This window comes from Amia ocellicauda, chromosome 4 (genome assembly GCF_036373705.1).
Source record: "Amia ocellicauda isolate fAmiCal2 chromosome 4, fAmiCal2.hap1, whole genome shotgun sequence".
NCBI classification, from domain to species: Eukaryota; Metazoa; Chordata; class Actinopteri; order Amiiformes; family Amiidae; genus Amia; species Amia ocellicauda.
The window spans coordinates 8,146,905-8,681,904 of NC_089853.1; the positions used below are offsets into that span (position 1 = coordinate 8,146,905).

The 535,000-nt window shown below is 39.1% G+C and overlaps 19 protein-coding genes, 1 long non-coding RNA gene and 3 other non-coding genes across 40 annotated transcripts in view; 13 read left to right on the forward strand and 10 right to left on the reverse strand.

Moving 5' to 3' along the window:
- The window catches only part of sbf2 (SET binding factor 2), a 132,914-nt gene extending 69,996 nt beyond the window's left edge, over positions 1-62,918 (forward strand). Inside the window, exons 6-42 of one of the 2 annotated variants that reach the window (XM_066700843.1) lie at positions 1,768-1,873; positions 13,767-13,899; positions 14,552-14,660; positions 14,917-15,030; positions 15,252-15,329; positions 15,549-15,662; positions 16,453-16,581; positions 17,046-17,144; positions 17,337-17,541; positions 18,158-18,267; positions 19,166-19,315; positions 29,369-29,437; positions 40,324-40,494; positions 40,882-41,150; positions 41,803-41,975; positions 42,291-42,364; positions 44,189-44,384; positions 44,620-44,747; positions 45,910-46,085; positions 46,244-46,389; positions 46,583-46,781; positions 47,076-47,272; positions 47,803-47,943; positions 48,646-48,729; positions 50,770-50,844; positions 51,966-52,141; positions 53,020-53,196; positions 53,564-53,665; positions 55,014-55,199; positions 56,409-56,535; positions 56,776-56,903; positions 57,975-58,202; positions 58,693-58,800; positions 59,090-59,277; positions 59,682-59,769; positions 60,042-60,173; positions 61,583-62,918. In XM_066700843.1, coding sequence (XP_066556940.1) covers positions 1,768-1,873; positions 13,767-13,899; positions 14,552-14,660; positions 14,917-15,030; positions 15,252-15,329; positions 15,549-15,662; positions 16,453-16,581; positions 17,046-17,144; positions 17,337-17,541; positions 18,158-18,267; positions 19,166-19,315; positions 29,369-29,437; positions 40,324-40,494; positions 40,882-41,150; positions 41,803-41,975; positions 42,291-42,364; positions 44,189-44,384; positions 44,620-44,747; positions 45,910-46,085; positions 46,244-46,389; positions 46,583-46,781; positions 47,076-47,272; positions 47,803-47,943; positions 48,646-48,729; positions 50,770-50,844; positions 51,966-52,141; positions 53,020-53,196; positions 53,564-53,665; positions 55,014-55,199; positions 56,409-56,535; positions 56,776-56,903; positions 57,975-58,202; positions 58,693-58,800; positions 59,090-59,277; positions 59,682-59,769; positions 60,042-60,173; positions 61,583-61,681 — 5,184 coding nt within the window. In that variant the 3' untranslated portion in view covers positions 61,682-62,918. The remainder of the gene's footprint in view (positions 1-1,767; positions 1,874-13,766; positions 13,900-14,551; positions 14,661-14,916; positions 15,031-15,251; positions 15,330-15,548; positions 15,663-16,452; positions 16,582-17,045; positions 17,145-17,336; positions 17,542-18,157; positions 18,268-19,165; positions 19,316-29,368; positions 29,438-40,323; positions 40,495-40,881; positions 41,151-41,802; positions 41,976-42,290; positions 42,365-44,188; positions 44,385-44,619; positions 44,748-45,909; positions 46,086-46,243; positions 46,390-46,582; positions 46,782-47,075; positions 47,273-47,802; positions 47,944-48,645; positions 48,730-50,769; positions 50,845-51,965; positions 52,142-53,019; positions 53,197-53,563; positions 53,666-55,013; positions 55,200-56,408; positions 56,536-56,775; positions 56,904-57,974; positions 58,203-58,692; positions 58,801-59,089; positions 59,278-59,681; positions 59,770-60,041; positions 60,174-61,582) is intronic. The other variant, XM_066700844.1, reaches the window with a different exon arrangement.
- A 12,128-nt stretch (positions 62,919-75,046) lies between these two features.
- On the reverse strand, positions 75,047-100,654 carry LOC136747721 (switch-associated protein 70). 2 transcript variants are annotated; one of them, XM_066700845.1, is made up of 12 exons: positions 100,483-100,654; positions 96,474-96,614; positions 92,129-92,302; positions 88,922-89,149; positions 87,318-87,464; positions 86,638-86,746; positions 86,082-86,263; positions 81,736-81,843; positions 79,971-80,137; positions 77,998-78,196; positions 76,859-76,955; positions 75,047-76,445 (listed from the first exon to the last, which is right to left on the reverse strand). In XM_066700845.1, the coding sequence occupies exons 1-12, from the start codon at positions 100,576-100,578 to the stop codon at positions 76,327-76,329; spliced, it is 1,767 nt and encodes a 588-aa protein (XP_066556942.1). In that variant the 5' UTR covers positions 100,579-100,654; the 3' UTR covers positions 75,047-76,326. The 2 variants fall into 2 exon arrangements, with proteins under 2 accessions (XP_066556942.1, XP_066556943.1); XM_066700846.1 differs by lacking the exon at positions 96,474-96,614.
- Positions 100,655-101,769: 1,115 nt separating this feature from the next.
- Positions 101,770-107,521, reverse strand: wee1 (WEE1 G2 checkpoint kinase). Its single transcript, XM_066700848.1, has 10 exons — positions 106,467-107,521; positions 105,491-105,702; positions 104,934-105,000; positions 104,677-104,849; positions 104,317-104,585; positions 104,114-104,203; positions 103,884-103,969; positions 103,307-103,477; positions 102,898-103,043; positions 101,770-102,699 (listed from the first exon to the last, which is right to left on the reverse strand). Exons 1-10 carry the CDS (start codon positions 106,950-106,952, stop codon positions 102,543-102,545), a joined length of 1,857 nt encoding a protein of 618 aa, XP_066556945.1. The 5' UTR covers positions 106,953-107,521; the 3' UTR covers positions 101,770-102,542.
- A 2,010-nt stretch (positions 107,522-109,531) lies between these two features.
- Positions 109,532-120,749, reverse strand: znf143b (zinc finger protein 143b). 3 transcript variants are annotated; one of them, XM_066700852.1, is made up of 16 exons: positions 120,245-120,749; positions 118,056-118,174; positions 117,657-117,749; positions 117,459-117,554; positions 117,122-117,205; positions 116,648-116,841; positions 116,185-116,268; positions 115,745-115,867; positions 115,236-115,311; positions 114,979-115,104; positions 114,681-114,860; positions 114,000-114,227; positions 113,306-113,454; positions 112,521-112,679; positions 111,967-112,113; positions 109,532-110,081 (listed from the first exon to the last, which is right to left on the reverse strand). In XM_066700852.1, exons 2-16 carry the CDS (start codon positions 118,165-118,167, stop codon positions 109,998-110,000), a joined length of 1,935 nt encoding a protein of 644 aa, XP_066556949.1. In that variant the 5' UTR covers positions 118,168-118,174; positions 120,245-120,749; the 3' UTR covers positions 109,532-109,997. The 3 variants fall into 3 exon arrangements, with proteins under 3 accessions (XP_066556949.1, XP_066556948.1, XP_066556950.1); XM_066700851.1 differs by lacking the exon at positions 120,245-120,749 and adding an exon at positions 120,098-120,210; XM_066700853.1 differs by lacking the exons at positions 116,185-116,268; positions 120,245-120,749 and adding an exon at positions 120,098-120,210.
- A 525-nt stretch (positions 120,750-121,274) lies between these two features.
- ipo7 (importin 7) lies at positions 121,275-144,906 on the reverse strand. 2 transcript variants are annotated; one of them, XM_066700849.1, is made up of 25 exons: positions 144,683-144,906; positions 140,050-140,131; positions 135,619-135,772; positions 135,363-135,521; positions 134,885-135,041; positions 134,424-134,513; positions 134,022-134,116; positions 133,757-133,841; positions 133,489-133,623; positions 132,528-132,627; positions 132,103-132,179; positions 130,256-130,372; positions 129,966-130,055; positions 129,436-129,601; positions 128,770-128,930; positions 127,982-128,110; positions 127,107-127,173; positions 126,838-126,963; positions 126,485-126,582; positions 126,295-126,390; positions 125,851-126,071; positions 125,222-125,427; positions 124,468-124,674; positions 124,088-124,204; positions 121,275-123,672 (listed from the first exon to the last, which is right to left on the reverse strand). In XM_066700849.1, exons 1-25 carry the CDS (start codon positions 144,764-144,766, stop codon positions 123,575-123,577), a joined length of 3,117 nt encoding a protein of 1,038 aa, XP_066556946.1. In that variant the 5' UTR covers positions 144,767-144,906; the 3' UTR covers positions 121,275-123,574. The 2 variants fall into 2 exon arrangements, with proteins under 2 accessions (XP_066556946.1, XP_066556947.1); XM_066700850.1 differs by having other exon boundaries at positions 124,468-124,671; positions 144,683-144,905.
- On the reverse strand, positions 131,673-131,853 carry LOC136748997 (small nucleolar RNA SNORA23). The gene has a single exon (XR_010816708.1). It is a non-coding gene; the product is annotated as a small nucleolar RNA SNORA23 (small nucleolar RNA).
- Positions 132,704-132,884, reverse strand: LOC136748995 (small nucleolar RNA SNORA23). Its single transcript, XR_010816706.1, has one exon. It is a non-coding gene; the product is annotated as a small nucleolar RNA SNORA23 (small nucleolar RNA).
- Positions 144,907-145,572: 666 nt separating the features above from the next.
- tmem41b (transmembrane protein 41B) lies at positions 145,573-157,815 on the forward strand. The gene is made up of 7 exons (XM_066700854.1): positions 145,573-145,802; positions 148,154-148,271; positions 149,066-149,194; positions 153,257-153,350; positions 154,098-154,202; positions 154,635-154,773; positions 155,090-157,815. Exons 1-7 carry the CDS (start codon positions 145,703-145,705, stop codon positions 155,257-155,259), a joined length of 855 nt encoding a protein of 284 aa, XP_066556951.1. The 5' UTR covers positions 145,573-145,702; the 3' UTR covers positions 155,260-157,815.
- Positions 157,816-160,293: 2,478 nt separating this feature from the next.
- On the forward strand, positions 160,294-211,279 carry dennd5a (DENN/MADD domain containing 5A). 7 transcript variants are annotated; one of them, XM_066700855.1, is made up of 25 exons: positions 160,295-160,542; positions 181,612-181,683; positions 182,577-182,686; positions 183,178-183,862; positions 188,292-188,479; positions 190,993-191,310; positions 193,126-193,341; positions 193,540-193,774; positions 194,270-194,359; positions 195,523-195,673; positions 196,736-196,829; positions 197,325-197,432; positions 198,383-198,514; positions 198,883-199,035; positions 199,589-199,673; positions 200,077-200,161; positions 202,364-202,492; positions 203,798-203,919; positions 204,444-204,589; positions 205,075-205,193; positions 205,486-205,667; positions 206,162-206,244; positions 206,713-206,836; positions 207,306-207,474; positions 208,553-211,279. In XM_066700855.1, the coding sequence occupies exons 1-25, from the start codon at positions 160,443-160,445 to the stop codon at positions 208,734-208,736; spliced, it is 4,080 nt and encodes a 1,359-aa protein (XP_066556952.1). In that variant the 5' UTR covers positions 160,295-160,442; the 3' UTR covers positions 208,737-211,279. The 7 variants fall into 7 exon arrangements, with proteins under 7 accessions (XP_066556953.1, XP_066556952.1, XP_066556955.1 ...); XM_066700856.1 differs by lacking the exon at positions 181,612-181,683 and having other exon boundaries at positions 160,294-160,542; XM_066700858.1 differs by lacking the exon at positions 197,325-197,432.
- A 1,507-nt stretch (positions 211,280-212,786) lies between these two features.
- Positions 212,787-219,313, forward strand: sinhcafl (SIN3-HDAC complex associated factor, like). The gene is made up of 6 exons (XM_066700863.1): positions 212,787-212,898; positions 214,254-214,403; positions 215,023-215,122; positions 215,251-215,365; positions 215,662-215,812; positions 216,050-219,313. The coding sequence occupies exons 2-6, from the start codon at positions 214,276-214,278 to the stop codon at positions 216,198-216,200; spliced, it is 645 nt and encodes a 214-aa protein (XP_066556960.1). The 5' UTR covers positions 212,787-212,898; positions 214,254-214,275; the 3' UTR covers positions 216,201-219,313.
- A 4,192-nt stretch (positions 219,314-223,505) lies between these two features.
- On the forward strand, positions 223,506-246,130 carry scube2 (signal peptide, CUB domain, EGF-like 2). The gene is made up of 23 exons (XM_066700864.1): positions 223,506-223,718; positions 224,687-224,809; positions 225,083-225,208; positions 226,058-226,192; positions 229,412-229,537; positions 229,702-229,818; positions 231,063-231,152; positions 231,771-231,887; positions 232,175-232,297; positions 233,034-233,150; positions 233,275-233,397; positions 233,760-233,876; positions 233,991-234,080; positions 234,378-234,500; positions 235,438-235,605; positions 235,949-236,152; positions 240,548-240,718; positions 241,570-241,737; positions 242,411-242,572; positions 242,872-243,069; positions 243,253-243,405; positions 244,005-244,084; positions 244,514-246,130. The coding sequence occupies exons 1-23, from the start codon at positions 223,631-223,633 to the stop codon at positions 244,658-244,660; spliced, it is 3,066 nt and encodes a 1,021-aa protein (XP_066556961.1). The 5' UTR covers positions 223,506-223,630; the 3' UTR covers positions 244,661-246,130.
- Positions 246,131-247,208: 1,078 nt separating this feature from the next.
- Positions 247,209-253,442, forward strand: LOC136747730 (forkhead box protein M1). Of its 2 annotated transcripts, none has more exons than XM_066700865.1 (8): positions 247,209-247,264; positions 247,776-247,863; positions 248,060-248,166; positions 248,322-248,495; positions 248,784-248,912; positions 249,279-249,315; positions 249,861-250,027; positions 251,871-253,442. In XM_066700865.1, exons 2-8 carry the CDS (start codon positions 247,803-247,805, stop codon positions 252,567-252,569), a joined length of 1,374 nt encoding a protein of 457 aa, XP_066556962.1. In that variant the 5' UTR covers positions 247,209-247,264; positions 247,776-247,802; the 3' UTR covers positions 252,570-253,442. The 2 variants fall into 2 exon arrangements, with proteins under 2 accessions (XP_066556962.1, XP_066556963.1); XM_066700866.1 differs by lacking the exon at positions 247,209-247,264 and adding an exon at positions 247,282-247,503.
- A 318-nt stretch (positions 253,443-253,760) lies between these two features.
- On the forward strand, positions 253,761-260,153 carry LOC136748853 (nuclear receptor-interacting protein 3). The gene is made up of 7 exons (XM_066702892.1): positions 253,761-254,008; positions 256,215-256,397; positions 257,114-257,196; positions 257,712-257,851; positions 258,075-258,127; positions 258,236-258,333; positions 258,635-260,153. The coding sequence occupies exons 1-7, from the start codon at positions 253,835-253,837 to the stop codon at positions 258,648-258,650; spliced, it is 747 nt and encodes a 248-aa protein (XP_066558989.1). The 5' UTR covers positions 253,761-253,834; the 3' UTR covers positions 258,651-260,153.
- A 5,564-nt stretch (positions 260,154-265,717) lies between these two features.
- tmem9b (TMEM9 domain family, member B) lies at positions 265,718-269,833 on the forward strand. Its single transcript, XM_066700867.1, has 5 exons — positions 265,718-265,963; positions 266,840-266,931; positions 267,364-267,472; positions 268,133-268,267; positions 268,361-269,833. Exons 1-5 carry the CDS (start codon positions 265,865-265,867, stop codon positions 268,514-268,516), a joined length of 591 nt encoding a protein of 196 aa, XP_066556964.1. The 5' UTR covers positions 265,718-265,864; the 3' UTR covers positions 268,517-269,833.
- Positions 269,834-270,393: 560 nt separating this feature from the next.
- Positions 270,394-275,964, forward strand: c4h11orf16 (chromosome 4 C11orf16 homolog). Its single transcript, XM_066700868.1, has 10 exons — positions 270,394-270,472; positions 270,758-270,992; positions 271,174-271,530; positions 272,080-272,249; positions 272,598-272,766; positions 273,311-273,536; positions 273,866-274,040; positions 274,182-274,507; positions 274,836-275,017; positions 275,375-275,964. The coding sequence occupies exons 2-10, from the start codon at positions 270,783-270,785 to the stop codon at positions 275,495-275,497; spliced, it is 1,938 nt and encodes a 645-aa protein (XP_066556965.1). The 5' UTR covers positions 270,394-270,472; positions 270,758-270,782; the 3' UTR covers positions 275,498-275,964.
- A 230-nt stretch (positions 275,965-276,194) lies between these two features.
- akip1 (A kinase (PRKA) interacting protein 1) lies at positions 276,195-278,788 on the reverse strand. Of its 2 annotated transcripts, none has more exons than XM_066700871.1 (5): positions 278,598-278,788; positions 277,487-277,667; positions 277,262-277,342; positions 276,931-277,050; positions 276,195-276,625 (listed from the first exon to the last, which is right to left on the reverse strand). In XM_066700871.1, the coding sequence occupies exons 2-5, from the start codon at positions 277,655-277,657 to the stop codon at positions 276,482-276,484; spliced, it is 516 nt and encodes a 171-aa protein (XP_066556968.1). In that variant the 5' UTR covers positions 277,658-277,667; positions 278,598-278,788; the 3' UTR covers positions 276,195-276,481. The 2 variants fall into 2 exon arrangements, with proteins under 2 accessions (XP_066556968.1, XP_066556967.1); XM_066700870.1 differs by having other exon boundaries at positions 277,424-277,667.
- Positions 278,789-280,881: 2,093 nt separating this feature from the next.
- dennd2b (DENN domain containing 2B) lies at positions 280,882-353,607 on the forward strand. Of its 3 annotated transcripts, none has more exons than XM_066700872.1 (20): positions 280,882-281,049; positions 306,297-306,401; positions 320,520-321,764; positions 324,659-324,804; positions 331,239-331,384; positions 332,366-332,575; positions 334,270-334,366; positions 334,872-334,916; positions 335,484-335,668; positions 336,993-337,102; positions 337,279-337,348; positions 338,636-338,713; positions 340,180-340,320; positions 340,917-341,065; positions 347,577-347,754; positions 350,002-350,043; positions 350,458-350,569; positions 351,357-351,596; positions 352,349-352,435; positions 352,874-353,607. In XM_066700872.1, exons 2-20 carry the CDS (start codon positions 306,328-306,330, stop codon positions 352,906-352,908), a joined length of 3,390 nt encoding a protein of 1,129 aa, XP_066556969.1. In that variant the 5' UTR covers positions 280,882-281,049; positions 306,297-306,327; the 3' UTR covers positions 352,909-353,607. The 3 variants fall into 3 exon arrangements, with proteins under 3 accessions (XP_066556969.1, XP_066556971.1, XP_066556970.1); XM_066700874.1 differs by lacking the exon at positions 280,882-281,049 and adding an exon at positions 290,049-290,222 and having other exon boundaries at positions 306,291-306,401; XM_066700873.1 differs by lacking the exon at positions 280,882-281,049 and adding an exon at positions 290,049-290,222.
- A 222-nt stretch (positions 353,608-353,829) lies between these two features.
- rpl27a (ribosomal protein L27a) lies at positions 353,830-356,312 on the reverse strand. 2 transcript variants are annotated; one of them, XM_066700876.1, is made up of 5 exons: positions 356,241-356,312; positions 355,334-355,397; positions 355,149-355,224; positions 354,559-354,733; positions 353,830-354,001 (listed from the first exon to the last, which is right to left on the reverse strand). In XM_066700876.1, the coding sequence occupies exons 1-5, from the start codon at positions 356,241-356,243 to the stop codon at positions 353,873-353,875; spliced, it is 447 nt and encodes a 148-aa protein (XP_066556973.1). In that variant the 5' UTR covers positions 356,244-356,312; the 3' UTR covers positions 353,830-353,872. The 2 variants fall into 2 exon arrangements, with proteins under 2 accessions (XP_066556973.1, XP_066556972.1); XM_066700875.1 differs by lacking the exon at positions 356,241-356,312 and adding an exon at positions 355,821-355,844.
- On the reverse strand, positions 354,310-354,438 carry LOC136748998 (small nucleolar RNA SNORA3/SNORA45 family). The gene has a single exon (XR_010816709.1). It is a non-coding gene; the product is annotated as a small nucleolar RNA SNORA3/SNORA45 family (small nucleolar RNA).
- A 2,159-nt stretch (positions 356,313-358,471) lies between the features above and the next one.
- trim66 (tripartite motif containing 66) lies at positions 358,472-378,297 on the forward strand. Of its 2 annotated transcripts, none has more exons than XM_066700879.1 (18): positions 358,472-358,781; positions 360,465-360,582; positions 361,854-362,007; positions 363,395-363,512; positions 363,740-363,856; positions 365,061-365,175; positions 365,538-365,684; positions 367,861-367,978; positions 368,397-369,277; positions 370,910-371,155; positions 372,367-372,511; positions 372,984-373,056; positions 373,295-373,484; positions 373,927-374,423; positions 375,004-375,136; positions 375,557-375,631; positions 375,757-375,909; positions 376,244-378,297. In XM_066700879.1, the coding sequence occupies exons 2-18, from the start codon at positions 360,574-360,576 to the stop codon at positions 376,481-376,483; spliced, it is 3,411 nt and encodes a 1,136-aa protein (XP_066556976.1). In that variant the 5' UTR covers positions 358,472-358,781; positions 360,465-360,573; the 3' UTR covers positions 376,484-378,297. The 2 variants fall into 2 exon arrangements, with proteins under 2 accessions (XP_066556976.1, XP_066556974.1); XM_066700877.1 differs by having other exon boundaries at positions 358,472-358,757.
- Positions 378,298-388,888: 10,591 nt separating this feature from the next.
- rerglb (RERG/RAS-like b) lies at positions 388,889-398,303 on the forward strand. The gene is made up of 5 exons (XM_066700880.1): positions 388,889-389,079; positions 390,394-390,450; positions 391,376-391,449; positions 392,000-392,148; positions 395,106-398,303. Exons 1-5 carry the CDS (start codon positions 389,028-389,030, stop codon positions 395,389-395,391), a joined length of 618 nt encoding a protein of 205 aa, XP_066556977.1. The 5' UTR covers positions 388,889-389,027; the 3' UTR covers positions 395,392-398,303.
- A 7,177-nt stretch (positions 398,304-405,480) lies between these two features.
- Positions 405,481-424,864, forward strand: stk33 (serine/threonine kinase 33). The gene is made up of 13 exons (XM_066700881.1): positions 405,481-405,598; positions 415,948-416,064; positions 416,670-416,783; positions 417,215-417,319; positions 417,636-417,774; positions 419,666-419,754; positions 420,588-420,675; positions 421,902-421,977; positions 422,428-422,540; positions 422,787-422,872; positions 423,268-423,489; positions 424,088-424,165; positions 424,624-424,864. Exons 2-13 carry the CDS (start codon positions 415,984-415,986, stop codon positions 424,837-424,839), a joined length of 1,407 nt encoding a protein of 468 aa, XP_066556978.1. The 5' UTR covers positions 405,481-405,598; positions 415,948-415,983; the 3' UTR covers positions 424,840-424,864.
- Positions 424,865-473,595: 48,731 nt separating this feature from the next.
- Positions 473,596-535,000, reverse strand: part of LOC136747743 (uncharacterized) — a 129,392-nt gene continuing 67,987 nt past the window's right edge. The window contains exon 3 of the long non-coding RNA XR_010816538.1: positions 473,596-473,652. This is a non-coding gene — a long non-coding RNA (uncharacterized LOC136747743). The remainder of the gene's footprint in view (positions 473,653-535,000) is intronic.

Sequence of the window (535,000 nt, forward strand, 5' to 3'; positions counted from 1 at the left end):
GAAGCTGTATTCTTTTTTCACTGTCAAAATATATATGCTGATAAAATGGAAAATAAATTATAAGCCTTAGTAGAACAGTCATTAGTCAACCGTACATGAGGTCTAAGCTAACAATTTCAACAATCATAAGGCATAAATTATGGCACTGCAGTCTTATCTTTTTATGTCTCAACCAATCCATAATCTAAAAGCTTAGTCACTGCTCCCAACCGCTCATCATACACACACACACGCAAGATAAAGACAGAAGTAGACCACTGTGAAAATAGCTTTACTCAGTTCTTCATTAGGTTATAAAGATTCACAGAAATGTGCAGATAAAATGTAGTGGTTTTTCGGCTGCTGGTGTCGGCTCGGCCACTTACTTCAGAGATGCATTCGAGTGGCAATCGAGATGCATTTGTTTGTAATTGCCTGACTACTTATCTAATATCAGTTAAATTAAATGAATTCCATCTGTTTCTGCCTGTGCTGTGTTTTGCCCATTAATATTTGGCTTAGATAAACATTCTAGTGTCAAATATATGCATGTAAGACCCCAATGGCCAGCGTTTGATTTATGTTAACGAAGTATCTTAAAATATACCTGTAGGTAACCTCATTGTGAACAACATGTTTGGATTCTGTTTTTCTTAAAACCAGAACACCCATGGCTGTAGTTGTTCTGGGCTCGTAACTCTGTTACATAAGCCCAGTGCTGCCTTTAATCTGTTTGACAGAAGGCTCTTAGCTTGGCTCTTGAAAGTGACATGTATTTCTACTTAAAGAGCAAACAGTGGGGTTCCAGAGAATATGACGAAACCCATCACAGCATAACGATTCACCTGCTTCCAAAACGTGACTGAAAACTGTCCTTAGTTGGAAAACCAGTTTGATTCCTTTCAAGGAGTCGGCTTGCATGCTATGGTTTGTTCCATCGGGGCTGCTGTCTGTCCCACGTCTCTTGTGGTTTCTGGAGAAGTGCTTTCCTGACTGTGCCTGTAGTTTGAGGTTTCCCCCGCTACACTCATGCAAGCTGATATTGTGTAAGTGATTGTGGTGCTTATAATTTAGAAGGAAGTGAACAATGATAACGCAAATTACAGAAATATAACTCTAACTATCTCAAACAGTTGAAGCAAAACATGTTGATATATATAATGCTATATTGGTTAATATCCCCAGAATCATTTTCTTCTGGCCCTGACCTCTGAGGCAGTTATTTTAAAGCAAATTCTTTTTGCTGCCAGAAAACCCTTATTGTTTCCCCAGGAGAAGTAAAATAACAACAACAATTAATGTAACATTGCATTTACACAGCACGGCAGTTTATTCTTATTAATGACCTAGGGCTGGATTAAATCAAAACTTTGACCCACCCACTAATAGCAAACTACAAAGCTGTACATCATAGCGCTTACATTTATGATTAGAAGAAAGTGGCATCTTACTGAAAAGGATGCTGCAACTGAGGACAGTTCTGTAGTTTTCTATTAGCGGGTGGGTCAAAGTTTTGATTTAAACCCAGCCCTAGGCTTTGCTGTTGTAACAAGAGTTTGAAAGAGCAGGATATCCAGAAAATGTATGGAAGTGCTTCTTTAAACAGGTTGGTTTTCTTTTTTATCCCTATATCGATAAAATGATGCAACATTTGCTGTAATCTTTCCTGTATGAAATAAAACCATTATGAACATGCATAGTCAAGCATTTTTATATTTCCTGTATTATAAGATATTTTAATCCCTTTAATCAATGGACACTGGTTGTCCTTTTCTGTTATCATTGCAGAAATTGTTTTCACTTGGAGCAGGAGACAGACAGCTGATCCAGACCCCACTGAATGATAATCTTCCTGTGACTTGCAAAAGTGTGGCTCTCCTGTTTCAGCAGCTAGGTAGGTGTGCATTTTGTATTTCAGTTTCATTTCAGGTACAATGCTCTGACAGAAAATCTCTAGACGTCTGTATAAACAATGGAAGGGCTCAGTGAAAAACCGCTGGGTTTACCCCTGTTTTTCCTAATGAGTTACCAACAACAAAATTAACAAACGCACATTAAAGCTTCCATTTTTATTTTGTACCACTGGTTGCTTGCATCATTTTAACATAATGTTACCGTATTATCAATATGGCCCCTCAGCTTTCTGGTGATGAGATGTTTAACCAAAGGTGTGGATATTTGTGGACATTAAATATTTTGTGACCCTGTTCACAAGACTGAGTGCTAACCCCAGTGTGCTGGTTAGAATTCAGACCAGACTTTGTCAATGTGGCCAAGCTAATGGCCTCTCTGTGATGTAATTGGCTCTGTGATTTCTCTGCTCTCTCTACCTTGTCTGTTGTGTAGTGGAGCTGTTGGCACGCGTGTTCCCCCTGCCCCTCCAGAGGGTGAAAGGAGAGCTCTGTGATGCTCTGATATCATCGTTATTAATATTGTTATGAAGTGGGTATACTATTTAGTACAAATAAACACATCTAAAAGAAATCTAAAATCTGCCAGAAAAGTAAAATCTGCATTATTAAAAAATAATAGTAATGAAAACCGACAGGAAATATGTAAAAAGAAAAAAAAACGTTTTTCTTGGTCTGTTTTTCTACTTTAGTTTCAAGAAAGAGACGAAATGAACCAGAAAGCACATTATTTCCAATAATAATTTTAAATGTATGAAAATGTGGTTCCAGGTCTCTCTAAGGCAAAACTAGTATTACTAGTTTTACATGTATTATTATTATTATTATTATTTTGTATTGTCCTTGAAATTAAGAAATTAAATTATTATTTTTTTTCTTTTGAAACATCCTTAGTAAAGTAATTTTTGAAGTGTGGATTAACTGTACTAATAATAATTATTACTTTATTTTTATAAGTTTTTGTAAATAATTTGAACCCCAAATAAAGGCAATCACATGGGAATAAGCTTTGTATCAAGTGGATAAAGTCCAGGAATAAGCCTCATTAACAAAATAGTTGAAATATATTCTGGCAGGGCTTTAGTGGTAGTAGTATTATTGTTATTGTGTGAAAATAAAAATAAATATTGTTTAAATATGCTTTTTTCCAAAAATGAATTGTGTGAAAAAATAGATATATTGCATTCAAGGCTTGTGCAAGTCAGTTTTATGTAGGCGCTCCAGTGTTGTATGTGAAAATTATTTTAATGTGAAACCTTTAATATAAATCAGTAATGTAGTAGTCATACAAGAGTAATTAGTGCTGTAGTTACAAAACATTTTGACATAGTTGGTTTTGAAATTGGTCAAAGTGTGTTTCTCAGTTATAATACAATTTCCAGGTAAAGTCTGACACAGATTTTTTTTTTTTTTTAAAACACATTTGTGTTGCAGATGCTACGTTCTTAAGTAAGAATGGAAACTCCGATTTTGGTTTCATATTTCTCGTAGACTTACTGTAATGCATCAACAGATAAAGAAGAATGCACATACTTGCAATGCATTTTAAATCAAATAACAAAAGATCTGTGTACATATAATTACACACACACACACACAAACAAGAAGTTTGATGTACAGAATTTGCTGAGGTTGATTCAAGTGTGATAGAACAGAGTTTGGATTGTGTCCGGTGTTGGCTTTTAGTTGTTTTTAGGCAATGTCTGCCATTACAAAGGCATCTGCAGCTGTGTCCAATGAGCCGGTAGAAATGGTGTCCAGCTAATATTGGGTCTGCAAAGGATTGATCTGTAGTGTAGGAGCCACAGTACAGCTGAAATATCTGCATCATAATGATAACCTCTTCCATTATCAGGCTGAGGCTGGGTCCAATATTTTTCACATTATGTAGACATTATTTTCTAGCTCTTATTACCATGGGTGTAGCAAAGTTTGCTTAAAAGCAGTACTGAAATGCTTCTGCTTTTAATTTCCAATGTATCTTGCATGCCTTACTTACATTCTTCGTTTGTTTGTGAACCCTTAATAAATGCATAAAACCGAGTGCCCTATTTTTAGGTTTGTTTGTCTCGGCAGGCTTTGTCTTGCTATGGCAGTAGACGGATTTTAATCTAAGGCGCATAGATCATTGATGGTTACTCATTGTTTTCCCCCTTAACTACTATAAATATATCAATGTTATGGCACAATAAAAAGCCTTTTTGCTGCTGCACAGTATCACAGATATTTCCAGAGAACATCATGTATTTTATGAGGCAGTATGAAATTTGGAGTCACACTATTTCTTAGCTGCTTTTTAAATAAATTTTAATAGGAATGGACAGACGAAGTGTGCAAGTGAATAAGAGGATCTAAATATATCTGAGGATATTTACATCTGTAACCACAGCACAACTCATATCCAACTTTAAGGTTATTTTATTAGATGAAAGACAGCAAAGTGAACCCATGCCTCCTGTCCTGTATAAGGTCACTTAACCCCTTAATCCTTAACAAAGGATAGTCTGTTTTGTGCAAAGAGTTCAACAAATCTGACCAAATGTATTTTTATTTTAAAGAAGCAACTGACCTGAGCCTGCAGTCATCTGATTATGCATTTCTGATTTTTATTTCGATAGATGCAAACATCCAGTTTCTCATATTCCTATATAAGTTGTGATGGATTTTTTATTCTTTCTTAGGGTAATGTTGTCACCAGGCAAGACGCAGCACAGCAAATCGACTCAATAATAATATGCATGTTTTTGTATTTGTTTTTGCTGATGTAGAAGGAGAAAATTCGAAAAATGTTTACAAATGGTTAATTCATGTAGTCAAGGTTCAGCTGGGGGCATTGATTTCAAGCTGACCCCAGTTTCAATTCATAGCAAATAAATTACCAATTTCTGTCTGGTGTTAAGTTGTTTTCCAGCCTGTAGCAAACTAATGTATTCAGAAACTTTTATTTTACTTTATTTTCAACTACCTCTACTAAGGCAGTTAATAGTAAACAAAGAACAATTATATAATTAGGAACTCTAACCAGAGTAATTTTTGTACCGTCTCTTCCAGCACACAGCTTTTTAACCATGCATTTTAACCATGTGTGTTAAACTTGAGGAGAAAATAAACTGTGGACAGAAAACAAGACTTCATGGAAGTGTCATAAGTGCAGTGTACAGAAACTGTGACTGTGGCCCTGGAGTTGGCTATTGACTTCAGGCTTGCATTCATGAGATGACATCATGAAAAATGAGGAAAAGTCCCATCCTGAGTGTTGGAGCCCAGGAATGGTGTTGCAGTGACTGACAGTTAGAGCGAGATGCTATCTTTTCCAGGACATGCAGCTGATATTATGAAAATGCGCTGGTAAATCCCAGAGGAACCCTTCAAACTGTGCATTTAGTGGGACACATCCTTCCTGTTTAATAAGATATTCGATAAGAAAGGGTAGGAGCCGTCTGTAAGGATGCCTTTAGTACTCTCCATCACAGTTAAACTCACTTGGGTTTTTTATTAAATCTGTCTGTGTATGGAAAAGCACAAGAACGCATTCAATCAGTGGCAGCCAAGCTGTCATGCAAAATGCAGAAAGGCCTAAAATAGATCAAATATCAGTTTCATTTGTTTTTCAGAATTTTCCTTTGCATTTAAAATTCACATTGCACACTGTATAAATGGTACTTTTAATCAAAGAACATTCAGTTTCCTACTCCTGTTTCCTATTTTTATGATGTTTGCAACATATTTCCAAAGGTTTAAAGCTTTGATGGTGCTAATTTTCTAAATGTATTGGTGGTGTTAACATAAGGTTACAGTTGATTGATGATAAGTATTATTTGACCAGTAATCCATCAACTATATAAGTTATCTAGAAAATCTATTACATTTTTATAATACGTAGTTTAATTGTCCTTGTTCTACAAATACACATTTTATGCTATATGCTCATATGTAATTTATATGCATTATTTACAAGGCATAATCGTTCTGCTACTGCAAGTACTACTACTTATAAACTTCTTATAACTTACTGTAATGAAAATGAACAGTGAGTTCAGGGGAAGGTGCTGAAAGAAATATTATATTGACTAAACAAATGGCACCCTTGGGTCTTTCCACACAGAGTAAGGACATAGATTTTTGCATGTAAAGATCATAGAATTACTAATATGGTCCTAGAATGTTAAAAGACAAAGATATATTATTGTGTTTATTCCTCTTTTAAGTAGCACAAGTGCTTGGCTGTTGACTCCGTGACTGCAGGCAGAATTATTTTTGTGTTTGTTATTTCTGTCAAAAAAAAAGACATTGAGTCAGGTTTCATAGAAATAACATAGACTTTCCAAAGCTTGCTTATGTCATCTCTTTGGTTAACTGCCCCTAATATACAAAGCTGATGAACCACCATGGCAACTTCAGCTTTATTGTTGATTGTTTAGTTGAAAATGGTTTTGAGGGTTTAAAAAAACAAAACCGTTCTCAAAAAGTGATCTTAAAGTATAGCTTTTAGTGGAAAAAAAATATATAGGATTACCCACAATTTGGATACATTATTACATTTTTTAGGAAAAAAACAACTTTGCTTTAACTGAGATCATCAATCACCCTGCAGTGCACTTAATTGCTATAGACTGCCATTGAAATGTGGCCTCAGAAGATTTACTATTAATTGTGTGCGACTTAATGAGCGTTTATTCATGCAGGAGGTTGTCTTTGTCCAAGTTATCTGAAGTAAATTACAAATGTCCTGTAGAGATGAAAGAGGGCCAAGGAAGATGTCATAGGTGTCCCGAGTTAGTTCTTGTTGATTTTTTATTTTTTTAATTATTATTACACAACAGTGAGGCAGTGCGAGAGGTGACATAGTTAATAATATGATATTGGTTAAAGGCAATTGAGAAACGCCTTCATGGATCTGGAATCTCAGTAATGCGTGAGCTTAATACCGCAGAGACCCTGAGCGCAGTCACTGGGTCAGATTCCAGAATGAGCTCATATAAATGTCATAGAATATTTCTGAAATTATTTACAATCTCTCATCTTCCCATTGTCCTTTAAAAAATCAACAACAGATTTATCGGCTTTTTTTTGTTTTTTAATCGTGCCTCTGGTTAAAGTCCCATTCTTGGGCCAGGTTTTAAAAGGCTTACTTCCGCTGACATACTTAATCAATTATGAATCCAATATGGGAGCACCAGTGCTTTGGGAATATAGCATTTGCTTTTTCTTTCTATTCTATTTTTACCAGGTTAATCACTGGAATGCTGTGAATTATTTTAAGAATATTTCTGTGCATGTGAATAGATTCCATAAATAAATTCTGAGCAGATGAGTGTTTTTCAACATAGTGAAACATTAACAGTAATCATGTTTGCTCTATAGATAATTTAGAAGGCTTTTTAAAATGTTCTTGATTCAAACTTATTTTTATTTTATTTAAGTTCGAGTTGAACATGCATACAGTGGAATTTGCAGTCTTCTGATTAAGTGTTGTGATTTTAGGATTGATACATTTAATTTACTTATTAGATTTTGCATAAAAGATCCGTGTACCATAGACAAACCAATGATGTGCTTATCTTAAGGCCACGATACACTATGAACTTTCCATGAAATCCGATTGCATGCAATCCAAATGCAGCCCACGATTTCCTTGAAATTTCATCAACATTTCACAGTGAAATCACTAGAAATCGGATTTCTTGTGATTTCACCCGAAATCAGGCAATAGAGCAAAGTCCTATTTTCATGAAATCGTATGAAATTCCCTGGACAAGTATCCAATCAGAGAGCAAGAAGGAGTCACATGACAACATCTACGACGTCACTGGGAACCTGGAACAGCAGATCGGAAGTTGGAATGTATATTTAAAAAAAACACCAAATCATTATAATCGGCAAACTAAATTATAATTGCTACAGCAAATGAGTGTTGTGCTCACAAATGATACAGTAAACTACTCACACTGCCCTTGTAAGAAAAGCATTGCATGCAAAGGAAACAGAAAACCTTTTGTCTTCAGTATTTCCTTACGAATCCAGTTTGAATCCAAAGTTTAGTTTTCCTATTAGCGTCTGTAACCCTGTCTGATACTGTACAGTAGCTCAAGTGATGTGATATCTGGCATGATTCGCCTTTATAATTTATAAACACTATAGAAGTGCAGGGCTGGTCAGTTTGACGGATTTAATCTGAATAACTCTGTGTTCCTGAATACACTGTTTGGATACCCGTTCTTTACTTTTCCAAAATATATGTATAACGTTTTAGCTGAATAAATGCAAATCAAGATCAAGTCGTGATCTCTACCTCACCTACAGTCTACAGTCTTTCTTGTGCTTGAAAACACATGCATTGTGTATCATTATAAGTCTTCTTACAACTGTGGTCAGATTGAGTGGACACTGAGAGTGATTAAACCGCAAATAAACACTTGTTTCATCTATGTGTTTTGACTGTGCAGTGTACCCATTTAAAAACAAAAAGTGCTTTGATGTCATTTATACCAATCATTTTTATGTTTTATGTTCTTATTTCCATTGAAATACCCTACTCCATTTGTGCTAGTTTTATTTAATCGTTTTCCTAACATTATTTATACTATAGTTTTGGCTCATGTAGGTAGTTTGAAATGTCGGCGCTTCTAGTGTCATTATAATGGATATTTGTATTTGTTTAAATCTGCTCGATTAAATAGAGAACATTCTGATTTACAAACTTACTCAGGATGTTAGTTGACAAGTTTAGTTTTGTTTAAATAAATGCACTCATGAAACAATGTAAGACTATCAGTGTTAGATATCGCAAAAATATTCAGGTTTTTAACAAATATGCAAATATGTTGGACAAATATATTTTTGCAAAATCCAATACTGAAATTAGTATTGTTTTAATGAATTTCTGCAACAAACACAGAGTGGACATGTGTATAGACGTGAGTGAAGCCGTCTTCTTTTTGCCACAATGTAGAGCATGGCTGAAGCTGCTCTGTCTGCCATAACTAAATATGCATATACAGATAGTATTTACTCTCTCTATCTTTCTTGCTTTTTACTTTCAAAACTCCAAACTTCACCATGTAGTCTCGCTCCCAAACGCCTCTATAAAGCATGCGATTGCATCACAGTTTAATCTGATTTCACCCAATGAAATCTGTCGATTTCACGCATTCGGATTTCATGAAATCCAACGAATTTGAACGCATTCAGATTGCATGCAATCAGATTTAATGGCAATTTCATAGTGTAACATGGCCTTTAAACAAGAGGATGAATACCTGTTAGTGTTTTATTACTTCCAATCCTCTAAATGTCAAAACAGAGCAAACCTATTTATACAGAAAAAAACCTAGTTTCAAACTGTAGTGAGACCAGAATTATTGTTTTCACCAAGGTGCTACGTCTTTTTCTCGCTTTATTTTTTCTTTTTAATGCCTTTGTTGACTATACTTTGGAAGTTGCTGAGTAATACAATAGTGCAAGGTTAAATTTCTCATATCACATTGAAATTCTTTGAATGTTTCATGTATTTATATTTTTCTGTGAACGTAAATGTTTGAAAAATGAGTCACTTAATGGAGTAATATCTTTCAGACCTTCTTTTCCGGGTTAAAAAACAACTGCAAGCTCTTCAATGTGCAAAGGTTTATCATTTTCCTTGAATGTTTTCAAGCACAGTGCTCTCTAAAGCCAAACTGTTGCTGTTGGAAACAGTTCAAAGCCTGGCATGGAAAGAGAGAAGATGTTTTTCTGCACATTTTCATGAACCGTAAACTTAATTTATTTTCCTCGACAATCAAACTAGTGTCGGGTTTGTACTTCTGTTGTGCAGTCCTAGTATGATCCTGTTGTTTATGAAGAGCTATTTCCTAGAGCATTGTTCCATAACATGGGTAGGAGATAAAGTAAAATGACATATAAAGATTAAGATTACATTTCAGCTCAATTACACTTCAATAAATTGGCCGTATTTCCTATGGGCTGATGAACATAAGCTGGGGGTGGAGAGCATCTACATGCATCCATAAGTAAAACCAGACAGAAAAAGCTTTGCGTATGTGAAGGTTTGGGCCTTTTAGCAAAATATAATGGTAAATTATTATACTTTACCATTGTACAGTGCCTTGTGAAAGTTTTCACCCCCCTTGGCATTTTTCCTACTTTGTTACATTACAACCTCTAATTTAAATGGATTTTTATTTGGATTTCATGTAATGGACACACAACATAGTCCAAATTGGTGAAGTGAAATTAAAAAAATAACTTGTTTTAAAAAAAGTGGTGTATGCATGAAGCCCCTAAATTAGATCTGGTGCAACCAATTACCTTCAGAAGTCACATAATTAGTTAAATAAAGTCCACGTGTGTGCAATCTAAGTGTCATGATCTGTCACATGATCTCAGTATATATACACCTGTTCTGAAAGGCCCCAGAGTCTGCAACACCACCAAGCAAGCGGCACCATGAAGACCAAGGAGCTCTCCAAACAGGTCAGGGACAAAGTTGTGGAGTACAGATCAGGGTTGGGTTATAAAAAAATATCAGAAACTTTGAACATCCGACGGAGCACCATTCAATCCATTATTAAAAAATGGAAAGAATATGGCACCACAACAAACCTGCCAAGAGAGGGCCGTCCACCAAAACTCAAAGACCAGGCAAGGAGGGCATTAATCGGAGAGGCAACAAAGAGACCAAAGATAACCCTGAAGGAGCTGCAAAACTCCACAGTGGAGATTGGAGTATCTGTCCACAGAGCTGGGCTTTATGGAACAGTGGCCAGAAAAAAGCCATGTTTGCTGTTCTCCAAAAGGCATGTGGGAGACTCCCCAAACATATGGAAGAAGGTACTCTGGTCAAATGAGACTAAAATTGAACTTTTTGGTCATCAAGGCAAACGCTATGTCTGGCGCAAACACAACACCTCTCATCACCCCGAGGAGACCACAGTGAAGCATGGTGGTGGCAGCATCATGCTGTGGGGCTGTTTTTCATCGGCAGGGACTGGGAAACTGGTCAGAATTGAAGGAATGATGGATGGCGCTAAATACAGGGAAATTATTGAGCGAAACCTGTTTCAGTCTTCCAAAGATTTGAGACTGGGAAGGAGGTTCACCTTCCAGCAGGACAATGACCCTAAGCATACTGCTAAAGCAACACTCATGTGGTTTAATGGGAAACATTTCAATGTCTTGGAATGGCCTTGTCAAAGCCCAGACCTCAATCCAATTGAGAATCTGTGGTATGACTTAAAGATTGCTGTACATCAGCGGAACCCATCCAACTTGAAGTAGCTAGAGCAGTTTTGCCTTGAAGAATGGCAGAAATCATTGGATAGATGTGCCAAGCTTATAGAGACATACCTCAAGAGACTTGCAGCTGTAATTGCTGCAGAAGGTGGCTCTACAAAGTATTGCCTTTGAGGGGGGTGAATGGTTATGAATGCTCAAGTTGTTTCACAATAAAAAATATTTTGCATCTTCAAAGTGGTAGGCATGTTGTGTAAATCAAATGATACAAACCCCCCAAAAATCTATTTTAATTCCAGGTTGTAAGGCAACAAAATAGGAAAAATGCCTAGGGGGGTGAATACTTTCGCAAGGCACTGTATTTTCATCACAAGGCATGATGCTGAGGTTGCCAGAGACGTAGCCATGAAGTGGTCCACGTACTACACAGCAGGCTTCTGAGCTTCACAATCATATGAGTCAAACGTTTCACCTGTTGGTAGAAAACAAACTTTGGATTCCTTTGCACGTTCAGTTCAAGGGAAGTGGGTAAGCTCTTTAGGTTTCATACTTCTATTGTTTAGGGAGAGGTATAAGAAAACGAGGTTGACTGGACTTGATAAGAGTACCTTCCCAGGAGTGTCTTCTTTTTGCTACAGTTATATTCACCCATGATATCACAGTGAAAGTCATTTAATGACCCACGCTGTGCATGTCCTTCCATCTGCACTGTATTATATAAAAATGAGCAGAGAATGCTATAGAATTCTTCTTGCTGTGTTTTGAAATGGGGGTGGGGGTGGTATTGAAATATAAGTTGACAGTTTGACATATAAATAGAGATGTGTAATTCAAATGAGAATGTGAGATCATAGACCTTCAGGAAGATCATTTCAAAGAACTGGTTTTCATTAGTGTCAATAAAAGTGTAAAGTATTTTACTGGATCATTACATCGACCTTCTAAATCATGTCTAATCTGTTGTCGTGTGTGGCATGGGGGAGGACTTCCATCACTTACCTCTGTCTTTCATTTATTTATATAAAAAAAAACATAAATCAGCACCATGATAGTACATTTCAGAAACAGCCAGCGCACTAATCTGGGTCATTATGTTTGAGAAGGAGCCGACCTTTTGGCAGCGTTCTGCATTCAGATCTATCTCATTTTCAGACCTTCACCTCCAACGTGCAGCTCTGCATTGCTGGTCTGTTTATCCTCCAGAATGTCTGGGGAGCCATAGAGATGTGAATATTTCATGCAGACATCCAATTGTCTAATCATGAAAGATTATTGTTAGACTGTCAAATGATTTGTCACACCTACCGCCCCCTCCCCCCATTAAAAAAAGAAGGAAGTTCAGAAATGATATTGTGGGAGACGCGCATCACATCCTTAGAATGCTGGACACTTAAAGGTCACGTAAGTCGTTAATGAAAAATCTATCTAGTATGTTACTTTGAACAGGATGCATAGCCCTCGGTGGAACAGGAAGCAGTAATAATCAACAGTTATGTCTGTTGGTTGTTGTTTGTAACCATTGTCTATGTCTGCCGTTGTTATTAAGCAGCTGAAATATGTTGTTTTTTTCCACAGATATGTAAACACTTCAAGGTCACAAGACAACAGCACATAGATACTAGTTATCATGATTACATTTTTCTCCAAAGGCTAACCATGTTATACTTGGCTCCATTTGTGCATAGTCCTCTCCACACTCAATCATTTGAAATGGATTGGTACATGTTACTGAGTGCACAGACACGTGTGTTCAGTGCACTCAGAGTTATTTTAGGGGCTTTGCTGACCACATGTCGACGACCACAAATTTTTCCTGACTTTTGTTTTAGGGGTGCGAGGTAATATCCACTAAATGTTTTTTTTTTTTTTTCTTATGCCAAATTTGCGTCGCTGGTTCATATCTGGCTTCCTGTTTATTGGTGACTTTCCTTATTTCACACAGTTGAACGGAACCAAGTCTTGTTGGCAAGGATATTTTTGTCAGGCTGGTGACTTCTCATTCAAGGACTGCAAGATTTATTTTCCTACATTGATGGCGTGCTCGCAAACAACAACAGGAAATGAGAGATCCCGAATCCTTTAGAACAGTCATTATTGTTTTTAATTGATGTTTTCATTAAAAAGATGTTGTTGGTCTCATAGAGAATGTTAACCTTGTTTTGATATTAAGCTTAGTACTATTCCCCTCTACCATAATGCCAAACTGAAATTAAAAAACAGTAGGACTAATGTTTGTTTAAAGAAACTGTTTATTGCCTTTATAGCATGAAGGTGAATTTGTCCCTGTTTGTTTAATTACACGTATTATTTAAATTCCATGCCCCTATGATACATCTATAACTTCTTGTAATTGACATCATTTATTCATGCTAAAAAACACATTTTTTCTTACATGCATTGTGCCTTACTGTAACATAGATACTTCTAACATCAGCCCAGTTGCAATGGGGATTTCTACCTGTGTTTGCTTTTAATCCTTTTTATTCTTTTTAAACAAAATGATCACAGTTTTGTTAGGTCATCCTTAGCAACTGTAGCTGTTTTTGAAAAGAATGTTTTTAATTACAAAAACAAACTCTCTGAAATAATAGCATTTGTTGTCCAAAAAACATGTAATATATCTTTTTTTTTAATCTTCATTTCTAGGAATTCAGAACGTGCTTAGCCTGTTCTGTGCGGTTCTAACGGAGCATAAGGTCCTGTTTCACTCGACAAGCTACCAGAGGCTGGGAGATGCATGTAGGGCATTAGAGTCATTGATGTTCCCTCTAAAATACAGGTGAGTGTGCGTGCAGCATGCAAAACTACAGGACAGGGTTTTTGTGGCTTGGGGGAAAAGGAGATTATGCTAATAGATCCCCACATTATCTGTGTTCTTCATTTTAATGACTATATTCTGCATAATGACTGTAATTTCTGAGCAGTGCGCACCTGATCTGAATCGCAACTGTGAGTGGTAAGCGTGCCTGACCTACTGCTGTTCAGATGTGCGTCTCTGTCCACATCAACCACGAGATGCACAGATTACCCATGGGAAATACACATGTATTAATGGATACATTTACCGTAACATATATACTAAGCTCTTCTCACACGTAGTATTTTAGATTATAACTATTATTTCCTATTTAGCAGACATTCCTCAAGACCCATTATTTGCTACATGATGTTTTCTTCAGTTTCTCTCAGAGAATCAGCTTAATGATGTTTCCAGAATCAGGCCGCTGCCATATTTTATACATGATACTAAAACAGAAATGACTGTAAATGAATGGTTTTCAAAGCTACGTCAGTTTTTTGTTTTTTATAATATAATTTTCCGACCTAGAAATGATGCAACAAATGTTAATAAAAATAAGGCTCAACTATCTTCTGGTTAAGAATGCTTGTCTGTAATTGTCTTTTTTTAATATACATTTAATTTTTCTCAGTTATCCTTACATTCCAATCCTGCCGTCGCGGTTACTAGAAGTGCTGAGTTCTCCAACGCCCTTCATCATCGGCGTGCACTCCGTGTTTCAAAGTGAGATTCAGGAACTGGTAAGGAGGATCATCAGTGCATCTACTTTACTTTGCAATGATTTATTTGATATAACACTTAAGCTGTAGATACTTCAGGAGCTCGGCAGTGTTGCGTGGTTTTGCCACACACGTGATGATGAACTGCCTGACTGACTTGAACTTGATTTGTAATACGGTTAATTAATCCAGATCAAAGCAAATCTGACAGCTTGGCTTGCAGAGCAGTGTGCAAGGTGCTCATCCATTGCTGTTTTGTCTTGTCCTGTTTCTGTAGTTAGATGTGATTATTGCTGACCTGGATGGAGGGACGATAAAGGTCCCTGAGTGTATCCATCTCTCGCACCTCCCCGAGCCTCTTCTGCACCAGACCCAGAGTGCGCTCTCCATGGTAGGACCGGGTGCTGACCGTGTCTGTCCATTTAAAAACCTCTTTTGAGTCTTCCCCTTTGCCTCCCTGTTTTTGATCAGGCTTAAAATTCCATGCAGAGTTCTCTGTCTAAAATAAAACCCTACATAAGTCATCTGAAGCATTAACACTCTGTGACCAAAATATTCAAAGGCAGTACCTACAGTTTCTGTTCCTCCAGTGATGATCGTCTTTCTTTTAAGGTTTTGCACCCGGACCTGGAAGTAGCAGATAATGCTTTTCCACCTCCACGCACTGCTTCCTCCAATATTAAATTGCTGGTAAGTTTTTTTGTTTTGGTTATGATCATCCAAACGTTTAACATTGCTAACACCAAACTTCAGGAGAACAATTCTGAGACAAAAACCTCTCAGTTGTTTTCTGTATTATGATTACGTTCAATGAATGCTGACATAAACATTAAACACTGTCATCCTTTTGTTAGTACATTTATAAAGCTTTCAAACACTGATTATATTCCGATTGTGCTCTCTTTTCAGGACAAAGAGGTGCGAGGTGTATTTCTCCGGTTATTTGCACAGATCTTTCAGGGGTACAGGTCATGCTTGCAATTGATTCGCATCCATTCAGAGCCTGTTATCCACTTCCACAAGGTAAGTCTTGGTGTCGGGTTTTAATCGCTAATAACAACTACATGTAGATTACAGTGTTTGGTAAACATAGGAAGGACGGCCATTTATCATGCAGGACTATTTTTAAACAAATTATCCTTTTTTTCCATTTGTTGGGAGATGGGAAGTTTAAAAAAAAAAAATTCCCTACTATCTATAGTAATGACACTAAAGTACTGCACTGTTGTTGTTTGTTCTAGGGACATTTATATTTGTATATGATTTCCCTATTCTTTTTCTTGTTTCTTTTTTTAAGTTGTTTGTTTTCTGTGTCAGTGTAGTCTTGGTAACATTTTTCCATGTTATTGAAATCAGCCCCACTTGGAAAATTCTCTCATTAGTGACCGCAGTATTGGTTTTGACCGTAACATTTGTGTCACACCTGCTTGGAGCCATGTGGCCAGAAGAGGAATGTGCCACCCTTTTGAGAATGTTTTTCATCTTCTTTAGAGTTAATGTACAATTACATTATAAAGTCTGTATGAACTCAAGACCATTTGTTTCTCATTTCTGGAATAATGCTGCTGACTAGAGACCCGGTAAAATTGTTTGCTTATTTGTAATGAAGATTATTTCTTCTCTCGCTGATTGAATTCTAATTCTGGAGGTATTTAGCAATTCAAATACCACAAAGAAATGATTTACTGATTATTTCCCGAACCTTCCTTTAAAGGTTAATTGTCACGCTTTTTTGATAAGACAGTCGCTTTGTATCTTCCTGTAATGCCGACTGTTCATTTTGATCATGTTCTGTGTGTTTGATTCACTGCAGACGGCCTTTCTTGGACAGCGAGGACTGATTGAGAATGATTTCCTGACCAAGGTCCTAGATGGAATGGCATTTGCTGGCTTCGTGTCAGAGAGAGGCCCCCCATACCGAGCTTGCGATCTGTTTGACGAGGTATGACTTGCAGAAGTTTCAGTCATTTCCAATAGGGGTGTTTGCCTTCTCTCGATAATTTGATCTGCAAAACTGTATCTTGTAATGGCAACTAAGAGAGACTAAGGCTGTCAATTCTCTCTGGGACATGTTTTGACTTGGCTGATGTAGAAATGTAATGCAACATCGATGTGCATGTGTTACGAATTATTCAGCATTCTAATTACATCATTTTGAAAGTATTGTTTCGAAAGAACTTGTTTTTATGTCGTACAAGTGGAAGGAAAATGGAAATGGTTAATCTTAAAATTTTGCCGATTTTGGAAATACAAAATACAAAATCTGCCATTTTAAATAAATGTAATATTTAATCAGTTATTGCTCTTTGTTTGTTTTGGGGTATTTTTGGTTAGGGTTTTAGCTTCACAGGAAAAATTTGATTCTTTCTACTGTAACCATTTATATTTTTTGTTGTCCCTCTTCAGTTAGTTGCCTTTGATGTTGAAAGATTTAAAGAGGAGGAGGAGAACCCCAAAAAGTTACAGAAACGTATTCGGGAACTTGCAGAGCAGCTTGAGAAAAATGTAAGTTCCACGACAACTACCTTTTTGTGCTGTATGAGTTTAGTGGAAACTACACCGGTTTTGCCTGGAGGACGTGTGCCCCTGTATCCAGACTGCTGTGGTGGTATTTCAGTCCCAGATCATGCTAACACCCTCTAAAACCTTATCTTAACTCGGGTGGATAACGATGCTTCTTTTGATTTGTGGCCACAGGAGAACCCTAATCCTCACATGGCGTTCCAGAAGGTGCCTAGGCCCACGGAGGGCTCCCATTTGCGTGTACACGTGATGCCTTTTCCCCGGGTGAATGAGGAGAGGGTGCAGGCCCTGCTTCAGGAGGGGTTAGCCAAGCACCACAACAACCCCCCTCCTGCCCGGGCCGAGAAGAAATGTGTGGTGCCCGCTGGGCCACCCGTGGGTAAGTCCAGGAATGCATTTGGAAACGCTTCAAGCTAGTGATCAGCAACAGAATCAAATTTCAATTGCCCTTGTCCATGTAAATGTTACAAATGTGCATATTATTTATTATTGCGTGCATGAGTTTGCGTCCCATGCAATCTGCTGTCTGCATATTATAGCCAGTCTCCTGCAATGTGAGTTCCCAGGTATAATCTCACTCGCTTCAGATAGGTGTAAACATGCACAAGTGGGTTTTATGTGCCAGTCGTCATGCACAATTTCAACTGAATTACTCCCCTGGGTCTCGCATAGGTGAGATAAGTCCTGGCGTCTTGTCACAGTGATTGAGTTCTTTCTAGAGGCTGGTTACTAAGTGGTTACCGATAAAAATGACAGTTATCATTAATGACGCAGAGCTGTGGAGTAATTCAGTGTGTTTTCTTTTGATCAGTTATATTCTCACTGCTTTTTTAGTCTCTGATTTCAGACTGACACACTGTAACTGTACTTTATCTTAATGTGACTGCAGTTCATATCCAAGGGGGAAATTATGTTCATTTGTTTAGTTTGCAGTCCTTGTTGATTTTCTGCAGCTAACCGAGCCACATTTCTGTCATCCTTATCTCTTCTGACAGTCTCCATAATGGCCAAAACTGGGTCAGTTTTCAACAGTGCACGGAGACTGGAAGTAGTAAGGAGTTGTATCGCATTTGTCTTTGATAATAAAATACTGGAGACTGAAAAGGTAATGTTTATTTAACCACTCAATTATATTTTTGTACATCTGTTCACAAATTTAGAAAACCACTGAGTCCCCCATATCTTAGATGTCACAGGACTGAACTGTACAATAATAATAATTATGTGAGATCCAGTTAAGTTTTCTGTGATTCCAGGTGTTCTTCAAAGTGTGTCAGGTGCATTCTTTAAAATCAGCATTATCGGTATCACAGTCTATAAACTGTGTACAACCAGTAGCACCTATAAATGAATGCACTCTTGACCGTTAGACTTACACATTGTGTCTCACTACTCACATGAGAAGACTGAGGGACACTATCAACTGAGAAGAAATAAAGGTTTTGCAAGTGTATTTGTCAAATGCCCAAACACATGCATCAGTCTTTGTAAACAGTCTTTGTCTGGGTTTTAATTCTTCTATAAAGTAAATGGGACAGTAGCCAGGTTAAACATGTTCCCTATGGGACTAATATTGTTCTTGTATAACCACGGCTTGTGTCCCTGTGCAGCTATGAAAGCACGAAGTACACTGGTAACGACTCTACAGAGCAAATAAACCCTGCGCCTCAAAAGTGAACTTGATGGCATTTAAATGTGTAAAGAAAGATTTTAGTGACTCTTTTCTCTGTACATTGTAATAAATCTGAGCAATGCTTAATGACTTCAGTATTAAAGGGTTCACTGCATGCTAAACACAGAGTTTAATGCCAGGGTGTATGTTTTTTGAGCAAAGGCTGGTTGTCCTTTTAACGGTTTCTGAAGGGAAGGTCAATAAAGTGCATGTTCCCAGCCAGCTGTGAATCTATAAAGGCGCTGTGTGATTCCCTTCTGATAAGGAGGTAATTTCAGTGTTGTACAAGGTCTCTCTAATTGGGGTGCGTGTCTTTGTGCTGTGTTGCTAGACTCTGCCAGCTGCTCTGCGGGCTCTGAAGGGGAAGGCCGCCCGCCAGTGCCTGACTGAAGAACTCAGCCTACATGTGCAGCAGAACCGGGCCATTCTAGACCACCAGCAGTTTGATTACATTGTGCGCATGATGAATTGTGCATTACAGGTCAGTACAAGAAAGTCTGTAATGCTATGCTTATTGCGCTACCCTGACGTCAAAACCGAGGAAAGCAAAACAAGAGGCTGCAGTTACTGGGTGTCGATTGTGCCGATGTCAGCCTCTTTCGGCGAATGATTAAATCATTTATTGTCCACACGAAAGAAAAAACAAAAACACACAAACCAAACAAACAAAAAGACACTGCAACTGATTCAAAGGAGTTCTAGCGAATCTCGCTACATAATTGCCAGGGATGGAGTTTCCGTGCTATCAGCTCCCTCCCTCCCAGTGTTTTTGTGTACATACTGGGCTTACCTCTAGGAAACACTGCATCAGTGTTTCATCTGCTCCCGATGGAGTCTATAAGTTAAATCATAAAGCTGGCAGAGAGAAGACACCCTGTGATTATGTTCCACACAATTTCTAATTCTGACCCCTTGTCTAGTTTTCACAAGCTATAACTGGTTTTAATTTAGTGCGAACACTGACCCTTGTAGTTGTTTATAACACAATAAATACATAATAGAAACCGTACGAGAGCATTGTGCACAGCCAAATAGTGAACAGCCAAGTCTGGCATGTAAATTTAGAACATACCTGCTTTGCCATTTTTCTGTATACAGCAGGCTCTATAGAGACTTCACTTGGCTGGTGAAACAGGTATTCTTTTCACTGCATTCTAGTTTTTTGCACTTATGGTTATCTGCCATAGGTCAGTTGTGTCAGTTAATTAAATTATTAAGTGTGATTTATGAGTACAGTTCTGTATATGCATGACATTTCCTGTCATGAGGTTATATATTGAAATTTGTACCTGTTTATATTCGTATTATAAACTTTAGGATTTGGGACATCAATTAAGTCAAAAAGGAATTGTGTTTCCTAATACTTCAAGGCTTTTTTCACTTTTGTCTTTTTATTTTTATTATTTTCACACATTATGACACAGGCTTTATAAAATGTCACATTACAATTAATCACTGCAGAAGAAACATCCCAGTGGAGATATCTCAGTTTTTAGACCTTCCAATCACCATTGCCAAGGGACAGATTAATGTTTATGATTTTTCATAAAGAGTGACTTGTAGGGGGTAGTTCTGAATTCTTTGCATTTATGAAAAAAAAAAAAAAAAAAAATCTCACTGAACTTTATGGTAAGATATCCAAACATCTGTGCATGCATTGGCGCGAGCAAAATTTTTAAGGTCATGTCATCTGTTACGTAGCATCTGCTTATATAAATGGGGTGAACTGTGAAATACGATTTGAATGTCAGACGAAGAGAGAGGTATTTTGCATATTATGAGCTTCATGTAGGAAATTATATTAAAACAAACTGGAAATTGAGAGAGAAACATTCTTTCCACATTTTTCTCAATTCTTTGTGCAAAACAAATATCTTCTCTTCCCATCAGCCTGTTTTTTCAGTTTTTTATATAAACCATACTGTGGTTTGCATATAATCATATAAGTTTGAAATAAATACTGTTTCATAGAATTTTTTAACATACAAATCGGTAATGATTTCTGAATCTAATGTTTTTGCTTTAATTGTATAGGAATGCTCTAAATCTACACTCAAACATACACACACACAAACAAAAGTTTATGCATGTGATCCTGTCATTATTTCGATATGTAATATGATAGCTGAGCTTTAAATAAATCTGCATTTTACATTTTTGAAGAAACTAGATCCTGATGTGGTTTTGTAGGAAATGCTGAAGTGTATTTGCAGTATAAAGATCTATACTAAACAGGACCTCTTTTTAATTCAACATTATTACTACATCCAGCTGAACATTTTGTAGTGTAATGCCTTTTTACATTTAAATAATGATACCCAACAGAATTAGTTACATGAGATAACGAATGGTTCTCTATAAGCCAGTGCCACTTGCGTAAAATAACTTATCAGTAAGTATCATAGAGAAAAGGACTCTTGGCTACTTTTTAGGTTTGAAGACATAAAAGGCCAGGGTTCTAATACTTTATCATGGAAGTTGTCAGGATATGGAAATGTTTTTTGTTCGGAAAGTTGAATTGTCACTTTCTTCTCAGGGTATGTATAATAGGGGAGTGTCTGTCCTCTTCAAAGCATTTCACTGCATACAAAATTAGTGAGCTAAATAAAGCAATACTAATAAATAAATAAGCAAAACGCATTAACCTACTTTAGTTAAAATGCTGGAGAACTTTAAAACCATCCGTTGAACATGGGCACAGACCTTGAGATGTGCAGTGTTCCTCCTTTAAGGCAGTGCATTTTTGTCATTGAAGTGGTTTGTTGTTTTGCTTATTGACCTTTGAAAAAATATTGTTCGGTGCAAGAAAGTTCACCATCACCATCCTTAGCGGGCATCTACACAGATGTATGCACATTAGACTGATGAAGGAGGGTGGATGTGTGTAGTCGGCTCCCTTTGAAGGTCTAGCCCCAATGAACAGAGGAACCAGACCAGAGTGAAGTCAGTAACACAGTTTGCTGGGAGCAAAAGGATGTGGTCTGGTCCAAAGACTGCCTTGCGTACTATGGTCTTTTGAATACAGTAGGAAAGAATGCAGTGGAACAATTAATTACATGATGGGACTTTGCTTTGCATGAAAGGTAATGAGTTAAGACACTACACCATTATTCCTTATATGTCAACACTGGCCCATTATTTGTAATACATCCATAATTTAGAATTTAAGAGGGAATGGCATATTTTGTGTATTAAGTGCCTTCGAGATTCATTGTGTGAAAGTGTTTGCATGTCTTACAAAGGCCTAACAAAGCTGGTTGTAGGAGTTGTCCTCTTCCGATACCTGTACACCAATAGATTGATTTTAAGTCTTTCAGGTTGGCTTAATTTTCAGTTTTCATGGCACCCTTGGTCTTCAAGTGACACAGTTTCATAAATATGCTTCTCATCCTCACGCAAATGGGTGATATTCTCAGTGTCAGTCTTTCTGATAGCTGAAGCTCACATTGGCCGGGACTTTTCTGAAAGCTGATTAAGGCGATCAGAACAGCTGATGTGGCAAGATCCTGTTGAGTTGGATTCATACAGAAGAGACACAGCCAGAATATTCTTGAGTGGCACGCTCTTAATATATCACAATACAAAAGAGTGCATACGGAACATGTTTGGATTTAATTGCAAGGGCTCTTGGTACATACACTTTGCATTTTCTGTCCAATTTAGTCCACTGGCGTTTGTTAGATAACTAACAAATTAGGACAGCTATTTAGAATGCAATCCATCCACTTTTACATACTTGTGAAAGTGCAGATTTGTTTGTTGAGACTTAGAGAGTGTATTCCTTATTTGTGCAATCTTGTTGTTTCTTTGTATTTTACTAAGGCAACAGGCATTATAAAATCTCATCACATTTTCCAGATATTGTTTGTCATGATTTGGAGACGAGGTCGATGGATTCGTCTCCAATGAACTGTTAAATGAATAAAAATAGCAGATTGCTTGGCTTCTTTCGTAATTGCTTTCATATTCTGCTGTTTCTCTTTTCAACACCTCTGCTCGTCAAAGACAATATATACAGATTACATGTTGTAAATGTGCCAAGAATTATTTAGATTTTCTGCTAATAATTACTGTTACTCTGGATTGGAACTGAAAATTGGAAACTGGAACACCTGCAGATTACCAGATTTGTATTATATTTGCTGAACTTATTCATCAATATTGCTCCTTCTGTATGGCAAGGGTGATTTATATAATTTGAAATGCACCCCAGTACTTTTTGTTCTATAGCTATTTAATGGTTCATTACAGCAGGGAGTTTTTTCACTAGGCATTTGAAGAAAAAAATCACATTGTCTTAATTATGACTTCATAGTATTGGGAAGAAACATCTTCTGTTGCTTAAAAAGTACAATAAAATGAACGCCGAAGGATGTAAATTATTTGTTTTTTTACAAACTATTTTGTGTTTTCAGCTGATGTGGCTCTGTTATTTGTTAGTGCTTCACAAAGCTGTACTGGAGATGCAGTCTGAGGGAATACGCTAGTTTTCATGATCTGTACATGAACATAAAAGTCAGAAGGTAATCAATTTTTGATAGACATACATTTAATTTTTCGGCCTCACAAGTACATGCATGCATGATGGGTCATTTCTTTAACAGGGTGCAACTCTTTAACAGAGTTTACAGGTGAGATATCACAACCTATTGCACACTTCTAAATAACTTCAACTAGCTCTCTAAGGTGACTCACTGAGTTTCCTCCTTTGTGGATTTCCTTTTCTTTTTTTTCATCTGCAGTTTAGCAGAGTTTACACACTGCTGTTGTTTGAACAAGTGGAAAAAATTGAATCATTAAAGCATAGGTTTTCACACAATTTATATAGAAGCAGGAATGCTGTCATAAAATCTAAATCGGCAACAAAGAAACATTTAAATTCAACTCATGAAGCTATATTATAGTACATTACAGACAAAAGCTTACACACTACATTTGGCGTGCAGAAGGTTTGCAAACCTCAATCTGTAATTTAATTCGAGGTGACAGATAGAATTGCTTATAATGCAATTTAGTCTTGGTTTCTTAAACCAGTTTTACTGCACAATGCAGTGACACCACTTAGACTTTGAAACTTGTGCAGTCCAGGATGTGTCTGTGGATTGAGCTTCCCTTCTGTGTATGAAGACCTCTTCACTGTAAGTATAGTGATTGCCTGCTGCAGAGATGACAAGGATGCAAGGGTTCAATTGTCCTTCTTACCGAGGGAATTAATGTTTGATCAGTTGCACCAGTATGTGTGTTTATCTGGTCTTTAATTGCTCTTAATAATGGTATGCAAATTGTATGCACTGAAAGCAGTGAGATCTGGGGAACATTATCTGGTGTGTAACTATACGAGTTGTTTTGATTAAGAAGTTCTTTTCTGATTGATTGAATAAATTAATTAAAAAACATGAATGACTTCTGAATAAAATCAGTTCCACATCAGAAAAAGCCAGTGGCCAATTCCACACCGCAGGTAGGAACCCGAATGGCACATGCCTTCTAATGGTTCAGAAACACATTTTCTGTTGGGATATCCTGCTGCTTTCTGGCAGTGCCCTGAACAGAGATTTTTAAAACCAAAGTTGTGAGAAAGGTGTCAAAATGGCATTTAATTAACTAAAACTGGCACAGGCCTGGGTGATAGCTCAACATCCATTACGCTGTTGAGGTAAAACCCCTTTAGAGATATTCACAACATTAAGGAGACCCACTTGCTGTTTTATTGCATTTTCTAATTGTTTTGATTTCGAAATGTAGAAAATGTCTTATTTTACAATGTGGTTTACTAACTTATAAAGAGCTGTTATTGTGGTAGTTAAACATATCATGGCAGGAACTAACATATAGTACACTTCTGCCAGGTACACACTGTAAATGTCCGGGTAACCATCCATCATTTGTTCTGAAACCTCTGGAAAACGCAATAAATCTTTATCTTCTGAGGACAGACATATACATTGTCTTGCTATGGGTAGATTCGCATAATACAACCCTGTTATACATATTGAATTTTTTGGCTCAGTGCCTTATTTTCTGTGCAGTGAGAAGTGGTTCAGACTAAAGATTATGCTTTATATATTGGTATAGAAGTAATCACAATCCCAGGGCACAAGAGTCGAATTCTGAATTTAAACGTTGCTATTTCACCACCCCAAAGGATGTTTTGTGTTTACCAAGTTAATAACCTTAAAGTATTTCAGGATTGTCTAGTTGATGTTTTCCCGCATTCAGGAAAACACTGTTCCGGCAACATGCATTTCACATCAGACCCAGGACGTTTTTCCACTCATGACTGATTGATGCCTCGAAATATGTGCAGCAGCTAGTGTCCAGTGTATTCATACTGTGCCTGAATTTAATGCCAACAGATTAATCTGAAGTAGTGGCATAATGAGGGGACCTAACATACCATGTTAATAACACAATTGTGCAATTCCCAGGAAGTGTGACGACTTGTTTTTCACAACACATTTGTTCCTATTGCATTCCATGAGTATCTGCCGTTAAAAACAAAGTTTGACTAAAACTGATGCATCAGTCCTTCATTTGGTCTGTATTAAGGGTTTGTTTAAAAATATAATGCAAATAACAGAAGGCTTGTATCCCTGTGTAATAAACACTCACCGTTATGACTAGTATTAGCGTTATCTTATCATTTTAGTTAAACCACAGATTTACGACATGTCCCACAATTACATTAATTAAAATATTTGTGGAATACTTTACAAATTAGTGTTTACTACTTTTTTTCTTTTTTTTTCTTCTTCAACTACAGCTGTTGTAGTTTAAGAATTGGACAGCATTTCCAGCGAAGGAGCCCTGCTGTGGTATAAAGTCAAAATGCATCTTGGCATCCCAACCATTTCCTCTAAAGAGGATTACAGCCTGAAAATGTTCAGCTTTATTGCCATGGGCCTCATGATAGCATTCACAAGCATGCATGGCATGTCAGTTAAAGTAACTCAGATGTGCTTGTGAGACATGAGGCAGTGGGGGGGGGGTGTTCTTGTCTTTACCATTATCTTATCTAATTAATAATGAAAACCTATCCTGTGTGTTTCAGTCAGACGGTACATTGCAATAAGAGACGGCCCAGGTTTTCAGTGTAAATCAGAAGATAAAAGTCAAGCATTCCTTTCACACTTCCTCTGAACAAAGCAAGATTTTTAAGGTGACCTGTTTGAGAACAGGGGTACCGAGAGCTCAAGACAGAGGGATGGTGTATATTAGCCAATGAGTATTTCCTTTGGGAACAATATACTAACAGCAGAAGTTTCTGACCTTGCCAGAAATATAATTTTTATGCATGGTTTAATTTATGTTTTGTATTTTTTTTTAATCCTTTGTGAATGTGGGTTCTCTGTGTGCAAACCAGTTTTCAATATTAAACCACTTTTTGGAGATTTGGCCATTTCTTTTTTATCAGTAATCGTGTGAAGGATGTTGAAACAAGTTAGATGGAAAATTCTCACATATATCATTCCCATAAATACATATTTTGTGATCTTTTCTCAGAATTCCAGTAGGTGACTGATTTGTCTTTTTGGATTTGTGAGCCAGAATTTGGGTATGGGGTTTGTATATTTGTGAGTATTGTAAACACAAAAAATAATTGTTCTTTTTTGTATACATTTATAGATAATGTTTTAAAAGGCAAACTATACTCTTGGTACATGCCCTACAGAATGGTCTTTATTACTAGGAAAGAATTACAGATTCATGCTGTCCCCTTTCCTGCCTAAAAGCTTTTTCCTGTTTCAGTCTGCTGTTCATTTAATTGTTGTCCTCAACAGTCAGTTGACTTCCCACAAAATCCTCTCATACACCCTCCTGTACACGTACACAAATACCTCACTAGTGACTGAGCCCAGCAATAGGGCTAGTGACTCACAGCCACAAAGTCACAGTAAACCCCATGACACCAAATTAGCCTCCTCAGGTATTAATCAATGTGGAATTCCTCTTTATAGGTAAAAAAAAAATATATATATATATATTTATATATATATATATATTTTTTTAGAGACCTTTGTTTTCCAGTGAATCATTCCAGTATGTCTTGAGTGTTTGTTTGGATAGCAGATAATTATATTAGATTGCTTTAAGGTCGAATTGCTTAGATTGCTTTAAGCTCTGGCTGATCAGAGACTTTGCTATGTTTGTGTTGGTATTCCTCTGTCAAAAAGGTAAGTTGTGAAGTTTGCGTGCTTCTCAAATGTGTATAAGATGCACACTGGTTGTTTTTTTGTTCATGGCAGTGTTTGTGCATCAGTGAGTGCTGCAGAAATGCATACCTTCTGGACTGTGGTTGAAATGGATGTTTACAATTTTGCAAAAGCTTCTCTTTCTGGTTTGGGTATGATCATAATAAATGAAAACAACTATTTCTCCTAATGATGTGTAAGCAAAGCATGAGGACTTTTATTTGGAAAACTTTGAAAAAGTGGGAAGATTCTTTCTTTTAAAAACATTATGATGGCTCTGATAACCCCACAAATTCGCCTAATTGTACATTACATTATTATTTCTATTTTTAGAAGATGTGGTTGGAAAAGTGTGCCAACATCTGTAACCTTAGGTCTTCTAAAGGATGCAGATAAACAAATCATTGGGGATCTTCCAAATTCAAACATTTGTACAATCAACCTTTGTTTGAACAACCAAAACAAAACACCTAACCCTAGGAAATGTCAAGAACGCTGTGCAAACCAGGGGGTCTAGTTTAATTTCTGCTGAAGCACTTCTGTTTAGCATTTCTTCACATTCCAGGTTTGGTGAGGAATACGGCTGAGGGAAAAACTGCAATACTAGCAGACATCCCACCCTCACCTGTATCTTTGCTCATTTTAATGCATTTTAATTGTATTGTTTCTGTTTGGCGTCTGCAACACATGGTACAACACGTTTCATAGCCTCCGTCCATTCTTTGTGTGGGACATCTGATATAGCCCAATATCACCAAAGGAACCATTGTAGGAACCATTTTGTTTTGACAGAGGATTAGATCCAGTTTCCTGTTACCATTCTTCTTCTTTTTTCCACAAAATACTTTGGACTCTTTTCAGCCCTTTGCCAATTTCCTATATGTCGGGAACTTCTTGGGTCTAACCTCCGGTTCCACTAAAACCCTCAGATGACACGACACGACACGGAGGGTTTTCAGTAATTCGAGTGCAGTCTAACTAAGTTCCTCTTTTGTTCTGGAACTCAAATATCTTCTTTGATTAAAAAAAAAAACTGCAGTGGGCGAGGCTTAAGACAGTGGTTTCAAACTTAAAATACACCAAAGAGCATGTCTTTAAGATGTGTCATACCAAGGTTTTGACATTGCTCATAATTATCGCCATTTCATGTCTTCTTCTCAAGTGCCTTTTCTGCTTCTCAACGTCACTGACTCTAAATGTAGTGATACCCCGTCACAGCCGGCTTGTGTGTATGTTCAGTCACTGCAGTGCAGTGTCACTTTGTAGTTCAGTGATTCACAAAAGGGCCACGCAAATGCTGTGGTTGTCTGTACGGGTTCATCATCCCTTTCAGCTTATAGAAGAAAAACGATTTGTTATTGCAGCCTTACTGATGTAATAGGCATGATCATCAAATGCTAAAAATGGTGTGGTGTACTCTGTGGGGAAAACTTGGATACTGTTGTGTTGTTTTGTGTTGTTTGGTGAATATTGATAACTTACATTTTCCAGTGACATTGGATAGGCAGGTGTTATTTTTGAAATATTGAGGGAGTTATTGATTGATTGAATGATATGAGCTCATTATTCTGCAAAACATTGTTCATCCAAGCCTCAGTTTAAGATACCAGTGTGGCTTGACCTGCATCAGACAGGCATGCAAATGCAAAAACTATGTATGAGATTTAAATTGAAACATTGTGATGATTATATCAGAGAATGGATTATATAAGCATATTAAAAGCATATGTACCAACTGCAAATGTTGACTTAATAATAAGTGGAACTGGCAATGAGCTACGCCACTTGATGATACACAGGGCACAATATATAACAGGACGTTTGTGTTCATATACTAGTGTGCAGTACAAATTGGGCATGTTTTCACTTTGTTTATTACTAAATAGTTCGTATTTATTGTCACATTCTTTGTTTGCAGATTATTGCAGCTGCAGTGTAGAGGAAGACATGGTTTCATTTTCACCAAATACAAGTTTTCTATGTCTTTTCTATCGTAATTTAAAAAAATAAAATAATACAAATAACTAAAAAGGCTTTTGCAGATCATTTGTTCCTGTTTATTAGAGCTGCACTGTTGTTTGTCCTCTGCTTCCCCTCTCCAAATAAACTTCTCACATATGTTTCCACACAACAAAATCCCTTGATTGCATTTTCATGTCAGGGCACCAGAGGTTAGGTGGGGAGAAAGTCCAGCTTGTTTGAAAACTATTGAATACTTAAAGTAATTACAACAATGCTGTATGTTAAACTATCAATTCCCTGTATACCCCCGTGATTTGTCCTGAAATGGTTCCTGTTTGGGACAGTACACCATCTCACACTGCTCGTGTTTCTGTGTGCAGGATTGTTCCAGCTCTGAGGAGTACACCGTGGCTGCCGCACTACTGCCCCTGACGACGGCCTTTTATCGGGTAAGACGCGACTTCATGCCCGAGCTCCTGCTGGCAGCCCTTTCTCTTGATGGAGTCGATTAATTGGCTGGAAACATCGGGGCTATGGAGGTTCATAATAAAGTTAATATTTTAAGAGCAGAACAGCATGCTTCTCACCAAGAGGTGTGCTTTGTTTTATAGTACAAGATATTTATAACTCAGTGAAACAATTGGAAAAGGATGGGCTTAATTATCAAGCAGCCTGAGGTTTCACCTTCCTGTGAAGATGGTTGCTAAGTGGGGTACAGGCTGATGTTAAACGTTCTGCTCTGGGCGAGTCATTTCCCTAACCACCCCCTGAGTTGAACAGTCAATTAAGCCGTAGGGTGAAAAACACAATTTTAACTGGCAGCTTGTTAACTGTGCATTAAACTGTGCTTTTGTGTTTTTATTTATTCCTATTTTGTTCACTAAATGCTGAAGCACAAAAAAATGGCAATGATTAATTTTTTTCATTTATGGCTGCTATTGGTTTGTAGATGAAGACCAAATTAACTATGTGTCCCGAAAGAAAGCCCCTTTCTGGAGCGCGGGGGGCGGTCCTCTGGACAGGCACACAAGGCTTGTGTTGCCAGTGTCTCCAGTGTGACAGCCTCTTTGTTTTTGTTGCCTTGTGGGGGACCTTCCCTACTTTCTTGAGAAAAACATGATCTGACGCAAGGAAGGATCTTGCTAGTTTTCTAGAAACATTCTGTTGATGAAAGGGGTTCACCAACATTTGGTGTATTTCTATGACTTGCGTTATTGTAGTAACTACAGGTGTTTCTGCTAATATCAAGGTTTATTGCATGATTATTTTTGTACTGATGTGGCCTACTCACAATTACCATAGTAGAACTGGGACAACTTTTTGTCATTGGCATAGATTTCTCTGCACCTTGGTGTCGCTATTTAAACTGTTCAAATTTAGTTTCAGCATATATATTTAGCATATATTTTAACACCCAAAAAAAGGATTGATTTAAATATTTATAGACTACAAATGATGCTTACTGGACAGGCTGTTCCGTATCTGGGGGAATTTTGTATGCATGACAGATCTGTGTGGGAGAAAAACAAGAGCAGTGAAACTTGTTAAAAATCCTGTGGTCGGGTTCTTATTTGTGTTATTTAATTATTAATAAATCTCACACACGCACACAAAATAAAGAAAGAAAGAAAAATCTGGCTGCTTACAAATGCCACGCAGTACTTACTGCCGTAGTGCATTGGGGAGTCCTTAAATAATCCTGTCGCTGCTTGATTGCCAAATATTTGATTGTGCATATTTCTTTGCATCTGTGTTATATGTTTTCCACATTTATTTCTCAATAGGCTTGTACTTTACCACACTGCTTGTTTTTAGGTCTAAACTAGACCTGGCAGGAGATGAAGGCAGCAGTCGAATAATGTTTGGTAGTTCAATAGAAGACAAAGGCCACTGTAAGACCTGTATTCACTGAAGGGAAAGAACGGTTTGGCTTTGAAGTGGCCAGTAGTTGTATTTAAAGTACATGTTCACTGACATAGGCATAAGGAAGCATGCCATTGTTTGCAGACTTGTATAGGCCCCCACTTAGTTCCTCGCATTAGTCACTGACATTACCATTCAAGTCTATTGTCAGACTTGAGGGACAAGTTTCAAAACAATTGTACGATATAATATGAGAAAATAAATCATGTCCTGGCACTGAAACGGAATAGCAATTAAACGTAAAAGAGATTGTGTTCTGTTATTGCTTTTAGGGAAATAACCTTTTAATTTGAAATGGCTATATTTATTTCATTCTCGGGTGTTTTTGTTCGTTTCACTACTTTTGATGCTGTTGACGTTACTGTTACTGTGTGTCAGTGTAAGTCCTAATAATCAAAACTTGCATAGAGACATGAATTCTGTGTAGGCCTAATACATGCAACTTCCTTCAGTTATAAATGCTTCCTTTTAAATGTTTCTGAAGGATTTTCAACTGCGACGATATTCTGTATTTCAATATTTGAAAAGATTCGGGTTTCGTTTTCTGCTTTATTGACTTTTCAGGAATTAATTGAATTTTGTCGCAAAAATATTTCTTAAACTGAGGTTGTGGATCGAGGTCATCTGATCTTTCAGCAAACAACTTTTCCGAACAAAAACAAACCGCTTCAAACCACTAAAACAGAAACACACTTCTTTCATGGCCCGTTTATAGAGAGAGGTCTCAAGTGACTGCAGATTCGTTAGAGACCAAGTGTTTTTGTGATCAAAACCAGAACAAACCGCAAGCAAAGCTAATCGAGAGTGGAGTGTTGGGCTTGATCGGGGGGGTGGGGGGGAGGCAGGGGAGCATGTTTCATCAAATTCCCAAGTTTATTTTGTTCTTAAATTTGTTGGCAGCTGAAAGTGGGGGAACCGATATAGATCCTCTTTGCAGTTACAAATTTTACCACTTAAGCAAACAGATTGTTTGCCACTCTCTTCTGTAATCATAACAATTGTGTTTTCTTCATTTCTGTTTAAAGACAATTCACTGTTTTTTGCTGGCAACTGCAAATGGTAATGAGATGGCCCTGGTGTTTGGAATCTGTTTCTGCTACTTCGTCGGCAGATTGGTGTTGACAGTGTTGTGCAGAAATGGTAAACACAGGTCTATCTGTAACATTTACAGATTAACATTCATCACTGTAGGGGAATGTGGGTACAAACCAGAGAAAACATCAGAGCAATGTATCCTTTGATAAGACTTTCCAAACGGGACCTTATTCTCCAAGTGTTTGCAAATGTCGAGGATGGTGTTCAGCAGACCAGTATTCAAATACAAAACAACAAAGTGTCTGGGCATGAACATTTACCAAACTGCGATTGTAGGTCCTTGCCTCAGCATAGCAAAAACATTTTGTGAGCAAGGTTTTTGGAAAATTGATCATGGGGGGAAAAAACTTCTACCTTCTTCTACCTCAAATGGGATTTATCAAACCATTTTTATGTAACATCAATCTTAAAGTTCAAAATAATCAGGATTAGTGAAATTAATATCTCTCATAATTATCTACTGTAATTCTGGATTTCTCGGGGTTGAGTCAAGTCCCTAACCAGGTTGAATTGCAGAGCAGGATTTGAATTTTCTTTTGTTGTTTATTAGGACTTTACATAAAATGAGAAGGTTTTCTCATTTCATATGGGATCCTGTGGTATAGAATATAGTGATTAAAATAATTTTGAGAGAAATACACTTCAGTAAGCATTTAACAAACCATTCAAGCTTTTTTTTTTTTATTTGATCTTATTTTTTGACCCCCAGCAATCTGAACAACAACATTGGGAAAATGTCCCAAATACAAGAGAACTCCAAGTATATTGTTTCTGAAAATATAACGGCATATGCTCACATGCAGTTTGCTAAGGGAAACCAATAATGAAATCTGAATGCCATCCAACTGCATTGAATAGCAAAAGCAATGTCAGCGCTGCCTTCCTTCTACTTACAATGATGATAGTACTCGGGTCACAGCAGTTGGGAAGTTCACATAGATATCATTACCAGTGAGTAAATAAGCTTTGTCTTGTGTGGTTCACCACTGTCTTTGGTTTAGACCACTCAGCCGTCGCCACTGTCAATTATCAAGCTACTGTAGTGATATTTGCTGCGTCAGATGCAGCTGAAGAATTGCGCCGAAGTTATTTCTGGTTCACAAGACCACCAGTGGCCCTGAGATAAGGATATAACTGTGATATGAATCTCAAACACATTCCACGTTGGAGTAGTTGATGGGTGGCTGTCCATAACCAGATTGTGTTTAAGAGAGAGAAACAAATGCAGGAAAGGGACCTGGTCCTGTCACCCGTCTGCTACAGTTTTTAATTGCAAAGCCTCAGTGTGCGGTTCGGTTTAGTGTATATATTTGGACTGAGTAGAATCCCAAGCAGACAGTGAGAACCTTTTTTTTAAATCAAACGGGATTGTTAACATTTTTTGAAGTAGGACTGGAGGATAGGAAAGAAAAGCATTCATGTGGGAAAAATAAAACAAGTTTTGCAAGTTTGAGGAAGCGAAACGTGGTTCTGCTCAGTGTGTGTTTGTGTTTAAATGCTTGCTGAGGTCTCGGGCATAAGAATAGCAATTTCAACCATGTACAAGTGTAAAGCTTGGGCATGTCCTGTTTTTTCTTTTTTGTTTTTTGTTTCTCTTTCTTTCTTGGCCCAGTTGGCTGGTTAAACAGAGGACCTGAAAGTAAAAGTGAGCCCGCCTGACCACCTGCCTTGGTTGACAACATAAACACAGCACAGCAGCAGCCCTGTCAAATTGTTTTAACCAAAATGACATCATGTCTGGAACAAATTAGGTCAGGACTTGATGGACGGCACTTATATAAGAGTAATGTATCCAATCGAAGCAAGTCTTCTTTAGAAAGCAGCCTACCTGTGTATAAAGCATGCTACTAGTTAAAATGCTAGGCATCTCTCCTCTTCTGTTGTTTTCTGACAAACTTTCCAGTTTTTAAATGCTGGTAAATTTAACCTCAGTCTTCCAGGTAATTCTTTTTTTCAGGGTAATAAAACATAAAGGCTGTCTTTATGATTCAGAGCAGTACTGTTGTAAGAATCATAATAATAATAGAAAAAAATCTATCTGACAAAACCTGAAAAATACAGAGAAGTTAAGCAGTGTGTGAGCGTTCTGTGAAATAGTTTATTACTGAACCGCTGCCATCTCAAAGACATTGTGCAAATGACGCACTGTGAGATTAATGCGAATGGCATTTGCACACAAAATCGTCTGTCTTTTTGCCAGACTAACCCAATTATAAAAATTCTTCTCAAAGGTTAAGTTAAAACCTACCAGCTCGGGCACCCTTTCGCTGTGAGATCTTTTTTAAGCTTATCTTTCTCCCTGCTTAAAGCTGCAGCGTACGGGAAAACCGGTGGTCGAAGTGGAGCAGAACACATGTACTTGTCTTTGGGAAGCCCTGCCACCCATAAACACAGGAAATAAAGCACACGCCATCCCTGACAGCCCTGACAGCCCCTTGCTTCCCTCATTAGCACAGACCATCCCCTCTCCGACATGCCACCCACCAACTCGAATGTACATCCCGTCTTCATCACTCTGGGTGTCTTCTACTATGAATAAATGTTGTAACTTTTTGACCCCCAAATTGCCTTTCTAACAGCTGGGGTTATCGCTATCCTGGTCTGGAGGTGTGTTTTGCATCTATGGTCCCCTTCTTTCCCAGGGCAAACATGCACCACGTTTCACCAAGTCCCTTGCTGGATGTTTGAGGGGGAGTGTGCTAAGGCTCATGCTAGCAGAACTAATGCAGAAGCTATCAGTAGGGTTTGCTGCCTATCAGCTTAAAAAGAATGCTTTTAAGAACAAAACTTTTTTTTTTAATTACCCATTATCAATTAGGAGCCTATTCCGTATCTGTACATAGCGCAGGCTTCTAGAGTTAGAGAATAAACAGTGTGTGGCTCAGCAGCTCTATCAAGCATTGCTTATGAATCAGGCACACATTAAATAATTATTAGAAAGGTTGACATTGTATTAGCAAGAGATGTCCTCCATTCATGCCCAATTTAAGCGGGGGTCTGTCCAGAGCCCCAGCCTTACATAGTATACCCGAAACTGAGCCGCAGTTGACTGGCAGCAGCTGCAGTTATGCTGTAATGTCAGGCTGGCTAGGGTGACCGTCTGTATGTGTCTCGCATTGCTCTTTGGTTATCACCCTCTTAGAGACTATTGGGTTAGTTTGGAGCTCCTCCAGGAGGTGTGTGTTTATCCTTGGAAAGGGGGGTCGCTCTTCGGTCAAGGTCTCTTGACCACAATCACTAAGGCTGCTGCAGCGCGCGAGAGATAGCTTTCCCATATGTGTGTGTTGTTTTTTTTACCAGGTGAGGCAAAACCTGCATCTTGGGTAATCTAGCCTCTTCCTCTTCTGAAATATACAGCACTGTTTTCTTTTCCTTTGAACCATAGAAATGCCTAGGGTTTTCTTTATGTAGTTGTGTTCAAAAGTAAGGGTTCTGGTAATGGCATGGTTAAGATAATAATAATAATAATTATAATACATCTTTATTTATACAACACTTTTCATGCTCAGTACAGCTATACAGACACAATATTTACAACAAAATAAAAAATATTATTATTATTATTAAAAATAAGAGTTAAAGCCATACTGTAGCGCAGATACCACATAAAACAATCATGCCTTTTGTCGTTGACATTATTGAGGCCATTTACGTTACAGTTTTGCACAGCTTTTTCTTGACTGGCAGTTTGAAATGCCTTTAATAACTCCAGGTTGGTGTCTAGTGTAGTTGCTAGCCAATATCTAAGCTTAGCGTCAGTGACTCAATGTTTGACTTTCTGCGGTTTCATTTGGCCTGCAAACCACAGGCAGCACACAGTGCATTGTTCTCTGTGTGGAGATGCACAGCTGAGTTAACCCATTGCTGCAGGGTTGCAGCCAGACTGCAGCACTTACAGAAAATTACATGGCCTGAATAAAGCCTGAACAATTGTTAAAGTCACACAAATCCAGGTGTTAAACTTTTGTGACTCTGCACAAAATTAATTTGTGGTATTATACCATGTGTCTTTAATTTCATTTAATTAGATTTGGTTTAACATTACACTCACCTAAAGGATTATTAGGAACACCATACTAATACTGTGTTTGACCCCCTTTCGCCTTCAGAACTGCCTTAATTCTACGTGGCATTGATTCAACAAGGTGCTGAAAGCATTCTTTAGAAATGTTGGCCCATATTGATAGGATAGCATCTTGCAGTTGATGGAGATTTGTGGGATGCACATCCAGGGCACGAAGCTCCCGTTCCACCACATCCCAAAGATGCTCTATTGGGTTGAGATCTGGTGACTGTGGGGGCCAGTTTAGTACAGTGAACTCATTGTCATGTTCAAGAAACCAATTTGAAATGATTCGACCTTTGTGACATGGTGAGTTATCCTGCTGGAAGTAGCCATCAGAGGATCTAGCATCAACAAGGCATTTTCGCCCACAGGACTGCCGCATACTGGATGTTTTTCCCTTTTCACACCATTCTTTGTAAACCCTAGAAATGGTTGTGCGTGAAAATCCCAGTAACTGAGCAGATTGTGAAATACTCAAACCGGCCCGTATGGCACCAACAACCATGCCACGCTCAAAATCGCTTAAATCACCTTTCTTTCCCATTCAGACATTCAGTTTGGAGTTCAGGAGATTGTCTTGACCAGGACCACACCCCTAAATGCATTGAAGCAACTGCCATGTGATTGGTTGGTTAGATAATTGCATTAATGAGAAATTGAACAGGTGTTCCTAATAATCCTTTAGGTGAGTGTATATTGCTAGGAATAGGTTACAACAGACGTTTTCACACCTTCCTAACTTTGCATACTGATATTTGTATGACTTTGAAGCACATTTATTTGTGCATAGCCTGATATACACATTAAAGCATGAATTAAAGAATGCTGAACTGTAAAAAATTAAAGGTTGTCCAAATATTTGTCTGCAACTAAGGCTTCCCAGACTGCCCCTGAACTGCAGCGCTGGACGTGTTATGTGTACATCAAGAGAATCTCTTCTCTGAATAGATGGCCTTTTTGTCCTGGCTACTCTTAAGAAAATGAGGGGGCCATATGCAAGGCCTGAATATGGCTTTGGCATCAAGGAAATATGACTATTTTATGATGAGTGTTTGCATTCCTCCTGCTCCTGCTGCCACAATTTTTCTAACCAGGGAATTTGAATTGGAAGATTTAATTGTCAAGCTGTTTTATATTTCAGGCTGGATGATAAACGGCTCGCTACGTGACCTTTATTTCCTCGCAGGCGTCCAGATCTGAGCTGCTCTTCTCAAAGTTTACTTATTGTAGCAGAATATCTCTAATTACTGGTATTCCATACATCCTACACATGTAAGACTTCAGAGGCAAGAGAGGAGAGGTCCTTCATGTTTCATGAGATGCACATATTCTTGATTAAGTTGTTTTCTGCTCTGCGTGATAGAGAGTACTGCCAATAAACAAGGGGGATTTCTACTTGACTAAACATTGTCTGGATGCCTGCAATTAAAGAGAAATCCTTCTTTCACTACAACATAGGCCGTATTCCTTTTTCTTAGTTTTGTCACTTGTCAAGCCAACTTCCAAAGCTGATTGTTTTAATGGAAAGCCTGTTTTTTGTATTAAACAAAGCCGCCAAGATATTTTTCGTCAAGATGGTAATAAATTCTCATCTTGCCAAAGGCTTGTTCTGAATCAGACTGAAACGTGGGTCCTTTGGTCTCTGGGTACCATTTAATCAGTCCATTATTTGACATCAAAAGTACACACTGAAATATTTTCAAAACCATTAACAATACTGAGCATGTGAAATCACATTTCTCTCAAAGCACTTTGTAGCTGTCACCTCTGTGCACACCTTTGCCTATCCATAGTAGAAAATATCTTAGACCCTGGATTCAACTAATTAAAGGTCTATCCACCCCTCGCATCCTGGAGCCCATGTTCCCATTGCAGGCACAAAGACCAGGTCTGTTGTGGCAGGCTGTTTCTTTTACACTTGGATCGGAATCTCCACCCCTGGTTGCAACACTACTGTGATCTTGTTTATGCACTTGCTAGTATGTCCATTTGCAGTTTGAACTGCATTTGTTTTCTGTCTGTCTGTTTTGTTGCCCAGTCCTTGAGAACTTTTATAAAGCACTGCAAAGCTCTTGCTTGGAAATGTGCAGATGCCTGCACTTAAAAATAAAAATGAAGTATGCTTTGGTCCAAAGGGGTACTTTTATCAAAATTATGGGAACTTCTGGATAAATACAAGAAACATGGCATTATCATTTGTCAGTGATCTTGTTGTTGGAACAGTGATGATTCCAAGGTTGCGCTTAGCTTTCTGGGAAATATCCTGGAACCGTGCCTGTTGACCTCTTCACCCCTTCTAGATCTTGGCTTGGGCTGTCCAGTCTGTATGTTTTCCACTTTAAGGCCACATTCCACAGCCGCGTTTGGCAAACAAAATATCTTGGCTAGTCTCTGATGTGAATCGCCCTCCGTCTTACACTTATCAACATTTGTACTCGAGACCTAGCTAACCCCACCGACCCATTTTGCATCGGCGTGAGACCCGGATCAGTGTGAACCTGTACACCTGAGGAACCATGAAATCAGCCCAGAACAGCCGTATTACACATTGTTTGTGGAATCCATAAAATATCTACCTGTTAGCAGATTCCGATTGCTGTCAGTTTTATGAAACAGGAGAATGAAGTAAAATTGTATCAAAATAATTAGTCTGAATCGTGTACAGATTTTTGGATGCCTCTTTCTAATAGCTATAATTTTTGTAACACTGACGAATTGACTGTCTTACTAAATGCATTATTCATCCATTTTGATTCCCTCAAAATCTGCAGTTCGGTTTGAATTAGCTTATCTGCAAAGTGTGCAGTTTTTCCTGGACATCACAGTGCATTCAACAGTGTCTGCATGGAAAACTCATTTAATAAATATGGAGTTTAGCATTTTTCACTTCAACTCTGACCTAATACATATTCTTGCTGAGAAGGATTTTTTCCTATCTATAGATTAGGTAAATGGATTACATTTAGATACAAATTCAAACCACACATGATGCTCAAAAAGTTTCTCTTTTGGTTTGAGTGACTCGGTCTGCTACTGCCATCTAATGGGAAGTTGGCTACAAATGTGCCTGGTACCCAAGAACACGTGTGTGTGACAGATCATTACCCTTGACGGTCTTGGGCTGCTCCAGCGTCCGTCCACTTCTAAGCAGTAAAATAGTTGAGCTCTGAAGGTTTTCATATCTTCTCCCCATAAACCAATGTGATATACCAGATTCAGAAGCTATGGAGGAGGGAACTGAGCAATTAAGACTTCACTAAAGAAAGGAGATGACGGAGTGTGAGATGGTCCAATATCAGCCTCAAGGGTTTTGAAGGAATTGCTGAGATTGCAACCATGGATATAGTGGAGGTAGACATGGAGTTTCAGGTACAAGTCACATTCACACAGCATCTGCTGGGGTGGAGATGAGAGGCATTTGGGTTTGTTTTTTATTTTTGGTGGGGGGGATTTTACTTTTTCTCTTTTGTTTTGTTTTGTTTTTACTATGCCTACTTCACAGAGCAGTGTTTATTCTGTTTTATGACTGTACTAAGAATCCCACTAAGGAAGCTCTGGACTGTCTTCCTGTTTTCATGAAAGCTGCATATAAAAAGGTTTAATATAGTCCGCCATAATCATTTTGGCACTACTTCGGTACGCCTCTTCACTCTGAAATGTGTAATATTATGAATAACTGTGATGTTTTAAATTTTTTTGCTTTTTTACACCATCCATGCAAGTGTTTTAAATGCTGTCACTACAGTCCGTTTGTGCTTGGCTCCATTGAAAAGCACAAGTGCCGTGTGGGGGAAGAACCTTCTCCTGCATTGTAAACTCTATAATTCTAGATTTCTGTTTACAAAATTTAACGGCCAAACAAAAAGATAATCCAGCGTTCTCTTAAGGGAGACACTGGGACAACCAAACAAAAACAAAGAGTTTTGATTTATGGTCGCAATGAATGTTCAAGGTCTTTGTATTCTTTTGCTGCCAGACTCTACAAAATGTCTTGGCATCTTTCTTGTTTACACATATTCCATTATTTGTGTTGTTTTCTTCTTTTCACCAGGCTCTTAATGGTTTACTTTATGGGGGGTTATCAGTGGTCATGTTCGTTTATTTTGGTCAAATGCATGCGACGGGGAAACTTTTTAGTCACAGCAGTCCAATAAAATAAGTTTCATTCCCTCATTGACCTTTTTTTTTTTTTTTTTTTTTTTTCTACTGCATGAATAAATTTCTTTTGATTAATTGCTTTTGTGTTTATAGAAACTGGCACCAGGAGTTAACCAGTTTGCCTACACCTGTGTACAAGATCACCCCATCTGGACCAACCAGCAGTTCTGGGAAGCTACATTTTATAGTGAAGTACAGAATCAGATCAGATCCCTGTACCTCACAGCAGCAGAGGACAAATCAGGAGCAAGCATTAAACTAAAGGTAAACCATCTAAAGTGACCCATATGTGTGTGTGTGTGTGTTTGTATGTGTGTGGTGGTGGTGGTGGTGGTGGTGGTGTTGTTTATTTGTCCTGAAGTATTAACTCCTCATTCGTTCTTTAGAAGTGTGTCTGGACAAATCATTGTTGAAAAAATAAATCAAAAGCCTAAATTCCAACATTCCTAATTCCAAATTCCTAAATTCCTCCAGTTAGTTTGTCACACTGCTGCTTATGGCCAAACCCATACCATGGTTAGTATGATTCTGGGACTTTTCATTTAAAGAGGGAAATGTGACTCGCTACAGGCACTTCATTTAAAAAATGAAAAGAAATAGCAGGGCAACTCACTACATGTGATCCGACACCTTTCATTCCCTGATGCACAGGAGCGGGGACCCGTCAACATGGCAGCGGACCACGAGAGGACAGCTATGGACCTGGCGGCCGAGCAGCTGCGCGCCTGGCCCGGCCTCAGCAAGGAGAAGCAGCTGGTGCTGGTGCAGAACGAGGAGAGCACCGTCTTCAGCCAGGCCATCCACTACGCCAGCCTCATGGTCTACCTGCTCGTTCCCCTGGACACCAGCAAGAACAAGCTGCTGCGGACCTCGGCAGTCGGGGACTGGGAGAGCGGCAGCAACAGCATCGTCACCAACAGGCAAGGGCAGGGGATTGAAACGCTACAATTGGTCTAGTGTCCATGTAGTCTGTCTGTTGCCCGCGGTCCTTGATTTCTGCCAACCTCAGTTCCTGTGGCTGCAGGAACTAGAGATCCAAGTCTGTTCCTCTTACAGGACCGTGTCTAGGCATTTTATTATTATTTCTTTAAAGCAGATTAAAAACAACTAAGAGGTAGAATCCTGTGACTTCCACTAACCAGAAATTAGAGGTTGGAGAAACCCCTTTGTGTTGTTTTCCCAGAAAGTGGAGCCTGTTTGCCAAGACACTTCCTCAGCAGAGGCTTTTTTACTTTCTGTTTCATTGTATTCGCAAACAGTAATCACTGCAGAGCTAATAACTAATTGGACCGACCCCCGTGCTGTGTTGATTGAGGGGAAAAGCCAGCACATGGGACAGGACATTAACCTTGTCATTAACACTTGCAGAACAGCTTACAAAAGCAGGTTTATTTCCCCTCAGAGAATCACATTGGGATTTATCCTGGCAGGCCTCTAAACAAGATATGATCACCATGAGAATTCACTTTTTAACGATACAAGACTTAAACCCCTGTACCGTTTTGGTTCACACTTTTGCAACCTTGTGACTCCTTCTGTGCCATTAGCAGCCTGACCGCTCTGTTCCCACAGCATTGCCGGCAGTGTGGCCGAGAGCTACGACACAGAGAGCGGCTTTGAGGACTCGGAGAACAGCGACATCGCCAACTCCGTGGTGAGGTTCATCACGCGCTTCATAGACAAGGTCTGCACAGAAAGCGGGGTCACTCAGGACCACATCAAGAATCTGCACAGCATGATACCAGGTATGTACGCTGCTCCCTCCCTCACTGTGTGCCGCCTTGCTCGTCGCTGCACGCTCCCAGCACAACATCCAGACCCATCCGTGTGATTATGCGATGATCCCGCTGTCACTTGTTTGAATGCAGTTGAGGCGTTTCAAGGCCTCCCAGAAAGCTAACGTCCCACGCACGTTTTCAGGTCACGAGATCATCCTGCAGACACAATCCCAGCATAGATCTGTGCCAGGAATTAGATCTGCTACATGGTGCCCTGTAGAGGAACTGAATGTGGCGAAAGTATGACCATTCTTCTTCTCTTACTTTTTATCTTCATTGTAGGCATTGTGGCCATGCAGATGGAGACTCTGGAAGCAGTTCATCGGGAGAGCCGGCGGCTTCCTCCCTTACAGAAGGCAAGTAGACGCCACAGCTTGGGCCTAAACTTGGCCGGGTTATAGGAGAGTTAGGACCTACACAGGCAAAAGTGAATTATTTGTTCACATGGGGTTTCTGCATCTGGTGATGGTTTCTTTCCAAAGACGTGCTGCTTTCATACTCTGTATAAGCACAGTGTCGATCTTAATTATAAAAAATACTAAAAGGCCCAAGTTTGTTAAAAAAGAACATCAGCCTGCCTCAGAACAGCAACAGATCAGCTAATGGAAAAGACTTGGTTTGTATTCACGCAGGTCTTCTGTGTCATGAAAAGTGATAGCTTGTTCTGCACCATTTGCATTATATATTGAACAATACACACATTGACTTTGAGATCTGCTGCCTTATCAGTTCATCTCTTGACAAGGTGTTGCACAAGGTGTAACTGTAGTATGAACCCAGACAGACTTCTGTCTCTGCGGAACGTTTTTGTCTGCACTTTTCTTGCCATCTGTCTGACATTAATAGAACAGACCATATTACCCCTGTTTGTTGCCAGTAACATATTGAATGTTATGAACTCTGTAAATAATTGTGAGAATGACCCTTGTGAGCCATCATGCTGAATATTTATGGTGAGTTCTGCTGGGTCTGCCCTCGCAAGTGAAACCTGCTACCGATTTGGCTCAAGTACAGTTAGAAAAAGGAGGGGGGTAGAAAAAAAACAGTGTCACTGTTGAGGAGTGTACTTAAAACAGGGCTACAGCGCAGGACAATATGTCATTCTGAAATCTGATGACTTTTCACCACCTATTTGAGAAGGCCCTAATGGCCTTTGCTCTCTGAATCCCCACAGCCCTTAAAACTTTAGAGAAGAACCAGCTGGCAATCTGTCTAGGTGCGCTGGGACTTAAAGCTCATTTATCATACGTGATTTCAGCCCATAAAACCCCGCTGAGACCGTGTTCATTGTGATGTTTTATCTGGAAGAAGAGGGATTTATGATTTCAATAAAGAACGGCTGGTCAAGGCTTACTGGAAATGGCTTTTGACACTCAAAACGATCGTACCTCTGCTCTCAAATAAAAAATCTGTGAATGTTGCTTCAGGTTCTGTAAATTATCTGTGAGAAATATTTCATTGGCTTTGAAAGCCCTCCGAGGTAGCGTTTGGCCTGTTCCCCCTGTGCTCACATTGTTCACATGGACCTTTAAAGAAAAATGTGAGAGACATGCTGTGGACATTGTAGCCAACCACTCAGCAGATATAGAAACTGCACTTTGACTTCAAATTGTGAAATGTGGCAGTGGTCCACTCGCTGGTTTTCCAGACAAAGAATGTATCTGTCTTTTAATGTATTGTTGCATGCATCACTTCTCAAGAATGCAATGCTCGTGATCAAACTAGAGGAGATAAAATAATAAAAAATAAGAGGGGGGGAAAAAAGAAGGATTGAAATCTGGCACGTTGCTGGAGCGTAATGGGAACATCAACACAGGATAATAAAATAATGGTTGGCATTCGCATCATCAGTCTTCACAATGCACAACAGTGCTATAAAATCGTACCCTTATTATTGTTGAGGAGGTTACCATTTGATACTCCTTAAGTTAACCCCTACAAAATAAATTAAGATCTGTGGTTTTAGAGGTATGGAAAATGCTGATTTATGTTTCTACATAAACCATATATCGATATATACTCTTATAAGTATTGGTAGTAATAATTTGTCACACTGTATGTAGATCTTTGTGTATCTTTTGTTAATTTAACCTGTACAACATCAACTATGCTTATAAAAGTGATGGTAAAAGTACAGTGGTCACATGTCTGTCTGTTTTCTTTCCCTTGTGAATTTACAGCCTAAGATCCTGCGACCACCCTTGCTTCCCGGAGAGGAGTTTGTGTCGGAGGGCCTGCGCGTGATCCTAGATCCTGATGGCCGGGAGGAAGCCACGGGGGGTTTGCTGGGTGGGCCACATATCCTGCCAGCAGAAGGTGCCCTCTTTCTCACCACTTACAGGATCATCTTCAAAGGCACTCCTCACGACCCCCTAGGTACAGTGTACCCTCAGATCTGAAGGATGAGTTATTTAAGAATAGACGCAAGTCTTCGCTCAAGTTCCTTAGCTCGCTAGGCTACGTCTGGGCCTTCTGTCTGTTAAGGAGACAAAGTAACTTGAGGCCCATGCAGTGTGGCTCTGGTTTTAGCAGCCTGTACATCACTGTAGAGGACCGTTCTTGACACTGCTTCATTCGAAGGCTCTGACATCCTGTCCGGTTGGGTTCACAGTGGGCGAGCAGGCGGTGATTCGCAGTTTTCCTGTCTCCACACTGACCAAGGAGAAGAGGATCACCATCCAGAACCAACTGCAGCAGAACATGCAGGAGGGCCTCCAGATGAGGTCGGCCTCCTTCCAGGTACTTTGTGAGCTCTGGTGTCATTACATCGTTCGTGCCGAGGTGAAGTGATGATGAAATTTACATTCATGGAGTTCTTATGGAGCTTTGATTTAATACCAGTACTGGACTGCTATTTTTGTTTCCTATGATATGGTATTTTTTGTGCCAGCTACTGAAGTCATCGGCACCTGAACTTGAATTCAGATACCTAGTTGGAAATCATTTTGAGCATCTTATACTTATGCCAATTTTATTTTTTTATTGTGAAGGTGAAAGTGTCCAATGGGGCATTATAAAGTGTCTAAGTTGACCCTTGAATAATTTAACACTTCAATAGACACAGAATTTCAGATTTGCAAAACAAAATTACACGCATATATATCATATTATATGTGAACAATATCCAGTGTAGGTTAGTTATATAACACAAAAATGTTTATTCATTATTGTAGGATACAAAACCTGTGTTTTTGTGTTGTGTGGCTTTTTTTTTTTATTTTAGTAATTGCATGTGCTTGGGTGTTTCATAATACGTAAACTGCTATAAAATCTTTACGATCCTATCTTTTTTCTGAAGTTGACAATAAAAAACGTATTTTGGAGGACATCGTATTGTATCATCAGCTCATCTGTAGTTCTGCAAAATGAATTTGCCAACATGTGGTGTCTGGCGTGTATTATCATTCTTTATTTAAGATTTGAATTCCTCCAGGGAACTCTCCTGAGGTTTCCTTCACTGTAACGCAACAAAAGAAGTGAAATAAGAAATAAGACCTTTTTAAAAATGTAAAGAAAGGGCAACATAGGGTCAAAAGAACATAATGTAAGGATAATTTTATCCTTTAAATTCATAATGTAGTCTTATCAGATTGTTTTATGTGCTAGATATTTTTAACCATTTCTTAACATGGTGATAGAAAAGGGATGTCCCGTACATTGCTCATGCAGGATGTTTCTCAATACAAACACAGATTTCATACTATTACACTTTACAGTGTATAACTTTTTTCTGTTGATAGTTTTATTACGAGAGTCAGTGTGAAATTTGTCAGCTTCATTAAATCTCCTCCTTATTTGCAAACATTTTCCCAGGCCTCTACTGAACTTATGCATGATACTATATATATTTTAACCTATTATTGTTGTCTTTTTCTTATTTTGCTTGCTTCTTTGAACACAGCTTATAAAGGTAGCATTTGATGAAGAAGTAAGCTCCGAAATGGTGGAGATCTTCAAGAAACACTTACAGAGGACTCGCTACCCCCAGTCCATCTTCTCCACATTCGCCTTCGCTGCTGGGCAGACTGCCCCCCAGCACATTGTCCCCAAGCAAAAGGAAAAGAACACCTCCTTCCGGTAGGCCAAAGGGCAAAGACAACATTCTCCTCCAAGAAATGCTCGAAAAGGGGCCTCAAAGATAACAAGACAAGGCCTCTTTAGAGGAATGAAAAGTTTCTTCAACTGAGAAGAAAAATAAAGGTTTGTTTTCTGTGTTTTTTTTATTTGTGTCAAAGCACACTCTCTAAGACCATTGTGAAGGGGGCCAAAAAGGCTGGGAAGATGACAATCGGGCGGCAGTATTCAGCCAAGAAGAAGACCGGCACCCTGGTGGATGACAAAGGGAATCGCACAGCCTGGAATGAAGACGATGATATCTCCGGTATGCATTCAAAGTCGTTTACAGCTCCTCCAAAGAAGGGCAAAATAATGGAGAGAGAGAATTCTAGGCGTTGCTGAACCCCGTTACACCCCATCCTCCGACAGTGGCAGCAGATATGCATTGTGGGATAAAGTGCGGGCTGTGCTGTGTATGGGCTGCGGCATGTGACGTTTCCTCTGTTGTTGTGTTTCAGTGTCAGACGACGGCGAGCTTCCCACCAGCAGCACGCTGAAGGCCTCGGAGAAGTCCACCATGGAGCAGCTTGTGGAACGAGCTTGTTTCCGCGACTACCAGCGCCTAGGCTTGGGCACCATTAATGCCAGCTCCTCACGCCAAAAGCCAGAGCAGTTCAGGGTCACCGCTGTCAACAGGATGTACTCCCTGTGCCGCAGGTCACAACTCTTAAATTGTTGTTTTTGAAACTGAAATCACGCTGATATCAAAGACACATAATGTAGGGTAGGTCGTGTCAGTACGTCATAAAAATATATAATTTTAAAATAAAGTGTGTGTGGGGGTGTTATAAATGTAAACTTGAGCAGCTTTTGGTACGTTTTCTACACAGTTTTAACAGTGCATTAAGTGTGAGACACACTTGGAGGGGAATATGGTGAGTCTAGAAGATTGTAGCAAGCCCTGTATCCAGAGAGACCGCAAAACCATGGTTAAATGTTATTCCAACACAGCTACCCCGGCTTGCTGGTGGTGCCCCAATCCGTGCAGGACAACAGTCTACAGAAGGTGGCCCGCTGCTACCGGCACAGCCGCCTGCCTGTGGTCTGCTGGAGACACTCCAAGACCAAGGCCGTGCTCCTGAGGTCGGGTGGCTTCCACGGCAAGGGAGTTGTGGGGCTCTTCAAATCCCAGAATCCCTCCACTGCAGGTAGGAGAGACACCGCCTTGCTGTCTCCGGCAGAGTGTGTTTAAACCACGATACAAGCCTCCTGCAGTAGTTTGTTTTTGCTGTGTTTTATGTGTTTTGGGTGGGTTTTGTGACTTTTCTAATTTGTAAAAATAAATGTAATGGCATTGTGCACTTCATTAAGAAACTGCCTGTAATGGAAGCTGGAAACTGCTTTGTTTTTCAGTGGAGGATTTAAAATGTGAATGTTTTATATGTAAGACTAAAATAACTAATTAAGTTATTAATGGACAACTAAAACATCATGAAACATCCCTAAAGAGGTCCACATATGGTCTATCCCCATGAAGTAAAACAAAGCACAAGCTTCAGGACTAAAACTTCACATTGAGCACCATGTAAAAAACAGCAGCAGCTCTTATTTTGTGTATGTGTGTGTGTGTGTGTGTGGTGCGCTTTGTCAGCTTTCACTTCAGACGGATGCAGTGTGGGGGAATGAGAAGCCTGGCGTAGATTAACCGTGCTGAATGATGGCTGTTAATGCTTTCTAGCTCCTGCTTCATCATCCGAATCCTCCAGCAGCCTCGAACAGGAGAAGTACCTTCAAGCCATACTGAATGCAATCCCCATCTACTTCAAAGTGAACGGCAATAACACTCTCACAAACCGCCCTCTCATAGCCTTGTCCCCAGGTACACTCGTGGTATTCGAATCCTGTCCTTTTTTGCCTTCATTCTTTTCTTTAATTTTCACGTTTTCTCACTTCCTTCAGGTGTCCTTCTGTTATATCTTCCCCTTACTTTGCTATTCTTTGTTGTCTTTTTTTATTTTCATTTTTGTTTGTATTGCTTCCTCCTTTCCAATAGTTGTTTGTTTTTTCTTTTTCTGTTCTACTGTTTGTTAGTTTTTTTCAGTTTTTATCAAGTTTGAAGGCATTCATTGCAATATTTCCCATTATAACAAGGAAAGGACATATAGAGTTCACCTATTGCTGTGTAAACTTCCCTTTGCTTCACTTACCATTTTTTTGGGAAGGGTTAACATTGATACCTGTGAATGAGACCTTTACTTCAGCAGGTTGTCTGCTACTTTGGTGCATAAAACAGTGCACATTGGCATTATCACTATGGCTTTGGGTAATATTTGTACTATGAAACGTGACTTGCGACCCAACCCTTAATCAAACGGTATAACATGTTTTCTAAAGACAACAAGCCATGCACACTTCAGTTCACTTAAGACTCAAATGCCTTTTTATATGAACTCGGCCTAATCCTGCTTAATCTTGTACAATGCAGACACCTTTCCTTCCCTGTCGTTTTCTACTTTGATTTGTTCTGTGAAAAGGTGCTGCTGTTCTCATGTATGGCACTTTGTTTTTGAATCCTGTGTAGGCAGTGAAAGGCGAACGTCCAGAATGCCAAAGGTGACGCCTGTGCATTTGGACGTGCACTTCTCCAACAGCTTTACAAGAGGAGGTGAGCACTCGAGATCCAGTTGAAAAGCTCCAGCGTCCGCAGTAGGGGCGTAACAGACAAGGTTTTAACCTCTGAGTGCATACAAAATATGTAAATGAAAAACGTTAAAAGTATATGCATGGGGGAATAAATAGTTACCAAACAAGACAGTGTGTTCCAGCTTAGATTGTTTTTGTTTTTGTATATCAGATTTACAATATGATCCCATGTCAACTTTCCTGTGACCTTAGTGCAGGTCAAAATAGTTGATTGACAGTGCTTAATAGACTCTAGCATTACTGGGTGAGATTTCTATTGCTGATAGGGTCTGTATACCAGAGATCAAAAGTTACAAAGGGTAAAAATACTGGGACCAATAAAGAACTCTAGACCTCTATCTATTTTCTTTTCCTTCGTGTCAACTACCCGAGCTGTGAGAAAAAACAGCCCTGTCCTGTCTTGTCCGCCCTCTCTCCAGTTTATCTGTCCTGTATGTTTTCGTCTTTGGCCCGAGCATGTTCTTGTGGTTTCAGTGTTGTTGTATTCAGTCTGAAAACAACCAGTCACCACGGGGTTAAACTAGTTCACCCACAGAAACCATGACCACATAAATATTTAAATTGTGCGTTCACTCGCAGCATGAAACACTGTGACTCAAACATGGAAGCATCTCGTGATTGTTGGCTAAATTACATTTTTCAGACAGATAATGTATATTAAAATGTCTGTGTTTTCTTTAGTTTTTTTTCAGTGTTCCCCAGCTCCCCACCCTGGGTGACAAAGCACATATCCCTAAATGTCAGTAAAACAAAATTACACAATTCAAATTACCAGAACATAAAGACTTAAAAAATTAAACACAGCTATAAGTTTTTTTGGGGGGTGGGGGTATCTAGATGTTATCACAACATTACATATAACCCTAAAAAAGCCACTGCCCTTACCTCATCCTCTCCCATTTGCCATCCTAATGTGAAGAAATGCATTTGGAGCAGTTTATCTGCTAAGGGGGTTCAGTAAGATATTCAGGGATCATTAGTAATGAAAACCTGACTACCCTGCAGCTGCACCAAAGATCATCACTCCTTACCACATAATGTGAAAAAATGAATTGCTGGATTGATCAACAGCCTAAGTGCTCCCAGGCTAAGTGTGTCGGTGATTAAGGATTGCCTGTTGCATTGTGGACCTCCAGGATGAGAGCTAGCCTTTAAATTATCATAACTACAAATCTTTTCAATGATGTGCACTTAGTACACTATTATTTACTTCACCAAGAAACCTTAAAATGTGATGTTATGGCAACAGACCCATATGACCTGAAGGTCTTGCTTATTTGGCAGATGCATTTCACTGCATCTCACGAAAGCATCCATCAGCCCGTGGCAGCTGTTATGAATAAGCCTCTTCGATTCAGATGTATTAATGAGGAATGGCAGGGAAGAAAATATTCATTACAAGTCATCAAATGAGTGTTATACTTTTGTCAAGTCATTTTGAAGGTGCTGCAGTAAATCTGATACTGACTCTGGATGTTTTCAGTGTGTTTCTCCATTGCTGCGTGGCAGTGCACTCTCTGATTATGTGCATCAGTGTAAATAGTCAAATCTACATCTCTGTAACACTTTCGCTGTAGTAGGAAGATATTTGGACGCACAAACATGACCTAAATAGATTAAATACATCTTGTCGCCCTCCTGCGCACATATGCTATGCCTTTTTGTTGTCTTTTGAAAATTGCTGCTAATGATTTTGCAGAAGTGTGTAATTACGTTTGTATCCGAGTCTCTCAAGTCTTCTTAACCCTTTCACTGTCAGAAATGGAAGCAGAGAATTCAAAACAGCTGCAGACTCTAGTTACTGGCACCCGAAAAAAAGGTGCAGGAAATTATATATATAAATTCCCATTTCAGAATACTGATCGTGTGTGGTTGTATTGGCTTTAACTGCCCAGATCAGCTGAGAGTCAAAGGGTTAAGTGCGTCTCTGTGTTTGTGATTTCAATGTGATGACTTGATATTTCTGTGCCTTCTCCTCCCTGCCCTGCTCTTGACCTGCCAGTGCTTGGCTACAGGGACAAACTGTTCACTCACTCAAACCAAAAACCTGCATCTAAGGGACGGATCCAGAATCAAGGTATTGCTTGACTGTCTTGTGGGGACACCATCTCCCTGCTGTGTCTTCACTCCAATCTCCCCTGTCTCATCCACAATATCAGCCACATTCCTGTTCACATTCTCTCCTGCCATCGCTGTCAGTTTTCGATTCCTAACTTCTAACAAGAGGCATATGTTTATTTAGTTATAATACCCCGTCTTGCAATGTTTGTGATTTAGTTACATAAGAAAACACTGTGGTTTTGGTGCATGGCCAGCTCATCTTTCTCAAATAAATATGCATCCAGATGATGGACACAGGACCATCTTTTCCTAATGTAAAGCAGATGGATCAATTTTCCATTTAGGTTGTCAAGAGATGTTTATTAGCCAGCCCACTCCCTTTTTTGGCAAAGTTGGCTATAAATGTATGCATAACATATTTGACTATATAGTTTCATTACAACTAACTTTGAAAGCACATTAGATCATTCTGAAATTAATTCTTGAATGATAACATTGTGATGTGAAGTGATTTATCATCGTTTCATTAACACTGGGAACGTGTTCCAGAGATGCGTTCGAGGGAGGTAAGAGTGCGGACTTGTAGGAACCATGTTAAAAAGTGTATTTATTTACACTCGACTCTTTATAATTGCATACCGGATAATTGCACTATGTTTTATTGCATAGCAAGCAGCTGGGCACGTTTTAAATGTTTATTGGAAACATGCTTCGGTTAAATGCATTTCGTTTTAATGCGTAATTGATGTGGTCCCATTCACAGTTTTACAATGGATTCTACACCTGATCATTGCATAGTGCTGTCCACTACAGTCAACTTCACACTTTATTGCTTTACCTGCAATCTAATATTTTCCTACTGACAAAAGGGCCTGCAGTTACTGATTTATAATTTTAGGCTCTTGTCGCAATAATAGCCACAGCCCACTGTGCACTGTATGGTGATGAATCTGATTTATACGCATGTACGTGTGCGCATAGACTATATTGTCTCTGAATTATATTTTAATCACTCGTTCCAGATGAAGTGCATGACCTCACGGCAGTCCCGAGCCTTTGCAGTTATCCAGAGTCGGCTGTATTGTACTTTTGCTACTGTCGCCTGAGTCCGTTATTTTTCTCTCCGTTGTCCTGAAGGTGTCTGGGCCAGCCTGCGTTCCAGCAGCCGCTTCAGTCACCAGCCCGCCATAGATGTTGGAGCCAGACTAGCGGGCAAAGACCTGCCCCCCTCCGTGGGCAGCGAGAGCCTGCAGAACCAACTGCTCCAGCAGCAGGCTGCCCTCTACATATTCGGGGAGAAGTCCCACCTGAGGGTAAGGAGAGCCGAGTGGATCAGTTGGGCCGGGGTCGGATGTGCCATATGTAGGGGGGACACGGGGGAAAGGGACAGACACTGTGGACAGCTGTGGAGGCCTACAAGGCCCGTTTCAGCCAGTTATCTGTGAGTACAAGTTAGTTTTGTGTGGTGTTCGGGCTGACAGGCTAAGTGGTTTCCTGCTGATTTTGGACCATGAAGCTGAGAAACCACAGAGCAAGAACATTTCAGTATGTAGTCATTTTCCCATTTACTTTGTTGCTCTTTAATATTATTAACTGACCTTTTAAATTATAGCCAATTCTCCATTTAATTTACAATGATCCTGCTCGCCTGCAAGTAATAAAAAAGTATATCTATACATGTCTGTGTGTGGGTATACACACGTGTGGTGGTGTTCAGATTATGAGCCTGAAACTGATATTATAATAAGAAGGAGGTTGTATTTGTATTTGGCAGGGAAGTGTTTAAAGCCTTGTGAAAGTGTTGTGGTTACTGGACCTATTTGGTGCCTTGGCTGGCTTGGTTCTGGTATGAAATGATAGTCTGTTCTGCTGACATTTTATAGCATTTTATTTTTTGTTATTGAAGTTATGTTGGTGTCTTTTTTTTAATTGCTGAAGAAAATAATCTACACGTGGACAGATGTGTTCTTCACAGCATTTATCGCAGTCATTGTCTGTTTACTGCAGTCCATTCTATAGTTATCTGAGCGTGCCAGATTAAATATGTATGAGTGATCATAAATTAGGGTAATTTTAAATCTTATTTTAATGCGCCAGAGATCTCTTAGGAATACGACTGTGACGCACCGATGGGTTCTCAGGGCGGTGATGGAAGTTATGTCACTCATGGTCAACCCTGTTCTTTCTGAAGGGCTTCAAGCTTGACATGGCTCTGAACTGTGAGCTGGTGCCTGTGGACTTTGCCGACACGCGGCAGGTGAAAGGTGCCTTCAAGAAGCTGCTGCGCGCCTGTGTGCCCAGCTCGGTGTCCTCCAACAGTGAGGACACGTTTCTCAGGGCCCTGGAGGAGTCGGAGTGGATCCTGCAGGTAAGAACTGCATAACAGCCTCCCGGGCTGCCACATCCCACCCGGCGTGCGCGGATGAAAGAGTTCGCAATCTTTCGTTTTGTTTCTAGTTTTTGTTTTTCCTCAGCTTCGTACTACAATAAAACATTAATGAATTCAACTGTGCATCAGGGGCCATGTGAGTAATTGGTCTGGCATACCTGTAATTCTTTCCACTCTTTAAGTGTGAGAATGTCACTTGATAATATCTCGCAGCTCTCTGCCCAGACAATCAAGGGGTCTCTAGCTGGCAATTTAGCCAATTCAATCTGAAACTGAGTGATTTTCTTTTGTTTTTGTTTTTTGTTGTTGCTGCTGCTGATAACCTGGCCTCTGCTGTCTCTCTCAGCTCCACAAGCTCCTGCAGCTGGCTCTGGTTCTGGTGGAGCTCCTGGACAGTGGCTCCTCAGTGATGCTGAGCCTAGAAGATGGTTGGGACATCACAACACAGGTACACGACTGAGAAAACCACCACGGCGTTCGCTCAGCTCACAGTGGTGCAGCACAGCTAAGCCTGGTTTTATTTTGAGGAGGGGAGATTGACTGTGGTTTCATTTTTATTGCATTTCTTTCAATTTGCCCAGTGTGCAAGTTTTATATCATTTTTATCCAAATCCAAATTATGGCACATTTTTTTCATATTAGTATTTTTACATGACATCACATTTTCCATAAAAAGGCTGTAAAACGGAGAGAAAGTGTGCATGGAAACAGGACAGTAACCTTGTGTCATTTTAGAGTGTTTATTCGGCTTGTGAAGCTGTCAGTCTGTGATGTCGAAATTGAAAAGATTGCCTCGAGCCAGAAAAGTAACAGTACCGTATATTCATGTGGTGTTGCATTGATTGACTTGATAAACCTGATTTTTGGCAAATTTAAGCAGCTGCGTTTGCTTTCCAATGCAATAAATAATAATTACAATGGAGACACAGTTATGTGCTGAAGTTGCTTGCGTTGCGTTTTTGCTTGTTATTTTACATTCTTCATTTTGCCGTACCCTTGTATACAGAATAATGGATGGCTGACTCTCTATAGCAAGGCTGTGTTTCATCAAGAGAAGTGAAGCCAGGAAAAGACTTTGCAGCTCAAGACCTGCCTTCACTTGTCCAGATGGGACACCACCTTGTTTAGGGAATGTCTGTTTTTAGCAGAAAAATTAATAAACAAAGCTGCAGTTTAAACTGTTGAGCTATTTAAACTTTTTAAAATATTAGAATTGTTACAGTTGTAAATGGAGTTTAAACTCAATCTTCTGTTGTACCTGTTGTAACATTTGAAGGCTCCATAAAAAGTGATTTTTCGCTGTCTATGGTAGAGGTGCTTCAAACACAACTCACTAGCTCACACCACTCTGAATGGAAAGTCTGATTAGTCTCCATCCTACTGGAGTAAGGGAGAGCGAATTTACAAAAATATTATTTTACATTTTGGTCAGTTAAAAGCATTGTGCCACCTGCTGGTTAAATTTAGAAAATAAATTTAGCACAGAGAACATGGTTTCTGAAATGGGCTTTCCCCCCCCCAATATGCCAAGCTGTTAACTTAAATGCTTTTTGCAAACTTGGATCACCTACATGTGTCTCATTTGAAGTAGCCAATGAAACAGCTTGTCCATTATAGACATCTGAAGGAGAACACCTCCTCGTGTGGAAGCCCTATCAATTTTATTCCACAGCCCAGGACAGGAGAAAGCTAAAGCTCAGAAAAGACTTTCTCATCATGCCTCATTTGATGCCAAAGCCAGTACATTAATAACCTTTACTTATGAATGTTGTATTTATTTATTTATTTTAAACCAGGTTGTTTCCCTAGTCCAGCTGCTCAGTGACCCCTTCTACAGGACTCTGGAAGGCTTCCAGGTCCTTCTGGAAAAGGAATGGCTGTCCTTTGGTCATAAGTTCAGCCAGCGCAGTAACCTGACTCCCAGCAGCCAGGGCAGCGGATTCACCCCCATCTTTCTGCAGTTCCTGGACTGTGTGCATCAGGCAAGCATGAGGAACCTCACATCTTCAGCTCTCGCATTGCTCATCGACGCACTGTGCTTATAAAATGTGGTCATTGCATATTTGAATGCTTATGGATATTTTTTTTGGGGGGTGGAGCAAACATTGTTATTTACTAAATACTAAGACTTTCTCAAAACCACCTCAATATGTTTCCTTCACCGCAGAGCAGTTTTCCGATGTCGTTGGAATCAGAATTTCACCTGCCTAGAAAACCACCCTTGGGTGCAAAGACGTTTCTCAAGGGTAGAATATGTTGTAAGCGTTCATGAGTCTCACTCGTTGCTTGCAGATGTATTTTCTCTCATTTCCTACTGAAGTTTATTTGACAGTTGTCAGCATACCAGAATGATCCAAGTGGACACTCTCCTGTTAAGTAATGCAATGGACTAAAATCAGACTATTAAAAGGTGACTAAATGAGAGACGATTTCTGGTTGGGAGGAGTCCCTATGGGAACAGATGAAGCTCAAGTAACAGGAACCGTGTCTGCGATTAAGTGCTAACTTTAGAGAAATGCAATGGTGTCTCCAGAGTCTTCTAACACTAATTCAGTACACTTACATCAACACATAGTTTCTGTATTTGCCTTTTGAAATGTACATTTTAAGTGCCAACAAGCCCCAGACCTTAAGTGTGATAAACAAAGCGAACGAATTGGAGAGCCCTAAAATAGAAGTGCCTCATCTCGAAAATAGTTGCTGTTTTTGCCAATATATCCAGGTGGCTCGAATGAGAAAATAAGAAAAATCCAAGGCATAGCTACATCAACTGTTGGATGACATTTGTGCCTTTTGCTCCTCGAGATTTTTATTGAGAAGATGATGTCACAGAAGCCTGAACTCTAGGCTTCTTTTAGTGTTAATTATTTATTTTTAAACTGCAAATGTTCTGCGTGCATGTACAAGAAAGTAATCTGGATATAAACAAACTAAAATGTATAAGGGATTTCCCTTGTTAAACAACAATTGTATACTTGTTACACTACACGAATCGTATCATCATATATAAAACCTCCTTGCCTGATCTGAGCAGCTGTAATCTGAATGCTGTTTGTATATAAAAAATAAAAAAAAGGATTTATAGCAAATATAATGCTGCTCTGTTTTAGTGCTAGTGTTTCTGACTATGGAGGTTGCGTTTGCTGGCAGAATCTGCACAACCCTGGTTATAATCTTATTTCTCTTCCTAGGTACACAACCAGTATCCCATGGAGTTTGAATTCAACCAACACTACCTGAAGTTCTTGGCTTACCACAGCATCTCAAACCGGTTTAAAAATTTCCTCCTGGATTCTGACTACGAGCGTCTTGAGCACGGTCAGTCCTTACCTGTCCTCCTTGCGTATTCAATCCCTACTTGAAGAAATGTGTTCCTGTTATGACTTCACTGTTTAATGAATGAGAAAGGGACTTTGCAGGTATTTGAACAGCAGACTTCATGGTGTTAAAAAACTAAAACCACTCTGGCTTAAAATAGACATTTTTAATTTGTCCCGGATCCTGTGTGGCGTCTTATTCTGTCAAACAGCATTTTCTTTGTTTTTTCCCCATCAAAAGGGACATTGTTCGAGGATAAAGGAGACAAGCAGGCCAAGAAAGGGATCTGTATTTGGGAGTGCATTAACAGGATGCACAAGAGGAGTCCTGTGTTCTTCAACTATCTTTATGGACCTTCAGAAACGGAGGTATGAAAACAGGGGACCTTCTGTGCCAAACTTGGCTGCAAGTTCAATAGCGCTAGCATCTCTCATACACTGTGATCTCAATCAAGCAACACATTCTTGTGTTGTCTTTACAAGTTTCCCCTCCAAGCTGCAGAAACCAGTTAAATCCTGTCCATTCAATGAAAGTCCTTAAAGCCTCTAAGATGGCTAAAATGGCTATTACTAAAGAGCCATTATCACATGTGAGAATAAGACCAGTGCCTTCTTACAAATGAATGCATTGTATTTCCCCGTTACCTGCAGGTTTTTGGTACAGACACTTTTATATTGTGACATTCCTAAATACAAGTAATTATTTTGCTTAACTACCTTTGTCCCAGTTTTGTGACCGCCTGCCTCTTGTCTCACCAGAACTACTTTATTCTTACAGGGCTTTTAACCTTTATCCTTTAAGTTTTTGTTTTTCACTTGCAGTGCTGGAAAATATGGTTTGTTAAGACTGATTTGGTAACAGTTGCTGTGTGAAACAGACATGTTTACCTCTCTTTGGCTGCTCATGATGCACCCATCAAAACCCCCAAAATGTCAAAAATAAAATGGCAAAACAAAACAAAAATGATGGGGGAGATCCTCACCAGGATAGCAGCCAACTGAACCGTGAATCATCTCAGAGCTGGCTCTTGGAACCCCTCAGAGCATTTGACCCATACTCTGGTCATAAATCAGCAGCTAATGTTGGATAAACATTTAAGGTTTTTGTTTGGTTCCGGTTGTGCTTAATGCCTTTTCTGAGAAGAGCATTAAGTTCAACGGGCTCAGGACGCTGAATTTCTCATCTGTATCCTCAGTGATGCCCAACACATACTGTTATTGTTACATAGGGAGCCTCAGAATACCTCAGAGAATTTGTACAACAGTGGGAAGGAATGAGGTCTAGACAAAGCACTTTGTATTTTGTACATTTTAATCAAATGTAAACAAGGTATTGCTTGGCAAGATGATTTGTGACCTGTTAATAAAATGTGCTGCATGTGCGGGGGGGGATGCCAACCTGATATTGCTAAGATGGGTTTATCTTTTTTCTGTCCTCAGCAAGTACTAAAGCCCTGTATCAACATCTCAAACCTGACTAAGTGGGATTACTACACTGCAGAGACTCTGTCGACTGGCCCTTCGTATGACTGGAAAATGATCACAGTCCGGACGGCTTCGGCCGAGGAGGCAGACGCTGCCGTTTCCTCCACCAAGAGGAAGATTGTGTGGCCCTGTTACAGCAGCGTCAGCAGGGCACAGCCCGATGCTATTACTAAGCTGCTAGCAGTAAGTTTGAAAAGACTGAACACCAAGAACACCAGATGTTCAGATAATAAGGAATTGATGTGAAAATGTGCTCTTGTAATTAGTGCATCATACTTCCTCTGCGTAGCTAAAAACAAGGTGTTCCAGAGCACAATTTATGATTAAGAATACAGTTTAATTGACAAAAATGTTGTTAATTATTATTATTTTTATTCAAGCTTAATGACAAAACTGTCAGGTATCAGTATGAGTCTGATGTTGTCCAAATGAAAGAAAACATGACTGAAGTTTGGTTTGCCATGGAAGTCTTCATTCTGTAGTGCATTGAAACAACACAGACGCAGCAGAATCCCCTATGAGAGGCTGAATGGAGACTTCTGTATGACTAGACCAGAGAGAATAACGAGGGCTCAGGTGTACAGGCAGTCATGCTCTGATCTGTCCTGAATTTAATTTTATTGTTTATTGCGCCAAATGAAAACTCTTCACACCCGGTTGAAATTTATTGCAGGATATCGAAAGGTTGGAGAGTGAACTGAGTCAACCTCCGGAGAAGTGGCAGCTGACGCTGGAGAAAGTAAAAGTCAGCATCAAAGAAGATTTAAAGCTGGAGAACAGCGTAAGTGCGGGGCTGTAAAAAAACTTACCTTTTCCTCTAATTATTTAAACAAAAAAGTTTCAAAATGTTAGCGAGTCTCACTGATGTTTTTATATGATGTGTTGAACCAAATGCCCCATTGTTTTTACTACCAATGCTCTTTTTTCATTATTGTATCTTCAGTATTAGCTGAAGTAAAAGAAAATGTGTATATGCAGGGCCTTGGGTGGTTTATAATTAACTGGATCCGTTGACATCTTGTTTGTGGACCGGATGCCCTATTCTTACTGACTCACTGTTTGCGTTCCAGCTCCACAAGCAGTCGCCCGCCATCTCTGGCCTGATCCCCACCAGCCTACAGACCTATCAGCGGCGCTCCATGCTGCACCTGCCCGACAGCGGCCTGGGCGATGACAGCAGCCCTACTGCCTCCAATGGGGTCAACAGGAGAGCGGCCACACTCTACAACCAGTTCACCTCGAAGAACGAAGAGAACCGGTAGAGCACGGGCGTCCAGCATGTGGCCTCCCTGAGATGATTTTATTTTATAAAAATTACCTATTTAGCTCGCACACATGAACTAATAGGACAGTAGGGCCACCACTACCACTGTGTAACTAAGATTGTGTAACGTTGTGTATCTCATGGTAGCAAGCTATACTTCACCATTGTTTTCAATTATAAAATGAATGCAGCACGCATACATATGGATTTCTGATCGTGTGGCCCACTACTGAAAATACTTGGACACCTAGGGAACAAAACATGGCTGCTGCGTCTCCTCCGGCTTGCAGCTCATTCTGAGAGACACAAACACGAGAGTAGCTTCAGGGTTCTTTTTAGATTTATTTATTGATTGGTTGGTGGGTTGGTTTATTGTTTTTTTTTTTTATTTGTTGTAGGTCATTTGAAGGGATCCTATTTAAAAGGGGTGCTTTGCTCAAAGGATGGAAACCTCGATGGTTTGTTCTGGACATTACAAAGCACCAAGTAAGGACAATTGCAGATTTTTTTAGTTTTGTTTTGTTTTCTGTAAAATGTATAGCACAAAACTCAAATACCAAGAACATAAGCAGTGCATCTAGACTGATGCTGGTGTTCGATCCAGGTATATCATTAAATACTATTTAATACTTGTTTTACTCTTTCTTTCACCCCACCCTCATTTCAGTGTCTGAAATGTGTAAGGCCTGCCATGGTGCTATGGTGCCATGGTGGACGGTGCCGTGTGTGTCCTGGCTGACCATGTGTTTTGTCCTCAGCTGCGGTATTATGACACGGGAGAGGACACCAACTGCAGAGGACACATTGACCTGGCTGAGGTGGAGTCGGTCATCCTCGCCGCCCCTACATTAGGAGCTCCAAAGCACATCAGCGAAAAAGCCTTTTTTGATGTAAGTAATTTACACTGCCTTTCTCACCGTGACATGCGGTAATCAACACCAAAACAGTCCTTTCTGAAGAAGACGGAAAAAGTCTGACTTTGAACAGCTTTACAATTACTTTTCATCAATAATGTACTGGTTTCCTGGGTGTGGAGGGCTTCACATGATTTGTCAAAAATGTTACAAATCATTATTTTTTATATATATATCAGCCATAACATTATGACCACTGACAGGTGAAGTTAATAACACTGATAATCTCATTATCATGGCACCTGTCAGTGGGTGGGATATATTAGCCAGCAAGTGAACATTTTGTCCTCAAAGTTGATGTGTTAGAAGCTGGAAAAATGGGCAAGCTTGAGGATCTGAGCGACTTTGACAAGGGCCAAATTGTGCTGGCTAGACGACTGGGTCAGAGCATCTCCAAAACTGCAGCTCTTGTGGGGTGTTCCCGGTCTGCAGTGGTCAGTACCTATCAAAAGTGGTCCAAGGAAGGAAAGGCGGTGAACCGGCGACAGGGTCATGGGCGGCCAAGGCTCATTGATGCACGTGGGGAGCGAAGGCTGGCCCGTGTGGTCCGATCCAACAGACGAGCTACTGTAGCTCAAATTGCTGAAAAAGTGAATGCTGGTTCTGATAGAAAGGTGTCAGAACACACAGTGTATCGCAGTTTGTTGCGTATGGGGCTGCGTAGCCGCAGACCAGTCAGGGTGCCCATGCTGACCCCTGTCCACTGCCGAAAGCGCCTACAATGGGCACGTGAGCATCAGAACTGGACCATGGAGCAATGGAAGGAGGTGGCCTGGTCTGATGAATCACCAGTTCAAGGTGTTGACTTGGCCTCCAAATTCCCCAGATCTCAATCCAATCGAGCATCTGTGGGATGTGCTGGACAAACAAGTCCGATCCATGGAGGCCCCACCTCGCAACTTACAGGACTTAAAGGATCTGCTGCTAACGTCTTGGTGCCAGATACCACAGCACACCTTCAGAGGTCTAGTGGAGTCCATGCCTCGACGGGTCAGGGCTGTTTTGGTGGCAAAAGGGGGACCTACACAATATTAGGCAGGTGGTCATAATGTTATGGCTGATCGGTGTGTATATATACACATCGTCATCAGCCTTTATGGATCAACTGCTCCCCAAGATAATGTGACTTATTTTATCCATTCACAGCATCTGTTTACCAGGTCACAGCATCTTTATTTCATCTGCACATTTTGTACTTCTTTTTTCATTTCTTGGGATCCGTTCTGTAGCTTATTTTGTCCACCACTGGTCTGTTCTTCTTTCAGTGTGAAACCCCCATGATATATATATATATATACACACACACACACACACACACATTGTGCTTATTAGCAACCATAGTTTCAGCTGTACAGTTGTTAACCTGTATTCCTCTGTCATTTCAGCTGAAAACGACCAAGCGCATGTACAATTTCTGTGCACAAGATGCACAAAGTGCTCAGCAGTGGATGGACAAGATCCAGAGCTGCATCTCTGATGCATAATCACGCTTGCCAGTGTGACCTCAGGCTGTTATATCTTCAGGAGGAAGAAGGAAGGACGGGGCTGGACAGGAGAAACTAAGATCTCCTCTTAAACACAGCAGGCATTTTATATGATACGCATATGGACTAATATTCAAGAGGATTGCACTAACTACAAACACTAGTTTATCAATTTGTTTTAAATGAAAAACCCGGGGATTGCACTGGCCGCTAAACACTGTGGATTCAATGCAGAAAGTGGAAACAAAATTATGAGACCATATTAGACAATATTAGATATTCAATTTCAATATATTCAATATTCAATGTTTTAGTAAAAGGATTTTTTTAAATATATATATATATATTGCTGCTTACAGACCCTAAATATAAAACCAACTAAAACAGTAAATGCTGGCAAAAATGCACTAAATAACAAAGCAAACAATTGCACTTAAGCCTGTGATATGCATTCCATGGTGCACTATAGACTTAATAACTGAAACACCAGCGAGTCAATGGCATTACCTTATAAATATGTACATATTCAACCTTTTCCATAGCATTTTTGTTATTTAAATCATAAATGAATATCTTTTTGCACACTAAAGTTCAGAATGTTTCCAGCTATTTTCTATTGTAGTAACCAGTTTTGTTAAGAGGCCAATGTCTTTGTGAATGTCTATAGTCTAGGTTAACATTTTATTTTTTTCTTTGTGTAAATTAAAATCAGATCTTAAATATGTAACTTGTCTTGTGTATGTTAAGCATGGTCATGAATTTAATAATAGATTTACATATGTAAATATCTCTTTTTGGTAGCATTTTATACTTTTTATATTTGAATGGAACAGGTCTTTTTTTTTTTATCTAACCTTAACCAAAATGATTCAGATTTACAGATTTAGTATGTTTTAATCTTTTTTTATGTCCCTGACATTTTTAGTAACCAATATTCCATTTCTGTGCTAATTCCCTCTATGAGCCATTATGTATTGTATGAAGGGAAAAGGAAACAAAATCCCAGATTATTCACTACTGCTCATTTTCTTATTTTCTGTTGCTGGCAAATTAGCTCATTCCATATAAGTATGATATGTTCATTTTTTTTAAAACAGTTCTGCTTTTTTTGTTTGTGAAGTTGAAACGTTTGGGACTTGACAATTGTAACAGAGAAGGAATGTGTTGCTGTGTTGATGTACCTTGTTTTGTGACAACACTAACTTTTTTGAAATAAATAGACCATACTTGAACATGCCACTACTGTCCCTGTGATGTCTCTCTATCTAGTGCCAATACCCAAACTGACTCAAAACTTTGATCTGCCCGCCCATCACAAATCCTATTCCTAATGTCCACCGGCCTTTCCACTAAATAATGAAGCTTCTGGTAAACTTCAAGGAAGATGTCTGTGAATTAATACGATTTTTGCAGTGCTTTGTTTCTGTTGTTTGTAGTTCACCCTTTTACGTTCGTCTGTTTGATCCGTGTGGGTGTAACAGCGTGTCAGTAATAAACATTTTCACTTGTATGCATGAGAGCATGTTGGGAGTCTGATCACACCATGGTCAAGTGTTTTCTCACCTCTGTCCACAGTTCCCTGAAGAAACACCGGCGCCTCGTTCCTTTGCTTGCCGTCTTTTTCTGAAGCCGATGCTCTCGTCAATACAGGTGTGCCGTTACCGAAATGATGGTCTCAGGACTGACAGACATTTCAACACCATGCACTAAACTCTCAGCAGCCGCAGCATTTGCCATACATTCTGGTTTTGGTGTTTTCATCACTGAGGCTTGTATTTGGGATTTGATGTGTTTTGTTTTAGATTTGATGCAGATTGTATCAGGTAATCTACAGCCTCCCGCTGCCCCTCGCATGGGGTCCCAGATGAAGGTAATTGCATTTAAATCTGCATTCTCTGTCTCTCTGACTCCCCTCACTTCCTGCCCACTCTGCACAGCACTTTCTTTCTGTATAGATGTTAACCTGTAGTGCATTCATGAGGCAATGTGAAGAACAAGCATCCTCCCCTCCTGTGGTGCTGTGATGAATCAGTGATTGCCTGAAGAACTAATTAGTGTTTATTGCAAAATGTGTGATTTACACCTGTGATTATTAACTCGAAACCATGGAGCCTAAAATATATAATTAATATAATGATTATTCAGTCCTATTACAATAATTCTGCACTTTTAAACTGGTATTTGGAGTCGATGTTGTGTTTTCGTGCTAGAACCTGCAAGACCTTCATGTGCTTGCACTGTTGTCTTGAGAACTGCGAACAACAGTCCCATGATACTTCCACACAGCGCTGTGCAACGTGAAGGGCGCTGGCACAGATTGTGATCCTTTTGATTTATGAAGTGATTTATGACTCGATTGTTGTGTGTTGAGTTACCGATTTGCTAATCCATCATACGCCAGACAGCTGCCGGGTAGAAACCAATCCGAATACATCATGAACAATCTCTATATTTATTTATTTGTTTAGTGCCAATACAATTATGTCAGACAAGTAGTTTCTTGCAGATTAAATTATACAGGTAACCAGGCTGTAGCCAGGGTTGGTTCAAGTTCAGGGTTGGTCTGCAACACAAATACATTGAACAAAGAGGAATTTATAGTTGTGAGAATGAAACATGGCATCTAGGATGTAAATGCAGGAAAGGCACATGGCTGATTGACTGATTTATTATTATTATTTTGTTCTCTTTAAAGCAATAGTACTGGAGCAGTTTGTATGTTCTCAGTTTGACAAGCAGCCTGTTGCATCTTAAATTCTTACATGAATGGTTTGTGGCTCAGACCAGTGACTTAGACGATGCACTATGCAGAATCAGCACAAGGCAAGCAGCGTGCGGCAGGAACAGTTTCTGTTTTCTCTCAGTGTTGTTTGCTGCTTTCATTAGGCTGGAAGACATTCAAGGCTACTGTCACCCATACTCTTCGTAATAAGAGTGAAAAGGCCTTGGATCGACTTTGGTATTTTAAATGTTCCGCTTTCATATTTGATATGTCCTTAAGACTGACATTTAAGAGACTGCATTTATCCTGCAAGCCCAGAAAGCTGTGCCAGATTTTTTTTTCCCTTTTCATTCTTTCATTATATAAAATCAACAACAAAATCATCTAGGAAAGTGTGTACCAATGCCCACTGAGCTGCAAAAGCTGCCAGTTGAAGAGCTTTATGGAATAAAAAATATATATAAAAAAAAAAGTATTGGGGATTAACGTTTCACTCTGCCAGAGTATTTGGAAATGACACTGCGAACACTTATGAATGGCTGAGATTCAGCAGCATGAACCATTTGTGTTATGTTGCAGGCTGAATGTGATAGCATTTCAGTGCTGAATCACGAAGAGCAACACATTTAAAAATAACAAGACAACTACACAATGAAATGCATTGTACTGCATGACGCATCCCTCCTTTTACAATAAAGATGGACTGTTTGCTCCGACAGGTAAACAGACACCACTGAAACGCATCTAATATTGTTATAATGTATATATGGGTGACTACTAGGCTTTTGTTTTCCTGCTTCATATCACAGTTTGTGAATTCGGGTTTGTCTGAAGAAATGTTGTGAGAACCTACAGAACCCACAGTGTCCTGAGAAGCCTGCTCTGGCCTGGAACATCATACTTCAAGAAGTGAGTATTGCTTTTAATGTTTGTTATTGATTGATGAGAACACAAAGAACAGCTGTACTACAGTGTAGAAGATCTAAATTTGAAGATTACCTTACATTAAAAACACACACGCACACATACACAAACTGTCCATCACGTAGACTTGGCGATGACATGACTTGCCCCAGGTTTGAATAGTTCTGACACTCCCAGATTGCTTTTCCTTTGCTTGTATTGTCTGATGAATCATACACAACAGGTAGAGTCTTGTCAAGCTGTGAAGGCCGGCCGAGAAGGGTCACTCTTTCCAAATCAGTTCCTCCCCATCCAGTAAATTTCAGACAATTTGAACCGATGGTAAATAACCTTACGTAACAGCTTCACATTACTAGTCTCAGCCAAACCGAAGACCGAAGACTGAACTGCTGTCACTTCTAGGGCGGAAAGAGCAACGTTAAAAGTTAGCCTTGAGTTGGTCCCTCTCAGAGGAAGAAGGAAAAGCCTTACATGGAGATTCCGATTTTTTGGGGGGGGCACATTTGGTTTTCCTCATATTCAGCTGGCTAGTGGAGTGAGCAGGTGCAGCGCTAAACAAACATCTGGAAAGTTTGTAGCTAGTGGTGATTTCCAAATTTAGCCGTCTGTCCAAGCTGTGGATTAGCACCCACCCACGGGGAAAGGGCTGCAGAGGAAATGGGATTCCTGACGGATTTACAGGGGCTGAGCAGGAGAGGACACAGCGCCTATATGTACTGCGCTCTTGAGGAGCGGCACAACTCTGAGTTTGCGAAAAACAAGAGGGAGCAGTTGACCGTAGAAAAACTGTTATGACCAAAACATGAAGCTGCATACTTATGTACTAAATTCATAGGAAGTGTTTAAGCCTCTGTTTGAATTGCCCTATATAGAATAATTAGCTTCTGAGGGGGGGTGGGGGTTGTAGGCTCACCTATCAAAATTCATTTCAATTTGTATTTGTTATAGCACTCTTTGCCATCAGATCACCACAGTGCGCTGTACTGAGTCAAAGAAAGGATTGAAAAGCTCCCGGCAAGAGAGCACTGATTTCTTTACAAATTAGTTAATTGAAGATGAAGATGCTAAATCAACAGCCTGCTGGCGTACTAAGTCCACGGGTGTCCAGCTTTACTGCACAAATAAATCTGTTTGGCCAATGAATCCTCTAAACTGGACTTTAGCCTTAATAGATCCCAGTTGTGCAGATGGTTAGTAATGTATATTTGTGGCATTGGTACATGTGTGAGGGTGTGTTTGTGCATTCATGTTTGTTTGTGTGTAGAAACAGCATCCTAATATCTGTGTGTAGTGGTTACTTTAATTGCAGAATGCTAGATCCCTCAGCTAGTTTTAATGTATACTTCCTCGAAACATTGAAAACACAGATCCTAGGGGAGCAACTGGTCTCTGTGTGTTTGCTTTTGTTGATCTATGGAAACATCTGTGACATTGGGTTTATTGTTAATACTGGAGTTAATACCTTGGCATTCAAGCAATCACTTCCAACTTGGAGTCAATGCTCTAAATAGGGGATTTTTAAACCATGACCTAAGAATATTAAGGGAGTTTTCGGTGTCTGTTTTAAACCATGTTTTCTCCATTGTCTGTTCGTTGCTCCTCTATTAGTTCTGTCCCGCTCCAGAATTCTTTCCCGATGACTGTTTTCATTGATACAGCCCAATGGCAGTCTGAACAATGTCACTCTTGACACTGTGATTCACACTGCAGCTAGCATCTGTGGGCTTGTTTTGCAGCATGTTTTTTGGGGGGGAGTTGTTTTGTCCTCAGAAAACCACCTGTTCCAGCAAACGTGAATGTAATTCATAAAAAATCATTTCATGCAGGTGGAAAACTACAGTCAATACTGATACAAATCACAGACAGTTAATTTGACACATTATTAGCTTAAAGTACATAGACTCTGTGATTATAGTGAACAATTAAAAACAATACAGTTATGGAGAGATAAAGACTCTCAAAGAACAAAAACAAATCGCAAGATTAAAACGCAAGATACCAGCTGAAAATATTTGATAACAAGAAAATCTGTTTCTGTTACACCACTATAGACATGTCTACCAGTATACTGCACGTGACTGAGTGGTTAAGGAAGAAAGCGGTGATCACATTTACTTTGTCAAGCACACTTGGCGCTAGTCCAAATCAAGACTTTCACCTACCTGTGAATTGTGAAGTATTTGTAGAAGCCACTTTCGACTACATAAAAATCAAAACACGATAGGCTACATGTTTGTAATTCACGTTCCGCAAGATGGTCAAAGTTTTGATTTGGTTTAGTCCCTGGTGTAATTCATATTTATAAAATAGGCTTCATTTGGCCAGTACTGTATACAAGCATTATTATAATGTTAATGAGAGTGTGTGGCGGCTGTTGTTATTAAGTCACCTTGGGAAGACATTTCAGCCATAAACTTGGCCAACTAAAGCCACAGCTGCGAGAGATTTACTGATTACCAGACAGAAACAGTCAGAAAGAATGTTCCTGATCCGAATCTATTTAGATGAAAATCTGCTGGAGAAGATTCAAATAAACTGGTCACAGATATGAAGTCCAGCCCACATAGCGCTTCAGGACAAGATATGTTTGCCTTATTTTGGAATGCTGGGGATTCTGCAAGCACGACACTTTCAAGAAAGGATAAAAACGATATCAATTAAACCTTGTGAAAACAAGTTTGTATTTTATTCACACACGTTTATAATTTAATATTCTTAGTTATATGGTTATTGGTTGTGTTTTTAAACTAGTTATTCAAGTAAACCATGTGCTCATTCTTGTTTTTTCCACCCTGATTTCTTAATATATCAGTTAAGAGATTCAATAACACATGTAACATGGTAGTAAGATTAGTAGTATTGTGGTTAATAGTTGGTTGGTTGGCAGACGCCTTTTTCCAAGGCAAATCACATACAAAATGTATTATGTATTTAGAAGTAACTGTACAAAGTTACATAGTGCAAATCATGATGCAGGCAGGGAAGCAAAATACTGTAAAATGTACCTGTTAAAAATGAAGTGAAGGATTTTGATGAGTGATCTAAGAATGAAAGAAACGGTGATGTGTGTGAACTCTGCAGCGGGCAGTGCAGCACAGTGCTGGCTGAGTGGCTGCATGGAGATGAACTTTAGGATCAGGTGTAGCTGAATATGTGATATATAATATATAACTTTCAATGGCATACAATAGTAGAATTTTCTCCAAATACATACTTTCTATTTTTCTAAGCTATGCTTTATGAAGAAGATTTATTATCTTGTCGGACAAGATTAATCGGCATTTCATAAAAATAAAAAATAAAAAAACTGGGTAAAAAGCTGAGCACATCAGCAATCAAAATCATGACCTCATTATTGTGTAAGAAGACGCCTTGAGGTACCATACTTGAATTATAGCCAATTGAACATACAAACAAAGCCATAAAAGGCAGTTCATTTTTGATTTGCTGCATTATTATTGATTCGCCACATTCCAGCGCGATGTGGACATGATAATCACATTTAAAACACTTGTGAGGGTTTCACAACTTTAATTGCATCCAGTTTATGGTATTGCTTAGTCTACTTTCTATTTGTCTAACACAGCGCTTATTAGCCATGACAATAAAGCTGCCAGCCGCTGCAGGTAAGCACACGTAATGAAGTGTTATCTCAAATGGTGCCCTTTTGACCCCTTTTTGAACTGCGCGTTTCATACCGTCTCTGCACCATCCTAATTTGGTTAGGACTGGATCTGTGTGTTCATGATGTAATGGCCCGCATGACTTGGCAATGTTTCTTTAATGCCCACAGATTCTAATTTTGGATTGCTGAAACCTTTTTTTTTTTTTTTTTGCTGATTGCAGAAATGTGAGCGATGACAGGAAGGGGAGACGTGCAAAGCTTCTCCTCGCCTGTTGCGTTAAACACTGAGATATTGTTAAAAGAATATTACTCACTGTCACGTCTCGTTTTCACACACTGACGAGGATTGATATCGCTGGCTCCAGCATGCCACGTGGAGTGCACAGATCGTGCATTTTGGAGGGTATATTGTTTCACATCTATCGGTGGCAAAAGTCCCAGTTGAGGTTACCTGATGGGTTGCCCTTCCTTCCATGTGTATGAAATTTCAAGCTGCCAAATTTGATGATACTTTAATGTGTCTATTCAGTCTGCATTTCATACAATACCTGCAGAATATATGACATATGCACTGCGTGATAATTACAGTTACAAAAGCTTCTTGCGGTAGCTGCCTCATGGTGGTCATAGACACCAAACCCACCAAACCAAATTATTTTTGTTAAAGAATGGGCTATGAAGTAAGGGAATCAAAATGGATCAGCAAATACAGATCAGCAAGGAGAAGTATGTGTGCATGACTAGGAGGGCACGTGGCACGTGCATGGTAATGTGGTACAATATCATTAATTGGTTTCATAACTTATTTCATAAATACCTTGGAAGTTGTACATTCCCCACCAATCAGGGCAGTTCATGTCAATCACAATATGAGCTCTAAAAATATATACATCAGCCCTGAAAATGAGCAGCATACAAACAGACCTGAAACCAAACTCTGAGCACAAAACAGAGCAGACACAAACCCACCCAGATCAGCCTGCTTGGCTCAATTCCAAGAGGCAAAGCTGCAGAGCTCGCAGATGGAGGGTGGAGAGAGGATGCAAGGACCTGTGAACCCCCCAGGGCAGAGCAAGAACTCCACATTTTTTGCTGGGAAGGTCACAATGACGCTTGATGAGCTAGAGCAAATTTCAGGGTGGAGCGACAAGTCATGTCAGCCAATATTTAATAATCACAGGGGTTTAAAATTCAGGGCTGGATGACTCAAAGAGAGTAATAATCTTTCCCGGTACATTATTTTTGTTTATCCTTAAGTAACATTGGATTTCATGAGGAAATAAACGCTATTGTAAGCTATGCTTGAAGCCAGCAAACAGACTAATCAAGGGAAGGGCCTGGAAAGTAACTGCTTGCTCCTTCAGGATCCCAGAGATTGATTCAGAGCAGCCCATAGGAACATCAAGTGTTTTCCAAATATTCTGAACTATGCAGCTTTCAAGTTAAGATAAGCAAATGCATTATTCTTTTACGTCTGGTATTTGCATCAACATAGCATTGGATAAGCAACATTTCAGGAAGAGTTTCACAATGCTGTGCAAGACAGTTCGCCCAGAGTGCTGCTCCAGGTTATTTGTGCAGGATTTGTTGTATTCCATCAATGTACAGTTATATAGGCATGGTGTTGAAAATTTATTAAATTACATTCCTTTTGGGCGCTCCACCAATGTTTACATTACTTAAGTGAGGTGCTTCATTACATACCTACAGAAAACATCCAGGGTAGATTCATAAGTGAGGTGGTGACATTAATGATTTCCAAGAAAGCTGGAGCAATTTACTTGAGAAGTGCCTGACATGCACAGACAATGTGTGTGACAGTGAATAATAGTTGTTTTTCCATGGCATTGAAATTAAAATCTCCATAGGAACCACAATATAAACCCTTAATTTTAACAGTATTCCCTGCACAGTTTGAAGTAGTTTTTTTAAATGTATATATCTATTTACATACACATATACATACGTACTCACATGTATGTTTTCAAATATAAATATCAATAATAAAGGTAAATAAAAAGGTTGACTGATTTAAACCTACCACAGTGTTACGTGTCAAAAGGAGAATTAAAAATCAAACAAAATTAAGATATAGGAAAGTAAGTAGTCCATTTTGGTTGTTCATACTGTATTTTGTAATGAAAATGAATGTAATGTCTGTTTGGCTACACAGGGTGTATTTTACTGTCTAACAACCTCCTCTAGAATTCAGAACAGGCCTCCACAGAGCCAGGCGGGCTGGATTAGAGGTCAAACTCAATATTGTAAATAATACTAATAGTAACAACAATAATAATTTTATGAGATCTAATGTAATCTCAAAATCATATCCTTTCTGCTGAAACTACTTATTAATGATACATGCTGGGAAAATAATTCCCAATAATACAGATTCCTAATGTTCGATTTTGAAAGGCAATCCTGCCATCTACTGTCCAATTTCCAAACATTCACTTTTTCTGATTCTCTAGATTAAAACAGAAACAGAACATTTTGGTAGAATATTTGGAAACTGAAAACTCCAGGAACCAACTGAAAGGAATATGAGTGTTTATTTTATCAGAAATTAAAACTGAAGAATTGTATTTCTTAGCAGACTCCCTTTCCTTGGACAAGACATTTGTCAAGGAACTGAATCAGAACTGACCACATAAATACACTGGGGAGGCGATATCAATCCCCTCATCCCATACACAACTCGGTGGGTTGCTGATGACTTCGTTCAATCACAGAAGTCTCCCGCTATCACAAAATAACTACAGAAATGGCAGTAACGGATGTAATAAATTGGACAAACGTACGGGCAGCAGCAGCCTGGTTCCTTGCAAAAAGCGAGACCAACTGAGTGTGCTTCATCTGAAAAACAGGATAAGCAAAACAAATGAATAAAGTTAACTTACACCACTTAAATAAAAATGTAAAACTGAACCAAAGCAATTGTGGACTAAGGATGAAAATTCTTAAATTGCAAGTATATAACTGACAAAATAAAACACACACTTGACATAATTCAGTTTTTTCTGGCACAAAATGCGAATGTTTTGGAAAGAGTGGTTTTAAGCCAAAGCCTTGAAGCACATGGGCTGCCTCACGGTGGCAGAGGCCAAAGCAGCTGATGGTTTCCAGAAGGTTTCTCGAGCCCTGAAACAGAGTATCTGCATGTTGCATTAGTACAATAGTTATATATAACAAGTCCAATCGCATTATGATTGTGTACTGAATATTTTGCTGAATGTTGAAGGAACAGATCAGAGTTCTTTTAAGTCTTTGATCTGTCAGTAAAATAAATAATTTAGAAATATGTATGTATGTATTCTCCCCTTTGGGGCACTTTGCTAAAGAGATGAATGCCATTGTCCTGGCCATGTCTCTAAACAAGGGAATGTCTTCTCTGCTTTGGTTGGTGTGATATTTGTAAAAGGTTCTTTGGGAGAGTCCTGTCTTGTGTTTTAGTGAGGCATTCTTTCCTATTTTCCCAGATAAAATACCTGAAAGAAACGTAATAGGAGCTTAACTGCTTTAACAATCATCTTTACACCTGGTAACCTTCATTGTTTAATGATTTCTTTAAGTCTGACTAATAAAATCAAGGTGTCTATCAGTAAGTGGGTGGAGAATATAATTGTAATATAACTCATAACATTTCAAGTATATATACGTGCAATACGTGCTTTTTCCATAACTTGAATCAACTTGTTAGCTGAATAGGCAAACATTTTATTGTTGATTTGTGTTTTGTCCCTTCCCTAATAATTCCTATGAATCAAAATAAACAGTTATTAAATTCCTATGCAAAGGATAGACATGAAAACATTGTTAATGCATGCCTTCAGTTAATGCATGCCTTAGGCATAAGCGGTTTAAAGTAGTTGACTATTTTAAGATGGTGTGGATAGAAGAGAGAATAATTCCCCCCTTGACCCAGACTCTGATGGCAAATTATTTTAGGAATTGTAATTTTACTGTGCTTCTATTAAACTGAAAGACTTGCCCCCATACGTTTAGCTTCAAATTTCCTCAGCAGAATTCACATACTGGGGGGATTTATTCTCGATAATTGAGTGAGGATATGAATTTGTGGTGTGTCTAAAGAACATCATTAGTACTCTTGCAATACTGAGGGATGCTGTAATGTTAGTCTTTTTCCAGTAGGTGGAGCAGTGTGGTTTTGTCATATTTTTTACTGAAGGGAAATTAGTAGCAGTTTCTCCATCCCTCCGCAGTTGATGCTGCTTCTTTATAAACCATTTGTAATTGTTACAGTACATGTCAAGTGATTATTTGAATGTCACTTTGATCCTCTGTTGCTCAACCCAACTTCATGAGATGACAGCACTGATACAATAACTGACACCCTTCACATGACCTATTAACGCAAACAAGACAACTAGACAGAAAACATTCAAGCACTGTAAGAAGTATACACCAATCAGCCATAACATTATGACCACCTGCCTAATATTGTGTAGGTCCCCCTTTTGCTGCCAAAACAGCCCTGACCCGTCGAGGCATGGACTCCACTAGACCTCTGAAGGTGTGCTGTGGTATCTGGCACCAAGACGTCAGCAGCAGATCCTTTAAGTCCTGTAAGTTGCGAGGTGGGGCCTCCATGGATCGGACTTGTTTGTCCAGCACATCCCACAGATGCTCACGTGCCCATTGTAGGCGCTTTGGGCAGTGGACAGGGGTCAGCATGGGCACCCTGACTGGTCTGTGGCTACGCAGCCCCAAACGCAACAAACTGCGATGCACTGTGTGTTCTGACACCTTTCTATCAGAACCAGCATTCACTTTTTCAGCAATTTGAGCTACAGTAGCTCGTCTGTTGGATCAGACCACACGGGCCAGCCTTCGCTCCCCACGTGCATCAATGAGCCTTGGCCGCCCATGACCCTGTCGCCGGTTCACCGCTTTTCCTTCCTTGGACCACTTTTGATAGGTACTGACCACTGCAGACCGGGAACACCCCACAAGAGCTGCAGTTTTGGAGATGCTCTGACCCAGTCTTCTAGCCGTCACAATGTGGCCCTTGTCAAAGTCGCTCAGATCCTTACGCTTGCCCATTTTTCCTGCTTCTAACACATCAACTTTGAGGACAAAATGTTCACTTGCTGGCTAATATATCCCACCCACTGACAGGTGCCATGATAATGAGATTATCAGTGTTATTCACTTCACCTGTCAGTGGTCATAATGTTATGGCTGATTGGTGTATAATTATACATTTTAAATTAAAAACAACTTGCCAGTACGGTCCTCAGACTGCAGCCGCTTGCTCCGGTGGAAGGTGGATAAAGATGGGCTAGAAGATCGACTTCACTGCAAAGCTGAAAGGAAAACATCAGCCAAAGGCAACAGAAAACCATGTCAAGTACAGTAGTCATACTGAAATATATGGTTTAAAAATAGTAGAATAAAATCTCAAAAGCAAAATAACTTCTGCTTTTTTTGGGACTTCAGATCAAAAAAACCACAGTATTTTTCAGTTTTTGAAACCCACTGTTGATAAAAGCAACGCATTGTTCAAGAATTTCAGTTGTTACATTCTTAAAACTCAACATTTCACAGGAGTTGAAATCTACCAGTTTTAACTGCGCAATTTCCACACAATGTTAAGGAGTATGCAATGATTGAATATATAGCAGCCACCACCACATGTCCTCTGCCCACTCTAAAAATAATTACTCTCTTTATAGTTAATTCAAACCACCAACTATCAAGCTTACATGTTTTGAAAATGAAGGTTGTATTATGGTGCCAGCAATGAAAGCACTGATACATGTATAAATGGACTGTCATTCAGATGTCATTCACTAAAAAATAAAACTATTTCATGTTTTTAAATTTACAAGAATACATTTTCTCTCTCATCTTCGATTCTGCTGCCAAAAGCCAGAGTAAGCACTATGCAAATCCTACATGATTTACCATATTTCGGTTTAAATGTTTATTTGGATGCTTTTGCCCGCCCTGCTAGTTTATAGGCAGGTGAAGGAGATCTTGCCTTTTTGAGTCAATATAGATAACCAGGAACAAACTTGTGAACACCAAACTTGTGTGAAAGGGAAAACAAAAGGAAGAAAAAAGACAACACTTCCAGTTTATTAACATCTTTATTAAAGTGAGTCCAGTTTCAGTTTTAAAAAGCTTCCACTAAACCTTTTTTCAATGTTAAATAATGTTTAATATATTTAGCAATCATGGTTCACAAATATTAAGGAAGGAGAGCTTCAGACTGAAACGTTACATGCATGTATGACAGTGAGAAATGGTTACTGACATGAATTCCCTTAGGTCATATATCTATAAAATGTGAATACAGTAAAGAATCAACGGATTCCATTTCTCTCATACAAAAATTAATGTTTTAACCTACTATATGCAAAACAGAACTTGTAAAAAGTAGGTAAGTACAAATATAAAACTTGAATACAACAGTAAAATAAGATTTTAGTTGAAAAAAAAACAAAAAAAAACTAATTTTTCTTCTTATAAAAATCTCAGTCTTTAATGCTATTTAACAGCAATGGAAAAGCACATTGATGCATTCCTTAAATGAAATATCTATATTTAATAAAGGACTTCCTCTACAATCACATGTACAAAAGCTCCTTTTGGGTTTTATATGGAAAAGTCCCAGGTAAAACCTAAACAAAATTGCTATTTCACCAAGTTTTTTTTCCTCTTAATGTCTTTTGGTAAATATAAGATTGTTTTGAAAGAAATTTCACAAGCAGTGAATCCATTCTTGCCATCTTCAGTAGTAGTAACACAATCATTAGAGAGAAAGATCACAGCTTTTGTTATACAAGCATCCAAAACAAAAAATCTTTGTAACAGCAGAAACAAAAACAAATGACATATTAGCATTGCTGTAATGCTGCACTACATCCTACACAAAAGCGCAAGAGTGTGGAGAAATTATTTTCCCTGTGTCAAATTAAAATCAATAAAAAATCATTTAATACCAATGGGTTAACAAATCCATAGTACAAGTCTTCCCCTAAAGTGTTTATTTACAACATGTAAATAAAGTAGTCTTAATCAGTGTGATGTATGGAGGGAATTTAAGAATCTCTGTTGCAATTACAATACAAATAATCATCTTGAGACTGGAAGGCACACACATTTAAATAAAGTGATAGAAAAGTAACAGGCTAGGTCACTAGGAGCAATTTTCCTAAGAAACAAGAAAAGTTTCTACTTCGTGTTCCCTTCATATGTGATTGTGCTCTTGTTCTGCACTAGCAGCTGCAGTGTAGTATGGAATGTTCCAGAACTCAACATCTGTGTGAAGCCGGGCTGTCCGAACACAAGGCCGCGGCCCAGTTACTCAGCCAGACACGGACTCTCCTCTCCGGACGTCAGTGCGCTCTACTGGGCTGGAGCGGCTCGGTTCTTCTTCTCCTGCCAGTTCTTCTCTCGCAGGTTCAGCTCGGCCTCGGTGAAGGCTGCCGCACCCCAGTTAGTGATCAGCTGTGGTCCCTTTGAGCCTGGAAATGATGATGAAAAACTTCTCAAAACAAACCTGCATGGGATGGAGGGCTCAGTGTCTCTGCAGTGTTGTGGAATTCATGGCACCTGTAAATTGCCCATGCCGAAGATGAGACGATAAAGTTTGCTCCGAGGCTTTAAATGGCCCGTTTGTGTTTGGACGATTGTGCAGAGAATGCTTCTGGGAGAGCAGAAGAGGGGCCTTGTATCTCATTGTATCATGGAGCACAGTAAGGGGTGCTATGAAAATAAGAACATAACCAAATGGAGGTGGCCATTTGAAGAGGCCAGCTTGGTGATCCCCGAGTCTCAGTCTCAAAAAGTGTGTTTTTGTTTTGTGTTGTTTTTCAGTTCTCTTGAATATTGGCGTGTGCGGATGCGGTTTCTGATTGTATTGGCGTACAGTCCTTACCTGGCTGAATTAAGCGAATCAGCCCCTCGTGATGAGCTACTTTGTCCTTCCAACTCTTGGTCTTACTGGCCGCCTGTTCCAGTTTCTTCATCACCTCCTGTCATGGACACAACAGCACACATGAGCAGGCTGCTAACCTTCGTAGGGGGACATGAGCTTCTGATATATTTATTTAAGGGTTGTCTGTCCATATGAATGGATTTTCCCAAAAGTATATTCCTGCTAATTAAGAGAGGACAGTTTTTCTTGCCAATTGAAATCATGCCAATTCAAGTGTGAATGCCTACTAGATTCAGAATCCATGGACAGAATGTGACTCAGCTGCAAATTCAGCTCTGCACAGCTAAACGTCCCCAGGAGGTGGTGCTGCTTGACCAACATTGCTAAACTTGAAAATCCCACCCTGTGAGAGAGAACCAGTGCTATCACTCCCCACAAGGAAATGTCTTCCTGAAAGTCCTTACATTGATTTTGGGACAGGCTTTAAAAGTCTACTCAGAGACCAGTTGAAAGAGGTTGTGGCAAGATAAATTGGCATCCTATTTTTTTATTTGAAGTCGGAACCAAAAAGAACTAAGTATCTACCAACTGAACTAACATCACAGCAGCTCTGCTTAAAGCATCTTCAGTGTTCATACAATAAACCAAAGGGTAGGTAGTAGGGGTTAATTCCAGACCTTTTTGTCTGACATTAGTCAGTCAGCCAGGGATGACGAGGGATAGGCATGCCAAAGCACCGCTGCCTGGATATTTACTGCTGGTCAGGGAAGTGCTCCGACTCAGCTTTTCCTATAAATTTCCTCTGAGAGGTCTGTCCAATTAGTGAACAGCAACAGAAACTGAAACTTATAACTGAGAACAGCAGGAACTGTGTGCCACACATTAAAAAGCAGAACTATGTCATAGTTCTTCCACTGACCTAAAACAGAACAGCACTTAGAGGCCTGGCTCCCTGAAATAATAGAAAGCAAATATGGAATATGGAATATATTACTAGACTGATTCTTCACTCAACCTAATTGGAGGTTAGGAAATATTCTGTATATCCATCTGGAAGGGCATTCCCATGGTCGCCCAGGTTCCTCCTGGTCACTGGCTCCTCCTCACCTCCCCACACTGGCTGGACAGGTAATGCTCACCTCATACTGCTCCAGAGCCCCCCTGCGCTCACTCTCCAGCAGCTCCAGCTGCTGCATGGCGGCCTGCAGGGCCTGCTCCTTGGCCAGCCGCTCGTTCTCCAGCTCCTGCTTCTCCGCCTCCGTCTGGGAGATGGCCCTCTGCTGCTGGAGGTGGATGTTCTCCAGCTCCACCCGCTTCATGGCCTCCTCCTCGAGCAGCCTGTGGAGCACAAGCACGACATACATGAGACACGCACGACACACAGGACACATGCACGACATGTTCAATAAGCTTCAGAAATATATAATCGACAAAGAAGTATAATTCAACACAATGTTAATTAGAGTGAATTCATTGGTAAATGACACAGATTAAAATAAGTCTTATACAGTTATAACTCAAAGATGCTTATTATTCATGCTGTTGTTCTATAGACTTTTTTACAATCATAACATGGTGCCGAGACCAGAAGCCGGGAGTGGCAGTGAAAGTTAAACCGACCAGTGAAAACCCCTCAGTCTGGTTAGAAATAAACACTGGAAATTCAAGGAATTCTACCGGTTTACAGTATTGCAGAACATTCACGGCCTTTAATATGCATTTCCTGAATAAAAGATTTCCTTATTGGTCACTGGGGACAAGGTCTGAAGGAACAAATCTAGACTGATAAAGAACGTATCACAAAAGAGCTGGTGCCATTATCTCACTGTAAATGAAGTGACTAAGAAACCATTTACAAGGGGAGGCTGGTCTAAGCACAGTGTGTTTTGAATGTTGTCATCGTGGGTTATTGATTAACGTTTTCGGGATTATTATTATTTCAGAGACGAGACAGAAACACACTTCCCCGTCAGGAAATGCGAACGTCTTGCCACTTTCTTAAGGAGCAATTACTACTAGTAACACTAGTAGGAAATTACTTTAAGTAGGGTAAAGGCCAAGTAAATATACCAGCAAAGTCCCTATACAATTGAACTCCACTGCTGTCGTAACCGACTTTGAATAGCTAACAAGCCTGTATAGAGAAAGGAGTGGGGGTTACAATACAAAGTGTAAACCAAAGCGAATACAGCTTGGAAACCCACATCACTGTATCTGACACTTCCTGACCTCACGTTTTTTTTTATTTCCTTTCTGCATAAGAAGTGTATAATGTCTGTTCATAGTACACAGGGACACATTAGTCACTATAGTCACTGTCACTATTACACCTTAAATATTCTCAAATAGCCCACAGAAGCAGCTCACATTTAAAAATAACCTTGAAGTAGTTCAGTTTGACTTGTTTTAGCCATCAACATTTAGAATATTTCACTCCAAATTTGTATTGTACTTTTATAAGAACACATCTTTGAGTTTGTACTTTTAAAAACTGTATTTTATAGGTTTGAATCACTTCTCTATTATATTTCTTAGAAAATGCCCTGAACCAGTGCAACTTACAATTGTTACAGTATATCACATTAGTTTCACATACAATTACCCATTTATGCAGCTGGGTTTTTACTGGAGCAATCTAGGTACAGTACCTTGTTCAAGGGCACAACAGCAGTGTCCCCCACCCAGGATTGGACCCACTGCCCTTTGTTCACAAGACCCTGTATATGTGAGCTGACAAACTCCAATCCCTCTATTCATGATCTGTGTATGTGTGAGTGCATGTCCTTAGGTAGTCTGATAAACTGACACACAAGTGTATAAATACTGGTGGGTGTCGACTGTGTCTGCATTTCTGTCTGTGTGTGGTCACTGGGAGGGCCTACAGTCTGCCAGTGTGTAGCCCCACTGACCTAGTTATATGAACACACATTTGCTTTTGCAGTTTTACATCCTTTCCATTTTAGTTTTGAATTGGCTGAATGTTTTGCGAGGTTAGCAACAGGAGCGGCCCGCTTCTGTAGTTCGTTATCGTTGGCTTCAGCAGCCTTGTGCGTCTGCGGGCCGTGCTGGGATGGGGTCACTTTTCGGCCTGCGAATGTGAAGCCCCACTGACCTGGCCTGCAGTTTGCGGACTGTCTCCTCGTCTTGCCTGGCCTGCCTCTCGTCCTCCAGGGCCTCCTCCAGTAGCCGGTACATGTCCTCCAGCTCGTTCACCCTCTGCAGATACTGCTCCACCTCAACGGACTTTTGAGCCACCTCCTCCTCCATCTGTTGCCGCACCTGAACACAGCATCAACACAGCGCGTCAGCACAGAGCCCCGTCGGAGCCGAGCACGGCCCACAGAGCTGGCACTTACAGGACGGTTTGTTCTGGGAGTACCATTTCCAAATGGTGGAAAGGGGTACATACTTGGGACCATGGGGGGTTAATAATAATAATGTATATTCTAACTGGTTGTAGTCTGATAATGCTCTTCAAAAGAAAAATCAGTTTAAGATTGTATTAAAAATATGTGGAAATAAATTACTTCCAATTCTTCCAAAATGTTAAGCCTTTCTATCATATCATGCTAAGGTTATTTGTTTTATGAATCTGCATTTCATGTTGCAGAACTGTTAATATTGAATGTGCTTGTCAGGAAAAGGCTTTGTGCGTTTTCTGTATGGTTTAACAGTGACAATTGGATCATTGTGGCAAATAAATCCAGATCACAATTGCTGCATGTCTTGGATCCCACGTTTGTTTTTGTTTTTTAGTTGTTTTTTTAACTCATTGAAAACACCCTTCTGCTACACAGCATTTCTGAGATGTACAGGATTGTTGACAGGAAGACAGAAGACCAGTGAATACAGAGCCGGGATGAGTAGAGGTATTCTGACCGCAGACAACAGGTCACCATTCTCCACACAAAGGGCCGCTCTGTGCGTTTTCAGTACCAGGAGAACACCTATGGACCTAGACAGTTATACATCAACCTACAACTACTTGTCACATATTTAGATGGACTATACACACACTCCACATTGTTAATGCTAATTATACCTGACATTAGATTCATATTAACACCAAAGTGAGCCAACAGATCTGTATACACTGGGTGGAGAATAACTTGATTTCCAACTTCCGCATTGGCCATAGACGTCAATGTAGCACAAAAACGCACATGCTAATGATTTCTGAAAGATTAATTAATAAAATAGTTTTCTTTTTCTTTTTTTGGTTCTTGTCCAGGAATGAATAAATGGAGAACTACAGAACTTGAAACGCCCTCATCTGCTTCCTGAAAATATGCATCATGCATGCGTGAACTGATTGAGAAAAAAATAAAAACAGAACAAAGACCTCTATTTGACCATCATGCTGTTAGTACAGACGTCTCATTAGCAAACTTTCTGCGCTGAGATTTCATTACTGGTAAGACTCTGAAGCCTATGTGTCAACAGCAGTAATCTGTGAAAGTTTTGGGGGTCAAAGTTTAATGAGTAACAAAACAAAGCAAACCGTTAGGGAGTATATCAGTAACTACCTGTTGAATTTTACAGCGGCATACATCCGCATTCCCTACTTCCTATCTGAGCAGCACAATGCTCAACAATATGACTCTCTGTGCTAAGACTGGAAAGAATTGATTTTGATTAAAATGTAAACATTGTGAACAACACTAGAGAGGTGTATTTTTATATAGAAATTCACATAGCAGTGAAAAAATAGACACACACAAAACAGTTTCATTGCTAAGGAAGGGCTGTGGCCGAGTTTTCAAAAGTACAACAAAGTGTTCTTTGGTCAAACTTGGCCTGGATTCCCCTCTTATGGTCCCATTCAAGAAACGCGGTGCTATGTGAGGAGAGGACTGAATGTACGGTAAGGTCGTTACCATTTTCTCTCTCTCCAGGTCCATTCTGTAGCGGTCCTGGAGCTCTCTGTGAGTCTGCAGTCTCCTCTCCTCCTCCTCCGCAGAGTTGGCTGCTGCTTCTTCCAGTTTCTGTGAAAGGCAGAGAAAAGAGAAGCCCTTTAAGGATGAGCTGGCTGTCTCAAGCTGCCAGGCCCAAACTTCACCACTCACCACTCCACACAAAAGGCCAACAGGGCTACTTTCACAAAGACATGGCCCCCACACTACATGACAAAACCTTCGCTTTTCTAAGTTAAGCAAGTAAGGCGATGCCAATGGTGCCTTTCTAACAGACAACTACAGAGACTGAATTTAGTAGCCCCCATGTTTGTGTCCTTTAACATTTTTTGTAATCATTAAAAGACCAGAAATCAAGGAAGTTTCAAAGGCCAATTATTAATAAACCTGTTTGTGTAGCTGATCAGGTTAAATTAACATCATGTATGTAAACATAACTGGAACCTTAACAAACGTTCCCTTGTGAAGCCGTGATGCATGATAAGAGTTGCAAAAGAGGAACTGAGAACACGGCCATAAAGAATGATACAATATCACCGCAGGACAGCTGCAAACACGTCAACACACTCCGGAAAGTTGTGTGCATAGTATTATTTTCATGTGTGACAGAAGTCCTGCGACCATCTAGATTTGCTTATATAGTGAGTACACAGAGGTTCTCTCTCATCATTTAAACTGGTGCTTTTCCCTACACCATTATGGGTTGTTATTGTTGTATTATAATGATCTGAAGTAAGTGCAACACTAAACTAAAGTACTTGACATATATATGCAAGTACATACACATATATACATTCATACATATACACACACATTTATGTATGTATATGTGTATGTGTGTAAAACCCATAATGTTGTATACATTTACATATAGGCCTACATAATTTACGATACCTAAAACACATCAATGTAAAATTATGTCAAACTACAAGCTGTGGCTTTAGCACTTCCTCAATATGCTGGAAGTGCAGAACCCATTTGTTGAAAAGCAAAGAAAAAAATTAACTTTTTGACCTTTCGCTACATACATTACAATGAAGCGAAAGACCCAAAAGAGATGCGCGGCTTTCAGTATTCAATGATCACAGGCAGAACACATCTGCATCTCTATTCGAAACAGGAGATCACAGCTTTAATATTCACTTTTTTTTTCAGGGGGACAAAACTGCAACACAAGAAGAATTAAATAATCTGTAATGAAAGGTAACCAGCATTTAACACAAGCAATATATTTTACACCTAAATATAGTGAATTCAATAATAATAACAACACATTTACAGACTCCTAACAAATTGAATCATGTCAAGTCAGATTTCCACAATACAGCCAAAGACCGGTGAACATCCGCTTTAATAACTCCTTTGCTATGAAGGCCAGTATCATATTATCATGATTTAAAACTTACAGATTTAAATGTTGCTAAAATAGTAAACCAGTATCTACAGAACAACAGTGTATTTCCTTTCATTTTTTTTGATACATAAATAAACTACTGCTCTTGCGCGTGTATATAAATGTGGAGAAAAAAAAAAGAAGAAAAAAAACTCATTTTCTCTAGGCTATGTAGGGCAGGCATTGTTTACATGCGAATCACCTTACAATGAGAATGACCTCTGGGGTCGAGGCATTTTCGTTTATTGTTTCACCTCTCAATAAACTGCCGAGCCACGAGTCACTTCTCGCATCAATGAGAGGACTTTTTTGTAAATCACAGAATTAGTCTGACATGTGGGGGGGGTTTCCGATGGTAGGAACTGTAGCTAGTTGTAGTGTCACTCGCTCAACAAAAAAGCTTAGCATGGCTGAGCAAGTAGATTTATCCCACGCCAGCTTGTTGCTCAGAGACACAGTGGCACAGCTCTAATTCTCAACTTCATTATGACAATAGGGCTGTATTTATGGATTGTCAAAGACAAGGTGATACCAATGCCTGTTCTTAGTAGTTTAAAGTCTAGTTCTGGTTAAGGCAAAAAAAACTGTCTATCCCATGAGCATTCAGTAATTCAGACAACCCCCTATAGAAGTAAATGAAAGAAGTAGTGATGGAAGTAATGTATTATGTATTGATCTGTAATTTTATACTGTATTGCACTTTTATAATGCTCTTATAATGTTTTGTAAGTCGCTCTGGATAAGGGGGTCTACTAATAAATAAATAAGTAAGAGTTATTTTGGCCTTGGCCGAGGTAATAACAGCCTGGTCATGAGGATGAGCCCATGGATGGACAGAGCAAAGGGACTGGGGAGGCTGGGGGACGTTGTTTCTGAGTTTAGCTAGAGGGAGCGATGTATTTTTGCGTGGTATTTAGACTAGTGTGTATTTCATTGGTTGAGATTGGAGCTGAGTGAAGCGTGATAGGGGGTTGTCCTCCACCTCAACATTAGTTTTAAATCCATTAAGAAAATGCCCTACAAGATGTAGTGGTGATTTCAACACTACCTGAGGAGAACCAGCCAGCGCAGGTAAAGGGGGAGAGGTCACGCATAATTAGGGAAGGTACAACAAATGCACCAGATAAGGACATCATTACGCTGATTGATTAACTGATTAGGTTTCATTAGAGGTCACTGGACAGGTTAAACAAGTCAAACCAAACTGCATAGCCTGCCTTGACAGTATGTTCATCATGCTCTGGAAACGTGGTAAAAACACATCAATCATGAGTATTTCATTTATCTGCAGGTGTAAACTATCCACAAATGGGTCAGTTAGATTGCCTCAGACTGTGCCCCACCAAACGCATTCAGAAAATCCCAGCGTATTCCACATTTTCAAAGGGCTGCATCACTTCATGGTGTGAACAGATACTCCATTACACTCCAAGGTACGTTGCCACCTGAGGACATCCTCACTCCTCAGCTTCAGTTGTCAGGCATTACTTAGGTTTTGGGATCAGCCCTAAGTAAGTTTAGCGTTCAGCCCTCAGTTATCACTCATATTTGATATCACCAATCGTGTGTCAGTCTTATTTGGCATCAAGCATCACACTTATTTCATGTCAGTTCTCATGCATCACTTGAATTTAATGTCAGGTGTCAGGAGTCACTCGGTTTTTGTATCAGGGATCATTCGAAATCAGTGTCAGGTATCAGAGTGTTTTTTCTGGGACTTAATTTAATAGCCAATTTAATAGCCAATCAAATGGCGTCTTAACTGTTAGTTCATTGGTTACAGGGAATGTCAATCATTTGTATTACTGTGTATTCACTGCGTGCTGATTTTATAGTCGATATTTGTGTTCGAATACAAATATTTTTGGTAATACCACATATTTAAATGATTGTTCGTTTTGTATTATTAATTAAAACTACATTCTGTAGATAAACCGAGTGACACCTGATACCTGACATTAAATTGATGCAGGAGAACTGAAATAAAATAAGCGTGATGCTTGATGACAAATAAGACTGATACCCGTTGAGGATATCAAATATGGCTGAACGCTAAACTTACTGAGGACTGATCACAAAACTAAGTGATGCGTGACAATTGACTCTGAGGAGTGAGGATGTCCTAATATGGACACCGTACCAAGGACGTCAGCTACATAAAACAACCTTGTGAAGTAGCATCTAAGGTATAATAAAAAGCAAGTTCAGTCATGTCCTGCAGATGTTTAAATTTCCTAAAATAAACGGATGAATTCACTTCCCCTTTCAAGAGAATTTCTGAAGCATAACCATCTGATGTCGTTGGGCTTTTTTGTTTGTTAGTTTGCTTTTTACTCTTGATTTGATTTTCATACTTCAGATTTGAATTGATGGTTATGAGGCATCATCTACTAGCCTATAACCGCTAGAAGATCTCTGACCAGAGTTTCACCTCATAGGTTCACATAGCGTCTGTCTGTTACAATGTGTTCGTAGACAGACTCTGTTGTTTGCGTTCAATACATTTCTGAGAGTCGGTAATATGAAATATAATCTAACATCTATGCAAAAGATGTCTGACAGCCTATTTCCCCCCCAACCACCACCACCACCACCACAAGAAATGCATAAAAATAACAATGTTGTAAACCCAATTATAAAGGTTGTGCAGTGAAGGGAGTAGACAGGCCATACGGAATGAGTATATATTTTATACATTTTCACAATATACCTATTTTTTTGTAACTGTAAAAACAACAAAGCAATTAAGCTGGCTGTATATTTTCAACCTATAAACTAAATACATGGATTACAGACTAAGATATATCTTAAATGCATGCCTTACATTTTGAATATTCAAGAAACAGCACAATTGTGAGCTATAAGGATGACGCATTAGAAACCTGTGTTCGGTACGTAAGCCGCTGCTGGGGCGTACCTTCCTCATGGTCTCTAGCTCCTTCTGCTTGTTCTCGTTGGCTGTCTGCAGCTCCTTCATCCGGAGCTCCAGCTCCTCCTGTTCAGCCATCAGTTTCTGCCGCAGCTCTTTCCGCTTCTGCCGAGCTTCCCGGTGTGGGGCCGGGAGGCCAAGCTTCAGGAGATTGATGCAGGTCTGGATCCCTGAGAGGAAAGACCACAGGAAGTCAGGGCACAGTGACCTGCATTGTGAATAACAGCCCTGTTAAAAAGTTAACCCAAAGAAAACCATTTGTACACCAGGAATACAAAACAGCTTTTATTTTATTTTTGCCGAGTATGCTCTACTGCACCTGTATTGCTGAGAATCGTATATGGATCCTGTCCCCTCACACCATTAAATGCAACCAAATGGAACTAATTATATGCTTTGTATCCTCTCAGTACTGCTCCTGAATCTCTCCCGAACATTTCTCCATCAATCTCTTCACTCCAGCGAAGGAACAGCGAGTCACGTTTCAGAGAACTGGAAAGACATGGGCTCAAGACCTTTCTGCTTCCGTCTGTGCATTCCCTACCTTGAATCCATTCCTGTTTCTTCTTTTTATCCGACGCACTGATCTCGAAGCTTTTGTCAGAGCATTTCACGATAAAGAGGCATTTCTTTCCCTCCTTGTCTGGTAAAGACTGCAACCAGAAAATAATGTCACATTTATTTACAACAGGTTTCCTTTAGCTAGGCCAATGAGCAATGAACAATGCTAAGGGAAGCTGATAAACCAAGCGTAGGCCATGAATCACAAATGTTTGTTTAAAGACTGGTTATATATATATATATATATATATATATATATATATATATTTATTCAATTTTGTTTCACATATATTACACATCAAGTAAGATCCCTCCTACTTGCTATGATATATTTCAAACTTCACAATCTATGCTCTGGTGGGACTAGAAAGATACTATAATAGATCATGAATCATTGGCTCTTGATGTATTTCATTTATTTTGTTGTATGCCTTAGAAAAAGGCAAATAAATATTAAAACCCAGAGTGGGCTATTATATGCTATATTATTTTTTATTTTTTTTTTAAATACCCAGGCTCAGTTATTAAAGAGCTACTGTCAAACAAAAATAAGTTGCCTCCAATTCAAATCTCAAAATAGAAACTAAAATATTTAAATGGCTGATGAAATCGAGCACAGTGGGCCATTGATAAAGGTGACGTTTAACATGTCAAGACTCTCACCTCAACACAGCAGTTGCCATCCAGTACTATATCGCCTTTCTTCTCCGTCAAATCTTCACTCACATAGTATGAAATGGCATTGGGCCGCAGGAGAAACCACCGCTCTGTCCAGTTTTTCCTCTTGTGCCCTTTCTTCAGCATGTAGCCCTGGGGCAAAGAAAAGCCTTTAATTGATCTCTTTAAAATGTTACTCACCAAGATTCCTTCCTACAGAGAGTTGCGATTCATGATTTACATCACCATGTAAGAGACTTCATAATTACATATTGACAAAGGCATGTCAGAAATGGAAAACAACACAATTCAGTTTGTCGTCCATGGTTCAGAGCCCAACATTAGATGAGCAAGTTTCTCTTGAATGTCATCCATTAATAGACCTCCAGGCACAATGTTCCACCATGTCTGATTAGGGGCTTGTGGTTGGATCAGACAGGCCTCTTTATTTCTCTTAAAACATTCGGTTTGGTTTCGAATTCGTACAATCATGTTTGAAGGGCTGGAATTTTCTCAGTCATAGTTGCTGTGCCAGAATCTAAAAGTTGGGTGTAACTGCCAATGTACAATGTAATAAATCAAGTGAAGTAATTTACACACAGCTATGACTTTTGTATTTTTTATCTGCTGAGCAATTTATTGGGAGCAGGCAGGTCCACAAGGAGGGGGTTTTTACCACTCTTTTATAGAAGCTTTTAATGTCTCTATTGAAGAAGAAATGAAACTGGACAAATAGAAAGGAATGACATGCACGTGGAGAGACGGCAACTAGTTATAAAATTAAAGAAAAACAACTTCAGACTCGCCTGAAAGCTTTTTAGGAAGTGTTTCAAACAGGAGGCACTATTTTGAACTGGCTGTTTACAAAGCAGTTATTCATCGTATTCTGTAAACTGAAGACAAATCTGATTTCAGAGAAGCTAACTGAAACAAATGGATCACGTCATACTGGGAAAGTATTTAATGAAGGTGATGATAAACATTAGGCTTTTGAAACAAAATGTTCTGGGGTTTTTTGGTGGGGGGGGGATTAAAACAGTCTTTAAACTTTAAATAATACCAAGGGTTACAATCTATTTGTTGATTACTTCTAGAAAACTTATATAAACTGATAAGCACTTGGAGCCAGTGGAAAATGATAAGGAGTAATTATAGTTTTGTTGTTGGGTTGTTGTTTTTTTGTTTTTTAAGTTGGTTGGTTGTTTTTAACCACAATAAAGGTCATTTTTCTAATTATTCCACAAAAAAGGAATAACAACAAATGATTCGCAGCACCAACTTATTAGAGGAGATGTTCTCTACGCAGGGAGGCCTTTATGATTTTAAAGCGCACCGTGGGCCTTGTGATACGATTGTATAGTGAACTGAAGTAAAGAGCAGCTGTGAGGCCTCGACTATTCTGCCATCAGCCAGCCAGCAGCTGGCACTGGCTGGCACCACAAACATGGGACTGTTTGAGTCTGTCCTTTTCAATCAAGGCCAACCAATATGAATGCTTTAAATGCACGCCAAGGACTAAGGACCTCCCTCTCCCTCCTCCCAGCTGTAATAAAGCACAATTTCATCCAGATCAAGCCTTAAGAGAGCATCAAAGAGTCAGGCAGCCTCACTTGTTTGAGCACGTCCAGGATGAGCTCCTGGAAGACCTCGTTGATGCCCATGGAGAGGGTTTGCCGGTCCATGCCCTTACTGAAGTGCCCTGTGCCAATGAGGTCGATCAGCTCCCAGGCAGACAGGCACTGCTTCTTGCTGTTCAGCTGAATCTTATAATCCTCAAACTTCTCCTCGATCCAGCTCCCGCCCATGGCCTCGGTGAGCTTTCTCAGGAAGTACTCAATCTGCACAGACACAAAAAAACACATTTCAGCTGCAGATGGCATGGTCAGATATTTGACCAACAAGCCACATTGAAACCAGGGAGGCATGCCATTATTGTTTTCTTATATATAGACAGAAAAGTAACGAAATATGCAGACAAATGCATAGGTACATTGAATTTGAAATCTATTTCGATAGCAATAGCATCAGCATTCCTCTATCTCTCTCTCTCTCTCTCTCTCATGTGCCTACATGTGTGATATTTCCCCCCAAATACAATGTGACCAGTAGCTGTTGTTCCCCTGGCCCTACTGAAGAAATACAGCACTATAAATCCTCAGGGGTCATAAAGCAGCAGGAAGCAGACAACTTCCTGTTTTAGTACTGTTGTTAAACACAATATTAGCTCAGATGCCATGGTGTAACATCTAACTGACTCAAATAATTTACTGGAGACCCAAAAGTAAAAAAATAAAATAAAAACAGTTTCTTCATAGGCGCTTACTATATTTTTTAATACACATTTTTTGTATTTTTAAATACATTTTTAAAATACCAGCACAAATTTATTGCATTTTGCTAAATAAAACTAGCAAAAACATTTGACAACTGATGTGATACTAATGAAAAAGGAGATTGCCAAAACCACAGGCCAATGGAGATACTAATGCCACTATTGTTGTTTTTAAAAGTCAAATCACAGCTGTCCAGGAATATTTAAAAAAATGTATCCACTGCAAAAGATTTAAACTTTATGAATGTAGATAATGGTTATATAGTACAGTATGGCTGTCGTTTCACTTTGGAAGGAATGGTTTAGAGTTTAGCTTCAGCACAAAGAGACATTTCTTATGTCACAAATCATAAGGCACAGTTCCACATCATTACCGGACCCACTTACAAACTCCACAGTGCGTTGTGTGTGTGTCACTACAGCCTGAGTCATGTAATTCAGTATTTCACCACATACAGACCTACTGAGCAGCTATCCTAATACAGGAGATCGGGAGCTTAAGAATGGTGTCAGTTTCCAGTTGTTGTTCTTTTTAAGGAAGTAAAAATCATTTAAAGTCTCCCTCAGACTTTAGCTCTTGGGTGTGCCAGTTTATATATACTGCTGGCAGGGCTCTGTTCAAGTGTCTGAAAGCTCCCTCTGAGGTTATTCATAGCTGATTATGTGTATTTTCATCTCTGCATTCTCTCTTATCATACTTAACAGTACTAGTTTCCCAACCACACAGAATCTAATCTTGTGAACTGCTTATGCCACTACTAATCATACCATTCACCATGGGAGTCGCTAGAACCCTTTTACTGGGGCATGTGCCCCAGTATAAATCTGCTGTGCCCCAGTAAAATCTCAAGTTTGAGTTTTAACAAATAAATGGATCTAAATGCAACGCAGTAACCCAATCAACGCAGTTTAACTGAAAACACAAACCGATGCGTGCGCGCCTGTGTGCTGCTATAATTGCCACTGCAGCGCACACAGAGTCCAGGTGTCGGCGCGCAAGTCAGAATTGAGGTAGGTTTTGTTATCTGCATATACAGTGTATGCCTTTTATGCCGTAAAACACGCAGCAGGCTTTCAAGGAAGAAAAAAAAAGCGATGAGATGAGAAATGGGGGGCCTGTGCCCCAGTAGAGCTTTATGTCTCGCAACGCCCCTGCCATTCACCCTGTATGAGGAAGTTTTGCTTGAAAGATTACTTTTTTAACTGTGATGATTAAAGCTACTACCATATTTTCCAGTGCTTGAGGGGTTTTTAGCAACAAGCCAACAGTTCAATATTAAGCTGGAGGATATTTTGAGGGGGATTTTCTACACTTTGACTACAACTATAAACAAAATGAGACCATATTGAAGGCTTTAATCATGTGAGCACAGTCAAAGAATGAAGAGTGAAAACCAGGTGAGGATTTAGACCGTCTCACGGATTTCACCCCAAATCAAATCCACTGATTATTATTATTTTTTTAAATATAATACAAATGTGAATGCTGTACTGAAGACAACATTTCACGGTTTCTTTGATTCAATGTGTTAAGCATGTTGACAACTGCACACAATTAATGTTGAAAAATGAGGGCGAAGATGATTGAGTAATTCAAGGCGGGGGGTCTGGGGGTCCTCCCCCATAAGATTTTGACAATTGGAGACCTGAAATGCGTGATTCTGAGTGATTTCGAAGTCAAAAAACATAGCTCAAAATCTCCATGAAATCAGGCAGATTTGGACTCAAACAGATCTTTGCTTCACAACCACACATCACCAGCGAACACCACATATTAACCAACATTATGCAGCGAACTGGACACGGTTTCTGGTGCTTGTCAATCACAGATCTATTTTGGTGGGTCTGTAATTAAAACTGATGAGGATGCACAACTCTCGATTTGTGCTAGAAATGTGCGTCCTCATTGGGAATCAGCAGTTTCCGCCACTGATGCAGGTGTTTCTAGGTGCATACAAGCTATGGCACTGTGCACCCCCACCTCCCCGGTCATGTTTATGCACTTTTATATTTTGGAGTCGAGGTTGAAATATGTCCACATGACAAACGATCCGCAGTTTAGCCGTTTATTTATAGAAATCAGGAAAACAAACCGAATACCTGTTTTTTTTGTTTGTTTGTTTTTGACGAGTACAAAGTGAGGCTCTTGCCCCAGTCCAGTATGTGTACAGAGACGAATCCGGGAATCTGCGAACAATCAACTAACTCACTAACGGGAACCCGTGCTCTACATAGGACATCCCATCCCACGGTCCGCCTATTGGCAACCGTGAACTGCAATTAAAATATTCAGAAATCATATCATATAACTTTTTTGAAAAAAATATTGAATTAATCACACTTTGCAAAGATCACACGCTTCTCAGAAACCACCGAGGCATTTTAAACATTTCAAACAAATGTGTGTATAAGTACAATTTTCATTGGTCACCTCTCAGCCATGACAGAGAGGCCGCAAAGGGATTCATATGGACGTGAATCTCACCTCTTCAGTAACAATGGCCAGAGGGTACCTGTCTTCGGACAGGAAGTTGAAAATGCACCAGATCTTGAAGGAGTCGTCGTCTGTGATGAGCAGATACATTTTGGTGAGGTTTTTCCTGGCGCACAGTGTCCAGCACATCCTGTTGAAATCCACACGGTCAAAGTTGTCTTGAACCTAAGGAGAGGAGTAGTAAGGTTCGGTCATTCAAGTAAACACAGAACTTGCTCGAAAAGGATCATTTGTATATGGAAAATGGACACTATATTTAGTTTAGGAATCAAAAATTCCTGCGCGTGCCTGGCATGCAAACTGATCCGATGTGTTACAGCAGTCAGAGCCATGAGAGGGAAATGTGCTCTGAAAAGAGTACACTAATTAACATTGGTGTTTGCTATACTTCCATGGCAACTGCTGGCAGGTTTACTGTAAAAATCCTGCAGATTAGTGACACATCTGGTGCCCAGCCAGCTGGTTCTGAACAAAGGACAGAAATAGCTATTGATGATGCGATACTCAAATTCAAGTGAAGTGCTTCAAGCCTCTGTAAGCAATCACTCACTGCTGCCATCTTAAAACACAGCTCTTGATTACTTCAGTTTGTTAATTGCAGTTGGTCTGAATTCAACCTCTTTTACATTAGGCTGTACTGGAAAGGCAGTGAGATCACAAGTTACAGCAATAGAAAGATAAACAGCTATTCCTGTTTACAGGATAAGAAATCACATAAGTGTGCAATCTCTTTTTCCACACATACACCGGTTTTGCAATTGCCTGAAGTGTTTGCGAATTTACTAAATATAGGGCACATAGTGTTAAGAAAACTAGAGCCTAGACCACGAATCACAAAAAAGTTATTAACTGATACCCTATTGAGTTTTAATTCATAAGTAGTAGAAAGCAACTTCTGACACAACTGAAGCCACAATTGGTCAGTTTGTAATTTGAGGAAAGGTGAAAGTTTTGATCTTGTTTGGGCCTAGGCTGAACCTTTGGACACAGTGTTCACTACAGATCTGATGGGGCTCTTATAAATTAAACCAAAATAGTTACTATGTTTTTTTTCCCTCAGTCTTATTATTAATGAGAATCAAGGGCACGTCTTATCCTCTTCCTATACACTGCTAATGCACAAACCAGAAGGATCATGACGGTCAGAACAGTAAAAAGAAAACATCATTAACACAATTATATGGTGTTCAGCAAATCCAGTTAGGGACAGGGAGCAATTTGCCCTGTATACTGACAGACACAAGGGTGGAAGTCTCCATTTAACAAGTACACAAAAGAAAACTAGAAAGATTGAGGTAGGAGGCACACTTATCACACCAATGAATGATCTGAGAAAGAACATGTACACTCAGGCACTCCTGAAGCTGAAAAGGTCTCTGTCACAAAATCTGGTCCTAAACAGAGGGGAAAGGAGGGCTGTTGATCAGAACGCTGAAGTCTTGTGAAAGAACAGCTTTTTTTTCCCTTTCAATCTCGTTGTCTTTAGCACTTTTTCATTTTCTTTTTGTTTCTGCTATCCTCTGCAAACCCATAGCTCCCCTCCCCCTGACTGTCAATCTGTGAATTTCTCCTTTCCGTGCCTAAACAATGGCAGCTTTGTTAAAGTCCAAGTAGTTCTTTTCGGCCCTAAATAAATATTCATTTGCATTCACAAGAGTAATGAGGGAAGGTGCTTTATAGATGGACTGTATCAAAGGCCCCAGCTTAACAAGTAAGACTTCTTGATGTAGAAACCTTTGTTTATTGCATTGAACCAACAAAATTTTTTAAAATAAACCAAAAGCGGAAAAGGTGCTGTGAGTTCTCTCCTTACACCCGGTTAAAAGAACCTGTGGTAAATAGCAGCATTGAAATTAAGTCAGACCCTGTGAACTAGATTGTGACATATCAGTTTTAAAATATATCACAATCTCTAAACAAAAGTTAGATTAAAAGTTCAATCTTAACAAAAAATAGAAAATAAAGGGCAAATTATTGTATTATATATATTCTTCTGTCATTAGTCACAGACAATTCCTTAGTACTGTACATTTGGATTGTCTGGATAATCAGATCAACGGTTTTAAATCTTATACTTCAAAACCTAAATTCTGGTATTATAAAAAGTTGGATTTTAATTAATAATCAGTACAGAGTTAAGACAATCCCATCAGCAACAACTGATTCTTCTCAAAACCTCAAAAGTCCCTGTGCTCGGTGAGTATTCTGTACTCCTCCTGTCTGCAAGACCAGTCAATCAGGAAGAATCTGATTTTTTCACTCCTCATTTCCCTTTGTGAGGGTCAAAACTCGCAAAAGGAAATGAGGAATGAAAATATGAGTTTATGCCTGACGCCTTCTGCGAGACTGAACCCACGTATCACACATCGGAACCTTGTACCAAGATTTCAGACCGTACAACAGAACTTATTGGCTGTATTAAATGTGGGGGGGATCTGCTACTCTGGATGATATTAACAGGGTTTTTTTTTAAATTGGTGATTAAAAACAAAAGTTTAAAATTTTAATTAACACAAAAATACTTTGAATTGAGAAGACATTATAACACATTTTAATGATAAAATCAGTAGTTCCTTTCTGCTGACAGCATGGTTGTGTCTTCACCAATGTGGCAACCAACATGTTTGTGGTGTTCCCTTCTAGGTCAGAGAGCCCCGGGACAGAGTCAAGCACGACAGGTAAACCCTCTAATGGCTTAAAAGATATTAAAATTGCCATTGGCACATTTTAGAAATTGCTGGTCAACTGAATCCCATTTACAATTTACTATTTTCCACATTCAGAGGGTCGGATCACTGTTTCTATGTGAACTCATAAGTTTAGGGCAAAGTGGCTAATTTTCAGTTAATCCTAGTTGCTACATATCATTTACAACCTTAATAAATGGAATGACTGGAGCAGCCTGATGCCTTCAGACTCAAGGAACAGTTTCAGCCTCCTAGCACGTTCTACCTTTCTGCTATATGTTTACATGGCCTGCTCTCTTTTGTCCTGGCCTCTGACATCACTGCTCTTGTAGAACAATGCACATGCAGAGCATGGAGAGAACTGAAGGACCTCTGCGCATCATGCTTCACAGTTCTCGAACCCACCCGATGGAGGAGCCTTACAGAGGGGCCAGACTGCTTTGTGTGAAAAAATTTAAAGAATGGGAGGGCTCCAGGCAACGAGTGGATTAATTCACCTGACTTTTGAGCTTCCCCTCCTCGGTTCCTGTCTCAAGTGGAAAGATCCTGACTGACTCAAGAGGCTCGATACACAGGCAAGGAGAGTGAAATATCAACTCTCTGCAAAGTGTCTGTAGCCCCTAGGACAGGGTGGGTGATTTTTTTCTCAATAGGGGAGATAGGTGATTTCTCAAATGTTAATGACAGGAAATGCACAGGGAAGTTACTAACACAAAAAAAGCTAAATGAAATACACTTGACAAATCCATGAGAGAGGAAGTAAAGAGTGTTACATTAGTGTTACAGCAGCTAAGATCTAAATATCATCCATTGGACCTTTCAGCGATGTAAAAGACCAATATGATTTTTTAGCTGAAGCAACTTATCCCTTTTCCCAGGTCTATAGCATTTTAGCTAGACTGTGGCCATCGAGGACCACATCTGAAAAACACTATCAGTTAAAACACCAGTTCCAGCATTGCAGAAAAGTGAACATGCAGTTACTTTGAAATATTTCAAGAAATTAAATATTTTAAAGGAGAAAGGGCAAAAAAAATCAAAGGGCATCAACAGAAGCCAGGCACAGATAGTTGGTGAGCTCTTTGAACCTCTCCATTCTGACAGTACTGGATAAGAGAGGAGATCTCCTTCACCCGTTCCGGAAGCAGAATGCCGAAAGACTGTTAAACTGCGAACTGATAAAGCCTTGAGGTTTTCGCTGGCCTTGAACTTCTTTGTTTTGGAATTCAAAAGCTGCAGGGAGTCCAGCTATATAGGGGGTGTGATTGTGAACAGTAATATCCATCTCCCCCACGCACTTTCAGGACACAGCGACTTGCATTAGGCAACCTTTCCAATTTTAAGTTTTGATTTTTGTAATTAACTGAGCCAGTGAGATTAGCACACTTTACACCAACACACAATATAAACATTATCTTTAAAGATAATCCCATCTTACCCGAAAAAAGTGAATGTTTTGTGAACCAGTTACAGCCGCTGACTTACATTGTCCATAACTAGAGCATCACATCCTTATGGCCTCCTTTGCAAAAAGTCAGTGGTTTCTAACATGCGATTTTGTAGAGCGGCTGAACATGCATGAGCAGTCGCAGGGGCTTTCAGCAAAGCAACGTCTGAAAGAGTGTGCGGGTGGCAAGGAATGCCGTTACCTTGTCCAGGATGAACTTATTCAGGTAGGGCATGTATCCCTGGTTGGAGACCGGGCCTTCGTCGTCGTCCTTAAAGTGCTCCTCCAGCGCCACAGGGTCATGGGGGATTTTCATCACAGTGCACAGGTTGTGAGACAGAACCTGACACACAAACAAACACAATCAGAGACCCGCCTCACTGGAGTGCCTCTGCAGTGCACTTCAGGACACTGCGTCAGCCTCACCTCACCAGCTCCAAACTCACTGTATATATAGTGTGTTTTGCTTAGATTTGTAACTTATGGCAACTCTACACTGTTAGTTTTCCACTATATAACTTTTCACATTTCTTGTGCATCCCATAATAAAAATATAATAATAAAAATAACAATAAACAAATAATTAAGCTAGGACCAAAGACATCTTATAGAACAGAAACAGTCACAGAGACAGTGAAATCAATACAGTGAGGTTTCCTATGTTGACAAATAAAGCATATAACGCCACTCAAGACAGCCCTTTTTCACTACAATGGTATCTAGACACCAGTGTTATCAAGACTGAGCACACAGTGTGCTGTAGTTCAGACTGGTACCAGTCACTCAGGAAAACAACTCCTATACTCTTCAATTAAAGCCCTCTCTGTTAGTCTGACTCGCGGCAGTAGAGCCACACAGGTCTTCCAAGCTGGAACACAATGTCCCCGTTTTAAAGAAGCAACCGTTTAGTACTAAGCCAGGTTTCTTGTCATCTCCTGGCACCCTAAATCACTGGGCTATAGAAACTGTTGGCATGTTGATGTATGTATTACTTTTGATCCCATACACTAACAAGCTGATAAATAATTTGATGGCATGTATGTAAGTCCTGACTGTGAATTTGTATTGCAGACCCTCTGGTGCCAAAAGGAGAAGCACAATTTGTACTATAATATATTTATCTGCACGGGACGTGTGCCAGCCTCACCACAGACCAATATGGAAAATAAGTAATTTACAAATCACTTAACTTCTGTCACGACACAAATCATACTCGGCTAAAAAGGCACATGCAATCCACAGCGTATGACAAGTTTTTTTTTTTTTTTCAATTAAGCAGAATATGAAGCTATTAAAAGCTTTGGAAATGTACTTTATTCAATAGCTAGCAAAATCCTGATCACCACCTGCATTGATATCTTTAATTGTTTCCCTACCACTGTGTCAATTAAATGATGCAGGTCAAAAACTAACAAACCTAGACAGAACAGAGAGCAAATAACTAAAGCATATCTAAGTAAATACTAGAAGACATATGCCTTTATATATATATGGTATAAATATTTTTTCTTTCACATATAAACAAACAAAAACAAATAATGCAATTTGATTAGTATGTTTATAGAACAAAGCCTTCAACAAGTAATACAGTATCTCATGTTGATCCCACAAGCCAAAGATAGCACTCAAATAACTGTCCTGATAAGAAGACATGCAGCTGACTCTGCATTTGTTCACCCCCCCATGTGAACCTAACGGAGCTACACTCTGTTTAATGATTAAAAGTCAGAATTAACTTTCTTATGAATGTAAATTGTGATCCTCATTATTACCACCACCTAACCTAATCAAAATTAAACCCAAAGGAAATACTCAGTTCTAGCCAGAACAGACTTTTTAATAAGCAGAATTTAAACTGTAGTTATCAGCATTCAAATAAAAAACGTCTTTCATAATTGTATGGTCTACCCAGTGAGAAGTCATAACAGTATCACGATGAACTTGCAGACAAAGCACTGTGAGTGGTGAATATCTATATATTCATAGTTTCTTCTTGTATGTGGTTGCAGTATTCAGGGTCTTTTCAAACAATGCTTTTGTGTGCACCTTTGATGAAGTATTACTTTATAGTTTAATTAACAGATCTGAAACTGCTCCAGAGTTATTGTTAGTAAGCATATACAAAGCATCGTGACACTCAAAATATTAGTACTAAAGCATTTCCTGACAGAAACATTACAATTGCAAGTCGTTGTTTCGTAAACAGCGAGACCCCTGAAGCAGAGATGTCCTCACAAGCTGCAGATTACAACAATGGAATAATATCTCAACCAGCACAACGCATGACTAACAAAATTGCCTTGTGACTAGGAGACCAATAAGTACTAATTGTTCCAAGATACGGATCTATACGGCTCAGAACGTGGAGGTAGGCAGCGCTGCATTCCCGTTGCAGTGATTGGGCAGGGGATTGGTGCACCTCATTGTAACACAGGAACCTGCATTAAGCAAAGCACCCACGTCAAGTCAAGATGATAAGGGATCGGATCAGCCTTATAACTTACTCTAATATACGGAGAACCAAGCTACAATGGAGGTTAAACAGCAGGAAAAGTTATTCCATTTCAATTAAAGATGTGTCCTTCAATATAAAAAATAAACGCTCAATATAGCACTGGGTGACAACTGAATGAGCTGGTTGTGTCACATCCCTTTTTGTCACAATATTTTTAGCCATATTACACTTGGCACTGCCATGTTTCATTTTTATAAATGTAAAACCACGGACAGTATGCAGTGTACATTATAGGTACGTATCCACCCCTGACCAGGGTGTTTTAATAGACTATTACATCTACTTGACTCGCATACAAGCATAAGACTAATGGCTTCATTACAGTGTGCTTAACATGTTGTATTTACTCAAGGTAGTACCTGACATATAAATAAAAGTAAATCTAGTGAAAATGTTTTTGGGTGGGGAAGAAAAATAAACAATCAATTAAGTATAAAGTTAAATTGCTAATGGTATTATTTGGAGCTTTGTAAATGCATTTTTAATGGAAGGAGGTAGAGTATTTCTATATCTTGTGAAAGGTTGGTTGTGGTTTTCCTTAAAGAAAAAGACGAAATGGGGAGACTCTGAATATAAGCAGTTTCTGCACCAGCAATCATATGATGATGAGTAGGAATCTGAACAAAGTTGAGACCATATTCCACTCTGCTTTATTAGCCAAACAGAAACCCTTGCAAGTTCAAAACCAGCTAGCCTGTCATCTACAGCTAACAAAGATTGTGTTCAAAAGATAGGAATCATACCACATTAACAATCAGCAACACTATGGGAACTATTTCACAACACGCTTTGCAGGCTGATATTTGCAATATCATTCTTTATATTACACTTAATACTCGAATATGCCATGCATATAAGTAATTTGCTTTCTTGCAAAAGGCATGAATGTGTAACTATAGGAGTTCAAGCAGGGTACACAGAAAAAAATAAATTGCAGCTTTCAAACTAACCCCAAACCTCCTTCCTCTGTGACGAAATTAAAGAAAAGGCGGTTGTAACATGTACTTGCAAATGTGAATGTGATATTGGTATATGTAGATTTTTTTGTAATGCTTAAATGTGACAGTAAGTTTAAAAGAAACTATTATAATACTGAACTTTTCACATTTGTGTTGATTAATCGAATATAATATTTACAATCAGTGAATTTAAAGTAGCCTAAACACAATTCCCACAGGCGAAGGTGCAAAAATCACCTGCTGAGATTATGAAATAGAGCCCGAATGAACCATTTTCACAAAACGAATGACCTGATAAAGCAATCACACCCTTTTAACGGCACTGCTATAACACACAACTCCGTGCACAACTTATTTTCGCACTGTATGACGTCATCTCAATGAAAGCAACAATGTACACTTTAATACACGACCCGTCCCAGTCCTGCACTAAACCCACATGGCGTCAATCGGGCACTGCTTCTAACTCAGCGCATGACATCTCGCAATTCGGAGTCAATCAGGATCGGGTTTAAGAGCATTGGTCGACTGCCAAAGACAGATCGCTATAAGTGAACATGAACAGCAATATGTATATTAAACACTTTATTTGTGTCGATGAGCTCATGAATTGCGGTGCATTCGCATTAACTCACTTGGCTGCAGCTCCAATTTCCTGCGACAAATCCGCTTGACTGGAGTGGCTTTAGGCTGGATTTACAACACATTAAATATCCAATTCTACTTACAAAACTTACCTTCAGCTGGGATTTAGATACTTTCCCACTTTTGTCCACATCCAGAGCTGTAAAAGCGTGCCAGATAGACTTTAATAGCTCGTCCCTCAGTCCCATTTTAGGCGTTATTTGCCGAGCTGTGTCACAGTGCGCGTCCGTCGCTCAAAGTTTCTGTTTTGTGCGCGGATCCAGTGGCAGCGGGTCACATGACCGGCAATCGCCGCGTCCAGCCACACGCCTCAGATCACACACATGCAGCTGCACAGGTTTTGTTTTTATCATTTTAATATGTTATAGGCCTATTTAATTGTGTTTTCTATTCATATTGTGACTTCTGGCCAAGGCGCTCCGCTTTCTACTTGAGAGCATCCAAGATCATTGAGAACCATTGTAATCGGACATTGTAAATGCAATGTTTTTTCAGTTGTTGCTGAAGTATAACAGAGCACTTCATTTACGTGCAAAATACAGTGTGATAATTAGTATTATGATTAGGTAATTAGTAGGTCACAACGTAAGCGGTTGGAAATGTCGAGTCAAGACAGGGGGACCATGAGGGCCCGGCTAAAGTAAAACACAGTGGAGCAAGTATGGATATTTCTGATTTGTAAGGTTAATGTTATTTTGAAATGAGTATGTATCAATCTATGAATTATTTCCAATTGTGTTGTACAAATCGTCTGACCGCTTCTTCCCGAATACAGAAGTAGCCAACTCTTTGACAGTGAAACCGTATTGATGTACATGCCATGATTATACAGAAATAGCACTTTTAAAAGCAGAAATAAACTGTCCATGTGGAGATATTCTTGGTGTGAAATTACTTTCATATGGGTAAATAATGGTTTACCATACTCATCTCCCTTGAGAACATACCTGAAGGCATTGTTGGCTAATTAAGTAGGTTATACATGTGACAAGATGTTCACTTACACTGCTGAACACCCGCTACTACTCCCAGAGCAGCGCTTATAGCAAACGCGCATGCGCTGCTGCTACCTTGATCTCCCTGAAGGTCTCGTTTTTATTAACGCTGCAGAAATAATTCATTCTTAGTAGTCATCGTTAATAAAACATCTGACTAATATATTTACTCACTCCCCCCTTTTAAACCTCTGAAGAAATCACGTTAAAATCTGCCATCTGCTGGTCACATTTGAAGCTGCATCCTCAAATAAAGTCCCGATTTGACCTCAGTCAACATTAAACCGCCTCCGCGCTGATGTTTCTGCTCTTATGATCACCTACACTTTCTACAGAGGTTGGAGTCAGTATTTGTACAACAGAATAGAAGGCAGAAGCAGAATCCTCTGTGGATTTGGAAAAGCTTTGTATTTATTGGTTTAAGGACAGTACATTTACAAAGCTGAACAGAAGAACATGTACTAAAACGAGAATATGATACACCGAGCAAGTTCTAACCTACAAAACTACAAGTTTTACCCCCCAACTTAAGTAGAAGTACAAAACTAAAAGTCCTGCATTGTAGCAGGTAAAACCAGACAGTTGCGTTATTTACATAAAGAAAGCCTAGGATCCTGGAAATGATTGTTTTAATGCTACAGATACAGACAACAAAAACACTAATAGCAGCAGTTTTCATCGGGCAGGTTCACCACAGATCCAAAAAACAAAAAACATCCATGGCTTCCTCTTTGCCTACAAAGTGCTCATTTTCATATTAAATCTTTCATATAGCTGATGACCCAATTCTTACCCGAGATCAGGTATTTTCACAGGCTGTAAGGTGCAAATATCTAGTTATTTTTTTCCAATAACCTCAGATATAAAATAAAAAAAAATACCTCCAGTACATTTAAATAGCAAAATGCTAATTAAAAAAACTAAAAGGAGCACCGACAAATGTTGGGAATTAAACCATTCCTACACTTCAAGACAGTGTCAAGGCTTAGATAATCTGCGAATGACATGTACCCAAGAGTAAGCACTACCAAAACCTCATCAGAATGAGTATTGTACAGCAGTTTGTGGTTTTTCGTCAAATGTACTCTGCCTTCCACCGAAGGCACTACAGGCCGCTGGTCCAGCACAAACATTCCTCTCTCGTGGATCTGTCCATTTCAGTAAATCGTGAGGCTGACCGAACGATTCATCTTCTTCCCAATGAGCCGCGACGTCCTGCTGCTCGACTGCGCCGTCGACCTCGTCATCACTCGGTCTGTGAACAGCACTCTCTCTTCTGCAGCTGCTTTGGCCATCTGTGCCTTCTTGAGCTCTCTGCAGAATAAAAATAAAAAATAAAATCAACCACTGAAGACAAACCCACTGGGACAAGCAGAACTCATTGAGAGAGCTTTCCTCACATGCAAAACGTTGCGAGAGGATTAATTCAATTGAAAGCACACAAAAGTCCCCGCAAGAAGGTATTGTTCCACACAGATGCACGATACTGAACACACATGCCAGACTACTTACTTCTGCAACAGCGCATTTTTGAACTTTTCGGCGTTGAGCTCTACTCTGAGCTGGTCTGCACTCATCCTGGCAGCCGTGAGCAGGACAGGATGCTTGATCAGGGCCGAGGCGGAGGGTCTTCGCTCCGGGTCTGGATGGATCATCAACTGGACAGCAAAAAGACATATTGTAAATCTGATTTGTAATCTATAGGCAGTGTACTATAGTTCCCCACAGTAACAGCAGCACATCCCCTTTGAGCAGAAGGTTTGAGTGGAAAGATAACTATAGCACAGCATCAAGTATTCATTAGTGCCGGGTTTTAAGATTATATAAGATTAGGCATTCATCGGGGTTATAATCCTGTCAAAGGATTGAGGGGATGCCAACACTACAGACAGGTGTAACAACCAGCATCCATTTCCCTTACCTTCAGTAAATCAAGGAACTCCAGGGAGAGCACCTGCGGTATCCTGGGCAGTTTTCCTTGCCGAATTTCATGCCACTTATCACCATTAGAAGGCATTGGCTCTGCTCCAGCAGCACTCACTATAGTCAGTGCCAGGGCAAAAACATCGGCCTTGGTTAGATTTTTATAGTCCTGGAAAAGGGAAAATGAATCTTTATTAATGGGACGACCCAACAGGTACTGCAGACACCACTACCAAAACGTACAACATAAAACTTGTTCTCAATTTCTTTGCCGCTAAAAATCACTGTAAAAAATCAATATTACATTTAAAGGCTGAACTAAATCATCACTGCGGCTAAGCCAGTAAAATCACATGCTGGGAGAACATCCAGGCCATGCTACTGGTTCTGGAGCCCCGGGGACCCACAGCTCAGCTGACCGGGTCAGTGTTATTAGCATCAGCTGCGTCCGTCTGAATTATTGAACAGCCCTGCCGGAGACGGGTTTACAGTGTACACTTCAGATGTACAGCGCCATCTCTCACGTTATTAGATACGGACGGCAACCTATCCCAGGCTGTTCCGAGCATCCTCACCTCCTGCAGAACCTCATTGGCCAGGAATCGGCTGTCTCCCTCCTCCACCTGTGGATTGCTTACTCTCGTCACATGACCAAGATCCCCTGCAGAACAGAGCGAGAGAATGAATGTACTGACAAGCCTGATTATTAAACTCTATATGCAATGCCCTAGACAATACAGGCATGTAACACTCTTTCAATTACCCATTACATCATTTTTACTAGCAAACTCATTAATCCACTTACCTATTTTGTAGACAACACTGGTGCTTAAGCCATCATCATCATCACATTCATCCACACACGGAACGGTTTTCCTGGATATGAAGATGTTACCTGAGGAGGGGGAGGTTAAGAAACGGGGGATTATTCCAAGCCTTTCAGCACATTCCCCACACTACTATTTTAAGACACGCATCAGTATTAACCCATTCAAATTGAGTACTTACTGGGTTTAATGTCCATATGTACCAGCGACGTAGAATGGATGTATTTCAAACCCCGGGTCACTTGCAGAAGTAGGTCCTTCAGTTCCAGTTCGGTTAAATAGCGCATGTTTCTATAGTTCTCTGCTATGACATCGGACAAGCTGCCTCCGTTACAGTATTCATTCTGTATCAACATGTGGTCGTCCTCTGCCCAGGCTGAGTAGTACCTGACCACGTGGGGATGCTGTCCAAGCACCGCATGTGCATAGACCTCTCGAAGAGCATTCTGCCTGCGAAGACAAATCATTTCATTGGTTATTTACATTGTTTTGAAAAGTAACACCCCCTACAAAAAAAGAAAAGGAACAAAAGTGTACTCACTCATCGACCGAACCCGCCAGTGGCTTTTTGGAGCGTTTAATGGCGTAGATGCAGCCATCGAGTCTTTTCACACACTTGAACACAGAGCCGAACTCTCCGGAGCCAATCTTCTCCAGTTCATGAAACTCTGTTGCGTATCTGGATTTCATGTTGCTTTCAGTTATAGTTATCCTCTGTTGAAACAAAAGCATTTTTATTAGTTCCAAACACATTTAAAAGTACAAAAGTGAACAATAAAAGTCGTCAAGTATATGTACCTTTGATGGAGGAATGATTTCGTCTTCAAATTCACCATCACTTGCTTCCATTTCCTCCCCACAAGAACTAAAAAAAAAAGAAAGAAAAAGTCAGGCGGCTGCAGCAGTCAGACACTAGAGGGCAGTGCTCCCCCAGTAAGAGCACATGGTGAGTAAGAGGCCATGTGCTCCTGGTTTCCTGCCAATGTCTTAGTCATGCAATTGCCAACTGATTTAACGAACTCAGCACAGTGGAGGCATTTCTTCAACAATGATATGGAAACATCCCTTCATTTTTGTTCGAAAGCACATACATTGGAAAATACATTAAAAAAAGCTGAACTGACATTTCAATGTATTTCTAACATCATTCCATTTTTCAGGAAACACTTTGTAGGGCGTCCCAAGTACTGAGGGCCCTAAGAGAACATGCAAAAGCCGGTGCTCAGCACAAGCTTGTTTTAATTTATTCTTCTCCCTATTGAATCATTATAATCAAAGTTTTTTTTGGGGGGGGGGAATCTGTCAGGGAAACCAACACACACAGCTCTGTGGAGCACTTGTAAAAACTGTCTTACTCATTCCAGTGGGACCTCTTCCTATTGTTCCTCTGCAGGGCGGCCGATTGGATGAGCAGGGAGTCCGGGGTGAAGGGGTTGATGTTGATGTGGGGGGTTGGGTTACTCTTGCAGTCAGAGCTGGTTTTCACAGAGGAGTCCAGGTTCCTGAAGAGAGCCACCCTGCGCCGGGCCGACCCCGAGCCCAGCGTCCGGGCTTTGGACAGCAAGCTCTGCGAGGGCAAGACACACACAAAATTATTCAATCTGACCATTTGTGTAAGAAGGTATACAAATGCCACTAAATAGTTCAGATTTTTTTAAAAAAGGCAACTACTCTTTAGGCAGCCATCTATTGTAAGTCTAGTTTATATTATATAACACAACTGAGGAGGTGCCAGTGCCCAAGCAGATGGAAAACCAGCCTTCATGGACACATCTGTACACATTTAAGATCCCCCTGTGACACACAATGGAGGAGTGAATGCAAATTGCTACTCGCAAGTGTTATGTAATGGTCCATACATGCAAGTGCTGACTCGGCTCCAGGATTACACTGTGGGTTTCCAACAACACAATCCCTGCTACCCAACAGTGTGCATGGACGAATGGGTTGAAAAGTTGAAGCTGTGTGCAACGGGCTGTTTCAGCCCATGTACGATGGATGCTGCACTTCTACTTTAAAACTATTTCCTTCAGAGTCTTGATAATTGTCCCCCGACCACTCGAGATTAATTTTGAGAAAAAAGACGCTCAACTGCCAAGAAATAAACGCAAATCACACAGCCAGTGAACACTTAAGCGAAGCTGGGTCTGGGGGTGTAACCCATGCCAGTTATAATAACCCTATACACGTTTCAAACTGTTGCATCCGGGGAGAAAGAGGACAAGAAGTCCGAGTCCAGATCGAATCAAAACACACATTCCTGCAGTTCAAACCAAATCGAGCGACACCGAGTCCGGTCTGATCCGCCAATCGGTTTCAACAAATACATACCTTGGGGGTGTGAGGCGTATCAAACAGCCGCAGGTTTCTGAAGGTCTTGTGGGGAGGGGTGTCGGGGCAGTCCGGGATGGGAGAGCTCGACCCCTCTCTCTCCGACCGAGCGTACGACCTCTGCGGGGAAGAGCTGCTGTACGCCGAGGCGCTCTTCCGCGGAGACGGGGACCCCCTCATCAGCTCACCGGGGGACTTCAGAGGGGACGGGGACCCGAAGCCCTCTTCGTCCCAGTAGTCCCCGTCCTCCTCCTCGCCCGGTCTGTTGGGGGGGGTGCCCCGGTCGTCGTCGTGCCGCTGCTCGGCTGATTTCTGCCTGCTCGGCACCGGCGAGTCCATCTCCTGGAAAGCGGAGTCGGCCCCGGTGCTGTTGCCGTCCTCCTCCACGGGGTCGTCCTCCCCGTCGCTGGGGGAGAAGTGCAGCTTCTGGCGGATGGGGCCCATCTTTGGAGAAGCGCCGCCCACCCGTCGAGCACCGAAACTCATCTCCACCACGGGCAGCGTCGGCTATTCAGGCGGTTTCGTATTAAAAGGCGACGTTATTCGCAGAGCCGACCATACAGCCCAAGCAAACGGTATCAATGATGTCCAAGACGGGCTGTTTTCGGAGCCGTCGATGTTTTTAAAGAACCAGAGAAGTTTCTCCACGTTTAAAATAAAACTTTGCTGAAGTTGCGGTCGTGAACAAACCTCATCCCAGGTGTCGCCCTTTAGCGTCAAACCGCGTCAGTCCCGGCAGAGTTAAGCCCAGGTCGGGTGTTTACCATCCGCCTTGTGTAGGCCTGGCAGCTCCGTGCGCGCAGACTACGGCAGTCCAGACCCGCAAACGAAAATGGCTGCACTGATACTCCCCTACGGCAGCGCTGCGATGTCCATCCTCCCCGCACTCATCCGCGGTGACAGATGCCCGCCGAAGCCGTTTTGCCGAGGACGGTGGTGTGTCGCAGGTCGGGCCGCTGCTCTCCGCGTCTCCCGTGTGCGCGTTTGTTTACTGAATTAATTTGAATCTCCACCGCTGCCCACTCCGCGGCTTCCCGCGACCGTTGGTCAAATGACTGAGCGCTCGGCCAATCAGAACTCGAGCTGCGGGTTTGAAATCTGGGCGGGTCCGGCTCGGGGCACCAGCGCCTACGTCACCCAGCCGTGCACTGAAATCCCACGTCATTTTGGCGCGAATGCTCTGCTTTAATCTTTGTGAATTACCCAGATCTGTTTTTTCCCCCCTGTAATCTTCGTTTCGCTGGCCGGCACAGATCAAGGCTTTGTTCTTGAAATTAGTCAGGCCTATTGTATTGTGATCTGTGTAGTGCCTCGGCGAACATTCATAGATATTTAGCCACAGTTGTTTGGGTGTAATCTCCGAATCAGCTCATACGTAGTTTCTACTTTTAACCTAATTGGGGAAAGATCATTTAAAGAGTAAAGGGAGTATATATAAATATCTATTTTAAAAAAGTTAATTCAAATTTGTAAATGTTTAAGTCAAGGTGATTATATTATTATTAATAATAATAATAATATCACGAACTTTAGAATAGTAAGTTATGCAAATATATACTATAGAACTCATAGATCGTTCTAAAAAAAATCGCTAATTTGTTTCAGTGTAACCTAACATTTCCGATTGCACCATTTCAGTTACATATACCCCAAGCCCGCAAATGTTCACGGCAAGAGACGAGCACTTCATATGCATACAGGGACAGCAGGTTGGGAATTTGGGATGGGTCGGTGGGGGAGGGGGATTGAACTGCCTCAGGGTCACCTTCTTCCAAGTCACTTTTCTTAAACGTTGACAATTGTAAATTACCTTTCAACATGAGCGTAGACTTGTGTGTCCTTTATCTAAAACAAGTACAACAAGAGTATTGATTAATCATTGATCTGGTCTGGTAGAGCTTGAGAAATTTCCCTGGGGTGGGAGTGGAAGCAGACCAAGCTAGTTTGCCTTAAATGCGTTCAAATAAATTGGGTGAACATTAACAACGATTGATAAGTTATATATGGAAAGTGTGTACATACAACTGAGATTGTGGATGATATACTTCTGTGTATGAAACGCCCAGTTAAGTCTGGATATTAAAGATAACGAAAAGCGAATTTAATCACAACTGAATGACCGAAATCTAGCGCTGTAGATCTATACATATCATCATTAGACTTTTTCAACCCCCTTGATTATCTTCAAGAAGCCATCGAAACCAGTCCCCGATGGATATCTATTTAAACATGTGTGTCATTGCATTATGTCATCCGGGCGTTTCCACATCACACGTGTTGGCAAACATTACATTGCGTTTCTTTGTCATGTTCGTTGGGCAGGTGGATTATCACCCTGTCATATGCTTATACATCCTCTTTACAAGGAACTGCTGATTTCCCAACAAACAGTACCAAAGTAGCAACTACCTTAAGTTATTTAATAAAAAGTTATATAAACAATTCTATGTAGGGCTTTTAAAAACACCGTCCACCAAAATGTGAGTTTCAAGTTCTACATAAAATTTGAAATAATTTACATAAACTGAATACAAAAATAAATCCAGGTAACACAGATCAACTCAACCCAAGTTATTGCTGTTATGTCTTCAAAGAAGCTGCATAACTTCTAACAATTGGACATATTTTGGAAAAGTCTTTAATCATTTATGCATTATCTAAAAATAAAAGTAATATATGTAAACAAAGTTCTGAGTATGGTAACATTTTGAAATGTCCCAGATCTTAGGTTATTTATATTGTTTAAAACTAGTTCTGCAGATTGGCAAGATTATTATTATTTTGTGGTCTTGTTTTGTTTAATATGTACAGAAATTAGGAAAACAAACGTTCAGAGATCACTTATTTTAGAACAATGTATTATCCCACGGGGTATAAGGAGCAGCTCCTGTAGTTCTGTCTAATCCTATGGTGCAATGTACAAAATAGATGGTATAGCATACAATTTTTAAGTAGCATTTCCACAATATTACATTTTTTATATTATTTTAAAGGCATCATATGTATGGCACACCTCAAAATTACCATCATATTTAGCAAAGAACTGAAAGAAACCAAGACATCAGTTAGATTGTACTGCTTTTATATTGCACAACCAAAGCTTATCCATTATTTATACATAATCAAAGTTAAAATATAGGGAGGATTTGAAGCATCAACAGCTTATATATACACAGTACAGAGATAATCACCCAAAGAAAAAAATTGTATCAAATTCGGAGAGATTAGTAGGTCCAAACACACCAAAGTCCTTGTGGTGAGGCAACAAAACAACATGAATTGTGTACAACATTTCTCAGATTGAATGTGGCCTACTCAGGAATTGAATGTGTTTGGTCTACAAGAAAGCAGTCAATTAGCCTTTTTCTGCATTTTTAAAATATATATGTACACAAAATCTACAAGAAAAATGCATTGGTATTTGTTTGTTTTTTTAATAGCAATAGCTGTGAGCAAGCCAGTTGCATTTTTTGCTTGTTTCTCCATTTATTCTTCATGAACAGTCTCTGATGCCATTTCAATGGCTGTATATTAATCATCCAGTCCAGGTGTCTCCCCTTGCTGTATTCTTGAGGCTATTCTAATGGCTTCTTCTAATGATGGTTGTTCACTTAGCTAGAAGAAATAAAAGGAAGTCATAAAAATTGCACACAGAACAGGATGCAAGATTTTGTGAACAATACCGATTGATGGTTCTCTCACACTTTGGGAACATTTCAGTTACATTCTTATTTTAAAGACACAAGCTTGTTAGTTCTCTGTGCTCTCTGTTGAAGTTTGTAATATTCCTGCTCCTCACGTTACTTCAGTTATTGAATTATGTTGTGCTGTAAAATATGTAACCATTATACCATATAAACATTTTACACTTTGGACGAAGATGTCAAATAAATAAAATCAAGAAATAAGGTTAAATTACAAGATTGTGTTTTTTCATTTAAATCAATATGATAGCTAAAATCAGTTTAATTTTTTATTTAACCAAATGTGTGACAGTGATTGTTATCTAATTATAACTGATTCATTTACAAAAACGAAATAATAAAATAAATGGGGGCACTCCCTCTTCACTGCTGTATCTGTATAACTGTCTGTAGAGTTAATATTAATCAGTAGCTAGCTAAGCTAACAGGTACAATTGAATGGGCTGAGTGTCACCAGAGAAGATGATATGATTAGAGAGTCTAATTTGAAGTGGCTGACACAATCAACGCCCTAATTTGAATCAAAGACAGCACAGTTGAAGTGATCACTCGTGTAACAAAGCAAGGCTTTCACTGACACACTTTGATTGTGCTTTAAATTAAGATGACTGATTTAATTTGTAGAACAGCAAAATGGGTATTGGTATCTTTGTGTTCTGCATCACAAGGACTTTATTGTAACATTTGAAATACACATAACCCTTTACATTATAATACTTTTTACTTTTCAATACGTTCCAATTCACTGATTGTATCTGTCTCTGCTGCAGTAGGTTTACCTTTGTGCTCACAGTAGTAGCACATCTAGTCAGATGCTAAGGCAAGAGGGGTGGGAGGGAAATTAAGTGTAGATATCCTTTGACTTATATTTTACTTTTTCATGCTTTTGTGTGATACAGAATTTAAAAAACAAAATGCACATATTTTTGCAATTCTGCCAGTGACCGTATGTTTTTCATTTGGAGGTGTGTACATTACTAAAGCCTACTATCTTTGGTTATATCACCTGGAGATTTTCTTTGCAGTGATGGGTTTTGCCAATTATAATCCTAACATAATTACATGATGCCCCTTTTCCAGTTCTCAGCTTTTTCATTGTTATAAGTCATGCATTAGAAAGCATGAGCAAAATCAGGGGAAAGTATTTAATTAATAATCATTCAAAAAAGTGAGCTGATCTGATCTTTAAATTCAAAGCACGTCAAGTAACAATAAAGGAGACAAATGAAAACCTGTATGTGAATTAAGCCTTTACCGTTAAGTTAAATCCTGTCGGGTTTAAGTGTACCCATTTCTGGATAATGTGATAAGCTTTCCACTTTCGTTTTCCTCCGATTCAAGGCCTGTGTTATATATCAGTTTAAGGCAGGGCTCTTTCGGCAGGAGGAAGCTTGTGAGCCGAGCCCTGTCCATACGCCAGGCTGCAGACGGTTAGAATAATGTGCTGCCATAACAGTTTGGCAAGCTCGGGCATGTATCCCGCTTCCTACAGACCCTTCCTGCACGAGCTGTGTTGCAAGGTCTTGAATTAAATTAAATTAAATTCACATCATGTTCAATTATATTCAACATGTTATACCAGAGGCAATCACTGTAGAAGCCTGCTATTTTTTTTCCTACAGTTCGGCAGTTGTATTTAACTCCTTTAATCCTTTGTACCACCACTGGTCAGACAAACAAGCTGCTGTTTGTCCAGCCTCTTATGTGCTGCCACACAAACAGAGCACTGTTAGCTACAGTCTGTGTGCAAAGCCTCATGGGAAATGTGCAGTATTAGTAGCCCTGAAAGTGGGTACCTGAACAGCGATCTGAGTGCCGTTTGACGTTGCCAACAGTGTGACCGGGTGAGGGCTGCCTGTCACCAGGTGGTGCTCGTGATGTTCCTGGACCAGGTCGGCCTGCGAGGTTTGGAATGTGGCTAAATCTGGAGTCACGATGGCAACCTGAAAAAAATCATTTTGAGTTTGGGGGAAATGATGGAATTGTGTTCCTCTGAATCCTGTGATTTCAATATTCTGTGAGACCATCTCTAGGTTTTCCATTTTCCTATTATCGTTTGTTGTACGACTATGCATCTCTGAGATATCATTTCTGACCAGGTTGACCACAGTATTCAGTTTGCTTGGCCTGAAGGACACAATCCCTAGTCATGCTGCACATCAGCTGCTCTTTGAACACTTCTCAAAGGGCGGTGCATCTAAAGTTGTGCTCCTTAATGCCATAAACTCCTTAAATCTCACAGAATTGGCCAGCTAAATGCAGAATACAGAAAACAAAGTCCCCAGTGCCAGCCACTGTCGTAGTACCACATTGACATATAATAAAGGAAATACAAGCGAAGACGACGTACTTGTCCTTCTGTGCCGTCCGCAGTGACCATCGTGACAGAATGTGTCCCTCCTGAGGACAGCACCGCCTCATGTGCTGGGACCGTGATAGTGGTGCCATCTTGTGTTACCATCGTAATGGTGTTTCCCAGGGCCTGCATGTCAGCCTGGGAGATGCTGACCTGGTAGACAGAGGAAAGAGACACATTAGAGAGGAGGAATTAGAATATGGAAATGGGTTATGTGTATGAATGATAAGGAGAAAAGCTAAAACACTTTAATTTCAATATTTTAGGAAAGAACATTTGTTTTGTATTCTGTATTTTTGATTAATTGTTTTTAGAGTAATAACCAGGATTTCATCCTTAAGTCTCCAAAGCCTCGAGATGTTGGACTAGTTTTCATTTTTTTAACAGACCTTTACTGAACACCACCAACACTCTTGTAAACTGGTCTATAATTTGTCATTTACCCCCCCCCTCTAAGACCAGAATATATATTCACAGAGGTCCGGCATTTTTATAGTGAAGCAGGTCAAAGAGTAGGCTCTTTTACACAGATTCATACAATATGACTTTTATACATTTTTTGTTGTTTCAATTGCCAAGAGCACCAGGGCTCAAACACCCACTCAGATAAATCCAGCTGACTTGTAGATACTCTAAATATCTTTGAGATAAAGGAGTTCATTGTTCTACAGGGTAACGTGAACTTTCCTTCACTTCTCTCACTTTTGTAGATCAGTGGTTTGCTGCACACCATTTTATGTTGTTTCTCTGAATTAAATAAATGAATAAAAGTTGTTTACCTGTTGAGTCCCATCCTGTGTGATAAGGGCAACATGCTGCTGTGAAATCACTTCTGGACTCCCAGTCACCATCTGGCCTGTCCCTGCATCGTCTGCCTCAACCCCAGATACATAGGCAACCTGGGACTTGATCACATCTTCAATGGGCCCTTATATCAGCGAAACAACACATTTATTTCAGCAACACGTTATGTTTTCCCCTGTTCAAGTCGGTTATTATTTCTGCACCAGCCAACAGACAGAGAAGAAAAAATATCTCTTACATTTTGGGTATCACAATTACTATTTCCTCACAGTACAGTTACAGTTCCCTGTATTGAAGTGAACTGTGTTTTACTGTCATTTATCAGTATTAGCAGATTTTGTATTGCATTATTGGGTTTCAGAAATGTACAGAAGACTACAGGAATTAGTCATACTGTAGAGTCACCTCTGGGAATTGGGTGCTGCACTTCAGAAGTAAAAGTACAGAATACAGAACAGCAGGGTTCTGGGAAGAGACCCGAGCTGCTGAACAAAACAGTAAATCTCCCAGTAGACTTCAAACTGCTTAGGATTCAATAGCCTTGGTGTAGAAAATGTTGCTAGTTTATGACTTAGAAGTCTTTCTATCTATTTTAGGGACATTCATTCCCAGACTGTGAGCACTGTGGTACACAGAAGCCCTGTAGCAGACAAGCTTGACCTCACTGACCTGCTGGGGGTTCAAAATAGGCCTCGGTCTCCTCCTCGATGGGCTCGGTGTCATTGTGTGCCGTGCGCTTGTGCATGGCCAGCGTGGAGATCTGCTTGTAGGTCTTCCCACAATGATTGCAGTTGTATGGTTTGGATGGGGTGTGCACCACGTGGTGCTTGTAGAGACTGGAGTACTCTGTAAAGCGCTTGTCACAGCCAGGCACCGTACACACATAGGGCTTCTCCCCTGGAAACAGACGGAAAGCACGTTCCTTCATCATTCAACAGATGGCAACCATGACATTCCATTTCCAATGTCAGAAATATGAGCCGAGGTTGAAGCAATTCCTACCACTATCTAATAAGCTCCTAAAATCAACATAAAAGTTTGCCTTCGTGGGATCTTTAAGTTACAGTGACACAGACACACAGAGACGCATAAGGTATATATAATAGTGACTTTAAAGTTGACAAAAGTTGAAAAGCTGATGACGTGGGATAAATATAAATAATTATAATAAAATCAATGGCAGGTACAGGAGCCTTCCCCAGTTAGAATACAAAGACACTAATGTAATCAATCTTTCTTTTAAAAGACACAGAACATCGTATTCTGGAAGGGTTTTGGAAGCTGGTAAACAGCGGGGTGCCAGCCGGTGACTGCAGGCGGGCGGGGGAGCGTTTGGGGCGCTGCTCTTGCCTGTGTGGATCCTCATGTGGTTCTTGTAGTTGGTGGCGCTGGCAAAGGCTCTCCCGCAGCCGGGCTCGGCACAGTAATATGGTCGCTCGCCGGTGTGGGTGCGGATGTGAACCTTGCGGATGTTGGATGTGGTGAAAGACCTGCCGCAGCCTTCGAAGGGGCATTTGAAGGGCCTCTCTCCTGCAGACATGAAGACGGGGATTTACGTTTTGCCTCGGTCGGCATCACTCTTGGCTTACGTCGGTAAAAGGCTCGGATCACCTGCGAGAGTAACCCTGTCAAGATCCGAAGACTGTACCTGTGTGAGTCCTGATGTGTTTCTGTAGGTCCCCCGACGTCTTGAATGATTTGTTACAGTTAATTTCCTGGCACCTGTATGGCTTTTCACCTGTATGTGTCCGAATATGACTCTTCAAACCATAACCTAACACACAAAAAACAAGTAAACAAGTGACTACCGTGGAAGTCACATTTTATATTGTATATCAAATAGTAAAAGGCATAAAAATGGTTAGATCCACTTTGAAATGTTAAACTCCAAAACCTGGGCAGTACCTGTTGCAAATGCTTTCCCACATCCTAGGTGGTCACACTGGTATGGCCGGTCTCCTGTGTGGGATCGCTCGTGTACCTGCACACACAACACCGTCACTCACTGCGCCACCTGCGCCCAGTCACTGGACATGAGGCTCACAAAGCACTGCGCCAAATATAACAAGAGTGTTCACATTGGAATAATGGTTTACATCATATGAAAGGTCAGAAGTAGGACACAAAGATACATCATTCAGTTACATATATATGCATTTGGGGAGTTATCTGCAAAGAATCATCTGATTTCCATTCAATTCAGTGTTTGTTCAGAGGAATTGAAATTATTCACTTCCTTATGGTAAGGGGGGACATTATTGTGAGCAAGGTTTATTGAGCTTGGTAGGTTTTCCATATTTTGACACTTTACTTATTTCTGTTTGGTTACATTTATACTTATGTAATCTGAAAAGACAAGAATCATGCAGATATATCCAGCTCCAGTAGTCAGTGTGGTGTGAGCGAGTCCTTGCCTTGAGGTGGTGGGCCGTGGTGTAGAGTTTGCCACAGCCCTCGTAGTCACAGCGAAACGCTTTCTCTCCCGTCTGTTGGGCCTTTGTCCCGTTCCGATTCCCCCCCTGACCCTGAAGGACGATCTGGTCAAGAACATATTCGATAGTTATGAAAACATCCCAAATTCCAAAAATACATTTAACAGATCATTTGAACAATCTTTACCCTGAGCAATACATGCCAGGCTCATTCAAATACTTACAGAGTGAATCAAAGGTTACATTCATACATGTTCGAGAAATGTTCACCATAATTATTTTTCTTATGTTCTAAATACATTTGAAAATCCATCACCAAAAGTACTTTGTAAATTATACTTTGGGGGAACTGAACTGTGTAAAATGTGGTACAATGCACATTTTTGACAGAACACTGGATTGACAGCTGAGCTCCGGATTACCTGCATCTGCATGCTGCTGTCCGGTTCACTCCGGTTACCTCCCGTTATCAGCCCTGTGCTGGTGACACATTCAGTACCTTCCACCTGAGCAAAGAGAACATCTACACTGACTCTGGGTATCTGCAACACTGTGCTGCACTGTGGCTACAACAGTTCGCAATGATGAGTTTCAAGGGCATTCGAGGTCATGTTTCAGTCACTGCTTAACTTAAACTCATTCATTTGGTGAAGATAGCACCAGGTCATTGTACATATTCCAGTCCAAAAGATGAAAGAATATACTGGAAATATACTTTGCTACCCTTGTCAATAACGTTCTGTTAGCTCCAGAATTAAAGCCAACTTCAATGGTGTCTCCTAATAATTATTAATTCTAAGCATAAACTAACTAGAAAAATGTTCTCTGCATTAATTGACCTCAATGAATACAATCCCTTTCGTCCGAGAATCGCAGGAGGATTACCTTAGCGGTGTATTGCTCTAGTACGCTGATGGTCTCTGGGTCTATGGTGCCGTCTGTGTGAATGTCCGACACTGTGCCATCGGCCTGGATGGCCAGTATGGTGTCTGACTGGGGCATCTGCACTGTATGCTGGATGTACGCCGTCGTGCCATCCTCCAACTGCACAGCCTGCAGCGCACTCTGGTCATAGGTCTCTAAACGCACACACACAGTCTTCACTAATACCGCAGGATTTTAAACATCATCTTGTGGCATGTAAATTAACAGGTTTAAAAACTACCCAGCTATATATACATACATACATATGCATCTATTTAGCTTCTGGTCACATATGAGGCCAGGGGGGTCACAGAAGCAACAAATGTAGGTGGCTTTAAATGCGAAATTACTTTAAAGTGCCTCAGAATGACGGGGGCATCTTTACCCTGTTTGCCATCATTGAATTGCTTGTTATGATATGGGTGAATAACATACCCTTCGGAGCATGGTGAATGTAAGCTGTAGTTCCATCTTCTAGTTGTACCGCCTGACCATCTTCAAGTCTCAGACTGTCCCCACCTGAGGACAAAAACACAAAAAGAAGCCCATGGAGTTTAGTTAGAATCTCTACCTCCCTTCTGCTCTTCCCAAGATGACTGCAATGTTTCCCACATTTCCCTGAAAAAGGCAGTGCAGGTAGTGAGCAGGAGGGGGAGCTGTGCTAGTCAACTCAGCTTGAGTTAGCGTTTGGTATGTGATCAGACGACCAGGGACAATCACCAGGAGCCAGTCCCAAGACAGAACCACCAATACAGGGGAAAAGAGAGCTCACCTGCTTTTGGCATCGATACGTGCTGGACGTAGGCTGCCGAACCATCTTCCAGCTGGATAACCTGACCGTCCATCAACTTGCCATCTGAAAAGGAAACTGCACTCCTCAATTATACTGAGCCTCTTGCAGAACTGTCAGTGTAACCCACCACTGAACCACAGATATAGGCAAGTGCTCAGAAAAGAGCGAGATCCTTACCTTTAGGGTTGTGCTGTATGTATGCAGTGGAGCCGTCCACGAGGGTCACGGCCTGCAAACTCACAGTGTCCATGTTCTCAAGTGCATCACCATCTATTTTGACACAATTACAAAATGTATTATTGTAACAATATAATAATGTTTTTTTTTTATTGTACTTATCTAAAAACACCTCTAAAGTATATATCCACATATACAGTACATTTGAACCTGTACTATAACGTCTTCCACCTATGTAGGAACACAAAATGTGTCACGTCTTAAATACAAAAACACATTAAGATGTGCCACCTGCTTTTAAAATAATGGATTTTAGCTAGCTGTTGAGCAGTCTATCTAGGAATGTCATCGAACATCAGTGCTTCCCAGAATGACCTCCTTCATACTCCAGCTACACACCTGCAACTGCGACTGCCTCGGCCAGACAGAGAGTGACGTGCTGGGCATCTCCCCCGCTGGTCTGGAACTCCGCCATGCCCTGCGAGTCTCGGTTAATCTGAGCCAGCAGCATGATTGCCCTGTACACAGATATACAGACCTTTCAGTTCTATTGATGAGGGTGGTTATGAGGCACAGCAGTAGTGTGCATGATACAAAGATTCAATGATCAGATGGGATCACTTTCAGCAAATCTAAAAGATACAGGGCATCAGAAAACTGCACTACAGATTCCTCAGGAATGAAGTCTGAAGGACTTTATTTTTATTGAATGAGCTAACCTTTAGTTGACTTGCATGTGTGTTTCTGTTAGTATAGGCAACTGCTCCCCTTCTGACAAGGAGATTCCAAAATGCAACGTCTTTATGGAAACATTACTATTTCTGAGTCAGTCTCACTTTCTTTTCTGACTTATTATAAATCACGTTGACAACCTATATTCTTCAGAAAGTATAAAGGGAGAACTGGGGCTGGACTCTATCCTACTCTGATCATAGATACATGTATATCACATTACAGAGTTTGGTCAATATACCCAGTAGTTCAGTATTATGAAGTTTCAGGGATTATGATTTGTTCATCCATTTTATCTTTAATTCACCATGGCTGCCCACTCGAATCATGAAGACCTTCAGAAGCCCTTTCTAATTTGATACACACCCTGTATATTTGCAGCAGCTTCTGTAAAGCGATTAATTTTTAATTAAAATACTAAGCCAAAGGCAATCCTGTTTTTACTGTCCACAAAGCAGGGGGTAGTACAAGCTTTCACTGTCTACATCTCACAAAACACAAAGACTGCAAACACCCTTATGCACCATGATTTGTGGGGCTGAAGGCCAGTTTAAATAGAGGCAGGCTAATGTTTAAAAAAGTAAAACTTAAAAGAAAATGCTAATAAAGCAAGTCCCATCTATTAAGAAAGGCACTGTGTTCCTTTTAAAACCTGGAGTTGTCTGAAGGGCCAAATATCAGCTAATCAAAACTGTTAATAGTATTTTACATTATTATTGTTGTATAGATTAAAGGCTGTAGGCTTTTGCTTTCCAAGAATCCACAATAGGGCTTTATTAAGTCAGTCTCCTGTATACATTTTTTAACACTTTCACGACAGGATGAACATTGTGTAATTTTTTACAGCTTTCTATAAAATAAAAGGATTATTAGCATTGTACTGGCGACTGGACTGAAATAAAACGCACACAATAAATCTTCAAAACAAATGAAGCTGAATTAAGAACTATATGTTGTGATATTTTTATTGAGCTCTGGAATATTGGTTGTTGTTTTTTTAGACAGGGTCTGGGTACTGCATCCCAGAATAAGTTATCCAACAAATAAAATATATAAATATGATTGGGAATAAAAAGCTCAAGCAAAATGTCATGATTGGTGATAGCGGAGGGGAAATGATGGATACTGCAAGAGAAAATGGCAATAGCTTCCAAAAGCTCAGATCGTGAAGAATTTAAAAAACAGCAATGCAACGAACATGTACGAGCAAAACTTTTTGTGCAATGCGGTTTCAAAAGTTATTATAGTGAACACAAATCTATACAATTGATCAACACACATATGGATACCAGTTTCAAACATCCCAAGATGAAAATTAGTTAGACAGGCATGCGTTATGAACAAACAATAATAGAAACCAGCAAGAATATATTTCATCAAGCTCACATTTTAAAATTAATTTCCAATATAAAGATCCTATAATAAAAACACGAGTTTTTATTTCCTTCAATAGGGTTATTCGTGTAATTACGATTCACACTCAAATACGATTTTACACAAACGTGATTTTGACTAGGCTATATATATGTAGAGAAATAATAATACAAAAATTAAGGCAATTTGGATATAATAAAATAACAAAACAGAGGTAGTATTATTGTCGCCAACGACTAGCTATTACGTAGGAGACAAATTTGAAATTGTACAAAGCAGGACCGTGTAGCAGCAGCAGTACAAGAAAGGCGGAATCCATTAATTAATAATAATACATTTTCAGGTTTGTGTCCTTTAAATGTGCTTTAATTCTGTATATTTCCCTCTCGATCCCCCTCTCTGCTCTCCATCGCAAGTTTTCCCCGCTGGAGATGGCTGTTTGAAATAAGGCACACTGGGTAAAAACACATTTATATACTAACCTCTGAAATTTTCCAACAATCCCTTCGTCCGACCACCATGCATCAGGGCAGGAAGCGGCCTACAGACGCGCCTGCGTTCGCCCGGCCCTGGAACCTGAATGCAAACACAACACGATAGGCCGCGCTGGGTGTGGGTTGGCTTAGTCTACACGACGGTTCTGATTGGCCAGACTATCCCGACACAGACGAATACCGCCTGGCTATTGGCCACACGTCACGTCAATCACTTTGAATCGGAACACCATCCGCACTCCGAGCCGCTTCACACAGATTGAGGGGCGAAGATTGGAAGCCATTCTGGTCTGCTGGACGAGCTGGCGGTTGATGAAGTGTATACATGGCAACTTTACATCAGTCGCTTAACCCCACTCAATTCTGCTGTGATTGACAACGTTTGCTAACATGGCGCCTCATCACGGCTGGTTCGCAGTGTACATTTACAACAGACCATTTCTCCGGCGCACGGAAGGAAACAAAGAAACATTCACGTTTCCGGAACAACGGCGAGCGGCCATTTTGTGAAAGTCAGTTGCAGGAACCTGGTGCGCACGCGTGGAAAGTACGGACCGATGAATTGTAATTTGTGCAGCAATATAAACATAAAATACCAGTTTATTATGGGATTAAAACACTTGTAAGCATAGATATAATCATCCCGTCTCAGAGCTGCTGTAGGCCCATTTATCGTATCTGAGAACTCGACTTACTACGATAGGTTGACAAGAAATCAGTGCCACTAAAATACATTTGGCGTAATTCAAAGCACAAACATGTACATATCATCCGTGAACGTGTCTTAATTGTAAAGATCTAATAATAAATGAAAAAAGTGTAAGTGTTCTATATTGTTGTATTAATCACACAATCGTTAAATGATTAATTTCAAACTGAAATATTGGATTATCTACAATATTATAACATTACAGTTTGTTTAGCAAGAGAAAGGACGTATGTTTTTGCAGGCCTAGGTTAGATTATTTCTATTTTGGTACTATGTATCAGGTCACACACAAATGGTCAATGTAAGAGGTTTCAGAGAGCCTACAAAAGTTTAATTCATGTAAAATAATATTTAGAGTGAATTGCACATAAAATGACATGCTTGTGCATATCTACATACATTAGCCATGTAAACAAATTTAAGATATGAAGATCAGCATCACCCTCCCCTTCAAGATAAAGAAAAAAAAATAAAACAACAACCTGGGACTGAACATTTTGAGTATTAAACACTGCAATATTCAAGCACATTACATTTGTTAATGTCAACAGACCTACCTGGATTTAAAGTTTTGATTGTTACTTTCTCATTGTAAAAGTTTCACACAATTTGGGGCAAACCCAAATTAATCAAATTGTGTACCGGAATTGTTTGACTTCAGGAAAGGCAACCATTAGCCTTTGACCAAATTTAGTGAACAGGGTTTTTCATTGTTTTTTTTTTACTTCAGGAAAGGCAACCATTAGCCTTTGACAAAATGTGACACATTTCAACTTCTTGCTGCCACTGTAAGTAAAGTGACTTATTGGTATCTACAAGGGTCAGTGTACTTTGAACATCTGTCAATCTCTTAAATAGTTTTTAAAGTATCTTAAATGACAGGCATCAGCCTTTAAAAATGCACTGAATGTAAGGGGGAAATGTTATCTAGAACTTGCTGAAAAACTTTCAAACACCAAGTTGTGTATAACTACCCACAGCAAGAGGATACAAAAAATAGCTTATTTTATTGCATTAAAAATGCTAGCTAACATGTAAAATCCACATTTTCAAGGGTTTGGAACCTTCATATCCCTCCATCATTTGTGTAAATGGTACTGATCACAACTAGACGTAGCCCAGATAAGTAGGATATTATTCTACAATCTGCCAAAGAGTTAACTTCTCGATTAAATTTATGTTCACCTTAATTTATATAAAACAAGGCTATTTTGAGTTTACTTGGAACACATTCAATTGCAAGTTTTACAAATGTATTAACTTAATTGGAATACCAGTTTGTATGTATGTGCACTTGTTTTCTTTCTTTTCTTGCAAGCAATGTAAAAACATTGCAACTACAATAAAATCATGTTTCAGAAGACCAGATTCAGACCCTACTTTACTACTTAATCATATATTAAACACTGCTGTATGCACCCACACGTGTCTTGGAACTGTTGGTTTTACCTTAGTTAAAGGTATGAATGACAAGTTCAGATGCTAACCTGAAAGCCTCTACTCTCCGTTCAGAGGAGCTATTGATCTGAAAGAACCATACTTTTTTGAAAAGTAAAAACTGTGACATGTAACCCAATTTTAGTTTTTAATATTTTGCTGTATATATAGATTGTTCATCCATACATCAACCGGATGCTTGAGATTCATTTAACTCAAAATAAGAGCTTATATGCGAAGTCCAATTGTACATGCTTCAATGAAGTATTCATCATACTTTCAGTGCGTACAACACAAATGTCTTGTATCCAAATTGAACACCAAGAGCTGTTTTTTTTGTCATAAAAAAAGAAAAACAAAACCCCAGAAGTTGCCATTTTTAGCAGCAACAAAATGCCACTGATTATTCAACAGTAACCAAATTCATGTGACAACCAGCTGTAACCAGATCAGTTAAGTTGCTTGCTGAGTAACAAAGTTACAGATCCATTTTCTTATTTTTAAATATTCTCCATTGATTTTACAAATTTGCAGTCTGATACAGAAGGCTAGGAGACCTGAATATGAAAGTGCTAGTTAATTTACAGATATCAGGCATCACGTAGTGCTATGACAAGTATCCAATATGCTACATATGAATACACTCGCTTACGCCTTTCAAATGCCTAAGGTTATTCTGCAAGGCTTATATAGTACCTTGGCTTATATACATTACAAACATGGGAATTTGTTAATGCAAAAATCTAGACAAACACTACTGCCACAGGTATAATTTAAAGAGTGGCCTTCTAGCCTATACTGTGAAACTGATGAGACGTTTAGTCATATTGTCATTGATTTCTTTTTTTTTTTGAATCCCCATAATTTTTGTTGAAGAAAAAAAAAAAGCTGCCGTCATGACATCCCCTCCAGGACTCCATAAGAATGCTGTTCAGAGCTTGATTTTTTTCTTTTTTTATTTTATTTTGTTTTTCAAGTTCCAAGTTCTTGGTTAGTTTTCCCAGCCATAGGTCGCATTTGGTTGCCTTCCCACATCTTCTGGTGCTATGTCCAATTCAGTACAGTCAAATTGAAGAGTGAGTGAGAAGACCCAGTTCTGGAACCACTACGTGAGGGAACAACACAAGCTTTTCACTACAATCAGTCACAGAGTAAGGAAAGGAAGGGAAGATTCAATTCATTCCCGGAGCATTGCCCCCAAAATTGAAGTTGGTTGGCACCACTGGAGCTGTGAACTTGTATCCGCCGTGTTTCTCGATCATTTTTGACTCTGAGAAAAGAGAGAAACAAGAACAAGAGTGTGTTAAATGCACTTTTGGTTTTCCAACAGTTATTCAAAAGATAAGTTCAAGTCTGTTGCCAGAAGTACCAAGTCACGGTCTACTACACACAGTACTATCCAACAAACATCAGTTCCTGGTAGTAGTTTCTCTATCTTCTACCTGGACCTATTTAATCTGCCCTAAATGTGATGCAAAGACAAATTAGTCCTTTCACACAATAAACAAAAAAAAAATCTGAGCAAGAATTTCTCTCATCTGATCCCAACTAGGGATAATTAACAGAATAGAAAAGACTTGAAGATTCTATTTGAAACAGGTACCCATTAGCCCTGAGCTCAAACTACCAATCTTCACTCTATAAGCACACATTTACCCTAAGAGGATGTTGAGTACTGAACATACCATGGGCTGCCCGTCTTTGATCTGCCAGAGTGGCGATGTCTTGGAGTTGCTTTCCTTGTTCCTCATCGAGTGTGTGTGTGAGTGCCTGGTACCATGCTGGGTCCCGATTCTGAAGATCTGGAATTTAAAAAAACAACTATAATGTCTGTTCTTTGTCTTCTTATTAATATAAAAAATCCAGTATCTGTTAATTTTCTGTTGAGCACCAGGCTGAAATACCAAAGACTGCCACCTCTATAAAAAGCAACGTAACAACTAAGAAGGAAGGGGAAGACATGTTTAGGGAGTCTACATTTTATTATTCTCCCCCCACTGATCTCAGCCTGAAACCAATCTAGGGGTGTCGGGCAGCACGCAGTTTGTCTTCCGGGTGTGCTTACTCTGTAGGATGACTTTGAAGATCTGGTACTCGTCCACAGGGTTGTCCTCATCGTCCACAGCTGTGGTGTACCCCTCAAGGGCCGTCTCCTCAGCGTCATCCTCCTCCCAGTCCTCGTCGTCGCCATCCTCCCCCGCCTGCTTGGCCAGCATCTCCAGGTATTCCTGCCCTTCTTCATCGATATCATCCTCGTCACTGCCCAGCTCTTCTGTCGATAAGCACATACCCCCCGATCAGCAAAAATCCTTCTCTCCTGCTCAGTGTATGTCCCCGGTGAGAAAGCTCAGCGAGTTCTTTGAAGCGCTTACCAAGGAAATGGTAATTCTTTAACATCAAAGTTTTTGCAAGTGGTGGGGGGTTATTTTAAAATTCTGATTTGGATTAAACTGATAAAGGTTTGGGGGGCGGGGGGTAACCAAGGCCATATTTATTAAAAGAACATACATTAATCTGGGTTTTAAAATCAGATTAATTATATTCACCATTCATTTTAGGATATATTTAGGCTATATCTTGATTATATAACATTTTAGTTGGCTTCATTTTATATGTGTTGAGACTTTTTTTTTTTTTTAAATCTGCACTACACCAAAATGGTGGTGATAATGAATGTCCACAAAGTGCCCCCCAGGATGCAAGTTCACCATATTCAAGTTCCTGCTCAAAAAAACGTTGCAGCCAGAGGAGAGCAAGGCGGCAGCTCGGTCTTAAACCGGACTTCCCGAAGTTCACAAGACGCCACCCACGCCCCTTACCGTTCTCCTCTTCGTCCTCCCCGTCCTCGTCGTCGTCCTCGTCGTTCTCGTGCTCGGCCCGGCAGGCGTACGCCCTCTTCAGCCCGTTGAAGAGCAGGATGGCTGCTGGGATCAGCTGGCCGGCCACCTGGTTGACCACCTGCGGCCTCTGTTCCATGTCAATCAGCGCGCACAGACCCAGCACACACATCTTCCTGTCGTGGAGCCTAGGAGCACACCGAACACAAGGGAGTCAGCAGGGGTCTCCGCACGGTATCAGAGCACGCTCACAGCCAAGCTAATACTGAGTTTCTTCTCAAGATTCAGCACGTAAGCACTCTCTCGCTTGCACACACTGCAGTCATTAATTTACTTGAACTACGAACTCATTATCACCTTTTAATGACACCCCTGCACTGAAGGATTACTACATTACTAAATCCAGCCGCACAGGAGCTATAAAACATGTCTAAAGACAGAAAGCGAATTCATCCTAACCTGCAGCAACCCAAACCAATGAGACGAGCTCAGTGGCATTAAAACCCCCCAAATTGCAGATATCAGAAGAACGCCATCCTCGGCCACGAGACGCACTGGTGGCCGAAATGTAACCGCAGAGAGCGTTGAAGAGCAAGGCCTGCCCAACTCACCCGAGGAAGCAGTCAACGTCATTGAGCCACTGCGTGATAAAGTGGTTGGTGATGGGCTCCGTGTTGTTGGGGAAGCGCAGGTTCTCCAGCGTGTTGAGCAGCAGTGGGGGGCTGTAGTACAGCCCAGCGATGGCCACCTGCAGACACATGGTCCTCAGCTCACTCGTCTTCACCTCCCTCGTCAGCCTCTCCAGGGCCGCTGCCACGAACAAGGGCACCACCTGCAGGAAAGGCACATCGTTCACACCGACTGCGCAGATGCAAAAATGAAGATCAATTCATGTTTCCACTCGCTGGAGAGAGACAGAAGGCTGCTCTAATTTAAGAACAGTAGGCCGGAAGCATGGTTTAAAGAGCAGGTGAGGGACTCCGTATGTGCCACCCCAGCTCTGTGCATTAAACAGTGCTGTGTGGGGGCTGCACTAGGCGTTGAAGTACACTAACCTGGTCAATGCCGCGCCCTTTGCACTGCAGAATGACGACTTCCAATAGCTTAGCTGCGTGGCACTCGGCATCCTCGCCCGCATCTCCTGTCAGGACCTGCAAAGTGAGGATCATTGCTCTTAATAAAAGCCCCCCAGACAGCTACACAATTACACTACCCTATTAAAGCAATTATACAGATATTCCTTACCTTTTTGCACATGCTGTAGATCATTTCAAGGTATTTGGTGTCAGACAGTAGTGTGTCTGTGTCGACTGTGATGTAGTTATGTAACAGAGGCATCATATCTGTGAAAGACCAAACCATTCAGACAACCATTAATTTGTGTTGCGTGTATAATTTCTGTAAATGTGTAATAACATTCAGTTCATAGAATGACCCAATCACTGTACTGTACATGTACATGTTTCCAAGACATGCATTCAGAAAACTATTTTTATATATAATAAATAAAAGCAAGTCATTTGAAATTTTAGTTTTTTTGGTCTCAAACTTGGTGCACTGGTCAATATCAAAGATTGGGATGGAGACGGACCACGTACCTGTGAAGTAGTCAAACCCATCCTGCTGGAAGACCTCGAAGACCAGCGGTAAGAGCTGCCACATCTGCGGGGATACCTGTTGACACGTCAAACTATGGGCCAGAGAGAGGATCTCCTCATAGAACTCTGGGGAAAAAAAGACACCACCGACTATCAGCATTAACAATTACACTACAGAGTCAAACTGCGTGTAGTTCGACAGTACAAAGTGGAATTTGGATCCTACGCATTCCTGCACAAAAGCACACTGCCTTAATTAAGATACTTACCCAAAACGTGCTGCTGTAACACGGTCCCGATGACCTGCAGACAGATTCCTTCCAATTGCTGGGTGATCTGAAATAAGACGGGTTCACACCTTTAGTCTCCAAAAGACACTCTGGAACGGCTCCTATCAAAGCTGATCTCAGGAGAGAAGTGACTGAAGACCATCTTAAACAAGATTCCTCTTAAATGAAGAAGCATGAATTCATTACATTTATTATTTATAATTTATGAGATTGAGAGATCAGAGAGAAAGCCTAAAGTTAATGGTGTAAACTTCTTTCTCTGTCTTTAATATATGCATTTGGGGGTCAAGGGACTTTTTCCCCAGATGCTATAGGATACATTTTTTAAGCTCTCTGAAGTAGGTCAATTTCAAAGATGATGGACTGCCTCTATGGTCCAAAAACTCCCCACTTCAACATAAAAAGCCTACATACTGAAGACTGTTACAAGATGCTCTTTAACATATGCCTCAGTGGAAAATCAAAACAGAAAGTTATGGAAATGCACAATTCCTTCTTGGATTAGTTCATTTCTGACAGAGGAAAAATACAAATATAAAAATACACCACTCTAGTGACTGACTGACTTTTTTTTTTTTTTTTACTTTGAGCAGACAGCCAGTTATGTCCCAACTGCCTACAACTAAAGCCATTTCTGAGACTCCTGGACTCCACAGGCAGCTGCAGGGGCAGTAACATGTAGGAAACCAGTGAATGAAAAAAAAAAAAAAGAACATTCATACCTCCATTCGCACATGGATATAAGCACTAAGATTTTTTTGTTTGAGACAGCCTCCACAAGCTAGGGTTCAACCAGACCATCCATGGGCAGAGAAGTGGAGGTGAGTATGGGACAGGATAGAAGCACCACTGACCTCTTTGTGGTCCTCCACCACACTGAGCAGGGTGTCGATGGTGTTGAGGATGCCCATGGCTGTCACAGCCTTGTCGTCACCGCCCTCCTCATCTGGACCCGTCTGGATCACCTGGTTGAATGTCATCGCCTGCAGGACGAGGGAAAGCAGCGGTTTGAACTCACATGCTCTTGCGTACAGGGCCATTGTGCAAAATGGATAAATGACACTGCAAGATCAACGCCTTGCTTATAATTTTTTTTTAGCAAAACAGTGCATCCGTTAATTCATCAACATGTTACAGTTCCAACAAGTTTATATGGTTTTGTCTACCTTCGATTTGTCGAAGAATAAAGTAATCTGTTTTAATTTAGGTTCAGATTTATCCACAGCACTTTATTATTATTTATTATTCCAGCAATTGCAGGGAGAGAAGGCAGTCTGACAGTTTCACCTGGCAGTTCAAGATCTCTCTGCATGCCGGCAGGACCCAGCAGTTTATATAGAGTAACTCACAAAAGCAAGATTCAAAAGACATTCCTCATCACTGCGAGAACAGAAATGTACAGCTGCAAGCCAGGGGACACATTTACTGGCACTTTGCAATTAAGCAGATATACTTCCCGAAACGGTCTCACTCCCTTCTCCATCCCTCCCCAACCCATCTGTACATTCTTATCTTAACTAGTGACATCTGAGCCCTATTTGGATTTGCTTCAATAGATCCCGATACTCCCGAGCCAATACGGATTGATGCCTGCTCTGACCTCCCTGCTGTGCAGTGTAGCAGGTGCCGATTGGAAACTCACCAAGTGCTGGGTCATCTCCACAGCGATGGGCGTGACCTCCTCACTGTACTCGCAGATCATCTTCTGGATGACGTTGGTGAGGTCATCGTTCTCAGTCTCTCGCACAATGTGCAGGAGCGCCTGCATTACTGGTCTGATGAAGGGAGTGATGTACTCTTTAGCTGGAAGAATCAAGCATAGAGACAGGATTTAAAAAAAATGTATTCTCTAAAAGGCAGCATCATAATGTGACATAATAAAAGCTTCCTAAAATTTGCCAATTTACACAAACTCCAAATCAAATCTGACAATATCTGTAGGTAGGAGCTCAGAAGAGCCGAGTCACAAGATCACAGAAGAGTTAAAGAGCTTAACTGATTCGTCAGCGTTCCTTGCTCTCGGGGTATGTTTAAATCTACCCGATTACCCTCTAAATCCAGTAAACAAGATTCTGAACAAGAAGCACTTAAGCTGAAAGTGGTTCCCGATACAAACAAAACTAATTTAGAGACACCGGCCTGCAGACTTATCAAAAGGGCTGGTGTATTGATTAAGAGCACTTAAGGCAAAGTATTAAGCAGGAAACCTTTCGTTAGTGGGTTACTCGCTCACATTCTTCGCCCGCCAATGAAAATCACTGATATTTAGTACAAACGCAGGATTTGAAGGGGAAAATGAAAATCACACCTTTCTCCTGGTTGCTGATGAGAACTTGTAGGGCAATGGCAGCCTCAACTTTCACTGGCATTTCATTGTCATTGATCAGACAGCGTCTCGTGAGCTCCAGGGCTGTCTGTAGGTTCTGGTCAATCTTAAATTTCACCTCACAGAAATAATGGAGAACCCAGCAGGCCTGAAACATTACAGATCAGAGAGACAGCTTACCATAAGCCCTGTACAGCATGCCTACATCCTCAACATGCCGGCAGACTAATACTAGAATATCACACCTTTCAATAGCAGGTTATTTAAAGTAAGGAATAATGTTAAATGTAGTAATAGATCCATTTTGCAAAGCACTGCACATAAAGGGAGGGATGATTTAGGAATAACATTACAAATGGAAGATCCATTTAGTTTAAATCTTTGATTCAGGACACCCAGTTAGAAGTGAAGAACTACATCTAGAGCTATCGTATATACCATGCCATAAAACCAAAAAACATCGTAAGCAGCTTTTAAAATATGTTGGAAGTTCAATTATGCAGTCATCTTACCCTGGCTCTCATGTAGCCCAGCTCACTGCTGAACAGCGGGAAGACATGGTTCTGTAGCATGAACTCCATCTGGTCTTTGTAGATCTTTTTCTGTGGGGACATGCATGTGTAGGTAGGGGTTGTCAGATCCATCCATTTAGATAAGTCTAATACAAGACTAATCGATTTGTGAATAATCTAAGAATCTGTCCTAGCACAATAGATTTCCCGGATGTAAAAACAAATCATAGATATGAAGGCAAATAATTTAACTGCTGGTAAACATTCTACTTACTACATGAGAAAATTACCTTCAATAAAACCTCAGCCAAGGACCCGATCATATGCAGGGCCCCATCCTTCTTGCGTGGGTCAGCTGCGGGGTCCGTGAGGATCTGGTAGCAGAAGCCCATGGTTTTCTGCAGCACCTATACCACAAAACCCAATTCACATTAGGGGTGGGCGGTACACTGGTATGAATGTGAATACTGGTGTGACGTTGTGCTGTGATATGGATTTTGTCATATCATGGAATATGTAATAAATTAATACATTCATTTAATAAGGCATTTAGGACTATAGTGTTTTGTTCAAAATTGATACTATAAAACTGATAGTATAAAATGGATACAATAATTGCACCTTTTTTGCTTTTATTATAAACATACTGTGACTAAGAAATAAAACAAGAAGCACATTATATTATTGTGCTATTTTGTTCACATGAACGGACTTTGCTCGGGCAGCAGTGTGGAGTAGTGGTTAGGGCTCTGGACTGTGGAACAGTGTTGTGGGTTCAATCCCAGGTGGGTGTACTGCTGTTGTACCCTTGAGCAAGGTCCTTTATCTAGATTAATCCAATAAATGCCCAGCTGTATAAATGGCTAAATGTAAAAAATAATGTGATATCTTCTAACAATTGTAAGTCACCCTGTATAAAGGTGTCTACTAACAAATCGAGTAATAATGTCACCAATCAATGTTACAAATAGGTGTGCATCTGCAGAGTTAATGAACGTAGGCTAGTGAACTCCCTTTGTTAACTACAACAAAAGCATCAGAAGATTTTATAAAATGAGTGCAAAAGAGAAACATCAAGGGTGAGTGAAGACTATGAAAGAGTAAAGAGGTTGACCGGGTAGACAACTGGTTTGGCTTCAAAGTATCTGATCTCGACCAACAAACACTACTGTTATCAGATTGTGTTAGCCAAACGTGGAAAAAACAGCAGTCCAGGGGATTGAAGCTTAAAGTTAGTTTGGAAAAATTACAGATTTTCAGGTGCATACTATGTCCAATGCCTCACCCTTTCAGGTTTTATACGGTTAAAAGCAGTCTTTTGTCAGTTATTTTTTGAAGTGCTCCTAAAATTTCATTCAGATTTGTATATATTATATATATATATACATACATACACACACACACACACACACATCTTGTATATCAGTTATCGCCCCAGACAGTGGAACATATCATGATATTAATTTATGTTCAAATTGTCCACCCCTATTCACACAAGCACTGTATCCTCTCCTCTACTTATACACTCATATTCAACAAAGGGTCTCAGGGCCTGGGACAGCATCCAATGAAATTACAGGGATATTTAGATCTTGCTCCAGCTAGAGAAACTGGACATGAGGAGGTGCTTATGAACATCTGCATTACAGTAAGAGTATAACCATATTATTAGACTTCGTAGGCATCTTATGATCTATACAACAGGAGGCTTGTGGGAGACTATGGAGGCTGGCCAGTGGTGGAGTGTCTCAGAGACGTCACTAGACCAGTACTATGATCTCCGCTTTCTCTGTGGCCGCAGGTGTGGTGTGAGCACTGCTGGCCAGACTGCAGGACGCAGACGGACAGCAGCACTAAACACGGACGGTCGCCACGCACACACAGGCCACCTGCAGCCAGGCAAAGCCTTGGGACGACTCAAGTGAGTCAACACAGGAAGATGTATACATCTTTTTTTTCTTTTTTCTTAAAAGATTGCTGGCACATGGAGCAAAAGGAAAATACAAAATGAGTGTCAAAAGTCTATTATATTTTTAAAATCTTTAAGGAACTGGGTGGATGAGATTTTATTTCACAAACTCAAAACTAAAAGATAAAGTAAAACAGTAAACACAATGATATTATAGCCCAAACTCACTTCTTTTCTCTTACTACATGCAGTGAAGAGCAGAGTTTGTGCAGCTGTCGTCGGGGAGATGAAATCTTCAAACACGTCTGTGTGGGAGAAACAAAAGTTAAGATTTATTTTTTTTAAACACAATCAAAGATTTCAGCAAAAGCTACAGCGGGCGAAACTGCGGCTGGAAAAGCTCAGTTAAATTTGCGGTATGGACAGATCAGATTTGTCACTCGAGATTATTCAGATGTTTTATAATAAGCATCGCACTGGCTTCAGATCTGGCAGAGCTAAATACTTGCTCTAATCTGGTAGTAGCAAGCAGGCTGTTCGTGTTTGGATATAAAAAAATAAAAAAAAAGGGGTGGGAGGCAAAGACTACTTTTCATAACTCACTATAGGATGCCCATCATCAGTTCCCCACAGATCTACCGACGGCCTCTTACCGAACTTCATGCGAATGTACTCGTAAGGATCTTCTTGCCAGAGCTCCTCGTCAGTGTCTGTGTAACACATCAGTGGAAAGACCACATCCTGAATGATGCCCTGTATGACGAGAACACAAAATGCACAACCTTGAGCAAACACTCATAACAGAAATACTAATCCCCTAAAAGAGTTGATCTGTGGGAGACTATGGAGGCTGGCCAGTGGTGGAGTGTCTCAGAGACGTCACTAGACCAGTACTATGATCTCCGCTTTCTCTGTGGCCGCAGGTGTGGTGTGAGCACTGCTGGCCAGACTGCAGGACGCAGACGGACAGCAGCACTAAACACGGACGGTCGCCACGCACACACAGGCCACCTGCAGCCAGGGATGCTAAATCCTATCACAATATCAGCGGCGGAGTTTATTACATTACAGAATGATATTACAGAGGTAATTAGCCCAGGGTTAGCCTATGACTCGAGGAGCTGCTTTAGTTTTGTGTGGCAAAGGAGTGAACTGCTACTGGATTGCATGAGATGGGATTACTACTAAACACTGAAGTTATTAATTTGGGCATGAGCTCAAAACAATTATTCAAGGTTAATCCTATTATGTGTGATTAGAGTTTGTGTAAATTATATTAGTTACTGCACCAATGGCCGGGGGGGGGAATAATCTTTCATGCATTTATGGAAAGCAGGAGGAAAAAACATCCTGTAACAAAGTGTAATGTAATTTGGAGAGGCACGGCTAAACCAGATCCTCATAAAAACCCATGCTTGAGGTAAAAAGATAAGTAAATGATTCTACCTCTGACCACAGTTACAAAAAAACTGAAACGCAGAGAATATTTGCATTTATTGAAAGATTAACACATGAGGAAAATTAAACTTATCCTTAATAAGATAAGTCAAGCATGTGTCACAGCTGGGGGTGATCTTTGTGCAGTTTCAGCCCTGTTCTGAGCTCTGAACATACCTGGATATGCGGTTTGAGGTTCTTCCACGTAAGTGCGTGTGCCACCCCCTGGTTGATATAGTTGAGCGTCTGCTGCAGTACTCTGGGAGCTACATAGTGCTTTTCTTTATACTGATACAAGACCTTCAATAACACCTGTAAGACAATACAGTAAATGAGTCATTCTGTGCTTGGAAAGCAAAACGAGACTTCGAGCAGATGTCATACTTAATAAATGAATAAATAAATACATAAATAAATACATAAAAAGGAGTCTCTCCGGCTCTACCTGCTGAGCAGAGACTGCGTAGCCCTTGAGGAACAGCTCCGCGAACTCTGTGTACTCTTTGGAGATGTTGCCGGGGCTGCCATACCTAGAAAAGTTACATAGTTGTTACTTTTGATCTTGAACTTTGAGCACTACAGTTTAATAAACGAGAGGAAAAAAACAAACAAAAAACAAGCAAGTACGCCAGCACTCCAAAATCTCAACTAGAGCGCTCACAGCTCAGAGCTTACGATTGGTCGTTAGGAAGGGCGAGTAAGTGACATGCCTTTCAAAGAGCCGGGCCAGGATGTGCAGGGCCCACTTCTTGCACTTCCACCAGGGCAGCTCCGGCCGCTCGTCCTCATCCACCTGCAGGGTCTCCTGAGATTGGGGGAAGGACAGGGAATGAATCATTAGAGGAGTGATGAAAAGATTAGTCAGACATTTAGGGCACAGTTCAAATCAAGTTATAGGACAACCCTCGCCAAAAAAATGTACAGCATGGAGAAGTCCCATTTCAACTTGCATCTGGAATTGGACAAAAGGATGATTTTCCAGAGCCTTGTGATGGGGCAGCCCGACACCTCCAAGATCTCTTCGATTGTTCTGTAAACTCCCACCACTATTTTTTATTTTTTTTTAATAATTGTTACACATGCAAACTTGTCTGTGTGCTTTAAGTACTCACTGCTGGCACATCTCGGTCCACCACTTGCTTCAAGATCTCCATCCACTCGGTCAGGTTCTGCTGATTGATCAACTCCAATGGCAGGTTGTACTGTGGAGACCAAACAGACACGGTTCACCTCGCTGCCCTTCTCTAAATGTGCCTCCGGAGGTAGACCTGGTCTTACCACCCCCCTGGTGACATCACTACAGGTACAGCTGTGGTGTACAACTGTACATGAAAAGCATTCCCTGACTCGGGCCAACAGATGGTCACCTCTGTCCCACTGATGGCATCAGCATCTACTTTACAGAGCAAAGATGCACGACTCCAGTCTGCAAATGAGTTGGAATGTACTTTATTAAAATAAATCATAATTCTGCCATATCTACAATAGTGAAATTGTTTTCCCCCCTCTCCATATGCTTTTAGTGAGGATACAACCACTGAGCCCCAGACCATTTTTAGTGCGCGTCACGAACCTGGAAAAGTGCATACAGGATCTTGAAGATCTGTTTCTGGATGAGCACAGACTGGCTGGAGGGGTCTTGGAGGAGCTGGATAAAGCGATCCTTCAGCATAGGCATGAAGATCTGCATCGCTGCCACCAATGGGCTGCGCTCGTCTGGTTTCTTGTACCTGAAACATCAATACCGTTAGGTCCAAAGAACAGATGGGTATATGACACCCAGGCAGTTAACGGGAGTCCTCAATTCTTTAAATGGAAGGTCCTCAAGTGTCAGAAAATACTAAGCCCAGGTGATCTCCACATACTGTTCAATAATTAGGAGGAGGGGGGAGGATTCTGAAGAAATGTGACAAGTACTGAACAGAATATAAAGTTGGGAAAAGCTGCTGAACAGCCAAGATTGCAAATCCTCCCCCAAAAAGGGAGTAAGTAAAAAAAAAAAAATCTGTATAACTATTTTTAGAGGCTGTGCTAAACAAAAGGTCTCTTACTCATAGTTCTTCACAAGCTGATAGAGACACAGGAGGATTCCCAGCCAGCCGGCGCTGTTATCCGACTGAAGGTAGAAGCCAATCTTATCCACGATTGCAGTCCATTTGCCGGGGTAGTCGTGCTTGATCATGTGATGAATGCAAGTCGTGAGTTGTACTCTGTATCATAAAAAGAAGAAAATAATAATAAATTAGTACAAATTTAAAGCCTTCAGGTGTCACTAGGGCCATCACTTATGATTAGGCAGCCAAGTACCTTATGCGCTCCGGAGAGTGTATGATTGCCTCCACGATGTTGTCTCGGATAAACTGGCGGTCCTCTTCTGGGATGGTGGTGGGCAAAGCCTCTCCACTAGTGCCTTCCCCCTCGTTCCAGTACTGGGTCACCATGTTCTTCAAGTAGATCACACCTGAAAGCGGGAGACCGTGGCTGTTCAGTCTCTGCTTGGACAAACTCAGCAGTGCTTTGGAAGCCGCAAGGGAGGTCATGCTGAAATCCTACAGGTCAAGTCAACAGTGGAAGGGAAGCAGCACCAACTGCCTTCAATTTGCATTCACTGGAGCTGAACAGCAGCAGCAGGAAGTGGACTTCCCAAGTGCATTTTAATCAGGTGCAATGAAGGATAGCTAAAAAGGCCCCAAGTCAGGATTTCAACACAGATGATTTATTGCAGGTCTCCCTAATCCATGTGCACAGACTGTCTTGAAGTAAATTGCTAGGTTGTCCCATGTCCTTACATATACTCAAGGCTGTTTCTAGAACAAGACTACATTACTCTTTATACAGGCACGCCTATGATGGATTTCTGTCTGGTAAGAGAACCTCTTTTCCCTCAGCTGAGCAAAGGCTCTAAGGCATGCTGGTAAAGGCAAGTGTGAGAAAAGACCAGCTTCCTTCCCCATGAGTACACGATGACTGTGCAGCGATTTTTTCTTGTGTGTGTGGGGTTTGCCAGCGGTATTTACCAGTTGAACCAATCCATATAAACTCACAGCATTGATAAAGAATTAAGCAAAGAAAAAAAAGTCCTTACAAAAGAAGGGAACAATAAAGCAACTTTTTTTTTTTTTTTTTAATACTTGTTAGTGTTACTAGAAAGGTCTTCCAATTAAATGTTGCTTTCTTTACAAGTATACTTCCCCACATTTCGTCATGGGAAATTTAACATCATGCCAATCAGTACAAAGCAGATTCCATTAGCATTCTCTGAATATAAAGGTCTAGCCCAACCCAAAAAAACATTCTCTTTGCCTTGTTCCTATCAAAGTGCCGTGGGTTAACAAAATATAATGATCCATCAGGAATTAAAAACTAACAGGCTGTTAGAATTATATATACACATGTTGAAGTATAATCTAAATGTGGGTCACACTTGAGAACATGTACTTTAGCTGAGTGGCTCTGAATGTGGAGAGATGGTGTAAATTGTTCTGTGGAACAGCTCCCGGGTCACTGGGCCTAACAGCAGACATTAGACTGCTGACACAGATGTGCGTCTGTGCCACTTGACAAAAATAATCCAGACTCCAGACTCGAACTGCTGACACAGCAGAGACCCACAGCACAAAGCTCTGAACTCCATCTGTCATCTACTTCCATAGCAAAACCGGAACACCAACAAAGAATAAAAAAAGACCTGACAAATCACACCATTTCTGGCAGCTGTATCCCTGTATCAAAGGAGCATGTCATTACCTGGGACCAGCTTTCCTGTTCAATTAAATACATCCACCAGAATTAGCAAGGAAGACCAATATTCTTTGGCACTGGCAATCATTTCTATAGTTCCTTAACCCAAGCATGGGATAATTATAGAAATGGCCGATATCTAAATGCCATGGAAATTTCTCAAGTTCTCCAAAATGGAACAGGAAATTAGAAGATACTTTTTCTAAAACTGCCATAAAGACTGTAAACAGGAACTTAATGAGCAGGTATCTTCTGCCTTTGGTTTCCCAGTCTGCACCCATAGCGATTTTACATGTCCCCTCTGTGAACCAGGAAATGGCCTTTCAACAGAGGTTGTGTTGTGCCAACAGTGCTCTCCGTTGTAACCATCTGTAAAGTCTGGAAATATAAAAACAAGTAGCCTACATTAAAAGATACGAGTAATTGAAATGTAGTTCAAGGTTAGAAAAATAAGTATTTAAATGCTTCCCATTTTAAAAAGTCTTGAATGCATATCTGCTTAGGTGTAAACCCTCACCAGCTTCTAGTCTTACCAACCCAAAGCCTTTGTGAGTGCATTATGATGTGTATTGCAAAACTTTGATGTAAGCATTGCAAAATGTATTATTTTGTTGCAATTCACCCTAGACACGAGCAACTGTTAACATTTAATTAAAAAAAAAAAAAACTCCCTGGGGACTTCCTGTCACATGATTCAAATCACAGCTGTTTTCACCAATACTGACAGTGCAGACAGACCTGTGGAAATATTTGAGGTTTTCCTCTGCCTGGAAAATCTATCCCATCTCAGAAGGAGGTCTTCAGTGAGATTCCAACACACATGCGACTTCCAAACCACTACATGCAAGAGTATTCGAATCATTCACAGGATACAGACCTCAGTCCGCAAATGTCATTCCACTTATGGAACTGTCCAATCACTGTACAGCTAGGACCATCACCACAGTGGCAGTTTGCTGTCAGCAAGCCTCTTTCACAGATGATCATGACTAACACAGTGCACTGCACACCAAGGCTTGCAAAAGCTGCAGCAGCAAGCGACACCACCTGTCTGACTGTATAAGAATATATTACATGAACCATCCAATGGAAGGCTAACTCGTGCAGCAGGGTGGGAATTCTTGGTTGGGAAGAGGTTACTGCTACTATTGCTGGAATCCAGTGTCAACCCTCCAATTTCTGTACCCTGAGGTTCGAATGGCTCGGTTGAGAGTTACCATGAACAGAAGGAAAGCGGGAAAAACACGTTATAAAATGTAACCACACAAAATTGATATCAGATGCAGTTTAGGGACAGCTAGGCTATATCCCACAGACGGGATCAGTCATGAGATTAGGACTCGCAACAGCGCAATGAAACTCACAAGACGCCCAAGTACAGCATCCAAAACCGTGAAGTCTACTTTAATATGCATCTAATACAATAAGTATTTTTTTTTCTCTTCAGGATTTGAAATGTACAATTGACATTATCACCTCCACTACTGTAAGGTAGCTGGAGAGAATGTTTCAATGTACTTTTACAGCACCCCTACCCTGTGACAGGATCGTATTTCAGCACTCAGAGTGGAGTTAGCCCATCAACTGCGGCAGACTCAACAATGCCTTTAATGCACCTTGTGTAATTCAAGATGGTCACGCGTTTCTATTGTTACCCACTTAAGGACCTAAGTACCGAAACTGGTAGTGCAGCCAAGTCTGTAGTCCTATAGATATTTAATTATAGCATTTTCATACTTCTGGTTCATGCAACCCCTTTTTTTGTTACGAAATCTTTGAAGGCAGCACCACTTGTCATTGCAAACCTTCTCAGGCAATTCATCATGAACTCCCTCCTGATCTAATTTCTACAGCATCACACAACACTATTAAATGCTAGACTAACTATCTTAAACTTGATCAGTTCAATAGGGTTGAGATTTCACATCAGACCTATACACAAATATATGATATTTTTTGGTGAGCTCAACATTTTAACAACTCTCTCAGTTCAGAATAGTTTTCTTCCTCCAAAATTCAGGAGGATAAAGAAAAACAGGCCACAAAAAACGTTTTTCAGAAATAAATAAATAATTGTTCGGTCTTATGATAGCAATAAGTTGAACTTATCATTCAGGAACATTTTAGTAGGTATTGCTCTATAGAAATGATACAGGCATACATGCTTGTTGGCCATCACTTTGAAAAGGGCTTAATCTTTTTTTCCCCCTCTATAATTTGTGCAGCCATTTAAAGGGAGATGGGAGTTTTTAAGCATTAAAAGCTGGTAGAGAAAGTTTCAGGCCTTCATTTAAAGGCTATGCTAGCAGGGAGCTTGTCTTTTGGAAAATGAATATTGGAAGCCTGCTGACTGATTGAAAGCTTAACCAGCTGTTCTTCTAATATGAACCATATGGCTGAAATAATCATATTGGAATTCAGGACACAAACTCGGTCCTTTAACTTGTCAAATAAGGAACTATTAAAAACAAACGCAGTTTACCAAACAAGCACGATGGGTCCAATGGCTTCCATTTCATTTTTAAACTATGTTTTTTCAAAGTTGTCCTTTAACCTTCAGCACAGCCACTTCCTTTTCCTCTTCACAGAATCTATATTAATGTCCATTATTACCAAGTGCATCATTCACAGACAGTATTCTGAATACCCACGTATCCCGAATGAGGTATTCTGAAAAGTGAGTTAACGAGTGTAGGACTAGCCATTATAAATGTATCCTGCATTTATGGTTTCACATTTCAAAAAGTAATGTATAAAGGCACAGCAAAAAAAAAAAAAAAAAAAAGGAATCACCACACACACACACACACAAGCAAAAATACTGCTGTACCGTAACATGGGGATTGCGTCAATTCAATAGCAAGCATCTTAGCATTAGACATTTTTAAATAAGATGCCCACAAGGGCCAGGCACATGAGCAGGTACACCATTACATTCACACGGACACTGGGCCACACGGTGCGGAAGGGGGCCTCCTGCCGGCCCAGGGAGCTCACCTGCTTGCCTGACTGGCAGATCCAGCTGTTCAGACATGGTCACCTGAAGCAGGGTGGAGACGAAGTTCACCTGGCTGTGACCCTGCCAATCAAAACAAGAGAACCAAATCAGAAGCCACGCCTCAAGATGTTGGCCTTTACCAAAGTAAGTTCTGAAAGTTATACTCATTTACATTTACAAAGTTTACAAACCATAGGGATGGACACACACTAGACAAGGAAAACATTTACATATTTTCAACACAAAGCCATCATTAGTTTTTGTTCTGCACATTTCTATTCCTCTCACTCATGCAAGAGACACGATAGGATGGCCACACAAGGACCACAAATGAATATGGATTTCAGAGCAATCCAAAGCATGCATGATTTGCTTTATAAGAATCATAATAAAAAATACAAAACGTATTCATGAGTAACATGTGAAACCCATGTTAAGGATCTCTAGGGAAACAATGTAGGTGGTTTTAAATGTTTCTTAAGCATTACCTGTATTAGGCTTGGGAAAAGGCATAAAGGGGTTAAATTAACTGTTTAAATTAATCTCTGGTGGTCTTAAAAATAGACAGTACTCTGACATAAGACATGCAGATATCAACTATGGTCCCCTTAAGAGGCATTTAAAATGACGTACCTCCTGTACCTGATTATGTAAGTATTTTGACTTTAAACATCAGGACTGTTCATGAAAAAACACTGAAATGATCTGGTACATGCTTGAGAGTCAGCATTCCCTTAAAACATGAACAATCTCGAAATGCATTAAATTAAACCCAGCTAGAGACACAATAAAATGATTGGCTTCTGGGCTCAACTCAACACCCCATAATGAGTTCATACAGTAGAGAGATGAGATAACAAGGAACCAAACACGGGTCAACGAGCCATTTGTTTCATTTTAGTTTAATCGTTACAGACATTCTTATTTTTTTGGGGTACTAAAAGCTAAACCGATGGATGTCTTCAGCACAGTGCCAGAGTGTTAAATCTCTCTGGGACATCTCCATGTGGTATTAATGTAATCTTTAATAAAACAGCTCTCCCTGGGGACTTACAGTCTCATCCTGCATGCTCTGAATCACAGCTGTACTCTCGAATACTGGCAGCAGGGACAGACCTTTGGAAGTCTATGGGGTTTTCCCCTGGTTGGGAAATGTATCCTCGTCAATAGCATTTCTGGAGAAGGTAGTCAGAGATGCCATCCCACACTAAACAAATAATCCCCTGCATACTACCAGTCCAGTCACAGTGGTCTTCAAAATGTGGATGTGGAAGAATTTAAACACTATTGTTTCAAATTAACCCAAACGAACCAACACACTACTGTTTAAACGCAAGCCTTGCAACACCTGACAGGAATGCTACAAGTTGTCACGTGATGCAGTGCGTTTCTTTGGCAGGACTGGCAGCACAGACAAGTGAATTGTTTCCAGGTATGGCGCATGAAGCTTTGTGTCAGCGGTGACACTGATATCTGAGTTTCAGCGTTTTCTTGCTAGACAGGACTGCAGGGAAAACATGCAAAATAAACGGCAGGCAGAAAAACTGTCTCAATATGGTAAGAATTTATAGAAAAAAAATCAACCTTAAGGTTTTTTCTCCAGCTACACACGGCCAGTAGGAGAAAACTGCTGTCCACTTCCTAATGTGTATGAAAGCAGTGACAAGAGATTATGCAGTGTCACTGGTGTAGCTTTCCTGGCATGAGTGTCAGCACTGAGGAATCCTGGGCTGCAGTTGACACTGGCTTTCTGGAGGTCCGCCAGGCTCTCTCTCTCGCTCTCGCTCTCTCGCTCTCGCTCTCTCTCTCTCACTGCTGTGCTCTCTGTTTGCATCAATCAATTCTCACTGAGCTCCTTAACCATCTTAATGGAGTTTCCCTGTGACAAACTACTGCCATTTGCGTGCGTCCCCACCTCCCCCCCTCCACTTTCCTCATCTGCCAATTAAAAATGACAGAATATACAAGTGTCAGGAAAATATAGTTCTCCCAGACCCCACCCTCTGTTAACTCTTTGGTGATTGAAGCCAACTAGTTTAACACTGAGGAAAAGTAAAACTTACAGCCAACATAGGTTAACATGCAACATGTAGCTTTCATAAATGTTTCAACCTATCAACAGGACTCCTTACCTCATCAAATTTTCAACAACTCTGTATCCTGTTGTAGTTACCAGTGCACTCATCCTATGAAGACTTCTCCCCTTGTACCAATGTGACATAACTCATGACCTGGCCCAGAAATGCTGAACTAAAAACAATCCAGCTATAAATTCTCCAAAGACATAATTGGTTTCATTCTACTTGCTAGTAGCAGGAATGCAGTAAATCACAATCACAATAGGATGCTTCCTGCATTATCTGTTCAGAACGCAAGCACTGTAATTGTGCTCCGCTTGCAGAAAAATATGATCAAAAACTTCCAAAGCCTATTTAATCAGCCACTAATTAAAGAATGCCTTCTAGAAATCATTTCATTAGTCTTCGTGTACTGTTTTTACATTGTTAATTGCATCACTCTTTTCTCTTTATAACATAAATGTTATTTATTTCTTATGAAATGAATGCTGGTTAGTTCACCGAGATGCAATGTGTTATCCAGTTATGCACACAACTAGCCTAGGAATATGTATCTTCCGATAGAAGAAATCACACCAACATTTACAGTTAAGACTACAAAACCAGTAAGTTGGCATTTTGACAGCAGGCTGGTAAATGTTGGCCATTTGTTTAGATGTCAGCTGCGGTATTTTAATCCCGATGCATTACAGCAACAGTTGTTCATAAAGCATTTACAGATCTGTATGAATTATTGATGGATTTCATTCAGAGCTAAAGGACATCAGGGGAACAAATCAAAAATATTGACAAGCACTCAGTACCATGAATTCACCTTTTGCACATTATCCCTGTTTCGAAATTGAAACACCTGTCAAAATATTCCTGGGATCCAACAGGTAAAATTCTTCTGTTGATTTTTTGGTTTGTTTTGAAGGTGGAAAAAAATACTTTTTCAGTATAAAAGACTTAAACTAAGAGTCTCTAATGAGGTTCTAATGAAAACCTAGACAGGTATCAAGCTTAAGGGTCACATAAATCATGAAGATGTTAAACTGAACCAGAAAGGTAGAAATGTATATCAGAGAGAACAATGTTACAAAGCCGGAACATAAGCATTTATATAAAAAAAAATAGTTGTGGTGTTGAAAATTATGGTCTCAAATGAAAAAGAGGGGACAAAATGTGAGCATCCTTTTAACAACCCACAACACAGCTCTCTTACATCCACCCACCTGTCATAAGAGGTGTCAATTAAGTCTAAACCCTCTATATATAGACGAGCAGACTCGCTTCTCCACCGATGAGACACTTCTCTAGCTGTATGTAGAAGAACACTTGATTTGCATTTGAACTCCACACTAGCGTTTATTGGTGGAAAAGGAGGGTTATTACTTCACTTGGGGTATACAGAGTAATTACAATATGTGAAAATGTTTTCAGAAACACAGGTCACTGCATCCGTCTCTTAATTACGGACTTCGGATGCAGATTCCGGAGAAGGAAATAAAAGCGAATCCGGTTTGACAGTTAAAGCTGACCGCACGTCATGTAGGAAACCGGTAACCAAGATACTGTAAGCATTACACCACTCGATATCAATCACGTTGTCCTGTACTAATAAGGTACGACAAAATAAATTATAAAAGGAAATATGCTTTTTGGTATTACAGTCGTATCGTTTATGAACTGTTCGAGCATCTGTGTGACGTCATCTCGATGATGTCATTCCACAACAGAACAGAATTGGTTCACTTTTTACAATGGCCAATTCGCTCCTACGGAACAGGAAGCCGATGAAGGTTGTTAAAACGTGCTGCTATTTTGTATAAAGTGGCGATGTCTGGTCACATCTTCGGTCGATGAATACAGCGGTGTTAGAAATGGAAAATAATAAATCCGTCATGTGCTGGAGTCCCAATAAAAACTTGCAGACATGAAATCCCCCCCTCAACTATATATCACGAGTCAGTTTCAATCTGCCCTAAACATGTGTCATCAACACTTCAACACGATCACAGAGCAAAGTTGCGATTTTCCCCAGGAGGCATCGGGTAACACCAACTTCAAAGTCATCCGCATTAAACCGCTCTTTAAAGTCAGCAAAAAAAAAAAAGAACTGGAATTTACGGAACACGAAAGACTCCATTTCACTTCCATCAACTTTTTGATGTTTCATTTCGAACTGGTGGCCGATCTACAGAGACAATACGTGTCAAAAGACGAACAAGTGACAACGAGAACATGTTGAAAGATGAAGTTAAGATTGAGAAACAACACGACGTATGATCTTTAAAATGTTCAAGCAGCCAGCAGGGTGAAATCAAGAACCGAGCCAGTCGTGCCGTGACCTGGCATTACACTAGAAGTTCGTGCGCACGTACGGTCTATAGCAGCTCATTCACTGGCGCTTTTTCACTAACGTGTCCCCGGGCTGATCGAGTAACGCATTTGGCCTTCGGACGGCACGATTCCCCCGGCACCCCGTCTCCCGTGCTCTCGGTACCCCGGCGCAGGCAGGACTCCTCCATGCCATTCCTACCGTGAGGCCCGCTCCGCCAGCCTCCAGCCTTACCTCACTCAGCTGTCTTTCGGCGGCCTCCCGCAAATTGGGGTCCATGGTCCCCCGGAGGGCCTCGATCAGAGAGTTGGGATCCATGTCTAGGTTCGGATATGGCTCGGTTTCGGTGGGTTCTGTGAACTATGAAGCCCCAGTCGATGCGCACATGGACGCGCTGTTCTTCAGCTGCCGGCGCGAAAGGAAGAGGCGAACGGAGGACCCGGATAGATCAGCGCCAATTTCTCTAATGGCACTTCCGTTGTAGTTGTGGTGCATTCTGGGAGTTGAAGTTCAACGCTATTATTTATTTATTTGTTAATTATTAGTAGTTTTGGTTTCATTTGATTTGAAGCAAATTGCTCACAACACACTGCTGGATGAAGGCCTCCCCAAGATGTGTCCACTTGCTTACCTTCCCTCTTCCATGTCACGCCTGCATACACAAAGCAGATTGAACTGGAGTGTGCAGAAAATAAAAAAGATAGATTTTCTGCACTGCTTTCTTTGTAAACTGTAAGCTGAAGAAGGGATGAAGTACTTTTAAACAGCAATTTAAAGCCAGAGATAGGGTCAGCTTTCAGTACTCCAATATTATGTTGTGATATTTTGTATGTATCATAGACCTTGATTGCATTTTCATGTTAAAGAGCTGAATAGGGGACAACAGTGTGAAAAGTGTAAATAACAATATTAACCGTATAATTGCATGTTACAAATATATAATTACATTACAAAGCGAACCTATGAATAAATACAGGTATACTTAAGTAAATGCAGCATGCTGTACTACATGCCGCCTATAGGGGCGCTGCGTTGAAAACAAGTCGCCACTAGAGAGTGAACCCTCTTGCCTTGCGCAACACGTCCCGTTTTCAGTGACTCGACTACAGATTGCGCAAAAGGTCAAAGTTCACCGATCTGTCACCAGCCAGGAACCGGGCGAAACTTAACACAGACCTCCGGCTTCCTACACGCCTTGTTGAAAACCTTCTTCGGGTTAGACATCTTAAGAGTGAGTGGATTTCTTCCTCAAAAATGGCCAAGAAGCGAAGAGACAGGCGGGAGGTGGACAACATTGCGACAGAATCGACCACGGAAGAGGACAGGAAAACAAAAGAAGGGGATGCTCTGAAAGGTGAGAAGGGAAGTAGCGGGTGTGATAATATCTTTTTTTTTCCCCCTCTCAACGGCACGTTTCAAGGTTATTTGTGAGAGGTGTTGTATTCATGTTAACAACTGTTTTTTTTACAGATAAACAGCTTGGCCTCAATCGTGTTGTTGTGTCGATGTTTCCCAGGTGTTGTCTGATCTACGACATTGTCATACACCGGATTTGAATATGTGTTGGTTTCTTCCATCCCTAACACAAATAACTTATTCTTATACTATTTCTATACTACCGCATATATTTTCCTGTAGAACCGCACATTATGGTATATGTATTTAATAATTCATACAGATTGGCTATTGTATCATGTCATAACGATGTATAGAAACTAAAATAGGCTTTTGAACATCATCCTAGGTAATGCCCTGAATGCCCCCTTGTGCTTACTTGGCAACCAGTAGGGTGTCATCCGAGCTTGTGTGTGTCTGTGTTTCTGGTGAAATGGCCTGATGTAACTACTATTGATGCCAATCACTAGAAGTAGTTATCGGACTTGTAAGAGAGAGAACGAACCTATGCTGGTTTAAACATTTCACGTTTTGCAGTTTCAACTCGCTTTAAGCAGTGAATTACTGTAGATGGTTATTGAAATACCACAGTCTTCACTCTTGCATGTAGAATTCCTGTATTTCCAAATGTATTTCCTTTTAAAAGCAAAACTGCACTCTGTGTTTGACAATTCCAAAATACAAATATATGTTTTTAAATCATTAGAATGCTTGCATATTGTTCAATAATTCAAGTTGTTTTCAACTGTCCCAAAAATATTAATCTAAGCCAATCAAACTGATGCATATCTTATGAACTTTTAAAATATGATTATGAATTAACTTACATCTAAACTTTTTTACTTCAAACAATGATTTATGATGTGCCTACTTGCCTTTTAAAGATGCAATTAGTGTAGCTAATCCATGTTTGTTTTTCAATTAATCTGATGACAAATTCAGTTAGGTAGTTTATTCAGTTATAAGCATCCTAGAGATGGCCAGTCGGATAGACACATCTATAGTCTTTCTAAAGAACATGCTATCATATAGAAGATTACTCCCCCAGATTTATCACAGATTTCTCTATGGCTTTGGATGAAAATCTATTTCAAAAAATCAGCTACATAGAACTACCGTACCTGGCCTCTCTAGAGCAATACACAAAGCTTAAATGAATTCATAGGTTTTACATCTAGACAGGGCACTGTCCCGCATCAGACAGTATTACAGTATTTTTAGTAAAATGTTATGATCTTGTTAAACTAGTGTGTGGACTTGCATAATTCTTCAAATGAAAAGAAAGTACAATTATTTGCTGTTTGTGTAGACTAATTAATCAGTTGATTCCTCTTGCATGGAGTGTTTGAAATGCATTTGATAAAAGGCACATATTTGTATTAAGTTTTGGTATCTCAGAAAAAAACATCAGAAACAATATTTGCATTTGCATTTGTATTTTAATACACGTCTGTCTGTTAGTGAATAATTAACTGAGTTTACCAATCCTGACCTGTACTGATGAAACCGTACTAAGGATTGTGAAAATGACATAAGGAAATACTACAGCATTTCTACATCTAGTCTGCATTTATACTTTCACTAGACACCTATTGCAACAATTCTGGATGTAGATGGAACTCTATCTAGTTAAAGTTATGTTTTTAAACCATTTATTTATTAAACCAAGTGTCTAGGGCTAATTGGTTCAGTTTAGTTTACATGTTGCTGTAGCAGACTGCCTTCAAATCAGGAGTTATACTGTACCAATTCTGTCACAACTGACTAGGCACAAGACTTGCTCCCCTTGAACCAGTTGTGCTTTTAAATAACTTCACCTGTTCACTAGCAGCACAGAGATTAGCTGACTGTGTTCTCTGAAGAATACATAATGGTTCCCAGGGGTAAGAGCGAGGAGTGATGCAAAACTCAGTAAGGTATTGCAGTTATAAACCGTGATCTGGGCAGAATGCTGTTATCAGACAGTCATGTAACATAAAAAAAGTTGTGATTAAACCCACAGGAGCTTTTATGAAATACTGTTTTATTTACCTGCTTTCATGGATAGGATAAATGCAGACTTTCACTGGCTGAAGTTTAAGTTTACTGGGCAGATTCATATGATTGTTGACATTAATCTTTTCCGTGTGCTCATTACAGTCTGATTAGTGGTAGCTGACTTTCTAAAAACATCCATTTCACCACTGTGGAAAATGGGATTTATATTATTTATTTTCAGCTTTAGATCAATTTTAGATTGATGCAGCCAGAGTGCACAGCCTTTCTGGTTGTAAATGTGTGCCATCTATAATAATGTCTCTTTCTCTCCAGCTCCATTGTATTCTGAAGGGGGGTCGGCCCGCCTGTCTCTCCTCATTTTGCTCTCCATTTTCCTGAGTGCTGCTTCAGTCATGTATTTGGTGTACCGGAATTTTCCTGAGCTGAGCGAGTAAGTGGTTGTTTTGTTTTTGTTTTGCTGGAGCCCGAGTCCAAGATCTTTTAATTATTTTAGGGATGATTGTTTTTAAAACTATTTTAAAAATGAATCTTAATTGTTTTTAAAGATTTAGTTGTTTTTAAACCACTAATTGTTTAGGGGTTTTTTGGTTTAGTTTTGTTATATTCTTTTGTCAAATACATGACCGTTTTGGATTTAATTTTAAATGCATTGGACCTTTTTTGTTTGTTTTTTAATTTTACCTTTTTAATTGTTTCTTTATTTTGTCCAATGCATTTTCAGTTATTTTCAATGTATTTGACTTTTATGTTGGTGAGCAGTTTTGCTTTAATCATATTTTTTTTGTTGTTTTGGGCACGTTTATTTGAAGTTAATTGTTTTGTTTTTTGTTAAAATCACAAAGATTTTAAAAATATTAAGTGATTTTAAGAATTGATTTTAAAAGTTTTTAATCACAAGTATTAAAAATTTGAATTGTTTTTTTTTATGAAAATGTAAAATACTACACCCAATAAAACAGTATTTTATACAGATTACACTTTAAAACTCAGTCCAAACTTACATTATGAACTCATTCTGAACGTCTTCAAATGACTAAACTTATATAACATACACAAATGTGTAAATAAAACTGGAGTTCAAACGGCATTCTGATCTTGCACTGTAAGGGATAAGCAGTCAGGTAGAATATTATAGAGCCTATTGGAATTATATATAAACTGTTTTAAACTGGTTTGGAAGTCTGTATTTACAAGTTCCAATGTAATTCTGTCTGTCCTACACAGCGACGAGAGAGAGAAGATGAAAATCCCTAAAGACATGGATGATGCCAAGGCCTTGGGAACAGTGCTGTCAAAATACAAAGACACTTACTACACTCAGGTCCTGATAGCCTACTTCGCTACATATCTCTTGTATCCTTTGGAGACCAAAGTGTGAAAAATCACAACTGTACACTTTGACGCAAGCATCGTTCAGGATAGCGCACAAAAACCTAGAACAGGAAGCCAATGAGATCCAATCTGAAGCCTGCTGCAGGGGAAGAGCAGGCAGTTCTCACCCCCAGTGTCTGTGTAACTCTATCTCAGTGTGGGAATGTGGTTTAGGCCTCACGCAGGCTCTTATAAGGACAGAAATAGCTGGATGGGGTACACACTGAACTGATCCTGTGAAGCTGTGGGATTAGTTCTCATTTAAACCCTACAACTGTCATGTGTGGTGAAACCCTCCTTCTAAGATGATTGGGATGGATTTTGTATATTTTTTTAATTCTGTAACAACACTTTTTTAAGTTTATTATATTTTCTAAAGTAAAAAGCAGTTCATGCCATTTGTGCTTGTAGGTTTTATTTAATTAAGCCTGTAGTTTGCTGAAATGGAAGTCATCCAATTGAAAAACTCTTAGCTGCAAATGCGTGTATCGAACTCTAACCACTCCGGTGATAAAAAGGAGTTATGTAGACAGAATTTCACTTAATCCTGAACCTTTCTGTGTCCCGTGGCAGATCATGAGAAATTATATCCAGTTTCCAGTACCACTCAACTCAATTTCCAACCCAGTTAACCCGGGTTTGACTGTATATCCAGCCTGGGTTGGTCAGAAACTCTTTATTGTATTGTGCTTTGTCTTTCAAACACTCTTGATAATTACTCTGGTGCTGAAACCGAAATCCCATTGACTCTGAGCAGTTGTGTGTGTTTCTAAAGTGGGGATGGGCCGGGGTTGGGGGTAGGAATGAATTGAGAAGGTCAGCAGGGGGGAGTTGTGGGGGTGGGGTAGGGCTGGGAGGCATTGTTCTTCTGTGCTGCTGAGTTAACTGATTGCATCATATGAGCAGGGGATTAGTAGAACCCCTTTAAAAGTGGTTAATCTCTTTCCTCAACTCCATAAAGCAGCTATTGAACCGGAAATTAACTTCAGGGGTTCAGCAGCACTTTTTCAGACTCGGGACTTAGCCCATTCTGGAATTTTCCTCTTCTTTTTCATGTTGCAGACAGAGTGAACAAAAGGAAGAAAAAAAACTACACTAGTAGAACTGGCAGTTTTGTGAAAATGTATAATTGTGTGTGTGAGATTACATATTTAACTAGAATTTAAAGTATCTGAAGAGATTTATCTGTATCTGAAGAAACGTTCTGCATAATATAATATTGAATATGTCCTAATGTTAATGTAGTGTGCAGGTTAGTTTCAATTGGTTAGTCTAAGCAGTAGTACTCTTTAGATAGGAAGCAGTATGTGTCAGTGTTAGTATGTTATAGGTAGGTGAGTGCCCATGATACTATGTAGGTTTGTATAAGTATATGCATCTCAGAAGGAGTGTGTACTACAGTATTTATATTAGCATTAGTAGTGTATGTAGGTTACAATGTGATAATATGTAGTGGAAAGAAAAATCCTTTGTGTAATCGTATTTTTAATAAGATAATGCTTTAATTGTCTTTTTAGTTAAATAGATTGTGCACCACACATTACTGTGTTTTACCTTAGTACACCACTCTACAGTTTTCTTAGTTTTTACCACAGTACAACACCCTGAACATTACTGTGTTTTAACCACTGGTCTGTGTGTTTGTGTTTGTCAGTGACTCGTCACAATACAGTCGGCATACAGGGTGGGAACAGGGCTAAGTCTGTACTCTTGTGGTTTTCCAGTCATGGTTGGCATTTTGTAATGTGTTGCAGAAGTCCAGTGATGTAGCAGGAGTGGAGGATAAGCATTACATTCTAGGGAATAAACAGAGAGGGACTGTATATGATCGTTATGTAATTATATTTTTAAATGAAGGCACTTGCGATCGTTCATTGCTATCGGAACCTAATAATAATAATAATAATAAAGGTCATGCAAGAGAACAAGACTATGTATGTCCCATGCAGACCAATAATATTTTATGCGTAAATTACAGTCACATACAGACAATTTCTATTTGTTGTTTTCTTTTTTCATTCTATGGCATTCCTTCTCTTTGTGGGGTTGACACTGGGCTGTCCGTGACTGGGGCTGAGCTGAATAGAAATGGGCCTAACCCAAGTGGCCGAGCCCTGGGATGGGTGGACCAGCACAATGTAAGCCAGTCACAAGAGTGCACTTCAGATTCCCCTGCTATGTCATGAGCCGAAACTGCAGAGTAGTGGCAGCATGAGGAGATTCGGCCACAAATCCAGAGAAACAAGACCTGTATACCAGCAGGGCCACACCATACTGGTGGGATATAGATTAACCTAATCGGAGGAACAGCTAGTCGGTGTAGGTAATCTTCTGCTGAGTGAGCAAGGGCAGTAGCTAATGAGTGACTGTGTAGCAGCATAGGAGATAAGATCTGCTGGAGTAGGTCTGACACAATCATGTTTTGAGCAACACATTGGATAAGGTAATGAGTAGGACCAAAACTAACAGTTAATGTGAAAATGTATCTGTGGTTTGCTGATTCAAAGCAATAGGTACAGAACAGCAGCACCACAGTCTGATTGAATTAAAAACACATCTGTATTAAAATACCAGATTGGCTTGCTTAAGTCTGTATTTCATCAACGAACAAGATTCTGAAGTTGGTTATCTTTGCTGGGGATTGTGTGCTGTTTACTGGGGACTCGACTCATCTACAGTTTCAATATGCTGTTGGAATACAATTATCACATGTCTGTAACACCATCACTTTCTACCCGTCTAATCTTTCTGAAGCATTAACACATGATAAAGCATACAAATTGCTCTAATAAATCAGATTGTCAAACTGAAAGCATAAATCTAAAATCTGTAGTATTATATAAACTAGTGGATATAATACTTTATTTTTTTTCAGTGTTTGTTTAGATAACAGGCAACTGCCAATTGCAAAGTAAAGAATTCTACATTACAAAAAGACAAAGGTCAGTTCTTATGCTTTTACAGTGAAATGTTTTTATTCCAGCTCTATCATCCCAAAGGTCAAGGGAGCCACCTGGTGTTGACAGTGCAGTATTGCATTGGGAAGCAGCTCTGTTTTGCATTTTAATTGTAATGTTGATTAGACTCCTACACAGCTTTGTTACTCCCTAGCTCACTTAGATTTTTCTCATTCTGGTAAGCACATTACTACAGGTATACACATAATTAAAAAAATATTCTACTGGGCAAAAGTCCCATCCTGTCATGTGGTACCAGGTATTTTCTCAGTTGTATTTTCACTTCATCATCCTTCCCAATGTTATAGTTTGCTGACATACCCAAGTAAGGTTTACCAGAGTAATTTAAACTCCTGCTTTACCCCCTGTTTTTTCTGATTGCTACACACTTGGCTGACTTGCTCAAGGCTGGAATCGCTGGTAACGACTTCTCACTGTTTGTCGAATTACATTTCCCAGCAGTTCTTTGTCTTCAATTCAGTCTTGGGCCATTAAATGCTTTCTTTGGCTTAAATGCCAGGTGATCTGAAACGTGGATCTGAGGTGTAAGCAAATAGGCATTCAAACCTGAAGCACAGCCATTCAGTTCTTAGCACGTTGCCAGACGCCCATTGTATTTAAAGAATGGCTGTGGGGACGACTGTCCATTGAATGCAGCGAGAACCATCTTGTGTAAAGAGCCACAGTTGTAGACTCACTAGGGAGGGGATTTAAAGCACACATATTTCTGAAGACCCACAGGAAGTCACAGCTCCCCCTCTGCAAGCTTAAAATTAATCGGATGACTTGGGAGAATATAATATGTGTGTATTAATTTATTTACTTGCATATTCACTTGAAACACTCAATCCTTAGGGGAACAGGAATGTATACCCATGAACTAAAAATGATAATTTTGTAGTGTTTAACTGTGGTTAACTAACATCACCACACTGCCTGGTCAGAGAACGGCAAACCTGGGTTGGTGTAAATATGAACATTGACATTTCTTGGTCTCAGCCTTGGGCCCTGTGTTCCTGTGTATCTTTGAAGTCCGGATGTTTCCCAGAGTACATCACTGCTGTAGGCCTTAACTTTGCTGGTTCAGCCTCCAGACCTTTGCCATCCCAGGTTCCATCTTCTTGAGTATCCTGTCAGGTTACCTCTACCCATTCCCCCTGGCCCTGTTTCTGGTTTGCCTGGTGAGTAACAGGATGTTGCAGATAGTCGTGCATTAATGGCTGAAATGAAGCCGGCAATAGCCATACACTGTACTATAGCAGCTCGGTAGCAATAAGCTTTGTTGAATTCTTGGCCAATTCAGTGTGTCATTCTTAGGCAAGTTGTGAATTAAATAATCATCTGAAATTAAGATTTAAATCTGCATTAAGCAATAAGATCTAATTAAGATATAATTTGTTTAGGCAGTACAGAATTATAGCAATTCCAAAAAGGGGGTGTATCATGACATTCAAACCAAGAGTAGATTTGGTTGATTGTGCTGCAGCTTGATGTTTTCAGTAAGCATTTAAGTAATTAAAGTAGTAAAAACTGAGTGCATGCTGGCCTGCTAGACTGGGGTGGGGGTGGGGAGCACCGTTGCACTCCCTGTCCATTGTATTAGTAGATGGGTAACAAGTCCAGTATGGTTTGCTAAATCTGATGTTGTTCTCTTCTAATACACAGTTAACTGTTATACATCCTTTTTGATGATCATGTCATAGTATCCAGCCTCCTCTCGTGGCCCAGACTGCCATGCATCCGAATGGGGTGGTGTAGAGGAAAGACCCGGTCTGTCTCATTGGACAGGCTCACCAGCTGAGCACTCCCAATAGACAACAGCACAAACCTGCCCATCTTTAGTGAAAGCCCCGGAGAGCAGGGTCTCCCCGTGTCTCCACTGTCACGCTTCCTGTCCGCCTTCTCACCCCGGTGTCTTGTGTTCGCAGTGCTCGGGCCTCGGAGCCTCCTTCTGCTACATGCTGTCATATCTCGTGGGAAGGCCAGTGGTCTACAAATATTTAACAGAGAAGGCAATTAAATGGTCCCAGCAGGTAACACATTGTCCTCATGTATTTATTTATTATGACTGCTAATGAAAGGCAACTTGGAACAGACAGGGAGATGGTGAAAGCTGTAAGATGCCAAGGAAATGTTGGCCACTTCCGCCTTTGTAATTTCACTGGGCGATTCGGCTCACAGGAGGTTAATTAGGTCAGAGTGGAACACAGGCATCTTCCATGTAGCACCTTGACTAATTTTACATACCGCCCCATCGAAGTCAGCATAGCAGCTATGAACGGGCAACACACAGTTCGCTTTACTAAGCACTTATTCCAAAGACATTCAGAGAATGCTGATTGAAAAGCTACCGTTTAGGAAGGGTTTTAATTGGGACCCTTTTTTAATGCCTATTTATTGTGCAACCAGTGTGCTATTTATTTATGTATGTATTTATTTATTTATTCATTCATTCTGTTTTGCAGGTTGACAAGCACAGAGAACATCTAATTAACTACATTATATTCCTGAGGATCACCCCTTTCCTTCCCAACTGGTTCATTAACATCACCTCTCCTGTCATTAATGTTCCCCTTGGGGTGTTTTTTATCGGAACTTTCTTTGGTAAGAGCAAAGACTGCGCTGTTTCGTAAAACTGCAGTCCATTACGCATTAAGCACAGCTCTGTTTTAAGTGTAACGGTCTGAAGTTAATAATGTTTTGGTTCAGGGCTCTAGGCTGATGGAAAATATTACATTGTTGTTTAGTAAACAGCCTAATAATTGTGTGCTGAGGCGTAATAGGAGTCACATATATATATATATATATATATATATATATATAAATGGAAGGTTTTGTTTCCATGTTTATAATGTGCAGGCAAGAGCAATGCACACTGCAATCCCCCTAATCTTTCCCCAACCTCTCCTCCTGTTCTCAGGGGTGGCTCCTCCATCCTTCGTAGCCATCAACGCAGGGACAACCCTGTACAAGCTCACCACCGCGGGGGAGGCGGTGTCCTGGAACTCCCTGGCTGTGCTGGGGGTCTTGGCTGTGCTGTCCATTCTGCCCGTCTGCTTCCAGAAAAAACTGCAGCAGAAGCTGGAGTAGAGGATCCCTCCCACCCCCGACCCCTCAGCCCCCTCAGCTCAGCTCAGGATCGGGGCAGGAGTCCGGCCGCTGTCACACTGTCCGTCAGCTCTCCATGAACCACTCAGGTCACTCTGGAAATCCATTGCCAACGGTCCATAGAGCGCTTGCCCACGCCGTTTCTGCGAGGCGTGCAGTTGAGGGAGACCTTTTACAAGCAGAACATCTTGACTGTCCTCTCAGTCAGCCCTGGACTTTACCTTATCTGTTAATTATTATTATTTTTAAAATGTTTTCACACTGCAATTCAAAGATGGGGGGGGAAAAAGTGTTGTGCCAAGCGCACTGTGAATAATGACGGTGTAAGATTGTTCAGTTAACTTAAAAGAAGCTACCATCCTCTGTTTCCATTTTTTTCCCTCTCTCTCTGATTTTTAATGCTACATTTTTTAAATATTTATTTCAGAGACTTGTGTTTGCTGATTGTAATAACTAAATATGCGTAAAGGGAAAGCAATATTTTCAGATTGAGTGTTCAGTTTTTACTTTTGTGTTTCGTTTCTTTCCGTTTGTCGACTTTCATGGCAAGCGCCTGGTCAGTGTAGTGCAGGCCTCACAGCTGTCTACGATACACTAGTAAAAGTCTTATTTTTTTGTCGTTTTGTAATGGAAGTTTCGGTTCAATTTCACGGTTTTCATCGACGGAGAATTGTCTTGTCGCATTTGGTATAAGGCTATTTTTTTTTTTTTTTCTTTTTCTTTTTAATCAAGAACATAAATCGTTATTCCATTGTTGAAACTTGAGCATAATTTCCTGCTTGGTTTTGCTTACCTAGCCAAGGAGAGTTAAAATGAACAGAAACAGACGGCTGAGACATCTCTAACCCGTTCTTGTTTATCAACACCATTTACAATAATGAGGAATTCAGTCCTCTTAATTAAGACTATGGGGGTGGGTTGCAATTTATTATATTAGACAAGTCAGTGTTGCCTGCGTCTGAGCTGGTTTATTAGACAATACAGGACATGTGGAGTGACCTGAGAAGTTAATTTATCACCAGGGTGTCTGCCAGTGATTCTGGTTCTAGTCTGATGGATCTCTGTTAAAGCAGAACAGCAGATGCATTTAAGAAAGAGGATGTGTGTGGGTGTGTGTGGGTCTCAGTGTGAATGTGTGGGAAGTTAGCTGGTTGCTCATTTATTAGAGACCTCCAAAATGCTAAAAGAAAATCTACCAATACCATTTCTCCACTTGTGGGATCTGTGTAACATAACGTGGCATTGTATTACCTTGAGTCCTTTGTCAGATCAGTTTTTTGAATTCAATAGTCTTCTCATTGTTACATTTGGTATATTTATTTTATTTGGTTACTTGTCTAGTATGATTATTTGTGAATGCTTGTAGTTTGCTTTGTTTTACACTTGCATTACATGTATTTTGCAGACTAAAAGTGACACAATAGATGTTTACTAGAACAATCATTTAGACCTATATCAAATTATCTACAGTTGAGGGAGGAGATGCAGGCATTTTAGATTATCTGCTGGGATTTACCCCCCTTCGTAAACGATGAAGAGGAAAACAGTTGGTTTTAATTAACACACGCTTGGAATGTTTCTACAGCTTTCCAAATGCCGATATGACCGATTTTAATGCTGCCAAGATAACAGCGTGGCACCTTTTTCTTTTTCAAGATTTTGTTTGTATTGAGATCAACTTGGTAAAAATGCACTGAATTGGAAAGTGACTTCTCATCATTAGATATTTGGTGTTTTCCAGCACCTTTAAACCTTATCATGCGTTGCCTTACATCTTGAATTCATCGGAAGTGTAAGTGTGGTTTAGAAAACCTCTTTTTCAATATCAAAGTGTCCTCTCGGGTGTTTATGTGTGTTTATTTTATAAATATATATAAGCAAGCCAATTAATGCATTTGCCAACAAGGTTTCAGCCAGTTTCAGGTTCAGTTACACTAGTGTCACAATTCTCCATTTTCTTCATTATCACTGCACTCCATCAGTATCAGCACAAGATCCTCATTCTCTTTGTCCTGTTAGAAATGTAGATTACAATGTGACAAGCTTAATCTAATTACAATGAAACAGGGTTTAGATGTTTTATATATATATATATATATATATATATATATATATATAAAACATGTCATACTAAACGTATATTGATTCAAAGGCAGAAATATTAGAACTCCATAGATTTTCACTTTCAAGACCACCAGGTGTTTCTTCAGTATACCTCTAAATAGTAGAGACTGCAATATTAAATTGGTATTTGATTTGATTTTTTTTTTCTCCTGTAAAGTGATGTCATGTGCAAAGGAATGGAATTCTTCCACTGTTCTGTTTGGGCTGTATACCTTATGTAAAACGGTCCTTTTATTATGCTCGGTTAACAACAGTATTAAATTGTACACTTGAAAAAAAATTAATGTTCTGCAGTATGATATATATTTATAAATACCATCCTTTGATCTTTTTTTTTTCCAACTTCACAAAAAAATGAATTTTTATTATTCAGATATTTATTACAAAACTAATAAAAAATAAATACAGAAATAATTCAAGGGTTGTCTTTTTTTGAGTCAAGGCTTATGTGGCTTTGTAACCCAGGAACTTTCTTTACTGTGCTTTATCTACATTGACTGAGGAGGGAAACTACCTTACAAGTCCCTTCTGTGAATCAAAAAAAATGTAGCCTAAATCTACTACGCCTGAATCCATATTTAATAAGTGATTGGTAACTATACATTCTAAGTCGTGTTTGTTTTCTCCCCAAGGATTATAGTAAATGTAGGCTGTGAATACACTGTTTTAGTTTGCTCTTCACCTGTGCCTGACCTATATCTATCTCACCCCTCAAAACATGACTGTTTTTGGGTGTGTGTTTCCTTGCAAGGAATAGGAAATTAATCTGATTTATAATTTATGACCTGCATATTTTGGGGGTTAGACCACTGATATCCAGAGTGACATAGTTTAAATAAGAAACCTTTCACAGCATTAAAATGTGCATGTCTGTGAAGGGTAAACACTAACTGAAGGAAGTGGCATTTTGTGAGAGATGTTTGTGGTTTTTGTTCTGGGTACCATTTAGGGAACCTTCAGCAGGCTGTCCTCAGAGGAGCTGATCCTGTGCTATACAGTCAGGAATTTGTCACTTGATTATTTCACCTTTGACCACTAGAGGCCGCCGTTATGTTATCCAATATGTGGAAATCCGCTACACTTACCTCCTATGTACACTCACCTAAAGGATTATTAGGAACACCATACTAATACTGTGTTTGACCCCCTTTCGCCTTCAGAACTGCCTTAATTCTACGTGGCATTGATTCAACAAGGTGCTGAAAGCATTCTTTAGAAATGTTGGCCCATATTGATAGGATAGCATCTTGCAGTTGATGGAGATTTGTGGGATGCACATCCAGGGCACGAAGCTCCCATTCCACCACATCCCAAAGATGCTCTATTGGGTTGAGATCTGGTGACTGTGGGGGCCAGTTTAGTACAGTGAACTCATTGTCATGTTCAAGAAACCAATTTGAAATGATTCCACCTTTGTGACATGGTGCATTATCCTGCTGGAAGTAGCCATCAGAGGATGGGTACATGGTGGTCATAAAGGGATGGACATGGTCAGAAACAATGCTCAGGTAGGCCGTGGCATTTAAACGATGCCCAATTGGCACTAAGGGGCCTAAAGTGTGCCAAGAAAACATCCCCCACACCATTACACCACCACCACCAGCCTGCACAGTGGTAACAAGGCATGATGGATCCATGTTCTCATTCTGTTTACGCCAAATTCTGACTCTACCAACTGAATGTCTCAACAGAAATCGAGACTCATCAGACCAGGCAACATTTTTCCAGTCTTCAACTGTCCAATTTTGGTGAGCTTGTGCAAATTGTAGCCTCTTTTTCCTATTTGTAGTGGAGATGAGTGGTACCCGGTGGGGTCTTCTGCTGTTGTAGCCCATCCGCCTCAAGGTTGTACTTGTTGTGGCTTCACAAATGCTTTGCTGCATACCTCGGTTGTAACGAGTGGTTATTTCAGTCAAAGTTGCTCTTCTATCAGCTTGAATCAGTCGGCCCATTCTCCTCTGACCTCTAGCATCAACAAGGCATTTTCGCCTTTGTAAACCCTAGAAATGGTTGTGCGTGAAAATCCCAGTAACTGAGCAGATTGTGAAATACTCAGACCGGCCCGTCTGGCACCAACAACCATGCCACGCTCAAAATTGCTTAAATCACCTTTCTTTCCCATTCAGACATTCAGTTTGGAGTTCAGGAGATTGTCTTGACCAGGACCACACCCCTAAATGCATTGAAGCAACTGCCATGTGATTGGTTGGTTAGATAATTGCATTAATGAGAAATTGAACAGGTGTTCCTAATAATCCTTTAGGTGAGTGTATAGTATTTGCTTGGAATCTGTTTATTCATTGCAAATTCTCCACTTTTTATTTTAGTGTAATATACTAATGAGGTCAAGGCATACATTAAGCTAGTTGAGCAATGGTGGATGAGAACAATTTCATTCTGTATGTATCATTTTCCCACGTAAAGTAAAACGTAGATGGTTCACTAAAAAGGGTTCCACAGCTTGATTGATTAATTGGATTTACCGAAATAAAACTCAGGGCTGTTGATGTGCTTTGCAGTCATGCTCAAAACACGTGGACATGCCGTGTCAACCATGCGAGTCGCAATGTTACCCAACACACTGCAGACAACCTACATAAACATTTTCTTTTCTTTTTCACAAAGATTGCATTGTGCAAGATTTCATCCTATACAGGCAACATTTCTTCTAAATCATTTTTATTCTGCTGGGTATACCAACAACTGCTCAGCTGCGGTATATGCAGTACCTTTAGGACGAATACATATTTGAATGTGAAATGGAGATATCTGCGACTCTGCAGCTCAAGAGTTAAGAGCATGACGTTATCGTTCTCCAGATCCCCGCGCAGGCGCAGGAGCTCCGATCGACGGGGAGAATCTCTGGCAGCTGAAAACAGCTGTACGAGAGAACCCACAATGCACCGCGACGGGCTTTCTGTTCGGGGTTTAGGTCTTAGTAGTGCATCATCCATAATGGCAGCGCGAAATGATTCCCGGATCCCTTGGTATGCAATCTTGTGAAACTGCCAGGATAAGCCCAGCCCCGGACCAGTCTCAAAATGACCACCGGCTTCAGCTCCAACTCCTGCCGATTCGCGGACTACTTCGTCATCTGCGGACTCGACACCGAAACCGGGCTGGAACCAGACGAACTGTCCGGTAAGTGTCGGAGCCCTGTGCCATACAGACAAGGGAGAGGATGTCTGCCCACATGAGACAAAAAAACACCAAAGAAGAGCAAGAGTTTAATGTGCAGTTGATTGCAGTGAGGTTGAGCGCAATCCGTGGAGATCAGTGCAGCATCTTTGCGGAACTAACATTTTGCCCTAATTAAACATCTCTTCAAAGCACCAGTGCAGAAAAGTGCACATATGAAATGCGCTGGATCTTTCATCATACAGTGCATATGTGTTTTTAGTTACATACAGACTTTGACACACTTTAGAGAGCTTCTACTTCTGTCTTTCAATGTGTATTTGGGTGAAAGCTGTGCAATCTGTGTATGTATAGGGGCGTACAGGGAGGGCGTACAAAACGTAGGTGTATGTATGTAGATACATCTTCTATTCACACTGAGGTGATGATGGCCAGTAGTGCTTGTTCAGGTTTGTGCGTTTCAAATGATCCTGAGAAAAACAAGCGTGTCTTGGCCCCAAAATAGAAATGCATAGCAGTGCTGCGAGCCGGGCTGTAATGACAGTTTGCACGTCTGGGGTAATTCCTCCTAAGTGTCAAGAGGCAAGAGCTCTCAGGTACAGGGATGTGCAGGCACCATAAAACCGTAGTGTCTGCGTATCAATAAGACAAGAAAACACAATCAAATCAAGCTCACAAAACGTTGTCCCCCTGCTTGTCACTTTCAATGGGATATTATGATAATTATAGCGACAACAATACTTATAATGATATTAACCAAAGACTTCAGTCCAAGGGTAAATGTTTCACCTGTCAATATGTGTTTGTAACTGTAACAGGCAATACAAAATACAGAATAATCCCATTTAACCTCCTTTTAAATAAATATTTTAATATTTTCTCCCCCTGGAGTGGACAATACTAGTATATTACATTATTATATGATTGCTACTACTTGTCTATATAAAGGTAAAAGTATTCCACAAAGTGTCTACTTTTAGGAGGTAAGTCATCATATGATCGAATAACTGCTGGGCCAAACTTCAGTAATAAATAATTTATTTGAAACTGTTGAGCTTAACAATGGTTACTTGAGTCTAAGAGTTGCCACTTCCATCTGAATGGAGATTAGTCTGCAGTCAGACAAGCTGTCATAAATTAGCTGACAAGAAGAATATGGTTTGTGAAAAATGACGGGATTTCTTTGGAGTGTGCAGTGGATATATGGCAGTAGCACTGTTGACAAACACTGAACAGGAGCCCAACTGTCTGTGCACACACCAGTGTGCTAATTTCACTTGCTTAAAAGAACTGATGAGCTGCTGAACTAATTGAGTCATAAATAAAACAAATGGGCAAGATCGTGTCTCCATGAAGACAGGACCCTGCTTTTCTAGCTCGTTAATTAAGCAATTAAGATACCCAGTGCATACAGTGCTGATGGTAAATATTATCTGAAAGTATAAGTTAGTGTTATAAAACATTCATGTATGTCTTTCTCATTTGATTTATCCCCCCGTCCCCCTGCACACACACAGACCGTTGGTCCTGCTTTACTATTGTTAATAATGCATTTTCATGGTTTGGTTACAAACAAGAGTGCGTAGGAAGTATTGGAAACAATAGGAGAGGCTTGGAGCTGTCTGCTATGAGGTGGTCCCTAGGGGGCTCACTGAAGCTTGGGATCCAAAAACAGGATGATGTCATTGTAACTCAGACTCGCTCCAGGAAGTGTGCAAGTGCTTCTCCAGCCCCTGGGGGAAGCAGGGAGGCCAGACCGATTGAGTGTTATTTAATAGCCAATGTATATCCATAGTGGGCTTTTACAGGTAGGCTGCGTGGCCTGCAACTGAAATCTCTGAATGGGAAGCCTGCTTCATTCATACGGGACTGCTGCTCATGCTAATGTGGTGAACAGGCTGCAGTGTGGTGGAGGCCTCCCACAGTATCTGCAGGGAGGGTACGCTACAGCTCTTTAAAGCAGGGTGCCAAAGGATTGTGGTGTAGCGCCAGGGCAGGACTGGGCCTTTGTCTCCGTCACCAGCTTATCCCTGGGTGGGGAAACCACAAACTGATTCCCTGGTAAAAGACCTCCATATCTCTCAGGGGGGGTCCAAAATGTATGCCTTTTGTTTCTTCAATGCTGTGGAGTTTAGTTTTGTGCCGGTACGAGGGCAGCTGAATCGGAGAAGTGTGGTCACGAGTGTTTGTAAAACGAACAATGCTTCAGTGCATCTCTGATAAATTGCATCCTGCTCTACAACATACAGTTTCAGCTTTCGTCTGCGTGCATTCTGACTGTTGCAAAACCGAAACCCACCCCACTGAAGTACCTGCCCATATTTTTTTTGTGTGCTAAATCATTGCCTGCCACTGAAAGTAACTGTTGACAGCTAATCTATATTGAATAGTCTGGATGAATACCCCAGGAAGTGCTGTAACAGGAGGGCTTGCAATAGTGTGGGTTGTACAGAATGTGGTAAACATCACTTTTCAAGCTTACAGCACACGTAAGACCAGCATGATAGACCCTGATGTCAGAGTCTTGTTCAGGACCCGTGCATAGGAATCCTGAGACACCAGGCAAAAGAGCTCCAACATAAAAAAATAATCCTGCTTTTGTTTCCATTTGCCAAACAATTTAATTTGCATCTTGCTCTAGATACACAAGTACTAGAAACCCAGATGCACCCTCACTCTCGCCGTGTCTGGGGAGAATCTATATATGGGCTCTCCTGCATGTTTGCTTGCCTTGGGGACAGATGTGTCACTGCAAGATTTGTCACCCCCGTGAGAGACCATCAGTGGATACAGATTTCTGTCACTTTTACCTAGAAGGCATCTCCCTTGAAAATGAAATTGTTTACATAATCCACTGTACAGATAACATGCTTTGTGTTGTGAATTAGCAGGGGCTTGAACTAAACTGCCCTGATTTTCTTGCTTATCTATTGATGCAAAACACACGAAAATACAACTTTCCTTTTTTTTCAGTCACATTACATTTAAGGAACTCAAGGGGAATGAAAGAAAGACGACAGCGGCCCTAATTAAGTAACCAGTACATTTATATTATGCAACATAGTAGGCCCGGATATTGCTGCTCGCTTCAAACGATCACATGAACAATTCCTTACGCAAGTCTGTTGAGGAATCGTTTTGCATCTGTGGAGCAAGCTGGTACTTTCTAAAAGAATGAGAGCAAGAGGTAGGGAACAGAAAGGGACGTGTACAAGCAGCAGACCTCAGAAACAACAAAGGATTAGCAGCCAGCAAGATGTATTCATTTGAGCTTTCGCTGCTTGTTCAGTTTATGATCCGAACACGTTTCATTTTCTCTCGTCTCTTTGTGGATGCCAAACACCTTCATAATCTGAAAGAGTAAATACTAGGCTGTGTGTGATCCCGGGGGGTTCTTCAGAAGCTGTGCCATGATTAAGGTGAACCTCAGAAATGCCAAGCACTCAGAACTGCTAATAACATGGCATCAGGAAATAGTTGGTGTGTTAACAAGTTCTAGAACAAACCTTTGTAATCCGAGAGATAATTGTTTTTTAGTTACACGGTTACACATATCTGGGCAAATCTCTTGTACCCCAGTAAGATCTCGTGAGTGTCTGTTTTTTTCTCCAGGGTGTCACAAGTGGATTTGGGTCAGTCCTGGATGTGTACAGAGCATTGGAGATGTAAGCCAACTCAAGGAAATACATATTTTAGTCTTTAGTCTAAATACAAGTCTTGATTGAGTGTAATTTTGAATGGTATTTTTAAACCGTAATGGTTTCCCTCCGAGATGTGTGATCCTGTAACAATGTGTTAATTGGCTTCAACTGAGCAAGAGCTGCCCTCCAGTGTGTCTGCTTTGCTAATTCTGTAACAGTGGTGGTGTTGACTGAAGCCTGTGATAATCCAGAATCAATCTAATTTATTACTTTTTACTTCCGGATGGTTTCTGCAGAAAACTGCTAGGGCTGGTTTCACAGAACACAGATTATCCCCAGTCTTGGATTACCCAATGTTATTTTAGTTAGAGTAGTCCCAAGACTCCTGCCAATCCAGCTCTGTGAAACCAGCTGTGTCCAAGACAATGGTTAGTGTCTCTCTCAAGATTTGTTCATATATACTCCTCTTCACACACAACAAATGTGATTAGTGGATGTCTAGACTGGACTGGCAGACCACCTCTGAAAGAGCATTGAAAGTCTTAAGGGCATATGACGTATCAATCAATTCCACAGTGTCTACAAAGTATGTGTATATGCTTTAGAAAAATGAAATTCCAGGATTATTCTCAACTATTAAACGTGGCTCATATGCCAAATTACAGAAGCCACTCTTGATATTTTATTTCAGATCCTATATTGCTTCTGACCAGGCTAGGTGCTTCGTCTGTGAGCAGTACCTGTCTTTGTCTATAGGAGAGATTGATATAGGAGCCCTTCCATACCATTCCACACATTTTTTGATTTTGTCTGAAGGGGCTGTACAGACTTGTAACACATAGTTTTGGTACTGTCATGCATTGTATATTATGGGTATTACACTGTAACTGAGTGCTTTCAGAACTGACTGATCTGTTAACCCCAGTGTCTTAATTGTGATACATCTGTGAAAGTCTTTGATCATCGTGCTCGTTTGTGTGGAATGCTTTGAGAGTAAAACTTGCATGTATAGTCAAAATGCACTTCTGGTTTGGGGGCGGCCAGCCACTCTGCCGGACGGTTTTTGAGGGAAACCTCTTAAAGAAATAATTCCACAACATGCTGATCCCAATCAGGGAATTTGTATTGGCACATGCTCTGTATTTAAAGTACAACAGCTGCTTCTGCAGGGAAAAAACACAAATCTATTCTTCTCTCTGTGCATATTTGAAAGGTGGAATATTTGAATTTGTGGAAGCAGAGTAGACCTGAACATGAGCCGTGACTGAAGTAAAGACACTGTTCCCCTCCGAGTCCTAGCCGAGCTATTTTAATAAGAGTAGCTATATTTGACTTTTGAGGTTTATTAAAACGAAAGGAACGAGTTTATTAAGGACAGTGCTGTTAAAAATCACGTGAGGCATAGACTAGGGTACAGAAATGAAATCTAGTCAGACTAAAAAGGATGTTTACTTTTCCTACCACTACATTTCTATGTTCACTTAAATAAATAAAACCATCTTAAAATGTATAAAAACTGTGACTACCTATCCAGCTTGGGTGTTTGAACAAGAGAGCTTTGATTAACATACAGACATTTGAGTTTTGACAAAACAGCTGAAGTGTTAAAGGAAATAATATAATTAACAGAAAGTGCTGTACTTTTAGTAAAGCCTGTTTGCTCCACTCTGTGCCTTTTACGAATCTGACCTGCACCCCCCGTTGTAAAGCTCAGATCTCTATGAAGAAGCCAAGCTAATTACAAGTCTCTCTGACACTTTTGCAGTGAATCTGAGAGGCCTAATCTTTATTCCTGGCTTTCTCAATGGCCCTTTTCGCACAGATCCGGCAGCTGTAGCAGTGGCAGAGAGAGGCATTTAAATCGAAGCCCTCTTGTTGTTGATCTTCTCTCTGCTGGCTTTAACATGCTGGGCTCGGAGTCCCTTCTTCCTGTCCCCTGACTCTTCCTCACTTTGTATTGGTTCAGCTGAGACTGCTGTGCATTACTAACAGAGCTGACTTGTAGAATATTCTGGAGCAGGTTCTGAGACCGTTCCCATTCCCTGCTGACTATTAACATGCACAATAGGTGTTGGGAAGTGTGTCTCTATGAAATGTCCAATCGTAATGGTTCAGGAAGACACTGGTGTTTTCTTCTTTAATATGTTGAATGGCTGTGTCGAAGTGATATTTTTCACATTCAGTCAGCTGCTGGCTTTGGTATCCAGTCAAAACATCTTCAGTATCCTGCTGTCTTTCGTTGAGTGGACTCTCTGTGTTGGCGTTGTTTTTTTTCTTTCCTTAGCTCCCTCATCGTGTTTGTGTTGGGCAGTGAAGTTCTTATAATGGTGGATTGTTGGCCAAGGGACGTGCACAGAGTCAAATAAGCAAATGGCCAAAAATAAAACTGTACTTCACAATGTATACTTTGAATGGAATTCTTCAGAAATCAAGACAAAAGTAATGAAACCGTGGAAACAATGTGTGTTGCTGTACAATGCTATAAGCTTTTCAAGGCTGTTCTGTGCTCTTTAACTTTACTTGGGGGTGGTATAAGGTTTGTTGTTCACTTGAAAGAGTTGTCTGATGTGTTTTTAACTGTGAAACTCCATAAAAAAAAAAGAAATAGTGAGTTTGTGACATCTTTCAAAAAGGCCTTTCTTTCACAGTCTATGTGCTGACAGGGTGATTTCAAGACACGTCACTGTGCAATTGTGACATGAGTCAGTGCCTGTGGTCTGCAGGCTTTTTTTCTTTATGTACATTAATTGGCGCTCATGTTTGGACCTTGCGATATAAGACAGACCAGAGGACAGTAAGTAATTTAGACTGCATGTCGCAATAATGGTAAAGCACAGCTCAAAACTGCCGTTGTACGGTTGTTAGCAGGGTATGAGCAGGGATGCCTGACTGAACCTTGCTCTTCTGATGGATTGTGCTCATTCTGTGTTAACAAGGGAGTTCTCAGGTTCTGGCGGCTCTCAGCCGTATCTGCTCAGCACTGCTGCAGGTTTTCCCCTCACACTTTCCAAAGAACTTTCAAAACGCCCGCTTTGAAAAGAAAATGTACAGCATCCTCTATTGAGATATTGAATTTCATGCAGTGTGCAAGAAAACCTAGGCCTATGTTGTTGTTTGTTTTGTGTGTATGTATGTGTATATGTATATATATATATATAATATATATAATATATATTTTATTCAACTGCAGCTGTGTATTTTGGGGGGCTGGATTGAAAACAGAATTATTGTGGAAAAACTCCAAACAGCATGTCTCGCTAGATTATTTATGATGTGCATGTGGCACAGAGGAAGGTTGACCATTTACTTTCTAATCCTTTCATGGAAGTTAATGTTTGTACCTTTTTTTTTATAATCAAAGAATATATTTTGCGATCCCAGCTGATTACTATTTACTTCTGTGTGCAGCTCAGTAGTTCTCCGGTTGCTTTTACCAGACTCTCTGCTGTTATTTAGTGTTTTAAGAAACTGGGGAAAACAAGTTTATTCCTGTTCCTTCAAACTGTAGGGCTGTTTTAGCAGTTCAAAGTAAGCACTTCAGAAAAAGCTGATGGTAAACATAAAAAGCTGGTGAGTAGGATGAAGTCCCTGGCAGAGAGGTGTTTAGTTTTGTACTTGAATATGAGTGCTGCATGCCTGGGCATCAAATAGATTATTAGTTATTATTATTTATTAAAAGTAGCCTATAGCTCAGAGCTCCTTTATCTCAAGTACAGTGCATTTCATTAAGATCCTTTACAAAGAGCAAAGATAGGTATTGTCTGCCATTTGTTTTCTCTCCTTTATATTATATAAAAGTTCATAATTATTGTTTATATAATGGATTTGTTTTCAAATATTATACTGTAATGTAAAAAAATAAGCTTTTATTAGAGATGCTTCCATTTTGTGTTTGATGTTCTATACCTGTTTGTGTTGAAGACAACGACTTTTTTAATTTGATGGTGTCCCAGCTTTCAAGTTCAGTCAGTCAGAAAGTTACCACTATATTCATATACCACTGCATATTTGAAAACTGGATCTTAAAGCCCCAGGGCAAGGGCATCTGTTTAGAAATAAGTAATATAGTTTCTGACATGCAATACTTTTCAGCAGTAAAATCTATTTTAAAAAGCAAGTTGGAGTAGGCTACCGGAAGAGTACCAGCAACTTTTGAAATGAAGGCATTTTGTGGGGAAATCGGACGAATGTTTGATTAACCAAATCCATATTATATTGTTCCCTAAATCATATCTCCCCCCCCATTGGTTACAGCACTCAAATGACTGTGGAGACGCTCCCAATCCACGCCTGCTCCATTTGCCTCATGAAACCTTTTCAGGGCTCAGGCTTGACTGACTCATAATTTTATTTGTGGACAGTTCCATCAATCTTGAAAGCTGTGGTTCATTTAGTTTTGCCCATCCACTGATACAGTAACCACCGTCAGTGCTTGCTCACCCGATGACGAATGTTACATCAAAAACCCTTTTATCTCGAAAGGCCATTTTAGTCAGGAGGCCCACGGGGAAGGCTCTTATTATCATATGTATGAGCAGATTCCCTGCTCCTCTCAGGAGGAGTGTGGTAGATCTGTTTCGGTAGCCAGCGGGCCTCTCCGCAATCAGTCAGAAAAATCCCTGAGTCTGAACGCACTGAAACCCCCACACTGGAAACCCTAACCTGGGTGGATTTTCCCCGGGCCCTTCCGAACAGGCTCTGCAGCCTCGCAACACACCACTCCACACACTCTCTCTGAGTTCAGTTTCTGTGTTAATAATTTATATAAATAATAAAGTGTGTTAAGTCCTGAGGCCTTGTGGTTTCCTGAAAGCTTCTGACTGTGAAACCCCCTCACCCCACCCCACAACATCTCTGTAGTATCACTTAATGACTGTTTGTACTAGTAAAGTAAGTTGTTTTTAATTGTACTAATATTGAAATATTATTACGGTGTCTCGTGGAGTAAACATACTGGGTTGATATTTTTAGTAGTATCCTCTTTTTTTAATTGTATTTGTTGTATTAAAATTTAATTATTCAACTAATCTTTTTCTTAACAAATATATTTCAGATTGCTGATTCTGAAAATAGTCTCTGCAAAAATATAATCTGAAAGTTTTTAGAATTGCCCTGTCAGCCGGGAATAGTCACTTTGGTTTCCTGTTTTAACTAACCTATATGTCAAATATGGCTTCACCATTCTGATAATCTATTCTAGTGGTGCTCAATTTTTGTGTTTTTTATTTCCATGGACCACCTAATGAACTGTATTTAACAAAGCACGATAAAGCATGTGATTATTTTTTATGACATGTTTATTTGGTGTTTGCACCATTTTAAGGCCACAGGCATATGTAGTTAACTCGGACGTAGCGCAGATCCTTACCCTGGAAGACATAGTTCAGTGTGGAATCTATCCCTAACACTCAAACGAACCAGAATATAACCCTGGTTTGAGCACTAAACTTAATGTAGCACAATGTTTCTACATATGATTTTAAATGCAACTTAAATGTAAGACCATACATACATTCCTAATTAGACCTTGCCATCCAAATCATTTTCAAATTCTCTACTTCATAATGTGGAATTCTACATTCTTCGTTAAACATGTAAAGCTAGATACAGGGATTCAAATAAAATAGCTGAATAACTTTGCCTCAAAATTATATCTAAGGAAGATATATGGTATTAAATGTAGGTTGCAATGGAATCCCTAATCTTTACTGGGATTTGTGCCCCCTTAAATTATGTAACATTTCCCAATGACCACCTGAAAGGAGCTTTGCGGACCTCCTCTGATCTGGCAGCCTCAGTCTGAGAACCTCTGATCTACTCTGTCTCAGAAGATGAATTAATTTTGGGTTACAAATAACTTTCGGTCCTGCTGGGTGACATATCGTTAGCCCACGAAGCCATTGATATAAAACCAAGGAGAAACCTACAAATGGGTTTCCTTTAGCTTTTAATAGGTTGTGAGTAGTAATGGGTACTGGTTCGTGCCTTATCAAGCATGAACAGAGATATTAAGCATTTGATTTTAGGCTAATAGACTCCAATGGCGGGATTATATTGGTTGTGTAGATGTTTTGCGAACATCCAAACATGAAGCCTTAAACCAACAGAGAGTGTGGATCTCAAGAAATGAAAAGCTGTATTCTAAGCCTGTGGCAAACTCAGTCCAAAATCTTGCCTCACTATGACAGTATTTGGATGTCAAGCTCTTTAATACCTTTATTATTCAGTCAGAGAGTCTGGGAGGCAATTTTGGTTTTGCTAATGGGAATTGGAAAGATTTCATTATTGAGATATCTACGCTGTTGCAATACTGGGAAAATGCTAACGTTTTCAATTTAGTTGATGGAAGATTTTTGTAACTCAGTTTTATGTAATTCACATGATGGATACAACAGTTGGAAAAGGGGCCGAGAGAACTTCTCAAGTCCGTAATAAAAAGTTATGATCACCAGGCTCTAATGGTTTTTGCTTGATTTGAATCTGAAGACGTGCCTTTTAAGAATAAGCACAGATAACTTGCTTTCCTTTGCTGTTACTGTGCCAGTAAGCATTGTAATTCACAGTAACATTAAAGCTTCTTGCACTGCTTCTTCATAACTTGCAAAAGCCATCATTGGAACAAGAGCTTTGACAATACCCCACCCACAACAGCTACTGTTTGTACTGAACTAAATGGTTTGATTAGTTTATTATTTTTTAATTGTATTTTGGAAATTTTAAGCGCATTAATTGAAATGAAACAATCACAGAACTGGAGGTGACAAATTGGTTTCCGTGTTCAGCCCATTTCCTTTGAAATCCCTTTCCTCTCATGTCAGGTAAGCAATATTTCTATGTCTCATTCTGTCACTGTCTCATCTTGTTACACTTTTCATACATCTGTGAGAAGGATGCAACAAAGGATGAAACTAAATTACTCAGACTGTGACCACTGGATGAAAAGGTGATAAATGAAGTGAGCAGCTGTCAGCAAATTGGCTTTTTTGTTTTTTAGAAGCAGAACACTGACAAATATTTTCTAACCTCTCATAGATGAGAAAATCCATTGCATATTGTGACTGCTTCAATTCCTGTCCCTGAAGCAATGTACTAGCTAGTTCTCTCCAAGATAAGTCCAAGAGGGAACAAGTCTCATATAATGGCATAACTTTTGTCTTGCACTTTTTCTTCCTCTAAGAGGGAAAAAAGAACTTTAGGATTCCTTAAATAAGGGTGGCCTTTCGCAGAGAACATTTTTCTTTGATTCTATCATCATATTTACAGGAATCTTCTTGGCGCAGTCCTGAGCCATCTGCACTGAATGATTAGTTAGAGGTTTGTAACTGTGACCTCTATGTGTTTCCACGTTTGTTTCAAGAGTTATTGTGACCGTTCCAGATTCAGACGTCCCCCGGGTAAACAGACTGCTGTACAGCACGTACTTATTGTGTTCAAAGGCCTCAATGCTGTGACTGAGGTACAAAAGATTTTGAATTTCCAATTACAGTGTGACACAGGGTTGTCACAGTTGTCTCCGGCATCTGTCATTCCCTTTCCTCCATTAATGAAGTCTGTAAGCAAATATTGCAGCCACCAGATAAGTTTAACCTCCTTGTTTGACTAGGATTTTCCATATTGCAGCTTAATAAAAGGAAAGAAAAATGTATAAGTAACTTAAACCATTTCTAACTCAGATTCCAAAATTAATATCCGAGGCAGAAACAAATGTGGAAGCAGGTGAATATTCCAGCTGACATTCATAAATGATTAATAATTGAAACGAGCTGTATAGTGATATCACACGGGGAGCTTAAAATGCTGACTAAAACACCGTGGCTGCCGTTGCCCTCTGTTTTTCCCCTGTCCTGCTCTTGCTGATTCGGTGCTGCGTGTACAGTCCTGACGGCTTCCTCTCACAGCACACCATGTTCCCAGACTGTGTAGCTTGACTAAGACCAAAACACTGCAGAGGTGCTCAATCAGCAAGTGAGCAGTCACATTAAGACTAGCAGCCGATAAGCGTTTCAGAATTGCTGTGCTTATTTTTATTTTTGCGCCAAAATGCTGCATAGCAAGAGAAAAAAAAAGTTTTTCAGTGAGGAAGAAACTGGCTTTGTGATAGCAGTCACTTTGTTTTATATAATTAACAACAGGATGTACTTCAGGGCATAGCTTACAACCCCATGTGTGCAGGAAGGGGAACTGTCAGATTGTGTGCCGTTTCTGATGGGGAGATTGGATGCTCAGATGCTGCTGCGTCCAGGTTATGCTGCCTGCTACAGACTGACCGGGGGCTACTGCGGCAGTGACCCACAAGGAAATTAGTTCCTTTAAAGAAGGGGCAGTTTGCTCCACATTGTTCCAGCAGTGGTTTGAGGTCAAGAGAAATCCACTACAAATTAGATGATTATTATAAATATTATTATTATTATTATTAGTAGAGTTGTAGAATTTAAGTAGAGTTCATCTCCTTTAGTTTCAGGAATGCTTTAAAAACTGAAACTTGTTGGCGACTTACCACCACCTCCCTCGCACGCACGCACACAACCTTGAATTAATCCACATCTTGCGGAAAGAACATGGACAATTTAAGTAATACCAGTAAGATGCCAAACAACTCCCTCAGTCAGAGGGGGAAGGTGTCACGCACAATTGACAGTAGCTAGAATGCAGTCCCTAGCCTTTGCAACAGCCAGTAAATTAATCTCATCTTTTGTGTGACCTGCAAAGGTGAGAACACATCAGCGCACAAAAGGTAGACTATAGCAGCTGTGCGGCAAGAGAAAGGCACATTGATAAACTTGGAAATGCTCACAAAACAAAAGAGGCAACAGCCCTGAAATTGTCAGGTTTCCCTCTAGTCCGAGAATTGGGCTTTTATTGCAAACCAGAAGACGGGCAAGAGGTTTTCTTTCTGTGTTGGTGAGGTCATTGATGCAGAAAAGGGTTGACCGCGCTAGTCTTTTGTTGTGAATGTTTGTCAGCAATAGTCACGCAGTGCTGTTGGGAAAACAGTGAGAATTAAACCTTAGCTATATTCCACCTTTCAAGAAAAAAATAAATGAGGATTACATTTTTTTTATTTATTTTTTAAGTACAGTAATTCATTGAAAGTTACTTGCAAATAACTCATAAACAGTTCTAAATTGTACAATTATCATTAATTTATTTTGGCCACGCTTATTTAGAAATCAGCTACTGATGTTTCAAAACAAGAGACAAACCCACAAAGTAATTACTACCCAGCGTTTAACATCCAAAGATCTGGACCATTACCACTCGGCACACTGACTGACAGAAAACAAAGCATTGTGTCTTACTGCAGCATCTCTGCCACACACAAATGGCTCAAACATCTCTTCAGTGTGGTGTTCACAGGGGGCTTCAAACTAGGGGGTGAGTGATGAGACCCAGGGCTGTCCCAGGACTGGTGGTATGGGTTCCCCTTCCATTGTGAAAAATGACATGTCAGACACAATTAATCACTGCCATGAATTCCCAGGAACTCGAGACCGGTTTATGGCCCACTGAGTAACTTCACTTTTCATTTCACACAGTGCTATCCAGTGGGCTGTGGGAAATTTGGAAACATTCAGTTAAACAGGCTCCTGGTTTAAGCAGGAATATTTGTAACTGACAATAACTTGATTTATGTATCTATTGATCTGTTTACATGTTGTGTGTGTATTTTTAGTGTATTTATTTATTTTGCTTGGAGCTGTGACATCATTGTTAGTTTCAGCTGCTTTAATTGTATATGTTTTAGTCTTATAAGTCTTCTTTCAGGAGATGAGGGTTATCCAGGAAGTGTAACCTTGGAAGAATTACATTCCAGATATATTTTGCTGCAGACCTGCCAAATACATTGCAGGTTTGTTTCAATGTTTATGACTGCATTACACCAGTCATTTCGACTCGAGCATTAGGGTTTATCTGGACTGTCTGTGGTAACATTCCTGGTGTGATTTATAAAACTGAGCGTGCTAGAGGGGACATTTTTCCTGACAGTCCAGATGACTCTCTCAGTCACAGCTGCAAGAATCCTGCAAGCTTAAATTCAATTTCCTGATATCAGACATGAGCACAACCCAGTGGAAAAACATAATTGTCTTTGCAGATAAGTCATAGTGGTCTAGTGTGGCAGGACAAAGATTTTTATATGATCGGTCTCACCTTGGAAATGTGGATGCAGTAAACTTCAGACAACTCCCAAAAGGAAGGTATAACTTTTTCATACTGAGTATGTCAGTCCCTTTTACCAGAGACCACTTTCCAGGATATTAGGATATAAGTAAATAGTGCAGTTGTTTCCAATTAAGTCCATATAAGGGATCATAATAAAGCTGGCGTTATTGAAGCCATCCTTTATTTTGTATACATGTGCTCTCTGAGGAGTAGGTCCAGGGTTCTTTCTCACAAATGGTGATAGAAGATAAGAGCGATTAACATGTTTTGCGACGAGTCCTTGGACTGATCCCAATTGGTGAAGGTAAATTTATACATTTAACACAGAGGAGCACCCTAGGGAATGGGCTGGCTCAGTGAGGTGTGAATTTAATCAAAAAGAGCTTTTGCTTCTGATGGGTATTATCCAGATGCTCTTCATAATTGATATATCTTCTAAGACCTTTACATATGGGTTTAACATTCTAGTACTCCCACATTTGCTCTTCAGAGCACCAAAATGTTTTCAGACGCATCCCATTGTGACAGGAGATTTTTGCGTCAAAGGTAGCAATATACTCTTCTCTGTTATTTGAATTTCAAATGTATATTGTGCTGGTGTTTGCAGACATTGAGCCAGGCAGTGTTCAAGGAGTGTGTATTGTAGTCACGCACAAAGAGGAATTTCACTGATGGGGAACATGCATTATGAGACTTCTGTGTTCTTGCTTTACCATTTGGTATTATATCTTTACACGGGGGTCTGTTGCAGCTGGTCTGTGGAGACAGATGGACACGGATGACCTCATTGCTGAAGGTGTTGCCCACAAGGTGTTCTGTCACTGTCCCATAGGTGTGATCGTGTGGCGACAATCAAGATGCGATCTTCCAGAACAAACTTGGGCTTCAGACCCAATTCACCCAATACCTCCAGTTGTCCCAGTGCCATTTATCACAGCACTTGCTGTTCTCAGTGTTAGTCCAGGCACTGCACCTCCTGTCCTTTTTGCATTTCTTGTCAATAAATGTAGAAGCCCAAGCTTAAAAGATTCAAAAATACAATGAAAGCTACATTCAGCAATTTATTGCAGGGTCGATACAGCGCAGTCGCCGTGTCCTGACAGTTTGTTCTCTGCCGGCCTTGTCTGTTTCTCACGGTTGTTTGTTTGTTTGTCCTGAGAAGGGAAGGCTCATGGCTCACTCTCTCCTCACACAAACACCCTCTGCCGAGTTATTTCGTGGCCTTAAACACCGCATGAAAATCACACCATTTCAGTCACATTGTCAGCACTTCGTTTTTCCGTGCGGAAGTGCGGAGTTGCCATCATTTATTGAGTCCATGAATCAGAGTGCCACTTCGATGTGGATGATTAAGCTTCAGTTTGCTGGCTTTTGCTCTTTAGTGGAGACTGAGCACAGCCTGCTTTCAGTGTGACCGTGCTCTGTACAGAGACTGCATGCACTGTGATAATAAAGCACCTGTCACAATGTTGCAACTTGTGCTGTGTTTCTAGGCTGCTTGTGTTCTCACCCTATATGAATGTGTTTTCAGACACCACCTGCTCTCTGGCAGGATGCTCGCCTGGGCGGTATGTGACTCGACTGATTTTCTTCCTTTACCCTGGTGGCATATGTGGGTAGGGTAAAGTGAGGCATCAGTGGGCCTTCCTTCTCAATACTGTCTCATCCCTCCTCACAGGCCATTGTGACATCACGGATATCCTTCCATCAGGGCCTTGAACAGCCAGCTCTGTATTGTTCTGCTCATGGCTGAGACTAATCTTGTGTGTCGTATTGGCAAAGTCATTATTGAATTAGATGAGCCGTGACTGCAGCTTTTCACCAAAGAGACAAAGGCTTTTTAGACAGAGGGTGTTAATTAATCAGCTTTGGAAGAAACCTCAGTGGTTTAAAAAGCAATTCTACCAGACTGGCTGGGCTCTGGTGAAAATGTCGTCATATAAAATCATAAACTGTATGCTGGAGACCATACAGGTGGTTGGGATTCCTTTTAAAAGCCTCCAATTAAATTTTGCTGGAAACTTGAGATAAAGCTTGTTTACAACACATTTGCTCTTTAGGGTCACTTATAAGGTCATGGACAAAGCTTGGCTACTAGTCTTTATGATGTAAAATGCTTTGATTTATTCTAATTTGAAAATGCTTATATGCAGTGCACTATAGTCCGCACCTGTGGTTTTCAGTTAAACCAACTGCTAGCCTTTGTGGTAAAATAGTTTAATAAAAAGTTTATTGCATTGAATGCCGTTTTATATCGTTAAGGTCTGTCTTGGCTGCTCTTTTTAAATTGCTGACTTGAATACCGATATGTAAATGATTTCTCCGTTCAATACAAGGCGGAAGCGATTGTATTCTGTGAAAAGTTTGCGAAACGGGGACTTACGTCTGGCTGCAATTAGTTACTGCGATACCTTGAAAAATATGTAGGACTAGATGAAAAAGCGAAATACTGTTCTGTCGCTTGTGATACTGCGAATACTGGTTCAGCAGGCTTGAGGTGCTGTCAAAACTCATTTGAATGAGAACATAAAAGATTGTTTGGAATTGTCAACTGAGGAGGAAAGAGAAAGGGGAAAGAAAAACACCCAAGAGCACTTTCACTCTACAGGCTTCAGAGCCACTGCTCATAATTCTGGAATGCGTTCCCAGGTTTCAGGAAATAGCTGCTATTTTTTTTTTTAATGACATTGCACATTGCTTGCCTCCAATGCTGTCAGTGACTATTTATGACCTAGATGCCTGTCAAAAAGTTTCGCATTCAGCTCGTGGAATTTTGGAGGACAGAGCACTTGGGATTGACTTGATTTTGTGTGTGCATGTGTGTCTGTGTTTTTACTAGGTTACAATATCAATGTTTGTATTCACCGAGTGCTGCATTCTTGACCTAGTTTTAAAAGTTGTTGAGTAAAGCTGAAAGCTCCTCTTGTTTTTCGCGTGTCCTGCTAGTTTGAGAATGTGTTGTTGGAGGTTATGTCATTTTCCCAAAAGAGAGGAAAAAACTACTTTAAATAAATGTGTAGTAAAAAGTACACCAAAAGTTTATATAGCCTTAAAATGAATGCCTACATTTTTTATATATTATCTTTTACACAAATTAAGGTAGTCAGTTGTTTTCAGTGCTGTTTCCCCCTCTATGATTGCAATAACCAGTTATTCAAACCAGACCAAGTGTTACACCTGGAACAGTAAAAGACGTGAAAGTTTACATGATAAATGTTGTTTTATGGAATTGCAATAGATGTTGCTCTGGAGGAGTGTGTCTAACAAGCTGTCATGGTAATGGATAGGTTGTGTTTTCAAAAAATCATTGTTGACTGAGAGATCAGAGACTGTGTTTCAGTTTTGTCAGAGCTGAGTTTTTGAGCCTTGTCTGAAGGTCACTTTTCATGCTGCATCCCGATTATAATAAAATAAAATTAAAGATGTTTACAGTATCTACTCCATGCGTGTCTAGATCGTGAGAACCCACACAGCAGCAAGAATACACTATCTAAGGACATGGTTTCATTAAGGGGAGGATATTGAGCTGCAAGTTTAGAGAGTCCAGGAGGTAAAATCTAGCCAAAACAACAACAGAGAGATGTGTTCATTGTGTGATGTGCATTGAAGTTAAACCCTCTGGTGTAAGTCATAATGAGCTCTACAGTATGGCGATATAAGTGAGGGATGAAGTTCTTTAAAAACCTTAACCTGTGTATTCATAAATAGTCCAGTTTTCAAGTACTATCCACCCCCCCCCCACCCCAATAATGCTTGCTTTCTTGCTATATTACTGTAAGGGCTAGTCATTTCGTTTGGTATGGTATTGATTTGTTATAAATAAACATTTCAAGTAAGATACCTGCGGAGGAAAATATCATAGTACGGGCTGTATCATCATTGGGCGGTGAGAGTGAGCGCCATGCACTAGAAATGAAATGTAATTGTAATGTAACATAAGCCATCCCTTAACAATATTGATTTTTTTTATTTTTTGCTCCGGAGGAAATGCGCATTAAGAGCGGAAGAAGGAAATCTCTTGCATTCGGGCCCTTTCCATTCCCACTCTATTGTAATTAACGCTCTCGTTGTGTTTTCAATTGTACTGTAGAGCTGCTGAGATCAATACCAGTGAATATCAACAATGTCAAGAGGGTGGTGTTTGATGATGCTTGTGTTTGTTCTAAATAAAGCAAAATACATTTATTATTATTATTATTATTATTATTATTATTATTATTATTATTAACGATAATAATAATAATACTGTGGTTGTTGTTGTTTTTATATATTGTTTTTGTTTTGTTTTTTGTATTACACAATTAAGACTAGGTCAAAAATACAACAAACCAGAATGGATAGCCTTTGCTCTTAAAACAAAACAAAAAAATATACTCATGCGCACATGTATGCCCAAAACGAGATGTCCTTCCAGTAATGGCTGTGTCTGCGAGGCTCAGGGCTGTGGTCGTGCGGGAGGGGAGTGGGGCTCTGTGCTGGAAGATGACGATGGCTCTCTCGACAGCTCTTCATTCTGAGCTCCTGCCATCGCCTGCCCATTAACACAGTCCTCTGCCACCGCTACCGCACGCTGACCCCTGCCCCCCCATCATGACTCTGAGACAGGCAGGGAGTGTGCCCACCTGCTCCATCTCCCTGCTGAGCTCTTTGAACCTCCGCACGGTACTTGGGACCCTTTAAACACTGCCCTTTAATACCAGAATATCGCAGCTGTGCAGTATGCAGGTATCGGTCAGCAGGGACTGTGACTTCTCTGCCTGTGTGCACAGGGTTTTAATTCACATGGATGAATCTGCTGGCAGGGAAGCATGGATAAAAGTTCATGTTGAACATGGTTTATAAAAATTGACCTCTGTGGACGATTGACTTTTCAAACCCACCTTTAGTATTCAGGCAGCACCCAGCAAAGAGGCGATTTAGAGATGTGTTTTTACTTTTCTTTTCAAGAGAGGCAGGAATTTAATGGTGCTCTCTGACTGTGGAGCTACACAGCAGCAAGCACTACCTTGTCTCACAAGACCCAAGGCAACCGCGGTAAAAATGTATTGTAACCGCTTCAGAGTGCCAGTGAAGCCATTGCAGCACTGTAAAAATATAACATCAATATAATATAAATATCTTTAATATGAGGAAAATTAATCTTCACCTACAGTGTGAATAGTGTGTATGCCTTTAAATGCAAGGTCAGTGTTTTTCTTGTGCATGCCGGGGGGGGGGGGGGGGGGGGGGGTCATAAGCGTTACCCATGGGAGAGCAGTTTATAATAGCAGTGCACTTTTAAACTGGTAGGGTATGTAATATTCCAGTTACAGTCTCTTTCAGGGTTCTTTTTTGCTAAACCACTCATTAGGATGCTAATACCTAATTTAAAACCACGTCTACGTTGCGCACTGCAGAGACAGCTGTAGTTGAGCGCCCTGCTGCCCTGCAGCTCTCCCAGTTCCAGCACGCCAAGTCTGATGTTGAGGTCAACTCCCTGACAAAGAGATGTGTGCGCTGGGAATAACTTGGAAGGGTTACCATGCGATTACCAGAATAGAGTACAGAAAGATGTGTACCTGTACCTAGTTGTCTCCGTGTAGCTAGAGAACTGAGTTGTGCGTGAGACGGCCGGCCTGTTCAGCACTGGGGTACAGTTTCTCCCAGTGTTGCTCACTGCTTTTAAAGTCCGACCTCATGTGGCTAGGAGTATGTTGTTGTTTTTGTTGATGCAAACCACAGGATGCTGATCTGGTCAAATGGAAAGTCTGACTTGTGGTATTATACTTTATATAATGGTTTAAATGCATTACCCCCACAACTCCTCCGTCCCCAAGAAGCAACTCGACAAGATCCTGAAAATTCAGTCTCCAATCTGACAAATCGACCCTAGCAATTGGTCCATTGGGCTCATAGGATGAAACCAGGAGTGTCAGATGTTATCTCCTAGCTGTCAATTGATTAAAACTGGATACCTACCAGAGTTCCCCCATCAGTGAGTTATACTGCACACCAGCCCACAAACGGCATTCGTGATTATCTTCTTTACTTGTTTGTGGTTTTAGTTTATTTCCTCATGCGAAACCAAGAGAAGCTCATTTGCCTGTAAAAGTGCGATTTAAATTCCATGGCAGCACTCCCATTCAGTTGGTTCCCCCAGCATGAGACAAAAGCCATTTAAAGCAGACTGGAAATAAGTGAGGGTATTAGTTAGCTTCAGTGATAAGAACATCACTAATGATGCTTCCTTTTATGCCGAAGACGCTCCGTCACACTTGGCACATCTAAAGGTGCATTTTCAACTAGACCGAACGGAAATTCACTTTTAGCATTTTGTCTTGATTTATTCCTTTTTTTTTTTTCTACTAGCTTGCACCCACATCTAACTAATTTTGTCACAGGCTGTGGGAAGGAGAAAGAGAAATTCTCTTCACTCTGAATGTCATTATAGCTCCACTAGTTCTTTCTGATGCGTCCACACACACACACAAAAAGAGAAGGTTTCAAACCACCATATGTGGGGATGTGATTAAAAAATCGATGGCACTGTTTACTCTGCTCTCTTTATCTTTTTGTCCATTCTAACATTGTCTGATCCTGTGACTTTCATATGTTTTACCATGTGACACTTTGAACAAAGAGCATTGTGTATTTCTGTGGGCATCACCCAATATTTCACCAGCGTCCCACAACCTCAGTACAACCCTGTGATAAAATGGTACTGCATTTGACTCATTGCAGCTCTGAGAGACACTGTCTCCAGTGCATTTATTTAGTATTGCTAGGGATCGTAAATGTTAGTCATATCTTTGCTTTTTAGTTAGGGGAATATATAACACAAGTCATGATCTTTTTAATATATTTCTATGTAGAGAGAGTTTTATTTCATGGTGAAGTCAAAGCATTAAAGGATATGTTGATTGTGAGTGAATTGCTCTTGTAATGGTTTATTTTAAGAATACATTGTTGTGTATTCCTGCATCTCCATTTTAAACCAGCTGCAACATAATCTTCGTCCCATTTTATTACTATTGCATTGAATTTAAACGAGAAAATAATCCAGCCTAGGGAGCATACAAACAAAACGCAGAAACGTCGATTTCATGACATGCAAGTTCAACCTTGCTATTGTTATGTATTTTTAATTGCAGCTGGTTTAACGTCCCCCCCCCCCCCCCCCCCCCGAGTACATATCTGTGCTGCTTTGTTGTCTATTAAGTGGAGGGATTGTATAAAATGATGCAATGTTGCAGCCTTGTGATTAACTGTTGTTTTATTTGTCATATAGCATTATGCCAGTTTATACAGGATACTAAATTCAGAGATGGGGCCAGACGGTTCTCAGCCAGTGCGGATGAAGGTAAAACCCCTTCTGATGGTCCTTCTGATGTCATCTTCTCAGTGCCGCTTGTGCCCCTTTAACCTTTGACCTTACACCCCCTTCTTTCACAGCACTCTGTTTGATTTCAAAGCTGACTTCTCTTGCACAGGTGGAGGGATCTCTGGGAGCCTTCTCTTACTGCCCTGTCCTAATGAAAATGACAAAGCTGATTTCTAAATACTGCTGTACCTTACAAATCCAGTACTGCTACTTATGTTGCTTGGTCAATGTTATTTCCCCCCTTCCACAATGAATGATTTATCAACAAAATGTAATCTGCGCATCACCTGTGCTTCCACTATTGTCTTTAATTTTTGTTGTTGTTTGTTTTGTTTGATTTGATTTGGTTGTATGACTGTATTGCAATAAACACTGCCACTGGTTTTGTGTTAATGCCTAGAAACCTATTTAGATTTATGTTTGTGAATGTTTGTGTGTATGCACTCACACTCACTTGCACGCTTGGAAATTTACATAGGCCTGCATATTTGAGAGTTTTACATTGATGGTAGGAAAGAATGTGACGCAACGTTCTCAATATAGCAAATTGATGTATGTTTTTATTGCACACAACATTTGTTAAGCCAAAATTGACCATTATTTTTGCTTTGATACTATTCAACAAGAAAAAGATTAAACAAAAATCAACCCCCTCCCCAAAGCAAAGCCCAAATCAAGCACACATTAAAGTGGCAGTGACTTATACAATACATTTTCTTCCTTTCAAGACAACTGTGCTGATTTCCCCGTTTCCTGTGCGGGATGTGTTGTACCTCTGTTTCTGATTTGGGTGTTTCCATTCATGTGCTCATGCTCTTGCTGTGGCCTCCAGGCGGACACAGTCGACTGATTTCTCTCACTTCTGTTCCCAGGTGAGAATTTTGAGCAAAGTCCGTTACGCAGGACGTTCAAATCCAAGGTGCTGGCACATTACCCAGAGAACGTGGAGTGGAGCCCCTTTGACCAGGATGCTGTGGGAATGGTTAGTGTCTGATAGAGGTGAAACTGGGATAAAAAAGCAGGTTCATAGTGTGGTTCAAAAGTCACTGGATTTTCAGTGTTGGAATTCAGCATTCAGCATTATGGAATATTAGTGAGCCGTTCTGTCATATCAGTAGTGCTACTACAAGTTGTTAAGTTTCATACACTCAAATAGGGAGAGGAAAATTTCCCAACTAGTGAGAGCAAGGAGAGCGACTAGTGCATCTAGTTTTATTGTTTACTTGGGAAATGTCAACTGCTTCAATGTTAACTTTGGTAGCAGGACATTTTAGTATTGCTTTAAAAAAAAAAAAATCCAACACAGAGGAGGTTTTTCACATTATAACACCAGGTGTATGTACAATACAGAGCTCAGCAACGTATTGCAGGCACAAAATAATAACGTAGGACAAATCGGCCTTGGATTCTGAGACGCGGCCTTGGAATTGGTGATGAAAAGCTAACGGCGGCCCCCTCTCTCTGTGTCCGCAGCTCTGTATGCCCAAAGGCCTGGCCTTCAGGACGCAGGCAGACAACCGGGAGCCGCTCTTCCACTCGTTCATCATCACCCGCGAGGATGGCTCGCGCACCTATGGCTTCTCGCTCACCTTCTACGAGGAGGTGACCAGCAAGCAGATCTGCAGCGCCATGCAGACGCTGTACCACATGCACAATGCCGAGCAGTATGACATCCTGCACAGCTCCTCCGCAAACGACCGGGACTGTGGTGGCGTTGCAGTGGGCGGAGGCGGGGGCCTGGAAGACTGCAACGGCACCTCGCTGTCAAAGTTGCAGCGCTTCAACTCCTACGACATCACACGGGACACTCTGTACGTCTCCAAGTGCATCTGCCTCATCACGCCCATGGCCTTCATCCAGGCCTGCAGGAAGGTGCTGGAGCAGCTACACCAGGCTGTCACCTCCCCCCAGCCACCCCCCCTGCCCCTGGAGAGCTACATCTTCAACATCCTGTACGAGGTGCCCCTGCCACCCTCTGGGAGGTCACTGAAGTTCTCGGGGGTGTATGGGCCCATCGTGTGCCAGCGGCCCAGCACCAGCGAACTGCCGCTCTTTGACTTCCCCATCAACCAGGTGTTCGAGCTGCTGGGCGTGGAGAATGTCATCCAGCTGTTCACCTGCGCCCTGCTGGAGATCCAGATCCTCCTGTACTCGCAGCGTAAGTTCAGCCTCCAAGAAACAACCCCCCCGCTAACCCCACCAGAAACACAGCTGCCTTGAATATTCTAGAACATCAAAGACCTGGTTCTCTTTATGCCTTTGTGATGAACATGACATCTATGTATTTATATAAATATGTATTTATTCTTTTAATTACAAAGTCCCAGACTGAATCAGACTCGACACCACAAAGCCAGTTCTCATTGGTGGGTTTCCCTCGAGTAGTCACAAGAAACCGCTGAAAAGGGAAGAGTACATTTGTTAGTCATTTGCCATTTTCCTGGTAGGTTGAAGTTTTTTTCATCACAGGCCAAAATATAATTCTGAAAATTTATAAACACCACACAAAAACGATATATAAACTTTGCATGTGCTTTGGAACAATGCAGGTTGTTGATGTGTTTTTAATAAGATTTTCTAATCCCATTCGTTCAGGCCTCAGGATTTGATTAGTTTTTAACCCTCTTAAGACTCTAAGCTTTTTATAGCTGGTCTCCTCTGATGAAGATTGTTCTATAATGCTGGATTGGAGCTCAATTTTATTTATAGGAGCCAAATCCAGATTAAATCTGGTGTAGCTGGACATCGGATAACTGAAGACAAAGAATGTGATTAATTAGAGAAAATAAAAATCTACTTGAGGTATAGCACACATTTTTGTTAAAAACATACCTCCCAAATACTGATGTTTTTTAATGCAATGGCACCATCTTATATTTGCTCAATTAGATGAAAGTGAAATATATAATTAATGTAGACTCAATTAATAGCACCATAATACTACAAACTAGTTCAGATCCTTTCCTTAATAAAGCAGTTTGGCTTTGTAATTGTATAGCTGAACATTTTTTTTTTCTTTCATAATTTAATTTTAATCCGTAAAATGAATAAATTTTCAATTATTTTGAAACACAGAAAATCTGATTTGCAACAGAAAGGAATGATGGTGCTAGCCTTCATTTCATTCATGTCTGCCTTATTTAATCTATGAACCCATAATCAGTGGTATTAACAGTTTCACCACTGGGCTGAGAAAAAAAGAAAATACTTTGATTTGGAAAGTAGTTAGATGTGTTAAAACGTGATGTTTGATTGCCAACAGGATTCATTTTTCAAAATATAAAAATTTAAACTACTTATGTTGATCCTTGGACTGCCAAGTTTAATTTAGTAGGGGTAATACTGCTTTGATATGGAACAGAACAGACTGAAAATGAAAATCGTGTGGACAAGAAAAACTTTACAGAACGTATAGGTATGTCTTATGTAATCAACAAAAACAGCATTAAGAGCATGAGTGATCATGATAATACATACACTCTTTCATCTTTTTCATTCACTACCCAAGTGCATTATGGTCTCTTATTGTGAGATATCTCTTAGGAGCTTAGATGGGCCGTCTAATACAGCACTGTCAAGTAATCATCCAGTTGTAATTGACACGCTCGTCTGGGTGAGATCCGGTGGCCTAATTGAGTAAATGGTTTGTTTGCGCAATGGAGCCATTTGAAGTACCCTCCTGGCAATTTCAGCAGGGACAACCTACTTGATTTGCTCAAAAGTACTCAAATTTGGGGGGGGGGAGGTTCTTTCACAACATTAATCTTCTGACTGAAAATGTAATAAAGTATTTAGATTATTTAGTTAGAAAACCATTGACAGATATGATTCCGTAAGGTCAATTTTGCAGTGGTGGCAGGTGATATAGTGCCACAGTCTAAACGAATTGTAAAGACCTCAGATTGTTCTAATGAAACGGTCGTTCATCTCAGTGTTTTCCTGCCACAATGTCTAACAAGCAATACGATCATAATAAAGTAAGCTACTAACAGCTCTGTTAGCATCTGCGCTGCCAACTGTGATGAAAACATAAGTCTTCAGCCACAGTGAAAAAGTGACGATCAACAGTAATCAGAACTTTGTTGTGATTATCCAAAGTATAAGCGCCGGTTCTACCGCTCCCTGTGGTTTTACTGTACATTCTTCTCTGAATACTTTTATTTTTAGCTGATATGATGATTCCAAAGCACTGTTAAAGTTCCTGTGTTCAAAGGGCAGCAGGCAGCATTGTTCATGAACAGGCACATTGAAATGCTGCCAAACAAATGCAGACTTTTCTAAATAAAAATCAGGTGATCGCAGCCATCCTGTGTGCAAAACGCACGAGTGGGAAGGAATGGTTTATGACTGGCTGCGTAGATTGAAAATGAAATATTTTCAGAAACTGTGCTTGGCATCTACCGTTCTCACTGTGATAGATCAATGCTTAAGTCTACATGAGCTTTGAACATCAAAGAAAAATACTCCATTCAGTGAGCATTTTAGAAATTACAGATTACTTGCCATTTTGACCTTAAGGAATTAAGCATCGTGAACGTCGTGTCAGCGCTTGAGTTACAGAGGCAGCATGTGTGTGTCATCACCATCATAATAAACGGCCCATTATTAGGCAAAAGCACAAAAGCTTGTCAGGTGCATTGCTGTGGTGTTGCTAAGCAACAGATCTCTAAAAGGAGGATGTCAGTGATGCAGTGGAAATATGATTGGTTAGAAATTACATCATCTTTTTTTTTTCCTGGAGTCTCTATACTGCAGAATCTTACAAAAGCAATCCCCTGAATTAAGCAGACGAAATCTGTAATGAAGAGGCACAGGGGGTCATTAACGAGAATGTCTCACAGCGCTGAAATTGGGACTCTCTAAGAGAGAATGCATTATGCTCGTGGCAGCCTTAAAATAAGACCATATTTCTGGCCAGTGCCCTGATATGCCTTTGGAAATGGCTTTTAGACATCAGTTTACACTGAATCCTCCCAGAAGTGTCAGATACCATTTATTTTTTATTTTATTTTTTCTGCTGCAATTAAATCAATGCGTGTCTTATTTTTAAATTACTCCTAAATTAATTTGACTCTTACCGCAGTCTTCAAGCCTGTCTGCAATACAGTTAAACTGCACTCACTCCATCTGGAAAACCCTTGAAGAAAACCTATTATCACAGCACAGCAAAGGGGATGTTAATGATGCTTACACTGCACTAAATTCGAAAGCTGCTTTATTTCATGGTTTTATTTTCGAACTTCCCCAACCTGCCGTGGCCACCCTTTTCTTAAATCCCCGCCTGTTCTCCCACTACACCCTGACATCTTATTTTCGAGCAGGCTTGTTCTGTTTTTCTGGGATGAAACTGCCAGCCTGGATCAGCACGCCTGCCCCTGAGTCATCGCCCTTTTCTGGGTGATGAATTCATAACCTAAGAGGACAAGAGGTGGGCAGGCTGGAGCCGGCAGGAAGAATGGCTCTCTTTATGTGGGAAGCCAAGGGATGAGTGAAGAGTTTGTATTTTTATATTCAACAACATTGCTGCCTGTAAAAGGACAGCTGGGAGAGAACATCGTAACCTCACGCACCTATTCCTCCTCCTTGCGGATGCAGCAATAGAATATTATACATTGCTAGTAGGTTAATCTTAATTGGGAACTTTTATTCCATCTTCCTCCTGAACAGTACACAATGTCTGTATGAAAATCCTCACTTCAGCAACACGAAACACAGGAAATTGCCTCCATTGTCTCTAAATGCTCCTGCTGGTGTTTTAAGGCATTTTACTCCCTGATACACTGGACTGATTACATTGTCCTACATCTGAAGGATTTGTTGATCTAGTGCTGCTACAAAGCTTTTCAAGGTTATTGGCCTCACAGCTGTAACCACCTCAGTAGTTTGAAGCACAAGTCTTTTTATATGACCATTTCTGGTATAGAGATCAGTAGCTTGAGGGCAGTATAAGTGGGGCATTAAATAAGTCATATTAGGGTGTATTTTCGATGGCAGTGGAAATCAAATGCACTTTGACACTGCAAGGAGGCCAAAGTGTGGGACAGCCTTTTAAGGAATTATATTTCTTAGCTTAGAAACATAAAACATCAGACTAAACTAATATGAAATAAAATGAAACTTCATATTACTGTGCAAATGCCAAGATGCAAACAAAAGACAATGTCAACCCCTTTATTTCAATACTCTTAAAAGGGTTTAACTGGGATAACTGTCTGTAACGTAATGTCTTTGGGGTTATCTGTTCATGAGTTATGTTATCTATGTAAAGTGTTTTGTAAGTAGCGCTAGAATCTTTTGTGTTACTTTGTTTTGTTTCTTATTTTTAAATTCCATGAAGCCATTAAATGGTTCCCTGTCTACTTTGAGTTCAACTTCAACAAAAACCCAACGAATGCCCATCCGTGAGCTGGTGAGCCAGGTTGGTAGCGGTTCAATCATAAGGGCCTCAGAATGTCTTCTGTCCGGGGAGACGGAGCGCCCGTGGGTTTTGAAACGGCTCGTTTCCGTTCCCTGAAGCCATTGTGTCATGACAAGTAGAGTCAATGCGGCCCCAGGGCAGGAATTAAAGCCACAGATCTGTCTTCCAGATTACCAGAGACTGATGACGGTGGCGGAGAGCATCACAGCCTTAATGTTCCCTTTCCAGTGGCAGCACGTGTACGTGCCTATCCTGCCTGCCTCGCTGCTGCACTTCCTGGATGCCCCCGTCCCGTACCTGATGGGGCTGCACTCCAATGGCCAGGACGACCGCTCCAAACTGGAGCTCCCGCAGGAGGTGAGGGGGTGGTGTGGGGGGGGGGACAGGGGGCAACAATTCCCTGCTCACTGCTGCAGCACTTCCCATACAGGAGTGTGTGTTGTCCCTCCTGTGTTTCTTGTGCTACCTACAGAACTGAATATATTTTATTGTATTCCTCTAGTTATATTCCTTCCCGCTGTTCTCGTCTGACTCTTCTGCTCTTGCGGCCGTGTTTGTTCTTGGTGCAGACTCACAGAAGAGATCATCACCAGCCTGCTTGTCTACGTGTTGAAATACAGTTTCATTGTAACCCCTGCAATTTATAAACAATCTAATTGTTAATTATCTTGCATCCCCCTCCCCCCCCCTCCAGCCTGTGTATTACATCTGTTAAAACCACGTTCATGTGCGCACACTTAATGTCTGGGAGATTAAAAAAAAAAAATGATATAATGCCCAATGCATATTAACAGGCAAATATTGCTACTGTTTTCTATTTAGCAGTGGGGTCCTTGGTGGGCTGTTACAGAGGATTATAAAACCCGCTAGTCTACAATATCCACAGGAGTCTTAGCCCTGAAGAGGAGATTAGAGCGTTTATATAATAATGCCGATTGTATACGGTGATCTCTCTCTCTCTCTCTCTCTCTCTCTCTCTCTCTCTCTCTCTCTCCCTCTCCATGCATTTCTCTTCCTTGCCGTCCCTGTGCTTTTGTTTACAGTACTGAAACAGAGTGGTGGGGGGGTCAAAATATGTTTCTCCTGTTCTAGTTCTTGCAAAATCTTTTGCCATTCCTGCTTCACATACCAAGTCAAGATGTATCCGTTCTGTACTTACACGGCAATCAGGTCTAGCCCCGATCACATAAATTGGTTGAATATTCTTCATATGACGGTAATATAAATCTTTCAGATCCTGACTTAAAAAGTATTTCTAGTGAAGATGGGAAATTGTTTACATCTGTCTCAACTTGCTTCACGCCTTGCCTAAGATTGCTCTTGATTATGACATTTCTGCAAAGCATTATTTTCTTGGCAGTAGAAAAATATGGTATTTCAGTTTAGATTTTGCAAAGCAAGCCCTTTTTCTGAGGAGTGCAACTTGAGAAGGGTCCATATTTCTGTGGAGAAAAAAAAACTTGATTTTAACACCAGTTATTTTATTTATATATATAATTTTATACAAATCAAGAATTTGCAATTACGTTTCTACTTTAATGCCAAAAACTGTGGTCATCAGTTATTACTCAGGCCTCACGAGGAGGGCACACTCATACATACGTCCTTAAAGACAACTATATGGTCTGCAGCTGCATGGACGCCCTGTCAAAGTCCAGGTCTGCAGGTGTACAACCCCACCCAGTGGCATGGCCAGGATTTTGTTTTAGGGGGAGGCGTTGAAATTGATCAAAACAGTAATAACAGCGAGTCATCAAGCAAACATGTTTGTTATTATGAGCATTATGCACAGTATAAACTGTAAAGCAACCACAATATCAGCATCATTCTCTATGAGCCCTTAGTTATGCTTTAATGCTTTAAGAAAAAGGAGACACTTTATGTTCCAAACGTAGGTTTTAATATTTGCTTGTTCTCCCTGAGCGCAATGTTGGATCGAGAAGTATAATTCCTCCCCCCTGGCAGAACACCCTAGTAAACTGCTAGAGTTGACAAACCCCATCTGTCCGTTTTTATATTTTATAAGCAGAACTGCCCGTTTGCCAATTTTGCTTTCACATCTCTGGAAGCCGTCCAGTTTAAACAGTTGTAGTGCTGCGAGGGAGAGCCTCCAAATGCAATCTAAAAAAGGGCTGCAGTGTTTCGTCCTGCATCTCATTCAATGTACTGTTGCGCTTTATGACTGCTTCGCTTCAGGCTTGCACCTGCCTGGGAGGATTATAAAATGAATCTCTGTTGCAAAACTATTTGAAGGAAGTGAAGGGTCTGGTCAGGATATAGCGATCACAGGATACCTGTAGTACAGTCCTGTGGTTTCTCTTTCGATATATCCATATTCTGAAGCTTGACCTTGATCATTTTTGAAAATCTTTTAGTTTTTTTTTACCCAAGTCACCCTATAATAATGTAATAATAATGTCATTTTTCAGCCATTTCTACTACTGCATAAGATCAGTGTTAAGTGAAAACCTCAAAAACATTGTTTTATAGTTTGTGTCAATACATATATAACCATGAAATCATTTAGAATAAAAAGACCAAAAATTAAACTGTGCTGGTCAAGGTGTTGTGGTGTTGCTTTGCTGTATGGCGACACCTAGTGGACAGGATTATTGTTGCATCTGTATGGAGGCAATTTGTTTATTTATCAGTCATTTTTGGAAACCCTGTTAAATGTATTTGTAGCTTATACTCAGCCCATTCATTCTGTAAAATTACACTGGCAAACTCCAGAGCCAAATATATATAATCTATAATGCAAAATAAACGGGGAATACACAGTTGTGTGTAACAATGTGAAATTACAAATGTATTATTATTAGTATTGCATGTGTTACTCATACATTTCTTTACGAATGTGTATATTCCAGGCCAATCTGTGCTTTGTGGACATTGATAACCACTTCATTGAGCTGCCTGAGGACCTGCCACAATTCCCCAACAAGTTGGAGTTCATCCAAGAGGTGTCGGAGGTTCTCATGGCCTTCGGGATCCCTCCCGAGGGGAACCTGCACTGTAGCGAGAGCGTCTCCAAGCTGAAGGGCTTCAGGGCCTGCGACGTGGTCTCGGACAAGCGCAACGGCAACCTGGCCAGCTCCCCGCTCAACTCCTACCACCTGCTCAAGGAGAACGAGACCATCGCCCGGCTGCAGGCCCTGGTCAAGAGGACGGGGGTCAGCCTGGAGAAGGTGAGCTCCCAGCCTGCACTGCTACCAATGGGCAGGGCTTTCCCTCAGTGACAGAATGACTTCCAGGGCTCTTTTACTCTTTCTCCAGTGTAAAGTGTCCTCAGCTAACTGTATTCCACCCCTTCTCTCCCCTTTGAAGGGGTGGGTGGGGGAAGAGTATTATCTTCCTCTTTTTCATACCTCCTTTCTTAGTTACATTTTACAATTTAAAACCCGTCCGGTCTCAAAAGTTCTACTGCGAGGTTCTTCTGGAATCTTGCCCTTCTGGGACTTCCTGTGATGTGTGGCCATGAAGCTCTGAGCCCCACACAGAGCCGGGCTTGGGTTCCTGCTGCCGGCTTCAGTGGCATTGTTTGTGAAGAAAGCTGTAATCGGTGTCCTGCTCAACACCAGTCCTGGGGACTAATGAAGTACTTACAACACCTGCTGCCATAAAACACCGCTCCCCTGCTGCACGTTGGCTGATTTTGTTTAATAAAACAAACTAAATAAATAAATAAGCTAATTGTGCTGCCAAAATGGCAAGCGTCCTACTCCAGAAACCTGTATCCAAATCACAGGCCTGCCAAAGAAGGCAGCTGCACTTCACTAGCTGTGGACACATCTGAGTCCCGCTTTCATTGCAGTCTTTGAGTAACAATATTAGCAAATGCACTGTCCAGCTCTGATGATCCCGTTCTTTGAGGGCGAAGACCTTCATACAGCTGACCTGAGAGTCGGGGTTGGCTGGCATGGTGTTTGACTCCTGTTCAAAGCCAATTTAGAGATGGCAAACTGTATTCCCCTTCAAGGAAACATTTCCATGAAGGAGAATGGGAGGCATCCAATGAATTTTAAAGTGTAAATGTGTTTCTAATAATTATATTCTTGTATTTAAAACAGAGTTAATTGGACTTTCATTGGAGGGTGACAACATTTTATTATAACACTGTGTTTCAGATTTTATCAGTTGCTACAGTTTATACAATTGTTAGGTCTTTATTTTCCACTGTGACAAACTGTGGGTAAACATAATTGATGGGCAGTTTGCCCACAGTGGAAAATGTAGCTGGTTTTAATAATGAGCAAAAATGCAGAGCTTTGTAGTGACCCAGAAATAGTCTTTTTTTTTTTTAACTGGTTCTCGCTTAGGTTTTTGGTAGTCAAAAAATTAAAAAAAGTTAAATAATGTTTTGTGGTGGATTGTACGTAAAGTAATTTTGTAGGAACATAAATGAAGGAAATAAATAACAAACTGCTCTTTTTGTAGAATGTAAGCTGCTTAGTTGTGTGAGTAAGCGTTGCCAGTGCTGCTTTTGCCTTTTCTGGACAGGCTCGATGACAATATCCCTGCTGTCTTATTTTAGCTCTGCTGTCAGCAGCCCGTTCTATAATTGGCCTCCTTACTGTGTTTGTCCTCGAAAAGGGTAAACCCGAGAAGGAATTGCAGTGTGCAGGCCATGTTATTCATCAGTCAGGGACCTGCTTAGGAAAGGATTTGTGGAACCAGGCAGGAGGAATCTGCAGACTGACCTAGGAGGGTGAAGCCAGGACAGGCTGTTGAGTATCTCAGAAGGCATCCACAGATGGGCCTACCTCATCTAGAGTCCTTCTGTGACTAACTGATAGTACCAGCTGGCTTTCCCTTTTCTCCTCTGTTTGCATGCTATTGTTCTGGATACGTTTTGTTTTGCGATATTCCTTACATGGGCGGCCATATTGAATAGCTGGTGTTGCAGGGCAGTGACTTTCTTTTGTTTCTTCTGGTTTTGTGTCTCTCATCTCCTCTTCTCTCTCTCCTTTCTCTGTCTCTCCCTCTCTTTTTCTTGCTGGCAGTTGGATGTGAGGGAGGAGGCGAGCAGTAATAAGGACCTGAAGTTGCAGTGTGAGGGGGAGGAGCTGAAGATGCACCAACTCAACATCCAGGTCCGCGAAGTGTTTGCCAACCGCTTCACACAGATGTTCGCCGACTATGAAGTGTTCGTCATCCAACCCAGCCACGACAAGGAGTCCTGGTTCAGCAACAGAGAGCAGATGCAAAACTTCGACAAAGTGAGTTGACTCAAAACTAAACCCCACAAATGATAATTGTGCCGTTTGTATTTTAGTTTGGGTGTCTTCTTTAAACAGTTTTCGTTTTTGGAAAAAGACATTCAATAACACTTTCCCTCTCAAGTATATTGGTTTCCTTACACAAAAGGCTTGTTTGACTGTCCCTCTTCAATTTTATTTGTTTGTTGTATCTCGCAGGCCTCCTTCTTGTCTGACCAGCCTGAGCCCTACCTGCCGTTCCTGTCGAGGTTCCTGGAGACACAGATGTTTGCCTCCTTCATCGACAACAAAATCCTGTGCCATGACGACGAGGACAAAGACCCCACGATGAGGGTGTTCGACTCCAGAGTGGACAAGATCCGCATGCTCAACGTCCGGACGCCCACCTTGCGCACATCCATGTACCAGAAGTGCACTACAATTGACGAATCGGGTGAGGGTTACTTTTTAGCATAAAGAGTCATCACTGTATTAGCAGGGCACCTAGTTTTAGTGTTGCTTTTGAAATTCCCATTTGCCTTGTTGATTTTTGCCTTGTTGAAGTCGACTTTTCAGTTTGTTTTGAGTAGAAGACGAAAGCGGTGCACTCTTTTTTTCAGTCCACACAAAGACTTTCTACTTTGTGGTGAGAAATGAATCTCTCTGAGAGGCCCGTGGAAGCTTTATAAGCCTTCCTAAGAGAAGAATGAAGAGGGGACTTGTTTAAGGTCTGAATCGGTAGGGACGGCTCTTTCATGGCTGGTAAGAGCTACTCATAGATGTTTCCAGAAGCTCAAATGGCTGAAAGCAAGCAGCTTCAAGCTCCAAGACTGCCGATTTAACTAACTAATGTGGATTGTTTCCAAAGGTGTTCCTGCTTGCCTTGTACACTGATACGTTGTTGCTGTTTTTGTTGAATGACTTACCTGTGTTCCATTGCTGTTTCCAGAAAGACATCTTAAAAAGCGGTTTGCGAAAATTGATCTGGAGGCACCTCTACCTCATCCCATTGCACTGGAGAACTATAAAGCTCACATTAGTAATTACATGTTGATGTTTTTATTATTTATTTTTTTTATTCGTATATCTGGGTGGCGGTTTATTTGTATGTGTGCAGTGCATTATAGCGATTACAGGAAAGGCTAAATTATGGCTCAGTAGTAAAATGTCTGATATTCACAGATGTGGAATGTATACAATACAAGCACACCGTTTTATACGCTATTACTGCGGTTAAATTAAATAAATAAAATGCTGGGAAATATTCATAATCATTGTGTGGACAAATTAATACAAATTTGGCTGTTTGGAATTCATTATTGATTTTTCTTATTGGCTTCTATGGTAGGCAGTTTTTATCTTTTTTTTTCTCTGCCGCAGAGGGAAAATACATATTTTAAAATTCTTGTGCTGTGCTTACACAGCTGGAGGCAAATGTTATGTCTCTGTCACAGCACAATATATTAGCCGCAGTGAATCTTTGCTTTAATAATTTCATCTTTTGAGGGGGGAAAAAACACACACACAAACTCCTGCAATATGTTTTGAGATTGTCAAACTGGTGCCAAGAGGTTTTGAAGAACTCTTTTTAAAACGGTACTGCCAAGCTGCAGTCCCCACTAATATCGTAATACATGTTTTTAATACCAGTTTTTCTGTGGACTAGAGTAGTAAATCATGTTAATGCACTGTATGCACATGACTAACAATTTTAATAAATAAAGATGCATTTTCTCTTTCCGGGGCAGTCGAAAGAAAACGCAATTGAAAAAGAAAATGGCCGTCAAAAAAGGGCAACTGATTACGGTACTTTTGTAGTTAACCTAGAACTATATATGTGTAGGTCCTTCTACATTTTTTTTTAATGATTAAGATGGCAAGTCAATTTATTTTATCAGCTCCATCTAAAGAGAAACTGCATCTTTGTGAGAGTCACTAACCGGTTGATGCATGGGTGTGAAGAGGCTATGAAGACAGGATAATCAGCTGGGTGTCAGATTTCTCACTAATGGCATTCATTTTTCAGCGCAGTGGCTCGCAGAGATGCAAGCTGGTGTTTAGTCATGAAGTCGGCTATTATCAGTCGTGATGATTCTGCAGAGATTTGTTGATTCGTGTCCTCGCTTCTTTGTACCTTTAACTGAACTCTCCCGCTCTGCACTGACGTTGTGAGATGTAACCTTTCCCTTGTGTGTCACGCAGAGAAGGCAATAGAAATGAGGTTGGCAAAGATCGATCACACCGCCCTGCACCCCCATCTGCTGGATATGAAGATTGGACAGGGCCGCTACGAGCCCGGCTTCTTCCCCAAACTGCAGTCTGACGTGCTGTCCACTGGGCCTACCAGCAACAAGTAAGCCATCATAAGGGATTCACTGAGATTTCATACAGCAAAGTGAAAATAAATCTAAGTAGCAGACTTGTATATTATGACCATTAATAGATCAACACAAAGGAATCTTCTATACACTTCTTAATGTTACTGTCCACTGGATCTCGATTATTATAATTTTTCATGTCAATTTAGATTAACAGTAGCCTATGTAAGTATATATCTTTGAGTAAGAACAGTTTTCTGTAAGTAAACGTCTGTGTTTTGTTGCTGAAATTTGCAGTGATGGTTTGTATTTGTTAGAATAAGACTGGGTTAAAGTCACTGTTGTACTAGCTATGTTTTTGTGTGTCTTTAGGTAGGACCAAACATGTGGTTTTGCCCTGTAGTATGTGGAAAATGTATTTCTTTATTGGCCAATTTCATGTTTTATAGCTTCCATCTATAGATATACACATGCTGTATCCTTAATGGCCCTGATTCAATCCCCCTCAGCATGTGGAATGTGTATAGAATATTAAACCCAGAAAAAACAAGCAAGTACCACATGGCTGACTTTTGGGAGAATGAATATGCTGACATTGCTCATTTTATTTAGTTTTTTTTTTTATTATTCTTAAGACCGATTTATCAAGAGAGTCTTATAGAGATTGTGAAATATGCTGGAGGGAGGGATGTCTGGGGTTGGTGGTGACATAATCAGACCAAGTGCTAAGCGATGGGGTTGGTAGAAGAAGAAAAGTCACAGCTTGTGTTCTAAAATTAGCACACATCTTTGCATAATGAGATCCATTTTGGATCTTCTCTCCAGTCATGGTATTCCAGGCTGTAGTTGTTGCAGTAGGAGGTGGGTACATGTTTTTTGTGGTTCTGAAGGCCTGTGTCTGAGAGTTGAGGGTCATATCCCATATGTTTATCTTGAGCTGGTACTTTATCCTGATTGGTCCAGTCCAATAAATAAATAGGTAGGTAGGTAACCATGTAGTTGTTGTTCATGTACTAAGTACTATCAAAATAAATAATACTAAATAATATACAAGTGTGTGTAGGGCAGTAATGTTGCTGTGCTCCTGTTTGTGTCAGATGGGCCAAGAGGAGCGCCCCCGCACAGTGGAGGAGGAAAGACAGACAGAAGCAGCATGCAGAGCACCTGTACCTGGACAATGACCAGCGAGAGGTAAGATACGCACACGCACATACAGAAGCAGACAGACACACACTCAAACACACACACACACATGCACACAGACACAAAGACTAGATTTTACATCTGGAGTGCTGTTCAAAGTTAAGGCCTGGCAGAGTGAGGACCAGTTGATCTTCTGGATGAAGGTTTAGTGATGCGCCTTGTGAAGTCACATTGGGAAAACCACAAAACTGTTAAATGTAAAGTGTCTTTTCACTTTTTAGCTGTATTAACCCATCCAACTTAAACAATTCAGCACCATTTGTTTTTAACCACAATCTGCTGCAGCTCAAAGTCTCCTGCGCTTGAGTTTTTTTATTTAACACAGCTATTTAATTATTTGTATTCCGTGGATCTTTTTTATTATTTTTTTTTACCCTTTGTGCACGTGTACAGTATTATGCATGCCTTTTTTTGTTTCTCATACTCTCTTCTTTCTTTCTTGTCCTGCCGGCTTCATTCCTCCTCTCTCTTTACACACGTCAGCATGCGGACTGTCTCTTGCCAGAGCTTCAGTTCCTGTCGTGTTTAGATTGGGACTGGCACGAGCCGTTCCTCAGACCGTCAGTAAAGTCTGTGTCAGAGCTCGATCTGGTATGTCTCTGGAGGAACATGCACCGCTGAGGAGCTGGAGTCAGAAGTGCATGTTCTCTTTGTGTGTAGTTCTTCTTTTGTTCTCTGCGCTTTGCCAACTGCTGCTTTTCATTCCGGCGCACACAGTATCGCTCACACACTGAACGCTTTCTTGTGGCGTCACATTGTTTTCCACATCACGTTCAGGGTTTTAAAAACAGATGGTTGTTTTTGTCTTGTATCAGATCAGAAATGTTTGTCTCTCGTGTTTTTGTGTTTAATCTGCCGAACCCATAAGCCTAAACAAAACAAAGGTCAACCTGGAGCGTTCTTGAAAGAGGGAATATTTTTCACATGTGCAATTAATGAGAGACTTTTACATGCCCCCAATTTCAGGGTAAATTAGCTTGCTTTTTATGAATTCATCTTTCAATACTGCACTTTACCCCCCAATAATAATAAACAGTCAGAAAATTACAAATTCAGGACCTTTACTGTCAAATTAATTATGACTTAACAAAGATCCTTACAGCCCTCTGATTCTTCTACCCATGTAAGTTTGTTACTGAGGATAGACAAGCCTAAAGGCCCAATGCTAAAGTATTTATTGTAAACACATTATATTTAATCACCTTTTTAATAAGCTAATCTGGTTTCAAATGAAAACCTCCCTAAAACCCTGCTAAACAGCAATCTAGTAAATTAAAAACATTGTGTTGCTTACTCCACATTCTCACATATTCTCCTCCCACACATAAAGCTAAACCCAAAACCTGCTTTGAATCGCCTGAATTACAGCTTCATGTACATATGAAAACCATGCAAAGTGCAGTGCCTCGCTCTAGATCCGATCCTTCCCCAACAGTATCTGTGATTGCCCTGATTTAGCCCGGTCCCCCTGGTATTGTCTCTTGTGTGGTGTGAGCCGCTCTCTTCCCATGTTCTCTCTCTGAACGACTCCATCGTTGCAGAAGTACATTCAAGAGGCCAGGACCCTGGGCACTACCATTCGCCAGCCCAAGCTGTCCAACCTGTCACCCTCGGTCATCGCTCAGACCAACTGGAAATTTGTGGAGGGGCTGTTAAAGGAATGCCGAAACAAGGTATTTTTATAGTAGGAAAAAACAACGCCGAAGCAGTTTCTGCTCCAGGAAAGAGGCGCACCTGAATTAAACATCAAAAGAAAGAAATTCCATGTGATATTGTCATTTGTTAGATTAGATTGGGATTTGGGTGTACATTAGCAAATAGTGTTTTTGTAGCCTGTCTCGTCACATGACAATGGCTTGAGCGACAGGCAGAAATATTAAAATGAAGTAGACGCTGAAGGAGCTGTAGGCAGGTGTTTGAAGAATGGGGTGACGAGATGGCTGTTGTGTGAGAGAAAGCCGAGGGGAGTGGGACAAGGATCGTGCTGTGCTGTGCTGTGCTGTGCGGAGACCTCGCCCTGAGTCCAAGTTCTGCGTTTCAGACCAAGAGGATGTTGGTGGAGAAGATGGGCCGGGAGGCCGTGGAACTGGGCCACGGCGAGGTCAGCATCACTGGGGTGGAAGAGAACACGCTCATCGCCAGCCTGTGTGACCTGCTGGAGAGGATCTGGAGCCACGGCCTGCAGGTCAAGCAGGTAACTGCAAAACCCAACCGTGTTCATATCTGTCAGCCCACACAGCCGCTGCCTGTTCTCTGTCTACCGTGAGGCTCTTCAGAAACCCTGCAGCTCACGGCAGGAGGAACGTCACTCACCCTGACGAGGGAAAAGTTCCAGCCCTGCAGGCATGCACGAGAAATCAGAAGAGGCGGACGTGTAGGGAAAGAGCTATATTTAGTGGCGATGTCAGTATTGCATGTATAACACAGGTTATGTAGATGCCTTGCTTTTTAACAATATGACTTGCACAGAAAATTGATTGACTGGGAAGTGGTATGATTGGAAAGAACACGGCAAATGTGTGAAAAACATAAAACAAAATCTGTGACTTCATCAGAAGTGGGTTAGCTAATGGAAGTTGACCCGAACCTGTTTTTTGTGTGAACATCTATAATTTCCTTCAGTTTCCGACGACTGCAATCAATACTTTAAGGCGCCACCATCGCCTATCTCCTGTGCATTTGCATTATTTCTGAAACCGTGTTCTGGCTGCCAGAAGTTATTGATTTGTCTTTTTATTTCCTGCCAGGGTAAATCTGCCTTGTGGTCTCACATGCTCCACTATCAGGAAAGCAAAGAGAAAAAAGATGCTACACCTGGCCTGGGTACACCAGGTAGGCTGGGCTTTTTTGATTTGTTTTCCCACATTTAAACAAACCAATAAGTTACATTGAAACCATTTACAGTTAATTGATTGTGGGACTGTCAGTCATTTGTTCTTTCTATAAATACCAGACGTCCTGGCAATGTATTATTGTAGGCCTTTCAATGAAATCATTATGCTGCCTCGAATGCTGACGTGAGAGGCTGCAAACAACCCGCCTGGCCAATGTTGACCTTGAGCAATCCCAGTGCTGCACATTTGCTTTTAAGCGTGCCTTCATGGAAATCAAAGATAGCCTAGGCTCTTACGAGATGAGCACAGTCCTGCCGGCAGAGTCAGAACGGATGTCCTTCAGTATGTGTGGAGCTCAGGTTACACCACCCACCCCCACCCCCCCTTCCTTTGTTTTGCAGGATTCATTCAAGACACAGAGAGGAGGAAGTCTGACACCGGCCCGGCAATGCCCCCTCTCAAAGTGTCACTGATCCAGGATATGAGGTGAGTTTCACTCGACCTCCTTAGGGCGATTTGCAGTGCCTTGAAAGAACACACTGTCACGCACAGTACACAAAGTATGACACGGCAAGGAGAATGAACAGAGTCTGTGATCGTGGGAGCCGCTAGAAATGTCAAATGCAGGCCTACGTTCTTTGAAGAGGCGTTAGAATTGCTGTGCTTAGTGATGTTGTGATTTTTGTGCCACATGTTGGATTGTCCTGTAATGGATTCTTAAAACTCTCCCTGCTCTCTGCAACACGTACAGAAATTCAGACCCTGTTGTTCGGTTGCTAGGAAGAGTATAGATCTGCCCTTGAAACTGTAATTAGTCCAACCTAAAAAACCTAAAAAAATGTCTGTTCAGATCCTGTCATTCTACCATGTGTTGAACATCTATATGGATCTTGATGTTACTCGTGACTATCTCGTACGCTGGAATCCACAGCCCGAAACCATTAAAGTTTTTTTTCCTCTGGTGTTGGTTTGTGCACTGCAGCCTTTGAGAACCAGAGCACTATTTCCCCTCAGCTGAATATTTGTTTGTTGAGAAATATCCCCGTTTCTTTATAGCTGACAAACTAGCTCTCATTTGTTGCTGGTATTTGTTCTGAGCTGTAGTTACCAGCTGGTAGAATTTTTTACTGTTTACCGCCATCTTGTGGTGCTATTGAAAATGAAAAGGAGGACATTTTTAAATGTTCCCATTTCATATCATGTATATGTAATTAGTAGCTCTGTATTTCTACTTAAAATAAGCTTGTTATTCATTCATACAATCTGCAGAATTTTATTTATTAATTTGGTTTCTGTAGATAATGCCATGACAGTGTTGGAAAAAACCATTGCTGATTTCTATATTATTAAATGTAATTCATGCAATTCCTTATTGTTTCCCCCAATTCCATTTGAGTTATTTACTAGTTTAGTTTATTCATTAGTTTAAGATGAACAGCTGTGTTTCAGTTATCAGACCTGACATAATCTCTCTAGCTAGGTTCTGAAATATTGTGTAAACTAGAATATAACCAGGAGGATAAAGAACCCTGCCTGCTGTCTAGTTTCCATTTCCTGACACATCCTGGAACATCTCTCAACCAGTGTCCTGTGTTAGCTGGCTTCAATCATATATTGGACTCCCTACAGTTATTTGAGTGAAGGTGCAGGCCACAAAATCATTAAGATAGCTTTTATTCTCATCTTTGCGTAAGAAAGTGGAAAAAAGAAAAATGAACTTGAGTCCTCGCCCCAATATAAAGGAAGCCGTTTTCAAAGAGGCTGTGTGGAGTCAAGCAAAAGGTTGTTCTTGTTTCTTGCATGAACGAAGAAAAAGGCTCTGTCATCTGACTGTGTTATTTCCAGTCTAATTAGCAGCCCCCCCGCAGGTTTCAGTAAATGATGCCCTGGCCCGTCTCGGTCAGGGCTGGGCGATTCTGGGCCCTGACTCCAACCCCCTCCCCTCTGTCACGCTGCTGCCCTCACCCCACCAGTGTGCTTCCCTTATTGACTGCGTTCTGCAGGGTTGTTCCAGAGCCAGCATCCTTTAAGGGACGTATTCTACTCCTGCAAGGACAATCGGCAGTGGTGTGTGTGGTATGACAGGAAATGTGTTCATACTGCGATGACTCTCAGTAGGATTTGTTTTGTTTGTAAGCAGTAGAGATATAATTATAAGAAAAATTGCGTACATCTGATCACACCCGAGGAGGCCACTTAAGGGAAATGGGTTAAATTCTATCAATGGAGAGGAGGGGGTGGCGGGGTGGGTGGCACTTAAGCAGCAGACTACAGAAATGCTCCCAGACAGTCTGAGTAGTAGATGAGAATCTGTCTGGACATAGCAGGCATGTCAGGGACTGGGAAGTACAAAAGGAGGCTTACAGAAATGCGGAGATCTGTGCTAATCTGATATTTGATGGCACTTTCACCAATAAAACACAGATTTGCAACAAAATAAAAATAAATGGTGCCCTAAACAATGAGATGACTACACATGGCAAGCTGTCCTCCCTGATTCCTTTGTTACACCTGCGTGCGGAGAATCTCCTCTGCAAAGGCCTGCTCCCACTGGTCTCCTTGTATGACCTACATTTCAGCATGAATGCACCCCCCAGCCACCACCCCCACAGGAATGACAGAACTGGGATGTTGTATTAAGTGGAGCCTGATGCATTATCTTCCTGTCTGAATGTTTTCCCCTCCCAGGCACATCCAGAACATCGGCGAGATCAAAACTGACGTGGGCATGGCCAGGGCCTGGGTGCGTCTCTCCATGGAGAAGAAGCTACTGTCCCGCCACCTCAAACAGCTGCTCTCAGACCACGAGCTGACCAAGTGAGGATGTTTCCTTCGCCCTCCATGTTCTCAGAAGCTGTTATTCCCGCCGTACTGCTTTACTTAAATGAACATGTTTCCCCTTTTACAGAAAACAAATACTGTGCTAAATCAGCACTCTCATAGTATGTTTAGATAGTGTAGTGTTTTCCTTCTGAGACTATTTTCTCCTCCATACCTCCAAACCTATAAAGCACATTTACAGAGTAGTGTTTTATTTGAACTGTCTCACAAGTGTACGTCTTTGCAGAGTGTCTGAGGGGGGCTGTCGGGTGCAGTTCTGTAAGGTGTGCAATGACCTGGTTCATTTCAGCCTGGATCAGACAGAAAAACTAAACAAACCAGAAAACAATCCCAAAAGAGCTTTATTTTGTATTTATTTTAATCCAACAAAATGGGTGGCTGGACCCATATTTTCATCCTTTAGTACAATTGTAGTACAGAAGCATCTCCCCCATGATTCAGCCTGGCACCTAGTCTTTACAGTTGCAGATTTATGTCCATCTTTCTGAATTTAATAGGATTCCCATTTTTTACGTCTCCTGTCTTTTTTTTGCCTGTAGGTACATATCACATCAAAACCACCGTATTTCAATAATTTATCTCTAATATATGACCTTTTTTGAAATATCAACTTACAATCCATCATGAAAAATGAATTGCGTTGTCTGTCATTGCTTTTATTTATTTATGACCTGTGATCTACGTGATGAACTAGGTCATAGTGTTTTTTTTTTTTCTTCACTTTGAAGAGACCGACCTCCCTAAAAGGCATCATCCTTTTATATCTGTACCTTTTAATTTGTCTTGGCAGTTATCATCATATGCCCTGAGGCTCATACTTCTAGTAGTCCTTGTTATTACAGTTTTAAATATTAATCCTCAAACAAAGAGCACAGATCTGAGTATAGGAAAATCATTACAGAAGATTATAAAATAAACGGTCTGATTTATCTTGCAGTAGCCCTTTTGAGCTGCTTTATTTTGTTTGTATGATTCCAATTCCAGGATATGTCTGGCTTGTTTCCATGTCATGCATGGTTTCCTGAGACACATCCATGTACAAGATATGTGCTGATCTTCAGTTTTAAGTCATTCTCTTATTGCAATCATCTTGGACAATGTGCTTCGGAGTGGGGAGTATGTGAACACAGTAAGGGTTGTAATCTAAATCGGACATTTGCAGGAGGCATTGTGTCGAAACCACACGGGCGGTATACCCCTTTGGTCTTGACCCTTCGATCTTGCTTTAGACTTTGCCAAGGAAAAGCTGAGATGTGCGATGTTGCCTTTCTTGCGTTTCAGGAAATTGTACAAGCGCTACGCCTTCCTGCGTTGCGATGACGAGAAAGAACAGTTCCTGTATCACCTCCTCTCTTTCAACGCGGTGGACTACTTCTGCTTCACCAACGTCTTCACGACTGTCTGTGAGTGACCGGAGACAGCATTGTCCTTCGTTTAATGCTGAGTTAGTTTGGAGATGTTTGAAAGAGATTTCTGGGGGATAACATCAATCCAGATTAGAGTTCTCAATTCTGCATCCCAAAATGAAGTGCCATCTCACATTTATTCAACCTATTTTGCTACCGACTTCAGCAACTGTCACTGAAATACAATAGTAATGATAAGTCCTAGATATGACAATTGCATTACAATCACACTGATTATGTGAGCAGATAACCACGTAAAAGAATCCAAAGTTCAGCCAATCCTTTTGCTCCTGGTTGATCAATTAATCAACATTCCTTGAAACACCCAGCAATAAGTAAAAAGTATTTTTATTTTTACTTAAGATAAGCTTTTATGTAATTTAAATAGGTCTGTCACTTAGGGGTCTCTAATCTTTGTTTCAAACCTATTTCCAAAGCTATCAGAAAGTGTCTTCTATTGCTGAAGCACGACCTCTAGTTTCCCTGTATGACTCCTGTTCTTTGTTCTTTTGTCCCTACAGTGATTCCTTACCACGTACTCGTCATTCCTAGCAAGAAGTTGGGCGGCTCTATGTTCACAGCCAACCCATGGATCTGCATTTCGGGGGAACTGTCAGAGACGGGAGTGTTACAGGTCCCCAAAAATACCCTGGAGATCACCTTTGAGGTGAGTCCGAGTGGCAGCTGATAAAGCCCACGTCTCTTCAGGGGCTCAGAGGGAGAGAGAGCTGCAGCCGCACGACTGTCTAGTTTCATGCATACTTTATGTATAATCTCCCTAGAAACCACTGCCACACAGACACAACGGTACATAGCAGCTTATTGCTTGAGGATTCTGTCTGAATAGTGTAATCCCTGTAATGTAACAACAACAAAAGAAAACTGAGCCCATCGAATTGTAAATCTTGTCTCCGAAACGGGGATAAATGTTGTTGCCTTTAAATGCGCCTACTTAGTTTGGCAAGTCCATGAGTCTTCTGCCTTGATGAAGATGAACAAGCCCTCTGTACCAGGTTACACTTAATATAGGATAATATTACATTTGTGATTAAGGTTATGAAATCAGAAGTAAATGTCATTGATTCTTAACATCCCGTCCGTAAATCCCACACTGTACTCTCCACTTTAACTGTTTTGTGTTGTTTCTGTTAGTGCCAAAACCTTGGGAAACTGACCACAGTGCAGATTGGACATGACAACTCAGGGCTTTACGCTAAATGGCTGGTGGAGTGCGTCATGGTCAGGAACGAAATTACCGGACATGCCTACAAGTGAGTACAGCCTGGAAACCCGCAAATATGGGGTTGAGTACGCAAGATTGTGCAAGTAACTGTACTGTTACTGCCTGTTTTCACACTGGGAAGGTTTGGATTGCAGAATGTTTTCTAATGGCCCATTAGGCTTTTGTAGGGAAATCATATACACCTTTCATTTAATTCCTATGAAAAGCTGTTGAGAGGGAGGTTAAAGTTGGACATTAAAGCACTTTGTTTGAGTATACAACTTAGCAGGAGTGTACAACCATCGAGAGGTGTTTCTCTGAGCGTCTCTGGCTTCGTGCAGGTTCCCCTGTGGGCGGTGGCTGGGGAAGGGTGTGGACGATGGCAGTCTGGAGAGGATCCTGGTTGGCGAGCAGGTGACCCCCAGCATGGAGAACGAGGAGCGCCTCTGCAGGACCCCCCCCATGCAGCAGTCCCCCAGCATGATCAGGAGATTCGTCACCATTTCGCCAAACAGCAAACCAAGTGAGTACTGATCACACCGACCGCCGCTGGGACACCAGAGACTTGCAACCGCCGAGCTCGTTAGTGTTCCAGAGTGAGGTTTGGAGAGGATCAGCCAACTTGTATCACTTGGAGTCATAGACTAATGTTCTTAACAACTGTGAAATTAAGTTAATTGCACTGGTAATTTCTGCTCAATTCATCTGTGTATCTGGGGGTTTAAATGGTGCTGTTTACTCTTGTCAGCTGGATTAAAGAAGACAAATGTCTGTTTATTTTTTTAACCCAGGCAAAAGTGTGATTACCTGGCTGTATCACTTCAAATGGTCTTTGAAGATCGGGTAGTGATTCTGAGTTCTTTGCTGACAATTGGCAATTCCAGCTCTACCATGGGGGGGTGGCTTTGTTTCAGAGTAAATGGTTAATTGGAGAGGCTTTGATCAAGATATGGATCACTATTGTGTTTACACTGGGAGATTAGAAGGATGTGAAATGATTGAACTGTCCTATTCCAGAGTTGAACACAGGTCAGATCCAGGAGGCTGTCGGAGAGGCCATCAACGGGATTGTCAAGCATTTCCATAAACCAGAGAAAGAGGTGAGTGATATCACACTGCCCCCGGAAAAAAAAAACATGGATCCTCACGCTTGTATCCTGTAGTTCACCTTCACCAAAAAGAAAACTCTGTGGCCAGTATAATGGTATTCCCAAACAGTGGGCAGTATTCTGTGAAAGTACCTTTCTTGTCCTGTGTGTGTTTGTGACGGTATTAGTAGTCCTCATATAAGGTTTAGTGCCTAATTGTTTTTTTTATTGCACTGCTGTTTCCCCCGAGTTAATTATGCTGTAGTAATATTTTTATTTTTTAATATACAAATGTAATGTGTTACTGTACTGAGTGATTGCAGAGACGCTAGGTGTGCATTCATCTTGGCAAGATTTTGTTTTGTTTTCAACCTCATTTATTTTTCATTAGAACGTGAATTTCTGAGAGTTGCATGAACTTGTACGAGCTTTGTGTAAAGAGCCATAACGGTTGCCATGGTGGGTGTGTTTTTTTTCCAGAGGGGCAGCCTGACACTGCTCCTGTGTGGGGAATACGGCCTGGTCTCTGCCTTGGAGCAGGTTTTCCAGCACGGCTTCAAATCCCCTCGGCTCTTTAAAAATGTCTTCATTTGGGATTTCTTAGGTAAGCGCCTGATTTAGTTCAGTCTCGGTACATGGACTCTGCTGAAGGGGTTAATCGTGGTTTTGCCCGTCCAGTAGCACTGTGGCACTTTTTACACTTCCTTGTTGAATGAGCACTACCTTGGGAAGAGGCATCAGCCCACATATTCCACATTCCTAATTCCAATTCCAAAATCTTTATTGTTGGTTAAATTGAGTATACAATGGAAATGTATCTTGGCCTTACATTGTGGCTCAATGCTAAAGAAACATGCATAGCAATGTAAACACAATATCAATAAACAAAAATCCATGCTAGCATATGTAATATGTTTGACCTGCAACATACCATACTGGCATACAAACCTATACCTACACATCCACACACACAAGAAAACTATAAAATGACAATAATAATATGCACATAATAATATGTGTTTCTGTTTGTGGAAATGGTGCTAAATGTCAGGTATTGTCATGGTTTTCTGCAGAAAAGGCACAAGTGCATTTTGAAAGTCCTGAACAGAGGGATCTGGTGCAGGATGAGAACTGGCAGACCAGAGTGAGGAATTTCTGTCGGTTCATGAGTGCCATCAATAACACCCCCAGGAGCATTGGCAAGGATGGCAAGTTTCAGCTGCTGGTGTGTCTGGGAGCCAGGTCAGTTCTGTCTGCCAAGTCCTTCAGTGTCAGTGATGTCAATTAAGTCGTGTTAAATCTTTCTCGTTTTTCCATTGGTGTTCCCTGGTTATCAAATTGCACTGTCAGAGAACAGGGCCTCCTAGTGAGAAGGGAGGGCTACAGTTTAGTGATGTACTGGATGTTTTGGTGTGATTGACTATGAGGAATCTAAAAACTGTTTCCATAATAGTCCTTTCACTACAAAACAGATTACAAATGTAGGCCTATCACTTATCACACTTCAATCACTGAGGTGGTGTTTCTGCTTTTTTTTAAAGGATGCTAAAATGTGACTTCCTGTTATGCCACCCAGCCATTGTTTAAAGGAGGGGATTTCATAAAGACAAACAGCTATTTGTCATTACCTACTTATCATGGTTTTCCAGTCAATGGAAATTAATTTCCCGTGTTGTCTTTATTACGAGCCGGTGTGTGAGAGACCAGCATGCTGGGGCCTGTCTCCTGGGCCTTTGTGCCTGTTGTTGTGTGGGATTGTAATGTGCTGTTGGTTATCACTCCTTTATTATGACAGCGCTCTCTCTGCCTGCTGCACAGGAAACAAAAACACTGTGCAGTCCACCTGCCACTTCAAAACTCGTCTAATTAGCACGGCCCGCTTCACAGAAAGGAATCTTAAACAATTTCAACAAGTCGGCCCCAATAGGACTGTACATGTCTCCTTCAAGAGGATAAGTCAATAAACGTGACAATTTGCAAGACAAAAGTGGTGCTTTTTAAAAAAAATCTCTGAACGCATACCTTCTGTTCACTCTGCTGGTGGGCAACAGTTGGTTTCATTGTCTACACTCCCTTTTAGTTGATTTTCAAGTCCCAATGTTATATATGACTTGTGATGTTTTAATATTAGATGACATTTGGTTGCACGTTGCGGTGGGTGTTACATGGGTGTTATTCTCAACTTATTTTTCTTGTCTCAGGTTGTGCTCCATGGGTTAATATTAGCTAGGATTGTTTTTTTAGTAGACTCTTCAAAGGAGCAGTTTTAGCACTAGGGCTCAAGTTCAGCTGAACATTGACTGCGTCTCTCTCTCCTCAGGGATCACATGTTGCACCACTGGATCGCTCTCCTGGCAGACTGTCCAATCACAGCCCAGATGTTTGAGGACAGCGCTCTGATAAAGGACCACACGCTTGTGAACTCTCTGATCAGAGTGCTGCAGACACTACAAGAGTTCAACATCATATTAGAGGCTTCCCTCATCAAAGGAATAGGTATTTAGGCACATCTGGATACGTGAAGCACTGCTAGAACAATGGGGAACTTTCAAGGAATAATTTAACTTTTTTTTTTTTTTTACACGAAAGGAAAAGAGACTTGAACAAAGGACTTTTTTTGGGCTTATTTTAAAGCTACCATTACTTTTGCCATATATGAAGTGCAATGAGCCTTTTAAAACATTTTGTTATGTTTGTCCTCAGAATGATGTGCTGTTAGACTTTTCTTTTTAACTTTGTTTTATTATTATTACTATTGCCATTGTTATTAAAATGTTCTTGTTATTTTGGCAAAGGACCCCTACCTGTGCTATACTGTATTAAAAGACGCTAGGTCTTTTTTTTTGTTGTTGTTGTTGTGTACTGCTGATAATAGGTATATTTAAAAACAAAACAAACAAAAATCTGTTAATATATTTTCAAAAAGGAACAGTATTATTTTGATAGGTCTGTCGAGTTGCTTGCTCTGATGTTGAAATTTAAGTTTAACAGAGTCAGAATGCTGAGCTCTAAGCAAATGATGTAGAAGTATACTTTATAAGTACTAAACATGGGAGGAAATAAGATTTTTAATTTCAAATACAAAAGAAGAAAGACAAATAGTTTTATATATCTTCCAGTATACATTCACTTTTTTTTTTTAATGTACAGCATATCATACTACTCCTAATGTTTATTTCACTGTACCACCCATTCACCTTTAATGAAAAAAGTCCCTAGATCCTTTAAAAACACATTGAATATGGCTTAGGAGCTTCTAATGCATGTTTGTATGTATTGTCTCCTGTTTTCTGCAGGTAACTACACAAGTACATTGTCCTTCTAATATCACCCAAAGTTAGGGAATTCTGAGCTAATGCCCCTTACCTTAGCCTTGTTTTTGAGGTCTGTGCTTATTTATTTATTTTTTGCGTTCAAATGTTCAGGATGTACACGTCAGACCTTTCTTTCCATTCTTCTTAGTATAAGTAATAATGTGGTTATGACTTTTACTTATTAAGACCTCCCTGAACAGGTGTATCATTCCTTCATGCTTTGTTCTTGAATTAGATCAATGACATTCCATGAACAGAGCTGTGGAAGTCAAGCCATCTGTACCAAGGTCTGTGCTGTAAGTTATATACACATCCTCCCGTTTAAAAGTAGCTCATTCGTCAGCTACTGCGTCACCAGAATCTCAATTATTTTTTTTTAACCCAAAGCTGTCTGTAACAATTCTGCATTGCTGTTTCTACAACTACAACAATCTTATGAAGGGGAGGCGCTACATTTGCGAAAATTATAGTGTGGCTTGCTCAATAAGAGGTCACAGTGTCTAGATTTGTATGTACGTTTCAGTTAGTGATTATCATTTAGACAAGACCGATTTAAGTATCCCTGGAAAAAGATGAGGTAGCTATACCTGCTAAGTTGCAACGTGAACACTGGTCCCAGTTAAGATAATTAAAGAAGTTTCGAAAGCTCACTTTCAGACTTGGCCTCTTCTGTGCTTTTCCTGGACAAGGATATCTTCATACTGTTTAAGCATGTCAATTTACCAGCTCTGTTTTCGACTTCATTAGGTTCCTCTGCCGACTTTGATTTGGTCCCCTGGATTTATTTTCCGTTATCTACAGCCCACCCTCCTTAAAACATATCTGAGCTTTAGGAATAATCTAAACCCAGATACTCATTTAGAGGTGCCAGTTGAAATGAAACCTGTGTAGCGAGGCAATAAATGAACAATGAGGAACAATTCAATTTACGAATACAGTTTGTCCAAGTACATACACACATGCATTCGTACTCCTGAGCTGTTGAACTCCATAAAGAAGAGTGAAAGTTTACAGTGATCGATTTCACCACTAGAGTGCCCATATTTTCACCTCCAATGAACTCCTATACTCACCCAATAAACTGCTGCTGTTTATGCTATGCAATATTCACTGCACAGAAAACAAAATACCTTAATGGATAAATTAAGGATGACATTTTGAGGATCACAATTTCTTTTTTTTTTTATCCCATAATTTTACTGAGCAGCATTGTTTGAAGACATAACATAATTGCATCCTAGAAATACATCTGGCCGTTTTCAGCCCCAAAAAGCTTGGTAAGAGCTGATCCTTCAGCTGCCTTCAAATGGTAACTGCGTTAATGATGAGCTTCTTGGGACAGATATTAATTTAAAATTATAGTAAAATACAAACACTTCTTCCCCCTCCGTAACCAAGCTGTGTTATGTAGTGTAATATATGAAGTGGTAAATTGTGTACAGTGTATAAAATGTAATAATAAAAAAAGAAAATTCTGGATAATATGTCTGTATGTAAAAGTGTATTGTATATTTTTACATAAACCATGAACTTACTCTAGTACGTAGATTGCAATTAACAATGTGACTTGGGAAATGGTTTTATAGCAGGTGTCCTTTTTAACTCTGTAACTGCTCTGGTTGTATCTATTCTGTATAGGTACTGTAGCTCTGTACTGGGGAGATGGTACTGAGTGGTTACACTTGTGTTTTAAACTGTCCTCATAAATAAACAGTAAATATTTCCTAACAGAAGGACTTGCATCTTGGTATTCTTGGTATTAATCATAATGTAGAACACCTTCAGATTTTATTTCTTCATTTTGTACATACAAAACTTGTTTGTTTGGGGGTTTTTTTAGACCCACTGGCTTGATTTCATAAAGCAGAAGCAATGTCCTACCTGATAAATGTGACATTGTTGTATGTAAATATGAAACAACCATCTACTTTGCAAACATTGGGATTAAATTCAGTAATTCAGTTTGTGCCAAAATGCATTGAGTTCATTAGTTTAACTCTACAGTACAATGATTAGTTTCCATACAACCAGGAGGCATGTGTAATTATTAGGTTAAACGTTGTGCTTAAGGGAACAATTATTACATCAATGCAGTGCGATATTTCTTACTGTTTTTTTTTTTCCAATATCCCACTCTGTATTGCAATGTGTAGCCAAGTCCCCTAAAAATAAACCTTAGCCTGGCAAGATTTGAATAATGTTGTATTACCCTAACCACTGTTTCAGTGTAGAAATGTATGGCCTATTAACTTTTGAAGCGCATCTACAGAGTAGAATATTAGTCAAATTGTTTTAAGCAGAACTGCCGCCAAAATACTTCAGTTCTGACGTGACGTATTTTTATCACTTATTGCGTTACAGGTGGACATTGATTAGAGAAGAAATACCTTGGATATTAAATGAATATGTACAAAAAGCTGTCGCAAAACGTAGACCCAGGTAACAATTTAACGCCGGAATGTACCTCTGTGACAATGTTGGTTGGTGTCCATGCTGTCACAATGTTGCTCGTCAACAAACTTGCAACTGCAGTTAAATGTTGCGAGTCACTAGGGGATCAGTCCCTCGGCGCACAAATGGGAAATGACAATGACATCGCTTTAGTGCAACATTATTTATACTACATACTAACCAGTCTACTTTCGGAGACTTATGCGTCAACCAAAACAAAACTGTGCAGGTTTTGCCTTTGAATGAGCCTCTCTTAAAAACCATCCTCAACATCGGAGTTGTAAACACACAACCCCGCCACCGCCGGAGCGACTTGTGAATGAAGTGCCCCTTCGCACGTACGCAGCACGGGCTTGCATTTGGATGGGAGGAGTCCCAGCTACACAACGTAAACACGGCGGGCCGCCACCGCTCTCTACTGGGACCAAAGGAACAGACTACTGCGCTCCGCTGTGAAGGACGCTGTACTACAGAAGACGAGCATCAAGTCAAGACAGCCTGGGATGCTCCGATCAGGCGTGCATGGTTATCAGGTTACCAAAACGCATTCGCGCCATTTCAGAACCCTCGCCTAACAATAGATTTCTTGTTTCATTCCTTCACTGCTGCATGCATTGTAGGGAATGTAGTTGCCAAACCAATGCAATCCATACAATGACCGCAGCGCCATGGAGAGGAGAACTACTCTACCCGAAATGCAGCATTCTTAAATGCCTGCACGCCGTGCTCTGATTGGCTGCATTTGCGTTCAAACGAGTACGTTACACTCCTTATAGGGTGTTTCTGGGATGCCAAGGTTTTATGCTAATGATATTGTAATAGCCAGCTGTATGCAGGAGTAGTAGTAAGACATGCGCAGTGCCCTACTGAGAAAACAGACAGGATTCAAAGTTTTTGTTTGGTAAGTCGTGATCTTTGTCATTTTTGCGCTCTGTTTTTGCTCCCAACTTTAAGGGAACAGTGGCCAAGTGTGGCAGCGGGCATGTTTTCGGACCCGCAGGGCTGGGGGGCTAGGAGCGGGTGCGCAAGGTGGTCATTCACGCACAACAATGGGAGAACGCGCATGGGGAGCGTGGCGCGGTGGAGTAACAAAACCCGCTGCGGGGACGGGGCACCGTTTCGCGCTTTGCGGGGGAGAGCTGGTTTTGTTTGGCGGATAAACGGGTGAAATCCACGCCGCCACGATGCTCGGGTTTCGGCGGAGATTTAAAGCGCGGGGTCGTTAATAAAAGTGGGATTGATTGGAGCGCCGCACGCTGAGAATGTTGTGAACGTTCCTTAAAGAGAGAGCGCCTCCCCTCTCTTCTTACTAGGGTGCTTGCAAACCTAACTCGACCGACGAGAGTCCGGAGCACGTTTTGACGTTGAAATATATGTTTGAATGTGTCTGGCGCAAGCACGGTAGTATTTCGGGGGCTTTTCTTCACGGTGTTGTGCAGATCTGTGCTGCTAGTGTGGGATCATAGATGGTTATGACATGATGGCGTCAGGACGGGGCTTTGATACAATGACACTAAAGGTCTGCGCTGTATTGTACACGAGGCGTGCGGCTGGCTCTGTTTTATAACTTTATTTCCATCCACTTACTGATTTACAGAACTGCAAAAATCAATAGAGAATGGGGGAAAGGTCCCCAACGTGTGATGCTTTTGTAACCTTTGTGTGCGAAAACAAGTTTCAGTTTCGACACTTGAAACGTGCCGTTAAAAAAAAGACGACCCGCACCACACTTCCGAAAGGCAATGCATTTGACTTGTATTTTTTTTTTTTATGAAAAAGACACAAACCACGATCGATCTCCAAAATGTGCGTTTGTTTTGGCCGTTTCGTGGTGCGGGGGTATTACTCCGTGTTAAGTGCCTGCGAGGTTGGTGTGGCAGAGAAAGTGGGTTATGTTGTGTCTGGCGCGGCCGGTTGGTAATACTGTATCACTGGGTGCAAATATAGGTCAATTAATTCGCTACCTTTGCGTAGAGCCTTTCATGGGTTTTGTAAGACTGCTCACGGTTTGTTCTCTGCTATATGGCTGCTTTAATGAGAGTAACATATTAGATCAGACCCTTCTTTGCCCCAGTGCGTGTTGTGGTGTCCGCCCCCTTCGGGATACGAGCCCAGTAAGCGAGCTGCAGTGAGCCCAGTCCCGTCCCTGCGCAGCCGCTGCCATGCCATGCCATGCTCTGGTGCTATTGCTGCTTTTTTAACAAGCATTAGTTTCGATGCAGTTTAGTTACACACCGTTTTCCATTTGTTTCTCAGAGCCACACAGCGCAGTTTGGAGATGTTTGGCTTTCATAAATCCAAGATCTACCGCAGTCATGAAGGCTGCTGCATCTGCAAGACCAAGTCCTCCAGCTCCCGCTTCACAGACAGCAGCCGATATGAGGAAAACTTCAGACTGTGCTTCGGGTGAGAGATCCCACAACACGACTGTATTTTATATATTATATATATATATATATATATATAATATATTATATATATTACTGGATATTGTCTGCATATTCACTCAAGGCTCGATTTTTTTAGATACATGTGTGTGTATACATATTGTGATTATTTATGAGCAGACTTGCATTTTACACAAGAAACATTGTAAGGCATTGCAAAAGAGCAGTAATACAATTAGTTAAACAAAATCAAGTACCTGTGCAATAAATATGCACAAGTTTACAGTTTTAAAATATCATAAATTATGAAATTTTTTAAGATAAGTGTAAGAGTTCACTGATTAACACTCAAAGCTACTTATATATTGGGACACATTACAATATATTGGCTTAAATGCCTTTGTTTCAACCTGGAAGACATTTGCTCAGCCATGTGTGCAGATGCAGAATATAGTGGTCCAGGACTGTGCAGCTCCACTGAGTTCAGGCAGGTAAGACCACCGGATTGTAATCTGGGGCCGGTCTGTAACTCTGAACGCACTGTAATTTATCTGGTTTAATGAAATGAAAGCACTGCTCCCCTAGTGTGTTCAGTTTTGTCATGTAGAAGTATAACACTGTGTGTGCATTTGTTTTAGGTTGGTTGAAGATCGAACAGGAGACATCTGTAACGCTTGTGTTCTGCTTGTGAAGCGTTGGAAGAAACTCCCCCTCGGCTCTAAAAAGAACTGGAACCATGTAAGTTCTCTTCTGTCTTCTGTGTGCATTCGTTTTTTTTTCAACCATTTTTGAATGGAGTGTTTTTTAGGGTTATTTATATATATATTTTTCCTGCATTTATTTTTCATACTTATACCTTTCACCAGGTTGTGGATGCAAGAGCAGGGCCTGGCTTCAAGTTGACGAAGCCCAAGAAGGTGAAGAGCAGTGATGGCAAAAAGAAGAGCAAACTCAAGAAGTTGCACAAATTCAAAAGACAAAGTGAGTAGCTTGTTGTATTTGTAAAGCTATTTTGTCAAGAGCCATCCTCTTTTTATCTGGTGTATGGTATTTATAAAGGGTGGAATTGCATTTGTGTAATTAAATAACTTCCCCTGGCTAATTACATCCATTGTGAAGTAGGTTGGTAAGATTAGAAGATGCACATGAAAGCATTTTGCTTTCCATAGACTTCGTTGTGGACGGCTCCAAACCAGGGCAGCGGTCCGCTCTGTTCCAGGTGTCCGTGCGTATCCCATCTCGAAGCTCAACGATCTCGTGCTTTCATTGCCTTTCAGACTCCGATGCCCACAGCACGACGTCGAGCGCCTCCCCGTCTCAGTCTCCCAGTTACAGCAACCGGTCTGACGATGGCTCTGACATAGAGTCCAAGCAGAGGCATCCCACCCCGTCTGTGTTCTCCTTCATAGACCTCTCCTACTGGAAAAGGTACCTTTTTACAAAACCTGTTACAGGGCATTCTGGGTGTCTGCTAGGAACGAACTGGTAACTGGCCTTGATGTTGGGGCATTTGTTTATTTCACTGGGGCAAGTGCCCAAATGCCCCAGAGCTGTAAATTACTATCGGGCGTTCTTCTGTCAGCACAGACTACTGTGTTTTGAGAGAGATGTTATACTGGGGGCATTTGAGAACTTTTTAACTTTTTGGACGTTTTTATTTTGCAGGCAGAAGGTGTGCTGTGGCATTATCTACAAAGGCCGCTTTGGCGAAGTCATGATCGACCCACGCCTCTTTAAGCCGTGCTGCAGCTCCAAGAAGAAGGAGTCCCTGTCACAGGCCGAGGACTCCCCACCGGCCCTGAAGGAGGGGTGGTAATGGGTGCTGGCTGTTCAACTCTCCTTCTAGTTTTGTCTCCAGTGGCAGACTTTCCCCCTCACCCTGTCCCCCATTCCTCAGTCTTTTGTTAACCTTATATCAATTAGCCAGGAATCTTTTGTTTGTCAGTTTTGCATATGTAAATTAATTTTTCAGTAGTTTTTTTTTTTTTTTTTTTTTTTTAAGAAAACAAAAAAGAAAACAAAAATTCAACTATGGGCATTAGTAAAATATTTATAGTATGAGGAAACCTTTATATATGGACATAAAAGGCAGATTACTCAACTTTCTTTTTTTATGTATTTCATTCAAAGACTGTAAAATATTATGTTTTTTATATTACCAGTTTCTGCATCTGTAAATAGTGTTAAAAGGTTATACCAGTGCATTGACTGCCTCATGTAGTTTTATTTTATTTTTTTAGTTCTTTTAAGTGCAGTCTTGATAAAAGGAAAAGAAAAAACAGTTGCTTTATATTTTGATATGCAAAATACAACATAAGGTCTTTTGACCCATTTCAGTGGCGTGATGGAGTATGTTTCTGCTCGAAGCAATACCTTGTCATTTTGTGATAACCACTTTTGTATTTTTCTTAATGGAATCGTTAAACTTAAGGTGCATGCCAAAATTCTTCCAAAGCCTCTCCAAAATTGTGAGAGAAGGCGTTTGTGTTGGAAGTCTGACCCAAATTCACACACATCTGTAGGTGTCAATATAGAGCCCAAGAAACCACACACACACACAACGATGTGTACGTTCACTGGGCATCGCAGATTAATGACTAGTGTATAATACAATGCACATAATCTCTGTGTTCATTCCCTTGAAATAGGAAAAAGTATATGTTCAGTATTTATTTACTTAATACTTTAAGAGCAATTATACCGGTCTTCCATTAATTCTCAGCTGTAGATTCTATACTGTAAAACCAATGTTTTTTAGATGATTCAGGAATATGTTTATATGCAATTGACGGTTTTAATATTTGGCTATACTTGCCATTTCAGAAAAAAAAGTCTATATGATCTTATGCACTGGTGAAATTGTTCAACAGAACTTAAACTCGTATCCCAAGACATTGCTGCCTGTTGGATCTGTACAATAGAGACAGACATATTCTCTGAAAAAGATGCAAGATTGACCCTTTAATTAAAGTCGCTATAACTGAAGTTCCAAAGCCCTCCATTCTATTACCAAAACAATATGACACTTGGATTGTCATTATATTAAAATATATATAGTGACTTACATCTTTAACCATACATTTCAGTTTTTTCTAGATCCATTATGCATCTTATTGAACTGAAGTATTTCACAGAAGATCTTCAGTAGTAATGCAGCTCTTTTAAGTGTTCTGTTATGTAACGTGGCACAAATGGCATCCTCAGCTGGCAGTGGTCATTTTTGCATTGTGGCTGGTGATGGGGTGACTGCTGCTTGTGTGGTACAGGGAGTTTTTAAGGAAGTCCTGTATTGCAGGTCAATCTCCAATCAGGATTCTGTGACGAATGTACAGAATCTATATAAAACCTCAACCAGGTTATTTCTACTGCATGGTTTACCATGTGCAAGTGGATGTGCCATATAGGAGTAAACCTAGTTGGTGGTTTTCCATATTGTCAAATACAGCAACTTTATATAGGTTGTGAATGTACACAATACAATAAAAAATATCAATTTTCCTTAATCAAAACTCCCAAGGGTAAATACATGTGCAGTCCTAGAGATATCTAAGTCATGATGCTTTGAATGCTTTTGTCTGTTCATTCTTGCACTTGTGTAATTAAGATTTTACTATGTGGAAATTTGATATTGTATAATTTTCAACTTATGCATCTTAAATCAAATTGGAAGATGTAGCACAGATTGTTGTAGGAGCCATGATTTTTCGTCAAGAATGTCCTTTCAATGTCATTCTAATGTTACTTTTTTAAAGTTTTAGCTGGAATTTTATGTGTCCACCTGAAACCCCATTGATTAAGTCCAAATTAGCAATGTTCCAAATACTTTAAACGGGAAACAAGAAAACACACTTCTGTCTTTGCTGTCATTTAGGATTCTACCTCTAAACAGTGCTCTTAAATACAGAACCAGGATTTGTAGCATTCATGATCAAATCCAGGCTGATGAACCAAAAACTGACCTATAATTAAATAAATCTGTGTATCAGTGGGAATAATTACCAGCATCTTCCTGTTGTATTCACTGAGTAAGATGATCTTGTTCCTTGAACCACAATAACACCCAACAGGTCTTTGAAGAAAGGAGTTTGTTTTTTTCTGTCTGCCTTGTTCCACTAGATTTGCACACGGTTGTATATTTTCAAGAGTGCACAACTGTATACAGTTTGTTGCTTTAATGGTTAGGCATCGTTGTCCACTCTGTAATGTTGATTCACTTTCTATGATCTCAAATTATGCGGATGACCGTTTTGTACGTGTGATTCCACGTTTTTATCGTCATCCATTCAATGTTGATTACAACACTATATATTTATTTTTGTTGTGGAAGGGAAGAAAAACCTTTCTGTGAGTAAAATCTGAGTGACATCTTTTATCATGGCTGCTTTTTAAATAACCATCTTCAATATCAAATCTTTCTGGGTTTTGTTGGATGTTGGTATCAGGGCTTATCCTACCCTAACCCAAATGAAGATGGATAATGTGTTTAAAAGACTTGACGTTGAATAAAAAGATCATTCATTTTCATAGTCTTCAGTATCTTGAATGATGAAAATGAGAAAATAAGTTTTTCTTTCTAATTAAGGTGGAATATCAAACTAATTCCAATATTGGTTATTTAAAAGAAATAAATACATTTAAGGGTGCATATTTATTCATTATTGAAAGTGTGCCTTAGGTAGAAATCAGTGGAACTCTTTCATGGCTTTTTTTTCCATAGATTTAAATGAACGTCTAGGTTTCCAGTCTAATTTATTATATTTATTTTGCATAAGCTCTGTGTATTCACCTGATGCTGTAAAGAAAACTGTTTTTAAATCATTTTATTTTTGTGCACTTTTTGGAATATTTGACCAACTGTTAAATTGAATACTATTTTATATATCTCTACTGTATCACTTCTGTATTTTAATAAAATATTTAAAAAAACAAGTGCATGAATTCAGTTGTCTCTGTTGAAGAAGAAAGTCTACACCAAAGTCTATAAAGAGGTGTATTACAATGTATTCTTCAGCTACCATTTTGCATATATCATTTGATAAGCTTTTGTGACACCTTTATACACACACACACACGTTGTTATAATCAGATTTCCATATGAGTATTACAGTAGCAGGCTGTAAACCTTAAGACCTGCAAAGAAAGAATGCAAAACGAAATTGTCTCCGAGAAATGACTCGGGATTATTACTTTTTCACCTACGAGGCCCAACCCCTCTGCCATCCGTAAATTAAAGCCAATGTCTGCTGGCTCTCTTCCAATTAACAAAATATGGGATAAAACACACGACGCTTATTTCTTTACGATGCCACTACATTTCCACTGTAATTCGCTTAGTCTGATTTGCAGAATGTGCTGTATTTGCTGTTTTTTGTCTTGTCTGATGATTAATTACATCATTTAACCAGGAGAAGGATGAGGAATGAGCACTTGAATGAGGTCGCATGTTAAATAAAAACCTTAAACAGAATCCGCTGTCAGGTAGTTAACAACAGTGCCACTAGATGGCGCCAAATACTCGCTTTAACGGTACTTAGCCAAGTCCATCATTAAGCATTTAGTTTCATTTAATACTATACACTCACCTAAAGGATTATTAGGAACACCTGTTCAATTTCTCATTAATGCAATTATCTAACCAACCAATCACATGGCAGTTGCTTCAATGCATTTAGGGGTGTGGTCCTGGTCAAGACAATCTCCTGAACTCCAAACTGAATGTCTGAATGGGAAAGAAAGGTGATTTAAGCAATTTTGAGCGTGGCATGGTTGTTGGTGCCAGACGGGCCGGTCTGAGTATTTCACAATCTGCTCAGTTACTGGGATTTTCACACACAACCATTTCTAGGGTTTACAAAGAATGGTGTGAAAAGGGAAAAACATCCAGTATGCGGCAGTCCTGTGGGCGAAAATGCCTTGTTGATGCTAGAGGTCAGAGGAGAATGGGCCGACTGATTCAAGCTGATAGAAGAGCAACTTTGACTGAAATAACCACTCGTTACAACCGAGGTATGCAGCAAAGCATTTGTGAAGCCACAACACGTACAACCTTGAGGCGGATGGGCTACAACAGCAGAAGACCCCACCGGGTACCACTCATCTCCACTACAAATAGGAAAAAGAGGCTACAATTTGCACAAGCTCACCAAAATTGGACAGTTGAAGACTGGAAAAATGTTGCCTGGTCTGATGAGTCTCGATTTCTGTTGAGACATTCAGATGGTAGAGTCAGAATTTGGCGTAAACAGAATGAGAACATGGATCCATCATGCCTTGTTACCACTGTGCAGGCTGGTGGTGGTGGTGTAATGGTGTGGGGGATGTTTTCTTGGCACACTTTAGGCCCCTTAGTGCCAATTGGGCATCGTTTAAATGCCACGGCCTACCTGAGCATTGTTTCTGACCATGTCCATCCCTTTATGACCACCATGTACCCATCCTCTGATGGCTACTTCCAGCAGGATAATGCACCATGTCACAAAGGTCGAATCATTTCAAATTGGTTTCTTGAACATGACAATGAGTTCACTGTACTAAACTGGCCCCCACAGTCACCAGATCTCAACCCAATAGAGCATCTTTGGGATGTGGTGGAACGGGAGCTTCGTGCCCTGGATGTGCATCCCACAAATCTCCATCAACTGCAAGATGCTATCCTATCAATATGGGCCAACATTTCTAAAGAATGCTTTCAGCACCTTGTTGAATCAATGCCACGTAGAATTAAGGCAGTTCTGAAGGCGAAAGGGGGTCAAACACAGTATTAGTATGGTGTTCCTAATAATCCTTTAGGTGAGTGTATAAACACACACTTTGGCCAGTTTTGTTATACGTGGATCCTATGGCTTATCTATAAATCTCCACTGGCTCATTGTTTTTCACCGCAGCTATTACTAGTAGTAGTAGTAGTTCTTGTTTGAAAAAGCAGAGTGCTGTTTTCCTGAAGGATCTGTAATTAGACTGGATTCCATATTATGGACACTTTTCGCAGGAGTTGGACGCTTTCACCTGTGCATGTCCTTCCGTTATGATTTTTCATTGTGTGTTATCATGAGACCGATCTGGAGCACCGAGGCCTGGCTCGGTATTTTAAAGCCATGCATTAGACTGAGCTCTAACTGTCCCCAGACTGCGGGATGTGTCTGCGATGTGTCCATGTCTGATGTTTGACCAGGAGCTCCAGCGGACCCGCAGCGCAAATATGTGACGTCACAGCCGAGGCATTTCGCCGGCAGCCGCGAAGGGTCCGACTCAATAGCCGCGTCTGTGGCTGCAAACCGACGAAACCTGCGATTTCTGTTCTTCATATGCAATATGGACTTGGATTTGATGATAAACGTTTTTGTTATGATGGCTTGATATTCGAAGTCTCATGCATACCACAAAAATGTGCCTCATGTGGGCTGCAGAAAGCACAGGCAGACTTTCAGCTGCAATCCGTGTGTTAATGCGCAGACTGACGCACACAGCCAGGGTACCTGTCTCATGTAAATCCGTACACTTTAACCAATGGGAAATGACTTGCTTTGCGCTCACCTTAGTTGTAAGTAGAATGAGATCCCATGACTGTTGATTCGTTTATATTATTGCATTTATATGATTACCTCCTTACGACTAAAAAATGTGTTAAACGGTCGTAAACAGATTTTATTGTGAAGCTAAAAGCACCAGCTAATTAACAGTATAACGTTAGTGGGTTGTGTTTGTAGACGGTGTACTGCAAAGTTGCCACATTGTTTGCTAACATCCCGCACCCTCGCCGCACCGCTGGCCAGCTGTGGAGCTGCTCTCCTCTCACAGGAAGGCTTTGTCCAGCTAATGCGCGCTAAGTGATCCAATGACAATGAAAATGCAAAATGAAGAAAAGTCGATTTTTTGCCTCATTTTTTACAAGATGTTAGCCTATTCTGGAACTTAATTCCGTAGAAAAATTGTTTACTTCTCTGCTGGCCACATCATCCAGTTTAAGTAAGTCCATGAAACTGAATGTAAACTTGACTCGGAGGAACAGTGAGTGCTAGGACTGCTCTTCCTTTACTTTAGGCACGTTTTATTCTCCTGTGAAACTGTAGGAAACAAGTAAACACTCACTTTACAGCATGCCATTGTTTCTGTGAACGTGTTTTTTCTGTGTTTTGTTGAGTTTTGTTGGTTAGCACCCTTACAATGTCCTCCACATTCAGCTCGGGTCATGAACTATAATCTCTCCCCCCACACACAAACACACCTCCTTCTCTCTCAAGACATTTTCACGATTTTCAGTGTTTTGTGGCTGGAGTATTATCTGTAACTGTGAGAACTGTAAACTGCATTAATAGGGGGAGGATTGGTTGCTGTGAGTTCAATAAAATAGACCATATACTACAGACGGATTACAAATAATGGCACTTTGATCACTTACAAAGACCCTGTACAAGCCACTCAGTGAACTGTGAAATACAATGGGATAATTTATGGCCACTATTATTCTTGCCTTCAAGCAAGCACAGCACTTTTATCTATATTTTAATTTAAGAATTAAATACATATATATGAAACAAAATATGCGTTTTGTCTGCTTGTTTTCTCAGGCGGGGGGGCATCAAAGAGGCAAACAACTATAGACGAGGGGGGAGTATATATGTCTGCAAGGTGATACATTGGTCTCTCTTTAAGGAAAGAATTAATGTCCGCCTGGCAAGTTAATTGTTATTCCCAGGAGGTGAGGGTAGAAGGGCCTCTCAACCACATCCAGAAGAAACCGAACATTTCGCCTTTCTAATCATGGTGAAGTACCTATCCTAATTAGTCTTGTTTAGTTGTTTTTTTAAGTCCTGGTGTCTTTTCACAGCTAAGCAATGTTCTTTAAACCTGAATTGGAATGACCCATAAAAAATACATGCTGCAAATAAAATGTTTGCTATTCCTTTCTGTCTTGTGCTGTCCTGAACCCCTGGCCATCTTTATCCCAGGCCACTCTTTGTGAAGTGGTCCATGAAACTACGCATGTTTAGCCTGTGCCTGGGATGGGAAGAGGGAGGAGGTACACTGACGAATAGTCACTTTCTTCTCTCTCTCTCTCTCTCTCTCTCTCTCTCTCTCTCTCTCTCTCTCTCTCTCTCTCTCTCTCTCTCACACACACACACACACACAGACACACACTTTTTTTTTCTTCTGACAGGATAGACTGAAAATGAGGCGGACACTTGGGCATTTTCTCAGTGCAAACGCGTCCTTGCAAAGAGACACCTAGTCTGGGATCATATCACTATGGGAGCTGTTTGTTTTGCCCGGGACTTGTGTTTGTTTTTCCTCCTGTTAAATACCCGTCAAAGCCCTGCAAGTGCAGAGCAGCAAGGTAAGTTTGCCCACTATCTACTAGGATGCTGTTTTACGCACATTTCATATCCTATGGTAATGTTTGTTTGGTTTTCATCTTCTGTTACAGAAAAATATATAAGTATGCAATATTTTAAGATGAATGCATTTTATTTGACATGATATTCATTAATTAACTTTGAATTATATTGAAATAAATATATGTACATAACCTATATTTGCGCTTTGTTTCGTTTAATAATATATATATATATATATATATATATATATATATATATATATATATATATATATATATATATATAAAGTAAATACGCTATTGTGCTGAACATTGGAACAATTAAAATGAAAATGTAAACTAAATTGAATTAAGAGCTGTTTTGTTTTATTTTTAAACACTATTAAATTATGTCAATTGTTTTAGTTTAGGCATGCAAATTAATGGTGTGGCACTATGTTAACTATCTTAACACAATATGACCTGAATACACATTAATTTGCATTGCATGTATCAGTGAATTCATTTTAACTTAACTTAAAGATTTCTTAAGAATTTGGAAGACAAATCTTAACTTTGCTCCCCCCCCCCCCCCATTTTGTTTGTGTGTTTGTTTGAAGGAAATACAGAAAATAACATGTTTTTTAGTTAAATTCATTAATGCAAAATAAGAGAAAGATATTGTATTTTCGAGCTGTATTGTGCCTGATCCCTTATAAAGCAGCTTAAACATATCAAGCACGATTATCACATTTGTGTGCGCCATGGTAAAATTGAACTCCATTCTCTGAAAGTTGGCTAGTTTCACAAGTTTCAGATGCAAAACGAATTGTAGACAATATAATTATGGAAAATATAAATAATAATATTATTGTTACTCTCACCAAAATGTAGGGTACGAAATTATCTGGGCTTATATTGTTTTTTTGTTTTGTTTTGTTTTTTTACTGTGGCAAAAACCATAGGAGAATAATTGTTACACTTTACAGATGCAGATCAGTGCGCCGAAGACATTGATGCCTGTCATGTAGATGCTATTTGTCACAATTCACCAGCATCTTACAAGTGTACATGTAAATCTGGTTACACAGGAGACGGAAAACACTGTGAAGGTACGCTCAAATGTATTAATATAACATCTGAATTAACAATTTAATAATCGTTAGAATCCACAATATTGACACACTATTTTAGCCCTTTAATATTGAAGCTCTAATTATTTCTGTAAGTGTCTTTAGCTGGTATACTATCTTCACAATATATGGGTCTTGTTTTTGTATTTTTATTGAAAATGCAGAAAAAAATGGTATTGTCATGGATGCACCATTTCCATTCTGCTGAAACAGCCAACATCCATCAATCTTGACTTGTGTCCCGTTTCTTAGACATTGATGAATGTGAAATTGAATACAATGGAGGCTGTGTCCATGAATGTAACAACATACCAGGCAATTACCGCTGCCTTTGCCATGATGGGTTCATGTTGGCACATGATGGACACAATTGTCTAGGTAAGAAGTATTTCATATCTGCACAACATGGATGGAGGTTGGTTGTGAAAGGTTTCTTGGTCACCACATGGGGCGGAAACGGTGCTGTAAAATAATGAGTGGTCACACTTTCAAATAAGGTGGTGTGATTCCTCATTAATTAATATATGAATACCACAGGATTAGCACATGAATATGCCATGCAATTCATCTGAGTTTTGATGTGCATGAGGTATTGATGTCTCAAGTATTCAAGTTTTTCTAATTAGCTTCACCTTACTTTAAAGCCCAATGTTTGGGGGTACGGTTGAAGAATGTTGCCATACATAGATTATTTAGAAAGTTTCTCTGTAAATGCTACCCTGGTTAAAAAAAAAATGAAAGAGTGATCTAGGAGCTGCAATTAGAAAAGAAAACAGCATCAATAACCTTTTATTATCCTTTCTGATTAGAGCTGCACAGCTTCAAATTAAAACTCTACCTTATCATTACTAACGACTGGGAGACTAGTCTGATGAAATTATAGGTATAGACAGAAGGTAGGGGGCAGGTGTTTGCATTACGTGTTGGAGGTGGAATGTAATTAAGTTGTCTTTTTGCTTTTTGCTTGGAACAACATATTGTTTTGATTTGCTTTGAAATGATGAACTGTACAGTGAAAATGAAATGGAACTGTTTGGAACAATTTATGAAGACTGATAGGGTCTGCATGTAAATGTGGTTTAATGTGGTTTGAGACACAATATTTGCAAACATTTTATCAGTGTTATGTTTTAGTGCATTCACTTGTATTATTATTACTATTATTATTTTTAAACTTTAATGAGTCCAGTGTCAGAAAATATGCAGTTAACTGGAGTTTTCTTTCAGACATGAATGAGTGTGAGTTTAACAATGGAGGATGTCAGCATGTTTGTGTCAACACAATGGGCAGCTATGAGTGTCGCTGTAAGCAGGGCTTCTTTCTCAGTGACAACCAGCACACCTGCATCCATCGCTCTGTAGGTAAGAATATCTCACACTGTCTTTTTGTAGAGTTACTAACCTTAACGTTATGCTTTTGACTTCTCCCACGGATGCATTGATAATAACTTGCTTAAGACAGTGGGTTTTGCTTGGCTGCACATTCAGGCCAGCACTGCTAAGAGAAGCTTTGACTTGAGTGTTTTAATAATAGGGTGTCAATGAATGACAGTATCTTGTTTATTTACTTATTTGTTCATTTACATGCCTTATTTTTACTGTCGTTGTGTAATTTGACACATGTAGGAAGCTGGGAAATCACACAAACAAAAGGTGTTGTGATTCCTTCAAAGATGTCAGCTTCCCTTGTTTTCCTCATAATTAATTACACGCGTTTCTGATAAACATTTTAATCTCTGTGAAATGGACAAATAAATGGCTTTACCACATAGGTTATCAAAGCCTGGATCCTTAATTGAAAGGTGTATTGCACAGTGGGTGGAGGTTTGCAGTGTCACAGGCACAGCAGAGAGTTATGGAACTAATTTGTAAGTGTTCATGTATAAGTGTGTGATTGACAGCTCAATGGTGGATGATAGCTTTTAAGCTGGGTTCCTTTTCTCTTGTATTATCTGTAGGATTTCAGTTCTAAAGGCCACATGCTGTGGGAAAGGAGCCCCATGTCTTTCAGAACAAAACAAGTTAATAATTGCAGCACATGAGCTTTTGTGCACAGCGTCATAGATGAGAATAAAGCACCTATTTTATGTTTGTAACTTTTCAGCCAAAAGTATTGTATTTCTCTCTCTCTCTCTCTCTCTCTCTCTCTCTCTCTCTCTCTCTCTCTCTATTTCCCTCATTCTGGATTGACTTTAAAGATGCTTTTCCACCCCATTGACTTTTAAAGTAACAGGGGTGCACAAACACATTCAGTTGCATAAATAATGAATGTGACGGACAAACTGATACCATAAGAAGCCAGTGAAACAGCTGGAAGATAAAAGGTCATGGATCTGTGTACCTTTTTTCTGAAAGGCTAGATATGATAGGTCTCAGAAGAGATGGAAGTGGGATAGAATATGGAACACAATCAGGAAAACTGCTGTTTACCCTAAAATAGCTATTTTGTTTTTATGGCACAAAAGGGAACTTTCCCCTCTAGGTAGCACAACAAACTGGAGGAAACACTAAAAGGCAGCTTGCAAAATAAAGCCCTTAAACATGTAAGTTAATATTATATGAAGGCCACTTGAAGTAATGCATCACTCCCGTGTTTGGGTCTGTACTTTCACGCCACATGCCTGGGAGGGAAACCTTTTGCTGGCACCGCACATGGTCTCTGTCTTTTGTGTGTGATTTTCTTTTTTCTTTCTTTGATATGCCTGAATGAAGCCTCACAGGGCCTTTACATTCAGAGCTGAACATCTGATGGCTCTACTACTCTTATAAGGGTAGAATACATTAGATTTTTCTCGAGGCTGTGCATTGTCTGGGGTGGGGGGGCTCTGTTGTTGTGTGCAAGACCTCCTGCTGAAGTGTTTGGCCAAACAAACCGAGGAATCAGCACTTTCACTGTCATATTTTGCAGAAAGCTCTTTGAAATGGAACTTGAGGCATAATGTTGTGTACAGAGAAACAGTTTACAATTAAATAGCTTCTGCTCAGAGTCAGATCCTAGTTTATCTGCTATCAATGTGTACGAGCACATTTTTATAACTGTACTAAAATATGATCAGATAATGGCGTGGTATGTTTGGATTTGATTACGCTGTCTTTTGGATCACTAACACTGCCAATTTTACAGCAGTTAACCCTGAAAATGACCCCCAGATTGACAATTCAATCATGATAAAACTATTTTTCAAAATCATCAGTTTTTATTCTGCTGTTTTTTAACACCAGATTAGACAATTATACTTTTTTGGTTTTGGATGTTTTTTTTTTAGCATTAATTAAGTGTTTCTGCATTGCTGTATTTTCTGTAATTTCTTCTCAGTGATAGTCTGAAAAACAACAAAATAATTACACTGAAGCCCCCTAGAGCACTCCTAGCAGTGACATACATGGCTGAGTATCCAAGTGTCAGCGGTCTATTATCTAGGGGTTTATCTACAGATATCATATAGTTTTGTCAGAAGATTATAATCACTAAGTGAGAGACCCAGGGGTATTTATTTAATAAATAGTTGTGCTTTCAAGTGTATTTTAAAACAGCAGAATCTGAAAATACTTTTAAAAAATCAACAACTTGCTTTAAGATATATTTGCATTTACTTTATTTCTCCCATGACAGCTGCCACAGCTTGACTAAACTGTTGACGGCAGTTTAACACAAGCACATTTGAATGAATAGGAATGTGAAAGGGTATTTCTCATGGAGCAAAAATCAAGGCTTGGCACTCTTGCACACTTGTTTACAAATATCTTAAACATGTAACCCTCCTGTGTATTTAATGAAGGGAGATCTTTAAAAGGAAACCGTTAACAGGAAATAACTGAACTGCAGCACCACGAATGACAGATAATAATAGTAAAAACATAAGTGCAAAGTAAATGGTTCAATAATGTCTTGACCAATTCCCAATGAAGAACAAATGTCTAACATTTGCTGCATTACAGAGTAGGTCAATGTATGTTATTGGTTTACGTGTACAGGATGAAGGATCAATAGGAAACACTACTCCTGTCAGAAATGTCTTTTACATAGGCCTTATGTGGAAGCCTGTTGACAAATTTTTCTACTGGCACTTTCATCCCAGTGGTGTGCGGATTAATAGCTGCTGTGAAAACCATTTGTAGCTGTCAGGAAGATAAACTGCAAAACGTTTCAGCTCTCAACAGACAAGCCAGCAGAATAAGTCCTGCAGATAACAGCACGTGGTTTGTGGCATTGCTGTTTTTAATGAAGTCTTAAAAATGGATGTGACACTTGTAAAATCAGGGCCAGAAAAGAAGATTGAATATAAGTGTTTACGCTTAATCTATCCAGAGATAGTGTGGACATGTCAGAGAACATAAATGAGTGATTTGTTGTTTAAAACCTAGTTTGGGAAAATGTGCTAGTTTTGGACCTGGGGGCCAAGGTTTCAACGTCTTGAGGTTTGTGTCATTGAAATACTTGTTTCTCAAAAGAAGATGAGAAAGGCCATTTTCATTTTCATTGCTAGGAACCCCCCTCTCTCTCTTCCACATCTATATGACAAATTGTATACCATACTAAGAATTTGTTTTTTGTTTTTTCATTCTGATTTTCTCTTCCAGAGGGGCTCAGCTGTATGAACAGAGATCATGGCTGTGCGCACATTTGCAAGGAGTCGCCGAAAGGAGGAGTTGCCTGTGAATGCAGACCTGGGTTCGAGCTCGCTAGGAACCAGAGAGGCTGCACCCGTATGTCCGCCCTACTCTTAATGCCGACGTTTGTACTGACAGACACATTCTTAAGCCTCAGAAAAGAGCAGTGTTGATGAGCCATTTGAAATCATAGTCAACCAACTGCTGCTACTTGAACTCCAAGGACCTGAGAGGCTCATGTCTGAGTCTTTTGTCTTTAGTGACCTGTAACCACGGGAACGGGGGCTGCCAGCACTCCTGTGAGGACGCAGACCTGGGGCCGATCTGTCGATGTCACCAGAAGTTCACCCTGCACTCTGATGGGAAATCGTGCATAGGTGAGAGACATATTTCCAGAGCTGTGAATAATTGTTTAACATTAATTTTTTTAGGGATTGTTTGTTAAATATAGCTACACAAAAGTAAAAAAAAAGAAAAAAAGAAAACAGAACACATTTTCATGGCTTTTCTGAAAGAATTGTAACTTACCTCCTATTATTCTTTTCCAATTGGCCAGACATCTGAGCATTAACTTTGGTCCGGTCAGGAGAATCTACTGTGAATTCTTGGATAATTCTCTGAGGGATTTTTCACCGCTAAGAACATGTTAAAAATGAATTGAGAATGCGAGGCCTAATTAGCACACTTGGTCAAGTATGAGGAATTGTATTGGAAAGCAGAAAAACAAATATAATATGTTTCCAGACTCATCTGTTCAAATCTCAGCCAGGGGCAGTGGACGCTCCATGAACAGTCATGCTGCTGGAAATGTCAAGTTTCACAGCTTTTTCTTTTTAACAAAAATAATACATTTTGCAAACTGCACGGTTTTGCACTGTTGCCTCTCATTTCTTTTCTGTATATATATATATATATATATATATATAATTTTCTTTGCTTCTACATGGTTGATAAAGTGGAATATCAGATACTATGGAATGACGGTTTACGTTTACATTTTTTACATTCTACATCTGTAGACACCTGTGTGGTCTTTATTTGTCATTGAATTGGCCCAGTCTCACATCATTCATAAAAAAATACATGTTTTGTCAGCAAAATACTTAATCTGCATACAATAAAAACAAGTACATCCTTAGCGTTACAGGAAGTTCAGTACAGAAATTGGTCTTTTTATCAAGCCAACTAGCTCTGCTGCTAACATCTTCCATTGAGCACGTGCTTTCTTCCCATCACTGCAGGGTAACACTGGCTCTTGGTTTTACTGTCTTTGCTCTATATTCAGCTACACATTTGTTTTCTTAATTTGTTTGCTTTAAGCAGAATTATACTGTGTGTAATAAAAGTGCAATGCTTTTGTTAATGTACATCATCAGCTAAACAATTGATGCACACACGCATACACCCTGATTTTCCTGCCGACCGCGCACATTGCACATTCTGTGACCAGCTCTCCATATGTGTGTGTTCATGTGTCCATGTGTGTGTATGTGTGTGTTTATTTGGTTGCTTTTTGAACATCTCAAACCTGACCTGTCACTTGAAGAAATCTGTTGTTTGTCTGACACATGGGATTTCGACTGACCAGTGAGTGCCTGTCCTGTGCTCTCTTGTGTTATAGAGAGAGATGAGGCTGCAGCAGAGACCTCAGACAGCAATGCCACTTCACTCGCTGATGTGGACAAACGGGTGAAACGCCGACTGCTCATGGGTAACGCCTTTCCCTTCCTCTGGCACTGCTTCACCTCTGCTTTTGACTTTTAAACTCGGCTTGTGACTCCATGCCCTCACAACAGCTTCTGCACTTACAGCATAATACTGCCACCCTAAATTAGCTTTGTACCTTTTCTTTACAGTCTTTATGTTTTTTTAATGTTTCTGTTCTTTAGTTCTGCAGCTAGATCTTGTTTTTGGGGCAAGGAGTACTGCACGATAAAGAAGAGCATTCCAAAGCTTTTTGAACAAACTGTGAAATGGCCCTCTATCTCAGTATATATATTTTTTTCTTGAAAATGTTCGACCCCGACATGTTACCTGCATGGTACATTTCGCATGTTTTCTTACCGGTTCCATGCCATGGTGTGATTGCTCTTCTACATAACAGTCCTGCTAGTGTGGGGCCCCTAGGTCTTCATTACGCTTCTGTTTGAAAACATTTCACAGACAATCCTGGTACAGTACTATGATCATGTGTTCCTTGTGTCCAGTATTGCAACAGCAGGCTCGTTTTTTGGAGAAGAAGTGTCTTGTTTAATTCAGTGTTTTGTCCTCGCTAGTTTACTCCCCAGCATGTCCATTGAAAGCTGCATGATGCATTGTGTCTTTGCAGAAACCTGTGCCGTGAACAATGGAGGCTGTGATCGCACTTGTAAAGATACGTCCACCGGTGTCCACTGCAGCTGCCCTGTGGGGTTCACTCTGCAGCCTGATGGAAAGGCCTGCAAAGGTTAGACTTCCCTTGTAGTGAATCAGCATTTAGCTATACCTTCCTAGAAAGTGCATCTGAGGCCTGTTTAATCACTTAGTATCTTGCTGCTGTACCTGGTGTGTTTTATTTAGGCTTCTACAAACAAAACAGGAATTTCCCCAAATAGCCTGTCTTCTGACTTAAAAAACTAAGAAATACTTAAGTGCATTTATTTAATATAAAAAATGACATATCTCCTTTGTGGCATTTACAGTAAAAAATGCCCCTTTTTCTGATGGTTAAAGGCACACTTCTCTATCTTTCAGACATTGATGAGTGTGTGTTCAGCAACGGGGGCTGTGACCAGTTCTGTAGGAACACGATTGGCAGCTTCGAGTGTAACTGCAGGAAGGGATTTAAGCTGCTCTCAGACGAGAGGTCTTGCCAAGGTAAACCAGAGGGTTGTTTCCTGTTGTGTCGATGGAAAACAAAATCGGTGCCCAGTTTCTTGAAAGAGTATTGTTATGAAACACAAAAATACAAATCCTAAAATTGCAAAAGGGAGTCTGGTGAGAGAACCACGCTGTAGATAAGAGACAGTACAGGTCTTCAGTGAGGCCAGTATTAACTTGTAGCATTCTTTTGTAGATCTTTAACGGTTGAGTTCGATAAAATCCCAACTTAAAAAAAGGCATTTCCTTAATACCTTGATGTATTTCCTGATATGGGGATGAACACAATACAAACTGGATTGCAATTCATCCTATTACTCTTAACCACAAATTTAAGTGACTCATAATTATTATTATTTTCTTATTTAAAGACATCAAAACCATAGCCAAACAGTGACTACAAGAGTCTTTGAGGAAAGAAGCATTGCTAGGCTTAGCACAAGACATGGTAACAAACATTTAGCTTAAACCTAGAGACATGGTGTGAATAAATTCCATACAAATCCAGTAGAAAACAGAAATTACATTTTAGTACTGACAACAGTATATATTTATATTTAAGCTATTGAAATGCATTTTGTTGTTTCAGTATACAAATAGAAACATACTGCCCTTGGTCATTCGTCCATCTGTATTAATGCCAAAGGCTTATATATGTTTTATTTGGTTCCTAGACACAGACAAACCAGGAAAAGATCTATCATTTTGATGTGTCTTCTCTCTTGAATTGCAGATATTGACGAATGCCATTTCGAAAGGACTTGTGACCACACCTGTGTCAATTTCCCAGGTGGCTTTGAGTGTGTGTGTAATAAAGGATACACCTTGTATGGCCTGGCTCACTGCGGAGGTAATCACAGAGAAAGTGTGAACTGTGCAGCCAGTGGTGCTGTCACATCTAATATGAGTATTTGATACATGAATCATATACAGTATATAAGGTAACTGTCTGCTGAACATGTCCTTCTCCTTAGATATAGATGAATGCAGCATCAACAATGGGGGCTGTGAGCACACCTGTGAGAATACTGTTGGCGGATTTGAGTGTCACTGCCATGCAGGCTACAAACTGCAGTGGAACAAGAAAGACTGCATCGGTAAGAATCCTGGTTCTGGAGTAATTCCCCTTGTCTGGCCCCGTGCACTGGGCTCTGAGGATGGATGGTTACATTTTGGTGTTGCCTGTAAAAAAATATATAATATATATTTATTTCTGGTATTCCTTTTTTTGGAGGCTGAAAACAGGAGATACTTTGGGTTTCTTTGCTGTTTTTTCTATTCTTTGCTTCTGCTGCAAATACAAAGCCATGTATAACCCACTCTTAATGGGTCTGCTTACTTGTCGTCCCCTCCCTGAGCTGGCTCCTGCGTTGTAGGGCTTTCTGACTTCCTCCCCGTGCCCCCAGTGCCCCTGCTGGTTCTATTCCCCTTGAGTTTGTTGTGTTTTTATCCCGTTTAGAAGCAGAGGGTATCGCGGCAGCTAAAGCGCCTTCTAAGCCTACGTTAAACTGCAGCAAGCAGGAAGGAAACGATTGCTGCTTCCTGACTTGCCAGTCCCAGGTGCACATCTTCAGTGGTAAGATTCTGAGCACAGCGGTTAAGCTTTCTGTTCTCCTCATGTCTTGACACATCATCTGTGTGCTCAATTGACTGTATCTTTTTGTTCCTCATCCCTCAATGTGTTTTTCAGGGTCTGAAGATTCTTATACAGTAACCTGTGGAATACCTCTAATTTGCTTCGGTAGAGGACGGAGAAATGAAAGCAGTTCCAGTTGCTTGGGCAAGTACCTAATATTACATTTCTACTGTGCAGCTATCTCTTGCTCTTTCTATTTATAAATGCCTGCATGCAATCACGTGCACATATACACACACTCACAGAGATATAAACATAACTGGATAATATGCATTGATGCTAAATTCACTTGACACTTGATCATTTTTAGAAATAGATGGAGAGAGTGTTAATGCTGGCTATTTTGCTATTTATAAATCCTCCCTAATGCAGTCGTAATTCTGAAATAATTTGAAAACATGTAATCATGTTAACAAGGCTATTGTCTCTTTGCTCCTTTAGGGCTGGACTCTACAAGCATTCCACGGATCAAGACAACTGCGACTTTTAAGTCCAGTTCAGGAAAGTGCAATTTGAACAGAAGTCAAGAGAAGCTCAAAGAGGGCTTGAATGCAGCTCTTTCAGGTATAAAAGACCTTACAATGATTTCCTCAGTGACACAGGGCACTACAGAACAGAACAGAGGCCTGTCAAAATATTTAGTCTGAAGATCAGCTAAAAATAAGACGTTTTTTCTTAGAACCAGAAGATAAAAAAGAAAAAGAGAAAATAAGTAATTAAGACTGAAATGTTTTGGATGTCTCAGCACTGCGCCATGCCTAATGAAATTAACCATAGCATGCTTTTTACGAGAGCCCTTCCCAGCCATCAGTCAAACCAGCTTCTGTTTGTTGGATTATTTTGTTGTCTCAAAGGATGGGGCATTGTGCTTACATCGTTTTTAATGTCATCTGAAAGGAGACAGAGGTTTAACAAAAAAGGGACATTCTTCTCGGTCTCTTTGCATTACTTTCAAAGCTGGTGACCCAAATAAGGAAGGCACTGAAAGCTGCCCAGACCTAAAATAGCTGCAGAGGAATCGATTTAGCATTACATGTTTTGCAGTAAACAGTTTTAGAACTTTCCCCTTTTTAACTAAGGGCTCCAACAAAAAGTTGAACACTTGAGCTCTTTCTGGTGATTTTTTTTTTTTTTTTCAGTTTTTTCTGTTAAGTAAAATGAGAATCGCAGCTCCAATTATATTATACTGGTACTTGACCATTTTATCGGATCAAATTAAATATGAGTTTTTTAAGACCACCCTCAATTTAAAGTCTAATTTTAGTGCAGAAACAAATGTGTTTCACATCAAAGTATACTTTCAAAACTAAATAGGACATATACCCTATAATTATGTAAACTGTCAATATCATAAGATATACAGTCTGTTCATAGAATGGGCTTATACATTTAAACATCTTTCTAAGCTTTCATTCATATATATATATATATATATATATATATATATATATATATATGTATATCTGTGTGTGTAACACATACATGTTTTCTTCCAATGTAGACAGAAAAGCTCCATACACTGAGAACGTCCAGTTCAGCTTCGTCAGCCTGCGGTGCAGCTCTGCCAGTAAAAAGCTTCGCAGCCGCCATGGGAGGAAGGCAGGGGAAGAGGAGGGCTCTTCTATTATGGCAGAGTTTGAGCTGGAAATGAATCTAGAGGAGGTAACAGGTTGGTTCACTGCACATTTCTGAGGTGGCACTTGCTTTATCTCTTGACTCTTGGCGCTTTTCCTGCTTGTGCTTTTGCTTTTCCCCTTCTTTCTGAGTGCAAAACAAAAAAGAAAAGTATCTCCTGTTTTGTTGTGTTTGTAGATGTGGATCTGTAAGGGGTTAGATGATAGGGAGTCCTTTGCAGTGCATCGTGAGTAACCCTGCATGTGACTGTCCATAGTTCACTCTTGACAGGGAGGTGTGTGGGGCTGATGGCAGTAGGCTCCCACCCCTTGTTGGTGGAAGGAGTGTGAATGTTTTTGAAGACATTTTTTGGAATAGGGTGTTTGTGTGCTCGGCAGAATCGTGTGACTTGGGGTGCGTGCGCAAACGGTCGGAGAAAAGGCTACGCAAAACCATCCGGACACTTCGGAAGTCCATCCACAGGGAGCAGTTCCATGTGCGCTTTGCTGGGATGGAGTATGAGCTGTCAAAGAAAGTGTCCAAACCCCTGGACCTGCCTGAGCAGTGCGGAACTGGACAGGTGGTAGTGGACAAGAAATGTGGTAAGTGGAAACAGAACAAAAGTATATTTCCCAAGCTATGTGTTCCACTTTCTTCAAAATTCATGCTGCTAATTTAGATGTGGTTTCAATGTCACAATTTGTATTCAGCTGATTTGGTTACATTTTAAATGGAGAGACAGAGTTGTTCACATTGATAGATAGATAGGTGGGACACAAAGAAAAACATTACACTGAGGCAAAGTTTGGGGAAAAAGACACAGTTAATAAGACATAGGCATTTTAATAAGTTTATTATGCTTGTAGTAGGCTGAGTGCAAAGAAACCAAGCAAGGTGGACCAGATCACTTGATTACTGTCCTGATGCTAGCCTTCAGCCTTTCAGCAGGCATGCTAATGAGATACACACCTCTGGTGTAGAAAGCTGACCTGAGGTCCTGATCAAGCCAGACAGGAGCCTGCAGTTACAAGCCAGAATCACTCCAGTAACAACACCAATTCCTTTCAGACCCAGAAACAGCCACGGATTAAGTGAGTTTGTATACATTCTTGGGCCAAGATAAAATAGTGTATTTCAGTATTGTTCTTTGCGTTTTCGTGCTGCTCATGTTTCCTCAGCCGGCGGTAGACATGTGCCTTTGCTAGTGATTAATGTTGTGAGAGCATGAAAGTTCAAAGCTGAGGTTCAGATGTTATCTAAATTCGTGCCAAACGACCGTGACAGACAGGTAATTCAAGATGCCCCGGGGTGAAGGCAACCATTTATTTCAGCCGTTTATTTCAGTCTTTTGACTCTTCGGGATTACTGTTAAACATAATACATCCATCTTATTAGATTCTTAAAGGGAACAGAAAATAGGAGACCTCAGGAGCACTTGGGGAAGCTGGTAACCAGAAGCTGTTAAACAAAACTACCTCCGTTTCACTTCTGATGCCATTTAAAATGATCATGATAGCATTATCATAAATCCTTTTCTTTTGAATCCTTTTTTAAAGGTAAAATTGCATTAAATTGAACAAACACTTTAATCTTTTCTATTCATATATTTAAAAAAAGATCTCAATATGCTGTATTAACGTCCAATCTAATTAAGTTCAAATATATTTACATCCTAGAAACAGACTCAGACATGGGTGTCTCTTTTGATTTTTTATTTCAAATCAACTTTACAGCCGACTGTCTTGCGTGTGTTTGTCTTATAAAGAAGGAGAGTGATATGATTTTGTAGGTAGTTAAGTAAAGTGCTGTGTGAAATGGTCAAGCTCCTGTGTCCAATTTGGACATGCATAGTTGCCCACTTTCTTCAGTGGGAGAGTGAGGTGTTCAAGGAAAATAAAAGTGTCCAAGAGGCCTAGGTTGGTCTGCTGTTTAAATAACTGTCTTTAACCTCGAGAGACCCCCATTTGAACCTGACTTTGGCCACAATATTTAAAGAAATCTACTGTTGAGACTCGCAGTGGACCATTGTGCCTCTCACAAAGCTTCCCTCTTGACTGGCCACAATTAGTGTCTTTGGTGAAAAGGGGGTGCTGGTGTCATGATGGTGCTGAGGGGGGCAGGAGGTAGTTGGGGGTGTTTTTTTGTTTTGTTTTGTTTTAGTTGTTTTGAAGGGGAGGTGGGGATTGAAGTACCCCAACTCTGCCTTATTTTATTTATCACTAAATTACTGCATCTTGGATCTTGGCTAGAGAGAAGACTTCAGCCTCTGGGAATGTCTTTTCAATGCATGATTATGGTAGAGAATTGTGAAACTAGTTTTAAAATAAGATTTGATCACTGTATTATTTTTTACATTCAAGTTTTTTCAAGAATTTAATTGCTTTCAAATATAATTGGCAGAATAGAATTGTAAGAAATATAAATAATAATATATGCATTTGCCTAGCTGATACCAAATTAGATTGAGATCTTAAGGTGTCATTTGGAAACCATGCAAACCATACTGAGTTTCATCCATTTCCTAATAAAAATGACTCCTAAATCTACATGGTGGTGAATTTGTTCCCTTTTCACAAATCAAATCTGGACATATACATTTGTGCTCCTTCAAACCACATGTACTGGCCAGATATTAAATTACGCTAAATCCTTCCTTTCAAATGCTGTCATCTGAGTTACCTTTTCTCCGCATTTGCATTGGAATTAAAAAGAGTGAAAACATGGAAGTAAAAAAGTAGTACGACAGACGTGTAATTTTAGAGGAGTCTAAACACCCTCCGCCCCACATCAGAAAGAAAAAAGAAACTATATTTTGTCTCTCCTATCCACCACCTCCCCCGCTCTCTCCTCTGAGTGCTTTTTGGTCTTTTCAGTTTGCCCACTCTACTGTAAATCGCACTGGGGAGTGTTCTAGTAGTGGAGGAACCTTTTTGCGTAATATACAGGAGCTTAAGTACTGCACTAGTTCTAATTATGAGAATCATTGCAGAGAAACCAGTGTTGTTGTTTTTCTGTATATCATTTTTATAATTGTCCACATCTGCTGTCTGAAGGGAGGAATTAAAGAAAGGGTTTTTAAAGTAAACCTTACAAGGTGTAGCTGACTTCACACATATTCCATTTGAACCCACACATAAGTCACCAAGGACAGATTTTTTTTTTTGTAAACATTGCCACCTACAACAAGTACATCCCATAATTTGCAAATAGAAAAGCTTTGTGACTTTGATCTATGTAATGTTTCCATAGCCTAAAAGAGCAATTCGCTATAACCTGAGCTGGCGACTTTTTAAAATTCAATTCTAAAAGGTTGAAGTTTATCTCAGTGAGTTTGGTGTTGTTTTTTCTGTCTTTGATCTTCCCTGGATGTAGTCTTTTTTCTTTCAAATATTTTAAATATTTCCTGTCTTTAATGATATTTCATATTTTGATGTTTTATCATATACAACATTTATTAACAAGATAGATCAGAAACACAGGGAAACAAACATTAACAAACAAATTTGTGACATGCTCAGTTTGCTCTGCCATATTTTGTTTTTATTTTTTCTCTCTTTTTGGTTGTGTGTTTGTTTTTGCACGGGAGACATTTAAACCGCTGTTTATACAACCAGGCCATTTAAGCGGTAAATTCCTTCTACACATGGCTACACAGCATGACCCCAGCCACTGAACTGTTCAGAAGAATTGACTTCAACGACACCATGGGAATCAATTTGCATCAGCTGTTTGTGGCTCTCCTTGAGAAGTGCAGGAGCGATTCTGATGGAGAAAATGAGGAGAATCAGAAACCTGACCCCTTTTATTGGGTTCACCTCCTTACCACTGTGACACCATAGTGTTTGTCCATGTCATCAAATAGGCAAGAGCTGGGGAGCTGAATAGAGGTGAAAGGTCCTTTAAACCTCTTTGTAGGCTTCAATTCGAGGACTCTATAGAATCTCCTTTTTGCATTTGAAAGGCTTCAAGGTTTTTTTTCCTCTCTCTCCCATCAAATAAAAGCAGTTGGAGACAATACGATGGTGGCTCTTAATGGTCATTCAGGATAAACAAAGGCAGAAAAAAATGAACTCCTCTTGAGAGAATTACATTTTCTTTCTTCCAAGGTAAATCAAGCAATTTGCTGAAGCACAAATAATGGCTGTGCAGTTAACCCTTTGTGAGACTGCAATTCATTCCCATGTGTTTTCACTTAAACAACATACTATCAATGACGACAGCCATCGTCTTTAATTTTATTAAGGTTTGTCTGCTGGCCTGGTTATCTGCTCAAGACTGATACCATGCTGGTTAAAGTCCAGATTAGATCAGGATTAAAACCTCTTGCATTCAAACTAAACTTTCTTTTCTTGTTGGAAGGGAACCAACAGCTGTGTCTTTTCCACCTATACATTTTGTTTCTCTCCTGGAAACATCACAAGGGGGTAATTGTTTTTATGTAGTTTTTTTAGGGGATTTTTTTATATTCATTCAATTAAAATGTTTCCACAGTAAACCGTAAAAAATGAAATACACTTTCATTCCTCAAAGACCATAATATTACATCCAACATCTTCCTATCTGGTTTCTAAAGCAAATACTTGAAATAAATGTCAGGAGGGTGTCATCATTAGATCAGTATATTCACTGCCATAAAGCCCACAACAATATGTGTACTGGTAGACTGACTACTTGGTATCAGAAGCTAGTACTAACATCTTTTTAAAGCATGTACCAGTATTTGCACGTACAGTTGCCCTGTGTTTAATAATCTTAATATAATATATAAGTAGGTGCTTATGGTGGTTTTGAGTGTCCCTACTTCGAGTCACAGATGTTATGGCTGGTCCAGGCTGTTTGATGTTGAGAGCTAGGGTGGCTGTGAAAGATCTTGGCCTGCTTATCTTTCAGCTTGTTTTTGCGTTGCAGCTCCAGGTCAATTTTTAATGCCTTTTTTTATTCCTGGGCTCCTAACCTGGAGAGATGTGTGAGTAACCTCTTGTTTTTCTCCCCCACAGTCAGCTGCAGCACGGGCTCCTACCATGACGGAGAGCAAGGGAGATGTATTCTATGTCCTCCTGGAACGTACCAAGACGAGGAGGGGCAGCTGTCGTGCGAGGCGTGTCCGGGTCCCGAGATCCCGGGAATACTCCGGCCTGCAGGGGCACGAAACATCTCCGAATGTGGAGGTGAGTCATCGTACAGAACCCACCAGCCCCCGACTATGGAACAGGCTAGAACATCTGGGAGTATGTAGGTTACTGTGAAACCCACACTGGACTGGACCTGTGACATTATTAAATCTTCTTAGGATGAGCAGCAGTGAATTCAGTCTTGTTGCTTTTGTTACAATGCTCAGGAAGCTAAACATCTTCTGATCAAACAGCTCACGCATAGTTGTTTGTGAAGATTAACAATCATTTGGATGTCACCGGGACATAATCTTGATTCTTTACAAAATGAGCCAACATGTTTTCTTCTTAAAAAAAAAACACGTTATCTATGTGGTTTTGAAAATGAGATCGGATCTCCAGCTTCCTAGTGATAGACTAAACAAAAAAGTATCAAAGGATGTTAATAAGAAACCTCTGAAGAGAACAGAGGACACCACAAACAACTGTTCCAGGTGAACTAATCTCTTATCAATCTATATTTTGTTGTGTATATCTAATAATTGTTACTCACCTGGATTTTAGATGTCTTTCTTCCTTTGATGTTTGCTAAAGGCATAGTATATCCCTTAAGTAAGGGGTACTACATTCAATTTGAATGGTAATTTGGTAGTTTCCCCAGGTTTCCTGTGCATTTAATTTGCACTGCCGTGGTTTCAATGGTTTGATATGACTTTATCTCTCCAATACTTTATTCACATTCATTTATTCTACCATGGTATACTACTAGGGATTTCTCCTGCAATATAGTTACATATATCAACACCCCTCTAGGTTTCATCCTCGCATTTCTCCTGCAATCCTGCTGTCCGCTGCTTTTACTCTGTGAGTCCCCTTGTATTCCGACCAGTCCATGTTTCTACCCCAAGGTCAGTGCCCTCCTGGTCAGTACTCTCATGATGGCTTTCTGACATGCCAGCCCTGTCCACTGGGCTCCTTCCAGCCAGAGATGGGCCGCACCTCCTGCTTTCCCTGCGGGGGCAACCTGGTCACCAAACACGTTGGGGCACTGTCATTCCAGGACTGCGAAACCAAAGGTGTGCAACTGGAGCTGGCCGCTTACTACAGTTCATATTCTTCTTCTTCTTCTTCTTCTTCTTCTTCTTCTTCTTCTTCTTCGTCTTCTTCTTCTTCTTCTTCGTCTTCTTCTTCTTCTTCTTCTTCTTCTTCTTCTTCGTCTTCTTCTTCTTCTTCTTCTTCTTCTTCTTCTTCGTCTTCTTCTTCTTCTTCTTCTTCTTCGTCTTCTTCTTCTTCGTCTTCTTCTTCTTCTTTATCTGTTTGGTGCTTCAGTCAAAGATAACTCACATTCAGCCGCAAACTGTAGTGAATAAGTGTAGTTGGTAAGAATGTGTTTTTCAGAGTTAACAAAGAGATGTAGAATACAAAATAAAATGCAAAGAGTTATACAGTACAAGATACAGTAATAGAGCCAGAGAGAAGCAGGGCTATCGTATGCTGAAACAGATACCCTAATGTAACCTATTTCACTTTTACTGTGTGTGGCTCGATGAATGCCTGGGGTCTTATCACTTCAACTTTCTTGTACTTGTTTTCACTGAAGTATTTGTGTGGAAGTTATTTTTGACAGCTAACGTGGAGGGCTGACTCCAGAAGCTGATTGTTACTGGTGCTCTAGATGTATCTATACCTAGACTGCTCTGTGAAAAAGCTAATTTCTGTATGGTTTGCTGTCTCTGTGTGTCTCCACAGTTCAGTGTTCACCAGGCCATTATTATAACACCAGCACACACAGATGCATCCGCTGTCCGACGGGGACCTACCAGCTGGAGTTCGGGCAGAACTACTGTGTGGCCTGTCCAGGAAACACCACCACTGACTTTGACGGCTCAACAAACATAACCCAGTGCAAAAGTAAGCCATCTCCAGCCTTTAAAGGTACTGTGCGGGATGGAATGAATGAAAAACTGAAGAAACTACACTAATATCTGAACACATATTAAAAACAACAAAGACAATACATTGTTGTGGCAGTAACTTCCTCAATGTGAGTTTCAGTTAACGTTTTATGTGCCTACAGTCCCATAGATTTTATTATCAGAAAAAGACCATGTAAACCAGTTTGGGCATAACAGTCCTCTGCGTCTCATAAACCAAAAAGCTTACAGAGGTCAGCAACTAGTCACTTTAAGCTTTGTCCCCATGTTTCACAGACAGGCACTGTGGAGGAGAACTGGGAGACTTCACTGGCTATATTGAGTCACCAAATTACCCTGGGAACTACCCTGCAAACATTGAGTGTACCTGGACTATCAACCCCCCACCAAAGAGGAGAATTCTCATCGTGGTCCCGGAGATATACCTCCCCATTGAGGATGAATGCGGGGACTATTTAGTGATGAGGAAGAGTTGTAAGTATTACTCTAGTGTGAAAACAAAATAATCAATAAATAATAATAAATAAATGACAAAACTCAACAGTTTAAAATAACTGACTGTGGGGATGTGCTGATTGTTTTGTTGTGGACAGATTATGTGGAGTTGTCCTGAGGTAACATATTTGTTCATTGTTTCAAATTAATTATTGCTCGCAGCTTCCTCAAACTCCGTCACTACGTATGAAACCTGTCAGACGTATGAAAGACCGATAGCATTTACCTCGAGGTCCAAGAGGTTATGGATCCAGTTTAAATCTAATGAAGGGAACAGCGGAAAGGGCTTCCAGGTCCCCTATGTTACATATGATGGTAAGTAGAACTTTCTATTCATGAAAGCCAAAAGCCATATTAAAATAAGTATAAAACAAAATACACAGTTACAGATTGCATTGTACTACTTCTTGAATACAAGGTTGCCCTAAACATTGTTTGAATATAATTGTAATGTACTGTGGGAGGGGTTCATTGTAATTGTATTGTGTACATTTCATCAATAGGTCCCAAATAGGTTCCATAGAGATAACGAACCAACATTATATATGTACACCAATATTATTACTGACACACCAATATTTTACTGACATGCCAAGAAGTTCATATTAAAGTCCTCCAATATATAAAGTGCCTACTTGTCACATTACTGTGTTTCTGTTAAAAATAAAAATAAATAAAAAATGCATAAATAATCAAGACACATTTGTCTTTCTGGTTTAACTCTGATTTAAGTAAGAAACTGTCCCTGTTGGGAGCTGCACTGAGTAATACGTGGTGTTAATTGTTAAACCACAGCCAAGATTATTATCCTTGATTTCTTTTATGTGTTTGTGTGCTTTTTTTTGGTATTATTATCAATTGAATCCATCACAGCCCAAAATCATATATAATAACAAACATATATTTGCCTACAGAGGATTACCAAGAGCTTATTGAAGACATCGTCCGAGATGGCAGGTTATATGCATCAGAAAATCACCAAGAAATACTTAAGGTATTTTGTTTTCTTGTAATAAATATACATCGATGAAATATGTCATTAAGCTCATGGTTGCAAGGTGGCTTAAATTATTGTTTCAAATACAATAATTATTTATTAATGGGTTTTGTAGCTCATAAAGTATTTGCCCCTGCTGTGACAAAAGATTAAACTTTATTTCAGATGTAGGTGGTAATTCAGATTAATATATTTTTAAAGGACGTGTAAAGATTGTTTTATAATATTGAATAGATGCTTTATTTTCTGAAATGTAGATCACTGCAAATGGACACAGTGCCACCTATTGGAGGATAATATATTTATTTTTGGTTTTCTTTTAGTGATATTAAATGTTGCAGTACTGTGTAGAGATCAATTCTAGCTGTTTCAGGGAAATGCATGCCTCTGGGTAGCTTACTGATGTTATGTGCACCTTCCTTCCAGGACAAGAAGCTAATGAGGGCTCTGTTTGATGTCCTGGCACACCCTCAGAACTATTTTAAGTACACAGCACAGGAGTCCCGAGAAATGTTTCCCAAGTCATTCATCCGATTCCTGCGCTCCAAAGTATTAAGGTTTTTGCGGCCTTAGAAGAAGCTCCCAGACACACTTTTTAAATTAAATTTGAAAATATTTTGACCATGTTTTTAAATTATACATCAGTTGACAAAAAATGTCAAAGTGACCTGAAGTCACGCTGTTATCAGGAACTCCAGAAGACTTAATCCATTCACTGATGTCATCTTGGGAGAAAACACGGAATGCTCACACTACTGACTCTGGGTTGCACGGTGTGTTTTCAAGTAAGGGAACGACAGTTGCACTCATTTGGAAGAACTCAGTGGGAAACTGTCAGCGGGGAAGGGTTGTGAAATGGAATAAAACATTATAACTATTTATGCAGTATAGAAGTAGACTTGGACCAGTTTTAGGTGTTTGTAATTTCTTTACTATTACAAATGCGACAACATGAATTTTGGTGGATTGTTGATCTGACTGGAGTGAATATGCTTCACTGCATGAAAGGCTAAACAATTAAGCTGTCTTTACCTTTGAAGTTGTTGTCTTATAACCAGTATGGAAAACTGCTCTTGGAATAGGATAGACACAGTATCATCCATGAAGCATCAAGGGAAGAGAAAAATAAATGGATTACTTTTAGCTTTGGCATGATATTGTAGTAGTATTGTGTAAGCTCTAAGTAACCCTGGAAAAGGGTATCTGCCAATAAATAAATAAATAATATTGGCAAACCATCAGGACACCTGTCATGTTAGGGCTGTGATTTGTGCACTTCTTGTCCACTGTGTCAGAAGAATTGTCTTAATAGGAAACGTGTTAAGCTACATATCCCCCATTGATTAAATAAGGCATAATACACAAATTTGGTTTTGATTACACTGGCTATTTGTCTCTACTTATTTGTAATTATTATATTTTGTGTATTATCTTAAAAAACAAGTATTTAATGATTAAATTTGACCTGAAGTATTACACAGAAACTCCCAGGAATGTCATTGAACTAATCAAAGATATTGCAGCTACTGATTTATTTTTACTTATTAGATTATACAGGAAGTAGTGTATATGTTTTCCATATCAGTAAAATTATTTTTAACAAAGTTTTAGTCCCTCATTTTAAATCTAGGAGGTTTTGCACTTGTATTTCTTTTTATTATAAAATGCTTTTTATTATTTTTAAACAGTGAGGTTCTTGTATTCTACATGGAAAGACTGTATGTCATTCTGTGTAGAAAAGGCTAGAAACTCCTGTTATACATACATACATACTTATATAATATTTTCACCTGTTTCTTGAAATACCATTAGATTTTACAGGCCTTAAGTTTAAAGTTAAATAAGTAAATATCAATATAAATAATGTACAAATAGATTAAAAAGGCTGGCACATGACTTCCATCACAAGAAAGATAAGTTGGAAATATAGTAATAAAAAGCAATGTATCCTTATAGTGGGAACATGTAAGCACTACATGAAAAGTGGTGAGAAGCAATTGTTTATGAAATGGCTTTTGTATATTATGTAAAAAAATGGTCATAGACACTAATTACAATGTATTCTAGTAAATATTGATGACTGCATAATCATGTTTAGGTCCATACTTGTGTGAAGTACATGTCTTATATTAAGGTTTGTATGTGTTCCTATCGATTAATCAGAAACTAAAGTTCTACTGCTGCAAATAAAGCACAAAGGTCAAAATATAAAATGGATTGTGTTTGTAAATTTATGTTATTTTTTTCAAATGTATTTTAGCAATGGAGAACAACAATTAAATAGACCATGTCAAATAAAGAGCCACCACCAACAACTGGGTTTGAAAAGGGTATTTGGCTGGTCAACATTTAGATTTAATCTGAAACCTTGTTTGTTAACTGACAAAACCAAATAATATGTTAATATGTTTAATTGCTGAATACCTGTGCCATTTATCTAAGTGTCTGTCATTGTGGCCCCTTTCCTCAAAGCAACTTACACACAGTCCACAGAATACACACATCCTTGCAGTATAATAATCTCAAATGTAAATTATTTGCAAAAGCATGGGTCCAAACTGAAACTCCAAAAGTCCCTTTTAAACTTTTAAACGTGTGTATAAAGTTGAGGTACAGTTATGCAGTATAAAATATAATGTTGGCCCAATAGTTTTGTAATTAGTCATTAAAAATATAAATTGTATTGATTGCTTAGAAAATACATCCCTGTCTATATTTTTGTGTATGTATACCTAACCATTGTTGTAAATAAATAATAATAAAAAAATGAGCAACGTGTATTTTTGTTATTTTCCTAATTGTGACACATAGAAAACCAAGGGAAATTAACTGTACGTGAGTTGTCTCTGAACTTTGTAATAACAAGCGAGATCCTACTTGAGACGATGTACTACCATGTTTTGTTATTTCAACTCGGTGTCTCCAATATGGCCGCACTTCTGGTTCCGGGGGGTGAATACTGACGTAATTGAAATCTCCCAATACATCATATGCGGTACTTTTTACGGCAGTGTCCACCGAAACGGAAAACGGCGCTAGAGAGCGTCATTGTGTCATAGTCTGGAATCTTCGTGATACAAAGTAACGCGAGATCTAAAGCCGGCCCACGATTGGCTAGAGCAATTAAAGCATCCGATTTCAAAACCGTTCTGACTGGAGAGCCACAACAAGGAATGGGTGAGGATGAGAGAGTGTTTTGTCTTTTGTATATTAGTCTTACATGGAAGACACCATTTGTTAAGTAAGATAGAAACTATCGAGAAACTCCTGTAGAAAGCACAATGTTTGCATCTTGTGTGATCATATCGTGTTCTCATCTTGCTTAGAGAATTAAAGAGATAAAAAATGCAGTGTAAGCAATTACTTTTGTGCACAATGGAGTTAGATTGCTTTCTTATCTTAGCTTCAATTAATCGGTAAGAAATTCAATTTGAATTGTGACCTTTATCTATATTATAATATAAATAATCCGGCAGTTCAATCTGGGTTGCCTTTTATGGTTTCGTTACCTCAGATGATTTTACCTAGTCTTGTCATGGTAATATTAATAATAATATCCACAAGCAATCTACATTACTAGAACTACAAGGTACTATTTAAGAGAACGTATCCTATTATGAATACTCAATGAGCTAAGAAAGAGGGGAGGAACACAACCTGTTGACCGATCTCTCTTCTGCATCTTTAGGTGTCTGATGACAGTCCTCATATTTTCATGCTTTGGAAAAAGTGCGAAACACACGTTTTAAATACCATGGAGAATCAAGAAAATGAAGGTAACCTATGATGTTTCCATGTTTTCTGTTCTAAAAGGTTAAATCCTTTGAAAAAATAATATTACTGTTTGCTAAGATTGAACTAAAATATATGTGTATCTGGCACCTGGTTAATATGATTGTCTTGGTTTTCTTCAAATTTATTACTATACTGTCCTGTTGCTTTACGTCTTCATCTGAGTGAATTGTGTTACAGAAAATGGGGCAGACCTGGATGACAGTCTGACTAATATTAACTGGCTTGGAAGGTTCTCTTGTACCGGTATGGTTCCAGAGAAAAAGAAGGCATCCCCAAAAATCAAGGTAAGAGGGACAACAATGGTGATTTTACTGCGAGTTCCTGAGAAGTTGAAATGTCATTTGGTCTTGTATGGTTCTGTTTTTGTGACGTCTTCTCTAGTGTAAGGGCTGTATTTTCTGTGTGGCTTCTTACTGGAAGTTCTTTCTTCCTTTTTTAGACCGTGAAGCCTCCAAAATGTCCTTCACTTAAGCGTCCTCCATATTCTTATTCAGAGCTTATTAAGCTGGCTCTAAATAGTGCTCCTGGAAAACGTCTGGCTCTCCCACAGATCTACGCCTGGGTGCAGGACCATTTTCCATATTACAAATACTGTGCCAATCCTGGGTGGAAGGTAAATGCAATCTAGATTAAGTTTGTTCAATAATTGCTGGATTTAAAAATAAAGACATGACAAAAGAATTATGTTTGAAAATAACCTGTGTTGTTTTTTGTATGGTTCAAATCTCCATTGTATACATAAAATGTAAATTACGTGGGGAATGAACACTTGCATAATGAAATATCGCCAATTGTGATGTTTCAATTACATTTTATATATGATGCGATATTAAAGTTGAGCATTTAGATGTGTTTAAGGGCTTTTCATCACAAGATTCTTCAGAATATGTCTCTTTGACAGAATTCCATCCGACACAGTCTGTCAATCCGGGACATCTTCGTACGCGAGACCGAAAACAGTGGAAGAACCTCCTTTTGGACCATGAAAGCCAATACTGAACCAGATATCCTTCCATCACTAAAGCAGATTGTAAGTTACAGTAAGGGTTACATTAATACACAGTGTTGTGTGGCATGTGTTAAATTTCACAAGCTGAGTGTCACGTTAAATAGGCTTGGTTAAAACCAGTCTACTGTATTAAATGTTGGGGATGAGCAACAGTCACATTTACAACCTAGTTCTTCTTTTGACACCTTTTTCTTTTAATAAACATTCCCAATGAAGTTCCCAGTGAACCCAGAACAGGATGGGCTTCCAGGAACACAACTGGCACAGTTAACGTTGAAAGTGTATGTTTACAGCTGATATAACGGGCACTGTGCAAAGATTGTATACATAACAGAAAATGAAGTATGCACTTACATTAATGTCATCACATTTTCTGTCCTTTTTCAGAATACTGGAGTTCCAAAAATGCCAAATGAAAAAAAAGGTACCTTTACATTGTGCTTTTATTGCATCTGACTGAATAATAAGGCAACAAGGCCATAATAAGGTCATAATAACACATCGCCATGCCAGGTTTATACATATTTCTTTCCTAATTAACAACTCATTGAAGTTTAAAGATGTCAGATGTTTAGAATATTAATACGTGTCTATGTAGATTGCTTAATTTGTAATACTTCATATTACAACATTTAATTTTGCTTTTCAACCTAAAGTGGTCATTATAATTAGAAACATAAGAACATAAGAAAGTTTACAAAGGAGAGGAGGCCATTCGCCCCATCGTGCTCATTTGGTGTCCATTAATAACTAAGTGATCCAAGGATCCTATCCAGTCTATTTTTAAAGGTTCCCAAATTTTCAGCTTCAACCACATCGCTGGGGAGTTTGTTCCAGATTGTAACAACTCTCTGTGTGAAGAAGCGTCTCCTGTTTTCCGTCTTGAATGCCTTGAAGCCCAATTTCCATTTGTGTCCCCGGGTCCATGTGTTGAATGTCTCTGCTTCTCTGCTTGCTTATAATTGGTAGGTGGTGTGAAGAAAATTCATCCTTTGCTACCTCGTGGCATTGCGCCTTGCCTGGTCTCTGTCCCAGTCTTCATAAACCCCCCTGCCTTCTGTCAGGCATCCGTGGCACCCCACCGCCCCACTTTCAACACCCAGGCTACCACCGTACAGAGGGTTATTGTTCCGAAGGTAATTAAGTCGTTCAGATTGCATTTGTTGACCTTGCTTTGTGAACTGCAGCTATATGTGCCAACATACATAGTGTACATCTGCGGCTTGCCTTGTGATGGAGTGAACACTACCCATGACTAGATACATTAGATAGTCATGGCCATCTGTTGCTAGTTGCTGTGTTTTTCATACACAATACTGGCTGTAGTAATAAGATTATCCTGAGATTGATTTATTTACTGTAAAATATAAATGTGTGTAAAGGCATGTATATATCCATCGTCATGTATGCATATACACTCACCTAAAGGATTATTAGGAACACCTGTTCAATTTCTCATTAATGCAATTATCTAACCAACCAATCACATGGCAGTTGCTTCAATGCGTTTAGGGGTGTGGTCCTGGTCAAGACAATCTCCTGAACTCCAAACTGAATGTCTGAATGGGAAAGAAAGGTGATTTAAGCAATTTTGAGCGTGGCATGGTTGTTGGTGCCAGACGGGCCGGTCTGAGTATTTCACAATCTGCTCAGTTACTCGGATTTTCACGCACAACCATTTCTAGGGTTTACAAAGAATGGTGTGAAAAGGGAAAAACATCCAGTATGCGGCAGTCCTGTGGCCGAAAATGCCTTGTTGATGCTAGAGGTCAGAGGGGAATGGGCCGACTGATTCAAGCTGATAGAAGAGCAACTTTGACTGAAATAACCACTCGTTACAACCGAGGTATGCAGCAAAGCATTTGTGAAGCCACAACACGTACAACCTTGAGGCGGATGGGCTACAACAGCAGAAGACCCCACCGGGTACCACTCATCTCCACTACAAATAGGAAAAAGAGGCTACAATTTGCACAAGCTCACCAAAATTGGACAGTTGAAGACTGGAAAAATGTTGCCTGGTCTGATGAGTCTCGATTTCTGTTGAGACATTCAGATGGTCGAGTCAGAATTTGGCGTAAACAGAATGAGAACATGGATCCATCATGCCTTGTTACCACTGTGCAGGCTGGTGGTGGTGGTGTAATGGTGTGGGGGATGTTTTCTTGGCACACTTTAGGCCCCTTAGTGCCAATTGGGCATCGTTTAAATGCTACGGCCTACCTGAGCATTGTTTCTGACCATGTCCATCCCTTTATGACCACCATGTACCCATCCTCTGATGGCTACTTCCAGCAGGATAATGCACCATGTCACAAAGGTGGAATCATTTCAAATTGGTTTCTTGAACATGACAATGAGTTCACTGTACTAAACTGGCCCCCACAGTCACCAGATCTCAACCCAATAGAGCATCTTTGGGATGTGGTGGAACGGGAGCTTCGTGCCCTGGATGTGCATCCCACAAATCTCCATCAACTGCAAGATGCTATCCTATCAATATGGGCCAACATTTCTAAAGAATGCTTTCAGCACCTTGTTGAATCAATGCCACGTAGAATTAAGGCAGTTCTGAAGGCGAAAGGGGGTCAAACACAGTATTAGTATGGTGTTCCTAATAATCCTTTAGGCGAGTGTATACACACACACACCTGACAAGCTGTCCATAATCTTAGGAAGAAACAACTGTGTTTCAGTATAAAAACTAAAGCTTGACTCTTTCTATTTATGCATAATTGTACCTTTTAAACTAAATGTAGATAATTATTAGCTATTGAATGCCTGTAACTCGTATGCGCTGATAATAAACCTTACCCATTTGAGTGGCTTCTAAGTGTAGAAAGCATTGTGCCAGAATTGCTTTCCAACTGGCTAAATGGTTCTTTTGTTGTAATTACTTACAGTTGGTAATGTCCTTCCAATATTGCAATATGATTTGTTGTTAATTCTTAAAACCAACTTGTTTCACATTCTCTCCAGCTCCCTATATCCAGAGGGATCCATACTGTAGTTAGTTCTCAAGTACCTGCACTAACCAACACGGTGTCGAGGGAGTCAACCATAGCAAAGCACCAGAATAAATGCCCTCCGCAGAGGCCCCGTCTGAAACGGAAGCAGAAACACCAGACACTGAAGGAGCCTGAGCCGCTGTTGCAGGACACGCCTGGCTTATCAAATGACTCGGGTGTAGACAGCGAAAGAAACATTTCTTCAGAAGAGAAGACAGACAGTGGGGTATTCAGTTCATCTCCTTTTAAGACTCCTACTAAGAAGAAAATGGAGGTCCTAACCACGTCAACACCGTGCACCAACTCTGCGTTACTCTCCCCCAATGTCTCTCTGCAGATGGGGGACACCCCTCCAAAGTCTCTGGATAGTTTTCTTGATGGCAGTTTCTTTAAGTCTCCAGATGCTGTGAGTCTGGGTTATGAAAGTCTTGGCTTTGCACCCCTCAGGGAAAATGCCAAATCCAGTCATGAGAATAATAACAGTGAGAGAGAGTTGTCGGAGTTCACGTTCCTTGGATTCACTCCCATTAAAGGAGCCAGAGTGACGGAGGGACCGGGCTTTGAGCACAAGAGTGAAAGCGTCTTTGCTGACTTCACACTTCCAGACATTGAAGAGGGAACTGACATGGCCAGCATCAGCTGGTCAGCATTTGCATCGGACTGTCAGTGACTGTGCTCTGCATCACAACACATCTGTTAATTATATAACCATATTGTATAGGAACAATAATGGAGGTATGCTGTCCAGTAAGAATTAAGAAATTATATTATTGTACTATAATGTTGTGAAGATTATTTTGTTGTAAATAGAAAAAATTATTTAGGAGAGTCTCAAATTATGTTTATTAAATGGGGGGGATGCACTATGGCCAGAAAATAAATAAATCTATCATCGTGCAAAAACAAGTGCTGCAATTTGTGTGCATTTGTCCCAATGTCATACTTCTCTATTGCTTCTTCAAAATGGGTACCATGGCTGAATGTATGTGTTTGGAATTGGTGTTATAAAACCTCACTGTTACAGCAGATTGTGTAATTGTAGTACACCAAGTTAATTTTGATTAGATAAACTGTTATTTTGTATATTCTATTTAAATTGATGTGGCTTTTAATTGCTGCCCTACATAATCACCAGCATGAATCTCAAGAGCTCACTTCATGTGGATTAACTGCCAATTTCCTCTTTCCCAGTTCGGTGGTGCTCTATACCAAGCTTAGTTTGTCCTTCATGGCATCACGGTCAAAGACCTTTCAGCACTTCAGTCTGACTAGATCAAGGTTGCGCCTTAACTCGGGGAGAAAAGAATACAGGATACATTTGAAAAATTGGTTCCATCTTGTGTTTTTGTCTATTCGGACAGACTTGTCTTGTATTAGAAGTTCTTGCTGCCCTTTATGTGGTCTTGTTTTCACATGTAAAAGTACGTTGGTTACAGATCTGCACAATTTTCCTGTACAGCACTCCTTTTATAGCAAGATACTCTACTATGTTATCAGTTTATTGAATGGTTAAACTGTACAATAAATGTGTCCATGAAAATGATGCATTCTTGTGGATAGCTTAAAATGTATACAATGCACAATACAGTACATTAATATTGATAACCTATTATATATATATATATAATTAACAAGCTTCAAAAAACTGAAAGTGGGTAATTAAGTCGTTTTGCACCTAAAGTCTCTTTCTATCACTATTGGTTACATTGTCTCCAAACTAGCAAATGTTTAACTAGCATTCATCCTTTCAAGATACTGCTGTGGATGCTGTGCACTTGTATTTGTATGTCATGTGTTAAAGCCATGCTGTAGTGGAGCTGGCACATCCTCTCGGTGCGCAGTGTCAGTGTCGAGGCACGTCGGCGCGGCTCACCTGTATATAAGGCGCTGGCAGAGCGACGCACAGTTTTCTGGGTTTGCTGGCAGATCTTCGACATGTTTTATTCGGGTGTCCTGACGGAAGGCAGCAGGAAGGACATGGACCTGCGAGAGGCGGCTGCCCTGAGGCAGCAGAGGAGGATGAAGCAGGCGGTGCAGTTTATCCACAAGGACTCGGCAGACCTGCTGCCATTAGACGGACTAAAGAAATTGGGATCTTCCAAAGAAATGGTAGGATTGTATGTGTCTGTCTCGTGTGGGTGCGTATGTGTGATTTCGCCCTGCCCTGTTTTTGCAAGAAGTGACAAAGTGTGACAATTGAACGGTAGCTAATAATAATAATAATAATTTATGAAGGACAGCGGAATGTTCTGGAGATTATTGGTGAGCAGATTAAAGTTTATTATTATTATTATTATTACCAGTAGTAGTGTTCATAATATTATTTTGTTAAACACTGGTAATAAAAACATTTTATTTTGTTGGTATTGCTTTGGCTTTTATTCTAAATAATAAATACTTCAGTGAAAACAATTGTATGAGAGCTAACAACAATAATAATCTTATTAATAAGATGTAATCTATTAAGATCGTATTAATAATTATATATAATAGTATATGTATCATTATTTATTTATAATTATATATATCAATTAGAGCTCATTTTGAGATGCTTGTTTTGTATCAATGTGATTTATAAATAGTTACCCCTTTCAAACCTATTTGTTTAGTACACCACGCGTTTTATAGGTATAGTAAAGACATATGCGAGTATTATTATTTAGTGGACCGGATCTCCCATAACGCTAATATTATGTGTTGCTGCTATTCTCAGAACTAATTTCTCAATCTAGAAAAACTAACAAATAAACAAACAAATAAAATGTTTAGATCTATTGTAACCTTTGAAATGTACACCCTGATGATCTCCTTGTTAAACCCTGATCCTAAAAACGACTTGTTTTATACCTAACCAGAGCAGTCTGTATTCATAAGGCATTTCAGCAACAATTCTGGTGCCAGAAAGAGGGATGTTTTACAGATGATATGATGAAGCTAAAATATTTAAACATATATATATATATATATATATATATATATATATATATATATATATATATATATATAATAAGGAAAAAGAGGATTACTAACAACCAGCCCTTTTTTTAGGCATATGACACATTGCCTGGTTGTGATTCTAATAAGAAAGATAAGAACCTTTGGAAAATAAATGATAATTCATGGGTCTTCTGGAAAGTCTTTCCCCAGCGTACACCAATGTGGGTTTAGTATGTGTCCTTGTCACCTGTATAATTAATGTGGGAGCTGCTGCTGAGCCTGTGTTTTCCAGGGCAAAGCAGGTAGAACTAAGGGAGGTGTGGCAGGTCTATTAGTGACTCACAGGTTGCTGCCCAATCCCCCTGATGATGTGTGGGTGTTACATATGCATATAACAACCAAAACAAGGGTACAATAAAAGCTGCTCCAGACCATAGCAAGGCTTTATATTGTGTGTAGAGTCATTGATTGATTGACAATGAAGAATACCAATGAGTGCTATATTTTACAATCTACATGTGTGGCACAATAAAGAACTTCAAAGTCTTGAAATCATGATCATTATCAACTAATCTAGTTTACATTTGAGCATAAGCAGCAGTTTTAATCTTGGAGTCTATCCAGTCTTTAATTGTAGGAGTAGAGGGGCTCTTAGTTCCAGTTGATGTGTGGGTGTTGGTTGAGGCTGACTGGCTGTCAGGTTGGGGTAACGTGATTCATGAAGCGAGACGCAAAAATTACATGGGGCTCATTTACACTGCATACAGTTCTGGGGACATAATTAAAATCCCTCCCTCACTCTCTCCAATCCTCCTTAAAACATTATTTGAGCTAATGCAATAGCACGTAACTGTTAGGCAATACATTTGTTTTCCAGCAGGGGGTAAAGAAGTAAATTATTACAATGGTTATTTTTGGAGGGGGGGTGGTCTACAAAGCTAAGAGAGGAGGAAACTCTATAGTCAATTTGTGGATCAGATTTGCTTGGATGAATATCAGATTGTGAATGCTGAACCATTGAAGGTGTTGCTGCGCAGTCACTCACTCTCAAGTAAACAAAAAAAAGCGAAGAGTTGTCATACGTTTTGTTGTTTTTTTCAGATCGGGTATAAAACCTATTTAAAAGGGTGGATCAATATTACGACTATGAAAAAAATTTCAACAACATTTATACATAAGGTCGGTAAATATTGTAATATCACTTTTAGATGGTGGAGCTAGCATGTGTAATTTGATTGACAACTTCAGCTCAGAGGTATTTAAACTGGATCTTTGTAATATTAATGGTCAGTAAATTCAATATCTAGACAGTATTGCAGTAGCCATCAGACATGTTATTCTTCCTTGACTGGTGTCATGATGTTTGTATTTTTTGCAGCAGCCCCACAGCATTCTGCAGAGACGATTACTGGAAACGAATTTGTCGCGGTTCCGATTGAACAACCGTGGACCCAAACCTGCAAACAATGGGATAGTTGTACAGAGCAATGGCATTCACCACAGTAAGCAGGAGAGCCTGATAACCCAAGAGGAGGAGGACCTCATATTTGTGTCCTGCAAGGTAACACCAGATGAAAAGCTAGGACAGAAGAAACATTGGCAATTAACATCACTGTGTGGCATCAGATAGAACCATTGGCAAAAGACTCTCTTAAAAAGACCTAAAAAGTCTTTAATAGGGTGAATTACACATTTTAACAAAACTGCCAGATTGCCTTTATACCTTGAATGAAAAAATGTTTTTCTTCCTTTCAGTATTTGTTGGATTTGATTGCAACTGATGCAGCATCTTTTCAAATTAAGCTTTTTTAAGGGGAAAGATCACAGTGTAAGCCTCCCACCTGTCCCCATCCCCCCTCAACCACGACTTATTAGTCACATTTACTTTTACCTGGCAAAGTAAGAAGACACATTAGACATGCTTTTACTTTATCCAGAATACTGGATACTCTATCAACACAAACAGACATCCTCCTACTAACCTTCAAGTCTTCTGGAGGAGAAATACAGTGTGATATACTCTCCTACACTTTTAGTAGCTAATGCAATTAAAAGGTCCAAGCTGCAATTTCTGTCAGAGGTGAACGTTTTGATGTATATTTATGCTGCTGTGCATTGAATATTATGACAGCCGCATAGCTTTCACTGTTTTTAATTGAAGATAACATTGTGGCATTGTCTGAAGGCGTGGTTGTACTGCTCGGTGGTAGATAAATGTTTTCTACAATAATTATCTTCTTCATTTCTTCCCTCTTCCGCCCCGGCTCTCTTACACAGTGTTCTGGAAGGGAGATAAAGGTCTTAATTGACACTGGCTGCAAGTTTAACCTCATTTCAGCTGCCTGTCTGGATCGGCTTGGGTATGTTTCGTAAACAATTACAATGTGTATGTTTCTTTTTAGGCAAAATTGCAGTCAGAGGAGCCTGTGTAAGGGCACTCATAATTAATCAGACTCCTGTTTTCCTAATGGGAGACTTGTATTCTGTACAACAACAGTTTTTCTTAAAAGAAAAGAAAAGAAAAACAATACCTTAATTGCAAATGTTGTGCTGTTGTTCCTAGATTCACCAGCAGGTGTCATTGCATTATAGATTGTCTGATAACATCTGGTATAGAACCAAGAGGAGTGCCACAGGGACCTGTTTCAGGCCCACTGCTCCTTTATATTTACATATTTACATAACTCTATTGTAGAGTTGGTAAATGCATTAAATTGGCAAAACCAGGAGTAGTAGCAAAGAGTGTAGTAGTAACTAACATAATAGAAAATGGACCTTATTAAGTCTGTTGCTTGTGTTTGATTCTCAGGCAGGGCTTGCACTTCAGTTTGTGAAATGTAGTGCTCTCTTCTTACATGGCTGTTGACCATTTCAGTTTAAAGGAAGCTGTCAACATGAATAAAATGGAAACGGACACTCTCCTGTTTCCACGTAATTTGCAAGTCTTGGGACAGATCGAAAAAATGAGCCTGACGATTGGACAAGTGAAGGCTGACTGCTCAGTACTTGTTGTTGGTGAGTTTGCAATATGGATTGAAAAATTCTAAGTACGTTTTTGATTGTCTATGTGAATCACGATTATGTGCACAATTGTACAAAAAGTAATAATTTCCATATGCTGAATGCCTGTGAAGAGGTGAAATTAAAATTGTTGTAACCTTTTGAAACACTGTGATGTTTGACTGTCCAGTGATTTGTACAGTTCTCACTCCTGATATTTAAATGGTTTATTTTGTAGAAAGTGACAGGCAGTTTATGTCTCTGGGCAACAGAACTCTGAGGTCATTGAAGGTAATGTACCTCATAAATAGAGATCATTGATGGTTCAGTACAATTTCATATATATGAATATTTATTATGTATAGATGTAATAAGGAGGTTTTTATCATCTTGTTTCAGTGTGTTATAGACACAGAAAAGCAATTCCTGGTTCTGGGTCGAACAGAAAGGGAGCAAGTTGAGTTTATTGATGGTAAAAGCATGTCACGCGAGGAAAGGTAGGTAACTATTACACTGTTTAACACAAACTTGTTTTACTGTTTCAACCCTGCTAGATGACCTTGCTGGGTCTTCAAATTGTGTAGTGTGTCAAGATGTCCTTCACAGAGATCTATACTGTGAAGACTTATTATAGAATATTGTATAGGCTTTATTGTTTCACAATGATTGCATATTTAATTCAAGTAAATGCAATCAGTGCTAATGATTAACGTGTGGTAGATGCATACAATTATTGCTTAGACTATTACCAACCAATGTTTTCTGTCTTTTATTTTTTCCTCCCTCTTTACAAATCAGCTCTCCTGGAGTCTGAAAGATGTATTTTCCACAGTACGGGACACAGCACATAGATCCAGGCTCAGCTTGTTTCCTGTGTTAAAATCTTGACAGCTACCGCTAACAATCTGTGCACAGAAGCTTAATTAGAATTCCTACAATTGGGCACAAAATGGAAACGTGACACTGTTTCTCGTGCAGATAAGCCCTTAGCTAGTTTCTCCTCTGAATGTGGCCATGGTGAATTATATATAAAGGAGAAGCATTGTCCTAGTCACAATATCTGCCTGCACAGTAGTAAATACTGTTGAATACAGAACATTGTGTAAAGAGCAAAATCCTTGAGTACAGATACCCGTATTCATAAATACTGCAATATTCAGTGTTTTCATATTGCTTGAGGTTTCCTAATCAAAGGGTGCTTCAGTTGGAGGCTAAAATCTGGGGTTCCCAAGTACACATTTCAGCAAGGGTTACATAATTGTTCCAGGTCCAGCAGTGTCTTTAATATCAGACTGTAGAAATCTGACCAGTAGCTGCTTTGAGTGAGGCTGTATCAGAGCCCCAAGTGCTTCATGAGAAACAGCGGCCTTTTATTTATTTAAAAAAGAAAATAATAATAAACATAATAAACACCCATTTTATCCCCTGATAACCAGTATCTCCCTTCTCTAAACACTACTGTCCCAGCCTGAGCCTTATCTAATAGAATAAAGAAAGACAAATGTACCACCTGAATCAAGGGACATTCACACTCTGTTTGTAGGAATAGTTTGGAACAAGGAAAATTACACCGCTGTGTAGTATTTTATGCTGCAGCCACATTTTAAGCTTTTATTTCATGCTGATTTGTGTCTGGATACCAGCTGTACCTTTCAGCCTAGTGCCTGTATTTATGAGACTGTTCTTTACTTCTCTATTAGCAGCTGTATTTTTTAGTCTTATTTAAGTAATTGCCACTTTGTATTAGTTTATATATATACATATATATATATATATATATATATACATATATACACACACACACATATATATTGATGAATTTTTGTGAATGTATTTTGATAAAATTATATTTATTGCACAGAACAGATATGTAGTATGATGAATATAGTTCACATGTTAAATGACTTGAGAAGTTACTGTCTCAACCAAATTGAAATTGAAAGAAGTATTTTCTATGTGTTGTAATAGATGATCGCTGTATTTTCTCAGAAGCTGGTCATTAGATCTTGGAATGTGACTACTTAAGTTTTGGTAGAAGTAGGTTGCAATTATAGTTTATAGTGTGATCAGCCCATATGATTTAAATAAAATAAAATAAAAGTACAGTATGGTTTAATTACACTTCAGGATTTAAATATTATGGAAATGGTGTTAACTAGAATATTAACAAACTTGTTTTGCAGAATGTCACTTAACAAAAAACAGCATCTATAAAACCCACCCCCCGGAACAAAACAATAACTAATTCTGAATACTGCCTATTAAGACACAGAAAATGTCAATGTCAAATAAATTTTTAACACAAACAAAATACAGTTTTGTGTGTGTGTGTGTGTGGAGTGTGTAAAGCCTTTTAACATTGAAACTGGGATTTTCTTTTCTACTATTATCTTTTGGCTGGTAACACCATTAGCCACGACTACTGAAACATCCTTACAGGCAGCCCTTATACAAATGCAAGACAAAGCCTGTCTTCAAACCTCAGTTTTCTCAGTAACGATTGCACCTTCAACTACTGCTGTATCAGTACATCAAAGATGCTTGGAAAGGAACTGTCTGTTCTAAACGTCACACCACTCATCACAAAATATGAAAACAAATGACAAGCTGCATTAGCTCAACCTAATGATTGTATTATTTGGAGGAGTAAAGCGTGTTCACTCCCTCTTTATTAAACTGGATTGATTAGCCTTTTATGTCAGGTAATGGAGAAAAAAATGTATTTTTGTGAAAGCTAGCAGGTTTTCTTTTGATGCTACATTCTAGTGATTGCAGTATATGAGATATTGAGAGCTATGAAACTGTGGACTCTAGGTCTCTAAGCTCCTTGAAGAGGCAATTTAACACTGTTAAGAGAACACAATCAGTGGTGCTTAATGGACAGCGATGGAAATTATAATGCCTTACATCACAGTAAAATCTGGCTTGGGGATCAGTACAATATGTTCAGTCACGATTAACATGATGATTAAGTATTGATTTTTGTTCTCCCAAATATGAATTCTCAGAATAAAATACGTTTTTCAGGTTAAAATGATAGTGGTGGGGAATACTGAACAGAGTCTCTGCTACATGTTTCTTTTTTTCCTTTACATTTTCTCTGTTATCTGTGGTTTGCTGAAGCAGGACTGAGTATCTCATTTTCTCGGAAGGGCCAGGTGCCCTTGCGTGTCATTCCACGATGACAGACAACCAATCTTCAGGTGCTGTCCTGGCCCAGGAAGCTCACTAATGATGCCGGAAAGAATGGCTGTCAGCATCGACTGCAGAAGAGAACCGACGAACCAGTCACATCAAGCAGCAAAAAAAACGAATACATATTTAATGGGATATGTTCAAAAATAACATTATAAATAACTTAATAGCTATCCACATTTCCCTTTGTGGTTATTTATCAAATAACGTGTTCTCATAGACTGCCTCTACCAGACACATACAATCCAGGGCTCAAACATTATTGAGGTCACTGGTCTCTAGGAGTGTGAGTTTTCAAATCATCTTAGGCACTTTGTAGATTTCCTTTCACCAGGTAGCCTCATATGTAATGATATAGCATTATAGCATATTGACAAGAAATCGTTTTCTCCCAAAATATATATGTTTTTAAGATATGAATGTAGCTTATTCAAAGTATGTAAAGTACAGTTTATTAAATATACTTGTATTATGCTATATGTACCTTTTGATCCCGAATTAGCAATAATATTCTGACTATACTTTCAGTATACTGAAGGTGTACTTACTGAGTAAAGTAGTATTCAGTCAGTATACTGTCACCATACTACTGAGAATCTAGGATTAAAAGTTATGTTTAGTGTAGTGAAAGTATATTTATATCGCACTTAATTGTACTTCTTTTTTAAAAGGGCCAATCCGAGTGTCCTTCAGTTACTTTGCTTTAAACATATAAATATGCCTTTTATCTTTCACATAATAAATAAATCTGAACAACTTAATGACTAATATGTGTTGTATACTCTCGCACAGCAAATTGTGTTTCTTACATTGACTGTCTTTTTGTGAGGCCTGCACAGCACACCCTGTCACCAGACCAGCACAGACCTGTCAATTCTCCTTACACCACCAAGAAAACAGACCGTGAAAACAACTTACAGCACCAAACAGAATGTGATTCAAACACAGACGCACTGTGCCTAATTCTTGCCTTCGACAGTGAGGTTTCGTGTGATGAAAAATAAATGCAATTGGAGGAGAAGCTGGTGTAGAGATTGGACAGGTAGAAGCCATGGACACAGTTACAGCAGGGAAGGTGTTTAATAAGTGTGAATAAAAGTCTCCTGTCGATGGCTTGGAAGTGTGTAAAGCTGCTAGGCATTTATCCATCTCGTTGTGACAGATGGGCATTATCATTACCAGCCTTGACAGGGATTGGCTCCCACGATATTCCACTAAAATCCAATCTGAATCCTTATATATGTCCTTGGAGTGCACTAGACTAATTCATTGAGCAGTTATGAAACATAATGAGGTAAAATGGTCCTTAAACTATAAGCTGATATATGCCACGATCGTGCTAAGAAGTAATTGGAACAACAATCAATATATGAAAGCACCAATGTTACAGAGCCAGTGTCTCATCTGAAACAACATTGAATAACATTTCAGGAGCAGACAACTCTGATTTTGGTTACTCACTTCTGCCCAATGAAGTATAAATACGCTGTCCATATCACACACAACCCCAGCGTTCAGCATTCATTGCTTCTCATCTCACATCCTCCCCAGTCACCACCTCTGCAACAGCTCCCTGGATCATTGCCTGTAACGGGGTGTGTGTGTGTGTGTATGGGGGGGGGTCACAATTGGGTTTGTAAACTACTGAAATAATTGATGCCAGAATATGCTCTAATTAGAAGAAATGAATTCATATAACAGAGACTAGTCATATGTTCATTTTGAATCTTTTACAGGTCTAGGAGAGATATTCAGTCGCTTTCTGTTATACTGTATTTGGACCAGACATCTGAATTTAAAGTTGAGACACAGCACTACATAACTCCCCTGAATTATATTTTATATTATTATATTTTAGGGTGTACTAGGACAAACCTGGATGGACACCTATTGCCAGGAAATCTTTATCTGATTAAATATACTTCAAAAACAATCTAGTGGTGTCCCTTCCTGATGTGATCAAGCAATTTTTGGACGTGATGTCGTGTGATCGTCTGATGTTGCTGACCGAGTATTGCTATACTTCTTCAGTGGGAATTGCTTAGGCAGGTGTTTTGGGTCTTGCCTTCATTTTGTTCTGTCCCCTTAAACCTATCAGTTAGTTTCTGAATGGACATGTGGAACTACCCTTCCTCAACTCTGGGTGGATGAGAGAAAAAACAAACAAATAAGTAAACCTCTATTGGGTGTGATAATTAAAGAACCCCAACTGCCTTCCTGCTAGTCAGTGCCTCTCTAATGTAAGCACTAACAATCAGGCCTGGGGAGCCACACACCATGACCTTAAACTCCCAAAGCAGGTCTCAGCAGGAAAGAGAAGAGAAGAGAAGACTTATTTCAAGAGTCTGTGCCTCAGTGTGAATACATTTACCAGAAAGACTAATTAGTCCTAATTAAATACCTTTGTGGACTCAAGAACAAATGCTATATAAAGTATTAGGAGAGGGTTATGTAGTGCAGTAGCTATGATGGCAACAGAGTACCTGATTGTAACATACAAAGTGTAAGTGGAGTGCCTCATTAAAAGGATTTCCAATGGAGTCAAGAATGGCAGCTGAAGGTTGTATTGAGCTGGGTGTACAATTGACTGTTGACTGAAGAGCTTAGCCAGGACATTTGCTCTGGTAACACAATGCAAATACAGAGCCTGGGTCTGAAAAAGGTCTGAAAGAGACTTTGAAAAGTTACTTAATTACTTTGAATCAGTTTGAATTAAATTCAGTTTAAATGAAGGACAATCATTTAAGTGTGGGCTGTGTTGATTTTTTTTTTCCAGAGAGAAAAGAGTGCTTTCTTAGATTACCCGTTTTGATGAACATGTTGAGGGGAGTTTATAAAAGTTGTGTTTAGTGTAATGTATTTTTTTGTTTCACCTCCTCCCTGGAACACAGCTGCATTAGTGGAACTGGATAGCCACTAATGGGTTATACCTTATATATTGAGGAGGCACCAGGAAGGTCTGTTAATGCTGGCCTCAAGCCATTCATAACTGAAAGCATAATGACTTGATGTCCACACGGAAAATGGCATACTGTGCACTGATAATGCATTGACTAACCAGAACATGATTGCAAATGAGATCATAACTCTAAATAGATTTTATCCCAGTTCATTGGGGCTCCATTAGAACTGAATGTGAAAGTCAATTTCAGAACATTTCCTGACATTTTACATCTGTGCAACTTTGTTTAATTTTCTGCTTAATTTCCAGAATGATCTCCTATGCTGAGACAATATGATTTATGATTTATAACTGCACTTGCCATCCATAAAGGACGTCCCCTTACATTTATTGCACAATAATAAAATCTAGAGAAACATGGTACATAAAAAGCAGCAATCATTTTAACATAACAAACTAATTATTGTTCCATTAAAACAAGGATTTACTGAATGGTTCAAATCTATAGTCTAATATATTCATGTGAAATGTTATTTTATGTTGGTTTATAAACGTGTTTATAGTACATTTAACATCATTTAGATTTATATTACTGTCAAAGCAACACTTTAACTGTATTAAATAGCTTTACTGTAAATAACTATGGAGGCATTTAGTATTTTTAAAGTTGGATTGCAGACTACATTAAAGACTAAATACAAAAATCAAAACCCATGCAATTAATGGGAAATTGTATAGAAATAAATAACATATTCTCAATGCAGATGTTACATATAACACACCTGTTTCAGAATAAATTCAAAGAGTCGAAAATCCCATGGGCCATTAATATTTTAAGCAACTGGGAAATGATTCGATGGGGCTTTGATGAATAAAAATCAAACATTATCAGTAAGACGTCTTTGGAAATTGAGAAAAAAACAGGTTCTTGTTATACTTGATTCAGGATCCATTATTTATGAGTAATTAAGAGGAACAGCCTGGGAGCATGATTGATGCTGCAGCTGTCAGCAAGTCTGAGGGATCATATTCATGGGGAGTTGCTGTGGAAACACCACACACCTGGGCCCCTGCAGCTGCTGCGCTAATCCTGCGCTAATCCTGCGCTAATCCTGCGCACAGGCGCAAATCAACACCGACGCCCTGCGCCTCACTGCGCACACGCAGCCGCGATGCAGAGCGAGGCAAACGTCACGTCGCTCACTGAAACAACCAGCAAGTCGCACTGTGAACATGTATCTTACTGGCAAATGTGCTGTGAAACATAAAACAAATCTCACAAACAAAAGCATAACCTTATCTTTACAGGCCAGTTTGACACATGGGTTCTGTTGATGATGATGAAGATGATGACGGATATGCAAGTTGTATATCAACTAAATACACACCAAAAACATGAAAATTGCTATTTCAAATACATAATTACGATTACAACTGCTGTTTTTAGTGTTATTCATGAGTGTATATATCACTGTATAATTATAACAACAACAAAGTGTACAATTGCGTCTGCGGAACAGCTGATAAATGTAAACAGGGAATCTTTTTGCGGTAACACCAAGTCGCCTTTGAAAACATGCTTCACTTAAAACATACCAAAGGAATAATGTGTATGTATATATATATATATATATTTAAATAAAAAATCAGTAGTTGCAGTTACCACATAATAAAACCAGTATAGTGCTAACATTAACGGAACTACTATGCAAATAAAAAACAATTAAACAAATCAGTTTCCTGAGGGAAAGTTGCTCTACGGACATGTTTGGCATGATGTACCGAAACAGGAAGTCTTTTAGCAGGTGATCCGATGCGAGAAATGGAGAAATGAGAGCAACTTATTGGGCAATTCCGATGATTTCCTACTTTTTTTTGTTTTGAATGATCAATAACATTTCCTGCCTCTATATAATTTCAGCCGAGAAACAATGGCCTCCCGAAATGGCGACAGCATCGCAGCTTATTTTCAGCTGTTTTCTTGCATTTGTTTTGCGTTGTTGATATCAACACAGAAAGCGGACGCAAAGGTAAAGAGTCGCCCTTTTGTTGTTTTGCTTTCTGGGTCATTTAAATCGACCTCCATAACTAGAAACTGCAGAATAAATAGTTAATGTAGCAGCTTTACCCTTGACAACCTAGTCGATAAGATGTACAGAGAAATCTGGTCAGGTGTCATCAAGTAATTTTCAAATATCTGTAAATAATTGATCAGGTTTCTGTAAGTTCAACATTTGCCCTGTTCTGCATGAGGTTAACGTTGTAAAATATGGCTCGTCTATAGATTCAGGTTGCTTAAAAGGGTTGTGAAGTTTCTGTCTTATAATATTGTTGTTTAATTTAGTTGAAATTCATAGCTATAGCTAGGATAACTGGGTGTTGACAGTTTACTCTTCCTATGTTTTAGGTGGTTTCATACAATAGGCTGAAATGCCTTTACTGGCAATGCTAGTCCCAGTTTCCTAATATAGCCTACAGTTTGCATATTGGTTTTGTTAGTATAATACTTCTAATGATTTGTCTCTCTCTTTTAAAATACTTATATTTTAATTATTTGTGCTGTCATGTGCCAAACCTGCATTCAAATCGTTGCTTTTGTAATTATGTATAGCACTAACAAATAAGTAAATTGTACATTTGAAATCTAAATCTAAAAACATATATACAGCTGTGGAAACATGTATGGCAGCCATTCCATTCATATTTTTATTTGGAATTTGGGAGAAATTTTGTCAGCAGTTTATAGAATATAACAAAAATGTTCATTTTACCCAAACACATACCTACTGTATAAATAGTAAAACCAGAGAAACTGATAATTTTGCAATGGTCTCTTAATTTTTTCCAGAGTTGTATATGTATAAGGTATGAAGTCTTTGTTAGTTCATACATTTTTCTCCTTACAGAATTCAGAAGACATCCGATGTAAATGCATTTGCCCACCCTATAAAGACCTACCTGGGCAGATTTACAACCAAAATGTGTCACAGAAAGATTGGTATGTGACATAAGGTCAATCCAGTTTTTATATGTGGGATGTGCACAGTTTTTCAGGTGTGCTCATTAATATTGTAATAAATAGCTAATCTATGTGGGTAAGAAGAAAACCAGATTAACCACATATTTATCTTATTTAACTCATCTACACACCCTAACACTGCAGGGATTTATACTTGATACTACAGAAGAGTGATTAATCAACCCAACATGGATATTTTGCTTATTATAGAGAGGGCAGTTCTGGTGATCTGTAGCAGATATTTGTCTTTGTAATTTTAGTTAAACCAAAAAAAAAAAAGGGGCGGGCAAGAGCATTCTTACAGTTAAACTCCCGAGAAGCATTTTAACTAGGCTGCATATTTTAGCTGTGACTACAAAACAATGATGAAATTATTCAATCTTGGTTTTCTGTGTTCTTCCTTTTTTCTAGTAACTGCCTACACGTAGTGGAGCCCATGCCAGTACCTGGTCGAGATGTGGAGGCTTATTGTTTGCGCTGTGAGTGCAAATATGAAGAAAGAAGTTCAGTCACTATTAAAGTAAGGGCCAGTTGGTTTTCTTCCTTCTTGTCTTCTATTTTTTTTCTTTTTATAATATAATATTGAGGACTTTGTTGTTAATTAATATAATAGTTCTGTATTTTTTTTTTAGGTGAACCATGTTTTACGTTATATAAGGCAGGTTTCGCTTTAAAAGGACTTTCAAGACTCTTCTTTAATAGATTTTGATTATTTATTTCCCTTCCCCGCTTTGACATGTTAATAGAAGGTTGAGGTTTTAAAAAGCAGCAGCTGTTTTTCATATTTCAAATTCTAGAATGCTAGAATAAGTACTTTTTTGATGTTTAACAGAATGTAGGCTAGCTCATTTTATTCTAGTGGTGGAGCTACTGGTCACGACACTTTTGAATACCAAATCCAATGATTTGGTGTGATGATCATGAAGGAGAATGATTGTAAAGCATAGGTATGTAGCTCAAGACGCGGAAAGCTTCAATGCACCATGTTTTTAAAGGTCTCTTTAAGACATTCAAACTGGAGGATAAAAGGTGTAAGCTGGTCCAGGTAAGATCTGAGGATATTAGAATACAGAAGATCCTGTGCCACTGAAGGGCTGGTGTTGTGCGACCGTGATGAAGTGTGTTAAGATGAAAACGTCTTAAACCACAACAATGATACAATGTACCACTTTGGTCGCAGGTGACCATCATAATTTACCTGTCCATCCTGGGCCTCCTGCTTCTCTACATGGTGTACCTGACCCTGCTGGAGCCGGTGCTGAAGAGACGTCTGTTTGGACACTCCCAGCTCATACAGAGTGATGATGAAGTAGGGGTATGTTGTCCACATTCTGACCAGATGCCTTGCAGCCTGTGTATCCCTAAAGACATTACTTTTAATCCCTGCACCTTTGTGTTGTTGTTTTAGGACCACCAGCCCTTCGCCAATGCTCACGATGTGCTCTCTCGCTCTCGCTCTCGGACCAATGTGCTGAACAAAGTGGAGTACGCCCAGCAGCGGTGGAAGAGACAGGTCCAAGAGCAGCGCAAATCGGTCTTTGATCGGCACGTGGTGCTGAGTTAAACGGCTGTCTCGTTTTACCATGTCATGCTAGCTGAAATTGTGACTGGAGGAGCGTATTCACTGTGACCGGGTCTTCCAAACTCCTCCAACCTTTCATATGTGTCTTCTGTCTGCCTATTTCCTTCACTAACAGCTAGTTCTGACTGTTGCATCTTTACTCAGTATATATAGAGCCCAAGCCCTGTCATATTAAGATGCACAGCCTTGAGTTGGAGATCAGTACGTGTCGCACAAAAAGCATGAAATTGAACGGATACAAAGGCATCTGTATCTGGTAGCTTCGGTAACCATGCAGGGCCTGATGCAGGAACATTGAAAAACCGTGGAGTTGTCCAGATTGTTCATTTTAATATGGTGGGGACTCTAATTATATATTTCAATGTAAGTATGTATATAGCAGTTGATCATGTGTATGGTCTTTTTCCTTGGGTTCATGTAGGAGTTGTGTTCCCTAGAAGATGATGGAATATCCATGGTTGTGTGTAATATACGTCTTCTTCAGAGAGGCTTGCATGAACTGATGCATTTTTAAGAAAATCTGAAAACTTTTTGCACTTACAACACACATTTAATGTGCAGTATTTGAATAAACTCTCACCTGTGATTCATTATATCAATCCTAACAATATAGTTTGGAAGACTATTAAAAAAACAAACAGAGTCTGACTCCTAATGGTTAATATGTAGTTGAGTACTTGGGTAAATTGTTAGAAGGAAAGTACATCTTTGTGTATTTATCACTTTCTGATTTTCACTATCTCCAGGAACATCACATTTTATCTCCCTTTGCTAATGAGGAAATTAAAAGGTTTTCCAACAATGTTTACTATATCTTTACTTCTTAATGTTCAGATTGTTGGACAGGATCTCACTCTTTATAATCATCACATTTTTGAATGTCCACACTGTTGCACAGGGTGCCACTCACATTTGCATTATTCATGGGATTTAACAATATGAAGGCAATCAAGTCATGTGTTTTTGAGAACAATACACTCTGTAATGACTTCACACATCTTCAATAGCATTTCTGTAATAGAAATTGATCTGAAATAATGGGCATTGTACATTTACATGGAGGGGGAAACATCCTCTTAAGACACAGTTGCTAAAAATTCGTTAGCTTTTAATTTTTTTAATTTTTTAGAAATATTATTTTTTGTCTGTGATACTTTATAGGGGAGGTACTGCTGCTGAGTGTATATGATGGCAATGGACATCGATTGTCTTAGGTCTTAAATTAAAGGTGTTTCTAACCTCTTATACCATGTGTGTGTGATACCTTCCAAATAAATAAATTCCCTATTGTGTGTAAAACCGGAGTGGTATTCTTTTAATCAACCTTTTGAATGGATATACACTAAATGCACCACAATAATACAAATCTACACTCAATACTATATTTGACAGAAAATATCGCACAACCTGATTCTGCATCTGAAATTGAGACATGCTTAGTAATGTAATTGTCAAAAAAAAAGACGTAAATTATACTGTACACTAAGTTGTTATGCGCCACAGTACGGAAATTACGCAAATGACCTACTTGTACGTGCTTAGGGTTAAAGTTATAGAAATAAACGCAGGTACTGCTTTTATATGTAGAACCAAAGTGATTCAGAATTCCTCACTTTCTTGCTCACTCATCCGCGACAATGAGGGAAACGGGGATGGTGAAGTAATCTGGGTATTTATATATATATATAATACAGACTGCGTGTGGATGTACAGATTTATGAATTAGGAAAGAAATGTGGTTGCATGTCTCCCTGCGGTAAGCAGTGGTTTCGTGTGAATCGGTGACACTTTCCGCTGAGCTGACAGCAGCAGCCCGCACCGTCCCGCACCGTCCCGCACCGTCCAGCCATGGCAACTGCGGTCAACAATCAGCCCAGGGATCCGGCGCTTGTGCCTCAACAGACACGGCTCTTTGCAGTCACATGTGGATTTACACTGGTATGTGGCTCTTGAATAATTACTTGTTACATTTTGTAGCACAAAAATAAGGGTGCGGGGTGGTTTCCTATCATTAGAGTCTTGCTCTGAGAGCCCTGTGGGAAGGAACATTTGTTCTGAGAAGCGATCTGTGCTCCCATTAAAACACTCTGCAGCCCCAGTCGTTTACTGGATCACAGAAGCCACAGCTTGTATTTAATGTTTATGCTTTGCTATCATTATTATTATTATGATTGTTGTTATTATTATTGTGTGCGTGTTTTTTTTTTTTTTTTTTTTTATAAGGTGTCTCAGCTTTTCCAGACCCAAAATGCCAGTCATCTACCCATTACCTCTGCAGTCCCAGAGCTTTCCCACTCTGTTTGGGGAGAGCCGGGACAAGAATGTAGCCTTTGTCATTGACACCTCGGAGGGCATGCACAGCCACCTGGAGGCAGTCAAGCACCACCTCACAGAGACACTGCTGGCAAAAGCTCGGGCCAGGGACTCCCTGTTCAACATCGTGGAGTTTTCATATAAGGTATTCTGCCTTCTTATTCTTCTTTATGGATATTTACAGTCGTGATGACCTTTCACCTTTGGTCAGTTTACTGGGCTGAAACGTCATTTGACCATATGTGCTTTTAAGCCAGTATTTGCATAAGATAGTGTCAATCCATGCCACCAGTTGTATACTGCCTTTTATTCTCATTCACCACCAGGTTACAAAGTGGTGCGACCGCATGGTGACCTGCTATATGGACACCGTCTATGGAGCGCTGGGCTGGGTTCGGTCTCTGTGCTGTAAGCCCGGTAGGGACCTACTCGGGGCTCTGCAAGCAGCCTTCGATGACCCAGCTTGCCAGGCTGTGTACCTCGTCACGAATGGCCTTCCACAAAGTAACCCCGAGGAGGTTCTCCATGCAGTGTCCAGTGTGTCACAGCAACGGCCTGTCCATGTTTTCTGCTTGGCTGATAAATGGACAGGGAGTGAAGGCCAGGATTTTTTGCGGGCTCTCGCTCAGTGCACTAGAGGGAGCTGTCACCTCGTTACGCTCAACACTGCTGATTTGACACAGGTAACTAGGAGTGTCTTCAACATAGGCAGCACAGGCTGTCAGCTGCGCAAACAGGCCCACTTTGTTTTCTAAATTATGTACAGCACAATTCTGGAAAGGACTTTTAGCGAAGATATCCTATCCCAAATCACTCTAATCACCCTATCATAATCAGCATTATTTTCACCGCACCAAAATACCGCTTTGTACTCATTGTACACCCAAACTTTGATTTAGTGTTTCTCTTTGCAGCATTGAAACACACAACATGGAAATAATTAGCTCGATGCCAGTTGCCAGGTTTTTTAAAGTAAGGCTATTGCTATTGGAATGCAGCAAAGAAAAATACTCTCATACATCACGGAAAACGTACGATCAACACTTTCTGAAACTCAATCCAGTTTTCCAGATAGGAGGATTGTAAATTGTTTAGATAAGGAAAGTGTATTATTCATCACAGCTGTATAATAAAATTAGGAGTTTTTAATACAAATAAATAAATACATGATTGGAACCTGATTGATTGGGATTGTGTATTTTACTGTATGTATTTTGTAACCATGTCCACAGGTGGTTCCAGTTTACACAACAGAGCGCTGGGGTGCAGGTCCACTTTACTCTGATGTGAAATACTGCAGTGCATTGGCTGCCCTGGACCGGCCTTTTTCAAGTGTGCCCAGTGTATCCTTCTGCCATCTTCCCTTGGGGCACCCTCGCTATCACCCAGCTATTTCCACAAGGTACTTTCATTCTATATGTTAAAAATGTATTGTCTTCTGTTGTGTTTCACCTCTTTTTTTCAGGTTGGTTATCCAGTTAAATGCATACTGTTTCTAAAGCTAGCCATGCTGACACTAACAGGTCAGTTTGGGTGCCTTTGCAAGTGTTGTCCCCTGAACTGTCAATGCTGAGGGTACAAGGACCCTGTGACAAGTCTATAAGACTATGCTCTAGATCTGCTTACTTCACCATTACTGGCCATTGTAAAGACCATTAAAAACAATCTCTTGCCTGACATTATTGTCAAGTAAGAACGTAGATTTCTAAGAGCATGTGTTAAAGCTATATCCCTCCACATTCTATTGCAGGTACATGTTGGACGGCTTTGTTCCCACATGTCCCATCAGCAGCTGTGAGGGTGCTGACATATTGGGGGGATCTCTGTGCTCCTCTCCATTATTGATAGGCACTCGCGTCCTCGCCAGGAGAGAGCCAGATGGGTATTATTACCTTGGGACTATAAAACAAGAAGTTGAGGTAGGAGGAGACAGATTCACAGGGGGGGAGATGCTGATGAGTCAAATGTATAAATATGACCTTAATTTCAGTTCTCTCTTGCCTGCCTTTTTCAAAATAGTCTATCTCTTAATTGCCAGACATGGTTATTTGATTAGCGCAGGCAATTTTGGTCTTTTTTATGCTAATGTTCAGTAGGAAGTGGTCACTTTATGAAATAAAAACTGGAGATACCTAACACAGTTTTTAAATTTGGCAAATTAAAAAAAGTAAAACTAGTAAAGATATGACAGCGAGGGCTAATTACATGTTTTGTAAACAGGAGGACTCTTAATTGCAGTTGGCTGCCACAGCAGTTGCACCTGTTACAGCAATGAAATCAGCAAGCCTTCTGCACGCAGTCAGTTAATTAATTTGTTTTGTCAGCATAGCAGACATTTAAAACCAAAATACTCTTATTAGGAACACAAGCTGGCAGCCTTATTATGGAAATACTGATGAATTTGCAAGTTTTTCCTTTATTGAACTTTCATAAACAGCTTTATATCTCTTTCACTTTTTAAAGGGAAGAGATGTATTTCTAGTGGATTTTGATAAACCAGTTCTAACAGCTGGGAAATATCAGACAACAATGCAAAAAACCAACATGGTGGACATAGTCCACTACACTGAGGCTCTCCGACACAACATTGTCCCTGGAGACAAAGTCCTGGCCCCGTGGGAGGCAGACCTAACCAGATACGGGCCTGGAAGTGTGCTGTCTGGTGTTGAGTTAAGGGACCCACTAAGAGGTAGATCATCTGTGACTGTATCGGATATCTTTAAAATAATTCTCTCAGCATTTACAAAGTAGGTGGTTATGAGGTGAATTGCAAAATCAGAGCCATTCGTTTGAGGGCATTTGTATTCTCTGACGTATTTTATGAAATTGTCAGGTGTCTGGTTTCTGTCTTGTCTGGCCTTGGGTGGGCACTGTAATGGATTTTCAGTTGTTTTGCCATCGACATTCTATAAACTTTTAATACTTCTTTAAGATATGCGATTAATTTTATATTATAGCAAAAACATTGTTGTATTGTCACTTTTTACATTCTTCAAAAAAAAAATTGTTTGTTACCAGATGAAACTGTGAAAGAGATCAGAGTGCGTTTCTGGAATGGAAAGGAGGCCAAAGTGCCAAAAGGAGTGACCTTGTGGATCTCACCTGCTTTACATGAGCGAGTGGTGAAGGAGATACATGAACCCCTCACTGCGAGAAGAGCCCTTCTGCAGAATACATGGGCCCAGACAGAAATGTATGCTTACAGAGCTATGCCACTTTGCTATCATGGCTCTCCATACAGGTGCCATGGTCTGTCCTGCTTCTGCCATTACACTCCATACAAAGGCTTCTGCTGTGTCCCAACCCACCATTCACACAGCTGTCTTCACCAAAGCCACGGCTGGTGGCCTCTCAGGTCCGACACGCGCCTCTGCGAGAGAGACCTCCAGAGCGAAGACCTGGAGAAGAAGGTTAGCAGACAGCTTCAAGAGCTTCGTGCCTCCAAGGAGACCATTTCCCTGTCTTCGTCTGCATCTTCCCTGTCCGAGGAGGACAGCCCAGGTTTAGAGAGAGAGACAAAGCCAGCCAGGGTCACAGTGGTCAACCGGGCAATCAACACCGACTCCAGCCTCCTGGACAAGGAGAGATCCCCGTCTCCAGATAGACCCGGCTGGAGATACTGGAAGAGATGCCACCCTGAGCCACAGCATAGGAAGCCCGGTATTACCTTGAACACTGTCTATTATTATGACTTTACTGTTCACTGTGTATTGACAGGGACTTGTCACCTATTTAAAAAAGGATGATTGATATATTTAGGAATCCCAGTGTCACTTTTCAGCACATAAAAAAATGACAGGTCTTTAGTTATGAGTAAGGATTTTGCATACTGATTCCCTGGAGAATATTTTAGCAAAGTTGTCAGATTCACAGCATATTACCTGCTTTTTGTGCTGATAATGGAAGAATGTATGAATTGGAGATGTTTTCTGTGTAATGATCGATTGTTATGCATGTAAACGTCACTGATACTTTCCCTGGTTTGCAGAGAGCTGCGTCTCCAGCAGAGTTAAAAGCAGATCTGGTCAAGCAGATGTGAATTCTCCTGAACATTGGCCTGCTGGCCCAACCAATCACAGTGCGATGTTTAAACTGGTACCACATTCACCAGGAAGGAGAATCACAGTGAAGGATGTACTCGCCCCCAGTGACTTCAAACCCACAGTTGGGGTAAGGTTTCAACTAAATCACACTCACAGAAATAGTTTCATTACTGGAATCCATACATGTTCCTGTTTTTTGTTACTAGTTTTGGTACATTACATTAAGTCCCAATGTTTATTAGACATCTAAGTCTTCAAATAAGTTTTCTTTTGGAAGGCAACTTTTTCATATCACATGACCCCTATCATTATTTTTTTTTATATATATATATTCCTCAGAAATCAAAGTGAGTATTCTGAAATAATGAAAATTTTAAAGAATAAACTATTATGACACACTTTAATTGTGTTAATGCTACATCTTTATCTTTTACTCATACCGTTAAAAGTTAAACTGAATGCCTCCTTTTATTTTTATAAACAGAAACCAAGTTGTGAAAAATGCTCCAGAAAATGGCCATCTGAGCTCAAGATACAAAACATTATTAAACCAAATGATGAGAAGATAAGTGGTACAAAAATACCAGGGAAATTCAGAGGAAAGTGACTTAGAGGGTCATGTAATTTCACTCCGGCAGTTTTCCATGGAATCGTTAAAAGCAAAGCAACACGTATAAAAAAAACTGCATATCAAAATAGTGTATTTCATGAAGCTGATTTATGTTGCATTTGTCTCTTGGGATGTGCAGTATTATAACAATACCAATGTCCTTGATCATTAAGTGGAATATTATATGTGTATACTATACATTTATACTTTTATTACAGATCCAGTTTTTCATTGTAATATGGACAGTAATCATGCTCTCAGATTGTGTTTTTGCTGGTTCTTCTTCTTCATGCATGATACTTTTTTAATGGGATACATAACAGGGATTATTTAGGTGCTATATAACTATGGCCTGCTTTGGCTTTAAAATAATGCAGAAGATTGTGTTTGTACTAAAGGAAACTTTTGGTATATATCTTAACAGTGACTTTTCTGTAACCTAAAATAAATATTTTTCATTCTCATGCGTCTATATTTGTGCAGTCTGAAAGGCTTTAAAATGTCTGAAATTAATCCAAGAGCACTTTATAAATCTGAAGGGAGTTCAGCAGGAATACAAATATCACAGCTACCAGTATACATAAAAAAACAAAAACTACTGCTTTCTACCCTTGCATTGGTAGAACTAATCATAAAATGTAGCGTTGGTTCCTAAAATAATTTTCATAGATAAAACGCAAACTGAACAAGGTAGTTAAATAAAAATATAATTTATTTGATGTAGAGAGGTGTTAAGACAAATTGGAGATACATTTAGACATCTGATGAACAACACCACCAAAAAATAATAATCATAATAAAACATCAGGGCCTTGTCAGATGTAGCAGTAATCTCTTTAAACGTTTCTGTCAAGTTAAAAAGCAAACTGTATAAAAACAGGATGATACTTGCACGGTACAAATAAAAACTACGGAAGTGCATGTTTTCAGACACAGGGTTTTGTTATTGCACTTGCCCTCAGTTCAGCACCACTGTGCGGGTCACAAAGCAAAGCTGAGGTTCACACTCTCTCCGGCTTTGACTCGAACCAGCCGAGTCTGATTGTCAGCGTCTTGAGCCCCGGCCGTGATGGCGTACGTTCCTGGAGCCACTTCGATGTGGAAGTCCTCTGTTGACCGGGGTTCCTGAACAACAAAACCAGCAGGAGCTGATAACGGGTGGAGGGACAGGGCTAGCCATTACATGAGAAATCCAACACAGCATTACTGTCCCCTTGGGGTGAATGGGATTTAAGAAAGAAATCCCAAGCCTGACTTCAGGGAAACATGTCCCATTACACTCCACTGAATTTGCCCCATACTGAACAAGCTGCTCAAATCAGGGGTTCCTCTTGAAACTAGTAATGAACTGTGTGCATCATTAAGGCTTATTTTGGAGGGATAATTGACATCTTTCGGAGCAAGTTACGTGCAGACTATGAAACACTTACTTGATTTTTGTACAGTCTTTGAGTTGAGGGAACATGAGGGAATCCCTGAGTGTGGTACCTGCATACATGGTTTACCTCAGAGTGACCAGACTGATATAGTGGCACCGATTTGTAAAAATTCTGCAAGACAAGGTGTGAAAATGTGAATTGGGTGTTAACATACAAGACAACTCCTGCCAGATCAATATAAAAATGTAAATGTAAAGAGGTTTATGAGTGAGACCCATATTTGTAGCTCTAGTATGTTACCGCTTTATATTATGCAGTAATTTCCTATGCAAGCCATATTTTTTGTTTTACAAATTGTGATGGAATACACAGTGAATTGTACCTTGCATTGATGGGTAGTGTGAGCCATGAACTCCAGTATGGTATCGAAGGCATCATCCAGGCAGGTTTGTTTTTGTTCCTCCTAATGACACAAACAGAATAATGATCATTGCGCTAGAGCGTCTGCACCTTTAAAACTTCCATGGCTGAAATGCAAACTTACACATTTAGTAGAGACTGCATTAGCTGAAACACAGAGCTTGACAGAAGTGGTAATGTGGTCTACCTCGCCACTCTCCTCCACATATCGTTCCTTCCTCCTAGGGTTCTCCTCTCTAAGTCTCTGGTCTGCTGTAGGCCACTCCACGTTTCTTCTCTGAGCACGCTGCAACACCTCAAGACCAAGTCTGGATGAGCGCACCAGGGATGATTCCAGCCAGGTTTGCCTCCTCTCCATAGTGCAATAGCTAAATACAGATCATTACACACACACACACACACACACAAACCTTAATAATAAACATGTTTTAGTGTTTGTGACATGACCTCCCAAGATCAGGCTCTTGGAGGGAACTTCTCAAAGGTCATTACTGGTTCTGTTAAATATGGACTTGCATATATCTGAAGTTTATAAGGACTTATCTGCAAAACCAATAAAAGGGGAGAATCAATTTAGCATTTTGATGAAGAAACAACAAGTTCTGGCCTCTGCCAGTGCTTGCCTTGGGTTTGTCAAGATTACCAAATGTAAAAAGTAGTTTGTTTACAAAAGAAGAACCCCCCAGAATTTCCCATCTTTAATAAAGAACTTTATTTTCTTTTGTCATTATAGTTAACCAGACATTAAGTTCCTACCACTTACCTAAAGCGTAAAGTTAGACTAATGTTCAAAGTGAAAGTGGTTAAGGAAAGACATACAGATGGAATATTGTTAGCAAGCCTACCCAGGTAACACAAAATGTTGCAATTGTAATTTAGGTAATTTACAGGAAGTGGTATCTCTGATATTCGGCTTCACAGCTGCAACTTATTAAAAGTTTCACAGATAAAAGCACACAACAACACACCGGGCAGTTTCGGTTCCCTTCGCTGTAGTACAGTTTTCTCCATTACATATGGCTACATAAGCATACTTACTCATGAGATCAAACAACCGCTAGGCAAACACAAAGGTGTGCCAAATTATTACTAGATATAGGTGGGATTTATAAATAAAATGTTAAATTATTAAATGAAAACTGATGATTGCTTCCGTGTATGTGCATTATTCGCTAAATTAGACACTTGGTTATAAAAATAAGATATACAGCGGTATTTTCAATTAAAGCAAACACAAAATGAACACAAATAAATAAACAAATAAGGCGGATTTAAGTACTTTCACTATCAAGACTTACCTGTATATTAAAATCACGTCTGAAGCACATCAAGTCAGTGTTCGTAATAACAGTGACCCAGGCGACGATTGGAAAGACTATGTAACCATTCTGGTTTAAAACTAAAGTAAAAGTAACATTTTCTCAAAATAAGCGCTTAACATGGTCACATTTACAAAAGCAGAAACCCCGCCTACTTCTAGCTTAAGGAAACGCAGTGGTCACTGGGAAGTGTAGTTGACATCGCTCTCTTGATTTATATTGTACTACACCCACACATTGAACAAGTGCAGAATCTATGGTTTGGACCTTTGCCACGTTGTAACAATGTTGTGACAATATATCTAACTTGGTCAAAAATATCCAAACCAATCCAAAATTATTTAATGACCCGCAAGGGCAATTTGTTTTGCACACAGTTCGCAATTATAAAAAAAAGCATTAAAAACATACAACACACAATACAATACAACAATCAATCAATCAATAACAGATAACATCACAATCAGCATGACCATCATAAATCAATAATATAAATACAATCAGATAGATGGTGCTGTAATCCACAATCGAGTTGATACATGTAACCAAAGACACACAATACATGTAATTCAGCTTAAGTTGTTAATAAACTCAATAGCTAAAGGAACAAATGATTTCCTGAACTTATTTGTTCCACACCGAGGAAAGCTAAACCTGCATCCTGATGGGAGCAGCTGAAACTCTTCATGGAGAGGCCTGATAAAACAGCCTGTGCCTTCTGAGTGACCCTTGCTTGATACAGATGTGTAAGACTTCTGAAAGAGACACCAGTAATCTTGTGACACAGCTTCACAATATTATCAAGTTTATTATTATTATTATTATTATTATTATTATTATTATTATTATTATTATTATTATTATTATGTTCTTGACACTTTAGCTGCCAAACCAGCAAATCATTGAAAAGGTCAGAATAGACTCAATAAAGCAAGAATAAAACAATTTCATGTCCACACTAAAACGTCTTAATTTCCTTTAAAAAAAAAAACAGTCTTTGGTTACCCTTCTAACAAATAAAATCAGTATTAATCTCAAAATGTAATGTATTGTCAAGGAAGGTCCCTAAGTATTTGTACTGTTGCACTACTTCTGCTGGCAGGCCTTTAATGAGAGTAGGCACAAGGGCCTCCTACGGAACCTAAGACCATTTCTTAAGTTGAAGCAAGGACTGGTCACACCAGCTTACAGATTCATCTACCACTACCCCATGGCTATTCTCCTCGCCATGTAAGAGGCTCACGATTACAGAATCGACCACAAATTGAATAACATGCCTTGACTCCTGCATGCTCTGATAGTCATTTTTATATAAAACAAATGAATAGACGTTGTTGTAGCAAAGTTGCTCAAACCAACTTGTGCGGTTGTGTTGTTTAGCAGCACCAGCACCATAGTATTTGATACTAGTGCTACAGCAGCATGGAATAGATGGATATATTGCTTTACCCAATTCCTCATCTAAGGTAAACATTTTATATTATATGGACAAGACAGATTCCGGTTATTATACCATGTTTTTCTTTTATTCGGAAAAACAAATCAAAGTACTAATGTACACGAGAGATAAAAAGAAAAAGAAAAAACGAAGCTAATCTTTGACTTTTGAGTGATAACACGATTTGTAGGATTATGCATACCAAAAAAAGTGTTCTTGTTTTTATGTTTTTACTGCGCTTCAGTCTGCAAAATGGGTCTGTTTCCCTGATCAGCACAGGTTATTCGTGTCGTAATGGGAACCATATGGAGAAGGAGGCGTTTATTGTTTTTAAAAACGAGTTACGGATTGCCAGGGTGCGTGTGTGCAGTGTGTGAATGTATATGGAAAACAGCTATTTAAATGGTATTTCGTTTTTGTTCTACTTGTTCAATGTTGAAAAAACTAAAATAATTTCCATTCATGTGCCTCTGAACTACTTCCCAGGCTCAGAAACAAGGTATTCCTATCCCAGTAATTTAAGTGCACATTTTAAAAATAAACTTGGTCTTTTTCTTTCTTTTTCTAAATACAAAATGCATACATAAATACAACTAAATTACGAAGACCCAAGCTGTACATTTGGTTTCCTCTAAAATGACTGGAATACCGTATTTCTTAATGTGCCTCAGAACTAGTTGAAAAAGCAGCATTACAGGATGTGCTGCTATTATCAGTAATTTGCTGATGTTTAAACCTCTAGAGAATCTGTGCTGCCCAAGCACAAAAAAAAAAGAAAAAAAGAAACGCTTTGGAGAAAGTTTCTTGCACTCGAGCCCTTTCTTTCCGATCTCGCAGCTCCTTCACACGGGGGTCGTCACCGCTTCCTGTGCTTTTCTTTTTCTGTTTTGCAAGGAGCCGACAGATCCTCACAGGCGCGGATCCGCCAGCAGCAGCGCAGCCAAGCTATGGATTTCTGAGCAAAGACACTTTGTATTTGTATCTATTAAAAAGGTACGCAATGCTTGTTTTGTATACATTGTCTATACGTTGCATGCAACAGACTGGAATTACTGCTGCTGCTTGTGTTTAAAAGTAATTGACTTGAATTCAATCTCAGATTTTCACTTCTTCAGTTGCATAGTGCAGATTGTTATTATTATTATTATTATTATTATTATTATTATTATTATTATTAGACTGTATTAGGTAGAAGTAGCAGTGGTAATTAGGTTATATAATGTATGGCTTTCCAAAAAACTGCATTTGATTGTAAAAGAAAAACATGTTTTTAAACGAATAACGCATATGTAGAGGAAAGTATGAATGTAATTCGGACCTGATCGTTGTGTTTTGAAGACTAACTGTTCTCCCTTAGGATATTTTTTGCAGAAAAACAATTGTCTGTAAGTTTTCACCGAGACATTGGGAGTGTGAAGTAGTTGTATTGTGCTTGTGTTGTAAAGCCGTTTTGATCACTAATGGAAATTAAATGAGTGAATCGGTGATGGCTCACTTTCCTTTGATTTAAAAATACAACAGGGTTTTAATCATTACTGAGAATCAATATTTGGGATTTTGCCATGTTTAGAAACAAGGGGGCGCTCTTTATCTGACTTTGGGTTTGTTTACGGATGCGAAAATAAAAATATGCCAATATGCCATGCTGTGAGCAGTAGAAAACAAATAAGCCTATTTACGCGTTTTTTCCTGTTAGACTTTGATGGAAAATGATGACTATATGTATACAATTGCAGCACTATATTAAAATCACACAAATAACCACAGTGAATTGTCACTGGCAATCGTACTTTGAATAATAATTATCCAGGTGTTAAACTAATGTGGGGGTTTCTGAGAGAGAGAACAAAATATAATCTTTTGATTTTAGTCTTTCCAGATTACCACAAGAATTAAATAAATATTGTATCAATAGGAATAGGGAACTATAAAAACACTGCCCAGACATATATTGAATGCCAATGAGTGGGTTGCTAGCAAGCTTTTATTATAGGGTGTGCAAGCTAAGCTATTTATTAGATTTTTTTTCTCTCAACCACAGTACCTGTTTCTAAAACTAGTCCTTCCTGAAACTACATTGAAAATGTGATGGTGATGTAAATGAGGGATCATAAAAGCCTTCTTTTCATCAGTGTCATTGTTGGGGAACTATGTTTACCACACAGAAGGGCTGATAAATTGGTTGATTACAATTTAACCTCAATAGTTAACATGAAAAATAATCCCCCCTCTAACTCATGGCACAGACTCCGGGGGATCTTACCAGACACTTGTCCAGACTAATGAGTCCAAGAGGCAGGCTCTGTGCCCCTGTTGTGGTTACTGGTCACACTGTGGGAATGTTTAGACAAGTTAATGAAGTTGCATCACACAATCAGAGGGAATGCATGAGAAATTCCTAGTCTAAGTTTCAAGGCCCCTGTGGCCATTTTTGTGCTGTTATTATGGCTCTGCTGGTTGAAGATCTTGCCAATATCATGAGAGATAATTGGCTATCTATGTTTTCATGAATTCTTTAACATCCTGCTACCATAGCAAAATGGGAAAATAGCAGACTGTTTTGCTCTGCCAGCCTTAATGATACTATAAACTGCAAATTAAAGTGGGTTGCTTGACTACTTATTGGTTTTGTTTTGTTAGTATTTTGACTGGTTTCTTCTTCAAAAACACATTTTAAAGGTAAATCATTTTACCGTAATGCACTGATATGGCCAATTCATTGATTTATATTGTGTTTCTTTTTGGGCTAATTAAGACATTGAACTACTAAGTTTGTTCTTCTCATGAAGCATTACATTTAAAGTCCAAGAATTAGGCCTACTTATCTGTTAACATAGAGTGTTTTCAGTCTTAACATGTTTTTTGTGTGAAACATATTTCTACTAGAGCTAAATGGCAGCCAAAATCTTTTTTTTTCCACTTCACCCACTCCCCTTTTGTGTTAAAATGAACTGTCAGACCTAAAGACAGCTGATTAACACGTGGAACTAATTATATTCCAGCATGCAGATTGATAGGGGAGCTGGCTGCCAGATTCTTTATTTATCTATCAAGTGTAATACTGTACTGTGTGCTACTCTCCAAATCACTTTTGAATGATTCTCAGTATATGGTATGTCTATAATAGGTAAATATATATTAATACATATATATTGATATGAGACTGTAGTACTGGTACCAGTGGAGACTTTTGTTTTATCCTTGAGTTCATGGCAGGTTGTGTTGTGCTGCATGTGTACAGCTATTCATGGTTTCATGTTGCTCTGAACCAGTTGTATTCTTTATGGGTCATGGGCGCTAAATCGACTCCATATGAAGTTGAAGGTTCTTCAAGTGGGCCTGTGTTCTGCCTGAAGGCTAGCCCTAATTATAGGGTAATGCTAGGTATTGCATAGCCCATTCATACACTGTAAAAGTTTTTTAATTATGCTTTTTGAAGAGCACGACGCACAAATTATCATAAACTTGTGTCAAGTTATTGCCTGTGCTTTGCAGGATGATCAAAGGGCTGGATCTCATCAGCTTCCAGCAATTAATGGGGAATGGAATGCTGTAACAATTTCCAAAAGCGGTAATTTTATTCATGACCATTTCAAACTTGAGTTATTCATCAAATTATATCACGGGCCTTGCTTTTACAAAGTAACAGAGTGATAACTGAGCTATGTTACTAAGCTGTTTTATGTGCATGTAAGCCTTTTAGAGAGTTGCATATGCCTGAGTCTCCTCATCTCCATAACTCCCTTGACCTGCTGACCCATAGCTATTTAAAAATCTCCAGATGTTTGTAGAGAAAGATCCTGTAGGAATATTTTATGTAAAAGGGCAAGATTTAAATTACTTTTGGACGCAAGGTTGTGGTGTTGTGGTGCATTCGTGGGTAGACGGCACATGTAACTCACATGAGGTAAATATCCCCAATGTGGGCCTCAATTCTTACTCTGAATGACTTTTGCAGGACTTCCCTGGGTGAGTAAACAAGTTTTAAAATTGATTTATAGCTGGCAAATTATACAGATCAACTGATGTAACTATTTTGCGAAAGGGAAAATTTCAAAGGCAAATGCAGGGGTTTGATTTAAAAGAGATGTATTATTCCAGTCATGTCTTAAAAGACAGCTATGGCTGGGAGTTGTGTTCAATGTATAGTGGGCAAACCTTTCAAATAATCATTAGCATAAAAGATGGGAAGTAATATTTTACATTCATGATCCACTTCAACAACATAGCAGGTGTTCCCTTTGTAATCGAAGACAGTTGCTGCAGTAGTAGACAGTTTAATAGAAAGTGACTTACAGAAACGAGGGGTGAGCTATACATCAGCAGCTGCTGCTCACCATAGGCCCGCATGCTAATGTCTCATTGAAAGCACAGGGTATCAGGAGGGGCAGTGACATGCTCAGGGTTACACACAATGAGTCAGTAGCCGAGCTGGTAACCTTGTGTTAATAAGCCTAAAGCAGCGAACCAGATAAACTTTGTAAAACCGACAGTGGGGAAGCCTGCTGTATTTCTTTGCATTTTGTCACACTTCTATGTATAAATAATAGTACATATAGATGATTATGAAAATGGATAGTAATACAAATGACTGTCACGCCTTCTTTTAAGAAATAAGATACATATAATATATTGATATGATTAATTTCTTAACAGTTTTCACAAGAAACCTTTTCAAAGGGTTACAAAGTACAGTAAATACAGTAAGTGTAGAAAAACAATAGGCAAATGAGCTGGTACAAGGGCAGAACATGATAGGGTTAATCTCTGGTGTGTGCCAAGGGGGAGGGCAGGCAGAAGTACAGTAAAACATTACTGTAAAATAAGTAAGTAAGCAGGAGCACAAAGGAGCATTGCAGCTCAATCAGATGCTGCACAGAAGTGCTAATTGTCCATTAAATGTTGGCTGCGTTACTACAGGTACAGTCTGAACAGGTGTGTCTTGTGTCTAATTTGATATAGGTCCCCTGAAGCAGTTGGCAAGTGATTAAAGTTACAGGGCATGGTAGAGTAGGGTGAGTCCAAGAATGTATTAACCAGTTGATGCAATTAACTGCCAGAGATGTAAAGGTGGAGATTTAATTGGATCAAATAAACAATTTATATAAGCAACAGCACCCGTAGCTGCAACTCTCACTTCTGCAGTGTGTTATTGTATTGAGTTATTGTATTGAGTTAATACCTTATTTGGCTCTGCAACTCTGAGTGCAGCTGACAGTGGTAGTAATCGGTTCAGGTTCAACGAGAAAACAATATTCTGACACTTTCACCGCGATCTGCTTCATAAGAAGGGTTGACAGTGCTATAATGTTTTTGAATCATTAAAATGTAAAAAACACTGTTGGACAATTTATCTTGACATTTGCATGAGTCACAATTTCAACATGTGTTGCAAAGCTGTCGACTAAGAGCCTATTCATCTCATTGTGTTTGGAGTTTGGCTATAGTTATTGCCTGCTATACATGTACAAATAAGACAGTATAACCTATATAACAAAACTTTGAGGGTCTGGCACAAGCTTTCATTCCAGTTCATCTGTGCTATCGATTTAGCCTGAAGAATGACTTAAGTTGCATAACACATCTGCTGGGAGCTGTGGTTGAGGTGGACATGCATGACTGACTTCAAGGATGACAGTAGAACATTTGATACAATTTCAAGCTGGGTAATTAAATTATTGTTGGACAATGCTCATTTTCCAACACAGGGAAAAAGTAAAAATTAAGTTTGAGTTGTTTTATTTATATATTTATTCCTTCATTGCTTGTATGCATATTCCACTGAGGAGAGAGCCTGGTTGTAAAAGACTGTGCTGATTACATAATCTAGCTATACTCATGCTTTCCTTACCTACTTTTGTACTTTAAACAAATGTAGCATGATGCATGCAAACATACAGTAAATAGCAGCAGGTGATTTAGTTATTTACTGCAGACCAAGCTCTACAATATGATTGAGATTCTTAAAAAAAATACCTACTAACCCCACTTCATATAGTCATAAGTTTTAAAGATATGTTTGCATCCACTCAATATATAAATAAGAATTGGCCAAATACAGTAGTTAAACATTTGCTAATTAGAAATGTACAGTATTTTAGAGGAATTTGGATTTCATGTACCCCCACTTCTTTTTAAATGTAAACTTTAACTAATCAGAGTAGCCTGATGAGATATAACATCATGTTTATTGTGGTTCCCAAGAAAATAAAATAAAGTCTGTTTTAAGTAATTATTGCGTAACACATCCAATCCCCTTGACTGAATGCACCTGCATTACTTATTAATGTCTCTCTGGAGAGTTGGAACTTCACGCAACACAAGAATGTGCCCCCTTTTGGTGCTACTCAGATATGGCCAAAGAGAAGGTTCAAAATTTTAAGTAAGAGGATCAGCATCTGGGGCAAAACATTAAAGTACACTACAAAATAGACTTTCTGAATGGACTCATTCATTTAATCTACATTTTAATAACATAACAGATGTATTGTAATTTACAGAGACGATTCCCTGCTGTTTTGGGCTTTCCATCACAATTTTCATATAACAGAAAAGCTTAAGTAGATGCTTTGTAAGGCCTCAAATTATGCATTCTTCCACATTTCTTTCCCCCTTAAGGGATGTTTTGTTGAGCTCCTGAGGCTGCTTGTAATTGCAGAATTTCAGAACTAATTGTCATGGGTTTAGGAAACTCTCTGGTTTTATCTTCAGAGGCTGGCAATTACAGATCTGCCAGGAATCCCACAGCTCTGAGCAGAAAGGCCAGGGTTTCTTTCGTCTTGTAGTCAGAGAGCTGCAGGACCCTGTGTGGAGCCAGGAGAGTCTGACTGAGCGTAACAAACATTTGGTAAATGACAGACACCTGCTTCAGACTGGGAAATAGTATAATTTCTGATGTGTCTTTCAGTGGATGTATTCCCAAACACCTCTTAAGCTTTTGCCAGAATAGTTTTTGTTCATTCAGTATTTAATATATCAGATTGTTTTTTTACATTAATCAATTGATCTTTCTCCATCAGGTAGTTGAGTGCCTGTGCACAACATAGATTATTTCCCTTTTTCTGGTGGATTCCTTTTAATTGCATAGACCTTTCAAATGCCACCTTGCTTAATGGAAATAAATTAAGAGTTTCCATTCCAATAATGATCTTATATTATCTTGAAACCTGTAAGTCGCCCTGGAAACCCTCAACAAATAAACAAACAAACAAATAAATCTCCATTGTTTTTTATTTGATACCAATGAAGAAGCAGCACAGTCAGTAAAAACGTCTTACTCATCAGAATTGTAAGGACCGGATTAAATCAAAACTTTGACCCACCCGCTAATAGAAAACTACAGAACTGCACTCAGTTGTGGCTGCATTTTCAGTTAGATGCCATTTTTTTCAAATCATAAATGTAACCGCTATGATGTACAGGTTCGTAGTTTTCTATTAGCGGGTGGGTCAAAGATTTGATTGAATCTGGCCCTAAGTTTGTTAGTTTTAGACTGTTTCTCCAGAGATCATATTTTACTCAACTAGAAGAGATAGAGGGAATATATATCCTCTAACATGTACAAGACTGAGAATCAACAGAATCAAGAAAACAATATTGTGCGTTCATTTTGATGAATGGGAAATCATGTTTTTCTTTTACGTGAAACAACTGGGGTAGACTATGATCATGGTTAAGCTGGCGAAGAAAATCGGGCCTTAAGATATTTTCCATCCGGTGTTTAAATTCTTGGCTGAAGAGTCCCTTCATGGTCAGTCACACAATGACTTACACACAGTGTGGCTTCTTGTGCAGATACATCTAGAAGTTATGATGACTTAGTGTGTAGTCAGACACCTCGTGGGAACACACATGACCAATCCCACGGTTCCTCCCAAATTCAATTTTTCGTTGACTGGTAGTTAACAATGAATTGCCTCACCTTTCTGTATGCACTGTGTAGTCATGTCTGCTTTTGATTGCGTCTTTTAACATCTGGTTGGGAAAGGGAAAGGTTTCTTTGCTGTGAAGAAGAGTTTATCTTTCTGAAGATAAAGAAGGTTATAGTTAATGAAAGATAAGATGTATCAAATGGTAGAATTGTAAACCTTTTATCAAAATACGAAATTGCTCTCATGATTTTACAAGCTAAATTCAGAGGATGTGTTATTTGTATGTTCCCATGTATCAAATATAATTTTTAAACTAAATAAGGTGGGTGGGTGTACCTAATACCTTTGTTGTTTTTCTAAAAGTGAGATAAGATTTATGAGAAACAAATGGCATTAGGCATCACATTTACAGAATATCCTTAACTGTGATGGAGCACATTAAAGAAGCTGTAAAGACAATTACCCAAATCACAGCACAGAAATAATTGTGTCTTTTTCCGTCTTGAACCTTAAATGTTGTCGTTTGTGTGAATATTCTTCCGTTTTTTTACTTGCACCGTTTATAATTATGGAACTATAAAACCTGGAACAATAATAAAAGGCAATTATCTTTGAAAGAGAAGTTTGTGTGAATCATCTAGGGGCCTCTACAAGACTGGTTAACTGATTTCAACACTGTGACATTCTTTAAGGTCTGTCTACAAAAGAAAAGTAAAGTAAAGAAAAAAAAGCTGCATAGATCATCTGGTTGATGTACAGCAAACTCTATGGTCATCTTTGTCCTGTACTGTGAAAACCTTGGACAAACTTATCTGGAGTGTTTGCTTTTTATGTTTGTCTAACTGCATGAAGCTCCCAGTTTTAGATTTTAATTAATTTATAAATAAATACATAAATAAAGATGTATTTGCTGTCAGTTTCTTGTTGATAGCTTCTTAATGATAAACACATGCCTGTAATGTTTTAACTAGGCACAACATACATATGGTACCTTAAAACTGGCTTTACATACAGCAAGCTGGAAAGAATGCTATAGCTTAATTCGAGTTCAAGTTCAATAGTTTTTTTTTCTTCAATGCAATAGGTGTTAACATTCTGCACCTACTATTTAAAATGATAAAGGGGCTAATTCAATTAAGCTTTTAGGAAGGAAGAAACTGCTTATTTCCATTCTCATAGCAGGCAGGTGGACAAAAGGACAAGAAAGGTAATTGTAGGGATTCTCTGCTCACTCAAGCGATCGTTTACAAACCTATGTTTCAATGTCAAACATGTTTTATTCAAGCTGCAGCTTTTGATTCAAAGCTTCATTAAATCTCACCCACAAAACAAGCTGTGTTCTGGTAGGCTTGGGTGTGTATGTCATTTAAAGAAAATAAGATCTCACACAAATCACTGTCGTTGCTGTGTTTATCTTTGCACACGCCTGCGATTAAAATCCCTCCACTTAAAGCATCGTTGAACCGAAAGTGTATCGGCAAATCTGCTGTGTGTCTGGCGGACGATTGAAGTGCTTATGGCCACATCCCAGATAGGAGAAGCCTGCACACGTCAACAAGAAGCAGGTGAAACCCTACCTGGCAGCCATGAATACCTGCGCACATGATGCCACATTGACGCCAGTGTCCATGGGAGCCGGAGGCTGGGTCAGACGTGTGAGAAACTCAAGTCCACTTACAAAGAAAACAAAACAACTTCAAAGAAACGGGGTCTTACTTAAGGACTCGTATTACTTTTTTCCAAACTCATTCAAAGATGCTTTCCCATTAAAAAAAAAAAAAAAAAGAAAGAAAAGAAAAGAAAAAATCTATTTCAACTGCTATCATATTGCTTTTGACGTTTTGTTGATATATTCATTAGTTGTTACAATGTTTGTGGACACCCACATAATAATCCGCAGAGTATTACAAAAACAATAATAATGTTTTAAGCCTTTTACACAAATAAAGGCAAAAGCAAGCAACGGCATCTTTTTCAATAGCCTATGTTAAAAGAGTAGCACAGTGATGGTGTGTGTGTGTCTGAGAGAGAGAGAGAGAGAGAGAGAGAGAGAGAGAGAGAGAGAGTGGGGGGGGGGGAAACAACGGATCCCCATGGAAACAGCCCAGCCTGCAGCCCGCAGTCTCCGGGTGGGTTCAGTTTGCTCGGGAGGTCATGCCTGGGAGTTGTGGGAAGATCATCAGGTATCACAGGCGAAACTACTGGTTTTGCTACAGTCTAGCTAATAGGGCAGATGTTTGTCTGGGAAATACAAAAATGAGAATGGAGTGGAAAGTGAAGCACTGCGACTTTAAGGTAATCCAATTCGCTTGTTACACTGTATCGTTTTGAGCTGTTTTAGTTAGTAAATATGCTACAAAAAAAGTAGCTATGGGTGAATTTGCCTGCATGCAGCAGTGTATTTTTCAGGACAACTTCGGACATATTTTTGTGGGATGATGTCATGCAGAAACAGTTGGGTCCTATTAGGCAAAAAGAGCAAACTTAAACATTTGTTACATAGAAATGTGACCATATTTGGTCATTTAGTGGGCTCGTCGACTTGAACGTGTTTTCAAGGTTTTGTCTTGTTTTCAGGCTTTTGCACGTTAAAGGCTCCATTGAATCCGTCACTGCTGTGGCGAGGACACATTGCTTTTTGGTTTTATTGTAGCTAGTTAAAGGGTTCGGTTAACTGGATGGAAATCAGATGGCTGCCTTTCTGTTTTTCCACCAAATAGTTGCTCTTGAACAAACAATGCAAACCAATTTATCTCCGTTCGTTAATTAATTAATCAATCAGGGGAAATAGCTCAAGTGGAAAACAAAACAAAACTAAAACGCATGAAGTACTAAATAGGCAAGATTGTTATTTGGAAAAACTGCAAAATTGTTTCCCCCCTTACTATTTTTTTAATAGATATATATTACAAATGTTTTCCAAAATCAGATTGTTCTTCTGCTTTGATTGTGTGGGTGGGTGTGTGTGCATCAGATCTGTGTTATGTATCCCATCAGATTAGTGTTTTTGTTGCAGTTGTTGTTGTTTTGATGTTTATCTGTTTTTGTGTTTTTGGCAGGGCAGAACTGTTGCTTTATGGAAAATCTCCTGCTTAATTGAAACTTTTGTATTACATAGGGCTAGTGTGTATAAGAAAATCTATAATAATCTATAATAGCCCTGTTTCCATTCTCCTCTCCAGTCTACCCCCTGCTATCTATGCCGCAGACTCAACAGCCTCCGTTCTCTCTCTTGAACCTTCCAAACAGACTCTCTATTGTGCTGATCTAACAATGACCTTTCCTTCTGATTGGCTTGAATTGTCCGCTCAAAGTCAGGGAAGTTGCTGGCTGTTTTCTTTCTGTCCAGGGCTTGTGTAAGAGGAGCAGGGCAGGGATGACACACTATAGTCACAATACCTTGAAAGGAGCTACAATATGTATCTTGAAATGTATGGGTGTGGTCTCAGTCATATTTTTGCAACTTTTATGCTAGAAAAATTGTGCTCTTTGAAATCAAATTGCAGGAACCATCATATATATTCATATATATCGGAATGTGTTTCATTTAATTTAAAACGGATAATCAGTTTGTCATGGAAAATGTATACAATAGAAGAAAACCTGTCCATTCAAATTTAACTTTTCGTTTACTTTCTGGATTAATAGCACAGCGATTTGTTTGTACACTCTGTTTATAACAGTTCTAAGATCTTTTCAGATGGTTGGAAGAGCCAGATTTATTCATGACGATTTTATAAGAAAGGAAAATAAGAGAAGAAAAGCGATGAATAATGCTAACAATATGCAGAGCTATTACCAGTCATATGAATTAGGCTTGTTACATTTTTGGCAGAAGACAAACCATAGTATGGAAATGTAATGACAGTATGTAAAGCTGACCTTTGCGAAATATGTCTCATCTGTCAGTTACAAGTAAATGATAGAACTTGTTAGGCAGAGAAGATTAAATGTGTAGGAAATTCTTCACACCAGTCTGTGACTTACACGTTCCAGAAGAGTTGGGGAAATGTGGGACCTGGATTTGAGATTTCCAGCCCATATTTAAGGTAAATGGCCCACTCCTTTGTCTGTACCACATCCAATTGTCTTTTACTTATTTTTTTCTCCCTAAGTTTCAACTTTGAATTTAGACTTAAAGACTTGCCATGGCCCTCAGTGGAGCGAGGATGGCTATAAGATCTGTTAGTGTTCCCTATGATCACACAATCTATAGACAGTCTGCTGATTGCCTTTAAATAGGGGATCCTCTCTAGAAACTGGGCCCAGGTCAGCCCAGGCAGTTACTGAGTCATAGGGAGTTACTAAGTCTTCCTGGTCCCTAGCGAGGTGAATCAAACGGAGCCTGAACTAACAGCTGAATCCCAATGAGGCACGTTCTGTGTGTCCCTTGCCAGCACTGATAACGTGACCTGCCCAGGACACCGAGCTGTGATCTATGAATCAACATATGAAAAATGTACGGTGATAACAGGACCCTCGGCCCATCCCAGCCTGCCATTTCCCCCCTGTGCTAATTGAACCCATCAGGGCTCATCAGTCTCAATTTTGAGTGTAGCTTGACAGTTTATTCTAAGCATGAATACGTTTCCATGGGAAAATACTTTTTTAAGGCTTTTTTCACCTTGAATTGCAAAATTATGGATGCAGTTAGCCACTTTGATAATATTTTTAACAAAGAAAAGCATAACAATAATAAAAACATACTGTTACACAAATTATTATGTCCATTAGTTATGTCTGTGTGGGGGTCATAGCCACATAATCCATGAGCCAATGAGCTACATACACATCACCATCTTTTTGAATTTGGGGTCAGAGTCGACAAACTGAGAAAGTAATAGTTTTCATGCAGGATATAGAGTTACTTTAGCCTTCATGTGTTCTGATTGCTGATTTTAGTTTACTATTACAACTGATGTCAACTTTATTCTAGTCTCCCCTTACTTGCTAATTACTGAGACTCATAACTCATGCATGGAATCCCTGGAGTGAACAGAGTCACTCTTCTCTGGATTTTTTTCTTCAGCATCTTAAGTCCAGAACCATATACACTGTTCCAGATGGTCTAATGATTCCATATTCCTGGGATCTAATGTGGTTTACTTCACTCTCCTTATTCTTTGCTTATTGATCCCAGCTCCTTATGCAACCTTCTAACCTGCCCCCTCCTTGGACTGGATGATAGTGTACAAAGACATCCTAAAACACAAGTGGATTATTTTTGTGTGGTGGACTTGCATTAGCTGCCATGAAAATTTAAAGTATGGTGCTTTAATCAGGGGTATAGCTTCTAGACTCACAGTATGATTAATGTTTAAATTGACCATATCCATCTCTCTTTATTGTGGTTTTACAGTGCTTTTACTTTGGAATCCTTTTTTTTTTCACCAGAAAGGAATTTTTACAGGAGTTTGAGTTTCATTGTTTTACTTGATGGTTTCTATATAATTTCTAGTTAGTTGCAAAATGTTAAGTTAATTGCCATTCTTGACCCTAAGGACAACAGAATACTGGGCTTTCCTCTTCAAAATGAATCAGATACACTGGATGTGTGCTTCTGGAGCCAAATACACAGACCTTTATATAGCCTATAAAACAGGAAACAGAAATAAAAGAGTATCGATAGCCAGATCAGTATTTCTAAATTTCAACCGTTCAACAATAAAAAGGAAAATTATAGTTTTTTTTTTTCTTTCTAAAGTCCAAAGGCATTTGTAGTTTTAACTTTCTATTAAATTATATGCTCAGTAAGGCTGTGAAACAGCTAAGACTCCACAGTGTCCCTGCCATAAACTGCCATGGTTTACACTCCGACGTCTCAACATCCCATTCTCTGAAGGGGTCCCTGCAGAGATGGAACAATGTCAAATCTAGCACCCAGTTCTTAGTCTTATTTTTTTTTTAATTGTAATGTTTTTTTTGTTTGTTAATACACTCGCCAAGTTCTTTTTGCCTTTTTATGTCCCATACCATGCTATACTGTTTATTTTGTGCAGAAGTCATTCCATCTGGGAGAATGAACGATCAAACCCTAGACCGTTTCTGATCTTGACTGGGCTCCCTTAGGGGGATCTCATCATCAGCATGTTCCAATGGGTTCCATGTCTGTTGAACTGTAAACAAAACAACACAGAGCATTGTGGGATAGCAGCTCATGACCTCCCAGTGTGCAAAGCACTGTCACAATCTGGACTCAAACTGAAAGAAAGATAGTAGAATGTGAAAGGTATTAGTAGGGTAGACGCTCTGAGCCAGATTGACTAAAACAGCACAGACTGTTCTTGACATTGGTATTAAAGTGGGGACCGTATCTGTATGAGCTCTGGGTAGTGATCCCTCATCACACATAAGATCGTGAGGTGAACGGAAAACGGAAAGAATACTTGATCTGATTGAATTGATCTTCAGTCCTTCCTTATGAGATTTAATTATTTTCTCAGCTTTGGAAACAGATGTAACTATTTTACCTTGAGTTTACTGTAACACCAAACAAAATATGTGCAAAGAATGCAAGGTACAGGCATGACCATGGGGAATGTGCACACATACAGTAAAGCCCAATGTTATTTTTACAGTGTCAGACTTATAAGTGCACAGGGTGGGGGTGGGGGGGAGAACAAACCAATTCCACATGCTGCATTGGCAGCCAAACATGTTCATGTTCAGATTGCAGAGCTAGGCAGCTTTCTAGTTAAATGGCATCGCTTCATTTAGTTACAGTCATCTTTCTCCACAGCAAGAAAAAAGAAAAGTATAGAAAAAAATCCCTTCAGAAGAAATGTAAACAGCTGAGAAGGTTTTTCTTTTCATATTTTTTTTTCTTAAGATGAAGAGTGGAAAGCACTTACACAATTAGTTCCGTCTGGGCCGTGAAATGAGTCCTCTGACTGTGAGGGCACTGGGTGCAGTGAGTGCAGCTGCAGAGTGGGGTAAGAGGCCTAGGTGCCCAGTAGAGACTCTGCAGGGAAATACATTGAGGAGTTCAGCAATCAGCAGGCACCTTTAATTCCCTTCATCGTTTAATTCCCTTCATCACAGTGAGTGCCTGATTCTCACATCTGCTGGCCTGACTGCTCACACTAGTTGTTTATGTTTGATTAACATTGAAGCACTAGTTAGACATTAGAAGGCTGCTTTTTGCATGTCATTATTTGTTTTAAAAAACCTTTAGCCAAACATTGCATCTTATAAATGGGACCAAAATACATATTTCTTATCTGGAAGGTTAGTTTGTTGTGTGATAGAGTGGAATTTTACCACTGACTGCCTGAATAAATAAAAGCATATATGCCTGCTATGCAAGAGTTGTTGACTGGTTACTGATTTTTTAAGTTCGAAGATAAATATTGGTTAGAAATGTTATTGAAAGGGTTAATTTTCTATCTTATAATGAGATTAAAAAATAGTTATACTGTTTATGGTGCCCAGTAAAATATTTACCGTACTGGAAAATGTGCAGTCTGAATTGTATTGTGATCCGAGTTCTCCGGTCTCTTGGCTTTCTGTTCTGTTATACCTTCTTCAAGCTGCTATCATGGCTGTTTCTGCAGAAGCATCCTGTCAGGTGTCCATTTTAAAGGGATGCATTACCTTTGGCAAATTCTTCCTTAAAGTGTCAACAAAGTATCTGACTGCCTTCCCGATGGTGAAAAGTTGAATGCCCTGTTATTGAGGAGTATTATTGTTTAGTATAATAATTACCAAAAACTTAATCCAGCATGCTAAAACACAGATTGAGCACTGCGGTGTATCGTGTAAGCACTGCATCCATTTTGCAGTATGTTATCTGGAACCTATGATGTTATGTTAAGAACAGACCATTTGGAGAGGCTTGACTTTCCCCATACTGCAGTATTTGTGCAGTAACCCAACGCCCGTAATTGCAGTGTCGTGTCTGACATGGTTGAGTTCTAACAATAATCTGAATTACTGCACACACTGCAGGACAGCGGGAAGGCATAAGAGCACTGAGCGAGAGTCAAATCCTTTTGTGAATAAATGGGCTATTCAGTAATGTCTCCTGGTCATTTATGAAGTCTGGAAAGTGTTGAGAATTTGCAGAGCTTTTCAGTCTCTTCTTTGCTTTCAGCTGTAAACGAGTTCCACAGTGGTTTTAAAACATTTTACTTTTCTGTTTCATTCATGCTGATCAGTAGAAAAACAAGCCGAGATGGCTGCTAGCACAGGGTCCAACCAACTAGGGGAGACGCTAAGAAGTGTACCAGATGAGAGACCCAGATTAAGAACCGGGCACATTTACATCTGAACTCTAGTTACTGCATTCCTTTTTCTGGACTGGGATGTTAAAGGTCACCAAGCATCGATTCTTTGTGTCTGCAGAAAAGATTAAAACCTCGTAATGAATCCACTTTACTTAATTGGAGGTGCTTTTTATATTTAGAAACAGAAAGTGGAATTATCTTCAACTGAAGGCTATGAACAGCAGGAGATTTTCAGATATTAGTAAAAGTAACTTAAATATTACGTGAAACATTCTAGTAAGTATGCAATTCATTTAAAAAAGATTGTTTGTCTGCATTCTTGCTAGAATCAAAGTGGTGCACATCTTATAATTCATACAAAAAGGCTTTGGAGAAGAACATTAGGCAAATGTCCTTGAAACACGTTAGTCTAGAAAAGAGGTATAAGATATTGAAGCCCTATCAGTCATTAATGAAACAGTGGCAATGCCCAAATGATTAGCCTTTGGAAAAACAGAATTCACCTTAGTATTGTTAGTGTATCTATTTTGTCCTTGTATGTTGGCTAATAGATGATGGCCAATGGATTTACATTACAGCATTTTTCCACAGAACATTAATATTAGCCTTTCTGTGACTGTCAGAAATAACAAGGTCAGGGAGCTCCAATGTTATTCTGACCTGTGAGCATTCCACACACTATCAGACATACGGGGGCTTCCCGATAATGCCTCCTCTTTCTCAGATAAGTGTGCTTACTTGTGGGTCGTGTTGTTTTCAAGGACATAAAATACAAAGAGCTTTTCTCTAAGAGTCCTCTTTGTATCCGGGACACCTGCTTCAAAACTAGCGGGGTTTAAGAATAAATCTTTTTTTTTTTTTCCAATTCTAAAGCTTGATAAAGTTATCATCATTTTGGCTCTGTACACCACCACAATAGATTAAATGCAGACTTTCATCTTTAATATGAGGGTAGTTACATCCAAATTGGGTGAATGATGTAGGACTTACACCCATTTATATATGTGGTCCCCCCAATTTTAGGGGCTCAAAAGTATTTGGACAAACTAACATAATCATGAATTAAATTGTGAGTTTCAATACTTGGTTACAAATCCTTTACAGTCAATGACTGCCTGAAGTCTGGAACCCATAGACATCACCAGATGCTGGGTTTCTTCCCTGGTGATGCTCTGCCAGGCCTGCACTGCAGCGGTCTTTAGTTCCTGCTTGTTCTTGTGGTGTTTTGCCTTCAGTTATGCCTTCAGCAAGTGAAATGCCCCTAAAACTGGTGGTACCACATATAAAAGTGGGTGTAATTCCTACACCGTTCACCCAATTTGGATGTAACTACCCTCAGATTAAAGATGAAAGTATACACTTAAAGCACATGTTGATTGTTTCCTTTCAAATCCATGTGGTGGTGTAAAGAGCCAAAATTATGACAAATGTGTCACTGTCCAAATATTTATGGACCTAACTGTAAGTGTACACCAACCACACAGCTGGGATGTTCATTTATAGCAGGCTTGCCACGAGCTAACAAAGTAATCCCTGTGGAAGAGCACTAGATTTGGGTTTCATGTTCAACTTTTTAGTAGTCCACCCATCCCCCCATTGAACATTGACCAATAAACAAACATGGTACTGCACTAGTGTTGGATTCATGTAATTAAAGCCAGTGACAGCTTATTTAACCCTCAGCAAAAACTTTCTCATAAATCCCTTTGTTTTCTATGATTGTTGTGGGTGTCTTGCCTATATATGGTGGCTCATTTATCAAGTGGAGTAGTCTGCCTGTCAGGGCCTCTCAGTGGTCAAAGCCAATCCTTCATAGCAATCCTCTCAATCCTATTTCACACAACACTGTAAGCTGAGAGCTGTGTATGGACATCAGGCCTCCTCCTAAACACTTGGGAAGCAGAAGAATAAAAACATACTACCAATGACAGTTATTGTGTTTTGCATCTCAGAACAAAACAAAACATTAAATTAATGGAAATGCCAAGCTAAAGAACTGAAAATGGGTTGTAAGTGATAACATTAAAAATATATATACACTGAAGAAAAAATATAAATGCAACATGCAACAATTTCAAAGATTTTACTGAGTTACATACAGTTCATATACGGAAATTAGTAAATTGAAATGAATTAATTAGGCCCTAATCTATGGTTTTCAAGTCTCAAGATTTGAGGGAGTGTGCAATTGTTTGCTGACTGTAGGAATGTCCACCAGAGCTGTAGTCAGGTCAAGACCCAGTTGAGGATGATGAGCACACAGATGAGCTTCCTGTGGAGGTCCTGGGCTGGCACGGTCACACATGGTCTGTGGTTGTGAGGGCGCTTGGACGTACTGCCAAATTCTCTGAAACGAGGTTGGTGGTGGCTTATGGTAGAGAAATTATCATTCAATTCTCTGGCAGCAGCTCTGGTGGACCTTCCTACAGTCAGTACACTGATTGCACGCTTCCCCAAAACATGAGACATCTGTGGCACATTTTACAGTGGCCTTTTATTGTCCTCAGCGCAAGATGCATCTGTAATGATCACACAGTTTAATCAGTTCTTGATATGACACACCTGTCAGGTGGATGGATTATCTTGGCAAAGGAGAAATGTTAATTAATCGGGATGTCACCAGATTTGTGCACAAATTGGAGAGAAATAAGCTTTTTGTGTGTATGGAAAATGTCTGTGATCTTTCATTTCAACTCATAAAACATGGGGCCAACACTTTACATGTTGTGTTTATATTTTGTTCAGTATAATTAGTTCTAATAACAGCCAGCTTTCTAAAGTAAGGTTGATAACTGCCATTTAAAAGTAATTGCTTGTACAAAAGCTGCAAGTGTTACCGAGTGTGATTGTGACAGAGGGTAGTGCTGGCCGTGCTGAATCTAGAGCATTTACAGCTGCCATCGACACATGGCACTGTTTACTTCATTTGCATGTTTGGAAACAAGATACTTGATTTTGTGTTAAATGTACCTTAGGTATATTTCTCATTTATCAGTTTGAGGATATTAAGAAAGGTAAACCCAGATGATTCAGCAACCTCAAATAAAACAAAACAGACATTAGATTACAGGGCTCTATAGTGCGTGCGTTGTGCTGGCATTTGCGAGTAAAAATAATGTTGTGTGCGGGTATTAATATTATTATTATTATTATTATTTCTTGGCAGACGCCCTTATCTTCCAACATAAGAGCAAACAAAGTGCAAACATATATAATATTGTATAGTATCATATTTGAACTCGATAAGGAAATAATACATTGACATTATGATTATGATAATAACGATATTTTACACTAATCGTTATTACTGTAGCAAATGTGGGAAATGTAGTTCGGTTGTACATTGTCGCAATTAACCGAGAAGGCAACGAAAACCACACGTCGGAGCCGCGATGGCGGGGTGAGACGCCCGGCTGCCGCTGGATCCGAAAAGCTGTCCGTCGAGGATATCGCACAGTACTCGGCCTTTCCCGTGATTGAACAAGTGTGCGCCTGTTTCTTCACCTCCTCAACTACATTATTATTATTATACATTTTATTTCTCACCCGCTACACTCACGCAACAGTCAAAACAGCAGTGCAGTACACAGACGACAAAACAAGCAAGACAAATATTTAAATGTCTTCAACATTGTTGCATTGGTTTTTCATTTTAGCATTAAATATGAACCATTTATGATGTGCAACTAATTTTTTTTTTTTTTTGAGTGTGCCCCTAAATGTTGGACTGTGCACCTACAATTTTCAATTTGGGGGGCACAGTGCTCCAAAGGAAAAAAGTAAGCATAGAGCCCTGAGATTAAAGCCTGGGCTTTGTAGGTTTTTGCAAGTTGTGTCAAATACAATTTCAATAGACATTTTACACTCCCACCAACATAATTGTACATCTTCTGCTTTATGTTGGCAATAAAGATATTTGTTGAAAACCTAAAACCAGGGACTTGAGGAAATGCAGAGATTTTGAAGACCACATTTTGGGAAGATACATGGACAGAAAAATGCATAGTTTTTTCTTTTTTGCTTTATATTTGAGAAACCAAAGTATAATTTTATAATATAATAATAAACTTTTTCTGCCAGGATTCTGGAATTATACTTCTTTATAGATCTCTGAGTTCCGTGCAGAAGAATGTTCATGTTTCCCTCAATAGATAGTGAGAGGGAACTGGGCCCAGCACAGTTGACTTTCAGGTTTGGTCAGGTTATGTCCTGGAAATGGGCCCCCTTAGAATTCAGTTGGAGAAAGACCAGTATCAACATTTACTTCAAGAAAACGTACATATCTCCTTCTGTATCTGTGTTTTCACCCCCCTTGCATTGCCTTCTTTAGTTTCAAAGTCCAAGCTTTAAACAAAACACCAGCTGCAACCAAACAAGCACCTGATGGAAAGTTTGCGTTTGAGCTCATGAAGGTGATAACAGTGCAGGTGAGGTGCAGAAACTTTTAAGGATCCACTAAAGAGAGTCTGTGTGATGGAAAGCCTGCTTTTAGACCATGCAGGACCAGAACTGTAAAGGCCAGAACAATCCCCACACATTCCTGTCAGGTATGACCTTGTGACCTCCTGTAATGTAGGTGCCCATTCATAAAACAGCTTCTCACCACATAAACCAGCAGGGCTTTGCATTTTCAAACAAAACAAATAAAAACCCTCCATTCTTCACTCCAGGTTTCCTGTCTTGAAAGCTGTGAAAGCTCAGGTCACACTCTAGCACTTTTCAGCGGATTCGTTTTCTTTTTTGTTTGTACACAGCTGTTGGAGTGGCAGAATGTTTTTACCTTAACAGTCCAGTTTCTGTGTGGACAGTTTTTCTTTCTTCTCCCCAGAACAAAGCAGGGAGCATGTTTGTGACAAATATATGAATACTAAAACTATTATCAAATTTTCTCTTTAATACAGACGAAACAACGAATGAGTACATAGATTAACGAATTTAAACAAACAGGTAGTCATAGTTGCAAAGTGGTGGCCAGCAGCTTGAAGACTTCCAATCAATCAAAAATATCTTTCAATTGACTGAATCACATTTTAAAGACACCCTATGTCAATGATATTCCTTTTCAGTCTTTTTCGTGTGCTGTAACTACACTTCATACTTGTCACTTCCAGTTAGTGGAGCTGGGCTGAAGGCCGGCCCAGTCTGAGAGTTAAACCATGGCCCCTTGATCTGACCCAGAGGGTGTCGGGGGGGAGACGCTCTTTCTCAGAGCTCAGCCCTGAATTCCAGTTTCAGACCTTTTGTACAACATCTTTTCAGTTTCGAGAGAAGCCACATGCGGTCTCATCTATGCAAACTCTTATTAAAATACCTTTCAGAGGGAAGAGATCCAAACTGGGGCTTGCCCTGACTGAATAACTGCAATTGGCTCAGGGGGTTTCTATGAGAATACTGAAGGCAAAACCAGTCATGATGTGTTGTTACTGGCTGTCACCTTCTGTGGTCAGTGTTATGTAAAATCACCAGAAAGTATACACCTGTTGTTGTTGTAAGTTCAAGTTCCACTTTAATTTTGTGTTAAATTAGTGTTTATATATTTTGTCCTAAGTCATTTCTGCAAGAAGGAAGTGGGCCATATCCAGTTTAGTTCAGTTTCAAGTTTCTGGTGTGGTGTTGTTTTATAATAGTTTTGCATTATTATACATGATTATATCCGGGGTATTGCCAGGGGTACTGGCAAAGGGTATCTACAGTTGTCTACACGAGAGTCCTTGTCTGTAAGGTCACCCAAAATAATGCACTAAAATCTTTTCAATATGCTTTATTATTTATTCATAAAGGATGAAACCAAACATTTTTTTTTATAATAAACATTCCTTCTGATTTTCCAAATGTAAAGACAAAAGCACCTTCAAATCTTTAAGGCACAATAAAATGTTATTTTAAAGGTCATGCGAGGTCACACGACACAGTGCTATACTTCCTGTTGTTTCTACCCTGCTTGCATCGAACTATTGTGGGCGTTCGTTCTGTCTGAATCCACACATGTATTGTTGACACAGATTAAAACTGAATACAAAGGTGCAGCAGCAGTTTGAAGCGAAGGGAGAATGACAGTCATGTTTAGTAACCATGCCAAGTGGTGATTCTAGTCTTTGCGCACATATTGAATCAATATTTGGATTCCAGTTAGTGCCTTAGGTTCCTGGTATTTATAATCCACTGAGAGTTAAGGCATTTTCTGCCAGAAATTTCTGGGGGTCCTACAGCTAGTCTGAGCTTTCATTAAAACCATTGTGCGGAATTACAGCTCAGCCTTATGGGAAAGTCATTGTGCTATAAATCATTGACTATGAAAAAATGACTTATTTTGGGATGTCATTAATAGCCTCTTACTTTACACTAGTGTTGTAACCCGCAGGTTTCTACACACTTATTTACTTGAAGGAAATAGTCAATTAACCTTTTTTTCTTTTCCATTGGGCAAATTAAAACTTTAAAACATAGAAGGATTATTTGATAGTCTTAAAAATAGAAAAAAGGCAGTCTAACCTCTGAATTAATAAGGAAGACCACTATGGATGAAACACAGATGTGGAATCTTAGGCTGTTCTTGCTATAATTATGTTTTTTTAACACAAATCTGCTTTTCCAGATTTTTATGTAAAATTTGATTTAACAATCTAATTTGTTTTAAAGCATGTAAAGCACCATATATTTTTGCAGCTTTGCATAATTCATTCTTTTGGTGAAAAATATAAGCTACATTCACTTGTAATGAAAAAAACATAGTTTCTGCTGTCTGTCAAAAACTGTAAATACAATGAGCTGTAATAATAATAATACTAAAAGAGCAGTGTTTCCATTAAATTAACAAAAAATGTTCCAGGGTGTATTACTATTCCTTTTTGGCATGTAACAAATATGATGGTTAAGCATTGCTGTAGATACTAATGTATAATGTTAAACATTTTTATGTACTGTACATCTTAGTTATATTTTGCAGAACAGTTGGTTAAGAAATAACATACAATTTGAGAAGAGCAACACAATTGGCTCTCGATGTTTTGTGATTCTTTTAAATCATGAACTGGTACTTCTGAATTGTTCCATTGGTACTTGAGTCAATACTCAATACTCTGACTTTCATTCTGATTTCTTTTCATGAAATAGCATGTGGAATCCACAAAATAAATCTAGTTGATTGCTGGAAGAGGAGGAAAAAAAACAGTGAAATGATGGTTTTCCATAGCAATTGGAAACTTGTGCAAGAATTGTGTTTACAGGCATGATCAGACGAGATGCATAAATCTCTGGAGTTCATTTAGAATGCAGCCATTCTAATTTTTCCAAGATGCATTAGACATTTATAACAGTAGCATAATAGCTATAGAGGGAATGGAATGTGTTTGTTCATATAGGAAAATTACCTGTAATAAATGGAATCAGTTTACATTAATTGAGATCCATTTGATCCCAAATAAAAGGAGAGAAGCCTACAAAAGAGAGAGGGCCAGCAGGGAGAAACACCTACACTTAAAAGGAGAAATTGACAGGAACTAGCAATTATTGAACACTGTACTTTTCAGCTAAGAAGGTGAGTTGCTTTCACAAGATATAGGACACCAATAAGTGGCGGGTCACTAAGCTTGCAGTCCTTAGCAGCTTAAGAATCCAAGGATTACTTCAAGCATTTTATGGAGAGAGCAAGAAGAAAAGTATTTACCACATGTTATGGACAACCCCCAACCCTGGCATGTTGTCGTCACTGGTGGCTTAATCCGTGAGGCTTGCAAGAATTCAAACGGTTGATGTGCCAACCTGTCCACTTCTCTGCCTGCCTGACTGACTGGGAGAGCTTCAAAACCACAGTCTCCTGATCACCTGGGACCACCCCTGAAGCCTTCAGTCTGTGTTGATAATACATATTGCGGTCGTTTATTTTGAAGGGAGAAAATAGTGCTTGGAATTAGTTGATGTCTGTGTAAAGTGTGTATCAAAAGAGTTATGTTGTTATGGTCACAGCACTTGAATGAGTGTCAACTGGCCAAGAATCAACAAAGCACTCGTAATTTCATGACCCAAAGATCGCCCCCAATAATCCCAGTGCTCTCTCCCAGTGATGCTCACCACAGATTTCACTTGACTCCTGCCTTTCCCAAGGTTAGGGGAACCAGGGGCTAGAATTTAAAGATGAGCTGGAAAGGAGTTAAAGACGAAGCTGGCAGGGTAGGAAATTCCCGACTTTCGATTGAAATGAAGATCTATGTCCTTGCAGTCGTCTGAAACAGGAAATTGCTGACAGAAGGAATGCAGGCTCCCTCCTCCATCTGTCTTTAGAGAAGTCCAAAGGCAGAGTTCACCTCTCTCCTTCACTCTCTCTCTCGCCCGCTCTTTCAGACAACAACTTTCTGTAAACAAGCGGCTTTTACCATGCCCTCCTCCATTGCTGTATTTAACTAGATTTACACTGAACTCTCAATAAAACCAAAATATGCTTTTCCTTAAAAAAAGATGAAGTAAATAAAGGAGAGCCAACATCTTGACTTTTTCACTTTTTCCCACATTTTTGCCACCCATTGATTTGGAAGGGGAAAACTGAAAAAGTGAAACAGTACATGACCCTTGCAAGTGAAGCAGTGGACGTAATAATGTGACTTTAAAGCTTACATTGGAATAAATGCAGTCTACAGTAGAGGTTGAATGAATCCCTAGTATGTAGATGGAAGGACTGTTTTGTTTGAAGATTGCTAAAACTAAGGGAAATATCCTACATCTTAATTTCACCTCTCGTACCCACATCAGTAGTGTGTGGTGTATATAATCCTTCTTAACATTTAGCCTATAGGAAAAGAACAAGAGAATGCAAAAATGACATTTGATGGTGAATATTGTTAACTTTCCTCTGAAATAAAATGCAAAGAGAAGAAAAAAGGTTAATTAATGTTGGTTATCTTGTTAAATGTTAACAAGACATATTAATTAGAGGCTATATTTTATCTTCTGTCTTATGTTAAATTAGAAGATTCCCCATAGACAATTATTTCAGCTTTATATAACATGCCTAAGAGAGCCATATCCAAGGACTAAATGTAAGAAGACCGTAATGATAATAATCATGATCATAAAATCTTGACCAAACAACGTAATTCTTAAATAACATAAACTGTGCATGTATGACAATGTGTTGAGTAAACTTTGCTGTTCATAGAAGCTGTTTTTATTTCGAGCGGCCTGGTCAGACGATGGCAGGGAAGGGCTCTCATAATATTTAGTTTAAGCCATACAGATTCTGAGCGCTGAAACCACAATTCTCCAGCGCGGCTTGTAAAGCTAATATCTGTAATAAAAACACAGCGAGCCATTTTCATGGTTTTCTAGGTGCATACATACATGGGAAAAAGTAATCATTCTTTAATGAGCCAAGAGCATAGCCCCCTCTCTGTTAATCTTGGCTCTCCCAATCAAACAGACCAGGATATGCAAAGCATTCCTATTTTAAAAGTACTGGGTGTCTCTTTCTCCTTTCTTTGGCCCTGCACAGTGTATGCAAAACATTTGGCCAACATTCAGATTTACGGCATCTCATGAAACGAACAGTGATTTAAAAGCCACCTCGTAATTACCGTTGGCCCTGCTGTGTCATTTATTTTATTTCTCAATTACAGCTTCAGTGTTTTTTTATAATGTATTAGGCAGCATTGCTAAGATATTAGCTTTTCTTTAGTCCCCCCCTCCAAATGATTACAATCAGATGTATATCTCTGCAATCATAATACAGAAATACTTTCTGAAGTTTTCTGGCAACAGAAGAGATTTGCATTTTTTCAGGCAGGTTGTATTTCTTTATTGTGGTAATCACAAATTGGTTTCTATTAATTTATTTTGGTAGTAAAGTTAATTTCTCACAGTGAGATTTACAGCAATAGCAAAGGGTTAAGTTTTGTGCAATTTTATTTACTTTTTAGATTCCCTTATTGACACCATTTACCAATGCCGTGTGCGATTTGAAGGACTTGGACTTAGCCACCACTGAACGGGATATTTTACAAAGCCCTGTTTCTGAAAGGTTTAAGGTTCATATTTGCCCACAGTGACTTTTATTTGCCCTAATGATGCCAGACTTTATATTGTGGGATTTGGCACATTTACCTATTTTCCCCTTAGGCTAATGAACCCTATTTCTTCTTCTGGGGAGATACAGGTGAGCGGGACGACTGAGGGCTGGGGCGACAATGACTGCCAACAAGAATGCCAAAGCTGCCCCCCGAGCAGGAGGGAGTAAAGTGCCCCGAGACATCCCTGAAAGGTATGATCTGGGATTTATAGAAAAAATCATAAGGACCTGCACAGATGATGATCATGATTATTATGAAAATAAAGACTACCCACAGCAACAACAACAACAATCACTAATAATATGAATATGAATAATAGCATCTCACATGCACTTCACTGCCATTGAAGCAAAGGCTCTAGGTGCAGAAATAATAATAATACATATAAATAATAATAAATAATACATATAACTCGTGCTATAAAGTATTCTGAAAATATTAATAATAATTTTGATTTGTAGCATTCTACTATAAAAATAATGCAAGTTATACTTAATTGTCAGGTAAGCGCAAATTGTGCTACTCTTCATCAGATCTGGAAAGCTAAAACTCGAGTTGGCACAGGGAGTTAATTTAAACATGCAGTTTTCTTCTACCAGAAAGACTCTGGTAGGACACTTGAACCATGTTTACCCTTACCATTCTGTATATAGAAGACAATATTTGGATTATCTCTTTGCCCATGATGTAAACACAATCTGAAAGTGTGTTGTCCTGTTTTATTTTCCACAAAATAAAACATTGCATTATATTGACCTTTAAATGTGATATGAAGGGACACTTTTGAAATAAACAGCAATTCAAAAACACACTAGAGAAGATTGAAGCTGTAGCTTTCCAATGACATTCCTTATTGCTTTTCTCTTGTTTCCAATTGAGTTCTGACTCTGCTGTAATCCAGGTATTGATAACAATCAGCATTTTACATTTTAGGTGTGATAGGGAGCAATAGCTAAGTAACTCCTTGTTTAAACACACACACGACACAATTGTCATAATTTTGGCTCTGTACGCCACCACAATGGATTTGAAAGGAAACTATCAAGATGTGCTTTAAGTGTAGACTTTCATTTTTAATTTGAGGGTAGTTACATCCACATTTTAGGTGCCCCCCCTATTTTAGGGGCTCAAAAGTATTTGGACAAACTAACATAATCATGATTTAAATTGTGAGTTTCAATACTTGGTTGCAAATCCTTTGCAGTCAATGACTGCCTGAAGTCTGAAACCCATAGACATCACCAGATGCTGGGTTTCTTCCCTGGTGATTCTCTGCCAGGTCTGTACTGCAGCTGTCTTTAGTTTTGCCTTCAGCAAGTGAAATGCTGCTCAATTGGATTCAGGTCAGGTGATTGACTTGGCCATTGCAGAACATTCCACTTCTTCGCCTTAAAAAAAGTCTTGTGTTGCTTTCGCAGTATGCTTTGGGTCATTGTCCATCTGCACTGTGAAGTGCCGTTCATATAGTTTTTGAAGCATTTGGCTGAATCTGAGAAGATAATATAGCCCTGAACACTTCAGAATTCATCCTGCTGCTTTTGTCAGGAGTCACATCATCAATAAATACAAAGGAACCAGTTCCCTTGGCAGCCATACATGCCCATGTCATAACATGCTTCACAGGTGAGTTGGTATGCTTGGGATCATGAGCAGTTCCTTCCCTTCTCCATACTCTTCTCTTCCCATAATTCTGGTACAAGTTAATCTTTTTCTAATCTGTCCATAGGATGTTGTTCCAGAACTTTGCGGAGTTCTTCAGATGTTTTGTGGCAAACTCTAATCTGTTCTTCCTGTTTTGGGGGCTTACCAATGGTTTACATCTTGTGGTAAACCCTCTGTATTTACTTGGGTGAAGTCTTGTCTTGATTGTTGACTTTGACACAGATACGCCTACCTCCTGGAGGGTGTTCTTGATCTGGCCAACTGTTGTGAAGGGGTTTTTCATCTTCAGGGAAATAATTCTTCTGTCATCCACCACAGTTGTTTTCTGTGGTCTTCCAGGCCTTTTGGTGTTACTGAGCTCACCAGTGCATTGTTTCTTTTTAAGAATGTACCAATTAGTTGATTTGGCCACACCTAATGTTTTTGTTCTCTCTCTGATTGGTTTGTTCTGATTTCTCAGCCTAATGATGTCTTGCTTCACTCACAGTGGCAGCTCTTTGGACTTCATATTGAGGGTTAACAGCAACAGATTCCAAATGCAAATGCCACACTTGAAATCAAATTTAGACCTTTTATCTGCTTACCTGTAATTGAACTAATGAGGTAATAACACACACCTGGACATTGAACAGCTGAGACAGCTGAGCATCCAATTACTTTTGAGCCCCTAAAATTGGGGGGACCACATAGGTGTAATTCCTACATCGTTCACCCAATGTGGCTGTAACTACTCTCAAATTCAAGATGAAAGTCTACAATTAAAGCGGATCTTGATTGTTTCCTTTCAAGTCCATTGTGGTGGCGAACAGAGCCAAAATGATGACCATTGTGTCACTGTCCAAATATTTATGGACCTAACGGTAAATGCACTACTGGTCAAAAGTTTTAGAACACCCCCATTTTTCCAGTTTGTATTGAAATGTAAGTAGTTCAAGTTCAGTGAATAATCTGAAATGGTTCAAAGGTAAGCAGTAAACTGCCAGAGGTTAAAAATAAAAAGTTTGTTACCAAAAACTGTAACTGAAAACTGAAAAATACTGTACATTGTACAATGCGCACATCATTTGAAAGCTTATTCTCTTGGCTACCAGCATGTTTCATTCACAAACACATCCGATTTACAGTTTCAGTGTCGCCCACCATCATTCAGAGCCCAGGGGGTAAATGCGCAGTCTGCTCTGGGGGGAGGGGGCTCATTCAGATGGTCACAGATGACTCAGTTTCGATCAGATTTATTTGCTAATAGATTAATCCAGTATATATTATTTGATGTTCTATCAAACACAGAGAAGTTCAGATCCGATTCTGTAAGATCGTTGTGTATTAGTACACTGTAAACAGTTTTCCATCTTGACATGTTGAGCTCTCTACATGTGTGTGTTGCTTCTACCAAAACATGGATGGTCTTGTTTTGATCAGTAGACTGTCTGGTTCCAGAATATGTCATAATTGTCAAAATTTTCTGAGATTTTGTATTCCTGCTCAGACCAAGTATCCCCCCACCACCCCAGTTCAAAATCTTGAATTTTGTGCTTGCTTTTATGTTATGTCACAATGTATAATCAAGCAATTTAAAAATGACTATTCACAACAGGATCAGCAACATATTGCATATTGTGTTACTCAGTAAAGAGGCGTAATTCACAAGGTTAGACATGCCGTTTGCCATTTAGGATTCTGAATTATGTGTCACAGCCAATTGCATCACAATGATGACATCCATGTCTGGTTCAGGACCCAGTACAGATAGTGTGTGAAAAGCTTTCAAAACAGTTAGCTCCACATCATAACTGGCTCCAGTTTTTCTACTGTGAAAGAACATCAGCTACAGTCTCAAACCTGTTTAAGTGAGCATTTATTTTCACTTTTTCATACCTGTGTTATTGCTGGTTGGCTTCCAACTTTAAACTCTTACAGGTTACATGTTTTTCCCAGGAGCAAATATGTGAAAATTAGTCTATTCAGTCTTTTTTTCTTCTACTCACTCTCTCTATGTTTTTTCATATCTCTTCATTGCTACTTTCACCTTTTATATAATAATTACTTCTCGCATAAAAGCAAAACAAAAATATGGTTCATGAGCTTTTCAACTGTATTAGTGATCCGGGCACTGCCCTTCCTCAGGTACAATGCATGACGTGCTAACCACTTTCAATGTGCTCTGCTGCTAAAAGGCACCAGGCAGTTATAAGGCAGGCTGAGGACAGATATAAGGAATTATATGCAGAGAGAAGGGCCCCCTTTCAACATAAACTGTACATCCCCTGAGCTAGGCTTTGTTTTGGTTATTGTACTGTGAGCTGACATTTGGCTGGTGCATTAAGGAGACAGATGCTCTATAGCAATACTACTGCAAATAAATAAATATCCTGTGGAAACCTACCTGTTTCTTACCTGAACATGATAACCTTCCAAGTCAAGATGAAGGCTCAATATCTTAACTGCTATCTGAGCTTATGAAGTAGATATATCTGGCAAAGATCATTACTTGTAAATAAAGTTACCAGTGTCTTGCTGAACTAAGCAGGTATACATTTTTTGATTTAAAAGGAGCTGACAGTGAAAGTAAGAGCTATCCAAAATAGTTACAGTGAAGGAAAAAAGTATTTGATCCCCTGCTGATTTTGAACTTTTGCCCACTGACAAAGAAATGATCAGTCTATAATTGTAATGGTAGGTGTATTTTAACAGTGAGAGACAGAATAACAACAAAAAAATCCAGAAAAACGCATTTCAAAAAAGTTATAAATTGATTTGCATGTTAATGAGGGAAATAAGTATTTGACCCCTTCGACTTAGTACTTGGTGGCAAAACCCTTGTTGGCAATCACAGAGGTCAGACGTTTCTTGCAGGTGGCCACCAGATTTGCACACATCTCAGGAGGGATTTTGTCCCATTTCTCTTTGCAGATCCTCTCCAAGTCATTAAGGTTTCGAGGCTGACTTTTGGCAACTCGAACCTTCAGCTCCCTCCACAGATTTTCTATGGGATTAAGGTCTGGAGACTGGCTAGGCCACTCCAGGACCTTAATGTGCTTCTTCTTGAGCCACTCCTTTGTTGCCTTGGCTGTGTGTTTTGGGTCATTTTCTTGCTGGAATACCCATCCACGACCCATTTTCAATGCCCTGGCTGAGGGAAGGAGGTTCTCACCCAAGATTTGACAGTACATGGCCCCGTCCATCGTCCCTTTGATGCGGTGTAGTTGTCCTGTCCCCTTAGCAGAAAAACACCCCCAATGCATAATGTTTCCACCTACATGTTTGACGGTGGGGATGGTGTTCTTGGGGTCATAGGCAGTTTTCCTCCTCCTCCAAACACGGCGAGATGATTTGATGCCAAAAGCTCGATTTTGGTCTCATCTGACCACAACACTTTCACCCAGTTCTCCTCTGAATCATTCAGATGTTGGCAAACTTCAGACGGGCCTGTACATGTGCTTTCTTGAGCAGGGGGACCTTGCGGGCGCTGCAGGATTTCAGTCCTTCACGGCGTAGTGTGTTACAAATTGTTTTCTTGGTGACTATGGTCCCAGCTGCCTTGAGATCATTAACAAGATCCTCCCGTGTAGTTCTGGGCTGATTCCTCATCGTTCTCATGATCATTGAAACTCCACAAGGTGAGATCTTGCATGGAGCCCCAGACTGAGGGAGGCTGACAGTTATTTTGTGTTTCTTCCATTTGCGAATAATCACACCAACTGTTGTCACCTTCTCACCAAGCTGCTTGGCGATGGTCTTGTAGCCCATTCCAGCCTTGTGTAGGTCTACAATCTTGTCCCTGACATCCTTGGACAGCTCTTTGGTCTTGGCCATGGTGGAGAGTTTGGAATCTGATTGATTGATTGCTTCTGTGGACAGGTGTCTTTTATACAGGTAACGAGCTGAGATTAGGAGCACCCCCTTTAAGAGAGTGCTCCTAATCTCAGCTCGTTACCTGTATAAAAGACACCTGGGAGCCAGAAATCTTGCTGATTGATAGGGGATCAAATACTTATTTCCCTCATTAACATGCAAATCAATGTATAACTTTTTTGAAATGCGTTTTTCTGGATTTGTTGTTGTTATTCTGTCTCTCACTGTTAAAATACACCTACCATTAAAATTATAAACTGATCATTTCTTTGTCAGTGGGCAAACGTACAAAATCAGCAGGGGATCAAATACTTTTTTTCCCTCACTGTATATACACTCACCTAAAGGATTATTAGGAACACCTGTTCAATTTCTCATTAATGCAATTATCTAACCAACCAATCACATGGCAGTTGCTTCAATGCATTTAGGGGTGTGGTCCTGGTCAAGACAATCTCCTGAACTCCAAACTGAATGTCTGAATGGGAAAGAAAGGTGATTTAAGCAATTTTGAGCGTGGCATGGTTGTTGGTGCCAGACCGGCTGGTCTGAGTATTTCACAATCTGCTCAGTTACTGGGATTTTCACGCACAAATGGTGTGAAAAGGGAAAAACATCCAGTATGCGGCAGTCCTGTGGGCGAAAATGCCTTGTTGATGCTAGAGGTCAGAGGAGAATGGGCCGACTGATTCAAGCCGATTAGAAGATCAACTTTGACTGAAATAACCACTCATTACAACCGAGGTATGCAGCAAAGCATTTGTGAAGCCACAACACGTACAACCTTGAGGCGGATGGGCTACAACAGCAGAAGACCCCACCGGGTACCACTCATCTCCACTACAAATAGGAAAAAGAGGCTACAATTTGCACAAGCTCACCAAAATTGGACAGTTGAAGACTGGAAAAAAGTTGCCTGGTCTGATGAGTCTCGATTTCTGTTGAGACATTCAGATGGTAGAGTCAGAATTTGGCGTAAACAGAATGAGAACATGGATCCATCATGCCTTGTTACCACTGTGCAGGCTGGTGGTGGTGGTGTAATGGTGTGGGGGATGTTTTCTTGGCACACTTTAGGCCCCTTAGTGCCAATTGGGCATCGTTTAAATGCCACGGCCTACCTGAGCATTGTTTCTGACCATGTCCATCCCTTTATGACCACCATGTACCCATCCTCTGATGGCTACTTCCAGCAGGATAATGCACCATGTCACAAAGGTGGAATCATTTCAAATTGGTTTCTTGAACATGACAATGAGTTCACTGTACTAAACTGGCCCCCACAGTCACCAGATCTCAACCCAATAGAGCATCTTTGGGATGTGGTGGAACGGGAGCTTCGTGCCCTGGATGTGCATCCCACAAATCTCCATCAACTGCAAGATGCTATCCTATCAATATGGGCCAACATTTCTAAAGAATGCTTTCAGCACCTTGTTGAATCAAAGCCACGTAGAATTAAGGCAGTTCTGAAGGCGAAAGGGGGTCAAACACAGTATTAGTATGGTGTTCCTAATAATCCTTTAGGTGAGTGTGTGTATATATATATATATATATATATATACGGTACTGTGCAAAAGTTTTAGGCAGGTGTGAAAAATTGCTGTAAAGTAAGAATGCTTTCAAAAATAGACATGTTAATAGATTATATTTATCAATTAACTAAATGCAAAGTGAGTGAACAGAAGAAAAATCTACATCAAATCCATATTTGGTGTGACCACCCTTTGCTTTCTAAACAGCATCAATTCTTCTAGGTACACTTGCACACAGTTTTTGAAGGATCTCGGCAGGTAGGTTGGCCCAAACATCTTGGAGAACTAACCACAGTTCTTCTGTGGATTTAGGCAGCCTCAGTTGCTTCTCTCTCTTCATGTAACCCCCAGACAGACTCGATGATGTTGAGATCAGGGCTCTGTGGGGGCCATACCATCACTTCCAGGACTCCTTGTACTTCTTTACGCTGAAGATAGTTCATAAATTACTTTCGCTGTATGTTTGGGGTCGTTGTCATGCTGTAGAATAAATCTGAGGCCAATCAGGTGCCTCCCTGATGGTATTGCATGATGGATAAGTATCTGCCTGTACTTCTCAGCATTGCAGAAATGCAGCCCCAAACTTGCAAGGAACCTCCACCATGCTTCACTGTTGCCTGCAGACACTCATTCGTGTATCGCTCTCCAGCCCTTGGCAAACAAACTGCCTTCTGCTACAGACAAATATTTCAAAATGTGACTCATCAGTCCAGAGCACCTGCTGCCATTTTTCTGCCCCCCAGTTCCTGTGTTTTCATGCATAGTTGAGATGCATGGCCTTGTTTCCACCTCGGAGGTATGGCTTTTTGGCTGCAAGCCTTCCATGAAGGCCACTTCTGACCAGACTTCTCCGGACAGTAGATGGGTGTACCAGGGTCCCACTGTTTTCTGCCAGTTCTGAGCTGATGGCATTGCTGGACGTCTTCTGATTGTGAAGGGAAGTCAGCATGATGTGTCTTTCATCTTCTGCAGTAAGTTTCCTTGGCTGACCACTGCATCTACGGTCCTCAATGTTACCTGTTTCTTTGAGCTTCTTCAAAAGAGCTTGGACAGCACATCTGGAAACCCCGGTCTGCCTTGAAATGTCTGCCTGGGAGAGACCTTGCTGATGCAGTATAACTACCTTGTGTCTTGTTGCTGTGCTCAGTCTTGCCATGGTGTATGACTTTTGACCGTAAACTTCCTTCAGCAACCTCCTTGTTAGCTGAGTTTGGTTGTTACTCACCCAGTTTTATTCCTCCTACACAGCTGTTTCTGTTTCAGTTAATGGTTGTGTTTCAACCTACATATTGGATTGATGATCATTAGCACTTGTTTGGTATAATTGTTTAATCATATACCTGACTATATGCCTACACAATCCCTGACTTTGTGGAAGTGTACCTAGAAGAATTAAAGCTGTTTTGAAGGCAAAGGGTGGTCACACCAAATATGGATTTGATGTTGATATTTTTTGTGTTCACTAATTTTGCATTTAGTTAATTGATAAATTTAATCTATTAACGTCTATTTCTGAAAGCATTCTTACTTTACAGCATTTTTTCACACCTGCCTAAACCGTTTGCACAGTACTGTGTGTGTGTGTATATATATATATCCTGGGTGTATTCCTGCCTTGCGCCCTATGGCTGCCAGGATCGGCTCCAACTTCCCCGTGACCCTCACCAGGATAAGCGGTTTCGAAAATGGATGGATGGATGGATATAATTAATACAAATCAAGATGGAATTTGAAGTTTTCTGTCTGCGCAGACACTAATGGATTCTGAGTATTCAGACGTGACTGCCCTTGGAAATCTGGTGCCAATTCACAATTGTGAAGGTTTCCAAACACCTTTGAAATGTATATCCAGACTTTACTGGATTGTCTTGACTGTCTCCCCTACACAGCTGTTTTCTTTTTAAATTCAGAATATCATAAAAATAATTATTTCTGCACAGGCAGTGGGAGGAAAAAGACATGCCCTTAAATAAGATTTTGCTGTTTTACCAGTTGAGTTGGATTTCCCTTGTGTCATATTATAAAACTATCCATATCCATATAGTTGCATGGGCATGGAGACATTATACATGTCTACCTATAATTAAAATAAGTAGAACAGTCAGAAGAAAATATGTATTTAATTAATTGTATGTGATTCATCACTTGAGGCTTTGCTGTAGACTGACTAACTACATTATTTTTTTTTGTTTTTGTTTAAATACTTCCCCCCTCACTGTTTTTAAATGTGTCATTTTCTTTCCCTTAAGACTTTTTTCTCAAAGGAGTGGAGTTTCGAAATATGATCGCAAAGGGTTCGGGGGTTAGTGAGTGGAGGGCGTATGCACTCCCAATAAGCTTGTGTCATTTCATTAAACATGAAATCACTGGCCATGTAAAAATACCATCTTTTAAAGGACATTAAAACAGGGTGTATGTTTCGGTCTTACAGGGGCTGCTTTCCCTGTAAATTAGGTAGGAAGAGTCTATTCCGGGGAGGACCGGCAGATCTGTGGCCGTGTTAATTGGGCCTCTTTTGGATATCTATCTTTTGATCTCAGTAACTTGAATCTCTTCCTCCCAGTCTGTTATCAGAGTCTGCAAACAGGAAATGGCCCACAGCTGACACGCCCACAAACCTATGTATGAGTGTGTGCCTCCATTGGCATGCTGGGCAGTCAATGTGTGGCCCTCTGTGGCTCCAGTCAGCACACTCACTGACTTTTTAGTGGCCTGGGCTTGAGACTCAGTTTGTTAAGCTGTTAGTCCATTAGCTAAATTTTCACTGAACACTATAAAACCATTCTGATCTGCTTTACTTTTTCTTTTCTTTTTTTTTCTCGTCTCATCTTACAAATGTAGGAGGTTGCCCCTAAATGTCCCAGATATTCCCAACTCCTGTTGTTTCTAAGTTAAAGATGATTTATTGCTGCTTCGTCCCACATTTTTCAAACTGAAGCTGAAGTTGAACTCGAAAGAACCTTAAAACGCACTGAAATGGCCTTAATTTTCCTGCCACAGAATTTCAGTCATTTGTTGAAAAATGTCCCTGTGACATTTTAAAACCACTTAATCATTACACTAAATAAGTCAGTATCACAAGATATTTAAAACAACATAGATTTCAAAAGAAGCAAACATTTTTTTATCCTCCCATTTCACGTTCTTCTACAGTCTGTTTTTTCTCTCAAGTCCTTCATTTTTCGGTAAAGTAAATATTTTCTCCATCAGAAATGGAAGTGCAAAAAACGAAAACATGCATGACAAAATTATTGGAGGCCTGCTTCTAACTCCTGTATGGATTCTTGTAAGTTCCAAATAAATCTGTTCTGGAAAACATTAAAAACATCAACAAAGAATCTGCAACCATCCAGTACAGTGACAGTCCTTGTCAAAGATGAATTAATCCATTCACTGTTCATGCCACATGTGTAGGGCTTGACCATGACACAGTGCTCACAATGAGCCACTTAGTTAAACATAGCTGCTGCAAATTGTTTTATGTATTGCTCTTGGCATTTGTGGATTGAAGAGACTCAGATAGTGTGACAGTGATTATGTCACCGCCTTGCTTCTTTGCATAAACTCAGCTAATTGGTACCAGTAGGCATAATACAGACTTGGGTAACTATGGTACTCAGGCTTGATCACTTGCTACTTTTTGTTTTGTTGTTTTAAATAGCCATATGATTCAATCTGTGGTTTATCCACACAACAGCTCACACACTCTGTGGCGATAATTTAAAATGTGTAAAACACTTCCTCTCTGGCAACATTAACAAGGAGGACAATGAAGAGATGGTAGACGCTGGCTACACAAACCCTGACACACTTTTCCCTGTGTTACTCTAAATAGTAGGATCAACAATGTAAAAGAATCTCCATTAAGGAATGCATATCGGACGTGCCTTTTCTTGAAATTAAATACCTAGTTACTGGCACCAGTACTAGACACAAGTCAGGTAGCTATAACTAGTTTCGGCTGAGAATAGTCCATTAATATGCTTCAATTAGAACTTTACTATCATTATTCTAACAGTATAAATTGCATATATAACAGAAGTTTTTGGAAACTTGGAAAATGGGTGATTTCATACAGGCCAGAATTGTAAGTCTAAGGTTGTTTGTCACATAAAGATGTTTTAAATTTAGAAAATATAATTCCAGTTCAAATTACTACCTCCTCTTTAAAAACAACAACAGAAGACTTAAATGAGGAAATATGTAATTCATTTGGGGATTTGTCAACCTACTGAGAATATTTTTGAATAAACTAACTGATTACCCTCTTTGCTTTGCAGTTGTACCACATACCTTGAAGACAAATCCTGTGTCTCAAAATTGCAATTTTTGAAGCATTCCCAAAATCAATAGGTCATGGATTAGGCATGTCATGAACAAATAGATCATATAAGAGAAAGATGAATGATCACAAACCATTCAACACTCCCGTTCTTGATGAGGGCTCATTTTCAGCTTGGTTCGAGAACAAAATAATGAAATGGAACCCGGAGAAGCCTTATATAAAAAAATTCTGCCTATTTTCTCGCGCATTAAAGTGGTCATATCCTCCTTGCTTGTGCTTTAACTACACGTCAGGACATATAGCATGTGTTTCCATTTAGATGTAATTGAATTTTACAATATATAACCGCAGCCTATTGGAAATTGACCTCGTGTTAAGCTATATAAGATGATGTAAGAGACCTTGTTCACTTTGAAAGGACCCATGGTTATCATTAGGAGTATGATCTCTAGTTATTGTAATGTACACAGTTTGTATACATTGAAGGAGGTCTTTTGATTCTTTTGCATATATTCCTACCTTTTCTTGTTAACCGGGCAAGCATTATACAGTTGAAGTACAACAAGATAATGTTCCTCGCTCCATACAAATACCATTCTGACATTTGAAGACCACATTGATTTTGTCATCTTTTTTCTCTGAGGAGATTGATATAATTATACATATATAATGGAACTTCTTTTGCAGCCAGTTTATTCAATAAATAGGATGAAAGCCAGATGAAATCATGCTTTCTACTTTGCCTGTGCCAGAACAACCCTTTAAAACTCAGAGCTAATTTATCGTGGTGTGTATACATGGTACCATTTATTTCCACAACAGCTGATTAATAATCCTAAAATATGTGTACATTAGTTAATGATACAGCACTATATCTTCCATCTGTTTCCTTTATAATCACAGCTGAGCTCTAGAACCAGCTTGTATAATTAATGTAATGGTACAGTACCTTTTCTTGTATAATTATTCATTAAATTAGTTGGCAATGCTTATAATTTGACATGTACCATGGTAATTATGTACCAAGAGGTTATCATTCAAGTTATTTGTTACTGTACTGTATTATGGGGGATTACATCAACTGTTCCAATTTTCATACTGGTTACTTTCAAATTCAGTTGTGTAATGTACATCTTGTTATTCATAGAAATGAAGCAGTTTTAACCAAGGGTCCTCATTATTAGCCATCATATTGGTTTCTTCTATGTAACAAATATGAGAAGTCTGAAGGAAGCTTAATCCATACATAAACGTTTTAGTTTTGATTTCTACCAAAACCACTGAGGAGAAGATAAGACTACCTTATACAATCAATAGTACAATCATCTAGGATTTAATAATTTTTGTGCCTCTATGCTCACTCCAACTCTTAAAAATACTTTCTTTACTAAAATATACAACAATGCTTATTTAAAAAGGAAGGGTTTCCATTTAATATAACAACTGATAAATTGAACAATAATGTGTGTGGACTTAAGATTGTGCAATCGACTGTGATTATTTTGTTTTTGTTTTAATTGGCTGCCGCCTTTACCCAAGACAACTCCCATTCTGCAAAACAAATATGTTATAAAATCTCAACTGTGAAACATGACACAGTGTTGACTAGATTATAAAAGAAAAGAAAAGAGCTGATGACATGGAATTCAATTTCTTCATGTGTGGTTGATACTTTCATTGGGTTTCATAATCGAAGAGGGTTTCGTACTAACAATTGGTCTAGTCTATATAATGGCTTTAATACATGTAGCTGTAATCGGAGAAGTGAATCCCTGTCTCGAGGTGTCAGGTTTTTTCGAACTATGTGACGGATGCTAGTTTTTGGGAGAATCATTTAAATGGTGCTGCACTTTTTCTCTAAAGAACCCTTTAGGTAGGTTTTCAGGTACTAGTCCTTGAATGGCTTCTGGCAAGATGTCAGAGAGTTCAAAGGCATGAGAAGGTGGAGTGTTATCTGCCCAAACTTGCACTCTGGATTATTGTCTTCTTCCTCCTCACAGTCAGTATTTATTATTCAAACCAGCACTGTGACACCAGATTAACATGATTCTGTGAGCTGGGGGTGAATAGGGACATGCTTTTACCAATTCCTGGAATGAGTGGAGATACTGTTGATTGGGAAAGTCTTTTTACTTTAGGTTACAGGGGCATGAAGCTGAAATGAGGTCAGCAAAGTTTTTAATACTGTTGCTCAGCACCGTGGTTTCAGAAAATGACGTCACTTTGAGCTGAACAATAGGGTTGTAGTCATGAAGAAAAGCTCTGGATCTCTGTTTGTAACATACAGTGAGACTGTTAGCACAAGACAGCAGAGAAGACAAAAGCGCTCTGCTTTTCAGCTCAGGGGGAACATGAAGCCTGAGAATGTTGCCTGATTCAACTGGGTGGTTTAAGGTATGGCTTTTACATATCTCAGTCTGGTTCAGTTATGTGTGGGGTCTGTATAAATTGTACCAGTGTAATTTTAATAACGTGGAAAAATCCACACATGCATTTTATACTGTACATTTCAATTTATTTTGGCATGAAGTACAAATATATACTGCCAACGTCTTGTCAAATTATTACAGTAGTTTCCACAGATTATTTTACAATAGTGGCCAACTGTTTCATGTACATTTCTAACTAAAAATAAGTCCATGATTTTTTTTTTTTTGTTTGTTTGCTTTAATTCTTTTTTCTGTGCTCGAGTAGGCGTGTGCTCTTCTGATCCTATAGGCTTGGGCAATGATTAATCAACTGGCAGGCACACACACACACCTGAGCTAACTCCCTGTTTTTCCTGCCTAGTTTTTTTCATTGAAAAGTCAACAAGGTTGAAAGACGTTGTTAGCCGTATTTGACATTTGATTCCTCTGCAGGCTGTTTAGTGGTCTGAGAACTTTCTCTTGTGGAAGACTTCATGGAATGAAAACACCACATGACAACAACAATCACAAAGAGATTTCTGATATTTCCCTCTGCTCTCGTTCCAGGTGCCAATCAGCATCTCCTCCTCCTATTTTCTCTCCAGTGAAAGGGCCAGCACACCCTCTGAGTGACAGTGAAGAATCCTACCGCTACATCAGGTATGCCAAGGCTGGAGACGGCAAGTTCCTGAGCCTGACGAACCGGAGCAATAGAGCCTCGACCTTGCGACCCGGCTCCACCCTGCCTTCTGACATTGAGTCACAGAACAGACTCCTGAAATCGGTGAGCATCGGCTGTCTGGACAACAAGTTATCGATCTACAAACCGCCAGGTGGTGGTGGGAGCCGGGAACAGAAGGAGAATCTCCTGGAAGCCTGTGCCGGAGATGGAATAGGCCCTAGCCAACTGGGCTGGAGCACGCTCTCACTGGGACCTGCCTCCAACCACAGGAGCCTCTCCCTCAGCAGGGCCAGCGTCTGTTCCCAGTCTGTGGGCATCCGCAAAAAGATTTCCGAATGGGAGTGCAGGAAGGCCGCCCCACATAGGATGAGTCTCTGCCTGGACAAGAGACCCCTGGGTGAGCGAGTGGGTGGCAGTGAAGGCTGCCCAAGCCTCCTGTCATCGCCGTGCAGCGAAAAGACCTTTGACTTCAAGGGCATCAGGAGGATGAGCACAACGTTCTCCGAGTGCTCCTACCCTGAGACTGAAGAGGAGGAGGCCTCGGACCGAGAGCCTCTTGGCAGGTTTGAAAAGAGGTTGAGCAAAACGGACTCGGGTCTCTTTCCCCGCTCCTCCTCCAGAAAGGAAACATCCGCAGTCCTAAACCGGATACAAAAGATTGAGCAGGCTCTCAAGGACAGCCCCAGCCGAGGTCCGCCGCAGTACCCGAGCAGCTGCTATGCCCAGGACAAGACACCAAGAAAGTTCACGATCGGTCCCCCCGATGATTCGGACAGTGCCTGCACCAGTAAAAGGGGCAGCATCAGCTCGGTGATAACAGAGCCAGACTCCACCCCTGGGATTGACAAGCTGTCCAAAATGAAGCAGAGGTTCAGTGTCAGTTCTGCAAGCTCCTGCAGCCCTGAGCTGCTTCCTGAAATCTCAGGAGGTACCCCAGTAAACCCTGTGCCCAAACCCAAACGCACCTTTGAGTACGAAGCGAATGGCAACCACAAGAGCAACACGCCGAGCAACGGTCTACCTCCCACCCCACCCTCTGTCTCCCCTCCGCCCCTCCCCTCTACCCCTGCTCCCCCCATCACACGGAGGCAGAAGAAGGAGGGGAGCCTGTATAAGAAGCTGCAGAACAGGTGAGCAAAAATGGAAAACCTTTGGATATTTCAGAAGTAGCCTTTTCCTCCCAGAGAACCTATACACCTATACATTTGAAACAAGTGTTTCTGTCAGTAGAAGGCTAAAGTAAAGTGTAACGTCAGCATTTAAACTGAAACATTGTGTTGCTGTGTTGGTGTTTTCTGACATCTCTCTCCTCCCATTTGACTACATTGCAATCCATCTTATTATAGCAGAAGTGTTTAATCTCTTGGGTACTTTAAAATTCAAGTCTGTGCTTGGTAGCATAGACATATATGGCTGTATTTCATATTAATATGGAATGTACAGATGATCTTGTCTGTGTTCTTTAAATTTGTATTTGACAGATTCATGTCACAAACATATACATAAAGAAAACTAATGGAATTTTGTATAATTGAGGTTTTCCTTTTTGGTATTTGAAGACAAATATATAAAAGCAATATTTAAGGAGTGGAAGCTGTCTTGGAGGATGGCTCAGTTTTCTGCACTGTTTCAATGACTGATCAGGTCCAACTTTAAACATTGTTCTGCTCAAAATCTGATCAATTAGATTTCTGAAAAACATATTTAGCTCGTAATTGAAATCATTTGATCTGTGCTGTGTCTTATTGGAAACAAGGAAAGATGTTTTTGAAGAAAATGCTTCAAATTATTGCTTATTAATGACGCATGACACCTATCAATCCCGTTTCTCCTTGGACTGAGCCACTTGGACTATTGGCATACAGCTTAATGTTGTTCTGTAAATTCTTAGACCATGAAAGCATGCATATTTGGTCCACTGAATGCACACCACAGAAACTGCTGTGCCTGACAGATATGAAACAGCCAAAGAAATACAAAGATTTATTAAGTTACAAGATGGAGAAATGTTTATTTTTTTAAAATAAAATAAAACTGGAGTACTGTGAATTCTTTCTGTCCCTTGCAAGATTTCCTGTGACACAAAATCATTTATTTAGCTTGGAGTGCTTAGCATATCAAACCTACCCTGAGAATCGAGTAAAGGGCAAAGGTTCCAGGTCAAGATTTGCTGTTGACCGTTCTTCTTGCTTGTGTTGATGTAGTGGGTTACTTATGGCTTTCTCTTTCTTTCTTTTTCTAATACTACACAGTGAACTTGTACAGTAAATGCCCATCTTTCAGTTATATCTGGGATCGCTTCTTCAGAGTGGTCCTAGTCTGCATTCACTTAGCATCTGCTGATCGGAGGGCATTGAGTCTGAATGTTAATTTATTCCAGTTTTCATTCTTGAGCTTTCTTTTTTCCTAACTAGTAATGGCCTAAATGATGTGTTTTTGGCTCTCCGCAAAAAGGAACAGTTTTTCATTATATTCCTCTTGGCTTCTGATTGTTCTAGTTTCCTAATTTCATAAAAAAAAATATGAATCTTGCTCTTTGAAAAGAGAAAAAAAACCTGAAGCTATGTAATTACTATGTTTTCTTTCCACTCAGACGTAAATTTAAATGATTTCATTCTGTTTTCATGGAAATAAATATTTGCAGTATGATATTGGCAATCTACAATTTCTGGAAAGAAATTAATAAACAAACAGAACAACAACAAAAACTTTTTAACATAATGCAGGAATATACTTGATTTAATTACAATGTGATATTAACTCTTTCTTGTTTCAAGATCATTATGAGTACAATGTTATTGACAAGACGAGGGACACTTAAAAATATGTCATTAGGATGACGCTTACATTTAACAGTAGGAAGTTTCAAGTAGGAAGCAGTACAAAGGGTTAATAAAGTGCCACAGTATAACAAAATCCAGTTAAAATAATGTCTAATTTAAAACAGACTGTCTTCTCTGAATGCAAGCCGAAAATTCCTGTCCAAAGCTGTAAAACATACAACATTTTCAGCTCTAGATTTTGCATAGTCTTTTCAACAAGTTCCAAATAGCTTTGTGGAAAGTGGAAACCCATAACCATTAGGTCCAAAAAGAGGCATATATTATGAATTATGGAAAATATGGGGAACACACGTCTTTCTTTTGATATAATCATTCTGTATCTTGAACTCAAGAAGACAACGCTGATCTTTGTTTTTCTATTTTGTGTTTCCTCGTGTTGTGTGCTGGTGTAGTCTTAATGCTAGCGTAAGCATCTCATGGGTTTCTCAGACAGCTTGCATACTTTATAGCACTGGGATCGTGGGTTTACTCTCTGCCTGGGATTGAGTTTCTACAGACCTCAGCTCTGAACACTGGCTTAAGGTGGAGACGTGCCCAATATCCATAAAGTAAGGAAAGGGAATGATTTACAGCATTTGGAAGGTGAACAAGCAGCTTCTTTGGAGATTGTCGTTTGGACACATGAGTATCCAGTGTACGTTTACACAGTCAACCTTTTTCTGTGTCTTTAGACTAAGAAGAGACAGTCTGCCAGGGCAAAACAGTGAGTTACATAGTGTTACAGCCCTAATTGGGAAATATGCTGTTGACTAAGTATGATGAGATGCAATGGTGTTTTTGTATTGCCTCTCAATGTGGTGATGACATATGTTTTCATTTTAAATAAACAAACAGGAAATAATTTTAAAATGCCAAGGCACTATTCAATAATTTCACTAGATTACTGTGAATGCCAATAAGCAGCTTTGTATCATTGGTCCCCTCTGCCTTTTTTTTTTTTTTTTTTTTTTAATAAATCTTTTTAATAGCTGAGGTTGTAAGCAAATGTTGTTGAGGGATGAATGATCTCCTTGAAATGGGCAGCTTGCTTTCATCTGCTAAGGTGGTCTCAGGGTTGTAATCAAATAATGAGGATGTCAATCATTAGCCAGCATTTTTGTGCTCTTTTTAAAACAAATTACTGGAGCAAGCCTGTCCAAACCATTGACTCTTTCTGCGTTTGTTGTTGTTGCGTTTACCAGAAAATCTTTTGAGTCTGAGGATGCAGCGAGTCTCCAGTTATCGTATCCCTCGTCCCCGAGTGAAAATGGCACTGCCTTGCCTGAGACCCACCGACGCCTCAGCTCCAAAAGCACTTTAGAAGAGAACACTTACGAAGACATTGTAGGTAAGAATTTTCCACAGTGATCTGAAAAAACTTAAATGGCTTGTACGTCTACCAGGGCCTGACCTGCGGGCCAACACTGAAACTTGCCAAGAGATTGTCTAGTGTGTCAGGGCTTTGTAAGGTATAGACTGCAAAAAGTGTGTTGTTTATATAATGTATCACCATTCTTAAATTAGCTCCACACACAGAACTTAATATCCATATGACATGAAGAACCACAGAGAGGAAATGGTGACTTGTGTGGATTGTGAATGGGAAGAAACAATTACTGCACCCATCTGCCTAATTATTCCAGAAGTATAAATGTTTTTTTTTTTTTTAAACTGGATGAACGAGATACAAGTAGTTTTCCTAGGTAACCTTATCTGCAATGTGTAGAGTAACATTATACTTTTGGAATGTCTGTAACATTTCATTTGCAGAGCCTGCTTTTTTAAATGTGTGCACGCCTTTTTCATTTGTAACCCCATTTAGTAAACCATGCCCACAAGTAAAAAAAAACATACCTACACATGTAAAACCATGATGATTAATAATTCCGGCTAAATCATGGTCACAAACCGAAAAGGCGTGTGTATAAATTAATAAACTTATCACCCCCTTTTTTCCCCCCAACTATGCCATTTCTGGGGGAATACTTTTTTTCCTTTACATAGAAATATTAAATTAAACAGTCATCCTGCTGCTGCCTTTGATATTTTAATTGCTTTACATCTCTGGTTACTTCTGTTTATGACTCAGCAGTGATACATCTTTAAAATGTAACCATAAACCAGTAAGACATTTCCTCACAGTAAATGTAGTGGTGTTTCTATGCATCACAATGTAAATCAAATTGCAGCCGACTTAAGCCAAAATGACTACACAGCACTGTTTTCATAGTGCCGCACTGTACTTCATACATCACAAGTAATTGCTAATATGATGTTGAGTAAATAATATTTTCTTTAAAAATAAATAAATAAAACATTTCCCATCAGCTATTGAAGGGGGTTCTCAACTATTCAGTATGATGAAAACAAATCAAAACAAAATGCAGCATTTAGCATCAAATTATTAAAATCTTGCTTGCTGTATACTTTACACTCTCAAACAAACAATCTGCAGACAAAGTATTTCAGAAACACACCTATACTTTTGAAGTAATTTCATTTTTTTTTGTTGCTATAAAAACATTTTTTTCCGTAGGCCAGCTGGACTGCTAGACTGTAGTCTGCTGTTTCTGTAGACAATGTGAATTTGATAGCCAACAGTCACGTGTGGGTCATATATTGTCTGCATTACCCTGGCTCAATGGAATTTGACAGGCATGGTTAAAATTATATTGCATCCCTTTATACATGTAGAGACTAAATTAGTTGACCTAAATAGATTTTGGTTTTGTAAATCAAGATTTAGTTTAATATTTTTGCTTGATTTACATTGTTGCTTGTTATGTATGGTGCCATGTGAACTGTAAAGTTACTGCTTTGTGAGATGGGGCACTATAACTATAGTCAGGGTAAAGCTCTCGTTTATTTTCATGTTTTGTGTAAGTAGTTTTAATCTGAACATCACAGTATGGCGGCTAAGACATTTGCAGTGATTTGGGGTTAGAAGGAGGCCTGTGGACTTTTCTTAAAATTGCCACTGAGATTTGGAAGTTAGTATTGGTTGGTTGAATGAGGTCTATGTTACCGCACTCTGCTATTCAAGAATACAAGGATATTTATTAATCTTATTTTAAAATAATATTAGAAATTATTAAAAGTATAATTGAACAAAAAAAAAAAGATGTTTACACCATCTTTGTGTGCTGTGTGTGTAAATAAAAGTGCCTTAGAGGCCTAACCTGATAAATATTTGACCCTGAGCAACACATTTCAGCTCCTGCTGTTCAGAGTGACAGTCAGACCTCTTCTGTACACCAAAAAATGCTTCACATTTCTGTCTGCCGAGTGTGACCAAGTACTGGCATGTAAAGCAGTGATTTTTACGAGCTGGATTCCTTTCTGCTAGGAAATGGACTGAGACGGGTGAAAAATATAATACCCCGAAGGATGTTCACGTGGCAGCTCTATGTGAGGGACATGGTCGGAGTAAAATATGAGGCTTTTGGATGAATTTGGTAAACAATGACATGGTCAACTTGTCAATATGAAGAAAGAAAAAATAAATTGGAAGGCTATGAATTTTACAGAAATTAGACAAATAGTTGTTTGTATTGTGCTAGGTTAATCTGAATGTTGTTGTTTTTTTCACCACGCCATCATTCCTTAAAAGTCTTTGACCTTGATGGCAATGCCGAAACAAACAAGTGAAACTTCTTCTGAAGAAAAACAACAAATTCCATTGGAGTCCTAATGAAATTGTAGTCTCCTTTTTTTTAAATGTTGCACATGACATGAATTCAGGCTGATAGAAACTCAGATGACTTACGTGTGCACATCCAAACAAAGCTCTCTCTGTCGTGTCAACACCTTTAGTCCAGTTCAAGGAGACTGATCCACATTCCTCAGAGGATCCTTGAGTCCTGGAGCGGGGTGCTGAGAAAGCCATGTTTGTTTGTGTAAATGCTACCCAACCATTTTCCTCAGAGGTGACTGTAAATTAAGTATATAGTACATATGTGTACGTAAAACATGATCTTAAAGGCTTATTCACATATCATCGAGCTGTTTGTGCTTCGTCGAGGCTTTGTGAATGATCCTATATCAGCAGCAGTGGAAAGTACAGCAACCATACAGAACAAACCACCAAGAAATGGACTGCGTTTGTTAATTTTAACTTGAGACTAATTTTCTTTAATGCTTTCCAGCTCTAGAGCTCATATCCTGACTTACTTCAATCTCCTGAATTTACTACCCCAGACCCCGGGGAGTTTACAAACACTGTGGATGTCACATGCTACACCTTTCATTTAAGACTGTTTAAGTGTGAATTCCCAACACAATACTGCATACTGCGGAATTCCAATTCGATGGTATAAGAGGTAGGATTTGCCAGGAGAAACACTGTGCAGCAGCTGTTGACCAGGGTTCTTCATTAAACCAAAGCAGGCATAATCAGATCTCGACTTTGTATGACTTAAGGGGCATTCTTGCATTGATTAAAAAAAAAATGTCAAATGACTTTTTTCGGGTTTATGAAACCTACTGGCTTTAACTGATAACATCTGCTGAGGAGAACAGAGGTGCTCTTTGTTGATATACAGTAAACATGACATTACCACAGTTATCATTTATGACTATACATTTTGTGTGTAGAAAGAAAATATTTTGTGTACATTCTTGGCTGAAAATAATTAAATACTGTTGTAGTCAAGAAATACTTTGAACAGCCTAATAAGAGAGTAAAATATTTAAACATATTTCTATCAGGAGTATGTATGTGAAAAAGTAACACATTTAAATAGCTATGAAATAACATCGTATCGTTCTCTCAGAGCATTTGGTCTTCTGGTTAGAATAATTGTAATACTTAAACATTCTCAAGAGCTGATCTCTTTAATTTCTAAGGTGAACTAACAGTCCTGCAATGATGTTAATCTACTGAACCTGAACATTTTAAACTGCACTTGGTCCAGGGCTGGGTGTTATGTGATTGACTCCTAAAACAGACCTCACAGTGTATCTTAATACATCTCAGTCAATATGAGGTCTTGCTTTCCCCCTCAAGCACAGATTCAGGAAAATATACTCTTCTCTTGCAACAGTTTTTTCTTCAATCCAAATGCATATATTAGTTCTCCAGTTCAATATTTGAAATACATACCTGTTTGAAATGGCCCATGTTGTAAGCAAGTAAGGCCGTATTGTGGAAAGGGAATGCAAGCGCTTGCGAGGTGCGCCGCGTCTCCAGCGATTATTTGGAATGCAGTAACTAGAGCAGTTAATAAGCACTTTCTGCTCCATCAGCAGCAAAGGAAACACATCATTTCTCCAGACCACGGTTATTATACAGTTATAGTACAAAGTCCGTGTAGAGCACATGGGGGTCATTTGTGAGTTTTTTCTCTCAGTAATGATATATGGTACACCACTCTTATCCTATCCAGGTTCCAGCCAGATAATGAGGAATTGTCAAGTAGGGCTCATGGAACAATTTGTACTTTAGCTGCTGGAAAACGGCTCAATTTCAGTTTTAGATCTTGCTGAATACAATGCAGGAATTGGGGAATGTTACAATTTATTTATTAATAAAAAAAAAAAAATTACACACTGAGCTACACAGGAGGGCCTGGAATGTTACAATGTAGAAACTTTTTTTTTTTTTCTTGGAACTGCAAAACCTGGTCTGACAGTTTTCAGTAGGTTGTACATAAACACCAGCCAAGGGATGGAAAATCCCTCTGACTTGTACAGGTGTTGATTAATATGTGTACATCATTCAAGTCATGATCGTGGCACCGGTCTAACCTAATCAAGAACAGGGTGTTCTGTATTTGAGGGACTAAGTTATAGAAAAATGTCCACAGGGACTTATAACAAGATAGAAGCAGACCCATTCAATCTTAAAATGCATGCCACACATATTACATTATTTAAGAATCAATAAATTGACAGTATACATGAATTTAATTTTATATTGTAGTGGTTTCTGAAATTCTAAGGATGAACCCATGAAGAAGTAAAAAGTTAATTATAGTTTATTTATCTTCAGATAGACAATAGGTTGCAGTCGTATCTATCAGAAATGATACATCTTGTTAAAATGCAGTTGCAATACAATTGCAATAAAATACAATACACACACACAGACACAGTTATTTTTTATTAATGATTATAATGCATGTTTTTAATTGATACATTCATTTGAGACTATAACCCCGATAATACAGTTTTATACAACTGGCAGCATTGCCAGTTCTGTGATTAATTGTATAAAACTGTATTATTGGGGTTATAGTCTCAAATGAATGTATCAATTAAAAACATACATTATAATAAATAAAAAATAATTGTGTGTGTGTGTGTGTGTGTGTATATATATATATATATATATATAGCCTGCCTACTATATATACACATATGTGTGTTCTATGGCTCTACAATAAGTTAATGCACTCATGGTTACAAATGCTCAAGTGGAGAACGTATAATGATGGGGGCGAATTGACATGGGGATGAATTGTCACTATTTGTTTTATTGTAATTAAAATCCTGTTAATTTCTCCCCCCTTTTCATAACTGATTAAATGACAGAATCCTCAAATTAGCATAATGGTCTGTTTGGGACGTGTGGCACACTACAGAGTTGCACAGTGTTTTCCTGATGGGGAGGCGGCTGTATCTCTGTATGAACACAATAGAGAAAGCTTCAGGGTTCCGGCACTTAGACTATAAATTCCTCCAAGCTCCATGGGTCTCATTGTGTGGACGTGGACAGAAATAACTGGAACCAGATCAGTGAGGAGAGGGCTTAATGAGTTACGAGAGTTAAGCAAGACAAATGACTGTCAGTTTTATGAGGAAAACACAAATAAAATTTCAGGCTACATCTTGAAATGAAGGAACATTGTCTCCTGAAACACTCCTCTAAATTCTCCCAGGAAGCTATTTTTGCTGGCAGTTCAAAAGAAGGGTTTGATTATCCCTGGAAATACACATACTGTATAATATAGCAACTTAATTAATCTATATATGTGTGGGTGGGTATATATCCCATATGATGGATATTATAGTGATCTATCATTTACTTGTTTTTAAGATTTGCTTGGGTTTAATATATTAAAAAAATATATATTTACTTCTCAAGATATCTATATTGACACCTATACCTGTATCTATACCTGTAATATATTATTTAAGTATTGCTCATTTTAAGTTACTGGTAAACCCTCGTACATACTGCCAGCCTCCGAACATATAGGAACTCAAGCAGCATATGTTGAAAGCGACAATATGTGGCGTGTAACACATGTTTGTACACATGCTAATTATCTTCCATACGAATCAATGAATGCCAAACAATCTGAAATGCTCTTTGCCTTCCCTATCATTAGCTGCAGACTTGCGGAGTCACAGACTGTGTGCCAGGGCCTGTGCTCACAGCTGGCAGACTGCTGTACACCAGCATCTAGTTGCATTTGCAGCAGAGCCACTTTGTTCTCCAAATAAAGTTACTCTGCGTAATGAGACAGCCGCCTGCTTCAGACAGTGAGCATGCTAGTGTGTTGACTCATGATCATCCCCCTGTCCTGAAAATACAGTTCAGCTTTGCTTTTGCCTAACAGTAACTGTTTTCAAAGACAACACAAATGAGGGTCAATGCAGCCAACAGACTTATCCACAACTGTCCCGCATGACTCATGGAACTATAAACCGAGGAGATTCCACTCTGGGGGGCTTTTTTCCCCGCCTCTCTTTAAAAACATACTTCTTTCTTCCTTGTGAAACAACTTCCCCGCAGCCTGTTTTTTTCCTTTAACTTTTCCTCTTTCAAACTCCACTTAGAGTCATCCAAAGAGAATCCGTACGAGGATGTTGACCTGAAGGGCCGTGGTGGAGGACGCAAATCCAAACTGTCATCTGAGAACTCCAGGGATCCACTCGACAGGATGTGGACCTCACAGGACAGGAAGTACACTACGCCTCCCCAGGTAATTCACCACTTCGAATGGGATAATCATATATTTTGCTTGAGTAAAATTAGCCTTTTCTCTTAACCTCTTGAGGAAAGTTTAGGAAGTATCAGAATGACAAAAGCTAAAAAGCTGCAGGATTTATGAAGAGTTCTGCACCAAAGATTGAAAAGTCCCATTTGCGGACAATTTTTAAACCTGAGACCTGATAGAAAACAATTTGTAACAGAATTTATTAATGTAGTCCTTCATATATAGGTGTTCCTTGGATGACTTCATACAAACTAGAGCAAATTTTGGTATGTCATGAATAGGTCTATACAGTTAGTCATCTGAAATTAGAAACAATATCTTACCAAATTAACCTTTATTTTTAATTGTTTAGGTGACAATATTGTGTATCAGCATCATATGCATAAATAGGTGGAAATGAGGCCCCAAAAATGATGTGGCATACCTCACTCATTCTAGGCTTTAGCTCCATTTGATAGATTTTAGCAGAAATGGACACATGGACCCACACTAAAGACACATAACTAGGCTCCCAAGTGGCTCATGCAGTTAAACTCTGCACAGAAAGCAGCCTCGGGGTTTAGACATTGATGGTTTGAGTTCTGGCTGACTGTGACCAGGATTCCCCAAAGAGTTGGACTGGTGTGGTTTGGACTCCAACCCACACAGGATTTCTATGGCTTGCCATGCAACAGAGACCCCTATGGTTTACCCAGCGCCTGTAAGCAGGTTGTGTTATCAGTGAGGACGGCATTAGTCCTGTGCACAGTGCCTCGAAGTCTGCTGTTTGCACCGTAGACAGGCAGTGTGAAATGGGGGTGGCCTGACCGGGGACGCTCTGACACATGTGTGCTCCACTTTCCTTCCACTCCTGACTGTCATTGTGTGGTTCACAGTTGTTATGCGAGGTGATGACAAACTAGGATCCTTCTTAGTGCATGGATAGCCCTAAGTTGCGGTGTTAACCCAAAGTGCCTTGCCTTCAAGCTTCCCTCCAAGCCCAGCAGCCAGTCCTTGCGTCTCCCCGGGCCTGCGGACAGGAAGGGCCACCGTTTGTCACGCCTGCCCAAGAGACACAGCCACGATGACATGCTGCTGCTGCCCCAGCTCAGCCTGCCCGTCTGTGGCCTGTTGGACGACAGCCTGAGCACCGCCAGCGACACCCTGGCCACGTGCCGCCTCAGGAGGATCCCCAAGGTACAGATCGCACACTGAGTCCTGATCGCCAGCAGCGCAGCTCGCGCTGATTTCAACACTGCTGGTTACATTTAGCTCTGAGATTTTACATTTACCACTTAATCTCTGAGGGTGATTTCGTGTAACGTCTGTCACCGCATAATTGCTGCTTAACTGGCACAGAGTTTGTTTCCTAAGAATGCACGGGGTATTTCAGTTCCAAGGCCAGGAATATAAATCATCTTTTGTTATTATTGTTTTTGTTTTTTCTTCTTCTTAAAGGGCTTTTTTCCCACTCATTGTAAAAAAATAAAAAGTTTATAAAAAAATGTCTCTCTCCTGTAAAGGCTATAAGTCTCTCCCTTTTATTTCAATTTTAAGATGTGCAATGTGTCTTATCTTGTTTTGTTTCATAACAAACTAATCATACCAAGATCAGATCATGGTCTGAGTTTCCCACATCTATCTCACCTGATGATCTGTGACTATATGACTGAAGAATAAGACTTTCAGCACCCATATCAGTGGGGTGTATGCTTTGCGTAGTGCATGACTAACAGTCTGTCTTCTAGCACTCATTAACAAATATCAATTCCCATGCAAGTAATTTTATTTAGATTTTGGTAGTTTTTTACTTGGCAAACTCTTTGATTAATTTTCTTTTATATATAACATATTCAGTTACACAAGATAATTATAAACACATACAAACACCCAAAAACCCTCATATAGAGCAAAACTTAAATAATGTTGTGAATTTTAACAATACAATTGTAGGATCCAGCATTACAGAGGTCACCAAGAACACAGTGCATGATACAGTGGCTATAGCAAATAAGGAAATTGATAACAATACACCAGGTTTAAACAGTGAGCAGGTAGTGAAGAAACAGTACAACACAAGTTGTTAGTGATCTTATCTTGTGTTGTGGGCAGTGCTCAGTCGTGCAGTGCAGGTGTTAGCACTTAGCAGGCTGCCACATATAGGAATTGTGGAATATAGGAATGTTTCCTATACAATACATACATAGCATTAATCACAAAACTGCATCCTCTGAACAGGGTGGTGGTGCAAACTTTGTGGTGCATCAAAGTAAAGCACAGAGTTTGATTCTCATTAGACGTCTGGGTCTTATTTCTTCGACTGTGTAAACAGACCCCAAGCCTTTGGACAGAATGAAAGCTTGCCATGTTCAGACTGCCCCAATGATGTGACTATACAGAGCAGTCAGCAAGTCTGCAGAATAGGCTTTGGGCCCCCTGGTGCTGTAATTATTTTTCCACTGTACTATTTTCATCATATGTGACCACAGGCTGCTTTGGGGATGTTCCTGCTGTTAGAATAGCTCATTGCTCATTCCCCAAAAGCTTTCTAAACATGAAATACATTCAGCAACACTGGATGTTTCAACATCTTAAGGTGTGAACTCTCACGGTTGCAGTCCAGAAATATGTGCCTGGTTTGAATGACTGTCCTGATGGATTGGTCGGCCATACATCACTTGACAATACAAAAACCCTGGAAGCAAGTATTTAGTAAACTCATTGATGACGACAAAGATTTTTTTGTTCTTGTCATTATCAAATGCAGCTCTGATGCGAGTGTCCAGAAAATTAAGTCCTTATAAAGTCACACCATGCTGTTAGTTCCATATCGTAATCGCAGTGGGCTACATACAATACAAATATAATACACATTTATCTTTTCTTTTTAGCTGGTACGAAGGATTAACTCCATCTACAGCACAAAAAGGGGGAAGAAAAGACTTAAGAAGCTTTCGATGTCCAATATTGAGACTTCATCATTGCGGGGTATGTTGCTTTATTTACGCGGCCTTAAGATGATTTATTGGATGTATAGCAGCATGTCATGACCACCCACATGTTTTCTTATTTAAAAAAATTAACCCCAGCTGAATGCTTTGTGATCTTTTGAAGAAAAAAAATTAAACAAGTGGATTTGGATATAAGCCTCAGTTTACAAAGAGACTGGATGGGTCATAACAGTTGGCCTTTTTTAAAGGATATCCTGCAGTATAAGATGTTTATGTGTTTGGTTTAGACCATTTGAAGAAGCTGAGTGCTGAATCTGTCACCATTAAGAGTTCAGGATTAAGAAAAAAGTGAAAGTGAATCTGCTGATCAAGTCTTTTGACATTAAAAATAACTGTGTTGCTGGGAAAAGTCTCTGAGGTACTTCAGTAGTTTCCCCTGTAACAGCATTCTCAGGTTTGTTTCGCAGCCAATGGCTTAACTGTACAGGTTTTTCTATAGCTTTGAGCTCATCTTGCCTTCACTCTTTGCTCTTTTTTCACAGATGACAACAGCGAGAGTGAGAGTGACTCTGACGATCGGTTCAAAGGTGAGAGGTCATAGTGTACAGTCCAGACTGTAAATCCTTAGGGGGAGATCTGTGTTTTTCTGAGACAATGCTCCTCTGTCTTTGGCAGACTGAAATTGTTGTTCTGTCTCTCAAACCACAAATACTCTTGTGATCATTTGCTGTGTCCGATGTTGGCAAACATTCCATTTAGCAAGAGCAGATGGACTGCCTACTTCTGTGAACTGTGTAAATCATACACACTGGATTGTAACCATAAACAAGGAAAATATGTGAACTTAACTTTTCAGTTTTGCTCAAGCAGAATTGGCGAAGTCATTTAAAACCAGTTGATGAAGAAAACATAGGATATTTCAGAAGCAATTATCATTTTCCTCTTTGCCACTGCCTGTGTCTATTTAGAATACAGTGACATATAGTGACATATCATTTCATTATTTCTTCAACAGCACTTAAAAAAATACATGTATAACAAAGCAGCAGTACGTACTGAAACTTAAAGGGTTATCTATCAATCTGATATGTGCCATCTGCCATGTCTCCTGCTGCCCGTGTGTGACTGCCCAGTGTTGTGTGATTCTCCTCCAGCTCACACCCAGCGCCTGCTCCAGCTGCAGTCCATGCTGAGAAAAGCTCCCAGTTACCGCACACTGGAGCTACAGTTGATTGAGTGGCAGGAGCGCGAGCTGTTTGAATACTTTGTAGTTGTGTCCCTGAAGAAAAAGCCCACCAAGAACTCCTACACTCCCGAAGTCACCTACCAATTCCCCAAGGTAAGGATTGACCTGCAGAGAATACATCCAAATCCTAATGCCATGAAGTTGCCAAGTACTTCTCCATTTATTTTTCATGGATACCAGATTCTGGGGTCTTTGTATACACCCGTGTCACTTTCCTTGGGAAGCTGTTGTAATTTAGTTCACGTCTGTCCAAAATTCAATCAAGAACTGAACAGATTTAATAGCTGCTATGTTTGTCTTACTTGTTTTTAGTTTTTGTTCTGAGACGGGCAGTATAAGTTTCCTATTAAGAAAACAATCTGAGCAGATTGTTCTCTGACGTTTTAATAAATCTGTCTTCGCATAATCAAGGATCCAAGAGCAGATGCATGAAACCAGGGAAGCCAGCTACTTTAATGTAAAGTATACTTGCAAAAAAGGGCAATGAACACTATGTTTTTCTCTCTTCAATTCATTAATTTTTAGCTGCTTTGTAGTGGATTTGATTCAGGAAAGTAAATTATCCTCCAGTTAAAAGCAGTTTCTAATCTGATTATTGTATTTATTTCTAGTGTCCCCAGTGACTCTTGTGTTTGTGAGGAATTCTAGATTTGTTTTTGTTAACATTCATTCAGTGCTTTTAGTCAAAAGCCTCAAAGATCATGAGATAGTGGAGGTGGGCTGTTGCAGTTAAGCACGGGTCGAGGGTCAGTTGGATTTATTGACAGTAACTTTTCTAACCAGGAAACTGTTGCCATGACAGTTAATTGTTTAGTTACCAAAAGAATATTTACTCCATATTTTTGTAGAGCAGTAGTGTCCCTTTGGGAATGGAAATATGTAGTTCACTGCCAGAGAAAGGCATGAAACAATGGTGACTTTGGGATGAAGGAGAAAAAGAGATAAGATGAGGAATTACTTCGGCAGTAATATTGTTTTGTAGTATAGAAATGCTAACATTAGCTACTGGTCTCTGATGGCTTAGTCATACAAATCGTACTGTCTAGTATTAGTCCAATATTCCAATGTGTCATTTAAAAAATAAAATCATATTAGTGACTCAATCATTGTGTTACTTGTGTGGCAAATAAAATGTAAAAAGTAACATACTAAACATAGGCAACTCTGAGCTTTTAATACTTTTGTAAAAAGTGAACAAGGCAAGGCTGTCTGTATAGACCAGTGTGCGTGTGTGGGCTACAGCTCTTCTGGTATCTTTCAATCACGGACCTCTAATCAAAGTGTAAAATCTTTGATGCAAAACTCTCCACACCCCTCACGCCTCGAGCATCTGAGCGGTTTGCCAGTGCTGGGCTGGAGACGGGCCGTCCTCTGTTTCTGGGGGAGCTGATACCATTTGGGCCTTCTTTTCTCACAGCTAGAGAGACCCACCAAACAGATGAGGGAGGCCGAGCAGCGCCTCAAAGCCATCCCTCAGTTCTGCTTCCCTGATGCCAAGGACTGGAACCCGGTGTCAGAGTACAGCAGGTATGACTGGCCTTCGAACACTACGGCGTCAAAAATCAAAAATGTAGTCTTTTTTTCTGTTCTGTATAGTTATTATATGGTAATTATATGTATTATTGTTATATTTTGATATAAAAGTGAAAAATCCTTTTTAAATCATCATGGCGATTACATTCAGTGTGTTTTCCCCCGTCCAGTGAGACTTTCTCCTTTATGCTGACTGGAGAAGATGGTAGCAGGAGGTTCGGATACTGCAGGAGACTGCTGGTTAGTCTTTACATTTTTCTGTTCATTTAAAGTACTTCATTTTGTTTTCTTTTTTTATTGTAAGGAACAACAATAAGATATGTCAGTGTGCTTTTCCATGAAAATCTTCCCCGTCAAGCAGAAATGTCTAGTGAGACAGAAACCACTTTCAGTCTTTAACTGCTTCTATATTTTAGCTGCTTTCATTTTAATGCCCTGGGGGACATTCTCATAAAGTTGATGCCTTCAGCTAAATTAGCTTTTCTCAGGAAAGCTTTCTAAAATAAATAAATAAAGGAAACATCCAAGTTTGTCATTGACAAGCACAACTATTTTTTTCCCCCATTATTATTACTTTAAGTTCTCATGTCAAAGCCAATCCTGTATTTGGCAAGCATTCATTCAGTATATACTTGTCCAGCTTACTTGTGATGGTAAAAGCTTTTTGCATAGAGTGGCTGGCCAAAGCTGAAATCCAGTGCTGATATTAAGTAGCTGTTAATTCTGAGCTCACAGATGCCCCAGCAGCGGTGTGAGTGTTTTTCCTGTTAACTCTGCTCCCCGCCTGGTGGAAGTCCAAGCGCTGGCATCATTGAGACATTCCTTATGATTCAACACTGTGATTTTAAGCAAACCCCACATACTTGATTTAATCACTCAGTGCATTTCCAGAACTATTCATACCTAATATGGACAAAGGGATTCAGAACTCTTCCCCCCCTACTTTTTCTTCTTCTTCTTCTCGTTAAGATGGAGAGATACAATGAACAAAGTCTGATGCAGAAATAGACTCATCTGGGTTCATTTAGTAAAAACAAACAAACAATGAAAAAAAAAAAAAAAACTTCTAAATAAACCCATAAATTCCATACCGTGTGCACCTGTGGTAGATTCATTTCTTAAGTTTAAGATGAAAGGTTTTCCATGCTCTGTATCTCAATAAAGAAATCTGACAGGTAATCCGCATAGGATTCACTAGGTGCTCTGATCGAGACTGCTTAGCACTTTTAAAAGAAATAATTGTATTAATCAGTTTATCACATGAATACAAAATCCAGTTATACCACCATGCAGGTGGGATAAACACTGTGTAAAAAATGAAAAATATAAATAACTTGCTTTATTCACTCTCACTCACAGTCAATTCAGAATGATGCAGCGTGTAAAGAGTGTCTTTCCCTTTGGTTTCAGAGTTTATAGATCACTGAATGTTTTATTTGTTGCTACATGTTCAGTGCAGGTTGTTTGTCAAAACCACTCAAAGAAAGCTCTTCCTGGGGATGATGTGATTTGGTTTTCTTTTCTCAGCCCAGTGGAAAAGGACCACGCTTACCTGAAGTGTACTGTGTCATCAGCAGACTGGGCTGTTTCGACTTGTTCTCTAAGGTGAGGTCATGCTTTCAAACAGTCGTCTGGTAAAAAGCAAACCATTCAAACTACAGACAAGAAGAACTGATCATTAAAAAAATTAAACATTTTTTAAACACTGAGAACAGGGACTTTTAAGACCCAATCAGGACATTTATAACGTTCATCAGGGCTTGAGGGATATTCAGCCACACTATTATGTTACCTTAATTTATGTGACTATATATATATATATATATATATATATATATATATATATATATATATATGGTTGTATATAATTTAAAATTAGCTTTGAAAATGACATTGGATTAGTCAGTATTTAAAATTTAATTTCAGAGAACCTCCCTATGAGACTATTTCAATCAAATTTTTCCAATCCAACATTTCTTGCTCTAACAAAAAGTATAAATGTAGTGAAATCTGTACTAAAACTGGCCTCAACCGTTTTCAGAGTTTCTTGAAAACATTACAGTAAGCAAACCTGACAAGCAGAGGATGTCAGGCATTAATTGTGTTAATGTTAGGTTAAGGCTTTTTATACACCTTAGAGTCCATTTGTAATCAGCCTAAAAAGGGTACGGGGAATGTGTTTCCCAGAAGTAGCAACAGAGAAGTAAGGGCTGATTAAGATAATATCACAAGGTTGAGTTCTGACCTTTCGTGTTAATATCCAGTTAATGAAAAGCTCACATCGTTGCTTTTCATCAGAAAAACGACGCAGCCTGTGGATCAGTGTGCCTCGAGGCTGTCTTGCACCATTAAAGATTGATATCAGAAAGACACGGAATGAGATTAGCTCAACTCTTGTAATTGACATCGTGAAGCAAAATTAAGCTGTTTAAAAGCCAGCATGATGGAACTTCATTTGGTTTACTTTAGGACATGCCACATTTATTGTTTGGCACAGTTTTTGACTTGTGGTATTCACTTTAACTGAAAGAAATCATGACACAACTCTCTGAAAAAGGCTGAAGAGTATTTAGGAATGAATTAGCACAGACCTCAAATATTTAATTTCCAATACAGGAAGAAGAAGTATTTAAACAAGCATAAACCAGAAGGCCTGATGTTTTGGTTTAACAGGAATGTCTCTTGGGGAATTAATTTAGATCCATTATCTCAGCCAACACGCTTCATTCAAGAACTCTCCACGCAGAGTTTCCTAGGAAAACAATATTTTTTGAAAGGGTAAGCTAAGTTGCATCAAAGCTAGGATATTGGGAAGAAACACCTTAATGGGTAAGCAATGAAGGGTGTAGATTCAACACCCCCTCATCATCATCATCATCATCATCATCATCATCATCTACTAGCCTTGATTAACCAGAGTGCGATTTAAATATTTTCTTATATGGATAATTGTGCTGTTCAGTGTTGGAGCAGGAGTTTTAAAAATGTTCCCAGCATCCCTTTGCCGAGTGCTTGGGGAGTTGTATGTTTTTCTCGGATGGGTATAATTATGCTGTTTGTCTGCTGTATAGATTCTGGATGAGGTGGAGCGGCGGAGGGGGATATCAGCTGCTCTGGTCTACCCCTTTATGAGGAGCCTGATGGAATCACCCTTCCCGGCACCAGGAAAGACCATCAAAGTTAAGACCTTCCTGCCAGGAGCCGGCAATGAGGTGAGCCCTGACACCTTGGTCCTCTCCGCACAGAGACTGTGACAGATTGAGCTGTAGCACAAAACTGAGGGCAAAACACCAGGTATCCAGGACATAAAAGCTTCTATTCTGTGCATTTTTACTATATTCATATTATTTTCTTCATACAAATATGGACAATAAGCATGTCCTGTCAACACTTCTGTTCTAGCACCCAAGATGCTGTGAGAAAATAATGCAGGACTATTATTCTTTCTCCCCAAAACCTGCTTTTCAAATTTACTCCAGCCTGCTGCATTCGAAAGAGTCATCTGGAAGTCTGTGCTGGCGTCAAAAGACGCCTGTTCAATTCCCTCAGCGTGCTTTTTGCTGTTTTCTCAACTGTGTTCGTGTCGATTGTTGGGCGCACAGTAAAGAGTGGCCGGCTGGGGAGGGAGCCAGAGTGTGCTCACTTCAGACAACACTGAGTTGAGCTGGGGGGGTAATGAAACCTTCCTTGTGGTAGGAATCAGATGTCCCATTGCTAACTGAACTGAGTGTGTCTGCAGTGGACCTGGCCGGGTTAGTGGGGCCTGTGACTGCGTAGTGACTGGCCAGTAATGTTTTTATTGTTGTAGGTGATTGAGCTGCGCCGGCCCATGGACTCCCGGCTGGAACACGTGGACTTCGACAGTCTGTTCAGCTGCCTGAGCGTGCGGCAGATCATCAGGGTGTTCGGCTCTCTGCTGCTGGAGCGCAGAGTTATCTTTGTGGCAGATAAACTCAGGTAACCACGCTTGCACACAGCACAGCTCCAAACGTCACATTCCCTTCTCTACCTTTAAAATCAAATGTGTTACTTAAATTGGCCAATTCTATTAGATGGTTATATATATGATGAAAGAGGTTAACAGGTACAATCCACAAAGCTCTCAGCAGGGTTCTTCTTGGTCGCCCATGGTGAGCAACAAATCTAGGGTTTCTGCAGATGTGTTCAATATACTTTTTTTTTTTTTTTTTTTTTTCCCTAGGGTATTATGGATGTGTAACGTAATTTTGGTTAGCGAGCATAGAAATAGAAATAACATCTGTGTTGAATAATGATGTTCTTTCACTGCTGTTTAGCATTTTCATCTCCATTGTGGATCTATCAAGAAGTACAACTAGTTTTTTTTTTTTTTTTTTTCCTACATCAGTTAAGAATCAAAGGATTCACTGCTGGGTCCTGCACTTTCATGACTGCTAATCAATAGGCTCTTCGGTTTATCCAAATATAGCGTCATCTTGTTTGACCCTGGAAACTGTCAGTTTAGTGACCTGCTTGATAAACTGAACATTCAGTTACAGTGCCTCAAAAAAATAAAAAGAATAAGCTGTGGCTTGAAAACTCCTTCCTTTATTCTTTGAAATGTGTTTACTATATAACTTATCACAACTGATTCCATGCTTGATCCAAGCTGCTTTTAATCCCACTAGACCTCTCTTTTAATGGCACACGTCCTCTGTGGTTTAGTCGTATGGTTGTAATGATTTCTTGTGCGTACAGTGGAAGATCACTCTGTGAAAGACTCAGACTACACTGTCGTGAAGATTCGTCAGTGGTGCTAAACTCATGATGACCTGTGTTTTTATCTGTTTTTAGAAGCTTAAACCATGATGAGTGGCTAATACTGGACCCTGGCACCATTAGAGATGAAACAAGGGTCCTTAGGGGGTTCCACACAGATCAGTCCGCCCCAGTCACGGCACAGTGAAGCGGGCTGTTTGGGATTCTTGGGTGTATATTTGTGCAATAGCAATCTTTACATTGCTGAGGACAGTTTAAGTAAACATTTACACAGAGACCTCTGGTGGATTGTGACGTTATGTGGAAAGTATGCACTTCCTTTCAGTTTGGTTTACCCCTCTGATCACACAGGCCTTTGCCTGATCTCAGCCTTTGGTCACTGCTGTGCTCTAACTGATAACGTCATGTTTACTTTTCATGCCTTTCATCACAACATATTAAGCTTCCCAAGAGAGTTGTGGCTTTTTTTCTTATCTGTAAAAATATGAACATATCTATATTTTGTATTTATGTAATTAATTTTAGAGTTATTTATGTATTTAACATGGCTACAGTTCACTTGATTCTAGTGGTATAAGAATACCAACTCCCTTTACTGCAAAACAAAGGAAAACCAGTTAGTGTAACTGGGTGTATCTTTTTCAAATTCATTTAGTATTGCTTTACTTTATAACTAGGACTAAAACATTGTGTAAATTAGTTGATTTAACATAAACAGGGACACAAACTAATTTATGTGAGCAGATTACTGGAGGATAAGAGCTGAAAAACTTGATAATCTGCCTGCTGTAATTTCGTGTCTGGGCATGATGTAGGTTAAATATCACAAAAATACTTTTCAATATGAATGTAACCTTTTCATGCTGCTAAAATGGGCTGTATGAAAGGACATGTAGTTAATGCAACAAAGAGATATTTTATCCTGCCCTTTATTGATTAGTTTATCTCCCGTGGATGTTTGAGCTGAGCAAATCTCATGCACTGACACCAGAGCAATAATAAAGAAGAGCCTAGATGAACTGACTGCTAACCTGTGAGGAACAGGTGCCATACTTGCAAAACATTAGGCTTACATGCTTTTACTTTGCTTTGGAGACCTTCCATTGAAAACAAGAGTAATGGAAAATGCTCAGTCCCAAAACGGGGCTCTGGGCTTCATTCTACGTGAGTTCTGTACTGAGAACACCTTGCTTTTAAAGAAATACACAAAAACGGAAATTGCTGTGGGCCCCTGGAGATAATACTATGCAATACAACCCCAGTGCACTCTGGCAGCATAAAATCATGTATGACTCAGATGTCTGCAATTTATATCCAGTGGTGAACATTTTAAAAAGAAGTGTAGGTTTGAGTTAGACAGCCATCTCCGGGATTTTGACCGATTGGTGAATCCTTAATCTTTCAATTACATATACTTCTACATAAATAGTGGCTGTGTGCAAAGAGTGATAATTATTTTATATTAAACAATGTAGTTATTTTTCAAATACCGTATTATTCAAATCCATGTGTAACTATACTATATAACAATGCCATGCCCCAAACATTCTGACAGACAGCCTCTGATTGATACGGCATGATTGAAAATGAACAAAAGCTACAAAGTGAAGAAGAACATTTTTTTATCACTAAGCCATTTACTTTAGTTAATCAGTCTTTTGGTTTAATAAATTGTTTGTTAATGAGAAGCAGTATAAATTTGGCTTTTCCTTGGTATGCATTTAATTCACAAATTCTGAGAGGGAAGGAGTTAAAATGGAGTGACTGCTCCCTGGTTTGCATCTCCTGCGTAGTGTGTCCAAATGACTTTCCCTGCCTTTGGTACATTTGCAGAAGTAACTGCTAGTGTAGATAATTGAATTGCCTTCCCTAGTACGTAAACAGATTTTTTTGTTCAATCTGAGCCACTGGAAAAAGTATTCAGTTTCAGCAATGTTTTCATACGTGAATGTATCTATTGTACTTTGAGAATGCAGTGTGAGAGAAGGGGCCGTGACTGCAGGCTTTTTCTCACGGCCATGGTGAATTAATCAAGAACAATTTCGATCACACAGGCGGCTTTTCTCTTCTTCCTTTCTTGCTTCTTACTCTGAGAAATGCTTGACTTGCAGAATTTCCGTTAGTCACATTGTGTGAAGGAGGAGTGGAGAAGGTAAAAATGTAAGTACAAGAAGAAGATACCAAAGATGATGCAAAGACTTCAGTTGCATTCACAGAGATGAAGCAATACAGAGCTCAGCCGTTACCTAGTCACTTTCCTGCTTCCACAAATGGTTAATCCAGACTACAGCCTACATAATTATTTTAAACAGTAGGTTTAAAACAACTAAGCAGGTTGTTTTATCTGATCTGGGAGTGGAACAGTAAAATGCTGTCTTGTTTCATCACATTTTTTTATCCAAGCCATCAGAAGCAAATTTCAACCAGCTGGCATTTCTGTCATATACACTTTTATCTAAATCAATGCACTTACCCAAATCTGTATTTTCATTTTTTATTTTATTAAATGAGAACATATGGACTCAGAAAGGGAACACAATGTTTCAAGATAGCTGGTCAAAAGTAAGATTATATGTAATCTGAAAACAGTCAATGTGCCAGACTGCTGCAACCCAAATATAAATGGAAAGATCTATCATAGACAATACAGTGCTAACCACTAAATAAAATACTTTGAAACTATCTGGAAATAATACAGCCATTGGCTAAATACGTTTCAAATACAAACCTACACAGATTGGAAACATTTTAATGTGTTCAGTGGTGCTGATAGGGAATATCTTAATCATTTACTCTGAGATCTTCCTGAATGGTTTTCTCGTTGAGAATATATTACTTGACAGTAGGAGGTTTCTGTGAAAGTCAGAGCAAAAAAAATCAGTCCCTTTCTGTCAACTTTTGTGATTCTCACAATGTGTGAATGTCTGTCCGAATCTGAAGGAGTGAGAGAAAAGTACTGGGTGTCGACACATCAGTACTTCTCAATAAACCCCCAGCTGGGACACTGGCCTAACAGGAAGGTCTAATCTGTTAAAATAGCAAATTCACACAATGCCACACTCCTCCGCTGCCTCCTCTCTGTGACCTTTGCCGACATGATGACATTTCGCACTTCAATTCTCAATTCTTTTGCATTCCTGACACAAAAACCAAAAATAATTAAAGCCACAATCCCTATTCATAAGAGGTGAAAAGTTTAGGCCTCATGCCTACACTTGTGTTGACGGTGCGAATGGGCCTAAATAGTGTAGTCCACACACATGGTTGTTGTACAGTAGTATTATATGGCTCCTCTAAACACCTGAGGGAAGATGACGACAAATGTTTGGGCAGAATGTCTGAGTCTATACAGGGAAAGTGGAAAATGCAATCATGTGGTTTGGGGCTAATGTGTTGCCAGAAGCCCTTTAACTAACATTGTTAACAGCTGCACTGTCCTGCTTTATATGGCAAATACTTTCAGGATGCCAGTCATTTTCTAGGATACTGTTAGTACATTAAGATGCATTAAAAGAACATCAAAAATACAAAGAAGATAAGCCAGTGATCCTTATTTCCTGGGAATCTGCAACAACTTCCACATCTCTGCAACCCACAGATACACACTGACATTCCCAATCCTTCATGCTTCCAAAATGCACATATGCTGTCTTTAGTGCCAGAGGGAAGATCTTTTTGTGTGAACATGGGTATTTTTCTTTTATTATTATTTTTGTGTGTGTGTGGTTCCAGTACACTTCAAAAAAATGATCCTTTTGCACTTTCCCTTAGGTTTTATAACACCGGAATCAGTGGTTCCCAGGGGAGTTTTTCTATGACAGCTAAGTGTAATATTTCTTGTAATAATAATCTGCATAGTTCTGTTTAGCCCTCAGCTTTGTTTGTAGGTCACTGTAGACCCGGTTCTATGTTCCAGCATGTTAATGCGTGGGGCAGAGAGAGGTATTCTTTAACATATTCTTAGGTCAAAAATTCAAAAACACTGAAAGAAACAATTGCAAAATCAAGATGAAAAAATAATAATGACAAAATCCTTTTTTCTGTGTGTGTCAGGTGAGTTTTTTTAAGAATAGAGACTCAGGTTTTAATATTACTATGTTACAATGCTTTTTTTTTTAATAGTTTGATGTTTACAGACAGCAGTATGCTCTACGTTAAATGGGAAATAAAGGATAGTGCTGACTGGGAATCAGGGCATTGTCACTGTGTAAATCATGGACCACGGTCTCTCCAACTTTATACAACTCCCAAGGCCGCCGCCTCAGGCTGGATGAGTGACACCAGTGGCTGCTGCTGCTTTTGAACCTCTGGACAAGAACTATTTATATAAACTGCACATGACCTGGTGGAGTACAGATTATAGAGAGATACATGCTTTGGTAAGAAAACATCAGCCCCTGCTCTCAAAACGTGGGAACAGCTCTGTTAAGGAGCACAGTATTGTAAAGGAGTTTGCTTTCTCAACAACCTCTGCAAACCACGAACATTTAAAACAGCAGTTCTTCTCAGTGGAGTGGTTGGTTCGCCGTGTTTGATCATGTGTTCAGACTTTGGTGTGCAAGTCTACAAAGTTTAGTGACCTCTTTTATATGCCTTCCAAAGGACTTTACAGTTTATTTTTGCTCCTGTGTAATTATACACTGTGAAAAAGTACTGTCAGTGTACACAGAGTCGTGAGAATGAAAACACCACTGCCTTGTGTTTCGGTATTAATTCTGGCTATAAAATGTTACTATTGATGGGCCTTTAAAGTTTCAGCATGCCATTCCCAAATCAAAGGGATCTGGGGTCTTTTATTGCTGGGCACAAAACCAAACAAAGGACACCACCTAAATGACGCATATATACATCTTGTGACAGTGACATCATGCTGTTTTTATTTTTTGTTGTATGGGACTGAGTTCCCTTGTGCACTTAATGTAGCTGTTAAAGAATGAGCAGGTTGGGTTACCTTGATCAACCAATCATTGACCTCTTTATGATATATGTTGCAGTTACCTGGGATTGTATGTTTCACTACATATAATATATTGCTATTACTGACTGAAAGTTGCTGTGAAAAAAGGCTTCATCCAAAGGAATAAAGTAATAATCAGAAGAAGGTAAAAGCAACTTAAAGTGGTGTAGCTCTTAAAGGCTTAGGAGTTGTATGTTTCCATTGTTGTAACAAGCTAAGTAGGTTAGTAGCTGAATTTCAAGAAGATTCTAGCCGGCGTAGCTGCCAGTGTAGACAAGCCATGTGCTGATTAAGTCAGGAGAAGGAAAGACATGGTGAAAGATGGGATTTCTGTGTCCAAGGAACACCCAATAATGAAGCAAATTCCTTGGTTTCTAATGTGGAGGATGACAGTAGTTCACAGTTCATTGAACAATTTCAGGCATGCAGGCAAAATTGTGGTTTGGACACCCCCCCGGCAAGAACTCTGTGTTTCTGGCATTCTGCTGAAGACTTTCTGGCAAATGCAGACTGTGGAGGCAACAGAAGGTCAACTGCAGAAAGCGTTGAGTATGTCTGTCACAAGTGTAGGAATGGCAGGTGTATGGATCTTACTGCTGCTATGTACAGGTTGAAGGATACAGCGGAAGGATCTTTAGTTGTGTGTGTTCAACATCAATCCCCAATTACAGATTACATGGGAACTAAAGCTACCGTTCAGCTCGATGTGAAGTACGGCTCAGAGAGTCGACTTGACTGTGAATCTCACCTTTAGGCCTTGTATCTTCTCTGCAGCACCCTGTCCAGCTGTGTACATGCTGTGGTGGCCCTGCTATACCCCTTTTCCTGGCAGCACACCTTCATCCCGGTGCTGCCTTCTTCCATGGTAGACATCGTCTGCTGCCCGACCCCCTTCCTGGTGGGCTTGCTGTCCAGCTCCCTCCCTAAGTTAAAGGAACTTCCTGTGGAGGAGGTAAGCAATATGTATTTCCTTTACATGTTAAAGCTGTACTATAAAGAACTGGGATGTGCTTTGATTTGAAGTATATCTCTTGAAGCAATTTCAAGAGTGTTGATCAGTTGATCCATTACTTTAATTGAATCATCCTTTAAATTGATATTGTTTTTATTATTACACCTACTCCCTGAAACTAAATGGAATATGTGTTTCTACATGTGCATATTTAAAATAATAGCTTAGAAAAATGCCCTACTGAATGAAAGAACACACGCCCAGTATTTAGTTTATATCCAATGGCCCAAGGGACCCTACATTGCATATCAGTCTTTTAGAAACATTTCATCATCAGACTTAATTTTTCCAAGCTATTTTAGTGACTTTTTTGAAGGTGCTTGAACTTTTGAACTTGAATTTTCCTTTTGTGGAAATCTATATTATTATAACATATATACTTTGTTGAATTTTGTTCTGAGTATATAAGGGGTACTTCAGTTTTCTTTTCTGAACTTCCAAGCTTAATTGGCTGGTACTGTATAGCATGGGTCTCCAGTCTCTCCCAGTATAACCAAAGGATTGATAAGTCAGTTCTGCTTGTTTGTGTACACTGGTTTTGTTTCATTTTTTTAAGTTGAATGTCAGTTTCTAGGAATTAAAATCAGGGTTGACTGTACAAAATCATGAGGCAGATTCATCCACATCATAAGATTGGAAGAAAACCTATGAGATACTAATTCGAGTCTTACCTCCAGGGATCAGCCTAGCAAAAGGAAACTGGCCCATTTGAAAGTTTGCACAGCATCCAGAAACTGAAACCTGGCATTGTCTCAAGATAGCCAGAAAAGGCTTTTCATTGCGGAAATTAATTTTGCTACAGCAACAAATGCTCTTAGGGTTTCTAATGTTTAATTTGTCTCATCTAATAAACAATCTGCAGATCAGAGGAAGAATTCTGCCTCAGATATCCTCCCAAGGCTTTGTTTTTCTTTAACATTTGCAGATGAAGGATTTTTGTATGAACCTTCAGTGTTTTTAGAAATGTACCTTTACAACATGAATTGGCTAACTGGTGCTGTAGTCTTTTCAAAGTGAGTGATTAAGGTGACATTAACACTTTGTCTGACGTATACAAACTGTGCAGCTGTGTTGTAGCACATGCCACTCAAAAGGTGATTTACACAATTGTTATGAATTTATCCCCCTGTAAGAAGATCTATTATCTAAGCATGATACATTTTTCTAATGCAGCTGTTTTGAAAATGTAGTAATTGTGTAGTGTCAGCTGTCAGTGAAGTGATTTACTAACGCTAATATAGGCTTACCAGCTAGGCCTAAAATAAGTATTTCTGTTGGATGCCTTAATTTAGTTTTTCCTCGTCGCTGGTCTCCAGCACAGTAACTTAAAAGATTAACTGCTAGGAAGCTTTCGATCCCTGCTTGCTTAACACAGCTGGGGAGATTCCAGCTGTCCTGTGAAATTACAGTTGGAAAGTCATTGACCAGACACAGATGACATCAACTTTCTCTGTATAAGTATTCAGGGAGGAAACCATGCCAAGCCGATCATTTCTAAACAAGAAAACAAATATTTTAACAACAAATCTTGTGGCTGAGATTTATGTAGTAACTGCTTATGCTTGTTGTACAATAAAGACAGTAAAGAACAAACAGTGTTACGGAAATGCATTTCCTGTTTTACGCAAGCAGCCTTTAACCCTCCTTTTAAGTCACATGACTGTCCAGAACCTCCCTATCAGTGTGAGCAGATTCAATCCTAGAACAGTCAAAGCAGTTGAGTCTTGCCCTTGTGGGTTTGGCATCCCATCAGTGGGGAGCATAAGCCATCGCTCACGTTTAGAGTCAGCGCTTGGCTTCTAATGACCTTGTAAACTGTCAGGATCTGCCCTTGCTTGTGCACAACATGAATATAGTGTAATCCTGAAATGCCTGTTTGTTTTGAAGCAGTTTAATAGGTTGAGAACATGCACCAGTTGTCTTTCATTGACCTCTGTGCTGTTGGTTGCCGGTAGAGGCATCATAGAAATGATTTAATGCTGAAATATTGACTTGAACTTGGAAGAACAAACTCCCTTTTATTTAACCCTGAGGTACAGATGGACTGTCCGCATTTCCCAAGTAAGACAAATGAACGCACCATCCCCACAGAGTATCCTTTGCTGTACGGTTAACCCTTCCGTTGTTTTGTAGGGGCTCCTTGGTATTTGTTTTGAGTTAATTTTACTTTTCTTTTCTTCAAATTAGGCTTTAATGGTGGACTTGGGAACTGACCGCTTCATTAGACAGGTGAGTGAGAAAGTAAACTAATACTGGTAAAGCTGTCTCCTTCTGCTAAGAATACTCTAAGAATATTTGACTCGGCTCCTGTTACCAGCTTGGTTCTCAATATGACATCGTTACAGGACAGAACTAAGTGTCTGGACAAGCTTCTATATGGCAAATGGAAACACAAGGCTATTGTTTTTTTTTGTTATTGTTTCTTACAATTCTGGTCATTCGTGCCATTTGAATGAATAGGATGCCAGCCTGCCTTGTACCCAGTGCCAGAAACTACCGAGTGATCCGAGTATCGTGTGGCTGACTGTCAATTTGGGCTCCAAATACAAAAGATGATTATATAGACAGATGCAAATGACCCACAGCAAGTTTACAGTCTAAAAACTGCTCGTTACCGATCATGATTGTCATTCTAATCTTTAGATGGATGATGAGGCCACATTGTTGCCACGGAAATTGCAGGCGGCTCTAGAGCAGGCTTTGGATCACAGGAAGGACCTGATCAATCAGGACTCGGACAGCGAGTCAGATGAAGGTAAGGAGACGAATCAGTTTGAAGACCATCACCAAAATGGCTGCTGATGTATAAAGATGTTGACACAACAAAACAGTAATCCTAAGTATGCATGTGATATCGTAATGTATCTGAGTTACAATTTGTTAATGGTGTTTTTCAAAAGTGGACTACGGAAGTATGTAGTTATCGGTTTCCCACTCAGAAAGATGACTGTAGAACCCTTTTTTCAGGCAGGCACATCAAAATTTGAAATCCTCACTGTGTGCTGGAGGACCACAAGAGTAAAAACAAATTGCTTGGTGGTAATAAAATGCATCAATAAAGAAAAGAACTCTATACATGTTTGAACAGGTCCTTCTGAATTGAATTCTTTGTGGCATCGTGTTTTGCTTCTCAGTTGATTACAAAGCAGGGTCACTGTCCTTCAGATTAAACAATATAATAATTCATATGAAAAAGGATGGAGGATTCCTGGCAAAAAAAGTGCAAGAGCAAGTTTTTGAGCATGACTGCCAATATTTGTGCGATGTTCACATCATTATGGGTTGGCAGGAACATAAGCATACTTTATTCTGGCGATTTAAAGAAAGAGAAAAAATAATGAATATTGGCAGTCTTGATTTTTTTCCCTTTTACCTTAAATGACTTGATACATATCCGTAATTGTGTTTATATGGATTTTTGTTTCTGATTCCAACCATTCCTGCCACACACACATTTCAAAAGAGCCTGTTGAGGCTGTGAAAACCGAGCCCTCAAAAAACATCCACGGAGGCTAATCCTGCGTGCTTTTCTCTACCTTTAGAATGTAACACCCTGAACGGCGTCGTGTCGGAGGCCTTCATCCGCTTCTTCCTGGAGACTATCGGGCACTACTCGCTGTTCCTGACGCAGAACGACAAGGGCGAGCGGTTGTTCCAGCGGGAGGCCTTCAGAAAATCCGTTGCGTCCAAGAGCATCCGCCGTTTCCTGGGCGTCTTTATGGAGTCCCAGATGTTCGCTGGCTTCATCCAGGACCGAGAACTGAGGAAGTGCAGAGCCAAAGGTACCAGGGCAGAGAGACAGCTCCCCACTGAGGACTGAACAGGAATTTCTCCCAGGAGTTTGGCCCTGCCTCTTGTCAAGCACTGTTGCACCAAGTTAGACCAGTTTATCAGGGTCTCCAGTTTTTTTGAGCTGAAGAGACCTTCACAATGGTTAAATAAGTATTACATTCAATGTACTTATTTAAACATTATTTGTGTCTAGATTCTTGGGTGAGATTTAGTAATTTCCCAGAGACGGACAGTGCAGCTCATTCAAGAGACAACATCCCTATAGAACGTGAGGTTGTTCTTTTCTGTGGAGTATTACCAGAGATCTGTGCAGGTCATCGATATTTTAAGTTAGGCTACCCAAACAAGCAAACAAACAAATAAGTTCTGTGTTTTTAGATCCCTTGTATTAAATTATTTTCACCATGTATAGCTGATTATTGGCTAGTTCTGAAAGTATGGATTTACCCTAGAAAATAAATTACTTTACCATCTGTTTTGATATTCTATTTAACACTGACATCTAGTGGCTAAAATAAGTTTTCAATTATTACCACATATGCTGGGATCCAGTGCCGCCTCATGGTAATATGGACTACTGCATATCAGGATTCAGAAGTGCTGAGCAACTCCATGACCCAGAAAAACATATTTTGAAGACCAGTGGTCTCTATACTGAACTTCCCTAGATCCCCTATCAAAGCTGGTCAACCCAGCGTCTGTAGAGGTCTTTCATAAACATTACGTTTGGTTTCTCTCCCAGGTCTGTTCGAGCAGCGCGTGGAGCAGTACTTAGAGGAGCTGCCAGACACCGAGCAGAGCGGCGTGAACAAGTTTCTGAGAGGACTCGGTGAGTGCTGCTCTCCAGCTGCAAGAATGACCAACACTGATCATAGTGCAGGAGTGTAGATGTTCTTAGTTTAACTTTTTTTTTTAATGCACAGCTCCAGTGCTGCTGAAATAAGTCCTCAATGGCAAGCCATGGGGAAACTGCAGTGGTATTAAGGTCAAAAACCAAGAAGTTCTCAAGGAAATTGAATAGGAAAATTGGTTAGCAAACATTCCTGCTTTACAGTGAATACAGAATATGGAACGCCAGTCTCTGCACCAAAAAGCATCTGTAAAAAGCCCCCCAGACTATATAAAATTGTTACATTATCACAGTCCTATCTTACCTAACTGAGCCTTGTTCTGTTCTGCATGGCTTTCATACCGATGTAAACGTTGTAGTTAGGCTGTCAAATTGAATACTCTTTTCTAATAGTTTCTTTTCCTCCCCTTTTTTCAGGAAGTAAAATGAAGTTTCTTCACAAAAAGAACTAAAGAAACCACATTCTACTGTACTTTTTTTTTTTTAACCAAATATCAAAGACTGTGGAGCCTTTATTGTACAAAGTTCTATTGCAGAGTGTGCACATTTGAAAAACTGATACCAGATCAAATGTATTCATACATTTGGAAAGATTTCTACAGCAGGGGCCAAGAGCTGTTGAAAATTTTGTACATATTTCACTGTAAGCTGGCTGTGATTTTTTAATATGCATTTTTTTCTTTCAGCCTGTGATGACTTGTGTATATGACTTGAGTTAAACTTGTTACAATAAAATGAGTTGGTAATGTATGCATGCATGGATGGACCCAGACTAATGTGCATTTGACTGTTTCAGAATTAACCACTGATGTTAGAGGATGCTTGTGGAGAATCAGATCAGATGTAGTGAGAGAGAATGCAACCAATGAGAAAAGGCTTTATGCTACAGTACTGAGGGGGTCAATATAAAGTTGCTTTGATTAGGTTTATATTTTAGGTTCAGCTTTTTTTCCTCATCACTGAATAATGAGGTACTTAAACCCCCTGCATTTAGCAATGGTCAGTAAATGGTTTTGTACATGTAAAGCACTACTTAAATATATATATGAAGAAAATACCTGCTACTTTGTCTTAACTTCTGTGACTGATTTCATGACTGGTTACTTTGTCAAATATGTACAATTTACAAAAAATAAAGTATGTGCAAAGTATTCAAATGTGTCTGTTTAATAATGATGCTCTGAAACCACAGTCAGTAAAGACATGACTCCAGAAACACACACACCTGGCTAACTTGAGGCTCAGCCCAATGCTTCCCAGCTAAACATGCTTCAGCTGGATCCATTTCAAATCTAAATACACATTCCACCTTTGCAAGAAAATAATAAATAAAAGCTTCTGGGATCATGAAGTAAGCAGGCCAAAGACACTCCTTTTACAGAACAGTTTATTCTTGCAAATGATGGTGCAAAACATTTATGCCATCAATACACAAGCACCACCAGCTCCCTTGATCTTCTCCTCTGCCCTTCTGCTGAAAAACTTGGCCTTCACAATGACCGGCTGCTTGGGCAGTTTGCCTTTGCCCAAGACTTTGAAGTAGCCCTGCCGAAGAATATAAAACAGATTTTACAACCCAACCTAAAGCAGATCACCAGCTATTCAACAGTCAATCCCTTCCCTATACAGAGCTGAGGAATATGTAAGTTGTACTAAAAAATTACAAAAAAAAACCTTATTCTGGGCAGTTATATACAAGATCAAATCATACTGCGGGTAGGAAATGTATATTCAGGCTATTTAAGTTTTGATCATGTTGCCTTCATTGAGTTCCATCATTTTGTTGTAAAAATAATGTTCATGCAGAAGTGTGCAGCAGTTGTGATAACGTTCTCTAGAAACTTCACAGTGCACAATGTCACAGACCATGTGGCTGACCAAGCTATAAGGAACCAGTCAGTGAATAAGATCAGTATTTACTCTTCGAGAACTATAGCACATCAGGACAATTGTGAATGTCAGGATGAGACTCTAGTCTCGGGGGTTGGACGCACAAGAGAAATCCAAAATGCATTTCCTGACCTGTATCAATTTTCAAATGTGCATTGCACCATTACATAATAAAAAAAATGCAGACAACAATGATAAGAGTATGTACTCACAGCACGAACAACATCAATGATTGGAGCGGGCCCGTCTGGTTTCTTGGCGTAGTTGAGTCTGGTCTGCTCACTGACCAACGTCCAGAGCTTGTCCAAGTTGATGGTTGGGCAGAACATTGTGTTCTTCTTCAGATGGTAATGTCTCATACCAACCTTACCAAAGTACCCAGGGTGGCTGAACAGGAAAACAGGAGGGAGAGATTAAATACTTTGTGACACTTAATTGAAAGCACAACTTTGGCCACAAACCGGGAATGAAGACTGATCCAAGACTACTGTATGGATAACCTTCTTGTCTCAGTTAACTATTAATAAAACACTAATCCGCTGTTCATGAAGGCAGATTTGCTATTCTTGCAGTTAAAGGCGTGTCCTTAACATATTTTAGCAAAATAAAGAGGGCAACAAGAAATATGCATGTTAAAAATCCCTCAGTGCTATTGAAGACTTGCAGGTTGCAGTTCATACATGGCAGTCAACTGTGGCTCGGCAGTAACGGACACAAAGTGCAGTAGAAATGCAGTGAAGACGCATGGCAGGGCAGTCTTACAAGCAGCTCATGCCGGTAACCGACACTCATGTGCACTTACTATTTGTCGAAGTTGATCCTGTGGTGATGCATCCCACCGGCATTACCACGACCTCCAGGATGCTTTCTGTGCTTGCCTGCGAACAGAGGACCGGGAAGGCTGTCAACAAGCAGCGAAGATGTGAGGAGACATCTTCCACAGCCAGCAGCCCGGATGACCAACACCCCCCCACAACCTGCACTCACCAATGCGGCCATGGCCGTGACTGACGTGCCCCCGAAGCTTCCTGGTCTTGCTGGTCCGAGTCGGCTGGACAGAGAGAGGGGGAAAAAAGACCATCGTGAATAATAAGAAAATGCTTTACCATCTTTATCAATCTGAAACATTAGACCGATACACGAAGCCCCTTTTGGCCGAGAGCAGACGGTAAGATCATGTGCATCGTCTTCTGCGGCCAGTGATGCTCGTATTGGCAACTGAAAGCCAAGAGCCCGAATTCATAGTCTATGAAAAACAACAAAGGAGCAATTACATGTAAAACATATTTCCACTTAGGACTGCATTCATTTGATCACCTCACAGAACCAGATCCATGCTAGTAACCCGCACTTCGCTCCAAGCGATTACTGTCCAGGTACAGCGTTATTAAATAGCAACCCCCTCTCAAATAAGACAACACATCTCCGGTTTATGCACGAAAGCTGATCAACCAAAGGAAGCCGGATTGCTTACACGTGGCATTAAAATACAATTAACCAACGTGTGATCCCGAACATTTCAGTTTTGCCTTCACACACTTCAATCATAGGAACAAGGCCAACAGGTCAACACCGGGGCTGGCGAACACTTTAGACACAAGCTGGAAAACAATAACGATCACATTAGTGTTAATTATCAACCGAGCACAGCCACCGCTTTCATGCAAGGCCTACGATGTTCTTGTCGGAGCCTCAGGAAGAGCAGCGGGGCACAAACCAAGTGTATTTTATTATGCTTGTGACAGATTTTTACTGCCATTCGGCTTCAACGAGAAAGCAACAGGTCTGTTACTCGACAGAAGCAGGTCAGCTTATTGTAAATTGGTCCTGAAACTACGGATGATTTCAGATTTAACTCAAGATCTTCATCAGACCTAATGAACACTGTACCTACCATCTTGGAGGGTGACGCGAAGAGGAGCCAGAAGTGCAAGTCTCACGATTATATGCGAGACTTGGACTCCGAAAACTCCGCGCCGCGCAAATAAGAGCGCCGCCTGCTGGTGCGGAGAACACACTGACCGACGACGCTGGACGTGTTTGTGCGCTTTGCATGTCTTTCTAAGCGTGGAAAATAAACAGGACCACAGCAGTACAGTTTTAGACAACCTCTGCACAGTAGCCAGTGTTTTTATTTATACAAATAAAAGACAAACATCTGAATGTATTCTTCTCATCACTGCTTGTGAAGTTTGCATCGCTAAGTATATAAATCTGCACCTGTGCTCATCACTGCCACGAATATTACAGACGCAACGCTTAATTAAAGACTAATTGTATTTTTAAGTTAGTTTTGCAAATTTCACAAACAACATGCATTTTTACTTCCCGGTATAATTTAATTAATAATGCATGCCTTTTGTACAGTTGTTATGTGATGATAATATTTAATGCACTTCGTTATGGGGTAACGATATTGCATAGTTCATATTGTATACTTTTAATTATGTCGGTGTTTTAATGTTGCGGCGCAATATAATTGTTGATCTCAATTCAATTAAATTCAATCCAAAAGAGCTTCATTGGCATGACGTGGTTAGACAAGTATTGACAAAGCATTTACAGCAAACAACTAAAAGTAACATAGATTAAGTACAAAAATAAAAACAAACAATAATACAGGATACAGAATGTACATTTACAAGAATAATCATTAAAATACTATATATTTAAAATAAATACATCAAAAATAATTATATATCACTGAGCATCCTAATTATTTATATATGAGTCATTTACTAGGGTGCATATGACCAGAATTGTCTTGCTGCAAAGACGCAGTGGCTCATGTAGCGCCTACTTGTTTGTATTTTATAAATAGAAAACTAAGCTTAATACAATTATTTTAGACACCCGTATTCACATTTAAAGACATTTGCCTGAAAACGATTTATTAGCACATGATGCAACTTACTCTCTGAAAAGCACCACCACACCTGGGTTCTTATGATATTAAAATTGTGGATTAAGTGATTTACATATCACTTCCACGAAAGACTCGCGGTGACTTTAGAAAGTTGCTTTCGCAGTCACAAAGCCGGAATCAAAGATGTTTCAAAAGACCCTTTATTCTCTTAAAGAATACATTTGCATTTTTTGTTGTTGCTTTTGCATCACTTTCTTGATTTATTTTTCGTCTAGATAAAAAAATGAAACCTATACATAGAAGGGTGTTTTAATGGGAGGTGAAAGACAGAATGAGGTTTAAAAGTGCAGACGAATGCAGGTCGATTGGTGACAGCCATGACAGCCTCACAACTCGCCTTTCTCTACCCAGCACCTAGAAGGGACCCCCCAGACCAGTCCAACTAGTGAGATAATACAATATGGCTTTCATGGCAGGCTATGCTGCTATTATGTCAGTGTCCTCTAAGCATTTTTTTTGGTAACTACTGAGACTACCATTGTGTAGTGGTTTGATCAATTTCAAATTGAAGAAGCTGCAAGCACTTGTACAAACTGGGTGTATAAAACAGGAAAGTATATATTTAAATGTCTATGCAGATATATTCAAAATAAAGAAGTAAGCTTGAATTATCCACACCTTCATACTGGCAGCCTGCAAAACCTTTAATGCATCAAGCTGCTGTATGTATTAGAAAGGTTTGTTTTATCTTACACAGGGCATGTCAAATACTGTATACTTTGATCTTTTCTGTGACTATACACATATATGGTTTCAATTTGACAGTTCGCACAATTTAGTGGTGACGGTACAAAAAGGTTTATATTGTGATGCTTCCTGTGTCAAAGTTGTGATACTACTGTAATTAATTATACATTTGCAGGATGCAGTTTATTTTATAAAAGTATTCAATATAATTTGCAGACCCCCCCCCCCCCCCCCGACATACATAACAATCTTATATACACTTTTGTTTTCAGTGTATGCCAATGTTTAACTTAAGAAAAAGTCTGTACCAAATGTTTTTGAAAATGCTAAAGGAATAATGAATGGCCTCTCTCCTAAAATGAAAATGTCAAATCAATCTGAAAGTTTCTAAGATTAATCCTTCAATAATGTACAGTCATATCTGAGAGGGAGTGGCAGGACGAAAGTAAACCTGCTGAAGGTTGAAGATGATACCTGTGAAGGGGTTGCAACAGCTTGCAATTATTTATAGAGCAGCCAGAGTGGCTTCTAACTAATTTGCATTCTCACAGGAAACTGAAAGCGAGTTTCTCAGCTGGCTGCTTCACAGCGGTGTAATTCCTCTGTAAAAATAAGGCATTCTGAAGTGTCCTCTGTTAGTTATGTGCCTTCTATTGGAATCACAACGGATGACAATGCAACCCAAAGGGAATGGCCTTTCTTCTCATTAATACCTGAAGACAACGTTAGTGTCTTCAATGTTCTAGGTTCCAGATGGACTGAAGCTTTGCAGGGACCACTGACAGCAGATGCACTGAAGTGAGTACACCTCTGATTGAAAAAGTACGTATTTTTGTTTAGAAGCATTTTCATGTTCTGCAGTTTATCTGTACTCAGTGCTTTATTTTTCATTTTGGGGTTATACCAAGACATGTAAGGATTTGTATACCTTTCAATAGGTGATATTTATCAATGAAAATACACAAAATGTTTAAATATACTAAAGCATTATGAAAATGATTCTGAAGGGGAAGGTTCAAACCTGAGAAAGATATATAATGTTCTTTTAAAGTGTGATGCTGTAGCCTTAGTGATAATTGATGTTACAGAGGTGCCATTTCAAGGGAGAGAACTATATTAAAGTGATGTCTCTGGAGTGGGATTGCTAATGCGTGACACATTAGATTCTGCAACAAAGGTAAGTGGGATATATATATATATATATATATATATATATATACATATACATACACACACAGGTCTAGGAATATGGGAATGAAAGAAAATCAAGCATTGGACATTTTGGAACACTTGCCTTTTAAGAAACAATTCTCAGAAAGTGTGACAAAGTGGGATTTTGTATGATGAGGGAGAAAAAAACGAATGCCTGGCTGCTTTTAGAAGAGAAAATAGCTAGTGTTTTAGGTCAAATATGATGTAAAGCAGCTTCAGCTTTTGTGGATGTTTTTTTTAGACTCTGAGCATCACTTCATTTTTAATTTGAGCTGTTTCCTATTTAGACCCGCATGTGACGTGTTCTGTATATTTCTTTTGCGATAAACAAACAAAATCACTCTGAGTTCACAAATTTAATTTTAGCTTCTCAGTGAAAAAAGTAAATCAAGCTGAAACCTGCATACACAGAGGTAATATTTGTTTAGAATAGATGCATTATAAATACATACAGGGCAGCAGTGTGAAGTAGCGGTCAGGGCTCTGGTGGAGGGTTGTGGGTTCAATCTCAGGTGGAAAAAAAAAAACAGGAAAAAAAACAACTGTATAAATGGGTAATTATAATTGTATGTAAAGATAATGTGAACAATTGTAACAATTGTAAGTTGCCCTCAATAAGGGCATCTGCTAAGAAATATAATAATAATACAATACATTGGCTTTAATGTCCTTTTTATATTATCCCCTACACAATATTTACCAATATGCTCAAAAAATGTTTTTGTTTTCAGTTAAATATGTTCTTATTTGTTGTATGTCATTTGAGCATTGCATTGTACCTTTCTACATGCTGTGATTGTATTATTTTGTGTTTTTAAACATGAAATCCACAATGGCGTCCAGGCAATGTATAAATAGATTTTCCTCCAACCCAGTCCTTGTTCCCGTGTAACCCCATTTCTCTTTTTATTTAGTGTGAACATGTCCAGAACGACCTGCTCCTTTCTGTGTCAACAGAGGAAGCTAAAGGGACTTGAATCTGCCTTATGTTGTGCACATAGTGCATTTGCAATTCTTATGAAAGTTTTAAATATAGTTCATTTGGCCTTTGCTTCCATTTCTGGAAAGGCTTTAGGGGATCTATTGTCCTAGAAAAAAAAATTAATTATCTTTTTTTTTTTTTTTTTTTGGTTGCCAGTTACTGCAAAAGGGCTGCTGATTTAAACTGATAGATTTGACAGGTAGCAGAAACCTACAAGAAACCTAGGTACTTTATATCTGAAGCCCTCTGAAGTTCAAAGTTGGTACGCACTTGTGGCGGGCCACTGATGTGTTTTTGTTCTGTGGTTTCAGCTTGGGTGATGATCAGACTTCACTATCTGTCCTTCTCTACAATCAGAGCTGCACTACTGGACATGCACTGGATGAGATTTTAAAAGACTTTCTGGTTCAAAACGTCAACATGGAAAAGGTAAAGGTTTCTCTGCAGTATATAGTCTTTTCTGTTTGTAGCTCTCCTGAGAAATATACACTTGTCCAGGCTTTAAATATTAAAATGTATATTTGATTGATATGGTTTCAGTTTTGTACATACAGTAGTTTAGTGTATAGTATATTGTTTCTAAGTTAGCTGGAAGTTTGTTCTGCAAGGCCATCTGACATTGCATTCACTGATTACGTATTGCACCATATTTAATACCCGAATATGGAAGAAACTGAGGGATACCATTACATCACAAGCAAATACTTTAGAGGAACATGACCAAGCACATCACAGATAATTATTCTTGAACCTGAAGTAATGTAATTAATTAATATAAACATGAATAGTTGAATATGTGTTTTTCTTGAAAAGAAAGTAATGCTAAAAAATATTGCTTGGAGATCTGTATATGTAATTTTGAATACATTTGTACAATAATTATATGCTGTGGTGCACATAATTGTTACAGAATATTAAGCTTTACAAATAGGCAAAAGTCTGTGGCAGGTCTACCCATCATGATGATGAATAACTTCCAAATCCTTAGTTAAAAGGACAAGTTAGCTGCTCATAATCAATTCTATGTTCCAAACTGTAAAGCTGTGCCCTGCTATCTTTTTATAAATCATCCCCAGGAGGAATGAAGCAGATTGCTGTGACTTGTTTACCATTGTAATGAGCCTTAATCTCAACAGAACTCTGAGAAACCGATTGCATCTCTTAGGACTTTTAACAGCAGGCTTGTGGCAGGAAGTTGTGCAGATTTCATATCAGCAAAATCAGCACTATATATGAGCTGTTTTCTTAACTATGTGGTGTCCAGTTGTATCTCACAGGTTTATGCTTTCATCCTGTTAAGAGACTATGACTGTATAGTGAGTTTGAAGGTACAGTGAGTGAAGATGCTAGAAAGGACTCACTGTATGAACACCATTAGGACCTGAATACATTGCACCACACAGACACACCAACACTAGGGATGGGTACCAAATACAACCACTTGTGTGCTGAATGGGTTGGAGACTGGAGGCTCTCAAAATGAATTCATTTTTATTAATTGTTTATTAACTGATTTATTACACAGTTGTAGTTTCAACATCGTCTCTGCAATAAAAACATTGTGGGCTGTGAGGAAAGACACAAGAATGTTTCTCAGAAAGTTTAAAGATATATATCTTTACGCTTTCATGGCTAGCGGAATATCATATCAGTGCCACAAGTCAATGCTTATTCTTTACTTCTTCTATTCTCTCCTGCAGCATTGCTCGTACTGTGAAGAGCAGAGGCCAGCGCAGAGCCTGTGCACGTTCTGCAATAAGTGGCTGTGCTTTCAATGCACCGACATACACCGGCATCAGAACAATTGCATTGCCCTCTTGAAGTCTGAGGGAGAGAAGTTGCTGCCTCATACTGGTAGGGTTTCTGAACTCAGCAAGTGATGCAGTTTCACCTGCTATTCCATGTTTCCTCTTAATCTACACAACAGGCTGCTCCTTGGGCATTAGCATTTTATAAATAAACCATATTTCACATGTTTTCAGAAAAGCTTTTGGTATATTGCCAATAATATCTCTTGGCTGTATTTTGAGAGCTTAGAGATCATAAATTGTCATCACGTTCTGAGACCTAGATGTTGCTGTTTTCTATATGATGTGTTTTCCTCCAATTACATCCATGCACACCCAGAGAGGTGTAAATAGACCAATTAAGTGCTATGAAATGATATGGCAACAACAATATTTAATGAATCTAAATACGAATATAATCATATAATATAATAATGTACTAATGTAGCCACATTGTACAATGATAGTAACAGCAGCTCCCACCCTATTATCTGAGATGTTATCTTCAAGCTGTAGCTCTTGGTGCACCTAAGGTAAAGGAAGACTTTGCCACATCCATTTTTATCAGTTTGTATTTTCATAGTTTCAAGAGCAGAACTGGTGAAAACGGAAACCAATTTCAACAGGATGTGGTCAATGAATGTATGTAGCTCACTTGCCTGGCAGTGGAGAATGTGGTCTCTCTCATGCATACAGTGAAGACTACTCCCATAGCTGTGCAGCTTAAACTACTTCTACTGGGAGTAAAATGTGGCAAGAGGAATGCTTATTATTATTATTCTTCAATATACAAACACTGAATTAGCAAATGAACTAAGCAAACCATTTATTATCACTGAAGATCAAGCAGTTTTCCTGTTGTTGCAGTTCTCACTTCTTGTGGTCTATTACACTTGTGTGTGTGTCTATTTCTTGCTGATTCAGATCAAATCACATGCCACAGAAACTATTCTTTTAAGATTTCTGAAAACGTATTGTAAGAAAGTGTTATAGGAAAGTATACTACAGTGCTGCTCTGAAGCTCAGTGATGAAGCCTTGTATCCTCCCTATCTCCCTATCACTCCTTATCTCTTTCTATCCTTCCTATATATCCTTGTTGGTGATTATCGCTGCAGATTTCAAGAGAAGGCAATAACTAATTACCAATACAAAAGGACATGCAATGAAATGACAAGAAAGAGCAGATAATATGACCTATCAATGTGAACAAACAAAAATGCAATTAAAACCAAACCCAGCTTTAATGCATGTTACATACAAACAATGTCTCCAGAACTATGTTTTAGCATTGACGTTTTGCAGGGAATAACTACAGACTATTCAATGACTTAGATGGTCGTATTGTGCTTGTCCGTTTAGAAAGTAAACATGGTGCATTTACGGTATTCGTATCTGAATTGTTACTTAAAACAAACCTCTAAATGTTATATTTTAAATGTCCACTTTCTTTAAGGTGCGAAAGGATTCCTGCTCTGTCATTTTCATCATCAGGAGCCACTGGATTTGTTTTGTGAAACATGTGACAGGCTTTCCTGTAATAGCTGCCACCTCTTAGTACACAAGGATCACAGGTAATGATGTGTTGCAGCATAGATCTCAAGGGAAATATTTTTCTATGGGGAAGCTGTCATGAGATGATTCTCAGGGTTAACAGGCATAAATCCTGCAAGTTTCCATTTGAGTTGTTAAATGATTTGGCGTTCTGTGCTGATTGTGTTTTCCCCCTGGTGCCATACACATCTTTTTTTATTTGTATCATATTCTTAGAGCAAACTAATAAGCTTATTTCTTATTTCAGATTAATTCATGTTGAGAAAGCACTTCAAAATCAACAGTGGCTTTTTGAGAACTTAATGGCACAAGTGGAGGACAAGAAATCATTTGTGGAGACCTCTGCGAAACAAATAGAAGCCAGGTGATGTTTTGCTATTCAGCCTTTGAATGTATACAGAGGCCTTCAAGCCTTTTTAGCATATGGGGCTTATGCAAACATGATTTATGCAACTGAAGAAAACCAATATGTTGTAGTTAAACGTATTTGCATCCTTCTTTTTAAACAATGATGTTTTTGTAATTATTGTTTAATTTACTATACTTATTTATCAATGGTATTTTTGCCACTGTGAACCGGCCACTCCATTGACTTCTTATAATACATTATTTTAACATAAATAATAATTTGCACACATTTCAAACAATTCAATCCAAGGGGGGTTTTACCACATGAAGTCAATTACAGTGAGGTGAGATGCAGGCATGTCTAGTGCCTTAGCAGCTTGATCCACTTCAGCCTTCAAGCCACACAAGCTTCAAGCCCTTGTATGAATTATAGTGATCAAGATGATAACAAATATATTTAATATTTCAGCTGAATGCCATGTATGCAAATGTATTCAAAATAAGATTGCAGTCTTGAGATGCACAGTTCCTGGAGCTGAATGACATGCTGTAGGAGCCTGCAGATTGTAAAGCCAAGTGGTTTACCTTGAGAGTCTTGCTGGACTCCCAGAGGATGTCTTTCAACCTCCAGTCCAGAGGCTTGAATCCCACCAATGCCACTCACTCACGGTGGCTTGTATGTCCAGATGGCCACATACAATTGGGTTGATAAGCTGGAGTCCTTCTTGCCACTATTGGAAAGTTACTTGTAATGCTTGGCTGTTTGTTTTATGAACGAACAACCCAAAACCACTGTCAGCTGACACACCTCAGAGTTTAGTGCAGGGTCCCCTTGGGCAGCTGGGCTGAACAACAGCTAGTTATTCTGTATGTATTTTTCCATTCATATTGAAAACATAAGGAAATCCACCACCACAGGCAATCAACACAATATTAAAAGAAAAATAATGCCGATAAACATAATCTTGCAAGTGATAAAGTCCATTAGTATGTTGCATGCTAATAATAATAATAATAATAATGTAATAATTTCCTGTATAACTCCATGAGAATAATTTCAAACCAGATATATTGTAAATGAGAAATAAAATGACATGGAGCGCTTGCTGCTCCCAATTGAATATGTAACAATATTATGAATTATTCAGAGAAAATGTTAACTTCTATATTCCTTAATTTTTGCTGTTAATAACCATACTGTCATAATCTCTGTTTCACAGGTTACATGATATAAAGCTAATGCAGAGGAAGGCTGAAAACCAGATTAAAATGTCAAAAATGATTATGATTAATGAACTGAACAAGCGAGCCAACCTATTAATAGAACAACTTGAGGTAATTTCTCCTGTAAATATTAGAAGCAGATTCCTTTTCAAAAGTAGAGTTCTCAAACTGACCAAGAATTTGAATGTCCTGCGTTATTCATTCCAGGATGGTTTAACCATCTTTAGGACAATGATATCGGTAGGATGTATTTTCCAAGTAGGAAAAGTAGCACCCATAACCTTTTTTTTGTACAAAGGACAGTAATAGATGTAATTCTCTAATAATCAATCAATATCAAAGCTTGTTAAAAATGCAAAACATAATGTAACTAATCCATGACATATGTAGAATATACATATAAATGTTTTTTTAATACAATTTAAACAATGATTAGTGGTTTACAGGAATATTTTCATCTTGTTTCTACACAGAAGATAGCTAATGATTTCAAACAAAAGCTGGACAGTCAGCTTCATGGGATGATGGATCTTTGTAGCCAGCTGGGCCATGTACAGAACTTTATAAACTGGGCGAACACAAACCACAGCAGGAATCCCCTGCTCTTCAGCAAGGAACTGGTAAGCATTTCCTTTAGTCCTTTTACTGTACACTGCTGTGTCAATGCTTATGTTTCAGGTCATGGTAAAGGTTATAGATAAATAAACAAATATTTCCTCCTTTACAGGTGATTCATTTTTATGTGAAAGCACAATATTGAATAGTATACAGTGAGGGAAAAAAGTATTTGATCCCCTGCTGATTTTGTACGTTTGCCCACTGACAAAGAAATGATCAGTCTATAATTTTAATGGTAGGTGTATTTTAACAGTGAGAGAGAATAACAACAAAAAAATCCAGAAAAACGCATTTCAAAAAAGTTATAAATTGATTTGCATGTTAATGAGGGAAATAAGTATTTGACCCCTTCGACTTAGTACTTGGTGGCAAAACTCTTGTTGGCAATCACAGAGGTCAGACGTTTCTTGTAGTTGGCCACCAGGTTTGCACACATCTCAGGAGGGATTTTGTCCCACTCCTCTTTGCAGATCCTCTCCAAGTCATTAAGGTTTCGAGGCTGACGTTTGGCAACTTGAACCTTCAGCTCCCTCCACAGATTTTCTATGGGATTAAGGTCTGGAGACTGGCTAGGCCACTCCAGGACCTTAATGTGCTTCTTCTTGAGCCACTTCTTTGTTGCCTTGGCTGTGTGTTTTGGGTCATTGTCATGCTGGAATACCATCCACGACCCATTTTCAATGCCCTGGCTGAGGGAAGGAGGTTCTCACCCAAGATTTGACGGTACATGGCCCCGTCCATCGTCCCTTTGATGCGGTGCAGTTGTCCTGTCCCCTTAGCAGAAAAACACCCCCAAAGCATAATGTTTCCACCTCCATGTTTGACGGTGGGGATGGTGTTCTTGGGGTCATTCCTCCTCCTCCAAACACGGCGAGTTGAGTTGATGCCAAAGAGCTCGATTTTGGTCTCATCTGACCACAACACTTTCACCTAGTTCTCCTCTGAATCATTCAGATGTTCATTGGCAAACTTCAGACGGGCCTGTACATGTGCTTTCTTGAGCAGGGGGACCTTGCGGGCGCTGCAGGATTTCAGTCCTTCACGGCATAGTGTTACCAATTGTTTTCTTGGTGACTATGGTCCCAGCTGCCTTGAGATCATTAACAAGATCCTCCCGTGTAGTTCTGGGCTGATTCCTCACCGTTCTCATAATCATTGAAACTCCACGAGGTGAGATCTTGCATGGAGCCCCAGACCAAGGGAGACTGACAGTTATTTTGTGTTTCTTCCATTTGCGAATAATCGCACCAACTGTTGTCACCTTCTCACCAAGCTGCTTGGCGATGGTCTTGTAGCCCATTCCAGCCTTGTGTAGGTCTACAATCTTGTCCCTGACATCCTTGGACAGCTCTTTGGTCTTGGCCATGGTGGAGAGTTTGGAATCTGATTGATTGATTGCTTCTGTGGACAGGTGTCTTTTATACAGGTAACGAGCTGAGATTAGGAGCACCCCCTTTAAGAGAGTGCTCCTAATCTCAGCTCGTTACCTGTATAAAAGACACCTGGGAGCCAGAAATCTTGCTGATTGATAGGGGATCAAATACTTATTTCCCTCATTAACATGCAAATCAATGTATAACTTTTTTGAAATGCGTTTTTCTGGATTTTTTTGTTGTTATTCTGTCTCTGTCTCTCACTGTTAAAATACACCTACCATTAAAATTATAGACGGATCATTTCTTTGTCAGTGGGCAAACGTACAAAATCAGCAGGGGATCAAATACATTTTTCCCTCACTGTAAATACAGAGACCAGTGGCATGAAAATGAACACTCTCAAACACGTACAGCATGCATAGTGAGACGTAACTAGGGATTGCTTTCTGGCACTCTAATGTGTGCCGTGTTGTATGAAATTAATATTATCTCTGTATAAATGCTTTGTACTTTGCAGTCTAATATGCCAGGGCTCAGCAATATACAAAGTTGTGGTCGAATAGTAAAATGTGAAAACGATTGTGGTCAGGACGATCAAAGGGTGAGTGAGCACTGAATAAAACAAGCCAGAATGACTTTGAAATTGAAAGCAAACCCGAACAACCTTACCTGTCCCATTTAGGTTTGCATTTTGCAAGAGTCTCACAAGCCAGTTTTTTGTATTAACATGTAAAAAGCTGAAGACATGTACCCATGCGTAAGATTGTATTAAAAGTATTGAGTAAACGCTGTGCTGTTTCAGATCACGTTCCAGATGCAGCGCCTGCTTGAAGCACAGCTGCACTTCGATGTGGGCGCTGGCATGAAGATAAAATTCAACTGGGATGCCAGTTTCTGGACCAAGCAGATTTCCAGTTTAGGTAGATGTACATTATATTACCTCTCTGCTATTGCTAGGAGGCACGAGTATAAGATAAAACAAAAAGAACAGCGAAAAAGCAAACACACTTCTTCCATGGACTGGTAAACAGGCAGTATTTTCTAATACGTAGAGTCAGCTATTGGCACAGAGACATGTATCCTTCAGTGCCTCATTTTAAAGAGCGCTATTAATGGTGTCAGATGATGGTGTGGTGTTGTCATATCTGAGGGAATGCTATTTTGGTGATTCATGTCGTGTGCTTCTCTTTTGAAACTTGAATCTATGAACGGTAAGAATTTCATCTCAATTTTGCTCTAGGGAGCATTCCCGATGTTGCAGAGATGAGAAAGAGGATTATACTACATAATAAAAACAATTAAACTGATTGCATCTCTCTGCCTGTTTTTATCTTTCAGGACAACTGACAACAGAAGGAGTAGGCCCTCCTCATCCTGAGAGCGTTTCCTGCCCAGATATTCTGAAACCTCAGCCAATCGCATACACAACTCTGCCTGCCTCCATTTGCCACAGGCCTTTAGGACAGGGCTGCAGATTCCAGACTTGTTTTCAATCGCAGATGTGTTGTCCACACTGCCTGGATGTCTCTCCTATGCCCAAACAATGTGCAGACCTACACCACGGGCTCATTGGACAGAGCAGGCCGCCCCCCACTACACAGCTCCTGAGTGCCTCTGGGCAGGGCAGGAGAGTCCGCCCCATCAGGCCCTTCCCCGCAAAGATCTGGCACCACAACCAGCCGCCACCCGAACCAGCACAGCAGGCCTCCTGGTGGCAGGGAGCGCATGTGGACAGGGAGCAGCTGGAACACACGCCATACCCGGCCAGCTGCATGCTTCAGAACCAGACCAGTGCCACGGTGCTGCCAAGACCCTCCTCATTGCAGCTGCAAGGCTGCTGGGAATCGCACAGGCCTCCAGCTCCTGCAGCTCAGGTGACGCAGCAGCCGTTTCTGCAGCACCCCCCCCTGCAACAGCCCCCCCTGCCCGCAGACAACCCCCCGCAGCCAGACTGTACAGTGCAACTGGAAGTGGAGCACCTGGTGCACTCGCAGGAGCCCCAGCCAGCGCTCTGTCCAGACAGGCAGGCCGAGCAAACCCGGGCAGGGCAGGCCAGTGCGAGGCAGCAGCAGGCCTGTGTGCAGAAGCTCAGCACGACCCCAGCAGCGGATAATGGTCAGGAACCCCAGGCGCAGAGCCGGCCACCGGAAACAGCCCTGCAGCTGCAGAGCAGGACCAGCAGCAGGATGAGTCATTCACATGTGGTAGACCAGAACATTGTAAGTTTCAAACAGAAGGCTGCTTTTCACATGCATTCAGAGTGACCGCAAATTTCATACCTTTGTGTTGACTGTGCGCTTCAAAGACTGTGCTCAAGGCAACAAATGTGTAGGTGACTTACCACTGCGCCTAAAGCAATGACAGGAAGACCAGTGCAAGAGGGGTATTTGTAGCAGCTACAGTAGTTAATCCCCATCTCAAACTCTGTCTGAGGTTTAGCAAATTATATATGTTTATGTGTGTGTCTATATATAGACATGATTTGTGAGTGATATATTACCGTTATCTATGGTGCATTTATGTATTATAGCTGGGGGACATACAGCACAAGTGATGGTCTACTGTGCAGAAACAAAACTGTGGATAAACAATACTAAAATGAATGTAGTTGCCAGTTTTGAGATTCCAAAAACCTCTTCCCATTGGCGTTGACAGGCTTGAGTTGAGTTGAGAGAGACCATCTCAAATGCAGTGTTGCAAAAATATAACCAACTTGCAAAGAATAAGATAATGTGCTAAAAGCAACAGCTTGTGCTCAGTTTGTAATATCACCTGTAATCCTCCTCAAGTAAATTATTAACAGAATCGAGATTATGTTCAGTGGTACTTCTGGAATGAAAGGCGGGCACACCAAAAGCTGTTGTGTTTTCCCTACATGAGAACAGAGGAACTGTACAGCTATACACAAATTAAAGTTATTTGTTCATCGTTTACCTTTACTGAGTAACAGTGAGTTAAATGAGTGGGTAAAGCACTGAGGTGAAGCCATATATTTACTTATCCACACATTAATGAGTTGCCCTGGGAATAGTTGAGCTCGCAGTTAGATTTCATTTCTCAGAGCACATCTCTGACTGTTACCTCGAATCAGTGCATTTCTCAGCTATCCTCGGACAAGTGGATACACATTAAAGGCTTTAAATACTTAGTCTTAGACAGATTTCAACCACAGAAACTGCTACTGGATTCCTCAGGGACATATCGTAGGTAAGCATTTTTAATTGCACAGTAATTATGTGGAAACTGTTGGTGTCGGCTGGCCTAAATCTCACAGCGACTCGGTGCAGAGATGTGGAAAGAGGGAAGCAGTGGATAAACACGCATCATTTTGGTGATGAATGTATCGCTGCTATCACAGAATACGGTTTCTGGGTTTAGGCAACTACCTCTAATACATTTACGCAGAGGAAAAACCAACACTAAAAACAATCTAGTTATCTGATGTATTTAAATTAATACTGCTTGTTCAAAGAAGCCTCTGGGGCATTTCTCTGGGATTTACATAATTATTGTAGTGAGTAAGAGTATTCTTTTCAACATTGTTACTTAGTGCAAATCATTAAGAAGGAAAAAAGGGGGCACAATTAAAAAATGAATTCCAAATACTCTTTATATTGGTGAACAAAGAGGGACTGCATCTAATCTTAATTTTTCTGTTTGTATTCAGATTAGTTTTTTCACATAGTAAGCTGGAGTTTTTTGGTGTGTTTCTTTTCTCCAAACCTGAGTTGTACTGATGATTTCAATTGAAATGTCATGTGTGAGCTTCACCTGATCCCTGCTGACCCAATTTAAATCTGCCTCGTTCGTTTGGCCAGTGAGGGGAAGTTAACTGCCTGTTTCTCTGTCAGGGATCTGCATCGGTGGGTGCTGCTTCCATTGCTCCTGCCTTGTTGAAGATGTCTGAGCCAGCCGGCAGAGCACCAAAGACACCCGCCACGATGTGTCGGAAGAGGACTCGTCCCAGAGACGCCCAGGCAGATGCAGCAGTGCCTCTCTCCGGCCCTGGAGTGCATTTGCCCTCTGAAGACCTGTCCCCGGGGGCCAATCACAGCTTAGCAACGAAACACAGGGAGCCAGGCAGCAAGGAATGCAAGGTATTGGTAGGGTATTCTGCATCATTGTAACAATAACATACAATGAGGATTGCAGCCATTTGAGCTGGTGTGAAAAATGTATTATTGACCCATGGGTCAGTGCAGTCTAGATGTAGGGCTATAGACAGACAAGGCAAAGACTGATATCTATATCTGTCAGTGCGTGCTTCTTTAACTCATATTTACACCAACAACAACAACAACAACAACAACAAAAGTAGAAAGAGAAGTAAACAGGCAGTTTCAATGCTGGAAGGGAGCACTTAATTGCTTGGCCTTTTATGTGGGAAATAAACGTTTCATCGTCCGTCGTCGTGTGTGCTTACAAAGCATGAAAGGGGGTAAGCATGAAAGAGAACAGAACTAGTTTTGTGCATTTATATAAGAAGAAGCAACTCCTTCGTGCAGCTTGACATTTTCACATTGTACATGGGAGTTTGTTGCCACTACTTTGCGTTAATATGTTATAAGCGTGTCACTTAATCCCTAGATTGCTGAGGGTGGGTGATTTGTATTTTGAATAATTGTGTCGAGCTAATTAATGTCTTGTACAATAGCTTACTGTCCTTATGCAAGCTGATTAATTTGATTATCTCTTTGGAGGTGTGGGTCCTAATATAGTTTACATATACCGGTAGGTGAAGTTCAGTTCTCCTCACCAAAGTAGCCTTTCTGACCTTCTGTGCTCTGGTTACAGGGTGATAAGTTCAGCAGTTCACTGTTTTACTAGTATTACGTCAATGATCCAGGCAATACCAATTCATTAACACTATGTAAAAACAGTACAGGTCTGTTTTTACAGTTTGAGTTACCTTCAATGTAGGGTTTCTTGGTCTTACTCGGGACTTTAGTATGGTCTATTCTGTATCGTTGTTGTTGTTTTAGGATTTACACTCTACAATGAGTTCAGTCGGTTCCTTTCACAGTGCTTTTCTTTTAACCCTTTCTCTTCCCTGTTTGGATAAATGAAACCCTTCCTCACTCAGATACTTGTATTGCACTAGAAGCCCCCCTGGCAGACATTGGAAAGGATTTCTATGTTTCTATGGAATCTACTTGAATTCTGCCAATACACCAATGAAGTGCACGATAGCATTATACACTTTCTTGTGTTTTGTAATAGATGTTTTTGGTTTTATTTAAACTGTTGAAAATGTATTCTGCATCATTGTTCACACATTATTTTATTCCCAACTTTGTTTTGATGACAGAAAGCACTTGTCCAGAGCTGTGAAGGCAATGCAATAGCAGACAGGGTTTCTTTGGAGCAGCCCATTAACCTGTCGGTCAACAGAGTTCTTATTTGCCCCGCAGTCTTGCGGCTCTCCCGTTTGACGGCCCTGAAGACAGAGCCAGGTAAAGCCCCACCTGGTGTCTGTGTTAATGTGTACAGCCCTGCGGAGAGCTCTCCTGTGGCATCGCATGGCTGGGTTCATCCCCTCCCCCATACTTACCATAAACAAATGCTACCTTTAACATTAACTATTGTGTGTGTCATATTCATTATTGATGGGCTAGCCTTTTCAAGTATTCATTAAAAAAAACTTTATTGCAGGGGTGCTTTAGATGTATTATCTGAATAATTAAATCTGTTTAGCTTTAAATTGCTTTTTTGTTTGGTGTGTGTGTGTGTGGGGGGGGCAGTTTAGAAAGGCTATGCAAATTTATTCCAGTCTAAAAATAATATTATAAAAACCTGAAAATACACTTTGAATGCTTTTTAAGGTTATTTTGAACATATGACGAGTTAAGGAGAAAAGACGTGCTGCAGGGTTCTGCACTTTATGCACATCTAAAGCATTATAATCCCTTTTCATTTCTCCATCAGATCGTAGAATATATGTAGGAGAAGATACTGAAAGTAAACAAATGGCTGGAAACTCTTCACAGATTACTGTCAGGTACTGAAAAATAACTTCAATTTTTATGCACCTATAGGTAGTTGCTGATTGTAAGGCCTCTGTTGCCATTTCTTCCAATATATTTTGTTTTTGTTTGCTGAAACAAAAATATTGTATAGTGATTATTCAACTTTTAAATTGATATGAATGTGATATACAGTAGAAGTTTCTCTGATATAAAGCCTAATATACCCTGTATATTAGATAAATACATTTAACCCCCCTGCTCTAATTCTAGAACGCCAGGGGACATGTCAAAGTTCCCAGTGAGTTCAAAGGTTCCATTTGTGCGTCTGGAGCGCCTGAAGCTTTGCCCGGTGCTGGGCCAGCTGCCTGGGATCAGACTGCCCATAGACAGCGAGGAAAGCCAGGACCCCCCAGCAGACCACCCTGAGCTGAACACCGACCTGTCAGAGGCACCCCCGCAGGTATGGAGAATTACATTACTAACGTCACCTGCCATGTCAGGTGTCATGTCAACCAAACGCTACCAGATGACAATCTCTTCTTGTCTTTATATTCTTAAATCCATACGATGAACAAATTAAGAACTACTAAATGTAAAATGTGTAGGTACATAGTATTGCTTTCTTTTGTACTTTTACTTTCAACAGTTTTGTACAGTGATACCCATATAAAATTATTATTGGTTGTTTTTTTGGCATTCCTCCAGCGGAATTATAGGATAGGATAGAGGAACTTTGCTGAAAAAACAACAACAGCTAGGAACACAAAGGGTACTTTGGTACTGTTTGGTACTTGGTCAGGTGGACCACAACTTGCCGAAACGATGATTCCATATTGTGTGAAGGCTAGTTATAAAGTATTGTTTTTCCAGATCTCAGAACAATAATATGCTGTATTTTGAAGGACAAACCCATCTGTGAATCAGAGTCCGCTCCAGAGAGCAGCCAGCAGCAGACACAGGCAAACCCAGTGGAGCAGTCAGTGGAGGATATCCCCAAGCCTCCCAGCCCCCCCACCAGCTCACACCCTCTCGAGGAGGAGAACCGAGAGGAGGCCGCACTGCCCGAGCCGGAGCCAGAGCCAGAACCGGAGCCAGAGCCGGAGCCGGAGCCAGAGCCGGAGCCGGAGCCGGAGCCAGAGCCGGAGCCAGAGCTGGAGCCAGAACCAGAGCCAGAGCCAGAACCAGAGCTGCAGCCGGAGCTGGAGCCAGAGCCCGAGCCCGAGCCAGAGCCCACCTGGGAGGAGAGCCAGGCCGAGCACTCCCACGAGGACTGTGGCACCATGGAGAATGAGGATTTCTGTGCCGTCTGCCTCAATGGGGGAGACCTGCTGTGCTGCGATCACTGTCCAAAGGTCTACCACCTCTCCTGCCACATCCCGCCCCTCCTCAGCTTCCCTGTGTAAGCACTGTGCTAGCATCTGTTCACACTGGTGCGATTTCTGTCATCTTCACGTACAAAACTAAAACTAAAACTAAAACTAGAAACCAAAAACAGAAAGCCTTAAGTTCCATTTATCAGGCTGTCATGAAATCTTTTTTTTAAACAACACATTTTATTTAGCAAACAATTCCCTAGTCATTTTGTGCAAATTATAGAAGCATTGTTTTGTGCAGCAATGTTTGAATGTCTTAGTCTTTGAAATTTGTATGGGAATATGCATATTCTACCCAGAACTCTTAAGAGACTTTAGACAGTTGCAGAGAAATGCTTAGCCACCAAATTTATTTTTGGAGTATCCAGAGCGCCATGCTAGTTTCGCTATTTTGCTTTTCAAAGTGAAAGAAAGTGTGTCATGCTATAATTGGAAACTACACATTGTAAGTTTTTGTGTGGTGTTTTAAGCAGGCTGCCATGTATGCTGGGAAAACTAAAAACATAAGAAGCGATATTAAATTGTGTGAGGGGCACCATTCTTTCCTCTATTCGTCTTCATAATCTCCATGCTCCTGCATTCCCCTTTATCTCTGTTCCTCCACAGGGGTGACTGGCTTTGCACGCTCTGCTGTGACCTCCAGGAGCCAGAGGTGGATTTTGACTGTGAGAATACACGGCTGTCTGCAGAACATAAGGGGCAAGGCACTCAGTATGGGCTGTCTGTCTGTGACCAGAGGGTACGTGGACATTTACTAACAAGTTGCTGCACATTGAAGTTAAGGTTGTTCACTGAGTACAATCATCAATTTGGGTTAAAATGGGCACAGTATGACAGTCAGTGTGTGGGTTGTATGCAAACACATACATCAGTGACCTGCATAAAAACAAAAGAAGTATATAATTTATAATTCTTCAGATTCGATACTTATTCGAACATTATGGGCATTTCTTCATTTATCTGCATCTTCAAATATAAATTTAAAACATCTGTGCAAGCATTGTGTTAAATATATGATTGTTCTCATAACTGATCAACTTTCTGGGCTCAGGACTGAATGACAGCTTGTTGAATCCTAATTGGCTCATTAAGGTTTTGTTATTCTGGTTGTTTTTCCACTTCCAAGTAAACCGACTTGTGAGATTTGTTTTTCCCACAGAAATGCGAGAAGCTGACACTGTCCATTTACTGCAACATCCTCAGCGGCCCATTCCATGAACCGGTCAGCCCACTGGTAAGAACCACCTAGTAGTGTTTACAGGAAGCTGGACACATTCACTTGTTTCCGGTTAAAATCAAGCACTGTTCCTTTCTCTTGCTTTGACAATTTGTTTTTTATTTACTTTTGCTGAAATGCAGGCCCGTCACTACTACCAGATAATCAAGAAGCCAATGGACCTGTCTGTTATAAAGAGCAAGCTGAATAAGAGGAACCCCCTCCATTACTACACACCTGAGGAGTTTGTGGCGGATGTCTTTCTTATGTTTAGGAACTGTGCAAAGTTTAATTACGTAAGTACCACTGGTAGCAGCTTTTTTGTTGTTGTTGTTGTTCTAGGACACATGCGTATCTTTTCCCTTGATATGTTGTGGTCCTTAAAAAAGATCAGGTTGAGTGATCAGGCCACAGTGGAACAGAGATTTAGACAGTAGGCTGAGGTTCTGGAACAATCTAAAAGTCCCCCATCGGCTGCCTGAGTGACATTGAATACGGTTTTAAACAAGTAGAGTATAGTTTAATTTTAGCGGTGATTCTTTTGAATGTCCTTTAAATAATAGAGTACAGTTGGGAGTTGGGAATACGAAAGGGTGGACTGATTCTATCACTCTGTCTTGTGGATTCCAGCCAGATTCAGAGGTGGCCCAAGCAGGAAGGAGTCTGGAGGTGTTCTTCAATGCGAAGCTGACAGAGGTTTTTCCGGACAAAATCTTTCCGGACCTGGTGGACGACTCGGACTCGGAGGAGTTTGATGAGGTTTACAAAATGGGCGTCAATGGCTTCCCTTGGCCAGCAGATGACAAGGATCACTTCCACAGGAAGAGGAAACGAAGACACTCTCTGAACTGGAGGAGGCACCATTTTTAATGGCTTCCGAACTGTCCTTAAAAACACCATCAAACCTTATTGAAATATAAATAATCTTTTTGTCATATTGCTCTGGAGATGTGACCCATGATTGGTTTCTACAATATATATGACTTTCACAGATTTTATCGAGGAAGGGGACATTTCCTTTGCTTTCATATATAATCATTTGTCTATTTCTTCCTTAAAAAGGGATACACAAAGGTGAACAATTTTTTTCCATACATTGAAATATAATGCAATTCAAGTCTGATCACTTACAATTCACCCTGTTACTAATGACAGAGAAAAGTCTGAATGTGTTTTTTTGTTAGTCTTTTTTAATCTTGTAAACTAGCACGTGTATTTACTAGTAATTCTACATAATTTAGCTAAAGTGTTTATGATTAACTAAATATTTTACTGACATTTCCTGTAAATCTCCACTTCTTGTGTTTATACAATTATTATTATTATAGTGATTATTATTGTTATTATATTGTATCATTGTTGGCACCTAAAGGATGCATGCAACAGCCAAGCTGTTATTAAGAAAGACATTGTAAACAATAAGGATTAACTACTAGATTAAGGTTAAGAAAAAGGACATTTTACTGAACGCCTTTACTGAATAATAAGAATACATTTTTTGGAGTGGATATTTTCTACTATGTACATATTATTTTCACTCAGACTTATGTCTTTTGGTCAATTTGTAGAAAATGCTTTTATAAATGTTCTGTCATTTTTTGTTATTCCAGCAGAGGGGGCTCTTACTTCAAATTAAGTGTAAGGTTTGCAAGGTTCAGACTGCATTCAGGCCAATAAAGAGGCCATGAAAATACTCATCTTATACTTTGGTGGGTGTCTAATAAAAAAGATTTAAATACCCCCCTTTCACACAAAACAAAAACTTGCAACATTTCCTACATTCCAAGGCTTTGAATGGCAACAATGTGTTACTAGGATACACCTATGCATTTTCATCTTTGGGAATGTAATTAGATTATGGAAGGCAAGGCTATGCAGTTTTATGAGACAACTATAATTTAAAGACTCACACTGTTACTATTATGTTGGAGGGCTTTAATGGAAGTGAACAGAATCCTAACTGGTGTGGATGAGGTCGGGTGTTATTTAAGACTTTGGCTTACACACACGGCACTGGAGAGTGTAGACCTTGAGGAAAAAATAAACTGGAACTAATGCAGAAACTGGCTATTGCCAGTAGAACATGTTATTTATTGGCTATTCTAACGGATGCAACAATGGGGCTCAAGATATTTACAGAAACGCCAAAAGCTAAATATTGACGATGTTGACCTTTTACGATTGGACTCATCAGTATGCTTTTCAGTCTTAAATGTCTCGTATTCCACAATTGCACTTGTTGTATAGTCTACTACAATTCTGAAATCTCAGGGATATGAAATTAAAGAAAAGACTGACCTAAACTTAGTGTATTTTGGAATAGGCTATGTTTACTGTTTTATTTGTTGATGGTGGTTTTGAGATAGATTGTTACTTTGTATAGAACTATAACTAGAAAAGGAGTTCTGCCCTTTTATTCCAACACCAGAAACTGTACCGATATATGACCTGTTTCCTTGTCTCCATGTCATCCCTTCAGAAATCTTTATAAAAACAGATTAATCTTTCATTTGATGCCTTATTATTACTTGTCCCTGTTTTCACTTAAATGCTCCCCCCCACACAACTCAAGTAATTGTTCAAATGCCAACACTTCTTTTAAACCAAACTTACTTCACAGCATAATTTCTGGCAATCTTCTCATCTCACATCTGAGCATATGCAATAAAAAAGTGATTTTTGTATTTATTTATTTTTTAAATACAACCCTGTAATGGGACCAACAGTCTTTCATCCCTGATTTTTAAGCATGACAGAATGTGGTTATGATGTGTAACAGTTCAAATAAGCATAGTGTGTCACTCTGCAGCTCAGCCCATGTGATTCTCATCACACAGGCTGGTATTTGACTTAAATGATCTTGACAAAAGACAGAGCACTGAAATGCAGCAGGAACTTAAATAGGAGATAGTTTTGCAGTGCAAGACTAAGGTGATAAAGGTTCAGCAGGTGAAGTAGAAAATATCACATAATAATAATAATTTTCATGTTTCTGTTTGTAACTCACAGTTATGTATCTTTCTTTATTTAAATCATTTAAATTGTCTCCAAGTTCTGCTTCCTAAGAACATTTACAATAAACACAGGGATTTTCAAATATTTTTTCTTTAGAGCAAAACTTTCTTCATATCTTATGTTTGCAACTGTGAAACATTAAATGGTTAAACTAAGAGACTAAAGGTGAAGGAGTTAAATTAAATTGATATTGTATTTAACTTAACAGTTTGGGAATATAAACATGAATTGTTCACTGGATTGAACAATGTTCTGATGATGTAATCAGTAGACATTTCCTTAATATTTAAGGCAATTTATACTTCACTCTTAAGAAAACACATATTTAATTTAATGCTTTGAGTATGTGCATTTATTACAAAATGTGAAAATACTGAAGATGATGTGTATGAACATAATCTGATACACATCCACTGAATGCATTCAGAAGGTGATCAAAAGTTTTCAGTAAATTATGCTTATTTCCTGTTTTAATCTCCTTTCATGCAAGTTCTCAATGTATTAGTCACAGAACCAGGCTCTTATCATTTGTCTCTTTAGTTCTTTTGCGGGGGCCATCAGTTCAGAGATGGCTGATCTTTGCACTGGATATGCACACAAAGGTGAGTTCAAGCATCTGCTGTAATATATGGCCATTTTCTAAGCTTTAATCGCAGATGGTTATTTATTTCTTTAAAACTACTCCTTTGCTAATGCCAAGTGCACTTAAATATCTGTAACTAAACCAAACCGCCCTTATATTACATCACAAATCTACTTCCTCTGTTTATCTTACACACTGTCCCTTTCACTGCCAAGGGAACTGCAGCAAATAGTGTAAGTAATTAACTTGCTTAGTGGTGGGTCACTTAAGGATAGTCATCTGTCAGAGACACATGTCAGTTGGGGGGTTAGATGTGGTAACAGATCAGGCAACTGATATCCCTACACTCACTGGGCCCTTCCAGTCTAGGTAGTTCCAGCTACTTTACAAATTCAATTCCACTTGTAAACACATAGATACATACATTCCTGAGCTATTGCACAACCATAATGAATAATGGAGCAAGATGTTTGTGGTGTCTTATTTTATTTTATTTTTAAGCCAGCAAGCTCTAGTGCAGGTGCAGAAATGGCGCTCTCATAGACTGGACAGGTGCAGAAGGCACGGTCGTGTGTACCATGGGAGGAGGTCCTGCGGATTAATAAAGCAAGGGTCTGTCTCCTCTCCGAGGAATACAGATCCAAGGGCATCCTTCCAAGAACAGGCCCGATTAATTTCATTATAAGTGAAAAACATTCACTGTATTATATCCGTCTGCTTCACTAAATCAGCACAGGGCTCTTTGTGTGTCTGTAGCTCTAACACACAGGAAGTACCTGGCTCTACACATGACACCCAGGCTAGGGTTGTATAAAAAAGACCAGATGAGCACAATATATCCCAAATCTATAAAACAACTATCAAGTGCTGTGTTTAATGTTCATTTTCACGCTCTGGGCTCTACATTTTGACTGCTTGGAATGCGCTATAAAATATATTTTGGATAAAGTTTCCACAGGGGAAATGAAGAAATAAAAAATATCTATACCTTGACTTCCATTACCAGACATATCCATTTGTAATAGAGGGGCTACTTAAGTATTGCAAAATTGGAGGTGAATTTACTACTTCTTATTGCACGACAGACATGTACCAAGAGAGTATATTTCTGAATACGTGTAAGTTTGTGTACATTGAATTAGAGCAGAGGAAAAAAAATAAAAATTCAAGAATCTGATGCCATGACAGCAGTGAATTTGCTATTACAAGTGACATCCACGTTATTAATATTGTCTGGGGAAACTCATTGCCCTTGGATTAAGTCTGGCTGCATTCCTAGAATATGTACACTGCCGATCCTTTGATGCAGAGCTATGATGTATGTCTTTGTACGTATAGGCATGTGTAAAGCCACAATTGTTCCCTTTCTTTTAATCTACAGACCAATTCAAAATGTCCTGAAACATATTAGCTAGCAGCACCAAAATAACAAAAGCAATCTGAATTACTTTAAAAATGAAAGAGATATATCCATTCATTTAACCACTGAAACCAAGGTTGTGTACACTTACTATAGAGAAATATTCAGCTGGGAGACTTGAAACAGTTACCAACACTAAAAAATGTATTTCCAAAGCTGAACATGTAAAAATGAAAGGGTACGTTTTGGCACTGTTGGCTGCACTGGCACATCATTTGTCAATGTCATGTGAGCCATGGGTTTGAGATACAGAGACAAAGTATCATATGCATTCATAAGTCAAGTCTTAAAGCAATCTGCATTCAGGATACTTCAGAGACACAAAGAGCTGTTAGTGCAATTAGAATCGTGCTGTTGATTTTTAATATAATTCTCATTACACAGAGTGCATTAATTTAGCAAACTCTGTTGCCCCCCTCAGGTGAAAACAATATACATCTGTAGGCAGTTTCCTTGAAGGATAGTTATCAGGGTTGTGTAAGCCTTGAAAATGTCTACATTGCCTTCAAAATGAATAAAGATGTGTTTGAAGATGCAGAAAACATTCACCCCTCCTGAGGCCTAGTCTATAGGACCAGACACGTTGTAATAAAAACAAGGCCTTGTGTACCACATAAGTTTAGACATACAGTACTGCACAATGGAGACCCTAAATGTCATCTAAAGATCACATTTTCACTACTCATAAATAGACCAATTTGTATTGATTATATTTTTGGAGCTACCTTTTATGGTATGTCATTATTTTGTTTCTATTTTTTTACTTATCCAGTGTCAATTGTTAGCATTCCTGTTTAATTCCAGGTTTGAAGGGAATGTCCTACTGAGAGACTGAGGGAACTAAACCTTTTCACCCTGGAGCAGAGGAGACTACCTGGGGACAGGTTTCAAGTCTTCAAAATCATGAAAGGCATCGACCACATCAAAACAGAGGAGTTTTTCCAGATCAGCAGGGACACACAAACCCAGGGACACAAATGGAAATTGGGCTTCAAGGCATTCAAGACAGAAAACAGGAGACACTTCTTCATACAAAGAGGCGTCACGATCTGGAACAAACTCCCCAGCGATGTGGTTGAAGCTGACAATTGGGGAACATTCAAAAATTAATGGACAGCAAACGAGTACGATGGGTCAAATGGCCTCCTCTCATTTGTAAACTTTCTTATGTTCTTATATTCTTATGCTGCCTAGTTCCCTTGCTCATGTGTTTCTTTGTCTTTGCCTGCAAACCTTTTCCTTGAAAAACAGAAAAGTAGAATAAAAAACTAAAAGCTGCTGTAATTGTTTTCTGAGAAGAAGAAAAAGTTTTCAATATGCCAGATTTTTCCTGTACACTTCGAAATGTTTTTCTTTTTCAGTCTTGCGGAGTATGATAATATAAATAGAAAAGAAAGGAACATGAAATTAGTCCTAAGTCCTGGGCCTTGGGTAAGAGCATCTGCTAATAATACAAATAAAATACAGCTGCAATTATATATATATATATATATATATATATATATACACACACACATGCACACACACGTCTCTCTCTCTCTGTCTTGGATTGAATGTTTTTGTTATGTGTGGTTCCTGCAGTGAAATCCATTTTAAGCGCTGGCAAGTGATACTGTTGGTGTTTACTCCAAACAATGTCACACTCCTACCCCACAGGTGTCAACATATATGCCAAGGCCAGGCTGGGAGAGTTTCTTATGCTGTCAACTGTGAAGCCTGCTGTTGTAACAGGAGATATGAATGCCCAAGACTGAGAACTATGTAAGCAAAACATAATCCTCTTACTTGGCCTGTACCCATAAAGAGGATGGATAAAGTGGAATACATTCTTCTACGTCACGTTTTGTTGTGAAACACATTGAATCTAATTCCACAAATCCAAACATTGTTAATGGGGCGGATTTGCTCTAAGCTGAAGTGCAGTCATAAGGGGAATTAATTGAGATCCCTTATAAGTAATGGAAATATGGTATGGGGAGAAGTAGTCTTTATTTGGGTTGGCTGCTCATCTCATGTGTCTCTCCTAATTCTGCTGTGCCATAGTGGCAGTACTGGTCAATTTGCATTTTGTTGACAATAATAATATTCTTCTTTCCAGTGTCACTTTCCAGACATACAGTGCACTGTAATAAGAAGCTCTCTTGTTGTCAGACGCATGATGACATTATTAAGGCTACACAATCTGTGCAGTGCAGCTCTGAAGGTTGAGTATTCATTTTCTGCTTCACGAAACTCAAACGTTCGATAATTAGCATGGAATTCTAATGGTGTCAGAATCACCTTTTCATATGGAAACATTAGTAGCCTATGTAATTGTAAAATACAAACCGGGGAAGACCTAATGAATTCTCCAATCTGATAAGAGTATTGAAAAATCTAGATTATTGATACGTTTAAGTAGCTCAAGCCACCCTGTAGATTAAAAATTTAAGACACTTCACTGTGTACAATACATTTGTACAGATTATACATATTGAACCATATAAATATATTTATGTTATTGAAATGTATGTATATATATATATATATATATATATATATATATATATATATATATATATATATATATATATATATACACACTCACCTAAAGGATTATTAGGAACACCTGTTCAATTTCTCATTAATGCAATTTTCTAAATCAACCAATCACATGGCAGTTGCTTCAATGCATTTAGGGGTGTGGTCCTGGTCAAGACAATCTCCTGAACTCCAAACTGAATGTCTGAATGGGAAAGAAAGGTGATTTAAGCAATTTTGAGCGTGGCATGGTTGTTGGTGCCAGACGGGCCGGTCTGAGTATTTCACAATCTGCTCAGTTACTGGGATTTTCACGCACAACCATTTCTAGGGTTTACAAAGAATGGTGTGAAAAGGGAAAAACATCCAGTATGCGGCAGTCCTGTGGGCGAAAATGCCTTGTTGATGCTAGAGGTCAGAGGAGAATGGGCCAACTGATTCAAGCTGATAGAAGAGCAACTTTGACTGAAATAACCACTCGTTACAACCGAGGTATGCAGCAAAGCATTTGTGAAGCCACAACACGTACAACCTTGAGGCGGATGGGCTACAACAGCAGAAGACCCCACTGGGTACCACTCATCTCCACTACAAATAGGAAAAAGAGGCTACAATTTGCACAAGCTCACCAAAATTGGACAGTTGAAGACTGGAAAAATGTTGCCTGGTCTGATGAGTCTCGATTTCTGTTGAGACATTCAGATGGTAGAGTCAGAATTTGGCGTAAACAGAATGAGAACATGGATCCATCATGCCTTGTTACCACTGTGCAGGCTGGTGGTGGTGGTGTAATGGTGTGGGGGATGTTTTCTTGGCACACTTTAGGCCCCTTAGTGCCAACTGGGCATCGTTTAAATGCCACGGCCTACCTGAGCATTGTTTCTGACCATGTCCATCCCTTTATGACCACCATGTACCCATCCTATGATGGCTACTTCCAGCAGGATAATGCACCATGTCACAAAGGTCGAATCATTTCAAATTGGTTTCTTGAACATGACAATGAGTTCACTGTACTAAACTGGCCCCCACAGTCACCAGATCTCAACCCAATAGAGCATCTTTGGGATGTGGTGGAACGGGAGCTTCGTGCCCTGGATGTGCATCCCACAAATCTCCATCAACTGCAAGATGCTATCCTATCAATATGGGCCAACATTTCTAAAGAATGCTTTCAGCACCTTGTTGAATCAAAGCCACGTAGAATTAAGGCAGTTCTGAAGGCGAAAGTGGGTCAAACACAGTATTAGTATGGTGTTCCTAATAATCCTTTAGGTGAGTGTATATATATATACATACACACAGATGGGTGACATATTAAAGGAAAAACCTGTATAAATGAGTGGAGGAACATAACGAATGCAGATGCCTCCAAAGAAGTGTACTGCATGACACAATTAAGCAATTAACATCCTATCATGCTCTGTGGCATGTATACAAATGCTGAGCAGACCTATTTGACCTCGATTGTGGATCAAGATGGCAAGAAGAAAGGATCTAAGTGACTTTGAAAGAGGGGTCATTATTGGAGCACAAATGGCAAGAGCTTCAGTCACAAAGACGCTCAACTGGCTCGTGTTCTCGACAAGTGGGCGAGTGCATGTGTGGCAGCACCAAGAGAACGGTACAGGCCTGACTGCTTGACCCCTACAGTGAGGGGGTCCGGAGGCTCTGTTATGCTGTGGGGGTCACTGCATAGTTTGATGTGTATGAAAATGATGTGAATCATATTATTATTACTTGATTTCTTATCCAGGGTGACTTACAATTGTTATATCACATTATTTTTTATATTTACCCATTTATAAGGTAAAGGACCTTGCTCAAGGGTACAACAGCAGTGCCCCCACCTGGGATTGAACTCACAACCCTGTGCTCCAGAGTCCAGAGCCCTCACATATGCTGATGTGTTAGACAGTGCTCTTCACCACCATCATCAAAACACCAAATGAGGGATTATCTTTTGGAAGAACGGTGTTTCATCCCTCCAGTAGAGGCGCATTGAAGCTGTTCTGGTGGCCCAACACCTTACTGAAACACTTTTCCATCTCTACATGTATGGCAGCCATTCCATTCCAGTGTCTGTTGAATTCCAACACAGGCACAGCTCATTCTACTGAATGAGGTACTGATTAGGTGATCACCTCAACCAAATCTTATTTAATGAGGAAAAGTATAAAAACTACTGCTGTGGTCATCACTATCCTCTTGCAATAGGACCAGCTGGATGGCAAAAACAGTGCTAGTAGTACCTAAAAATTAATTGGAATCAAAAATAACTATTAACCATGCCAAAAGAGTTGAAAAGGAAAGTTCTGAGTGAGGAAAAGAAGGGTTCAATTCTGACTTTACTGGCAGAGGGATACAGTGAGCATCGGGTTGCTTCCATCCTTAAAATTTCAAAGACAGCGGTTCATAAGAACAAGGTCAAGCAGCAGACATTGGGGACAGCAAAGCTACAGACCGGCAGAGGACGAAAACGACTCTCCAATGACCGGGACGATGGCCAACTCATTCGAATTGTCACTCAATAACCGAAGGATGACATCAAGTGACCCACAAAAAGAACTGCAAACAGCAGCTGGGGTGAAGTGCACGGTGAGGACGGTTCGAAACAGGCTCCTAGGGTCAGGGCTGAAATTGTGCAAAGCTATAAAAAAGCCCTTCATCAATGAGAAGCAAAGAAGAGCCAGGATGAGGTTTGAAAAAGACCATAAGAAATGGACCGTAGAGGACTGGAGTTAGGTAATCTTCTCTGATGAGTCAAATTTTCAGCTTTACCCAACACCTGATTGTCTAATGGTTAGACGGAGACCTGGAGAGGCCTACAAGCCACAGTGTGAGATTTGTGAAATTTGGTGGAGGATCAGTAATGAACTGGGGATGCTTCAGCAAGGCTGGAATTGGGCAGATTTGTCTTTGTGAAGGACGCATGAATCAAGCCACGTACAAGGTTGGCCTGGAAGAAAACTCCTTTTGCTCTGACAATGTTCCTCTGAGGATTGGTTTTTCCAGCAGGACAGTGCTCCATCCCAAACAGCCAGGTCAATCAAGGTGTGGATGGAGGACCACCAGATCAAGACCCTGTCATGGCCAGCCCAATCTCCAGACCTGAACCCCATTGAAAACCTCTGGAATGTGATCAAGAGGAAGGTGGATGGTCACAAGCCATCAACAAAGCCGAGCTGCTTGAATTTTTGTGCCAGGAGTGGCATAAAGTCACCCAACATCAATGTGAAAGACTGGTGGAGAGCATGCCAAGATGCATGAAAGCTGTGATTGAAAATCATGGTTATTCCAACAAATATTGATTTCTAAACTTTTCCTAAATTATTTTCTTTGCATTATTCTAGGTCTGACAACACTGCATCTTTTTTGTTATTTTGACCACACTGTCATTTTCTGCAAATAAATGCTCAAAATGACAATATTTTTATTTGGAATTTGGGAGTAATGTTGTCAGTAGTTTATAGAATAAAACAAAAATGTTCATTTTGCCCAAACACATACCTACTGTATAAATAGTAAAACCAGAGAAACTGATAATTTTGCAATGGTCTCTTAATTTGTTCCAGAGCTGTATATATATATTTAGATAGATAGATAGATCAGTATCTGTCAATCCACTGCAGAATGAGGCCATGCTGGCCAGACAGGTTGACAAGTGCATATATATATATATATGTATTTGTTTACTATGTCTAGTACTGTCCCTAATTGTAATGAAGAAAATAAGTCTTCACATGTCTTGTGTTTAATTGGCTAAATTGCATTCACATGTACAGTACATACATAAGACTTTTGCGTGAGATGGTCACTTTACAGATTGGTAATCTCTTCATTGTGCTCTTTGCTTATATTGGCCAAACAAAGATTTGGATTCATCCAAAATGTGCTGTTAAAGAAATAAGAAGTGAAATCTGTGCAACACATTTTCATGCTTGGGCACAGTTTTTTTTTCTCTTTTTTCCCGAATCAGGTCAATGGGTATTCTGTCAACAAAATCGTAATGAAAAAGAACAGGACAGTAATACAACAGCTTGCTGAACTTTGGGTGAACAATCAAAAGAAGACTGCACACCAAAAAAAAAACGAAAAAAAAACTGCAGTGGAGAATTGCAAAAGACTTTTCGAACCAGAGTAACAGCCCATGAAATTGGAGAGTGGACGATTGAATTGCCATATACATCTTGTATAAAAAAAAGGGAAAAAAAGAAAATTGCCTTGGAAAAAATTGATTGCAATATATCACTTTCAAATCATCTGTTGGTAATTGTTCAAGTTCACATGATATCAAGGAAATATGTAGTAAGATGTAGCATTTTTGGTTCTACATTTATTAATTATTACATTTATCAACAGGCAACAGGAAAGAGATTAGTAATTGCAGCCCAGTCCAAATGTATTGTAAGAGAGTTCCAGAAAGTTATTTATTCCAGTGTTTCATATGGAGTGGTCCACACACTTTCAACTGGGTTTATACCATTGATACTTGGGTTTTACTAAAGCTTTATCAGCTACACAAGGATTCTGAAAATGTATCTGTTGGTGTTCTCTGGTCCAGGACTCTGAGCTTGTGCAACATGATGCTGCAGCATTCACCACTTTTATATAAAATAAATAAGAATAAACATTAAAAAACAAGTATTATATCACTTGCTTGTTTTGGCCATATGATTAAGTACCTTTTGTTTAGTTTCTGCTAGGGTGAAGAACATTGTGTTTTCAAATTAGTTACCTTGGATTAAGAAGAATATAATATGAATGTTTTCTGAATGCTACTTATATAGCTCAAGAACTTTAATATTATTTCCAGTTTACTGGAATAAGACTCTTCGAACTACACATAAAGAGCCAACACTAGTCGTCAAAATATTGCAATGATATGAAACCTCAAGCCACAGGCGACAGATAGCACCCACAATGGCATTTGTACATAGATACCCTCCATTATCTAGACTTTTACATACTTATAAAATATCAATGTATCTATAATATCTGCATTACATAGCTGTGCATTTAGCCTGACAGGGTGTGTGGTCCTCTTTGCTTACTAAAACTATCCCTTAGATCTTCCAATGCAAATATCTCTGCTTAACTCATGGCTCAATTCGCCATGCTAGGAGGATAAACAATGAAAAAGTGGAAATGAATGAAGTAGAGATGCAAACAAATCTCAGAGAGAGAGAGTAGAGATATTATCAATTTGTGACAATGCCTAAATAGGGTGAACATTAACTTCTGATATTTTCAAATATTGCATTCAATTTCCAATGAATTGTTTCTTTAGATCTGTTCTTGACTTTTCTGTGCATTTCAATCAATTATTATTTTTGTCTTTACACAATTAACCCTACCAAGTGTTGATTTAAAAACCTTCATATAAAGTGGTTCAAAGTGGTGACAGACAATACTGAAATAATATAGTTACAGCAGAACCGTAAAAAAAAAACAATAATAATTTGAATTCATACATTTAAAGGATGCAACAGGTACACAAGATTGATTGTAGATCCAAATGGAACTTCATTAAACCACTTGACTGAAAATGTATTATTTGCGGAAAATGTTGGGACACAAAATAAAGAGAAGTGACAGAAAATGAAAATATTGTACTTGTTTGACCTTAAAGTAACCCAACTTAGAGCTTTCTGCTTTTAGTGGGAGGAGAGCAGACAGTGTGTGTGTTTTTCTTTTTTCCTTTTTTTAGGGTAATCTCGAGTAGGAGTAGCTCCCACAAGCAGCCTAATACACCACACTTTCTGTACCAACCTGCCTGCAGCAAAGCTACAAGAGGTAGCTGATTATTTCTGAGAGTGACTAGAAAACGAAGTGAATCTCACTACAGGGTTGCTGACAGCCCAGACTCTGCAACCATGAATGACATAAAACTGGCTCTTCTAGGAAGTGAAGGGGCTGGAAAGTCTGGTAAGTGCCTTAATGTGTTGTCACCCGTTAAAAGTTAACGGGTAATTCTGCTTTACATATAATCCATTCTGTACTTTCAGCTGTTGCATGCTTTTTCTTTCTCTCCCAAGAAAGTTGAGATGGCAAGACAAGATAAAGGAATAGCACAGACACTGTTAAGAAAAGCTGGGGTGAAACATATAGTGGACATCTGTTGTATTTCCTCCAGTTTGTGTTATTTGCATTGAATAAATACAGTAATGTAAAAAGTTAGAATGGATTGGTATAGTGTATTTGAATGTTTACAGTCTCCAGCTGCATGCCTTGGTGTCTCTCCCGTCTGTTTTTCCCTGAAAACATTTATTGCTGTTCAGCAAAGTAACACAATGGTGCATGAAGACAAATAGTGGTGATGTGAATCTGCTTTGACAAAACAACTGTCCAGAATACAATTAATGATGGAAATTTTACAGTAACATCAGCTTTGCACCCTGGGCTTTGTTTGCAAATACTTATATATTGATATATAGGACCCTCTGTGCAAGATCTTTTGCATTGTTTTAAATAACGTGGAGACTGGGAGTAGACTTCAGTAAATAAAACAGTGGGATGCCCCATTTGGCCAGCCAAATTTTAAAGTGGTTTCTGTGGAAACCTATAAAGCTCAAGTTATATGTTTCAAGCGCTTCAGGCATTATTTAAAAAGAAAAACAACCCACAAAAATCATTTAAAAATAACATACAATGAAAGGCTGTTTGTGAGCTCAAACTCAGCTTCTAGCTTCCTGAAACATAATGAATGTAGCTACAGGCTGCTCTATTTCTAACTTTGAAAACTATTTAAACTCTTTTAATACCAAATCTAACTTCTAAATCCGGATGAGACAAAACATTTTAAAGTAATAGGATTGTCAAAAGATTCAATATATTTAAATAATTGTAGAGAATCAAGGGATTTTCTCCCATTTACATAATTTGGTATGAAACAGAATAACAAAGGAGAGAGAGTGGCAAAGGTTTTATCTAGGAACTGAAACTTTAATGTGCACGCCCACTCAGTGTAATTGCTTCTAATATTGCTTTCTGTTTTTGGGGGGAAATTAAAAAAAGGAGAAGCAAATTCTACATATTTTCCCCATATTTTTCAAGAAGTCATATATGTTTTCCAATGATAATATCAATTATCAACCCATTCAATAATAATAATCACAATAAAATAAAGCTTACATTTATGATGATCATTTCTGTATTGTTGCCACAAATACATTAATTTCACTGAATTGCAATACAGTATATTTCACACTGATATGTTTTTGTTTTGTTTTTCTATTTTAGCTGTGCTTGTGAGATTCCTAACCAAACGATTTATTGGAGAATATGCTTCAAACGCAAGTGAGTATTGGCTTTACTAAGTAATTTAACAATGAAATGCTACACCAGTAAATTAATACAGTACATAAAACAGAACAAACAAAAAACACAAACCACGAGTCGTTAATTTAATTTTCCGGATTGCTGGAAAAATACTAACTAATTCTGAATGCCTGATGGTGGATGGTTCATGACTGTGATTAAAGAGTTTCAGTTTGTGTTGAGTTCCCTCTTAAGCACAGATTAGTTAATGAAAACAGTATAATCAAGTGCAAATCATTATTTCGGTTAAAGTTTTGTTTATGGCCATTGCCAAGACACAAAATCACACATGTTGATGTGTGATGATGTTTAATTTCCGTATTCATTCATACATCAGTTATATTAAATACTCTACCCAAATCAGCATCATTTAGACTATTCCATAGGAAATGAAAGTCCTCATATCTAGTTCATTTATGGCATTTGATCCCAACAGGCCCCACAAGGCAAACAAAAGAAGTGAATAGCCTAGCACTGCAAATATTGCAAAAGCAGGATCAAACAATGATTTATAACAAAATATATCATGAGTCTGTTTTGGAGCCATACAGCCTTGTCAAAATGTTTTGTTTATAAGTGTATTGAATCATTTTTGGTCCAATCAGTTACATCAGGGTATACTATTTCAGACCGTTTTGCTCAGAGCTTATTCCCCAAAATGGGATTCATTTACAGAACAGAACAAAGCAGCCCTATGACCAGTACTTAAGGCATACTTCAATCAGTGCTCTGGTTTGTAAATCTATGTGCATGGCATTACATGAAGTTATTTGACTTTCATACTGGGCTTGTAAACTGAGGGGTTGCTTTAAATTTTCAATAATGTAAAGGCTTAAGGAAGCCAGCTGTAATCCAGTGCACATGTTTCTCATAACAAATAACATTTGCCATGTTAATTTTGCAGATTCCTTATACCGTAAAAGGCTTTCAATTGATGGCAGACAGTTGAACCTGGAGGTATTTGATCCCTGCTCCCAGGTGCGTAGACAGAAGGACTAAGTATCAGATGCTAGTTAGCTAATTTGAAAGGTAGTGCAGAATGGGGCCTGGACTGGAGTATAAATGTAGGCTTTACAGAAAGAGTTTGGGATCTAAGTAACTGGACTTATTTAAAAACACGGATACCAACAAATCTTTTGTTATGGTAAGCTAACTATATTCACCTTATGTTAATATAGACTTCTATAGTGTACAAGTACATATACTATTATACTATCATGTGCATATCCTAATAACTGCCAGCCTTGCAGTTCTTGAGCAATGGTTTCTGGAATATAGAAATCTTGGGATATGCGGTTGTAGTCACTGTTTACTAGTGAGGGATACAATGCATATATAGCCTTTAATTTAAAAGGATAGTTGTGCTCAGTCCATGTATTAATCAGCAGCTGATAATGTCAAAAGAGATGCAATGCCAGCGGTTCCAGTAGTTGGCTATCTGAAGTGTAACGAGCCTTTGAAGAAGAGGTGAATTCGTGCTGTGTACACAGGAGGACGTAATGTAAATGTCATTGCTCATCCCTACCAGAGCGCCGAAAGCAGATGTGTTCTCGAGGAGCCCCTGGAATGGGCAGATGGTTTTATTGTGGTTTATAACATCAGCGATCGCACATCCTTCCTCAATGCCAAAAACATTGTGCACCAGATCAAAGAAGCTCGCATTGAGAACTGCAAAGGGTGAGTTACATCATTAGTCATGTTCCTGGAGCAGCGTTGCAAGTGAAAGATTGGACTTTAATGAATTAATGAATAGCATTCCTAGGACTGTAACTAGAAACCGTCTGTTTGGATCTGAGCTCTATACTGAGTTTAACGTGGCAGACTGAGAATTGCCCCATTAATACGGAAAAAAATGACGTTTTATTTGTACAAAGAGAATAGCACAAGTTTAAATTAATAAGGAGCCAGCTGCCTGCAAGGGAGACGTTGCCTTATAAGCCTAATAAACAGATTTGCAGGATTTAGGGCCTCTGGGCTCTCTTACTGTAAGTTAATTATACGGTTAAATGAATTCTTCAGCTCAATCGACTCTTGCAAAGCAGTCCTATAACTGCATGTATCCAATTTTCCAACTCGTATTAATTAAAATATTATAAAATATTACTAGAAATGGATTTTAGGAAGATATTTATTACATGAAAGTAATTTGGAAACATTACTAAATGGATGTGTGAAGTTATACAGCTTGGGATAATTACAGGTCTTAAATATGGCAATTGAAGCAACACGGGTGGTCAGATCTGGGCAGCACAATCTCATTCCTGTCTTGGGTTTTGTTTCAGACAAGTTCCTAATTGTTTGACACTCCAAAATAGCTAACTAGTGGGTTATATTCCTAACTGCCACTGTATAATTACAAAGATGTGCAAATGAAAAAAACTTAAACATCACCTTGATGACTTAGACAGCGGAGTACAGAACAAACTTTATATTATTGACTATTAAATTAAATTAATTATTTTCTTCAAAATGACCTCATTCCGGCGCTTACTCAAGACTCATCTTTTCCGACAGTACTTGTAATATTAGTCCTCTATCCCTGCTAGATAGCACTTCACAGTTTTTATTATGCTCCTCGCGTTCTTGATTGTTTTCCTCCTTGCTTCCTTTCCCGTAGCCCTTGACTGTGACCCTACATCTTGACAGCACTTAGCTTTCACTGTCCAGGATGTAGGAAGTCTCTTACTGTACTTGTGTAAATTGTAAATTGGAATTTGTAAAATGTATTATATTGAATTGCTGTTTTAGCTAAATTGAATTTGTAATGATTGATGCCTTGTACTTCACTGTATTTTTGCACTTTGTTTGCACTTATGTTGTAAGTCGCCCTGGATAAGGGCGTCTGCCAAGAAATACAAATAATAATAATAATAATAAAATTCTACAAACAATATCCCATAATGACAACGTGAAAGACGTTTGTTTGAAATCTTTGCAAATGTATTAAAAATAAAAAACAAAAAAAGCACATGTGCATAAGTATTCACATCCTTTGCCATGACACTCAAAATTGAGCTCAGGTGCATCCCGTTTCCACTGATCATCCTTGAGATGTTTCTACAACTTGATTGGAGTCCACCTGTGGTAAACTCAGTTGATTGGACATGATTTGGAAAGGCACACACCTGTCTATATAAGGTCCCACAGTTAACAGTGCATGTCAGAGCACAAACCAAGCCATGAAGTCCAAGGAATTGTCTGTAGACCTCCGAGACAGGATTTTATCGAGGCACAGATCTGGGGAAGGGTAAAGAAAATGTTTACCATAAATGGAAGAAGTTTGGAACCACCAGGACTCTTCCTAGATCTGTCCGCCCAGCCAAACTGAGCGATCAGGGGAGAAGGGCCTTAGTCAGGGAGGTGACCAAGAACCTGATGGTCACTCTGACAGAGCTCCAGCGTGTCTCTGTGGAGAGAGAAGAACCTTCCAGAAGAACAACCATCTCTGCAGCACTCCACCAATCAGGCCTGTATGGTAGAGTGGCCAGACGGATGCCACTCCTCAGTAAAAGGCACATGACAGCCTGCCTGGAGTTTGCCAAAGGGCACCTGAAGGACTCTCAGACCATGAGAAACAAAATTCTCTGGTCTGATGAAACAAAGATAGAACTCATGTCTGGAGGAAACCAGGCACCGCTCATCACCTGGCCAATACCATCCCTACAGTGAAGCATGGTGGAGGCAGCATCATGCTGTGGGGATGTTTTTCAGTGGCAGAAACTGGGAAACTAGTCAGGATCGAGGGAAAGATGAATGCAGCAATGTACAGAGACATCCTTGATGAAAACCTGCTCCAGAGCGCTCTGGACCTCAGACGGGGGTGAAGTTTCATCTTCCAACAGGACAACGACCCTAAGCACACAGCCAAGATAACAAAGGAGTGGCTACAGGACATCTGTGAATGTCCTTGAGTGGCCCAGACTTGAACCCGATTGAACATCTCTGGAGAGATCCGAAAATGGCTGTGCACCGACGCTCCCCATCCAACCTGATGGAGCTTGAGAGGTCCTGCAAAGAAGAATGGGAGAAACTGCCCAAAAATAGGTGTGCCAAGCATGTTGCATCATACTCAAAAAGACTTGAGGCAGTAATTGGTGACAAAGGTGTTTCAACAAAGTATTGAGCAAAGGCTGTGAATACTTATGTACATGGGCTTCTTTTGTTTTTAATTTTTAATAAATTTGCAAAGATTTCAAACAAACTTCTTTCACGTTGTCATTATGAGGTATTGTTTGTAGAATTTTGAGGAAAATAATGAATTTAATCCATTTTGGAATAAGGCTGTAACATAACAAAATGTGGAAAAAGTGAAGCGCTGTGAATACTTTCCGGATGCACTGTACATAATGCACAAGTCATATCTTTTAGCTTTAACACAATTTGGGGGAATGCAATGCAACACAATGTAAATCAGTAAAGCACATCACAGCACTAAATACAGCCATTGAAGCAACATAACTCCAGGAATACAGCATGCCCAAAAAGTGCACATGAAGAAGTAAACATTTAAGCAGCATGTGTGTGTGATCGGACCTTCCACAGTGTGTTACAGACCAAGAATCGGACCGTACATCTCGTGGTGGCCCAATGTTTGTGGCCACTTCTAATCAGAATCTTATTCATCTTGAGTACAGGGAGGTAGAGGTGCCCATTTATCTGGTGGGGAACAAGCAGGACCTGTGCCACGCTCGGCAGGTGTGTGAGGAAGAGGCTCGCTCCTTGGCCCTGGAAAGCAAGTGTCACTTTCAGGAGGTGTCTGCTGCAGAGAACTATCAGGAGATCTCCAACCTCTTCATCAAGCTGATCCGCAACGTCATGGACCATCTGAAGTACCGGGCCGACCGGCGGCGCTACAGCGGATCCAAGTCCATGGCCAAGCTCATAAACAACGTCTTTGGCAAGAGAAGAAAGTCCGTGTGAAGCAGGCAGGGCTGCACCCGCGAGGAAGCTGACACAGGCCGGCCTTCCCTGGTGTTTACACAGGGAGAGGAACAGCTAGCTCTTTGATCACTTTTTGAGCACTAAAACATCTGTCTTGTTACAAGGATGCTGTTGTAAGTGCAATTGCCATTTTTCATGTCATCCTTTGAAAGGTGCTGTTATTTCTTTGGGAGAAGAATTTTGAAACCCTAACAGCCCCCTCAAAATCCAAACTCTGCAATTCTCTCTAAGACTAATTCTCTTATGAAAAAAGAGAAGTATAAATATTCCATTGAATCCACTGAATTACAGAACTTTTCAGTGAAATCTTGATTGACAGGTTCTCTTTGACTTCATTCACCCAATTTTGATGTTCTAATCAGTTTAAAATGTATTACAGGTGTAATTGTTTTATTATTATTATTGGTATTATTTTTTGCATGTATACTGATGCATAGTTTAAAATGCATTTAAACTAAATAAATATATATTATTTTCATTTAAACCTTAAGCTGTAATTTACATTTGTTTTGTATTATATACCAAGAACAAACAGAGGTTTTAAGGACTACATTCGTTAGATTATGTAATGTCCTAATTTAAAATCAAACACTTCCAAAGAGTTTCCGTTAAAAAAAATAAAAAAAAAAAATAAAAGAAGAACCATTAATCCCATGAATATTCCATATAGGCTTTAAGCACTTACGCACATAAAGAAGATGAATCTGCAGTGAACTTTGTCTTAAGGGTAGCACAGCATATCTGTATATTTGGTGTTATTAACAATATAGACTAGTATTTGTACTGATAGGTCTACAACTGGTATTTTTCTGCATTTTACTGTCAGGATATTGACAAGTATGTCACTGAATTTGCCAAACTGTTCTCTTTAACTGCATTGCACAGAAGACCACATCAGCGAAACTATTCAACCTAGACCCTCCAGTTGTGTCACTTTACACCAAAACACATGGATAGCCTTGAAAAACAAAACAAACCCAACTACCTGAGCAGGCAGTTTATTATTTTTTATGTAATTCTCCATATTACAATTTATGTTTATCCTTCTAGTATAATTGGTATGAATGACATCAAAAAGTTAATCTCCCCAAAAATTATATTTCAGTTTATGGGTTAAATTATGCAGTTAAACAAGTTTATAAAAATACAGCCAATTTTGCTTTTAAATGGGGATGGTAATAAGCCGAGAAGTCTGTTGGTAGATTAAACAGCTTGAAGTAACTACAGCATTTGACGAACAGCAACTAATAAGCAGTTATCCAGTCTCTACTGCAGCATTCTTCACCCCAGTGTTTTTTATTTTATGCTGTACCTTTGGGGACTATTGAGTTTCTGTGGCAAATAAACAAGAGCAGTTATAGTTCATAAATATGGAACGGAACATTCTAAAAATATTCTAATTGCATGCAGATGTCATCCTTTTAATCTGAGTAAGAAACCTTGAGTTTTATCAATATTGTTCATTTCTTTGTCTAGCATTATAAGGTTTACATTTTTTACATTACTGTCAGTTTAATTTTTGTAATCGTCGCTCTAATAGCTGTGTTTTGCAGTTTAGCAGGCCTGTTGTATATTACTGTCTATTATCAGTCAATTAAAACATCAATGGAGAATATACAAATCCTCCATTGTTGATGCTATTTTTTGCTTCAGTTTACATTAAAATGCTCTGGTCTTTTCCAAACACAGTGTGATTTATTGTGTAAGCTTTGAAGTGAGCTTTGAGGTTTCTCACCTCAGCATTGTATTTAATGATGCCAAGTAATTAAAAATGTCCTCACACGTAACAGAAATGTTGTTGTAAAAGCCTAGGTGAATTCCAGTGTGTCATGTTTCTTGGTGCTATTTCCGAAAAATGTTAGTTCATGTTTTTCTTTTAATAGGTGCACAGGCGTTAACAAAACAACAACAACAATAATAAAAACAACAACAAAACACAGCTCCTATTAGTTGAATTTTGGCATCTTTTAAATGTGTGTTTTCTTTTTAATGTAGCACTTGAACAGAGAGTTCAAATCTCATGCCACTTGTTGCCTGACACTTACCTCATCACTGTGAGGTTCTGGTTATGAGAATGTAAAATGCTGAAACAATGAAGAAAAAACCTGATTGGCTTTGCTGCAGTTTGATTTTATAGGCAATTCCATTCTTTGCATGCTATCAGCTGCTTCATCTGGAGCTCATTATTCCACTAATAGGAGAAGCTAAGGGCAAGAGCTTGGCTGGAGCCGTCTTTAGCAGTTTGCAATATAGCTGAAACTGAATTCCCCCAATTCACTTATTAATGTTAAGCCATTAATTCAAATATAATAACTCAAGAAAATATATCAATTAAGTAAGAGTCTATATAGAATATTGTGAAAGATTAAAAGATTAAAAGTAGAAGGATGAACAGAGTTTGGGGTTCCATCCAGCGTTGGATCAACAAAAGCTGCTGCTGCTGCTGATGATGAATTTATATGTAGGAACATTTTAAATGCATGTACTCTCCAAAAGCTGTTGTCCCTTTAAATTGTAGGAGATGCTGGAATGCAAATGTTGGCTTTTTAGAGGGGGCTCAGTCCAGCAAGTGTTGAGAGGGGCTCTGTTTTCCTCCCAATTGACATTGGCAGATTCAATGCATCTCGTTAGGAAGTATAAATGTTCTTTATGCAGTATGAAGCTGATTGAAATCCTGCATCGGTAGCTGCAGGAAAAACACCAGTGTCTGTGTTTACAAATCCAGCCTAAGAAAAAGGTGGTCTTGGAAACTAAGTGAAAACATTATACGCTAAAGTTATTATGTATGACAGTTCAGCAATTCTGAATTTAACATTCAAATTCTTTCTGAATTCAATGCAATGATATCTCTTTCCCTGTAGTATATTAAATAAATACATATTCTGCAACTGTACTGTGACCTGGTTTTACATGTGCCATCCAATGACATTTAAAAAATACACAAAGTTTATAGTGTAACCTGACTACTTTCATTGCAGCTAATATTATATGTTGCTTTCCATTGTGTGCCATGTTTTTCTTGTGTGATATGATGGTCAAACCAGACCCATTTGCCTTCTACTCTGTACTAAAGGTATGCATTATCTTAAAAATATGAAATGTCTTCACTGGGATTTACAGTACGATTGTCCTATGGTATATAACACAATCTTCTAAAAGTAGATGAACATATCAACTCCTCAATTAATAATTTTTTGAAATAAATTATTTAAGTGAGCAGGAGCTGCCCTATGTCTGTCCATGGAGGTGTCCAATGCTGTCTCAAAGGCAGCAGCAAAGACAAAGGGAGGACATTCTCAGAAAGTAAATATCTGTACTCTCTGAAACAGGAAAACAAAATCCAGACTTTTGGGGGTTGGTTCTATTTAAAATTCTAAAAAAACATTTTAGGGTTCCATTTAAGGGCAAGAGATCAAAAACTGTGAAAAGCCCACTGATGTCTGGAGTTTTAAACAAAATACCTTTTTTGGATTGCATTCTTTCAGCCTTTTTGGTAGCAAATGTGTTTTAAATACATAAATACACATACGCTCAGATTTACTAGGAACCTTTCAGTGATATTAAAAAAAGAAGTTACATGGTAAGACAATTTCCACAGAAGAACTATATTTGTAACATAGTTTACATCTGTACTTGATATTTATATCAAGATAATATGGCAGACTGTCAAATAAGATTTCTCAGCAACATTTTTAAAGTAATATTTAGTTTAAGAAAAAGCTAATTTTGGAATATATTTAGAATCATTGACAAGAGTTACGTAGGTCATATTCCTCACATACATGTTAATAACTCTCTGAGCATCACTATGTCAGAGAAGCAGTCTTATCCAGCAATATGCAGCACAACAAGTCTTTACAAAAATGCTTAAATGCAAAGATGAAACCTTTAGCCAGAAGGGTATTTCGCTATGAATTTAAAAACAAAATGCATTCCTATATGTATCAAATAAGGTAGACTGGATCAAAACAGTTGGGAGTCTAAACTGATAAGTGATGACAAGGCAAACAAAATAGAAGAGAAGGAGAGGAGAGGAGATTACATCCACTATCTAGGAATTCACACATTATAGATCATAAAAACAATCTGGTCAATGAAACTGAAATGATAGATCAAAAAGGAATGTATAATAGAACACAAGATTTGCAATCACCATAATAAGTCAGTATTAAATGCTTTGAAACATGTTTTCTATTCTTGTGAAATTCATGTTGTGTTTTGGCACATTTGTTTTCTGTTTTGCCAAACAGGTTACATAATTGAAAAACACTGCCCCCTTTTATTATTTTAATAAACAGAATTTTAACCTGGGGATAAATAACAGCCCACATTAAAATTAAGAGTATCAAATATCTGAATAATGTATTGCTGAAATATGTCTACATTCACATTTGTGGGACCTTTCATGAATATCATAAAGATTATTATTCATTTGACATTGAGATGCATAAATTATGCCACACTAATATCTCAGTACATTTACTCTATTACCATATATCCATATACTGATTACATATTTAAATTAGTATTATCATAGTGTAATTAATGTACTACATCTTACAGAAACATGAAGAGCAGATCTGGTATAATCACAGTAAACTGTATAAATTCCACAATTGGGATGTGGAAATGTATGTTAACACGATTATTGTTATCATTATAGTAGTGTAACAATAGTGGTAGCTACTATTATTACAATTTCTCAACTGTCTGTTATGTTTTTTTTTCAATAATTGACCTCCTGACTGCTTTTTTCAAGATAGAAAGCAGATATAAACTAAAGCTTTGTTTAAAGGAAGAAGGGATTTGCTTTATTTGGCTTGTTTCCCAAGCAGACATCATTAATTTGAAGAAAAGCTGGGAAAAAGTAATATCAGAATTAAAGAGCTAAATCAATGCATTACCATAAATCACTATAATCAAATAGATTACAACTTAATGGCCCCTGCCTATTAGATCACATTCAAACATTTTATTGTTCCTATATAGCTTTTTCGATGGACGATTTTACTGCAGTCCTTACAAAGCGAAGTGGAATGTTATTATTCCTTGCCGGTGATGTTCTGCGCTAAGAAAAGAGTTGGCCGTGGGGGAATGTCAGCAGTACTGGAATTGCAGAGGCAGACTTGAGGGGACTTTTAGGTTCTACTTTCGTCTGGTCTTATTCAAAGTCACAGGAGGGAAGTCTTTTCCCACTACCACTTCAACAATGTGAAAATGGATGAACAAGTGGCACTGCAAGCGCATGGGGAGAAGGCTGACAGACACTCTTCAGATGGGAAAATGATTGAATCTGCTTGTTGCCTTCTGATAAACTGTTTTTGGACTCTGCTAGATTGCAATAAACCAAAGTGTTGCTGTTCACTGCTGCTATCCTCACACCTAGCATTTGCAAAGGAAACCGGCACAGAGGCCTCGTCATTGTACTGACTTGCTACTGTTAGTACTTCAAACACCCTGATGAGCATCAGACACTCAGAGCATATTACAGCAGTAACAAAAGCCATATCCATTTTCACATGATTGGCACTAATGTTTTTGCAGAAATGTAGAAGCCTACTACTACCACAACTACTACTATAATATAGAAGTAATTAACATTTAACAAGGCAATTTAGCTAAGTAAAATAAAACATACACAGCATTTCTGCTTGATGACATATTTCTGATTAGTTCTGCTAAAATCTCTGTATTTAAATGTATCAATACTTGTACAAGTGTCTTCGGTGGGGGGGGGAAACCTGGTGCAACCTGGTGATGAGGCTCCGAGAGCCCTCTGGTGTCGGGTGAGGAGAGTTTTCCCAGTTCACTTCACTACTTGTCGAATGTTTTGACTGACTGATTAGATACCACATCTTGGGTGAGCCCAGTAACGTTTCCCACCAGAAAACCTGCATTACTTAAAGAAGGTCCCAAGCTGAAATGAGAATGAGAATATTAATTATTAATTTATTTGTAGAGTGAGGGAAAAACAGGGGCTCAGCAGGAGTAAGCTGAACTCAGCCAAGCACTTGTATTGTATTGATTTACACCCACCATGCCTCAGGTTCCACAACACCCACTGTAATTTACTAAGATGGATGGAGGGATGGGAGTTCTTCATTCCAGGCAATCTGGAAGGCATCCTGCCTTCCCTGTGGTCTGAGAGGAACAACACCCAAAAAACACACTTCATTCTCAATTAACACTCATTCTGTGTTAAGCTTTTTAAGGCCAACACTAGAGGTCACTGCTTACCTCACAGACACACAAGTCTGAGAACTAAAGAATGATTACACTTAGCTGAGGCTGACCATAGACTTTGGGAGTCCATTCCAGGTAAGGAGGCTGGAAAAGCATGAACCTGATGAGCACTACACTTCAATCAATGTGAATGTGTCACAGACACACAATCACAGTCACAGGCACCTCCTGGATTGTAGGTCTCAGGCAGACACTATGATGTGTCCAGTATATGCAGTGTTTCTTTTATGGAATAACACATGGTACTAATTATTTGTATCGTACAAATGTGCTTTTTAGTGCATATCACATTTAGTTTCAATATGATAGAAGACACTTTTATTTGTAGATGCGTCCCAGACTTAGATTGTGACCCAGCGGCTACCGTAGTTCATTTCCTTCTATATTCGCATGCTAAAATAATCGTTCGGGCAGCGCAGATCTGCACAGAAATTCAGTTTCTGCGTGACGTCACTCAGCAGAAATGTACGCAGAACCGAGCAGCGCTGCGCAGCTCTGCCTGCGGGACAAGAGGGCGTGTTAACCTGAGTGAAAACTACTGCTGCCCCCTAGTGGCGAGGTGAACGTCAACTTCTCTACACAATGAAGCTGTGAGCAGCGTTAGCAAAGCTGTATTAAATAACATTCTGTACATTATTTTATCAATCCATGATGTGTAATAAAGCTGTAACCTAAATGATTGGCGAAATGATTGGTACATATAATCTGAATAGTGCAATGTTTAATTCCAACATAAAATAATAAAAGGTAATGTCAATTAATTACAATACTTTGACTGTGTATAGGCTGATAATACACACAAATGTAAAATGTGTAAAATGGATTAGAAGTAATGTATATTTCACTAAGTTGCTAAATTATTAATAACAATAATGTAGCTGATGCCCATCAAAGCTGGTTTTACATGAGTGTCATTTCAATTGTACAACATTACACAGAGATAATGAACATTATATATTATGGAATAAACACACTAAAGGAAACAACATTAGAGGGTAGATATGTATTATGGAATGTAATCCCCATGTGTAATACATTGAGTATCAATTACATATAATATATTAAAAGTCCCAAATAAGCAACAAGTGTATAGATAGTTGAGGTTGCTGGTTAATTTGTATATTCCACCGAATTTCTCGAACCAAAATAAAACTCACTGATGGCTCCACCACCATTATTGTACCATTAAACAGGTACAATGGGTCGAATGGCCTCCTCTCGTTTGTTAAATGTCTTTCTTATAATACTAGACACTATAATGCAACCCATATTAAAATAATTGTACCTGGGTTACCATAAGGACTTTGTCCAAATTAATTTTTATTTGTTTGATTTAATTAGTCTGTCTTGGCAAACCTGTACTTCCCACCGATAAGGCAATTGGAAATGTGCAGAAGTCATCACCCTAATGCAATAATCATGTCCCCACCACTGTTTGAGCCCTTACACATCTTAACCCTAAAGAGAGCTTATTACTTGAGGCACCACTGTGTAACTATGTTTAATTCCAGATCTCCTGCATGCCAGCAGTTTGTTTGCTACAACACACAAGGCATCCCTTGGGAAGGGTCATTTGATATTTGCTGTTAATCAGAGTTCAGACATTAATGTTGTTTATTACATTGGGTGAACTTATTACAGGCAGTGGACAGCCTGCTGCAGATGAGGGTGTGTAAGATTTTGTAAGATCTGTTCTGTTTCCAGATCCTGGGGGTGATAGTTCAGATAAATGTTCAATTTAGTACCAACAACTTGTCTGGATCACAAACCAGAAGATATAGGGATCCTCTAGGACCATATATGAAAACCATTGCTTCAAAATAATTCAGCTTGTTTCACTGTCCCTCTTACAGGAACCCATGAAACCATTGTATTACATTCAGAGTCAGCAAGATGTCACTGGGACCTTTACCATCGTAAATGTCAATGTATACAAACATCCTGCAGGAGTTCCAGATGTGCGGACAAGACACTACAGTTGAGAAGCCAAAAAGAAATGGAACCATCGCCTTGTGACCTACAAGAAGGCAAAGGATAGTTGCAGGGAGTCTGGACAGGCCCAAATTACATGGGAGTACTTTGAGGTAAGTACTGTTTATCTTGGCATGGGTTAATGTCAGGATTGACTGTATGTACTGCCATTAAGACGCCAGCCTCTCTCCCACAACACATCCCACAAAAAAGAAAAGCCCAGGTGTCCAGCTGTGGGAATACAGCAAGGAAGTTTTTGACTGGACAGGCAGATCAGTCTAAAGCAGGACATAATTATTAGAAGAAAAAATGGAAAAGCAGTGATATTATTTATTTTTACTTGCTTGGGAGGATTGCTATTTTTCTTTCTTTCTAACTCAATGTTTAATTTTGCATGCTTTGTTCCATGAATAAAAAAATATATTACAATGTCTGTCACACAACTATTTACAATGGTTATACAGAGAGCAGAGGATTGTGTATTCTCCTACAGTCTATGAAGATGCAGCAATTGTATTTCTCTTGACAATTCCATCCTGATCATGTGCTGGAACCTCTGGTTCCACATCCATGTTCCTGAGACATGTCAGAGACTTCATTGAGCTCCAGGTTTTCCATGTTCTCCATGCAGATATTATAGAGGATGCAGCAGGTCTTGTTTTTATTTGTGGACATCTATAATCCTTTCAGTCTTTGGAAATGTTTTTTCAGGAATCCTAAAGCTCTTTCTATTGCCATTCTAGTGGATGACAACTTTCTATTGTACGAGTGTTAAATGGCCATTGTCATGGAACATTGTCATCATGTTTTGGAAAAGTGGGTAAGCTTCATCTCTGATTATGTGTGGGTTGTTCGGTAGAGTGCACTGGATATGTGCGACCTCAGTCATTCTGAATACCCGGGCATCATGCCAGCTACCAGGATGGGTGAATTGGTATTTGTTGTCACAGAAGGCAGTGAGATGAATTGAACAGAACGGTTTCCTGTTATAGTATATCTGTGCATTTTCAATGCGTCATGGTCTACAGATTGGACTATGACATTTGTTGACTGCACAAAGGGTGTTGCGGAAGCTAACTCTTCAAAAGCCAACTTCATTGTCTTGAATGACTTCACCTGTTGGCCAATGTATGCTGTATGAGATACTAATGTACAGAATTATTGTAGATGGGTGCAAATTACATATTTGCTGGATAAAACCTGTCAGCACAGTCTCTGTATGACTCAAGGTGAGTCATATACAAGTCCATAGACTGGCCAGCACAACATTTTGGAAAGGTAATTTTGTCCCATGTGAATTATCATACCAATTCAGCAATTCATACAAGTTCCTGTAACAGGCAAAAACACACTTATTTAATAGTATATATCTGCACCTTCCTTTAATATGAAATGTAGCACTATCACACACTCAGACTACTCACTAGTCCTTTCCTATTGATAGAGGAAGTTTTTATATTAAGGTATTCATAATTGTATTTTTGTTGTTGTTGTTGTTTGTTTACATTGTTTTAAGAACCCCAAACAATGATTATACTAAGATAATGTTCTACTAATAAATAGCCTAATAACTTTCCACTTGATTGAGGAAGTTTTTACAGTAACTGTAAATAACTATTGTTTTAATTATGAACCCAAAACGATGATTATACTAAACTAACGTACTACTGAAAAAAAAAATGATAATAAAGATGTATTTTGTAGATATTCACTGTATGTACTCTCTCCTCGCTATGTGCAGGACAGCGGCTATGTGTGACGTCATTGCATTTCCCGTTGCCGAGGAGACGCATGATAACTTCCATTGTGTGACGTGTGGCCGAGCTCCTCTGAGCAGCAGCGTTTCCGGGACGCTTTCTTCACTTGGTTGTTAGAGTGCCAAAGCGTAGGATGCAACAAATGTGAAGACGAGACAAATGTAGTCCTAGGACCGGGATTTCACAACGTTGGAAATCCCACAACTCATGTTCAAGTAAGACTATATCTATGTATTTGAAATAATACATCAAACTGTGTTGAAGTTTGTGTTGCTACTACATGAAAACTAGAAGTCATTGAAAGCAACTGAACTTATTGCCATAGCAACGAAGGCTGTAGACCTTTCTGTTTGCTTCTGAATGCAAGAAAGTTTTTGTTGCTGAACAGTTAACAATAGGTGTTTGATTTATTCTGTTTATTATAACCAAGGAGACTTTGAACAATCAATTGAGAGCATTTGTTCTGGTCATTTCAATACCTATTTGGTAATTTTTTACTACCAAATTGTGACGTTACTAAGTATTTCGTATAAATACATGCATGCCAGTACAATAATACTAATAACGATGTTACTAATGATTATTGATAAAAGTTGTGTATTTATTTTGATCGAAGTATTGGACTATATAGCCTGAGGTCAAACTGTTCCAATATATGTTTATATGTATATGTATTCACATATATATTTCAATGTGTTATATATTTTTATATGACATAGGCTTAATTCCAGTGCTTTCCTCCATAATTATTGCTTACTTTCATCTATGTCCTTGATGCTTATCAGCTTATCTTAATTGGAAGAGGACTAATGCCTCTACAGGGGTTGGTTTCAACAAAAACACACTGTAATGACAATCATATTTTTTGCAAGAAGGAGATAAAAGGAATTTATTCATGTATTGTGAGCTTATACAGCTCTGATGGATGAATGGCAAAATACTTTAAACAGAGGCCCATGCTTTAATGCTTGTCTCACTTCACATCCTGCTACATCCCTGGCTTCTGTACCATTCAGACATTTGTTTTACCAGCCTGTAGCACACATTAAAAACACTGAAGTGTAGTGACTCTGACTGTAGTGTTAAGCTTATTCTATACTTTACTTAGTATATTTTTCATCTGTTACATATATTTAAAAAAATTATCTTCCCCATTGGAACTTATTAAATGTGGCAACAACATGCTTGGTAAATTTTGATGTAGGACTAATACACAGCCTTTAACCTTTTGCTTGCAAAGGTGGTTAACCTAGACAAATGCTTGGGCTGCATTGGTCCAAGTCCAAGATTTTGGACAATACACTGGGTATTCAATATTTGCTTCAATCATTAAACCTCTATACCTGTAATGTGCTAATTTATAATTATTTGCTTGTAGCCTGTATCTATATGGCAGAATAAATAATAATACATCTCAATGTCTTAAAGAGATCACAAGGGCCAAATCTGAGTGCAAGGTGCATGAGAATATACATTGGCCTGAAAACCTTTAGACCTTTTGTCAAAATTTTAATCACCTAGTTTTTATTTTTTCCTTAAATGATTAATATTCTAATTAAGTCAGCACTTTCTAGAGTAGAACAGTGTCACATGTCTCTAAATGAGCGCATAGCTGTTGTTTATAGTTTCTCATTTGGGAAAAAGCATTAAAATTGTCAAAATACTAATAACCATATGTTGCAAAATTGTGGCTGCTTAAACTGGTATGTACAGGAAAATTAATTAAATTATTTGGAAAGCTAATCCACAGCTAAAGTGGCACATTAGTCAAAGTTAATGAAATGATCACACTCTCATGCTCTCAAATACAATTTAAAAAGCTCCCAATATATCTTTTGGAGCGTGGCAGTTTTTCCATAAAGGAAATAAAAACAAAATTTGTAATTAGATATTAACCAGTTTATATAGTTCCTTTGTTTTCAAATGAGGTTTTGAGGCCATGCACCTGTTTTATATTTTAACTATATGACATGACCACATTGCAGTGCCAAAACTGTAAGTTATGTTATATTAGATACAGCATTGATTGATGATGAACATTGATTGATGTTGACTTGTGTGTACAACATTTTTTTTTTGTTTAATTCATCTTCAGATTCTGTTTATGCTGTAGTTAGTTGTATAAGCATGGAAAACATAGACATGAGGGGAAATCACTAACAACTCACATGCAAGGATCTGACACATAAGAAAATTAATGCAGATCATATGAACTAGGCTAGTATTTTGTTGTAAGCTATGTATCTCCCCATGCATCAGAAGATGCAGTGGCAAGATATAATAGAAGACTGGCGTATGAGTGCATATATATTAGTGAGAATGAAAGTAATGTTGTATATGATTGAAGCAGGTGACTAGAGGAAGGAAAAGTAAGTAGGTCAGGAGAAGGCAATAGAGAATATATATGTTTTAAGTTTAGTTTGGAAAGAGATGAGGGAGTGACAGTCATGCAGGTCAGATGGAAGATAATTGTATAGCTTAGGGCCAGCAATACTGAAGGCCATCACCCATGGAGCTGAGTTTTGAGGGAAAGATAGTGAGTGAGTTAGAACCAAAAGAGTGTAAAGACTGGGACAGAGAGTAGGGGATGATGAGATTATCAAGGTGTGAGGGAGCCAGGTCATGGAGAGATTTAAATACTAAATACTAATGTCCCCAGTCATTATTTTTACTTTGTTGCATTGGGGTGTGTACATAGTTTAGTTTTCTTTGGTATGAATGTTTAAGCTGTTTTTAGCAGTGTGATTGTTCTGATTTGTTAACTTGTAATGTGAGTTGAACAAGCTTTGGCATGTCTTTCAGTTTAAAGGCTTTACTGTATTTTGGATAGCTTCCATAAACTAAATGAACAGATTGAGCAATTAATATGTGATTAGTTATTAAAACAAATGAGCCTCAAAGCTCATAGTGAAACAAAATTAATTGCTGTTGGCACATTAGCACACTCTTCTCCATCTTTTCTTTTTCCCTCAGTATAAATCTTCTTGAATATCTGAATAGTTTCCTCATCTATCAGCACCAGTACAGGTTTTGATTAGTAGTGATCTAGTTTTTGTAATTCATAAGATACATAATATCAATTTTATTATTACTATTATTAAAGTGGGCTGGGAGGTAATCATTTTTTCAATTTTGAAATGGTCCGAGTTACCTATTCCTATATAATTCACAATTTAAACTAAATCTAATAAATAAATACACTGAATATGGTACTATAGCTTACTCATCATAATTCAAACCAGATGGTTTCATTAGCGCAATTGCTATAAATTGATAGAACACCAGCACCACTGTATGTCATTCTGTTTGCCAGGTACTAAGCTGTTGCATATTCTACCGTCAGTACTTTTATTATGGCATTGCAATTGATATACTTATGGAACTAGTGAAGTGAATAGCCTAAAGTTTGTGTAATGCCTAGAAATATAGTAGGCCTATATCAGTATATCTTAACAATTTAGACATAAATGTGCCCAGATTTCTCTTGAATGTGGAGGAGAAAAAAGAATTGGCAAAGTTTTTCCATCCTTATTTACACTACAGAATCAGAAAGCACTTTGGGGTGAGGACTGCTGCAATCTGTCTCGTTATAGATTGATTTCTTAAAATCTAACGGAGATGTAAAACAGCTAACCTGGGCATGCCAAGCATTTTTAGGTTTTCTTTCTTTCTGCCATACTCGACTTGCCCGTAAACAGAAATGTTCACTTTTGATAAGAGTTAGCCTTGAGCCTCAGTAGGAAAACGGTTGTGTTTTTTTGAGACCCTCTAAAACACATTCCATTGACATACTTTAACTCTGAGTGCATATTCAATTTTTTAAACTTCAGTGAGCATTAAAACACCTATTATTATGCGAGTTTCATGCCAGATAATTATATTTAGCTGGAACAGGTCGCTGGAAGTTAATTGCTGCCTGTACGAGGCTTAAATAATTATAAGGGTTTCAAGCAGCTGTGTATTTCACACAAAAGAAATTATTATTTTTTTGGCTTGTGTTGCCTCAAAGTTGGCCAATGGTGCTACAAACTGTGCTGATGGAGGAATTTATCTTGTGTTTTATCTTCCACATTTACTTCTTAATGACCTGCACAACACTCTCTGTTTATCAGATGCATCAGCAGTGCTAAAGATAATGGAAAGTACTGACAACTGTGCTCGGCTTGTTCCACTTTTTTTTAGGCCTCCCAGTGTTCCTCGTGTAGCTTTAAATAACAACATGATGCTCTACATGACTTGATACGCTGATCAGGAATACAACCTTGCAGTTGTTTAGTGTTACAGATTCATATAACTCACCATCATATAACTACGTGCAGCAAAGCAGACATCAAATCTAAGTTCTGTGCCGTACTTAGATTAAATTGAGCACTTCAGTTACATCCACATGCGATGAGATGTTATTTTGTCAGTCAATCTACATATATTTACCGTTGCCATCTAATTGAAACATTTATAATACTGGTACACTTTTTTTTTTTAGTTAAGAAGTTAGGATATTGTTACCAGTTATGTAAGGGTGCAATAGTACAGGTGCAACAAAAACTACTGTCAGACAACTGTATGTCATGAAACCAACATTTTACCTACTGTACTGTTCTTGTCTTTCACTAATATGAGTTTCCTAGTGTCTTCACTAAGTGTAATTGGTCTTTGGGCATACTGTGTTTTGCAGCAATCACAGAAATAGTAGGGTAATTGCAAAGTGTATGTGGCTTGAGTGAACTCTATACCACTGTACTGTCAATGATAGCTAAAGAGAGGTGAGGCTCAACCATTCCTCCACCTTATGTAATGAAATACCTCAGTGAATTGACACCAAACGGGTTTTCATTTTCATTTGATCACGGCTACTTCAGGTCAATGGATGAAAACATAAATAATGTAGATCAATCAACTGTTCAGTCTCTTTAGCCCAGATTTACACTATGTTATAGGCCTGGCTGTCTTCAAAATCTTATACAGAGCTGAAATTAAGTTAATTGAAGCTAGCATGATACATTTTTTGGCTAAGGTTTATATAATTAATCAGAAATCTATGGTGCCTGGGCTTGTATAACTTAACTGCTGGATTAATTTTCTAAATGCCATATAATCTATTTATATCTATAAGAATTTTCTAAATAAGCCCAAATGGTTTATTTCCTGATAGATTTCTGAAATGTTCCTCTAATGGGTCCCATTGTGCACACTGAAATTCAAGTTAAAAAATTTAAATTATGTCTGTTTGCAATTGCTGAGGTTTTAGAAAGCACATCCTACAGGGGTTAACCAGGATCTTGATGAAACCAGTAGAAAATACTTTCCAATTTGTTGGGTCTACTCTCCTAGCAACATGTTGAGGTCTAAAGTAAGCAAGTACTTCAGAATCAGTTTCTGTCGAGGAAGTGTGTTTCAGACCTGTGGAAACTCATCAGTTACAACCTGAAAAAGAGAGGTCTCTTTAAATTATGAATGCTTTTCATTATACCCATGTTGCATAGGCAAATATGTTGACTTTTGCCTTTACAGAAAATTTAAACCTACGCAATACATGTTTTTAAAGCAATAAGTTATTAATTTTGTCTTGTATATAATTTATAAGATGTCTAAAATCCATTAGTTAAAAGACCAAGAATCTTTAATATTTTGCAATGTCAGGAAACTTACTTTCTAGGATTTTAGTTTTACTGAAAGTTTCTTGCTTTACATGACAAAGTGTAGTATTTCAGTGTTATGGCGGTTCCCCTAGTTCCTTTGCTGTTGTGTAGCAAAGCGATTCCTCTGCTTTGCAGTCTTGGCATGTGAGATATTCACTCGTCAGGTAATGTAATTCCACGCTTCATTAATACTGTAAAGTTTATCATTTGTCATCAAAGCTGGCTGTCAATAAATAATTAAGATGCAGATCAAGAGGATGAAACAGTTTGGCTGAAGCATGGAGACCTTTGGACATTTTATCTATGCAGTCAACACAGTAAATGTTAAAGGATGTTTTAAATGCTGTTTTTTTATAGAATTGCGTATAGTATGGTATGAAATGAAATCGCCCCCCCTTGTGGTAATGCTATAACAGCTAGCTAAGAGGCAGCACTAAAACGAAGGGACACACTAGAGCTAACATTTAAAGATTGGAGGAAACAACCGCCTTTAGTGAAGCATGATTAAAAGAGAATATTTTCAAAATCATATATATTCAAATATAACTGACCCTTTCAATAAAGGTGAATCCTGTAAAAATGGCAATGGCTAAAAAGTAAATCTGCTCTACAGGGAAAAGTGTTTTATTGAAAGTTGATTGCCATTCCCTTCTGCTATGCAAATTAATATCCAACAAGGATTAATGTTTATTTCTACATCCATAAATTTGCAGTGGCTGTAGTCCTGCCATTGCTGCCAGACTTTTGTTTTTTTGTGGTCCCAATATGGCCCCCCGTTACTTGTATTATTGAATACCTGCATGCCAAATAATTGCTCTATTCTTTCACCTAAATTTGCTCTGGCCCTTCTTTTTAATTAGCACTTAAACATGTAGATCTATAAGCAGACGCTGTTCTGCTAGATTGAAAAGTATAAGGCCCTTACAGTTTCATTATGGGCAGGATAATAATGGAAGTAATAAAATTAATGTACCATAGGGCAGAAAGCGTTGTTTACACTTCACTGTTGCTACAAAGACAGACAACCAATATCAGAGGCGTGCACAGGAGAGAGCAAAAAAACAAAACAAACAGGAACGACACACAGCTAGAATTATCTTTGTGTGTCCAGGCATCATTCCAATGTCACATTTAATTTGTGTTGCAACTGAAATGCACCATCTCTTTTGCAGTCAAGGGAAACAATGTTTCCTTTTGCAAACAATCGGTAAAGAAACACTAATGGGATTTTGACAGTTATGCTGGTGAAATGAAAAATACCGGGGATCGATTGCTGACATTCTATCGGCTATAATTACTTGCTACTGGGTGCTTACTGAGATCTGAAAAGCCTGGGGAAGCAGAATGGGTTTAACTGGAAATGTCACAAATATATTTACTTTGCCTCAATTTGTCCTCAAGTGACATGAACATATTTTCAGTACGCCTGGCTTTGATTCGCTAACATTGTTTTAGGGAAAGCCAATATCCGCTCCCCTCCCCTCTCCTTTCTTGATATTTTATGGTAGAATTAAACTCACCAAAAATAAACTGTATTGAGATCATTATAACATTTAATGCAAACCATTCTAATAGACAGTTGAGGTTAGCAGACGTTGAGTATTAAGAATCTCAAGAGAGCAGTAGCACTAGAGTATTTAAAAATGTACTATACCAAATCAATATTAACAGCCGATCCAATGGGTTTTGTTTGTTACTAGTCTCTAAGGCCATTCAATTCACCAAGGTATGATTCTTTTTTTCCCTTAAACAACGTGTAACATTGTTGTCAGCAAAAGTAATCAAGGCAGTCTTTGAGCTTTCAGCATAAGGATAATGGAATATATTTGAAGCACTTTAAAAAATGTTTCCATTTAAATTGACAATACACAGTACTTTACAGTTGAATTATTAAAGCGAGAAGCTTAAAAGTATTATAAAATAGTAACTAGTACAGTAGAGCTTTAGAAAAAACAAAGGTACAGTAAGAAGGAATATTGGCTAAAGAACTAAACAGCCCCTGTAGCTTCTTGTGTACTTTTTCTTGTATGTTTAGCTTTACTAAGGTTTGCAGCCCATGGTAAATCTGTGTTTCCATCCTGTAATCTGGCATTAGAGCTATCGGTTACACTACCATTTAGATAATGCTCACAGTGGAGTACAATAACAGGCTCTGACAGGGTCTAGCATAGAGACAGACAGTATGTTGTCTTTCTTCAGTGTGAAACATTTTCAAATACTTAAATTCTTGGTCTCTATAATTTATTATTTGTTTCCCATACGTGTGTGTTCAGTTTAACTGTGTGTTTTCTATGTATTTGTCGTTCTCGTTTTCTATTACAATGACAAATAGCTGCCTGTAAGTGAAGCGTTATCCACTTTCACCTCCACGGCACTTCTTTAAAGCAATATCATTCTCAGGCAGGTTAAAGGATCAGATTTCCTTTAGTCTTGACCAGAGGACAATGTGTTCATGTTTTTAGAATTTATCTGAAGTTCTGGCAGATAAACCTATAACTTCTAATTTAACAGCGAAGAAAGGATATGGATTAACCCTTGTAAATTAAGAGCAGGTGCATTAAGGACAAGAATTGGGGGCCTATTTTATACAAAGAGTAGGGGCAGTTGAATTCTGGGATTGCTTGCTACTTGATACAGAGTGAATAGGTAAAGTGAGCCCAACACCCTCCTCTAGTTTGTAACCTTAGTTTCTTATTTTCCTATGTTTTATTATACACCTTGTATTTACTCTGTCAGCTTTGACTGGGGTTTTCAGAGTCCGTTTTTGCTGCAACCCTTAGTAAGCATGGCTAAGTGGCAGACACAACAGGGAATCCAATACAACACAGAGAATAGGATATGTAGATACTTCTCTGAGGTGTATTAACATGTGCCTAACAAGTGACTCGGCTGCTACAGGAGCACAGCAGTGCACTCGGCAGCATGCTGTATGGTATAATAATATCACAGGGCGCATTTTTGTACGTTTGAAGCACACACAAAAGGACCCGAGATGCTCAATTGGGCCCATGCAGTGAAATGACATTTTCAAAGGGCAGGAAACAAACATTCCATTTACTTTGCATTAAAAGTGCATTTAGCTTTAGGGAAGTTATTACACAGTAGTCTTTATACATGAATATGTTCCTGTTACAAGTGGTTGTACCATATTTATGACCCCACCTAAGGCCAAAGTTTTTCAATAACCCCATCTACCCGCCCACCCTTACATTTCTGTCTTCCTTCAAATGCTTTCTGCTAAATAGGCCACTCCAAGAGCATTCAATCCATAGAACTACTAGGAAAAACACTTGGTGTACATTGACCATGCAGGGCTTTCTAGCACAAACTCACTTTAACGGAGGGTATTTTGATTTTCAGAGACTGTCACAATAATTTTGATTAGCAGATAGATGAGTGATAATTAAAATGACAGGCTTCTTATTAAAGCCCTGTCATTGATAAGATAATGTGTGAGAGAAGAGAGGGTAAAGACACCGCTTGCTCGTTAATAATTAATTGCTGTCCGTGTGGTAGATCCACTCTACTGCTTCCAGTCATCACTTGTTAATTTCTTTATATTTAATTTGGCTTTCAAAGTATTTTTGATGTTGAGTAAATTGTGCTTAAAGTTAATATGCACTCTTCAGACAGGGTGTAGTAGAAATCGATTGCACTGCAGAGTAAAGGAAATCTGCTAAAATGTGAAGGCAAAAGATGGGAGACTGAGTAGCAAGTCTATGAGAGAAGGCATCGTAAATTAAAACTTGAATGTGTATTTTTTGTGTCTAATTTAAATAATAGATAAGGACTATTACGCATTCATTTTTCACAGATATGTGTATTAGTACAGTTACAGATTCTAATACTGTATCTATATTAATACTGTATCACTGTCCAGTTGTACTTCCTTCCTTCCTAATATTGAACCAGTATGTTTAACATTGTTTTTGTGTGTGTGTGTGTGTGTGTGTGTGTGTGCAAGTATGAACTGGATCAGTGAATTTCTGATGATGTTAACAGAAACGGCTTTATTATCCAAGACCTGATGTTTCTTAGATACCAGCCTATTAGTTATATTATCATGGCAACTCTGCTGCAGCCATGGGTGCTTTATTGCTACTCCGATTTTAGATTAAAGGTCTCGTCATTGTCTTGGATGTTTGTTCTTCCATTTACTTTACATCCCATTTACATTACTTGCGTGTGTTTTCTAATCTGTCCCCACTAAAGTAGATAAGGCATTAAACTATGAAGTCCCTAAATTAGGTAGTTTAGCAACAATTAGTAAACACTTTAGTTAGAAATCAAAACAAAACAATACAATGGATGTTGGTAACAAGTTATTGTGCAAGTTATTAAGTGGAGCCTGAGGAAAAAGACTGGCAAATTCCATCTGGAAAATGTTTGTTCTACTTAATTCTCATACATTTGCCAAAATATACTTAATCTCACGACTGCACATTCACGATGCTTCTAAGATAAATTCACCTCAATGTGCCCACAGAAACTTTAACTAGACTCTTAGGGAGGTCGGGCACACACCTAAGACTGGAGATTGCAGATTGATGTGAAGGCCTCCTCAGTAACACACAGAGAGTGCTGTAAAAGGGGAATTTTGAATTCTGAGAGAAAGAGAAAACTAGATTTCGCAGTACCATCACAACAGTTTTTTGTCTGTTGAACACTTTAAAGCCATGAACGTATAATAACTTGCTTGTGTTAATATTCGTGTTGTGGAGTCACCAAAAGCAGGTGGAATTTATAGAAGATTCTTCAATGTAACATGACCTTTAGACTTCATGTGTTGGCCAGGGTATTTTTATTTGATTCAATTTAATTTGTATTTTTATTAGTCAGACCTCATGTTACCCACCCAGTGGTCTGTTTTTTTGGCTACACATCCTCTGTGTTCAGTTTTATTAAGCAGTGACGTGTCTTGTTAGGTGCAGAAGACCGATGTTGGTGACGCTGGAAAGAAAATGACCTCCCAGCGGATGTGTTCCAGCATTCCAGAGAACAGTGTGCCCCACACCCGAATTGAAGATGACGCTGCTATCCAGGTATAGTACCCCGATAGCGGAATTGCCCCAGGCCCAGTATATATGCAATATAACATTTCACGAGGACTGGGACTGCTCTGTATTTCCTGGAGGAGCGCAGAACTTCCACTCAGGTCAAAGATTTTCAAACAGCTCACTTGGCTGCCACAGTGTGAAGTACACAGGACAGAGTCCATCTTTCTGTGCTTGGGAAATTAAGATCAAGTACATTCTATAATATAAAATACCATAGGCTCCACAATTTCAGAATCTCTCTCTCTCTCTTGCTGTATATATATATATATATATTAAGAGATCACTGCAATTTTTTCTTAAATCAGCATCTCTACATGTATGGCAGCAATTCCATTGAAGTCATATTTTTATTTGCGAGAAATGTTGTCAATAGTTTATAGAAAATAACAAAAATATAAATTTTACCCAAACACATACCTATAAATAGTAAAACCAGAGAAACTGATAATTTTGAGAGAATTTAGAATTTGACATTAAATAGGAATTAAAATTAAATCTGTGATTCATAGTGACTGAAAGTATAGATAATGAACACACAAAATATGAATTAGGTGGAAGTCATCTTATCTTTAATGTCTTTGTTTCTGTAGCAAATATACACGCTGGGAAACAAATTAGGGCAGGGCAGCTTTGGGGTGGTGTATGAAGGCACCCATATGGAAACACAGACGACGTGGGCCATCAAAAAGGTGCACAGAGAGAAGGTAAGGCCTCCAATATGATTAAATATGATTCTGCCACTGTCCCTTTTCAATCACTAAGGGTAAATTATAAAATGTTTAAAATATTATTATAACTTTGTTTAGTAGTAAAAGGTAAGTTGAGAAGTGGTATTTTTATAATAGGATGTAAAAAAATATTGGAATATTGTAAAGCTGTTTATATATTTGTAAAGTACTGTGTACTGTACTGTGATTCTCAATCTATCCAAGTGTCTGGTACAAAAGTAGGATTTTTCAGCTTTTTCTAGTAAAACCATTCTATCCTCAATAAATATCTTCCTAGTTCTACTGTATCCAACCACGATAAAACTTCAATAAGATACCAAAAAAACAAACAAACAAAAAAATAGAAATATCCCTCAAAACCATAAAAACACCCCTTATTTAAACTGACCTCTTCTTCCTTAATATAGGCTGGGAGCTCTGGTGTTAAAATGTTGGAACAAGAAGTTTCCATTTTAAAGCATGTCAACCATGAGCACATCATCCATCTAAAAGAAGTCCTTGAAACACCAACGGTAAGTATTGTAAATCCTACAGTTTTAAGAAACAATCGGTTAGATGAGTGCATCCCTGAAAATGTTATATCACGTGAACAAAGCAGATTCTTTTAAATGTGAACTAGAAAATGAGCTGGGGGGTAATATATATATATATATATATAATCCACTTAGTTCAACAATAAAACACGTGTGGGTTATTACATGAATATGATTTTTAATGGTATATTGTAATGCAAATACTGAAAAATAAAATTATATATACATACATATATATGTAAATTAAAACAGACATAGATAGGACTTAAATGTAATTTCTTTATTATTTTTGCAGAACATGTATCTGGTGACAGAACTCTGCAAGGGAGGTGAATTGAAAGACTTTCTCCTGAAAAAGAAATGCTTCACAGAGAATGAAACCAGACAAATAATCAGCAGTCTGGCAGGAGCCATAGCCTACCTACACAAAAAGGGTAAATGTTTATGCTGAAATGTTGTTTTTCCCCCCCTGTAAAATTATATATATATATACATATACACACACACACACACACACACAGTATATTAAGAAATGTATCTTAGCATAACATAAACAGACCAGCAACTTATTCTTATATATTTGATATGCGGTAAACAATTTAAACCATAATTTGAATATGTCAGATGTATAGAAGACTGAGTAACTGGAGATTTTCAAAATGCTAAAACATAACTGCTACTTTAATAACCCAAAAACAATATAAATATTTTTGCACTTTGATTCACAATCATTTATAATGAAGCAACAAATGCGTGACTGCTGTGGTGACCTAATCTGCTGTGTGGAGTCACCTGACAACACATATACACTGATGAAGGAATGGTACAGATGTAGTTGCTGTACTAATGGGTGACATCATGTATAGAGCCCACCCGATTTGTATTCATTGACATTTCATATTAAGAAGGCTGACACAACATTACAGCTTACAGTTATTACAGTACTTCACTGGTTTCAATAATGAGCTAATAATGAGCAACACCAACCAACAAAAAAAGTTGCAGTTCATTTTAATTGAGTCTGATGAGTTTATTTAAAGATTATATGTTTTGTTTTCATATTTAAATCTTCTGTTCAGCAAAACTGTTAGCATATACTAAGAGGTAATTTAGGACATTGGTTGGCAAGGAGATACTATTACATGTAGCTAATGAGTCATTTACTGCTCGAAGGGGAAGAATACTGATTAATAGGTGCATTTTCATATTAAAAGTCCCCATGAGGTTCTATGCCTTGCTTTGTACATGAACAGCAAATTGAACCACCAGCAGAGCATTGTTAGGACAAGTGTTTACTTTGCCTTGGCATCGGTAATAAAACATATATCATCAAATAATGGCATATTAATTATAGCTCTGAATATATAAATATATAGTAACTTTTTCATTGTAATTTATAATATCGGTAATGATCTGTTGTTTGGATACTTTTTAAATACATGAGCAGCTCATGTCAACATGTTGTATTAAATTAATTCCTATTTCTGTTTTATTTTTGGTTTCTAAAGTATATTGCCTTAGCTACAAAGCTGAACTCCATGGACAATTGTGGCGTTGTCTGTTGAGTATTTTTTTGTCCTCCATTCAAATGTGGATAGACAGAGAAATGTAGTGTCTTTAAGATAGTTAAATATTTCCCTTGAAATGCCTTTCGTTTCTTAATAACTCATAAACTCATGGATTCAGACCCACTTACAGACAAGGCCTACGCACTCTGACACTTTATTTTCCATTAAGCCAATTAAAGTGCCAGCATCCATTGTAACCTTTTAGCTTACTCTTACAGTTGAGGTTCACTGCTGATATGTTCAGATAAATCAACAAGGGTGGGCATTGGGAGCACAAAGAACCTTACTTACCAAATATTTTCTGTGATATTACATTATATGTTTTTTAAAAGGAAGCAAATAAATAATGATTTCCTGAAGAACATTTCTTTTCCATCTGCCCACATTAATGTTAATGGCTTCCCCGGAGAAGGAGATTGGGCCTTTAAATTCTTAGGCATCTGGCTTTCCTACACTCATTTACAGAGCTTGTAAATTAATCATATTCTCTAGGGGGCACATGTCTTTACTCTGTGATTGATGGTATTTATGTAGCAATCACCTGTTGAACACAAAATAAACTGGAGATAAAAAATGTTTTCCTTTAAACTAAGAGAAAAAAATGTCAAAATGAAAGTATCCTTTTTTATCCTGTTTATTTTACATTGTTCGTCTATTCCTCAAATATTGTGTCAATATTTAAAACTTTAATTGATAGTGTGTGTGTTTCTATGTCTCTAGTCTGTAGCTAACTACTTGTTCTTCTGTTTCTGTTCAGACATTGTTCACCGAGACCTTAAGCTAGAAAATATTTTGGTGAAAAGTGAACACAATGACAACAGCAATGAGATGCAGGTGAACATCAAGGTGAGAAAAAAGTTGTTAATCTTTTTTTATTTTTAGCTTTCCTTTTATGTTAATAAGCTTACAATGATGTTTAATTATAATCCATACTCATCACATGTGGAGCTAAAGCTGCAGTGAGACTACTCCCAGTAGTAGTGGGGATATATGCTGTTTAAAAGTACATGCCATTTCCTTCAGTCAGTGCCACTGCATCGTAGAGCTTCTCTTGAACCGAGGCCTTTATTCCCATTTCGGTTACAGCAGTCTTTAAGAAAATTAATCAAGATGATCTTTAAGGACAAAGTATACAACCCATATCTTCTGTATGCTCAAAAGCCTGCTCAACAAAATATCTGGAGCAAAGGTTTAAATCAAGCCAGGACTAACATATAAATCAAACACCACTACAGTGCTTTAAGACAGTGGTTTTCTGGCTTGCAATAAAAGCTTCTTATCTGGCAAAGGTTGGTCATCTCTTGTGGTTATTAGTTACAGTTTTATTTATGCTGCCTGCCACAAATCACCATGCGTTGTACCAATGCCATAAATTATATATATAAAAAAAGGTAATATTCTTTGAATCCACGCTATAGGGATCATGCTTTCAAATGCTTTCCTATTCAACACAACTGACAGAAAAACAGTTTAAATCTTAAAAAACAAAATCAAAAAAAGTTGCTGCCTGATGCTATGTATTACAAGCGTTTAATTGGCAATTAAAATGTGATTGATCAGAAGCCAGAACTCATCTTAGGCCAGGGTGCAGTGCTTGATTAGGGAATGAGAACGTATGTGAAACTGTGTGCCTATTTCTTCTGCCAGGTTTTGTTGATTGACTTTTTGTGTTTATGCAGGTGACAGACTTCGGTCTGGCTGAGCAGAAAGGTGGGTCTGGCAGTCGGAACATGCTGCAGGCCACCTGTGGAACACCTATCTATATGGGTAAACACACATTTTGAAAATGCCATTGCAAACAGTGGGAATAACTTTAACCTTCAAAGGTTAACAGTTTGTGTTACAAAGTGAATGTTTATAGGGTTTAAATACAGGTCTATTTAAAGAAACTAAAATATGCTTCTACACGGTGTAGTGGGGGGTCATTCATTGAGAAGCAGCGTGCAGTGCTTTCAGAAGAATCAGAATTATACATGATTTAAGATGTTTTCTGTAAGTACTGTAACAAATGTGACATTTCTTAAGTTATGGGTTATAAGTAGGTAAGAGGATCACAGGTATGGGCACAATTATGGGGAAATCAAACAAAATGTGATTGGACTTTGTTTGCGAGCAGTGCTGAGCTTGCAGTCTGTGTCTAAATGAGCTGGAATCAATCTGAAGTGGTCAGAGCCCAAGCGGTTTATTGATGCTGCAGTGAGAGCTAGCCTCTCATTAAGTGGCATCTCTGCTAGAGTGATTTAAATATGCTTGGTGCTTGGAAGACAATAAACAAATATGAGCCTATTGAGTTTTATTATTTAAGTTACACATAAAAGCTTATAATTCCATGGTATCAGGTAATGTTGTGCTTACTTTAGCTAAACTTGAGCGATTCTCTTTGTTATTACTCAAATTAGTTGAATCCAAAGTGTTGATCATAGAGGGTGAATTATTATCCTTATTCAGGGCGACTTACCCTTTAAGAAGCATTTTACAGCTTTACAAAAGTGCAGTAATACAATCCTTAAAAAACACAATAAGCATACATCCTAGTACAATGAGCTAACGGGTGCAGACATAATATAGTTAAGTCCTAGGTATGTGCGGGTAGGCATTGGAGAAGTTGCAGTAAAACGATAGAAGTGCTAACAATGTAGAAGTATGTAAGAGCATAAGGAAACGTACATTCCATGGAATAGTGATATTAAATATGCCCTCTCTTCTCTGGGGGGTGAAAATGCATGTGTTCCATGAAGACATTATTTAAAAAATGCCCAGCAACCCAATCAACAGTATGCAATAACCTGAGTGAGGAAAACACTGTTAGCTTGTAATTGATCCAATTAATGTGAGCCGCTGCTCTCTTAATGTACCCTCATGGGATACAATTTCTCTTAAGGAGTTCCGTTCTTGAAGTGTTAGTCATGTTTGGTACAGAATGGATTGGAGTCACTCTACATTCTTCTAAACCTTGTAAATTAATTATGGTTGTCTCTCTTTTTCGCCGACAGCTCCAGAAGTCATCAATGGCCACGACTACAGCCAGCAGTGTGATGTATGGAGTGTGGGGGTCATCATGTACATGCTGTATGCACATCTTTGCTTCTTTATCTTCAGAGTGTATATGCAGTGCTTGACTTGAAAATACAGGGTCACAAATTATACACTTTTAATGCAGGACATGTAGCAGTGACCTTTCTTTCCTTTTGGAATGCTGTCAAGAAATTCTCATATCTTTATGTCCTTGTACTTCTTAATTAGTTTTTTTTTTTTTTTTTTACTTGTAAAAATGTTTAATGCATAAAAATGCCCCATGTCATTTATTCAGCACCATGACTAGCACTAAAACTAAATACGGTACATGTAAATTAGGCAGGATTCTGTCATTGGATGTTTTGTAGCTTTTAATTCAAGATTTCTGTGGAAACAAAACAACTGCAATGTTTAATTTTTATCCAGACTCATGTTTTGTATGTGTATTATTGAAAAGCAATCTTATTGAAGACTTTCCTATGAGCATATCATTCTCTGTCCCAGGCTCTGTGGCGAACCTCCCTTCAAGGCAAGTTCAGAAGACAGGCTTTTCGACCTGATCACAAAAGGAGACTTGACCTTCACCAAACCAGTCTGGTGGACCATAAGTGATGGAGGTAGGTTGGCTCTTATATGTTTGATGTCATTGTTACATGTTTTCGAATGTGTTGTTTGACACTGCGTGGCGGGCAGCTGTTCCCCACACTCCCCTGTCTGTAAAACTGAACCTATTTAAAAAGAAAAGTATTTTCAAATCAGAAGATTCTGATTGCATTTATGAGAAGGTGACCTTTACACAATTTCCCTCTTCTTTTTAAACAATATGAAAATGACAGTTATTTACCTTTTTCCCCTGTTTCTAGCCAAAAAGTTGTTGCAGCAGCTATTGGAAGTTGATCCTGCTTACCGCATCACAGTACACGAACTCTTGGATGACCCCTGGATCACGGCAAGTGCAGCTGACCTTTTTCTTTTCAACACTGCCAGTTTTCGTGATAATTAAAAAAAGGATTCAAGAGGAAATATCTAATTTGGACTTAACTGTTGTTTGGTGTGGTCAAGGCGGTCTTTTCGTATATTAGACGAAACCTAATCTTGCTGTGATGTTTAAATATTACATTTCTGTATATTCATTGAACACGCTTAATGAGATTCTGCTTCAGATGATAGCTGTGATTTTTTTTCCCTTTCTAAACGGTTATGCAGAACTTAAATCCAAAGATTGTAGCTTTTTAAAGCTGTTAAATATACAAAGATGGATAATTACACTTTCTACCTCTGACTGACCAAAATCCTAATATGTAGGAAATTAAGTCTAACCATTTAGATGCATTTTTATCATAGGGCGACACATCCACTCCTGCAAGACGTTCCAATGTGTTGGATATGATGAGCCAGTTCGCAAAAAATCCTGATGATACAGACAGTGCCGATCTCACAGGCCTCAATGGGTTATCTCTGGAGACTTCCCAGAAAGATGCCTCCAAGCCTGGGCACCTGACAGAACTGAGGTCCTGTGCAGACACAGTCAGTGGTAGTAGAAAACCGTCTACTCCTATCAAACAGGTAAAATACAAGCTACACATCTGAGAAGAATCCCCATTGCACTTCATTACACTTTGCATTACACATTTAATCAGAAGTGCTTTTGGGTTGTCAGCAATACACTGAAGACTATATTTTGTTCAGCTTCAGCTTTGCTACTATTTCATAAGGATCACTCAACACAGTTCTGCATATCTCCTGTATTTATCAGACCACGCTGTCTGATAAACCAGCGCCTCTCTCTGGCTGTTTCCGCTGCTATCTTCTTTCTCTCCAGAAGAACCTCTTTCACACACCTGCACTTCTCAGCCTTTCCAAGTAGTTCCAGAGTCTTGCTTTTTTTGCGATTGAGATAATTGGCCTGTTTGAGCTGATTAATTGGAAAGCCAGAAAAAATACTTTCAACACATTTATGTTAAATAAATATGATATGACATTGAAGTAGTCTGTACAACAATTTTTCGTGCAGAAAGTCATACCCAATTTTCTTTAACCAGCACAGGATGTAGAATTAACTTAAGAAATTCGCTTGTAGAAATGCTGCAGATGTTAAAACTAAACCTATATCTTACTACTCCACTATATTTTACCTGTGTTTTTCATTGGACCTACTGTACAGAAACAAGACAAGAAGATTCTTCCAAGTCTGTCCAACATTGGCATCAAGAATGGAGCCAGTCCGAAGACTTGGAGCAGTGTAAGTTATGTCAAACCCTTTATATTTATTTGTACCATATGTTCATGTTCTGTTGTAATAATCCAACAAACAGACATAGCCATGTGGATGGGAAATTAGATAAAGTACCTATGATAAATTAGTATTAAAGTATTAATAACTGTATGAAACCATTTTGCTTTTGCGGTCCTTAGCATCCCTATTAAAAGACTAAGCATTCTCACTTTCCAGTAAACATATCTATATCTATAAGCCATGCACAAATGCTTCTTCATTTAAAGTGGAGTTTTTTGTTTTTTTTAAACAGGAATTGTTTCCTTTATTGCACCACTAGATGGTGCCAGCATAACCTACAAATTCTGAAATAAATACCTTTACAAAGATTGCAAACTTATTTAGTTGCATTCTATTTTCAAATGAAAGCCATATAAGTTGTCCCAGGTATGTATTGTTGTAATGTATCTATTTTTCTCTTCTAGCCGTCTACAAGTGGAAAGGTTTCCAGTCTAGCAAACGCAAAGCGAGCACGGCAGCAGGACAAATGCGAGGCCAGTGCCCCTAGACTTGGGCCTTCAGAGAAGCCAACTTCCTTTTTGGTGAGAGGAGAAATACAAAAGTCACCCGCTGCTTCCAGTCACAGTCCTGGACAGAAATCTTCCAAATCCACTGCCAGCGCAAAGTCAAAAAAGACTTAATGAAGCATAAATGAAGCAAAGAAAACCATATCAGCTGGGGAACTGAACCATGTGCCAAAGGAGAGAATGTTGTAAAATAAGGAAAAAGCAATACCCATAGCAAAACAGGGTTTTGGGATAAATCAGAGGTTTGGGGTGCCATTTGTGCATGAAATAATATATGTAATTCATTTTGTGGACAAAAAGGTGAAAGATGAACAAATTGAGTCATGTTACTCACGAAATGCAGTTTTGTCCCACGAAAGTGCATTTCGTGCACATAACTCACATTTCATGCACATCATGTTTATTTTGTCCCACGAAATGAACATTGTGCATATAATGTTTTTTGTCCTAAAAAAATCTGATTTTGTGCTTATCAGTTTTGTGCACGAAAAGTAAAGACTTACGTCCACAAAATGAATACCCTTTCATAATTTCGTATAACACAAACGGCACCCCATACTCATTAAAAATAAGTATTTTCCTAGTGATGTAACAGGGCTGTGGGGCTGTGCCGGTGACAGATTTTTAATAGATATATCTTAGAAGAATTTACCGTGGTGGCTGGTATTGCCATCGTGGGCGTGGAAGGGGGTGGCAGGGGGTGGCTGGGGGTGTTGTTCCGAAACTCTATTAGGTAGTAAGTAAGTAGGAGATTCTTCAAATTCACTTTCCAATTATATTTTATTGTTCAGTCAAACAGTAGAACTACACAAATACAAAATAAAAGTAATAGCAAATACACACAGAACAGAATAAAATATTTACATTTTAAAATAACGTGACAAATGACTATTGCAAATTGTTCAGTTTTTCAAGTGTTATAAAGTAATACAGACTTAAAATCATGATCTATTTAAAATAACAATATATGTAAATTACTCATGAGTGCATTACGTTATTGTAGAGCCATAGAACGCATATACAGATACAGGTAGGCTATGTTAATATATATCCATAAATCCATATATTCATTAATGGTTAGAAATGCTTAAGTGGAGAATGATGGGGGCAAATTGTTGTAGGGGACAACAAATTGACATGGACCCGTATTGGACTACACACACTGTTATTGGTTTTCTCATAGAGTGCAACATGATTGTCATTATCCATAAAGCCGTTGCTAATTCTACTGGGATGTATTGCCAGACAACAATTCAAATGGAATTTTAAAGAAATAAAAATTGGCCCTGGTTGTTTTTAAGTGTTACAAACCTGTGCTAGTGAGATGCACACTATATACTGAGACGCAATTAACTATATACTGAGACTAATTAACTATATAGTGAGATGCACAATATAAACTGAGACGCACACTATATACTGAGACACAATTAACTATATACTGAGACACTATTAACTATATACTGAGATGCAATTAACTATATACTGAGACACAATTAACTATATACTGAGACGTATACAATGAGATCTTGCATCCGGACACAGTGAGGTCGGTCATCAGTCACATGCCCGGTCAGGTCCACACCCATTAGCTCACACAAACGCCATGTTTAAGATATAGTGTGAGGTATAGCCAGGGCCGATTTTTATTTCTTTAAAATTCCATTTGAATTATTGTCTGGCAATACATCCCAGTAGAATTAGCAATGGGTTTACGGGTTTGCGCTCTATGAGAAAACCAATAACAGTGTGTGTAGTCCAATATGGGTCCATGTCAATTTGTTGTCCCCTACAACAATTTGCCCCCATCATTCTCCACTTTTCTCCGCATTTGTAACCATGAATGAATATACACCGATCAGCCATAACATTATGACCACCTGCCTAATATTGTGTAGGTCCCTTTTTTGCAGCCAAAACAGCCCTGACCCGTCGAGGCATGGACTCCACTAGATCTCTGAAGGTGTGCTGTGGTATCTGGCAGCAAGACATTAGCAGCAGATCCTTTAAGTCCTGTAAGTTGCGAGGTGGGGCCTCCATGGATCGGACTTGTTTGTCCAGTACATCCCACAGATGCTCGATTGGATTGAGATCTGGGGAATTTGGACGCCAAGTCAACACCTTGAACTCATGTTTCATCAGACCAGGCCACCTTCTTCCATTGCTCCGTGGTCCAGTTCTGATGCTCACATGCCCATTGTAGGCGCTTTCGGCAGTGGACAGGGGTCAGCATGGGCACCCTGACTGGTCTGCAGCTACGCAGCCCCATACGCAACAAACTGCGATGCACTGTGTGTTCTGACACCTTTCTATCAGAACCAGCATTAACTTTGTCAGCAATTTGAGCTACAGTAGCTCATCTGTTGGATCGGACCACACGGGCCAGCCTTCGCTCCCCACGTGCATCAATGAGCCTTGGCTGCCCATGACCCTGTCGCCGGTTCACCGCTTTTCCTTCCTTCCTTTTCCTTTTTCCTGCTTCTTACACATCAACTTTGAGGACAAAATGTTCACTTGCTGCCTAATATATCCCACCCACTGACAGGTGCCATGATAACGAGATTATCAGTGTTATTCACTTCACCTGTCAGTGGTCATAATGTTATGGCTGATCGGTGTATGGATTTATGGATATATATTAACATAGCCTACCTGTATCTGTATATGCGTTCAATGGCTCTACAATAACTTAATGCACTAATGAGTCATTTACATATCGTTCTTTGCAATCAAGTCATTTGCCACATCGTTCTTTTAAAATTTAAATATTTTATTCTGTTTGTGTAGTTATTACTTTTATTTTGTATTTGTGTAGTTCTACTGTTTGACTGAACAATTAAACATAATTGGAAAGTAAATTTGAAGAGTCTTCCCACTTCTAAAAGAGTTTAGGAAAAATGCCCACTGCCACACCCCCCAAAACTCCCACCAACGGTAAAACTGACCACCGCGGTACATTATTCTAAGGTATAACGATATTAAGAATCTGTCACCAGCACAGCCCTACTTTTGATATTTTATGACACTGTATTTTCTGTATCTTTGGCTGCATTTTGTTACCCCATGCTGTCAGTCTTTTAGATTACGCAATAAAATGATGATTAAAAAAATAAATATGAAGCAAACTAAAAATGAATCTCCTTCACTTTTTTTTTTTTTTAACTGTTTTTCATAATCCTTAAAAATGCTATATTCTTCTTTCATTAAAGGTAATTCTAAGTGGTAGAATTATTACTAAGAAAAATATCCAGTTCTAAAATTGGAGGTGTAGTAAAGCCTCCTAAACATTCTGCCCCAGTAAAAAAACAACACCCTGTAGTGCTCACTGGATTTATGAAATTCTGAACTAAGGAAATTCGTTTTTTTAGAAGTAATATTGGCCATTGCAGCAAAGTCTTCAGTGTTTGCATTTGATCAGCTTTAAAGTGGTTACATTGCCAAACATGATTGTAGACACGTTGGGTGTGACTTCGTGTTTTGATTGTTTCAGGAAGGAAAAAAAAAGAAAAAAAAAAGCAATGAACAGTTTTCACATAATAGTCTGCAATTAAATTAGATTTTAGTCTGAATAAGTAGTTTCATTAAAATTGTTAGAATGCATAAAACATTAGACATATATACTCAGCAATAAAAGAAATGTCCCTTTTTCAGGACACTGTTTTAAAGATAGTTTTGTAAAAATCCAAATAACTTTACAGATCTTTATTGTAAAGGGTTTAAACAATGTTTTCCATGAACCATAAACAATTAATGAACATGCACCTGTGGAACGGTCGTTAAGACACTAACCGCTTACGGTAGGCAATTAAGATCACAGTTATAAAAACTTAGGACACTAAAGAGACCTTTCTACTGACACCAAAACGGGTCTTAGGCATGCTGCAAGGAGGCATGAGGACCGCAGATGTGGCCAGGGCAATACATTGCAATGACCGTACTGTGAGACGCCTAAGACAGCACTACAGGGAGACAGGAAGGACAGCTGATCGTCCTCGCAGTGGCAGACCTTGTGTAACAACACCTGCACAGGATCGGTACATCCGAATATCACACCTGCGTGACAGGTACAGGATGGCAACAACATCTGCCCGAGTTACACCAGGAACGCACAAGCCCTCCCATTAGTGCTCAGACTGTCCGCAATAGGCTGAGAGAGGCTGGACTGAGGGCTTGTAGGCCTGTTGTGAGGCAGGTCCTTACAGACATCACCGGCAACAACGTCGCCTATGGGCACAAACCCACCTTTGCTGGACGTGATTTCCTGCAAGACAGGAATGTCATCGTGTTCTGCCATGGCCAGCGAAGAGCCCGGATCTCAATCCCATTGAGCACGTCTGGGACCTGTTGGATCAGAGGGTGAGGGCTAGGGCCATTCCCCCCAGAAATGTCCGGGAACTTGCAAGTGCCTTGGTGGATGAGTGAGGTAACATCTCACAGCAAGAACTGGCACATCTGGTGCAGTCCATGAGGAGGAGATGCTCTGCAGTATGAAATGCAGCTGCTGGCCACACCAGATACTGACTGTTACTTTTGATTTTGACCCCCCTTTGTTCAGGGACACATTATTCAATTTCTGTTAGTCACATGACTGTGAAACTTGTTCAGTTTATGTCTTAGTTGTTGAATACAATACTTTTTATGTTCATACAAATATTTACACGTTAAGTTTGCTGAAAATAAAAGCAGTTGAAAGTGAGAGGACGTTTCTTTTTTGCGGAGTTAATTTACATATATATATATATATATATATATATATATATATATATATATATATATATATAATATAGTGAAGCTGAAAGTTAAATTTATGTATAGCTTCTCTATAACAAGTTAAAGCATTGAACCTGAAAAACCAAAATGTTACTGTTTTTATGTATGTCATGCTGTACTTATGACATTAACATAACGTTTTGTTATATATAGAACATTTGATACTACTTCTGTATATATAAGACCATGTGGGATTTTTAAAACCATTTGTAAAACTTTAACACGTAACATCTCTCTAAAATGTTATACTTTCATGAAATGACTTAAGATATATTCAAATCAATAAGATGTTATATATTGTTTTCGTCAAATAGGCATACAAATATGCAATGCTAAATAAATGAAATAGCACCATAAATATCAATAATAAACAAGGTGTCTTCAATATCCAAATGTTTGGAATGCTGAATACTTTCAACACAACAGTTAATACCAATGTGAGGAACTGGTAAAGAGGGTAGCCTAATCTCATTGAATTAAATGCAGTGGGGAAAACGTGAAGAGCTATGCCATTCAAGCAAAGGTCTGCCTGCTTTAGAGAGGTTTGGCAGAATAATCCGGAGTATAAATACAATATTTAAGTAGTCAAGCATGACCCTAAAAGTCAATGTCAATATATTAAAATCCACCCTTTATGCATCTAGAAGCAAATCCGTGCCGACAGAATCAGCCTTATGTGCTGCCATACTTGGAAGGACTATGGTGACGGTGCAGGCGAGAGAGGGAACAGACTTGCATTAGCCTATTTAAGCAAATTGCACACTGCATTTTTCCATTTGGGGGATTTAGTCCATCATTTTAAAACTGTGTAATGTGGCCTATAATAACTTCAAAGGCTAGCCATGTGTTCTTATTGAAAATAGTTGTTTTCTATGGTGTTTAAGCTGTGTATGATGGTACTTCTAAAAGATGAAAGAGAAGCAGCAGTTATCAGGTATGTACAGCATAAGATCCCGGCATAGTAATGCAAACTAAATGTCTTTGGCGGAGGAAATGACGGGAAAATGCGCCAATTTCGTAAACAACTGTAATTATCTGCAATTCTGTTTATTTACATTTTTTAATATATAAACTTTAATATATATATCTAATGCCTTCAAAAAATAAAATTTAGTTTGAAGTTGAAAGTATGAATCATGACAGTTTTATGTCACTTGGTTGCCTTGGTAATTTTCGTGCCTCCTAACAATTTGGTTTTCCAATGAAGGTTTCAGTTAAAAAAAGATGTCTTACTTTCCGAAGCAGAGGAAAGCTGATAAGTGTATGCTTAAGATTATTCTCTGACTTTTTATTATATGCATATTTTATAGCGGTATATAAAAAAAAAACCTAAACAACAACATTATAACTGGCAAACAGATTGAAAAGGCACCCTTTTTTAAATATCAGGTCAGGGCATGAGGGATGCAAAGCAGAAATATAAAATGCATATGCTAAAGCTTTTCAAAATAGAAAGTCATATATCATTATCCTTGAAAATAGGTTTGCACTTATTTTCCCTGATGATCCCACTAGATGGAGCTACATGTGATATAGAGAAAGATTTAGAGGTCTGGAAAAGGCTGTATTACCAGATTAGGATCCATTACCTAGTGCAGAGAACTGGTGTGTGCCTCTGCTCTTGATAAACTGATGAATTAATTAAAGGTATTTAAAAAGCACTCACTTTTGAATCAGCCCAGTCTAGTGAGGCGGGGATCAGAAATTGTCTGATTCTCACAACCTCTGGCTGTAAAATTTGTGAAAACAAGCATTTAAAAACATAAAAAATACAAGAATCAAAATCCATCTCACACTTTGAAATGGTCAGAAAATTTGAATGAAAACTGTTCCATAACTACAAAGCCCATAACAATGATTCATCCTTGACTTCCTTTCAGCAATACATTTAATTTGCATAAGGTCTGTTTGAGACAAGGAACGGTGTGGTTAATGTTTTGTCAAAGGCAGAGATGGGATTTCAACATATGGTCTTCATCTTTGTGTGCCAGGCTTTTAATTCATAGAAAAAAAAAAACGAATTGAATTGTTAAACTTGAATGTGACCTGCAGTACATTTTTGTAAGACGATCAAGAAGCCTCAGGGGGAAAGAAATTGGAAAACATCTAGGAAGAACAGATAAAAAGAGGTAAAAGCATAGATAGATCATCATTTCTCCAATGGACATTTAAACAACAAAAAAAATGTCCTTACAGTTTATCAAAAGGCCAGACATTCCTCCCAGAGCCCCTTGCCAAAATCAACATGGTTGCTAAAAATGGCGTCTGTGGTCGGGATGAGAGATTGAGGCAGAGTGAATTAGAAAGGCGCTGAGATGGAACCAGGGATTGCCCCCTTCGTTCGCTCGCTGTGGGCCTGACAGATGGAGACAGGAGATCCATGAAACAGCAGGACCAGGAGAAGAATTAAAATATATAACCTGTGCTGCAGCATGGGTCCGTCGGCAGGGGAGGTGAAGGAGTGTGGGGCGCGACGAGGCTTTGTGAGAATTAGCCGTGGCGTGATACTGGGACACCACAGTTAAATTGGTGGGTGGGGATACAGAAAAGCGATAATGACAGACTGTGTGTTGACTCCTACCCTGTGTGAGACACGCTAGGGGACAATCCTAACAGACCCACCAGTGGTTCACTAAGGGATGCCGAATATCTCTTTGTATAACCTTAATAGAAGGTTCTTAATTAACCAGCTCATTTGGAGGCTGTTGTAGTCGTTAGCTTTAATCTGATAACTGGCAGCCGAGTTTTGTCTTCCGTTTCCTCCGTTCTATACATTTTGTGTTGCGTATGTGGATTCGGGGTGGCCTCCTGTCTTGGTTCAGTTGGTAGTGGGAAAGAGTTCAGTGCTCTGTAGTCTGAATGTAGCACGATGTACGTCTGAGCGCACGTGCGACTGGGAGTGATTTATAATGTAGCCGGAAACCCTGTCTTGATTTTCCTCGATCCACTCCGAAACCTCTCGCCCAAAAAATAGGAAGCCTGGAAAATGTTCATGAGAAAAACTAAAACAACAACAACAACAAAATAATGTTGCTTTATTCCTGTCGTCTATCTCTTAAGGGGAAAAAATATATATATAATAATAATAATAATAATCTCCGCCTCAAGTAAACATTGGAAACAGATGGCATTTTCAAAGCAAGCCTCATCAATCTTTGTTGACACTATTCCTTTTTTAAACTACTCTTATTTAGGATATTTGCAATTATAATACATCAGCTCATTTAAATATCAAATTAATTAGTGAGTACACTAGAGTAAATGCTTTTTTTATAAGTCCTTGTTAAAAGTGAAAAGTTCTCTACTACGGTCTGATGCCGTGTTAATTTACAGTGATATCTAATCCCAAGTTACCGCACATAAAAGGCATTACTATACATATTTTAATGGGGAGGTGGTTGTTTTCCAAGCAATTTTCTGCTAGAGTACATTTTTAATTTATTCATATTTAATTTATTGGTCTCTGCATACTCACTCAGTAAAACTAATCAACACCATATATAGGCCTCTTAAAGTCACAGCTCTTTTTGCTCTCTGGCTGATAAACAATGAATTGAAATTAAGATTCACCATTCCCTTTAAAGTGTCCGTGGCCCCGACTCTGCTCTCTGGTAGTCAAGCACAGAAAAAGGGTCCTGTGACAAACTGGCATTTTAAAGGGAAGGATGTTGCGTTTGCCAAAGAATGTGCCCCCCCCACCTCCTCCCAAGTGGTTGTAGACCTTAAACACTTAAAAAGCACAAAAAGACATTGTTCTGCCTTGTATCAGTTTTGTTTATGTTTCTGTATGGAACTGACACATTTCAAAGCCATTGAAAATGTTCCATCAAACGGATAGCATTTTTTTCCCCTTAAAATTCTTTTGCCCTTGAATCTGCTGTCTTTTTTTAAAGGAAACATAGCGATCATTATTTAACACAGTGTGACTGGAGTTCTTATCACCTGAGTCTACTGTATGCTCCAAATACTTATCGACCCACTGATACTGCACATGAAGAGATTTCAACTACCTTACACATGGAAATGATTTTAATTAATTACTAGCTGTAGTGAAGATGCGAAAAAAAAGAAAAAGCTCCAAACAACAAGAACATTCTTAGCCTGTGATGTACACAGTGTGTAATGAGCTTTGTAAAGGTCATTTGACACATTCCAACTGGTATGAATCAATTTATTTCAAGCACTTAATACTGTTGTCAGCTTAGTAATATTGTAGTTCAGCAATGCATTTAGAGGTTGTATTACCAAAAGTGGGAGGTCAGTTAGTCACAATAGCCAGAGCTATCCACACCACAAAAGTGCTTGGAAGCATACAGATAATGAAATGAAGTGTGTAAAACCTAATCAGTTGCACTATCTTAGGAAAATAGCTTCCATCACCTTCATCGTAATTGAAACATTTATTACAATATACTGAAATACTGAATGCCATTATGCGGCTACTTTCAGAACAGAGGTCTGTAACATGAGAGACTTATAGAACACAATTGGGGGTCACAGTGCGGAGAATAATGGCACGTTCTCATGGGAAGCTTCACAAAGTGTGATGTAATGGCATTCTAGGGCCTGCAGTTTCATTGTGAAGGACAGTAAAGTGAGCCAAACAGAAAATAAATGGTTGAGTTCAATACTTTTTGAATGACACATAGCGGTGAAGGCAAAATGACCTTCATATACAAGAGTTTTAGTTTAATTTGTGAAGAGAGTCGAAAAATCAGCCAAGTATTTTTTGGCACAGGTGTCACAGGCAGAGAGCGGACTCTCTTCAACCCGGCTGCAGAACTGTAGGATCTCCCAATGGGTTTTCCTCCCTAAAGGGAACACGATGCATGGTATCAGTCTGTCATGATTCAGTATAGTACGTATACTTGTTGGGTATAAACTGTGTAATACAACTCTGTAATGCTGGTTGATACTCAGGCAACAGACTCATGCCTCCAGTCAGTTGCTGCATGGACTAATGTCTCCATTATGACTGGCTTACAGGCCTTCCTGAGAGGGTAGCACTTTCAGAGAATGTAAGTCGAAGCACGCGAGTTCCACTGCACTACAGTCATCAGCCTGACAGCATGCGCCGCGGACGAGGACAGGCAACTGCGGCAGTCACTCAAATAACAGACACCTTCAACAGTGGGCGAGATAATCCCATTTCTGTTGGAGCGATTCTCCAGGAGCAGCACTCCAACCCATTATTACGACTGCTCTCTAATTTTGTGTCCACTCACCACACCAGATACCTCTCTCCCGCCCTCTCTCTCTCTCTCTCTCTCTCTCTCTATATATATATATATATATATATATATACACATTTGAATTGTGCATTTTAACCCTTGTCGGTGTTGTGTATTTGCTTGTCAGCTTTCACTCTCTGTTCTGTCTTTTCATCTTTCCGTGCTGATTGGTGAGTTGACTCTCCGGATCCACTAGAACATCCCCATCACTAGCTGTGTCCATGCTTACAGTGTCCTCAGCTGTGATCTGTACCATTTTTCACAGCAACAGAACCATATATTTTCAAGGCATATATGGCTATTCCTAGTAGGCCTCTGTCGCAGCAAATTCTTCACATTACAAAGTGTAGTTTTGCATTCACACATAGTCCCTCTTCAGTTTTCTGTGGCTTTTGGGTTGTAAAAAACTAAAATGTCAGTCACTTAGGAATGGTTCGGATTTGGTTTAATCAATTCTATTGATGAATCATAGATCAAACAAGTCAACAAGGTTGACATTATTAAAATGAAATAATTGTATGGGAAAGTCTACATTAAAATTTCATTACTACTGGCCAAAATGAGTTATATTTAATCAATAGCACAATCATGATTATTGACCATGAGAGAAGAAAAATAATAAATTATTTGTTAAGACCAGGTTTCTGTGTTTTAATATGGTTAACACAATCTTCTCCAGGCACAATATTAATATTTTCTGCATATGGCTCCATCATTATTTTCAGGATCATTAAAAGCCCGGTGAAAACAATAATCACTGGAACCCAAAGCTTTGAACAATGGCTTTTTATAGTTTTAAGTTGTGAATTCCTCTGGCTCCAATATCCCCTGGTAGTAAAAACATGCTCTCTATAAAGAAATATACTCCACATCACAATGTAAAGTGGAACGCTTTCAAAATCACAGGGAACAACTGGAGAAACATGTGAATATTGGACCTGCTGCTCTGCTTTGGAATGAAGTATACTGAAGGAGGATTTCTTGGGAAGCAAGTACAATATCTGTGAAATCCTACAAGCCAGTGGCATTTGATTCTGTCCTTCAGTGAACCCTGAAATATTGGCTGGATTGCCGGGGGTTGAGCTCAGAGAAGACATGCTTCTGATTTATGGCACTATGTATTAATGCCATCTAACAATGGTGCAAGCCAATAATAATAATAATAATAATAATAATAATAATAATAATAATAATAATAATTTGCCATCTTATCAGTTTTGTCCTGAGTTTTGTTTATTAACTGGTTTCAACTCTGATAAGTTATGCCAGCACAGACTTCAATTGAACTGCATATTTTGAGGGAGACAGATGTTGGTACTGTCGTATGTAAAAGCACTAGCTTTCCACCTGTAGAGGTAGAGACTACATACAGCTGTGGTGAAAAGAGAACTGAGGTTGTATCTGAATATCATTTATGTGTGCTGCCAGGCAAGGGTTTAAAAAAACATGCATCTGCTTTTCTTTGTGTGAAAAGCAATGGTGCTAAAATACAACTGGAGATTAAAACCATATGGAGGCCCACAATCCGGGGAATAAAAAGACAGAGGGAGACAGGCCAGAGTCTCAATCTATCACCCCTGGATGAAATGAAAAGGTTTTATGTACAGTTGTTGAATACAATTTTTATCAAAAAGTAAAAAGTTCACATTATTGAACCAACTGTGGATGATTTATCTGAGCTCTTGCAGGAGGTTTGAATATTAGCTTAAACAAAGACTAATACATTGTAAAAGCCATTGAGCTTTATTATTAAACTTGCTCAAGTCACGATGAAGCAAATCACGATCTTTACAAATTAGAACAATATGCAATCAGTCAGAACTGACAATGCCATATGTTCTTAACAGACCTCCAGTTCAAATAGAAGAGGTGACAAATTATATCTGGCTGAATGCATTACAATGGAGCACTTTTTTGGCTTTAATTTGTCTGTGTCTGGAGGTCAAGTTCAAACATAAAACCACAGAGTGAAGAAGAGACGTTTGGTTTTATTTGGTATAAATGAGTGCAGCTGATAGGTATGGAAAGGATGCCCATTATAATGCATTCAAAGGGAATTGCTTGATGAAAACGGCTTTCCTTAATTTTACCTCAGTGGTGTTTGTCGGCATTAATAGCACCATTCAGTACCACTGAGTACCATATGCTGCTATCATTTATAATTAAAATGCCATTGAACCGAAGGAGGGCAACTTCAGCTTGGCTCTGATCCAGCCATTTCTGAACCCCGGGTGTGTGGATCTTTTCGAACAAAACCAGATTTTCTGGCAGCTTTTCATATTTTTGCTTTCTTCCACAGCTCGGCTAAGAGGATGGTTCAGTGTATTCTGTCAGTTGTCGAGACACAGGAGATTTGCTTATTTTTCCCCACTGATTTTATTTTATTTTACTTTTCTAAAGTGGAGAAAAAGATCACCATGGAATTGGTGCTGCTACACATCACGGTGTATTTTAGAGTAAAAAAAGGTTAACATGTATATACACCTTCTTGTTCATCTCCTTTAATTAAAACCGAATGTAGTTTATAGGTATTATTATTAGATTGTGTTTGTGTCTTTGATTTCTCAGTCCTCTCAGATTATCCTGAGTAAGGTATTGCACTTTCTTGTGTCCTGACAGCCAACATGAGAAATTTTGAAACAAGATGCATTTTTAGAGCTACAAAAAAATAGTATAGGGATTTTGTCAGTCACTGTATATGAAGAAACTCCCCAGAACACAGCCCTATACTTCTGGAAAACCTACGTGGAAATGACCTGGAAATTAAATGTCCTTATATCAAACGTTTGGCTGCCTTTCCCCCTGCTCACACTTCAGAATTGTGTATAGTCAGCCTACTGCCATTCCCTGGAGAAGAATTGAGCAATGAGTTTTGCTTGCCTTTATCTTTTTTGAAATAGTTCCCTTTTGTATTTCATCTTAAATCTGTGTCCCATTTTTTAGCTTGATGGTGTGAAGTAAATATGTGCAAAATGCGATTTGCTCTTTAAGTTCAAGAAATGTTATTAATGGACGTTTTTTTCCACATGAGTTACTTAGCTTTAAAAACGTATACGTTCTGAGGCATAGACAGCATTTTGCTTCTTTGCCCCTGATCTCCATAACTACACGGCAGACCACTAGATTGCCTTAGTTCGTTACGGTGTCTAAAATCCTGCCTAAGGGGCCAACTTTTGAAAAGATAGATTTTGAGGGGCTCTAACCTTGAAAGGCGCTATAAAGATTAACTTAATATACCTGCCTTGAAGGATTTCTTCTTCGATACGATACACAAAAGTAGGTCAATTCCTGGTAATAGATAGGCAGATAGATTTAATATAATAAATACAAATTGTAGTTCAATTTCCATGTCCTGCAAGATTTACTCGTAGGATGTTTCACATACAGGATTAATGAAATACAATACTTTAAGAACTACTGTAGTTGCATCAGGTATAATTGTTTTAATCACTGCATATTTGGTTTACTAAAGCCCCCCAGTATTAAATAACCTGTTCAGTCGTCTTTGATTAAGCCTCTTTAATTCACAGACATTAGTGACCAATCGGGGATTGACCCTCTAATTTCTCCTCTCCTAAGACAAAGACTTAAATCTGTTCAAAGGTGAAAACTTTTTCTTTCTTTCTTTCTTTCTTTCTTTCTCTAAGTGTAGAAGAAATTACACTGACTGAGTAAAGCAATTATACAGAACAGCCTCATTACTACACTATAGTGCAAATGGCCTGATATGCATACTATTCCTGGTTTAAATGCTGCCATTTCTATCAAGCACTTTTCCCCTTTGGGCTCTCAATTTTAAAACCAATACAAATGTTTAGACATTCATATGCCCCTCTGATGAAAGCTTTGGAAATTAACAGCATGCACCCTTTTACTATAATGGAATGCACATTTACAACTTTATCAAGGACTGAATGTGAAAGTACAGCGTAGCCTGGTTGAAATCGGCTTAATATTTTTTAACCTTTCACTCTTTTGTTTTTTATTGAATAGTCAAATAGGCTTTTTGATACATAATTAGGGCTAATCAAAAAATCCAAGGCCAGTTTCTTTTTAGCAGTACAAGAATGGAAAACAACCTATTTCAATGTAGATGCAAGGGTCAGTGTGAATCAGATCACAGAGCTTTCTTGTGCCTCTGAGCAGACACTTTCAAATGTTAATGGACTGAGCACACAAAGCAAAAATTGGTCTAAAAATGCTAATTTCCTGTAATTCATGTAAATAGGTTTTATAATGGAGGAATTAGGCATTTTAAATATGTAATTCAAAGCAATCACTCCTTTCATTTGTAGGACTGCACAGGTGTAATATATTTAATGTCATCTTTCACATGGATAGCATTTGTCACTTTGGTGCCATTAGTACAAGCAGAAGGACAAAATGATACACAGAAGCTAGCATGAGCAAGTTAAATTGTAGAATCAGCAAATCTATCCCAATTTTGGGCGTTATCTCAAAATTCTGTTGAAGAAAACGCATGATATACTTGTTGAATGGATAACTCACATAAATATTGCCGAAGTTGCCACTGATCTTTACCCTGGTCACTGTCTGTGGAGAAGAGTTCCATTAATTGTGTTCATAACATTTTCAGCCCCTTGAGATTCAATGTCTCCATTTACAAATAAGAGGATTTAGTGGTGCAACATTCCCTTGTAATAAGGCATTACAGTAGGTTTGTTTCCATTATATGGTATATGGTATTTATTAGCGTCATCAACACTCTTGTAAAGGAAGCTCAGAGAAGAAACCAGCAAATGTCATTCCCTTGGTATTGACTACCAAACGCATCTACACCTTTCATTGTTAACCCCAGAGATGTACCAGACACATAATTACTGATATGTACACCAAAACCTTTTTTTCTTGCTTACAATTTATATTCAGCTTGTACATCTACACTCAAGGTCTATGTCACAGTGAGGGTCTGGGATGTTGGAAAACAGTCTGAGATTCAGTCTTAGCAAGCATTTATCTTCTCTAGTCTTAAGCACACTGCTCCCAGCTACAAAAAGCCATAACAGCTTGGTTTCTAGAAGACAGATCCCCTCAGAGGAACGGAGATCCATCTTGACATCTGAATGGACCATGACTGGACCTTTCAAAATACTGAATTTGGCCAATTGGGCTAAAAAACAATTAGTGTGTGTGTATTTATTAGGAAATGCATGAATTAAAAATATTTTATTTTTTTAGATCCATCATTTAGCTTAAATGAGCACTCCAATGACTAAAGTGATGTTGTAAGTATCTGTGTATTGATAAAAATAAATCTGCAGACCTCGTTCTGTTAGAGAAACGGTGCACTCTCTCTTAATGGGAGCAGCATTGACCTAAAATTCAAAGGCTGTTATCCCCAACATGTTTTTATGTATGAAATCTTTATGAGTGTTTAAAGTTTTGGAAGGATTCCTTATTATATCGCCCCCATCCATCAATCGAGCTGGCATGGGGACTAACTGGAAGAGCCCTGCCAGCTTCTTCCACCTGTCCAATAACTACATCTTAATTCAGCTGATGTCCTCAGGGATCTGGCAAGCATCCTTGGTCAAGGAAACGGTATATGTAGCGATTAGCTGGCAAGTGAAAGGTCAGAACTAAGTCAAAAATCTATATGTAATTTTTTTTTGTTCATGCAGTTCCTTTCTCCCTCCAAGAATCAAACTCCCCCCCATCACCACCTGCCTTACAATTTCATGAAGGCCCAGACTGACTTTCTTTCTTATAAAATCAAATAATCGGAATAATAAAATAATACCCTCTGGACACAGTTAATATTTTTGTGGAGAGAGAGTGCAAGTATAAGATATTTCCAAAGGAAATAGCAGAACACAAACTGGAGACTCAGAGCTTGATATCTCTGTGAAATCCTTAATTTATTAACTGCAGAGTCATTACAGTCTCTTTCTGCCACTTATGCCTTATTGGGCTCCTTGTTTGCTAAAATAAGAGCTCTACCCCTGGAGTTAGAGTGAAGTTAAGTACCTTATTAGCCTTCTGAGAGAATGTGCAAGTATCTCTATCCATAAACATCTTAAACCCTGCAATCCATCACATCAAGTGGTTAATATCACTTTAAGCTTGGAAACTGGTTCCCACGTTTTTTCTCCTCTGAGTCACCTTGCCTAAATGTATGATTAACTAAATGAGTGTTTTAATCATTCAAAAACTGGGAACTGGTGGCACTAACTTTGAGCTAATGGAGACTATTGGCGTCTTTGAAAGAACACTGGAGAGGACAGAATGATACTCTATTTTCAGTCCTGGCCTCGGACAGGTCCACTAGGAATTCGGTGTCATGCTCGCAAGATTTGACAGCATAAAATCAAACACTGCATTATTACGATGCTATACTCAAAGCCCATAGTACCAAGAAAAAACAGGTAAATCAAAACCAGATCAAAAGATGTCATTAGTTTGAACTCACAAGGAATAATAATAATAATAATAATAATAATAATAATAATAATAATAATAATAATAATAATAATTAAAACAAAAAGCCTTGTTGGATGGTTTTAATTCCTTTGTAGAAGAGGGCGTTGTCTAGGGAAAACCTTTTCCAGGAGGAAAATCAAAGAGCAGTTCATTTTCACTGTAACCTTCAGCGCTTGAGGCAGGCGGACAAGGGTACAAACAGATTGAGAATTAATTGGCGCAATTAACATTTTGTGATTATAAGGACTCCAGATCAATACGGTATGCAAATAGCAGTATTGATGTGCTGCAGAAACCTTGTTAATTGTGTTTGGAGAACAAACAGCTTTACGGATTTTATTCCATAATAGAACACGAGACAATTCAAACTGCTGACCACTTTAGATGTGGAAGGAGGGCCAGGCCTGTTACTCTGCTGATTTCAAAGTGGGTTCAAGGAAACTTATAAAGTTTGATGGTCTTGTTTCCTTTCAAGTTACCCTTTCAGCTCTGCACAGGCTAAAATATAGTGTGGCTTTGAAGTTGCTTTGACAGTCATTGTGGGGATGATAGAGGTTTGTGTTGATACAGCTGTTTTAACACTCCACTATGACATTGAAATTTCAGGTTGCCGCAGCCTGCATGAGTGGCTTAATTCCTCCTTTTTTTTGTTTCGGCACTTGTGAAGAGGATATATGAAACAGGACTGCACTACACAACACAGGCAGCAATTGCAATGAATTAGCTTCGGCTTTATTGCTACGGACTGGATTTTCCACTTCCCCTTATTAAACTGTTTTGAAAAACGCACTTTCATTTAAGATAAGTACCAGTAATCCTGTTTGCGGAGCACAGTATATGAAGTTAAATATAATTTAAGTACAAACGGAAAAGTATGGACAATGTTATTATAGGAAGTGTGTTTAAAGTGATTTGATTACTATTAGGGGTAGTGCTAGTAGTGGCAGCGGTGGAAATTGTATGAGTTGTATTTTCATTAATGGTTTGTCCTAATAATGATTCTAAAACCCTGTGCCAGATCCAATCAGCTGTTTATTTCAGATCAACACCAAAGTAAAGTTATACAATTTAAAGGCACTTTCACCATTTAGAATTAATTTGAAGGGGTTGTATGTCTTCACTGGTATGATGCCATAACATATTATTTTCTGTAAGGATTGGTTTATCCCCGTTCCAACCTAAAGAGCACACAGTGTTCTGGAGAGGTTTGCAAAGAATCGTAGAACAAGACCAGACAAAAGATCTCCCTTGTGACAGTTTGGCAGCGCTGTGATAAAAAGGTGCAAATATTAATCCTGTGATGCTTTTATATTAGCCAAGGCTGTTAATAAATACGAATTATTAATATTAAAGAGCGTTACCAGGCAACGTTAATTCCCCCCCCCCCCCCCCCATTCATAACAGTGGAAAATATAATTTGCTAAGCATAGATTACAGGTAATACCATAAAACAGAGAAAATGACACGTTATTACCCATTTGTTACCATGCTAATTGCTCTTAATTCCCATTAGTTATGGGCCTTGTTAATTTAAAGCATTAGTCTTAATCCCCATGACAATAAAGAAGTTGGTATTTGAAACAAGAACCTCCCAAAGAGAATCTGCATGACACCAGTGAAATACCATGGGGCAGTTAATCAGTTTTTAACTTATGATTGGAATATTTGCTTTTACAATAGTTTGTGATTTCTTAATTAAATTTGTAAAAAGCTGGTAATGGCCAAGTCGAGCTGCTCCTTTTTAGCTTCATATCTTGATTGAGCCGCTGATTCTAATTGCCCTCTTTGCCGTACAAACACAATGAGATAACCAGTGACATTAATCACTCATCCTCCGATCCTACTTTAACTGACATTTTTGTTCTCATACGGTGCCTGATCTAGCTTCCAACGGTTTTCTCATTGTGTGTTTTTCTCAACCATGAATGAAACAATTTTTCTTGTAATTAGTTTGCAGGAACGTCTATATTTCATTACCGTATTAAGATTTAAAGGCAAGACGTGATGCACAGTCTGACCTCGGGCTGGCACTGGAGCTCTGTTGTTCCAGCACCGAGGAAAAAAAAAACAAAAAAAAACAGTTTCACAGCATTTCTCCTGGTATGCCTGGGTGTGTTTAGTGTTCTGGGTCAGTGCCCAAGAGTAGTGCTAAGTTAGATTGCTGAAAAATGAACAAATCCAACTTGGAATATTAAAGATGACCATGTCAACCAGTCTTACAAAAAATCCCAGAACATTCTGTTGATATGTAACTGTCACTGCTGTCCCTTTCCCATCAGTGAGTCCACAAAGATCTTAGACATTTATAGATTCCCTCATTCAGAACGAAATGTCAGTTAAAACCGGATCGGAGGGTGAGTGGTTAATGTCATTGGTTATCTCATGGTGTTTGTATGACAAAGACAGCAATTAGACTCAGTGGCTCATTCTCAAATTCTGTTCCCACAAAGCTACAGCGACAGGCTTTGGAAACATTTCTGAACACATTGCTTGTAACATCAAACACTGAGCCATAAGGCCATCTCTGACTCTGTGTCATTAACTAAAATGTTTGTACTTAGTATTTTTTTGGGGAAATACAACACTCTCCTCAATTTCAGATTGTTTGCCAAGTTCCCTTGCCAGCTATTTGAATATAACACACATTTTCAGATTAGATGTTCCATATTCATCATTCTATAATAGTTTTCCAACAAATACAACTACTCATAACAATCTGGTAGTTTACTGCACTTGTATACAGGATGTCACATGCTCTGTATTGTACATATATCTGTAAATGTGAGGGAATGCACTCTCACCATTTGGACCAAGACATTACTAATCTAGTGGCAGCATGTTGTGAACAGTAAAATGCCCTTTTTATATCTGCATGGCCAACCCACAGATAAAAAGTAATGCTGAAACTAATTTAGGAAGGCAATACAGAAATCAAAATACTTTTCCACATGTTATGACTCAGTTGTTTGATGTAAGAAGCATCAAATGTGTTGACAAATGTTTCCAAAGTCTGTCACTGTAACCTTCTGGAAACAGAATATGTACATTTTTGTGTCACTGAAGATTTTGTGAGCAAGTGTAAAATATTATGACTAATAATGTAGAAAAACTATCGATGAAGGCAGCTGCACTTACTTATGTCAGTTTTAGCACTTTTTTAATGAGAGATTGACTTCAGTAATGGAAAAGGGTCTCTGCCATGTCTGAAAAACACCTGCTTTTTCCCAGTTCTGCACTCCAGACTTCAGCAGCTGCCCCGACATACCCAAGACACAATGAGAAACAAGGCTTTCTGCAGGGAAGGACTTTTGGAAGCCCTAATGAACTTTATTTTCCAGTAGATTAAACTATGTCTGTATTCAAGCTTTTTCAGAAACCATGTCAGCGATAGAAATCACTGTTCTATACATTAGTGAACACACAGGGGATCTAGCAAAATCCATTTGTAAACATTAGTGTCGGAGTCTTTAATGACCTCTGGAAAGAAAGAAAGAGAAAGAAAAGGAAAAAAAAAACACTCCCAAGTTTAGAGACTCCTGAAATGGGGACGAACATCCTTGAACAAGAAAATATGTTGCCTCTCTTTTCTAATAAAGCTGACATTCTGTGGGGACATACATTTTTAGAACCTTTGTCTTTATATTTAGTCAGTTAGTCAAGTCAGTTTTCCTCTTAACCTTAAAAAAAAAAAAGTGTTTTTCCATGTTAGCGGTGGTAAAGGCAAAGAATCACATTTTTTTGTTGCATTTTAATTATATACCTATCTATGTATCTATCCATATATAATAGATATTCTGTGTGTGTACATATATATATATATATATATATATATAATGACCTGGACTTCATTTTAAAATGTGGCTGAAAAAAGACCTTGTCAAGATTTATGTCTTCCCTGTAGCACTTGAAGTCTCTAGTTAATAGTAGGGGAAGACTCTTGAAATTAGAATCCACTTCTTGCTAAAAGCACCACCCGTGAATTGAGGGCATTTAAAAAAAAAGTACATGTCATTTCTATAGGTGGTAAGACACAAAGAGAACAGAGTAGCCAATCTGTACTGTGTAATGGATATGTCAAGAGTTGCTAAATCATAGATGTCCAGGGCATGAAAGACAAGAAAGCCAAACATAATGTCATCTTTTCGAGGGAGAGATGGAAGATCACAAAATGGCTGCAAGAGTGACAGTTTGTAATAACCAACGCATCATATGTGCATTCTTCGACAGGTTGAAATAATATCAAGTATTTATTTACGAGCGCATTATTTTTGTATTACTTTCACAACTTGTTCAATGTGCATTATGGAAATTAAGCAACAGTGCTTTGCTTAACAATAACGCACTGACTTTGAATCCTCTTACTTAAGGTTTGATTGCTTCTTGACGGTGGTTTTAAATGAATTGTGTTCAGGAGTGATAAAGAGCTTATTGTCAAGAATAAAAGCCCAAAGCAATGAAGAAAGCTACACATGGAGTGTCCAGATGATACAGGCTATTACGGTGAGGGAATGGTGTCCTTGAATGCCAGAACGGCTTGAAATTTTATTTCATCTTGTTTTCTTAGCTGCTGACTACAGTCCATGACTGTACCAGCGCTGAATAAAAGGCATTTTGGAATATCTGAAGTATACAGTTCAGTATCCACTAAATATATAAGATGTGTTTGTGTGTGAGTGAGGGTAAGTGTGTGTGTTTGTAAATTTGGTGCATTGTATACATTACATTTAGGCTAAATTGGAAGTAATAAATCGTGTGGGTAATGGTGTGGAGAGTATCGCTGGATCACACTCACAGCTCTGCCCGGCCCGGACAGCTGCTGGAGGGCAGGTTTAAATGAGTGTCCAGGAGGGCACTAAACTCAGTGATTTAAGCAGGGATTCCTGTTTATTGTATGTTACTCTAAATTGCTGAGTTATAATTGCACGCCAGCACCTTTAAACATGTCGCAAACATTAGGTTATCTGATTTGGGCCCGTTTGGGGTGCACTATCATCTGTGTGTTGAGCAACCATGGTGGTGCTCATTGAGATTGGGCGGCCTGCATTCACTTTCACTTTGGCCAATGCCATTAAAGTGGACTCTCTCCCTTTGTTAGTATAAACAGAGTGTGGCATTCAATAGGACAGAGTTTCCTGCCGGAGAGAGGTGTATAAACAACAATTCAGTTCCCAGTGCTATTTTCCCCAGTTGTTCTCGCACAAACAGTATTCGGCAGCGCTATAATATACATTTATGCATTATCCATCAGTTTAAATAATTCCACTGTACTTAATGAAGACGGTTAATTAGTCTTTAAGGAAATAAACCATTTCTGTGAAAACGATGTGGAAAACATCACAGAAAAGGACTAGACTGTTTATTAAGGGCAACATTCCAATGAATTATGCAGGGCTCGGAAATGCAAGTGAAGAAGGAGCCTGGCTGCCACACCGAGACACAAATGCCAAAAATCATTACTTTGTAAGCAAAGCCTATATCTAATAATTAGCTCATGTGGTACTGAGCGTTTCGGTGCTTATAGAAATAATGATCCTGAAGTATTTACACAAAATGCAAACGTGAAATCCTTTGTTCTGATGGCTTAAGGCATTTTAGACACTTCTGCAAAATATAGTTGGACCTCGGCTCTTTCACTGTGCCTTATATTGCTGCACATGATCTTAAATATGAAGCCATGTAGACGCAGTATAACAATCCCTGGAATGAAGTGACTTCGTTAAGGGCTCGGATGTTGAGGTTTAAAAATATATACGTCTTTGACAATTTCTCCCAGCTCCAAGACAGCTGTATGCTAACCTTTTGCTTCCAGCTAAAACTTTATTTAACGATTGGAGTTTTGTAGTGGAAATGCTCGGTCCCACATCAGCACAAGTGTAGCGGAGGAAAGCTTTCATAAAACATTGCTAACAAATGGGATTTAACACACAAGAGGCTCTGATGGCCTATTAATTCTGGTTTGGCTTTCTTCCAAAATGATCCAGCTTCACTCCTAATTCATGGCTAATTTCTATCAGAGGTATCAGGAGACTTTTTTTTTTTCCAGGCAGGATGCATCCGCATAACTTTAATGGATTCATTCAAGGGCTACAGCACGAAGACATTGATTGGCTTGCCTCCGAGGCCCGGCTGCTAGTAGCTTGACATAGGCAGCAAATGAATTGTGACCTCTGGTAAACAGGCCTGAGCTTTCAGGCCCTGGTGTAATCCATTAGCTCAGAACCTTTTCCAATCCCATTTAATTAATGAAGTGATTTGAAAAAGGGCTGCAATTACCAATGAAAAAGAGAAAGTGTGAGGGTAAAAAACACAAACAGTGAAACATAAAAGAAGGTTGATTAGAAAAGATGGCGATGGTTTATATAGGTTAAGTGGTGCAACCAGATAGCAACCAGATAGAAACATTGCCGGAGATCGGTAAAATGCATGCAGATGTTTAAAAATTAGGTTTCCTAAATTCTTCTGCAAACACAGTCACAATCTCTCTCCTGAAACTCTATAGAATGAGCTAGTTGGATGATAATGGATAATGCTTGTTTGATTGTTTTTGCCAGCATTAACAAATTAATGAACTAAACCCTCAATGAAAAAGTGGATTAGAGATCTAATGTTTGTTTTGTTTTTTGTTAGGACTTGAATTCCCTGCATACATTTTTACTGTGGTTAACACCCTCCATCATGTTATAAAAACATGGAATTATGAAATCAAACCAAAACTACTTTTTGAATTTAGGAATGTATCAATAATATATTAACAAAACAATTCATATTCAGCTAAGGATAAGTGGGCAAACTAGATATTGGGTTTGTTAAAAAAACAAAAACAAATATAGCCATTCTGTGGTTTTAGTTTGTACCAAGTTTTGGCTGCACTGCTGCAGAAATTTGAGCATTTTCAATATTTCATATATTGAAACAAAAGGGCTGACTTCTGTTCCCAAACAGGTGCAAAGGACTATAAAAGAGCTTTGTTAACAACTACAAACATTAGAAGACTTGCCTGCTAGACTCCAAGAGCAGCAACTATGTATTCAGTGATTCAAAGACAAAGATTTAGTCAGTATGTTAGTCAGTATGTGGCCAGAAAGGACATGGGATGCTGGGAAAATGTACAGCAGTTTCCCTTCCTGTGGCACATGGATAAAGCATGTGTATTTAAGAAAAATTCTCCACCAATTCAGAGATCCCAAGGTAATTAATAACGTGTCTAGAATGGTCAAATACATCACAGCTTCTCCGTCTTCATCTCAGACTGGTATCAGTAACTGTGTCCAGTATTATTATTATTATTATTATTATTATCTGTTATGATAATTATTGTTATATATAATAATAAATTAATCAATCAATCAATTAAAACATTCATGAATCTTAATTTCATTTTTTTTTTTTTCAGGCTCCAAGATTCTTCCTGACTATGATACAACCATCCACAAAAAAGTAAAAAGTAATTTAATTACAAAATATGCTCGTGAGATGTTAGACAATTGTCTGGTATCATAAATACACAAGCCTACATATATATTAAGCCCTGGATTATATCAATTAAGCTGTTTTTGGTTTGTTTATCAATTAATAATGTAGCATACTGTAGGATACAAATTAGTAATAGAATTTTAATGAGATCCTCATTATGATGGAGGCGTTGTTTTTCTTTTTTTGCACTGAGTGTAATTTGCACATTATGTGCATTCAAATGGAGATCAAGTCTGTTAAGCACACAAAATTGTCATTTTGTTTATTAAGAAACTTTGTTTGGTTTTTAAATGGACCATTTAAGCTGCTTATTAATGGGTAGCTCTTATAGACAGCTTGTTTTTTTTGTTGACACATAAATGTGCTGGGGGAAAAAAACGTCCCTGATAAACGTGATAAATGAGGAGAATGTTTTTGTATCATTTGGCCTCCAATGGTGTTAAAATGCACTCTGTATAACAGCCCTCTTGAACATGCAAGCACAAGAAACCTCGGTCCTGCGCCTCATTCCCTCCAGCCCTGCAATTGTATAAAGAAATAGAGGGCCCCCTTTAAAATGATTAGAAGCAATACTTTTCTGACAATAAAAACCTCCCTGTCCTGCACACTCTAATGATTTCCATTGCTCTGGGAGAAAAGGGAACTGGAGCCCTATGCCGTCGGACTCAAATGGTATTTTGTAATGACTTTTTTGAGCAAACCCAAAAGACATTGTTAAGATTTACATTTTCAAATATATGCTGACCTTTTTTTCCTCCTCTCCTCAGTTCACTTGTCATCAGCATGTAATTGAATCAATATATTTCCTGATCAGCCCAAAGATTGAATAAGGTCACAGGAAGCCATGTGTGGACATTAAAAATCATTATTCTACTCAAATTGAGCAGAGATGGCATAGACCATTCAGAGTTCAAAATGAAATTCTATTAGAGTCTATTACACTTTTACAATTATAGAGACGTTCCAATATTACAACGGGAAATTAAGTCATAATAAAAAGCCCAAGGGTGTATTACAAAGAAATGACCATACTATTTTTCTACTTTGAATCCTTATTAAATTGATGAAGAGAACTTGGTGACTTTCCGGTCACTGATAAGTGACCTTGTTCATTAAAAATACAGGAGGAGTCCGTTCCAACAGTTTCCTTTCTTATTCTACGGTTCCAAAAGCATCTCTATATGTCACACTTTGTGGAAAATATCTAGAATTGACAAACTTCTTAACAGTCTCAAAAGCACATCTGCTCTTAAATCAATTCCCCTTCCGTACATTTCTGTGCAAGTATTATTAGCTGTTAAAAACAATTATAGGTTTAATTACATTTAATTAATTTTTTGCTGAGAAATGCTCTGGCAATGCTCATTGCTCACCAACTCCTGGAATTAAAAGAACAGCTATAATTGAATAATTCTACAGCATTGTGCGGTTTAGAAACGTAGTGTAAATCGTGAGGCCACATCAGGATGACAGCTGCTTCAAAAAAACAAAAAAAAGAAGAAGAGAAAAGAAAATCTTAACGGGATGATAACTTGACTGCTGAGGGTTAAAACTATTGCAAATTAGGTCTAACTATCAAAGCCTGAATTAGATAAAGTTCAAATTTTAATTAGCAAAGTTATTAAATTTAATAATACTTATCAGCAATCATGATAAAATTTTAAGCAAAGTGCTTTAAAAAAAAAAAAAAAAAATACACGTCTCTTATTACATTGCGGCCTTTCATTAGGGCCAGATTTTAAATCTGTGTTGCTTGGTTTGTTTTGCATATAAAATAATATTCCCCAATTAACGAAAAAAACACATGACATTTAATTTGTGGATATTCACAGATTATGTAAGTTTCACAGAAAACACTGGCCTTTTGGACACATATTTGTAAAGCCTACATCTGTAGCACTGTTCTAATGTCCCTTAAATCAAGTAAAAATACTTTGAACATGGAAATATGGGCAGCAAGAAAGGAGGCAGGAACTAAAACTACCAGCGGTGGCAGGAATATGATTTTATAGCAGGTAGAGCTCCACTACTGTGGCGCTATACCATCAACTACCCTAGGTTAACTTCACATAAAATAGGGATGCTAATGAAAAGAGCATTTATATCTTACATATTCATCCCCTTTTTTTTATTCAGAAACGTAAAATCTCCAACTGGAACATTTATTAAACATATAATGGCAATCTAAATCAGTGGGTGGCTACAATCTATAAGGATTAGTGGTTTTGATGTAGTTCAATACGTACATGCATACTTTTCGCCTTATTAAGGGCTTTAGAAGACCCAGGGAGGGGGCATACAGCTGGAAGAAGATTGCATTACGGAAATTAGGCTGCAAATTAAGGGCTGCCATAATATATTCAGAATAAAATAAGAGACAATTAAAAAAAAATGTACTTAGATACTAGGCTTGTCAAAATTATCTTTTTTTTTTTTTAAAGCTTTATCTTTATACTGTAGTTTCACTTCAATAATGTTTCATAACCACTCCTGTCATACAAAATTGGACTGTACACATGCGGTATAGACAGTTATATTAAACCAGGACGTCATGTACTTTTGTTAAAATTAATGAATAAAAAGTGAGTCTCTATATATATTTCCATGAGGAACTTGAATTCTTCACAGCAGAAGACACAGCCTTTATGATTCTCAAATATTGGCATTTATTGTACATATTATTCAGGCAAAGACCTCTCACACTGCAGAGAGCGCAGTGTTAGGGAAGGTGGCACAGTGCTGACTGGACTCAGAGGTGCCCCCCGCCCAACCGGTTGAGTTGTTCTGTGCGTCTCCACAGGGCCATACTTATCTTTTGAGCAAAAGGCCCCAAGAGGCATTCCTAACGACCTTTGAATAGGGATTATCACCTTTGTGAACCTGGATTCAACTATCAAAGGGCAATGAGGGTGTGGTCAGAGGACAGTCTATATCCTACTGTATTCTATAGTCTATATCCTACTGGGCGATCTTGGAGAATGAATTACAGGCTGAGTGACAGGTAAAGGACAGGGGTCAGGGGTCAGGGGTTAGAGACATCCTACTGGCTCTTATGGGGACTTTAGGGAGTTCCCTGCTGTAAAAAAAAAAAAAGTTACATTGTCTCTTACCTTCGCAAGGACCATCTTAAAACCTGGCCATGCTGCCCTGGGCACCAATTTCTTATCTCTTGTCCAGTTATATGCATTCTTTGAACTTGTTGATGCTGTTGTTTAATGTTGTTGTTTTCTAAAAACCTTACACCGGTTTGTTTGGGGGCAGACTGTGATTAATGCTTTCAAATGTTCTGAGCTCCTGCATTGCAGCAATGGACAGAATGAAAAACAGATTAAGAAACCAACAGTGCGGTATTAGGAAGATGTTTGGCTGGTGGCAATTGAGTTATCGGGTTTCTCACACCTAATGAAACAACATTTAGCATTGTAGCTTGTTAAATCTCATGAATCACTGAACTGAACAGTCCAGGTGCCACCGCTGAAACCTCAACATTTGGCTTTAATTAAAAGCAAACAGACAAAAAAAACAAAAACAAAAACAAAGAATAACAGAAAGACTAATTTTCTTCGGCCTCATGCTAGTAGATCATTTCCAAGATCAGACACTTTTCCTCAGGTCAGTGTGGGGAACAGTGAGCAGTTTTGTGAGTGCATGAACACAGAGAAAGTCAAGGAGTTTTTGTATCTGAGACTCCACAAATCTAGTCAAATATGTATATAGAGCCCCATGTTGTGTCTGATGTGAGCCCCATGTGCTATGGCAGTTAAATTATCGTGTAGATCTGGCACTCAATTTGGACATTAGACTACAAACAACAAGTGCTTGTTGGAGTGGATGATTCAAAGTTCGATGATATGCTGGTTAATAGATGAAAGCCAGGGCACATATCTATGCCTGCAGCCGTGACACATTGCTTGGCCAGTTCTAACCTAGCAATAAAGTGACACATATGGGATCAATATTGCTGTTTCCGCTAATGACAAAGACCTGTGGTTGCATCAGTGTGCCACAGTGAGATGCGGTGGCACAGGACAATGTGTTGTAGCTTTGTAATCAAGTTATCCTTCACAATAAAGTCCCCCCATCATAGCCTAAGAGAAAAAACAGAACCTTAATTGTGGATTCTCTAAATTAAATATTCTTTCATTAGAGCCATTTGATTAAAACACAAGAAGCTGCCACAGACAAATGGAAAACACAGACTCAAACACTCAGGGTCGGCTGAATTCTTCACACTGCTCACTTTAACGGCCTGTAAATGGTTAAGTCGCTCAAGATGAGTGGTGGACTTCAGCTTATTGTAACTTAATTTGCATTGCAAATAATGTAAGGTGCATTCAATTACCATAAGTGATAGGACGAGCCTCCCTCTACTGGACTGAAAAAGAACGAAGAATCAGAGAGCTACTGAATTCTCTCACTGCACTTCTAACTGCAATCATTAAGGCCAGAGGTGGGCCTTCACCCTGTTAAATACACTGGCAACAGCTTTCTGTCATATTTTGTTTGGTGTAGCAATACTTTCATTAATATGGTGTAGAAGGGAAGCTGAAGGAGTTTCATCAACCTACATTGGCATACAACCAAATACATGTCGCTAAACAGTGCTAAATAAATTAAGACCACACAGATTTTTTTTTTTTTTCAGATAATCAATCTAATCTTATTAACCTTTGCGGTACGATACATACCATAAACACATCCAATTTCTTTTGAAAATCATATTGGAAGTGGGCAACATCATTTTAGTTTTCTTTGTTCAATTTAATTACAATGGATTTTTGTTTTCAAGGCAAAATGTGTCCTTTCAGGTGTAAATTGTTCTCCTAGATGTTCTATCATTAGCCAATGTATTCTCATGAGACACAATTCTTTAAATAGCAATATAATCAGCAAAGAAGCTCATTATGTGTGTCCCTGTTTATAATGATGTCTCTAGAAATCTATCCATCCTTCCACATTGTAATTAATCTTCCCACAGAAATGCTTTGGTTCAACAGCTTTATCCTTACCGATGCCAATTTCTTATCACTGCCTATGTTCTCGACCTTCTGTTGGCCTTATCATTAGTATATCTTTAATAGTCAAAGCCTTGTAAATTGAAACAGTCACCCACTATCATGGAGAATACATCAAATACTGAGCCAAGTGGTTTCAGGAGTTTAGTTTCCAACAGCACCTGAGCAAGATTAGCATCAAGATTAATGTGTATTTATTTATTTTCTCAATACCTGTATGAGTGATCAGTCCAAGTTTATTAGCAACAAATTTAAATTATCATCATTATTCTTTGGTTAATAACTTGAAATGTTTCATGTTGGGTGCAAAAACAAACAAACAAAAAAAACAACGTTTAGTTAACAATGCAAAAATAACAAGTGTATTAAAAAGATACTGGGCTCGCAAAGACTCGCAAACACCTGCCACTCGAACTGATCTCTGTATATTCAAGGAAGGCGAATCAATTTAAATTGTCACTTCCTACAGCTTTTCAACAAACCTTGTTTTTCAAACCCCTAGCTCGCTTAGCTGCACACACTACCTCCCTTGTCCCTTTAATTTGAAGTGACCCCTGCTTTCCTTACTTCCGAGTGTGCTTCATTAAATGCCTCTCCAGTTCTTTCACGGCCCCTTTTCTTTCTTGCTAAGTGGAAGAAATGTTACAAAAGGCAAGTTTCCTGCGCGCAATCCTCCGTGGAGTGGCTGACCCTAACTTTACGAGAAAGAACATGAGAATAATAGGAAATGAATCGAGAGCCACATTATGCTAGACACAACTGAATAAGTTCTGAATTGTTTAACTGACAGACATGTATATTAATAGTCAGCACTTTATTGAACCAAATATGAATATTCATCCTCATTTATATTTCAAGGCATTTCCATTCCTTGAGGACCAAAGTGGTTTTGACCAATTTCCATCCCCATTACAGAAATGACAGCTTTCACTCCTGGGTCTTGACAGAGGTCTACAGAATGCACTGGAGGTCCTGCGAGAAGGGAGCCAGCTCCTTCTCCCAGCTGTCCACAAACACTCATTAACAGAGGCAAATATCCAATGGAATCTCTGTGAGAATTTTTAATCACACAAAGGCTCTGCTAATTAGGCAGCTGATGGGGCATGGAGAGCACAAGGACGAATTCTTTAAACAAAGGACTGGAAACTTTAGGAGCTTTAATTACTTGGGCAAAGAGTTCATTCCAGAACTCGAGAGCACATTATTCTGGTAATGAGACCAAGTGGCAGCACATATTAGTGAGAAATAATGTGGAAAGTTCAATTATATTGTGCGTTTGGAGCCTTAGCCTTCTTCCTGCTTCTTATGCACATGCATGTGAGGGAAAGCACAGGCATGGGGAGCAGGGGGTGGGGGTGGGGGTGTGTGTGTGGGGGTATAATAACTGGCACCGAAATTCTGTTCTTCACGTGCAGTTTGGCAGGCTTGATTGTCTTAATTGCCCATTAGAATGTTCTCCTGTTTGAAAATGAATATCATTATAGCCCCTTATTGGGCCTCAGCAGAATGTCTTATTGCAATTTTGTCATTCAATACTGTGTGCCTGGAATTTTTAGCATACAATAGATTACTACAGAAAGTCTATATATAAGGGGAACAGCCTTAATTGCACAGCCCACATGTATTCAACTGAAATACATGGAGGAACTTGGTAATGAGAAACACAAAACCCCAAACCAAACCCCTTGTAATGGCTGCCTCCTTAAAATGACAAAAGTACTGGAAATAGGATCAAGTTATTGTACACTGAAATGTTTATTCTGATACTAACATTTGAGTGTTAACAGACTTAAAGACATTTATGAATACAACTGTAATATAATTAGTAACATACCAGCTTTCTTAAAATATGTTCTTGTGTACTCTTTTATAGTGTGAAGCTTGGTTTTGGATGAGCCAGACAATTCTGATCAGTTGTAGCAAAAATCTTTAGAGAAATAAATAATATTCTTTACTGCAGTTTGTTGATTTGTGTGTCCAGTCTGTGTTATTCTCAGCAAAGTGTGTCAAAACATTCAAAACTACTCTCGATACAATTCCACATGTTCTGTACCACACACACACGATTCTGCAGAATATACTACATGTACTTAAATGACTCAGGCCTTAAGGTTTTCACTATGAAGTCTCATTTAAGTGTCTTTTTATGTATCTGAAAGTTTGTGTTCAGCAACTTAAACATCTGTGCATTTCCAGTCTTCAATATGGAGGCCCCCAGTAATAAGAACACCATTGGAATCTAGCCATAACCACAGCCATGTTTCTCTGTATGCTGATAAAGAACCAAAAATAAGAACGTTGAGGACAAGAAGATGAGCACAAGAACACATGATGTGCACACAAAAAAACACTGATTACAGTATTACAACAATGAATGGAGAAGAGCATTTAGTGAGAGTGAAGGTTGGTACCTGTCTAATGGAATTAGTTACAATCCCTGGCTGTAAAAGCAGTCAACTGTTCCAAATAATGTTTTCCATAAATAATAGGGAAATACAATCAAATAATCAACGGTTTAAAGGGTAATTTATGGATATTGTGTCTGCATAAAATGGCGTTTTTAAACTCCCAATGTAGTAAAGCATTAAAAGGTGCATACATCCCAATTACGCCATGCGGTGAGCAAATTCCCCATGAAATAAAAGCTTAATGAAAAATAGAGGGCAGTGAATGCATTGCCATTCGCTAGATATCACAGCAAAGAAGGAGTAGTGCTAAATTCTGTCCTGCAGCTGGAGCGGGATGCAATCTTTTAATCACAAATGAAGGTGGCTGTTAAGCCTATTTGAGCAGATCAATGAATCGTATTCTAACCTTTTGTGTGTGTGTGTGTGTGTGTGTGTGTGTGTGTGTGTGTGTGTGTGTGTGTGTGTGTGTGTGTGTGTGTGTGTGTGTGTGTGCGCGTGTGGAACATTTATGAGTTAAATGTGTAACATTCAGAAATCAGTTTTAAGACATTCAGCTGGAATTCGGTTCGGATGTTACTGGTTCTGTACAGGTTTCATCATATACATACATATACATTTATTTTCACACTTAAACAATGGAACTTCAGAATGCTTTATTCAATTTATAGTCTGCACCTAACCCTAGTCTGAACCTTTAGCATACCTCTTCTGCTAAATAGTTAAACTAGACAAAATATATTACTAAGACATGACTTAAGTATAACCAGAAGACCATTCCTATCTTTATTTGTATCCTTAGGGTTCATTTGAGCAGAATGAGAAGTATATTGCTCACACAAATTAAACTACTATTAGTGGAAAGTTACATTTTAACAGACTTTGTTAATAAATTTTGAGTTGTGACTATGCACTGGGGTTTGGGTTAATTTAATTGTCAGTCCTAATGATTTGGTAGGGTAAGTATAGGTAAAGGATTAGGTTAATTTTACATTTTTAACACCTATGTCTGAACCTAGTAACATTATAAATCTAAATCACTCTTCAATAGACATTGGATTACTCCTCTGACTGATTCTTCAGGCTTCATTTCAGCAGTGTCCTAGAGATTAATCTCTAATTCCTGGAGACTGCCGTACAATCTTGGAACAATGTCAGGTCTACCATCATGGTTTTCGGCAACTTTGGTATGTGAGGTATTGATAGATTTGGACAGTGAACTGTCTTTGTACACTTTAACTCGATTACTGCTTCTAAGGTGCTCTGACAGGTCAGTATGGAGGATCTAACTTGATGGTTTTACAAGCTGTCTGGGTATATAAGGACGATCAGTTTGCAGGGCTTTATAAAGCACTTCGAACACACCAAGGCAACATTGATCAAGGGGTAAACCAAATGGTATGCTTGTGCTTTCATTTAGGAGAAAGCTCTCCCACAAAGTAGTGTGTACAGATTTTTGTACAGCAAATTATATATCTACTGTGCATGTTTATGCACATTATTCAAGAAACTTTCTATCCCATACAAGTCAAAATACATATAAGTTCACTTCACGGTTCTTTGCTAAGTCTAAAATGCAAGGGCAAACCAGCTGAGATAGATTATGCTCTCCTACCATTCCCCTCTTCAAGCATTTTAACCTACAGAGAATTGTCTGACCAAAGCACACCACTAAGTTAGGAAAATGCTATTGATTTTCCTCCCAAGATACTGTCTACCACTTGTGTTTGTTACTCTTCACCCATCGCACTCATTTTATTTACAAGGAAAAGGATCAATAGAAATGGTTCTTCAATTGCATGTACAGGCTTTATAAAAACACATATTTTCCCCTTAAGCGCTTTCGCGGATCTACATCATTTCTCCTGTGGTTCAAATAATTTTGTTTCAAATGATTGACAAGTGTAATTGTAAGTGTGGATACTTGAGAAAACCGAAGACTAGCCTCCTTTAGCACGCTCTCCTGTAAACTCTTGATGTGCATATTTGTAAACTACTCCTATAGCTGTCATTAAGTTTCTGAAATTATCCTGCGGTATTTCAACCTTTACTACGGTCACATTTTTGATTGACACGCTCTTATAATGAGGGCTGCTGTAGATGTTGCTGTGGCTTTCCCGGTCTATGAATTAATATAAACTCTCCCTTCTATGTTATAAGATGTATTTTCACAATTGTACATCACTATCCAGTATTGAGGCATGATAAACACTTTATATGTCACAAAGTAACAGTGTTTTATTAATGTGCAGTCCATGACAGGTACACAAAGTCTAATTTATTTCCTAACTGTGTATTCCATGCCAGATTATGCTGCAATTGTAATGAGTTTGTACTTTAATTTTGGTTTCCATTGTGAAAAACAGGGTTATTAGTGTTTTAATGGGCTATTGGAAAATGGCCCTTTTCACTTTAGCTTTTTTTCAAACTGCCACCGTGAAATGTTTTTTTGTGTTTCTGAAATACACCGTGCGGCCTCTCCAGGTTACCCGCTGACTCCAGTAGCCAGTCCCTTGTTGGCTACACAATGCTGATACACTCCTTTTGTGACAGAAGGTGCTACACTTTGAATTAAAGGGGTCTGATTGATAAGGCAGCTGAAGGCAAACCTGCTCCTACTAATTGTCTTTCAAATGCCCTCATTAATCAAAGTGGAGACTGGCTCTGACGGGCGGCCTGTCACTGTTTTTTCGCGATTTTCTCTTTTCGCTCACCTCACAGCGTGACGCCTGGCTCTTTCCCCGAAGCATGGCCTTTAGAAGTGCAGAAGGCCGCCCCCCCCCAGCTCCCGTGGCACACCTGCCTGCGACGGGACAGGGAACTGACCGGCTCTGAGGCAAAAACTGGCCCTAGAGACCAATTTAGCAGAAACTTAATGATTCATAGCTTGATGTCTTGAAAATGAGGGCAGCATATGATAACAGGAATAAACACATTTAATTAGTTCCTTGCATATACATTATTATTATTATTATTTTTAGGGGGGGGGGTTATGGTTGTTGTTGTCGTTATTGTTTATTTCTTCATGCTTGAGCTTTACAGGTTGACCCCAGGAGACTCTTTGCTGTACATTGCAAACAGAAGAGGTGTTCTGTGCGGGACAGTGTTTGTATGTGCTATCTGTGTCCAGGGAATCATCAGTAAAAGCCATTGGGGAATGGTGTGGAGGTGAAGTAGTAGGGGGTTGGTAATCCCCTGTAATTTACTGAGTGCATTACACTTTAAAATATGCAGTTTGCTGTGTTTTAAGTAGCCTTGTTTATGAATTTCTTGACAGGTAGAAACTCCCTCGGTTTTCTTTGAGAGCAGGGCATACATTTTTATGGAGGTGCTAATCAAAGCAAAGTTGTGGCATACTGTGCTTTGCCAGTCCCATCCAATCAGAGTACAATCTGACCCTCATACACACATTAGTGAATGTGCTCAGACACAGCCAGAGATACATTTGAACTGACAGAAATTATCACTGGAGACTAATTATTTCAGTCCGTTTATAAAAAGTAATGAATATGAGACAATGATAACTCTGTAACAAGTTCAAAGCATAGTAACCCTGTCTGAAACAGCCACAGGTAGCTGGATTGAGGTGTGGGCTCGGTACTGTCTGATAGGTAGTACAGCACTGATGGCGACAGTTTCACCTCTATCAGTACTTACATAAGGCATCCAGCTTACACCAGTTCAAAAGAAGAATGTAAAAATTAGAGAAATTAAATTAATTATTGTACATTGTCTATCATTTGAATATCCAAGGCTGATATATAGAAATACATGTGAAATACAGAATTACTTCTTGAAAAGGACATGGCAGAAACCTTTTTCTAGGAAGTCGTAGAAGGGCTTGATTAAAATGGCTGTAGAACGGCATTTGCGATTGGTACGCTGTGAAGTGAAGCAGAGTGCTACTGGTCCCAGACTACAGCACTGGTAATGTGCTGGGTTCTGTCTGGAGGGGGCGCCCCATGTTGGTGGAGAGCCTCCTTTCTCCTTTTTCTAATTGTGACGCCCTACAACTCCTGTACACAGACTCTGAGGGACTTGTAAATGCACCCCCTCCATGCAGCTGTCTGTCCTAGCTGAAGCTGCTTTTTACTTTTTTCTTCCATGTCCTGATCTAACCTGTATTTCTTTTTTTGTGTAACCTAAGCTATGGAAACGTTGGTTTTTGATAATTTAAAAGTTTTGACATACATTTTGTTTTATTATTAAAATGAATTAAACCTTTATTGACAACTAGTTCTTTACAGTCATGTGTCCATTTCCACTGTCATTCCCTTGGTCAACACAGTTAAAGAGACTCTGTTGTAATGAATACCTCTGAGCCATTCATATTGAGAGAGCATTTAATATGCACTCTTCAAACTCTAATTAAAGTACACTAGTATATGGTGAGGAAACTAGATACTCCCACTTGCAAGGAAAATGTTGCCGCATCCTAAGGAGCAGCCTTCAATGCTCTTGCCTCATGTGAAGCCAGGGGACTGTATGTGTTGTTATTAAGGCTGTGATCTGCTCCTACATTATCAAACCCATTCTCCATGCATGCTTTTCTGCTCATTCATAATACTTCAAAAGGCACTTTGCATACTGGTTCTTATGAGCAGTGAAATTTGTTGAACAACTTAAATGACTCCTTTGTCAGAAATATAAAGCAATATAAGCAGATGTCTTCTACAGCCATTTCTATACTTTATCAGCAGCCAAATAACCAGAGAGCTACAAACAAATGGAGCATGCATTGCGATATTTTAGCTATATTTAGCTATATTTATATTCCATTTTAGTGACCTCTTGAGGTCTGGGGAAAGTAATTTCATATTATTAAACAGTCTTTTATAAGTAAATAGGTTCCAGGCCCTAATCAAAAATAATTGAACCTATTATCATGCATGATATAAAAATACATCTCGGTAGAATGTATACCAGTACCTGTGTTTTCCCCCCTCCACTACTTGCTAAGTCAAGAGAGTAATTTGAGACTTTTACATGATTTAAAGGCTACAGTATGTTGCATTTCCTCCTTCCCAGAATCAGAACATGAGCAGACAGGGCTCTGCATGCAAAGATTCTCTCGCTTTGAGTTCTGTAGGCATCGTGTTTGTCACAGTACAATTACAAGTAAGTTTTGCAGAGTGAGATCTAATATGATGAACTTCAGCAGATGGGCCTGATGTACAGGGGTGTGTTTATCAATATGAAGCTGATGGTAATGAGCATATAACAGGTGGCCATAGACACTAAAATCTCTGAGTATGAATTACTTCAAAGTTTGCTTTTCAAATTCACTGTAAAAACCTAGTCTTGAAGAAGGAAACAGTTTAATCTCTGACTCGCAGCTATTAGAAACGCACACACAGAAGGCACTCTCTCTCTCTTTTCTCTCACATTTAATTTTATGCAGTCAATAACCCACTCCATATGGTAGCGGGTTTGCAAAACTCTGCAAGGGTGAGGGATCTAAGCTGTGCTGGTTTTCTTTTTCCTATTTGAAAAAAAAATAAAAATAGTAATAATAATAAAAAATAAAATAAAAATATATACAATTTAAAATACAGGTGCTGAAGTTAATGTTCTTGAAGTATTACTAATCTTAAATATTTTATCATTGTTAAAAGTTGGTAATCTGCAACAATTTATTTAGGATTAAACTGCATTCTTCATGTAAAGATGCTATGTGAAAAATATATTTGTTTTCTAGCCAATTGTGTGCTGATGTGAATCCATGAGACTTGATTTTGGTTTCGGGAGACAAGAGCGTTGATGTCGAGCCAATGAAATCCCTCCGGACTTGTAAGACTTTGTGAGGGTGTTAATGATGTTCCTTTGGAACTATAAGCAGTAATTTTTCATCCTGCATAAAAGAGACTTGAGAACCACTTCCCTGACAGGAGATGGCAATAGCTTTGTTACTCCTACGACTTTTATCAATACTTGGAGAACAAACGCTAGAATTTCACTGGTGACATCAACCTCAAGAATGCATTGCCATTCAAGAGCCTGGTTTGAAAAATACCACTGGTTGATACTACACTCAGGGCCACTTGATCTCACAGAGGTGGGATTCATCATTGTATACTCAGGGGTACAAATTCACAGCAGTCTGCATATTTACCATGCCGACCAGATACACACACTGGTGTGTATTGAGTAAATATAGTTCTCTTCAAATGGTTCGCCATGACACCCAGGAATTCCATTTTCAGCAAGCATCGAAGACCTCTTGATCTTGCAAAAGTTACGAAGTTCACATGCACAAGTAGCGCATCCATACGTGCAAGATCTCAAATATTGTCTCATAAATTGTTTAAGGAACATCTGTGAAGGAATAATTGAAAGAGGGTTGTCAGTATAGCCTCATATATATTTTTAGATGATGCCTCCTGTTGTGAGATATGTTTCTCTGATTAAGACATGAAACGAATAAAGATGTTAACATTTATGAGCCGACAGGACGTAACGTTGTCAAAATCGTCAAATTGATACATCTGAGCTCTTGCAGACTGACAGAATCAGCTTCACTGCGGGGATGCAGGGTATCCTGGCAGCTGTAAATGACACTGGACAGATGTCTTCAGAAATTTTGCTAACAAATGCAAGTTTTGGTATTCTGGTTGTCCAGTTCAGAACTGCTGTGAGTACGATCGCTCAAAATCAAACCGGTCAGGCGTGGTCTCCGCAAAGGCATTTCCGTTAGGAAGGTAAGTGATGGAGAACAGGACATTCCTTGCAGGTGGAGATGATGAAATCAACTCTATGCTCAGAAACAGGATTTGTATCTAAGGCCACAGACTAAGCCCCTGTGACTCACCTGTCTGACTTGAAGAAAGTTATGTCACCTCTGTAAGCCTTCCACAGTTTGAAAATTCCCAGGGCTGAGATGATGAAATTTATTCCAGTTGTGGAGTTTAATAATGGATGTCGCTGGCCTGAATGTAACCTGCTCAGCCTTTTTAAATTTAAAGTGCTACAGAACATGGCTGTGAGTTTTGTGGGGGAAAAATGCAGTGTGGGAATAACTTCTAAGAACACATACAGCCGTGTGACATCCTGATGCAAAACGAAGGGTGGCTTTGAAACTATTTGGGATTTGGATAGTTGCACATGAGTGAGTCCAATCCCATCCAGGCTGATATAATACAAAAACAAAAATCACAAAAAGTCACAAATGTAGCTTACAAGACTTAAGCACTTGATGAAATAAGGACTTTTAGTAAATATGGAAGCATATATGGATAATAATGAAAACGCTCTTGGTCTTGGCATGTTCTTCATTGCTTCTCAACATGTGTTTTCATTTTGCCATCAAAGTTTTAAATATAGCTTTAAATAGTTCCGGTTTTTGAACAGTTTTAGACAATGCCTCTTATTAATCTTTCTTCAGTACAGACACTTAAAGGATGCAGATATCCCATCTGAAGCTGAAAACTACTATTCACATTAATTTAGCGATGCTTGCAGCATAATCCATTGGATTTCAAATGGTCTTCAGCAACATAGATTTTAGATATCAATGGTTTCTGACAGTGTATTAATTCAAGTTGGTAAAGATTAAACACCCGCGGTTAATCAGCTTGTAACTTTGAGCACAATTAAGATTGGAATATGAATTATCAGTTTGATTAATGCAAAAAAAGTGCAAAAAGAAAAGTTTAGCACGCAACCAGTTTCTGTCTGGAGCATTTCAGAAAAACGTTAATTGAACGCAACAGTCGGCTCTGCAAACAAGAGCTGTTAGTAACACCTTAGTATACACACCTGCTCCTGCTTTGTTCCATATTTTATGCCTCTGCCTCATTCAAATTCGGTAAGCGCTAAAGAATGTAGAACAATCTGAGAGGCAAAGGGCTCATATATTTTTTAGTTGCATTTTAGCTCCAGCAGGATACCGGGGGAAGTAATCACTCTAGAGCTGAAGTGACAATTAGAAATGTGTTGTTAGACAACAGCATTGGACTTTGCCAACTCACAAATTAGCTTCAGTCTGTAAGAGCCAGAGAGGAGTTATTCTGCCCAAGAGTTTTTAATGAGATCCTTTTACGGTGCCTGAGTAGCTACAGAGTTTCAGGAGCTATCTCTCGGTTGACTGTAAACAGAAGATTCTGTCTGGATGAAAAATTCAAAAAGGGCCTGCACCAATCAAGACAACAACAAAATAAAAAAGAAAAAGATTGGGATACTGCCCATGATGTCTTGGTCAGATGTGTAGGTTTATTTTTTACAACAGATGACCTATTTTATTATATACATAGTGTGTGTGTGTTTTCTTTCACCATGCAAGAATGAATTGGCATCCAGAATTGTACGGATTATTGCGTTACGTTCCTGCACAAATTCTATTCGATTTGCTAGAAAGATGTATTATAGAAAATATTTCATTGCGTTTCATCGTCTAACTAAGATGTGCAACATAATCCTGCATGTTATAGAATTGTATTGAGCAACTGTCAAATTAATTTTGCTGATGTAAATTCAAAGTGCATTCTGTCAGTAGTAATTGCCCACTTGCCAGCTGTTAGCCAGTCTCTTTTAGTTACGCCACACAGAACGGGGGTTCTTTGCCTTATATTAGTGGTTTGCCTGCCAGTTGCCCATGAAATATTTTTGACAGTGCAGCTCTGCATAACAGGTTTTATTTCACTTAAAAAACTGTGCAGTCAGACACTGGTAATAAAGTATTAAACTTTTAAACCTACCGCACTGGAGGATGCGCATTTATTCATTTATTCTCCCCCTCGCCCGTGCATTAATGCCCTTAGTAGTAACAGTAACTGTAAACACGACTGAACTAATAAGCAGGAGCCTTCTGCCCGAGCTCTGTCCTGTCTAGTCGATGCCGGATTTGTTGAAGATAGACAATATTGATTTCCATATGCTTTTCATTTGAAACTTTCACTTAAGACAGGAGAGATCTCGGAATAGGTTGACTGCATAATCAGCTGTTAATGCTGCAATCAGGCCCAATTAAAAATGCATGAGGCTGTTTCTCCTGCACTGAGCAGAGTGTTCCTGGATGTGCAGAAAGGCCTTTAACAGTCCAGTATTGGTCATTAGATAATAAGGATTGATAAAAGTTACAGGGCACAATGTTAAAAATGCTTCTATCGATTAGAGAGCACCTTAATAATGGAAGCATGGGCCTAGGGACGAAAGCCATGGATCATTTTGACAATTGGGCCTCAGATCATGGATGAGACAGAGTGGGGACAATTAATCCCTCAGAGCCTCCAATCGCAAATAAAGTAGTTGCAGCTCATTACTATCTGACCTTGCTAAACAGCCTTGAAAGCACAGGTGACCTTCTGGGACTTGTGAAGTTTACCGGGCCTTGTTTTTTTTGGTGGGGGGGGGTTGTTTTTCAGCTGTGAAAAATCCAGTCGGTTTCAAAGAGAAAACACAGAGGGGTCAAGCAGCTTTTAACTCCTTCATGAAAGCCATCTAAAAAGGTTTTTATCTTCTGGTTACAGCTCAGATATCAGTGTATATCTGCTTCAGAATAATTGTTTGAACTCAAAATACTGAGCTTTCCACTTCAGGAACCTTGCTTAAGCCCTATAAGACCCATATGCTGACACCCGTTGCCAGTTACCGGCAGAGGGATCTCTGCCCTCTGTGAAGAAAATCCACTAAACGTATTTCAAACATACTTCTTATTAAGATTCCTTTAATTATTATTAGGGGCTGGAAAGGAATCAAAACTGCAACCTACACACCGGGCGTGCTCCGAGTGAAAAAAAAAAAAGTGGCAAACGAAACACTGCCATCATGTTTTTATGTAATCCGGTCCTACATCTTAAACAGAGGTATCTTCTTTATTAATTTAAAAAAAGATACTCTAATAGATGAAAACCAACAGTCATGAGGCTACAGGGCCCATCCAGAGTCCCGAAGCAGACCGATAAGCCAATAGTAAAGAAATGTATTGGTTTCTTCTCCTTGCTAGATCATTCAGGAGCAGAAGAAGCAGGTGTGGAGGACACAGAGATACACAGAGACTGTGCCATCCCACCCTGTCATATTGATAGTGCAACAGAGGCTTTGCCCTGAGATAAAATATACAATTTTGCAACTTAGCATATGAGTGATGGAGACAAGAAGAGAGAGAGAGAGAGAGAGAGAGAGAGAGAGAGAGAGAGAGAGAGCGAGCTTCTGTTATACATTTGCTGCATATCTTAATTTACTATTTTGAGACAACTGTACCCTGCTTGTCACTTATGCGTGTCCTTTCTTTGGCTACATACAATAAGATTCATGAATAAGTAAATACAACTATCTTCTCTATTAATCTGGGCACCCAACTGTACCACACAATGTGAGCACTCTCCCTATCCTGCTCGGGCGCTCCCTATCTTGCTGGTTTGGTCTCAGGCACAAATTCAGGTTGTTATTATTTTTGTGTGTTTGGATTTAATGGTACACTCTTGGTTATTTCAGTGACTTTAATGGTAAGTTGTTTGCTCTGGAGGTTCACCTTATTGACATAATATATTCTTCAGCCTTAACCTCGGAATACACTAAGAATATGTGTAAAGGGGGAGTCACATCATTTCTGCAAATCATTTGTGTGTGTAAGTGTTAGAGGATACCTAGCTGACATCATGTTATTCCTTTCCAAATGTGCTGCCAGGTTCTCAGGTAACGCAGAAATCAGAAAGTGCTCTGGATGCTTCAGCACTGAGCAGCACCACACAGTGGCTGAAGAGTTGTTTTTCAATGCCCACAAAAGCAATTACCCAGAATGAAAATCAGATATAACTTGTTTTCTGTTTCGTTTAATATAATCACCAACTGATATTAAAGCACACACAAACTGAAAAGTAACCATGCATGAAACAGAAAGTAGAATTGAATTCCTTTTATATAAACATCAGCATCTATTATCTCTGTTTGGTAAAAATGATCTATTTCTTTGTCCAGAAATACACAGGAGTGCAATAGAGTATAGTTGCATTCTGCTGATGATGGTATAATCATAAATTATACAAAAAACAAAGTGTTCACTTATGTGATATTTTCCTCAAGTATGAACATAAATCCCTTTCTATAATGTGATTTAAATTACATTTAAATTAAAGTTGAATGTTGAATTTGTATTTGAAATCTGTATTATGCACATACAATAGGATATCTTAGTTCTTTTAATGCTAAAGTATAAAACGCATTGTTTGCCATAAATGGCAGATCTCTTAAGACTGATTAAAACCTTTAACGAAGAGTGACCGATTAGCATTTGTTAAAACTTGATTAAGTCCCAAAATGTTAAAGGTCACTGTGCATTTCTTACATCAGAGGAGGAAAATGTTTGAGGTTTTTTTGGAATGTCATGATTTAAATTAAGATTGTCAGATTGGATGGAAGCTCATATCACCAAGTAAGCGTCTTATATGACCTTTTCAAGAAATTGTCATTTTCCAGCGCATGATATGAGTGTTGCAAAGAAGTATTTGAGACAGACTATTTTGTTTCCTGTGTAATTTGTCCAAGGTGTTTCATTTCATACAGTATCCAAAAAGTACAAAATTATTGAAATAATCAACAACCACTGAATTACTGTTGAAGAATACGTTTAAGGAATACAATACAGTATTAAATACTAATGGGAAGAATGTCCAATAAATGCACTTAGACATATGTACTTATTGTTTAGATATATTCCTTTTATTATGAACAACACCTGGACTAATTCAAAAACATTAACTCTCCCACCACTCAGAAATTACAACCCCTGACCTGGATGAAAATAATAAGAGTTTGGTCAACAGAACACAGATATTAGGTTTTGTTGTAATCCGGTACATGATCTTAAACACAGAAGTCTTATTTCTCATTGTCTAAAAAGAGAGTCTTTTGTTTTAATAGTCATACACAACACACAGCAAATTCACTTTGTCCCGGATTTACGTGCCAAATTCTGATTGGTTGTCTTTTACATTAGGGTTTTACTACAGTTATGTGTCAAGGAAACTCACTTCACATTCTTGTTTATTTCATTAGATTTCAGCTTCTGCATTATTGCACTGAGACACATAGTGAATTAAACAGATGTTATTGTTCTTGTGTTCTCCATGTGGTGTAATACTGGAGGTGCCGGTGGCTTCAGAGTAGCAAAACTGATTAAAATCAATCAGCTCAGAACACTCATTAATGTACAGATTATTATATATTTTTAATAATGTTTGGAAACTGATATTTTTCTTGATGTTATTTTCCATATGGCAAGGTTATGGTTAAGACTAAGCTGGAGATACATGTCTATGCAAATAAAAGCTTTAACCCCCATGCTGATAGTGAATTAGTATTAGTATTAACATTAAAAACAATACAACATTTTTAAAATAAACACCATGCAACATGATTTGAGAAATTGCAAAACCCAGAAAATGAAAAGATGGACCAGCAAGAAATAACTCCACAGACGTGGGAGGATTATTAAGTAAAGTACCCATCATTTTTTTTTTCTCCAAAAGATAAATACAGCACTGAGACATTGATTTTAATTACTGTAAGGAACCAGAGAATTCTTTCTTCATTAGGTTACCCTATTAAATACTACACTGGCGCTCTTTCAAAATACTGTGATACAACGGATTTAGCTAATTGAAAAACAAGGAACATTATACTAAGTTTTCAGTTTTTTAAACCTGATATACCGTATTCCACATTCGTTTTTTCGGAAACCTATGTTTTATGGCATATCAAATGCAAATATTTATTTCTATAATTTGGAAACAATCGGAGATCATTTTTCATTAGGACCCTAAATCACCTGAAGGCCATTTCTGAATTTCAAATACAATCTCCAAATAAAGCAGTCCCATGAGGATGCTCTTATAGGGAGTTAGTTTATTTATTTATTTTAAGGCCACTGCAACCACCAAATGAATTGCCTGTATCTCAGGGACTATTGGTTGCAATAATGTCAGGGACTGGAGGCCCGGCACAGACCCTGGGGGACTTTAGTGACCTTCACCTTGCTTCCTTCAGCAGTGTGTCGTCTCTCCCAGGCTTTCCTGGCGATAATGAAATCCCAAATGTAAATGAACAGATTTTCAAACTTTAGTGGTTAATTATCTCTCATATCAAGCTGGGCCTAATTATTTTATGTATGCTAATAATACTGTACTCTACGGTACACTCCTGCACTGACAAGTGGACTGTTATGTAAGCTAGGTGTTTTGTAGGCAGAGTTCAGCACCATGGAGAGATCTCGTTGGAAATATGCTATCACCCACAGATGCCACTCCGTTTTTGCTGAAGGTATGCAAAACCTGAACACACCCTGAAATCCTGTCACAATGCCCACTGCTGATACGTCATCTGCTCAGAAAGAAGTCTGAGGTTCTAGGAAAATTACAATCTGTAAACCAAGCCTCGTGTAGCTCCGCAGTGGTACAGCATATACAGCAACCTATATAGAGGCGAGGGAAGCATGATCCATCATCTGTGCCATGCCATTGTTTTCAAGTGCGTAATTGTTGAGTTTTCCTTAATCATTTGGTTATCTGCCTTTCCATTGCCTGCCGGTGTGCTGAACCTGGAAATGCTTGTGTCACAAGCCGATGTGTCTATAATTAAAAGCTGTCATCCAGAACCACAGTCCCCTCTCCACAAAATCCTCCGATCAGATGGCAGGTCTCAGATAAACTATTTTAAGAAAAAGGTGTGTGTGAGTGTGTGTGCGTGCGCGTGTGTGCGTGCGCGTGTGTGTGTGTGTGTGTGTGTGTGTGTGTGTGTGCGCACATTCACAGAAGTATATCTATGCATTAGAGTGTGTGACAGTGTGGGTACTGGGTGGTGAAGGACTCAGAATTAATGATGGGGGTTGGATTTCTTCTGGAGTTATTCCTTGTGTGTCCCATATGTTATGAACGATCAACCTAGAAAAATAATAATCTCCAAATGTAATGTAACTTTGCTCAGCTTCTCTCTTTGACAATGGTCTAATTCTGAAGGTGCCCCTGTTCTGAAGGTCCAAGTCTGGAGTAATTAGCAGCAAATCCCTCCGACATCCTTTTCACCACTGAAGTGTGACATTTAAGGAGTTGGTGGTTACATAATAGCTCCCATTTCAGTGGTGATCCTCTTTGCCGTACCTGTTGGGTAATGAAGTGTAATCCACGCAATGGATCACTACAGCCTCTGTTTTCCACAAGCCTCCATTTATAATTGCATGACATTATTAGCCACTTTACTTGTAAATTTGGAAAAGAGGAACATCACTCTTCTGCATCCAAGCAGTAAATGATCCAATTTCACTTCATCTCAAATGAATGTGGCTTTTTTTTTGCTACATAGGCTGATTAGAGCATTAAAAATTCAGCATTTAAAAGAATCCACTTTTCTTATATCATAAACCACAGAAATCAATATACACACCTCTTATTGTGGTAAATATTCCATGAAAACAGAAATATTGCATTTAATCTCTCAATAGGCCCAGCAGACTCAGAAATGCTATCAATAATGCAGGATCAGTGGATATTACATTCAATGTCCATTATTAGATTTGTTTTAAATATGTCAGGAAACCAAACAATAAACCACGGGAGTTTATGTTACATTAACTATAGAACAGATAAAAGATTACCCAAGTCAAAATACAAATAATGCTTCTAAAATATTAATTTAGAATGGAGGAATGTTGCCAGTTTAGTTGGGTACATTCAAGATTCCACACCAGAGAGTTCAGCTGGAATATTCAGTAATTACAAATATTCTTTGTTATCAAACCTTTATATATATATATATACATACACACACACACAAACACACACAAATATATATATACACACACACACGTTATCATTGTGCATTTGTTTTTTCTTTTGTTAGATAGAATGTAATAATGATGACTTCTATTTCATAAAATCTCATTCTCATTTTGACTGCCAGGTTTGACACAACTAGATATTGGAGGTTTTCATCAGCCTATTTTTACACTTCTCTATTATTCCAGGCTTAACTAGGGCAGCAGGCCTGTCACACTGTGTTGGCACTTTGCTGGCCAAGATAAATGAAATGCAGACGATTGGTAAAATGATACAATATACAAAAGCAAGTGTCATAAAGCCTTCAAATTCCTTGTTTCTCTGGTTGTCTTATGGCATGCCTTGGGCCAGAATTTCAGCGCTGTGCACTCCGCTTATTATTTTTACGTGTGTTGCATGACAGCCGACATCTGACGGACAACTATGGTTCAGACTGGGCTGGGCTTGACAGCCCTGTTCATTTGGGCGCACGTTTACTTTAAGAAGAAATCAAATAATTAAAGATAAAGGGCACACTCACACACTGTAGAATCTTCTCATTTGTCACAGGATGCTCACTAAATTTGCATTAGTACGATCATTACAAGAAGAAAAAGACTATTACTACTGAGTTCAAATGCACCTTGGGCCACTATCTAAGCCAGGGATTGGACAGCTTTGATATATACAATCTTAGGCTTAAAATTGAGATCCTTTACTAATAGCTGAGTATTTACAAAAGAGAACTGTTTGGCCCTCAGGACACATTGAGTCACCCTTTTTGCCTAATGTTTATGCAGAATGATTACATCCACTTCAACCCCATCTATAAATAAGTGTGGTTTAGCAATTAGGAAAATGACATGCATTACAGAGCAAGGCTTTTGTTGTATCAAATATTTTTTCCTTTCTTTTCTGTGATATGTTAACACAGTGATGTCTATTCATTTGCATAATGTACTAAATGAGTAAGTAAAATGTTTCCGATTAATTCTGTTTTATATATAAGATGACAGGCTTAATCAATAATGTAGCCTGTGCAAGCCACAGAGAGATTCCCATCGTATCTAATATACACTTTAGTCAGACTTCAGACAGACTTGCTTTCTTTATCCATTCACTTCCAGAGTATTAACACAGTTTAATAGCCGACACAGCAATCTTCTACGTATAAACCAGTTCAAGCTTACATTAACAGCAAATCAGCAATTATAGTTTTGTTAAAGGGAATATTTAAAATATTCTCAAGCAGCCTTCATAATACCAAAAACACTAATATAATATGTTGTTCCCCCCCACCCTTTATCTTCTGTTGGAAGAAGCAAAAAGGCAACATATTGCACAAAATGGCAAATATGTTTGAAGTGGGCCATATTACTTAAGAAACAACTCTGCCTCCCACTACACAGCGTGATTCGGGAAATGCTCTACTAAAAGACATGTAGGATCAAGCTGAGCAAATGTTGAATCAACCCAAGAAGCAAAATGCTAGTCATTCTGCATTAAAGTTTTAGATGAAATGGGGGGACATTACTGACTTATTTCTTCATGCATGCACAGCAATACCTATATTGTTAATGGAATCAAGGTTCAGTGAAAGAGTAGATTAATACAACAAAAGTATGGACTGTAGTGTTGTACATCAGCTGAGATGGTATCAGACTTTCTTAGATCAATAATTCAAGTTGAAACAATGAAACGTGACCACCTGACTGTCCATATGATCATTCCTCGCCATCTGCTGTGTGGAATTAAGGGTGACTATAGGCCACCAATAGGCAGCTATGCATCCTTTCTCCATACCAGAGAAACAATCTTCTAAAGTTGCCATAGGATAAAGTGCTGATGATCTTCAAAAAGGCATCAGTCTATGCCAGAATAGAAACATGTAAAAGCTCTTTACCTAAAACTATAATGCTCTTACCTCCCCCAAATGCATTTTTTTTCTCTCTCATTTTGTGGCTCGGATACAACCTTAACATACTTAAAAGCAGCATGTGAAAATGACATGTTTACCCTAATGGATGCCATAATGAATGCATACAGAGCAGTGATCTGGCTTAGATATTGGTCTCCTAAGCCAGAATGGCTTTAAAAGAAGTGCACCGAAGCCCTGGGCACTTGGCAGACCAGAGCCTTGCAATCTCAGAACACATACCGGAAAGTGGTGAAGGCCTGATGATAACAGAGCATGAAATTTAACATCACATCACTTCCATTAATGGAACACAATGCAATGTTTCACCAGAATCCGCAAAAACCATAAACAAAACATGTATTCCCTCTTTTCCTCCCTGTATATATGTAGGATAGCTCTTGCAGAGTTCATTATGTGCCGAATAAATGTGTCTCTCCGTGTATAAACCCTAAGCCCCTTAGCTCTTGAAAAAATCCGGGTGCTAGATAATCATCAAGCTTCTAATTGTTTGGCCATTTCCTGGCATAAATTAAAACCCTTATCCCCATCTTTCATGCCCAGTGTAAGAGGGAGCTTTATTAAAATTAAGAAAACGAGTTCAATTTGAATTTCGCAGATGCTGTCGGTTACTTCTTGAAACACGGAGCACATGAAATTGCTTAACAGTCATTTAAAAGCAGTTGTAATCCATCTGAAAAGGCTCAGATTTAATCCATTTAATTTCTTATTCCTCACAGCAATAACATAGAATAACAAAAAAAATCTATCAAAGCAATGTAGCCTAGTGATTTAGTAATTATCTTTATTTTTCATTACGGCAATTCAGCTTGGATTAATTTAAGTCTTATCTACACCAAACGGCAGGTCACTTACCTCAGTGCTACAATACAGTTTATCTTAATCATCGCCAACCACAACCTCAGCTGTGACCTGAAAGTGACAAAAAAAAAAAAGAAGATTCTTTTCAGACCTTAAATCAGAGGCATAAACAGTCAAGTAGAGCAAGCTTACCAATTATAACATCTCATTTAATTGGTTACCAAGATAAACTTTCCAGTAAAATGATCATGAAATGTATGAAAGACTATACATTATTGCTACCAGGGAGATATAATTTGAAATCTTTCATCTTAAGTATTGCTAAGACATACTGTATGTTAAGGCCATGTTAAGTTAAGACAACTTTTTATCATTTTATTTTGGTGTTAATTTTCACAGACATGCATAAAAAGGTAGAAAAATAAAAAGTATATAAAGCAAGCACAGAAGAAACTAACTTAAACTAGCCAACTGTGTTTTGATTTGAATTTTCTACAAAGTTATACACATTCTACACAAGTGTTCATAAAACCTAAACCATTCTTGTTAAGGTACCTCATAAAGTACAAATCAAGGAGAAAAAAATCCCCAAAAGACAATTGCTTTCCACACTCTTAAAGCATCCACCAATTCTAACTGCACTTGTGATGATAAAGACTTTACCGCATGTTCAACTAGATCGTAAGAATTTATATTCATGGACAGACATGCCAAGTTTCATCACAACTGGGTAAGCAGTTTCTAAGTTATATTAATGTCCCTGCTTTCAGCCTGGTCCTTTCTCCACACACATGGTGTTTGGTTTGGTACCTTTTTTCGGGGGGAGGGTGGTGAATGGATAAGAACTGCAGTTCCAATTATTCATATACATGTAAATGGGAAGACATCCAATTTGTTGGGTTTCTCCTCACACCGATCTCCTACATTCCCATATATATACAGTGAGGGAAAAAAGTATTTGATCCCCTGCTGATTTTGTACGTTTGCCCACTGACAAAGAAATGATCAGTCTATAATTTTAATGGTAGGTGTATTTTAACAGTGAGAGACAGAATAACAACAAAAAAATCCAGAAAAACGCATTTCAAAAAAGTTATACATTGATTTGCATGTTAATGAGGGAAATAAGTATTTGATCCCCTATCAATCAGCAAGATTTCTGGCTCCCAGGTGTCTTTTATACAGGTAACGAGCTGAGATTAGGAGCACTCTCTTAAAGGGAGTGCTCCTAATCTCAGCTCGTTACCTGTATAAAAGACACCTGTCCACAGAAGCAATCAATCAATCAGATTCCAAACTCTCCACCATGGCCAAGACCAAAGAGCTGTCCAAGGATGTCAGGGACAAGATTGTAGACCTACACAAGGCTGGAATGGGCTACAAGACCATCGCCAAGCAGCTTGGTGAGAAGGTGACAACAGCTGGTGCGATTATTCGCAAATGGAAGAAACACAAAATAACTGTCAGTCTCCCTCAGGTCTGGGGCTCCATGCAAGATCTCACCTCGTGGAGTTTCAATGATCATGAGAACGGTGAGGAATCAGCCCAGAACTAGACGGGAGGATCTTGTTAATGATCTCAAGGCAGCTGGGACCATAGTCACCAAGAAAACAATTTGTAACACACTACGCCGTGAAGGACTGAAATCCTGCAGCGCCCGCAAGGTCCCCCTGCTCAAGAAAGCACATGTACAGGCCCGTCTGAAGTTTGCCAACATCTGAATGATTCAGAGGAGAACTGGGTGAAAGTGTTGTGGTCAGATGAGACCAAAATCGAGCTCTTTGGCATCAACTCAACTTGCCGTGTTTGGAGGAGGAGGAATGACCCCAAGAACACCATCCCCACCGTCAAACATGGAGGTGGAAACATTATGCTTTGGGGGTGTTTTTCTGCTAAGGGGACAGGACAACTGCACCGCATCAAAGGGACGATGGACGGGGCCATGTACCGTCAAATCTTGGGTGAGAACCTCCTTCCCTCAGCCAGGGCATTGAAAATGGGTCGTGGATGGGTATTCCAGCATGATAATGACCCAAAACACACAGCCAAGGCAACAAAGGAGTGGCTCAAGAAGAAGCACATAGAAAATCTGTGGAGGGAGCTGAAGGTTCGAGTTGCCAAACGTCAGCCTCGAAACCTTAATGACTTGGAGAGGATCTGCAAAGAGGAGTGGGACAAAATCCCTCCTGAGATGTGTGCAATCCTGGTGGCCAACTACAAGAAATGTCTGACCTCTGTGATTGCCAACAAGGGTTTTGCCACCAAGTACTAAGTCGAAGGGGTCAAATACTTATTTCCCTCATTAACATGCAAATCAAGTTATAACTTTTTTGAAATGCATTTTTCTGGATTTTTTTGTTGTTATTCTGTCTCTCACTGTTAAAATACACCTACCATTAAAATTATAGACTGATCATTTCTTTGTCAGTGGGCAAACATACAAAATCAGCAGGGGATCAAATACTTTTTCCCCCCAACTGTATAGATATATATATAGATATATAGATATAGATATATATTCCCAACACTCTCCATTTCTTTGCTGTTCTCTCCTGTGAAAGCTTTCTAGGGTGAACTTGCATTAAGTCGATCATCCTTTTTCCCCCAATAGAGATCATTTTTTTGTTCCTCAGTTTTTGTTCTGTTAAGCTATGGGATGATAACACAAGATGAAAGGAGCAACTATCTATTATCTATTATCTATTATTGTGGGTTGTAATCAGCTTTGATGAAACATGTACGTATAGATAATCCTGGTTTTCCATTTGAATGTAAAAACAGCCTAATGTCTTTGTGTCGTCTCCTTGTTTTCTGCAAATTACTGCTTTTCCTATTCTACCAAGAGTCCCACATGAAAGCAGAATTACCGTAATATAGATTCCATTTCTTAATACAAGAAAAAAAAAAGTTAAATAATTAAAATAGAAAACATTTGTGCTAGTCAAGTCATGCAAAATATACTTGCAAAGGTTTTTCATTTTTTAAAGGTTATGCCATCTGGCCCATTTTTTCAACTTGGAGAGACATAACAATTAAACATTATGTCAAATACAAATGTTTAGAGGCAGTACTTAAAGGCTTAATTAGTGCATAATTTAACATCCAATGGAGTTCAAGAAGAATGAAATAAACAACTGAGCTGTTTATTGAAACCAGTCCCTCCCTGCCCACCTCACTCATGGCACTGTAATAAAGGCAGCCCTACAGAAGACAGACAGCAACATACAGCTGTTTAACAAAAATAAAAATGTAAAACCTGTAAGATCTATTTAATATAATATCTGTACTCAGTTTTTCCCTATGCTAACCCAAACTCATCTCATCCAGATGTAGAGAAAAGCTTTTGAAATTCTTCCTTCCTTCAGTCTCTATTCTTTAGGGTGGTACAAAGTTATAAGGTGTGATCCCTCATACCTCACATTTGTGGAGTTTGTATGTATTTATGTACATTTATATACACTGATCAGCCATAACATTATGACCACTGACAGGTGAAGTGAATAACACTGATAATCTCGTTATCATGGCACCTGTCAGTGGGTGGGATATATTAGGCAGCAAGTGAACATTTTGTCCTCAAAGTTGATGTGTTAGAAGCAGGAAAAATGGGCAAGGATAAGGATCTGAGCGACTTTGACAAGGGCCAAATTGTGATGGCTAGACGACTGGGTCAGAGCATCTCCAAAACTGCAGCTCTTGTGGGGTGTTCCCGGTCTGCAGTGGTCAGTACCTATCAAAAGTGGTCCAAGGAAGGAAAAGCGGTGAACCGGCGACAGGGTCATGGGCGGCCAAGGCTCACTGATGCACGTGGGGAGCGAAGGCTGGCCTGTGTGGTCCGATCCAACAGACGAGCTACTGTAGCTCAAATTGCTGAAACAGTGAATGCTGGTTCTGATAGAAAGGTGTCAGAACACACAGTGCATCGCAGTTTGTTGTGTATGGGGCTGCGTAGCCGCAGACCAGTCAGGGTGCCCATGCTGACCCCTGTCCACTGCCGAAAGCGCCTACAATGGGCACGTGAGCATCAGAACTGGACCACGTAGCAATGGAAGAAGGTGGCCTGGTCTGATGAATCACGAGTTCAAGGTGTTGACCTGGCCTCCAAATTCCCCAGATCTCAATCCAATCGAGCATCTGTGGGATGTGCTGGACAAACAAGTCTGATCCATGGAGGCCCCACCTCGCAACTTACAGGACTTTAAGGATCTGCTGCTAATGTCTTGGTGCCAGATACCACAGCACACCTTCAGAGGTCTAGTGGAGTCCATGTCTCGACGGGTCAGGGCTGTTTTGATGGCAAAAGGGGGACCTACACAATATTAGGCAGGTGGTCATAATGTTATGGCTGATCGGTGTATATATATATATATATATATATATATATATATATACACTCACCTAAAGGATTATTAGGAACACCTGTTCAATTTCTCATTAATGCAATTATCTAACCAACCAATCACATGGCAGTTGCTTCAATGCATTTAGGGGTGTGGTCCTGGTCAAGACAATCTCCTGAACTCCAAACTGAATGTCTGAATGGGAAAGAAAGGTGATTTAAGCAATTTTGAGCGTGGCATGGTTGTTGGTGCCAGACCGGCTGGTCTGAGTATTTCTGCTCAGTTACTGGGATTTTCACGCACAAATGGTGTGAAAAGGGAAAAACATCCAGTATGCGGCAGTCCTGTGGGCGAAAATGCCTTGTTGATGCTAGAGGTCAGAGGAGAATGGGCCGACTGATTCAAGCTGATAGAAGAGCAACTTTGACTGAAATAACCACTCGTTACAACCGAGGTATGCAGCAAAGCATTTGTGAAGCCACAACACGTACAACCTTGAGGCGGATGGGCTACAACAGCAGAAGACCCCACCGGGTACCACTCATCTCCACTACAGATAGGAAAAAGAGGCTACAATTTGCACAAGCTCACCAAAATTGGACAGTTGAAGACTGGAAAAATGTTGCCTGGTCTGATGAGTCTCGATTTCTGTTGAGACATTCAGATGGTAGAGTCAGAATTTGGCGTAAACAGAATGAGAACATGGATCCATCATGCCTTGTTACCACTGTGCAGGCTGGTGGTGGTGGTGTAATGGTGTGGGGGATGTTTTCTTGGCACACTTTAGGCATCTTAGTGCCAACTGGGCATCGTTTAAATGCCACGGCCTACCTGAGCACTGTTTCTGACCATGTCCATCCCTTTATGACCACCATGTACCCATCCTCTGATGGCTACTTCCAGCAGGATAATGCACCATGTCACAAAGGTCCAATCATTTCAAATTGGTTTCTTGAACATGACAATGAGTTCACTGTACTAAACTGGCCCCCACAGTCACCAGATCTCAACCCAATAGAGCATCTTTGGGATGTGGTGGAACGGGAGCTTCGTGCCCTGGATGTGCATCCCACAAATCTCCATCAACTGCAAGATGCTATCCTATCAATATGGGCCAACATTTCTAAAGAATGCTTTCAGCACCTTGTTGAATCAATGCCACGTAGAATTAAGGCAGTTCTGAAGGCGAAAGGGGGTCAAACAAAGTATTAGTATGGTGTTCCTAATAATCCTTTAGGTGTGTGTGTATATATATATATATATATATATATAAACATACATACATACACAGTAGCCTTGAAAAAAGCCACCACTGGTAGTTTTATATCCTGCCTCCCTTCTCACTGCTCATATTTCCTTGTTCAAAGTAATTTTACTTGATTTAAGGGACATTAGAACAGCGCTGCTGCTGTACACTTTATTATTATTAATAATAATAATAATAATAATAATATTATTATTTTTATTTCTTGGCAGACACCCTTATCCAGGGCGACAACATAAGTGCAAAACAAAGTGCAAAAATACAGTTCACTTTAGAAACAGGTGTCCAGATAGCCAGTGTTTTCTGTGAAACACATATAACCTATGGGTACCCACCTGAAAGTAACACTCCTTTAAATGTATAGTTATAATTTGTAGTTATTCGTTTTCAGGCACAAATGGAATGTCATATAGTTGTATTTATTTGATTGGGGACTGAGCAAGAGAATATTACGTCTTTTTGCAAAACAATGCAAGAAACATACGTTTCAAAATCTGGCACTAATTAAAGGATAGATTTTAAGAATCATTTATTTATTCAAATATTTTTCTCAGGTTTTTGCTTTTGATATTTTATATGCTTTGATACATACAATACTCATAATTTTTTGATATATGTATATATGTGTGTGTGTGTGTCATAGTTAAAAGCATATTGAAAAACATTTGATAGATATGACTTGGCAAAATGCTTCAGTCTTGTACACTCATATTTCTGAACATGAACACTCTCTCTCACACACACACACACACACACACACACGTCAATTGCATTTATCAAGAGGAGTTTTAGCTCATTCTGCCTGGCTAATTTGTGAACCTCGCTGTGTGACAGAGCCAGCACAGCCGCCTTGCATCTCTCGATGTCCAGGGCTGTTTTCTATGATCGTCCTGACTGAGCAAAGGAGAAGCAGATAAAATCATCAGCGGGGAGGAGTGAGCGGAAATGTTTCGCAGCCGTTTGTTCTCTGCAGCCGGCTCTCGTGTAGTGCTGCTGATTGGGAGGAAAGCTGAAATTGCTTTTACCAGGCCGCGGCTCTCTGCAGCGGTAGGCAATGATAACTAACAATGCCCCGAGGACCTAGTTAAAACTGCATCACACACTCTGGAAAAGCACTTTAATGTAACTGCATTAGGAACCTGTCAGCTGGTTTGTGGGCAAAACAGACTTTAACTCAACGAGGATTATGAAAACATTTGTTACACTCACTTCAAAAAAATATATAATCAAGCAGGAATTTTTAATTTTGTTTCCCACAGCATACTATTAAGGAGAAAGCTTTTAAAGATGATCAAAGCAAAAGGCATATTTGGATTTTCTCTCTCTCTCTCTCTCTCTCTCTCTCTCTCTCTCTCTCTCTCTCTCTCTCTCTCTCTCTCTCTCTCTCTCTCTCTCTCTCTCTCTCTCTCTCTCTCTCTCTCTCTCTCTCTCTCTCTCTCTCTCTCTCTCTCTCTCTCTCTCTCTCTCTCTCTCTCTCTCTCTCTCTCTCTCTCTCTCTCCCCCCAACTGCTGTATTCTAGGGCCCCTAATCTGAGAAAACCTGTAGCAGAAAGACGCAGCTGTATACATAGAGAGTGCGGAAGCGTATGAATAAATATATAGAGAGATTGATAGATAGAAAGATAGAGAGATCGATAGATAGATAGATAGAAAGAGATAGAGAGATGTTCTTTCGAGGGTGTTTTGGAAAGTTCCAAGGCTGATATATACAAGGAAACACCAGAGACTATTACTGTTGAAGCTACACTGTACTTAAATTCCATGTTGAGAATCCTCAAACAGCCTAGTGCCATTATTCTAGGTTGCTTTGTTCCTTGCTTTGTCTTTGGTGGGTAGACCATAATAGATGCTGAAAATCAAAACACAGAGCAACATGCTGTCATCAGATTTTTGACACTAGGAAGACTGAACCAAAGGAAATCTACGAATGCATCTTGAAAGAGTTCTCCAGCGTCAGAAATTTGATCACAGCACGATCCTTGACTTTTTTTTTTTAAAGCTGTTTTGATGACTTCAGGACAGAGGCTGAAACGTGCCTGGATGTGCCTGGTTTTATAATGGCCCAATCAGATCAAGCCATGCAAGCCTGGACATAATTTTTATAACTGTTCCAGTATTGCTTTGATAGTTGCTTTTGTTTATGTGGAGGCCACTATGAAAGTGAAATGTTTCTGCACAATATCATATTTTACTAGGTGCAACAAACTAATAGTTGTATTTAGCATCATCTTATTCACTCATCACAACTACTGTGCTAAGCTTATCAGAGACAATGTAATTAAAACACCCCCCTCATATCTCTGCTGTGTAACTATTTCAAAATTATTAACGAGCAAAAGAGCTTCAATGCCAGTGATTAGAAGCACACAGTGACAGATAGACAAAAAGTCAGATACAGATTTCTAGATAGGTTGGGTATTGTACATGTGTTCAGGGTTGTAAGGGTGAGTGTGAGTGAATGTGTGCGTTCGTTCTTTTTTTATGTGGCTTTCAGGCAGTTTCAGGTTATTACCTCGATCCTCCCTCCTCCCACAGCCGGCAAAAGAGGAAATCCCCAGCCAGTGCACCATCAGAAAAAGGGCTGAAGTAATAACCTGAAATGCCCTGGAAGCCTTTTCAAACATGCACTGGAATACAATAATATCACAGAGTATGAGGGGGGGGAGCAGAAAGTTAGGAGTTTGACAGTGACAGAGTCTGATGTGTTTTTGGTTACATAAAAAAAAAAAAATGTTCACATTCATTACTTGCTTATGCAATATCCGAGAGTGTGTCACTGTTTTATAACTTTGGCATAGCTGATAATTTTCAGGGCTGTAATAGAAAGTAGTGAAATGAAAGCCTACAGTAGAAAAGCTGTCTTTACTTGAGGCTCACACACTATACAGGTTTCTTGGCTAGTACCATGAAGTAAAGAACCACCCAATCCAAAGAAGCACTTTTCCAAAACATCCAATAAGCCATCATTACTTGTATTTGACATGAATGACCAAGGAAAAAAGAAGAGGAGCTCTGATTTTGAGAAAACGAGAATTACCTCGAGTAATGACTTAAATGTATAGAAATGTAAAAACAATAATGTCTTGTGGGCTAATATTATAATATAGGTTTCAAGTACAGTTTATTTTTGTTCCATTCAATTACGTGTAGCTTAACTCTCTAACTCTGTGTTAGATATAAAGGGGCATGTGCACTCAGTAGCACTACACACTATACACGTCCCTTGATCCTAACATAAGTTCCAACTCACCTACTGCACGTCTGCTGCCCAGAGATACTACAAAAATAAAGACCTGGGAAGAGTATAACAGGACACATTAACATCCACACATTCTTCAGAGAGGTCTATGGTGTTGTTGAAATATTTTGCCATCCCTGACAGGTGTTAAACTCAAGCAATGCATTTCTTGTGGCACATATTAAAGGAAATGACCAGACAATCTACTAAGATAGATATGCAGCTTTAATGTGGGCTCACGTGCATAGCCAGTAATCTTCAGAGAAACAGTGCAATACTAAATCGTGTTTTGTTTATTGTGTTATGAAATTAGGGTGGTTGTTTCCTTACTAAAGACCCTCTCTGCCTTTACTTCTTGGCACGTCAGTAAAGCTCTGTGCCTTGTTGAATAAATTAAATCCTGTTGCTTCTGACTTTGAATCAATGGCAATTGGCCAATTCTCACTTCGAAGCATTAAATATTTTTTAACCCACATGTACTAAACACTTGCAAAGGAACACAAAATGCAAAATGTTCTGTTCATTAGAAATCTCATCCTTCACTTTGATGGCACAGAATAATTAAAGGAAAAGGCATTTGGAAACGATTCTGTACATGCTGCCAGCTTGTTTAGGCGAGGGAAATAATGATAAAGTACATTTATTATTTTCACAACAAAGTGGAAACAGAAAATAAGGAGGAAAAAAACCCAAACACATGGCCTCTCCAAAGAATACACATTCCCCACTGAATACCCATAACTCAAGTCACTTCAGAAATGAGACAAGTCTACCAGGTAAATGCTTTCTTTCCTTTTTTTACTTTTGAAATGCTTCACAAGGTAAAATGTGCTTATCCACTTAATATATGCTTTGAAAGTATCCTGTCAAATATAGATCTGAATCAATACCACTCTAGTGGAGCTCGTTAAACGTAAATCAGCTGGAATCTCCTGTGGAGGGATGCATGTCTGCTCCAGTGTTGTCGTCATTAAAGACTGTCCTACAAATTATTGGACAAATGTCCTTGTGTGATGAGATTTTACTTTACTACTCGAAGGTAGGCCTCTGCAGCCAGTGCTTTAAAGTCCTCCAGGGAAGAGAGTGCTCTCACACACGTGTATTCTCAACTCATCCCTCTTCTCACACAGACCATTGTTCAGAAAGCACCACAGTTTTCATCGTGAAACTTAATTCAGCTAGTTTACATGCTGAATAGAGGAGAGTGGTGGTCCTGAATTGTACAGAGATCTACTATGACTACCAGACAAGATGAGTGCACACATTGGACTACCACTATAAGGCTCCAATCTACCTGCCTACACTACATGCTAGATACTGCTGATGCATTCATCAAAGAAGATTACACTGGTTGTGACCCCCTTATTGTCATATACAATTAATAATGTATACAGGGCTCGAGGTCTAAGTAGTGTGAATCTTCTCGTCAAGACGGCAGTACATGAGCTCTGAATTACTTTTTTTTTACATCAGCACCTGATTGTAGTAATGACTCACTTTTCAGGAGAACCAGTTAATCAATCGCCAAACTCATCAATGACAACAAAGACAAGGAGGACTTAATTTCTGCACAGCTCCACAAGCAAGAGACAAGATTGGAGACATGCTGTTTTCCAAACAAGAGTAATAAGAATGTAGTGAGGGGTGAGTTGTAATGACCATATCTGGACTTCACCTTGTACCAGGTTAATCGTGTTTTATCCACATTTACGTCGAAACAGCTTGGCCATTATTGCTATGCCATTTCCCAGAATTGTTTTCTTCTCTTTTGTTCGCTTCGATTTAGAATAATTAATTTTCATGAGCTCAGATGTCAATCTCCACATAAGGTTTTAAACCAGAAACAGGTCAGAGAGTAAAACCTGAAGAGAGGGAGGAGAAAAAAAAAGTATGGATCAGCATCTAGAAGATAAAAAAAAAAAAAATACAGGACCAACAGTGCCAGTGAAACTGCCTTGGCCAATATAAGATGAGGCTGCAAGCTGTGCCTTGGGAACTACTTTTAGAATCATGCCAGGATGAGACTGAAAGACCCGTAGGTAAAGCAAATCATGACAAATGAGAGACAATATGTTCTGAGTTAAAAAATACTCCAGAGGAGAGATGACTTGAGCTATGTACAGAATCCATATCTGCCAATGTGAGAAACAGACCTCGGTCTAAACAAGACTTCACATGTAAGATATCTTCACTTACTGCGAGGGGCCTAGCCAACTACGTTCAGGTCTTTGCAACTGACTTTCACTGCGCAGAGACCCAACAGATATTGAGCGTCACTGACATATAAATTTACTTTCAAAAAGTGCTATATAAATGTGTAAACATGACCCATGGTAACATAAGTTTCCTTCTTCATCTGAAGTAAAGTGCTGTGGCTATAGATTCACAGAATTTTATTCCCACTCTGCTTTATTAAAAATAATAATGAAAAATACATTTTGTTAACTACAGAACAGTAAATTGTCACAAAATACATTTCTTCCAGCGCTATGTATAATTGTGTTTTTTCCCCTGTAAACATGCATATACAGGAAAGCTTTCTCTTAGAATATAGGAGACTGAAAATAAGACAAATCAGTAATTATTTCATTATGCCATGACAGCATTAATATTATAGTTTGTTTAAAGCTGTTATCTGTGGAACAAATGAGCATTTTCCCAATGAGACTGGACTGCAGTGCAAGGGGCACGCAGGCATGTATTATTCTTCTTGGAAAACCTACCTTTTTTAATATTGTTATTCACAGTGTATGCAATTATTTTGAAAATAAATTTACCAAAGATAAAAATTGTGCCTCTTGGGTCAGGTAAATGACTTCCTTGTTTTTATTGAGAAGACAAGGTGTTTATTAAGGGCCTCGGTGGCTTATTGCAGGAGGTTTTTCAGTTTGAGTAATTGTCCAATTAGATGTAATTTCAAAATGCGTGCTAACCCAGGCAATTGTATTGTAAAAGTAATACTAACACCGGGATGCACATTAATAAATCCCACTGAGCCCTGTCTACCTTTAAAATAAAAAAGGAAAAAAGAAAAAGGATGTCTACTTTTGTTTAGTTTCCCCCGATCTTTTTAACAAGGCATTATAACTGGGACTTACAATTCTTATTCTTTTTTTTTTCCCTCTTCTTCTTCTTCTCTCTCTGCCTCCCTCTCTATCCAGCAAAAAATAATTTATCATTCGTGTAATTTCTGTTCTCAGAGAAATCACTTCTTATGCAAACACAAAGGTTACCTTAATTGTTATGTAGCTACGCTATTTATGTGATGGCATAAAAATGCATGTATGCTGCTTTGTAAAAAGGTCACCCATTACAACCTTACTCTTTTGTGTGGGTTTTCATTATGTGTGTTCCGCACTTCACACTGAGAGATGGAACAAGGTGTCAGAAAGTCCCCTGGAGAATTGCGGCTGTAGTATCCTCTTTGCACACTTGGCCCTTCCTTGGTCTCTCCTGCAGCTTATTTGGAGTTAACCAACCCAGTTACTGCGCTCTCTTTGTATACTGGCATTCTAATTCTCACCAAGGAATCCTTCATTTGCTTTGATCCCGCAGTCACAAGCAAGTCACGGAATCCAGCATGTGCTGTTTGATTAATAGCCAGACCTGTTTCTCTTCTCTTTTTTTCTCTCAGAAATTTCCAAGTAAAAACTGAGGGGAAAAAGGAAATAAAATGCATGAGGGAAAAGAGAAAATAAAATGCATTTACTTTTGCATCACTGGGAGATGACTGTCTCGAGGACATGTAATTACTGCAGGTATTTTAAGGACACAGAATTAATGATCACTGGGACTGTAGCTCAAATCCCTGGACAATGTGGTGTTGATATATTGTTCCTGAACAAAAAAGTTTGAGAACTCAGAGCTGAAGTGGCCTAATCAAGAGTTAAGATTCAATGAACATGCCACAAAGAATAAATAAGTATATTAATAAATAAACATTCATTTACTTCAATTATAATCTGCGGAACATAATAAGTCAAGGTTATTTGAGATGGGAGAAACTGGATCTTAATACATACTTTATGTAATGCAGGTAGCTCTAAAGGTTTTGTTACATCAATGTGTGCCAATGCAGCATTTGAAGTTTTCGGTGATCATTAAAACTAGTGTTCTGTTTTGATTATGCAATCAGTTCTGGGATAATGTCTCTGTAATTTGGTGGCTGGAACCATGTAGGAGGTTTAACAATGCAAGCCTACATCCAGACCTACCTAACTGAAGTTATCATACTTGAAAGTGCACAGATTGTTTCTTAAATGAAGGTGCAGACTGCAGTTCAGGAGCTGCACTTGGCTCGAACACAAATGCAGAAATCTTTCCTAAATCAATCACAGTATAGTTTTCTTTACTTCCTCCACCTTCAGGTCACACAATTATATTTTCCACAAATATAGGGTAAGAACATCAGAACTGTATAGATGTTAAAACACATTTACATTTTTTAAATATTCAATTTCCACTGAAGATATCAACATAAGATCCTGCCTCCTTATCCAATGTGTTCTGACGTATCTTGTTTCCTAGTAAACATTTCCCCCTATTGCAATATAGGAGATTATTCAAATATCATGTTCTCTGTTCAAGCCTGAAACTGCTTACATATTGGGCAGATCACATGTCTCAAACTGGTCTGCCATCAGTCATGCTGCCTTTATTGAAACGCCAGAGTGTAAGCTGCTTATCCCTCAAAGTTTGCATAAATAAACACAGGACCAGGAGCATGTGTTTCAGGCTAACACCTACAGAAGGTTAATTTGAGGGTTACACGTCTTCCCTGATTTCAGTGACAGTTCACATTAGATGGAAAAGGCCACACACTTTTCTTCAGCAGCTTCTCTCTCCAGCTCAACACCCTCCCCCCCCCAAAAAAAACCCAAACAAACTAACAAACTAGTCTTTCCAATAACCTGAAATTATCCTTTTTGAGGCTTAGCGGGAAGTTTCCTTAAATAAGCCATTTGAACCGGATTAATCAATCTGGATTCTGGATTTTTTTGTATGATAGACACAATCAAGGGAGACTTCTGACAAGGCGGGTGTTTGTAAAAAAAAAGTTGAAACAAAACCAGGTTCCTCGATCCAGCAAAACATCTCCCTGCAGGAGAAATGTTTCCCTGAGATTCTTTCTGACATGTTGATTGGGAAACTGCTGGAACAGTCCTAATGAATATGTAAAAGAGCTGTTTAGGCTTTTGGAGAAACAATCAAGCTTATTCTATGATGCATTTTAAAGGTCTGAAGAAGTACGCTGCAATCGTCTTGTGATATGTGTATACATCTCACGGCGTTGTCACGAGTCTATTTATTTATTTATTTATTTATAATCTATGTGCTTGGGCCGTCATTTTGAGTTCATACTGGTTTAAATAGGATTATCCCCAGCACCTTGATCTGATTTGAATTTGAAAATGTGAGAATGTATTTTTTGGTTTTCAATACCCGATACAAATAAGTCCCTTTAATCCAATTCCAGAACCACCAGGAAAGACGAAGTTAAATAGAAATTCATTGTCGCCGTCATGTTAGCTTTGTCCCTTACAGAAAAACAATTTATATTACATATGGTGTGTGCAGGTCAACTTTGATTTATTTTCTCAGAATTGATTTTATCTTCTACAATATTTTCAAACTTTTTGTATTTGCAGACCACCTGAATCGTGCAGGAGATCACGGTGGGCCACACAATACACTGCAAAATAGGACAAATCACAATAACACCATAAAAATCAGCATCAGTAATATGAGAATACTTAGCTTACATTATTTCTTGATCGTGATATGTGACATTGAAAAGATTGGTTTCTAATTTTGACATTTACATCTGCATAGAGAATATGATCATGTTTTGTATTAAATTGATAATCAGAGTAAAGCATACCCATGGTATGTTTGATCTGTTATGTTAATTCATTTATGTTTCTCTTTTTCATAAAATATTTTTGAACATTCAAATTGGCAATTAATGCGGTGATGACTTTCATAGTCCATTGTTCAGTCGTGGTATTAGGCTTTTTCGTACTCCTTAAAGACTTGCCTTTTAAATCTATATGTCAAAAGGCAATAAGATTACACGATTACCATTACTGTCTTACACAAGTGTCATTGCTACGTATGCCGTGCTCCTTACATGAACAGTTCCACCTTATAGCTGGATGAGATGAAGTTCCATCAAAAGTCTGAAGCCCAAAGAGCTGTAGCTGAGGAAGTTGATTAATGCTACTGCTTGAGCTAAGCCCCTTGCCGTGCGATACTGCTTTGTTTCCACATGTAGTCGACACCATCGCAAACTGCAGAAAAACTCAGGAACCTCCCAAGACTAGCCTATCCCCTTCTGAAATCATTTCTGTGCTGTCACTATCATCCTACCAAATAAAAATAATTGGGTTTTAAAACAAACGCTTAAATGGTTAAGATTAGAATCAATGTCAGTGAGTCTATTGACTGGGGTCTGATCTCATTATCTTTAAAAACCATTCACACTGATTGATCCAGTACCAGCGATGTTATTGATAAATAATTAAAAAGCTCTCAGTTTAATTCAGGGGAAGCGACTGGAAAGAAAGGGGGAATCGAGATTGCAGGCAGTTAGGCCTAGATTTGTGTAATGACTCTGGCATTCCTGCTGTGAGAAGACTATCCCCGGCTCCTTGTCTGCCTCCCTCTGCATTCCCAGTGGAACAAGCGAGCCGGATTTGTCTGCCATATTCACAGAAATCGATGCAATCCGGCTTGAAAGAAAATCAATAAGATGTGTCCATTTATGCTTCAGAGTGTAGAAGAAGGGCCTAAAGAACAGGCCTAGGTTGTGATACAAACACTAGAGACTTAATAAGACTATTTTTGTCTTTTTCTCCTCTTTTTTTATATGGGTATCAGGGGGTATTTCCAATTTAGTTTTGCTTTCAACGTTTTTTTTTTCTTTCCTTTCATGGATAAATATCCTTGTCCTGGCCATCAAGACAAACCCAAGCAAAACAAGATTTGATGACCTTGACTGTACACCTTAAAGGAGTGGTTTGGGAAAGCATCGACCACAGATCTGGGAGAGATGAACCTGTGGAAGGCAGTGGTTGGTGTGTCAGAGCTCTCGGGGGCGGGGGGGTGATTCAGGGCTGGTTTATGTCATAGAACCGCAGATGCTTGGATGGGCCTCCCGACTTCAGAGTCTGGTTGATTACGAAAGCTCACGTGTTTCTGACTGGACTCTCGGACAGCCTTATGAGATTTACACACAATAAGAGAATAAGAATTGTATATCAAGCCTGAAAACTCCTGCTGGTATTTTCATTACAATGTTGTGTTACGTGTTCAACTTCCCAAACTACTGTCACTTTGTAATGTGCACTAGGGCAGTTCAGTCCAGGTTCCTGCAAATAAATGGAAAGTTGGATTGGTGGTATTGGAAGTATTAATAAATATATTCTATTATATTGAATATCATCAACCTTATCATTTATTTTACCTGTTCTGTTTATCTGAATGTATTTTATTTTGATAAACTGCACTGACACTGAACTTAGGAGCTTACAGTGTTTTTAATGACAATCGAAGAACTGATTAGTTGCAAATTAATTAATAATTTAAAGTAATCTTAATGCAATTTCAAGAACTTCAAGGACGATGAGAGAAATGTCACAGAATTGAGTTAACAAATTGTATTAAACATATTTATATACATAAAAGTCATATTTAACAGTATTGTTGTAAAAGCATTATATTGACATAAGACAAACTGACAGGTGTAACAATGACACTGACAAATGTCTGACCAACATGATTATATACAGGGTGGGTGTTCATAATCAATATCACAATATGACTCACAAGTTGACTCTCTTACAAACAGGGAGGCTAGCTGCATATCTGTGATTTGAAATTGAAAAAAGTTCAAATCTGACCTTACCTGACATTCACCTTTAAAATTACTGTAATGTTTGGTCATTGAACCATCATTTCATATTCTAATTGGTTTCAGAGAAAAGACCATCAAACATGTTGTACAGAACCTCATTATTTCAGATCCCCCATCACTGGAAGAGTGGCCATGACTCATTACCGACACACACACACATACATACATATATACATGTTTATATATACATGTATGTGTGTGTGTGTGTGTATGTATGTATGTATGTGTGTATTATATATATATATATATACACACACACACACACACACACACACACACACATGTATGGAATGTAAAGGGTTACAGCCAAGCCGAGTGCTTGAATGCTGCAGTTTGCAATCACTAAGCAGCTTTAGTGTCTCCTACCACAGTCCTGATTTAAAATTCATAAATGCTAATCCTTCATAATTTACAGTTTAAAAAGCAGCCCTGCTCACAGGCCCTGTGGCTACAGCTCTGTCAGAGTAATTATACCACGGAGCTGGGAATGGACTACTAACTGAGACTTTCAACGTGCAAGGAAATCCCCTTCACTGGCACCCGACCCAATTACTCCAAATAACTAAACAGATTAGCAAGTAATTTTCCAGTTAAATCTGGACATAGGTGCCAAATCTTGGTGTTACATAGTCAGGTGGGTAAACAGCTTTAAAGTTCTGTTGCCTGTTTCTTATTAACTAGACAATCTGCCGTATACTTTTATTAACAAATGGTTTCTTACATTTGTTCTTCAGCGATTGTCTTTGCAACGATCCTAGACTACTTGAAATGGATTGCAGTGGGTTAGGAGAGGTGTTTGTTGTACTCACTGTCTTACCCTGAATTTAAATAGTGTAACAAATAATAAAGGCTTGCTGAGCGAACTGTTTCTCATCCCAGGTGATGATTCCTATGCTGGATTCCAATGAGATAAGATATGTAGATATTGGATTCATGTCACCGACAGAAGCTCTTAAAAATACTCTATAAACCTTCAAAACACTTAGGGAAAGGGATATTGTCATAGCATGTTCTTGGGAAGAAATCCTTATAAAGATCTCCATTGCAATAATATAAAAACTGCAGGCTTCTCCACTATTATCAGATAGAGATGCAATTATCTTAAAGTTAAGTGACAGAGACAACAGTAGGTCAGGCCCACTGTGGGTGCTGTTGTTTCTCATGAAAAAAATATGTATTAAATCAAACCCGTTTTAAAAATGCTTTGGATGGTTCATCTTGAATTGTATAATGTCTCTCTAACAGGAATGACAATAAGCTCTGAATCACTACAGCGCCACGCACTACTGAGAAGAAAGGCTCTATATAGGAAATGTGCCAAAGCGGTCAACATGCAAAATTAATGTACAGCATTTTAGCATAAATACCAGACAAAACCATTTGGAAACAATGTCAAATTGCAATTGATGAAATGTCAATAGCCATTTAGGGCCCACATTATCATACAAGCATCAGTTATATTTGAATATTTGAATATGCATTGTCATTATGCTGATGCTACTTTTGGTACTCTGTACTCTGACAGGTATTCAGTGGTACGGTATAGCTGAGGAGTAAATAAATACATACATAAATAAACTTCTGGTTAAATGAAACCCACAAAACTGTTTAGAAAGCTAAGTCTCAGACACTAACATAAAAATGATTGCAGAATGTCCCTGCAAACATAAAACACAGGTCTTAAAAGTACTATTCATGCCTTATTTGCTTCTCTTGCAATGACCTTTTGGTTTTATATATAGTTTCCCAAAAACATGTATTGAGAACAGGCAGCGAATGACCCCCACACTCTCTCATGAGTATTCCACTGTATCTCAGATGGAAACAGTCAGGATTCCATTAAAGTGGATTAAGACCACGGCTCTGGTGTAGTCAGAGCCATCATACATTTTCCATGTCAGCCCTAACTGACAGAAAACTCTGGTTCGCCATCCCCTCCCCTTCATGAGTGAAATTGAACTTACTCCTCAAATTGACTCGATGCTTTCTTTCTTTTAAGTGTTGTTACTTTTGTTGTTGTTGAAACGGGGGTGAGGTGGGGTTTGTTTGTTGGGTAGTAAACAACCTGCTGTTATTCAGACCTAAGGCTGTGCAATTTGAATCACTGTTTATCAGTTTCCTTTCAATAACCCCCCCTCCACCCCCCCTTTGCCAAAGATGAAGTTGTCTGTCGCCTTCCATCATTATGTATCAGAGTAATGGATTAAAACAGATACGATCTGGGAAATCAGCTGGAGGTAAGAAGATGAATCCGTCAATACAAGATTCATAAACAGAATCTTTTGTTTCCCCTCCGATCAATGAGAGAGATGACAAGGTCTGTAAACAGGCTGGAATGGGATACGAGGCATTTGGGTATGAGAAGACTAAACAAAATAAGAAATTCTGTCAGAGCAAAGAGGAAGTCCATTTTTCAATAGACTTTCCCCTGTTGACAAAGGTTTCCATTTCAAAAGTCAATTATACCATTTCAGCTGCAGTCTACTAACATAGTAAATATTTATCTGACACCTTTGCCTTGATTTATAACTGCACTCATTACTATATGAAATTAGTGTATTTCTTCTGATTTTAAATGCTTCCAAAGCCTTGAATTTAAACACTGGTTTGTGTTAAATACCCAAGTTAATTGTTCTGTCAACTACACATAAAATAAAATAAAAAATAAAAATAAAAAGTTGCATAAACAAAAATGTGAAGAGAAGAGCATGACCCTCCAGAAATGTCAAAAGAGGAAAATGTATAAACAGCTGAACAGATACATTTTGTATTCCTAATGTGCTTTAATTAACAAAATGTTGCACAGGATTCATTATCTAAATGGATAAAATACTGTTAATATTTCTCCAGAAAAGCTGCATTACAGTTGCTAGTGTCTGTAGTTCTGCAAATGATCAAATTACCTATGTAAATATGGCATATTCGTTGACCTAAACATAACATTACCTAAACATTTTATATAAACAAAATGTGTTATTCTGAAAAAAAAGGTGTACAAAATACAAGTAGAAGAATTATCTAATAAGTACAAAAAAAAAAAGAATCAGATGATGGAATTAATTAGCAAGTATAATAATACTTCTACCATGACTGCCACTGATGATAAAATAATAATTATAGAATAAGAGAAATCCTCATTTTTCTTTGGCTGTATACTTTAAAACTCATATTAAGTCAAACAATGAAGCAGAGCATAAACCAAAAAACAGAAGAAATAAATATAAATTAAAAGAAAACCTCAGTCTTTTGTAATAAAGATTGAGTCCCAACAGCTGAAACATGTCGCCTCATCTCTCAGCTGATTTATTGTATCTTTTGCGAATTCATAATCATCCTCTGTATTAAAAAGGGAAATTGAGACACATTTCAATAAAAGTGATTGGTTCTTGTTATTTAGACAATGCAGGTCTACACGCCTCACACACACTGAGCCGAGTGTAATTATTGTACCTCCAAGGCAACTTCTATTTCTTTTCTTCTTCTTTTTTTTCTAAATTCTGTCACTGTTATCTGTGAATGATGTGTGTTACAGCTCAGAATGCATTGACAATTAAAGTACTTTTGTAATATATTTGCAAATCGCTCGCTTCAGATCGGAGCCGAGAGTCTCAGATGCTTTGCAGTGATGCTGTTGCTGTCTCCTGCAGCTCGCCTCTCTCCCTTCTCTTCCCTCACAACTGCACCAACATCACGGTCCCCAAAATGGATGTTGTTCTTATTTTTTGGATTCAGTTAAAGCTCAGGTGCTACAGTGATATTTTTTTTTAATGTCTGCAATGACTAACCTTGTAACCTTGATTTTGTTCATTTTGCTAGCCATGGGGGAAATATAATACTAAATTAATCAATTAAGCCATAAACTGTTGAATAGTTGGATGGGGTCCAAATCTGAATCTTGAATTCCTGTACACCACTATTAGTTTGAATACTTGGCTTGGACATTATCAAAGACCAAGACTTTGGTGTATACTGTATTTTACCTACAAATTTGAAAACGTTTTGGAAAAACATAGCATTGTCTTCAAATCATCCAATTCACTGGATTTCACACTTTAAGGAGAAAAATATTACCCTTCTCTCGTAATGGCCAGACAGCTTTAGCACCAAGAGTTACCTAATGCAGCACGGAGTCTTGTCGAATTTATATAGAGTTAATTTCATACCCATTGCAACCCCGGCTCACATATGACCAATATAAAAGGAGGAAATCACTCCATTCTGACAGGTGTTGTGGGTCACAGCGTGAATGAGGTCAAGTGGTCTCTTTTAGCTTTTATGATTTTGTTTTGTCGAGCTGTTTTCCGTTTCAGTAAAAGACACTGCTGACAAGCTTACACAAACACTACAGCTTGTCCAAAGTAAAATATCAGCCTGCAAATGCTTTAGCACACAGAAAGATTGAATAATATGTCAAGTGTTCAAAATGAATTAAAGTGTAGAACACTTCTAGAAATCCCTTTCTGAGGGAGGCACTGATCGTCTGAAAAGGGGAAAAAATAAGTTCATTCCTGTAACTGTGCAATCATTTGTGGTTCCCTAATGCCGTGAGTGCCACAGGCAGAGCATAATAAACTATAAAGCATCGTAGATTAATAAATGATTAATTAATAGGGCTCCCACAAGACCACAGCAGCTATAAGCACAAATATTAATTAGCCCAGGCTAGACTTAAACTAACAAAAAACAGTCCACTGACAGTAAGCCCAACAGGGATGATCTGTTTAACCTCTGATGACAAAAGACCTGGCTGAATTATAAATTGTGCAGTGGAGTTTTTTCTTTGCCATCAAAGCCAAAGAAATCACAGGAAGGAAGGAAGGAATAAAACTTACATTTACCAATAAATAATACAGAACTCTATGAATTGTCCATGCTGTTCAGGCTTAAATATCAGACACTTTACAAGGAAGCAAGACAAAGGAATTGGGGAAGTAACAGACCGACAGGCTACCTGAAGGGGACATATTCCCCACCATTTTAATATGCAAGGTGATGTGTCCATATCTAAGCTCATCTAAAGCAGCAGCTCTTTTACTTTTTGTACTTTTCAAATGTCAAGATGTTGATTGTAAATTCTGCCTGATTAAATGAGAAGCGTTTAATGTGTCCTCATCCTAATGACCATAACAATATAATTAGCACTGCAAGCCTCTTACAAATGGAATCTCACACGGATCTGATAATTATCGTCAGACAGTCTGTTGATAACATCATTTCCCTCTTCCCGGCCGAAGCTGCAATGGTCATGACAAGTTGTTGTGCTTCCATGTATATTCATGTCAAGGCTATATGCTTCCTAATTCCTTCAGAATGCCGTGTTAATGACCCGTATGCCTTTCTCTAGCGCTACTTGAAGATTTTCACTATGGGGCGTCCATCTGCCAGCTGTGCTTCTGTAGACGTAAAGCAAAATCTGACCAAGAGCCACCAGTTACCATTTCTGATATTATTCTAGTCAGATGCATATTCCATGTTTTTATGTCTTCTTTCATAACCTACCACTCAAAAAACTAAAAAGCTACTCAATACTACAAATGTTAAATATTGAAAGCATTTGTCATTTTTGGGCTGATTTCTATGACCCATTTCATTGACAGTACCCACTGGGTAATGAAGTGGTGGGGATTGGTTAGCCAGGAGAGAATGAATAAAGAGAGCCACAAATTCTTCAAAGAGAAAATACTTATTTATGTGGGGGCTCAGCCAAGACATACAGTAGACTCCTTAGAAATCCAATACCCTCCAATTTCAAATAATTTATTATATTATTTTGACATGTCTCCAGAACACATTCTCCAGATAAAGTGGTTCACCACAGTGTGTTTTCATATGTTTGTGAAGAATGATTGATGAAAAAAATAACATCACAGCTATTAATCTATCTCCCTTAAATGATAAAATAATACAAACTGTATTACGGTGGTTACCTACCAAATACTGGGCAGTTAGAAATATATTATTTTTGAAAGAGACTTTTTTAAGTTCATGCATTCTGCTCATAGTCCTTTAAAGCACGCCAAAATCCCTGAAAGCCTATAATAACAAAAGCCAACTAAAATATTGTTGTATTCTGTTAAAACACAATCAGGCATTTGGGATTAGTGAAGAAATTCAACTGCTTTTCACAAGGCAACAGATAATGAAGGTAGCTCTCTCTTCTTATGAGCAAATACTGTTTATCTTCAAAACTTAGCAAGTTCTCATGTTCTGTTCTTCCAGTAGACGGAAGGGACTAATATGCCCTTTAGCTTTGTGTACTTTGACACCATCCTCAAGAATGATTATGGGATGTAAAATAATTAAAGCAGTAAATATGCTAAAAGTTTAATACCAACAAGGCCTTGCAGGTGAAAGAGAGGCTTCCAAAACATTTTCAGCAGAACTAAATCCAAATCATAAAATATTCAGTACTTAGGTCACTGTTGATCTAGAAACTTTTTTTTTTTTTTTTTACCAGCAGTATTTTATATTTTTATTTTTACTTTAAGAACATTTTTTGAACAATGTATATAATGCAAAACTTAAAAAACAAGAAGACATTTATTACCCTGCCTAATTGACTCCCTAATTGAGAGGCATTTCAGAGGACAATGCTCTTGGTAACTAACACTGAAAATGAATATATGTTTTAGATATCTAAAATAAATATTTCATTAAACTGTCACTGGTGTTCTTGGGTGTCAAGCTCTTTCAAGTCAAAGCAGTTTAAAAAAGCCCGTCTCGGTGAACAAAGCTTGTGGCGAGCTGAGAAGGTTCAATTCAGACGAAGCTCTCGTGGAGTTTTTATTAGATTTATCATGAAATGTGTTGACACTGTTTTGCAACTGTCCAACATGATGGCTGTAAATTTGACAACAATTATATTTTGAGCGAAACCCCTTCAAATACAACTTCACTTCAAAACCATTCCAGGCTTTGTGCTGGTCTGAAAGCGCTCTAGATTTGAGAATATCGAAGTCTCTCAGATTTTCTGGTGAACTTTAATTGAAAGCATTACCACTAACATTGCAGTTTGCATGCCAAAACGCTTTTCAAAATTACACATACATACATTCTCTGACCCTTACATCAATTTTAAACGATTTTGAATATGATTAGCTGTATAATACATTTGTCTTCTTATGTTTCTTTGTGTGTCTTTGATCACGGCATTGCAAAGCACTAGCCATAGGAACTGCTCCTGTGAGAGACTTCAAAACAATTACATTCACAGAGGCAATTCTAGTGAGGGTTCAAATTCTGTTTTAATATATATCACAGGAGATGCACTACTCCAATGGAAACTTTTACAAATCAGCAGAAAAGTCAAGCAGTTTGTCCTTGTTTCTGAATCATTTAGCATAAAAAAAGGAACTGAATGATAAAATAATAGGCTGTTAAATAGACTGAGGACACAACACTTGCAAGCATAATCCTATTAATCCCCTATAACATTGTAACACAGAATAATTCCCAGGGGTGCTGGGAAACAATGTGTGTCAATTTTGCCATACCACCGTATAGCACAATAGAAACAAATGAGCTTCAAAAGCCCAGTGTTATAATTACCTGTGTGTACCTTTGTCTTTCTATGGGGGATGATAGTTTGACTCGAGAACAGAAGAATGAGAAACTAATTTCCAAAGCTGGTGACACAGGTCTTACAGTTCATGAAAAAACCATGTCTAGGGTGATTAAAAAATATTAAGTAGAGGCCTCCAATAAAAAGACAGAAAGGGATTAATATGCTATGTTTGTTTCATTTGTTTAACAGCCCAGTACCATGTTCTGGAAACTGGCAACCTAAATAACAACTTATGTTTCTCATCTCATAAACCTAAAAGTACAGTCAGTCAGTTAATGTTTTCTGAAAATAAATTGAGATTTCAACAGGTAAAACACATGTAAAATCGACCAATAATTAGAATAAGAAACACGCCATCTTGAGCATCAGTCTAACACAACTGATATATGCTACCTGCTGTCAAGTGTGAATTTTATTCGTTTTATATCAGGAATGGTGCATGCTTTGCATGAAGCAAAAGGTAAGTAAATTGGTCCCATTGCTAGATTCATAACAGCTCAAGGGTTAAATCTACTGCTCAGGCATTAATTGACTACAGAAATCTCCACTACTGTATTTCATTATGTGAAGGCTGTAACACGCAGCAGTAAGTCACAAGCAACTTCCTCCACGGAGCCAACAGCAGACTGATTATACTTCCTTTTCTTGTTTTTTTTTTTTAAGTCAATTGTAGGTAGATGCAGTGGCTTGAGGAGCTAAAACAAATCTAGGCAATAATTGAAATGTAGCATGAAATTACCGCTGTAAACAACCACCAGTCATTACCTTAACACTTTCCTTTTCTTTTTCCACAAGAGAGAAAGAGACACACACACGCACATGCACGGTAGCTCGCTCCCTTGCTTGAGGGAGAGAGAGAGGGTCTTTGAGGGTTACACAATCGCACATTTGTTCTCAAAATTAAAAATGTTGATTGATCCGTGGAATATTAACGGTCAACACTTTTTTCATTAAATTCTGAAGGGGAGCGGAGGAGGCATATTGGAGGGAGAGAAAAAAAAGAAAGGAAAAAGGAGCCCTATTTAATGTTGATACCGTATAGTGAATAACCCCTGAGAGAAATGTAAATACCAGACTCCAATAACATGACAGCACACTAATCATATTTACAAACTATATTAAATCTGTCCATTGTGTTTGCCGTACTAAGGATTGGCTCCCATGTAATTGTCATTGTAACCAATGTTGGCTTATGGGAAAATTTAACTGCAGTGATATAAGGTGACTGGTAGGCTTATTATTACTTTATTATTACCCAGTATATGTTTATTAAAACAATTTGTCATGCAGAACAGGAATGGGGGAATGGAAACATTAAATCCTGCTGTACTCTGGCCGAAGAAATGAGTTACAATAAAATTAATGGCACTGAGGCCTCAGCTGACACTGGAGTAGTGCATAATAACCCGCTGCTTCATTTCATTTACTGATCATTTCCTGTTGGGGCCATGCCATTAACCATACATGCTGAAGATTATTGAAATAGCTGTGCAATGACTTCAATACTTAAGTAGCCAAGAGCAAAAAGTGTTGTGGTTGTTTGTGTTGCTACTGATGTTATTTCTGTGTTTAAACTTCAATGTTGCAGATTTAACACTTTGTTACTGAAGAAATGCAGCAACAACACACCCTCATATTTTCGAAGTTGGTTGGACTGTATTGCTGATCTTTGAGGTAAGGATTTTGAATGTGCCACTTAGATTATTATTTGTCTACAAGGCATACACGTGTCGATGCACCTTTTTCTTTACTCTATTTGCCCCAATACAAAAAAAACAAGTAAATTGTGTCTGTCTGTACAGCTTCACAAGCACAAGATTTGAATGTTTCTTTTCTGTTCTGTTTCAGTCTCAAGACAGAGTTAGACACTTGTTTTCAACGAAAATTGATAAATCAAAGGTACTCTATCCCGGGACATATCATTGAGATTTAATAAAACCAGAAGAACTCGGCTAAAGAACCTGGCTTTTGACCTGAGAAATCCCTGACGATTACAAACAGACTTTTTCAATAACCATCTATCACAAATCTATTTCGATGTGCTGGCCCCCGAATAACCGATCCCAATGCACTGTTATGCGGTGAGAGTACACTTCAGAAATGCAGACATGCATCTTAAGTCTTTAGCATCTCTACACCATATGGGGTCTAGTCAATGTGGGTATATAATTTAGTGCAGTGGTTCTGATTGTATGGAGTAAATGTTGAGTTGATTCTGTTTCTCACTCTTGGGGTCACTTTTAATGATCTGTACATCAATAGGTCTAAATATTGCCACTTTCCAATTGACAATTAACCCCACTGGTGCATCACTATAATGCTGATTTATGACTCACCTCATCACTATCACCATAAGCACTAAAATGCATGGGCAAGTGATCAATGTTGGGGCTGATTTACAAGTTGAAAGGCACTATTCCCATCCCGGAGACGGGCTAACCTGGGCAGAACATGTCCTTCCATAGTCCCCTGGAGCCTGTGTATTTTCTTAGCATTCAAAGAGTCTGTTGAAATTTAAACAAAGAGAGAAAAATCCACCATAGCAAAACACCAACCTTTCATACAGCTTAATCGGAGAACTTGGCTTTCTGTTTTTGAGGATGTTAATTTTAATATGGCAGGACTCATGCACTCTTATTTGCATGTGATAAAATGCATATTGATTTGCAGGCCTGATAGAATATTTTATTTTATAATTTCTCTTTGTCTGGCATTAACCATATAAATAGTATATAAAGAACCTGCCACCAACCCTTACAAGCACAGATCTGTTGAATGGCAAATCCTGTTGCATTGAGTAGACTATTATTTGTAGTTGGTTTGTTTTGACTGACTACAAGCAACCCTTTTGGAAACAAAACTTTAATCACAGTCATTATATAAATAAATCAACAGATTATTTACATAAATAAATAAAACAAATACATTACTAAGAAACGCATCTACAGCAAATATATATGTATACGTATGGAGAGCATTTGCACCTTGTACAAATGAAGCACAATATTTGCTGCATAACGATGCATCTGAATTATATAGATGGGATAAAACCATGCATGAGAAAATCTGTCCTACTTGTCCTCTGTTTAAAAACAATCATAAATAAATGCATTTTGAGTTTCTGTACTATTTTTTTTAATGTGTTTTGTATATGCATTGTATCTTACCAATGAATATTTTCTTCATTATTCTTGTTGAATCCTGTTGGTTAGACTTTCACTATATTTTGGTAATATTTTAGTTGACATAAAATAACTCATTACCAGCTTTTCAATCTGTGTGTGGGGCGATTGTACATGCTTAAGAGTGAACTAAGATGTACAATTGTATCTGCTTTGATTAATTTATTTCTAGGTTTGGTGGCGTACAAAACTATTCAATTATGGTTGTCCTGCAAAGAAATACAATAAGAAGGCAAAATGTTAAAAGAGTTTTAGAAAACAAAGGTCCTTTTCAATGTACAGATGCTGTAATGGATTACAATAAAGAGTATTATGGACATGTTCCCAAGACTATGGAAATGTCCTCACTAATATAGCATATTTCATATTATTGTCTTACTGTTAATGCTATTGCGTGATTCTTGCCAGCTTGAAAATCAATTGTGGACATTTTCATTTATAATCAAAGGAATGTCATGTTGAAATGGTTGTTTCAAATATCACAGGCCTTCTGGGATCCCTGTCTCTGCCAGAAATCAGACTTTCACTTCTATCACATGACTCCATCCAGCAACAGAGCTCAACTACAGAGAACTAAATGTATGTCTGTTTCCCGTGCCCCCTCCCCTTGCAACATATTTGATCAAATCAGTCATAATTGGATACCACAATTAATTGGAGTGACACCACTTTAGGAACATAGGCAAATAAGCTTAATCAGTAATCAGGCTTATGATTAAATGTAAGTGAAAGGGCAAAAGGGAGTCACTTTGAATTGAATGTCACACCACTACCCCCCAACTAAATCCCAACGCCTCATCGTCATTACAGTACTGTTAATATGCCATCAATCTAACTACCACTTCAATGAGAAGACATTTATGAATTACAGAAAAAAAAAATCAATAATTATAAAAAATATATATATGAACGAACATTTTTAGCTAGTTTAGGGACAGCCAATAAAGGACATTATTTATAGAGAGACGCTGTATCAGCACCACTTATGGCATTAGTCAATCTGCTGTCCAGATGTCTTACACAGGTGACAGCTGCAATAGCCTAACAAGCAAATTAATCAAAGGGCTTTGGTGATGCTCCTTTATTGGAAACTCATTTTGCTTCATAAAATACTTCATCTTGTGTGAAAAATGAAAAATCGCATGCACAACTTTATATGCAAAACCAAAAGTGAACTCGGTTGAATGTTATTAGTTATTTCACCCTCTATTTATTTATTTTATTTCAGGGAGTTTCCAACCAGTCAAACTACAGACTGAACACCGGTGGCTCAATAACCTTAAAATATGCTCACAATCATGCACTGAGAACCTGAACATACTACAAAGAGTGACGGGCTATCGATGAGCTATCAATCACTCTGTCCAGCCAAGGTGGGAAGGGTATAGACATTTGGATGGGGTGAAAAAGAAAAAAATGTTTATTATTTGCAGGATCGAATTATTTGTAGTTTTGTGCCACATGAAGAGCTGCCTGATCTCTTGTGGTGTAGTCTAAAGTTCAGACTCTCTGCTGTTGCTAGGAATCTCAAGAATTTGGGGGAAAAGAAAATTAACATTTAGAAAAAGGGGCATTTGCACATATCAGGCCATCGTGAAAACAAATTTCGCAAAAATATTCCATTTCGACTGTAAACGGCGCAAAAAGGAGAGTAAAATAGATTTTTACCACAATCATAATAGAAAAAAACTCCAAATGGAGAAAAAAAACATTTATGTCAAATAATGGCTCACAATTTCAATTTGAAATACAGACAATGGAACTTACAAAGCATAAAACTTTGCAGTGAACAGAAAGCATAAAGTTAATAATAATAATAATTAAAAAAAAAAATCTTAATGTCCTTGAGAGTCATCCTACACAAAAGGTGCAATTATTTTAGTTGCAACAAGGCATGAAACAGTGATATGGAGCATTCCACCTCGAAAAGAGGATGCCATCAGTTGCTTTTCTTTAGGTTTTGAAAGACTACTGGGAAGTGATGGATTAGAAAGACAGTTTAATACTTGGTGAACTTTTTATTTTCTGCAGCACTGGGCTCAAAATATATCTCGTTGATCATTCTAGCACTTTCCCCCTGACTTAGGTGCTTCATTATGTTTTTAATTTGGAAATACATACTTTGCATATGCTCCCATATATATATATATTTTTAATCTATACTACTTGTTGTATTGATGTTGCCAAAACTGTGTGAAATGTTTGCGTTTCATTTTTTAATTAAATAAAGTTACTATTCTTTAACCATTCTATTAAATAATCTTTTAGATTGTGATAGGAGTCAGACACCCTCTGCTATATTCCTATCCAGACCCAGTGATCCCTGGGAATGATGTGGGGACGGGGGGGCGAGGCAGCTGGTCATTTGAGGTCTTGGTAAACATTTCAATCACAGCTATAGATTTTGTTTAATTTTCTATGTAATTAATGTCAGAGAGCACTGCCTTTGCAGTGATTTTACAGACAACAACGGTTATGGGCAACAAACTTGACTGATGACTTCATTTATAGATCCTGGTCCATCACAATGACACAGATGCAGCACTGAGCATTTCGCTTCTCCGACTGAGATAGGGGGAACCTTTGGCTTTCTACAAAATCTAGCAAGATATCTGCTTATCAGGGCCTGCTGTACCATGCATCTTCCAGGAAAGCAATGCTTGTAAGCTCTTAAACTAACTGTAAAAGACTTTTATATTCTGACCATGTTGTATTTAGTTTTTTCTTTCCCCAAAGGCACAGGGGAAACGCACCACGTTCCAAAATGATCTCTCAGTCACTCTTTTTCTTGAGGCATTTATATGAAATATAGTACCGTTATCTCTATGATTAAGATGACATTGCTTCTATAAATACGGGCGGTATGGTCAAGGAGGCAGGTAACTGCAGTAAGGTACAATTGTGATGATCATAAAAAGGGAAACTTCCCACATTCCACTACATTCCATTGATTAAATATTTTTTTCAGTATGGCTACAATTCATATACTCAACCTTGTTCAACCCGTGCACAACAGCTGCCGTTTACTCATAAGGCAAGTAAAGACTTATGTAGCCTATTACACTCTGGCTATATATATATAGCTTCTTGCCAAGGTACTGCTTTGTAAGAATGAAGTAAATCCTACAGTAGGCCCATCCATGAAAAGTTCCTTCTGGAAAGTATGTATTGCAAACTGGATTAATGAAGATTAATTCCAACCACGTGGTCAAATCAAATCACTGAAGGTACTATTATGTAGGAGGTAGTATATGGCTGCAGAGTGTGGATCCTGTAGTAAAGATCTGAATGATGTAGTTACTATGACTTATTTTACAGGGTTCTTCCTAATGTCCAATTTCAGTCGCTCACAATGTGTTGCACAGATATTTGTACATGTATCACTGTAGTGAAGCAGATGCCCTCTGCCACACTGCAATGAGTACAAAATCTTGGCTTTAGCTGCCAAGCATCGTTGCCTTTTCCATTTGCAGCACACCAAAGGGGCAACTCTGGCATTGTCGTTCATGCACTGTCCAGTAGTAATAAATTCAGGTTAATAAAAATCTCAAATAGATAAGGCCTCCAAATTGCTGGAAACAGTGTTTAAAAGCACTAGGGAAGTTTGATCTGATTTTAGAGCCATTGGAGACCAAGCTATTTGCTGTAGACTATGACACAAGAGAAAGGACAGTCACCCTGCACCCGGTTCAGAAGCCCACCTGGCACAAGCATCTATGAGTCAAGTAAATGCCTGTGCAAGATCCAGATTTGTTTAGTCCCAATTCAGTCCAATTCTGGATGGCCAATAAAAAGGATACATTTTGGAACAAAACCTAAAACATGTTTTAAGTCATGGAGGATCGAATATGACCTAAACTGAGGATCCCCCTAATAATAAAAAAATAAAAAAGCAAACTGGAAAGAATATGGCATGAGGTTAATAGGATGCAAACTGTGACTGTTAAGTATTGTTTATTTTGTGTTATATCTGATTTGTATCATTATTGTTTGTCACTTTTACGTTTAACATGAGTCTTGTAGCTTGAGATTTGGCTTTTAAAAGTAACTCCTGTACAGGGTGTGCACTCTTTCATTGGTGGCTCCAAAGCTGTGAGAGTTGATCTTGAAATGAGATGCTGGATTAAGGAGCTATTTGCATAACAAGGCTGAGGGCAGTGGGGGGGCAGTAAATAGGCATGTGTGGGGCTGTTCTTTGCCACATGGGACTGGGCACCCTACTATTCTGTCCTGGAGGGGGAAAAGCTAATTAGTTTTGAATGTATTTATTTATCTTAGATAACTGTCAAACAATTTGACTCCAAGTGCATTTGCGACTCCCAGATGGAGGATGGGGGGGGGGAGAGACGCTCATTAGTTGGTTCAATTAAGGTTTCTTTTTTCCTCTCTTCTCAACACACTCTTCTGCCTTTTTCAATGACACTCAAATGAAGACCTCAGAGTCAATTGAGGATCTTTACAGAAACCAAAATCCCAGAGCAAAAAGGAAATGTATTAATGTCAGAGGAAAACATTAAATATATTATTGTTGCCCCCCCTGGTGACCAATAAAGACTCACTGTGATTCTGTGTGAGGCTGTGTGATTTAAAAAAAACATCTGTTTTGGATTTATTAACTAGGCAGGGAAAGGTCTGATTTAGCTCAAGCTTGGTGTATACAAAAGCCACACACACACAATAAATAAATCAAAAACCCACTGTACATATTTGCATTTATATAATTGTTTATCTGCGCCAATTGCATAGTGAGTTGCTGCTCAGTTTCATTTTCCCTTGTTTTCAGTTGATGAGCATTTTGTGAGGGCGAGACGAGCCTTACGGACTCCCGCTCATTTTTTATCCCCACGGTCATCGATCATTTGAAATTCTTTTCATTCCCCAGCAGGAGGCACTCCTTATACCATCACCCACTGCAGCTCCTGCCTGGCTGGGCTAAATCTGGAATAGTGGAGAGCCCCCTCACTGCGGTCAACTGCCCACCACTACCACCGGGTCAGAACCCAACACCTGTCTCTGTGATAGACAGGTCTCCAGCCCTGAGCTATGGCCCGAGCTCACACGGCAGCCTGAGCATGAGTCCAGGCTCTGCAGATGAGGTCACAGTGACTGACATCAGTAAAATTATGTTGCCATTCTTGCCAATAAATGGAAATTAATTATGGGCAGGAAATAATTGTTTTGTTTGCTTTTCAATTTCCTAAAACCTCTACATGAGTTCTACAAAACATTAGAAAATGTCGGTAAGTTTGCATTGCTGATAAACAAATGTATCTTGTAATGAAAGCTGATTGATTTTAAGTTGTTTACCGACTTTCACTTACTCTATGGTATTTGTATTCTGCCTGAGATACCAAAAGAGTTAAATGATTTAATGAAAATAAAATGATAAGTTATTATTCATGTCTTAAGAGAAAATGTTCTCTCTCCCTCTCTCCATTTTCATGAATCATACAAGCACTATTATACAATACAAAAGGTGCAAGCTTGGGTTTATCCGATTACTGTGGTGATTACATGCGTTGTCCACCTGGTGGTACTGTGAGTTGGGACATACACCGATCACCGATAACATTATGACCACTGACATATCATGGCACCTGTCAGTGGGTGGGATATATTAGGCAGCAAGTGAACATTTTGTCCTCAAAGTTGGCAAGCGACTTTGACAAGGGCCAAATTGTGATGGCTAGACGACTGGGTCAGAGCATCTCCAAAACTGCAGCTCTTGTGGGGTGTTCCCGGTCTGCAGTGGTCAGTACCTATCAAAAGTGGTCCAAGGAAGGAAAAGCGGTGAACTGGCGACAGGGTCATGGGCGGCCAAGGCTCATTGATGCACGTGGGGAGAGAAGGCTGGCCCGTGTGGTCCGATCCAACAGACGAGCTACTGTAGCTCAAATTGCTGAAAAAGTGAATGCTGGTTCTGATAGAAAGGTGTCAGAACACACAGTGCATCACAGTTTGTTGCGTATGGGGCTACGTAGCCGCAGACCAGTCAGGGTGCCCATGCTGACCCCTGTCCACTGCCGAAAGCGCCTACAATGGGCATGTGAGCATCAGAACTGGACCACGGAGCAATGGAAGAAGGTGGCCTGGTCTGATGAATCACGAGTTCAAGGTGTTGACTTGGCCTCCAAATTCCCCAGATCTCAATCCAATCGAGCATCTGTGGGATGTGCTGGACAAACAAGTCCGATCCATGGAGGCCCCACCTCGCAACTTACAGGACTTAAAGGATCTGCTGCTAATGTCTTGCTGCCAGATACCACAGCACACCTTCAGAGGTCTAGTGGAGTCCATGCCTCGACGGGTCAGGGCTGTTTTGGGCGCCATACACTATATTAGGCAGGTGGCCATAATGTTATGGCTGATCGGTATATAGAGGGCTGTACTGTGAACTGGAGAGATTTACATGGATATGAATATAAAGCCTTTCACACAGCAATTCCTATTTCATATGGATTCACTGGTATACAAACCTAGGTAATTTAAAGCTACAGAGACAATACTAATCTGTGTCACATACTAATCTCACATTATAAAATATAATCGACTATAACTTTTCCGGGATTCATTTTAATACCCCTTCTTTGTTTTACAGTAAAAATATAAGGTTAAAACACAACCTTTTTTGGTTTCATAGCATATTAAATCCCCCCCCATGAATTAAGTCGTAACATCTCTATACACGTTGCTCTTTAAATGTGAAACAAAGAGATCACAGTACAAACCTCAGACTCAATGCAAGCTTTATTAAGATAAACAACTATACCCACCATCTTAATTCTACCATTATAATTAAATCTATGTATAAGATTAATTACTTTATTGTGTGTGTATTGCTTCTATGAAGCTCATCACTAATTGCCACCATGCACTGGTTATTTAAAGCAAGTTATTTTTTTCTGGGGGTATCCAGGGGAGTGGACGGGAGGGGGTGCAGCATTTCAAGGAGCAATTTGTGTTGTTTGCCAAGGGAAAAAAAGGTAAATCCATCTCAGAGTTATGACAGGCCTCTACAAGGTTATTCTCTTCTTCATTAACAGAGGAAGCCTTTCACACAGAAAATGTGAAATCCACACAATATATAGGCCTCTTCAATGCAATTAACCTTAAATTTCCCCATATTACTGTGTCGTCCTTACGAGGAGGGTAGAATAAATCAAAAACAGAACTAAGTTAAAAAAAAGGGGTGTAATTGCAAAGTTGTTCACACTACACAGATATTTCTTCTTCAGTGATATAGCCATTAATCGTTTAAAGTCTGTGAAATTTCAGCACATTTACAATAATTATTTGCCAATCTGAATGTACTTCAAAGGAATTAATCAGTACAAAAAATTTAAAAGCAGATTTTTATTTTATGTATGGTTAATTAGTGAAAATAACACTAAATGAATCTAGCTGCTAACAGTTTTTTTTATAAAACTTGACATATTTTGTACCCAAGATTAACTTCTAAGAATAGGAGATTTATTTGTAAATTCATCACTTTAAAATTGACTCATAAAAAGATCTCCCTCTATGACAATGTAGTCCCTTAGTAGCTGACGTTGTTACTTAAATACAGAGTTCATCATCCCTAAAAAGTGACAAAGTTCTCCATAAGGTACATGATAAATGCATCTAGCTTTTAAAATGTGTTCAGTTTCCAGGGGTCTGAGTGCATACACCCCCCAGACAATATTGCCCAGTGCCAGCGAGGCAATATTCAGACTCTTCCATCACTCGAATTCATTCACTTCCCATTCATATTTCATTCAACCAAGGCCAAATGAAAGCCATGGCAACTTTACCATTGGATCCAGACACACACACACACACCAAAATGGATTGGCCTTTATACAAAATAACATAAAAGCAATCCTGGCCTGGAAGTTTCTCTATTAACAATGAAGGCGAGTTTGCAAAGTCCTCAGAAGCACCACGACTCGAGAGAGACTGAGGGAACAGCAGTGCGGAAGAGCTTGGCTATCTCTCATCCCCAGTTACTGGAGAAATCCCAGCCCTCAACAGAAGACAAGTGGCTGTTTATTTGAATGCCCTTCAGCTGACATTAGAGAGGTCTCCTGTGCAATCCGGTTATCCTGCGCTGGCCTGAATATTGTACATTTTAAGTAATGTTCACAGCATTAAGTATTTCCCCTGGAAACAAACATGACAATCCAACTAAAGGCAGCTCAACACCACAGTTCCATCACGGGCTTGTTACCTGTAAATACAGATTTCGTTTACATGGGCAAATCTTTAAAGTTGCACTGCTGCGGAGGAGGGGAGAGCACTATGGTAAATCCCCTTGGATGCTACAGAATGGTGTTCAGGTTATTGAAAATCTGTGTACCTCATTTTTCCCATTTGTCTTACTAAAAGCGAAAAGCTCATAGGCTAGGCTGAAACAATAATCCCTTATTGTCGAAGCTCTCCAATATTAAAGCACAGCCTTCTGGGACCCCCGGCAGTAATTTAGTACAACAAAGTTCTTGGCTTCTCCCTTTATTTACCTTTTTATGACCTCTGCAAATAAAAGACAAAAGAAGTAGGAACTTTTACATGCCCAGCTGTGGCGATTTATTTTTCTTAGACATGTTAATCGGGGCTTATTCAAAGACCGAATTAGCGCTTCTAGAGGAAGCTGTCCAGGTCTTTCCACATGCAGAGGACTAAAATCTTTATAAAAATTATTAATATTTGACTTACACAACCAATTAAGCATTACAGTAGCATGTCTGAACTTGTTTTAATTAGTGTGTGTCATTTATCAGATCAATTGAGTAATTTTTTTGTTATGATGAATTACACATAGATTTATAGATACAATACCTTTCAACAGTATTGTGTTACTGACTATGCTGAGACAATAGGTGGGTTTAGTTTTTGCTTGTCTACCTAATTTAATCCTTTCTTTGGATTCCAGTTATGCCGAGTACACATTACTCAATATCTATCTCATGTCTATCAGTAGTCCAAATGTGTATTTATTTGTCAGTGATTTGGATAAGAAGTAATAATGGAGATAAAGTTATTCAATACTAGAATACCATTCATGAAAAAAATACATACAATTAATGACTTAAAACCATGAATCCAGATATAAACACTTCCTTAAAAAGGAAAATATTCTTCAAAACTAGAGTACATGTTACAATGTAGCTGACAGTCTTCCTCGGTGATGGAAAATTATGAAACATTTATAACTTATAATTTATAACTAGTTGTTTTTCGTCTTCTGCCAACAGGCAGTCCATTTTCCTCATGGTTAATGAGCCATTTACCTCTACTAACATTAGCATCGTATGGAGATGAAGTACAAAAAAGTTAATTGTATTGCAATAATAATCCACTTTCAATTTGATAATAATAATAAGAATCATCATCATCATCATCATTTGAGACTGTAACTATTTGACAACTACGTTCTGACGATAGTCTAGAGTGACCTGTGAGGGACTGACCTCTGCTACATGAAACACAGATCCGGAATGCCAACTGTATATTAGAGCCAGCTTGGGGGTACAGTAATGGATATCATTTTGATCATCCTAATGTCCTTTACAAATCCTATTAATGTAATTCAGTCCTTTTACAGGCACTATGAAATAATTGCATTCTGGTGGCTTAAAAATGAACAGGTCACAGAATAAGAGAACATATGATGCATCATTTTATTTTATGCATTTATTTTTTAATGTGGAGGGAAGGATATTGATGTATGTGTTTGCTTTTAATTATTTTTTAAAGTACAGGGAGGTTACTTTAAATCTCTGTATAATCACTCTGGCATTGCCAATTGCTTCTCAGGTAGAAGAAATCAATTTATTGGAAATATCCTGTAGTTTTGTGGGACACGGAGGCAGGACAGACTGTCTGGAAAGACAGTGGGGTGGTCAGTGGGGTCATTAGTGCTGCTCTGTACTGCTCTTCAGATACTAAAAGTGAGAAGGGGGCAGAATGAACTGTCTGTAGTGATCTCTATGTTCAAACATTTCCTGCATCTGAGATCAGTTCGCACTTTACAATTTGGTAGAGGAATGCCTCCAAAGACGTCATTTATAAAGATCAGTCATAAGACTATTTTATTTTGTTTGTACTGACAAAACAACTTGAATATTTGAAGTATTTTATCATCACATCTTTAAAAAAACACTCTTGACAATAGAGACTGTGTCATGTGATTCTGGAGATTTCTTCTCACACTCTACAGCAATTTGCTTGGAGATCCTGGAGGACTCTAATGAAACAGATTTATTCACCACAGAAAAATGACAAAGGCTTTCTCTTAATCAGCTCAACTTAAGGAGATCATTAAGACAAGTTCCTTAAACACTCAGTTTGTGTCTCCACTCCAGACAGTGTGTGCGTATCAGTGTAAATCACCAAATAATAAACATTCAGCTAATTACAGGTTGTTCGCATTATTTTGGATAATATCTTCAATTATTATTATTAAGAAAATGAAGAAGCAATATTTCAGAACTAGTGGAAGCAGAATAAAAGCAAAAACCTCTGCCCTTTCTTCAGACTTCAGACACAATAACATTCCTATTCCCACTTACAAAAGCTACACGTCAGCTCCTCAGTTGAAACAAAATAGTTTCCTCTCTCTGGGGAATGATAATAAAGTGCAACTCAAACATATTAAATAATAAAACAATCAAAACAGAGAAAATATATTTTAATCTGGAAATACCCTCAAAGCTCAACAAACAACATATCACTTTAACCAATAAATCAGTTGAACAGTGATGATGTTGACCAGTTCTGAGTCTTTTCTTTTGGCTGGAATTCAGGCAATGATCCTCTTGGCAGTTCTAAGGAAATGAGTGTTTAAATATACACTATCCAAGCTAACAAACTGATAATTAAAGCAGTAATACTGCTCTCATTAGGTATGCACAATCCAGATTTTACCACTTGTCTGATTAACACAGCAAGTCCCCAGATTAATGCGTGGTGTAAATTACAACATCATTAGTCAATTGATTATTTCTAAATAATTATACCCAATGGATGGCATGAGGTAGGTGTAACTGTTATAAATTTCAGGATTACTTAAAATGTGTATAAGCTATTGGAAAACATTTCTGTGCTTTGCTTTAAAAGGGTAGATGAATTTGATTTTGGCTATTGCATTCAAATCTCTGTGGGATAATCATAGGGGCACTGAAGGCACAGATACACCTGTGTGTGTGTGTTGTGTTATAAATATTCGCAGTGCTTTTGATGTTAAGCTGACAAAACTCGATTAACCGATATAAGGCACAAGCATTCAGTAAGTATGATCACTGTAATTTGGGGGATGCTCTTTAAACTTTGTATAACCATGTTATACTATAACAGTTAACCATTAACATTACAAAACAAAACATTCAATTAAACTTAACAAAAATAAATTTTCAACCTCTAAAAGATGAAGTGTGATAAAAGTTTCCTCAAGTTTCCTTAATATACAGAGGACCCTCTTATCCAATTAAAACAACCTAAAAGAGCAGTTATTGAAAGTATGTAAGAATATATTTACTACAAACAAATAATGGGAAAAAAAAGCTGAGCAGTGGCCAATGCCCAACAGAAATAAGTCCTAACCAAGGAAGCTGTAAACAATGCGTGTTGTCGAAGGGGCCAAAGCACATCAGAACATGACGCATCGGCCAAAGCCAAGACAGCTGAGGAAGCAGCCTTTAATTAAATAAATAAACCACTGTCCAAGACTGCTATTCTTTTGTGTACGTACGGTATGATTCAATATTAAAAAAATGTCCCCAAAGTAGGAACAATTGACTGCTAAACAAAAATCAAACAAACAACAATGTGTGAGTGTATATATATATATATATATATATATATATATTTATTTCAACAAACTGTGACTTCTTAAAATTATTCTTATAACATTACTTGAATAAGTCTAAGACATTTTCCCTAATCTAGAGGTGAGAACCTGCAGCAAGACAAGGATAGCATCTGTATCTGTATTGTTCAAATCAGGAAAAGAAGAAACACCACAATATTAAAAAAATAGGAAATAATTTTGACTTTTGACATAACGAATAGAACCACCACCGTATAAGAGATACCAGTGCTGTCTGAATTCCCCTTCTTCCCATGATGTGCCCATTTTTAAGTGTAAGTTTGGGGAAATGGCAGTGAGTCTTTGTAGGAAGGTGGAGTGTTCTAATCTCAGCTGCCATCTTTCAGTGCTCTAACGTTGCTGTCCGCCCTGGGCTGTGAAAGCTTCCCACATTCACATGGGTGCTTCTTCATTCAGATCCGTGGGCAGTCTTACATTGAGAGTCAAGGACCACAGGCTTATAGCTGTCAGGATCCCCTTAATAAAGAATTATTAACCATGATACAGCAACATTTTAGCAGTTTTTCACATGCTGATAACAAGCACTTTTGAAGCATGGTGGATTTAATTGGTCTATACTGAATGATATTCTGTGTCTAAGGTAGACATTTGGCAGCATTTTTATTATCATAAGTTTATATTAGTATTTTTCATATTAAAGATTTGAGTCTTAAGTTTATAATAAGGTATCTTTCATCACATCTGAGCCAGAAAAACTGACCTGCAAATGATAATCCACCTGGGTAGAGAAAGGTGGAACGGTATACCGACTCCCTTCCATTGCATAATAAATAGCCTTATAATGGGAAAAGTCCACTGGAGAAAGTGCATCGTATACACTGGGAAATATAATAAACCATGGCTACATATGGCTCTTTCCTGCAGTGTACCGTGCATCCCTAGGATTTACCATGCTTTCACTTTAATTTACCACGGCTTGCTTCTCATATGGCATAGACACAAACCATTAGTGGGGAGTATACCGGCAATGAGAGGAGACCTCACGAGAGCAGATGAAAACGAATTCAGGATGACCCTCCATTTAAAAATGTTGAGCCCTGTGTGTGTGGTAAAATGCAAACACACACACACACACACAGAAAGCCAAGCCTGTACATGTGGGAAATAAAATAAAATAAATTTATATAGTGTTCTGGATCCCTGTGCAGATTACGCATAATAAAAGCAGCATCAGCATAAGGTATCCTGCTTGCAGATAAAAAGCAATTTTTTTGCCCATAATCAACATATAATGCATATTTTTGGTAGATAACAAGAGAGGAATTAATTCAAATTATTTTAAGTTTTTTGTTAATTGCTTTTCATGCCTGAAGCTTTTTCAGTGCAGCTGCTCATGGCTTGAAACTCATTAAGTTACTGGAGAGTTTACATTCGACTGTATTATATCCTAATTCATGTACTTATCTCAAATTCTAAAGTAATGGTTTATGAAGCATACAGGTCTTTATCTGTATGTACACCTCCAATGTGATCATAAGGCTAAATGATATTTCCACTAACACTCATCCTTTAAATTAAAAAAACCAGTAGGCGTGCATTCCTGTGGACAATCTAATATCCCAAATCCCAATGGGGCATTTACAGGGGCTTTATAACTCTAATTATCTTAGACAATTACAGTATATCAACTTTTAGTAGCCCATTGTACTTTTGCAATACATCATAGAGACAGGTGGCTCTACTGTGGAGTGTTTGTCTCCTATTAGATGGAAAAGAAACAAAAGTTCAGTAAGATGCAATATCCTTCCCCTCAGTGATTATAAAGACTGCATATTGAATTTTTAATAGAGTGGCAGTGGGAGCATTAGAGCAGATCTGTACTTGTAATGCAGTTACAATAAGTCAGTGTGGCCTGACCAAGCCGCAGCTATCATGTTCGACGCAACAGCGCTAGTTTCTGTGTGAACAACACTTGAGCTGATTTTTTTTATTTCTCACTTCTAAGCACTAAGGCTATTGATGAGAAAAGCAGTTTAGTCAAAGCAGGAAAAGTCAGAGATAAACTTGCTCACCACCCCCACAGCAATCTACAATAACCAAGGGACCCAAAACATCTGTGCTGAACCAGTTACTTTACTGTCGACAACAAACCAGAACAGAGAGAACTGTAAAGTTGGGGGGGGTGTTACTCTGTGAGTATATCCCAGTTTAACTTTCGCCTCACATTGTACCACAAGGAAGCAAACAATAACATAACTGACTAGATCGACTTTGGACCCAATTAACAGAGCCAGCACAATGGAATCAAGCCATACACAAAGGACCTTGGGAGCAGACCATCTCCTCAGTTGAAATAATGACTGACTGCTAATGCAAACACTTGTAACTTGGGATGGTGAAAGCCTGAAGTGAATGCGATGCCTTATTGGACTAATCTGTCAACCCACTCCAACAAAGTTCCAGAGACACTCGCTTATAACATTTTCTGAAATAAATAAATAACCACGTATCTTTCTGCCAATATGTATAGACCTTTCATGAAGATATGCAGATTCCCCTTCTGAAAATGGGACTGAATATCTAAAAAAAAATATATATATATATATATCCTGTCTGCTCACCCCAAAGCCCAACCCCAGCACACTATTGTCTGAAGAAATACCTGAGCACAAACTACGAGGGTTAGGAAGGGTCTCCTGGTACTTCTGCCAGCGGACCTCCTGAGATGCAGGCAATACACCAAGCCTAAGCTCTTGAAAAAGCTGTTAATGTTCTGCGAAGAATGTGCAAATAGCAGAAACGAGTTAAAGTGCAGTCAGAAAACACTTCTGGTATTTAGAACCAGTGATGGAACACATTTGGTCAAATTGGTAAAGTGCCCAAAGGGAGAGAGGAGATGCTCCACGGAAAACCAATTCCAAGCTTGGGTGAGCTTGGGATTGTTTGGAAACCCTCCAATCTGAGCTCAAATGATCCTGTATAGTACTCCATGTCAGACTGAAACTGTTAAATAAGATTAAAATAATGACTAAAAGGAGGCTTCGAGTTCTTCACATCGGAGCCCCACTCTGACTCCGACTCTAGTACAGTGGGTCCCAACTCCGGGGTCGTGACCCAATCTGGGGGAGCAGCATAAGGAAATTGGGTCATAAACTGAGGATGATTTTAGTTTAATATGTTTGTTTTCTGGTTATTTCTGTATATAACATGATTTTTTTTTTTTTATGATTTTAAACACCTTAAATTGAAAACCACATGAATGCACATAGTAATGCAAAATTTACAGAAAAAAACATGCCGAAGCATTTTGGGGGTCAGAGACAAATCTGACAACTTTTAAATGGATTCTCACTGAGTATACAGTTGGGAAAACCAGGTCTGGGACCTCTTATAGGTTTAGTGGTTGCACGTTTGTTTCTTAAAAAAAAAAAAAAAAAAAAATCTAGGTCTCCGTTCAGAGTTATCAAGCCGCCATTTGAAAGAAATCACACTTGGAAGAGATGTAGAAGAGCGGAGATGTCCCTTTGTGGAACAGAAGTATGAAAGTGCTCTTAAAGTAAAAACACCAGTGATTCTGTATTTATTTGTGTCTTCAGACACTTGTGCTACATCATGCAGCTACTTACAAAATAGTGAAGCTAACAAAATAACAGGAAAATAATAGTAGTGTAGAACAAAAAAAAAAAAAAAAAAAAAAACACTCCACCCCAAAAGATTTAAAAAACATTTAATCTTCCTGTGGCCTCTTTAGGAGATGGGAACGCGCTTCCAGTACGAACTTTCAGTAACCCCTGCATAAGAACCACTGAAAGCAGATTCGGCTTCATAAAATCATTAAATTCCTGGGTTGTGCCACATGCCTCCGGCTTTTAAAAGATGCATTTTTAAGCATTGATAAGCCAGGAATGAACCTTCTCAATGTGAACCAAAAATGAGAGCATGTAAATTATTTGGCTTCATACCATGGTTATTTTATAACCTCCATACACCACTATTACCCACTGAACAGTGCTTGTTTACACCACTGCTATAATTACTGCTACTTACACTACTACTAATCAGTTTAAAATATACTTTGTTAGATACCTTTATTATATATTTTTTATTTTACCATGCTATTTCACAAGAGAGATTAACGGTAGAGTTTGCCCTTGATGTGTGTGTAAAGGCAGGGCAGTCCCGAGCTGATGGTTTTCTGCAGCTCTAGACTACACTGTGCAGAACAGTGGGGCTGTGTCTTCATGCAGGGTCACATCACTCAGCACAGACACACTGTATAAAACTTAATATGCATTGTTGGTTTAAGCAAATTTTCCTTCCAAGCTTAACTTCACTGCCAAAATGGTCCTGAGACACGCTATGTGTTTGCCCTGTTAATAAAATGGTTGGAAAATACTTTCAGGTCAGGCATCAACCATTTTCTAATCAATAATCTGCCCTGACCTCATGGTCGGGGCCGGAGATGAAGATGCATCGGTATAGACAAAAGCTGACCATCTCCACAACGCTTTCAAATTGCAGGACCACGGAGACACTGGCCAATGGAATTTCACTTTTTAGGGTTTTCAGGGTGCATTCTTTACACATCCACATCAGCATTTGCAAAAAGAGAATAAACCGCCCCACACACAAAGAAAAATCACTTCAAATAAATGTTACTATTTAAATCCAGCAATTCATTATAAACCTAAGTAGTTTATAATTTTAGTAGGCTGGTGAGTAATGTTCCAGTGTCACAATCCAGAAAGATTGCAAAGCCTACAGTTTTTATCTGGCTCACAGTATGATCCAAGTGCACTTTTCAGAGGTCAATTGTGACCAAAAATATTCCTAAAAGTTATTTGTTTCCTTCAGCATTACCTTTTTTCCCCTGCAGTACAATACACTTCCAGAAAGACCATGTAAGGTTCAGAACAGATTGAGCTGAAGTGCGCAGAATGGGGAAAAGACAAAAAACTAATATTGTGAGTGAATATAATGTGGGTTGGCCCCTTCTGTCATTTGGGCCCTTCACCAGTACAAATATGCTGTGCTGAGACAGATGGGAAAGGTAAATCAAGACAGCTGAGTAGAGAACACTTATGATTGAACATTAAAGGTGCTCTGAATAAACTGTCACAAGTGCTTATGAAGAGAAAAGTTTGATAATATGCGCCTCTTGGTTCTGGCAGACATTCTTAAAAGCAAAGGGGGCTAAGTGCAGCGGTGCTCAAATGCTTTTAGGATGACAGTCTGATGGAGGGTTATTTGTCGTCTTTCTTTTGTAAGCAAAAACAAAAATATACCAAGTAGTCAAAGAGCATTCTTAGATCAAGCACCTTTATAAAAAAAAAAAAAAAAAAAAAAAAGAAGAAGGAAAAGCCATTGCATACAAAGTCAGTCGCTTATGTCATTAAGATGATGTCTTTTAAATGGAAAGGCATATATGAAAGGTACAAAGGCTCAATAGAATGGTCTTTGCAATTCTTTGTACTGAAAAACGTCATGAAAACATTTCTCTCTGAACCACGGAGACACTTACAAATGGAACTTTTAAGGTAATCAGTGTGCATTACTGAAGGAAAACTATCACACAAAAAGGGACTCAAATACATTCCAGCAAGGTCCACAGGCACACCTGTCTAACACGGCATGCATGGCCTGGGCTGTGTCAAGGGGGGACATGTGACTGGGAGAATACCAGCTCAAATGAGAGGTGCCTTCATTCCTACTCTCAACTGAAGGTCAGCTGATCCAAGGAAGCAGGTAGGAGATAGACTTTGGGACCAATTCACCTCATCCGCCTCATGGTGAACTATACAGAGCTCTAACTAGAATGGGAGACCTGGATTCAATAGCTCAGCCACATCAAATTGATTAAATTCATTGTGTGAAACAAGGTCCGGGGCAGATGCTCAGATCAGAGGGCGTTTATTGCCTCTGTACATCCGTCGCACTCTTTTCATGTTGATTGGAGCTATGAGACAAGAGAGTCAATTTAGCATTCTCTCTCTCTCTCTCTCTCTCTCTCTCTCTCTCTCTCTCTCTCATATATATATATATATATATATATATATATAACATAGCCTATTAGGTAAAAAATGATAATAAATGCAATTCTAGTCCCACAATTACATTCTTTTTCAGATTAGTATGATCTTCCTTACAATTATATTTTGGAGACAAAACAACTATATGAAGTTCTTCAATGCTGGTTTGCATTAGTTTGTTTCGTATAGAATAAACTAAATCCCTCCCATGATTTTCTTGCACATCTTACAAATTTTTGAAACTTTGGAAACACCTCCTCCTTCAAGCCTACTTCCATATATCCCTGTGTGAGCTAATGTCCCTTCTATGGCATGGAAATAAAAAACAATGTGCTGAAGAGGTAAAGCAAAGAAAAAATAAAAGTATATTTGAGGAGGTGGTGTTTTAATTTTCATTATTTTTCACACTAAAATAAAATGCAGCTGAAAATGTTTAGAGAGACTGTAATTAACGTAATAATAATAATTAGGTTTCTTATTTTATAACATGATAATCAGGTTGGTTTAATACACATCGTATTGCATTTATCACTGCAGCATACAGACAGGACACCAAATCGATACATTGCACTGTCACCATCATTCATCATTTTAATTTGATTAACTCTGTCTTTCTGGTTATATAGTGATTCCTATTACACGCCAACATTTTACCATTGTTAGCAGAACCAGGTACTCTGGCCTTGGCATATTGACATTGAAAGAACTTTTCATGTGTCACACAATGTCATTGATTGCTCTTTTTAACACCATTTTCTACCTTGAATTGTTGTTTTTTTAATGAACTTCACCCAACTCTCACAGAGGTATATTCTTTGCATGCTCCTTTATCTGTGAAATCTCAGAAAACAGATGGGGACTCAGACAAGCCACCTGCGGTCTTAAAAATAAACAAATAAATAAATACAAAAGAATGGTTCTCATAGGATGGGATCTGACTTTCTCATAGGTACCCACATGCGCTCTAGGGGCTGAATCGACACGTGTTTAATAGTGAGACTGAACAACCATGAACAGGCATTAAAAAGAATCCAGTTGGATGGAAAAGCAGTTGACAGGTACAATCTTGGTGACAGATGTCATTATAAGCTACAAAAATATGATACTGGCCCTTTAAAGTTATATCACCTTACCTTTTATTCTGCTGGTGCTTGGCCCATCTGGTGGCTTGATATTAAAATTGCACTATTATTGTTTTACAGACAATGTCAGCGTTTTCCTTAAAGAGACAGCATGAGCCGTGTACGACCCATGTTTACTGAAACTGAGATTCATGCAAAAATGAATAAATATATGGAGATGATAAACCGCACTGTCCTTAAGTGATGAACAAAAATGAATAAAAAGGCAGCTGGCTAGACTTATTTGTAGAATATTTTATTTTCAAGAACAAGGACCAGATTATTTTTCTGAAAATAATAGACCATGTCTATCTTCAAATCTCTTTGATATACCCGTATGCGTTTATTAGTTGCCAAACACTCCATGCGCCACTCCATTGCCTAAGCCCTCGAAAGTCCTTGAAACGAGGAGCTGTTAAAAAACATACTTTAAGTTTCATCATTGCTGCGGTTCAGATGACAATTATGGCAGCCCAGGTTTAATCGTAGCATCGGGTAGTTCATTTTCTCAATGTCAACATGAAGCACTGTCAAAAATGAATTCCTTTTTCTTTTTGCTGATAAGCTGGCTCCAGTGCACCAGGCTCATTCAGAAGTAAAAACTCTCCTTCACAAGGCAGCGACTTGCATGTTTTCTTTTTTTTTTTTCTCCTCTCTGAAAGCCACCCAAGAAGAGATTAATCATGAAGGGAAAACTCAACTTCACCCTCTAGCTGCAGGTCACAGTTCTTATTTTTTATGGAATTGGCTTTCGGAAAGCAGAAGGCCTGCCCGGGGGCAGGGACCTGATATGAGAGGAATTTGAGAATGAAGCAGAGGGGATTGATTAGCCTACTTCATATCCCACACTCCATAAGCACACTCCAGCCGCAATCTAACACACCGCTGAGCTGAATAGACAAGAGAAATTGGATTCCTTCCTAATATTTAACCTTCAAGTCTGCTCTAACAGCTGTTGATGTGTTGCTCTCCCAGGTAGTTACAGACCGACTCCTTTTTTTCCCTTAAGAAAAAATATTCTATGCCATTTCTATATGTTATTCAATTACAATAAACAAAAGGGGTTAAAAGCCATAAGTGCAATACTGGGGAACCTGCATTACAGCAACTAACTAATGGGCCTCCTAATTCAAAACCTCCCACATCCATTTTATGTTAACTCAGCCACTTCTGCTAGGGATTCATGTCAGTAGAATTAGTCAAAATGAACAGATATCACTGCAGTAACTACTATTATTTAAGTTCTCTTTGCGTATGTGCTTTAGACGTCAGAGACGGCTGTGAAACAGCTGACAGTAGAGAGATCTATCGGATTTCACTGACAGATGCCATAATAAAAGCAATTTGGACTTATTATTCACTCCTAATTGTAAAGAATCAGATTGTGTTTAACATGATTTATGTTTGATGTGAGGTTTTAATATTTTCTATATTTCTTTAATTCAGATGTGCCAACACAGAAAAAACACATGCTGTTATTTTCTGAAAACAGAAATCATAAACCATCCATTCTTTTATTTGCTTTTGTTTTTCAGTAAATAGTTAACTTTTTTCCAGAGTTAGGAATGCAGGCTTTTACGTTGTACATCTCAAAGGAATGGGGATTCAAGTTTACAGATTGAAATTTAGTTGTGACCAAGGCTTAAACACTACTGCCACTTCCAATCCTCCTCGAGTTACTACCTCTGTTTCCATGTCAAATAATAAGAACAAGAGTAAGAATAAGAAGTTTACTTCAGATACATTGTATTTTAGAGACAAATCAAATGTTAAAACAAATTCAAAGCTAGTTCATAGTTCATACACTATACATTCATACCTTGAGCAAAAGGGTTTATAGTCTTATTTATATGCTTACCATCTTCTGGAGTAACACAATATTAAATATGAAACAAGGGCCCCAGTGTAGAAAAAGTAACCTCATTCGAAGTGTGAGTGTGGGGGGGCAGAGAACAGTTTGTTCATATTTCCATAATTCCAAGGCAACAAGCCTACTGAAAATGTAGCCTTTAGTGAGGGAAGTAATTATGCTTTTTTTCTGAACTCATTAGGTTCAGCAGTTTATTCCAAGCAAAGTGTTGCTCATTTTAATTGCCAAAATATCGGAAGTTTAATGATAATTTAATGCTTAGAATTGCAGAATATTTAAAATGATTCATTAGAGCCGCGACACATTTTGCATTAGCACCTTTTTAAGTCCATTATTGCAGCAGTGCCTCCAGTTATAGAGCAACATCTTCTCCCTTCCAAGTTCAGTCTGCAGGCGCAGCAACTTAAACTTGCTCATCAGTCAAAGGTGAGAAATATACATCTCATCTATATACCGAATGCAGTTTCCATCCTATAATGCATAAATACTGTATACATTTTAAAGAATTAACTTTAGCAAAGACTGCTTGTTTTTGTGTGTGATTGTTTGTTTGTTTAAAATGTATATGGTTTTAAAAGTTTATTATAAGTGTCTTAGAAAACCTGAGAAAGCAAATCAATAAAGTGTTTTGGTGCAAGAGTATACTTAAATGAAGTTTCAAATTCAATTATAGTTCAGGTTTTATCTTATTTTGCATGTTTCTCATTGGTGTACACAATTAATCAGATACAGTTATTCTTTCTTGCTGCAATGTGTAATTAATGTGAGACTGTTTCAGAAGAGTAGTTTATATTATCTGTGTTTTCTGTTATTCAATTTCTAATTAGTTACATAGCTTATAAGATGTGGTGTTTTTGTGGTTACCACTTAGATAATTGTTTGCTATGGGAACCAAGGATTCCAGCCAACACAGGTTTCTCAAAGCTGATCGGCAGGAAGTCTGAAGGAGATGCAAATCCAAGTTGCACACTCTACAGAATAAAATGTGTCTTAAGTTGCATCATCTCATGTTATTACATCACATCTCTGTTGCATTCCAGACTATATGTTATCCTGTTCCCTTTACATGGAGTACACAGAGAATCAATTAAAAGACTGGGCAACATTTGTTTGAAAATGACCTTGTTGTGAGATGATCGCATTTCATGGCACTGTAGGAGTGCAATTAAAGAAATGGTATACTCAGACTGAGAGCAGCTTGCATAAACACTGTGCTAGCAAAGGAAACATTGAGAACAATCAGATGCCAACATCAATCCAGAGACTGCCTTGTTCACTGTGTTACAGCACCTCAAGGAGGGTAGATTTTCTCTTGTCATACAAACAGACAAATATCATCTTTACTGGCAAACCACAGCGAGATGAGCTGGCTACACAAAGCACAATTTAATTGGAAAAAATAACTAATTCTGCTGTTCCCTAAAGAGATGCTTTCATCTTATAAATAGTGGCCTGAAAGTTTTTAAATAACACAGTATTCTAGATGATAAGACATTTTTTGTCAGTCCCAAGGATTCTCCACGTAAAGCTGGTACTGACTGAGAGAATAAGCAAAGAATCCCATCACGGGTTTTTAATGCTTTGTACCTAACCCAGAACCCTGTTATATTTTAATGTTTTTATTCCAGATAGAGTGTGTTAAGTTTTACAATTCTCCAAAAAGCATCAGTAGAATGCACCTCAATTTTCACTGTGACTTCCATCTTTAATCTGTGGCTTTCACATTCAAATGACTCAGTTCCAAGTTTGACAGTCAAACTTTGAAGTCCTATATTCAAATGTTTTCTACACTTGAACTAGGTGAATACAGAAACTCATCTTTACACTTGATGACTTGTTCTTCTTCTAAAACAAAAAAAAAACAATATATATTGTTAGTCTTTAGCTCTTTAAATATGAAAATGCAATGATGCAAAGTCATATTCATACCATGGTATGACATCTACAGTCTATAACTCTCAGTGTGGTTTTTTTGTGTTTGTGTCACTGTTGACAAACTCAAGTTTAAAAACAGAGCAGACTAAATTGTTCTACTGCATCTTACCACTACGATAGACTACCGCCATAGTTCTTAAATGTGGCTCTCCTTTGTTGCTCCTTCAAAGTACAAGTTACATTTAAGCTGGTAAATCCTTCATTTATTTACCTTTCCCCCATGAAATCTCCCAGATGAATTGCATTTATTTATTTATTTTTAAACCACCTTTTTTTAAGTTTATAATTAAATATAATTTCCTAGCTTTTAAATCCTGTTTCATTCAAATATACAATCTAATTTTTCATTTACTTTTGCACATGATATACGACATCAACTCAATAATTTATTAAATTACTTTTCCCATTTATTTCCTTCTATCTATAATTGATCTCTTCAGTTTAAATTCTGTTGTTCCTCTTACTCAGCCTGGTTCTAGTTTAGCTGCGTGACATCATTGTGAAGCCAACGGCACCTATTTAAAGCTCCACACTACAGTGGCACCTTCATGTTGCTGGTGGGTGTCTTTGTGCCCCTGGATGGCCATCCTCTTTGGGGACTAAGGATGCCGTCAGATTAAAAAGTTCCTGCAAAAATGTGCACTCTGACGATTTAAGAAAACTGCATCTGGGGGCCAAACATGACTGATCTCGCCGCAAAGACAAACTGTCCTGGCCCCTAAAATTGTGTAATTATCATCAAGGATCTGTATGCTTGACTAACTTGGCTTAATCCCAAACCTATCTCATACAGATTGGCAGTGGATTTCCCACTGAAATCAGGACCAAAAGATAAATAACATCCTAATTTTATTCTCTTCTGATTCAAAGTTATTTGAGAACAAGAGACTTTGGGAATGAAATTACCCATTCTGCATAAGAAAGTATTTCTCATGTAGTTTTTAACCAGAGGGTGGAGCTTATAATACTATTAATCTATTGTATTCATATTACAGGAGAACACAACTGCTACATACTTTATGCTCTTTTAATTTCAGTGCACATATAGGCGAGTTTGAAGTAAAATAATAGGTAATAAATGCAAGACTTACTGATAACAGGGGTAACAGTCTATATAAAACCATAACATTCGCTATGTGGGATGACTATAAAAAAAAAAAAAAACTAACAAATTATATTCATGGTACCACTGTATATATCCTAGTAAATTGGATATGTCTTTATGCCAGAAAAAAGTAATCCAACTTTACATAATCTGTAAGAAGAGTTTATTTTTTGTTGATTTTTTCCAGACTCTTCTGAAAATAATGGTCTGTTAAGAAAAAGTTTAAATCATCTGAATTATTCACCTTTGGCACTCGATAAAGACAGCAACAGTTACATTTTTTCGAAAAAAAAAAATCTCTCGCTCAATTTGTTTCCCTGCCAGGTGCAATGCAACAAAATAAACATTAATACAATGAGTGCTATGTTAGAGTTCTTATGTAATCCTGTTTGTGATTTGTTTTAAAATATAATGCATGTAGATGAGATGTTTGGGTTTAATTCAAAGTCAGATGAAGTTCACTAACAGAATATCATCGTAAGTGTGTGGGCAGGTGTGGTGGGAAGTTTTGACAATGGGATTGTGCAAGCCAGTTGCTCCCTACGTCTCCCAGACATCGGCACACCCATGCAGAAACCTCCTCACCCAAAGACACACATTGTGAAGGAATGAAGCATATTAACAATGGTTGAAAAAGGAACTTATTAATAAATAATAACCTTAGTTGTGAACAAGAGCAATGAGAATTAAGTGCTGTCCTGCTCTAATAGATCCTCTCAGCCATTTCAACAGTAAGTTTTTGAATAGAAGATGTGTGGAGGAAGGAATTACAATAAGACTGTGAGCCCAGAAAAAAAAAAAAAAAAAAACTAACAGTCTGCGCAAATTGGAGCATAATTAAATGCTTACAAAATTCCGTGCTTAGCTCATTTTAAAATCAAGTGCTTCTTTGAAGCAATTTCCTTTCTTTAATTACAATTTCCTGTCTACTTTGACATTTACAATGCAATCTTCTGGGACGTGTTTGTGATTTATTATTCTTGCTTCTATCACGATGTCAGTCTGCAGAAATGAGTTTATAAAATAAGAGCTCAAATTATTATGGCCTTTGACCAATAAAGCTGGCTCATAATTTCAGGCCTGCAAAAAGATTAACATTTTTGACAACCAAATATAAAGAGATCAGTGGAGGAAAGTGATTGTTTCAATTTTCTGAAATAAAGTGCATTTTTAATATGGGAAAAAAATGGAAGTGTTTATAGTGTTGAAATTAGAGGGAGATTAAAAGATCTTTTCTGGGGAAAAACCAATTTTAACATGAACACAACTTTAAGTCGGTTTCCAAGGTTTTCACTGCTTTCTGTACAAGACCTTTCACACTACAGCTGCTGGCTATACTTGGTGAATATTCATGGCCTTCACGGAAATAATCTTAGTTTGAGTTGACAATGGTTTGTTGTCGTGGAGATTCAGACTGCCAACATACAGAAGACTTATTCTTTACTCCTGAAACAGAAAGAAACTTTCAACCCCCTTAATGGAAAAACAAGGTTATGATGAGGCAAAAAAATAACCTGTTCCCTTGGGTACAATTTAATTTAGACCAGTATTTGGCACAGGGCTAAAGACAAAACAATAACTAAACTGAAGCCACTTTAAGACCACAACCACCACAAAGCAGGATTCACAGTAAAACCCTGAATTGATGACAGGAAAGATAGCAGCCGTCACTTTCAGCCTCAAATGAAAACCTCAATATTATCCCCTAAGTGAATTCAATGGAGCCAGTGCACTAGATGCCAACCAAAGCAAACCCCTCAAAGAAAGTCTAGACTAGGCCTTAAGAATGACAGGAGTGTGGGTTCATGCAATAGCAAGTGGGAGAGAAACCGTGAATCTCTGAATGCCCTTCTAATGGGGAGGGAAATGTGACTGGGACTTGACGCCAACTTCTCAATGCTTATCTAGGACCGTCTAAGGCCAGGTGGAAACTAAAAGAGGAGAATAAACAAATAACAGGAGGATAATATTCAGCAATGAGGCACCTGACCGTTCACTAAGACGGGATGTCTAGTAAACCTGGCTGATTCACACTAATCACAGTTTTCAGTGTTGTAAAAGTTAAAATGAAATTTAGTAATAATAATAATAATAATAATAATAATAATAATAATAAGACTACTGTAACTACTACAACTACTGTGTCACAAGGCCAAGAGTCAGCCTTGAAGTATCTACGTCAAACATTGGTGCAAAACTCTTCCCAGTCAGTAGGAGATCCTACAGAACACCTTGAAACATTTTCCTCATGTCATTTATGATCCAACAAGTCCACAGATGGAAACCTATACCACTTTGCAGGAGGATTGCAAAAACCTTGCGGCCCCAATACGTACAACACAGCCTGCTCTAGCTTACAGCCTGATAGTTGGATTGTTGCATACCAGACAACTTTTGAATATTGTTCAGGGTCATCAGAAAATATGGAATTATATAGATTTTTAAGAAAAATGTAATCACAAAATTACACCAGGCAAGTACTATTTGTACTCCAATTTGTATTAATACTTTACCATGAAGGTGTCAATAGATTAACTTTTTAATGAAATGCAAAACAAATAATCTAAAAAAATCTGACATAACTGACAAAAAATTATAATCTTTCTTCACAGTAAGACTCTCAACTCTCACAACCTCATAATAATAAAAAAGCAAAGCAAATATATCCTATGAACAAATAATATCAATACCTCAGCGCTCACAAATCACCTGTTTTGATAGCGTAACGAGGCTGGGATGAAATAGTTTCAGCTCGATTTTCTATACACTCATTATCTTCACTTTGACTACAGGGATGATTCATAACATTAACATGAAAATGGAAAATAAATAACCGAACAAGTTCTAGTAACAGACTTTATAACTCAAATATAAAACACAGAGGCCTACGCACCATGATAACTCAAGTAGTGCCGATCTCTTACCTACCTTTCCATATCGGCCCACAGAAGAGAACAACAACAACAACAACAACAGCAACAGCAACAAATCCTAGCAGTCAGCCTACAGATAAAACAGTTTTTCAGAACCAGTCAAGAGAGACCAGTAGTTCCTTTTAACACATTGAACAGGACAGACCCTTAGTCAATACTCTTAACAAATTTAAAACGGGATTTTGAAATCACATGCATTGAGCCAATATTGTCTGCATAGTGAACACACTTTGTTGATGAATTATCATTGTTCTGGTGGTGTGATTTCTATCAATGTTTTCCCATTTATCCCTTGTACAAGTCTGCATTTCTCATGATAGCCCATTGAGCCTTGTATAGGCACTCATTCTATTCTTATTAGAATCAGTGTGTTTTTAAATTAATTCATGGATAATTGTAGCCCCTAAATGGTGGATTGAATAGTCTGTGTACTAAAAGGCTCACCCCTCACAGGACATCCGGGCTTTAAGAATGACAGGAGTGCAGGTTCAAGCTGCACCCAGAGGCAAATGTCCTTTAAGTGGAGGGACATGTGACTGGGCCTGGAAGCCAGCATCCCAATGCAAACCTAGGACACTCTGAGTTCAAGGCCAGGTAGCAACTAATAGAAGGCTTATATTCAGCAATGAGCTCTGTGGGGTAGAAGGAGGCATCTGACTATTTATGGAGGTCAAGTAAAATAGTCAATCTCAATCCTCCTGGCTGAGCTTTCAGTTCTCCTGGATTTTATTTATGTATTTATTTATTAATATTTGTCCTTAATCCTATTTGTATGATTACAACCATACCACTTAATGCGGAATAAGATGTAAGTTGTATTTTTTCTTGTCAAGGTTCCAAATGTTCATCAATGGGTCAAATTAAAATACAGCTAGGAATCCATCAAGATGTTCAGAATCATATCAATAGTCTCCATTTTCTCATTTGTGCAAAGATGAGTAGATCATCAATTAATTTAAAGGGGCCAGGCTCGACATCTGTTTGAGAAATTAGACAAATATTGGCTACTGGTCTAATGGAAAGCAGAAGGTTCATTAAGTCAATGGAAGCTTTAATCGATGTGTAGACCTCAAGCAGTGCTCACAGTTATTCCATGCATACAACTGGTGAGATACATATCAATTACTGTAGTACAATGATCTACATACATTGCAAGCCAGATTTACATTTGTTTTATTTGTATTGTTTTGTTCCTATGTCATTCCACAAAAGAACTACACTAAGCTGATTAGTACTCTGTACGATGGTGTATATGTAGAAGAAAACAAAAGATTTTAAGCAGTGACATGTTTTTTTTTTAATTTAGTGGAAAAAAACTCAGAACCATGCTGTCTATCTTCCCTCTATTCACTGGGGATCTTCTTTCTTTCTCATTTGTCTGCAATATAAAAGGTAACCATCAAAATCTAGTAATTGTATACGATGTTAAGCTTGTTTTGTGATAGCAGCTGTCATGCGAGCTTTGTGCTTTGGATCTGAAGCAGTTTTAAATCTGATAGCACAGCCTACCATTCCTGAAGACCAATCTCTCATCAGGTGACCAAACAGTGTGATCTCCAGACATTCAGTGCACTGTTGTCTCCCTCTATAATTGTTATTTTGCCCAACAACAACAACAACAACAAAATTAAGCCAGTTAATTTACTTATGAATATGAGCTGAACATAAACGTTTCTTTATATATATATATATATATACACACACACTGTATTTAGGCCCAGCCCTAGGTTGTACTGGGTGACAGGTTTGCATGGGGTAAGAGGGAGAATCCTTTTGCAAACCTTAAACTGCTATCACATATTGTAATTCTAATTAGCAAATCGGCACAATGGTCATAGTTTTAATTTAGCCTAAGTCTCCAGAATGCATGAATGCCCAATATGTTCAACCACACAGCTACTCTATTTGGTCTTTTAATCTCCTCTAATCACATCATCTAGGTAAGCGGGACTCCATTCACTCAAGGAAACAAGTCACAGGAAGGATACTAGCATTACTATGGGGGGGGGGATTAACAGAATTGATCTTCAGTTGTCTTCACTGGGTGCCCTGTCAATGGATGCCATTGGTCAACCAAGTCGAGACAGCATTCCATTCCCAGACAGTGGGCAATCCAAGCCCAGCACGGGTGCCCTTGTGTGTCCCTGCCACAACACACAATCTTAAACCTGCAATGCATCACCTCAAAAACAGCACAGAGTGACATTCAAGTGAGGTAAACTACCAAAAATTCCAAAACTGCAATCCTGATGTAATTAACGAATGATCATAAAAGGGATTGATTCCACATGAGGCCGAAGAACTTACTAGCAGTGACACACACTGTCTTGAAAGGACAGATCTCTTCTTTTAATCTTAATTCTGTCCAGAATTGAGAACAAACTAATCAAAGAACGGCAACTCTTTGTTTTACAAAATTAAATAATGTCTTCAAGCATTCCTTAGCATGAAACCAATCGGATTATGATGGCCATATCTTACAGTGGATTAGAGGAGACTACGTGGGGACTTGATTCAAGTCTTCAAAATCATGAAAGGCATCGACCACATCAAACCAGAGGAGCTTTTCCAGATCTGCAGGGACACACGCACCCGGGGACACAAATCGAAATTGGGCTTCAAGGCATTCAAAACAGAAAACAGGAGACACTTCTTCACACAGCGAGGCGTCACAATCTGAACAAACTCCCCAGTGATGTGGCTGAAGAGACAATTTGGGAACATTCAAAAATAGACTGGATGGGATCCTTGGACCACTTAGTTACTAATGGACACCAAACAAGCACGATGGGTCGAATGGCCTCCTCTCGTTTGTACATGTTCTTATGTTCTTATGATTGCATAAGTGTTCACCCCACAAGAACTTCTGGACATTTTGTAAAATTACAATCTGGAACTAAAATGGATTTAATCTGGATTTTCTGTCTCCGATCGACACAAAGTATTACATAATGTCGATGTTGGAAAAAAAATATATATATTTAATTAACTACAAAAGAAAGTCTTGATATGCATATGTATTCACCCCCTTTGCTATGACTCACTTACATAAGCTGTGGTGCAGTGAATTGCTGTCAGAAGGCACATAATTAGTTGAATAGAGCCCACCAGTGTGCAATTAATGTGTCACATGATCTCAGATTAAATACACCTGTTTCTGGAAGGCCCCAGAATATGTCAGAGAACATATCCAAACAACCACAACAAGAAGGAGATTTCAAAACAATCCTGAGAGAAAGTTCTGGAAAAGCACCAGTCAGAGTTGGGCAATCAAAAAAAATATATATATCCCAAACATCCCTCAGAGAAGCTACCAAGATGCCAATGGTGACTCTGAAGGAGCTACAGAATTCCATGGACAGGATGGGAGAAACTGTCTGTATGTCAACTATTACTTGGGTACTCCACAAAGCTGGGCTCTATGAAAGAGTGGTGTGAAGAAAGTAATTGCTGAAAATCCGTCACATTAATTCCTCTCTGGATTTTGCCATAAGACATGTGGAAGACACAGCAAAAGGTTCTCTGGTTGTGTGAAAAGATCCTAAATCCACAGTCAAGGCTACATTGGAGTGATTTAAAAACAAGAAGGGATATTGTTTTCTCATGCTCCCATTGACCAGTCTTGGTCAAAAAAAGCCTCTAGCCCTTGCAAAATTGCCATTGGCTTCTTGGTAGCCTCTCTGATTGGTCTCCTTTGTGCTCGGGCATCCAGTGTTGATTTAGGCGGGGTCTTGGTGGTATACCATACACATTCCACTTCTTAATAATCATCTTGACTGTGCTCCAAGGGGTATTCAAGACCATGGTATTTTTTTTTTATACCCATCCTCTGATCTGTGCCTTTCAACAACTTTATCCCGGAGTTCTTTTGAAAGCTCCTTGGTGCTCATGGTTGAGTCTTTGCTTTGAAATGCACTACCCAGCAGAGGGAACTTAAAGGAACTGCTGAATTTATCATGAAATCATATGGTGGAGGTGGAGGCCACTTAATTTAGTTTTTAAGGCGATTTTTAGGATTGCTGTTACAAGGGGCATGGACACTTAACCAACCAAGCTATTTCTGTTTTTAATTAATCAGAACCTTGACCAATTCTCTCATATTACTGAAATTCAAATTGTACATTTGAATTTCATTCTGTTTGATATTTTATTTAACTCAAAATCAATGATTATAAGCTGACATTGGTTTTATGTTGGGAAATATTTGTAAGAAATTTAAAACTGAAATATGTTGCTTGCATAAGTATTTTACCCCCACAAATTAATATTTGGTAGAGCCACCTTCTGCTGCAATAACAAGTATTTTGGGGTAGGTATGTACCAGCTTTCCACACAATGTTGGAGTGATTTTGGCTCATTCTTCTTGGCAGATTTGCTCCAGGTTTTTCAGGTTGGTTGGACGACAATTTCAAATAGTGCCACAGATTCTCAATGGGATTGAGATCAGGACTTTGACTGGGCCACTGTAGGACATTCACCTTTTTGTTCATGAGCCAGTCCAATGTTGCTTTGGCCTTGTGCTGTGTATCACTGTCCTGCTGAAAGGTGAATTTCCTCCCAAGCTTCAGTTTTTCTTTTAGCGGACTGAAGCAGGTTCTCTTGCAGTATTTCCCTGTATTTTTCTCCATCTATCCTTCCTTAAATTTTAACAAGATGCCTAGTCCCTGCTAATGAGAAGCATCCCCACAGCATGATGCTGCCACCACCATACTTCACTGTAGGGATGGTGTGTCTTGAGGCATGGGTAGTGTTAGGTTTGCGCCACACATAGTGCTTTGAGTTTTGGCCATAAAGCTCTATCCTGGTCTCATTTGACCACAAAACCATTTCCCACATCGCAGGTGGGTCACTCTCATGCTTTCTGTCAAAACTCCAGATGTGCTTTCAGGTGGTACTTTTTGAGTAACGGCTTAATTCTTCCATCCCATACAGGACAGTGTTATGCAGAGCTCTTGATATGGTTGACTGGTGCACCATTACTCCACTCCAAGCCACTGAACTCGGTAGCTCCTTCAAAGTGATTGTTGGCCTCTCTGTGGCTTGTCTCACAAGTCTCCTTCTTGTTTCAGTGCTGAGTTTTGAGGGACAGCCTTCCCTTGGCAGTGCCTGGATGGTGTGATGCAGCTTCCACTTCCTGATTTTTGATCCAACTGTGCTCACTGGGATATCCAAACACTTGGATATTATTTGCTACCCTTTTCCTAATCTATGCATTTGTATATTACTTCTGTAGAATGCTATTTGGTCTTTATTTTCCTTCATATTCATAGTCTGCACAATGACCCTTCAACAGTGGGGTTTTTATCCAGATAATGTGACAGCAACTTTAATGGTTCTCAGGTGGAGGCCAATGGTAAGGTAATTGTGTCCTCGTTACGGCAATTTCTTTCATCTGTGTAAACTGGGAGCTTCCACAACACAGGGGTTGAATACTTATGCAAGCAACATATTTCAGTTTTTATTTTTTCCCAGTATGTCCTAACATAAAACCTGACCAATTTATTTTGTGTTTCAGTGTTTTAAAATAAAATATCAAACAGAACAAAATTTAAATGTACCATTTGTAATTCAGTAATATTAGAGAATTGGTCAGGTGAATTTTGCAAGGCACTGTATATAAACATATACATATATATATATAAACATATATTTGAATTCCAGGCTATAAGGCACCAAAAGGTGAACATTTTGAAAGGGGGTGTTGACTTTCTATAGGCACAATATATATGTTACTTTATTCACTGAATTAGCTCAGTTCAAAGAAGGCTTAAGTTTGACTTAAGATGGGAAGATATATCTGCTTCTCTTCTGTGATCTCATTTTAGAAAATTCAAGTGGACGGTTGGTATTTGAGAAGTGCTTTGCTGCCTTACACCACCAACCAAGCTTCTGCTCCGAAAAGCTACTTAGTCTACATAACCTTTTTCTTTAACAACGTTCTTATGTCAGAGGTTAAGCAGAGGAAAGGGAGACACAGTCACATGTAGATAACACAGACGGCAGTTTCAAACCACAATCCCAGTTCGCATATGCCTGCATAGTATATATATTTTTTTGTCCTAAAGGAAAGGGGTTGGGAAAAAAAAAGGGATAAGAAATCCTTCACTTTGGAGAGCATAAATTGTGTGATAAAAAAAGGCAATGATGGTATTTTAGAGACATTCTGGATATATAAGGCATAAAGCACTGAGGAAAATAATAACAATAATAACAATAAAAAGCCTAACACTGATCCTCCATGGTCTCTCTGTGCGTTCTTCAGTCTATATTGGCCTGTTCTTTAAGTAAAAAGAGCAACCTAGATGAGAATTTTGTGCTTCACTGGATATTGAAAGATGAGGCAATAAACTGCTAAACTTGAGTAATCACACACTCCCAGAGGAATGCCTCAAATGGGGATGGTCAAAAACCTTGAAATCCTAGCCCTTTGCACAGCGCCTGGGCTTTAACATTTGATGAGATTCATTATTGTAGGGAGCTGAATACAAGTGTCTTCTGATTACAGCCCTTCCATTAAAAGTTCCCACCAGTGTGCATTTCCATGGTGGAACGTCAATGGGATTAAAATCTCAATTCACCCCAGTCAATTCTCCAGTAACAAGATTTCATTAAAAGCAGGCAGGGAGGAAAATGGACTAGAAAGCACAGAAACAGCTGGTGTATAAATTATAAAATGTGCTTTCTGCTAACTGAACACACCTTCAGCTCACATACACATTATTATTTAATGTCGAGAGTAGCTGATTTTATGTAAATTGCAGCTTTCCTTTCTCTGTTGCTGTACTCAATGCCAGGTACTCCTAAACCATGCAAAGAGAAAGATTATGCGAACCAATTAACATATGAAAATAACGTATTAATATACTGTCTGTGAACTGTATCCAATCAGTTCCTTTTCACTGGCGTGTGTACAAAACAATTAAAATTAAATTTATACTGCACTTCTTTAACATATTCCACAGCAAATGTAATCAGTAAGCAAGTGCTAACAAAAGTTTTATGAGCCTCTATTCCTCCTTAAAGGCACACAGACTTTGAGAATATTTACAAGGGTTCTACACTAATAAATCCATGCCTTTATATCCCCTAATGACACATGCATCTAAAACAAAGAACTATAATCTTTAGAGGTACCCAGGTGCTAATGAATGGATTAC

Bases quoted from the DNA above. Each gene is read 5' to 3' on its own strand.
- LOC136747730 (XM_066700865.1), top strand. From the start codon at position 247,803: ATGCTTTGGAAAAAGTGCGAAACACACGTTTTAAATACCATGGAGAAT. The intron at 247,864-248,059 runs GTAACCTATGAT...ATTGTGTTACAG, and splicing joins GGAGAATCAAGAAAATGAAG to AAAATGGGGCAGACCTGGAT. The intron at 248,496-248,783 runs GTAAATGCAATC...TCTCTTTGACAG, and splicing joins GTGCCAATCCTGGGTGGAAG to AATTCCATCCGACACAGTCT.
- dennd5a (XM_066700855.1), top strand. From the start codon at position 160,443: ATGACCACCGGCTTCAGCTCCAACTCCTGCCGATTCGCGGACTACTTC. The intron at 204,590-205,074 runs GTGAGTCCGAGT...TGTTTCTGTTAG, and splicing joins CCCTGGAGATCACCTTTGAG to TGCCAAAACCTTGGGAAACT. The intron at 205,194-205,485 runs GTGAGTACAGCC...GGCTTCGTGCAG, and splicing joins ATTACCGGACATGCCTACAA to GTTCCCCTGTGGGCGGTGGC.
- rpl27a (XM_066700875.1), bottom strand. The intron at 354,734-355,148 runs GTAAGTGCACAT...TTTCCTGTTCAG, and splicing joins AGGATCAACTTCGACAAATA to CCACCCTGGGTACTTTGGTA. The intron at 354,002-354,558 runs GTGAGTACATAC...ATTCTTCGGCAG, and splicing joins TCATTGATGTTGTTCGTGCT to GGCTACTTCAAAGTCTTGGG.
- LOC136747721 (XM_066700845.1), bottom strand. From the start codon at position 100,578: ATGGGACTGAGGGACGAGCTATTAAAGTCTATCTGGCACGCTTTTACA. The intron at 92,303-96,473 runs GTAACGGCATTC...TCCTCTCCTTAG, and splicing joins ATAAGTTCATCCTGGACAAG to GTTCAAGACAACTTTGACCG. The intron at 87,465-88,921 runs GTGAGGCTGCCT...TCTTTGCCCCAG, and splicing joins TCCTGGACGTGCTCAAACAA to GGCTACATGCTGAAGAAAGG.
- c4h11orf16 (XM_066700868.1), top strand. From the start codon at position 270,783: ATGCCAGTCATCTACCCATTACCTCTGCAGTCCCAGAGCTTTCCCACT. The intron at 270,993-271,173 runs GTATTCTGCCTT...ATTCACCACCAG, and splicing joins TCGTGGAGTTTTCATATAAG to GTTACAAAGTGGTGCGACCG. The intron at 272,250-272,597 runs GTACTTTCATTC...ATTCTATTGCAG, and splicing joins CACCCAGCTATTTCCACAAG to GTACATGTTGGACGGCTTTG.
- znf143b (XM_066700851.1), bottom strand. The intron at 117,750-118,055 runs GTGTGTAGCTGG...GTGTCAAAATAG, and splicing joins CGAGGCAGTCGCAGTTGCAG to ATGGTGATGCACTTGAGAAC. The intron at 110,082-111,966 runs GTACCCACTTTC...TATTTCTTCTAG, and splicing joins GCACTCAGATCGCTGTTCAG to CTAAGTGAACAACCATCATT.
- sinhcafl (XM_066700863.1), top strand. From the start codon at position 214,276: ATGTTTGGCTTTCATAAATCCAAGATCTACCGCAGTCATGAAGGCTGC. The intron at 215,123-215,250 runs GTAAGTTCTCTT...ACCTTTCACCAG, and splicing joins CTAAAAAGAACTGGAACCAT to GTTGTGGATGCAAGAGCAGG. The intron at 215,366-215,661 runs GTGAGTAGCTTG...ATTGCCTTTCAG, and splicing joins GCACAAATTCAAAAGACAAA to ACTCCGATGCCCACAGCACG.
- wee1 (XM_066700848.1), bottom strand. From the start codon at position 106,952: ATGAGTTTCGGTGCTCGACGGGTGGGCGGCGCTTCTCCAAAGATGGGC. The intron at 105,703-106,466 runs GTATGTATTTGT...TTGCCCTCGCAG, and splicing joins ATACGCCTCACACCCCCAAG to AGCTTGCTGTCCAAAGCCCG. The intron at 103,044-103,306 runs GTAAGGGAAATG...TTTGCTGTCCAG, and splicing joins AGTTCCTTGATTTACTGAAG to TTGATGATCCATCCAGACCC.
- LOC136748853 (XM_066702892.1), top strand. From the start codon at position 253,835: ATGTTTTATTCGGGTGTCCTGACGGAAGGCAGCAGGAAGGACATGGAC. The intron at 256,398-257,113 runs GTAACACCAGAT...TCTCTTACACAG, and splicing joins TCATATTTGTGTCCTGCAAG to TGTTCTGGAAGGGAGATAAA. The intron at 258,128-258,235 runs GTAATGTACCTC...ATCTTGTTTCAG, and splicing joins GAACTCTGAGGTCATTGAAG to TGTGTTATAGACACAGAAAA.
- akip1 (XM_066700870.1), bottom strand. From the start codon at position 277,657: ATGGAGAGGAGGCAAACCTGGCTGGAATCATCCCTGGTGCGCTCATCC. The intron at 277,343-277,423 runs GTAAGTTTGCAT...TTGTGTCATTAG, and splicing joins ATGCAGTCTCTACTAAATGT to GAGGAACAAAAACAAACCTG. The intron at 276,626-276,930 runs GTAAGTGTTTCA...TTTGTTGTTCAG, and splicing joins AAAGACTGTACAAAAATCAA to GAACCCCGGTCAACAGAGGA.
- ipo7 (XM_066700849.1), bottom strand. From the start codon at position 144,766: ATGGATCCCAACTCTCTGATCGAGGCCCTCCGGGGGACCATGGACCCC. The intron at 135,522-135,618 runs GTACTTGGCTGC...TTTATGATACAG, and splicing joins CACTCTCCGGAGCGCATAAG to AGTACAACTCACGACTTGCA. The intron at 126,391-126,484 runs GTAAGGAATATC...CTCACTTTGCAG, and splicing joins TCTACAGCATGTGCAAAAAG to GTCCTGACAGGAGATGCGGG.
- tmem9b (XM_066700867.1), top strand. From the start codon at position 265,865: ATGGCCTCCCGAAATGGCGACAGCATCGCAGCTTATTTTCAGCTGTTT. The intron at 265,964-266,839 runs GTAAAGAGTCGC...TTCTCCTTACAG, and splicing joins CACAGAAAGCGGACGCAAAG to AATTCAGAAGACATCCGATG. The intron at 266,932-267,363 runs GTATGTGACATA...CCTTTTTTCTAG, and splicing joins AATGTGTCACAGAAAGATTG to TAACTGCCTACACGTAGTGG.
- stk33 (XM_066700881.1), top strand. From the start codon at position 415,984: ATGACCTCCCAGCGGATGTGTTCCAGCATTCCAGAGAACAGTGTGCCC. The intron at 417,320-417,635 runs GTAAGTATTGTA...TTATTTTTGCAG, and splicing joins AAGTCCTTGAAACACCAACG to AACATGTATCTGGTGACAGA. The intron at 422,541-422,786 runs GTAGGTTGGCTC...CCCTGTTTCTAG, and splicing joins GTGGACCATAAGTGATGGAG to CCAAAAAGTTGTTGCAGCAG.
- scube2 (XM_066700864.1), top strand. From the start codon at position 223,631: ATGGGAGCTGTTTGTTTTGCCCGGGACTTGTGTTTGTTTTTCCTCCTG. The intron at 231,153-231,770 runs GTAACGCCTTTC...GTGTCTTTGCAG, and splicing joins GAAACGCCGACTGCTCATGG to AAACCTGTGCCGTGAACAAT. The intron at 236,153-240,547 runs GTAAGTGGAAAC...TCTCCCCCACAG, and splicing joins GGTAGTGGACAAGAAATGTG to TCAGCTGCAGCACGGGCTCC.
- tmem41b (XM_066700854.1), top strand. From the start codon at position 145,703: ATGGCCAAGAAGCGAAGAGACAGGCGGGAGGTGGACAACATTGCGACA. The intron at 149,195-153,256 runs GTATCCTTTGGA...TTGCTGGTTCAG, and splicing joins TACTTCGCTACATATCTCTT to CCTCCAGACCTTTGCCATCC. The intron at 154,774-155,089 runs GTAAGAGCAAAG...TCCTGTTCTCAG, and splicing joins TTTTATCGGAACTTTCTTTG to GGGTGGCTCCTCCATCCTTC.
- trim66 (XM_066700879.1), top strand. The intron at 367,979-368,396 runs GTAGATGTACAT...TTTATCTTTCAG, and splicing joins CAAGCAGATTTCCAGTTTAG to GACAACTGACAACAGAAGGA. The intron at 373,485-373,926 runs GTATGGAGAATT...TGTATTTTGAAG, and splicing joins TGTCAGAGGCACCCCCGCAG to GACAAACCCATCTGTGAATC.
- rerglb (XM_066700880.1), top strand. From the start codon at position 389,028: ATGAATGACATAAAACTGGCTCTTCTAGGAAGTGAAGGGGCTGGAAAG. The intron at 390,451-391,375 runs GTGAGTATTGGC...TTAATTTTGCAG, and splicing joins AGAATATGCTTCAAACGCAA to ATTCCTTATACCGTAAAAGG. The intron at 391,450-391,999 runs GTGCGTAGACAG...CATCCCTACCAG, and splicing joins TATTTGATCCCTGCTCCCAG to AGCGCCGAAAGCAGATGTGT.
- dennd2b (XM_066700872.1), top strand. From the start codon at position 306,328: ATGACTGCCAACAAGAATGCCAAAGCTGCCCCCCGAGCAGGAGGGAGT. The intron at 306,402-320,519 runs GTATGATCTGGG...CTCTCGTTCCAG, and splicing joins CCCCGAGACATCCCTGAAAG to GTGCCAATCAGCATCTCCTC. The intron at 337,103-337,278 runs GTATGACTGGCC...TCCCCCGTCCAG, and splicing joins CCGGTGTCAGAGTACAGCAG to TGAGACTTTCTCCTTTATGC.